Raw genomic sequence first — 563,726 nt, 5'->3', positions numbered from 1 at the left:
TATCCTTTTTATACTGGTAACACCCCAAGGTGAAACACACTTATTGTGGCACAGAAGTGGTACAGCTCATTTGGACCTTTTGCACCTGGTTTTGTGCATATTACACAGGTGAAACCTTTTGTTGCCCCTACAGGATTCCCCTCTCTTAAGAGAGCTTCCTGGGAAGGCTATTCTGACAAATCTTTCCTGGCATAGATTTGTCTCTACATTGTTTATCACAGCAAACTTTCATGTATACATTTTTATAACAAAGGATGATTTTTACCTCTTACTTTGAATCGATTAATGACAGGTTGAAAATGAAAAATGCTGTCCTATACCAAGAAGTTGCATATCAGAGGCAGGCACTGCAATAACTATTCTGGCTTCAAAGCTAATTAAATTTACTGTAGTGTATCTTTCCCCCATAGACAAACCCACAGGTGCCAACCCCATCAGTCATTGCCTCACTCACCTTCCTGACCTATCTTTAAAACTAGAAAAAAGAGCTGATCAGCTCCTCTCCATTTCAATGTTGTGCTTCCCAGCCTGAAGATCTTTTTATGTCCCAGCTTCTGGCATGATGCCTTCCAGTCACTGGTCAGATTCAGCAGTGGCAGCTGCTAGCAGAAAATCCTCCTATTCAAGAGATGACCTTATGTGCTCCAAACAGGGCTTTCTCATTCTAAGTCACTTCTCCATGTTCAACATGCCTGCACTAACACCACGATGCAGATAGATAGGTTGCAAGTGTTCTGGAGCAAAAGGTATTATTTAAAAGGTAAGAGATTTTGCATCTTAAATTCAGACTGATGGTGAAACAGTCTTTTTTACTAAAAGAAATCAACATAATTTCACACATAGCATCCAGATTTTATTTTTAAATCAATGCTACCCCATCATCCTGATTTCCTTCTTAGAGATCCACTGTAAAATCCTGTAAAGCCTTGTGAATAATGTTAGTTATACACTCTCATGCAAATCTCTTATTTTCCAATGCAAATATTGCATAAGGGTAGCACAGTACTCTTAAACACGAACAAGACATAAACCAATTTCATTCAGATTATGATTGTGTCATAAATAAGGCTCTGTATCCACTCAGTTCAAATCGGCCTCCTTAAGCAGGCTTGCACTTGTTAAATCCTGTCTGTGACCTCAGGCAGCCTGTTCTAAATGCAAGACTTGCATGTGTGAAGAGAGGAGCTCAGAAAATAGCATTGAACTGAGTTAAGGGGAAATCTATTTGGGTTCTTTACATCTATGGCCAGATTGCCTTTGTAAATAACACTTATTTATGTCAGTTTTAAGAACTGTTGGGTTTGCATATGGAAAAGACAATCACAAGAATATGAAAAACTCATTCAGGTTTGGGTGCCCCACAGCCACAAAAAAAACCCTTGTCCCTGATATTTCACAGAAAATACAGTCAGTAATTGCCTACTAAATGTACTGCATTTCTTCCATCCCTTTTTTTTTTTTTTTTGGCCACCATTTTTTTGGCATCTGCTCATCATAGTAGTTTGAGTACTGAATAGGTTTGATGTATGCAATTCACTGTGTGCACTGTGTATATCTGAAATTACTACTATTACTGAGGGACAAGCCAGGAACTTCAGGAACTTTCCAACAACACAAAGTATGGCAAAGTAAAAAAGGGTTGCATACAGGAAAGTGACTGGTTTTAAACAAATGTTTTATGATACCTTTCCTCACTAAAGCACACTTGTATGCTATAGGTAACAGTTTTTCTAGATGTTAACTTGGTTTTAATCCTGTTTGAAATGGTTTAGTTCTGTTAGCCATTTAACTTTAAAACACAGGGCTTTTTCCTACTTTAGGCTTGGGGGCCCCAATAAGGTGCCACAGCTAGAAATCTCTTGTGGTTGTGCTGATACAATTAAGGGACTTGCCTCATGCTCACACAGGACTCTGACTTAGGGGCTAGAATGGCTTATGTTTGTGTGGCTGTAATATTTCCTGCTCATAGTAATCTATTTTGGTCTAGCTTTCTCCCCTCTTTTTGAGTTTACTCGCTCTACTGCAAGATGGACTAGGCTCTTTGGGATGCAGCCATAACCCCAGAGATTTTAGGCTTGTCAAAATAAACTAGCACTGATATGTGCTTCTTTAATTCATGGCCATTAGCAGCTTCATTCATGACTTAGTCACCCTGTAGTAAAGGTGGGGATGGAGAACTGCACCTGGGAAATGCTCTCTCTTGCCCAATGTTTGTCACGTTTAAGTGACCATTTTAAGAAATTAGCTTGTGGACATGCATCCTCTTCAAGGGTGTCTGAAATTATTACCATTGGTAGATGGCTAACACAGCCATCATTGTTATGTTGTGTTAACTGAGCCAGTTTTACCCAAGAAAAATTAAAAGCGGTAATAGGGAGGAGGTGTCTGTCCTGAGAGGATACTGAGAATCTAGGATATTAGAACATTATTAGAGTATGCTGCTGTTTCTAAAGAGTCCCTTATAAACAGTGTCAGGACCTGTGTTCAGCCAGAAAATCACCTCCCAGCTAGGAGCCAGATGGATTAAATAGAAGTCCATGTGTTATTATGTTGGTCCAAAATCTGACAGTTTATGTTCACCTGTACTAAAAGTTTATGCTGAGCTCCCTGACTGCTGTAAAGTGGATGAGGATCATGCACTGTTCTGAATGGCTTTTTGCCTGAGGCAGTTGTAACCTTGGTCAGGGAGAAAAGTGGAGGGTAGAGAAGCAGATAGGTGACAATCTCTTTAGATGCTAGGATTCACTTGTCATCTTTATAAATTTTCAATAGCAAGAAAAGGAATCATAGACATCATGGGACTGTGTAGAGGGCCTAACTCACACTGCACATTTAGTGTGGAAGATCCACCCTCTGCTTTCAATGGTTGGTGGAACTTTTACGTAGGACATAGTTATACAGCTGAAAATAAACCAGTTTGAATTATCTTTGCCTAAAGGCTGAGACCCACTGAAAAATTGAGATTTTTTTTTTGTTCTGAATTTAATAAGTAAACATTTTGATTCTAAGTGTAATCTTAGATAAGTCAGAATGGATTTCTACAGTGTAGAATTAAGAGTAAATTGGCAACTCATGTAATGATTCTTATTGGAAAAGGTAATATATGAGCAGGATGGATTAAATTGACAGGGAAGATGAACTAGATGACAGCATCTAAAAAATGTTAATGGTAATTTTGTTCTGTGTCTTATTTTTCATCAATTTACTAAGAAATAGACTTTTTACAGGACTGTTCTTCTTATGAGAACATAGCAGCCTTCTCAGGGAGAGGCTGTAGAGCTACTAGCCCTGAACAAGACAGTGGAGGCAAGAAAATAAATGTGATCACTGTCTGAAGACGAGTCTTTTGTCCAGGTCACCACACACACCATTTGCCACATGAAACGCTGCAGACCAAGCCTCAGGCTCTATAATGCTAAATTAATCCTTAGAAAAGAGTTAAGAAAAAGGCTCTTTTCTTCATGAACAACAGCATAAGGGTGCCTTAAAGTAGAGTGACACCAGAAAACCTGTGTTGATTCACACTGGAACAATTCAGCACGTAGAGCCCCCAGGATCTGCTGCACCTCTGTCACCATGCCCAAAGCAAAACCAGTGTGTTTGCTTCCCAGACACACCAGACCACAGACCAGCAGATTAGGTTCAACTGGGGTTGATGGCCATTTAAGCTAGTCTGCCAAGCTTGAGGCAGTGGCAGCTGAAGAGCAGACCCATTGTCTGTTCTCTCAAGTTTACAGAGGGGTTGCAGTTTCTTCCAGAAGAGAAGAGCAGCCAGCAGGAGCTATAAACTATTCTAGGTTATCCCAAGTGTACTCTTTTTAAAGTACAGCTTTTCTTTGGTTTGCTGTTATTCTGTATTTTCAGCTGATAGCCCTTTCCTTTCCCAAGCGATGCTGTGTAAATACTGTTACTGCTGTTGCCCTTGGTGTCGCCATACCCAAGGCAGAAGGTGGGTCTGGTGCCCTGTTCCCAGTGTAACCACAGCAATGAGAAGCTGTGCATCTGAGACAAGACACAGGTATCTTAATATATTCTTCCCTAGGAGTCAGCTGGTATAAGCTGAAGCACAAGTTTTATGTCTATTACACAGTAAGTTTTGACTGAGAAGCACTAGGAAAACCCTAGGTTTGGTAGGACATCTGTAATTATTGTGTTGCCTAGATAGTGGCCACCCCTGAGCTGGTGTTTATAATATATTTCAGGAGTTATGTCCCTCCTTCAAGTTGAAGATTGAGTGTTCTCACCCAGTTCCCTGGATAGGGACATCATATATTTTATTCTCTTCATATTTAGGAAAGGGGAAAGTTTTTAGCCAGGTGCTGCTTAACAGAAATCAGAAACCTTCTCTAAAACTATCATGTAGGTTTCAAATAGTGAATTAATTTCAATTCAGTTCAATGGATTGGCAGCCTAGAAAGATAAATGAAAGACTCTTCTTGCAAACTTTCTCTTACCTGCTGGAGAAAGGTTCACTGATGCATCAAAACTCAATTCCTCACATGGTTACAGAAAGTCCTGTTACCACATCAAATGCATAAGGTATCAGTGTAATTCAGTTTGAAATTGGCCACTGGTAGAGCCAGTTCTTCCACCTTGCCTGTGGCCACATGTGCTGCTGTCCCTGTCATGTTGGCACACAAGGTGACATGGCTCCGTTTTCTGATATCACTAAATGCTGATTTTGCCAAAAATAGAGTTTCTGTTTCACAGAGATGTGAAAGCATTGTGAGGGCAAAATCACCACTTAAGCAGTGCAGTCTTAGATCACCTCCCCTACACAATGACTGATTGGTGACTCCGTATTCAAAGAAATCTGATGTGCCTGTGGCTAAATGTTCTTTTCAACACTTTTTAAGAAAAGACTTGGTGTAGTCAATTTGCATTTTATAACTCCTATACTTTATAAGAGTTATAGAAATTACATAGTTTTCCAAAAACTGCTACAATTCTAAATATTCTAGGTTTTGGAGTATTTATTATATTTTTCCAACTGTTTTTACAATAGTTTCCCAAATACTATACCTTCTGTGAAGGAGGTGTGATTTAAGTCAGATGGGCCCATGATACTAGTTTTTGGACCACACAGCAAAAGCAAAATGGCATTCAGGCTGATTTTTATGCATATGTACTGGCTTTATGCTAATTGTCAGAAATTAGTTTATACAATTAACAATTAAACTACACTCAGATCTGAGTTTTAAACTGTGCTCAAATCAATATTGAGCTCCTAATTATGCTGGTAATTCCTCTGTCTAGCATATCTGTTGCCAGAAGAGTATTTTTTAGCATCAACAGATCAGAATTTCATGATAAAATTAGCCAAGTTAAAAACTTGTGAATTATTCAAAACAATGCTTTATCCATCTTGCACCAAGTTCTCTCCTGAAAACCAGTGCTCATGTGTTGTAGGAGCTATTGACATAGGTTTTCTCTTGCCCAATATGATGCTCAGTTTTTCATTGGTAAATCACAATGTGCCTGGATCACTGATGGTATAATGGGGAATTACATTTCAAAATTACTTTAAAATTAGTTATTTCGTTTACATTTTCAATAATTTACTAAGCACTTAAGTCTTCAAGTGATCATTTGTATTTCATTGTCCTTCTTTTTCAGTACTAGGTAAGAAATAATTAGAAAGCTAGCTTCTTCGTGTATCCTTTAATTTTAAAATAATACCTATTATTATGTGTGCAATCAGAAGTAGAGTGGCATCATTTTAAATATCTAAAATTGAAATGAAATTACATCTTATAGCTAAGATAAATCAGTAAAAGGAAAATTATGACTTTTTTTGAAAATATTTATTTAAAATTACTCTAAAATAAAAAAACATGTATTAATTTTGTCCTGTAATTTATTCTGTATCTTGTATTAGAAATTTATCTTTATATTCTTAGGTTATTTATGCCTGATTGACAGAAATGCTACAATAAAATGTAGAAAACAAGTCATAACTTTGTTTGTGTGTCTCATAAATATATTCTAATTTATAGCATGAATAAAAAGCTTTTTGACTGGCAAATCTAGGAGTAGTTATAATTTCACATTTATAAAATGGAAACATTATCTTTAAAACATATTCTAGTTTCAAAATGAATGCGGAATGATTTTTTTGTATAATTAGCACACATACTTGCAAAGATTCAGATAAAATTATAATTCAGTCAAGATGAAAAACTACTTAAAATGCACAAAAAGGGACCCACAATTAGAGACTGGAAGGGGGTTATGCACAATAGTGGGAATACATAATTCAAAATGTCACTCAGCACTCAACTTTGGAATAATATTAGCTGTACACTGATTCACCTGTTTGGCAACTCAGAACATATTTTGGCTCAAAACAGGAAAATAAAAGGTACTTCACATAGTTCACATGCTTCACATTCAATGATGGTGAAAAATTGAGTATTTTTCTGTCTGATTTAGGAGACATCCTTATCAAATTAAATAAGGTTGCTGTCTTTCACCTGGTTATGACTCAAAAACATAATTAGCCTAGGCACAGAATTCAGTGCAGATTTCCTAAAGTCCTCAACATACCTGCCCTAACATTTTAGCTTATTAAGTAATGCAGCTTAACATGGGCTAGTTTGAAACACAGGAAAAAAATTAAAAAGCAGGGTGGGGGTGCAAAGCAGAGGAAGAGAGCTAAATTAATATATTATAGACATTTTAAGTCTTTTCAGGAGTCAAAAAAAATCCATGCAGTTAAATTATTCTTACCTTGAAGTTTTATTCAGATATTTCCTTAAGGCTTTCAGAGAAAGTGTTGAGAAGGAGAAAATAGTACAGGGTAGAATAGCAGGAAAATATAGCAGAAAGGACAGTATAAGTGGTTATAGAAAACTGGCAGATAGGTACAGATTAGTCAATGAACAAGAGCAAATGACAATATAAAAGAAATCAGTATTAAGGCCTAGAAGCATGGAGAAAACTGCACAATAAACAAAACTGTTTACTTAGTTTTGATTTATAGACATTGCATCATGAATTTCAGTTGGTGCATGAGACATTTCTCTTCAATCCAGACCTTGCCTGTAGATGAAAATATCTGATTTTCAAGCAACCCTTCAGAGAGAGAGTATTAGGTAACATATGATTGATGAGTATCTATAGTGTTATTAAAATTAATCTAATCTAATATACTCCCTAAGTCTAATAGTCATTGAGCCCATTGCTGTACTTTCAAAAGCTGAAAAAAAAAAAACAAACTGAATGGACCAAAACACATTTTTAGAGGCAAAATAGAACATAAAAAACCCTTGAAACATATAGCTCTCCGTATTGGCTCATGTTTTCAAGTTGCAGCATGGTTGCTTATTTTCGGATGGTTGTTGAGGTGTCTGAAGACGAGCCTTTCTGGATGCTATGCAACATTGAAAATGCCTTGAATTCTAACTCATATCATCATCCAGCACTAACATTGCAGAGCTCTTTAGCTTCTTGCAACCATTCCACATTAAATTGCACTGCAGCCACTCATAGTTGTTCCAGGAGCAGTTCTGCCCAGAGCTGGTGCTTCCTCGGTTCGTTCTTTAACTACACAGAGAACTAGCTCTGGGGTTTTGCTTTATCCAGACTGACTGCCCAGAAGAAGTTGCCTGTTTGTAGACTGAAGTTGCATTGTGCATATGAGAACAAAGAAAAATCTAATAAATTAGCAAGGTAATGTAAACAAATGTAGTTAATGGCTGAGGGAGGGATTGTACAGAAGCCCCTGTCTTCATTTTTGTGCACCTATGAACAGATGAAAATACAGAGAGTTCCATTGCATGTTTTGGACATTTAACATGTAGGACGTATCTCATAGACCTTCATAAAAATATGAAACAAATTCCACCATATGAAAGTGCCTTTTCAGCAGACACTGATGTGGTTGGGTCCCCTGGGACATGGGGAGATGTTCACTGCAGAACACATGGACTTCAGTATGTTTTACTTTATAGCTGCTTAGCATCACCTCTCTCCGAGACACCTTTTCTATGGCAGAACCAGCCATGTGAGTGTTCTTCATTCACTGCAGTGCAAAGACACTTAAACTAATTTAAACCAGCTTTTTAATGGAGCAAATGAAGTGTCTTTATATAGTCAGTCCAATAAAACTTTTAAACTACTGAAAGTTGCAACTTTTTAAATCAGTCCATTGAAATACTGTTCTGGTTACCAAGTCTACAAATGATCACTTCCTGCAGGTCACTGCAGAAGTCTAAAACCAGCAATGTCTTAGCAATGGCTAAAAGTAGGAAATTAGCAAGTCCACCTTTATTCTTAGTAATACCCGAGATAGCATTTGGAAGCCACCTTGACTTTTATTTAGGTGGCTTCTAAAGCCATGTTTCATTTGGCCAGCTCTTTGATTTACTGGGTTTTTTTTCAATATTGACTATAGGATGCAGTAGGCCTTAGTGTAAGCACGTGGGAAAGTAGTTGCCTGATTTGGGATACAAGAAATGGGAGTCTTTAGAAAATAAAGAAAACAAATGAAAAGACCAGCATAAAACTGCTGGTTTGAGTTGCTGTCAGAAAATAAAACGCGGAACTTCACCTACCATGAAAATTTTATAGAATGAATATTAATGTTATGAAGAGAAGTAGGGTGTATTTGCATTATGTATTTGACTCGTCCCTGGAGTGAAGAGGCTGACACAGGCTTGTAACTGCATTAGCTATAGCCAGATTTTAATTGAAGATGATTGATTGTTGAGCTTTCCGTTAACTAACCTCTTATTCTGCATTTTCCTACAGAATGCCCTTTCAAAATAACTTTTCAAATTTAACCATCAAAAATACAGTCATGAATTTCACTTACAAAAGAAGCCTGAAATAGCAATCCTGGAAAAGGAAAAGAATGCATAAGAAATAAAATACAGCTGGATTTGAGCTCACAGAGATTTTCATGAAAAACAAAAATTATTTCAATCTAAGCAAGTTACTCACCATTTCAAGAAGCCCAGTCCTAAGAAGCCCATAGGCACCTGGTCCTTGTAATAAGGGGGTAAGCTCTCACAGATCCATTTTAATAACAGAAAGATAATAAATTAATTTTTAAGAAATTATGCCTAAAAACCTCTCCATATAATTGCAACAAACTATATTTTATTTGAGCTTTTATTTCTCTCCTTTGTCTTGGATTTAAAATTAAATACATATTCAATCATAAATTAAAATTTCTGTATGATTTCCTAACAGGGTTGAGCACTGTGTGTGATTCCTCATCCTGGCATAATACAAAGGTCAGACTGGTGATGTGAATGATTAAAATAATTTGCCCAGGATAAGGAAGGATACTTGTTTCCTAATGCAAAATAGCTTCTTTCAAAATAATTCTATTTTTTTCCAGTTTTGTGTACTATGAAAGAACCTTCTAGATACAGTGACAAAGAAAGGGAGGGATTCTTCTCTAGTCAATACAATGGAAACAAAAACAGATGTTCTACATCTAATCAGGTGTCATGCCATCACTCTCCAGCTGCCCCACAAACATCACTTTTGAAGCACTTGTCAGTGACAATCTAATGCAAATTTCAGCACCTTTACTTCACAGTGCAAAACAGATCATGATTCACAGAAAACCAGAATGAAAACAAGGCTGTTAAAATGATTTACCTGTTTTGGGATGTCACATTTTCCAGTTCAGATTGAGATTTAGGGAGGGATTAATCTAAACACTGAAGTCATCCCAACTCTGGAGGATTAAGCCAAATTGTTTCTCTGCACTCCATCAGTGTGTGTCCAGGAAAAGAGATTGACACCACAGACAGAGTTCACCTCATTTTAACACAGCTGTCAGAGGCAGTGTGATGAATTGCTTCTTAAGGTACCTTTCTCTTTTCACTGACTTCAGGGGAAGCACAAGCTAGACATCTTATTTTATAAACTAAAATCAGATGAGATTAAACTCAACAAACTTCATGGGAGGTGCAGAGAGTAGGATCAGGAAAAGATAAACAGAGCACAATGAATGGATAGTTGTTCAATATTTCTTTTTAGACTCACCTCTCAATGTGTGCTCTATCCATTATTTACTGCTCTCCATCCAAATGCAGCACTGAATAGAGAATCACTCATTTTGTCATACGCTTTCCCATAGTACTCTCATTGTAGTGCTCTAGTTCTCCACAAATATTAATGAATTTACCTTCCTGACACCCTGGTGAGGTTGTTATTTTTCTCTTGCATGTTGTGAGTGAAGACACTGAAAAAAAAAAAAAAGAAAAAATGTCCTCTAATGCTGTTTCCCCCATGTAACATGCCTTTCACCCAGATTTTTCAGAGAACTTGGTGACTTCAGGGTTTCATAAAGTCAAAGTACAGTTCCTGTGTCTATGCTGCAATTACTAGCCATTAGCAATCACCTGCATACTCTCCAGGTGTTTTAACATGGATACCCAGAGAAAAATAAAAGGAAAGCAGGCACCCAAATTTTAAGTTCTCTGCGATATTCATGACACACTTTCCAAGATTTGCAACCAGATTTGGATATTTTTCACTGTTCAGCTGCTCACTGTTCAGCTTTGACTCATTCCCTGTCTGAATGTTCTTCCTGTATTTCCCCTCCTGGCTGGGAGATCTGTAGATTTTTTGGACTGTGAACAGTTGTACTCAATGATTTTAGAGGCCTTTTCCAACCTTTATGATTCTATAATCCCATGCTTCATATATCCTCAGACATGAACAGTCACAATCCAAGCCACATCCCAGGCCCCTTGCTGATCAGGCTCTATGCCTCAGCAGAGCAGAGGGGGTGTGCTGGACTGGCACAGAAAGGGCCATCAACAATTTAAATAAAAATGCCCATAATTCAAACGTGGGCATTGGACCCCTGACCATTGACATTGCTGTCTCTTCTTTGGAAGAAATTCCCAGGTGAACAGGGGTAATTATCTCTTGGGTGTCCAGGCCATGGCAGAGATCACAGGACAACGTGCACCATGGCACGGACACCCATCCTGCTGGAGGAGCTGTGCCCAGGCAGGGTGGGAACAAGCATCCCAGTGCCACTTGCTTTCAGCAGCAGGAGCTGATCCTTGAGCCTCTTATTTAGCACAAACACTCCTCCAGGGCCACGCAGTGAGGGCATCCTGGCTGCAAGACAGAATGACCTGCAGAAGGGTGTGACTGTCCTCTTCCCAAAGCCCTGCTCCATGGTGTCAACCTTGGAATACGTGCATTGAACAGTACAATAACATTTTATGAAAACATTGGTGGTAGTGTTGTGGCTGAAATGGGCTAGAGGCACCAGAACAGCAGAGTTTGAAGGAGGAAATTCAATTTTTTATTAATTGTGGAATAATGAAAAATACATTTTTAATCACCTGGCTCTAAATCATGCTTATGTTTCAAAAGCAGGGTGGGGTTATTTTGGTGTTAAACAGCCCCAACCCCTGAAAAATAATGAAAGAAAGCCTTTTTTATTTATGAAAGGATTGCTGCCAGAAAAATGTTTTTGCCAGTGCTGCGATCTGTCCAACTGTGTGGCAGGGGTGCACCAACTGGATATGCTAAAGAGTAAGCTTTATTATTTCAGTGAATTTCAATTACTCTATCAAAATAAAACAGACTGTTCCTCTTAGGAAAAAAATGTTACAGGAAGAACTTAGAATGAAAGTCATCAATAACATGGTCTGATTTTAATTTAATCAAAGTTAAAGCATGATAAGCACAAATAGTAAATTAAGATAAAAACAAACAATGTTTATAAAATCGGCATAAGTCTTGGCTTGTAACTTGATATAAAAATAAGAAGTGAATAGGATATTTAGTATTGCCAAGCTACTAGATTTCCAAACTTGGATATGGGATTAATCAGAGTCTATTAGTCTTAATTTTATGTCTGGCCAAATATAAAGAAATTTTACTTTTTCAACCTCATTGATAATTTTTACAATTACCATTTCTTAGTTCACAGAAATCACTCATGTATTGGTACATTCCTGCTTTAACAGGAATGGTTTCTGTAAGAAACTGTGCAAAATATAGATTTGACATTGCACTGCTTCTGTCTTCCTAAGTCCTTCTTTATCTTCACATCCATTAGCTGACTGTTTGCAATGTGGATTTATTTCAGTCTGTTTCTTACACCATCAAGGTCTTTAAATGAAGTTCTGCCCCTGTACATGAAAAGACTTCTTAATTTGCAGTTTCATATTATACGAAGATTAACAGTAGAGGTTATTAACAGTGCAAGGTTATTAAGAGCGTGTATAATATTATTTGAACGATAGCAGAATCCCCTGGAATCCCATTTCAGTATAACTTTATTAGCAACAGAAGTATTCTATGCTTTTTCCTAGAAGGACGGATAATAAATTACTGCAAATCAGTATGCACTTTAATCTCCTTTTCAGCTAGCAGTTGACAATTTTGTGATCTATTAGAGGCCATGGTTACTCAGAGCAAGTGTTGAGAAGTGAGTGTACTTTACTATTGGCAAAGCTAATAATAGTATCACTATTATTTTAAAGAATTTTCCTTCTGGTTTACTTAAAATCATTTCAGATACATTTGGAAATTTTTGAGTTTAAGCCTAGCATTCAGTATGCTAATTTCTTAAACTCTGATGAGGTCCAGATCCTGTAATGTCTCACTTGAGTGTAATCCAGGAAAGAGAATAGGGGAAGCACAGAAGTTATATCAGTGATTTGGTTTGTAAGGTGGTAGAGGTGATAATTTCTGGCTCTAAATGGGGCTTACAATTAGACACTCTGAGATTTGTTCCCAATGCTCAGCAGAATGGCTTTGCCCCCGAGCTCAGCCAGTAGCAGGGATAGCTTAGGAGTGTTTTCCCCTGCCTCGCCTCAGGCACCCACCTGGACAGCAATCCGAGCAGAGCTGTGCCTGGGAAAGCCTTCCAAGATTGCTCACAACACCTGCACTGATGGTTCCACCTCCAAACCACATGGCAGGCATAGACATCTTAAACTGCCTTGACTGTTTATAAAGTAATCATGAAGGTCTAAGCTCTTAATCAGCACCTGAGCTGAAAACACTGTAGACTTAGAAGAGTCTGCTAATGCATCAAGAGCATACACCTACACGTGCCAAGCAAAACTCTTCTTGTCCAAGCCAAGGTAATACTTTCCCTGTAAAGTTTCAAAATCTCACAGTTGTTCTCAATTCTTATTCCTGTGAGACTTTCTCATAAATTTCTTGCAAAATCAACCTAGGTGAAAAAAGATGCACTTTATAAACTAGTTTTCCACTAGAAAAATAAAATAATGATTTGCAGTTGAAGGGTAGATGTATTATAATTTTGTAACCAAAATATCTTCAACCCTAGGAGCCTTGTTTTACCAGCACTTGTTTATTTAAATTCCCTGCTGCAGCGTATCCTGTGGGATGCTCATATAGATGAGCCTCTGGCTGCTATCAGTGCTTTTTAATCTTCATATTGTCCAGTCCTACTCAGACAAGGGCTCTAGTGCAGTTCCAGACTTCATTTTCTCTGGTGACAAAACCAATTAATAAATTTCAGTCCTTTCTCACCCCAGTTGTTCATTCCCTCCTTGTACCACAATCTATCACCTCCTTAGTTGTGTCTGTGTTGCAGGACAATGTGTGTTCAGTGCCATGCTCTAAATTAGATTAGTTAAATAATCTGTGTTGAAAAGACCCCCTTTTTTTTTTCTTTCTGGAGCATTTTTCTAAGCTTAGAACATTTTGTTGATCCTGTTGAGTAAAATCTTATCAAGCACTCCACTGGCAGAGCTGAGGAGATAAATATCAGTAAGGGAATGGAAGCAAGCAGCTTGAGAGGAAAATATTGTCAGAAGGAAGATTGTTCACGGGCCTCCATCCTTAGAGACTGGAAAACCAAAAGCACCTGTTTTCTGTGATATGGAAACCCTGCAGTGCAAAAAAAACCTTGAAAACAAATGTAGTCGTGACTATGAAATCCACTAATATCAAGAGCTCTTAAAATCTAATAAGTACTTTGGAATTTTTATCCAGAACAAAAAGTTGTTATTCAAAAGTTGTTTCCTAATTTTATTGTCTATTCAGCTCTCTGCCTGGGTCCTGAATTTGCAGATCTGTAAGAGCTGATTTTGCAGTTCCCGTTTGAAAATTATTTTTTCTGTTTCAGAAGAAGGTTCTGCACTCTCATCAGTCACAACATTTTTGTTGCATGGCTTCTTTTTAGCCAAGAGTGTGAGGTAAATTGACACAGAACAGGCAACGTCTTGAACACATAGCCTGTGACATTTGTGAAGCACACAGCACTTCTGTGCAGCCAAAAAGCCCATGGCTGAGATCCCACCAAGTAATGAAAACCCTGGAGACACATCTCTCACCTTTAGGCTTAAGCAATAGGTATGTGGGGCATCCCTACCCCGGCTCAGTGGGGCCAGCAGGGCAGGGCTGTAGGGAGCTGTGCTCTGACAACACCAGAGCAGGAGCTGACACTCCCAGGGGGCTGACATGGGGTCCTGGGCCCTGGCAGGGCAGGGAAGTGAGCTTCTCTATGCTCTAGAGTCAGGTCAAGGAGTGATGGGTGAAGGAGGATCATGTCATCCAATAAATCTGCCAGAATGCATTTACCATGGGTTAGGTGAGAAATTTCAATGAACAATCCTAGCAGATTTCACAGTTTGCTGAATGCAATTTGTTGTGATATTGATCTAGAAATAAAGCATACTCTATGCCTCCAAGCCACTGAAAAGCAATCATAAAATTACTGCAACCAATAAACATATCACAATGGAAACAGAAATGTAAAATTAAATTTTAAGGCCTTGTCTTGCCTCCTGAGAGGAGGGGTGCTCTATTGTTATAAAAATCACAGAAAACATTTTGGACAGAAGTTATTGCAAATATATTTTCATTCAAGCTTGACTGATCCTGTTTCCTTTCTCTTCCCACTACATTCTTGATTTTAAAAAGCAGGGTTTGAGATGGGAATCTCTCATTCCTCACCTTTCCCTTTAATCTCATGTGTTACTTTGGGATATTAGTCCCCAAGAGGAAGATAAATATTTTGCCCCGTCTTGTCTTATTTTATGAATAGGTAAAGAAGTTAAAAAATAATGTAGGTAGAGAGCTAATCAGTTGTTTGGGGGGTTTCCCCACCTTGAAGAAATAGTTTAGTGCTCTTAGTGGAAGGCTCTTCTGGAGGACAACGAGTGGCTTTCGCAGTGGGGCACGGGCAGTTTCAGAAGGGCGCTGGGGCAGGCGAGCCGCCCCGGCCCAGCGCCCCGTCCCCGCCCAGCTGCCCTCCGTGTGCCCAAGGAGGCTGAGCACCTGAGACATTTACTGGCAGCGTCACATCAGCTTGTGCCCAGCACACAGGTCCACCTACAAACCTCTGAATGGGAGGACTTTGTCCAGAGAAGCGCTGGGATGTGGGAAGGACCTGTCCTACCTGCTACACAGCTGCTGGCTTTATTGTGTTTTCTTCTGAATTTCCTTCATTTCAGTTCTTTCAGCAAAGAAAACCTACTCTCACTTTTCTCCATTGTAAACACTACTGTACATTGTTTGGAAATAGTTATGAGAAGTAGCGCTTGTTCTAAGATACAGGATTTAACATTTTATTTTGAATTTGAGTAAGAATCCTTTGCAATTCTATTACTGCTATTTTTGGACAGTTTATGTTTGGTATGAAGCTGGATCACATCAAATAGCTGCAGCATACTTTTTCCCCAGTGATAGTTTCTAATTACTGCTTAACTATAAAACTGAATGAGGAATTGGATGAGCAGTAGAATGACTGGTTAGAGTTCAACAGCAATATTCAAAATGAAAAATAAACTCAGGATGGGGGAAGGAGGACAGGGAGGAAAACAGAAACATGTGCAACCTGTTTTATAATTCAGGACAGTCTTGAACATTTCGGCTATTGCTTCATCTTGGCAGAACAAAAGGCAGAAAAAAGCAGATTACCAGAACTCCCCAGCTTTAGGGTTTGTATGAAGACAAGGTAATTTATTTTGTTGACTTTCTCTACTGCGATTTATGTTCTGCTTTGTTGATTTATAATTATGATAATGGTTCCATAGGTCTAATGCAAAAAGTCTTTCATTTCCAGGTATCACTTTCCAAGCTGTCCCTAACCACTCATCCCTGCCTCCCCATATTGTACCACCTCCACAGTTGTGTCAACACAACTGTTTGTGGAACTGCAATCTAAACTGGATCACTGAACTGATTTGGATTACAAATAACATTTGCTTTGGAGGGGACAGGGCGTGGGAATGAGCAACTGGGGGCAGAAAAGGGCCAACTGAGATGGAGAGGAGGAAAAAGAATGGGAAACTATTCTTACCACTGAATCTGAGCTATTGTGAAACAGAATTCATACTCACCCTTTAGCTAGCATAGCCATACTTTTCACCTAGTATTAATCAAATTAAACATATTGAATTCTTGTTCCCATTACATTTATTACAAACATTTATTACAAAAGAGGATAAATTCCATGAAGCGTTTATGAGCCATTGGTCAATTAATCCATCCAATTATGAGCCATCATCACATTAATCCCATGTACCATTCCTGCTCTACCAAATAAGTCAACAACAAACTTCACTACTGCAGATGTTTAAACCAAATCTCGCGGAGCTCAGTGAAGGTACACCTGGCTAAATAAGCAAGACTCAGGGAGTGAGTTCTAGCCCTGATCTTAATCACTGCCACAGTGATTTGATAGTTCATGCTCCATCTCTGCACTGGCCTGTCTCATCTTGCTTGTTAAGGCAAGTCTTGTATAAGAAAACTAACCTGAAGCAATGTGGCTACAGGTCAGAGGGAGCACATGCACTTCAGGCCAGTTACTCATTCCTATCCCACTTTTGTTATGCAATATCAAGAGACCTGACTGCCCTTCTTATGCTTTCAGAAGGCTTCAGGTCAGAATCCAGAAACTGGATTGCCAAAACAAGTTATTAATATCTGGATGAATACTAAAAGTTGGAGAGGGGCTTTTTACAAGGGCATGTAGAGATAAGACAAAGTACAATAGCTTTAAACTGAAGGAGAGTAGAATTATATTAGACTTTAAGAACAACTTCTTTACTCTGAGTGTAGTGATGCACTGGAACAGGCTGCCCTGAGAAGCTGCAGACCCCCATCCCTGCAAATTACCAAGGCCAGGCTGGATGGTGCTCTGAGTAACCTGATCTAGTGGGAGACATCCTGACCATGGTAGGGTTGTTGGAACTAGATGATTTTTTAAGTCCCTTCCAATGCAAACCATTATGTGATTCCATGAGTTTCATACAGAGAAGTGTAAGCAACAGAAACATACTTGCAGCCCTTTATATTTTGCTTAAAATAGATCTGGAACTAAAGGAATTCATGGGCTGAATTAGAAGCTGATTCCATGAAAGGATGATTCCTTCTTTTAAAAATTACCCAGTGATCACCCAGTGTGTTTACCCAGTGACCTGGAATAATAAATTAATTACATAGTGTGTTAAGTAAACTATTTTACAACCAAAGAGTTGAGTGACCTACATGCAATTCCTTATTTATAGTACAGGTATCAACAGTATATAAAATTGTAATTGAACATACTATATTATTTCTCATGGGTTGATCTGCTAAAATAATTGCTAATATGTCATCATCTTGAATAATGACTTTGTCAGATTTAAAATATTATTTCATTATTTCTCATAAAGAACAATCTTATCCCAGCCACCCTATCAATCCACATAAATAAAAACCTAAGACATTTTCTAACTTGTAGCAATGATACAGGGTAATAATTTGACTTTTGCTATGAAAACATCCTTGGGACTATGAGAAGAATCAAAGCGTCTCTCTTTAATAGGAAAAGATAAGATCTTATGTTCTCTTGAGAGGAAAAAAAGTGCCAGGAAATTAGCATTTCTTGCTTTCCAAGTAATTATTATTTGACTAGCCATAGACCCACAAGTAGTTGTAGTTTACAGTCTAGCTTGATCTGTACTAGGATAGAAATAATTACAATCTAAGGTAAAATATCAGTCATGTTGAATGGAGAAAAAGAAGTCAAGATTTATTTCTCTGAATATCTGCCTGTGAAGACTCCTGATAGTGGATAATGTTTATGGGCAGACACATTCACATGCTCGTAATAATGCTTAAACAAAGGTTATTTTTTAAACAAGGTTATGATTGTCACTGCCACAGACCAATTAGAGCCCCATGTGTTACCTCTTGACAAAAGTGCTATGCAATTCCTCATGTATTTGGGCTCCCAGTGGAAGCATTTGACAGTGAATGACTCTCCAGAAATATTTAATTAAGCTTGAATTTACCAGAGAGCTGCAGGTTTCCTTCTAGCATAGGATGCCACAGTATGCAATTTTTCCTCCTGTACTGAGGGACAGAAATGTGACTGTCCAACTCCTGCTTCTGATCATGAATGCCTTTACCACGTTAATAAAAATCATCACTTTTCTCATTCCAGTTTCAACCACAGCTAACAGATAGATAAATAACAAAACTAGAATTTACAATACAAAGATCACACTGTAAGTCTTTGCACAGAAGTAATTGCCAAATTCTGATCAGATACAGCCTGTATCCTTTTGGAGGAATGAATCTACACCCTCAACCTCAAAGAACAGTTACAGAAGGGAATGAAAGTATTTGCCTACCTGCAATGCCTCCACATTTTTATTAGATCTAAACAATGTTGTCATAATGGAAAAGAAGATCCAGTGAACAACAGTTCTGTAAAGGTGCTGTATGAGGAGACATGTATGAGGAGTTCAAAGACTATAATTTAACTCACTCATAGAAGTGGAATAAACAGAGCAGGATGATTTTCCAAATTCTGGAACAGGAAGGCCTGCAATGTCTAGAGTGACAAGTGATTTCTGGGCCATGGTTTCACAATACAAACAATTTATCTGCAGGATTTTTAATTTGTGCTCAACCTCTTGGGTGCCTTTTCAGATATTCAATTTAGGCAAATAAAAATAATGAAAAACACAAGTTATTTTTTAAAAATTCAGATCTTTAAATAACATCTCAGAATAAACTGTCAAAGACTAACACACCAAAATTCATTAGTTACAAAAAAAATTTTCCTAAAGGAAAAGAAGTATAAAGATTATTCTTTATGGATTTTGGTCTTTCCTAAGCAAGAAATTGTGTTCTAATCCCCTTTTCTGATGTACAGATATCAGTTTCTTCTTGTAGGCATTAAAAAAACACTGTAGAAAAGTGATGGGGTCCATAAATAAAACAAAGAAATTAAAACCTACAATATATTACTGGTAAGTCTTATCAGAGAGTTTTTAAAGCTGTAACTGAAGTCACTGCAGACAACAGCTGAAGTTACTGCAAAATAAATTGATTGCTGAAACAGATGGCAGAAATTATATTTCTTTATACATGGAAAAAAAAAGTGAAAATTATTTGTTACCTAGAAGCAAAGTGAGAACTATTTGTTACCTAGAAGCTGTGGATTTAAGCCAGTTTTCCAGGAACTTCATAACTAATAAGATTTATACAAAGCATAGGATATCCTGTGTTTCTAAATTTATAACTAGAAAAAAATTGGAAGTACTGTCCAAATACATATATTTAGCTGCAAGGTAATACTACTGGTTTAGATTCAGTTTAAAAGTTACTTTTAGGAAATCCAGCATACTGAATGGGGAGCACCATAAACCCTATTCCATTATCAGTGAAAAGCTCAACATAGTTTTATTAGTCCTTAAGAATAGTGCTCTCAGTTTCTCTGGTGTGAGTCATGAAGCCAAGTAGGCAATTATATAAGACAGATTTTTACCAAAAAAATATATAGAATAAAATCAAATGGATCATTTTGGTTACAAAAATCTCAGACTACTTTATGAAATGCTATACTGTTTGCTCCCATCAGCTTCAGTAAGTGTTGAATGTTGTCTGTATCTCAAAAATTAGGGTTTGTTTTGCTAAAAGTTATGGTGACAATTTTTATAGTCAGATTACTGTGTATTGCTAACATTTATTAAAATTAAATTGCAAGATACTCATAAGAATCCAGGAGAACAAAAGGAACAAGATGCTCAAGGACAAATTTCCTGTGTACTGTAAATGGGAGCAGTTTCTAGATTTCAAAGACTTCATATTAATCCATATGTGCTAAAGATTTAATTCTTTAAGTACACAGATGCAGACAACACTTCAGTAAATTTATTTTTCTGCTGAGGGTCTACATACAGATTCCTGCTCATCTCACCCATACCCACTTACAGCAATCTGCTCATTCAGAACCTACCTCAAGTGACAATATTAGAGAAAACAAAGTCATAAGCTGTCAAGAACTGGTGACCTGGAGCTCTGGGAAGGGAATTTTTCTTTCCATGTTTTTGTGCACTTGAGGACTTACCTATTGATAGTATTTTTCCAGGCCTCAAGCAGGAGCTTGTCCCTTTTGTTTCAGAAGTCACCAGTTTGGCCATGGTCCCTGGGCAGCAGGAACATGCTGACTGCAGAGCAGAAAGAAGGCCTCAGAAGCCAAAACAGTGTGCTCACATCCCCACAAAATGAATTGCCATCTGAAAGGTGCCAGATCCACAAAACTACAAATTCAGGTAGATAGAGGACTAATAGAAAAGCACCTGGTTTTCCACTGCTTTTTCAAATACTCTGGAAGGAGATGGTGCCCATGTACATCACCAAAGCTGGTTCCTCACCAGTAACTCCTGCAGAAGTATGGCAACTGGCAGAAGCTAGACAAGTTTCATGTCTGTGGAAGTGTGATACAGAGTAATGACAAGGATAGACTGAACTGTTGAGAAATTAATGTATTTTAAAGTGTATATGGTTCAGACAGACATGAGGTCACTTCAGGAGGGCCTCAGGAGTAGATTAACCAAGTAACTTCATTAGAGAAGGAGGAGAGAGAAAGCTAAAATGACCTGAAATATGTGGGTAAGCACTTATATTTTGTCCTCTCAAACTAGCATCTGGAAATTAAAAAAGCTAGCAAGAGTCTGAGAGAAGTCACCCAAACTTTTAGGATCAAATCTGTCTGTTTTAGCCTTTTAATTTTATTTGCAGGCTGCCCTATGCCTTTTATGATGGTTTGTGGCAAGCAGTTTAAAAGTTTCCAAGGACTAGATGCAGACAACATCTCAGTCTTTCCTTTCACAATCTGTGAATGGCATAATTTTAATCTACTATTGATTATAATTTTAAAATATTTTATTTTACAGAGAACTTATTGGACTACTTTCAATGGTCCTGAAATAAAACTGCAGTGGTGGATCAAGGTCCTAGTCTTGAATAATGGTTTATGTGCTACAGTCTATCTCTACAAGGAAGTCTAGATATGTCTTCCCAAAACTCGTCCTCCAAACCACCTCCAAGTTTGTAGCTGACATACCAGGATTTTATTTGCTGTCTTTGGAGCTGAGCAGCAATTTAAACACCATTACTTAAATTCTTAATAATTTTAAATAGCACTTCATTAAATTATTCTTTTAAAAATGTCTTAGCTATCTACTAGATGAGACCATCAGAGAAAGCTTTATCTCTCTTCTCCCTTCTTTGCTGAAAACCAACAATTATTAAGAGACAAAGTGAATTGTGATAAGCATGCGATATAAAAATTTCTCTTCACATTTGGTAGAAAAACTAATTACTTAATTTGGTCATTATGAGGTAGATTTTAGAAGGGAAAAACACGTACATTTGAGAAAATGCAAAACAAAATACATCACTGAAATTCTGTTAAAGGGTACCAATGTAACATGAGGCAGAGGAGCTGGTGGGGGGACACTTTATGTTCTGCATCTAGTCACCTGGCATGTGTCAGCATCTTCAGGATCACCCCTCATCACATGAGAGGCATCAGTTTCCACTGAGCGTGGGAGCTACTATTACAGCAAGCTTAATATCCAGAATGGTTGTTCATAGCAGTAGTGAAAGAATTTGTGCCTATATCATAAACTTTTTCCAGCCTAAAGACTTTTGCTGTTTTACAGTGCAGGGTACATTGTGTGCTGTGCTCTGGAATATCTCCTATCTGTACTTCACACACAATTGAGACATGAATAATTCCACAGAAAGTCAATTACTACATTACAGATTTTTCCTGTCTATAGATTTCTTTCTAAGTTAAAATAGCTAAATCTTTGTCTCTACTTTTATTATATCAAAACCTTGCAGATATTTTGTCTTAGTTACGGTATGTATTTTTTAGTAAACTGAGGCATAATAACAATAATAATAATAATAATAATAATAATAATAATAATAATTTTAAAGAATCCTTTTAGCTTTTCTGAAAATTGATACTCCCTCTCCCCCTTGAAATATACACCTATTTAAGAAACTTCTGAACACGTGATCTTGAAAGACTTTTGACATACAAAAACAGCATTTGAACACTGAAACAAAATCACCTTACAATGTCATAAATTATTGAGTACTGACATTCGTTTCACACAGCCTTTTTCTGAAGCTCCAACAAACAGGTCCATCTTTTAAACTCATAGGGCTTTTTTTGCTATCTAGTTATCATAATAAATTATAAAGATTTTTTTTTACAATCGCTGAAGCAAAATAAACCACATAATTTGCGACAAACCCTTATTTTCATGTCATTAATTGAAAGAAGTCAGTGGGCAGCTTTCCAGTGGTACTTGTCACCTAACTGCACACAGTTCCTCTGGACAGAGTGGAAAGACCTTGCATTGCAGTAAGAATATGACTTTATAAGAAAGACTTTCTCTGTACTAATTTTAAAAGACCTGGAAAAGGCAAATATGCACATACTTAGGGGTATATATGTTGCTTTTGTATTATGCCATTTATTTATAAGTGGTATAATATTATATATTACAATATAATCATTGATATGACTTGGGGAATTTGTGGACTATATCACATATGCAGACATCCTTGTAAGGCTGGTAACAAAATTAATGAGGAACACAAAAATGCTGTCTGTGCTTCTGTGCTAGTGAATTACAACAGAGTACATCAGCCATATCCAGAGCAGTTTCCCTGCAGAGGTAAAAAAGGTTGAAGAAACACAGAGGGGCCACCACTCAGGGCATGAAATGTGAGCTCAAGGTCCTCCAGCAGTCACCTGCCATGCATGTACTGTGTGTGCCACAGGCCACAAACCTCACTGTCCTTCTGGACACTACTGGGAGGCATTTAAATAATAATATAATTAACAGGCACAAACCAATGTGGGTTCACAAAGGCAAAGTCCTGCTTAACTAATTTGATATCCATCTCTAGTAAGATCACTCATCTAGTGGGTGAATGGAAGGTGGTGAATGTAGTTTATGTAGATTTTTTAAGGCCTTTGATACTGTCCTTCATATCTTTCTGTACAAGTTGTCCAGCTATGGGATAAGCGGGTCCATAGTGTGCAGCACAAGGAACTGGCTGAAGAGTAGCCAGTTGGACTGGAAGATTGTTTAGGTCCCTTCCAACGGAAATATTCTGTTCTAGTCCATCATGTATGCTGTTCTGTTCTGAAGATGCAATGCAGATATACAGTTCTGGAACCACAGTAGATCTCAGCAAGACAAAACTCAGTTCTTCTACTTTGCAACAGCTAATAGAAATGTACCACTATATTAAAAAAATCAGAAACACATGCCCATCATTTGTGTAATAGATTTCTGACATGCTTATTTGTGCATTCTCAAAATATGCAGCCTCATGATCTGTAAATAGTGTGGTCACTCCATATTTATTCCCAGAAAACATTTATTTCACAATGTCCTGTATATATGCATGCAGAAATGCCTATGTATATAGGCAGAGATTTAATGTGTTACCTAGAAAAATGTTGGAAATGCCTAATCATTAAGTAAAGTTAGTTTCACAGTGATTTCAGTGGAAAATAAATTCTTTGTATATAACCCTTAAACAGTCACTGACAAGCAACTAGTTACCCACTATCCCAAGAAAGAATATGGATTTACACAGAATTTTTCACCAATATGGAGTATATTTTCTTATATTTCATGATTTTATAATCAAGAATTTTATGTTTTAGTTAAAGGTCTATAGTTCACATTTAAATATGGAGGTGCTTTGAAAACCATCTGGTGAAAAAAATAAATTGTTTATTTTATTTATTTATTTCCTTTAGACAACAGAAGAGAATCCAAAGAAAAGTTTCTGCAATTTATTTTGCACCAGGCTGTAAAATTTCTGCTGTGCATTGGCCCACAAATCCCCCTATTTATATTTTCTTTTGGTAAACAAATGAAAGAGCTGTGATAGTTTCCAGTTCAAACAAAGCAAAACCAAATTTACGTATGAGATGCACGCGTGGCTTTCATGCAGTGCTTTATCAGTAGGAGTTAACGAGGAGAGTCATGGTTTCCCATGCAGAGCCAACATTCCACTCATGCCAGCTGAGAGTAACACTGCTGAGGTTACAGACATCTCTGATGTTTCAAACTTCAGATAGAGATACGACTGGCAGGCAGCAAAAGCCTAAGCAGTATAAAAGGCCCAGAAACTGATACAGAAGCTTAAATTAATAAACAGTTTTGTTCCATTGTATTAACCCCTCCTTTCTGCAGTGAATTCTTGGAGCTCCCTGTTGCCACAGTGACAGACTTCAGCGGCAAAACTGAGCAGACACTTTTGGTGTAAAATGTGCACCTTCAAGTTTAAAATGAATGACATCACAGCATGAAAATCAGGAATAGTCATGAGATACAGGCATGGATTTATGTGGGAGAGGTAGGAAGATCATTTTGGCAGCAAGTTTTATCTATAACTCAACCACAAGGTGATAAACATTAAATACATTGGTCAATAGCCATTGATGCAAGCCAAATACAGTATTGCTTAGAGAAAATATACACTTGGAGTGCTGATAGCTGAACCCATCCTCAAGGCAGGCAGTATTTAGGGAGCACACCTGTGTACAGCATACTTGGCTGGTAGTAAGTTCACAGCAATTGTATTATAAACAAAATTAAAAGGTCACCTTCCATCTCAAACAAAACTAAAACAAAAATACCCCAAACAATTAATATGAGTTGAAATAAATTCTGCAGACCAAGAAGATACTATTTGTATGAAATTACAAGTAACTTGATGATTCAAAAACTGATTCCCCTTAACTTCAAAGAACAGGTGTATTTAATATGTCAAAATACTAAATAGACCTTCTAAATCTGTCATCCTTATTCCAGCATGTTGATAGCAAAATTAGGGAAGAAAGTAAAAATTTAGACTTCTGTAATTACCATGATGTGAGAATGCCAGGAAGGACAGGAACAACTTGAAGTCACTGGATTTCTGAAATGGACAGAAGCTCTGTCAAAACACCATAATTTAGATTTTAGAGAGAAAGGGAGAAGCATGCAACAAATGTCAGAACAAGAGGACACAGTCTCAAGTTGTAACAAGGGAAATATAGGCTGGATATTAAGAAGTTTTTCACAGAAAGAGTAATAAAATATTGGAATGGTCTGCCCTGGGAGGTGGTGGAGTCACCATCCCTGGATGTGTTTAAGAAAAGAATGGATGTGGCACTCAGCACCATGGTTTAGTTGAAGTCTTAGAACATGGGTTGGACTTGGTGACCTTGAAGGTCTCTTCCAACTTCCAACTTCCAACATTCACTCTGTGTGATTCTGTGTATGAAGTATTTCTAGGACAGAGTGTAAGAGATTCTTTCAACCAGGAAAGGTAGCAGTAAGTGAGAAATGTTTTATTAAATTAAAGTTTTTTTCCCCTGTTTCCTGTAGGAAGTGGAAACTGAGTGCCAGATTCCTGCTGTCCCGGCTAATGTCCAATTGTACAAGCAGCAAAATGTCAATCAGCACTTTGGATTTCACGTAGTGCTTAATGCCCTTAGGCCTCAACAGAGGTGCCAAAGAAGTGTTTTTGTCTCTTCACTTTTTGGACAAACTTTGTCCTATTCCTGCTGTTCTTGTCTCAGACAAGGCTCCTGGTAGCAGCAAAATGCCAGCTGTGCTCATCCTGAGGGCTGGGATAAGGTAGGTCAGAAGAGCTCCTGCCTTTAGGGGATCAGATCCCCTTTTGCTAACAGGAGAAATAGAACATTTGCCTGGGGAGACAAAAATTTCCTTCCTGTCATATAAACAAAGTACCATCAGCCAGATATTACCTTAATAAATAATAAACTGTGAAATGGTCAGAGACAAAAGAAGATTGATAACTTTTTTCTTTTTTTTTTATGGGGAGAGGGGGAGGAGGAATAAAGCTAGAAAAGAACTGCAGAAAGCTTTTACGCCTTAACTTCTAGCAAATAATTGGCAGCAAATGTCTAACAATTTATATGAGGGAGTAAAAATATTCATTGTGTGTGTATGTGTGTTGGCTTTGAACACCATGGTCACCCTCCAGCTAAGGAGCTGTTTACATCTGCCAGCCAGCAGCCAGACACCAGCGGGGAGCTGGCAGAGCCCTCCTGGGCCCATTGTGTGAGCCCAGCCAGGGAGCAGAGCCAGGCTCCTGCTCCAGCTCTCCCCAGCAGCCAGGAGCTCCCTTGGAGAGCTAAAAATGACCTCCCTCCCTGCTGCCTGAGCCCAGAGAGGTGCTGAGCTCAGGGTCAGAGGGATGCTGCTCCCCAGCCTCCTACATGGCTCCTGTGACAATGTCTGCTCAAAATTTTCAATGCCTCAAAGTTTCAGCCTGTGATTTACCTGCTTCTGGTATAATACTGCAGTCCTTCGATGCAAAGCAAAATAAAATTATCAAGAGGTTGTCTCTCAGTGTCTCAAATCTCCAAGAAAATTTCTTTTGAGCTCAAATATGTGGTCAAATTATATTTTTACTGACCTGTTTATCTTATTCAGGTAAGTCCTCTGGAAGCAAGATATGAAAAAAAAATTAATCTCACTAGGAAGTGAGGTGAAGAAAGGTGAGTTACAACTGAGATTTTCACAGATTTGAAAGGGATTTTGTACTTAGAACCAGGAAAAAAAAAAGTTAGATTTCAAAGTTATTAGAAGAAAATGTAAAATTGTAGTGAGTTTTTATATAGTGTTTCCAAACAGAAGTCAAGAATAAAAAAAAAAAAAATTAATAAGATTGGCTTAAACATCAAATTTTACTTATGATAGATATGTAGTTCTTCGCATTTATGTATATTTTATAGCATTGGGCATTTTTAATAATGATGATGGCTAGGGAACTTCTAATAAAAACTGAGAATCTTCTATATGTAAGGGAAATGTAAAATGTGTAAGAGAAGCATAAATTTACAAAGCTTTGTAAACTGTAATATTATCTAAAGTTTTGGAATTGTGGAGTCAGTTAAGTACTAGAAATTTCTTTATTATAAGAGATACTTTGGAACTCTCCTCATCAAAAATGCTGATGTCAGATTTCAAAGTCTAAAACATTTCATTTTGAAGGCTTGGGGGTTTTCCCATAAAATAATTTAGACCAGGGTACAAACTGCAGAAAGTATTTAAGCTCAAACATGATTAATTAAAAATTGTGTGATTTATTTTTGTGACCAGCCTTGGTGATAAATTAAGTCTGGTGCATTTCAGAGCTCAGCACATGCTCTGTAAATGTGGTGAGTGAGAAATTCTCGAGTGCTTCTCGTGGAAGCAGAGAAGTTCATCCTGCTCCTCTGGAGTTTCTTATGTTCTAATGGCAGCAGGGAGGAAAATAGAGAAGGTCAAAAGCTATATGACCTGAGGCATTTCTAGGGAGTGAAAACTGTGCTAGGAGTAAGCTTCTTCTAAGTTCCCCAGGTTTCTGCACATTCACTTCTGGGAGGAAGTCTTCCTGAGTGCAAGAAAAATAAGTTTAAAACTGAAGGTAAAACTCCTTGAGCTATCTGAGTCCTTCATTCAGTAAGTGAATGAAAAGTAATTTTTAAGTAAGTAGTGAATGACATTAGCAAATGGATAGATGGGAGCAGATGAGTGATGAGACAATGAATAAGTGAGGAAGGAATGACTGGTAGGTGTGATTTGAAAGGACATAGCCCAGAGCTATATTACAGCCTTAACAGGACTCTCTAAGAAAAGAAAAAAGAAGCAGGAGAAGCACCTGAGTCACCTGCACCATCAGTTGTTGCCAAATATTTCACTGGTTTTATTCTTACTTTTCTACTTGTTGTTTTTTTTGTTTGGTTGGTTTTTTTTTTTTTTTTTGGGGGGGGGGAGTGTTTTATTTTGTTCTAATCAGCATCTTTGATGCAATGATTGTACCAATTAGGACTCTGAAATATACTGCCAACCCTAATTCTAGACCAACTGGGACTTATCTACTTGCTTGTCTGGGAACTCAATCTCTGAATGGAGCTTCTAGAAACACACATGGACACCTCCAGCTCCAATAAACTTCCAGCACTGCTGTAAGCACTGTCTTGGGCTCACTGGCCAGTGCAGCTGGGATAGCTGAGGCAGCACTCACAACTGTCCCATCCATCTCCCAGCAGTGCCTGAGCAGGACAGATATCTGAATTACCTCTGTTTACAATTTGTCCTACAGCCATCAGCAGAAACTGGTAGGCATCAGTGTGGCCATGTGAATGCTAATCATACAGCTATATATCACGCTGGAAATTGTAAATCCCATTTAAACTTCTTTGTTATTATGGTTGAACTTTGAGCCGTGTGCAGCTGGAATAATGGCCACTTCCCAGCTAAATCTATTTCTAAATGCAAGTCAAAGCCAAGATTCAAACAGTCTTCAGCTGAAGTCAATATATTGAACTCTTAATAAGTTTCAGGCTGTTTTGTGACTGAAAGACTCTCTTACATATTACCACAGATGGCAACAACCACTAAAAATTATTTGAAGTCAGTTTTTAAAATATCCTCTGAAACATAATTCTGTGGGACTGGTAGTGTAGATAATCCATGTTTATCAAACATTCCCATAAGAAATCTGACTTTAATCTCTGGCTTCATTTACCTGTAGTATTACTTACTTGGCACTATAAAGCAGTGAATCAGAACAATATTCAAAAACACTGTGGCACACTGAAAATGGCCAATTCTTTCAGTGTTTTCCAAAGTACAGAGAATTATGGTTTTTATCTTAGCCTTGTTTTTCTTCTATACTGTTGACAGCCTGAAGTAGAGCGTAACCTCCTTTATTGCTGTAACACTTACACAAAAATATCTACAGTACCCAAACGATCCAGAAATTCCACTGTCAAAGGTAACACCTGTCCCTTTTGCATGCAAGTCTACTTTAAGGAGATTTAAGATTTCAGGCCTTCAGATTTCTGTATGAATGTGGGCAATGATGCATAATGAATTTAAAAACAGAAGGAGCCTAACATTTAGTTGAAAGCACTTTTGGATAAGACTACTTGTTTCTTGATGCCCATGACAAGCTCTGTAGTTTGGCATGCCTCCTTCTGTTGCTGCTTGGAAGATTTCCCTAGGTGAAGTGGAATCTGGTGAATGATTACACAGGGTTACAGAAATCACTACCCACAGAATGTTTCTTCAAGTACTTCAGCAAGAGAGAAGTCACAAAGTTTTTCTTTCATTCCCATCTTTTTCATCCCATCTTCTTCTTCCCATCTATCAGAGAAGGGAGCTACATTGAAGAGAGAGAGAGAAAGAGCCTTTATCAGAACACAGGGAGAGGAAAGAAGGAGTAGCCTATTCAGCTACTCTTGAGGGGAAAAAAGAGTTAACTGTTTTCTGAACTGAACACCAAATTAAGCGGCCAGTTATGACATACATGAGTATTGTATGTCACAACATAAGAGAGGAAAAGAGATTTTAAAATTATGGCAATACATGGATGAATAAAAAACATTTGCTATTCAGGGCAAAAGTTAACATGAGATGCTTGCTAATTCTGAAAATAAAGATTTAAATAGAATCTGACAAAAAAAAAAAACAACCCAAACACAACAGTGTAAACTGCTAGTGTTACAAGTTTTGGACTACCACAAAGCTTTATAAAGGACTGGGCAATAATACTTCACAGAGGTAAAATGAGGATGAAATCACAGCTGCTTCAGTTCTATTGCTTCTTCAGTGGTGTTCACTAAGAGTGACTGCAGACCTCTCTGCAGAAAAGTAGAAAGAAAAATAGGGGGAGTTATTTTCTTCACATTGGTCAAGAGTGAAATTTAAATCCTTAAATCTCTAAATTTTTTTCATTTCTATGACCTCATTACCTCACCAATGCTTACAGTAGAGAGTACTGTATAAAGCATATTTCCTCTCTAGAAACAGCACTGTTACTCATGTAAGGTAATTTTGTAAGAAAGCCAGTCTGGCAGTCTATTCTATTACAAAGCATTCCAGTGAAAGCAAATAGAAACCCACAATTCACCAGAAAAAAAAAAATCCATTCTGCTGCCTGTGCTCTGCTCCATCCATAAGTAAGAGAACAGAGTACGAAATAATTCTCCTTGTGACGCACAGCTCCATAGGGCTGAAGTGTTACAATGTGCTGCTTGAGTCAGAACTGACAGGGTGCCAGCCTTGCATTGGTTAGAGCAAACAGAGCTCAGCTTTAAATTTCCATGCTGTTACACAACTGTGCAATTACTTAAAGAACTGCTTGTACTCAAACAATAAAGGCCATCTATTTTCCTGTTACTGTGCTGATATAATTGTCCCCACCACAGGCACATTTTCATACATACACATACGTATTTAAATATACACATGCATTGCAGCATTTTAACTGCTCACAACTTGGCCTTCAAGGATCTTCCCATGTTTTTACAGAAGTTTGAGACTTGAGGCTGCTGCAACTAGTGAAGGAAGAGGTGGACTTGTAGTCCAGCTAATGATGTGATTCAATTCCCTACCAATCTCAGTAGTTAGCAGGATCCACACACTGAAGTGTCAGAAAGCAACAGCCAAATTTGCTGCTGCTGTTTTCAGAAAGGGTGGTGCCATTATAACTTGTCTCTCACTTCCATTGATCAGTCATTAGCAGAGTCATTGCACTCACCAGGTCTCTATTGGCTTTGTGGGAGATGCCCACTGATAGCAGAGTGTACAGTAAAAATACCTGAAGTAACACTGTTTGGAAAACTGTTAGCAAACACATTACTACTGAGAGGAAGTTTGGCTCCAGGTTTCACTGGACACTGGGTTACCTTACAGTCCAGAAATGACAGATCCTAGGGTCTGTCTCCAGGAAATCCCAGGAAATGGTGTGCCAAAGTGTCAGCAATGCAGTCCAAAGGTGGGAAAAATGGACAGAGCCCCCTGAAACCCAGGCAGGGCTGGCCATGGGGCAGCTGCCAGCCTTTAGATGCTGCAGCAATCAGCTTACTTCCTTTCAGAGCCTGAATCAAGATAGCAGTGCTATTCTAGTTTGGTTAATCACAGCAAATCATATGACTAATGATTAATCATTCAAGTATTTATCACTTCAGTATAATTTCTGCATACTATTATTGGGGTTGCACCTTCACTAGTGTGGCTCAGGCACGATTGGATCTGACACTTGGGGAGCATCTTTCAGCAAAGAGCTTAAAGAGCTTGAGAGCCTTAATACTGACAACAGGTGAGGCTGCTGTTGGCTTGGAAGCAAGCAGAGGAACAAGGCACAACAGCTGTGAGAGAAAGCAGAAGCAACACAATTTGATATCGTCTCCAGACTACCCCTTGAGGTCATCCCTGCAGACCCAGGGCTCTTCATCCCCCGTGAAGGGCAAGGGAAGAAGATTGGTGGAAGGGGCTGTGGGTAAAGGGCCTGAACTAGACTGCCCTGAGGCATGTGCTGCTCTGGCAGTGATGTGATACTGCTTGCACAGCACCTGCAAAAGTACTCCTTGGGTGGCTGTGCTCCAGCTTTCCACCTTACCATGTGTTCCCCCATGCAAGCATCGCAAACACTTGTGACATCTTCTTTCCTCAAGGAATCCAAAGAAGTTTGTGCCTCATCTACTCCAACAGGATTGAAATTAAGGGATAAAGCAAATTCAAAGGTAGTCAAACAATGGTATGTCTTGAGCACCCGAAGCTCACATTTGTCCTTTTTCTTTTCAATGCAAGTGCTGGTAGGCAGAATTTCTGAGATGATTGTGTCATAGAACTTTTCCCCATCTTCAGCTTTTGATGGAGTTAAACTTTCACCTGGTTTTTGTTATGACATACCTGCTTGGGGACAATTAATGCTGAGAAAATCCTGCTATCATACCAGTATTTCTGGATTTCTCTACAGCCTTTCGATCAGCACAGTTGACTCTCCCATTTAATTTTTATGTGTTTGTCTAGGCAAGTGAACTGCAATCATTTCTGCAGTCCAGCTCCTCCCCTATCTTTTCCCACTAGTTGCTTGGGGTTCAGGCTGACTTTTGTCCTACTAAATGTGTGTGAGTGTTGGGGGGAAGAAAGGTCTATCCTTTCTCAGCTCCCTAAGCCAAGTTGGGATTCTGTCAGATTACTTCAGGGGCTTTTTTTCAGAAGTTGTTGCTACTGGTCTCCACTAAGATCACAATCTACCTTTTCTTTACTCCACTGTGAAGGGGGAAAGCAGGGGCTACGGCAGAAGTGGAAGGACTAGAGACAAGTATGTAATACAGATAGAAGAATTACTCTTTGGCATATTGTTGAAGACACAAGAGAGTCTTTGTGGATTCCAGTCCCTTTAGTTCACTGTTTTAAATAAAATAGCCATGGGTTGACATATAGAAATTGTTCTGGAAACAGGAGCAAAGAATTCCATGCTTTCAAGTCAAGGCAGCAGCTAAATGGCAATTTAAAACTGCAGGCTTGGTCATGTACATTTGAATTTTTAGGGTTTCTGATCCCTAAATCCTGTCTCACATCTTAGCCCAACTTGTAATAGTGCCTCCTTATGACTCCTATCATAGAGCAGGAAGTTTCTACAATGTTTACTGTTGACCAGTTTTGTGAAAGTGTAACAATGAATAGCACAGCAAATATGAGAAAACAGTAAGACCCACTCATTGTTGCAAGAAACAGGTTAGATGGCCACCAAATAAACAAGAGCAATTAACACCCCTGTCTTCCAGCCCCACCATCTCTCCGGGGAATCCTTGATTCCTAGGTACAATCTCAGTCTTTTTGTCTACTATTACTGATGTCTCATCCTCATAGGATGAATTTAACTTAGAATTCTACCTCATTCTCTTCAGAATGCAGTCCTGTCTACTAGATAATCTAATGTCTCATCACTTTGGGTCACATTCAGACAGCTGTTAAAAAGTTCATGCTCTCAAAGTGCTATGGGGCAGAGGGTTATCTTTTCCCTTCGAGAACTCTCTACATAAAGACAGAGCAGGACCAAAGTCTTCTGGTATGATTTAAAGGTCAGAAATTGTCTGCTGTGTTTGTACACAGCTAATGTTTTGCCTGCGCAAGCCAACATGATGCATGTAGAGGACAGTGCCCTGGTTACTCTTCTACTTCAGGCTACAGCTGGCATTTAGGATTCATTAGTTGGAAAGGAGCCAATTATTTAGTTACTCAGTTGTCATTGCGTCTCCACGGGGGCTCTCCCAGAGCAGCAGCATCTCCCAGCATGTGACTTGTGGTGCCCTGGGATGCTCCTTTCACAGGGCCACATGCACATGTCAGGTGTGTGACCCTGTCCCCTGGACCATGGCCACCCATCACACAGTTCATGGTATCTCACAGTCATGGCAGTAACTGCACAGCCTGTACTCACATTCCTGGGCACTCTGCTTAAGCTTGTGGACAGCATACGTTTCACAAGGTATGGCATGTACAGTTTCTGCTGTTCAGGGTATGTGTACATATTAAAATAAAGCCATCTGTAAGTGTTTGTGTGTGCTTGCCTGGGAATAACTGTGCAGAACCAGGATTCAGTCCTAGAGCAAAGTAAGAGAATCACTGTCCTATGGGCATTTAAAAAAATATGACTCTTAATAAAGTGATGATAGTCCTATTTTTAATTTGGCTTCTGTGTCTGCTCAGTAACGATTTTTCATAATGATTTATTGGCCTGGCTTTTTACTGCGGTCTTCCTCCTAACACTTTAGGAACGATAAAAAGCCTTGGTCCTAAAATATAGTTCTTTATAGATGTCTTCTGGAGAGAAATATCAAAAAGTGTCATAGGTTAGCCAGATATTTTTGGTTGTCTCATTTATGCTTGGCTCAAGGCTTACTTATTAGACATTTTCACATTCATATCCCTGGCAATGGAAGAACTATACATTCAAAAATTTGGCACATGCACAAAGATGTGCACCAACATTCACAAAACACTTCCTAAGGTTGTAGCTGTTTGAATTTCAGCTCCTTAATTAGCCAGATGCCTTTGAGAAGACATTTTCAGGGTTCTTTTCACAGTTCTATCTTAAAGGCTTCTCTGAAGATTTGATTTACAGTGGGGCTGGACCTGATATATCCATGTATTTCTAGACTGGTTCTCAATTAAAATATTTGGCCTGGTTGAAGAAAACTGATTCATAATCAACAGTCATTTTTGATGCAAAAATCAGGTATGAAGTAAAGCCAGCACAAGCCAGAGCATGTTGGCCTTACATGTGTTGGCCTTACATGAGTAGTCAGCCTGACACTGTCAAAAAACAATGTTCCACAACATTGTGTGGGGATAATCATCAGGTCTGCCTTGTCTCAGAGGCATTGTCCTCAGGGTGCTTGTTCTGCATGGTAGGAGTGCAGAATGTCTTGGAGACAAATGCAGATGCCTTTCCCCATCCTGACAACCTTAAAAGGTTTTGTCTAGACAAGAGCACATTTTTTGGCATAATTATCCTCTTGCATTTTAATTTTGCATGCAAATAATTAGAACTGTAATGTTATAACTTCAAGCTGGCCATGCTACTTGTAGAGACCTGAACCAAATTCTGAGAGGCCTTTGGGAAAATAAGCTAGAATATTGAGAAGTTAGCACAGGGTCTTATAAGGAAAAAAAAAAAAATAAAGGCTAACATAGATTTAAACACAACACTAATTAATATATATACTGAAAGGTAGTGAAGACCCTGTTTCATAACTGTGCCTTTGGACTGGTTGACAGCTGCTGGATATACACACACTTTCACTCATCTTTGATTTGGAAATTATTCATTACCACCTTTAACAGCAGAAAGTTTCCAAAGCAGTGGAAAGCTCCAACAAAAGAGAAGGAAGATAGGTTGTTATCTCCAGTCTGCCTTTTGTTTCCCATTGTACACTGTGTGTGGTTCAACTGTGTGAGGCAACAAACAAGGCCCCCAAAGTGGACTGAAGAATTAGTACAGATTAAAAAGGTGTATTTTTCTGAGTGTTTTTCTAGGTTACCAGTTACTCATCCTGGTTCACTGTGAAGCTGTACAATGGGAGAGCATACGGATGGGTAGATATGACATGGGAACACACTCTGCCACAAAAATAAATCTTCAACTAAATGGGGCCTTAGTCAATTTATCATTCAAGCAAGTAAACTAGTTTGTTACATTGGATGTGCTGTACTCAAACTATTAAAAAAGCCCTATCTCCATAGTAAATATGGAAATTGGGAACTCAAACTCAATTTATTTTTTACTTGGTACAAATATATCTGACATAACCATCTAACTTTGTAGATGTGCTTGTAGCAACCTCACACACTCCAAATGGCTTTACAAATGTAGAAATCTATGACTTTTTAGAGAAGTTACTGACAGTAGAATTATATGAGTAATCAAAATCTTCACACACTCTCCATACTTCCTTGCTATTCCAATATTACCAAATGGCTCCTTTATAAAAAGAGCCTAATTTGGAACAGAAATTTTTTCTTCTTGGGATATTTACCCTGCTTTGTGAGTAGCGTAATTATTCTGGAACATGCTCATTTACATTTTGGATGAGTGCCTGAAGAATGGCTCAGCAGAATAATTAGTTTGAAAAAGCTATTCTGATCAATTTTTGCATCTGAGGCCCTGCAGACCATATGTGCAACCACAGGCAGACCAGAACTTCATAAAGTGTTTATTGAGGCCTTATACCTAAAAGACTTCATCACCATTTGATGTAATATTTAGAATTAACTATTAGTAATGAAAAAATACAGTTATCACACTTTTAGGACACCGTTCATAAGCCAGTTAAGCACAGTACATCATCATTAAGCACCTAGTCAAGGAATTCACTGCAATGCAGAGGAAATGTATTTGCCTAGAATATGTCATTAGCATTAGCACCTTTATGGTCCCCATGTTTTGTGCCATGGCACACCGGGTATCTGCTGCTAAACTAAAACTCAGAAGAAAGATTAAGCTGGGCCTTTTACTGTGTAAAAACTGTGGCCTGGGTGTGAGGGGTTTCATTGAGCTGGTCAACAAGCTAAGTTATAGATCCAGACCACATTATTTCCTTCATCACATCACTCACAGGAGGCCAGGCCAAAAGACCACAGTGGAGATATCCACCAGCACAGCAGCAAGGGTGAGGGACTTTCTGGGGTGAGTAATGCTCCCCGGTAGCCTGTCATTCACTGGTATCATCACAGTCTTACATCTGTCAAGGAACAAGAACAGTAAAACAATTCCTAGTTTATTTGTGCTCTTGGAAAATGTTAAGACTTTGTATACAGTATATCTCTTTATTGCTAACATTGTTCACATAATTTCTTCCCACAGGAAAAAAAAAAAAAACAAAACCAAACCAAACCAACAAGATAACATATGCTAAGAGATGTTGTGGAGAGCTCCTCTTTCCATTGGGATAAAAGAAATGCTAGTCCTACAGGAATAGTTGTGGGTTCTGCCCCAAAGAATATGCTTACCAGAAGTTCAGGATTTATCCCAGTAGGAAGGAGAAATCAGAACCTATTCATTAGTTTCTCCATAATAGATTTAAAAATACAAACTTGCAAGGTCACTTACATAAAGCCTGCAATACCATATGCTCAACACATTCCAGAACACCAAACACATGAATCACTGCAGTTATATTCATAAAAATACTCATCTACTCCCCCAGCACATCACACAACGATGTAGCTGTAGGAACTTTTTTTTTTTCAGGTGGCAGCTGATTTAAGAGGTTCCTGCATTTGCTGCTTTTTCTTGCCCCATAGCTCTAACCAATCACTTCCTCAGCTGTGCTGGCTTAGTTCTATGGAGGTGAGCCAGCCACTAAACTGGGTTTAAAAACCTAAAACAACAAAAAAAACCCCACTAATTTATAAAGGTCTCTGAAAACAGATCTTAGGTTATTTCAGATGTAGCTGTTGCTTCAGCACTGCTGAGGGGCAGTGACCTGCTGTTCACGATAGTGGTGAGCAGCCAAAGGTGGGGAACGGAAGAACTCTTAAGTCAGCTTTGCAACCTGAGCCAACAGATTGATCAACCTAGATCCTTAAAGAACAGTGAGAGAAGGGACATAACTGAGCATGCCCCCAGAAAGTGTCTTTCTTAGAAATATTTTCATGATTTTTAAACAGTAAAAGATATTAGTAGCTGTATGAAGATGTCTGCATAACTGTGACAAACCTGTGAATGCCCCAAGTCATACATAGGGGAGATGCATGAGTTGGTCTGGGGCCTGCATGCAGGGGCTCTATAGTGTCTATAATTAGACCTTCTGAAAAGTACTTTCAAAATATGTATAATAATGAAAATACTAAAGCTGAATATTATCAAAACAAGTTTTATTAAGTCAGGCTTTTTTAACCTGGACTTTACTGAAATGCAATTTTACCCCAGCCCTTTTTAAAAGCTTGCTGTGTATATTTTTCTCTCTGTGTGTATACATTTATAGATGTATATTTAAAAATGGCATGAATCCTCATCTAGGGTTGCATTGTTTGCACAAGCCTTCGACTCAGTAAGCCTGTGGGGTTTTTTCTCACTTTCACTGGAGTTAGACAAGAAAACCTCAGTGGAACTGACAGAATAAGCCATTCTTAAATAAACAGTGGTGAAAGATGAAGCAAAACCTCCATGCCTTGGATTTAAAATGAGGTCAGTTGGCAGAAGAATTTCCAATTTAATTGACTTACTAATCAATACAGAAGAACTTTCAGGTTTTCCATAAAAAGAATTCCATTTGTTTAAGGAAGTTAAGTGTTGTGAACACTGAATGCTAGAATAGATGAGAGGGTAGGGAAGGTGGAATGCAACTGTGATCAGTGGGTTTGCTAGATGCTTCTTGAAGATGATAATACTTCTTCAAAGAGAAAAATGGAAAAAAAAAATCAGTATTCTTTTGTATGTTTTAAGCCTCTTGGCTCATCAGTGCATTTTGTTTTACAAAAGCAGGAATGCAAAAAACCCTCTCCCCTGAGAGAGAGTGAGCTAAGACATTCACAAATTGAAATCTGCTGTAACTTACTTTTCACTGAAGAACCATTTTTATTGGTACTATTGCTTTTAGAAATAAATAGCAGGAATTATGGGCATTAATTATTTTCTTTTCCTCCCATTTGATAAAAATGCTAGGAGTTGGTATCTTGAGAACTGTTGTGAATAAGAACTTAGTCAACAATACAAGGAAGGGCCTTCTTCTGTTATAAGAAGGTATTAATCCACAAAGTGAGCTCACAAGAAGTCGTGTTTCAGTAAAAAGAGTGGAAGCAAAAAGATGCTGTTTCCCCATAGGCAGCATTATGGGCTCTGATTTGCTGGTGGGGATGGCACAGCTGAGCATGGCTGGTGTGCTTAGACTCAGCCCCCTGCCCTGCTGCTCCCAAGGACTGTGTTTGCTCATTCATGAGAGGAGGCAAAGGGCATGTGTTACTGCTGTCTGCAGCCGATCCATGGAAGACAATAAGCCACCCTGGAAGCACTGCTCAGTTGGTAGTAGGCAGCTGTCATTAGCTTTGAATTGTCTGAGAAGTTTAGGCAGTACTCTGAGGGAGTTCAGCACCCAAGGTGGGCTAAAGCTGAAGGAGCTCACTGAGCATCAGAGTGGAAAGGGCTTATTTAGATCTCCTCACTTATGCTTCTCTTCACTAGTTAGTTATAGCTCAGAAAGGTCCCACTCATGTCTCTTGTCATTATCCCCTTAACTGCTGAATCAATGAAGTACATAATTCATTAATGTTTACATAATGAGGTTTTTCAGTGATCTTACATGCAAGCTCACAATATGAACACATACCATATAACAGACAAGGAAAGAAAGCTCATTTATCTGGAGGCACTCCACCATCATCTCTCTTTGGCCTCAGAGCTCATTCCCATTTAGCCTTGTGCCTTCTGTTTTCCATTCTTACAGATAAAGCAGTAGTCTGGGCTATTATCCTGGCTGCCTCAAAGTCCTCTTCTCTGGCTTCAGCAAGAGGAACTGACGTGTACACAGCGTTGCTGCAGACATGGCTTTGACTTATCACTGCTGATGCATTAAGTTTTTAGCTCTTATGTTTTATCAGACCCTGCACTGCGTTAGTGTATAACTCTGAACTCCATATGGAGTGTTAGTAAGCTCTCTTCACAGCATGGTCAGACAAAACAATCCTTCCAGGCCTGAGAACCAAGGACATCCTCTGACTCAGGCCCCAAAATTATAAACAAAAGTGAACTGGGGGGATGAAAGCAAATCAGGGAATATGACTTCAATACCTGATGTCATGGTGGGCAGTATGACTGACATCACAGAAGGATTCAAGCATCAGCCCTTTATTGTTCTGCAGCACATTTTACACCCCTCATGTTCATGCACTGCACCTGTGTGCCCTCTGCTCCCTTTGGTGTTGCTCAGTGTCCCTGGGCACTCCATGGCTCGTTGCTGTCAGTGCTGCTCACCCCCTGCTCACAGCTGTGCCCAGCTGTGGCTGGGCCGCAGCCCCACTCCCAATTAGCACAAAGTGTGTGCCTACAACTGAGGCTGTAATTGGACAGTTAACCTCTGATATGCAAATAGCCCAAACTTGTATCTGTCTGAAAAACCCATAACCAGTGCCCATCTTGGAGTCTCTAGGAGGCTTTTGACTGCCTAGGGTGTATCTGTTGAAGGCCTTTAATAAACACTCATTTTAGTCTCTGAACTCTGTCTAGCCTCTGTTCTAGGCAGCCACTCCAAGGCATCATTATGATAACATCATCCTCAGTGTTACTTTCCAACTCAACTTTTGCTTTGTCTATTGCATCAGTCACTAAGCCCTCATCTGTAAATCCTGTAACTTTTCCTCCAGGATGGAGATCCAGCAATGCATAACACTGAACTTCACATTTAGGAGAGAAAATGAGAAGCTACAGTTAAACTAGGATGGATAAATGTTTAATTAGGAGGGATATGCACAGGTGGAGTGTAATAACCAAACAGGAACTGAAAAGTTTCTGAGAAAGATTAATTGTACTATTACTTTCTAACATGTTAAATTTTCTCACTGAGTTTTGAGACTTATGCAGATCGGGTGTAGGAGGAGGGCAGGCAGGGATGAAAGGCTTTTATAAAATTGTCTGTGGTACTTAAACTCATAAGCACTTTACTTGACTCTTAGAAAGCCACTGACTGTGCTGCATGTAACCCCAGGAGGGATATAACACTACACGGTGGCAGTAAGTCTTAGACATAACACTCTCCTTGAAATACTGTCCACTTACATCCTGTTCTGACTTTAAAAGCTAAATGTTACATTCCTTTTAGCAAAAAAGCTTATAACTGAGACAAAGAGGACAACTGCACCTTCCAATTTTTTCAAATGATATGTATGTATGTGCAAATTTCTGTATTTATTATGCACCAATGCAGAAACCTGACAAAGCATTAATTTTGTATATAGCACTTCTGAGCTGTGCTTGATGTAGTGTTGCATTTGGCTATAATTCAAGATGTGACTTGATATTTATATGCTATTTTATATTGAAATATGATTACATGCTTTTAGATTTACAAAACTCTAGTCTTGCCAGGAAATTCTTGCCTGTAAAGCTATTTTAGGACTTTATCGGTTAAAAGGCTTATAAGCTAAATTTCGTCCTCACATTGACTTAAATGGATGTTGCATATGCATATTCACAGGAAAACTTGGGCCTAAACTTTGATTTAATTGTTTTGCTTGGTTAGAAATACATAGTTAAAAATCCAGGGTGATTAATAAGACTGGTAACAGTTTGAGAACTCCTAACATTTCTCTGATGCTTGGAAAAAGCTCTAAATTTCTTTCGCTGACATATTACACAAACAATATCTTAAATCCCCATGTGTGTTCTATTTGTCACAAATACAGATGATTTAAAAGTTTTAATGAAAAACTGCCTTCAGAAAAAACAACTTTCACATAGTGTATTTCCTTCTTTCACTTTTTTTAGGGACCAGTTAAACAGCTTAAACTGAATATTTTTTTCAGAATCAAACACTTTTGCCATTGCACTGAAAATTTGGAATATACCTTATTTTATTTATTTTTTCCCTCAGAGAAGTTGTTATAGCTGCTTAGTAAAATTCTGTGGAAAATATTTATTGTTTTCTAACTGACCAGGAAACCAGAGCCAGAAGAGCGTAGACACTTGGTCAGTAGCAGCTCCTGGCAGCCATTACACAGTTAGCAGCCCATTGGAATCCCCCAAGGAATCCAAGTCTTAACACAGGAAAATAAATATGTTTTCAACCCTAACCACTCCAGAAAACACTACATATATGAGCTGGGAGTAAATCCATGCATTGTTCCTTTACTGACTGTGCAGACAGCCTGAAATAAAGCCTGGAGAGCTGAGGGTGACTAGACCACAGTAGACTGCTAACTTAAAATCCTAATGCCATCATTCAAGTCTTAACATCAAATGAATCATAACTGTTTATCATTTTAGCAGCAGCATTCCACTAATGTGCACAAATTTTGATCCTCAAACAAATATCAATCTTCTCTGTGTGAAGACTGCCAGAACCTCCTCCAAACCTGAAAAACATAACACATTGATTTTTGTGTCACTTAGAAGTCAAGTCACAGAGGCCTTGTTGCATAAACTGCTAATTAACACCAAACAAAAGGCTAGTCTCTGCCCTAAGGAACTTGCAGTTTAATTATGACTGAAGTCAGCATGTAAATACCAACAGAAAATAGATGAACATAAGGGTTCACTTAAGATTTCTGCAGGGAAGCTGGTTAATACAGTCCCATCTTCTTTCATGTCAGCTGCTCGTTTGTAGGATCGGAAAAGTGTTCCCATTTAAAAAACCACCACTACTGCTGTTAGGGCAGGACTAGGGAGCCTCTTAGATATTTTCAGTTTTCAGGTCTGAAGTGTAACCCTGAAGAGAGTTGGATCAACAAACCTGATGGGATGGCAAACAGTGTCCCACAGGCATTTGGTGCTTCAGCCTGAGACTTGTTGGTGCAATGGAGTTGCTGCCTTTGGGATTGCGACAGGGCACAGCTGCCAAAGAACACAGCAACACAGCAAGGTCCCAGGGGCAGCTCAGTAAGCAGCAGTGTCAGTGTGCCAGCTCCAGGGAAGAGTTTCAGCACCATCGTGGTGTCCTTGCGCAGTGAAATAGCAGCACTGAAAGCACTTAGTGTCTGCTTGAAGCACAACAGGTGAAGGTCAGAATCTTTGACAAAGAGGTGGAAGTCAACATTGCTTTACTACACAAGGCTCAAGAGGAAGAAAACTGGACCTGTCTAGAAGCCAAAACCTGGTCAGTTAAGTACTGGCTGCGTATTAGCCACTCTCAGTACAATCTTGTGATGGGCAAGAGCTGAAATTCAGTGGTTTTTCATCTTAAAGTAATGAATGTGCATTTGTTTGGGCACTTCAGAAGGAAGGAGCAAGTGAAGTCAAACAACAGAATCTCCCATTTTTTGCAGCAGAACAGGACAAATGTCATCAATGTGATATATGACAAACTGCACCTCTATTACAGTGTCGAGGCTGTGGGACAGGATATCTACTTTGCTCTTTTATTGTAGCATAGACAAAGGAGCAGCTCTGTCTTCTCATTATAACATGCCTGACTTAAGGGATAGTTGTTATCACAGTGACATTTTCTTATAGACTTTATACATACAGTAGCTGTTATAAAAAGTAGAAAGAACTCCTCTCTAAATGTATTATCTATACACACCAACTGGGCTTTGCTGAATTCCCTATGTAATTGTTATGCTTTGTTCAGCTTATAAAAAAACCTCTACAGACCACTACGAATTTATGGCACACATCAGCTTTAAACTTGTTTGTAAAGGTTTAAAGACAGGAGTTGAATTCCCTGGATTAAAATTAATTTTAAATGCTTTAATGGGGTGAGCTCTCTTATTGAAGACTGATGTGCCTGCAGGCTTTATAAAACACCAGCATTCTAGGATGCAGAGATATTTTCTGAGCCAGGTTGCTAAAGGATATCACACACCAGTGGCAATTACCATTCTCCCTTTTGCGGTCACATACAATGCCATAAAAAGGGCCCCAGACTTCCTTATTTAATTGCCTGGTTTCTTTTCATCTCAAGCACAGGGCAGAAGAAATGCATTTAGCTCACCCTTGTAAAATAGCACACATTTTCTTACTGTTATGCCTTTGAAATATCACACATGACATCGAATATTTAGAGAACTTAATGAATGGGAGACTTGTAAGCAGCCCTATCCTGGGGATATTTATTGGCACAAAGCTTTGGTGGCATCATGCTTCAGTGGTACTAAAGAGGTGAGACAGGTTTGTGCTGGTGGATGTGAGTGTGTGCAGAGTTTTTCTCTTTCAGAATGATGACTTTTCTCCTAATCTGATTACCTCAGGATCATGCAATTCATGTGAAAGTCAAACATTTGCACACTTTTCTTTGGACTATTTTAAAAGAAGAGAGATGATAACGCCACTTTGTAGCACTATTAACTTATTGCAACTTGACAGGTGATACAGGTTCTGAAGTCCAGTGTGATCTTGGATGAATTGCTTCATGGAATGAACAAATTGCATGGTTTTGCCTCAGTTCAGCTTTGTATTAGGAAGAGCAGAAATTATAGAAATCATGCCATCCCCACTAAAAACAGTCAGAGAGCATCTGATGAAGGTGCTAAGCTCGGGTGGAGTATTTAGTACTGTTATATAATTAAAAATTAATATCAGATGTTCAAACTTTTCACTAGAAAGGGAAAGATCTCAGGAGTACAAGCAACCTCAGCAGTGAAGACACTGCCAAGATGTCTAAATGATGTATAAATGTATGACACGTAGCCACTGATAACAGTCACTCAGCATAAGATGAAACAGGAATGATATAAGACAGGTGTATAAGGGAGAAGATGAGCAAAGAAGAAATGGTCAGAGAGAGGAAATCAAATGGAGAACAAAATGAAGAGAGTCTGTCCGGCTGCAGTCTCTTCCAGTAAGAGCTGCAGTGGAAGCTCAGGACAATACAGCTCCAGCTCAAGCAGCTGGCATAAAATTGCTGCAAAGCACTGGGCACTGCACATCCCTTTTGCCTGCCTGGGACCTCTGTTCAGAGACAATAAACCCGTGGGGAGAATTGCTCTGCATCTGTTAAGCAGTGCCACCAGTAAGGCACCTTCCCTGCACCCTGTGCTGACCTGCCAGTCAATCCCCAACACAGGAGGCCGTGGAACCCTCATATCTACCCACTCACCTCCTTCTCTCTACAGAATTATAGCAGGGCCTCGAAATGCTTCTCTGATGAACCACTTATTTTTTCTGGTTTTTCCTCTGTTTTTGTCCCAGAGGTGGTAGCAGGCATTTTGACCTTCCCATTATGCCGAAGCTGTCACCTTCTCACAAGAAGTGTCTCCTGGTCTGTATGTAGGCCTGCCCTTGTGCTAGTCAAGCAGGGAAGAAATGTGAGTTCCTCTGATCTCCAGGCAGCAGAATGTCAGTGACAGCACCTACAAGAAAATAGGGAAAGACATTTTTTTAAGGCACACATTTTCACACTTCAGACAATAATGCTTTCTCTGTTAAGTTATGAAATAGTGTTTAATATTTTCCCATAGTTGAGATCTGGACTGAAAGACAGATTAAAGATACCATTCTTTTTACCCATTTGGCTTATAAAAAAAAAATTAAAACAAAACAAAACAAAACAAAACAAAAACAAAACAAAACAAAAACAAAACAAAACAAAACAAAACAAAACAAAAAAAAACCAAAAAATAAAAAATAAAAACAAACAAACGAAAAAAAACCAACCAAACAAACAAAAAACCCTAAAAACAAAAAAATACAAAACCAGGAAAAAAACAAAACAAAAGGAATGGGGAGAGTACACAAACAGCAATAAAGAGACAGTTTTTTAAGATATGTAATCACTCTGTTTTGCACAGAATCAATGAGTCAGAAGCTCAATGTGCTGCAGAAAAGAATTTCAGGGGGAGCATGAAAACAGTCCTCCTCCATAGTCAGATTATTTCACTTATGCCTGGAAAAATAAAGCCTCCATATTCTAAGATTGAATATTTCCTTTCATATTTCTTCCTATACAAATTCATGTCAGTCCCCTAGCAAACATTGGCACTAGACTACCAGTTGTTGTGCTAAAAAGGATTCAGAGGCAAAAGTATTAAAAGAAAGGAAAAGACAACCAAAACTTTCACTGATTAGGTCACCACTCCCTCTCTGTTAGCTTCAGGGGGAAGTGGCGAAGAGCCCAGGGCTGTCACTGCCAGACTGCCAGAATTTACTGTCTTAGGGACCTGCTGGCTGAGCTACTTGGATAGTCAGCCCCTGACCCACATCCATCAAAATGAGCCAGGTTAAAGCTGAAGCAGGGTAAAAAGTGCTAGCACAAGCAAATCTTTGCAGGGGACAGTGGTGGGGATTGCCAAACACTCCCACTTGAGGCATTGCTGCTGTCAGGAGTGGATGGTCTCTTGGAGCTGAAATCTGTAGGGACCTAGCAGTCTTTAAAGGTTTCTATTACTGAACTTGTGCTGTGCTCAGCATGGTGGTGCCTAACGAGCTCTACCCCAAGGGTGTTACAGAAGAACACATGCAATTAATTCCTCTTGGTGATATTTGCATAAGAGAGTCGTTGCACAGAACATAAATGTATATTCTGGGGAAAGCTCAGCTATGAAAATATGACTGCAGTTAACCTAGTTGATGAAAAGAGGAATGATAATTTTCAGTCCAATTTTAGTGTGGTAAACTAGGGACACAGCTCTAGCTAAAATATAAATGCACTGAAATTTCTGTGTTTCACTGTACTTAATAAAAGAACTGATATCAAGAACAATCTTTTGAGGAATTCATTTTTGCAGTTGAAACAGCTGAGAAGCCTCTCCAGGATTTTGTATTTGTTTATTTACACACCAGTTGCACTTAATATTGCCCTCAGAGTCTAACTGTGCTAAGGGATATTCAGATGCTCAACTCCAAGGAGAGCATTTGTAAGGGGTCATAGGTTCTTAATCCTCAGTTTTTATATGCCAAGCACAGCTTTACTTATACTGCTGTAGAAGGAATGGCCAAGAGGTATGTTGGGCAAACCTTGTAAGAATATGTAATATCTTTGCCCTTGCTAGGCAAACCTTGTAAGAATATGTACTATCTTTTATTAAACTAGCCAGCAAAAAACAACCAGCCTTTTGGAAAAGGATGCCTTCTTCAGGCCTGAAACCAAAGTTTTTTATTGTCTCCAGCAAATGTTACATCATGCGTGGATAGGTGTGGGATGTTTTTTCTGCTACAGGTAATAATGAAAGACAACTGATTAAACACTCATCAGTTTGCAGAATGAATCCCTATAGAGGAGGATAGGAGGAGATGTGATACACCTTGGGGCGAGCCTCATCTCGTCTGTAGATGTTTCTCCCAAGAAAACAAGTATACACTTATGCACACTTATATATGTTTGAACTTCATTATATACTTGGTGTCCTTGAGGGTGATTTTAATTTGCAGTTCAAAAGAAAAAGTGAAATACTACATATCATATGGCACTAAGCAAGTGTTAACTTATGAAATATAAGTGACTTATTGACATGAAATACAAGGATTTATAGAAGAGGCTCATGAAGTCTTACTGATTCCAGCATATGACTCCCACTTTCCCCACCACTAGGACCCTACACCAAAGATTTATGCAAATTCACTCTTCTATCCATATTAACTGGTCAGCCTCTTCTGTGATCAAGTGGACAACTGTACTAGAAACAGAAAGGAATTAAAATCTATCCTGATAAATTCAAATCCTCCCAGCCTCACATCAAAGACTCTCCCTTCCCAAAACACATGAATATGAGAGATCTTCCAGTTCTCTAAGTTCAACATGCAGAGGAGCTCCTGTCATAGGTACTAAGGTAAAACACCTTTTGTACTGGGACTAAACAGACTAAAATCCAGCTGAAAGACAATAATAGTGATCGTGAAGGTGTGCTTAAAGGTAATGCATACACTAAACATCCTTCCTTCAGTGTATACTGAAGCAGCAATTAAATATTCCTTTGGTCTCTGGCAGCTGTAATACTGAGATAATGCCCAACAAAGCAAGAGCTAAACCAAAGCTATGTGAACTGATTCCCAGAGGCTTGCTTGCAGAAACAGGATCTGGTAGTACTGCTCTGTTTTGCAGCTGGCTGCGAGACAGTCAAAAAATGAGTACCATGCCAGAAGGAAGAGAGAAATCCAAAAATTGTATGTTTCCTTCAGCCAGTAATTTTTTTTTGGTAAATGATGGTTTTTTGGGGTGAAGTACTAATAAAAAGAACATGTCTGAATTCTTGAAAATAGAAGATGCCTCTTTCTTAATATTGCATGTTCAGGAGAACAGAATTTTGAGTCTGTTCCCTTTTTTTTGTGTGTGTGTGTTAAATATTGAAAGACTGTACCAAAGAAATTCCCTCATCACAACTAGCTACTTCTAAGATAAAACTATTCTGGGAATTTCAAGTATCAGCATTGATGCTTGAACCAAGAAGTGAAACTTAGTTTCCATGGCAAATAGAAGCATCTCACAGGCAACTAGGATGCATTTGTTTAACCTGTTTTGCATTAGCAATTTTGCAGGGAATGTGCAACAGAGCCACCTTGGTTGTTTAAGCCCGTTTTTAGGGCACAGAGCTGTCATGGCAGCTCTTCTTTCATCAGGTTAACTTTGAGACAGGATCAGGGAGATGAAACTGTAAAGATTTTGCAATTTTTAATTAAGAAATTGTGTAAGTATATGAACAGCCACATGATTAACAAAGTAACCAGACATGAAAGAGTTTATGTTTACACAATATGTACAGTAATAAAAAGTCATATAAGGACAGTGATACCTCACTTCAACCTACTAGAAAACAGTGTATCCTGAATTACCTCTCCCTGTGCTTTCATGAATACCCTCTTGTTTATCACCAGCATCTTTATCAGAATTACCAGCAGAGCTGAGCCACACAAAACTGTTGTTGAAAAAAAAAAGGAGGACATTGTGAATTGCAAATTGTATAGCACCTTGAGAACAGCCATGTTTTCTGTCAAATTAGAAAAATGACATGGCCTATGCATGCTGAAGGAAATGTAGAAATGGCTGGAGGAATTTTCTTGAGTTATTTGAGGACTAACTCCAGAATTAGTCTGGTTGCATACAGTATAACTGAGATTAGAACAAGGTCAGAGGACTTCTTCACACTACCTCGGCTGTTGAATAAGCATGAATATATTCCCTTTTTCACTCACTGACAATATCATGGACCAATCTGGAATTATTAAAAGATTTCTCCAGCATTAAATATGACCGGTGACATTGTTAGTATCTTTTCAAAAACCACCAAAAAATCAATCTTCACATAGGAAGTATCTTAGTATGTAAAAAGATATTTCTCAAATGATATTATCGTTGCAAACTTATATATCTCTTAACAACTTCCTAAACAGATGCATTCCAGCTGCTGTTTCATGAGAAAGCACCACCTCCAATGACAGGTATATCTTTCAATGTGCCTTTATGTCAGTTACTTCTAACTAAAAATGAGGGCATCTGACACTGCCCAGACACATCATTAGTAACAGAATCATAAAAGGATCTCTGTATCCTGTTGCACAGAGCTGGTATTGAGATCTCTGCCAGTTGTAAAACATGCTGTTTACTTGAAACATATAAATTAGACAAACACAGAATGAAAATTGTTGAAAATATGTAAGCAGGAATATTAAATCTCCAATACAATTTTTATAATATGGCATATTGGATTTCAGCTGGAAAAATACAGATTCCAAAAGGTATCCATGAATTTTCATATGCACATTCCAAAATTTCAATTGTTCTTTAAGAAAGTAGCAGAAATACCCAATAAAGAAAAACAGAGTTTTAAAAATATTTTCTGTTATTATGGAAATGTGCAGAGAAACATTAAAGTTACTTTTCAATAAAGATGTCAGGAGTTTTTTATTTTCAGATTTTAAGCCTTGATCTGTATAGAAATATCTATGTTATGCTCTGTGTATGCTTGGTTTCATGGGCTATGCATGTATTAGTCAGATTTCACTTTGTGAAAAAAAAACTTAAGTAAGTAATTTTATGTTGGTCTGATTAAACCACACATATCCTCTCTATGCATCTACATTTTAAATTTTAAAGGTTATCTATAATATTTTGTCCACTTATTATGACAACTGAGAATTATATTACATTGACATTAGGGTGCAGCATAATTTATTTGTTTATTATCTATAAGTCATGAAAATACACTTCTGAATGTTACTGTAAGAATGTAAGTCTTTTTAAGGCCGATCACATGCTTTCAACATTACTTTTACACTGTAGTTTTTAAGATAAAAGATTTTATTTAAAATCTTAATTAGCATAAGGATTTAGGAATAGAAAAAACTCTTCTTCAGAGGATTGAACAAGACAGTGTATGCTGTTACTGCCTCTAGGCCTGACAAAAGAAGAAGTATGAAATATAGAGTGAACAGAGCTTCTCAAATACTACAGATTGGATTTTTCAAATCCTACATAATCTTTTAAGAACAATATCAAAATATTGGGAGGCCAGACTGCTGGTAAAACAGCCAGCAGATGACTATACCCAACCTTATCTCATCCTCCAATAAGATCCATAGAATGACCCACAAAGGGGTCATTCTTTTTATATATTTATTTTAATCTACTTCAAAATGCTGGATGCAATTAGCCTTAGGAAGAATAGTGATCTGACTTTTTATTTTTATTTTCACTGGGGTTTTAAAAATAACTTTCTAGCCTTTGTAAAAAGAGTAAAATTTTTCTGTAACCCTCAACTGATCAGCATCCCACCATTATGGAGAGTTGGTCAGTTTGTCAATTCTGTGATCATAGCAACAGTCTTTGAGTGGCAAAATCACTGTAACTACTGCACAACTATAGCAAATGAATAGAAAGACTCTTCTCTATGGATATATTTCCCTGAAAAGGTAAGAGAAACTTGCGACACAGAAGTAGAGAAATTCATACCCCACTGGATTGAGCTGAGAGCTATCACTTTCTAATCCTTTTAAAATGGACCAGTTCAACTCTGAGACTGTCTGTTACCACATCAGTGATTTTTTTTCCCAACCCCCAGTTCCAGGTAAGTGCTTCAGCCAGTCCTCAGCTCTGTTGTGAGATGAAAAAAAAAAAAAAGAAAGCATTGTTCTTCCTCTTCATTACTTTCACAGAGAAGACACCAAGGGCTGAAAGTGAGCCTAGGGAGCCAAGACCCCAGGATGCCATGAGATGCTCAGGGAGTAGCAGGTGTTCACTGAGCTGTTTTTGCCTCTGCTGCCAGAGGGTACATCCATCAGTCTCAACTGGAATCTGTCCTAGAGCTCATCTGGTTCAGACTTGGGTTGTTTTCTTTGAAAAACCCTGCTTGGACACAGTAGCCCATGTAGGCCTTACCAGACTTTCTTGGAAAGGCATGAGCCCATTTTGCCCAAGTCCAGTACAGAGCAAAGGCTTCCAAGATCATGAAGGTTTCAACAACTTGGTGCATTTTCTAAAAGGCGGAGCAAAATTCTGGGTTTGTGCTGGTTTCAGCTTCTCACAGACTCCCAGATCTCACCTTGCTGCCTTTATGACATGGTAGTTGCCATTTGCAAACACAGCATTGACCCACAGATTGGTTTGTCATTCTGAGTCTGACATAAAATGTTTCAGAAAAAGGTGTACAAAACCCTGAATGAACAGGTGCAGAATAATCTCTCTGTGAGGGTGATATCAACCTAACTTCACTAGTTAATGGTAGTTCTCTTATGCTCTTGCAAACCATAAGTATATCCTGTACATTACTTATCCTGTCTAATTAACTATGAATGTTCCCATTATCTGTATCTAATCATTTTTTAAATCCTGCTAAGCCTTTTGCTTCAATTATCTTTTAGCAAGCAGTCCTAATGGATAATTACACAATGCATTAAGAAAATTTCCTTTAAGTCATGGTTAAATGTGTTGTTTCCCAATTTCACATGCCATCCCTTTTCTCTTCTCTTCTAAGACCCATGAAAGGACATTTCCCATTTACATTCCATTTAAATGTCCAGTATTTTGTCTCTGTCACTTAGTCTCTCTAAATTGTCTCATTCCTTGCATGAACTATCTCACTTTCTCATGATGCAGAATTTTCTACATAATCCTCATGATTTTAGCTCATCAGCACAAAAAGGCTTTGTTTTGTTTTACTTTATTGTTCTTAGATGTGACTACTATGATTTGGCATACTGTCAGTTTGTATAACCATATTCTCCTCCATCTTCTTGTCTATCTTAGCATTTATGATTTTTACTACTGATGTTACATGCTGAGGAAAGATTTTCATTACAGTTCAGATGGTGAAAAAAAAAATGTTTTTCCTGAATCTTGACAGAGATGTTTGTTTCCAGCAGTCCCTAGAAGCTCTGTTTAATCCAAAATAGATAACATTATTTGTCATACATAGCTATGATTATAAAAATACTATGACAGGCTTTAACAAAAACACTTTGTGTCTCAGGACTGTGTGCTTATCTCTTAAGGAGGGTTTGGAATTTTTCAACAAAACATTTTTATATTGAAACGTAACTTCTATTTCCACCCTTCTAGAGAAACATTCGGTGGTAACCTTTCTATCTGTATTTTAGTTCACATGAAATTGTGAACTAAAATTGTGAAATAAAATTGTGGTTTTGTGTGTATTCACATAAGAACAAGAGAGGGAGGGGGAGAGAGAGGGAGGGAGGTAGGGAGTGGAGGCAGAGAGGGAGAGAGGGAGGGAGAAATTTTGCCAGTGCTGTAGAGTTGGGTCTGTTCCCCAGGATGAAGAGTACTGACAGTCAAGACCGTTCTGAGTGCTAAAATCCATGGATGTATACTTGGATTTCCTGTCTACAAGGACCTCCTGGCATTTCCACAAAAAAAATTAAAAATATCCAAGCAGCTCAAACATCAAATTTTCATACAAAGTGAATTTTTTTTTTTTTTTTTTTTTTTTTTTTTTTTTTTTTTTTTTTTTGTGTCAGTCCCCATCCCTTGGAATCTACTGTTATTATGAGACTTTCGGAAATAGACTTTTTTTTCAAAGCAAACATTATTTTCCCCTATTACATTCATCAGAGTATTTTACAGTTCTATTGGTCCAATTAATTTACTAGTTAATGAAGAACTGGTTTCTCTAGTTTTGCTCATAAACTTCCCCTATGATATTTTTGAAAGAAAGATACAACATGTACTGCCATCATATTGACAGGTGCAGAAACTTATTTTAGTGCTTTATGGCTGGCTCAATAAGAATTAAGGGAAAACTGGCAAGGTATGTGAGTGCATGGCCATTTGGTTAGAGGGCTCTACACAGAGAAACAGCTGGCAGCAGAACTGACATGATTCAATGAGTCTCTGCTGCCAAGACAGAGCTCAGCACCAGAGATGGCAAAAGTCTGCCCCAGACATATGATACCTTTCAAATAGGAAGTACCCTGAGAAGAAAGGGTGGGAGGAGGGCAAGCAGCTGCTGAGGGCAAGCATATATAGCTCATGACACTAGTTGTCTGGAGGTGGTCAAATGTTGATGGAGGTGGGTCAATTATAACCTTAATTTGCTTTTGCTAACAGCCATGCCAAAGAGATCTGCAACTGGAACACAAAGCAATTTGAAGATGTAGTTGTACTGCTATAGAAACCTGAGGTGTCCTATGATTTTTCAGACACCTAAGCAGTACTTTACAAATACATTTACTGTGTGGGCTGTGTAGACTCCCTAATCCCCTGAACACCCCCAATCTGCATACTTAGGAATACTGAAGGAGTTTCCACGGTGCTTTTTGAAGTTGTACTTGATACAGAACAAGGACAAAAGCTGGTATTTATGACCCTACAGGATGTAAGACACCTCCCTGTTTCCAAGAACATTGTCACATGATGTGAGGCCTCCCTGAGCACAGGCTCAGCAGGTTTCACCTGGTGCATTCATGTTGTGCATGTTTGGTATTGCATTGTGCAGGTTTTTAACACCTGTGTAACAATACTGCTGTTCAGCTCTGACCTGTCAGGACAGTTCTGTGTGCAAAGATGAATGCCATGTTCCCTCTATATCATGTTGAGATTCTGTCCCATAGCATTATTCTATAGCTCACAATAAACCTCTGCCCTTAATCACTCCAGATTTTGGCAAAGTGTGTCTTTATTGTCTCAACAGAGGCGACTGTTCTCTCATCCCTACAAACACACAAATGAAAGCTTAAGTTGAAATTTGTCTTTCTAGAGAGGAGCTAATGAAGGAAAATTTCATCTTTACTGATGCTCTTCTTGCTGATCTCACTCTTGAAAGTGAGGGTGCTAAAATGAAGACATGAGAAGATGAGTTTCTGGGCGCTGCACATATTATAAGCAGCACAAAACTTGGCTAACTGTACTTCAGAAGCTGAATCAGCCAAGTTTTGGAGCTCTATGCCCTCATGTAATTTGATAGGAACACACCGTGCTCTAACTACAGCCTTTTCAGGTGCAGCCCTACCTAATCCCCGTGTGAATGGAAACCAGTATGTTGCAAGTGGACACAAATTCTGGATATCAACAAACTCTACACCAGCTGGGTGCACTCACTATCTGCCCCTGCAGATCTTCTGTCTGTGCTTCCTTTGGTTTTCCAGGCTCAAAGGTACATGTGGCTGAGTTTGCCAGGGCACAGTCTGCAGTTCTCCCAATTCCTTATGCATGAAACTTTCTTGCCAGGGGTGAGCAAGTCACAGCTTTAATTCCTGATTAAATCTGGCAAAGTGACAGAGAAGAAAAGCAACCTAAACTGAACTGGAATTTGCTGACTGCTGAAAATCATATACATATATTTATGCATATAATATTAAAATTCTAAAAATTCTTTTGATATAGAGCACTGAAGAATTACTGAAATTCTCCTAGTGTGACTTTTGCTCTTTCTTTAAGTCCACACCTCAGAGCTTAGAGAGTGAATCTTTCCTGCTCATGCTCTGCAGACACATCTGGAAGGTGTAATATTTGCTCAAGTATTTTCTGTACGCAGTCAGGGACTGCATGTTCTGGCTATCAATGAGCACTATTTTCCTATTGCTACAGTTTTAAATAAGGAAAATAGAACAGGTGCAACCCAGATTTTGAGAGAAAAAGCTGGGGATTGCTGTGACATTATTACATTGAAGCATCCCAATTTTCTTGCTGAAATGATCCATTGGGAAAAAAAAAAAAAACTTAAAACAAATGAAACTATTTATATCCAAGTAAGATAATTAAAAAGAACAGTAAGGTAGTGGCAAAAAAAAAGATAGATACAGGCATTGAATGAAAAAATGGCATGGAAAAAATCTACCATTACTCTTTCAGAGTGCAACCACAACCAAGGTGTGTGAATCTTGGACGTCTGAAACGTTCAATTGTATTCTTTGTCTGGAAATATTTGAACACTTTTCTCTCCATAGGGAAAAAAATACTGATTCACTTATGCAGAGAGAATAAAATTTTGGATCTTTAAGAAGGAGTTTCTGCATGGCTTCAGATAATAGGCGTCAGTGAATGTTTCAGGATCCCATACTGATAGGAATGCCTTGACTGTCAGCTAGAGAGACACATCACTTATTTCAGAGCATTCACTGCTTGTGGAGCTTGAGGTCTGAGTACAAATCCACTTAAACAGACAATACAGCTAAAGGCCTTACTCCTGGATCATTAAAATGTGAATTTAACATGAATCGTTAAAATTATCAGAACTCTCTTTTTGAGCTCAGATACAGTTTCTTAATTTTTTAAAAAACTTATTTTAGTTTTTAACTGTAGGTCTACTTGTGTGGGTAATGGAGGAATTTTTCCATATGAAATTTTTCTGTCACTTATTCAGAAATGAAGACAGAATGAGCTCTTATGCCAAAGTAGGTGTTGGCTAGTTGTTCAATCAAATACAAGTGATTTCTGGGAACACCTAACTTCTACCATTTCAAAGCAACTACTAGGCTTCTCCTGGAATAAAACAAAGTCAGCTATCTTAAGTACTACTATTCACCTGTAAACATGCACTATATTTTATTTACAAAAGAAAAAGCAACATGTTCTTTATATAACATCAATAAAGGGCAATGATGATAGCAGGGCTGTCAGAAAGTTCCAAGCAAGTGATATGTCCCAGTTTATGGGTTCTGGGTAATATCACTAGGCATGTGTGCTAGTTGATGCCTGCAGCCTGGGCTCTTTTATTCATTCATTTACTAAACACAGTGTGACTCATTGACCTTTATATTTACTCACACACATACATACACATACATACATGTGCATATACCCACCCTGAACAGCCTGGCTTCCAAAAACTTTTAAGCTGTAAACATTATTAATTTATTTTTTCTGGCATCTACAGGCACTATTTCCTTCTAAGTATTTCATAACATCTCCTAAAAACCTTCTCTGGCTTTCCTCATCAATGGGAATTGTTCTGCAGGCACACCCACACACGCACACACACACACACATACGCAAACACACGCAGAGTAAACTGAAAATAGCAAATATGCCATTCAAGAAGGCTGTCATGGAAATAAAACTCCAGGGCACTGGGCAAGTATAACAAAACAACAAAAGGTTTTGCTTTTACATCAGCTGCCTTGTCCTAGCTCTCTTTTCTTGATACAAAAACAAAGTCACAGTAAAAGAATAAGCCAAAGAAGGTGAAACAGCTTGTTAAATATTTGTCAATGCAACTCTTTCATTAGAAAAAATAGTTAAAGTAATCATTTTCAAATGTGGAAATACTTTTCTTGGGAAAAAAAAAAAAAAAGATAAGAGTAGGCACCAGCTTTGATGTATTTCAGTGGAGGACTTAGATCAAACATTAAATCTTCAAGTGTCTTGTTTCACCTAAGGTGGTAATGAATATTCAGCATGGATTAGGAGCAACAGATTAAAAGGTATTTTTGTGCTTAACTCTTGTATAGTCAGGAGCTCATTTGAAATGAAAAGTCTAATAATAACTAAAAAGACCCCGACAGGGTCTGCATTTCTGCCAATTTTAGCATAATTTCTGAAATCACTCCAGGGTAATTGGTTGTCCTGTCAACAGGAATGGGATAGTGTATTTGAATGAACAAGAGTCATAAAGTACCCACTGCATGCACAAGAGTTCCAAAGAGAAGAGGAGCACAAGGGCTACTCCCGCGAGGAAGGAGGGTATTTTTACCAAGGGTCTCATTGCTTCATCATGAGAAGAGAAAGAGACATGAAAGACCAGAGCTGGGGTCTGCAGCCTCCTTGCAATGCCAAACATCTTCTTGGCATTGCCCTCTGGTCTCCATTTCCGCACAAACTCAAGCATTTAGTGTTGTTCTTACATGGGTGTCCTCTCAAAACTTCCTAGGAGCCATGGCCAAGCTGGGAGAGAGAGAGAGAGGGACAGAAAAGAATGTTTCCTTCAGTAGGCAGCTCATCCTGTCTTCACTTAGTGTTCAGAGAGACTCCTGTCATCAGGCTGTGGATACCCTACATAAAAAATTCCTGGTGTTTTATTAGCTTGAAATCCTCTTTCTTTTTTTTAACTGGTTAATGTATTTTAAAAATGACAGTTTTACAGAGGAAATCTGCACTGTCTATTGGTTTTTGTTAATAATGTTGTAGGTTAATACTTGAGCATTAATAATTGCTGTTGTTTATTGTTTATTTGCAAAATAGAAAAGATAACCCCTTTGTGTCTTGCAGGGCTGCAGTGGCACCTAATGAATTCTTGTGTTGCATTTTCAGCTGCAGGTTAAATGCTGTGCATACTGAACCAGCATAGTGGTTTCAAACACTTTTCTGGAATTCTGAAGGTTCTTATGGACCATTGTTCTAAGAGCACCCTAGGGCTATGACAGTGAATGAGCAGATACAGAAAGTATAGACATAGATGGAAGATAATCATCAGCTTTTCTCTTTTTGCCAAAAAACAATGCTTCTTTTATTATTCTCTTTCACAAATCCAGATGCTATTTCATGTATCTTTCTTTAAGGCTCTCAATGGATATCACTGTTGCAGGTTCCAGCTTCTCCTACCAGGCTGTATTTTCTATGGCTGCAATTCTAACAGCTGATAGATGGATGGAAGGAAACCTAATTTCTTACCCTGTCTAACATCTAGTCTGTGCATTACCATGGATTCACACCATACACCTACTCTCTTTTTCACTTTATTTTGTTAGGTAACTAGTTGAGTCTACTCTAAGCATTTGCTCAAGGGACCAGAAAGAACAGTGATTATTTCTAAATGGGATTGAGGAATTTGGCAGACATTAAGAACATCTGCAGTTATGCTTCTGTCTCCTGCCTGATGCTCAAATTTATGCTGCCTGAGATTGCCTAGAGGAACAGAAAAGCCTCCATGGCACAAGCCCACTTCATAGCTGGTCAGATAAGTTTCTGTGCTTTTACTATTTTGGCCATGGCAAGAAACATGAAGACTTATGGGCAATTTCTGTAACTGCATGTTTCCATGGAGCTATTAGCCAGTGAGTAGAATTCCTGCTGTTACAGATATATCAGGGGGAAGAAGTGTGCTGTCAAAATGAATTAAACACAGCTCTGGTTTAATTAGCAAAGTGGACTGCACTGCTACTTCCAAGACTTTCAACTGAATATGCACTTTAAGTTGCATGATCTCAAATAGAAGGAGACCCCTTCACTTGAGCAAATGAATATGCAGCCCCCAGCTGGAAAAAGCACTAGCACGGCACCCCTACCACACTGCTCAGAGACCATATTTTGCTCATCTTCACTTCCAGCACACAAGAAGTGCAACAAAGATGCCTTGAGGAGGGAGCTTGCTGCCAGTAGGCATGCTTAGTCCTAAAGCCTTGACTGCAGAGGCACAGAGGCTCTATCAGGAGTCTGTTTGGTAGGCAGGCTCTCAGAGGATGCATAGACATTCGTGGCACAGGGATTGGGAAAGAAGCCTAGCCTTGGCATGGAAAAAAAATTATTAAGGGTCATATAAGTTCCTGTGCACCCCTACATTAGTCTACAGCAGGCCACAGCTGTACCTTGGAAGTAAGACTTTTCCTACCACTCACTTCTGCCTTGTGCCCTACTGAAGCTTTTGATTTTATCCTTAATTCAGAATAAAATAGTTTCAGAGTCCAGGTTTCAAATTTTTATATTGCGTCTTCAATAAGATGTGAATTGAGTGAAGGGAAGTTGTGGTTGAATATGTTCTCCTCTAATAATTCACTCTGATATGCTCTGATTTTACAACATGGACAGTATTTTGTACTGCACTCTAGCAGGCAGTACATGATTCAAGGATAGTAAGTATGCTTTGCTTTCCTTTTGCATCTATGAATTTACATTGCTGTCATTTGAAAAACTGAATAGCAAAATGTATAAGAAACATTAAAAACAGCAAAAAAATCTACTATTTGTTGATAGAATGATAGGGAGCTGAGCTGTACAAGCAAAAGTGTCTGATGAAATGAAACTTTGCTCATGTGAGCAATTCAGATTAAAATAAAATCAGCTTTTCTTCCTTAGTTCACCACTTCATAGAGAGCAATTAATGAGGCACAGTGTGCAAACATTCCTGAGTATCATTCATCACCTGGCTAATCTGCCTGCCAACCTGCACAGCCATACCTTTCCACTAGACATTTCCTCTCTCTACCCTGACTAAATCACTTGTTTAAGGGAGTGGATATCATGGAAGGAAGAAAAGAAATTAATAAGATAAGGAAATGAAGGAATAGTTTCCTTAACAATGTAGATGTATTAATTTGCATAATCAATCAAAGTATGATCAATAACTTTTCACAGCTGACTTTTTTTGACACCAACACCACAAAGATTAATTCTAATATTTTTCATGGGAAGAAATGATTCCTTGTGTTCTAGTTTAGAATTTCTTAATCTATCCTAGAATTCATTTTACAGATATGTACAAGGACAGAAAACTTCTTATATTACTGCTGGATCAGGAAAGAATACCATCAACAGCATTAGAAACATTCTCTGTGGACATTGGACATGGCTTTTCCTGAAGTATACGATATTGGCTGCTGCCTCTTAAAAAAGGATTCATTTTAATTGAACAACTTTTTTAAATCTCTCTTATTTCTCCGTGGTATAGTATTGTCACCATCTCTTTTCCTCACCTTATCCCCAACCAGGTTTTCTAAGAGAATAAATGTGAAATGCTTAATATTGAGCTACAAATTCAGAAGCATGTTGTGTATAATAAGGGGTCTGAAAGGAATCAGAGGAGGTTCAGCTGCACAAATGGCTATGTCAGTAAACTCCCACACCTCAGAGAAGCATCTGTTTATGTAGAATATCCCGTTATAGACATGCTTACTTCCATTCCATAGACATCTGATAACATCCTACATTTCAGCATAGGAAATAAGAGACTGTTGCAAACAATAGGAGAAAGAGAAGGATAATGAGCAGATTATTTCTAAGCATATGACATAATGCAGATAAACTATAGGAATCCAAATCAACCAGAGTGCAATTTCTTATTCACTAATAACAGGAATACCCACTGCCATTGGAAGTTATTGGCTTTCCCCAGAGTTGTGGTACAGCATGGTAGGATGGGTGCTCAGGGAAGAGCAGGTAGCAGGCAGCTTCCTGAGCTATGCTGGGAATGTGCTCCTTAACCTGTTCAAAATGGGAGAATCAAAACACAAGGGCACCAAGGATGACTTACCAGCACAGCAGGGCACTGATAGCACGAGGAGTTTAAAACTGGATTTGCTTTGATTTATCTCCCCTATGATTCTGCCAATCAACCAGCAGTGCCTGCATGCCAGAAATGGTTTCTTTGTGTCCTAGGTGGAGTAATTGAATCTCATTTGCCTCAGTGCACATGTGGCTGGACTTTGCCAGCAGCTTCCTGCAGGCCCTGTGGCTATCAAGGGACTCCACCCCAGGTACAGGAAAAAGAGAAGGCAGAATGCAATTCTGTTTCTCATCTGTCCTGCTGAACTCTGAACTGGCATTTACTCTTCCTTGTTTTGCAGAATATCATTCAGGCCCGGATAATACCTCTTTACTTTATCCAAAAATCTGACTATCTGGTTTCCAGTCACCCTTTTGTTAGCCTGAATATTCTTCTCACCTACATATAAATGGACATGATGACCAATTAAGGATTAAACAAGTCTGATTGTAAATATATTTGTCAGGCAAGGCATTTCAGGAAATTTTGGTGCCTCATAGTTTGCAAAATCTCAACAATTATTCATCTTGAAATATTGGAGTATCTTGTTTCCAAAGTAATGTGTCAAAAGAGCAAAATCAAACAAAAATCTCCTATTGATCATCACACAATAAGTGTAAAAAGACATATTAAGCTTAAATATATGTGCTTAATTGTTGAAGTAGATAAAACTCTTAACTCTGAATTAATCCCTCAGGTGTGAAAAAATAAGCTTGATGTGATCATGCAGCTGAACCTCAGGCAAACATCTTGTGATGATTCTTTGATGCTAATCCAACTGGAAGATATGAAGTAGTAAAGAGGAAATGCCAGACAGCACATTGGAAAGTTTTAATTTAATGTTATATTAATTATAATTCTAAGTCAAATATTTGCTTTTAAAATGTGTCTCCTAAACAGTGGTAGCAGAGTTGATTTTAAACTTGAGGTCTTTCTTATACTTTGGTGAAATAAAAAAAAATCTGGTTCATTCTTTTCTACTTTGTTCAGTTCCAAAAGCATCATTGAAAGTGAGAAATTTAAAAAAGCACATAGGTCCAATGGGATAAGTTTACTGTCTCCAATTACTTAGATTACTTCTGTTCAATCTTTTCCATACTACAGAACTTTTGGGAGACATCTTCTTGGATTGTTTACTGCCAAATAATTATAAAAAAGACCCTCTATATATAAATAGGAAGGAAGGTTTGCCATCAAACTTGGCCTTTTTGGACACAGTAGAATACATCCAGCTTCAGTGCAGCACTGTGTATTCAGGGGAGGCAGCCTACCAGTCATGTCCTTATTACTGACCTGTGGGTGCTTCCAAGTACCCAGGTCCAGATACCAACTTTTATATTTGTGTGGGTCAGGTGCTAAAAAGAATCCTTAAATTCCTCAGAAGAGAAAGTGAACATAGAAAATAGATCAGGAATCCAGTATGCAGTGAATCAATCTACAGTGTTACATTTCAGCAATTAGGGAAGACCACCAACGTAAAAATCTTAGCTTGTCTCCCCTTACCCACCAAAGGGTGAGGAAAGAACTCTACATGCGCACTGGGGCTTGAAACAGTTATGCAGTTTTGAAGAGACCTCCCTGTTTGCCTCAGTTCCAGCATCTTGGTTCAGTGTGATTTTGGTGCACACAAGTTAAATTCCCCTTGGAAGAAACTAAAATGAAATTATAATTTCAAAAGTGTTCCAATGCTCCATGGAGACTGGGTTTTGAGCCAGGGTGTGGGCCACATTGCCACTAGATGTTACATAAAATATCTGTGCTGTGAGGAGGCTCTTGACTCTTCCACAGATCCCATAAAGCATCTCTTCTGACATTCAAATGAACAAATGTCATCTCTGTCTTTCTATTTATCAACAACTGTTATGCCTCAGCTATTTTTTGCAAAGACATTTCATCTTCTACAGAGACATCCCTGGGTCTGCTACCTTTCCTTTTGGCTAGCAGTCCAACCCTGCCACGGTTTTCTTTTCTAGCTTGCAATCTTTGTTTGCGTGTCAAAGTATCAGGCACCTGCCCATTCTCCTGGAAGATTTACAGACACTTGATGAAATGATATATTTTGTCAAGCTGTGAAATGAAAGGGTAAAAATTTATTGGATAGTTGAATAACATAGTGTCAGTATCAGCAGTGTCGCTTGAAATTCGAGAAGAGAAAGTTTTTCTGAAGAAAACAATCACACTCTCAGGACAGGGGAAGGTCCGTGTCCATCACAGACAGCTTTAAAAGTTCTGTGACTGGGAGTCTACCAAAAGGTTGGCTACTTGTTAGAACCTCCATAGCCCTGCGTCCCAGTGCCACCAGGCCAGTGCTGACCTCCAGAGCCCACACCTAAACCTTGCAGGAGGCATGCGAGCATGTGAGGGCATTCAGAGGAGCTTCTGCTTTGGCCATTCCCACCATAACTTGCAATACTCACCTTCTGTCCGTGTTAATTGGAGCATGGGTACAGTTTCATGTTCACATCTCATTCTGGGAAGAGAAGGGATGAATCTTTAACTGTATTACAGGTGTGTATTTGCAGCTGTGGCTTACTGTATTGGTGATCTGACCACTTTGCAAAGTATTCTTCAAGGTCTGAAATCTACCAAAGTATTTTTTTCATGCAGCAACTGTCTCTACATCCAAAACTTTTCATCCAATGCCACTCAGCAGGAGCATCTAGCTCAGTCCAGGCATCCAGGAAAGCTGTGAATAGAGCACTCTATGGTGATTCATCATTCTTAGTTTACTGTAAAATGATGCTCTTGCATGGTCCCTTCCTGCAGGCACTGGATTATCACCTGAAGTTCTAGATATTGTACTATTCACAATAACACTACTGCTCCCACTTCTGCTCTCTGTCATGAGACTGGAAAGCACATGCTGAAAGGCTTCCTTGTATTTACAACACAGAGATGTTACTGGGGTAGCAGTTGGCTACCACTCCTCTCCATCTTTCCTCCACATTCCCTTAAAAGAGCCAGGATCTCAGGAGCAGGAGAAGTGACAACAACAGCATCTCCTTCACCTGTCTTCAGAGCCTTCAAGCTCAGGTTTCTGGAAGAGAAGGAGGAGAAAGGGACTCAGAGAGGAGCCTATACACAAGTGTGTCAGGTAGTCAGCCTGATGGAGAGAGAAAAAGCTCTGGACAGCTCAGTGACCACTTGCCTCTTTCCAACAGACAGTTACAGGCACTGTGCTGACATGTTTGTTTGGCCATGTTTACCAGTTTTTTACCATATTTACCCACTGAGCTGTGTTACAACTGACAAGTGGTGGGGATGGTTTTTATTTTTTTCCCCACTCCCTGCATCTCTTCCTGGTCTTTCTTTCTGTGTCCTTGCTCCTAGAGTAGTTTTTTCTTGGCCATGTGGATTTTCCCAATTTCCCTACCACGCTGATCTCCTTAGAAGGGATGAGGAAGATGATCACCTATGCTAACCCATTTCTGCTTAGATACAGGTATTTCACCTTGAGCTAAAGCTCAGAGTCATCCTAGCATGTACCATCTTTTTTTTTCCATAGGATAAGAGCAAGGTGCCTGAAAAGGGACTGTGGGTTGTGGGTATTGATGGCCCTTCCTAGCATGGGAAGGGTATAGTGGTTCCTCGAATAACTGTATCATTGTGGAAAGCTTGGCCCCTGAGTGTTCATGAGTAAGAGGGCCAGCACACAAAGCTGGGGCTCCAGCTTTAATTCTGGGGCAAGGAACTGGGGCAATTTGTGAGACTGGAAGGGCTCAGTGTCTGTGAATCAAACATTTGAGGCAAAAGCCAAGGCACAGAAAAGATGGGAGATTTTTCCTGAAGTTTGAAAAGAATGAAGGAGAAGTAAGACAGAGTTTTGTCTGACATGGGAGGAGAATATTCCTGCTGAGGGGACATTTCCCACTACTCAGGACCAGCTAGATCTACTACTGCAATATTTATTGATTGTCCCATCCCCAAGCAGTTCCAGCTAACAGAACCTTCAACAAGCTTCTCTCCCACCACTGTGTTGCTGCCAGCTCCCTGCAGTGCCACATGCAAGCAAACCACGCTCAAGGCCCTCTCCTCCTGTCAGATCTTTGTTAAGCAGCAAAAAACACACCCCCACACCATCCTTTTCAGCTGAATCCCATGTATATTCTGGCTGCTACATCCCCCAGAGAAGCTACTCCAGGAAAGACCTGTGAGGGCAGAAGACTCATCTCAGGAGAGTGAGGGTGGTTTCCTGAGACTTATTGAGTCAAAGCACATAGTGATACACAAAAAAGTCATAGGAGGCAGAAAGCTAGAGAAGAATTAACTAGAGTAACCATCTTTGCTGAAAAGGAATAGTGTGTTGAGGTGCACTGCTGAGAAATTGAAGCTCAACACTAGGGCTACAAAAATCCACTGTAATGTCTTCCAGAGGAAGAGTGAGGACTAAGCAGATCTAAAAGGCACTTCAAGAGCTTCAAGTTTGTTTTTTTTTTTTTTTTAACTTTATGATTTCCAGTATGAAGTTTAATTTCTGGAAAAGATGGGGACATGTAAGCATCTGGTTTCAGATGTTCTCCATCCATGAAGGAACATCCTTTGCATGCATGTCACCATAGGTGCTTCATGTGCAGGGTGCAACAGATTGTGCACAGTTTTGCTGAAGAAGCATTCCTCATCATTTCGGTCCAAAATCTGTTCTCCCACAATCCTGCAGGACACAGCAGGCACTGTCATCAAGGCTGCTTTGTGTGACCCTCCACCTTGCAGAGTGCTGCTGAAACACATGACTTGCTTGCACACAGAGTAAAAGGTGTGTCATATTTGACAGTGGAGTCCTTAGCACAGACTCATAATCCAGTCATGCATGCATGAGCAGCGCTGCTACCTGGCCTGAGTATCCTGAATGATCCTTGTTCAGCTTGAAAAGCTGCACCCCACTGACTGCATGGACAGAGCTGCAGAAGGCATGAGTATCCTCATTCCTTTTGGCAAACTCCTTCAAGGCATGTTGGCCTGCTTTTGGCGTGAACAATTGGTGGCAGGCCTTGCAGTTTAGGGGATCACAGCTTCCATGCAGGGGGATGAAGAAGGACCCTGTTCCTCTCTCCCACAACACAAACAGTAATGCAGCCCCGGAATGAAAAGGTCTCAATCATTTTGCTTATGTCAGTTATTTGCTGGATGTAGGAAGCAGCTGTGGAGAATGGTCTTGGAGAGCTTCACTGCGCCTTGCCTGTGGTGGACTTGTCCATCCCATGTTTTTTAGCCACAGACCAGGCTTTGAAGTCTGTAAAGTTCCATAGGGTTACAGTTGCTTTTCTAAATACAGAGATCAGCTTGAAAAATTCCATGTCAGGATGGCAAGACACTGAAGCCAGCTCACAAGAGAAATTCTCAGTGGTGTCCTACTGTAGTGGAAAATATCATACCTGCTACTGGTCATCCCAATGGTGATGCACTCCCAGTGGTCTCAATTCAGCATCAATCAAGCCTGAGCAGTCATCAGACAGAAATCTGGGCATGCTAGTGTCAGTTTCTGGTTGCTGTCCTGCTAGGCACCTGCTGAAGCCACAGGATTCACTCTGTGACCGCAGCACAGAGAAGCAAACATGCAGGCTATGAGGAGGGAAGTGAACGGAGGTGCAGGTGGTGTTTTGCACAGCATGAGCAGGAACAGAGGTGATATTTTCATCTGCTTGATGTTAGATAATATTAGGAGGAAACTGCTGTGAGTAGTGCCATTTTTCTGCATGAGGCAGGCAGACAGAGTGGCACGTCCTGAAGGAACCCAAGATCCAGGAAGAAAAGCACAGATTTCCTTTGGAAAATTTTGAATCACACATGCAGTGGAGGTATTCAACTGAAAGAAATCATATCTCAAGTGATATGACTCCAAAGTTCTCTGAAGGATATAACACAAGAGTGTCATCAATGACTGCTTTCACCTACCAATCCAGTTGTATTACTGCAATTAATTTGCTAATGTAGCCACAGTATGACTCTATTCCATTAGCATCAGGGAGGATCTAATTAAGATTTCAGGTATACTTATATGAGATAAAGTAGGCTACCAATAAATTATATTGGGAGAGTAGAAATTTTCTAATCTTGCAGTTAGATCCAGTAGCAGCATTCCTGTGTGGCAGGGGCTGGAGCTGAACGGGTGAAGAGGAACAAAAGTTGTGACTGATTAATATCACGAGGCTGCTCAGGCAGACTCCATGTTGGAAAGAGGCAGTACCATGTACATCTGAGAAAATCCCAAAGTCTGCTATGGAGTCTTCCATCCTGGGCCATGGCAATGGAGGTACTTAAGGGAAGAGAGTATTTCCAGCCTTCTTCGGCTGCCTAGGAAGATGAGTCCAGGTCATAAACAGCATAACAAGCAGGAGGTCAGTGTAGCTTCTGGAAAATGCTTGTGTGCTCTGAAGTTGAGGTGATGCATGGGTGCCACAGTGTCACTGCAACTCTGTTCCCTCTGCTAGTTCATGGTGTTAGTAGACCAGCAAGGGGAGACCAAAGCAGAAGCAGGCAGCTCTTTTGTGTGTCTGTAATAACCAGGATGCTTTACTAGTTGGCAGAAGCACAGTTTCAGGAGTGGAGATTGATTAGTGGTTTGTGAAAGCAATTATATGATATAGTTTATTTTTAGCTTCTCCTACCAGTGGGAAAATTTTCCACCGATTCTAAGAGATTTTAGTATAAAATCAGCATAACTGTGTGTATTGCAAAAAAACCCCAAAGAATAAACATCCTCATATATATGTTTATTAGTTACCTTTCCCAAAATGTGATAACATATTAAATGTGTATAGATTATGAGTATCTTTTGTGTGCATATTTTTAAAACAAATAGTTCTCCATAGTTCTCCATTTTAATTTATCTTTATTTCCTGAGGGTTGACAAAAGGAAAGATACACATACTACGTAGATTTCCCTAACCTAGCAAGACTAGCTATAAGACTGCTGCCTTGCTTTGTAGATTTTGAATACAATGTTTAGTTTTCTCTTAGCCATAGTATTTTAGATCATAGGACCTCTACCTGGCTTTTTTCAATACAACTTCTTACAAGCATCACCTTAGTTGTCTTTACTAATGAATACACTGTCTGGGTTCATTGAGTAAGAGACAGAGAAAGATTATTGTATCATCTAATTCAATATTTGTATCTATATGTGTATGTGACAGAGTTACTGCTTGACAAGAAACTGTCGAGTTATATTTTATTCTGTTTCATTTATTTTTTTTTTTTTTTTTGCCAGTCCATGCACTGCAGAACCAGCTCTGTTCACATGCTCATTATTAACATCTTTGCAGTTTAAGCCTTTGAGTCTAATCTTGCAAAACCTTCCTACATAGCTCTTACTCAGAGCTATCTTATTTTTAAAAATGAGAATATCTTCATTGGCAGATTGGTCCAAAGATTTTAAATTAGTTCTTTAAGATAGTTTCCTGTTAATTAGAGAGCAAAGAGCTCCATCTAGCTGCTTTGGGCTCAAATATGGAGGCTGACATGAATTTATGCCAAAAGATCATTGAATTATTGACAGAAGGACAGAACATACCCAATTCTGACGTCTCATAACTCTATTTTTGAAAAAAAATCACCTCTGTCCAGACACTTTATCAGCATTGTATTAATAGTAAAATAATACCAAGAGTAATAAACAAAGCTACTTTCAGAAGATATTTGGAGGCAAGGGGAATCTTTCCAACCACAAATGCACATAATTTGCTTTCATTTTAAGACATAATTATCCCAAGAAGAAAATGTACAATAAATTGAAGCAAAACAGTCCACAGCTCATTTTGTTTGCTGTTTTTTGTTGCATCACCTACTCTGCACTAGTAAACATCAACTTCATGGTGAATAGTTTTCAAATGATTCAGCAGAAGTTATTAATTATTCATTATTATTTCTATTGCAGCAGTGCCTGAAGATCCCACTGGGGAATTGAAACAAACAAATAAGGGCAGAGCTGGACTCTGTGCAGAGCCATGGCCGGAACTCATGCTCACAAGCCCAGTCTAAACTGGCAGGAGTGGTTATTGTGCAGCTATGGCAGCACAGCTCTCAGCCTGGGCTGTGCAAACCACGAGACAAGCGGAATAAATACCTGGAAGTGCAGCCTGCACTGAGCCCTGGCTGCCTCTGCTCTTTGTCGAGCCATGTTCAAAGCGTGCCCAGATACATCTCCACTGGCAGCTCTGACCATGGCTGCTCTGACAAATGGTCACATTCACCAATAGCTGCTGAAGTGACTAAAGGTTTCATGGGTCTCCTCTACTCTGAACCTGCTTTTTTTCTGCTGCTCTGACCACGGCTGCTCTGACAAATGGTCACATTCACCAATAGCTGCTGAAGTGACTAAAGGTTTCATGGGTCTCCTCTACTCTGTACCTGCTTTTTTTCTGCTGGTGGTCACCAACAGTGTCACAGAAGAAGCTCTGCAGAAAACCACAGGCTTTGCATTTTGGCATCTTAATGTCAATTCACTGCCATCAGCTGCTTAAGTGTGAACTGGAGCAGACAGTCTGTGGGCCCATGCTCTGTTCTGCTCATCCTCTTTGGGGAAAGAGCTTCGTGCAGGCTGCTAAGGGCGAAAGCATGCAAAGCTAAACCTGTAGCTTACTCCTGAGCTCCTCTGACAGAGACTCTTAATAACAGGGGAATGAAGGAGTAAAAAAGGAAAGAAGAGTGGCCTTTACCAAAACAGCCTTTGAAGGGAAAGCATATATTGTACTCAACACAGAATGTTATTCTCAGAACTTGTAAGAAAACATTCATGTAAATATTTTTAAAATACCATTGAATAAACTCTACTTTAAGCACCATCTGGACTGACAGAAGCAACCCATCCCTACACCTTGCCAATAGCTGTTGATCAACAATAAAAATAAATATGCAGCTATCATTGTTAAAGTGTTCCAGAGGATTAAGCATTGCAGTCACTTTTTCTCCCAGGTATTTATACACACACACACACACACACACACACACACACACACACACACACACATACACACACACACAAACCATCAATGCAGCTGTTGTAGATAGTGGAAAAACACAATACTTGCAAATGCAAATGTTGTAGCATAGAGACATGAGAAAAAATACAGGCAGTACCAGGGGAAGCTGCACTCAAAGGAGGTGATTCTGCCCCTCCACTCCACTCTCATGAGACACTACCTGAAGTACTGCATGCAGCTCTGCAGTCCCCAGCACAGCTGGGACATTGATCTGGGGGAATGAGTCCAGAGGAGGCCCATCAGGATGATTAGATAGATAGATGGAGTGTCTCTCCTACAAACAAAAATTAACATAATTGGACTTTTTCAGCCTGGAAAAGAGAAGACTCTGGGGTGACTTTATAGCGGCCTTCCAGTACCTAAAGAAGGTCTGCAGGAAAGCTGAAGAGGGACTGTTTACAGACATGTGATGGGACAAGGAGGAATGGCTTCAAACAGAAAGAGTGGAAAAAATCTTTACTTTGAGGGTGAAACACAATAACAAGTTGCCCAGAAAAGTTGTGGATGCCCCATGCCTAAAAGTGTTCAGGACCAGGTTGACTGGGTCTCTCAACAGCCTGTCAGGGGGCTGGAACTAGATTATCTTAAAGGTTCCTTCCTACCCAAATAATTTTATCATTTCATGAAGCTCTCCATAGCAGGAAGGCAGAGATGGCAAGGATTAGTCATCTGCTAATAAAAAACGCTTTGTGGAAGAGAATTTTCTAAGCTTCAACACAGCAAGATTAACTATAGATTTGTGAAGAAGCTGAAAGACACAGCTGGAAAATGGTGAATGATTAAGAGATAATGTCTGTCTTCTGCAACACAAAGCTAACTGACAGAACTCAGCCACACAAACTTCATGGGAGGACTGAGATTGTTCTACTGACTTGGTTGATTTGCCTCTGAAAAAATACCAGAAAGCTGATCAAAGCTCCAGCTGGTGCTCAATAAACTCTAAGTATATTACAGAAAATTCAGTCTTCAATGCAGCCACGCTATTAAAAAAAAAAAAAAAAAAAAAAAATTAAACTTTGTTCCTCAAGTAGATTTCCAACAACACAAGTACCTTATACTCCCTTTAGTATATAAATTATCTACTTTTCCTTCTCACAAGTGGCAACCATTTGATACTGAGAAGCATGATAAAAAAGAGATAATAAAAGGTTGTTTAAATCATTAAGGAAGACTTTAAGAACTTTTAGGGATTTCTAATTAATCACTCTGTTGGGAAATATTATCTTCATTAAACAATAGAAGTACAATGCAATATGGTTTTGTTACAATGTCGTAGACAAAGCTTTACATAAAGTTTTACATGAAAGAGTTTTCTGTTTCTTCTTGAAGCATCTAAAGGATTGAAAATGTATACAGGGATCATATAAATATTACTGTCACTTCATAAGAGTTTTGAAATTGCTGAGAAGTGTTTGCTAGTTTATATGTGAACTCTCCCTTGGTGGTATTCATATGTTTCATGTGGCCCAGAAGAAACAGAATTTAAATCATAAAAGAAACATCCTGGCTTATATGAGATCAGTTTCCTATAGCATCTGGATGCTATAGGGATAAATTATATTCACTTTGGTGCTTTCTAATATACATTCAGAACAGCACCAGTGTTATTCTTGTTCCCATGTATGTCCCATTTGAAGTGTGAATGGTGACACTACAAGGAATGTTGCAATTATTCCCCCTCTCTGCCCTCAAAAACTGCAGCTGGGAGAAGGCTGCTCATCATACAGAACATGCCTGTACAATACTTACAAGCCTCTTTCCATGTGCAAGTTTTAAGCAAGTAAAAGATTCTTAAATTCTTTCAAGTAAAGGAGCTGGCTTTCCTGAGCAAAACCAGTTATTTCTTATTTTCTGAAGTCACTTAGTCCTTGGCTGTATTGCTGAAATATTTTAGTTGAAACTGTTTCTAGGTAGTGGGCTTTGCTCTGGTAGATGTTTCTATTCTGACCAGTACATATGCAAAATTATTTCCTTCTGAATACTAGCTTTACTAATTTCCCCTGCCACACATGTTTTGCCATTGATTTCTAAGCTCTGTCTTGTCACACAGAACTTCTTTACATATGGAAGGAACTATTTAAAAGAAACTGTGGATATAATTTTAAATATCTTGATAAATTCCATTATATTAATGTGAGTAAATGTATAAACTGTAGGCAAGCCTGTGAACTGAGGATTTATAGACTGGAACTATCTTCCATTTTTAGAGCTATTTCTGAACAAATTGTATTGACCTTCATTAGCGTTATGCAGTATCTGGCAGGGATTTCAACCTGTAGCCTGGATGAAATGCAGTTGCTGTTAAAAGCAGATAGCCAGCACCTAAGTGTGGAACTTTGTACAATGTCTCTTGCAAAATTAGCAAAGTATCTTTATAAAATAGGATCAAAAATAACATGGAGAAAAATTGCAAATTTTAATCTTTAAATCAAAATTATCAGGGTCATGCTATATTCCATGACAATTCTAAATCGTGAGGATCTCTCTTAAAAAGTTTGACTTTTTGGAATCCATTTTCATCTTCCATTATATTACTGGTTTTTTATAAGGACACAAAGCTTAATATCCCTCTGCATCATCCAGTTATATGGAAACAGAATAAAATCTTTAGATGGAAGTATCCTTTAAATATGGCATTATGCCCATAAAAAAGCATGTTTGGTTTGAAGGGAGCCCCTTGGCTTCATGACAGTGATATAAGATGCTTATGCCCTACATGGATCACAGAGCAGATGGAGGTTGTGTGAGTCATGTTTATACACACCTGGGATTTTTAGAGGGTCCAAAAATACAAGGTAGAACAAGAGACGTGGCAGATGGATGCAAGGTCTAAAAAATTGGATAAAAATTTGGGATTTATTTTAACCTTTTAGCAGTTACAAACTCAGGTTTATGTCTGCAATATATTACTGAACAATTGCTAAACCATACTTTCATGAGATCTTTAACAAAATATAATTGTAATACAAAGATTATTCTTGTCAAGAACACAGCTCTGCCCCACTCTCTTTCAGATAGTCTCTTAGAAGACACATCCATTAACTAAGATACACTCCCTTCAAAATCTTTGATCAGCATCTTACCTCCAGTCCTGCAAAATATTGCTTCCTCTAATGAGGCCAAAGCAGGTGATGCTTTAAATGAGTACACCACAGTCTGGACAAGCTAAGACAGCCAAGGGGTTTTTGGTAAAGTTTTTCTATCTTGTATTTTGGGATGAACACAGCTTGTTCCATTTTCTTCCTCAAAATTCACAGTCCCAAATATTTCCCTTATCTTTGTTTCAAAATTAGAGGAGGTGAGGACTCATTCCTTGCCAGAAGTAGCAAGAAGGACAATGTCAACATTGTCCCCTCACAGCCAGCTGCTGTGGCTTTCTGCCTGGCTCAAAGACACTTGAACCCTCTCCAATCTGAGACTGCTGAAGAGAAGGGCCAGGTACCTGGCATGGTCTAAAGGTCTGACCCAAATATAGGCATCAAAAGGTGAAGTACACAACCTCTAAGTCCCTTTGAGGTCTCAGGGTAAGACTCTGAGAAATACTGTTTGATCATTTCTGTATTCTTCTGCAGAATCTAAAGTTATAAGCTGAGTTTCAAATAGCAAAGAACTGAGATGTCCAAATTACCCTCCAAATATTACCAGGCTGTTGAGAACAGGAGGTGATGCTACTTGCCACTCTAACTTCTTGGACTGATTTTGAAATTAGTATTGTCTTATCATCTTCATGTTGGAGCTCCTGAAGGATGGACCCAGTTTTCTAGAAAGGCAATATATCAAAACAGATATTATATTTGAAAGAATTATTAAACATTATCTACTTTGCCCATTTTTTCTGAGACTCCAACTCCAGTCTGTCTTCCACTGACTGTAACTTCTCTTTACATATATTGACTTTATGTCTAGTAAAAGATCTCAGAGGTACAAGCCATGACGCATGAATGATAGAATACAATGATTTGGGTTGGAATGGACTTTAAAAGATCGTCCAGTTCCAACATCTGCTGACATAGGCAAGGACTCTTTCCACTAGATAGGTAGCTCAAAATCCCACCCAACCTGGCCTTGAGCATTTCCAAGGATGGGAAAGATATTTGTTCTTTGAAGAAAGGCTGGTAGGTGGGGAAGCACCAAGGTTAGTAGGGAAAATTATGAGCAATGTCCGCAAAGTCTTAAGAGGAAAGAAGAAAATGTGCTTAGTCAAATAGCCCAGACTCATTTCCTCCTTATCACTGATCTTGCTGTTGAACTTCTGACAGCTGCTGCAGAGTTAAATGAGATAGCATTACACAGCTCAAAAAGGTCTTTATTAATTGAGTTGTTTTTACTGAAATGGTTTTGGAGGGTCCACCTAAGCCACTCTGATGTCTGACTGGAACGACAGAACAAAGAAATGGCATGCTTCTACTGCATGCAACAACATGGGAAGGTAACCTTTACCACTGGTTCATTTTGATCTAGAAAATGTCATCTGTCTCCAGGCTATCTCGAATGACTGGAAAGGTAGCAAAGGTACTATAACAGTCCAGGATGTGAAGTAATGTAATCCAGAAACAAGGAATTTTCAAAAGATTGTCAAAATATTGCCTAGTTCAACCCTTTCATTTCTTCCGCTACCCCCCTTCCAAAGTTTCTTGGCTGACATTTTTCTAACCTGCTCTTTCAAATCTCCAGATGATCAAATTTCCATCACTCTTCCAGGGCTTGTCTTGCCATACCATTACAGTGTATTTCCTAGCATCTCATCTGTCTCTTACATAGCACAGTTTAAGATCATTCCTTCTTGCTTTATCAGCCATCAGCTTGGAAATAGATAAGCAGGGCTGCTTATTAGATATATGAAAACTGTTAAAATTTTCACCCTCTCTTTGCTCCTCTCTAGACTAAACAATCTTGGTACCTTCAATCTTTTCATATGGCTTATGGTTTCTGGACCTCTACTAATTTCTGTTACTTTCCTCCAGATTCTTTCCAACTGGTTCACATGTTTCCAGAAGTGGAGTGCCAAAAAATGACTTTCCAATATCTGACGCTCCGACTTGTTTGTATGAGTAACATAAATTTGAATGACAAGCCATGTCTGAACCTAATAAGTTAGTAAAATTTGCAGCATAACACAAAAGTGGTTCAAAACTGGAAATGGAAACTATGAGCTTGATTTTAGTTTTAGCAATACAGAAGTTTCTGTTGTATGTCTAAAATACTATTATGTGTGTTTATATATATATATATATGTATATTTTCTAGTAATTAATGCAAACATTGAGACCATAGCTGCTGTTGTTCTTCCTGTAAGTGATCTGGATCTATAAATAAATATTTGAAAAGATGAAAGATTAACTTCCTAGCAGAGAAACCTTTGGCACATCTCCCTGATTGTTCACATATGTAATTATATTCAAAAGGACATTTTCCATTACTGATGTCTGAAAGAAATCGACTGTAAGCTGTCATGCAATCTTCCTCCCAATGAGCTTACTTTTTACTGCTAAAGGAAAAAACACCTTAATAAAATAACTGTTCAGTATTTGTGAGTCTTTTTTAATTAAAGTGTCAGTTTTCTTCCAATTAGAAATCATATTAATTATCAAAATACAAAGTTTCTTTTTCCTGACTTTAGGAAGCAATGACTGTGAATGGCCAAGAAGTACCAGAAAGGACACAAAGCCATCATTCACCCGCTAATTTGCTTGCTATTATCAAAGAAGTAAAAAACATGTGTGCAGGACTTTGTGTACTTTTTCTTTCACACATAGTGGGTGGAAATTCCCCACTACAAAATTACTGAAATTACATCAGACTGTAACAGTTTGTTCCTTTCACAGTTTGTTTTATAAAATTCTCATTCCTACATGTGTGTTGCTTATAGAATGTCAATTCTGTTTGTGGAAGAGTGCTGTTTATGTAATGAATACAGTTTTGGCTTGTATCATTTTGGTTTTGTGGAATAAATTGCCATGCAATAATGTTTTATAGATCAGTAATAGCCACTCAACCTTTAAAGGCTCTTAATGCCATGGCTGCAATCCACAATGCAGTGCCAACTTCAGATATATGATCTATCATTAACTGAGTCTCAAGAGCCAGTTTGCTAGCAAGCAAGAAAATTAGAAAGCAAGTTTACTTTCTGAACACTCAGAACTGTGCAGCAGAGACATTGCAGGCCTCCCCTGAAAACCATTGCAGGTGGTCTACAGCAATCCCTTGAATTACAGAGCCATTAGGTTGGAAAAGATCTGTGAGACCATTGATCCCAGCTATCAACCCAGCACTGCCAAGCCCACCACCAAACCATATCCTTGAGACAGTACCTCTGAAATGCTGTTAGGCACCAGATACCTCTACATCCACAGTTTCATTGAAAATCCACACACATCCCAAGCTGAAACTATATAAAAATCGCCACAATCAGGTTCTGGGTGGAATCCAGATGAATGAGATTTTGGCAGAAAGAGGTTTAAAGGCAAGTTTCTTCAATGCCATATCTATAGCTCAGATAATTTTTCTTTAAAGAATGTCAATAATATTTGTAAAATTATTGTTCTTAACAAAAAGTGCAGATCCTGAGTATTTACAGGAACATTTCCAATGTGCTCATAAAGTAATTCAAAAGTGGGCTGAAAACTTCAAGCAATTAAGATATTTAATCAAAACTACAGCTTGTACTTACAGATAATTTAAAAATTTTGTTATGATTCCACAGATTATAAAAGATTAAATGGCTATGAACAATGTAAATTGAAGGAATAAGAGTGGAAATTATATTTCAGGTGAGGTAAATTCTTTACATGTGTATATAATAACTGATCTTCCCTAATGGAAGAAAAAAAAAAAGCCTCATGTTTTGTTTAAATTGCTTCAGAAATTATTTTAAGTATGGAATCCAAGAAAAACGCTTCTGATTTTTTAATGTATTTCACTTTTTTTTTTTTTTTTGAAGACTTCATCCAATTCATTATCAGAATTTTTCAGGGCAGAGGGAGGGAAACAGAAACATTTCAAGCCAGAGACAGATGAAGATTATATGAGAAAAATACAAACATCATCCATTTTAATATATCCTTGGACTGTGTTAATATCTTAATTTTCTGACGTAAAAAATTGAAATGGAAATCTAAGTTGCTAAAACTCATCCAGAAGAAAAAGGATTTGCCATTTATGAGCTAAAGTAAACTCCTGGTGTTATTGTCCTTGTAGTTGTCAGGTGTTGTAAAGCAACTCCAGTTCCAGACCTGAGAATAATGGTGCTCTAGCTGTCATAAATGAGGTCAGTATTTTTATTTATTTGATTACATGCTTTATCACTAAGATTTACCTGAGATTTTCTTGTATTCACCATAGCTCCTATGTGGCTTCATCTGTGGGAAGTGAACATGAGTGGAGGCTGAGGACTTACATATGTTAACTATTTATTCAGATAGCTGTTTGCAAAATCTCATCTGCAACTCCATTGATATTGTACCTTTGTCCCTTATATGTGTAAACTACACTTTAGTAAGCACAGAACTCTTAGCAACCACAAAATCTAGAGCCATGAATGAAGCTATTCTTTCCAAGTAGCAGTTTGGATATGCCAAGATAAACCTTGAAGCTCTGCTTCCAACAGACATTTCCTGAATAGATATATCTATTATGGAAAACCACTAGTCAGTTTCTCCTCCATTGCAAAAGAAATGTCAAGTACAGCTGTTTAGTTAGTAATATCTTTTAAAAATATATAAAGTCTAGGGAAATAATTGAATTAGACTTGAAAAAAAAGTAGGCCTCAATCAAATCTCAAGCTCCTGAGAAAATGCTAAGAATCAAGGGGGCAAGTAAAAGCCATTGAGAAAATTCTGTGACTCACTGTGGTCAATGTGACTTCAAAAACCTATTTGAAAGCTTTTGATGAAAGAATAGGCCAGGAGAGAAGGAGCTGGTGATCAGGGATGTGGGTTGTCATAGCTCTTTCTTGTCCCCACTTAGACTGGGATAATTGCTGTTGCTTTCAGTCTTTAAATAATTATTCCAAAATAATCATTCCAAAACTCCAAACTTTATTAATCTTTTTATTGCCTCCATTAAGAATATATTAATTGTGAGGGATTATAACACAGCATTTACCCTCTAACAAAAAGACCCAAACAAACCAACCTAAACCCACAAACACCACAGCTGTGTGGCCATTGCCTTCTAATCCACAGTGTCTCCATGCCATAAGATATTTTCCAGAGATGCTGATAACTGAAATGATTTCTAAACAGTACAGTTCCACCTGTGAGCAGGAGCTAGCAGCAGAGATGCCATATGGGGCATACAGGTAAGCTGCTGAGTGGCTTGCAGCAAGGCAGGGATGGGGGTTTGTGGGCATGGCATCGTGAAAACATCACTGACACAGCAGCTCCCAGGTCCTGTGAGAGAGAAGTATCTTGCTTTCAGTGAAAACTCCAGGGAAAGCTCAAGGGATTTTCATAATATGTCCAAAGCCTGGCATGCTGTGGGCCTCTGGTGTGAGAGAAATGTCTGACTTTTGATTTGCTGTCTCAAGGTTCCCAGCCAGGTACCTGAACACGGTGCCATTACCAGCCGCTTTACAAAGACAGGAACAGGATTTCTAAAAGCATCAGGACATTTCTGTGATCAGCACCATGGTGGATATCCACCCACACTGCACACAAGACAATTTCATTTTGGTGGTTTCACTTGCAGATAAGACAAATGGCCACATGTATCTAGGTGAAAACTATACACGAAGCCTCATGACAGCAAATGCACCTTAGAAAATATGGGCCCAAGATTATGCAGAGTACTTCTAAATGAGTTCTTGCAATGTAAACTGGAATAATTTAAGAGGTTATTACTCTCAGTTGCCTGCCCACATGGCCAGGAGTTACTGCCCAAAAGCTGTCTTATTGCAGTTTCAGTGAATACACCAGGCTATGACCTCTGTAGCCGAGAAAAGGTATATCACCTCTCTGCTGCCTCTGCTGCTGGGGTAATAATACCTGGCAGAAAAACGAGCAGGTATTTTAAATCACTCCTACAGGAATAACCAAAGTTCATCTTAAGGTACTTTCTGTAAGGCCAAATTAGAAGACCAATGGCCTTAGTTGTTTGCTGCCCTATACCTCTGTTTGTGGAGCTTTTGCAAAATTCAGAGCATATAAATTAATCCAGTAAAGTCTTTACTACTAGATAGATAATATTAACATGAGAGATCAAATTCATATTTTGTGTAAGTATCCAAGAAAGGAAAAGCAGGTAACAATAATCACTTATCAGACATGAAAGGGAAATCTCCTTTTCTAGAGAGTCTTCCAGCTTTCACATTCCTCTGGAACATTCAACACATCTCACTTTTCAACAGAGGGGTTTTAAATAAATACTCTAAACTAGAGCCAAAACCTCCAGCAGGCTTAGCATAGGTCCCATTTACATGCCCCTGATTGTATTGAGTTCTTTAGTTCAGGCTTCTTATCTCTGTTAGTATAACTGCAAATTAGCACAATGTGGTTTTTAACCAACCATGTCAGCAGACCCCACATTGCTTGCCAAATAATTATCTTCAAACTTCAAAGTCTCCCTGGGAGGCTTATATGTATAGCAATGTATCTTTTAAAAATAAAATTTTATATATTCTGAATCTAAGCATTGATTAAACAGCAGCTGATAGAGTTAAAGAATATCCTTATGTGAATGCCCATACCAAATAACTCACTTTGCACAAGCAGGGTGATGCCTAGATGAAACTGAGATGTGAGAGCATTATTTTTCACTCAAGATGCTGTCAGAGAAAAGAAAGAGCCTTTTTCTCAGTTAGACAGTTGACAGACAGAAACCACCCCTCAAAACACAAACAACACACAAAACACAGGCAACACAAAGGCTGGTCAGAACTGAGGGAGAGATTATGTCTGATGTGACAAGAATGGAGGTAAAACCTAAAGAACAATTTAATTTAGCACAAACTGAGAATTATTTCTGATATTTCCCATTGAAACAAAGGGACACCTTGAAAAAATTAATCAGATGCTGCACTGCACATTTCAGTTGACTCATTTTCTCTTAGATGCTGTCAACAAATGCAAAGAAAATGATGAGTTTGAGTCACAACACTGACAGAAGTCTGCAGGGAAGGAGAATCCAACGTTATTAGGACATGTAGCAGGACAGGTATCTAGACTCCAGCTATACTACTGCCCAAATGCACATCACTACAAGCAGGTTACAGAGTCAAAACTGCATTTTATTCAGAGATCATCTTCAGCATGCCAGAGAGAGAGTGAAATGTTTCTCTCTGGCTGATGTAGTTCGAGGTGACCTCAGTCCAAGAAGAGAAATCAATCCCACACTGCCCCCAAATTTTGACCTATCTTGAACAGCCACCCCAAGACAACAGAACCCACATGTCATAAATCAGGTTTCTTCTCAAGAAAATAAAATGATGCCCCACTTCTCCCTGGAGATTGGAGATAAGGATTGCAGGGATGGGGACAGGTAGGAGATAGGGAAGGTACCATGTGATGGAGGAACAAATGTGTGATTTATTGCAGGAGCCCCCGCATGAGCAGGAGCACAAAGGAATCTGATGGACTGCAGAAAAGAAGCTCTGAAGGTGAAAATCTGTGCTGAGGATGTGCTCCTGACATGAAGCCCAGGGAAAACTCTTTGGGGTGTTGCTGGGAGGTAACCCCAACACTAATTCCTCCATTCAATCCCTTTCAAATTCATGGCAATAATGATCTCGTAGCAGTTTGTCCTGTTACCAGAAACATCCTGAATATTGACTAACCCTTGGTGACAAGCAGGACAACAGAACACAGTCTGCAGCATGAGTAAGATCTGTGCTCCCCAAGCCTGTTTCACAGAACTGGCTCACCAGTTGCCTTTGCTTAGGTAAATGTCACATGTGCTAAATAAAGGCTGTGACTAACTGATTTCTACTGGGAAGGAATGAGGAAAAACAATTGTTTTGTTGTTGTTTTTATTTTTAATACATCCAATTACTGGAGACTAGCAACAGTTGCCAGGACAAGCTGTTCCAGTTTCATTCCCAGTGCCAGGGAAACAGAGCATTTTAAGGAGTGGTTCATATGGGCAAAGAAACAGAAATACACAAAAAGCTGAAGTGTCTATATACAGTTAAAAACATGTTTAAGAAAGCTGTGCAAGCCACTTCAGTTAAAATCTCCTAAGAGAGGCTGCTGAGGTGAATTATTACAGATTTATTGTAGTTCTAAAGTTGCAAACAACATTTTAAAGACTGGTGGAACATCAGCAGAACTTATCTTGAGGGGGTCTCCACAGAGATCTAACTCATTCCATGCACAGTTCAATTGTGGAAGAGTTTGCAGATCTACCCTGAATTTTCTCTGGCCATGGCCTAGTCATTACTTTCTAAACCATCAGAAACAGGAGATTATTTCATGTATAGGATTCAGCTGGAAAGATACAGAGCTTGGCCAGACCAGCTTCTTAACTCTGTGAAGTAATGAGAAAATTCCTGCAAAAGAAGGAGTTGTGATGCTGCATCCTACTTTTTCAGTGCCTTTAGGTCTTCTTTTGGAATTTTTATTTTATACAGAACCTTTATGGAGGAACCAGGAACCACACAATACTGTCCTTTTACTCTAGACAAAAAAGAGGTGGTTTCTATTTCAGAGTATTCTCAGCAGAAATATTTTAACCATAGCTAGATATGTGTTTAGCATAAAAATCATGAATGTGTATTAATTGTGAATAATATTAGATAATTCATATAGGCAGGATTTAATTTTTTTCTTGAGTTTATAGTGGTCTCAGGCCAAGTTTCTCCTTCTCTTAGGTTTGAAAAATTATTCAGGCAAACTTACACTGCTAAAGCAGGCAACCATATATTTATCTCAGTAACCTTTTAGAGTCAGCAGAAGTTGAATGTGTTTGCCAGGTTATAGTTCTCTGAAAAACAGCCACAGATGATTAGCAGTATTGTCAGCTCCAAGTATTTCAGAAACCAGTCTCTCTTCATCTTTTCAGCTACAAATCCCCCACCCTTCTGGCTCCTCGATGTCTGTTTGGCATGAAGACAAGTGCCCTCACACAAGAATAAGACAGACAAAACCAATGAAATTAAATTGCCTCATTAAAAGTTGTTGTGAATCTCTTTTTGGATATTTCTATTCCACTGGAAATTAAAGAGTATTTGCTGTACATTATTCTATGTAAATAAAATCTTCTGTGAGACACTACATGGTCCCCTATGAGCAAGAGACAAGATTGCATCAGTGGGACTGCAGTTCACATAGAGTAACTACACACAAAGAAAGAAAACCCAGAACAGCCTAACTATAAATTGTACAGCAGAATGTCTGAACTGAAACTTATGGTTAGTTCTTATCTAAAATCAAATCAGCTCAAACCAAGAATGTCTTGTGAAATTTTTATCTTGAAAACTCAGGTTTCCACCTGTAGCAGTTTTAAAAATGTACTTAGTCATCCATCTGACCCTGTATGTCTTTTTTCTGAATTAGATAAATTCTTTGCAGTCAAGATTTATTTGTCCTATTTGTTCTGTGCAGTTCTCAGAACATTAACAGTCCCCATAAAGAACACTTTACCTTTTAGATGAACAGGTGTAAATATCTAGAATTCTGAACAAAAAAAGCCCTCCAAGAAGACAGAACAATTCCTTCTTTCATATGTTGACATATGCCAGCTAATCAGCCACATGGGACACTGAACACTGCAGGAGACACAGATGGCAACTTGGGCCTGATAGACCTACAGCAATGGATCAACACATTGTTTGTTGAAAGAATATATTGACATTTTTGTGCTGATGTCTGTGGAATAATCATAGCAGTTCTTGGTCTTGGTAGTTACAGCTTCTCTCAGAAAAGAGTCTTAGGAGCTAATTTATTTTTACTTTCTTTAAAGTTCAGCTTCATGGTAACAAAAAATAAATACACTACAGCTGCGTAGGATGTGATAGGAAGATTTGAGTACTCTTCAATTTATGGATCTATGCAGGTACTTTGGCTACATCCAAACTATTTTGCAAAGTGTACAATTTACCTTTTATCTGAAGACCATGTAAAGGACAGGATATGTGGGGTAGATGTCCTACTGTCCAAATATGACACCAAATTAGATCATCAGCACACCATGCTGCAGGTTAGTGTATGACACACACCAATGCACACTACCTATTAATTTTTTGATAGTATAGCAAAATAATCATGAGACCTTTAGTATTTGGGTACAAATCTCTAATCTCTCTCCTTCATGAATGAATGATCTCCAGGTATTCAGGGTTTCCACAGAAGGGAGCTATCCTGTACTGAAAGTGTCACCCTATATCACCTTTTTAAATGTATTTTAAAATTATTTAAAAAATTATAACAGTGCTGGCACCATCCTGAAGCTCTTTTGGTGACTTGGTAACCCTGCCAATTGGTCATCTTCATTCTGATAGGGGAAACTGGGAGAAAACAGCTCTAGTTCATTGTGCAGGTTTCAGATGCTGATCTCATTCATGTCAGACACAGTGGAAAACAGGAAAACATACACTTCCTGGAAACATCTCTTCAAGATTTTACATTCATTTTCAGAGCTAAAGAATGACTGAAAAAAATTATCTTCATCAAGACATCCTTCTCCTACTTGTTTTTGAACTTCAGCACACTTTCATGGGTCATGACGTTCCTGGAAAACTAAGCTGGACCATGGACCAACCACTCTGTTGGTAGTTCCCCACTCATAGTTTCAGTCTTCCCAGCCAATACTCAAACATGATTCATGGGGGAATGCAGATGAAGGCCTGCTGCCTCAAATAAGAACAGCTTATTTGATTGGGAGGAGAAAGTGCAATGTTATCACTTCATTGACAGTTGCTCAGTGGCCAGACAACACATGTTGTTCTATTTTTTTCAGTGGGATGCATGTATCCTTGAATCCAGAACTGAAAAAAAAATGATAAGAAATGTCCTTACCATTTTGTTCTAAGCCTTTGCACCAACAAGGCATTTCATAATACTTTTAGGAATATGGACGTAAAGGCTGCATATTAGCTTGCTCCTGATCATAACTATCCTTTTGTTTCCTGGTCCAGACTCCTAGAAAGAGAGTGCTCCCCTTGCAAGCCCCAAACTGCTCCTGTCCCCAGGCCAGAGCATGCATCACTCCCTTTAATAGCACTCAGTAGTTCTCTGCCAGGCTTCTCCCTTCTGGAAAAGCTTCTTCTCACAATCTCTTTCCATCACACCCCTGATATTCGTCCAGACCTTCTCTCATTTCCTGGCTAGTTTCCCCCAGCCTCCATTCCTCCTTACCTCGTCTCACATCCTTTCAATCCTTTTATCTGGTTTCTCTTTTATCATTCTGCAAGACAGATTATTCCAAAACCCCATAATGCCAACAATCTCCCTCTGAAATTGTGTTGCCCAAAATTTCCTGTTATTAAATCCTCAATGAGAAGGCTCATAACACCAGTTCTTAAGAGCTACCATTCTCAAGTTTGATCACAATCTTAGATTGCATTGTCACTGTAAGACTGGCAGATATACCCTAGAAAGGAAGAAACAGATCACTTTCTGCAGGACATTTTATGTTTAACAGCATTTGACAGAGGAAACCAAGGCACCAAAGCCAGACCTAGCACAAATCTGTTGCAGTTCTCATAAAAAGAGGAAATGTTGTTAAAGGTGTTTCAATGAGGTGTTTCTATGGCAGGTTTTCCTGCAGCATGGAAAACAAGCTAGTTTTCATGGATCTCTAAGCCATGAAATGTTATGTGACTCCTCCTACTAGAACCCAGAGTCACATAAACTGGTTTTGAATAGTTATCCAAAGCCTTGGAAAATACAATTATTTTGATGAACAGAAACAATTTTAAATATATGATAAACAGGTGCAAACACTGCAGAAGTTTTACCTGCTCACACAGGTTTTGAATTAAATACTCCTTAAGGAACACCTCATAGGACAGCAGATAAGTCACTTGAGCAATAGATTAGAAGGAAAACCATATTTGAAGACAGAAAGACAAGAAAAAAGGTATTTGCAAATTTTTTGTTGCTACTGGGAATTTGCAAAAGAGGACAATCCTGAAATGTTATTAGTAGAGGTTGAAACATTGTGGACATAATTTTTAGGCTTCATAAGCATATATAGGGAAAAAAGTTACTTCTCAGGATCTGAAAAATCCTGTGTCTAGAGGAAAAACATAATGAATAATGAATTTTGTGTTCTTACTGGTGCAGAGAAACGAGATAGAAAGATGTACTCCAGAGCTAACAGCCATTTAAAATTTCCGAAAGAAATGCAGGCACTCATGATAGTACATCACATGCCTGCTAAGCATGCAACTGCCTTTCAGATTCCAGAGGCCAAATATATTAGTGAAATGTCATATGCTTATGGATCCTGTTACCTTTATTCAGCACCTCACTCATCCCACCTCCCTTCCTCCGTCACTGCTTAGTTTGTACAGTACATCCAGCACACAGACCTCATTTCCCACTGGTGCTGAAAACAACTTGGAACACAATTAGCCTTGTCAAGTCCTTCACTGGCATGCCATATAGGGCTGCCAGCTTTCCAAGCAATTCAATAATCCCTAGAGCACTGCCTCAGGGTCTGCGATTAATAGAGGTGTTTACATGTCTGAAATGTACCAGGCTAAAAATAGAAGTAATTTTCTAAGCATCCTGTGATGCTGGATCTGTTCTTTTCTCTTTCTTTTCATTTGTCAGATTGACAAATGAAGTGTGTTCACTTAATTCCTTTAACTGATATAGAAGATCAACAACAACAGAAGAGCAACTTCCCAGTTCTGTGATGGTAGAGGAAAATAAATCCCAAATGAAATATTTTCTGTTGCAGGCCAAAAATGAAAAAATACCCAAGAGTGCCAGCTAACTGGTCTTCTCTGCAGCACCAAGCACAATTTCAGACTGGGATGTCTGAAGGAAAGGATCAAAGAGACTGCTCAGCATCCTCCTACAGATGTTTTGAAGGTAAGGGTCTGCAGTTCCAAAGGGAGAGAGGTGAGAGGCATAAGCAAGTACCAGGAGTGTTTCTGAGCTCCTGATGTAATAAGACAATTTCAGGGGATCATGTGTGATAAAGATCTCTGGAATAAAGCAGTGTAAACAAATATTACTCAGGGATCTCCTGGAGGGCTGGCATCATAAAAAGAACACATTTTTTGTACTCTTTTCTGAAGGTTAGTTTATAAAAAGCTAGGAACAGAGGTATTCTTCCTCATACCTCTTATGAGGCAACGCATCTCTTGGAAGTCACAAATATAGGCCCTACTGCTCAGCAAGAGGAGAAGCAAATGAGTTCATCTCCTGGAGACTTGCTTATTTCCACTGCTTGGCTGCTGTTTCAAAAGGTTCTCATTTGTCCTTGCAGTGGCAAATAACATCTAGAAGTGCTAGCCCTGGATTGGGTGGACAAAATCCAGCCATGGCACTAGGCCTTGGGCTGAGTATTTGTTACAGAACCTCTTTTCCTTTGCAGCAGAGACTCGGCCAGACCCTCTTCCCTGTGGCTGCCTGTTTAAAGGCTGAAAACGACATCTTCTAAGGATAGGGTCAGCTTTTTTCCTTGAAGTCAGGGCTCTGAAACACCTAGAAAACTTGTGCTCACTTCATGCCATAGAATGGGTAGGAAAAGATCTGTGCTCCTTGTGAATTTAACATGAGCAAAAAGAACAAATTCCTTTGAATTAAAGTGCATGCAGTCATGTCAGAACCAATGTGCATACAAAAGCCACAGAGTCCCAAAATGAGCAGAAAGCCATGGGTAGTTCTAGCATGAGACAGTACCAGTCTGATTAGGATAACAGAATTCTCCATTCAGCTCCATTCCAGAACAGGATCCAGCAGGATGCTGCTTGGGTCAGCTCTGAGCTAGGACTTGTTTACAGCCTGCTGCCGGTAAGCTTGAGTCTATGTATCCTGGGTCACTATAGCCAAACCCAACTGGATCATAGGAACTGCTTTTCCCAGGATATGTGCCAAAATGGTCATTTTCAGGCTTGTCAGCTTTGGGCTTATTTATACCAGGAAATTTAACTACAAAGAGTATAAGTTAATGCTTATACAGGTATACTTGTAAAATTTGCAAAAGGCTACTAAAAGATTATGCATCCAGATCTTTCCAATAAATATTGCGGATTCATCTAATGTATTTATGTGCTGCATTTAGCATTTGACACTCATAGCTGACTGAGAAGTAAATACATTCATATGTCAGTAGGTTACTGAAGGTCATTTCACAATTAGAGATATTGAAATTTACAGGTTGCTCCTGTCAGCACAAAAATAATATCTGTGTGTTTCAGGTGGTGGGTGACCCCTACACACATTCCAAAAGACATATTCATCTTGGAAAAGTGAAACTTTAAAGAGGGACAGAGGTAGCAGGTACTCCTTTAATCATAGAAATAAAATAAAATTCAAGAAAGCAAGGTGAAGAGCTGAATTTTCCCATACGAACTCATTACTTCCAAACATTCAGGATTCAAGACTCAGAGTGTTCTAAGTGATGCTACATGGGACAAATTCCTAATGAAATCAGTGTAAATTTTATCCCTGTGAATTATTAATGGAAAGAGGACTTATTTTACCTCCAAATCATAGTCTACTCTCTATCTATTAAAGTCTCTGTATCTCAATTGCTCACAGCACAATGTGACGTAAAAGAAAGATTATCTCAAGGCTCTTTGAGATATCATTAACAAAATGTCTGTCTGATATTTTGTTCCAGATTTCAGTAGGGACAGTCATTCCCTTTGACTCCAGGTGTTAATCAAGCTTAACACAAATGGCCTAATAAAGTTGTCCTGACTTCCAGGCTGAGGAAAACAAGCATGTGTAGTTTCTTTAAACTTGACAGAATGGCCAAGTGGGACGTAAAGGTAAATTTAGGTACTATATAAGCCTCCTGCATGGCAACAGTAAAGCAGCAATCCCAGATGGGTTTGTCCCTCTGTGGACAGGAGACACAAACTTGACCAGCAAGACTGGAACATGTTAACACTATAAAGTCTTTTAAATATGTTACAGGGAGTGCTCACATTTTAACAGGCCAAGTTTGTAAAATGACCCCTTCACTCTGGCATCTTAACCTATGATTTCTGTCACTCAGCAGCTACTCCTTAATTGGGAGAGTGCTTCAGCCAAAGGAGTGGCCTCTACATGAACACACAAGGTCTGATTTTTCACTATGATGTCTGATGTGACAAGTTTCTACCTCCAACATGAGCACAAATGCTCCTCTTCAGCTGACAGTGTTATTTTTATTTTGTGCTTCTTCCCTTTCTACAAGAATACACATGGATCATACCTGCTAACAGTCACTTCTGCCACAATTAAAATGTAGTGCAAGAGCTACAACCACACAGTTGGTGTGTATGATTAACAGCTGGGCTTCACACTGTGTAAACAAAGAGTTGGGAACATTTGCAAATGAATTGAAGACAGTCCAGAATATAATTTTCTGTTCCTTTTGTTTCATTTCTGTAATTTCCTCTCCTTTCAGACACCTTCATAGTTCTTTCTCATGGCTGTAATATTGCTATTACCTAAATATATTATCCACTTTTTGGGTAGATTGTTAAGAAGATCACAAAGTCTTCTCATCTCTCTGTCTCCAAAATCTGAAACATATCTTCAAATTACTGAGTGCCAATCATAGGAATTATATCTTGCCTCCAAAAATATTTGATCCCCAATTATAGTTGCTATATTAAAAAGTCACTAAAGGAGTCACTTCAATGGGAGGCCTATAAATGCTATGCAGACTGCTCTGGAACAAAAATGTGACTGTATAGCCATTATGGCAAAGATCACTAGTTTACAACTGTGGAAATACTGAGGTAACTCAGCTTTCCTAGATGGAAGTGTAGCATAAAGGAATGGGAACTTAATCCCATGTTTATAACCCTTGGTTGAAGCTGTAGACATATTTCCTCTTCCAAATCCATCCAGGTCAGCTGGAGATAATATCAGCCCCCCTTCCCTCCCAGCACTCTTGGCACCACAGCACAGCCTGCCTTAGGGGTGTCTTCTCACACCTCCCTATCCAAGGCTGCCCTAGGAATTTAAAGATTTGAATGTAATATTGGCTTTTGAATGTCTTTGCCCTGACTTTTACAGTTCTATGTAGCTGAAAATCACCTTGTGACTCTATGTCATATCAGATTCAGTGCATTGTTGATATAAAACCATAAAAAGCAGGTACAAAAGATCTGACACTTCCTGGAGGGCAGACGGAAGTTTCTATATTAAAGAATCTTTACAAATAAATATGAACGATAAAAATCAATGCTGTGTTTATTTCAGTCTTGATTGATAGAACTGAGCTTAAATTATAAAATCTGGATTTTCTGTCCCAGTGCTGCCAGTTGGCAGGAGGGAATTGTACCCCAGAATTATACTTCTCAGGCTGCTTTGGAACTTACCTTGAAAAATATTTGAACAGGATGTCCCAGTTTCTTTCTTCACTATTTTTTTTTCCTCTAAAGTCACTCGTATATTTAAGTATATTGAAGACTGTGATAAATTAAGCTGAAAGTTTTGACCTATGAACCATATTGGCTGGAGAAGCTCCTAGAAGAACGTGCTTTAAACATGATATTGTGTGACAAGTGGCATAACGACTCTGTGAGTTTCAATCCCCTTTAGATTTTACTTCTGGTAGGTCAGATTCCAATGTATGATGTGTACTTGTTCGAAGTTCAGTGACTTATAAATAGCAAATGCTTTCAAGGTTTACCTAACTGGTTTTGACCTTATTGAAATCATCGCTGTATGCACTGAACATAAAGAGCAAGCCACTTGACTCAAATCCACCTCAGTGTTCAAAGAAGGTGTTTTACAAACAAATTGATATGAATGTAATTCATTCTTGTCTAATTTTTAGTTTTGATCATTAAACAATAACCAAGATTATAATGATATAGATTTTCAAAGATCAAACAGTTGGTTCTCTGCTTACTTTGAAATTGAAGGTATCCATAATGAAGTGTATTACCTCTTCCTATTACTGTATGAACAGAAACTGCTGAATATTTACAATATCTTGGCTCTTGGCAATACATGTGAAATTATTTATAGATGATAGTATAATACATTTGGTCTTCTTTTTAGGAATATAAGTAGAGCTAATTCTATGTGAGAGCAGGTGCTGGAATACTTTTCTGGAGTGTTAACAGCATGGCACTCAAGATCATTCTGGTTCAAAATTAGCACTTCAAGACTCTTGAAATCTGCTTGAAGGTAATAGATGAAGACTCCTTTTTTTAGTTTAGCCATTAAAAGCCATTACTACCTTACCTGAAAAGCCAGTTACTAATGTTACATTCAAAGGTAATCTGTGCTCACCTTCCAAAATATGCATCCTGCCATTTTTATTTTAAAAACCACCAATTTTTAAAAGAGTGTGCAATTTATTTTGTAACCATTATCATATGATTGTATCATTTAAATAATGGATTGCCTAGGTAGCAGATTTCTGGGAGTCACTAAGCCTCAGATGGCAGGGCATCCCATGTGTGCAACATTTTCCTATAAATATCTTACTCATAAGGACCTCAGAACACATGCCATATTTAAATGGGCCTTCTTCTATTTGTGGCCACTTTTCATAGAAAGTTCCTTGTCTCCTCAGAGGTTGCCTGTATTGCCTTATCTGCCCCACCAATACTTTCTGCTGACTTGATCCTTTCTTATGTCTACCTTGAATTCTCCCATCTCTTCTGGTTAAGTTTTTCATCCTGTCTTCCTACTTAGCAGTAAAATTCTCAAAATTTTAACTATAAACATACTGGAGAGATCTGAGATTTAATTTCCATTTTGTTGGAAGACACCAAATAGTAACAGAAAAATACTGCGTGACTTCATCCCTTGAAATATTTCTGATAAATCCTGGCTAACTATGCAGGGTCCGGGATTCCTGTAAGGGAATTTTCTAACCTTTCAATGCCTAGAGTATCATATAAGCCTGAGGCTAAGAGTTCCTACATGTTACAGAGCCTGTTTCTTTCTCTCCACTGTCGCAAGTTCAGCCTAATGTACATTCCTTTACTAACAGAAGCTGGCACCTAAAGCAGTGCACCTTCTCTCAGATACAAAGCCCTATGCAAACAAACTCAAATGACATGCAGACAGCCATATAAAATACCCTTAAGAGTAAGAAATATTTAGGCTGTGTTCAGCTGTTGTCAGATTCTCCACCAGCAACTGAGTGGCAGTAATCCTGTATATGTGTGTTATCTTGCAAATGTAAGGTAATTGGATTTAATTGAGCCTACAGCAATAAAGAGTTAAGATAAGCTGAATTATCTTGCATTTATTGCAGACTAAGAGCATAGAAAGGCAGCCATCATGGCAGCTGATGAGTGGCAGCTTGTTAAGCTCTGGAAATGAACTTTATGTTATGTTCAAGTCTGCTGTGGTAGCTCTCAAAATCTGCAGATAGGATTACCTGCTGTGTTACTAACTATACCAATGAACAATAAAGAAAAAAAAAATTGATAAACAGCATAAAAAAAAATCAATCTTGAAGCAGATCTGAGTGTGAGACTGGCTACACCATTGCACTGTCCCGTGCAGGCTGAGGAGCAAGAGCTGGAGCTGAGGGAAGGCCATGGGGACAAAAAGGGGGTGAGGTCTGACTGAGCTGTCCAGTCAGCCAGGTGGGTCTGGACCAGTCAAGCAAGGCACAGATGCCCCAGCAGGCACCACAGGCAGGATCTGAGCAGAACAATGATCCCTAGTGATCCTCACAGCCTTGTCACCAGTAACAGGCCCAAAATTCCTTCACAAACACTAGTTAAAGTAGCCGTGCTCTGGAAGGTGACAAACTCTCAATGTACTCTGTCCATGTGACTCGAAAAGTAAATGGAAACTTTGAAACAAAACCTACATGGGCAGCAGAGAAGCAGCATGGGATGGGAGGCATGCATTTTTCTCATTTTTCTCATTCATGCCTGGAGTTATTGTACAATACAATCTTGAAGGGTCTGCTAGATGCCACTGGTTTGTTTGTCTCTCTCATCCACACCAAAGTGGAGAAATTGTACCTGTAGTCAGAAAGAGATCATATACTCAATGATCTTTAAGATCTTTTCCCAACCTAAGCAGTTTTATAATTCTAAGGAAGACATCCCTGGCTATCTGCAGGCTCAGGGATTCAGGGAGAAAATTGTACATAGGTATATAAGCTGCATAAGAACATATAAAGCACTGCAAATAATGAAGATAAAATAGAAAAAAAGGTTTGAAAACTATGAGATCTCTCAAATATGTCAGAAAGAAATAGACTGTTTATTCAAGGGTTACATAGCATCCACCACAAATCACTTTTTCTCCCTCTTAGCATCCTTTCTGGGAAAAACAAGCCTACAGATCTTTCATTACACTTATTTTCTTAATATCTCCCACTCATCCTAATTGCTCTTTCCCCAGTGGTAAACATTTTAATCAGGAACATGTAAATAAACACTTAGGTCCACATTCCTGTCTATGTCTATTTCCTATGCAAAATAAGAAATAGAGGATGAAGTGAGACATGGTTTTAGTCTTTGTGATCTGACCCTTTTGGAAGACTGACCCTATCTCCAGCCCAAACTACAGTGCTTGAACTTCAATGTAATCCAAATCCATCTCTGCAGACCAGATTTATCCTAAACCCAGAATAAGGTGTATTAAACCATGCTGGACAAGATCAGTGCCTTTGTCAGGGACTCTTTAATATAAATTATTTTTAAATTCCTGCTTGACTTTGTTTCTTTATTCCCTTGGACCAGCATGTAATATGCAAAGCAACTGCAGCTGAGACCAGATTCCTCCGTCTCCCCATTCTTGTAAAGACCTGCAACGCCCGGAGGTGCTGAAGGCTATTATTCTATCAGCTAAGCTTGTGTTAGCCTTAACAAACAACACCTTCACAGGTGCAAGCAGATGAGAAAGGAGAGGCAACTCTTCTGGGGTGACATGAAGAGGAGCTCTCTCTGTGGCACTCTGAGATTTCACCACAAACCAGCAGGTCCGAGCTGATAGAAGAGCTCTGGATAGCTCTTCACTTCTCAAGCCAGTCCAGGATGGTAAAATGGTTCCTCATTTCCTCTTGAACAGCAGCCACACCTCTCCTGTCTGCCAAAGCGAGTTTGGGACTTATTTTGGCACCTGGCACAGCCAGTGGCTGAGCGCACACACCCTGCCCCAGCTGCCAGAGGGCTCCAGCCCAGCCTCAGCACAGCCAGGGCAGCCCCCTGGACCTCTGCACGGCAAAGGCTCTCAGAGCAGCAGATTAACCACGTACAGGGGAGCTACTCCGACCGTGCTGCACAGCTCTGCACCCTTTACAACCACCTGAGATACTGCAAGATAGCTGAAATCCCAAACAGCATCTGCTTTTAAACCGCTGTATTCTATTAGCAAATGGTCTAGTAATTATACCCTAGTGACTAGTTGTAGCAGCAGTACCCAGTCTCTCTAGCTAAAGTAATAAAAATAACCTAATCACTTCTCTGGTTTTCCCACTCAGAAAGCTGCTGTGCATTAGCTCAATCTATCATACAAAAGATTTCATTTTGTTTCTGCATTTCAGCCCTAAAAGGAGGCTGTCAAGCTTTTATGATAAAAAAAATAATTGCCTCCTTCAGCAGTGGTCCCATTTAAATGGATCTTTTAAAGAAACATCTTGGGTGTATTTTTCCTTTCTTTTACCCTGACAAGAAGAAATAAAACATTCCTCGGCCCATTATTCTCTCTTTCTGCCAAATTCTCATTTAAAAAAACCAAGCTGGCCGTGTTTATTATCTCTCATCTTTTATAAGCAGTTGTTTGTTCAGTCAGAACTTGATACAAAGCTAATGGAAGTCAATATGCTTTTTGAGCTGTCTTAATTAAGTCTTGGATGAGACAACATGAAAACATAGTGTCAGTGTGACATATTTTACTATAATGTTCAGTAGTTGGTGTTCTAAATCAATAAATGATTGATTTTTTTTTTTCTCTATACTAGATGGGATTGGTAGCAACTCCTGTTAGGAATTCAGCCTGGCATGTTAATGATAAGATAATGATATGATAAAAATCTTTACAAAACTGCCCATATTAGGAATTGTCAATTCTAACTGTATGTGTGAAGAACTGCAGATTCAGTTGGATGATGAATAGTTGGGGAAAATTTGATGTGGCAAGATCTAACCACGCACAAGAGAGAGTGTGGGGAAAGAATAGTGTTTTGTACATTTTTCAGACTTCTAAAACCTGCTCTTAAATCTAGAGGTTCAGACAAGTCACTTGAAATCCAATGGGAGACAAGCGACTTACATGTGAAAAACCTCCTGCCTTTTTCCATCCAACATGATCCAGTTATAAGCTTTTCAGAAACAGTGAGTTCAGCCATTTAGAAATCAATAACTGCCTAGAAAATGCACCCTTCCTGCACATGTTCCAGGTGGTAGCTGCAGAGAAATTTCAATTTCACCTGGACACAGCAGAAAAGGAAAATGGAACCAGAGCATCCAGGTCTGGGAAAGGACTCCAGGGTGAGGGTGGGAAGAAGGTGTGAGCAAGGGGCAGCAGAAGGAAAGACCAAAGAACAAACCTGTGAAAGAAGATGACCAAATGCAGACACAAGGGGAAGGGAGGCAGAAAGGTGAAAATGGGCAGTTTGCAAAGTGGTTCCTGAGAAGTAATCAGGAACAAGAGTGGTTAGGGAAAGAAGATGGCAGCCTGAGGCTAAAATGGTGAGATGTGTTATCTTTTGCCATCAGACAATCAGTGTATTTTCCAGCAGTCATGGAATCCTAGACCCATAGAATGCTTTGGGTTGCAAGGGACCTTAAATACCATCTAGTTCCAAACCCCTAGCCATGGTTAGGGACACCTTCCAATAGATCAGGTTGCTCAGAGCACCATCCAACCTGGCCTTGAAAGCTTCCAGAGATGGGGTATCCACAACTTCTCTGGACACCCTGTTCCAGTGCCTCACCACCCTCTCAGGAAAGGGTTCTTTCCTAATATCTAATCTAAGCCTGTTGTTTGCAGTTTGAAGCCATGTCCCACTTTCCTATCACTACATACTCCTATGGTCTCTTTCCACCTTTCCTGTAGGCTCCCCCAGGTACTGGAAGGCTGCAATTAAATCATCCTGAGTCCTGCCAAGAGAGCTTGTCCAGGTCACCCTGGATAGCAAGTGCCTATTGACATCACTGAATTTAAGAGGAACACCGCTGAGTAAGTCGGATAAAAAACTATACTCCAATATGGGATTCAAACACAAGCTTCAAATCACATGCAGGTTTCAGGTCTTATGTTTCTCTTCACTTGGCATCACTGAGAGAAAAGACACAGCACTGTGTTTACTGCAGACTTCCAAAGCAAGTGGCTCTGAGGTTCTTTTTTCCTTACCCTTACCTAGTGCTTTCTTTTCTAGCATTAGAAACACAGGAGAGGGGAGTGGTGAACACAGCTCATGGATAGGTCTGGGAAGGGCACCCAGAGAACAGGAGCATGAACAGAAAGAGTTGCTCTGGGCAAAAGTGGAGAGTATGAGAGCACAGAAATTGAGTGAGGCTTGAAAAGGGTCAGGAAGGTGTGACTTGGGCACTCGGAGTGCTCATATGCACCCAATGGGTTGCATTTCTTCCTGGGATTTCCCAAACACAAAAGTATGTGCATATGTCACACAGTACAGTATTTCTGGGAAGTGACTTTCTGGTCAGAACTTGCATAGGAAATCTGATTCATTCCAGAAACATGCACCTTTTTGGGTTTTTCAGTTACATGGCAATGGTTGATGTTTCTGTACAGTGACTATAAAATAGCAGACCAATATGCATTAAGAAAAATGAAAAGGGAGAATCCTCTTCAACATTACTGAGAGAGGTAAGAGTTTATATGTCAACAGCAGCCTGTCTTCACATGAAGTGTCTGACATACTCAAAAGGGTTTTACTGTTTAAGACTAAATTTCTTTTTTTACTAAGATATATTTGTGTCACCAAACAGCACAAATATGATATTAAGAAAGCCCCATTCTGGTGCTTCAATTATTTATCTGGCATTCTCCTACAAATAACTAGATTTTTAAAATCCCTGTTAAAAGGCATTGTTACTTAGCAGACAGTTAATTACAGTACATTGCCAAGCAGCCAATGTATGCAATGTTCATACCGGCAGCTACAGGAACAACACGACATGGTCATAAAAGGAAAATACTCTATAGAACTGACATAACATGTCACCCATGTGACAGAATTCCCAGCATAACTACATACTAGGAAGACAAGCAGAAATCCTGTGTGATAACTGTATTCCTCTCTGCTTTCAGTCTAAGTCCTAGCCTGGCTTTTATAATCTGCTTCCAGAGATGGTAGTGGAGACTGTGTCATGTAGCTAACCAAATAGCTACCATGCTGTTTTATTGCCAAGTGCTATCTGCATTGTTGCAAAACAGGGAATCCAGGGAGTGGTCACTGAGGAAGCCAATTCACTCTGTGCAGCCTAGGAAGCTCCTGTAGGTCTGCTGTAATTAGTAATAGAAGCACTTTTGCTTTAAATAACAATTCTTATGTGCCACTACTCTGATAATGGAGTCTTCCACAGAGATACTTTTATATCAATGAGCAAATGCAATTAAATACATCAACAACTCTAGTGTGGAATATCACAGAATTGTAGAATGGTTCAGGTTGGAAGGCAACTCTTCAGTTCATCTAGTCTGTTCCCATGTTCCAAGCAGCATAAGGCAGAGGTGGTTGCCCAGGACTCTAACCTGATTTTACATAGTTCCATGGATGGAAACTGCACCACCTCTCTGAGCAACCCATTCCAGTGTTAGGTTAGACCACCCTTGAAGTTTTTGATGTTCATATTGATTTTATTATTATTATTATTATTATTATTATTATTATTATTATTATTATTATTAAATTTGTGCGCATTGCCTCTTGTTCTGTCCCTAAGCACTGCTGAAAAGATCTTGTCTCCCTTTTGTTCATGGACATTTATACACACTGATAAAATCCCTCTCAGCCTTGTCTTCTCCAGTCTGAACAGTCTCAGCTCCCTCAGCCTTTCCTGTAAGAGAGATGCTCCATTCATTTCATCACCTTTGTGACTGTTCACTGGAGATCTTCCAGTGTCTCTGTGTCTTCTGTACTGGAAAGCCCAGAACTAGACCCAGTACTTTAGTATTTCCCTATCAATGCTGAGAGGAATGACCATTTCTATCAACTTGAGGGCAATGCTAATGCTGTCCTATTGGTCTTCACCACAAAGGCACATTTTTGGATCATATTCAGCTTCCTGATCCTTTCATAATTTTCTGCAGTCCTGCCTCCCAGCTTGGTGCACCCAGCACATACCGATACTGTTATTTGTCTGCACATCTGGGACTTGATATTTCCTTTGTTGAAATATGCAACTCATCTTTGCCCAATCCTCCAGCCTATCTAGGTTCCTCTTAATGTGAGCACACCATCTGGCATACCCACCACTCTTCCCAGTCTTCTGTTGTTTGCAATCTCACTATAGAAGCACACTGCTCCACAGTCACTAGTGGGGGTCATTAGTTGAATATTGGTCTCAGTATTGACTCCTAGAATACATTTCAAGTGATTTACCTCAAACTGGGCTTCTCTCCCAATGACTGCAATTCTCTGGGTCTGACCATTCTGCCAGTTTTCGATGCACCTACCTGTGTACTGTCTAATGTGCATCTTGTCAGTTTTTCTATGAGAATGTTGTGATGCACAGTATCAAAAGGCTTACTAAGGTCAAGTTAAGCAACATTCTCCATTTTACCCTCATGCACCAAGCTAATCCCCTCATGGAAGAAGCCTGTCAGGTTGGTTAAACATGATTCCCCATTTGTAAATTTCTGCTGGCCAATCCTGATCATCTTTTTCTCTTTCACAGGGAGGGGTTTTCAGGATCAGTTGCTACATAACCTACCCAGGGATTGAGCTAAGGTTGACAGAGCTACAGATCCACAGATCTTCCTTCTTTCCCTTCTTGAACATTCTTGCAAACATAATCAAGAGTGGCTTCATAATCACATCAGCATTTGAGTATACAATCTCTCAGGCCCTATGGACTTCAGGATGTCTGGTTTGTTTAAATGTTCTCTAACATGATTCTGGTTAACCAAAAGTAAGTCTTTCCTGTTACATATTTTCCCACTGATTTCAGAGAACAGAGATATTTTAATATTATTTATTATTCATTATGTAAACAAATACACACATGCATATATGCAGCATTTATTTATAATGATTATTGGCTAGAAAGGTAAAGCTATAGAAGTTTTTATTTTTTATTAGAGTTATCTGTTTTATCCAATATATCTACTTTATTCAATATATATATATATCCTGATAGGGGGATTGAGATTAGATTTTCTGTTGAGTAAGGAATCACTAAGAGATGGGCTGCCAAAAGCCTTAAAGAAGCATCAGGGGAAAAGCCTGAGAAGATGAGTAGGCTGTAAAGGTAAGATCTGAGTTTCCCTGCACTGCCAAAACAAGGAGAACTTTTTCAACCACCTGACATTAAAAGGAAAAAAAAATATTTTGTTATTGTTATATCAGCTTTCCTTTCCTTCATTCATTTCCATGTTCCAGGTGCAGAGTTCCTTATACACCCATTAGGCTCAATGCCTTGTGAGTTGGGGCAGTGCTGACCAGACAGTGCACAGTGATTCAACCCAGCCATCTGGAAATTCACACTTTCCAGTCATGTACCAGCAGGTGCATATATGAAAATGAAAATTTTAAGCACATTATTCTGGCATTTTATAGTAGAAAAATTGAAAAAGCAATTTTCAGTGTTATAAAATTGTCTTCCTATCCTGCAACCTGAACTGCAGGGGATCACTATAGATCCTTGTACAACACCACTGATTTCAACTGAGTTTTTCAAACTGAAGTTTTCCAAGGCTCTAGAGTCAGCACACGTAAATCAAACAAGAAGATCAAATCCAATGCTGGAAAGGCTTAGGCTATCAATTATGATGAAGTAAAATAAATGGAGGACCCAGTGACATTTCATTTTAAGACACACATGTTATTGTCAAGGCTCAGTGACATAACACTATCAAAAAGTAATGTGACTTAAAAGCATAGCTGCTTGATTATTTTTCCTCCTTGTGAGTTGTTGCATCTTCAAAAGCCTTGAGCTTCTTTCTAAGATGTCATCTTTTCTCCAAGCATAGAAAGCAGTTTGTTTGTGGACTGCCCTTCTAATTAGAAAAACAAGCCACAGATGTTCTTGAAAGAGCATTAAATTCCGTAACTAAGCCTCTACTCACTGAAAACATACCTCACTTGGAAAGGCATCAGGAGAACTGTGCCACAGCTCAGATGTTTACAAGCAGCCCTCCATTCACTCCCATCTCTGGGACCAGATGTGACAACAATACCACAGGCAGCTTGCTGTTCGCTGTTCGCCTTTTGTGCTTAGGCTCCCAGGGTCCTGCCTTGTCACTTCTGAAGCTCAAATTTGTGCATGACTGGCTCCATGCCAGGGCCACAGTAACTACTCCTCACAGCATTCAGAAGTGCCTTATCTCACAACTAATCAAACCCTTTTTTTGTTGTTGTTGTTAATTGCAGAGCAACTCGCTATTAATATGCGTCAAGATTTAACAAGACAGATGCCAATTAATCTTGGATTCTGAGATGCCCAGTCAGTTCAAAGTGCACTGAAGTAATCGCAAAGAAATAATGGCAGTGGCAAATTCAGGCCTTAAAAGAACATATGTTTAACACAGATGGTATGTATTCAAACATTTCATTTGTACAGTTGAATCCACTTTTAGAGTCTACAAATATAGCCACCATTTAAATACACTGTAAGAAAGTCAGAATTCCAGATTTCCATTTGCACATCAAAACAGATATATTATAGCCAGGCGTCATGCATATGATGAAATTGTTTTGATTAGAAACAAAACCAGATTGTTATAATGGGATCCCATTGTATCTGTGAAATTAATCTGTCTTAATACTGAGGAAGAGCATCTGTTTTTAATGGAACAAAAATACCTCAGCCAGTATAGCAAATAACACTGTAAATTCTCCAGACTTTCCACAGAAGGGATTCCTTGGTAAAGGTGACTTAGGCTTCCCATGTTTCCACATTGAAGACAGTGATTCAGACCTTTCCTATGAGAAAACAATTCTATTACCTTTGCGTTGACAAAATGAAATGTTAAAAAGAAAGGAAACAATAAAAAAGCCCTACACAAAGCAATTTTATTTTAAAGCTGCAAAGCTAAGGGGCTCATGAAACAAGGCACAGCAAATTAGAAATTGAAAGATTGTATTCTCTGCTTCCTTTATAATACCTTTCACAAAAGTCTTTTACATAGTTGGTATTAGGCCCTTGATAAACTATTCCATTTGAGCATCGCTCCAGATTGAAGCATATTTTTAACCCTAGGATAACATACATTCTTATCTGACCACTATTCCTGCTGTCTTCAGAAGAAAGGCTATATCACTGTGAGCATAACTGGCTACCGAGTGTGACAGCCATTTTAATAGGATGAAAATTTAAAAGTCTGTTCAGAACATTCACAGCAAGGTGTGTTGCTAAGATTTTTGTGCTTTCCTGCAAAGAAGCCTTCTAATATGGTTCCTACATACCATGCAAGCAAGTGAGGTTAGGTTCCTCAAGTGGGAAGTGGGAATACTCTACCCAGACCCTGCTTCTGCAGAAACTGTCAGGTCTAGCATGATTCTTGGGTGTTGTTTCATTGGAGTCAATTAGACAATGACAATTGTCCAATTGTGCACAAGTGATTGCAGGATTGAAGGCTGCTGATAATGGCAGCAAAAAATGAGAAGTTTTGAGGATGAAAGCAATTTCAAGGGACACCTTAAATTAAAATTGCTTTAAGCCAACAAATCATTTTTACATAATTTCATTTTACATGAAACATCCAACTGGTTTTCAAATAGACCGAACATCTTTCAAACCAGCAGCATTTTCTACTCTAGGCACTTGCAAATATTTTAAAGTTTTATGAGTGTGGAGCTATTTCTAAACATTTTTAAGTGCTTGTGATATTTTATTCTTGAAAATGGAAGTGAATTAAGCTGTGTGTTCAAACAGGCAGTTCAAAGACATATTGAAGCAATTTGTAGCAAACAAAAGGCACACAATGAAATAAAAAGCAAGTATAAAAACACAAACAATTTAAAAACAAAATAAATGGAGCCAATGCTTTATCATCACTATTAGACAATCGGAAGGGACTTAAATGAATGCTTCCTTTTACTACCATTGTCCGTGACTTGACTAACCTCCCCTGACATTGGTTTTACCAGCCCTTCTCTCCTTCTTTTCTTCTGTCCCCAGGCCTTTGTCTCTGGAGTGAAATGTTGTGAGTTATGCCACAAAGGCACACTTACCCTGGAACCAGTTTTCACCGGTCTCATCACAAGCAAAATTGGAAAATGATCCTGGAATAAAAGTGTTCATACCAGTATTAAATCATTCAGATAAAGTTGCACCAAGAATTTCAGAGAAAATTTGTTTTTCTTCACTTGACCAGACCTAAATATTGTCAATTCTTCTGGAACCAGCACCCTACTTTGGGTTTTGCTTCACATAGTTTTATGTATTTAGAAGTCAGATACAAAAGTGCAAGTTACTGAGGCTTACCTCCCTTTATAGCTAATAAAAAAAAAAAAAAAAAGAAGAAGTATGTCGGAGAGAATTAGCAGTTTTCCCCTAGGATCATTTTCAGATTACATGTCTCACCTTCACTAGGAGCCTGTTTATAGGTACACCTTTGAGGGAAGTGATACTCTCTAACTTGGAACTAGCACCTATATGGGAAATATAAACTTGCACCTATGTGGAAAATAAAACACCTAAATTTAGAAGACCCAAGAGAGCATCCTAGAGGCTCATTCTAAAACAGTCTCAAGACTTCTCAGCTAAAGACTCAAATTAAATCTCACTTCAGCTACTTCATATGTACCCTTGGACAAAAGTGTCCAGCATCCTTTTCAGCTGCATGCACCTAAGACTAGCAGATATAATACAGACCTGTTTGTCCTGCTGTGTCAGGAGAGGCAGCTGTAGGCCAGATGGCACAGCCTAGGACATCTCCATTGGCATTAGGTGTCTATATTTAGACTGCAGAATCATGCCCCAAGCAACATGTCTGCTGTATTTCTGTCTGGTTCCCATTGACTAAACCTTTCTTGACAGCAGTGGGAGCTTAGACTAGTGGCCCCTGGGTGACACCCATATAACATAACCACAATTTGGGCATCTTAGACTGAAATTAACTCCCACCTACCACTTTTGGGTGAGATGCTTTCCATCCCTCAATTTGATCTCAAATGCTAATGTCATCTTGACTATATGCCTGTGGATCTAATTGCTTTCCCTGATGTCCCTGCATATTTCCTACCTTGACCATGACATGCTGCTGCTTAAATTAGTTTTTCTTACCCTTCCTTTTTGTCACATCTCAGAAAGCCTTAGTCCCCCCAGTTTCTGTGGTTCAAATAGGTCCTTCAAGAATAAATAAAGTCTGCATAGGTGTGTATGGTATCAGGACATGGTCTCAGTCTCATTGACTAGGCTGGGGTCAAAGCCCACAGATGGAGAAATTGTGGTGAGGTCTGGACTCTAGTCAGATATTTTGCTGTTGATATCAAGGCATGGCTTTCACTACATAATCATGCCATCCGAAACCAGGGCAAATATTAAATTTTTCTGATCTATGCTCTCTGAAGTAAATCACAATGGGAGGAACGGGGGGATGAATATGTTGTTGACCACTGTCTTGTATGTGTCTTTGCTTAGGATTTTTCACATAACAGCTGTTACATCTTAGTTTCAAAACATGTTGCTTCACCTGCCTACCCTAAAATCAGCAGAGACAAAGTTTTGCTGTTGTCTTGCCTTCTGGCTTATTCTCAGCACTGGACTGCACTTCCCTCACTGTTCTGTCTCGCCTGATAAAAAAAAAATATTCTTCCTTACTTTTTTTTATTACATGGTTTTGCAACTCTGAGCTCTTTTCCACTATATATATACTGTAAAAATTACTAACTCATATACACAGTTGAAGTAGAAAGACACATTGTCAGTAAAGCCTAGAAAGGCATTACTTCCTCTGTTCTTTAACCAGAGTTTATTCCCTTTTTCTTTTTTAAATAATGCAAAAAGTTCCATGCTTCAGACCTAACCTTGCAAATGCATATGCACATGAAAAAAAAATAATCACATCACAGCTCTCATTTGAAATCAAAAAGATCATTGGTGTGTTTGCAAGATTACAATTTTCAGCTTCTTATAGAAGTACAGAATCATTTAGGTTGGAAAAGACCCATAAAGTCATCCTTGAATAGGTTCCCCCTCTTACTAGTCTGCCGAGTTCTTATATGTATTTTGAAAGTAGTTCATCGCCTGCAAAATTTATCTTACAAAACTGTCATCAGTGCAAAGGACCTTTTAGCTGAGAAACAGCAGGTTAAAACAAACACAAATTGGGATGCAATAATTGTTATTTTTAATCAGCCCTGATGTGCAAGTATGAATTTTATTTCCTTTCCTAGTCCCATTTGGGACTTTCACCTTGTGGCTTTGTGTCTTATATAGTTAGCAGAATACAATGGCAGCTTCATTTGTGAAGTTATTGTAAATGTTATTCATAACATTTCATAAGCTACTTTGTTGTTGTTCTGCTAAATTGGAACTCTTGCTTCTCAAGGGCATTTATTCATTGTGATTGTCATCTGTTGCATTCATGCTTTATATTTGGTTAATCTAGTGAGCACTGCAACTTGACTTGTCCTCCTTGAGAGAGTGATGTGATCATAACTCAGCTCTGAAGGGCAGGGTTACAGTCTAAAGACTCTCAGAAAAGAAAAATGGAGGGTTTTTACTGTAGGTAAAATCACTAGTGCTATACTACTGCAGTTCACCTCAGTACCAAACATGTCAGGAAGAAAAGAATTCTGGCAAAAAGATTAAGAACTCAAACCAAGCAGCCTCTCACTGATAATTATATGTGTGTGAAAATACCAATGCAAATAGAAAGGCGAAGAGGGTTTGTTAAGATCTTACAACTATCTTGAAAGTTTTTCTGTTATTTGAAACTGGCTGCAAAACTATTCTATTAAGCAAAGCTATTTCCTTAGCAAAGTGTTGCAGAGGATAGATAGATATGATTGTTATCTTAGCTAGCCGGATGTCACTTCTACCCTTGGATGAATCCTGGAGTGAAATGGACTGTTCCATCCTACCCTGCAAAAGATTGTGGTTCATCCCGCACCTCTGTACCTGCCCCTAAAACAGAATCTGTAACCCCATTGGCCCATGCCTTGTCCCAGCCCACCTGGGAGCCCCTGATAAGGGGGCTCTGAGCGGCCATGCGGCCTCTTGGATTTCCTCCCTCTCTTGGCCCTCTCCTCCTCTCTTGGATTTCCTCCCCTCTAGAACTCCCTCCCTGCCTGGGGCTTCCCCTCTCCTAAACCCTCCGTTTCTCTCTCCCCTCCCCCGTCCTCCTAAGCCCAGCCACGTGCTACGCCTGAGAGCACGAGGCTTGGGCATCCCTGAATTCTCCAATAAACCTCTTCCCCCAAGAGCAAGCTTCAGAGATCTCTGCCTCCCTACACCCCGACCGTGCAAGAGGAGCATACTCTTCCCACAACTGGCGCCCAACGTGAAAGAAAAAGGAACCCAGGAATCTCGACACCTCCATGCACGGTAATTACCTGTGATAGCCTCCTCTTCGCTCTGAGCACAGGCTGTCGTTGCTAAGCAACGTAGAAGCCTTATCTCTTTAAAGTTTGCCGAGGCATTTTACCCTCGAGCACCATCGCCTGTAAATAGCCGGCTTTTGGAGCTCTTGGGACTGCCCGAGCAAGGAGCTGTGAGCTGGTGGCGCGTGGCCACGTTAAGAGAGCGCACCGAGCACTGCCCAGCACTGCCTGCGCTGGAAGCCCCGAGGGGGGAGGTCTGAAGGTCCCGAGCACGGAAAAGCCGTCCGGAGAGACGCCCGGAGCTCTGAGGGGACCTGTGCAGAGTCCTGAGGAGAGGATCTCTGCTTTTGCGAATTTGAGGTGAGCTACACGGGTCTAAAATATGGGACAATCCCACTCTACCCAAGATAGAGATCTCTATAAACAATTGAACCATCTGTTACGTAGTCATAATAGTACTTTGCCTAAGAAAGAGTTAAAATCCCTTTTGGAATGGGTCCTGCCCCACTTCCCTCATGCGGATCGATCAGCCGCCTTTACCAAAGAATTCTGGGACTCAGTAGGTGATAAGCTTTTTATTGAGATTTCCAGGAGAGACGCCGTTGCTTGCAGGTTACTCCCAGCTTTTAGAGCTGTGGCCGAATTGTTCGTTCCACGAAAGCCGGTCCCGGCCATGTGGCCGGCCCGCGCGGCTGCTGATGACCGCGCCGCGATCCCCTTCCGCCCCGCCCCTCCCCCTCCCGCCGCGGCCCCGGCCGCAACCGCCGCGGCCGCCCCCCTGAGTGACGCAGTTCCCGCCGCCCCCGCCCCGGCCCCTGCGACCCCCCACCCAACCCCCGCGCCGCGCCGCCGGGCGCCGGCCCCCGCGGCCGCTTCCACCCCTGCCGCTTCCGCCGCGACCGCGACCCCACCCCCAACCGCCGCGGCTGCGCCGGCCCCCGCGACCACCCCCCGCACCCCCCCGATCCCCGCGCCGCGCCGCCTGCCGCCGGGCTCGGCGGCCCCCGCCGCGGCCGCCCCCGCCCCTCCCGACTCCACCATGACCCCACCCCCGGCCCCCGCGGCCGCCGCTCCTGTCCCGGCCCCCGCGGCCGCCCCGCCCCCCCCACTGGCCGCGGGGCTCGTGCCCGCCCCGGCTCCCCCCGAAACCCCCCTAGCAGCGGCTGTTGCTACTTTCGTTGGCTCCTTACAAAGCGCCTTCGCCGCGTTTCTACAAACGCTCGATCCGGCGATCACCGCCGCCGCTGCCTTGCCGCCGCTGCCCGCGCCGGGAGGGCGCTTGGCCACGCCCCCAATCCCGGACGTGCGACAGGAAGCACCGGGAAGCCCGGTGCGCCCACCCCAGCCCGAGCCCCGGCCGTGGGGGGACACCCCGGGTCCCCGCGCCGCGACCCCGCCACCCCCCGCCCCCCGCAAACCCCCCCGCGGAACGTGCCCATCGTCAGCATGCTCCGGCGGGGCGGCAGACGCGGCCGCCATCTTGGTTCGGCCGGCGGACCACGTGGTGCGCCCCGCGCATGCGCAGTTCGCGGTGCCCCCGGTCCGGCCGGTCCCCGTCGCCTCTGCCGCGCCGCCGATAGAGCCTGCCACTCCCGCCGCGCCCCGTGCCGCGACCCCACCACCCCCCGCCTCCCGGCAACCCCCCCGCGGTGCGGGCCCAACATCAGACGGCTCCGGCGGGGCGGCAGACGCGGCCGCCATCTTGGTTCGGCCGGCGGACCACGTGACGCCCTCCCCGCATGCGCGGTTCGCGGTGCCCCCGGTCCGGCCAGTTCCTGCCGCCTCTGCCCCGCCGCCGACGGAGCCCGCCGCTCCCCCCGCGCCCCGTGCCGCGGTCTGCGATCAGCCAGAACCCCCGAGCTCAGCGGCGGCGCCGGCAGAACCCCCGGAGCCGCCAGAAGGAGCCCCACCGCCGACGCCGGGGACCACCGAGTCGCTTCCGGGTTTGCCGCTAAAGCCCTCCGTGCCGGGTGCCCGCCCGGAACTCCGGCCAGCCGTGCAACAAGTAGTTCTCGTCACCCCACCGCCGCCCCTACAGCCCCTGGATGCCCCCACTTCCTCTCCTAGGCTGCATCCACATTCCACAGCTGCAGCCTCAGCTTGGAGAGATCCCTCCGCATCCTCAGGTTTCTCCCATGAGCCTTTGCTGACAGTCTCCACTCCTGCCCCTCTGCCCCAGCTGTTGGCAGCTGCAGCTGACTTACAGCTTAGCATGCAGCCAGGGAAAGAGGAACAGCACCTGGCAGCTGCTTTGACGAGTACAGGATCCACGGAGAACTGTGCTACCCCTACCAATACCACCCCTGCTGCCTCAGTTTCCCAGGATGCTCAGGGGAGCATTGATGGCCTCCAACTGATGGACAGGCATATATCCAAGCCTCATAGTCCCAGAGAGTGGACAGCTGTCCCATCTCTGGACAAGAGAGAATTCCTAGTAGCGGCAGGAGATAGTTGCTTCCCTTTCTCCTATGGTTACCAGCTGTTGGGGGGTACCATAGAAAAGACATCTAAAGCCCTAGAAAGCAGCTTATTAAAACAGAAAAGGGGAATATATAAGGCCACACCCCAAAATAGGTTCAGCAAAGCCCCATACGCATACAGTTTTTCAAATTGCTGTATAGGACAGCCTGACATCCCCATTTACAGACACTTTCTGAACAACAAAAAAGTAAAAATAAAAGTCTTGATCAAGACCTCAGTCACAGGACAAATAGAAAGCCCATGCAACCTCGTAACATGGGAGAGAGGGTTTGCTTGTGTCTCTACAGGTGAAGGACTCAGATGGATCCCGGCAAAGAATGTAAAGCCTTACCATACACCGAAATCTGGCAGTGCCCTCACCAATGGCAGTGACTTTGCAGGTGCAAACCAAGAAGCAAGCGCTCAGATTTGAACTGTGCTAAGACGAGATGAAAACTACCTGCCAGAAACAATTCAAGACTATGGACATTTATTTTCACATGCATGTTAATTTTGTACCCTTGTTATTACATTTGTTCTCTTATTTCAAATTTTTGTATTGAGATTTCACCTATAGGTTAACCAAAGACAAATGCCTGGGTAACTCTGGCCAAGACTGCAAGCTCTGATACCATATCTCTAACTGATACAAAGCTCTAATAGACTTTTTCAACCTAGTCAATTATAGAACCTTCCCCAAAAGGTTTTAATAACACTACCTCAGTTAAATTCTTCCATTAGACTAAAACAGTCAAAAGGTTAAAATGCACAATCAGTAAAGAAATAAATGCCACCTCGATTACAATTAACAATCTAGCTAAACAGTTTATCTGAAGGTTTGAGCTCTGCATCTTGGCTGAAGGAACTCTGTAAAGTAAGCTTGATTGTTTTTAGAGTAATAAGTATAGTTTCATTAGCAATATGTTATGTACCCCAAGTTGTGCAAAAATAGTAATTAAGTCTGTATTTACCTTTTCAAAAGTTTAACGAAAAGGGGCAATTGTTGCAGAGGATAGATAGATATGATTGTTATCTTAGCTAGCCGGATGTCACTTCTACCCTTGGATGAATCCTGGAGTGAAATGGACTGTTCCATCCTACCCTGCAAAAGATTGTGGTTCATCCCGCACCTCTGTACCTGCCCCTAAAACAGAGTCTGTAACCCCATTGGCCCATGCCTTGTCCCAGCCCACCTGGGAGCCCCTGATAAGGGGGCTCTGAGCGGCCATGCGGCCTCTTGGATTTCCTCCCTCTCTTGGCCCTCTCCTCCTCTCTTGGATTTCCTCCCCTCTAGAACTCCCTCCCTGCCTGGGGCTTCCCCTCTCCTAAACCCTCCGTTTCTCTCTCCCCTCCCCCGTCCTCCTAAGCCCAGCCACGTGCTACGCCTGAGAGCACGAGGCTTGGGCATCCCTGAATTCTCCAATAAACCTCTTCCCCCAAGAGCAAGCTTCAGAGATCTCTGCCTCCCTACACCCCGACCGTGCAAGAGGAGCATACTCTTCCCACAGCAAAGTCTCAAGACCCATAAGAAAAAAATCTATAATCTCTATTCAAAAAAAGGTTGCTGCTTATTGATTTAATCGGTCATATAACTGCACATAACTAACTTACAGTGGAGCTGTGTGACAGGACTGTGTATGGTAGAAGTGAGAAGTGAAGAAGAGGAGTGAAACCAGGACAAAGGACTGAGTGAGAAAGACAAGCATGTGGACCAGGGAGCTACACCCAAAGTCTAAGAATCACCCAGATGATGGGAACCTCATCCATCTCTCCCTTATTTCAGTGGGGTTTTTTTTGCTTTGTGAAGGGGTTTTTTGGTTCACTTCAACAGAAGTCACACAGTGGCACTTCTGCAAATGTCCATGTCCCTGTGCACTCTCTCACACAGAAACTGAGACTGCCTGCACAGTGTTGTGAATCAGTAAGACAGGCATGACTGTCCTACACTCATTAAAAACATGAAGCAACAGACTACTGAATAGCTAAGCACACTGATTTTGGTTTAAGCTGCAATAGTGAAGAATAGCAGGTATTCATTTAACCTTAACTGGTTCTGAGCCCAAGGATTTGGCATTAAAGAAGCCATAAATGTTTATGTCCTGTGACAGACATTTCAGGAGTGCCCAAGCTGCACATAGAAGGGGTGTAACAAACTCAGGCGAGCTGCTGAAGTTCAGAAATAACCTGCTTGCTCCTCACTCCCCCATCAGAGCCAAGGGCTTGACAAAGGCTTTTTGACTGCACGCTGGGCTCCAGCCGACAGCAGCACATTGCCCCAGCCTGCCTGTAGCTGAACTGGCTTCAGCTGGCCTGCAGGAAAGTACCTTGAAAAAATCACTCCCAATGCCCTCTTTTCCCAGCTAAGGGTAACAGAAGTGACAATGACTACATGATGTCAATGAGATATTTATAACCAGCCTATTAACTAATCTAAAGAGCAGCCTCATTCATGTGGTTCTTGCACACTTCCAGCCTGTTTCCGAGGCTGGGACTAAAGATTCCATTCAAGTGGAATGGGTTTGGTGTGAAGAGTAAACTCAGAGTTAATTTAAGCCCCACTTCCCCAGCTTGCCTTCAAACCACACTGTGAATATGAAGCAATTTGGGGCTCACTACATGGTTATAGTCATGTTCAAGCATCATGTAGTCATGTTCAAGTAATCTTTGGTTTTAAATCAGCTTTTTCTACACATAGCAACAGTTTCACTGTGACATGGAGATCTGGTTTTCATGCTGCAACCAGTCCAGTATCTCTCAAAGAAACCAGAGGGAGCAGTCCAAAATTTATCAGTATAATTTTAGTATGAGTTTGTATTGGGCCTGACTATCCTGTCTTTTCTAATCATCATTTTATTACCTAGGACCACTTTCTACCAAGCTGGATTTATTTCATTAAATACATAAATGTAAATGTCAGTAAATACACAGTTTTTTCATAAATTTCATTCGTTATCCTTTCCAACTGGCTGGATTCACAAGTGTTCAAAGTAATTCAAGTCAGGTAGCTCTGCTTTGTAGGTTCAAGGTGAAGATGGACTAGCATGGACTTTTGATACTTTGGTGGGAAAGGGATGGCTCAGATGTGTAGCAGAGACATCCTGGGCAAGCAGAGCACATCATGTGTCCATACAGGAAAAATGGCTACTGTCTTTCAATATTTTTCCTTTAAAGTTGGTGAGGGAAGAAGTCCTGGGTTTTGCAATCTGAACCCCAGTTCTGTGAGAAAAAAAAACTCAGGAAGGAATTAAAAATTGTGCAACATTACTGTTCAAACCAAGGAGATGCTAGTAGGGTGAGATGAACCTGGAAGATCTTCATGGAATATTTTTATTTTTCAGAGTAGGATGTATTCTCCATTCCTGGGTGTATTTATATTACTCTTGCCATGGTCCTAGAAACCAGAGAAATCAGAGCTTTGACAGCTAACAAGGAAGGTAGCCTGGTAATTACGGGCCCAGAAAGGCTGTGGCACCAGCATTGTGATCTAGAGAGTCTGTGGATCCCACTGGCTAAGACATCAGATATTGCTTCTGAGCCTGAACCTCCTTTCTGTGATGCTGTCCAAATTCAAGGGTCCTTGAAGTATACAGGCTTTTGTATCTCATTCATAATGTATTCAGTGAGAAGCATATAAAAAATCATAGGGTGGATGTTAAAAAAATGGAAGTGAGCACAGAAGAACTTACTGAAGGTACAGCAGGAGAAATCACATGTACAAATAGCATGCTGAGGTTGGAAGGGATTCACCTTGTCTGTGTTTTGTCTGTATTACAGGAAATAGATTTAGGAACTTTTACAGAAAGAGCCTGACTTTTTTAAGTGATGGCAACAAATAAGTGACATTGGGTGCTTTTCATGGGAGTCTGAAAATGCGCTAGTGGTTACATTTGGGAGAAGAGCTAGCTGAGATAACTACAGAGGCCCTAAAATATTCATAGAACATTACAATAAGAGAGTTGCCATGTTAGAGCTCATTTTGCTGGATAAGTAAACAATTACTGCAGATTTAGAATATTTATGCTTGCCTGTCTATCAATGATCATGATTGGGTTAAATATATTTGACCACAGTACTGCTACTAATCAGTGTTACATTTTATCAAACTTCAAACAGCAATTTTTTAAATGTTTAAACTAATTGGCAATATTTTAGACTGGAATGTATATATAGAGCAATAAATGCTTTTAAAAAGCACATGAGGAAATGCTTAAGAACTAGTTCTTGGATGCTAAATAAAGTACTGTGATTGAGAAACCATAAGAAATGCAATGGATTATAAAGAAAAATATGTAGAGAAATAATTAATACCACAAAACAAAGATTTAGAATCTGAGAAGAAAAAGATTTTTTTAAGTCTGTTACCATAGGTTTTAACTTTACAAAGGAAGGAGAGAAACAAAAAATGAAAGGAATCAATGACCAGCCATCAGTGAATGACCAGGAAATGTCACCAGTCACAGTGAATAACCACTAGAATTCAAAATTATCACAGAGCTCTTTAAAAAAAGAACAAATTGAGTAAAAAAACTCTCTCCAAGTCTCAGGTCCATTACAGGATACTGGTGATGAACTGTAAACAGTAACAGAAGGAAAGGGCAGAACTCTTAATCTGGTCCTATACTGGAGAAAAGGCAGTGAAATATACTGTTGACAAATCTGCTATTCTGAGTAAAAAATGAGAAAAAAATATCTGCTATATTTAAATACTTTTGAGTCAATAAAATGTAGGTTGATTTATGTCAGTGGTCAAGACACAGGGGGTCTAGGCGACGGTCCCCAGCCGGGATTTATCAGCAGTGCATGTTTAGATGGGAATAGCATCACAACAGGAATAATACTCTTCATGATCCTACATCTAATATTGTTGATTAGAATAAAGTAGTTTGTGTTTGAAGGGACCACACGAGGTGCCTCATGCACCACAGCAGGCCCAGCAGTGAGGTCAGACCAGGTTGCTCAGGGCTTTGCCCAGCCAGGGTTCATAATCCCCCAAGGATGGAGCTGCCCAGCCTCCCTGTGCAGGACCTGCCTGTCCTCATGGAAATGTTTCAGTGGCAGCCTGAGCCTTCTCATTTCAGTTCCTGCTGCCGAGGGCTCGGCTGCCTCCTTCCCTCCCCTCGCCAGGGGCTCAGGGGTGTCTGTGAGGTGCCCCCAAAGCTGCCTCTGCCCAGGCTGGACCAGCCCAGCCTCTGCTCACGGGGCCAGGCTCCAGCCCTGAGCACTGCAGGGCTGAATTCGCTCTGGCATCGGCGTCTTTCTGCACTGGGCACCAAACTGGTGCTGCCCAGGTTGCTCTGACAGCGAGGGCTGGGCACGGGGTCCTGCCCCAGCTCCTCACTGTGCTCCTGCTGCTGCAGCCCCAGATGCTGCCGCCTGTCTCCACTGCCCCATCCTGCCCAGCTCGCTGCCCCGGAGCCCCTTCCCCAGAGCTGTCCCCAGCCTGTATGATTGTAAGAGATTCTTCCTTCCCAGCTCTTTGCATTTTGTTTCTTAAAATTCATAAGGTTCCTGCTGGCCTATCCCTCCAGCCTGTCTAGAAGTCTCTGAAAGACAGCCCTTCCATGGCGAATATTGACTGGCCACCAGCAATTTGTATTATCTGGGGAGAGTGTCCTCTACAACCTCTTCCAGGTAAGTGAAGCAGGACAGGTCCTGGCATAGACTCTATGGTAGCTACCCTGTAGCATGTTCCAGGCAGAAAAATGATCCCCTGACCCTGAGACTCTGAATCTGACCATCCAACTGGTTCATTACTGCTCTGATTGTCCACCCATCCAGACTGCAACATTGCAAGAGTCAGTGTCAAATGTTTGTTCACATGGATATGTTTTTGATACCAATTCAGAAATTCCCAATTCAGAAAGTCATGTCAGTGTTTAGTCACAACTGAGTTTAAGGTACTCCTAAGTACTTCCCTGGCTTCTGAAGAGAAAGCTTATGGTTTACAATTTTGGTCTTACAATATTTAATCTGCACCAGAACTTCATACTTCCATAGGCCGTGGCCTCAGTTATCTGTGGGTCACAAAGAGCAATTTAGAACTGAGTTTTTAGAACTTCATGGTACACTGTAGTGTTCTTATGACATACTCAGCAAAGGCATGCTGTGACCAGAGTAGGGTTTTTTCCCATTTTGCCAAGAAGGATGTGTCTCTCCTCACGCATCTTTGTAGAGCATTACTGGCTTGGAACCATTTTGTCCAGCATTAAGTTACTTGAGCACAAGTCCCAGTCTCTTCACCCAACACACCTAGAAATCATTCAAAGGACACTCATGATAAAACTAAGGCTCCACTAATGACACAAAGACTCAGTATTATTAAAATGGAATGGAACAGAAAGCGATGTAAATGGAAAAGATGATGGGTGTTTACCTCCTTAAAGGTGTTTTCCTTGTGGAGTATATGAGTATTAGTTGACTTGAGTGTTTTGTTATCTACTGATTGTTAATACAGTACCTTCCAGGCAATGTTTTATTATTTTTACTTTTTCCATCACTGACCCTGGCTTCTGTTCTCTTCCTCTGCACTCCATGAGCATTCCTCTGGGTAACAGACTTTATTACACTAGATTTATAGTGACAGTGACTTACAAGTCATGCTGATGGAAAATTCATTATGGTTTGGGATTAGTTGCTAATCTTTGGGATTATTAAAACTATACCACTTGGACATTCTTGGTTTTGTTTTAATTGCCAGAGTTATGAACAAAGGGTACAGCCAGTCTAGCATCTGGTGTATGTGTACAATTTCTTATGAGCATTGACAGACAAATAAATATGAGCTATTTTCAAAGTGACCTTCTCCTTCCATCCGTATTAGAATGTTCTGACAAAATTTATAATTGACTGAAGTCTTTTTATAGCAGCAATGAACATAAAGACCAGGGACAGAGTTTCCAGGCTGCCACGTCTCTGCTCAGTGCCCTGTCATAGCTGTGGCTCCAGTTGGGCTACACTCGATCAGGGCAGCGCCTGTGCTCTGGCAGAGTGCAAAGACTCTGCAGCCTCCCTCCACTGTGGGGATTTGACTTCACAGTGGATAGCATTTCTAGCTGGAATAATGATGCTTTGGAAGTATCTCGTAAACCCCAGCTGGCCTCATATCCTAATGTTCACAGAATGAAAAGGAGATTAAGCCATCAGCAGTAGTCAACGGACAATTTATTTCTAAATTCTAGAAAAATCCTGCTTGTTCTTTCCATCATACATTACTAAATTATATTGATTTTTAATACAGTTTACGATTCTTGCTTCAGCCTATGGTAAGAAGAATCCAGATTTATGATAAAGATATAACATATATTGTGAGCTTCCTGGCAACTGCACCAATTGGAACAACTTCTTGCTACTTCACTATAATACAAACCCCCTTGAGTTCCTGAGGGCAATTAAATACTTTCTTTCCAGTCCTTGGAAGACTGAACAGTGTAATAGGAACCTCAGCCATCTGCCACAAAGAAAGAAAACATAGGACAGGGAGTAGATTGCAATTTAACCTCTTTTTTTGTTTCTTACTCAATGTGTCTTCACATTCCTCTGAAAGTATCTAAGGACTATAATACCATGTAAGATGATACCAATGTAGAAAGAAAAGGGAATCTTTATTTATTAAAGAAAATATATCAGTCTTTGGCAATATGCCAACCTGAGACATTACAGAGTGCAGTCAGTTGTGAAATCATTAACACTCGCAGTGGCTTGGTCGATGTGATAGTTTGAATGACAAATGTCACTGCATTCCTAATGTACTCTTGGTGACCTACACATAGACACATATCTAATAACATGTCAGATTAGGCACTTCACTAGCATTCAATTACCTAGGCAGGGTAATTGAATTACAGGGACAGAAAGTGGAGCAGAAAAGGTGAATTTAATATTAGGTATGATTGATTTGGGGTAAGTACTGCAGCACAAAATATTATATAAATGTAGTATTATCTTATGGTCTCTTAAGATGCTTTAACAGGCTGCTCAGAGAGTTGTAGATTCTTCTTCTCTGGAGACATTCAAAACCTGCCTGGACACAATCCTGGACATCCTGCTCTCAGTGAGTCTGCTTTAGCAGGAGCATTGGGCTGGGTGATCTCCAGAGGTCCCTTCCAACCCCAACTATTTGGTGATTCTGTGAAGAGTTCAGAAGTAATGGTTTTATACAGCTCTAAACTACTGGCAGGAACTGGCAGTAACTGTGGACACAAAGACAGTGCCTGTGGACCAGGCCTCAGAGTAGGCACTGGGTGAAGAATTTGGGCTCCAGCTCTTCTCCCAGCCTATGGTTCCTGGGCATCTTTACTTCAACTCCTCTGCCTGCAAGATATGGGGATGATCAATCAGATTGCAAAAGCCTGGAGCAAATGGCATTAGGTAGAGTTGAAAGGCTGACATTTGATGACATTTTTGCATTTGTAGGGTGTTTTGATGTGGCCACTGGGAAAGGACAAGAGCAGCAGGTAAGGAAGTAAGCCAGGTGCTTTCTCAGAACACCCCAGATGGCAGTATGTGTCATGTCAATGATGTCAAGAGAACATATATTTCCTATTTCACAGGAATATCATTCTTCTGGCAACTTTTGCTTTGTGATGTTTAATTGAAGTCCAATTTGTTTACAGCACAAGAAAATTACTTTTGTTACTAAGTAAAAGTAATTATTTAGAGAACATAACACAAAAAGCTGTCTTGAATGTATACATTTGTTATACTTCAAAAGACTTCTTGTAATTCTTGACTATAAAGTAGTAAGTAAAAAGCTAGGAGAAGATCTAAAAAACTGAAATATTAAAAGCAGTTATTAGAAAGCAAATCACTTCCCCACATATAAAAAAAAATTCAGTGAGAGGCTTTTTGCAGATAACCCCCTGGAGATAAAGTAAGAAGCTCTTCAATTGCACTAGGAAAGTTAATGTTAAAAGGCATATTCCAAGCTAGGCCATATTTTTTAAAGTTAAAGCTTTTGTTTGTTCTCACTATTTAAATACTTTTTCAAGCAGACTAAAAGGACACAAAATTAATTCAATCAGAAGTTTATAGTTTGCCCTTATAAAAGGGACAGACATATATAGTAGAGAAAGATGAGAGTTGAGAGCCTTAGCAGCACAGTTCCTGCCTTTTCATAAGAAAGCAAGATATTTTTGTGTCTTTTTTGTGAAGCACTTTACTTGCTCTTGCGCTTCCATCCAGATATACCTTTTACCTTGTCAAAAGATAATTTCTTTTGTTGCAGAAAATTTTCTCAGACCTATTGTTCCCAGAATTTCTAAGCAGGACCAGATGAGTATGTGTCTCTAATACTAACATACAGAGGTTACACCACTCTGAAGCAAAACAGAGTGGAGACTACTTGTTGTGGTGGTTTTTGTCTCTGAAGAGCCTGTAGAGGTACAGGACAGGGAGAGAAATATGTTTGGGCTAACACATGAAGAGAACTAGACATTGCTGGGATTTTTAACTGTTAAACTAATATACAGCAAACAAAGGTCAGAATAGATGGTGGCTGAAAATGACCAGGTCTCTTCAGTTTGCTTTCATTTCATCAGGAAAACACACTGTTTGTACAATCAACCAGAGCTTTCAACAATGGACTGGCTAGAGATGAGTCACTAAAATGAATAATCCTTTTTAATCTCTATGAAAAACATCCTGTTAGCATTGCCATATTCTAGGAATTGTTATAACAGGAGCAGAAAAAGGATTAAGTGCTTAAACCTGTCCCATCAGTACAAGTCTATTGGAGTAGAATCTCATTTGGTAATGAGCCTTTACTTCTTACAAAAACAAGAGACTATTTCTATTCTGTTTCTTTTCTTCTGTAAGAAATCCTCTATGACCCACCAATAACATGGCTATTTAAAAAAAAATTAAAACTAGATCAAGTCACAGCACATGCTGAGGATGACATAGAAGTAAGGATAACAAATTCACTAAGATCATACCAGAGCCTGATCTCAATGCCTTTCAGTGAGAGTATTACACTTCTGCCCAAATTGTACAGAGATTATGAATCCTGTGGACTCACTGCTGTTCTTCCTGTGCTTTGCAGAACAGTACTGTTCCTCTTTCAAAAGGTGAGTGGTTCTAGGAAGTTATCAAAATATGTAGCATGTTCTGGGTAGCATAAGGCCTGTCCTTTCAATAGCAAATGCAAAAAGGCTGTGAGCTATGCTTAATGAAAAAGCTCTCCAGCTACCTGACAGGAGCTATTAGTCTCATGAGCTATGAAAATTCCTAGAGAAGGCAGATGACTACTTTGTTTTCCCCACAATAGTTAAAATGGCAAGTGCTTGCTAAAATATTTTGTGTCAATAGAAACTGATGACAAGCCTTTACTGGTCTCCTTTCCAGGAGTGAGATTTCAAGATTGCTTCCTCTCACTGCCTCTGTCACATTAAGGTGTCTGAAATATATTGAAGGTGATAGAATACAGAACCCATGGAGACATCTTCAATTAATCTCAAATAAATTGACAAGGCTTTATCATCAACAGGTGGCCCAGCAGTGCTTGTTTTGAATGCCTCTTTTAAAATACGTCACAACGTGTTTAACACTCACCATCTTTTCTCCCATGAACTAACACTGACCTGAGCAGAGGCAGAGTAGGGTAACACCAGCTGTATTTGCAGGGTAGTGCAGGTGTGGTGTTTTTAAGTCAAGGACCTTGGTCATATCCCAGCCACAGAGAAAATTTACCCAACAATACATCATCCGTGCTAATGCACTGACTGCCCACACCATGAACAGGTCGGAGCTCATGACCAGATTGTCTGCCCCCATTTCTTTTTTGTTCTGGGCTTCTTCCCAAAAGCAAACAGGTTGGAGAGGGAACAGTCTGCACCTGTACCTCCCTTCAAGGTGGAGCTGAGCCAGAGCTCACATTTGCACCTAGAGCTCTCCAGCTCCTGGCACATCTTCAGCCTTCAATGAATAATTAAAAACAACTGAGCAAGACTTCTTACTTATTACAGATTAGGTTCACCCTCGTGTGAGATGAATTTCAATAATGTTTGTGACAAGTAGAACAGATGATGGGTTAATAGGCCTTAGAGGTAAAATATATATAAAATAAATGTTGATTTCATGTGTTATGCATTATATTTATTATTTTAATATATATATTTGGAGATATAATTCATAATAAGAATCTTGCCTGAACATAGAAGGGTAGTATCTGCTAATAAGAAACTACAGATATTGGGAAGAGCTGTACATTTCTTTTCAGTAAGTGATAACAGAGCTTGGGATGGTGTGCTGGTTTGGACCCAGATGGAAATGAAGCACCATTAAGCTGCTCACTCCACACACTCCCCACCATCTTAGTACTTAGAACCATTTTAGTCTTCCAGTCCTGCCAGCCCAGTCAATCCCACCAACTAGCTGTGCAAATTTGTCAGGCCTTAATGCTTAACATTTTTGTACCAATATTCTTTTTGAAAAAAACAGCTCCAAATCTCACTTTTTTGATGGTTACAATAGACTCCCCTGGCTGTTTTTTTTTTTTTAGTGTCAATTTACATCCAGTTTACTAAATCCTTTCTCTAGTAAATAGCAGGAGTTTCTAATCCCCTCTTTGAAACTCGGTGAAGGAGTTTTAGGCTTCTCATCTTGGAAAAGATGACCCAGCAGGGACAGACCTGGTCCAGAAGTTTAGAACTGACTTCCTAACTAACAGCAAGATATCTCACTTTCACAGGAGCTATGGCACATATTTGTAATTGTCAACAGCTCAGAAACACATGAAACAAAAACCCTGCATGTCAGTTTATCCTAAGTAAAGGTTAAAGACAGTATGTACTAAGTTCCTGTGGGTTCATTGCATAACAATGTACATAAACATAACTTTTGTCTGAGTTTGTCACATCCATGTTTGTATCTAACATATTTTTGTTCAGGAAAAAAAATCAGTTCTCATGAGTCAATGCAACTATATAAAATTAGATTCATAAGGACCCATAGGAATGATAAGAATGTCCTTTGCTGAACCTTGGTGCTGAAGACTTGGCCACATGTGAAAGGATGTAGAGATCTTACACATTCCCTCTCCACTGCTGCCACATGATGAGTTAATATTTGATTAGACAGTGCTGTATCTATGACACCTGTTCACCAGGGAGACTAGGACAACAACTGATGTAATCTACCTTATTATATACTTAATGATAGAGGAGAAGCACTGCTTTTTCAGCTTCCCACGTCTGCTTTTCATTTCCTCTCCTACACATTCCTGAGAGGTCATGTTCAGTGCCTTGCAAGAGCAAACAAACAACTACAATTTTTTCCCTCTCTCTCTTTCTGTGATTCTCTACAATTTGCTTGATAGAAAAGAAAAACTTTAAAAATTCCCTCTCAACTGTGTGTTTCTAAGAAGAAAACTACTTCTTCAAAATAGTTATTAATATACCTGTGTTGGCAAGATTTCTCTGATTACAATAGGACAGTACAGAAAAGACCCAAAAAATGCTTTGGTACCAAGGCTACATGGAAGAGCCACAATTTTCATAGTGGTAATTCACACACTTGGCTATTGCTATCAGATCCTCATCACAAATGTCCTCTCAAGACAACCTTGCCCTTTGACAAGTAGGACCTACACAATTTTTTAGGTCAGTTCTCTTAAGTGCCACTTTGCAGGAGCTCCAAAGCACCTCATCTGAGCAGATTCCCAACTATTGTCCCAGTTGTTTGTACCTGTGATTCCCAGTTGCAATGACTACCTCTAAGAAAAGTGCCTTTGGTTTGCACCACAAGCAATCCCAGTAATCTTTTCAGTATCAATACAATTTTTTATTTCCAATTTATACAGTTGTGTTCAGAAAACATTTTTTTCAATTCAGTCTTCACAACTTCAATAGCTTTACTGCCAAGAAAGCCCAATCTCTACAGGGAATCCCTCAAATACTCACATAATTATAGGTGATTATAGTATTTCAGATATTGTTTTTCTTACTGTGAGTAGCTGTTTTTATAAAATGAATATATAATCCAGGGAATAATTTTTCAAATTTCCATTTCCAATTTTTTCCTTCCTATTTTAAAGAGGTCATCATCTTTCCCTGAAGTAAGATTTGCCTTTGAAAGGAGGGGAAGGAAAAATGCAGTGGGGGTTTCTTTGTGGTTTTTTTTTTTGGACACCAGAACTTCTTTTCTTTTCTGTGTGGTTTTTTAATTGGGGAAAGAAAGGCTAAAAATTAGACAAGGTGTATCTTTCATTGCCCTGGGCTAGGTCCTTTCTTCAGTTCAGGAACAATGCCAAAAGGCCTGGATAGTATTAGCTTTGAACAGAGACAGTTGACAGTTGCCAACTGATCAAAGCTAGCAAAAAATAATCTGTGAAAAAGTTGTAGTCCATCAACATGGAAATGAGAGCAAATTTTGTTTTCAGATGTTGAGAGCTACCAGCAGTCTTCATTAATTTCTGTCTGGTACTCACCTTCTTACCAGTCCCAAAGCCACTGCAGCACATCCAGGCCAGGGAAGAAGGAGGTGGATCCCAATATAGCTGTAAAACAATATGTACTGAGACTGCCCTGGGAATCCGTGTTTCTGTGGGGAATCCCAGATACTTTATTGAAAGTGGTATACAAAAGCAATTCTTGACATGGGATTCATGTGACTGCATTTTGAGTTCCTAAGATTTTGTTGACACTTTGATCACATCTCTCAAACAGGTTCATGTCCAAAATTAGGCTGGAAAAAATACCACTATCATTATTTAGAGGAAATAGGAAGATGAGAACATCTTCCATTGCCAGCTGCTATGCCCACAAAGACAACAAAAGCTTTGGCAGAGGTAACACTGGACATGTTCTCGCACTCTTCACTTTGAACCTCTTCCAGGAAACAATGGTGAGAAATGAGCACTCTGGTGCAAGACTGAGAGGAACGTTCTAGCAAAAACACTTCATGGGTTACACTGGTCTAAAAGCTGTGCACTAAGCATAACAAAAAGGTTTGATCAATGCTCTTTAGACTGTTTTACCGAGACGTTCTCCCCTATCCAAGCCATTTTGCATGTTTATTTACCACAGCATAAATCATACTTCATGGGGTTGAGATGACAAATGAATCCTGCCACAATTCTGCATGAAATCTAACATGTTTTCTTAGGCGAGACAGGAGTTGACAGAGCATCAAATGATCATGTTCCATCTATAACTTTCACTCTGTCAAATCTTCTGTCCTCTGCACACCAATTATAACAAATACAGCTGACTGCATATAGCCAGAGGGGAAAAAAAGGCAATTCTCTAACATATGTAAAAGATTCAGACATTTTAGAAATCTTTTCAATATTTATACTCTGTTCTCTGGTTTGAAGGCAATGAAAAGCTGGAAAGGAATGTACCTTTAAAAATCAACACTGAAAAGTAAGTAAGAATATTCAGCTCTGAGTATCATCCTCTCACAGTGGGAAATGAAGAGAGAAGTTGGTGTCAGTAAGCCTGACTGGGTAAAATATCTTACAATAGGAGCATTCCTGTGTTTATTATGAGAAGTAGTAGTGATTTATCCTCCCACAGGTATTAACACCTCCAGCAAAACAACAAGCTTATTGTTTGCCAGAGAGGAATAGCCGAAACCCACACACTCCCCTCTGAATTTTTTTTAAGGACTCCTCTGACACTCTGAAGAAAGAGAATGATTTAAAGATTATACTTCCAGGAAAATTTTTTGAGGTTGTTTTGTTAGTACATCTTTCACAAAGAACATATGCTTCCTGTTTAGCTGTTAGAGCTAAAAGTTTGTGTATTATTTTTTCTTTATAATTATGCTGTAGGGGCATCATCAATATTACAAATTCACAATTATTATCCATTTCATACTATGCTTTTACAAATGGATGGATGGAATTATTTCCTTCTCTCTACCATCTTACCTCTGGAACTGACAGGCTGAACACTTCCATGTAGCTACTTCTTAATAATGATTAATTATATTCCAGACCATCCATCATTGGTCTCAGCATTTGTCTGAGCTCAAAACATGCATTTAAAGATCCACCCTGGTCTCTCATGTTCTCACTGTTATCTAATTCAGAATGTGAAGATCATAAGAAAGATCATTTCTGTATGAAGAGGTGGAAATGCAGTGGGCAGCACATCGCCACCACAACGTAACCAGCAGAGAGAAAAGCTCCACTGCAACCTCTGAAAAAAATGCTGTTGGTCTCCTCCCAGAAGTCCCAGTGCAGGCATGGCCAGCCACCTCTACCGAGTAAGGGCTGGAGATACAGGCAGGTACTGAGGTAGCTGCCATTTCAACTAGCCACTGCTCTTTCTTTGTGCCAGTGCTGTATTTTCTATTTAGTGCTCTGAGATCCACAGGCCTGGCTCTGTGTTTACATTTCATCTTATGCAGTTAGTGCAGATTATTACAGATTTATAAAACATGGAAAAGAGGAAAGGCATTCTCAAAAAGTCATGCAGCTATACAATTTCAGTCTGAAAATACAGTCACTTTTCTGGGAGCCTAGTATGGGGATATTGTTCTCAGGAGTCCTGTTATATAGAAAAAAGAGTTTTTCATCAAGGAAGTTACCACTATGGATAAGAGATATATTTATAAACTGAATGTACATCTATCAGAAAAGACACACAGGCTAAGACATCACTTGCTTCAAAATATATATTGGATTATTTAATTATATTATAATATTATTTTGCAGTATGTATGGAAATTTTTTAATTGAAAACTGATCCATTCCTATTTCAAAAGAAAAATTGCTGGTGACTAGAACGTGTCAAAGTAGAGATGGAGACATGGGAAAATAGTCATATACTCAATAGGGTCATGTTAGCAGATTAGAGTCCAAGGTATTTGTTAGTATAAAGCTGTCCGTCTCAGCGCTACACAAAGAGAGCAAGGGCACCACCTGCTGTTTTAGAAATGTATTTATTTGGAACATGACAGTGACTCTTCAAGTACTGCACTCAAAAATTTTCTCCTGAAATTGAAGCTTCTGCAAGATGATTTGAATAACTGATGAGTTAGCAGTTGCCTGTTCACACAATGAACTTTATTGTAGCCAAAACGCTGGCCAAAAATGACTGAATATGGGGTACTTAAGAGGTTTTTGAAAGCAAGGCAGTGTTTCACACGGGCTCTTCCTCACCCAGGGCATCAAAATCTAGCATTCACACATTTCCAGGAGATCTGACTGATATCCAATAAGCACCAAAAAGTTTAGTGACTGATTTAAGAAGAAACAGCATCTTTAGCATGTGAATGGTTAGGTCATTTTATGAACTGGAGGTTATAGAATAAATAATTACTATTAGATAAGGAAGACATCAAACTACAGTTCAAACAGTTTTCACAAATTTTCAAAGGACCTTGTTTCCAAATGCTCCCAATTGAGAAGACAAGAGTTCATATACACCAAGCTGATTTAAACATACATTAAGAACTTTATAAACCAAACTGTCTGGCAGTTCTAAGAAATTTGACCATAGCAAATTAAATTCCTAGCTGACCAGGAGATAAAATGTAGAGTGTGAGCAGCAGTTTGGATGCTCTGAGTCAGTGAAGACTCAATTTTTGAATATTTTTTCCTAGATACCACAAGGTATCTTAAAGTCTTATACCACCTTATAGTCTTCTCCTCTTCTTCTGGATATCAAGTGCCTTGGGAAAACCCTGCATGAGGCTGCTCAGACATAATCAGACTGCTTTATTTTATAGAGTAGAAAAGAACTTTCACGAAGACTTATAAATAATCTTATAAATAAGATTATCAAGTGTCAGAACTTCCATGAGAGTTAAGAATCATTGCTAAATGAAATAGCCAATTTCTATGCAGGAGCCTTCAGCCATTTGGTCAGAGAATATCCTGAAGGATTTTAAGTGAAAGCCAAGTTCAAAACAGCAGTAGCAGCCACAGTGTCTTCACAAATTTTGGAAAACAACAAGAAACTTTATCATATTATGTGCTTTTGCCATGGAAAACGATAGCATGGCCCATTTCCTCTTCAACCAGAGCCAAGATTCATCTTGTCCACTTAAAAGCAAAGTTCTATGAGATATTTTAATTTTTATCCTGCATAAATCAGTTCTGTTTGTGCATGAAAAATTTAAAGGAAAAGGAAAAGTGAAAATTGTGCATCATTTGATTGATTCCCATGAGCTGAGATGAAGTTAGCAGATTTTTGTAATATGTTTGTATCAAATACATTTCAGTGATAAGTTTCTCATGTTTCATCTATTAGTTCAGTTCTTACAAGATATCAACAGAGGTGTCAGTACAGTGCCCTATTTCCCCCTTTAGAAGATGCTTTGTACATCTGCAAGATGTGCAAAACAAGAATCATCTATGATTGCAGCAAGCTTGTGCATTTATTGGTGGCTTATTAAAAATTAATTGCTGTAAATGAATGCTAATAACAAATTAGTAAAAACTTCTTTGTTTCTTCTGTTTTGTTTTTTTTTTTACACAAATAGTTTTATTACAAACTTGAATTTTTAATACACATGTAAGAAATTGTACAAAGGCCTTGGCATTTGCAAAAATCTTTTGATATTTTCATGGTAATAGTCCATAAAACATTTTTGGACACAGACGTGCTCAAACAATGGTATCATTGCATAGAAATTTTTAGAAATATTTCTAAGGCCACTTTGAAGAATATTTTGGCACAATATTAACAAAATTAAGGCCTTATACTTTTAAAAATCAAGTCATTCAGTGTGTGAGTAGTGTTTAAAACCCTGAAAAATATTAAATACACAATAAAGACTATAAGCTCAAAGCAGGATTTACTATTATAAACACAAATAACTATTAACCTGGGTTCAGTCTCTGCAACTTCAGTATTGAAATGGCTATGTAAAATGAACATTTCACATCATATTTTGGCATTTAACACCTAATTCATGACACTGAAAAGAAGAAAAATTTTGTAAGCTTCTTTTTGAAATTATAAACTCAGAGCTTGATTTGCCTAATGGTTGATATCTATATAAATTACTAAAATATTTATATATATATTTTTTCTTGACCATTGCTGGATCATTCTTTATTCCACAGGAAAGTTTGTTCTACTGCACAAAGAAGCTGCATAGTACCAACATAGCAGAAACACTTACATGCCTATTTGTGAAGCCAATTTGGCAATGTCTTCCAGATGTAGACCCATTAATACTGACAGCACTAAAGGCTACAAACAGAAGCAAAGGTTTGCAGGATGGCACTCTAAGTTGTGAAAAGATGGTTACATGTTGCTTAACCACAGTCTGTAATCCCAAATCTCTTTTTTACATTAGTATTTCTTTGTACAAGAACAATAAGTACATACCCAAGAGTCTGGGATTTTAAGACACCTAGATAACGGTAACAAACTTATCTGGGGAAGAAAAATGAATCTAAATATATAATACAAGAATGAGAAAGGGGGGTCAAACAGTATAAGGCAGAACTGCATACCTCCTAGCACCTTTGCATTTTTTTCTGGATAAATGCTGACTTTTTATTCTATCAGTGCATTGCATTTATATAAAAAATACATATACTTTGATCAAAAGTGCCATTTGGCATGTCAACATTTGAAGCTTATCTTTGTTGTCTCTTTTCTTCTTTAGCAAGGACAGGGCCAGTAAAGCAGTGTGTGTTAGTTATGCAAGTTCCTAAAAGGCACTTTACTGTTTTCATATTGGACAACAATGAGGTACATATGATATATGTCTAGGCTTCATTGCTGTTAAACAAATAGCACCATATTGTGTGAAATTAGTTGAAATTCAAAAGTCATTATGTTTTTCTCATACAGACTTGACAACGGCTAACATTTGAGCGTAGATCCCCGGCTTTCAAGGTTGAGGGAGTCGGTTTCCTATGGAAAAGAAAAAAAAGACCCTTTAACAATTTTCAGGTTCATAACTGACAACACCAGCTTGGAATGCAAGTCTTCCTTCCAGTCTCTGTTGAATCAAGAAGGTATTCCTAAGTTCTCCAGTGTGTAATCACTTCCATGTTTGGTCACAAACTATTATAAGATTAGTTTTAAACATCACACACTTAATGAAGAATTCAGTTCTTTCATGAGGCATAACATTTCCTTAACCTAGAACATCATCTGTTAAAGCAGCAGTTTGAAAACAATCTAAAATTTGGATAATAAAATAAAATTAGGCAAAGAAGCTGAAATTTGACTGTTTATGAGTTTCTGCTAACTCTTGTGACTTTAAACACAAATGAAAAGCTGGCAAAGGAAATTACATGATGTCACATATAAACAAAAACCAAAGCCTTTTCTCTTTAACCTGCCATAAGGAATTACTCCTAGCAACTAGAAATAAATAATTTCCAAAGGTGTGCTTGCATTTAATGCTTTTCATTAAAAAATATTATGAGTTCACAGGAAATTAAGGAGTATTTGTGTTTTCTGATAGCAGGGCAGGTCCACAATCTGGGATTATTTTATTAATCTCAGGCATAGTTTGCAGCCAGAAAAGTGTGTGAAGTTGAGAGGTCTCTGGGTAGGACTCAAGGAATGGAAACAACTAGTACTCATTCCTAATTTTCTTCTGACCACCTTTCCTCTTTCCTGGGATCCAGGGCTTACCCCAGTGGTGGGGTGGTTGTGGTAGTAGTTTTTCTGGTTGATGAGATTATCGCAGCCCCAACAATACTCAGTCTCAGCGTTCAATTTTAATACCTACGCCACTGACAGCTATCTGATAAACAAAGAGTGAAAACTGGCTAAACAACCTGTTTTGTTCTGAGACAGGCAAGGCAGCATTCATAGATCTAGAAGACATGAAAAGATGAAGGGTAAGAGGAGCAGCAGTCACAACTGTGATGGAAGATGGTGATTACCTGCACTCCAGAGGAATGTCTGCTGACCAGTTAAGCTATGCAGACATGGGAACTGACCTATATGCTAACATATTAGTAACACTCATACAGAACAAATTAGCCTGTATTGAAAAGTACTCATGTGCAGGAGACCAGAACAAAACCTATTACCACCAGCTGCATTTTACTCAAACATACTTCCTCTAACATTAGGGAAAGGTAAATAATTGTTCAACTCACTTAGTTTAACACCTGTACAAATTGCAAGTAGTTCTATTATACGTTAACACACATTTACAGGAAATGTTATATTCTAATCTAATTTCAATCAGTATGTCAGCCTATCCCAGTTACCACTTGGTGAATACAATCAGAAACAGTGGAATTGTGACCATTGTTAGATGATTTTGAAAAGCAAAATACATGGTACAAATGACACATTGCAAACGCTAACTGATGATACATTCATTAATTCCCCCAGAAGCTACTAATTTTTTTTCTTTCTGTTATAAAAATGATTAACTACATAAATTAACTGTGCTGGTGGATAGCCAGTACTCAAACCTGTATTACACTCAAAAAATACTTCTTTTTTTCAGCGGTAAGGCTCAACTGAGTCTCAAAGAGTGATAAATAAATCACAAACTTACCTGAACATCTCATTCCTTTCTATAGTGGCAAGCCAGAAGCTGTAAGCATTTGCATAGTAATTGCAGGTGCCCCGGCCATGGCATTCAATGAAGGGAGCGCTGCGGAACTCCTCCAGGCAGGAACCAGGGGATGCCAGGGCCTGGCCAGAGCCCTCTGCACCAGCACTGGTGTGCTAGGAAAAGGCAAAAGCATTGGTCACAGAGGCACTCTTTACCTCTTCTGCTACAACTTCAATGAACTCTCTCACACAAATAATTCTTTGCACTTCTCTCCTTGTCCTCTGTTCTGTCCATCTGCTGTTTTGTTGCTCAGCTCAAGGAGGAACAAGAAGGTGGAGTTGAAGACTCCATTAGGTTCTCTCTCACGAGAGCAACATGACACATGAGCAATATCAGCTTCAGGGGCAGCTGTATGCACAGAAGGCCTTCAGGAGAGACAGCAGGACTCAAGGTATCTCTATGTAAGCAACATGCCAGGGCTAGCTCTTGGCCCAGGAGGCATAAGGTCTGGTATGGCTTTTATGTGAATAGCTAACCCCATTCTCACCCCACATCACAGTGACCTCTCTCCCATTGCCAAGTGCTAACAGCTTTGCACCCAGCTGTGTCTCAGACCGTGCCCAGGCCTTGCCTGGGAAAATGATGAGATTCTTTTTGAAGTCACTGCAAAGGGTAGAGGTATAATGCCCTCCTAAAGCCTGAAAGGACAGAGTCAGATACTAAATTTCCATAGATAAAAACCTTGAAACAAATGCTTTCCTCAGCTCAGAGTATGTCTTAGTACACTTACCATGACAAAGGAGTAACCAATCCAAAGTGAACTCCAGCCTTCAGGACACGGTGGTATTTGAATTGTTTGACTGTGAACAGCTATTACCATAGCAGGAGCCTCACACACAGAGCATCTAGAAGGACCAAGGCATGAATGAGCTGTATGCACTTAAGGATTAATAGTTCTTTATTCAGAAGCTAGAAATCTTGAAATAGAAAATGTCACGTTCAAAACCAATGTTTCATTTAGAAAAACAGCCAGCTGGTTCTTTTTTCTTTTTTGTTAATTTCTAATTTGTTTTGTAAACTTCTTAATTTTTCCCTTACTAAGAGAGAGTTCAACTATTAAGCCTTATTCCTATTAGCTTTCCTATGAGAAAAGAATGACACCTCTTATCTACATGCATTTACACACATTTTTCTTTTGTCTACTCCTGTTTGTACTGAAGTTTCTAAAAGTTCTCAATGTCATGAACATGGGGAGCAAATAGCCAAACACTGCATCTCAGCAAGTATCACTTAAAAGTGGTCCAGTGTGATCAGAAACAAGTAACAGCAATTCATCATCCTAAACTTAGCTCTGACTTCCAGAGAAAAAGCCATCTCTCTGGAAAATGTCTTACAAAGGCAATCACTGCTAAGATAATCTAATGCAGATTCTTTCCCATGCATTTTCCTTGAAAGTGTGTTTTATTTACATTTTTGGTCTGTTTCTCCAGTAAGAGATTTCCAGCAAAGTAACTTGCACAACAAACTTCAAAGCAATTCTCCAGAAAGACATGCAGCACCAGGTCTTTTACTTTAGATAAATTCCTCATGTCTCAGAACTGCTAAGTTACTGAATAATCCAATGACCAATCATGCCTTCATAGAATCAGAACAAACCCATGAGCTGGGCTGGAATTTTAATATGGGGGCTGGTAATAAGGAATTTGGTAGATATAATCAGTTTTTTCTTGTACAACTCTTCAACTGGCTGCTGCAGTTAGCAATTATGAAAATTATTTAAAACTAAACAGTCTGATTCCTGTTATCAGAGCAGGGAAAAGAATGAAGTGCAAAATGGATTAAGCTGGATTCTGGAAAATGCAGAGAAGCAAAGGTATTCAGAATGAAAGCCTTCTCCTTCTGCCTTGTGAAGACTGCTTTCATACCTACTGCCTTCATCTTTAGTGCAGAAGCAAGGGAGTTATTTTAAGAACTACATCAATGAAAGACTAAGTTTAAAGAAGGAATGTAAAGCTGCCTCTATTCTTGGAGCTCTGCTTTGCTTCAAGAGACTGCTGATAATTCAGTAGAAGGCCTTACAGGAAAAGAAGTCCTATGATTCAAGGCATCAAGTGACACTTCTACACATTTTCTACATTTGGACAGGAAAAACTCTTGGTTAAAAAGTAGCAACTAATAAAATAAATTGAAAGAAGAGTCTTCCAGATTCTTTGCTAGTTTTCTAAAATTAATATTACTTCTATTTCACTCATTGCTATGACTAAGAGGAGAAAACCACATAAGCATACATGCACGCACACACACATATGCACATACATGTACACACTTACGCGTCCTTATGGTGCCAAAGCTAATCCGTAGGCATAAGATAAGGCAAAGGGTTGGTTAGTACCTCCTTCAGCAAGAGTTTAAAACATGACTGTTAAAGGTTATTTTGGGTGCACGATATGGGATGGCATAAAAGGAATATGAATTTCAGAGGTTTGGCAATTTGAACTTTTTTTGAAAGTCAAGCCTCTTCCATTCACATGCAACGAACAACCAAAAATTTAAAACTAACAAAAGCTATAGTCTCTCCTGAGAATCTTGTCCTTAATCTGCTCATTCATTTTCAAAATATACCAACTTCTTTGGTACTAAACCAAAAGTAAGAATACAGAGTACGACTGCAGATATAAGAAGGATTCCACTATGCAAAATAAACATCAAATGTTTTGCAGTAGAGCCATATAGCTTTTCAAACATCCAGGATGTCCAGAATACAACCTACTGCTGATTTGGATTGTCCTTTCTCTTGGATGTACCTGAGAAATCATTACCAGCAATCTCCACTCCCATTCATTAAATATGGCTGGAAGAGGGATCAGCAGGAGCTAATACAGATTAGAAGCAATGACAGAAATTTCTAGTGGTCTTAAAATTTCAAATGGACCAAAAGTTCAACATGATGCATTGATGCAGAACAGTTATGTCTCTGATATAAGCACCATTCCTTATGCTAGCTGCGAATCTGGAATTATTAAGAAAACCAGATGATTGATTTTGCAATTGTTTCATTTGATTCAGACAATAATGGCTATATTCAAGCCGAATGTCTAAAACAATTGAAGAAGGCTGTCAGTCTACTGTATGATAAAAATGCTACCATTTTTAAACAAAAGGAAACTGAGCCCTAAAAATCTTCTAGCTATGGCTAGTTAAAAACCAGAAGTGTTGAGAAAATGCAAAAAAATTTCTCCTTCAAAGTACATCACAGCTTTTGCAAGACAACATTTCAAAGTAAATATTTTCATTTCAATTATACTCAAAATAGGCTATTTTATTTGTTTGGGTTTCCCCCAGAATGGATTTATTTTTGATCAAAGTCTAAACGGAAAACACGCACACTTTGAAACATTTCATCAAAAGAATTCAAACTTTAAATTGAAAGGCAGGAAATAAAAATATACAGATTAAAAACCTTGTCCAGAAAAATAAAGTACCCTGCACTTTTTCCACAGGCTTTTTCACTTTATAAATAAGCAGAACTGAAACCATACCTGCTGATGAATGGTCTGATATTGTCACCAGTGATAGGAGCCATATTCATTGGCATGGGCTCAGGAGTAGACAGCCAGTAGGAGTAGTCATTCCTTGATGCAAAATTACAGACGTTGTTGATATTGCAGAATAAGAAAGGCATGGTACTAAATTTACGAAGACAGCTTCCTGCTGTGCCTGAAATGTCAAGTGAAAGGTTATTTCTTAACAGTTTTGTTAAACCACTGCCAACTGCCTAACACTTATTTCCAGAAGCAGTTAAAAAAGGCAGAGTACACTTGCTCTGGACAGACCAGTTTTCTCAGAGGAAGTGAATTCTCTTTGCTTCATGAGGAATGAACAGGACAAGGAAAGTAGTCTAGTCTTGCCTGTAGAATTATGGAATACATTAGGTTGGAATAGACCTCTAGAGATCATCTATCCTACTGCCCTGCCAGTTAGATCTGGTTTCTTGGGAACAGTTTTAGTTGAGTTTTGAGGATCTCTAAAGACAAAAAATTCAACCATCTCTCTGTTCCAATGGTTGACCATCAGCATGATAAAAGAGCTTTTATTTATGTTTCACTAAAATGTGTCTCATACTTGTGGTCCATTGCTGCTTCTGTCACCGAGACCCTCTGAGAAGGGACTCCATACTCTACCCTTTCTCTAGACATCTGTAGACTGCAATAATGGCCCCCCCCCCATAAATATATGTTAATGCTGAGCAAACCCAGTTCCATCTGACTGTCCAGACCCCATGAGCCATCTCAGTAACTAGGTGTTGTATTCACTGTGGTATAGAAACATCTTCCTTGCTCTGGGATGCCTAGGTCTGAGCCAGAGCAATTTCACAGATTTGCTTAATGCAGTTCTACAAATGAGAGCAGCATTTGGTTTGTAATGAATTCTAACAGAATTCTAATTAGGTCTCTTCTTACCCAGATCTTGGCCATGTGCTCGTTCATTGCCTTGTACATAAAGCAAGGAGTAGCCGTGGTAAATCAGCCTTGTTCCAAAGGGACACGAAGGTTCTTCAATGGTTTGACTGTGTCTTGTAACAAGGAAGCCATGAGCAACAGATGGTGCCCCAGGTGGGCCCATAGCCCCAGGCAAGCCATCAGGGCCAGGTGGACCAGGAAATCCTCTGGGCCCTACAATATAGAGAGGCTCATTTTAATTCTGCAGACAGCAGTACTCTCCCTACATAACTAAAAAAATGAAATTAGATACATTCACACCTAATATCATATGTTATTTTTCCATGAAGGAATCAAGTCTTTGAAGAATGCAGGAACTTACCTGGGGGACCAAAAGGACCAGCTTCTCCTTTCTGCCCAGGCTGACCATCAAACCCTGGACTACCAGGTGGTCCAGGTACACCTGAAGGTCCTGTCACCCCTGTTGAAAAACAAGCAATAATTATTACTGGATATTATGTCATGTTCACTCTGACTTTTTGGTTTTAATACAGCACAGCATAGGTATGCCCCAGCATAAACTAAACTCATGGAGATTCAGTACATACAGTCCCATACCAAGAGCACATATGAGTTACTGAAGGCAAAGTGGTTCTATAGTAGAGAAGAAAGGAGAAGTAAGGACAGAGTGTGCTTCTAAAATAACAAGCGTTTTCCTGGAATATGAAAAGGAATCTCTTCTCTCTCTGCTTATCTTACGACTCAATCAAAAATAGACTGTAAAAAAGTAGGGTCCTGAACAATGATATTCTCCTAGCTTCTTCCCAATTCAGACATATTTTATGTCTTCCCTTTATCAATTTTTAGAGATGCTATGAATCCTACATAAATTCAGCAAATCTGACTTCAAAAAGAGGAAGTTAATGCCATCAGCACTATAGCAACATTTCTGTGACTCATCAGAAGCTTTAGACATTCACAGCTTTCCTTTTCCTGACCACCCAAAAAGAAATATTGTGTTGATGTACTGAATTGACTACTAGTGATAGAACAATGGATTCTGCACAAGCAAACCCATGCTGTGTTCAATCACTGAGGCTGTTTCACAGCTATTTCATAAAGTACAGCTGTTGCAGAGTTGCATCCCACCCTCAAGAGGAAAATTTAATACCTACTATATTAACTAGGAAGAAGATATTCATTATCCTCCACTGTAATTCTCTATCAACTCAATATAAGTAATTAAGGAAAAAAAGCTTTCCCTTAAAATCTTAACACTCCTGAGCTCCTGTTCTCATTTCCCATCATTCTGAAGGATGTGTCCTTGTGGTAGCATTTTTCCTACCACTTGCTCCATTCTCTTATTTGCTAGTGTGTTTCACTTTTGCAGTTCACCTACTCTTTATAAAAATTGCAATATCTGGACTAAAAGAAGAAATCCAGCACCATGGAACAAGCTTCCTCAGGAAGTACTTTTCATTCCAGGATCAAGTGGTATTCCTCATGCTTTCTACTCACAGAGACACACAGTAATTCAGTTTTGATTCAAGACTAATGACAGAAGACAGCCTAACAAATACATCTTGGGGAAAGGATAAGGAATGTGTTGCAAGTCATTCTGCCTCCTGCTGATTTCAAATACTGATGTGATGCCTGCAGAGAGCCCATAAAAAATCACCAGGAAGGCATCTATTTTGGATGGGCTTCAAAAAGGAGCTTCTTCATCATTGACACCATTTAAGTGGCTTACAAAACTTGGATAGCATTATACCAAAAATCTTGCAGTATCTAGCCTACTTTTGGTCTATTTTACATTACAAAAAATGTGTTTCTACTGAAAAATTAGAAACTCTCACCTTGTTGTCCTTTGGGACCTGGAAGTCCTGGGAATCCCTTGAGACCAACTGGTCCTACAGGTCCAGGTAAGCCAGGATCCCCTTTAATAAGCTGAAAAGGACCTGGTGGGCCTGGTGGGCCTTGTAAACCTGTGGAAATCAACCAAGAAAAATAGCACGTATTTATTATTGTGCAATAAAAAAAAAGGGGGGGCAAAAAAATGTTACCTTGTATTGCCATTTATGCACTCAGAGACTGGAACCTCTCACAGACAGTCACAAGGTATAAACACATCCTAGACTTCACATGTGAAGGAAACTGCAGAGCTTCCCAAATGGAAGCCTATCTGTGCTGGTATCTCTAGCCAAACACTTCTCATGGACTGAAATAGCTGTCCAGGCCTTAGGCTGCATGGAGTTGTCTCAGCAAGTTTGCAAATATCCCCAAGCTGAGTGGTCTAGTCAAGATGCTGGATGGAAGGGATGCCATCCAGAGGCACCATGCCATGCATGACAAGTGGGCCAATGGGAGCCTCATGAAGTTCAACAAGTGCAAGGCCAAGTGCAATCCACAATATCAGTTCAGACTGGGGGATGAATGGATTGCAAGCACCCCTGCAGAGAAGGACTTGGGAAACACAAGTAGATGAAAAACGGGATGAGTTGGCAATGTCTGCTTGCAGCCCAGCAAGCCAATACAGGGCTCCACGAAAAGAAGTGTGACCAGTAATGCTCCTCCTCTGCTCTCTTCTCATAAGAGCCCACCTGGAATATTATATGCAGCTCTGGGGTCCCCTGTACAAGGAGGGCATATACCTGTTAGAGCTCTGTTAGGTCCAGAGCAGGGCCATGAAAATGATCAGAGGGGTGGAAGAGGTCTATGAAGACAGGCTGAGAGAGCTGGGCTTGCTCAGCCTGGAGCAGAGAAGGCCCAGGGAAGACCTTACTGTGGCTTTCAGTATATAAAAAGGGCTTATAAGAAACACCGAGAGAGATTTTTTTTACCAGAGTCTGGAGTGACAGGACAAGGGGAAGCAGTGTGAAAGAAATAAGTGTTTACAGGTTGAGTGTAAATTTAAATTGGACTTAAGGAGGAAAATTTTTTACTGTGAGGGTGGTGAGGCACTGGAAAAGAGGTTTCCCAGAGAAGCTACAAAGCTCTATCCCTGGAAGCATTCAAAGCCATGTTAAATGGGGCTGTGAGCAACCTGGTCTAGTGAAAGATGTGCCTGCCCATGGCAGGCAGGTTGACACTAGGTGATTTTTAAGATCCCTTCAAAACATCCTGTGATTCTAATCTGACCATTCAGATGCTGATACATGATACCTGGTTTCATATTATAAGTTTTTACACAGAACAAAAGAGTGATGGAGTTATAGCCAGAAATAACAAAAAAATAATAAAAAATAGCAATTTTACTGAAAAAATCTGGGGAAAAAAAGCACAAGTCTTCATTATACCTTTAGATCCAGGAAGACCTTGGTCACCTCGCTCACCCTTAAGGCCTGGGAAGCCAGGAGTTCCTTTTGGACCTGAACTCAAAGGAAATATTTGCATGAAAATTCAGTAATTTCTTGATTTGGAAGAATATGTGTGGAATAATCATGTATAACCCCATGATCCTGAAAAGGAATTGACTTTATTTGCTCAAGTACTTTTAAATTGTTTGCAGGAACACAATACAAACACCACCACTAAGTCACAAAAGAAATGATGACTGAAAATAAATTTATCTTATTTTTTATCTTACTTCTCCCCAAAGTTCTCTTACTTTAATAATATCATTCTCTAGATTAAAAGCATTATGTTTTTCTTATTAATAACTGTATTTTTTATACACCTGGTATTTTCATGTACATGATGGTGACACTAGCAGGAACATATTAAACAAGAGAGACATACAGAGCTCACTTCCTCACATATAGCTATAACATTTAGCAATTCTCAAGAAAGATTCTTGAAGAATCTTGAATATTCTTGACTGGTAGCATCTAACAATCAATTTTATATCCATCTTTTCAAGGAAGTGCACATTTAATTGTAAAAAAGAATAGGCAAGAGAAAAAACTTAAGAAAAATCTCAATGCTTTTGTATGTTTTTTGACACAGCTTTCAGTGTCCTGTTCAGTAATTATTAACATTGAGTCAACATTCTTTGGGCATTTCTTTTGAGAGAGGAAGGATGTGAAAGAGACATTTTTGTGTGCTTTTCAGGAGTATGTTAAGTTTTCTCCTCACCTGGAACACCTGGAACTCCTGGAGGTCCAAGATCACCCTTTGGACCAATATCTCCTGGTAAACCAGGACTACCCTGCATAAAAGAAAATGTGAAATATAGTTATCCTACACTACTATGATATGACTCTCAAGTAGGCTGTGTCTTACTGGAAACCTATGAAAAAAATATAATATGAGAAATCCATTAAATTTAAGAAATGGTCATTCTCCATTCTCTCCCTTGACTAGCTGAGAAGCTTCTCCTAAAGGAACAGGAGTGACACTTTGCTCTTTCTGAACTATTTTTTGCCTCACAAAGATACCAGAGCAGAATGAGATCCTACTTGCACTGCAGCCAGTAAAAAGGTTCTCAAACATAGACCATATTATTACGTAAAACATCTGTAAGCACAAATCTCAGAAGATACTAATTTCAGTGCAATCCCAGCAGGAGGTTGCTAGTTAGATAATAAAATGAGGAAATTCTAGCAGACTTGAAAACTTCTACATTCACACATGGGATGAAATTAAATATGCTCAACAATTTATAATTCTATGCAGATTTTTACTTTTCAACAGGGCTAAAACACTCAAGGACTTAAAACACTTCAAACACAATGGGAACTCCTCCTTCTGCCTTCACCATTCTAAACTGTAGCCCTGAAATTAATGGTAACAAGTTCACTGTAGCCTCACTTCAAGGAAAACCAAGACCCTTTTCAAAAGACACTGTAAATAGTCATTCAAATGGCTTCCAATTTCCTTTTCTTCTTTTGTCTGTTGCAGATCATCTGCAAAAAGCTTGTAAGTATAGTTTAGAGTTTCTCCCTGTCTGATTTCATATGACAGTGATAGTTCACTATATAATAAAACATGGAACACAGGTGGAGGAAAGAAATAAAATCCTTTTGCTAAGTAACCTACCAACCAGATGGAGATGTGAATTGAACTATTTGCAGAGCAATAGAATAGGCACACAGGAGTGATTTTTCATTCAGTGGAAGTAAGATGTTTGTATTAAGGTGAGCAGAACAACAAATGTCTGTTTCTTTTCACTGATTATAAATGCTGAAGAGATGACTAGTTCAAAAATGGATGCCAGTTAAACTTCCAAAGACTCCAAAGTTAAACAAAAGAGATGCTACTCTCAAGAGTGCTAAGAAAGGCATTAATGAAGTAAGATACCCTGGTTTCTTCTAGTCACATGGTCACAGTATAGAGGATTGTTTAAATAAATGGCTGTCTCTTTGTATCATAATACATGAATTTCTGAAGCCCAAACCAGGAGGGCTATCTTTCATTCAGAAAGCACTTATGAATTCATCACATTAAAAGAAAGGGGTTTTATATATATATTAGGTTATAATTATAAAAATATTTATAAGAGGAGTTTATTAGAAGCTTTCCATCAAAATATGTTTTCCATAACAGTATGCATTTCCTAAACTTTTCTTTCCCATCAGATACAGCTTGGTAAACAACTTTTTTAGATCTGTTCCAAACAGAACAAAATTATTTCAGGAAAATGTTTCTTCTCCCATTTCAACACTAAAACGAATAGGAAAAAACCCATGAGATTTGCATTTCACAGTCTGATCTCTGCATTTACTTTCTTTGGATACAATTTTTGGACAGGTTGTGTCACTCATGTTGCAACAAAATCTCCATTCTGATATAGGTAACCATGTACCTGGAGACCTGTATCATCAATTGAGCCATAATCAGAGCAGGAGCCTGTGACACTGGGGACATTAGAAACTCATCTTAGTATGTATCACCAGAGGAAGCTTAATATTTAATATTACTCTCACTGCAGCCTTTCACACTGAGTTAACAACCCCCTACTATGAATTATGACTCAAGAATAGTGAAACATTTTTTTCTGATTGAAGGCACAGAATCAAAACCCTTAGGCATTTCCCATTCTTTCTCAGCAAACAGTCTCAGAATGGTATATCAACCAGTAAAAATCCTTACAATTTCCTGGGATACAGAAATTTAGCTTTCTGCAAAAGTAGTGCAAACTGTTAATCTAGGGAAAATATACTGGAGTGTTATGCTGAATGTACTATCTTCAAAGCTGGTATGGTATGGTACAGTATGGTATCAAACATAAAAAGGTCTGAACATGGGAAAAAAAACCTAAAAACCTTGATGTCTCTGTGAAGTGACTCCAGGACACAGAAAAAGATGCACTAGATATTTGCATTATCAAGAATAAAGTGGACCTTTAAAGTTCTGCATTTCATATCAGGACCTTATTCCTGAGTATTTCTTTTGTACACTAGGTATTTTCTCATTCTTTTTTTCCATAAATATTATTTTTATTGTTATTATTGTCCTTTTTTTAATAGAATCATTAAGATTGGAAAATACTTCTATGATCGTCAAATTCAACCATTAACCCAGTACCACCATGTTCACCACTAAACTAAACACCTCAAATGTTATATCCACACATTTACACTTCCAGGGATGGTGACTCCATCACTTCCCTGGACAGCTCATTCTAATGCCTGACCACCCTTTCAGTGAAGAAATTTTTCCTAAAATCCAGTCTAAAGCTCCCCTGGCATAACCTGAGGCCATTTCTTCTTGTCCTGTAATTTGTTACTTGGGAGAAGAGACCAAGGCTACAATTTCCTTTGAGGACTTGTAGAGAATTATAAGCTCCTCTCTGAGGCTCCTTCTACTCTGGGCTAAATGATCTCCATTCCCAGTGTAGTAGGAAAGGAGGAATGAAAAGTTAAAAAAATAGAGCATATTTTTCAGTATGGAAAAAGGGATCATACACCCTGAGAGAAAGAATATAGAAGACAAACTATTCTGGGTGACTGTCCTATTCTACTTCATTCTCGCTAGTATACTGAAAAGTGACTATTTTAGGCCAGGGAAAATGAATAATATATGAACAAAAGTGTATTAATAGTATTGCCTATTTGTAGTTCTAAATCATCAGCAATATTTCATCACTGACAGTACTGAAATTGCACTTTATTTGAGAGCCTTCATAACAAAAGCAAACAGTTCAGGTATTTTCAGAAGGAAATTTATCATGAAATATGCAGCCCTTAAAATTAACTACTAATGCATTTACCAGATTTATGGATATGCTTCAGCCATCCTGTACTGTTAAGACACTGTAAATTATATTTTGGGTGTTGTATGTTACCACTCACTATCTATAAATTTCTAATAAGTTCATTAGCTCACTGGGGCAGCCTTTCCAAGGAGAGCACTAGAATGCTTTCAAACTGATTTTACATCATCAGCAGTGAGTCCAAAGGTACTTTGAACATAAAATATAATTGTTTTGAACACGAAACTGTGTGATTAATATATCCATTAATTACAAGAACCAGCTTTCAGCAAATCTGGAGTGTAATGAAAGTAACTTACTGGCAGTCCTTGGAAACCCGGATCTCCTTTCATGCCCGGACCCCCAGGAGTCCCTGGCCAGCCATTGCTCCCTTGCTCTCCTTTGGCCCCTTTCAGACCTGGAGGTCCTGGTGGCCCTGTTGGACCTGGTGCACCTAAAAACCAGAAGAAAAGAGTATTTAGTAGAAAAATTGGCTTACAGCAGTATCTGATGGAGGACAAACAGCATCTACAGATGGACAGAACCAAAATAATTGTTAATAATTCTTATTTCAAGAAAATAAGTAGGAGAATCTGTTGCAAGGAGACTTCTCATCCAATAATCTCTCAGCCTGTAGCTGATAGAGGCAGTTTTCCACACGTGCAGAGCAAGTAGATAGTCCATCCTCAGGCATAAACACGTTAAAGATATTTTGTAGCTCTGCTCCACTCTCCTCCTTAGCCTCTAGCACAGGCCACTGCCATGGAAAGGCCAAGCTGGCTCATTTTTAAATACATTAACCTCCAAGACACAGGAACATATATCTCCAGATGCCTCAAAAATGTAAATAAAGTCCATAGGGAAACATGGAAATGGGAGGCAACCTTCTCAACACTAGAAAGATTTCTGGACAAAGCCAGCTGCTTGAGGACATAAAAACAGCCTGTTCTAGGACATACTGCCAAAACTGCCTGTAACAAAGGCTTTTCTCTGACCTGAGAGAAGAAGATAAACAAAAATGTGCAATACTGATTGTATTATTAATTAATTAACTAGGTGAGCCTCGATGAATAGCAATAAAGATGAAGAATTACCTGGAAGACCAGGTTGGCCCTGGGGTCCTCTGTCTCCTTTGGGACCTTCAATTGCACTTCCCGGTAGCCCAGGAAGACCTTGGCTGCCTTTAGGGCCTGGTGGACCTGCATATCCTGGTTCCCCTTTCAGGCCTGGGATCCCTGGACTTCCTGGGGATCCTGGAAAACCCACTTCACCTTTTGCACCTAAGATTTGAAACAACCACAGAACAGGATTAGAGAGACTATCACAATCACTTAAACCTTCTGCCATATTGTCCACTCATAGTAAGTCTTATTCTTTCTGAAAACACTGACCTTAACTTTATAGATTTCTATAAAAATGCAAAACTTCAGGAAAACTGTATGATTTTTCACATTATGATATAAAATATGAGGAAAGTAGTTTGTCTGACATACATTTTCTTATCTAAACTCATCACTGGGCTATTTTTAGTCACTTTTAAAATAGATTAACATTCAGCATCCCTCTACCACTCCTTACACAAAGATTATAAAGCCCCCAAACCCTTACTCCACAGCAATTATTATTGTCAGAGCCAAGTAATGGATGCTGTGCTTGACTAAGCACAAAAGGTCTTGCTCCTGGAGAAAAATTGAATACTTTTTTACTAAGATCTAGATTTAGACCCATTGTACTTACTTTCCGGCTTGTATAAATAGTTAACAGTTGCAATTCAATCTAGTTTTAGATTGAGCAAAAAGAATACAGAGTAACTGGTGTAAGTACAATAATAAAAAAACCCAAAACGTATAGAGAACACTATCCTTGGCTCTCCACTTGAGCAGAACAAGGTTTTTAAATCCTGGACTTGTTTCTTTGGAACTACCAAAGAAATACCTTTAGAACACAAATTATTTAAGTGGAATATATATTTACTCTAAACCCAGATATTTTTAAATGAACTGAGCTGACAAAAGGAGAGATGTGGAAGGTGAGAGAAGTGTTCTCATAATCTAGTGCTCTACATGCCTACCAAGCTATGATCAGAAAATTTGCTACATCTATTAAGTTCTCTAACATTAGGGCTTTCACAGTAGTTAATGACTGTTAATTAGTCTAAGATGGTAAATAAAATATATTCTGAAATTCTGGTTTATCACTTTGGATTGTCCAGACAAATTTCCTGTATTAGTAGAATGAATGGGTGAGGTAGGGCATTGATATTTAAAGCTATGTAAGTTCTTCAAAGTCTGCCATGTCATGTTAATTTCATGGATGGACTAGTTGAATTGTTTGTGCTTTCCACAATGGAAAATTGTGGATGGCTAAAATTGATTATACACATTATACACAATTTTATCAACAGCAGTTTGACATTTCTTCAGTATTATATCTATTGCAGCCTAGTGTTTAAGATACACTTATTTAATAAAATGGAGCATGGTGCATTACAAATACCTTGAACAAGCACTCACTCAACCAACCAAACCATTCTCACAGCACAGTGTAGTGACACACTTTTCAAAGAACATAAGGGGACTTGAATTGTCATAGTCATGCAGCTGTACCAAAGCTGTTAAGTCCTGAGCCCAGGTAATAAAAATTTTCAGTGAGATCTCAGCAGGACTCTACTATCTTTTACATCTCTGCACCATTAGATAACTATTTTAGCAATTAATACACCTGGGCTGCAAAACAGATTCAGGCAAAAAAATTACTACAGTATCCTGGTCACAAAACCACTGCCTATAGCTGTCTGGTGCACAGAGCCTCACTAAATTTTGATTCTTGCAAAATTAGTAGGAAAACAGAAATACTTGGAGTCAAAAGCACAGCACACAAATATGAGAGTTATTTATATTACCTCATCACACCACAGCTTGCAGTGAATTCCACACTATGAATAATTACCTATTTTAGTGTATATCTAACTCCAAGATGTTGCCACTGTAACAGAAATCAGTATTTTAACCTCTCAGAGCTTCTGCCTGCTCTGAGAAGGCATAGGATGTAAAAGAATGAAGTAGAAAGTAATCTGCATTACGGAATTACATTTATAGTATGTTGGGAAGGAGGTTTAGAATTGTTTAAGTAAGTGTTTTACCTTTATCTCCCTTTGCACCAGGAAATCCTGGAAGTCCCCTGCCTGGAAGACCTGCAGTACAGAGACAGCAAAAAATGAGAAGCTGAGAAAGTACTTACATTTAACCTGTAATGAATAAAACTTGATTATGCAAATACAAACTCCAAATAAATGGCTTATGCAAAGGTTCTTCAGGGCAGAGGCTGTTTTTGTTATGTACTGGTATTGTATTTAGCACAATGGGTCCTGTATGACTGAAAACCCTACCCAAAGAAAAGGCAAGACTGCTCCACTATTTCACAGCTAAGTTTCAGGCTGAAATTAATGCCAAAACACAATTCTTTAAAATGTTACCAGTCTTTGTGAAAGAAATTCTTTCAATATTACATTGATTAAACACAGTTGCTCATCTAAATGATCACACTGCAATGCTGGATGATCATAAGACACCAATACTGACTTTATTTTCTAAGGTTTCATCCAAAGGACTCAAAACCAGTACACATCTCTACCAGCTACTCTTGTGCAGCCTGTGTCTGTGCATTTTCATACCATGGGAACTGGAGATGACAGTCACAGTACCTTGTTCACCCTTTGCACCAGCTGCACCTGGAATCCCATCATAACCTGGTTCACCCTTCTGACCAACGGCACCAGCAGGACCCGGAGCACCAGGTTCACCTGAAAAATCATTGGTATTTTCATTTGAACTATGACGTTGGTTTGTTTTTTGTTTTTTTTCTCTCATGAAAAGGTTTACTTTTTCTTTTGCTCCCACAGAGAGCAAGCAGATATTGCATGATGCCTTTAGTGTGACTTTTCACTGAGTTTACTTCTGAATTAAATCAGTTTGAGACAGGGCTCAAGTATTAAAGATTTTGACACAGCTCATTATAATGAATCTCAGTGAGTTTAGAATGCAGGACCTCTAGCAAAGTCTTGTGAACAGCAGTCCATTGTCCCGTAAAATGATGTGTCCTGCAGCCAAAAAACTGAGAAGAGAAGACTCCAAGATCAAGAATGTTCATAACACCAATGGATTTATTCTCTTCCAGACTTATTTCCTTTCTATCAGCAGTGAAACGATGATAATGTGGTGATTCAGGTTTGGACATAAAGATCAACTGAATTATTTTTAAATTAACTCAGAAACAACAGAAGTAGTGACTGTAATAACAACTGGTCTTGTGGAAGGTGGTAAAATCTATTCCTCTAACAGTGAAAAAGAAATATGAGCCCCCCATTCCACTGACTCATATTTATCTAGGAAATATGTCAATATTGTCAAGCAATGTCTTTTTTGCTTATGAAATGAACAAATGCACTGAAATATCTTAGCAAAATATATGTAGTATGCAAAAGATTTTGTTTTATCCACTACCTGAAGATAAACAATATTTTAAGTGTCCTTTTGTGATTTATATATATATATATATATATTATTTTTTTTTTTTTTACCTGGTTCTCCTTTTAAACCTGGAATCCCACTTAAGCCAGGAAGTCCTTTTTCACCCTTTTCTCCATGGCGGCCAGGGCTTCCTAACGAAAGGAAGAAAAATGTGTTTCCATGTGGGTTATTTGTTATAATTTTTACTTTAATTTTTCACTGCAGTTTCTGTTTTGTAAAAGCATACAAAAACACTTGCCTGGAAATCCTGCCATGCCAGGGGATCCTTTGGGACCTGGGGCACCCGGCATTCCAGGAATTCCTGCACTACCCTTTTCACCCTTATCTCCAGATACACCTGGACTACCCGTTCTTCCTGGCTCTCCCTAGAAGAAGCAGAACATATAAAATCCAGACATTAATCCAAAAACAGGTTTTTTTGTATGTAGTGATAGATGTCACCCCTCTTATCCACCTGAATTTAAAGAATTCTATTGTTTTTCCACTCCTGCACAATATAATTTAGGATTAAATTTGGTGTTAAATTCCACTATCAGAGTTTTTTAACTAATCCAGCAATTGATTAATACCTACATATGAAAATGAGCAGTCTTCTATGCATTTTAGGATGGTTGTACAAAGTCTTTTCAAAATTAGCATTTTTACTTATTACACTTCATCATCTTAAAAAGAGTCTTTTTTTGAGTCCTCAATAAGTTTGCTACCAGATTAGCAGGTATTATTTTTAGCATTTTTACTTATAATTCATTATAACTGTCATTGTACAGCTAGGAAAAGGAATATGAAACAAATGAGACTCCTATTAGATACTATTAGAGATGAAATTAAATTTTACAGACAGTATTAATACAGTTCACTTTTCACTGAATACTGTATAGTATCTTTGTAAAAGTACAGTAACATTACTTTAGTGAATTTTCCCTGATCGTAAAATGCCCTTTTCACATTATTGACTTAGTATTTTTTAAGGTTCTTCCCCTTCCCTACCTTTCTAGCACTGTAAATTAGACTATTTTGAGGAGAGATAATAAAAAAGAACACTGGAGATACTGGTTCCATCAAACAGAATGCATCTAAACCTGTACATATGCACACCTTTCAAGTTTTTCATAAGGCAGTTAAATTAGCATAATAGAAAATATAACAAAACAGTTTAAAGGCCAACAGCATCCTTTCAAGTGCTTGGTAGACATAATCAAATCTTTAAAGGTATAAATACCTTCTCACCAGGAGCCCCTGGAAAGCCAATTCCAGGAAAACCTGGTGCTCCTTTGTCTCCTTTTTCACCTTTTTGCCCAGGGAACCCTGGTGTGCCTGGTGAACCTGGTACTCCAGGAAGACCCTTTTCTCCAGGTGTTCCTAGTAAAGGGAAGAGAAAAATGGGTGCATCAGAACCAGTGGTACCCTCGTAGTGTTGACAGTGATATTTCAGTGTTGCTTTAGCTATTCAGAACTATAAAAGTATATTTTTCTTTTGAGATCCACTCTCTAAATAGGACTTTTTATGGGATGATCAACTCATAGAAGACATTCATAATCTTGGATTCAGAATAAATAAAGATTTTGCTAAAAATATGAACAGAATAAAACTTTTTTTTATTTGAATAATTTCTAATAGTACTACAGTAACAAAGTTAATCTTCTACTGTATATGTTTTCTATCTTCTTTTACCATTTCAGACTTTCACATTTAATTTCCTAAATATGCTAGACAGAAAGCCATCCCAATGGAGACAGTTTCCATGTTGAGTTATAGGTTCTTCTCCATTTAATTCTTTACCCATTCCTTCCACAACATTATTCCCAGACCCTTACAATTCATAATTGATACTCAGTACACAGCAACTCACCAAACCTTTTAGAATGGGGAAAATACACAGGAAGCTTAACACAGTTCACAGAGTATCAGAAACAGACTAACAGGCACCACTCAAAAAACTGTCTGCCTGAAACAAATACAGAAAACCTAAAGACCCAGCTAAAGGATTTGCATGTAGAAACTTAAGAAATCATCCTATTATTTGTATATCACAATAGGATTGAAAAGAAATGTCCCAAAAGCCTAACATTCAGCGACTGCAAACAGTGCAATTGTTTAGTAGATCTACACCAACAAATATTCCATAGAGTTTTATCATAGAGTTCTATATTAACTTGAAAAAAATAAGAAATTCCTAGCAACCAGTACCTGGCAGACCCATTTCACCAACTGATCCTTTTTGTCCTGGAACTCCTGGATCCCCTGGGTATCCTGGGGGACCTTGATCGCCTTTTGGTCCTATGGACAACAGAGAAATTAAGAATCCCATCATTAACAAGGTTTAAAATACCTGACAAATAGTCTGTCTGCTGTTAACTTCAGACATACCTGGTTGTCCTGGAGTACCGGGTTCACCATCTCTCCCTGGAATTCCTGGTTCTCCATAATCCCCACGAAGCCCTTTTTCTCCTGCTGCTCCATGGTCCCCTGGACACCAAAAAGAAAAACACAGTGAGATCAGTTTTATTACAATTTACTATAATTACATATAATAATCCTTCTAGTTAATTTTTGATCACTGTTGCTTCTCTCTGCTGAATAAGAAAATGGCTGAGTAAAACACAATTTTCCAATCATTAAACCAGTACTGAGAAAAGGCTGAAAACTATTGCAATTTTATGGGTGTCTGTGCAAATTACAAAGAGCAAGTTATATCTATAAAAGAAATTGGAATGAATGTTTGTTTGAGTTAGATTAGTTTTTCAAAAGTGGCCGACAGATGTTAACAGAAATTATTGATTTAACTGTTCAACTCTCTAAAAAGGCACATGTGAACAACTAGTAAACAGTCAGAAATTTGCTGTTTTCCCTGTTTTATTTAATGTTAAAGCACCTTCAGAAAGCTTGATCTCTTACTGACTAGTGTGCCTCTTATCCAACTTTTATGTCCGTGCCTAGTGGTCATAAACAATTCTGTTAGTGTTGCATAGAGCTGGAGGACAACAGTTACTGAAGATAAGTCACTGAATGTTTTTAAGTAAGCAGCATTTCAAGCAAACATTTCAAGATGTCTAAACACAATTTTTTTTCATTAAGCATCATAAAAATTTTGCATCTTCTCTGCACAGTTTGTATTTTTGAAGCTTCTAAAAGCATTACAGTGCTATTCATTCTGGAGGAATGAAGGCAGCCAAAAGATCAGCAAAGTTATGGAGTATAACTAAATTATTTTTCTCTGCTGGTACTAAGTATCTTTTGGTTGGAGAGGATGAGGTAAGAGCAGAAATTTGCGGCTGGGATCTGTTTGGAACCCACTCTTCCAGGCTGTGTGAGCCAGGCCAATCTGTAGATGGCAGATGGAAAAGGTAGATCATAGAAGTTTGCAAGCATGCATTGTTAGTGCTGGAGAGATTAGTAAATTAGAAACCAAAGGAATTAACCATTTTAATTTCTCAGCAAAGGTTTCTTTATCTGCATGTAACAAGCGTGCCTAATTTAGATTTCTAGAAACAACATAAAATCAATCATCCTACATGCCAATAGTAGATAAGGAAATAGCAAAAACAACCCATGTGGTTTTAAGACTTTACATACCACTGTACATATCAAGATCAGAAACAAATAAGAAAAAATAATCTAGATGAGATCTTTATAGGCTGGGAGCTTCATTGAAAGTACTCTCAGAAGCTGCATCTCAGCTGAAGGGCAGATGTACTCCTCACTTGCTGATGCCCTCCCCTGCAGTCCCTGGCTGCCCAAACTGCAAGGCACTACTTACCCACATGCCCAGGTTTCTCTGAGACCCAACCAGAACACGTGAGCCCAGATCTCCTTCTGACAATTAGCCAGGACATGGAGATAAGAGGTAGCTAAGACTGGGATACTCTCCTGTTTCCACAGTTCAAATACAACATAGTATAGTTATTAGTGATTCACTGTCAAACTGGAAAGGAATCTGCCCTAGAATACACTGATGAAATATACAGATACTCAAAAGGAAAGGCTCAAAAAGAGGACAGGATTAGACTACAGAAAGATTTTGAAGAGTTGGAGTGAAGCTTGAAAATCATCACAGTGAAAATCGAAAGGCATAATGAACCTTGTGTGTGATAGAAGAAGTCAAAAACACACATACAAAATGAAAAATTATTACACAGGCAGTAGTCCAGAACTAAGGGACTAAGAATTATAGCTAATCACAAACTCAGCCAACTATTGTTTCAAGAAAGGGAAATTTCATTCTAGCCAGGCCTGAAGGACTTGGATGAGGGAAATTAAAGACCACAAGATCTCAGTAGTTCCCCTCTGAGCTCTACACTTCCATTTTAACAAAAAAAGTTACTATTTATTAAAAACTCTTATGTTTTTTTAATAAAAAGTAATTTATAGTAAGAAGAATGAATATTAAAAATATGCAAAATATACACAATTATTTATTTGAAAGAAAATACCAGAGAGAAAATTATTTCAAATAAATAATTTATCAATTAGCAGTAAAACTAAAAATCCAAAAAGAATGTATTATCTAAAAAAGCTAACAAATCAATAACCATAAAGTTTCTGAACAGAAAACTGGTTCCTTTCTCCTGCATACTTCCAGATATTTCTAAACTGACATAAGTTGGTCTGGTGGTATCAGTGATATAAATACATTTCTTTCCTGAGTTTTCTTCAGGTCACAAGAAACACGTGTCAAAAAAGGCTGCTCACTTTTTTTCTTACACTATCAATTGATCATCATGGCTACAGCTGTATGTTTTATATGAAAGACAGCTTTTCCCTTCTGGAAAGCTCTAGTTTTACTCTTAAAAATTCTTATATTTTCAGAGGGTCTTGTGATTAAAGAGGTATAATCAATTATAAAAGGACAAATTGTACCTCTTCTATTCAAACAAAACCCTTCTGCTCTGTAATTAATCTTTCTTTCTATAGAGTTGAAAAACACCAGAAAAATATCTATATTTGCTGTGTGAAACTCTTTATTTTAAAAACTGTTGTCTAAAACTAACACAAAACTGAATTAAATACTGCTGCTTGGTAGTATACGAGTGTTAATTCCACTTCTTCACAGTTAAAAAATAAAGTTACCTTTTTCTCCTTGATCTCCCTTCTGGCCTTTGAGGCTAACCATGTCCATGTTGTCTATTTTTCCAGGTTTTCCTGGGAGACCAGCTTCACCTTTATCTCCTTTAACACCAGGATCACCCTGTGGTCCAATTACACCTTTGAAGCCTTGGCTACCTATAAAGAGACAACACTGAATGTTATAGGGGCATATACAACTTTACAAGAATATTTAGTAGACAAAACAAATTAAATTAGCTATTTATTCAGATTTTAAGCAACAAAAATCATGTTCTGGAACAGCTCCTATGACTTTTTTTTATACTTCACAATAGCTCTGTCAGAAAGTTGATATATTTTTCCCACTTCACAGCCATTAATTTTAGATTCTTGAAACAATAAGGACAGGAGTTTGGCATTAATACAGAGCATTATCTGAGGTTCTTAATTAAAACCTTCCTGCTGGCTTTTAATAATTTCAAATGATGTATTTTTCTTGGAGTAATAGCTATAGCAGCCCCACACCTAGCAAACACTTATGTTCTTGAAGAATGGATCAAAAGTCATGTTTTGGTGGCCAAACTCATGACTGTTCCTAGGATATGGCCTTTTAAACTATTTCTAACTTAGAGGAAAGTCGCTTGACATAAACGGTTCCTTAGGCCAAGAATACTCCTTATCTTTGGTTATTTCCCAACTTCTGTTGGGGAAAATGTGGGGTCTGAAATTTTTATTTTGAAAAAGTCTCTCTCTTACCCTTTTCACCAGGAAACCCTCTATCTCCAACTGGTCCAGGAGTTCCTGGCAATCCAGGAGTTCCCATAACTCCCATTTCTCCTTTGGGTCCTGAAGCCAAAGGAAAAGAGTGAATAAAAAAAATAAAGCAAACAGTGTAAAGAAATACAAGAAGCAGAATTATTAACTGCCTATCATATTAGGAGTTGCACTACTTATGGAAAAATGGGACAAAGAAGATGATTAAAATAAACAGCCCAATAGAGAAAACAACAGTAAAAACAGTATTATGAAAACCAGAGGAAAACAGTTTGTAATGGGTTTTTGACAAATTCTTAAAATCTCCTATTAGAGTAAACAGTGCTGTCACTAACAAAGGCATTATTAAAACCATACTCTGTCACTAAAACTGTGCAGAATAATCCCCTTTCATTATTACAGGAGCAAGGCTAGTTCCTTCAACCTGCTGGATTTGACCCATGAAAGGACTTCAGCAGCAGCATTTCAGCTACATGTGCACAGAGCTGCTTTACTGACATCAGTCCATGGGTTTTCCCAAGCTTGGGCTCTTTGATCAATTCCTAACCAAGTGAAAGGGTGTGCTACCACAACTTAATAAAACAGCTGTCAAAGATGCTGATTTCTGAGGGACAAGGTGTTTGTTTACCTGTTGATCCTTTCAGTCCAACAGCCCCCTGTGGACCTGGCAGGCCAGGTAACCCCACAGAGCCAGGGACTCCTGGCTGGCCCGGGCTACCTTTATCCCCTTTTGGTCCTGGCATATCTAGACCTGGGACGCCAGGAAAGCCCCTTTCTCCTTTTACTCCAGGAAATCCTAGGAAAAGCAGAAGATACAGGATTAGTCCTTAACAAAAACAAGGAAAACCATGAACACACATATCTGACCATGCCCACCTGTGATTCACAAATGACATGGCACAGAGGATGAAGATTCAAAGGCAGACAGCAGAACCAGACCTCATTTCCTAAGAGAGGCTTTGAACCTGTATCTATTACCCATCAATGACCCAAGGAGACCAATCCAAATGCCAGCAATCCTCTCAGGAGGCCTCACCCTGCATTTTGGACTGCATGGAGGCAGCCCACCATCATATCCCCCCCTCTACCCCCATCAACTTCATACTGCAAAAAGTTCTCAAGCAACGCTTTTACCTGTGTTATCCACTTATGTAAAAATTCTGCTCTTAAGCAGCATCGTGGGAGTATTCTCTGCTCACCTGGTGGTCCCTGGGGTCCTGGCTGCCCAGCAGGTCCTGGCAATCCTGGAGGGCCCAGCCCCGGTGCACCTGGAGGGCCCTGTAAGCCTTGGAGACCTGGGAGACCAGGGTCACCTGCAGGGAGACAAGAGAAATATAGACCAAGCATTCTCTGATGCTGTTTGACATCTTGCTTGCTGAAGATGCCAGACAAGGTGCTTTGGAAGCACATGGCCAAGGAGACTTCATTGAGCCACCAACACCTCCAAGCCTGGGTTTGGATGAAGGGCTGCTCTTTGCTGCTAGCATTTGCTGCTTGTGGGCGGTAGGAAAAACCAAGATGGGAAAGGGGCAATTCCCTGAGATATCAGTAGGATATTTCAGTAATGAATAGACGTTTTGCTGCTTATGCAGAAGAGTGACTTAAAAAGAAATACAAATACAGAACTGTATTTTTCCAGTGATGTTACCTCTGAATCCCTGCTGTCCAGGTATGCCTGGAAAGCCTTGCTCGCCACGTAAACCAGGCAGTCCTGGACTTCCCTTTTCTCCAGGTATGCCAGCTGGGCCAGGGGGGCCTGGCAATCCCTTAGGGCCAGGTAGACCTACACCAGGTTCACCCTAGCCAAAGAAACACAATAGATTAGGAATCAACACATCAAAACCAAGAAATCATTTATTAAATGTATTTAAATCATGCAGTATAGGGCATATGTACAGACCTCTATACATGACTTCAGGGGAGTAAGCCCTTTAACAGTGTTAATGACAAGCATTTATCCATCTGCTCTGTCCCTTTGTGTGCACAGTGGGAAACATAAAATGAAAGGCAGTTTGGCCAACTTTTAAAGATTTTCCTTGCACACGTTCCTGTCAATATGAGTCACAGATAACAGTATCAGCAGTTGACATCTACCTTTTGGCCTTGTAAACCTGGAACTCCTGGCAAACCATCCAGACCAGGAGTTCCTGGAGTTCCTGGCAGACCAGGTGAGCCAGGCTGACCTTGAAAACCTATAAAACAAAGCAAAACAAAACAATAGTCACATCATTACCCTCTCTGTCTGTAAGTGACCTCTGCTGTTTAAGTATCTAAACTGAACTATACACAGGGATGTGTTAACAAAGATCTGGGTAGTCAAACTTCTAGGCATGCCAGTATGCAAATGTCCCAACAAAGATTCAAACACTGACTTTTGTGCAGCAGTTGGCTTCTGATAAGAAACAGCCACCCAGAAGAAATAAATGTTGAGTGTCTCCTCTTAAATAAATACCCTTGTGTGTTCATCTCCAATCTCCCTTGTGAGAAACATCCTGCAAAACTGGGTTCCCAAAGTCTTCTTCACAAAAGGCAACTTAATGTGTGCAGCATCAGACTGAGGGATACACAATAAAGCCCACCTGTGAATCAACACCTTTTGTGCACTCTATGTCTTATGACATGCTCTACATGTCCTTCTGAGGGTTTCATACAAAAGGTTTCTATGTCAGACCTAGCCCATGAACTGCACCTTGAGAATGCAAGAAGGAATACCTACAACATTCTGCAAATCCCTTAAAGATAGCACTCACTCAACATCAGCACACACACAACAAATTTCAGACAAAGCAGGCAGAAATCCAGCTTTTAGGCTAAGACACCAGAATATCATTGGGCAGAGCTGAGTTCATGGAAAGGTCCTTTAAAGAAATATATTTAATGTGTCATTTCTTTCATCTGGCATCAAGGTGCATACAGGAATTCTTTTCCAGATACAATGAGCCTTTTCTGTTCAGGTCCCAGTGCACTCTCACAGGAGCCAGACATGGTTACAGAGAAAAATATGCCCTTTCTCCTTACTAAATTTCTGACCCTCCCAGTTCATTAATGTGTGGAAACATAAGAAATAATAACAAAGACACAAAGGAATTTTGGTGATTTGGGTGGCAGCTTAAAGTTCATTCATTTATTTCTAAATGAGCAGCAGTACTGTGAAATATATCTTCAAAAAATCCAGAACATTTAGACTCCCTCTAAGCTACTTGCACAAGCTGACAACGGCCATGGAGGGAAGACTACACTTATGTTGAGTAAGCTGGAATTCTAACCAAGCCACTCTCAAGCTGGGACCCAGCAGAGCTGTAAGCTCTGGCTCACAGCTGTTACACATCAGCATATTATTTGGACCAACTACACACAGTGTTTTTCATCTCTCAGAAGGGTCATCTCATCTCAGCAACTTCAGTTGCTGTACCATTTCACTTTCCATTCTGGCAGTAGCTGTGACACTGTCTGTAGGGGCACACTGCACTAGACAAAGCAAGCGTGCAGCTGGACTCTAACGAAAGAATGCTCACTGTGCTGCTGTGCTCTCTGTGACTTCTGCAAGGGAGCTTCATCAGCTGCACCCCCCAAATCCCATGCAGCTATGGCTGGATGACAGTGCAGGCCTAGGCCTCCATCCACACTCCAGTTACACCTGCTCTGTTAGATGGATAGTTTTATCTTACCTTTGGGACCTGGAGGTCCAGGGAACCCTATACCTGGCTGCCCAACAGCACCTTTTTCTCCTGGTAGGCCAGGTCTACCTGGAAGCCCAGGATTCCCTTTGTCACCTTTGCAAATAAAAACATGACAAAAGTTAATACAAAGGCTAATTTCTGGGGAACAAAACCATCTTGATAATCAGAGAAAGATTAACAAGCTGCTGTACCTTGAGGTCCAGGGAAACCAGGTGGCCCAGGAAGGCCATCTGCCCCAGGAGGTCCAGGGAGTGAAATAGTTCGTCCTGCTTCACCCTTTGCTCCTGTAAATATAAAGTTATATTAGAGAACAGAAACCGATGAAATAAAACAAGGGAGTTCTACCTTGACAACACTATCAGTTCACCCATACCACTAACAGCGACTTGTTATGAAGATTTTTTGGTTGAAGCTTCATAAAAAACTAGGATGAACCTAAACCATCACATTTTGCCTAGCAAATCCTTCAAGAAAACAGCCCTCAAAAATTTGCAATTATACTGGTGAAAGAGAAAATTGTTTCAAATTAGGAAGTCTTTTTATTTCAGGCTTAAATTCTGATGATCCTCTAGGTCGTAGCATTTAAAGAGTGCCATTTATTTTTTTTTTTTAACATATTATAGCATTACCTGGAAGTCCTGGTAAACCCGGGGTTCCAGCAAAGCCTCTGTCTCCTTTTTCACCAGGTAATCCTGCAGTCCCTATCCCAGGAGGGCCAGGAAAACCTCTTTCACCACGCACTCCAGGGAATCCAGGTTGGCCAGGGGGACCACGTTCTCCTTTCAAGCCAGCTGTACCCTAATTTTTGGAAAGTATAAGTGTACTTCTTGCCTTTCCTGGCAAAGCAGAACACACCATCCTCTCTGAATATTTTGTAACTGGGATTTAGCACAGTATCTGTACAGTATTTAGTACAGTATCTGTAACACTGAAGAAAGTGGATTTTTTCTACTGAGTTCAATGGAAACAGAACAAGGTTCCATGTGGAACAGCACATGGAGATCACATATAGCAATGAAGATAACTGTAACATGCAGGCCATGTTTCCTCTGGGAGCAGAGGTGAGCTCCACATTCAGCTCCACATCCACATCAGCTGAACTCTATTATTGCCAGATTTTCATGCATTCGTTTCCACAAGAAGAGAAATATGTTAGAACAGACTTGAATCTTGTCTTCACAATTTCTACTTGGATAACTGCATTTGTTCTATCATCTCCAAATATCAGCTAAATCATTCACACTAGCTCCCACTATCAAGCTGTGAGAAAGGCAGAAAGGATAAAACTACTGTCCATGTCTGAACCTTTTCTCTATAGTCCTGAAAGTAACAAGCCATGTTGAATGCATTTGAGTCAGATTACTTATTTGCATGACATGTAAAAAGAAATGGTCTGAAAAACCTAGCTCTAAAATTGTCTGTTGTTGAAGAACTTTCTTCCTTAGTACATTAAGTGAAATTGGAATAATCTTTTGAGAAGAATGTACTACTCAAGGTAAAGAATAGATGTGGAAAAATAAACTAGGCCAATAAACATAAAGCATGTATAGGGCACAAAAGCTTATGAGTTCTGATCTGAAAGACAGAATGTATAGCACAATAAGTAAACATAAATAAACACACAGTAGGATAATATATAAACATAAAGAAACAAACATACCGCTGCTCCTTTTGGACCCTGGGGACCTGGAAATCCATCTTTTCCTGGTCTTCCTTCTCTTCCAGGAATGCCTGGTTGTCCTGGGAAACCAGGATCTCCCTTTTCGCCTTTCAGGATAGAATCATAAGTAAAATCTCCAGGTTCTCCTTTTGGCCCAGGGCTGCCCATAAGTCCTGGAGTGCCAGGGGGACCCTGAAATTTCATAAATTCAGATGTCATCAGTTGCCCTACAAACCCTTCAACTATAAAAGAAAGCAAACCTCCAGAAACTGAATTGCAAATCCAAATTAAGGGAACCACCAAGTCATTAACTAAGGAGGTCAAATGAGAATATTTTCCAACACACAGCAGTCTTGGAAGCAGAAAGCTTCTCCCTTGGGTAGTTTATTCATAACATTCAGCAGATGTGAATACATGTGTTCAATCATTATTAATATTAATTGACTTTGAACAGCTGACACAGTCAGTTGGTACTATCAGAATATAATGCACACGCTCAAAAAATAGTTTTGTAACTTCTTCTGGAAAGAGATTACCTGCCTAATGGTATGCCTACAGGATTTCCAGAATTTCAATTTTTCTCTTGCGTATTTTCTAGGACTTGAATGAACTTTTCTTACGGGAACAGTCTATAATTTCTAGTGACTCAGAGCTACTCATTAGGGCAGTAAAACACAACATCATGGGCAATGTCCACTATGTACAGCTCATGTGTGCCCTCCACTTCAGCCAGAACCAGAACATGGTCAATGGTAATCTTTCCATTAGTATTGGAGCATTCTGAATCAGATTCTGATGTTTTGGCATGGCAGTAAGCAATGTCAGCTTGCGAGGCTGGCCTCTATGTAGTTTTTCCAAGTTAAATTATATGCTGGATCACCACCTCGCTGAACTTTGCAGAGCAAAACAAGCTTAAAAGCATTCAGAACAGCAGCCGATCTTTGTCTGATTAAAGACATGAATACCACTTACGAGGCAATAAAAGTAAAATATAAACGTGTGGCAAAACATGTGCCAAGAACAAATGACAGACAGCAAAAAAGCTTAAATACATTAGAACATCTTTCATTTTCTTCCCCATTGTTTCTTTCATGGATCCCATTGATATTACACTATATTCAGTCACTGGGAAATGCAATTTATTGTGGTGGCAATAGATAAGGAATTCATCTCAGTCAACTTTCATTGGCTGAGTTCAGACAACAAGGCTTTATTTATACATCAGGGAGAGAAATAGATTCCTTGGGTAATGAATTTATACAAGTGCTTTGTTTGGTTTTTTTTACTTCTGAAGGTACCTCTCTCTCACCACAAGTGATAGACAGAGCTCGCATAACTCCAGTGTGTGAAAAAGCCAGTGCACAGGAACGTCACTGAGAAGTTATGTTGCCAGAAAGGATCAGCTGTAAGGAAACAGGCAGCTTTGGGGGGAAGAGGTCCAGGAAGACTCAGCCTACTCACACTAGCAATGGTGTCAAAACCCACATGATGCTACAGGAACATGGATGCTGTGGTGGGTTTTCACAGCAAACCTCAGTGGCCATAGGGGCACTTAAATGGACTCTGACTAGGTCAAAATGCAGTTGTGGTAGTACACTGCTCATCTGGGAGTCATTTGTGTTACATTTTAGACAAGTGTTACACTTACAGCTGTTCTGCTTCTGGCCTTACTGAGAGTCAGGTTGTGCTGCCTCAACATAATTTACAAGTAATCTTAATAGATGCTACCCACTTTCACAGCTTTCCTTTATTTCTTCAAAAGTATTTAACGTTCCTGTTTACTAATTTTGTTTTACAGAACATACTACAGACACTTCCTAAAATCTTTGTTACAATCTGGATGCAGGACTTGAAGGAATAATAAGCAAGTTTGCCAGTGACAATAAATTGGGAGGAGCTGTCAGCTCACTTGTGGGCAGAAAGGCACTGCAGAGAGAAACAAGTCAGGGAGATGGGCAATCACCAGCACAAGGGCAAGTGCCAGATTCTGCACCTGGGATGGGGCAATCCTGAGTGTGTGGATAGACCAAAGAATGAGAGGCTGCAGAGCAGTGCCAGGAAAGGTCCCTGGAGATCCTGGTCAGTGGCAAGTTGAACTTGAGCCAGCAGTGCCCCGGCAGCCAGGAGAGCCAACCCTGTCCTGGGGGCATCAGGCACAGCATGGCCAGCTGGGCAAGGGAGGGGATTGTCCTGCTCTGCTCTGAGCTGGGGCAGCCTCCCCTTGAATACTGTTTCTGGTGCCACAATATAAAAAAGACATTAAACTACTGGGGAGTATCCAGAGGAAGGCCACAAGAATGCTGAAAAATCTGCAGGGGAAGCCTTATGAGGAATGGCTGATGTCATTTTGATTTGTTCAGCCTGGAGGAGACTGAGGGGAGACCTGTTATCAGTCTTCAGCTTCCTCATGAGGGTACAAGGAGGGGTAGGCACTGATCTCTTCACTCTTGTGAAAAGCGACAGGACTTGAGGAAGCAGCATGAAGCTGAGTCAGAGGAGGTTCAGGTTGAATATCAGGAAAAGGTTTTACATCCAGAGGACAGCTAAGCACTGGAACAGGCTCCCCAGGGAAGTGGTCACAACAGCCTGGTAAAGTTCAAGAAGCATTTGGACAACTCTCTCAGGCACATGATGTGATGTTTTGGGATGTTCTTCGCAGGACCAGGACATGGACCCAATAATCCTTATGAGCCCCTTCCAACTCAGCATTTTCTCTTATTCTATGATTCAAAATTAAGCAAAACTGCCACAGTGTGCTGCCTGCTAACATGACATTGCTTACACTACACTAGATGGCACTGTCTCTCTCTCAATATATTTGTACTCACCAGCAAAGGGTTACTGGAACAATTCAGGAGAAGGTCAGGGAATACCTACATCTGTGTCCTGAGAAATCCTGCCCTTTACCCAGCTCCACTGCTTAGCTTGCTCAGGCAGAAGGTCATGTGTCCCACCGAGCTCTTATCATGGATAAACTCCAAAGTATAACCAATATCGGACAGCTCTCTTTTAGCTCTTAAGGTTCAAAGCCACTTCTTCCTACATTATTTTATTAGGCATAATTAACCCTAATTGTATCATATCAGTACACCGTTTGGGGGAGGCGAGGAGGGGCGTTTTTTGTTTGCTTTTAAACAGAACTGTTATACAAGCACACTGATACACTGATCATCACATGTTTTTTGATCACATGCCTAGCAGGACATGTAGTATTTGGCAAGGCATTACTTACAGGCACACCAGGAAGGCCATCAAGTCCAGCTAAGCCTCTGTCACCCTTGACACCTGCTTGTCCTGGGAAACCTTTTCAGAGAGACAAAAAAATGGCTTAATTTATTACATGCTTTTACAAATGGCTCATTGTATGTGAATTCTTTGTGATCCCCTGTAAAGTGTCTCATTCCATTCCCAGCAATACCAGCATAATGCTGGTAAAGCCAGTGAAGCTGTCTTGATTCATGCACTTGTGTTGCATGCCTGCATTCATAAACTTGGAAGTTAATGATTCATTTGACATAAGAATGAATTTACCAATTCATGTAACCAATGCAGAACTGAAAGTAACTAAACCACATTCATTTTCCTGAACAGCACTAGGAAAAACATTAGGTAAAATACAATTTTTGGCATGTGGCACTTCTCTCATATGATAGCAAAAAAAAATAATTTTATTTTTGGGCCACAGAATTTAGTGCTGCAATTGGAAACAAATGTATGGGTCACTGTCAAGCCTGGGCACATAGGCAAATGGTTCCCACATTATTTCTCACTGTGAAAATATTTGGGCCACAATTTGCAAAGATCCTTCATTATGGCCAGTTTCTGCTTCTCTGGTAATTCTGGTTGATTGTATCAGATATTTGAAATCAGGCCAAAAATAGGAATATGCCAACCTCCTTTCATTAGTCCTTTCATTAGTTTCACAAACAATTTGATTAGTGGGAAAAAATGTAATTAATTTTCTTATGTTTGTAGAATTTAACCTACATAGCTCATTCTTGGGTAATTAAGGAGTTCTCACCTGCTGGACCTGGTGGTCCTTGTGGTCCTGGAAGTCCAGGAGGTCCTACTTTATCACACAAGGCACAGGCTTCACCTTTCTCACCTGGAAAAAGAAAACAACAAAGGACATGAATAGCAACAAAAATATTCAAGACAACTACAAGCAGGTCGATTCAGGGCAAATGTCAATTTAATATTTAAATAAATTGCTACTTCTAATTCCATGCTTCAATGAGAAAATATCAGTGAGTTGATGTTCAAAATTCTTTAAAATTTTTAAAGGAATGGCATGAAAATCAATGTAATTCTTATCCTAAGGTTAATATTTAAAAGAATGGTTAAAAGAGTTTGAAGAGCATCAAGAAGAAGAATATGAATACTCAGTGGGTAAAGAGAAAATAAAATTATTAAAGCAGAAAAAGGAAATCTTCTATGGTCACTCTAATTTTGCAAAAAAATAAAAAAAACAGTGAACAGAATGAGATTAGAAAGGAGCAATCACCATGTAAATTTTTGCAGCAATTTTTAAAAAATGTTAATTTAGTAAATGCTGCTAAAACATATGGTTTACAGTCCTATTCACAGAATCACACAGGTCAGAAAAGACCTTTGCCACCACTGAGTCCAACCCATGACCAAATGCCACCATGTCAATAGACCACGGCACTCAGTGCCTCATCCAGGCTTTTCTTAAACACCTCCAGGGATGGTGACTCCATCATCTCCCCAGGCAGACCATTCCAATGCCCAATCACTCTTTCTGTGAAGAACTTCTTCCTAATATCCAACCTAAGGTTGTCTATAGGTGTTAAAATTTTATCTTCAATTATAGTCGTGGCAATGATTAATAAATTATTTTCATTCTCAACTCATCTGACCCTCTCTAAGTCTGCATCTCAGAACTCATACCCTGAATTGCCTTAAACAGCTCATTTTACATAGTCAATAGGCTACACTCAACCCTTTCTGCTCCTCTTGCAGCCCATCCTTTATCACTTCCCCGAAATGAGCAGGCCAAGAGGAGTTCATATCACACAATTCAAAATACAGTATCCTTCTCTACTCACCAGAGAGTCAAGAAACATCTTCCATGAACTATTTAACTAACTTTAAGTACACTTCCTCTAGATCCAGCCTAATTTGCTCACCTCTTTACATACCCAAGCTCCAGGCTACTAAGCATTGGAATACAATCACTTTAAAATATTATTACCTTTCTCTCCCATCTCTCCTGGAAATCCATCTCTTCCTGGAAGTCCAGGACTACCTGGTGCACCAGGTTCTCCCTGCTGGCACTGATCAATTCCATCTGAAATGAAATTGCAATAAAGAATATTGTTTTGACAAGTGCAAGTTTCCATTATAGGGTTGCATTTATATCCTACCTGAAATGTTACCTACGAAAAGTGGTAACTCAGGATAACATTTTACTCCTTCATTGGATTTGCTTGGAAAAATTTAACTTGGATTCTGTATTTTTATTCCATATACACTGCTTAAGAAACCCTAGGAATTACAGAGAAAAGACAGGCTCTGCCATAATAAGGTTACAAACAATTTCAACATAAGATCTATTTTAATTTTAAGTTTTGGCTTGGAAAAGTATCACGGGTGAAAAGCTGATGTTTTGACCCTGAAGAGAATGGAGAGTATTGATGTTCAGAAGAAATTCATTAAGAAGGACCCTGACTTCTCTTTTTCAGCATTTTAGGAAACTTTCTAGGTAAGAGCAGCTTGTTGACATCTATTTAACTTCTTCCCACTGATCAAGCCTTCTGAAAACAACAAACTCCATATGCTAGGATCTGAAATAGGTAACAAATGAGAATATTTATGAGGTTTGATATAAGAATATAAATAGTTCTTGCTCTGTTTGATGATATGATGAAGGATCTGACCCAACATACCATGACATCATTTTGGCCAAAGCCAATAGTCAAAATGCTAATGTGAAGTTTGGAAAACAAGTTAAATGAAAAAGAATTGCTTCCCATTATGTACCTGAAGAAGGCTAAAGAAGTATCTGGGGAAGGAGCAGAATTAAGCAATGACAATAATTTGTAAGAAAAATAGAAATTTTTAGGAAAATGTAAGATTTAGCCATTTAATTCCATGTTCTACATGCTGGATTTTGCACTGCTTCACTGGCAAACACAGTAACAACCAGGCATCTTCCCCTGTTTTTGAACAAAGTATCTTTGGTTTAGGAATTCCATAGAGAACAATGTTTCTTTCAATAGCTTTAAAATACATTAAATATTGCAATAGGGATATCATTCCTGATGTTGAAATGATACCTTAACTCACAATATCAGTATCACCTATAGTAAAAGTTTTCTATGAGTTGAAACATTAGTTTTAAGGAACTATTTAGCATGGACCACTTCCACATATACTTGGTTATTGCGTCATTGCAGAGCAAAAACATTTTTCTCTTTAAAGTTCCTTTATCGCAATCTAATAAAATGTGTGCATTTGTAATGTTGTTATCATTACTACTGATGTTATTTACTTGTCACGTCATTACTGCCTTTTCATTTATTCCATAAAGCAGGTGTTTACCCTGATCTGCTAGCTGGCATCCTTGACTGTGTTGGGGGGTTGGAACCAGATGATCTTAAAGGTTTCTTCCAACCCAAGCCTTTCTATGACCCCATTTTCCTCTAAGATAATTTTATTTTAAAATAAAAACTCCTGGCAAACTAGTACCTCACACTGCAGTTCTCACACCTGCCCCATCTGTTACACAGCCTGGTACTGAAGACCTGTAAATCATAACACTGAACAGCTATCTTTTATGCTAAGAACACTATCAGTATCTGCTATTTTTTTAATTGAAAATATACAAATATCACTATCACTACATTGACACAATAGGACACAGAGTAAATTAATGTGAATTAAGATCATGTGTTTGGCTATATTCTAACAATTAACAATGAATTTTGTAGAAATTCATTAACAATGAATTAACACAATGAATTTTGTAGAAATTTTGTAGAAAAAGTATTTATTTATCAAAGAATCTTTATCCTTTCCCAGTAAGGAAACAAGTGACTTCCTACACTGTGCAACAGCTTTTACTTGGTTCATCAACAACTCAGATATGTTTCTTCCATGACACAGATGCATCCTGATAATAGCTTTTATAATCTTGTCTCTTTTTTCTTTTTTAAATGTGCATTATGAGCCTTCAATGTGAAAAGCACCCAAAGGCTTTACCTACCTGTTTTGCCTGGAGGTCCTGGTGGGCCAGGCAACCCAGGGGGACCTGGGAAACCATCTCTTCCAGGGATTCCAGGTGAAGGGAATCCAGGAGAACCCTTTTCACCTTTTTCACCTCTCTCTCCAGGGACACCAGGTGATCCTACTCTGTCTGGAACTGGTCGACCTATGAACAGAATAAAACATACATGTAAAAATGACAAGTGAAATGACAGCAACATTATCAATACATTAATTTTCACAGGGTTTTGGAGATAAATGGAAAATTGCCAACGCAAAAGAAAAAAGGGACTATATTTTTAATTATTTAATGATTGATACAAAATTGAGTATACTTAATACAGCTGAGAGAAATGCACTTCTGTTAGGTCCCTAGAGAAATAAAACTCATCTGTATCAAGTGCTTTTCTGAGATTTAGTTGGACACACTTTTGCTGAGTAGTAAATAGTGGCAACACTGGAGTTAACTTAGCTATCCCATCAAGAAACTATTGCACACTTCCTTATCTCATAACAAACCAAATCTAAAACACAACTAAAAAGGTAGGGCATGTCTGATAACTTCAAAAAATAAGTACTCACAATGGTAGCAGATTTAAGGAATGCTAAAATCAAAATGGTTTATAAAAATAATAAGTGATAAACAGCCAAAAAAGGGAGGGGGAGGCAGTATAACAACTACCAAAAACCCTACTTAAGATCTGCTTTTAGCTATCTGTACAGTCACACAGGTCTTCATATTTTAATTACTTTCAGTTCACAACTCATCACTACACTTGACCACTGAAACATTTTGAGTCATCTGCACCACTGCAGGAAGATAGAGAAGCCACAAAAGCAGTTTCTGTAGGGTACTTACAGACCAAGAGCTATCATTACAGCCTGGGTATATGGCATCTTCTCCCTAACCTGAGAAAATTTTCCTGGACACTATCTGACCCTGGCTCACATTAATTTCATATTTAGCTCACTGCCAAGATAGAAAATGAAAGCAAGGAAGGCAATGGTAATATCACTGCAGGATGTGTTAAGTGTTGTGTCTCCAGAGATGATTTGCCTAATTTTTAAAAAGAAATATCCTGGTGTAGGTCAAACACATGTGCATGTAGTTATATATGTAAAAGCAATGTTATCATGGATGGGAAGATATTACAGCTCTGAAAAGGCAACATTTGTAGGCAAAAGAAGTAACTTTTATTAGACCGAGTGACACGGTCAAAAAAGCAAGAAGCCTTCAGGAATGACTTTGATCAATTATTATTTCTTCCTACAAGCCTTATTTTATTATGCTTACACAAACACATACAGAGCTGACGTGAGAGCAAGACAAAGATATGAGCATACACACTCAGGTATATGTACACACACACACATTCACATTGAACAACTCTTCTTGCCTCATGGGGTCACACCCTGGGCTGTCTCTGACAGACTCTGTACTGCATTTTCAATTTCAGCAGAAAGTTATCAGAGCAGAACAGAACGAACAAGGCTGGATCACATCAGAGACATGAGAAAAGCAATCTAGAGGAAGGGTCTGCAAGGATGATTAGACCCTGGAGAGGTCAGTGCTTGGGTGTCCAGAAAGTCAGGCAATAACTGAAAGCAGCTGAGGAGGATATCCCTCAGGACTGTTCACCCACGAACACATGCCAACATGAAAAAATCAGTAGCTACAATTTCATACCTGGAGGTCCTGGGATTCCTTGTGCACCAGGGAAGCCTTTAGAAAGAGAAGGTTTCAATTAGGCAATGAATTCTGCAATGGCAGTGAAAGTGAACTTTTAGGAGATATAAATGAAATTCATATTAATGCATATTCACATTCAGAATCATATCTTAAGTTAAATAATCTATATATATCTTCAAGAAATACATTCAGAGAAAAGGTCTTGCTGTGTGCCAACTTCTCCAGTGATTTTTCTTGAATTGGCTATAGTCTGTAATGAGGAAAATGGGAAGGGAAATGCTTGATTTTTTCTGTTTGCTAAAGACTTTTTTAAAATATGCAAGCCAATCTTAGGATAAAAATTAGCAACTGACTTTTACAAAGGAGTCTCAAGATTCTTTGCACTAACTACTCCCCTTATATTCATGTTGATTTCCATACTTCTTAGATACTCTCACTGAATTATTTAACTGCCATAAAAACTGATCCCAGTTCATCATTTTTCATCTATAACTGAAAGGCAATCTTAATTATCTTGAGAACCAGAAGTGTCCTACAAGCTATTGCCAAATATAATAACCTGAAGATGATTAAATAACTGCAACATTACATTGTCAAATAGGGCTCCTGAGCACAGACAGTACAATTTTAATTTCCTTTAAAAAGAAAACCAAAAGTATAGCTCAATTAAAAAGACAGGACAAAATACATACCTTTTTCACCTTTTTGACCTTTCAGTCCAGGCAAACCTGAAACTCCAGGGTCTCCTTTTTCACCAAAGGTATCTACTGGTCCAGCATCTATCATCTAAATCACAGGACAAAGACTAGAAACATACAACTGAGCCATCATATCGCCCCCATCTTCATCTGATGGTACAGAGGCCATTTTAGTTTTATTGACAATTTTCAGAAGTTTTGATTATACTTGCAATTTTAGCAAGTGAGAGGATTGTAGCTGCTGAGGAATTACCAAATAAATATTTCCTATTCTACTCAAATGCCTTCCTATCAATTTAAGGATTAAGTGGAGAGCTTTTATAGCATCTTTCTCAAAAAGAATGAAACCAGAAACCCTAACATGGTCAAAGAACTGATCCATTAGGTTTGTATTACCTTTTATTTTAAAATATTATGTTCTGCCAATTTTTGCTAACATTGATCTGAGGTCAATATATAGGGTGCTAACATTTACAGAAAGATATTCAGGAAGTATGTACAATTTTCCAAACCACATTAGCAGATGTTGGGCATTTGTTCCCATAGTTGGGAAGAAGCTCCACCGATCATCTATTTGTTCCTAACTAACCCCATTTTTTATTTGAAATGTTAAAAAATTCATAAATTGCTCCCCTGGTTCTTCTTGTGTATAATGGCCAATCTCTGCTGAGGGACTCACTGGACATTGGTCAGCAAGTGGTGAGCAATTGCACTGTGCAACACTTGTCTTCCTCAGGTTTTATTCCTCTCTCTCTTCTTGTTATCTCCCATTTCTTCATGATTACTACTACTACTATTACTAACTTTATTTTTATTAACAACTTATTCTTATCTAATGAATGTTACCTATTTCCAATACTCCTTCCCATCCCATGTTGAGGAGGGACAGTGAGTGTGTGAGTGGCTGTCTGGTGCTTAGCTCCCAGCTGTGGTTACACCACAACCCTGAAACTGGCAGATTTACTCGTTTGAACTGCCTTTTGGGTACTGTGTACTGATTAGCAATGCTTATCATATTCACGGTCCAAAGCACTCCAATATTATTTGAGGGTTCCTTTCCCAAATTTCAAACATACTTTAAAGAACTGCACCCAACTTTTACTTCCATTAAGGAAAAATATGGACATGACTGAAGAGAACAAGAGCAGACTATACATCATATCTCTTTTTTTCTTGAGCACTTTGACTTACAGAAAATTTTATTTTATTTTATTTTTAGTTTAAAATTAAATAGAAATTTATTTTACTTACTCTTCCTGGAGGTCCTGGATAACCTCGCTCCCCTTTGTCACCCTAAATCAAAATAGATTTTATGTTTTAAATCCTGGTCAGATTTTTTTTGCCAACAAAATCGGATTTTCTCAACAAATGAACACTCTGATACAGGTTCAAACAACATCCACATGGCAAGTACCTGCAATGCTATAATAACCAGCAGCAGTAATTAGTTTGCAAGCCTGTACTGGTTTGCACTATTTGAAGAGAAACTGGAGGTTTTAGGGAAGTACACTTATACCTATGCTGGCTGGACAAAGAGCTTATGAAAATAAAGCCTGCATTAATCAACACAGATAAGAGATCTAAATTGGGGATACCTTCATTTTGACTTCTCACAGTCTCTGAATACAGCTTAGGAACATTCAATTAATATTGCTTTATATGCATTCACTGCTTTAATGCAATCAATGAACACACCACAAAATCTATTAACTCATTCTCTGTGAAAGGAAGCAAAAGCGGCTACTACTCACCTTTATGCCAGGCTCCCCAGGTCGTCCTGGAATCCCAAACCCTCCAGGCAAGCCCTGTGTGGAGAAGAAAGTGAAACCAGAAGAGACAAATATAGGTGGGTCTTACCTGTGACAGCAGCAAAGTTTAAAAATTTTAAAAGTCACAAATTCACTGAAAGCAACTACTTCAAGTAAACAATTCAGAAGGCTAAAAATATCAACTATCTATAATACACAGACAGTTCTTTGTTTTGAATGTAAGAAACAGTACTGGAAAATGAGTAAAATACATACAGGTTCTCCTTTCAGTCCAGGTTCACCATCTTTTCCAGGCTTTCCCTGTAAAACACCAAGTTCCACTCTGCTTTAACAGACAATCCACATACATGCAATTTCTAGATACAGTGGGTGGAATACTAGAACAAAATTATCACTATTGCAATGCATTAATCAAAGTGTGTTAATTCAGCTAACAGAGCAGAGGGTACAAATGGTGAATATGCCTACTGCTTTTATTACCCAACACCCTCCAAGATGCCAAATTAAATAAAATCTTGCAAATCCATTCCCAGATTCAGAAATAACATAAATTTCCCTTTCATAGAGTCTTCAAGACAAAATATATCTACAGCACAAGAAACTGGAACCAGATCCATCTTTTTCCTTCACAACAATCCCCTTCTATATTTAGGCTTTCCAAGTTCACAAGACATTTATGCATAGATATTCAGTTTCAGCAGAAAGCCTGAGTGGCCCTGTATCAGACTGGTACAGGGTAATGTAGTGGTAAATCCACTTCCCTCACACTGAAATTCAAATCATAAGGCAGATGATATGCTAGAAGTCAAAATTCCCTCCTCCAGAGTAAAATTACAACAATTAGTCCACTGTGTTAACCTACAGAGGGGATACGATTCCCTTGAAGAAGTCAAGTTATGTAACAAATGATCTAGATGGGCAAACCTACTTTTCAGCATTTTCTCTATCCCTTCCCTTCCCTTCCCTTCCCTTCCCTTCCCAAGGGCTGGGACATCAGCGTGTAGCCTGAAGCACTGGTGCCTGGCTTTCACTTGGTGTCCCAGTGCTTAGATTGTATGTGTAGCATAAGCAATATGAATTTGTCCCATAAACCCAAGGAAATGTAGATACTTGATACACAAAGTAACAGTGCATGTAACTCAGTCTAAAAATGATCCCATCACTTTAGGTCAAAATATTTTGTCTTCACACAATCCAAGGACAAAAATGATAGAAAAAACATGAACAGGCCACCACCATTGAGGTGTGAAGCTATGGTCTTTTATAATGAAGGGTTACAAGTAAGTTTAATGATTAATTAAAACTTTGATCTGCAAAGTCAAGAGAGTCTTCAAATAGACACTGTGATCAGAATTAATCATATGGTTTATTGTCATTTTTATTTTCAATATCAGATTGTAACACCTGTTCATCTTTCAAGGCTGAGCTTAATTTCAGAAGTAGCTATGATTTCCTGAACAATTATATATAAAATATCTTAGAAACGTTGTTCAGGGAGCTCTTCAGAAACTCAAAATTGTATTTTTGATAAATTCAGATGCTTTGGTTTCCTCAAAAAGCTCTAAGCCAACATGTTTCCATTCCTCCAGTTTCAAGCCTGCATTTACAATAAGAGTAAAAAAAAGTATATGATAGAAAAAATTATCCTATCACATTACTGAAAAGTTAATAGAACATCTGACTTTGAAGCATAGTAGAAAGAGATATTTTTTTTCTTTTCAGACTAAAGAACAATCAAATGCCTATAGATGTGCTGGGCCTAACAGTTTATCAAGACCCACACCTCAAGAAACATAGAATTACTTAGAATACTTTAGATACATTTGAATGTAGAAAAAAAGTACAATTTCCTCCTTGCTCAGCTATGAAAGCTACAGTATGACTCATGGAGAAGTTCTATGGATGAGACTGTGATATGGGTCAGATTAGACAAATGTAACAGACCTTATGTCCTCAAGCATCTACAGCCAGGCTAGAAACCAGCAAGTAACAGGATTTCTGACACCTGAATTTTTTGCTCCATTCCTTTTCTTTGTATAAATCTCTACCTTCAGGGTAAGAAGGCTTATTTTGTTGACTGCACATTTGAATTTGAATTTGAGAGAATTTGAAATAAATCCATTTAGCATTCCTACAGAGTGATTATTTTTCTTTGCGTTTTCTTCCATACTGGAACAACTTAATCTTTATTCAACTTGGATTAATGGGAGTTTTGCCTTCACCTTCAGCACTGCAAGCCACTGTTGAATGTCTTTAGTTAACTGAAATGTTACATAATAATATTACTGTATGTTACTACTGCCTTGATTGTACACCTGTATTACAGCAAAACTTGCTTGTTTGAAATATAGCAAATTTGCTGTTTAACTAATGGTTACTAAGTTTAGTTAGCTAATGGAAACAATACACTAACTGTAATTATGGTATTGATAAAATTGAGTATACTTACACGTGGACCAGGCTGCCCAGGGTCACCCTTGTCTCCTTTGAATCCTGAACCTGGCATTCCCTGGAAAATAAATACTCACGAGATTAAAATTCCAAAGTAAATTTGCCTTTAACTAATAGGTATAAAGATATTCAGCATAATTACCAGAGTCTTTACAATTTTTATTGTAGTAAAAAAATAACTCAATACTCACAGGGCTTCCCCGTTCGCCTTTTTCACCTGGATCACCCTAATGAAATTATTTTAAAAAATTAAATTAAACATTATTCATTTAGGTTGTAAATAATTCTTCATTTCAGCAAAATGACATTTAATCCTGTTCTCCATTTCAAGAACTGCGCCTCATGTGTGCATGTATGATGCACAGAACTATGCCTAATGTATGATGTGCAAGAATTTAGACAAAGGTCAAATGTGAATCCATTAAGCTAGTTTATTTTACTAGTATGTATTGCTTCAACTGCTTAATTCAGTAATTTAAAATTCATTAGCATTAGGATTTCACAAATATGTGTATGAAAAGTTGAGTATATGCTGCTTAATTCAAACCTTCCAAATATTTTTACAATATCCTATCCTTATCAATCCTCCTTCTGAAGAAAGTAATCTGCCACTTACTTATTTATGCAATTATTGATGCATTTACTATCTATCATATATATTTTTAGAGAGACTTCTAGAATGAAAATTAAAACTCCTTCATGAGGTAAAATAGGTAGAAATTTTTGCAAAATTTGCTGTAGGTGACATAGTTTTTTCTTTTTTCTTGTTTCACTTCTATTTGCTAATTCCTATTGATTATGCTTTAATGAAAAGTAAAAAAGTTTTATCATTTAACATCTCACCTTTTCTCCCTTTATGATTTCACTCCCTTTTTCTTTCATATGAGGTGCTGGTCCTGGGGGGCCTGGGGGCCCTCTTACCCCTTGTTCTCCCTGTCAATAGCAAATCCAGAATTGTCCATTGAAACAGAATGACATTGAGATCAAGTATGGCTAAGACCAGTAACTTTAAAGAAAATTACCACTTGATTTTAAAAATATAGCTAAATTGTTTCTTTAAAAATTCTTTTTTCAGCAAAATTAGCAAAACAAAGTGTTACAGAAGTCACTACTGTGTAACTGGTTACCAACAGAGACTGCCCTGAAGAAAGACCTCTGAATCTATTCTTAAGGTCAAGATTGATTAACCAAATAACACAAACATATCCAAATAATTACAGCAATGCTACCAAAGTTTTATAGTGCCTCCTTGAGGTGGAAGGAGATTAGGAGGAAAGAGGTCAGGTACAGAAGGTCAGAGGCTAAAGGAAAATGTTATCCAAAGTTTAAAGAGCTCCAAAAGCTTTATGGAGGTCCATAAAGGCCAGCTGCAAAATGATAACTGTGGATGACTTTTTAGTATGCATGTATCCATTGCAGGGTCAGAGCCTCACCATCTTCTATAAGGCAAAAGCTCTGTCTTTAACAGTAAAACACCACTGAAAAGACTCCATAAATTTCTGTCAAGCAGTAATGCACAGCAATACCATTTATCTTTTGCTAAAGACAAACCTGAGGAGTCCAGGAAATCTCCACACTCTTTTATGTCATCTTCCCCAACATTTTTCAATAAATTTCATGATAACAAATTAATTTCAACAACGTGTCATGTCACAAAAAAAATCTATCCATTAGGAGTATTGACTCAAAATCTGTTAATAAGGTGATGGTTAAAAAAAAAACCAAAACCTACCTAAGTAATATAATTTACTTATACTGCTAAAGCCCTCTGTCAGTAACACTCATGAAAAGCTTCTGGAGAAGTGCTCAGACACATTATGAATTTACTGAATAGCCCTTGAATTCATGCAGCTCTTGGCTCCCAGAAACACAACATAAGGCACTTTAGCCTAGATCTCTCAGTATGAGAGGTAACAGATTAAAGCTGATAAGCATTACCTCCCATTTGATGCTGATTAAGATAAATAAATGGGATCCTGGAATGCATCTCTTGGCTTAGATTCACTCAAAAGTAAACCACTCTGTGTGCTCTGAAACCTCTTCATAGTCTTCAAATAGAAGGGGACAACTAGAAGATCTTCAAATCTGTGTATTACCAAACCAAACTAAGGCAGACAGGCCTTAGAATCCCACAACAATTAATTCTGATCATTCTGAACAGCACATTAAATCTCATTCCTTAGAACTAAATTGATTTTTAAAAAATCTCATTCTGAATCCTAATATATAGAATAAATGTTTCTAGGTCTGCCTACTGCAAATTAAAGCAGCTTTCCAGGCACAGCTGGAAAACAGGATGGTGACCTAAATTAATGTCAGGTATAACATCACCTTTAAAAAAGTCTGTAGCTGCTCATGACTTTTCATTTAGGTGTTAAGTTACAGATTTACTCAAGTTTTCCAAAAATCACAGCATTGATTTTCTTCATTGGTTGATTTAAAGAGTTTTCTTTATTTAATACTAAGTATCAACAATATTTCTGACAGTTGCTGTCTAGAAGTTTACAAGAGACCTACCTTTTCACCTTTGGGACCCTGAAAGCCCAAGCCCATGTAGCCCTGAAAATGTAAATTACATACAATTAGTCAATTTTTTCCTGCAGTATATACATGCATAAACATATGAAGATATTATGTACTCGTCAAATGCTAAGGGAGAATATAAAAGACAGAATAGGTCTTTTAAATGCATGCGTGAAACAAATAAATAATCATGTCCTAACTTCCCTGCTGTTTTTTAAGCTCTGTGTCACAGCAATTTGTGCAAAAACAGATTAAAATTCATCAGATAATTTTACTGTCAATATGCTTTTTTACCCAACACTTAGTGAAATGTTGACAATTTAAAATTAATTCAAATAACCAGAGAATGCTGTAATTACAAGTGATTTGATTAAGTGAGATAACACAGCTAGACAAATTTGAAAAAAAAAAAGCAGTAAAAATCTCTCTTTTTGATGGTCATTAAGACACAGAAATAGATCCCAAAGTATAAAAAAACCCCACACCTTTAGGACCATTAGTTTCCACAGTTTTGAGGATCTGGTATGCAAAATAAATAAACAAATGGACTTAATATTTGTATTAAAGAGCCTTACCTTCTCTCCTGGAAGTCCTGGTGGCCCTGGGGGACCCTACAAGACAATAGATTTTAGCATCCACATGGATAGGGTACACGAGGTGGAATAATGCCTTAGTCTATGAAAACAGCAAAAAAGCAGACTTTTTCATTAAACCCAGTAATTCCATTTTGCTCTTACTGTGCTGAATACAGAACTTAGAATAAAAAATAGTAACAAAGAGAATCTGAGATATCTCATTAATTGTTATAATAACAGATAGATGATAATGTGCTTCCATGGTAACAGTCAGTGCTGCTACCCATGAGAATAAGCTCAGCAAAAGTTTGGATTTTGATCTGGATGCTTGATATGGAGTTTATTTTCTATAAATTAAATTGGAGAAGAGAGGAAAGGAGGACTAAGGAGAGTTACAGTCTCTCCCCCACAAAAATACCCTCCAAGAGTTCAGGAAAAGAGGACTGTAGGAGCAGCTGCTACTAAAAACCTGTGTTGCCCAATAATTTCTGCCATGGTAGGGTTCAGAAGGCTGAACATGAAGCCTGGAACCACACATTATTTTTCCCAAATCCCAACCAAGGTCTCCTACACACACCTTCCAGAACATTCCTGTAATAAAGTGCAAATCACCATGAAAGGAAACTTACTGGCTCTCCTGGAGGGCCCATTGGTCCCATTGGTCCCTGAAACCCTGAAGCTCCGGGTGGACCCTATGAAAAATTCAAATTATATCCTAAGAAAATGATACTTAAATGGTAATTTCATGATACTGATATAATTTTAGTTGAAACTCACTGCTGTTCAAACATTGTTTTTACTTACAGGCAGTCCAGGTTGGCCAGGAAACCCTTTTTCACCTTTCAGCACACCAGAAGGCAAAAGACCAACCACTTCACCTGGATCTCCCTATAAGAATGGAAAAAGAGTAAATCTTGATCATGAATTCAAATACATTCAAACCCACCAGGAGAGGAAAGTTGTAGCTATGCATATTTAGGAATCATTTCAAAATCATTTTAAAAAATCACCTTATTTCTTTTAATTCAGCTGAAACATAGAGATATTAAAAGTTAAGACCTTAATTGCCAAATGTACTCTAAAGCAGCCTGAAGAGATTCCAGTACTAAAACTATCTGTGAAAATAATAATGATTTTTCCATGAAATCTATCACTACTACAGTGTCACCACACAACTGGAGCATCTGACCTGGCTGCTGAGAGAACTGGTAACCTCACTATCTCTTTCCCTTGCTGAGATCTTCATGCTTACACTCAATTTTGACATAAAGACCATCTGTGGTGTTCTTTTTCTTCAGGAAAAGAACACAGTCTTTCTTTAGAAAACTATTCTGATTGCCACCCATTTTTTTATTTCCCTTCTTTTGAGAGTAAAAATCCCATTTTTCCTGTGTTTTTTGTACGTAGTTACAATATTGTGACTTTATTCCAGTTCTTTACCTATGCATGCATGCCTAGGCAAGAAGCATCTAAGTACTTCAGTGTTTCTAGAATTAATCAGTTCTTTCCATGTGAGAGTAAGAGAAATGGACATTTTAATAACTTAGGATGTCATGTCATTACAAATTTGAGATTACTTTTAGATTTATATTTAGCTTACAGTTCCAGATAATATCTATTCATTTTAAAGACAAAAGGCTCTTGGATGTCATTCAATGTTTCATTCTCCAGTTCACAAAATGCACTCAGAAACCTAGTTAGCTAATCTGATTTTTTGTCTTTATGAAAAATGTTTAGTATGTGTTGGATGAGTCTCACATTGTGGGGTATAGAACCTTCTTCTACAAACATTATCCATGTGAAAATTTTTAGATAAATCAAATGCCAATAAAAAACCAAATGTTAATCATGAAACCTATCTAAATCTTTATACACAACTGGGTGGCCACAACAGTGTTTATACAATATTAATGATATGTACTACTTCTTTTCTTTGTAATCCATATAATACTTACCCTTTTAAGACCTGCATGGAACAACACATATGTTCAATTGTTATTTAGTGTGGAGGTCACCCCACTGTCTTTATTTAGTGGGCTGCAAAAGAGAGTACAAAGCAAAACAAGGCAACACAACTTTCCAGTCCTTAAGTAAAGACTGCTGCTAGTCTTAAAGGATGTAAAGATCACACAAATTCTACTTGTTAGAAGCAGAATATAAATACACTAAGAGTAAAAATGTACCTTCATTCCAGGAGGTCCTGGAGGTCCCTGTGAAAAAAAACAGATATATTTGTTGTTATTGCTCCACAGTGTTGTATATATTACATCTTAAACTCAATATCATTTTCTATAGTAATATTTGAATTTCAAGGGTCAGCCTTATAAAAAGTGAATGAAGCAGGAAAGAATCTACTTACTATACTTCCAGTCAGTCCTGGTAAACCTGGGGGACCTACTGGACCTCTTTCACCCTAAGGGGAACAGACAAATTGATTTTGTTTAGGGAATATATGCTTGAGGGGTGTTTTTATTTCAACACAAAGATGCAGTTATAAACATATGTAAATGTCACCTTTGTGCCATTACATCCTGGAATGCCAGGTGGACCAGGAGGACCATCTTGTCCAGGAATGCCCTACATGAAGAGAAAGTAAAGAAATTAGCAATATTAGGCATAATCCAGATCAGATGTCATAACTGAAAGTTTGATGTTCCTTGTAAAAACTATATTCTTCATACGTACAGGAAGGCCTGGGTTTCCTGGAAAGCCTGATACTCCTGGGGGGCCCTGAAATTGAGAAAAACAGAACCTGAAATGACAAATACACAAAACAGCAAGGACAAGCTGCAGCCCAATTTGCATCTCCAATGCTGACAGCAAAAATCAGTGGTATTTAAATTTTCTTGACAAAATAGCTCTAATCTTCAAAACTTCTTAAATATGTCACCTTAGTAATTAATAACTGAAAGCAAACTTTTATGTTTCTTTAACTTTTTAAGCAGTAGGAAGCCTCATGCAGAGGTAAAAGGGAACTCACAGGTGCTCCCCTCTCAGAAACAGTAGGCATCTCTTCATAGCAGAAGATAATGTTAACACACCATAAAGATGCTTCTCTCTTTAATATTCATTAGTGTATCAATTCATTCTTATTACCAAAAATCCAACCAGGCTGAGAAAATTTTTTCTCCTTTAGCAGATATTTAGTGTAATAAATCAGGCATTTAAGTTGGCCTTATTTTCATCCTATCATCTTACTTATCCATGCAACATTTCCTAAAATGCATATTATGAACCAGAAAAGATGCATGGGAATCCTGAGCTCAGAGAGTACATTTGCTTTTTCAAAACTTCATAATTGCTAAAATACTTTTTACTTACTCTGCAGCAAACAAATACATTTCCCAGGGGGTGCCAATTTATATTAATACTCAGGATAACCCAGGTCAACATGAACATCATGGACTGAAATACAGATTTCTTGATCTAGCAGAATACCCTCTCTGTAACACCTCATAAACTGCAGTTAATGCAGTAAATTCTATTTGCCGCAGCAACTGCAGGCAAATGGAAAACAAAACTGAGATGACATTTGAGAATCTGTGAGCAAGAGGGTATAACTGAAAATGTATGTATCATTACTGGCAAGTCGTTTGAATCCTCTTTCATCATGACATTAGGAAATGTGAAAATTCCCAGAAAGAGCTTGGCACCTCAAAAAACCCCAACAGGTATGGCCCTGGCCAATATAATATACTAAAAGAAGTGCTATATAAGTGCCCCATTTAACAGAGATGACAACAGGAAGATCACAGATATTCAGAGCCTCTTCTAGCAAAGTTAAGAAATCTTTGTCCCTGGCTTTAATTTGCTCTGTATCTTTTCAGCACATTTGTGCTCATGACTGTGTCAGCTTCTCTGCTGGAGTGCTTCAAGGGTAGATGGCAAATATAAAGGAGGATTTTGCAAGAGGAAATAAGGTTGGTTCATTCTGAAGATGGAAAAAAGCCTTTTGGTATGTCAGGAAGATACCAGAGGCACACTAAAACCAGTGCTGTTGACACAGTGATAAGTATCAGGTAACAATGCAAATTAATAAAGATACTAGCTGTCCAATGCAGCAAGAACTTCAAAAGTAAAAGTGAGAATTTTTAAATTATTGTGCAGCTCAAGGGGATGTCATTCATTAAGTCAGAGACTTCCTCTTGCACTTGAAGGCAGCCAAACCCAAAGACACCAGAATTGCAAAAAAGTAAGACTGAACTCACTCTTGTTCCCTTTGTTCCTGGCAGTCCTGGTTCTCCAGTATCACCCTGAAAAGTAAAAGAGAAAGCTTTATCTTTTCTTGGGACAACCATTTAGGGAAATCTGATTGTTTTGAATACTAAAGCTGAAGTTTTTACCTTAAGCCCTGGCGGCCCAGGGGGACCTTCAGGCCCTTGCATTCCAGGAAACCCAATCACACCCTGTAGTCCTGGCAAGCCTCTTTCTCCCTGTGGAAGAAAAAAAACTAATTAGCAACTATACAACTGAAGCTTCTTCTTCAAGTAACTCACATATCCCATTTCTGTGCTTGAGGAACCTGTTAAGTGGTAAGAAGCTACATGTGACAGCAAAGAGGTCATAGCGACACTTGAAAGAAGGATTATTATAAATAAAGAAATATTTCTGGTTCAAAAACAGATTGTCAGGGGCTGAGTGTGGCATAACACTTTACTCTTTAAATACTAGTTAAACCTTTTATTCTGGATAGCGCTCTTCATAGCAGATTTATTCTCCTGGTAACAGGAAAGTCAATTTTCCTTTAATAAAGCCTACCTGCATGCCTCCAGAAGGGCTGCTAAGTCCCAGTAGAAAATCTAACAGCCCAAATCAGCAACTAAATTTCTAAAAACCACAATTATAACTGTTTGGTCAACTAGTGCACGAATGGTAAATACCACTCTTCTTCTACACCACTCATAACAGCAGGTTTTGGAGACCAGGTTTGTCACTTATACTTGAATTTCAGGGTGGTTCAGAGACAGGGTGCTTCAAAATACAGGGTCTTCCTAAGAACCTGAACACAAAATTGAATTTGTGTGTGGCATCCTCTTGATTCTATTTTAATGCTGTATGGGACACCTGTGCTGTCCCTCTCCCTACAACTCCAACTTTATTTAAATCAGATAAATCTAGAGACAGAAAACCTATCCACACTCTAGATCAATATTGCACCTATTATACATTCAAATATATTTGGACTCCCAGTAAAACCAACAGGAACACTTTCTGAATAAAGGATGCAAAATCTACATATAGGGAGAGGGGGAAAATCTTATGCATGTCAGTTTCTGGAAATAGCAAATCAAAAGCCACTGGTTCCATACAGGAAGTAACAGAGTTGTCCTTTCAAGGTCTGATGTGAAAAAAGCAGAAACACTACACACTGTCAAAAACTCTGGGAATAAAAAAGGTTAGTGTGAAACTGTGAAAATAAGAAGTTTTACAACTTTGGGAAATGGCTAAAAGCATGGCATTTGCTTAAGAAACTCAAAGTACACCAATTTTCAAAGGATTGCAAAAAGAAAATAAAATTAACAATGTTCAAAACATATAAAAGGATAATGCAGAGATGTAAGGATTTTCAGCAAAAGAGTAATTAACAACCAACTTAGTATTTGATTTCAGGATGGCAATTAAGAATAAACTTTTCTTCTGTTTGATGAGGATAAAGATTCCCAGAAATATGCTGGCTACTTAGAGGTCAGCTGAGGACTGAGCACACATGAGAACATCTGAGTCTTGGAGAGCTCATTTGTGCAGGAAGTATAACAGGCATCTTGCAAAGGAAAAGTTATGACATGCAGACAGAGGAAGCTGAGTGATAACCAAGAGACATGGTGCTATAGTGTCAGGAGACGAGAGGAATTGGAAGATTTGTGGAGTTACTGGGTTGATGCTGTTTTTTAGTTCCTTGTCCAGGATTTTGTAAAAATGAAGAGACAGGGGGAAGGGGACATTATTGATGGATATAAAGAGCAGGGCCAAGGAGGGAGAGAGAAAACACTAACTGAGATGATAAAATCACAAGAAAGTAAAATCAAAATAACATTCATTTATTTAAAATTCCTGACAGAAAAAAGTTATTTTGCTGCTTCTCCTCTCCATCTTCCCACAAAAATAAAAATTTTTCAGTAAAATAGTACTTTCTGAGGCAAACACTCATTTTTTTCCTTGAAGTGCTGAAATGGCATGATCTCTTCTATTTAATTTCCAATATTTTTTATCATGGTTTGAGAATTCTTTATTTAGTTTGAGCCAAATCTGAAGCAGTGTGCTAGACCAGAAAACAAAGCAAAACAAAGCAAACATCAGAACAGCTGGAGAAATATGTTTCTAGGTCAGCTGTAGAGGTACAAAGTCCAAGCTCTAAAGTAACTAAAATTGTTTTGAAAAATATTTGAGGAAGAACGCATCATGATGGAGGTCTCTGAATGAATGTTGAAATAATTAACAATCCGAAATACATCTGTAAAGTTAAAGAATTTTAACATAAACCCATACTTTGACTGGCTACTTTGCACTGCTGTCACAAGCCTACTTCTACAAAATCATTTGTTAGATCATTCAGACCAGAATTCCACACTGAACCCTGGGCACTTCCTCTCATGACCTGCTGTGAGATGGGCTAAGGAAGGAGAAGACACTCAAGCACATACAGGAGGGTCTTCCACTGCTGAAGGAATGTACAAGATGTGCAAATGAGAGGAAAACAAGATTATTTTGACAGCCACAGAGAATTATGCCTCATGTGTAACATAGGTGACTCACATCAGTAATGTGTAACATTGCTGACACCTTCTGCACTCAGAAGTTCTGCCCCTGAGGATTTCACTACACTTTGAGCCACTGCATCCTGCAACACAGAAAAATAATCTTTCCTCCATTCTTAAGGAAAGTTAAAACTGAGGTTTACAGATCAGATTTTCACTTGGTCTAAGGCTCCCTTAGACCATTCTGGAACTGTAGAAGTGCCTTAACTTGCCTGTAAATCACTTACTAAGGGAATGACTGCTTCAGCTGGCCAGGGAGGTTACCTAAAGGCTTTTTATGTATTTTAAAATACATAAAAACTTGCAACTTCTAAGGCAACTATAGTCAATTCCCCTAAGGCTATCTTCAACCTTCCAGGCTGCCCTGCCCGAGGGGTAGAACAGCTGGAGGAGCATAACAAGTCACTTTGATACATTCAGGTTTCCCTGGAAACATTTTTATTTTCCCCGACTTAAACTGTTAGGCCAAGAAGAAAAACAACTGGTTATTTGTCCAGAACTTCTGGACACCCAGTCGAGGTACTGGATGTTCCAAGGCCTGGAAAATGTAACTCCTGAGCACGTGGAGGTCTGTACCACCCCAAAGCCTGCAGACTCATGATTTCTCTTACTGGAACTGAGCTCATCTTTTTGCAAGAGGGAAGCAAGGAAACATAAAAGAGACTGCACATGTGAGAGCTGCCAGATCCCTCTCTGCATGCAACCTGCCACCTTGGCTGCTTATTCTAACAGGGAATCATGGACTTACACACTGCAAACCTCTCCCTCTATTCTGCCTTCCCATTTGATTTTACTGCAAAGCTCAGGCTAAATAGTCCAAACTAAGGATTGTGTGTAAGATATCAAAATTTCTGCAGTTTTAGGCTATGTAATTTATGGTATTTAACTCCTCCATGCCACCCATGGGCACTCAGAGAAGTTAGGGCAACCAAGACCCAGTAAGAGATCTAAGGATGTTTCTTGAGTTCCAGTCCCTTTCTTCAGTTCAGATATCAGTTTTCCTCTTTGTACAACAGTATTAGAAAACTAATGGTGGCAGCATTTGTAAGGACTAACGAATAAAGCCTTTATTTCAATAGTCTTGTTGGAGTTAGTACAAACTTCCATCTTTTTTTTTTTTTTTTTTTTTTTGCATCAGTGATACTACAGTAAATTACAGAAAAATTCTATCAGAGTATCTACACTGAACAAGAGAATACAGAATCTCTACATTCCTTAAACTGTAAAGTCATATGACTGAAGAGTATCCTAATGTCACTCAGTAGATCAGGCCCCACAGATCACTGAGGTAACAACAGTTACACTGCTGCTTTCCTACCTAAAGTGGCTTACTTGGAACTTCAAGATCAGATGATGCTATCACTTATTATGCTGTACAGAACAGACATAAGCATGTCCTGAAGATACCTTGACCTTGCAAGGAAACACTTGATCTGTTACATCCTTCTGCTGCTTGTCTGCCTGTTCCTTTCTTCATTCACTATTCCAGCCAAACAGCCCAAGAGTAAGTGCTTGTGCTACATTTATGCTGCAACTCATTAAGCACATACAGTGCATAAATTGGCAAGCACCAGGTCATCACTGCTACCCCACTTATTTTTTACTCAGCACTGAGATTTCTGGCTATGATGCATGAAGAGCATGAGACTCCGACTGCAAGGGTTATGTATTGTTCAAGTTCCAATATTCACAGCTGCAAAATCTTGGCAAGTAATATTGAAAGAGCTCCTGCTTCTTACAAATCAATTCATGAGACTCAAAAATTAAAACAGATGTAACCATGTCATCTGTACCTCTGCTGATTCAATGCAAGCTGTCAGAAAGCACAAAGGAGAACACATTACTCAGCTCACAAAAATGAATATTCTGCCATTCAACTGGTGAAAATGTGGAGATGCTACATATAAAGACAGCAAGTGCTTAGTTACCACTGCACTCATTTAATAAGCAAAATGTCTGTGTTAGCTCAGCATTTGTGAAATGCCTCTGCATTAGGTAGTTCAAATTAAAATTGAATAGACTTCTAAACAGACATGAACCTGTTAAGAGCTTAACTGCATGAGCTGATGGGTTTTTTTCTGACACCTACCCTTCCAAATTAGCCATGAAATGCTGTTTGGCACACAGAACAACTGCAGATTGCTAAGCAAAAGAGTCACATAAAGTAAGTAATTTCAGAAGATTCAGCTGTAATATATCAAGGGCTGAGGGGGAGGAAATAATCACCACCCTATTATAAATTATTTCCCCTATTACTTTGCCTAGGGACTGCTGGACTGGGAGGGTTTAGGCTTGAGAGACTGGTAAAATGGATATAAATCAACTTCTTCCTAAAGTGTGGGCTCACAGGGCGTCTGTGTCTGCACAAATATGATGTTCTCAGGCTCTCCAGAGACTCAGGCACATGGTGAATAACAATGTGTAGCCATTTGAAAGATGCTTCATTTCTTAACATTTGCCTCTGCCAGAGATCCCCCAGCAGCTGAAACAGCAGGGCAGACATGTGTCTGACCCTCAGCTGAAAAGGCATACAACTCAGTCTAAGGGAAAGATGTCACACGGCAACTAAACTGATCTACCCAGCAAAGGTGGCTCTTCTCCTTGTAAAGGGATGGTGCCACCTCACCCTTCTTTACATCACCTGGTGTGATTCCCTCAGCCAGTTCAGCTCATAATATTTACCCCCTTTTCTTTAGTGAGTGAGCTTGGTCTGGCCTCTGTGAGCTGAGGAGATCACCAGGTGGCCAGACAGCTGCCAAAGCCCATGTGAGGAGGACACAGCAGGACACAAGGACACAAGGTGCAGTGGCAGCAAGAGCAGTTTCTCACACCAGCACAGTGGGGTTTGCTGGAGCTCCTCCACCACAGCTCCTCAGCTGTGCCTTCACTGCAAGGGAAACTGAGCTGGGAGCCAACAAATCCTTGGCCTTGCCAGGGGGCTGTCTTCAGACCACTGTCACTGCTGACTCCAATGGGTTATAAACTCAGAACTCTTCCCACAAACGCACGTGCTGTCCTGCTCCCAAAAGTTAACATTCATTGAACTGAAATTCTACCAAGGGCATCTTTGGCAAAGAAATGCCACAGTTTCAAAGTGAAAATTGACAATGCAGTTTCCAAACAGAGTTTAAAAAGAGCCTGTTAACAGGAAAACCTGCCATTCAAAACAGTCATCACACCTTAATGCTCCAGTGTGATCCACAGCAATGGACAACAGCCTCGCAGTGTACTACATGGTTTCTATCCAGCCTATCCCCAGCCACATGAGAGGTGAATGCAGGCTGTGTATTTGTTCCTTCAGCTGATGTAACTGCGAGCACTCAGTGAATTGGCTCCAAGGTGTTGGACCTGTAATTACAACCCACAGCGGGAAACGGCACTGTGCGACCCGAATAACACTCTCAAGTCACACTGTTCCCCTCCACACTCTTTTAAACATGTGTTAGAGAACTGTAATTGGCTCAGTGTTGCTCAGTGTTACATTAGAGAAGACACAGAGAACAGCCAATTCTTTATTAAAATGGTAATTTTAACCACCAGAGGGAGCACTGGCCCTGAATATATTTCAGGAATAAAATAAACATGTACAATAAATGTCATCTGTTTGTCCTCAGCTGCACTTAGCATTTTCAGTATTCTATTGAAAGTGTGAAGTGGATATCAGTCAAGCAGAATTACTGCTATATGCTTACAGGACATGTGTCCTTAAATGCACCGAGCATGTTTAACATTACAAAATTCCCACTGCACATTCTTCAGCAGAATCTATCTGCACCATAGCTATACAATTTTGGAGCCACACAAGTAACAAGCAATTAATTACACAAACATACCTCTGCAGACATGCAAAGAATCTGTGTAGGAGCTCTGTAAAGATCTTGGCTCACCCAGATGTTTTGGGGCTGAGTTCTTGACAGTATGTGGAATTGAAGAGGGGCTAAGGCACAGAGAGGGGGGAAAGTCAGCAAAATCTGGATTCTTGCATTGCCAGGAAGCATCTGAAAGAACTCAGTCCCATGGAAACATGAGTGCAGCATATTTGGCATGACTAGCAGAAGGAGTTTCGCATCAACTGCACAGCTCCACAGTCAGGCTGGCCGAGACCCTGAACAACTTCAAGCACCACCAGAGCTGTTCTATCTTTGCCATGGTGTTCATTCTGCATCTCCTCCTCCCTTTGCTCCCTCCCCAGTGACTTTCACCTGTGGCACTCCCTCAGTGCCACAGCCAAATGAGCTCTTAGGCTGCATTTGAGGGGAGGACACTGGGAAGCACCTATTTATGGTGCAAAAGCCAGTGCTGTATCCTTAATTTACAGGAACCTATACAGGTTTATATACCATGGGGCAGGCACCCTGACCACCAAATCTCACTCTGTTTTTTCACTCCCTGAGAGGATTACTTTTCCTACTATGAAAGTATCCTTTCTAAAGGATCATGAATTTACAACACTGAGCAGCCTCTGCAGCTTGATGCAAGATGAGCCCAAACCTCCAAGAGTGACTCCATTGATATAAACATTTAATTAGAGGGCTTTTCAGGTTTAAAATTCAGGGACTGAGCCTGAGCCTCTGCCTCCTAAATACTAAAAAATGCTTAGAGAAAAAGCATATTTCTGTGGCACCTCATGGCTGCACAGAACATTCCTCAGGAAGCTGCTAAGTGTTTCCCAGGAGTATAAAAATAGAAATAACAATCTTTGATTATCCTTTCCCCTACATATCAGTATCTATGTGCTTAGCTGTTGCTCAAGTACATGGATATACAGTGTGTCTCAAAGAAATTCAGAAGCTGAATAAGAAGTAAAATGAGTGAAGTAAAAATAACATTCAAAACCAATCATGGATAGAATTTAATTGGTGCAAGCAACTGGCTCCCTATCAACATCATAAAATTTCAGTTAAGCCAACTACAAGTAGGAGCCTCTCCCTACATAATTTAGAAGTCTTCTTCATGCAATTCCTCTCCTTCTTTGACCAATAGTCATTCCTCATTTTCCAAATGTAGTAGTCAGATTTTTTCAATGCAGCTGCCCAAATTCCACATTTTAGGACTTCTTGAGCCATGTACACTCTTACCTTAAGCTCTCAATATTCCTTATATTTGCATGTCTTTGGTTCATGTATGCTTTGTGCGATATTGCATTCCAGCATAGATAAATAAATGCTACAGATCCAGAAGTAGCTGGGATGCTGAGGAGGTATATATTTATTCTTAGCATGATTGAGAGAATGGTACACAAAATACAGAAATAGAAAATGATAGAGAAGAAGACAACTGACAGCAACAAATCTTTATCTCAGTTTGGAAGTCTGCCTGCACAGAGTTTGGCAGTTTAACACCAAAGTATGTGATTCATTATCTTAATGTTAAAAATTTTCTTGATTAAAAAAAAAGGAAAAAAAGCCTAACACAATAACACAGCTTATGATGTTTCAGAAGGAAGTCACACAAACCTTTTTACAAAGGTACATATGAGGTTCTCCAATTTTGTTTTCTTTTTCTAATTTTTGATTGCACATCGGTCAAGGAGCCTCTTCTCATCAGCTAGAGTCACTCAGGGGAAGACAAGGACCTCAAAGAACCATAAGGGAAGAGGATGTTTGAAGGACAAATGTGTTTGCACTGTAAAATGAAAAAGGAAGTTCTATCACCTGCATACAGGTTGAATCAAAAGGGTGCTACATTTCCCACCCCTTTTAATCATCTGTTGAACACATTAGGTCTGAGTAACTCTTCCTTTGTTTTATTACACATTGTATTAAATCACTTCCAGTGTTGAAGGTCCAAGAATATAAGGGGTAAAAATGCTCCACACCCTTCCTATTTCATTAATGAAAATTATTTAGCATTTGTTTGCATTTGGCATTGTTTAAAGTCTCACATTTAAAGATAAAACAGTAGGGGGGGTCTTAGATTTCTCTGGGTTTTTAATTTATTTTTGTTCAGATCCTAGACCGGGAATGAAATGTGACGTTACATTCAAGTTTTATTCTCTTGCCAAAGGTTCGTCATGGACATATTTACAGAAAATAATCTCTTCCATAAATAGTAAAAACATGGGCAGCTGGTCCTAGACAGTACGGACTGCAATAAAGTTCTCATAATGAGGTACTCATATCTTGAGGGCATGCGACAGACAGTACTATTTGAGACAGTGCTAGTCTAGCTGCTTTTTTGAGTCAGGTTGGAAATGGCATTTCTAAAGCTTTAAACATTTTGAAAGTTCCACAGGAGTAAAATATCCTTCCACAAAATAGAGGAAATATTCTGGCTTCTGACTTTTCATCATGTATATATCAGAAGGCAGACAACATTGTGTCAATCAGTGCTTCTTCACTTTATTGTCTCTTGACTCAACCAGATCCACTGTAAAACAGACACGACAATATATATGTTTGTAATACCTCCAGGGTTGTTCAGCCTAAGTCAATAAAGTTAACAAAGATGCAATAATTATTAACAATAATGAAAACAAGTATCTTTCTTATTTTGACACTGTAATGGGTGTCAGTGTCTTTGTCAGTAAGTGTCAGCCTGAAGTTGGTGCATTGCTCAGCATGTGGCTTTAAGTTTTTTCTGACCAAAAAAAAAAAAAGGAAAAGGACACGTAAGGAGGCGGGTCAGAATAAAGGACATCCGTAAAGTCTGACTGCCACCCAGAGGAGCCCGCGGGGCAGTGACACAGCCAGGCTGCTGGGACACTGCCAGCCCGGGGACAGCCCTGCCCTCGCCCCCTCTCCTGCTCGTCCTGAACGGAGCCCAGCGACCGACAGCGGGCAAAGGCAGCTTGGCAGCCTACAGCTTCTCCTCTGGAGAGCTGCACTAACACTATCTGCCCTCTTTTTTGATGAGGGAAACGGTGTCAGTTCTCCTTCCCTGGCGCTGATTTCACTTCATTAATACTAGAGCTTCCTACAGAGATCCTTTTATAGGAATTTCACGGGGCTGAATGTGTCCTCGCTGGATTTCCAGCCTCTATTTCCGCACTTTAGACAGAAACGAGGTTTGTGTTGAGGTGTTGCTATCGCATCCTTAACTCACTATCCCAAAGGTGCTGCAATACAGATGGAGGCAGCATTGGCTTCTCTGTTCACTGCTGGCTATACAAGCCTTTGGTATTCCACCTTTTATTTCACCTAGCTACTGATATTGGAGCCAGAGGGCATTTTAGACTGCTCCTCTGTACCAGAGTCCCTCCCCTCCACCACGATCACTTAAAACCATTTTTTTTTGCAGTTCTGCATCGTCTTTCAGTCTTTGCTTCACATTCCAGCAAACCTGACAAAATTAAGGGTTAGCAAACCCCCTCACGGCTTTAAGTACTCTGCTAACTAGCCATGAAATGCTTTGGTTGCATCTGTATACAGTTAGTGAGAAAAGTGCGAGAACACCCCATTTCATCCTAGTGACTGTGCTCACTCACTCAGCTCAGTACACTGTGCACACTGAACTTTGACACAAGCCTTGGTGAGAATTATTTTTGTTGGCATATCAATACATTTAAAAATGTTCCAGATGAACTTCGGTGGAAGCAGTCACATGCTTACTTTAAGAGCTACAAAATTTATGAGTACGTTTTGCCATTCTAATCACTCTTAAATATTCTAAGAGATAAAAATATGATTTTCCAGACAGGAGTCAAAGTTTCTTTTCCCTTGGCTTTACCTTGTTTTTTGCATTTCTTTTGCTGTTAAAGATTATATAAGAGAACACTTTATCTATTACTGAAAGCTACTCATTATTTTCATCATTTAATTGAACTCTCTTTGCTATGTTACCTATAGTTCAATTAACTATTCTGTAGCACTTTCTCAGGTGTTACAGTTACTTGAAAAGAAATGTAAATCCTCTTCAACATCTCTTAAATAGGGCTTCCCAACTGTTTTTTGCTCCTACTGTGATATTAATCTTTTTTTGTGGCTAAACTAAGTATGTTCTCCAGCAGGTTAGAAACTTCCCTGTGTGATAAAGTACTCCACTATCATTCCTTTAGCAGCTACTTCAGGTTTCCTCTTTGAAAATCCCACTTTCATACTGCTTCTTAGTGTTCTGTCTCCTTCCAGGCACATACCGTTACAAGCTTTGCTATTGCTCGTATTGAAAGTGGTTATGAGAACCTTGTATAAAATTTGGCTTTTTACCCTTCCTTAATGAAATCCAAACTTTGAGAAAATCCAGATCTGCTTTTCTGAAGGCCGACATCATATGGCCAGATGTTTTCATTGACTAATATTAGTTATGACCTTTCTCTGACAGCATAAGTCTAAAATCTGAAATAAGAAGTAGCCCAGAGAAAGGAAGCAAACAACTAACTACCATGAGGTATGAGAGTTAAAAAAAAACTTTAAAAAACAACACTTTCCCAAACTACTTTTTGCTGTTAGCTAGAAAGACCAGAAAGTGATTTAAAAGACTACCACATATTCTGGTTCCCTAATGATAATTATATACACTCAAGTCACTTCTTGTGCATATTGCTATAGAGAAAATGTACAGAGAAGCTAATTATTAAGTGCATCAACAATTGAATTCTTGTATGGGAACTGACATATCACGGAACTGTCTATTTTAATGTCTGTCTTGGTCTGAGATCTGAGCAAATACCATATAAATTGAAGAGCAGAATGATTTTTAAAAACTTGAAGGATTAATTACCAAATGCAGCTACTGTTGTACCCCAGGGTTTGCTGTCCCAGACTCCTAAGTTACACCAACAAACCCCTGCAGCATCACAAAGTTTTAGTGGGCAATTAGACCAGATACTGAAAAGCTGCACAGGACAAAAGTTTTGTAATCAGTATCTAATCAGTGGATATATATATATATACCCTGTATGGATATAATTTTAAATTTGGGAAGATTTCAAGTTATATACAGGTATTGCACAGGCATTGAGCAGCTCCACTTCCTGAGCATGAAGATTTCAGAGAAGCAGAGATCTTACACATCTTTTCATATCTTATTTTGATCTCACACTGGGGAAACTTGAGTAAGTCATTGGAGGCTCACAAACTTCAAATCAAGCTAGGGCCCTGCAATCCTTCAAGAAACCATAGTGGAGGCATACACTAACAGTTGTGCAAATTTAAAATTAAGCCCTGAGAGCGTGTTTTATTCCCATGAAGAATAGAGCCTGAGCCCATTGTGCCAACATGCTTAAAATCAAAGATAGTGCATCTAGCAACAGCTGCTTAAGAGGTCATATTGTGCCAAATGAAATATTACTTTGTGAATACTTTCAGAAGACAGCTCTGAAAACTAAATATGAGCATGTCTCAGCACATAATATTATTGCTTTTATAGCTCTCTTTCCATAGAGATAAATTGATCAGCGTAATCCACTGGTTTGTATTAATCAAAGATACCCACTGTATGGAGTGCAAAAATATATCTTAACATAGAAAATGTTGTCAGGGACAATTGGGACAAATGGTTCCTGTAACTACTTAAAAAATAAGAAAAGCTGATAGTTTCAGGTGCCACTTAGCAGTTTGGTCTGACAGCTGGGAAAGAGTAGAAAGCTTCAACATTTAGCATATCACAGTCGATATTATTCAAAGCTGTTTGATATTTTGTTCTTTTTAAGAATAGCAGCTCTCCTCATGAAACATAATGTTCTTTTTCCTTGATTTGAATTTAAAAGATTATTTCTCTCGGAGTAAAGGATAAATCAATAAAAATATACTACTGTCAAAGCAGAATTGACAAAAAGCATTGCGACGATATCCTGACTTTCAAAAATATTTATGAATTGCAAGTTTCCCTCTAGAACATCAGATCTGCAGCTGATCAGTATCTCTGCTTATTTTATTACTGTCTTCTGAGTCTGCCCTTTCAGGCATAATTAGATGATTTCGTGTTATCTATTAGCCCTTTCCAGACTGCAGACACATTTTGCCTCCCACACTGCCTGTCATCCCTCTTTCCAACTTTATGGCCATCTCCAGAGTATGTTATTTGGTTTCAGTATCCTTAATGTCCCCTGGGGATTCAAGGTCTTTCCAACTCAGCCATAAACTGGTGCTGGACTCAACGTTCCTACAGCAGCCACTTCACAGAATCACAAGGTTGGAAGAGACCTTCAGGATCATTGAATCCAAACCATTCCCTGTACACCTCAACTAAACCATGGCACGGAGTGCCATATCCAGTCTTTCTGAAAACACATCCAAGGATGGAGACTCTAGCACCTTCCTGGGCAGACCATTCCAGTATTTTATCACTCTTTCCATAAAAAACTTTCTCCTAATATCCAACCTATATTTCTCTTGGTGCAGCTTAAGACTGTGTCTTCTCGTTCTTAGGGGATTTAACTAGGAACCTTGAGCAGTGCTTACTAAAACCAAGCAGTGTCAATGAAAAGTGATTTAAAAAATTAACATTCTTCATTCTAAAAAGTCTAATAAAAGTTGACTATGAAAAGATGGGTCTAATGATTACTGATTTGCTCCACTAAAGGAACTGACTTGTTTTCTCTGATATATTTTCAAGGAAACTCAAACTACTTAATAGTGATATTCCCACAGACTTCCAGGGCTTCTCTCCAACAAAGGGGGTATATATTATGTTAAATCATCAATATTAGAAATATTTTTGTTCTATATTTGGATATGTAAAATTTCAGAAAACACTCAAAGTCCTCCCAGTCTGTACACCTTAAAAAAAATGCAGGGACACAGTCAACTCTTCATTACACAGAGCAAAGGTAGAAGCACAATCCCCTGCAGACACTAAAACCATCTTTTAAGACTTTAAGGCTGTAGAAATGTGCAAGAGAGAAAACGCTGGTCTCTTCTCCTGTTGATGGGGAACTCCAGAGATGTCCCACTGACTCAGTCTAAGTCAGAACTACCTGGCTTCCAGATCCAAAATACTTTAAGCAAAGCCAGTCTGTGTATTTCTGCAGCATGGTTAATCCACAGAGGAGTGATGCACCCATCAAGGCAAACAGATAATTCAAATTCATGCAGGTATAATAATATGGATACAGTCTCAAAATAAGGGGAAAAATATATACCAAAATAAAATTATTTGCTCAAGTTTTCCTGCTTTCTAACAATAAAAATGTCAAAACCAGCAGTTACATTAAGAGTTAATTCTATTCTTATCTTCTACTTAGCAAAGAGGGTTTTTTTTTAAATTGCAATACTTCATGCTCAATGACAAAAGCATGTTTGATATTCTTGTTGACTTCAGCTTTCAGTGGGTAATGTTGAGACAGTGAAATTATCATAAAATACTTATACTAAAGAATGAGGATTTATACTTCAGTGCATTCTAACTTGATAAGTCTAAGAAGATTAATCATTCTGTATTACAGCAAGGTTCCAGTGTTGCCTCAATTTACACATGCTTCTGATACAGAGTAAACTAGTGCAAATGGTCATGAATGAGAGAAGGAATATGTTTAGAAAAAGTCAGTGCATAGAGAATTTTACTCATCTCTGTGCACTCTTTGTTCTGAATGGAAATTAAATGCTTAACATGTTTTTTCTGCACGCACTAATGGCTAGCACTTCTTATCTTGACAGCTGCTTGAAATTGTTCTCAAAATCTAGGTAGGCATAAAAGAGAAAACATAACTTCAGTCTTCTTCTGAGTAGCTCAATAAAATGCATGCAAGCATTCAAAACTCTAATCAGTTTAAACAGATCTCACACTTCAGTGAGGTTTAAGAAAACAGTCAAGTTATTATGCAGAAAACCAAATAAAAAGTATGAGGTAATAAATGAAGATGTTTTAGGCTAATCTGTCTAATGGAAAACAGTAAGGTATTATTTATTATTTTAGCAATATTATGTTTTTCTAAAGTTTCTGTACCTTTTGTTTGGCAAATATGTGATATTTGACATTATATAGCTTAAAAAAACAGCTTGAAGTTCAGTGTAATAATAAAGGCTTTATAGGATAAGGACCATCTGTTGCAATTACACTCACTTTCTGAATTTTCTGAAAGGGATGAAAACCCTTAGAGTTTGTCAATTATATGCCCTTGATAGCATATGAGTCATGTTAAAGGAGTTTGGCATAGAAATGCAATTTTCATGGAAACAGTCTGATAGAATATTTTAAATGTACTCTAAATAGGGGCATCATATTGATGAAATTATTCTCAAAGGAGAGAGAAAAATATGGCAATGTGATTTACTCTTCCATGTCTAAAATGCTCTTGGGTACTATTTCCTGGGCATTTCACAGCTTTTAAGTCAAATACCATTTTCAGCACTTTTTCTGATGAGATCATGAATATTTAGCCAAATGAATTTTAATTGAACCCCAGTCTGCAACTTCTGGTTCTGGAACTTCTTCCCACACTACGGTAGGCAATATCTCTCCAGATGTTAATAATTAAGGCATTAAAGAGCAAACCCAGCACCCACTTCCGCAGCTCCCGGAACTCCCATGGCAGTGAAGTGGTGTGGGTGGATTGCTGAAGAGTGGGGGAGGATTGGAAAAGGCCCTTCAGCATTTGTGCACTTCTGCATGACATGGAAGCCAGATCAAAAGGGTTTCCAGTGTATGCAGAATGTTGCCTGTGGATGATGGAGGGTAGAGTGGCTATGTCCTCCCACATGAGAAGTGGAGAGCAGATGTTTTTTTATGTCATCTCCTGGGGTACCACAGGAGCTGAGCATGGCAGCCTTCTCCTAGCCTGGATCTTGGCTAAAATCATTCTTTCTAATCTGTCCTTTGATTAAGAAATATTCACACAGATTTTTGAAGTAACAGGTACCATTACTGACATGTGTGTTAATGAGAGGCACGTTTAGCAGGGCCATGTTTCAAATCCACATTCATTCATTGGAAACACAATTTACAGAAATATTAGAGAGGCAAGCAGGAATGATGCTCCCCTTATTTTCCCTCACCAGGTTCTCTCTACAGGCCTGGGACCAAGTGGCAGGTTATCCTTGTTCTAGACAGACATCAAACATAATGAATCAGGATGAAAAACTACACGGGGCTGTAGGGCAGGGGGCAGATTTTTTTTAAATAAAACTCAATTTTCTGTTCAAAATAAGTATGTTTGAAACAGAGTTAACATAATGAGCAAGCATTAATCTGAACCAGATTCATGCATGTTAAATGCATTCCAAAATACTTTCAAATGCCTTTCTTGACTATCGTTTTCTAGGTATAACTAAACATTAACCTGTCCAGATGTCTCTAATGTCAATAACTGCATTTCCTACTAAGTCTAAAATTATGTGAATACTTCATTATACACCTGCTTAAAGTCAGAGAAATTTGTGATGGAACCCATGAGGAAGAGTGGAGTACACTGACACACTGGTACTTAATATGTCTTCTGTTACTATGGACTGATATTTTTCTCTCATCAACATTTTTAAACAGCCTACATTAATGTGAGGTAGTTTTGGATTCTAGCATATCAGACAAGGATCTATCTCTAGTATCTCTCATCATATCTATTTCTTTTCAAAATAACGTTTTGAGACTCTGGACTATGCAAATGAAAAATGCCAGCAAGAGCACTAGCAAACAGACAGGAACACAGCTGGAAATAAATGAAGCATAAGGCTTAATACTATTTATTTCCCCAAGCTATCATTTTTAAAAATTATCTTGTTACAAGATGCTGGCATACTCTATGAACTGAAAACTGATGTCTTTCAACGAAAGAGTTATAACATGTCTCTTTCATTCTGACGTGACTCATTTGTACTTGTTACTGAACAGTAAGATCAAGCTATCAAGGAATAAATGCAGTGTTTTTAACCTTTCCCAAATCTTTGCTATATTTGTTTTCAATATATAGTTGACTTTTATTAAACAGACATAAATCGGTCATTAAAAAAGGAGACTCCATCTGAATGATGTTGTGGACCTTGACATTTTTTATCTATATCATAAATTCATCTATGCTCTGTTACAAAGAAAATTATCTTGCTTGGGCCTCCAATTAAGTAATTTACATTCCTAGTTCTGGAAAACACCAAAGAAAAGCCACCAACAGACATTCTTAAATCTGTCATCTGTAAATATGCAGCTATTGCCTTTCAGACAACACAGTACACCAGCTGTCTATTTATTTCAAAGAACAAAACAATCCCCAAAACAAAAAAAGCAAACAACTCTCCCATATCTTCTAAATATTCCTTTGGGTGACCTAAACAACTTACCTTTAAACACATACCCAAAGCAACCACAGGATGATAAAACTGGCTTACATTCACTTAGAATGGCAGATGTACAGTACATTTGCATGCACAAGAGAACACATCATAGATTAAAATCTCTACAAGCAAAATCAGAAGAGATAAGGAGAGTGGTTGAATGTCTATAATATTTACAAAAGCAGGTAATTAACAGGGGGAATTAATGGAATGCTTAAGTTCACTGCAATTTTTCTTCACTGTTACTGTCTTTAAAAGAGGACTTTAAAGTGCCTTTTTTTGTTTCATATAGAAGTTTAGATAACTGAATGGGAACTCTAAAACTCATTTGTAAGGTTCTGTCAAAAGTTTTAATTTTTTTTTTTTCTTGACCTGCAACACTTTTCTGCATCTAAGCTGATCATTAACCTCCCTCTTCCTACTGCAAGTCTTTGCCTCCCAGGGCTAACCCCGGTCAGGGTACATTGATTATGATGCATCACAGCCATCCTGCAGAGCAATCTGCATGGCATGCTGAGAGGAGCATTTCTGAACTGAACTGCTTGCCTCACTTCTAGAGATAGTCAGGATGTCAAGCCTGCTACTCACTGAAAGGCTGGAGATGAGGTGAGGGAAAGGTGACAGCGATGGCTCAGCGTCCCACTCAATGGGAAAGGGCACGGCCACATTGGGCTGGGGGCTTCCCTCCACAGTGAGGACATTCCCCTGCCCCCAGCCCTGGCCCTCCTGCCCTCTGCAGAGACGGCTGCTGCTCGGAAACCCTGCTGATGGCACTGCTGGCAATGCTCCCTGGCTCTGCAAGCCTTTGCTGAACCCAATGGCTCACCTGATTCCCAGTAGATTTTATACCCTGTTGTTGAAATAGGCAAGAAAATGAAATGGAAAGAGTTGACTTACCTTTTGCCCTTTTACTCCACTGCAATCACATTTTCCACAACCGGAACATCCCTGAAAATAGAAGAAATTGAGAATTAAATGTCTGAACTGGGTGACAGGCAAAACATACTGTAATGAGCCAGGGATGTCAGCAGCACCCCACTGACTGCAAGGCTGGTCAGTGCAGGGAAAGTTTGCTTAAGACAATAAAGTAACACTAAACAAGTCAGATTAACTGGTGCACAGGTAAAATCTTACAGTCACTTTGGGTTACCAAAGATGCTCTTAAGTGCATCAGGGCTACTCTCTACTTTTCCTCATCATAATCATGAAGCAACGGGTAAGCAACTCAGCAGTCAATTGCTTTTACTGTTGTCATGCCCCTCAGAAACAAACTATGAGAAAAAGAAGCAAAACATCTGTATCAGTGAATATTCCACCAACACACAGGAGATCCTCCAGCAGCCCCTTCAGGCCAGTATTCAGAAGCAGTCAGGGACAGCACCTCCCCTGAGACAGCTTTCAGCACAGATGCTGGGCACCTGTCCCTCTACACCTGCAGGCTCCACAGTCTACTGGAATCTCAGTACTGCTGGGAAATGAAAAGAAAATGTGCCTAATCCATTTTGAATTTAGAAAACTCCCAATGAGGCCAATAAATATTACCCCAGAAAATTAAATAATACAGTAACATTTTTACTTGGCAAATATATTTTATTTTAAAGTAAAGCATCAAAGAGAAATGGCACTTTAATACTAAAAAAAAAAGGCTGTCCAATAAAACTACAGTGCTATCTCCTGAAAAATTTATTGCTTTTGCTGACACCTTTTGTTTGTATATGTACATCCACTGAATTTATTTTCTCCATACTGACATAAAGCAAAAATAGTTACAATTTTTTATCTTACATTATTATGCCACGTTATATTATAAATTCACACAAAGGTGAGAATTAACATGATTAGAAGGAGTTCTTATCATATAAAGCAGAAAGTGAAGTGGATCTGAAGACAACACCAAGACATGCTGCAGTGCAACCCCAGGAAGGATCAGAAGGGAATTGTGCCACCCACTGAATAATCAGCTTTACTCCTTGCAGGACATGGTTATGCCTGGAAAAACATTGGGTCTCCCATTACAAGAATTGACCTGGTGTGACCTCTCTTAATTTTCAGACCTGATGACATCTCAGCTGGAGGACGCCTGCTTGCAGCTCATACTTCCTCCTCCAGGATCATGCAGAATGTTATCAGTTTTATCAACACATCCCCTAAATTCAGAAGAAGTCTGTTTTAATTGCATCTGGGAATGTACTTAACATAAGTTACTGAATCATTATAAACATCTGTTTTCAAGTTAATCCCTGCATATTTCCTTCAGCCTATTATTTAACATGCACTGCTTTAGAAAAAAACTATGTTGTTATTTAAGTATGGTTTTGTTCTCAAATTTAGCATAGCCAGAAGAATGGGCTTGTGCTTTTGAGCCTCTTTTTTTCCCCACAAAAACGAGTCCATTATATTCAATTTTTCCTGTTTTTTTAATGCCTCAGATTAGAATAACCAAAGGCAAGGAAGGTAAGAAGGTACTGAGCACCAGACAGTACGACTGTACAAGATCCTGTTTGGGGCAAGGGCTGCAGCCTGCCATGCCAGAACAGGCACCTGCTCTACAAAACACTGCCTTATTTTACAGTAACATCATCTCCTGCTATCACTGACTGCAGCCTCTGTGGGTGGGTGGGAGGCTGGCCAGTGATGACAGCCACTGCTGAATAGCATTATCTCAACTACTAAAATGCATTTATAATCTGAGCAATGTGATAACACTCTGCCTATACTAAGAAGAAGTATGAAGTATTTCCTTCTGTTTCTCTGGGAAGATGGGAAGGCCAGACTGGAAGAAGCTTGTGGATCAAAGACCACTTTAAGGAGGTCAAAGGGAGACTTAAGCAATGAGATGCTGGAAGAGGGAAGGATGATTATATCAAGTACAGGAATCACCACAAGGCAATTAAACTGAAACTATCAAATTATTGTTCCTTTCTAAACTTTGGTTTTAAATCAGTCTCATAACATGAATAAACCACTTAATGATTTCCCACTATATATGAATAGAGATGCTGAGACAAACAGAGAGAAATAACTGTCATATCTCCCAGACATCCTCATAGAGACAATGCCTTCCCCAGAAACTGCATGGAGCTTGGAACAATCACTGCTGTCCTCCAAGTGTCAAAACAGAGAAGGAAAAGTGCTGGGCAGGAAGCATAATCTGTGGGGGGAGTGGTAGATGAAAAGGCAGTCTCTTTATCCCTTGTCTAGGAGCCAGTTACAGGCTAATCCAAAGACTTTGCCCAGGTGCACTTCACCAGGTACCTCCCCTATTTTGCATGGTACACTCACAATTTTCAAATAGCCATAGCTTCCTTGCACCACAGGCCAGCCTGTCATGTAACATTAGAGGACATTAATCTTATCTTCCTCCGCCCACAAAATATAAATCTGCCCAGAAGCAGAAGCTTATTTTAGTGAAGCAAATTGTTTCATTTCTTGACAAGTATTTCCATTCCATTTCATTCTCCCAGACTGTCTGCAACTGATAAGCTTAGTGAATCATCCTAGCAAATCAGTATTAAACTATAAAAAGATTACATTCCTTTTTACACAACACACACAGAGGTGCTACATGCAGCCTGAGTGTTTGCCTAAAGTACACCTGTTTATTTTCTATCACATTTAGTTCAAAAAAAATCCTGCTAATGAATGAGCATCCCAGTCTGGACCTCTAGCTTCCATGACCCACATACTGAGCCTTACAAGCCTTAAGCCCTGTCAGTGACAGAGCTGAGAAAGCTGTTAAAATTCCCTGCAGCAGACGGAACAAACTCTGCTCTGCAACACAGCCTGTAAGACATCTGTCAGATTGCAGCTACAGACTTGTTGCGTTTTGCCCAGTTTTTCCACGTCCAGCTACTTTCCTGGCATTGGAGCACTACTGCTTGGAACTTGCACAGGAACGATGCAAACAGCCAGATGAGCAGCCTAGGAGGGAGATGACTGCCATATTTGGAAATGCACCATTTCTGGAGGCTACAGACATCTCCAAAAAAATACAAAGGCAGAGCCAGTTCTTGGAAGCTACACTCCCTTACAGAAGTGCATTTCTCAAGACAAAATGTAGTTCTCTTTCCCACAGTATCACCTCAGGCTCTGCTGACTGAGTTGCAGCTGTTGAGCAGCCACCAGCTTAGGCTAATTGCTTAGGTATCAATCGAGTTCACATTGTAGCCTGTAAAGCACAACAGTAAGGTAAAAATTTAATTAAACTCTCCCTGGTTACTTAACTCTGTTCATGTTAAAAATCTCATTCCAGGGAACATAGTCATTTCTCCTGCACAAATATAATGTCTTTCAGATCACAAAAAATCCTGTGAATTGATGAGGCTACAACAGATATCAAAAATCTCTGTGACTATTCACAAATTACCTAATTCATAGCCGAAGTGCTTCAAAAAGGTAAAAATAATCATAATTACTTCATCTCATGATTAATTTGTTATAAAATGACAATTTCTGTTTAGATAGGATGCTTGAACTGATGATGTTTTCTGATTAAGCAGTGTAGATTTCCTACTCTATATTGCTTTAGTTTAAACCCCAATTTGAGCTGAATTCCAATAGCAGTTTCAAGCTGAAACACAAGAAAGACTAAGCCAATAGGATGGCTGCTTGACAGTGACAACTTTAGGTCTGAATCTCTTCTCTACACAAAATCAACCTCTTTCCACCTCTGTATAAACCCAGTCTCTTGGAAGCCCAAGGGAGATTTATCCCTATGTAGTAGACACTGCACTTCTTCCTAAGTGCACATGCATACAACTCATGTAGCTGACATGAGAGTTGGATCAATAATATCTTCACATTTTACATCCCACCAAATACAGAAAAAGGGAGTTGATACCAACAGCAGGACACTTATCTTGCATTCCTCTCATATTTTCTTCTCTTTCCAGAATGTCAAAATAGCTGCCTGGCTGTATTACTATTCTTGTCTTCAACCTTTAGATATAACTACTGCTCTTTTGTGTGCAAAGTACCACTAGAGGAAACCACTGCTATATTCCAGTTAAAATTAATATTTTGTTAACTGATTTACAGTCCATTAACAACTTTAAAAAAAATTAGCTAAAACTCCTGATTTACACTTAGCTAGGATAAAGAAAAATAAAAAAATCCAACCTGCACTGTCTTAGCAATTAGCAAAATTTAGTTATACACCCTTAAAGGGGTGTATAACTCCTTAAAGGAGTTATACAAAGCCAGTTTTTCTGGACTGATTATTTGAACTTCAAGTCTTAAAATGGTTCAGGAAAAGGAACATCTGCTATTCCTTCATTTTGATGACTTAAAGCGCAGACCAGAAGTTGAGCACAGTTCTCATGTCTTCTGTAAACTCATCAATTTCAGATGTCTACAGACAGAAAAATAGTGGACAAAAGGACAAATTTCATGATTTTTTTTTTAATATCAGCAAGCTCAGTCTTTCCTCCTCTCCAGAGTTATTTTTCTCATTATTAAAAAACAAAACAAACAAAAATACCCTTCACAAACCACAGCTGGCAACTTATCTTCATGTCCTTTTTTAATTTTTTCCCCAGCAAATTATGGGTAGACTCCAGTTATGACTGCTCAGGGAATTCCCAAAACTGAGGGAAGACATTGGTTTTGAAGCTTTAACCCTCTAGGTCATCAAATTAAGTTCAGCTCTCGTCAGCAGTGACTGGAAGCTTCTGTCATGCAGTAGCTAGTTAAAGTTCTTGGTTGTGTCATTTCAATTTTCTGCAGATCCAGTCTTCACAGAGGACAGCAGAACAGTGTGCCATTTAGGATGTCCTGTGGGATATCACCTGCTTTCAATTGCCAGGCCAGGTGGGAACAGCTCTCCCCTACATTCCTGGTCTATGTAAATATTTCAGAAGGCACCAGATGCATGTGTTTAAGCAAGGGAAATACAACCCAGTAATCTCCAAACATTCATTAAACTTCAGGACTACAATACTCATTCTTCTGAAGACCTTCTTTGCTTGTAGGCTGATGTACATGAGTGTAACAGGAGGAAGCAGAAGTGGTCCCCACTCATTTCTCTCTGTAAATGCAGAGCCATTCTTCTAATGTATCTTCTGGGAATGCTTTGGACCAGATGAAAACAAACCTACACAGTGGAAAACTGTGGCACTTCATGATTACTTGCATGTCAGTACATGATTTTAGTAGTTCTGTTAGTCTGAGGGTAACTTTAAGTTTAGAGTCCCAAATTAACATATTTGTAATATCTGAAAAGAACAGCAAGTCACTTTCTGAAGTATTGCTGTGCATGATGAAATTTGAACTAATTATAACAATTCAGCTCTGGTTTTATTTAAAAGTTTAGCTCAGTTGATTGGAGCATGGCGCTAGTAACACCAAGATTGTGGGTCCAATCCCTGTATGTGGCCATTTACATTAAAAGCTGGACTCAATAATCCTTGTGGATGCCTTCCAACTCAGAATATTCTGTGAGTCTGAGAAAAGCCTTGTACACTTTTCAGAAGATAATTAATTTTAAGAAAAACTCTATAAAATATAACTGGAAAAACAATCATTATGGCTATTGGGACAGGAGTAGGCTGTTCATATATTTTTGGCATGGTTTTTCTGTTTGGCTGGCCGCTGGGCTGTTTTGTTGTTGTTTTTAGTAGTACCATTATCATGCAGGATGTTCATACAAAAATTGCAGACAGACCACAGATTTTTATCTATCTCCAGTGTACTTTAGTCACTCAAAGGAATACTAGCAAATTGTCAGAATTTAGTAGCTTTTAAACTAACTATTCATGAAAATATTTATTTTGTAAATTAGCATCAGTTGGAAGTACTTCACTTAAAATATGCTGAAAAAAGACTTGTGTCTTCTTAATCTAAAGAATATCAGGTTGCTGGCACTGAAATGTTTTGTTGCTGGGGACCTCATTTTTTACATTCTTTTCCAAATTCCCCAGGGGTCTATCCTGGAGGTAGGGTCATGGGACTACCCTAAGGGCTGCTTTGTGAATATGACCTTCCTGTCAGTGATGTGAACATCATTTTCACAAAGTGATGCAAATTCAGGGGGCTTCCCGTTAGTTCACAGGAAATATAGTTATTCCTGTTGTTCCATATTTGGACAGAAACAACATTTAGAACAACTGTTTCCTCTAGCTACATTCTTTTACAGGAAACTCTGGAAACAATCAAGGTATCTGCTTACTTAGGGAAATTTCAGAACATCACATTATAGAACTCCATACTGCACAGCTCAAAGCAAATAACTGGTTTGTGAATACAAACTAAAAAAGCCTCCCATAAGCATTATCTACTAACAGGTCTATTTCCAGGGTCTGTCAGATACTGCTCAGCCTCCAGCAGAGAAGGCTGTATTTACCAATCCATCCAGTACGTTTTGCACCCTTTTCTTATACAAGAACTCCACTTTTAGTTTTATTTGCAAAGAAGTGAAAAAAAATTCCAGGTGCTAGTAAGATCTTCGGGTGTTGCAGTCACCGCTGTTACTTCACTGACAGCTGAGGATTAGAGTATGTTCCAGATCTTCCTAACACCCAGTGACAAGCACTTTCAGGAATACATTTCAAAGGGCATGACCCTTCCTAAATTCGATTATGGTAATCACTGCTACCAATTGTCACTCAGCTCTTCTACTTTGTGAACAGGCAAACTGAAGCCATTTGATACAGGTAAGAAATGCACATTCCTCATCTTGCTAACTTGGAAAAAACCTGCAGAGAGGACAGGAAATCCTGTTGCAGAACCCCCCATGGCTATTGCAGAGTTCCCCACCCGCCTCATACACAACTACCCTGGAGCTCACAAAGCAAACTGCAGAAAAACTCCTGCATGGAACAGATCCAAACCCCTGTCTAGTAACTCATGTGTTTGGTGAAACTGGCATTAGCAATCTCCATGTATACAAGTGGAGGGCTAACAGAACATCAGACTTCTTTCTTGTTCATGAGGCAGAGAGGTTGTGGACTCTGAAACAAATCACACAAGTTTGTTTTTCTTGCTGCCTTATGGGATGGACCCACAGAACCACTTACAGCACCTGCCAGAGGTACAAAGCTGGATCTACCCATAACCTGGTAAATGGAAACTGTGTCATTACAGTGGTGTGGTGACTGGTGGTGCAGTCTTCTTGCTGTCTTCTGAATAAATCCACACCTGCAGGACTTCACTGCTTTCTAGAAATGTCTCAGAGTTTCTTTGGCCCCGTGCCTTTCCTCTTCAGTGCACCACCCCATTTTCACAAGCACAGAGGGTACCCATAATAAGTCTGAGTATGGGCACTCAGTGTGGCTGAAAGCCTTCTCCAAAACAGTTACAGCAGGGAGGCAAAACACAATGCCACCAAAACCAGGCAGGGGCAGAGGGAGAGGTGGTGGTGGCCACCAGCTCAGCAGGCAATGCAGCCCTTCCCAGGCACCTTCCACCTCCCAGTGCTTTCCTGACCCAGGCTGGAGGCTGAACCAGGATGAGAGGGAAATGCCAAGGTGGATTTCCTCCCTCTCTCCCCTCACAGGGAGCAACCCTCTCTAAGCAGAACTGGGAATGAGGTAAGAGATGTGTGCCATGGTGGCAACCACCCCCAGAACTGTGCCACCATGGGCCATGTAGGGCACAAGATCATCCCTGTGGCTGCTGTGGGTTTGATCCTGATGCAGAGGCCATCTCTGCTACACTGTCCACCCAATCACTGAGTCTTCTCTTTAAACTCGTCTGGCCCCAGCAAGCCCCCATTACCTTGGGGAGTGCACTGAAGGAGCAAGTCTGCAGGGGAGGTGCAGCCCTCCTGCACTGTAGTTCCTGTCAAGAAAGGCATTTTCATAAACCCAAAAGCAAAGGAGATGCCTCAGGACAGATATGCAGGAAGCCGGTGAAGCCGTTTTGCAAACGTGTACGGCACAACCATGAGCGGTGCTTTCCCTTCCGTTAGCTGATACACAGGAACATCAACATAAGCAAATACATTTAGAAGTAACAGCTTTTAAAAAACACAGTGCTGGGAAGCAAAGGTCTTCAGCCCCCACCATTCTCGCCTAGACTAAATAAATGGAGAACCAATATCTTCTTAGTTGGGATGCACACCAAATAATGTGAAAAAAGCACAGAAGATAAACTGGACTTGTCTGAGCACAGAGGAGAAACCCAAGTGACACAGAGTCCAGCACAGGCACAGACTGCTGTGTCCTGAACTCACACCACCTTAGCAGGGCTTTTCCCTGAGCACTATTTGTGCAACCTAATGTCCTTTTACCACCCTCCTGCAGTGTGATCCATCACCAGCGAAGGAGGCTGTGTGCACTTCCAGGTAACACCATCACCACTGGCAAGGTCTTGCCCAGGCCTCCTGCCTTCATGCCACCTACACTGCATGACCAGGATCCCTGTGCTCCTTCTTAGTCCTTTGCTCCCCATCAGCAGCTCTTACCCTTCAGTTCTCCCAGGCTTGAATTTGCATTACTCAGGAAACAAAGTGGCTTTACGTGGGTATGACTGCCCTGCAGCCAGGCTCTGCACAGGCATGGGCAGCAGTTCCTCAGCACAAACAGAGCAGTGCTGCAATCACTCCCTGAAGCCGTGGCTGTACCAGCACAGCAAGAACACCTGGAATGCACAGCCCTGTCTGACCTTACCAGGAAGACTTGCCCATATCTGTCAAGTGCTGCAGCTTCTGCAAGGAAAACCTTAATGGAAGACTCCACTGATCTCCATGGCATGTTGCAGGTATATACAACTTGGCACTAAAACCTTTCCAGGAGGTATCTATCAGGGCATTTAAAGATTAGCAAATTTTACTAGAACGTATGCAACTTCTATTGCAAAAATTTATCAGAACTGTCCAAGCGATTTCTTGAGTAAAACATGTGAATTTATTTTTTCTTCTGAAAGGAGCCTCAAGTTTTTCAAAATTTCTGATAATGAAATAGTAACAATTAATATAAACTATTTTAAATACATTGTTTACACTTCAAACACCAGCTCACTCATCTCCTCAGTAATACTGGGAAGAGGAGACAGGTAGGGTAACAATGGCCTCACTCTGGCCAACAGACTCAACAACGAATCACAAGATTGTTAACAAGCAACTAATTTGTACATTTTAAGAGCCTTATGGTATTCTGGAAGCAGCAGTAGTAACCACAGCAGTTCAACATCCTTGTCAAACACAGGATTTAAAAAGCATGTAGCATGTTTAGTCTACTTAGCAGCAAGCCAAAATACACAAAAATTCATTTGATAAACCTACTTAACCCACTTTTCTTCCCCACAGATCTCAAAGTTCTTCCAAACAGGTTCATCCTATGACAATATCACTGTCACAGGAAAAAAAAAAAAACTAAAAAAGCTGTATTTAATTGCCCCAGTGAAAGATTTCAGCCATTTTTTGCAGACAGTCAGCTCTAGAAACTGCAGCACTGCAGGGAAGGTCTAAAATTGGAAGAGTATTTCCTAAAATTATACACATTTTTGGACTATTTGCACTATAATACTATCATGATTTTTGGACTGGAAGCAGTAACAAAAGTCTACCCCATGCTTTTTCTCTCAAATATTTTAACAAATTACCAGTCATCAATCTATCTGGGCACCTCCTCTTAACCTCCATCTTACTACTTTAGTTCAATTACACTGATAATTTTAGCAACAAATCTGTTTGGACTACTAAAAAGCCATAAGGGGAAGTATTGCTTTCTCTGCTCCTTAACAGGCCACTGGATTTTGTCTTTTTCTCTAGTCAAGGATGCCATTGATTATGAGCTGCTTTCTCTTCAGGACACACCAACATCTTTTCTCCTAAAGACTCTGCATACCCCAGAAATAATCCACTCAGTTCAAGCTACATTTCAAAGAACATTGCTGCATATCTAAAGACTCCAGATGCATATGGGTCTGTCTGACTGCTGAAGAGACCCAACTTCAAGAGATATTCTTCTTAAATGCAAAGCTTATGGTTTAACAAAAGCCCTTGCTCAACAGATAAGTGAGGACTCAGCTCCAGTTAAGAAGCACAAAGATGGTTGACCAGAAGTCAAAAAAGTGAGTTTTTTCTTTCCTTTGCTTTTACAAAGAAACGATCCCAAAGAACCCTTTATTCCATTCTAAGAAGCACCAGGTAAGTGGAAAAACTTGGGCTTTTCCAAGGGGTGGTGTCTTTTAAGAAAGAGTTTAGAGAGAAGAAAAGAGGAGGAAAAAAAGATCCTAAAACAAACCTCACCCCTCAAAACACATATGACATTCAGCAATTGGACAGATAATTGAAAAGTAACCCCCAGATCACTATTTCAGTTCACAGGTCTGCTGTGCAAGACTCTACAATGCCCCTCATCTGGAGCAAAATGTGGGCTCTAGATCCTTCATAGACAATGCCAGCAGTAGGAAAATACTTCCCTCAGTGAACAACAGCCCCTGTCTTGAACAAACACACTTGGACACCCATAGCTTATGGCAATTTGAATCCCTCCTACCTGACTTCAAAAAAACTATGATGAGCATCACCCTATGGATAGCAAAACTTCTCTGAGAATTAGGAGGTATGGAGAGGAGCCCACATCTTTTGCTACCTGATAAGCAGCAGTGTCACAACACTGGAATAAAAGCTAACAATTACTTGAATGACTTGCAAGAGCTCACAGCATTTCTGTGCACTAGGCTTACAGGGAGTGGATGGATTGGATTTCTTTCAGGATGTTGCTGTCTTCCTTGTACATCCAGTGAACAGCAAAATTACACAGAAAGGAGATTTAGGTACAAATTAGATGGTTTAAATTAACACTTTGTCTCATTAAACACACATTTGCAGTAGTTACACCTTGTGTTGTATTTCAGTTAAGAGCCCTTGAGGCATAAAAGAGTTCAGAGAAAGGCAGTGCAAATCATCAGTGTGGCTTATATTGCCCTGAAGTCCTGTAGCCCAAACCTGTAACTTGCTCTGAATTCCACCCTTACATAAACACAGCAGAATATTTATTCTGGTATAAACTATAGTGCCATGTCTTCCTACGCAAATTAGCTCCTTGATCCAAAAACCATTTTCACTTGCAACTGGATCATGACATTCTAAATGCACATTGCACAGCAAATAAACAAATCAATTAAAGAGCAATTTGTATTAAAAATGTAACTAAATAATAACATAGATTTATTGTCAAACAACTTTTTTTTTCCTTTTTATTTTATTTTTCAGCCACGGAACTCACTTTTACTTATGTGTTAGGTCATGGATGCTTTTACCATTTTTAAAATATAGTCACAAGTTAAAACCAGAGCTATCAACATGTTCGCTAATTTATTTGTCTGGCCCAAATGAAAAACATACAAAATTTTCTCCAACCCATATTTTTCTAAATTGACATTTGAAAACTCAATTTTAATAAAAATTGAAATGTTGGAGCATGACAGCAAAATAGCCACAGGAAATATTATTTTAGTGTGCAACATTTGCCAGACGCAAAAGGAAACAAACTTGTCAGTCCTCTCTTTCTTTTATGTTTCTTTGTTGACTAGACAGGAAGCTGACAAAAATTAATTTTTTTCCTCTTGTAAAGCATACAACATAATTTTTATTGTACCACTTCAGTTGCTGACTGCATTTTGTAAATAAAAGCATACTTCATGAGCATCCAGAGAAGTGCTTGATATCTGACAGTTTACAAAAATGCAGTACTAATTAGGTACAAAAAGAAAAGTAAATAACGCTCATTGCAGAAACGGAAATAACATGGTTTAGAAGAGAGGCTGAAAATCCATTCTTTTCTATGGCAACTTCCTGCGTGATGGAAAAGTTATAGCTGAGTAAAATTAAACATTTGCCTAACCTGTACTCCTGTAACTCCTGCATGTAGAGGTCAGCAGAAATGCAAACATTGATGAGAATTGAGATTCAGCTACAAATATTTTATGAGCAGCTTATTTAAAAACTGTAAGAAGAAGACAGATAATGTTTCAGCAATAAGATATCTTCCACTGATTAGGCAGACACAAACAGGCCTAAAAATCCATGTTTGTTATTTAGAATTAGAAACAATAAGCTTAAGGCCATTCATCCAGTAAAAGGTCAATACTAAAGATCTCATACTTCATCAAAAAAATTAATCAAAATTTTCTGAAGTTAATAAACACAGGCTACTATAGAAGCAGGCTGAGTATCCATTTCAGAGTTCTTCCAAAAAAAGATCCTGCCAATAAGAGGTATAAGGCACGCAAAGGGCAAGACAAAGGACATAACAAAGGCCTTTCCTCCTGAGACCTGATGAAAGGTTGGGTCACAACGGGTAAAGCCACAGCCACCTTTCTTCCTGGGACCTGCCACATGCTTCTCCCTTCTGCAGTCCCAGCCCTACTCTTGTCCTGCCACTTCAAAACATCAGACCCAGCCTGGAATTAAAAACTATGTGAGGACTAAATACAGTGACCTTTTTGCTCACATTTTTTTTAATGGTACAGTTTAGTTTATTGAATTACCTTCACATTGAGTTCAATCAAATAAATGCTGCCATGGTGGAGGGGGCAAGACAATGCAAACAGGACCACAGGCAAAACTGCCTAGGAACACTCTCATGCAGGGGGCTTAAGATAGGTGTCACAAGTACTTTAATTATCAAAGGCATGTATCATTTTATGAGATAAATTGGTAAATTGATAAATTTATGAGCTACTGCACACTGTTGTGACAGAAAAAGATGGAGGTCCCAGAGTTTATCTTTAAACTAAAATACTATTGATCAAACTCCCTTCTCCAATAGGGTAACCAACAAAGGCACTTTCATTTTTATTGATATTTGTGAAAGAAGGTTGAAAGTATCCCTAAAGTTAGGCTTATCTGAATTGTTCTTGAAAAAAATTCAATCATTACTTTCCATTTTCTATACCTGTATGACCTGTATATTTAATAACCCCATTTCATCTGTGTCTGCAGGATATTTTTTGAAAATAGGTTGACCAGCTTCATATCATTTTGGATGCTGGCTGAATTCACTGTAGCAGCTACTTGTAATGTGACTGCAAGCCTAGCCAGGCTTCCTAAATACAAAGATGATCATACATTGCCGCCCCAACAACATGGCTTTATACCATAACTAGCAAATCTCAGGGGACTCAGAGAGATTTTGAAAATGAGCTTTCCTAAAACCTTCATAGCCTGTGAACACCTCTAGAAGAGGTGTCATGCAGAGTACATCTAGGAAGAAATTTAAAATTTAAAATTATCCTTTATCCTTAAGCATACATCCTTGTGATCTGCACTACCTTCTCAGCACTAACATAGCAGCATAAACTCAAGAAAATTACCCTCAGATACAGTCCTCAAGTCATGTACAAAATAAATGTGAAGTATCACAGTCCTAACAGACCAGCATATTGCTAGAATTAATGCTCGTTGCAAATGATAAGTGTTTCAGAACATTCCACATAGATTCATGAATGAAAAAATGTTCCACTTAATAATTTCACTATAAAATATGCAAGTATTGAAAATTTTAAGTAACAAGTGCCCTCAAAAAAACAGGAATAAAAGTGATAAATGTGAGCAAAACCACCCAAAGTCACATCACAAGACTGCCTTTCAATGCCAGCACATCTGCAAAAGTCATACTAAAACTCAAAGTTCAGAACATGTCATTCTTATGGCAACATCCTTAACACGCCAGATGTATTCCCAAATCACTCCCTAGAACAGACCACACTTTAAACCACACATCTAAATAACACTTTTTAAAAAATCTCATATTTACACTGTGTGAAAAGTTAAAAACTGATGTCATTAAAATCACTACCTCTACTTAATAAAAGTGTGTCATTAACCAAAAGGTTATTAATCCTGCCTATACACAGGATAGGCAGGATTAAGGCCTATACACAACCTTAAACCCGAGACTACTGCCTTACAGACACATAGCAAGTGTTCATGACTGTCAAGGGGCCTTTTGCTTTTGGCATTACTCTTTAGACTGGAGTTAAGTGACCTTATTGTTATCTTCTAGCTTTTTTTTATTTATTTAAACAGTGTCATCTGTTTGACTGTCTTATAGATCAGAAATCTGCACAGTAAAGATCAAAAAGAGTGTATAAATTTCAACAGAGTAATTATTAAAAAATATTCTTTTTAAACTAAAATCACATTTCCTTTGGGCTCAGCTCATGTTTCTTGCACAAGGAAAATGGTTACTCCATTTGAATTGCCTTATGCATCTTTCTACTTGATGTAATTCAGAAGTTGGAAGAGAGGAAAAAAGTCAATTATTAAATAATTCAAGTTTCTAGGGCAGATTCAGTCTGCTTGATATAGTAACCATTAGCATATTTTAACCAGATGTAATGTAAGCAAAAGTTTTATAAGGGAATTATTTCCTTAATTTCACAGCTGCTTGCTTTAAAGAGGATATTTATTTATATTAGGTTTTTATAATATTTATTATTCTCTGTCTCTAACAGCTTATTTGATCATCAAGTAAAGTAATTTGGGTTTGAAAAGTACCTCATTAAGATAAAACATTTAATTGAAGTAATATACAGTGCTAGAAAGAAACAGAAGTTACTTTATTTTAAAACATTTTAATAATTAAACTGTGCAAATTCCAGTAGTTCCCAGAGTCATCAGAAATTGGAGGGTTCACACCCTTATCATCACCTGACAAGACCTCAGTGAGCATCACTCTAGACTGGCACTACTTGGAGGACTTACAGTGCAGAAAGGAAAGCAGGAAAACAGCATTGCTGTGCAGGAAAGGGCAACCCTGGATGTATGGACAGACTGGGGAACAAGAAGCTACAAAGCCGTGCCACAAAAAGAGACCTGGGGGTCGATGGCAAGTTGAACGTGAGCCAGCAGTGCCCTGGCAGCCAGGAGAGCCAACCCTGTCCTGGGGGCATCAGGCACAGCAAGGCCAGCTGGGCAAGGGAGGGGATTGTCCTGCTCTGCTCTGAGCTGGGGCAGCCTCACCTCGAGTTTTGGGTGTCAAAGTATAAAAAAGATATTGAACTATTAGAGAGCATCCGGAGGAGGGCAACAAAGATGGTGAAGGGCCTTGAGGGGAAGCCATAGGGGCTGAGGTCACTTGGTCTGTTCAGCCTGGAGAAGAGGAGGCTGAGGGGAGACCTCACTGCAGTTACGGCTTCCTTGTGAGGGGAAGTGCAGGGGCAGGCACTGATCTCTTCTCTGTGGTGACCAGTGACAGGACCCAAGGGAATGGCCTGAATTTGTATAAGGGGATGTTTAGGTTGGATATAAGGAAAAGGTTCTTCACCCAGAGGGTGGCTGGGCACTGGAACAGGCTCCCAGGGAAGTGGTCACAGCACCAAGCCTGACAGAGTTCAAGAAGAATTTGGACAATGGTCTCAGGCACATGGTGTGATTCTTTGGGTAACCCTCCCTGGACCAGGAGTTGGACTTCAATGATCCTTCTGGGTCCATTCCAATTCAGGAGGTTCTATGATCTATGATTAAGAGTGCTAGTTGACAAATAAAAGCAGCACAAAGAACAGAGACAGGTTGTGTGAAGCTGGAGAAGGAGGAGAAGGACATTCAGATGGCAGAACCTGTAGGACTCTCCACAGCGGCAGATCTAAGATCATTAATTACAATTCTGTCTGACATTCCTTTCAACTCCAACTAAAATTAGAGGGAAAATAAAAAAAAAGCAAAACTAATCTCCACAGACTTCAACAACCAGAATCCAAACATCTGCAGTCACAAACATGCTCATGCCACAGCATCTCACAGAAGGAACATATTCTACAGTGATTTACAAACTGTGCACACCGGCAGAATGGCTGGGAGGACAGACACTGTTTGTCAAAACAAAAACTGGACCCACACAGAAAAAAGAAAAAGATAATTTTTTTTTTTATTGATATGAACTGATAGTGTTTGACTCCTTGCCACAATTTATTCAAAAAGGGGAGAAAAGTGCTGTTAAATAGGCCATGTGAATCAAAACACCTTCAAGAGTTTCTGAACATCCAATAAGTTCTGAGGAACTAAATGGGCATTTTGCTGGATAGGGACAACACTTAAAGCAATCAATTTTAAAAATATAAATAATGAGAAACCACTGGAAAAAACACATATAAAGTTTACTTTCGCAACAGCATTAACATTAATTTTTCCTTTATACTAAGCAAAATAAACTTCACCATTTTCAAATTTACAGGGCACTAAGCAGAATCAAACCACTGCAGTAGTTTCTTTCAACAGTGTTGCACCTATCACATAACCTAAAATTATGATCAGAAACTTCAGAGTATTCAACAACTTTGAAAAATCTTGTTAGATTTGTTAGAAAAAATCCTTTAGATTTGGCTATATGAGCACAACTTTTATTGAATAAATATGACTACATTCAGTCCAGTTTTCTAAGTCAAAGAGCTTTATGAATTTAAGATGGGCTCCAACTGACCTAAGTAAAAGATCAGCACGAATGCTTTTACCTTCAGTATAGGATCCTGACTTTATCACTATTTATTAGTAACATATAAATATTCAACATAGCTGTTTTATGTCTCACGTGAGAAGAATTTTACATCCTCTGTTAAGAACAGCATATTATAAAGTCATCTCATGTCTCCACACTTGGCAGATTTTCTGAAATAATCCAAAATACCAAAACCAAAGTTAGGAGTTCCTAAGGTAAACAGTTAGTTTAACTGCAAAAGCAAAAAAACCCTGTTTTTATCTCAGAAGCATGTCACCATCCCAGGATGTATTGAATGTCTTGAAACGTACACATCAAAAACATGAATGCCTAAATCAAGGCCTCCTGTAGCAGTACATTGTATCACTTTTTAGATCATGGAATCACCATTCCATCCCTTGGAAAAAATCCACACAAAAATAGCATCTGTCAGAAGATGGAAACATCAAGCAACTAGTACCACAAAGATTCTGCTATACTCATTAAGACAGTATCCTTCTTCCTTTGGTCTTATTTTTCACATCCTTCCTTCCTTTTAGGTGGCTTTTTGTCGCCATTTTGTAAAGAAAAAAGCATCTGAATTTTATCATTGCAAAACCTCAAATGTATTACTTCTAGAATTTTTAAATAATTGTGGAGAAGTAATGGAACATTTAAAAAATGTGCCTTTTACTAAAAAAAAAACAAAACAACAACAAAACAACAACAAAGTACATTAAAAATACTTTGTTTTCTCTCAACAATCATGATTAATTCAAATAACTAACTAAAAAATTCATTCTAAAGTAAAAGGCAGAAGGAAAATTGACTTTCATAACTTTTTCCTTACTTACAAACTTTCTCAGTCTTTTCTATTTTGAGTGCTACTAGTAATATGTGCACCACCTCTTAAATATTTGAATCACAAGCAAACTTCCATTAGGCTCTAAGAAACACATGTAAAAATACAGAAAGCTTTTGATTATTTCTGACCAGAAGACACTACTGGCAGTTAAATGTTGTCTTAAGGGTACTTTGGCAGTGAAAGCTCAAAGACAAACTAAACAATGCTGAAGTTGTTCTATGCTGAAGAATCCTTAGGTTGGCTTCTTTTACATGCACAGCGCTGGACAAGCCCACACCTGGGACAGACACATTTCCAGCTCACATCCTAATCCTACTCTTGGCAATTTGTGGAGCGCCTCAGCCATGTCCTGTGTGGAAACTTCCACACCAGTGACAGGTCCCTGGAGACTTTATTTTACAGCTTACTTGTATGGTAATGTGACAGATTTGTTCCACCTTGTAAAGGCATGCAGCAGTATTAATATTTAGTTGTTGGTTTGCTCTACCAATTCACATTCTTTAACTCTGTAGAATGACCAGATTTGGACTTGGATGACCATGAAGTGGCAAGAGCTGTTCCAGCAATGCAAATGCAATAACTGTATAATGCACATAATAATAAATCTGCTGTAAAAAGAAATTCATTTTACAGGCATAGTTTAAGAATTCTTGACAGGTACTTTCAGGATTTAGCAAAGTGATACTTAAAGTGTTATAGAAGTGGATTATAAAAATGCATTATTACAGAAATAAATTTTCTACAAAGTCTTAGCCTTTACTAAGAAAAAACAACATTAGAGAGGTGTATGTTGACAACTGCTTTTCAGTGACTACTGTAATATTTGTCCTCCTATTTTCACTTCAACACAGAGACTTACTCCACTTTCAAGCAAAACCAGCTGATTTTTCATGAACTTTCAGTTTTTGAAAATTAGTCCCTGGCAATGATTTAATCTCTCCTCCAAACCAAAAGAGATTAGATTACAATTACAAAGCACCAAAAACAGGAAATGTTGTAAACTCTGACACAGTTTGAACTATGCTGGTTCAAATGACACTGTGAATTTTTCTCAAACGTCACCATTTGTCTGCATAGCTTTTTAACCTTTGACTTCTAGAAGAGTTGCATGAGAAACAGCTTCTCCTAGAAGTTAAGTCATTGCCAGGCAATAAGAATTAATTAGGGATATTTAAAATACTTCCAAATCATGGTGCACTTATATTTCAATACTGAAGGAATTACAATAACATGTCTGGAAATAAAAAAATATAAAACCAATCAATCTCACTATATTTCCTTTATTGACAGAGCTGGAAGTTCAGTTAGTCAGTGAGATATTCATGTCAGTGGAGGCAAAAATTGTACTTACTGTGTGGATCTTCACAATACACACATTTAATTTCAATGAATTCCCCCAAAGACACACATTAGTTAAGTTTCCACCACCAGCATTCATTAGACAAATGGATGATCTCTTTGTATTGTCACCAATTTTCTGAAATAGCACTCTGAGCACGCCTGTTTCCATCGTTTCTTTTACACAGTTAACTAAGAGAAGAGAGAAATTATTACTAAAAGAACCCCCAACATTCTTTAAAGCAGGAAGTTTGAGATGAACTACATCCCCAGCTGGGATGAGCTCTACTCTGAGTCTAGCATCATGTATCCTGGTTTTAACCAGACAATTAATTTAAAAGCAAAACAAAATACTATTTTAAATATTCATTTATTTCAAGTATCAACATAATTAAATGACATGCAAATCAGCAAGGGGAAAAAAATTAAAATATAGCCTTTGAACAATGATTAACAGAATCCCAGGAGAAATGAAGCAACCTCCCAGAAGCAGCATACTTTGGGCAGCATGGCAAAGCAGCCTCACAATGAGCAGGACAGGAGATGCACTCACACACAGCTTCAGAACCATGCAGGACTGATGGACAAGTGCACAAGCATCCAAAACCCTGGTGAGACTTCCTGTACTAGGAGGCTTGGAGTATGGAAATGGCCAAAAGTCAAAAGGAACAGGTTTTTTTCTATGACAAAAAGGACCATATAAGAGGATGGACTGAAGAGGCTGCTGGGATGGGTGCACTAGATCATGGAACCTAGAGAAAGATGAAGATGCCATTAGCTGTAACGCAGGGCAGATAAAGCAAGGGTAGCCTCAGAAAGGGAACTGTGAGAGTCTCCTGCTGATGAGGCAGTAGAGGTACAGGAATCAGATGTGGAGAACTGGAGAATATGAAGGAGTTTCATTAACAAAAGATTGGTGAGTAAGAGATGATCAGAGAAAAGGTGAGCTGTGAAAAAAGAGGAGTTCTCCAGATAGGCACAGATTGGCAGTAAACAAAGACTGGGTCAGGACTGTGACTAAAGGAAGAGAGGGTACCAGGGAGGCCTCTGTCCATCCCTGGCTCTTCCAGTCTGGGTGTGTTGACACTTACATAGGGCTGCCACCCAATCCTAAAGCGGGTAATTTTTTTGTTTGTTATCAAGAATCCTTCTCATCTTGACTAACTTTTATGAAAGCCACAGCATCTTGTATTTTTGTAGATCTTAAACACAGGGGGAACACATGTCTTTCTTTTTGGCTCCTAAGTAATGATGAAAACTACTAAAAAAATAATTTTTTGCATCCCTCTATTGAACTGTGTTCGCCTGTAGTTTAGAATACCCAGGATCTGGGATTTTTTTAGAATCTAACAAAGTCTAAGCTCTGAAAAGAAATGTCATCTCAAATTACAAAGATGTGTCACAGCAACAATACAGTCTTCCTTTTCCCACTAGGGGAAGCATTATCTTCATAACAAATACAATCTTAAAAAACTTAGCCTGAAATACCAAATCCATGGTTCATGTCATCTAATGTAAGCTGCACATATATCCAAGGCCATATGCCAACCAAATTAAGAGAATAATATATTGGCTCTGTCTTTTTGCTAAACTGTCCCAATACATATGTTTTGTGTAAAATGCATGAAGTGCTGAAAAGCTGTGCTGCATGGGAGGGCAAGCAAGCGGGGTGAGGAAAGAGCCTTTCAGGAGACACTGGAGTTTTCTTCAACATTGACTGGCGTGTTTGGCAGCACACATCCCTCACCTCTGTCAACACCAGAAACATTAAAACTGCTCTCTGCTCCCAGACAGACCCCACTCAGTTCAATCACATTCACTTAAGTTTTTAAATACTGCCTCATAACTCCTATGAACATTCAGTCCCAGAGATGCTTAAAAATTCATAGTAACAGGCAATATGAAGAATCTTGGAGAATGATAAATTCAGCTATCAAGAAAGAACAGCATTGGACAGAGGAAAAGACTTATTTTGTGAAGCATGTTTTTACATTTCCAATTTCTCTGATAAAATAAAAGCCTCACTAATGCTTCTTCCTTAATTGATTTTTTTTGTACTTTTCTTCCCCAATATTTGAAAAAAATGTAAACAAAGGGTCAGGGGGAACAGGCAGTTAGGCTCTCCATCTGGTGTACAGCCCCCCCAAAAAAGACCTAAAGATCCTCTAAAACTTTTGCACATTTATTTCAGGAAGTTTGAGGTACTTCCAAGCAAAGCCATTTTGCTTATAGCAATCACCCATAGCCTCCTTCTTGAAACAAACAAACAAAAAATTAAAAGCAGTTTCACAAAGGGGAAGATGGGAAATGAAGAAACATAAGAATATAGCATGTGAATGGTTTGATTAGTTTTCCAAGTGTTTATTGATGTCAACATTTGAGAGAACTACAGGACATCATATAATGCCAAACAGTCCTTCTGCTCCTCTGAAGCAAAATAAATTTCATTGAAGGTATCTTGTAGCTCATTGTCTACACATTGAATTTTTCTGCTGGTGTTTACTAGCAGTTAAGAGTCATGTTTCCTCTTTAAGTTGAAATACTAGAAAATAATGAAAAACAGACCTCAAGAAGCTATTAAGCCTACTATCTCAAGAGAGCACCAACTATACTTCCCCTGCCTAGTGCTCCTCGGGTCTTTCCTAACACTTAGTACTTCAGTGACCAATCTTCCAGGAGAATCCTTCTCCTGGAAATGTAATGATTCTTGTCTTACCTGGAGAACAAGAAAGAATTTATTCTTACCCACTTACAAACAACTTTTCAGTTAGCTGAAGTTTTTTGGTTCTTTTTCTTTTCTTGCATTTCAGAGAAGTGATGTCCCTCCTTTTTTTCCAGACAGGTTACACAAGTCTCCCATGGAGGATGGCATGGCACTGTCTCCCTCTGCCATTCGACCCAACACATGACATTTACATCACAAAGTAGACGAGACTTGTTAAAATCATTACTGAAATCACTGTTATCTGCTCTTTCCTCACTCTCCACTTGCTACTGTGTTACAGAGTCACTGAACTGATTTAATGCAGCTGGTGCCAGCAAGAGCCGCGTGGGTGTTTATTTACATGGGTGCTTTCACTCTGTTTAGTCGGCCAGGGAACTTTCTGGGGAATTTGAGAAAAACTGAGTAGTCTGAATGAGTCCACAGGTATTCCTTTCCCAACGTTTAAAGGGGGTTATTACAGCTTATCTGTCCTCACGTAACTTCTCAATGATAGCTGCTGACAACTATAAGACCACTACAGCCCACTCACCAAAGGTGAAGCTGAGTCTCTCAGTCAACTCACTCAGTCATTGCCACCATAAAGGAATGATCCCATTCTCCCCCCTAAAAAGTACACTATTCTTTTTAAAAGAATAATTCTGCTTTTCACAGGCCAGTGAACTTGAACTGGCTCAGAATAGGCTAATTACAGCAGACGTAACAAGGGTTCAGTGCTAAGCATAAGAAGATACAGCCAATCACATCAGGCATAACATACAACTACACCCTTATAGTTCCTATATGCTGGAACTTCAGGCTTACATTCATGAGGCAGTGCTATAGGTCCACCAACAGTTGATGTAAGTCCAGCCACCGAAAGTAGACCTTTCCGTGATGCCCCTCTACGAGCAACATGAGCATACAGTGGACTGGGTAGGTGAAAACACTTTTCCAAAAATTAACATAACAAAGCATTCTTAAAACATCAAAACTTTTGAGCCAAATCAACTCCCTGCCCTGTTTTGCCACATAACTGGATGAATTCCTGTGGCAGCTCAAGAAGGGGCAGAGTTCAGGAGTGGGAGTAAGCTCCTGGGACTGGGCAGGGGCAGGAGAGAGACACTGCTCCGTCTAATGGCTCTGCAGCTTAAAAAAGCTAGACTGTGAGTGCTGCCATGAGTCTGAGTCATGGGGGTCAAATGACTTTAAAATAACCATCTAATTTTAAGTAGGTTCTAGCTTGCTCCCTCCCCAAGATAGCTCAGACTCCTGATGATGCATGCATTAACCACCTGAACATATAAGCCTCAGTCATAAGGTTTTCATCTCCAGTTACTAAGGTGCAACTTCTTGCCTTTTGGTTTTCTCTTACCATCTGCAAGGTATCTGCAAGGAGTATCTATTATGCCCACAAATCCTTTTATTTCATTCATCCCTTTCAAAGTTTGTCCTTGTATGCCCATGGTACTTATAAAGGTTTCTAGTCATTTGGCCTCACTGCCGTTTTCTGTGGAATGTGCCCCAACTCCCTCAATCTCCTCAGTGCATCTCTCAATTAGTTTCTGATTACACTTGCTGATTTTCCCATTGCGGTTGTATGGTTTATGTTGCTTAAAAGTACAACACTAACTGTTTAGTCTTGCTTCCAGCAAGATCCTACCAAAGCATTCCAGAGCCTGTTGAAGACTGTCTACCTCAACTTTATTCTTCCAACTACTTTCTACTTCTTCCCCTTTTCAGAGATTATTAAAACTATCATTCACAATCATCATCAACCACAACTCACAATTCCACACCATTTTCACAATTTCTAAAAGTTCATCTGGACAGGAGAAAACAAAATCTAAAAGGCCCATGTCCTTAATATTTGGACTTTTTTTTTGGTCTTAATAGATGAGTACTCCTATAATGTCCCTTTTCAGCCTAAGAAGTTACTTTCAATTTCCCACTTTCCTATGAAAAGTGCAAGTAGTATATCCTTATGTTGTAGCTCATTTTAGGGTGCATGTTAATAAACAGGATATTAAGTAACAAAAACTATCAGACAAGAACACATACTGGGAAAATATGCACTGACAGAAAATAGCATCATGAAACTTCACGAAAATTTTGACATGAATGAAAGAGCATTTTATTATCTGTGCATTCCAATTTCTCCGCCACCCCCACAAATATCCCTGGACAGCAGACACATTATCCCTCCTATTCTAAGGACATGTATCTAATCCATTACAGGGCATGCTTGGGTCCACAGAGCAAGCTGTAGTAAGCTGTTAGATTAGTTCCAAGCCAAACATTAACTCTCAATGAAAAAAATCCCAGATGCCTGGGGAGAAAGGGGGTGGATAAGGAATGTTTGCTGCATTACAGTCCACTGGGTAATAACACTGCTTCAAGCACATGAGGGAATGAACCCAGGAGATGTACCTTGTCCTAGGTATTCTAGCTTTATTTCAGGTCTAGGTGTGAAGATTTGACTTTTTTCCCCTACCATCTTTCACGCATTTCAGTACTGCACCAAATGAACAGGGCATGGCTACAGGCACACTTGCAATAAATGCATTATCCAAATCACCCACTAATTAATAAAATAAATAACTCTTTTAATTCAAAACACAGAAGCAGATGGGTTTGCTCCAGACTCAGTTTGCCCACCAAAAAAGCCCCATTCCTTTGATGTAAGATCAGATAATGGTGGTTAGTCTAGCAGGCTGTATGATCTCAAAGCTTATTTAGCTTGTAAATTCTCAGCCATCATCATTTGTTCCACAGTAGAGATCCATTTAGTGAAGAACGAAAAAAAAAAAAAAAACAAAAAAAAAACCAACCCAATGGGAACTTACTTGCCTGTTTATGGTTATTGGGAAGACTTTCATTGATATTCCTGGCTTAGCATATTTTTTCCACTGTACACAAAGATGACAAAGGTCAGGCAATAGCATTTAAAATTTCTCATAGAACATAAATGAATCATGACTCATCCATGGGTACAGCACGTCCTTTATTTTTTCTCACAAGTAAGAGATAGTACCAAGTTTTTGTCTGCAGCTGCATGAATGAAATATGAAAGATATATATGCTTGAACATATGTTTCTAAAATTCACAGTGGAACAATTGTACTCAAGTTTTCAAAACTGAGCATACACAAGGCAGTCTGGAAGAACATCAGTAATCTTCAACAGTAAACATCTAGTGACGCATATCTCCAACATGTTGCAATACAGGAGATTAAGACAAAAGCCATCTTCAATTAACAGATCAGTGGTGGCATCTGACCATTAGTCTTCCAAGCATTAGTCACATTTGGTCAGCATAACAAGGTTCCATATATTAGGGCTTCCATATGTCAAGCTTCTTTGCTTGACCCCCATCATCTCAGTCGCCTTCCCCGCCCTCCCTTGTGTCCACGCCGTCACCCTCATCCCCAAAGCAGCTCCAGGGTCCTCTCTCAGGGAATAAAGGGATAAAAAAGAGGCTTACTTCTGTCCCCCACTTTCTTTGAGGTCAGAAACATGGCAGCCACTCCAAACAGAAATGGGTTTATCCTGGGCATCCAAGGGGCCTCAGTCTCCCACCTGCCTATAGCTAAAGCAATGGAGGGGAGGAAAGCACAGCACCCAGCACCAAGGGCATCCAGACTTCCAAAAGAGCTACATTGCCATGGCCGTCAGCCAGCTGGGCACAGCTGCTTCCTCTCTAATCTTCATTTCCAGTTATTTAAGGTAAAATTTTTCTCACATTCAGTTCCCTGCTGTAAAATCCATTTGCCTTAAACTTTAGGAACAATCATCATCAGCCTAACCTGATGTTGCTGCTCCTGGCTCATCGAACATAGTGGGATGCACAGAATTTCATTTATTTCATGAGTTCAGTTGCTACTGTATTAACTGAAGAAAAAAGAAAAAAACTGTCCTACATCTACAGGCTTAGGTATCTTTCATTTGCGGAAGCAAATTTGTGCTTCATAAATCAAGTTGTATATTTAACCACTTTAGGTTAATCTCTATCAGGGAGCACAGCAGAGGCAGGGTGGACATTTTTGCCAACCTTTTAGCTTCAAGTATTCAATCTCCTGCCTTTCAGCCCACACTGAGGCTCACCCTGCTGTCCTCAGGCAGGAAGAAAGTTATAGTATTATGAAAGAGCCGAGGCAACGAGGCAGAAACACAAGCTAATTTCTATTATGTCATGTAAAGTTTTGTTTAGTACAGACATGAATTAAATTGTCAGATTAATTTAATAGAGCAGAACACAAGAGTGAAAGGCATGACAGCTTGTGTTCCATTTCTGTGTGACACAGAGCAGCGCCTATTAACTTCAAATTATCTCCTTTTATGGAGTCCAATCTTTTAGTATTTTTTCACAACTGTAACTGGATGATGGGTTAAATACCCGGAAGAACGCAAGAATTTTTTTTTCTGCAGCCAGCACAGAGAGGGGAATCACTGAACTCGCTGCTTCTATGAAACAGGAAATTGTGTTTTGGGTGCATCTGTTTCACACTGCTTCCCAGCACCAGCGTTATGCAGAGGTGGCTTTGTCCCCCAGCCCCTGTGACATGGAGGGGACTGGAAGCTCTACCAATGCTTTTGTTTCCAATCTTTCACCTGTTTATTCTAACACACTCATACTTCTTTCAGGTATAAAACCTTCCCCAAATTCATATGCCTACAGCTCAAAAGAGGTTACTGAGAATTTTTATTGTACAACTATATTTCTATATAGTGTATCTATATATTTCTATATATATATCCTTCTATAAACAAAACAAGAATGAAAAGCCGCACAGGTATGGAAGCATTTCCACAGCTTTTCAAAATCAATATATCTCTGACTATCAGATGGGTGTGTTAGCTCAAGCCCACAGCACAAATCAAATCAACAACAAAACACTCCTTTTTCTCTGTCCTTACCAGCACAAAGTTGTATCGGTGCCCAGTTCAATATGCTTGGCGTAAGCAGTGGCCAGGCTGGATGCTCTCTCCATCTATCACTTTAATTGCTGAGAAGGATACCGGGAAGTGAAATGTCTCTCCCTCCCTTGTTTCTACCTTTGATACAATCAAAGGCAGACAGACAGACAGCTGAGAATCCAGTCTCTTCTCAACACCAGAGGCCAGCACTGGGAGCAGGTGGTATAGAAAGCTCATTAAAGCTCAAGAGTGTATCCACAGAACAAATAGAGGAAAGCAGCAAAGCAGGAGCCCACACAAAGGCATCCTTTCTCTCCTCATCTGCAGGAGCCATCTCTCACCTACAAAAGCAACTCTGCAGGCACTACTATTGCGCCTGGAAGTTTTAACTTTCTCTGCAATTCTTTCATCTAAATACAAAATAGGGCTCAAACTACAGAGGTGAGGAGGTTCATTGAAACAAAGAAATCATTTGCACTTAACTGGGGTTGTTCAAAGCTCAGGCCTCTCAAAATAGTTTTAGAATGAACCTGCTCTTCAAAAGTCCTTGTTTCTGTGAAATGCCTTTCAGGCCCAAATGTCCTGCATCTCAGTGAAATGGGGTCTGTGCAAGATTCAGATTTTGATCTAGATATGTAGAAAAAATTTACCTGAACAATAATCCATTTAATACTGAAACTCATTTATAACTTTCCTGAAAAAGCAAATGCATGGCACTGTAGTACTGAGGTGCCGCACTATTCCCTTGGGATATACTTTAACCCATATAATACCACTTGGGATTCAAAGTAACAGTTTATGGATGAGTGATTAATAATTTATCTGGACAATACTTTTGCTTGATTTTTCCCTCAACTATGCAGGTCCAGCAGAAGTGGGGTGAGAGAGAGGAAGGGTGTTGACAAGTTTTGTTATCCTTGTGGGTACATCTGAACCAGGTGCCTGAAAATGGAAGTAGAAATTTCAATGCCACTTTGACTTACTTTGTATGTACAGTAAATAACTGGAAACAACATTCATGCTTCCTCCTTATGGCATTGTTCAACCAGAACTGAGCAGGCCTGGCCACATCCCCAGCCAGGACAAGAAATCACCAGCACTGCTCATCTGTGTACAGTTCTTCTGGGGTGGCAGGACTGGTGACAGAAACCATGGTCACCCTTCAAGGCCATATCCCACTGCTGGAAAGATGAGCAAACAGCTTGACAAGTCCAGAGTCTGCTCCTTCTGATTGGTTCTGCCCTTCAAAAAAGTTGGCTCACAGCTATGAATGGATTTTTACAGATTCTTGAGCATTGCAACAAATATCTTCACCCTCTGATTCCAATGTATGGTATTTTTTTAATGCTTCTTTCTCCAACGTATAAATTCCATTTATAGCACACAGATTTTATTTTAATAATTAATGCCACACAAAACAATTGTACATACAGTACCCTGAAGAACACCTGAAAGAATGACCATGTTAGAAAAACCATAATTAAACAAAGTTTAAGATTTATGTAATTTAGAAGCCTTAATCTAGGTATCTACCTATTTCTCACTACCTACAATCAATGTTCTATGCTGAAAATTAGACCTATCTGCTAACAAATATATGTACTACCTCAGATACCCCAGATTTTGGTAGAAATAAAGCCTGACCATCAGCACACACATACATGCAATGCATCTCTTACTTACTATGAAACTGTGAATGGAAAATCAGAAGCAAAGAAGCTAAAGGCAGAGCTAATAACACAGATGTACATTAACAGTTGTAGTCTAAGAATGTAAATTTACTTAGGGTGAAAACAAGATTGGCATTATATTGGCATTACTTCATTGTAGTACTGCTGCTTAATCTGTATATCTAATTCCTCACATAAAGCTTGACTTTGTGCTAAATAAGAAATGCCTTTGCACTCCACCAGCAGGCTCTGTCTATTTCACAAAGAGGGAACATCCATTTATTTCATCTAAAGGTCAAAAGTGAAATGCCTTTGGGAGATCCCATGCAACCTTAAAATAAAAGTCACATTCCTAAACTCCGAACTATCTAGAATGCAACACAATGTCATTATTATTCCTTTGAAAATGTAAAACAATTGATCATTTGTATTAAAAGCAAAACTCTTTAAAAAGAACTGGTCCTAAAAACCAATGAAAAACCAACAGTGAGAATTTCAAATCTTGCTGTTCAAGAAGTACAACTTATTTTCCTTGCAGTTTTATGCATTATGGAAGTCATAACACCCATAAATGTTTAAGACATTATATAATCCTAGTATTTGTTCACTTTGAATAAAAGGAAAACAATCCTTATTCAAACACCTACAGTAGCCAAAGCAGCCAGATCCATAATTCCTCAAACTTTTTAGTGATTCTTAGTAGATTATGTTTATACCATGATACCTACCTGCAACTATTAATATTTACTGACCCCATTTAGCAAAATCAGACCACAGAACTCCAGTGGAGCAAGAACTTGTGGCTGTCAGGTTTTTTATAGCTTCCTTCTTCATTTCTTAGTACAGCCCTAAGCCCAGTGTTCAAGGTCTAAATTAAAGCTCACCAAAACAACAGGTAGCTTTTTAATTCTTCTAAGTTTCAAAATTATTGAATGTGCAAGCTATAAAACACCTGCTGCAATATTACACTTTACCTTCTAATTTTTCTGTTCTACTGTACTTCTGCTCAGCTTATTAGCGGATTTTAAACAACACACTTCTTTTTGTCCTAAAGGCTATATAAAATTACATCAAACTGCTTATGCAGCTGCACAGTGTCAAATCACTTTATTTAGAAGAGGTATATCATGATCTTTTTGGACAACTTAAGACCTTTTTTTATAATTAATTCCCACTTTAAGCAGATAACTAGAACAGTCACCCAATACACTGTGTGGTTAGTACATGTATAATGCACACCAGGTTGATGATTACTTTTGAGGTGCTCTCTGCCATCAGTAAATGCCTGGGGCTACCAGCAGTGCTTAGAAGGCATCATGTGTAGGAGGACATGTCTGTCACAGTGCCAACGCTGATCTCCTGAAAGATACTCTCTAAGGAGAAACATGCTTAGGAGAACCTCAAGTTTTACACAGTTAACAGTAATATGTAATTTTCTACTACCAAAGATAATTCAAAACAGGTTGAAAAACCTGCATCTGTCTACATGAGGCCTAAAAACAACCAAATTGCTGTTTTACCATTGCTTCATCTGAATTCATAGATTTTATCATTCTCCAGTTGTTTCAACACAGCTTTTAGCTAGTTTTAGAAGCTCCATATTCATGACATAGAAAGCAGGTTTGCAAGGAAGCCCTGCAGCATCTGACCTTTTTATTTTCTCACGGCAATTTTAAGCGTAAAAAGAGACAGAGATAAACACAACACAGAAGCCCGCCATAGCAAAAGCCCACTGAACTATTTCCAAGGAAAAAGACAGTTCTTCCATGAATCCTTCCATGTTTTCAGACATATGAATTATATCTGGCAATAGTTCAACAGAAAGGAAGGAACACTGAAGGAGAAGCACAGACTAAGCATTTGTAATCAAACAGATTAAGCAGCTGTAAACTGGGAACTCCTGCTCATCAGCAGTTAAAAGGGCAAAATACTCAAATATACACGATGCTAACATCAAAACCTGTAGTTTGCTGCCTACTCTTTTCCTGCTTGATACTGACAAAGCTTGTAGGCCTGCCAATGTATGTAAGGTCAAATGGTTTCATGTGAAGAAAGATGGGTAAGACTGAAATAATAAGTAAATACATTTTTTGTATTTGTTATCCTTGTTGGTACATCTAAACCAGGTGCCTGAAAATGGAAGTAGAAATTTCAGGGGCTAGACTATTTAAGGCAGAAGAACAAGAAGAAAAAGATGACAGGTAAATAAATAGATAATGTAAATGAAAAATAGCCAATACAGTCAAGTGAAAGACAATGTGCTGAGAAAATGAGAAGGAAGAAGCAATAGTTCAGTCTCTTTGGTGGCCCAAACTGTAGTTTGGGTGAGACATAGAAAAATTAATTTCCATTTCACCAGTGCTTTCAGTAAGTAACTGTGTAGCCCCTCATAAAGGATTTCAAACACCACACCTTCCTCCTACCCTAAGAAAATGATGGAGTAATTGAAAGCAGCAGGGAAAAGGTACATCTCATCACAATCTCTGAGACATGCCTACATTTCATAACCTTCAGATTGGGGGAAAAAATGTCCTTCTTGAAAGAGTCAAAATGGAAAAATAATTCCTTTTTTTTTTTTTTTTTTTAATCAACTTACCTTGGTCTTTGAACTATTTTTTGAGGTTTTAAATCTACAACCTTCTCCTTCCAAGCTAAAGCAAGTTAGGAGATGCAGATTAAGGGTATTCTGTGAAAACTCCTTACAAGCCTGTGCTGAGTAGAAGGCTCCTTTCTTCTCAAGCAGCTCTTTTGCTCTCCTAACAAGCTGCAGTCATTAAAATACTAGTGCTCTGAGGCAACCCTCACCAGCCTGGCCTGGCCAAGGTTCCATCACCCCACCTGCATTGCATTTCTCCTGCCTGGCAAGCCACAGCAAGGAGTTCTGGTAGAAAACATCTATCCTTTCTAAAAATAGGTATGAGCTATGAGAGAGCATGGCTATCCCTGGCCAGCACCAGCCCTACTCAAAGCCATTTAATATGGAGAATATGAAATCTCAGCACTGGGCTCTGAAATCCTAAAGCAGACTGCCTGCATATCTGCTGCTTGGTTGCTGCTGAAGTGGAGGATGTACAGAGAGCTGAGACAGACAACTGGAAAGATATTTCCTGGTTAAGGCAGTTGTCTGGTGCCCTGGAGAATGAGATCCAGTCTGTGCCTCTCCCATGAAATCAACTGAAGATGCTGCACAAATCATTTCCACACTTTTCACAGTCAGTCACTAATTATACATTCCCCATTCTCTCTACATCTTTAGTGTTGGATCTTTTCTCAAACCAACCATCTCAAAGTCCTGGCTTTGGCTGAAGTTACTGAGTTAAAAGCAGACAGTGAAATGCTACTGAATGCTAATTAGGAGGTACTTTTCACATTACCTTTTCCAGGCTTCCTCTCCCAAAGAGTCAGCAAATAGCTAAGAAATCTTTAGGAAAGGGTACTGCACCTCTCTGGCTTGCACAGGCAGAATGGGATGAAAGAACTGAGTGCCAATACACTGCCTCCTTCCTTCTGGAGAGTACACATATAAGAATGGGCACATGCTTTCTCAAAACATTCAGGTATTACTGTGATGAATGCCATAGGAAGCTCATGAGAAGCTGAATGCATTTATGCCTTCAAAGTACAATTTACTTATCAGACTTTAAATAAGAAAAACGTCCAGAAAGTTAAGAGTAAGGCAAGAAATCCTGCATCTTTCCTTGCTCAGTGAGCACATTCTGTTCCATGTATTGAATAAGACGTGATCCTGTGAAACCCATCAAGCAACTAGAGGCTAGAATGATGCAAAAGGGGCCCATGTTTAGGTTGCACAGAGCTTGACTATGAAAACAGAATATTCCTTAAGCATTTTCTCAGTAGGAAGACATATTAATATGTCAACACACGGCCAGTGGTGAGAAGGAAGTTCATTTGACTATACCTCATGCACTGAATGGCCAGTGCCCCTCCACATGCAGATAGGCCAGAGAGAAAGCAAGGCTGCAGCTCGCAGAAGCCCGTCAATAGCTGGCTGTGACAGGTCAGCGCCGCTCATGCTCCAGCGCTGCCCTAGGTCAGCGCAGCCCCGAGGCGAAGCCGCACCTCGCAGCCGCGGTTCGCACGGCCCTGCGGTCACCCGGCCCTGCGGTCACCCGGCCCTGCGGTTCGCACAGCTCTGCGGTTACCCGGCCCTGCGGTCACCCGGCCCTGCGGTCACCCGGCCCTGCGGTCACCCGGCCCTGCGGTTCGCACAGCTCTGCGGTCACCCGGCCCTGCGGTCACCCGGCTCTGCGGTCACCCGGCCCTGCGGTCACCCGGCCCTGCGGTCACCCGGCTCTGCCGTTACCCGGCCCTGCGGTTACCCATCTCTGCGGTCACCCGGCCCTGCGGTTCGCACAGCTCTGCGGATACCCGGCCCTGCGGTCACCCGGCCCTGCGGTCACCCGGCCCTGCGGTCACCCGGCTCTGCGGTCACCCGGCCCTGCGGTCACCCGGCCCTGCGGTCACCCGGCCCTGCGGTCACCCGGCTCTGCCATTACCCGGCCCTGCGGTTCGCACATCTCTGCGGTCACCCGGCCCTGCGGTCACCCGGCCCTGCGGCCACCCGGCTCTGCCATTACCCGGCTCTGCGGTTACCCGGCCCTGTGGTCACCCGGCCCTGCGGTCACCCGGCTCTGCGGTCACCCGGCCCTGCGGTCACCCGGCCCTGCGGTCACCCGGCTCTGCGATCACCCGGCCCTGCGGTCACCCGGCCCTGCGGTCACCCGGCCCTGCGGTCACCCGGCTCTGCCATTACCCGGCCCTGCGGTTCGCACATCTCTGCGGTCACCCGGCCCTGCGGTCACCCGGCCCTGCGGCCACCCGGCTCTGCCATTACCCGGCTCTGCGGTTACCCGGCCCTGTGGTCACCCGGCCCTGCGGTTACCCGGCTCTGCGGTCACCCGGCTCTGCCATTACCCGGCCCTGCGGTTACCCGGCCCTGCGGTCACCCGGCTCTGCGGTCACCCGGCTCTGCCATTACCCGGCCCTGCGGTTACCCGGCCCTGCGGTTACCCGGCCCTGCGGTTACCCGGCCCTGCGGTTACCCATCTCTGCGGTTACCCGGCCCTGCGGTCACCCGGCTCTGCGGTCACCCGGCTCTGCGGTCACCCGGCTCTGCGGTCACCCGGCTCTGCGATCACCCGGCCCTGCGGTTACCCGGCCCTGCGGTTACCCGGCCCTGCGGTTACCCGGCTCTGCGGTTACCCGGCCCTGCGGTCACCCGGCCCTGCGGTTACCCGGCTCTGCGGTCACCCGGCTCTGCGGTCACCCATCTCTGCGGTTACCCGGCCCTGCGGTTACCCGGCCCTGCGGTTACCCGGCCCTGCGGTTACCCATCTCTGCGGTTACCCGGCCCTGCGGTTACCCATCTCTGCGGTTACCCGGCCCTGCGGTCACCCGGCCCTGCGGTTACCCGGCCCTGCGGTTACCCATCTCTGCGGTTACCTGGCCCTGCGGTCACCCGGCCCTGCGGTTACCCATCTCTGCGGTCACCCGGCCCTGCGGTCACCCGGCCCTGCGGTCACCCGGTCCCGCCGGGCAGCCAGCGCGTCCCGGAGCCAGCCGCAGGAACCAGCGGGCTCAGATGGGAGCAGCTCACAGCAAAGCCACCGCTGGCGCTCACACACATGGGAAAAGACTGGAAACGTCTCTTTTGGCAGCCCTGTGGAACACAGCCACTTTAGCATCAGCCAGCAAGTCAGTCCAGCCTGCCTCCCTATCCTGTCCAACCCTGTTAAATTAATCACAAAACATTTACAACGGAGAGCACAAACCTTCAGTGCCAATACCTTGCTGGTGTGGTTAACTATTCTCCTAATCCTACTGCAATGGCAGCCCAGGGGCTTGCTCAGAGGGCTGCTTGTTCTTATTACTCTCCAGGGAAAGGCAGCAGATCTTTTTCCCCAGCGGTGGGTCCTGCAATGCTTACTTCACTGCTACCTGACATTACAGGGACAAAGAGCTGACAAGTGGCTGAGAGCTCTCCTATTCAACTCCACATGGAAAATTGTCTACAGGCAAAAAACAGTGCTTACAAAAATCAAGTCACATCCGTCCCTCACTTTATAATAATTTATATTTCAATGTTTTGTTCTGGTTATTTCAAAAACATTGCGTTTTCAACACAAAATGAGAGTGAAGTCGACTGATTGGATGCTTGCTTTGCATTTCCATCTCAATTTCAATATTTCAACACATGAATACAGAAAAAAATATTTGCAGTATGACGCAATAGAGTAATTTAATATTTGTAAGTGTATTTAAGACAGGTACAGTATTTACGTGCTCACCAAAAACTAAAAGTAGTGTGGAGAATGAAGAACAGAAGCTGTCTGCTGTACTTCCTAAAATAGACTGACACAAACTTTTCTAAATAAAAAACACCCAGGGATGCCTGAAATTTTTGGGATTAGGTGTAGTTTCATGCCTTTTATTCTGGAACTCTACATTTACCTCACCCATTCTTCAACTGGTGGAGCACACATCAAGTATCCCTGAGAGACAAAGTACTACAGTATACAGATGTGCCTATTTTGGAAGCAGTTGGATCACTTTTCCCTACGAGGTCACGGTTTTAAGACCAAAATAATAGCTGTACTGTTTGTTATCCAGCTGGGAACAGCCTGGATTCCCTGTCTTGTTCAATGCTGTAAATTTAACTGTACAGAATAAAATCAGTCCTCCCTAATTTCGATTAGCAGTGAAGGAAGAGGAGAACAGGTAACATACTCTCCTGTAATGACACAAAACTTTATACAGTTATTTGCAACAATCCAAAGCTTATCATTGTTTGGCAAGCCTTTCCTTTATTCATCTACTTCATTTCCCCTTCTTTCACTGGACAGGAATTTCATGTTAAACTGGAAAAAAAAATTAAAAGTTAAAATTTCCACTTCCAAAAGACTCTTTTTAATCATTAAAATAAATTTTTATGGAGATCTTGGCTGGGTTTACCTCATAAAAACTAGTGGGCATCATGAGGTATGCAGGTTTGTCTTACTACTTTTATTTTCTTCCTCTACCTTTACTCATCTAAATAATTCTGTGAATACTTGTTTTTTCTACCAGAACAGGCAAGATTTTTTTATTTTGTGGTCCTAGGCAGAAACAATTCCAAAAATATGCTTTTAAATATACTGTAATTATTTTGTGCTCCAAGAGAATCAGAGAGACACAGCCAAAATCAATGGATGGAATTCTCAAGTTAATCTGGTACATCATCCTCAACCCATCACAAAATTCCCCTCGATCATTTGTATTTTTTTCCTATTCTGATATTTAGCCTCTGTATTTAAAGTTTTTGTCTCTGTGGTTACTGCAGAAACACCTAAAATGAAAGCAGCAAGGGCCAATACAGGAAAAAACTTGGCAACCGAGAGTTACATGTTAGGTCATGAGGGCCAGCATGCTGCCAACTTTTGAGTGTGTGAACTCCTTTTATTCCTGAAGCTGATGAAACTGAGAAATTAATCTTCCATCTCCATCAAATTCATTTTCATTACACACTTTCAAGATTTTTATAATCCCTATCACAGAATACCACACAACTTACTTATATCTTACTTTGAATATCAGGAGGTTTTGTTCTCCTTATTTCACTTTTAGGAAAGGGAGACACAGGGAAGCTAAAAATACTGCCTTAGGGCTGCCAAAGCAGCCTGTGGCAAAATAGGGACTGGATTTCTGCTCCCACACGTGAACCCAGCCACGCTCATTGGTAGCTGCACTGGATGCTGCCTGCAACATTTCCCTCAGCCCACCAGATCAGCTCCAAGCTCACCTCCCCCTTGGACAGGAATGAGATCAGCAGCTGAACAGTGCTATGGATACCCATGCTCAGACAGGGTATGCAGGCAGCCAGCTGGAGCTGCTCAGGGAACAGAGTTCCTTCCATGCAGCAAAGGGAAAAGGGGAAAGGGAAAGGATGGTACCAAGCTGGAACGAGGCCAAGCTCCTTACAAACACGCCGGATTCATCCCTTCAGGCTGCAGGACCTGAAGCTGTTTGCAATTCTGCCCATAGCTGAGAGAGCAGGTGGATGTGCAGCAAGAGGGGTACCACTGGAGACACAACAATTGCACTGGAGCTTTCAGATAAAAAAATGACAGCCCTCAAGGAGTTTGTGGCACATGGTGCGTGTCCAGAGGCAACACTGGAGACCTACTTCTGAAACACACTCCACCTTTGGATGGGATGCAATGTCCATATCTTCATATCTAAAAAGGTCTCATGAACATATCAGTGGAAAAAAGTGAAATGGAAAATAGAACCTTAGACTGCACAATGAGAAACTTCATAATTTAACCTGAAAGAACAGAAAAAAACCCCACAATTTTATTTTTACCACTGAATCAGAATACAAGCTATGACAATTTTATTGGCAAGTGAAAAGACATTTGTTGGAAGTCTTATTCTTTGATTATCTATCAAGATCCATGGTCCTCAAGTAGATTGGAAAGTTCTCCATAAGTTTTAAAGGTGTTGGGAGAGTGGGCAGGAGGGTATCACACTTTTCCTGAAGAAAAATAAATGGAATGAGGGGAAAAGAAAAAATTGTATCTGCAACAGATAATTGCTTCTCAAAATGAGGTTTTATCACCATTTTGCATAATGCATCTCTTAGTCTCAAAATGAGTGAGTCGTGCTAGATATGTTTTCATGAAATGAATGATAAAATACTTATTGAATATTACATGTAATACTGAGGGGGTTCTACTAGCACATACTTCCATGAGTAGGCACCAATGGCATATGTCTAGAACAGAGAAAAAGAAAATGCTGAAAAAGATGAAGTGTCAGTATTAGTACCAGGAACTTCTAAAGAGAAATGAAGATTTCAAAAACAAGTATGTGCATAGGTACTTCACTCTGTAATAAAAATAAAGGAGATGCTTCTGGTAAAAAAAAAAAACTTAGTTAAGAAACAAATATGCTAACACACAACAGCATACCTTTTACAGGACTGAGAATAGTACAGATTGCAGTGCACAGGAATTGTGTTTGGCTGATATTGCAGGTTCCAAAATGAAGTTGTTTATTCTAACTATTTATAATTTCAGAAAAAAATTTGGTAAAAGTAAGTGCAGTGGTAATACATTTTCATTACTCTAGCAATTACTTTACTGCCTTTTCTAAGACAAAAATACATAATATATATTTCTTTTGCATTTTTCTATAAATTTTTTCTTTCTAGTAATTTGTGATAAGGTCTGAAAAAAAAAACAAAAACAAAACACACAAAAGAACCAAAAGAGACATTTTACTCCTTTTGGATTGCTTTTGTTTTCCCCCTCCCAAAAAGCCCATATGTATTCCTGCATTTCACATGGATTCTAAACACTGTGATCTCTACCAAATGTCAGTTGTCCTTAAAAAATAGCAATAATAACCCTGCTGGGCACAGCTACAAAACTTTTGGGTTTCAGTCAACCTTACATTCTTAGTTTCTCTTTCTTGCAATCACCTCTTGCCTTAAAGACCACTTGGCAACGTTAGAGTTACAACAAAGAGAAAAACTTAGGGTACTAAGAAATACATCCACCACCTTTGAAGGTAGCTTGATGTGTTCACTTAACAGTGGGAAAAATTAAGCCTAAGAAAAGGTTGTCTTGTACTCTCCTGATAATATTCTAGAGGATGTATCTTTGTTAATGTCTTTATTATTAAAAAAAAAATATCTCTTGGATTACTCATCCAAGAGCCTAAGGAGACACCTTTCCCTTGGTAATTTACATTGATCAAAACACCTAAGTAATTTCTCACCTGTCAACACATCCAGAAGCTTTTAATGTCTTCCCAACATTAGACAATAGCATATATTTTCACATGCTATATTTTAATTGACTAAGTTTTTCGGAAGTGATGATAGGGTCATCATCATAAAGCCCCAACAATGAAACAAGCAGGGAAAACTGAAGTGATTACAGACATGACATTTTGGACTTTCAGTTTGGGGAACAGAGCAGTACTGGTTATAAGGGAGGAAAAGAGGCACAGAATATCTGACCAGTATATATTTTCCATCTATAGACCTGTCAAGATAAAATCATCCTCAGAGAGCCAAACTGATGAAACTCATTTTTACTCTGCTGATCAAGATCACTAACCTACTTTTCTGCATGTCATAATTCTTCAGTGACAAAAGTAATTTCTCATGCAATAAATAAATTGTTGAAAAACCTTAAGAGTAAGAAGACACATAGATCTTACAGACATTTTCTGGCATTTTTACAGCTTGCTCCCTCCCTTGTCGCATGGCCTGTAGGTTTTGAAGGGAATGCAACTGGCATTGCTCTGGCTCTCTACTGCAGTCAACTGGAGAGTTCAGCTTCAAAGGCAACTTCAGGAAGGGATGGAGAAGTGCTACCACATCAGACTCTACTGGAGAGCAAAGCCCCCCAGTCCCAACAGGACAGGCAGTGATGGACTCTCGCCGGACACCCTCGAGCTCCCAGGAAGAGATGAAGGGTCTGACTTGGGATGTACGGCCCTCCAGCTGATCTGCACTCCTCTGCCCCTCCCTGGGATGATGGGCAGTGGGTTCTGCTGCTCCTCCTGCAGGAGCACATCCTTGCTGCTGGCCACTCCAAGCCCCAGCAGCTTCAAATGCTGCTGGTAACAGCAGGTAAAAGGCAAATCCTGTTGATTCACGTGCAAGGCTTTATGTGTAAGAGGCACCAGCCAGGGAAGAAAAGGTGGCATATCTTTTCCATACGCCACAGTAAAGCAGGGATAAGGAGCAGGATGAAACACCATCTGTTCCCCAGGGAGCACAGCACACACAGGAAGGCACAGGGGAATGGTTAAGTGTAACTATTGGCCTTATCCAGAAAATACATTTAGAAATTATTTCTTCACTCAGCTGCTACCTCAGTACTTCATCATAACATGCAAAATGCCTTGACTCTTTTACAGTCTCATCCCTTTTTCACCATCCCAAAAAATGGCAGGCAAATAACCAGTCTAAAGGACCTGACAGCTTATCCAAAAACAGACTCCAGTTTTACACTTAATGGTTAACTAAATAATTCCTGCAGCCAGTCAGATAGCAAAGCATCAGCACCAAACTTTAGTCAAATGACTAATTCCTATCAATTATATCACTTGATATTGGCCTATCAGGATAATAACAATTGGTCCTTAGGGAAACACCCAAATCACTCTCCATCATCAGTGACAACTATGAGATAGGTTAATTATGAACGTACATCATAACTTTGCCTTTAGCATGATGTGACTCAGATTTTAAAAATGCAGCTTCCATCTAATACTATAAATCTAAGCACAGGAATTCTGCACTTTATACTTTCAAATACAGCAAACAATAGTCACAAGAAACAGATTACTTTACACACAAACTTACAAATTCTGTTTTAAGGAGTGGTCTTGGGCAAAACCTTTACATTTGACCTAACATAATAGAAATTTGTCAGTTGTCCTCTGGTACAAAAAACACATATAAGAGGCTATGTTTTAAGCACATCACAATATTCAATTATTTTCAGCAGAACCTCATACAATAATATATGCAATTTGCAAAAAATCTCATTCCATTTTCAAGAGTGATTTGATATGATTTATAGACCTCTGGATTCAGAACTATGAAATATTTTTCTAGACAGCTGAACCACATTTATCAGAAAAGTAGGGGTATTAACCAAAACAATACCCAACATGACATAATCACATGTGCAGCCTCCCATATCAATCAATTTCACAATTTCCCTTGGACAGTACAGACACAAACTGTGCCATGTGCAAACCCGTCCCATGTAATTGCCAATTACCCTTCCAATCATGGCACACATCTGAGAGGACCCAAGGAGGGAAACACAGAACTTTTCACTTTTTGGCCATGAAATGTTCAGACTTTAATCTACAATGTTGAATGGAGATTTACAAAAAACAAAGAATTGCTTGTGAGGCATGTGGTACAGGACAACAGTCCAGCTAAAATAGACCTGAACTCAACAGAAGACACTCACCACACAGACTGCTTTGGCATTGCATTAAATTCTGTATGCTGTTCTATTTTGCAAGTAAAATTGGTTCTACTTAATTATAAGTAACAGGACACTATTAAAATAAAGGATGCTGCTGTTTTGACATTGAACAAATATAAAAAGTATTCCGCTGAAATAGAGCCCATATGTACATGTCTACCAATGCACAGATGTGCCTTATATTGTGTGAGTAACTAAAGTTGTGCACAGAATTGTTAATTTGCAAACTCTGGACCAAAACCATAATGTGCCCACTACACATGGACCACATAAATGCCATCTCAGCCTTACCACAGGATCATTTAATCTTGATAATATCCTACTTGTGTTTTGCACAGTTGCATATTCTGCAGGTCTGGCAGCATCCAAAGTAGTGTATCCAGAGGACCAAACAGACCTTTTCCTCTGGCTTTCACATTGCCAAATCAATTCTAGGACCAGCAGCTCCTGTGGTACCAATGATAAAGTTCTTTTGGAATGCAAGGAAGGCATTTAGAACAAACACTTTTCAGTAGGTGTATATTTTAGCGTGTATATTTCCTTTGCAAAGGCTGTGGGAACACAAATAGGTATAAGGCAGTCACTTGCTAGGCTTGCTCCTTTAAAGATTTTATTTGAGGGTATTAAAAGAAAAAAAGTGATTTTTTTTAATGACAGCACACAGAAGCGTTCTCACAAAACAATCTTCCTAATTTTTGACCTATGCTGTTTTTTGGCTTTGTCCTGTCACAATCATCTTCTTTGGTCTCCTTGATACTGCAGGAAAAAACCTTTCTACATTCGTAGTCTCTTTGACTACTCTAAAATCAATTAAATGGGAGCTGAAATTATTAGCAACTTTTTATTAGCAAATTAGTCTGGCAGGTCAGAGGGCACTGAGCTACAATCACTACAAGGTTAGTAGTTGTGTGCCTGCACATCTCAGTGGCTACCATTCAAATCTTTTCTATGCATATGACACATCAAGTCCATTTAAAATCACAAGTTCTGTCCCAACCAAGCACATAATTCCTGGAAAATGCATTAGAAATCAGCATCCACTGTTTGTCTGACCAGTGTGAATCAGAGCACATTTTCAAAGGCATGTTCCCAGAAAGATGGATCTACTTTTCTGCATGATTTGAACTATTATTTTGGCATTCTCAAGGGCATGAGACGAGACATTATTTAACCCAATGGCTTTAGGCACTGGTACAACATTTGCTGGATCACCAAGGCCCATACTGGGAAGTAAGGTTTAAAATAGCAATAGAAAGTCACAGACAGTAGGATTACATTGCGTAAGAATTAACAGCACCAGAATTCATGTCTAAGCCTTGTCCCGGCTGCTATTTACCAGTAACAATCACAGAACAGCCCCTTCCAGGCTGGGACTGCCAGCTGGAGGGTCCCCACATCTGGTGGCAGCAGCCAGGACCAAGAGCCAGCTCCCACAGCTGCCGTCCAGCTAAGCAAATCTTAAGTGCAGGGCTCTAGCCCTTAGTTCTTTCCCCTCTTCCTGACCTTTCTTTGTGCCCTGATTTCTACTCTGGCCTCTGGAGATGCATCATGTAGCCGTGACTCCTCAGAATCACTGTGCCATTAAAAAAAAAAAAAAAATCATGATGAAAATATAGACTTTCTAGGATAATGTTAAGCTTTTTACTTTATTCTCACTTTCATTTATGCCTCTTGCTATTCCCTGCTTTTCTCTAAAAGTGTCCATGTTGATTCCAAAAAATGCAGCTGTTTTAAACAAAGATACAGCCCCAGTCAATACACTTCAGCAAAAAAAAAAAAAAAAAAAAGTTTCAATAAAGTTATTCATAATTTTCTCTAGTAAACCTGTTACAAGCATCTACATGGCTTTAGTATTCCTTGCCTATTCTAACAAACTGCTAAAAGCACATGTGCATTTCAGCTAAAAAAGTCTTATGAGTTTTGGCCACAATTAGTGCTTGCACATGTATCTTGGCTTTATGGCAGCCAGAACTCATCCTTTTTTATTCTGCTAGCAGATAACTGTCTTACCATTGCCATAAAAGGGACAAGCTTCAAGTACAATATGAAAATTCCTGGAATGCTTGAATCTACCCTCATGTAGCTGAGTTTTCCCTTAATATGTGCACTATGAATACAAACTATTAATGCACTAATTTCTCTTTAAACTTTTGTTCTAATTCTTGACAGCCTCATCAGTCCATGCCAATGTAATTTTTCAGCCTTATTTGGGTTTCATTACAATGTTAGGATTTGTTTCAATGTTTTTAGATTAACAAATATTTCAACAGAAATTTTCAGTAGACTAGAAAACAAGTTTTCTTCCACTAGATAAACAAATGGACTAATAAGACCAAAAGACTACAATATCTAGTCAGCACATAGCTATCCAGTGAAAATGGGCTAATTTCTTCTATCCCTTAGCTACAACTAAGGGATATGACAAAGAGAAAAAATAAAAGAACATTTCTCATTCTGATTTCTCTATACTAAACTAAGAACACCATAAATCATCTACTAAAAGGGAACCAGCTAATAAGATGATTTATTTTCCACTAACTTAGTGATTATTTGCAGGAAAGATTACATACTTCATTACAAATTTCCAATATGAATTATCTATAGGAAGAATCCTCCCGTAAAAATGGCATTGATCATTGACTGTGATGAATTAGAACTCTTTTTCCCACTAAACCATTTAAAAATGCTGTACCACTTTAATTCCCCAGTGTTAAGACAACATCTGTATGTAAAGAAGACATATTGAGAGGGTATCTTGACTAGAAGAAAGGTTGAAACCTCAGACCTCCCATGTAGCCAGAGAGATCATAAATCCTACAGCAGCTGAGACACACATGGGCAGAGAGAAGGCTGGACATTGGTGTTTAAAGGTAGTAGAGGAGATGAATGTTACTTGCCTCAAATAATTTTTTTCTAGCTATGTTAGCGAACACCACCAGGCTTCTGGCACCTTTCAAGAAAGTTGAATATCTAAACCTGATTTGTGGCTTTCATCTTATCTCAATGCAGAGATGAAGAGCAGAGTTTGCAAACTGGAGCTACTCAGAGCATGTCTTCCACTTTTACAGTTCAGCAAAGATCTCCACAGGGGTGGCAGACTTTACCTAAAAACTTTCTGTTTCCCAGTTGTAGCATTTGAAATGTTCTTTAATTATATATATATATATACAATATCTACAGACAAGATAATGGATAGTTTCTACCATGCTTCAATCTTCTATAAAAACCTACATTTCTGAATGTCAATGACCAAACTCACTTGATTTTTAATTAAAATATTATAGTTTTTCCTACCAATCTCAATGTATTAAACTAACTGTTGGATTTATTTTATAACTCTGATATGTTTTTCTACTGGCTTCCTCTCAGCTGTCTTAAAAATCTGCATGTCAAAATGTGGTCTCTCTGTCACTGCTACAAGCAGATGAAAGCCACAAAAAGATGAAAGAAACTTAATTATTACTTTGCAATTTGTTTACTCCACACACTTAACAGGACTTTGTATTTTGTCCTTCACATTGTTCTGTTGAAGAATCACACCCTTCCTCAGACCCTGCAAGAAAGAGGCTGTTTGCCAGCAGCAGTAAAGGTGAAGGCAGTGGATGCATACAGAGAGAAAAAAAGCATAGGAAAGGAGAGGAACAGAGTATGATTACTGATCCTCTTGAATCCACACAAAGAAACCCTTTAGCTTGCAAGAAATTCCATAAAAGTAGCTGAATAACTTCACTAAAAACACAATTACATATTTTATAAATTAAGTTGGCTCATTCATGGCTAATCTTGTGCCATTTATTTCAGAACAGCATTCTTTAGATATGAAGGGTTTAAAAAAAATCAACAAAAAGGAAACCTATCCTTTTCCAGCTCTTCTTTGGCTTCCCTCATTTCATTTTCTGATATGTCCTTTTAATCATGGGGCTGTAAGGCAAGCCAAGCCAAAAAAAAGGGAACTTTTTGCTGGCTGTGAGGCTGACTCATCTCCACCCAAGCAGATTCCCAAGCTGCTGTGTCCCACGGCACCTGCCGCCTGCACCCAGCTCTGGTGCACCTTGCACCAGAACTGCACTGATGTCACTGTGCTGGAACACCCCAGCACTGGTATAAAAGCAGGATTACAATTCTCATTGGAACCCATAAGTAAAGGTTTTCAGATTCTTGATAATTTGGCAGATCAGAGGTGAAAAGGAGTATTTCCTACCAGCACCACACAAACACCCAAGCTAAGTAAAGCTAATATAATATTAAGGCTTACAATGGTTTTGCCTATGTTAAAAATACAATGAAAGCACACTATGTTAAGAGGTTTCCTAAAAAACACATATTTGAGATATTTTGAGATGCCAAAGTAGTAAAAAGTGAGCTGAACAGAGTATAGTAGAAGTACAAGGGACTGGAAGCTGAAGTGCTTTTGAACATCTACACTGTACTTTTCTTTTTCAATTTAGAAAATTTATTCAAGCTCCTCCTTCTGCAAGAGGATATGCCAGAGATAAAGGAAGATTAAACAATCAGTTTTTTCATCCTATAACTGTTTGCACATACCAGATGGTAAAAAGGACTAGTTTTTGCACTAGTTATCTAGTTACTCTTTATGAAGAATACATTTGCCTATTTCTTTATGGTAACCCACCTCAGATTAAAAGAGCATAATGGTAGGAATTACATATTGATAATGTTTTCACTTGTCCTATATTTTACTGTCACATTGCCCAAGACATTGCTATATAAAGACTCTTGAAGGGTTAATACCACATATTTTTCTGATTTATTACACCACAAAGAATAATTCCAGCCAGTCACAACCCAGGGAAATCAAAAATTTATCTTCCCACACACATCATTACATTGCAGCAGTACTTTACACCTTCAACTACTCTCTAAAGCCACAGGTTGCTCTTCCATTCAGGTCACAGCCCATACCCAAATTCTTCTCTTTGATCAAATCTTGCAAGGTGTTAAGGTATTAAGTGTTTATGATGGGAAAGTCACCCGGAAATTCTGGGAAGGGTGTACTATGTAACTTTCAAACACTGATGAAGTAAATTTATTCTTGTGTAGAGGTTGTTGAATCTTCCTTTGTTTAGTCTAGTTCTATAAAAAGAACAATATTCCTAAGCCTACCCCTAAAGAAGGTTTCTGACATTTTAGAACAATAGTTTAAGCTGCCTGCAGCAGCTGTGCTACATTGCTCTACATAATCAGGGCAACTGACAGAATATACATCCAGCATAACCTCAGGCATTATACAAGCTAGTGACATCCAGAATTATAAACACCAAGCAGACAAGTTGCAATGAAACATTGCAGTAGTCCTGCAGGCATTTGATACAAACCCTCAGAAGCAAAACTTGTGCAGCTTGGGATGACAGTCCATGAACTCACTTGCATATGCTGACATTCAACAGGTTTGGAGACTGCGCTCACCAACATGGCTGGCAGCAGGCAGGTGCATGTTTCCAAAATACCCTGCCCTTCTCTCCCTCCACCAGCACCCCATGCCATGATGCTGTAGAAGAAGTGGCCAAGAGGCCACTTGTTTTGGCAGAGAGAACAGGTATAAAGACATTCCTTTGGGAGCAAGGAGTCACCAGGCCTGTCCCCTTCTCCCCAGAAGTGCCCATGCATTTTTCTGTGTATACATATTTAGGAATAAGCCCCCACTGCTGGGATAGGTGAAGCCATGCCCACCAGTCCTCCACTTTCCCAGGAAGCAGGAAGGCCACCCTCCTGCCCATGCTCTCATGACCCTCTCTGGTGCACCCTCAGCCACCCCAGATCTTATACCTCTTTCTGAGAAGACATCTAGCTCCAACAGGAGGAAATGGAGCACTGCACTTGTCTTCTTCATGCTCCTACACCCCACCATAGCCCGGCAGAGGCAACAAAACCCACTTCCTCTTCTTCTCTGAAGCCTTCCAGCCTGAGAGAAGCTTCACTCATTAGAAATCATTTGGGTCTCCCCATCTGGCCGTATTTTTGGAACCAGAGTGACCATATCTCCCTTCTGAATTAACACTTGCTAGCGTTTATTAAATGTGCACTTGGTATTATTAAGTCCTTGAGGGCATTCAGGAACAAGGATGTCAGATAGCCTCAGGGTGTCTCAGCATCAAAGACATGGCAGTCCTAGACACAGCTGCAGAAAGCAGCTGCCCAACCCTGCCTTACTTCATTAGTAAAAGCACACCCAGGTGAAGTGCTACCAGTGATTCAGACTCAGTCATACGACTTCTCTTCAACCACATGCCAAAAGCCCAGGTCATTCTTTTTATCTGCTCTAGGTTTATGTGCCCTGTACATCTCCATCTCAGCAAATCACATTTTCAAAGAAAAGAGAATAGAAAAAGTGGTCAGATTAGTTGGAAGCAATTATATTCCTTTTGCTTTTGGCTTCTAACTGCACGTGTCAGAATGCACTCCCAAATATCATGCAAAAACAGGAGAGGTGATGCAAGGAAGGTGGGAGGAAAATAACAGCAAAGCTGTCTCTGCCTGGCCACATACAGGACCACTCTTTATACAGGGCTTACCCAAGGACAAGGAACCTCCTGGTCTCCCACCAGTGCATCCCCAGTTTCCACCTGCAAATAGCACTACTGGAATCAGCATTGCCCTTGTGGAAAAATTTATGCATGCTTTTATCACTGTTTTGGCACACATTTCCCTATTACCTCCATAGAGCTTGCTCTCACTCTGTCCCAGTACCAAGACTTTCACCAAGACTAAAAGCAGAAAAGGGAGATTGGTTGGGAACTTGGAGAGAATGCTAAACCCACTGCTGAGCAGCGGTGGCCAGGGGAGCTCCTCTCTTCCACCAGTGCTTACATGGCAGCCAGTCCACTTGTGTAGAAAGTGACTCAACCCAGGGCTCAAGTGCAGCTGAAGATCTCTCTCCACTGCATGCAGCACAAGGACCAGCACTGCAGCAGCATGGACAAGGTACAGACACATGAAACAGGCATTTCCATGGCACTCTCCACTCTCAGCCAAGCAGTACTAACGTTAGGAAACAGACTTTCTCCAAAGGAAATGACAGCCTGAAGAGTGTCAGAAATGAGAGCCCCTGCAGAGATCCATCAAAACAAGCTTCTCCTGTAACCACCTCATGGGAGCAGCCTTTTATCCTGACCTGGAAACATCTTAACCTACTCCCCTCTCTTCCACTCTGCTCTCATTGTAACCTGAAAACTAATATCCTGAGAAGAACGCAGAATGGCTCAAAAGCCCAGATCAGCTATAATTATTATTTTCATTATACCTGATCAAAATAAATAACACTAAATTTCCAGTGTCACATCTGGAAGCACCTCATAGTGCCACATTAAAATCAGTGGGAGCTGCAAGGGAGCAACTCCCTTTCTGTACTGAGGCACATGATCATGACAGTAGCTGGCTCAGGGCTGGCTTTGCTGTGTCAAATGCCTCTGTCAGAGCAGTCATTCCAAATCTCCTTGTATGAATTTAATCATAGATATGTCAGAGATAAAAACAATTTATCTGTCCTGACAGACTGCAGAATCACCACCACCAACACAACATGAGCTGCTTCTGTCACACTTGCCTGTGCTCACAGGCATGGATGGTCTCAAGCCAGAACAACCACGATGCACATAGGAAGAAACATTTACTGTGAGGGTGACTAAGTGCTGACACAGGTTGCCTAGAGGGGTTGAGGGGTTGGACTCCAAGGTGCCCATCAGCCTCACCAATTCTGTGATGAAGGCCATGGTACAATTAATAAGACTCTGGCCTGCACAACTGCCATTAAAAAAAAATAAAAATAAAAAATAAAAAAAAAAAAGACTAGACTAAAAGCTACTTTGGGGAAGAAAGGAACCAGCATATTATTTTTTCCTGCAGAAAAGTGGTTGCTCCATTCAGCCTATTGCAAAGACTACTGTTACAGACTTCCTTACCACACAATCTTCTGCGAATACAACTACTCTTTAAATGTAAACAGTGGAAACCCGTTCATCTGAGGACAATGTCAGCACTGGGTCAGCTCTGCTAGCTCTCCAAAAGCAGAAGAGGTGCTGCCAAGGTGTAGAGTGCTTCACACCACCCTGCCACAATCATGCACAAGCATCAGCCCAGCTCAAGAATCTCCAAAGAGCAGCCTCTCGATCACCACTCACACGTGGTATGGTGCAGGCTAACAGCCATCTCCATCACCTTTTGTGTGGTTGCCAGTGACAGGGGACAGTGTGGAGTGGGGGACAATGCCAGCAGAACTGAATTGATTGAAAGGCCACCCATGTACAGCTGAAGGCTTATCTAAGGCAACAAAACACCGAAGAGTTCAACTTCCACTACATATTTGTGTTTTCTGGTGGCACTGACAAGGAACTGTAAATCTGCAGTCATCTTAACACACAAAGAATGGTTAATTATGGGAATAGCTTTGTAAAATAATTAACAGCTTCATTCAGGTTACATTTTAAGAAATCTTGATTTTAATGGAATAATTTATCCAGCACATGCTAGATACTTCTGGAACAGAGCCTTTTCACAGTTGCTACAGAAGACCTCAAATTGTACAACTGATACTGAAGTTTGTATCTTCTTTTAATAAGTACCTTATCCCTACATAGTTTTGTGTCTTTGATTGATAGTCATGGTTCACCCAAATCACTTTACAGCACACGATGGGAATGTATCTAACAGATAGGTATTTTTATCTCTGGATATACCAAATTTAGAACTCAAATGTAAATAATTTATTTCTAAATACTATAATTAATTATAATTAATTAGAATTAATTATAACCTTAAGGGAATACAGTTTTATCAGCTTAATGGCAAGTGATGGGTGAATTGCCTAAAAAGATTCACCATTGAATGATTTATTGCAATCACAGTAAGCCTGATATTATCAACCTAGGAGCAACAGACAAAACATGAGAAGTTCAGTGCATTGCTTACTTCAGTTGATTCAATACATACACACCATCCCACGGGTCACACAGAGGCATCAAAAGTCATTATAGGGCTTAATTTCATCTGAAACTGCAGAAAAGCTTAAAATAACCCTTTCCCATACCTCTGTTGTTGACTGAAATGTTAATACAAGATCTTGCATTTGTAGCAGGAAGCATGACAAAAAGCCATGTGTCTACTGACAAGTTTTCTGCACTCCTGAATTTCACTAATACAGTATCAATGTAACTAAATCCAAGGAAACAAGGACACACAAAAAGATAACCTATTTCAAATTATTGTGTCAATTGCCCATTACTTAGACGTACAAAAGGAACAGCCCAAATACTTCAGGAGCGCCAGGAAAGAGAGTCCTTTAGACTTAAGGACAGCTAATAGCTATTATCACAGTGATAAAATTAGCTCCCTTAGCAAAACTTTCAGACTACTTGCATGCTTTCGATTTTAAAAGTCTATGCCACAATCTAGTTCCACCCGGAAAGATGCCAAAATTCAGCTTTAACCATTAACGTTAGGATCCTTCCCAGTCCCCAGCCTACTGCGCATCACGGGGGTCAAAGGCAGCGTGCACAGCACTTTGAATCCAAGCAGCTAACTAAACTATTATTAATATAAATATTGTTTATTTTTTACTTTTTAAATTATTTTCATTTTTCACCGTGGAAACACAACTCGGTGCTTTTCAGTCCCGGGTGGGTGCGTGCTTTCTATTCCCTCCCCAGTCAGCGGCGCTCCGTGCCGGGCCGTGGGAGAGCGCTGCGGGGCCCGTCCCCGCCGGAGCGCCGCTGCCATCCCCGCGCGGTGCCGGCCGCCCCGCTCCGCTCCGCGCCCGCGGACGGCCGGCGAGCGGGGCAGCCCCGCGCAGCGCCGGGGCAGCTGGGCATCCGCACGAAGCCCACCTGGCTGCCCCGGCGCCCCGAGAGCGGAGGCCCGCGCCCACGCACGCCGGCTCCCTCCCGTCGCGTCCCGCGTCTCCCCGTGAGAGGGTCCCGCGTGTGCGCAGCCCGAAGGAGCCGCCTCCGCGTACTCACCGCGGCGGACACGGCGCTGAGCTCGGCGCTCAGCAGCAGCCCGAAGCCCAGCCAGAGCCGCATGCTGCCGCGCACCGCACCGCGCCGTCGGTCCCTGGGCGGCGGGGCGCCTGCGACTCACAGTGGGGCTCCGCGGGGCCGGCCCCACACGCGCGTCTCTTCCCTCCGTCGCGGCCGCGGCGCCTGCAATGCCTCGAGGGCTAAGGACTCGACTCGTCGTACACAATGGGCGGTGGCAGCCCCCCCCCTCCTCCCCTCCGGGCGGGGACCCTGGGAGGGCGCAACCTCGCCCGCTCCCGTTCCCCGCTGGCCGCAGTTCTTCCGCCTGCTGGTCCCCGCCGCGGGGGGCGCGGGCGGCGGTGGGAGGCGCGCTGCTTCCTCGGCGCGCACCGCCGCGGCCGCCCGGAGGGCACGGTACGGCAGCGCGGCGGTGCGGGGCGGTGCGGAGCGGTGCGGGGCGGTGCGGGGCGGTGCGGAGCGGTGCGCGGCGGTGCGGAGCGGTGCGGGGCGGTGCGGGGCGGTGCGGAGCGGTGCGCGGCGGTGCGGAGCGGTGCGGGGCGGTGCGCGGCGGTGCGGAGCGGGCGGCGGAAGGGCCGGGGGAGGGCCGGGGCCGCTGGCTCCGCTCGGCTCGGCCCGTCGGGGTCCGCGCCCCGCGGGTGGCTGCGCGCCGGGAGGACGCCGCTCTGTGCGCCCTCTCTCCCCCCGGATCGGAGCCCGGCCCGGCCGGCGGGCCGCTCCCTGCTCCGGCAGCGGCGTCGCCGAGCCCGGAGACCTCCGGCGGGGGGAGCGGCGTTACCAGCGGGCTATTTTCTGCCTTGCAGGGGTGGCCGTCCGGCGGGAGGAAGCCCTGAGCCGAGCCCCCGGCCGGGGAAGGAGCGAAAATGGACATCTCGCAGCTTCCCAGTGCACGTATTTTCCTTTGTCAGTAAGTAATTCCGCTCGATAGGCTTTTGGAAATAACTTTTTTAAAGTCGTATTGTCACCTTTAACTGCAGAGCGTTATCACGTGCTTGTTTTGCACTAGCTTGAAACAATATCGTCCTTATTCACCTTTCCCTGCAGGGATACGGGGCTTTTGCTGATCCTGATGGAAGTTGTGCTGTCAGCCGTCAAAGTGGACGCTGTAAGTAAAACATCTTCTGACTTTTACTGAGGAGAGAAGAGGAGAAAAAAGCAGTTTCCTTGGTACTGCAAGGAACTGCGTTTTCCTTGCCAGATGGCTTATCTATCTTTCTATTAAAAGAAACTAACAAATCATCTTAGCAAGCCTTACAGATTGTTGCCTTCAACAAAATGATGTTCAGCAGAGAAGCATAATGCTTCAAGTGTCAGGTTGTTTGAAATATTCCACTGTTAATTTTGCCCTACTTGCGTAATTCATTAAAACAATTGTGAAACAAACCCAAAAAATTCTTTATTTTTGTGAGAAACACACCAAAAATGCAGTGCTGTAGATACCAACAAGTATTTTGATAAAGTTAACCTGCAGGTGAAATGTCTTCTACATACAAACCTTAACTGAGGGCTGTGAAGCTTATTTCCACAAGTCAGAGCTTATAAACAAATTGTTGGTTAAATCCAAAAATAGGTGTTTTGTGCCATATAGGTGGTTGCAGTGATCTACCTGAGTTGTCAATGTAAGCAGAAGTTACTAAACTCTTGCATCGTCACAAGGATGTGAAAGCTGTGAGCGATAATGCATAGGAGAGTGCAACATTTGCTTGTTACAAAGCTTGGTGAGTTTAATGGAAAGAGTGTCATTAATGGGAATAGATTTTGGATCAGGCCTGAATATAGGAGACTGAGGTTGGTAGCCTTTACTTATGGCTGCATTTATTGGTCAGCCACAAGTGTGGGTAAGGCTCTGTGGTCATGTGCTAGTGGGACCTTGATTACATTTTTTCAAAAGCTATCCTACTTATATTTTAATCCTCCTGTCTGCAACTTTACGGCTTTCCACTCCATATAGATGTGTGATGATAGGCCACGTCTTTGGTGAGATAGCATACTGTGTTATGGAATAGGAGATAGTGTGTTCAGGAATGGGAAATACTAGGGCTTTTGCAGCAGGTGTTGTGACACACGATAATCCTCCAGCTGCAGTTGGCATGTAGCGCTTGCCCGTCAGCCTGCGTGGATGGTTCATCTCTCCCCATCGTGCCTGAGCAAGAGCTGTCTGGCTGGGGACCCACAGCCCTGTGGGAAGGGACAGGAGCAAGCCTTAAGTGTCATGTGCTGCTTGTCTTTGCCTCATTTAGACACATTGTTCTGCTGCATAGTGCTGAATGGATGATAAAATTACCATGTGCTACTGAAACCAGAGCAGGCTGGTGATAACTGCAAATGTTTTATGCCCAGTAATGATATCACTGGGATCAGTTGACATAAACCAGTGGCATTATGGCTCTTTTTTTATGAAGTTGTGTTGTAGTGTGCATAGCATGATAGCTGAGTTTTAGCTACAGTATGGACTAATTCATTCTCCTTCGTGTTCTTATAGTAGACTGCAGGCTGTGGTGTTAAAACAGAGGTATACTGAAGAGGTGTTCAAGACACCTCAGTTAATGCATGCAGTCTCATCATGGCTGCTTGAATCTCCACATTATGGTTTTCCCAGAGAATTTTGAAAAAGTAAATTGGCTTGCTTGAAGGTTTAATTTCTCAGATTTAGTAGTTCCTAAGGTGGCGGCTATACATGAGATAAAACACTCCAATGAATATGAATGGGGAAGTCTGGTCATGTTTCCATGAAAAATTGATCTGCACTGCCACCACAATATTTATCCCATTTTCCACTCATGTGCTGCTTCCTTCCCTTGGTCAGCCCAGGTCTTTCTGTAGTTGTGTGGTGAGCTGAATTGGAAAATTCCATTTTTGTACTAATCACTACTCCAATAAGGAAGAGGGGTGAGAGATAACTTTATCCTGGGTCAGATCATCACTTGTATTCATAGAAACCAGGGCTGGCATATGGTTGGCAGCAGGCAGCTGGGGGTGGGAGGAGGGTTGGGACTTGCTCCTTGCAAGTTGGCACTTGCTCATTGCAGTGACCACTCTGGTCAAGTATGTCTGCAAAGTGACAAAGTGGGTGTCAGTGGAAACCAGTAGCACCTGAACAATTGCCAGAGTTGCTAGCAGTCTTATTCTTTATATTGTAATCCTGTTTGTCACACTGAATCTTCTCCTATTTGTCACACAGATCAATGTGCTAATGTTATGAAGTGTTTTATTAGCTAGAATAAAAAAAAAACTGCTATGAATTATTAGAGTCTGTAAGACCAGGTCTTAAAAATCATGGTTCTACCTATAATGAGACAGGCAGAGCTGTTTGCTTTGACAGCCATATGTATGTGAAGGAGTTACAGCTGCTGGACATAAGTGGTGTTGAATGAGAAAAATTGCATATAGGAAGAAATTGGAGGGAGATTAAGGAAAGGCTGGGAAAAGGAGAAAGGAAGAGCAGAACTCAGAGAGTTTGACTGAATGTGTTGCCTGGCAGGCTGCTGCTGGATGTTAGGGAGACAGATGTTTCTCAGCAGAAAAAGAAATGAGAGGAGGAAAAAGAAGGAGGATGTTTAGGATATCAGAGAACTGGGAGAGAAAAAAATGGTGTCTCTGGCAAGAGAAGAGGATGCTGGATGCAGGCTTGAAGAACTAAGGGAGAGAAGTCCCTGAATGGAAGTGCCAGCACAGACAGCCAAATGGAGTGGATCAGGCACAGTTATCTTTAGCGCTCTTTGGCGTACATTGGATAGTGATGTTAGAGGCCTCAAATAACTTTGGGACTCCTCTGAATTGTAGATTCAATAATTCACATGGCTTAAATAAAATTAAGTAGTATTAACTACCTGAAGTTCAACTAAGTTTACAGATTTCTTCTCCCTTTCTGTCCCTGCTAAGGCATTACATCAAAAATATAGTTCTTGGGTATTTTTTTCTCTTCAGAGACAATGTATCTTATGCTAATACTGTTTTTTTTTCTTTTGTCTTCCAAAAAGAACACTTTTCCCTAAGTCATTTCATAACCTTTGATTACTTTATTAGTGTCCTCTTAGTATATTTTTTTAACTGCCTCTAACAAAAGTTACTTTTTCCAAGTTATATTCAGGTGAGAGCAATAGAACCCCAGCAAAGAAGGAAATAACTGTAGATCAAAGAAAGAAAATTGACAGAGAATAAGTTTGAATACCATCTGAAAAAATAACAGCAAGTAACAGATCACAATTGTCATTAGAACAGGAGACCATACACAGAAAGAAAACAGTTGAAGTCGTGCATGAGGTATAATTCTCTTCACTTCTGTGAGATTTTAAGGGGATATATCATGGAGGATGTCAACAAGTGGGAGAAGCAATATATCTTTAATAGAGAAAATAAAACCAACAGTACTATGTACTACTTCTATCGGTTTTGTCGTGAAATTAGATTGCTGACATGGGTGCTTAAGTTATTTGCTCTAAGTTAAAATGTGTCAATGCTCTGAGTTATCTCACATCCAGGTTTTCCCAGATGTGTCCTGTTTTATTCCATCTGGAAAGTTTTGTCTGGTTGAAACAGGAGGACTTTTTACATTAACACAGGATTTCCAGGCTAAAGAAGCCAGGGTGGAGTAATCACTTGGCCCATCCTGCTTAATGTGTCTACTGTTAAATGTAGGCACTGGGTGAAAAATGTGATAAGGCAGGCATGCTGCCCAGGTGATCTAGGAAGGAGGCATCAATCTGATGTATTGATTTTATCTGCCATATTACTTACTTAGTTCATGCAAAGTGAATCCACCTCTTCCTGGAAATACCAGGCTTCCTACCAGTGGGCTGCTTCAGAAATAGCTTAGGAGATTCCCCAAAAAGATACATTGCAATCCTAATTTAGAACAGCTTCATTTGAGGTATATCCATACTGACAGACATAGCTTATTTATATCTGATTAAATAAGTGTATAGTTGGGCTCATTTTTGAGTAAGAATGGTGTTCCATAAGAAAATCAGACAGAATAATGATACCTTGAAAAAATTGCTGGCATTTTGGTGACCCTCCTAGCACATATCATTGCTTTAATCAAAATTTCTTTGAACCCTGGAAGAATTATTGGGTAGTTTAGGGAGGAGTCTTTCCATGTTCAGTCATGGAGCTGACAGGAAGGGGCAGCTCTTTTAAAGAATTATGAGAAATCCTCAATGAAGGAGGTGGCAGCTGCCTAAGGCAAAGCCTCTCATTTTCACTGCCATCAACAGTCATATTTGGTCTGGCATTGCTATTTCAATGCTGAGGGTCACAGAGTTTGTATCATATTGTGGCCAGGCTAGCTGCCCAAGTGGGAATTTATTTATGTTTTTTTTAAGAGCCATGACTTCTCCCATCACCATCATATGAAGCCAGACAGACAAACACTTTCACAGCCAGTATTGCACACATGATAATGTAGTCATGGTTGATGGCTTTGAATTCCTTATTTTTGGTCCCTACTTTTTTGTGTACTGTCTGCTCCACTCATCAGTAAGAGAGTTCCTTATATGTGTCTTTTCCTTGTTACTATTGAAATTCTTCCTTGAAATTCTTTTTTTTTTCTGTCATGCCTATGAGACTGATTCTAATTTACTAATTAACCATTCTTTCTTGAAAGATTTCTTTAAGAGTCATTTGCTCTATATCTGTGTGAAAAAAATTGGAGTCTATTCTTTGTATACAGTCATATCCTGTATATCATCACACAAGTGATTCAAGTTATTCATGCAAGGACAAGACAAGTTACACCAAAAGCAAAATACTGTATCTACCTGAAGTTAGTGATGAGGAGGAGTTTCTTGCATTTGTCCATGTTTTTTAAGCTCTCTGTGCGAAGTCACATATAGGTTCTTTACTCACCTTTTCTTCTTTCTAGATCAGGATTATGTTCAAAGAATACTTACTATAATACATTCAAGTTAATTCTATTTTGTTGAGTTGTTAACTGGCATATCATATGGTCATGCTGCATTTGGCAGCAGAATAGACAGAGTTCTGTCAGCTTCCCAGAATTCTCAGAGTGAAAATATTGATAATGATCCCTGACAAGGTAAACTGATAACTAATAACAAGAACCCTGACAAGGTAAACTGTCATGTAATAAAATGATCATGTTGTTTTTTCATCTTACTCTGAAACTAGCTGAGGTAGTTTCAGAAATTCAGCATTACTTTTCCTTGAGCTTTTGACGTAGGACATCTGGGTTTTATTGTGTAGTGATTTTACCACAGGAAGCCTTTATGCATTATGATACTAAACCTATCATGTATTTTTTAAATTTTGCACAAAACAATTATTTGTAGGTCCTTACCCAAAATGTAAAGCTGCATTGTGGCTTATTCAGTTATACTATAGGCAAACACATTTGTTATAAATATTTTAATTCAGTACTTCAGAGCATATTTTGTATTAGTGTTGGGTCTGGGTTTTTTTTTGCAGTAATGCGTTTCTTGTTTGAGGCCAGATTATTCTTAATTACTTCTTTGCTTTTGTTTTGACAAAAGTTGGCCAAGGAGTGGAACATTCTTCATATCATATTGTACTGATCCAAGATCTTCTGAGAGTTCAATGTTAATTTAGTAGCTTACATAATTTTGCCTAAGAAGGTAGCTTATCTTCTCATGCCTTGCTTTATTCCCAGTGCCCTGTTTGCTCCTCAGGAGTAAAAAGCGCAGTGAAATTTGCAGTGTTTCATGATGTTTATCCACAGTTATTTTCTTTAAAATGGCAGCACCTAGCTGATTGCAGCAGTTGACTCAGCTCACAGTGAAAGTATGTGATCTTTATCATGCAAACATTTCTGAGTGACCAAGGACCAACACTGTTGCTTTCCACGTGCCCTTTTTTGTCCATGGTGCTGGTTTGATACAAAGAAAGCTCCTTGTTTTCACACCCTAGAAACAATGTGTAGCAAGGAAAAATGCTCTCACAGTTCATGAGCAAACTTGCATTTGTGTGATTAATTTTCCCTACTTCAGCAGGATCATGTTTTTGTTGCAGTTTCCCCTCCTTAACAGTCACAGTGTTTGACTAGGCTGCTGCATCTCCTGAACACACCTGGTTTTGTGCTGTCTTTCAGTTTCTGCCTTTACTTTTGTGCTTCCCAGGAATGAGGGGTGCTGTGGGTTGGGCAGCAGCTGAGCGGGCTGCTGCTCCACGTGGGCAGGGGAGCCAGGAGGCAGGAGACCACGGCCAGGCTGGGGAGCTGGGCAGGACCTGTGCCCTCCAGCGGGTGCAGGTGTCACCACGGGCAGACACAGCCCTGGAGGGCAGGGCAGGCCATGGGATGGGATGGAGACAGGCAGAGGCCAGGCTGGGGTATTTGCCCGCAGGTGGAGGAGGGCAGAGTACATGGCACAAGCATGGCTGGCCACAGCTCAGGTCAGCACCGAGGCCCAGCATTCGGCCCGAGCTCCCAGGCTGCTGGCAGGCCAAGGGGGAAGCCCCACTTCTGCCAGCCCTTTTCCCACACAGCTCATCTCACACTGCCCTGGGAGCACAGCTGCACCCGGAGCTGGCCCTGCGCCCGGCGCGCAGACCCGGGGCTCCCTGGGGTGGGATGGGGGAGCCCGCCTGAGGCAGAGGCAGCCAGCAGCTCCTGGTGCAGCCCAGCTGGCTGCAGTGAGACTGGGGAGCTGGAAAAGCAGATGTGTGAGTTTCAGATTTGTGGCAATTTTTACAGAAATCAACGTGTTTTAAGAGGGCCAGAACATAATTTAAAAATTGACCAGAGCTATCTGTATTAATTGAAAAGGCAGCATCATATGGTATATCTCTCCAGGAATAGTTCCTCAACAGGGGACTTTTTGTTAAGAAAACCCCCTGATTTCCAATATAAATTTACTAACAAGTTCTATTTTTATTTTAGAAACATGAGATCAGAAGAACATTTAGATCGTATCAGTTACCAAGGATGCATGCTTACTGGGATATTTCAGGCATCCTATTTATTTGTAAATGATCCTGACCTTTATTTTGAAGTAGCTTTCTGAAGTTAGCAAGTAAAGATTATTCAGATAAATAGGGCTTTTTGGCAGGTCCTAGCTGCAGATCCTACCCATACCTCTTCTCACTATTGGATGATGCAGCCAAATAATAAATCCTTTATTCCAAATATACTTTTCCGTTATGGTTCACCACCTTTAAAGGTCTGAACAAAATTACTTGAATCAGGCTGTATACAGAAAAGTAATGCTGGACAAAGGGAAATATTTTGGATACAGCACATTTGTTTTGTTCTGCAGTTGGAGTTTTTGGGGTTTTGGTGGTTTTTTTGTTATCTTCTAGTTTGTGTCATTACAAAACAACTAACTGCTTCAGATTTAAGCCTTGTCACAAAGCACAGCTCTGAGCTCCTGAGTTTTTACATCCAGTGGAACTCTGGGATCTTGTGTACCTGCCATCAGTGCCTGAGCAGCGTGGCTGCCCTTCTGTCCATCCTCTGGAGGCTGCCACTCCTGGCTCAACACAGAGCTGACCCCCTTGGTGCACAGCCCAGCCTCCTGTGGAAACACAGGCTTGGAAACAAACCTGTTCATCCGAGATAAAAAGAAGGAAAAAAGCCATCTGTACAAATCGTCAATTCTCTGCCTGTACCACATGTGTTTCCGTTGTCAGGTCCTGCCCATGCTTGTAGGGTGTAGAATTGTTTTCCAAGGTAGGAACGGGAAACTGGGAAAGCTTCACAGGCTTTCTTTTGTCGCACTGGTGTGTGTCTTGCTCTCAGCAAATGTTGGCTCCTGCTGCTCCATCTGTGCAGTCCCCGGGCATGCTGCATATGGATGAGGAAAGGCATTCCCACGTTGAAGCTGCAGCCTCACTGACCCCGTGTAATTGATGTTCAGACACCTGGTCTGAGTCTCACAGCATCGTGAGCACATGCACTGAGACCCCAGGGTGCAATTCCGGGAGGAGAGTGGAGCTGCTTACGAGGGCTGCAGAGTGTCCTGGGCTGAGCCTCGGCAAAGGGAGTGGGCAGAAAGGAATGCCGCTCCCGCGCAGGGCTGGGAATAGCCGCTGGGGCCACGGAGCATGGGAAGCCTGCATATCTCCCCGAGCCAGAGAAACAGTCTGCTGGAAACAGCCCAAACGTCTCTGCATGAAACTTAGGAAATCTTAAGTGACGCTGGCTGGAATAAGGATGTGAATGGGGAAATGTAAGCGTTTTTCTTGCAGTGTAGGGCTGATGCTAATTTCCACCAGGTGCTTTGCAGCTTTGTGGTAAGAATAGGTGTGAAGAAGTCACTGTGAAGTTGTCCAAATCTTCTGTCCTCAGTAGGTGTCCACGAGGTAGCCAGCACATCTGTTATCTCTTAACTCACTTAGGCATAGAAGCTGCTTCCTCTCTGGCTGTGTCCCTTACAGTAAACCGCAGAGTCCCAGGTGTATTCCCTGCCTTGTGGTCAGTTGGCACAGTCTGTCCATGTCCATAACAGTAACAGCCTCCTTAGTTTCCAAAACAGGGTGGCCCCTTAGAGACTGCCTCGGTTCCTTACATTATGCTGACTCCTGCACCACGGCCAAAACTGTCTTTGCAAGCAAGGCAAGTGAAAGCTTCCTAGCCCAAACTGCAGGCATTCCTGAGGCCTTTCTGACAGCTAAATGGTACAGATGGTCAAGCTGTGGGGCACAGGACTCCTTAATACATTATTATAGACATGGAGCACGTGTGCCTCAGACTGACAACTGGCTGGAAATCAGCGCCCACTCTCATTTCTCACATACATTATTGTATTGGTGAGTTTTACCAGAGTAAGAATGGAGTAAAAGAACTGAGCAGCACTGTTGCCCATTTGAATAGGAAATTTGTGCCAAGGAAGACCTAAATCCTTTCTGATAATTTTGTTTTAAGCTTTATCTGATGACTCATGGCATTTTTGTGCCCTATCTGTTGATATTTTGCTTCATATAAGCAAAATAAAGGACAAAAATAAGCATATAAGAAGGTGTGACTGACAACAGGTCACAAGTCAAATTGCAAAAGCAGAGGTATCAAAAACTATTTACTCATCCTCTGTGTCATGCCTAAGTGTTAGGGAAAGTAACAACAAAAGGAAAGTGACTAGAATATTTAGCAATTGGATACATACTTGTTTTCTGGTGGCTAATGTTGAACATCCCAGCTGCACCTTAATCTGTTCTGGAGTCAACACTGCAGCACATCTTCTTTAACTGCCCCACTCTCCAGAGAGCTTTTCCAGGGAATAGGTTGAGGGGCATCTCAAAAATGTGCTGTTGTACCTTGTGGTTTTAGAATGCAGTCAAGAACAGGTGAGTAGTAGAAGGGAAGGGTTTTAATTGTCCTCATTGATGTGAACTCGGGTTTACCAGTTGTCAGTCATACAATGCCAGCTTCCAGTCTACTTTTCTATTCTGCTTCTTCCCTACAGCAAGAAGTTTTTATTTCTTTGTGAATCACAGCCTTCCTGCTTTAGTTATTAGGCTATTAATACTGCCTTAAAAAAAAAAAAAAAAATCTACTATAAGATCTGTTTAGCTTTTACCTTCGTCTTAGAAAATAAGGAGAGAACTTCCTGAGACTTCATCCCTTCAGTGACCTAGGGACTAAAAGAATCAGTAGCCCTTTGTTTTGAGTAAACAGACTTAGACTCAAAAACAGTGAAATATGGTACTGTTTTTACATATCAAATAATCTATACCTGAATCCCTTTTAAGAAATTATTATTTAAATAAACTTACATGGTTGATGGACTGGGAAAAAATCAGGGTAAAAATAATTTTTCTCATTAACATTTATTCCCTTTTATGAATTTTTGCCATCAAACTGGGAGCCAAACATCTTATACCATCATCCAATGCATGTTCTGCCCAACACTGTTCTAATTATGTTTCTATGTAAGAGGGGAAACTAAACTCTCCTTGTTATTACTTGCTCATAATAATTGTTTTTGTTTCTTCAAGGGGATAATATAGTAGCCATTCTTTAAGAAAATGTTGCCTCTGCCTTTGCAACTCTAATCTCTTGGTTGAGGTTTGTATTGTCCCTTAGGGACACAGTATAACTTAGTCACAAGTGGGTAGATGGGTGATTAGTAAAGTAGCTTGAGGCTATATCATAAATCACTTTGAAGACTGGGACTGTATTCTTGAATTTGTCTGAGTAAGGAATCCTGTGAGCCCTACAGCAACGTGCTTGCATGATCCCGTGCTGCTTCATGCTTTGAACCAACGGGTCTGTTCTTTTTCCAAGGAAAAACATACAGCAGTTACTATGAGCAAATCACAGGCAACAAGAAGCATCATTCTGGAATGTTGGGAGCTCTTTATGTATAGAATCCAGTTCCCATGAGATAGATTTCATGAGGCTTGTCAGCTGCAATGGAACTGTACCATCACAAATTAGGGCTGATGTAATTTTTACTACTTCTTCAAGGTATTTAATTTTCATTCAACATGATTTCCATGTTAGTCATGTATCATTCACTGTCTTCAATGAAGTCAGTAACATGTGTAAACAAGGAGAGAGGAACTGAAGTGCAGTCATCATGTGTTATAAATGAGGGGGAGACTGAGATCCACCCTGGACACGTGTTCTTAGACTTGAGGCTACTGATCTTTCATTAGGCTCTAAAAAGAATGTTCCATTAAGACAAGGACCCATAACTTCATAGACTAGCATAATTTATTTGGGGAGATTAAAGCTCATCGTCCTCAGGAAAAAAAGGTATATAAAAATGCACTTGCCACGTAGTTTCACTACTTACCCTGCAGACACAGTTTGTGGAGAGAGTACAGCGCTGCATGCAGGCAGTGGGTAACCCCATTCGACTGTGCAGAAGCTCCACAAACCCATTTATACATACAGAAAAACCAGGATTTTTATATATATATATATATAACAGGGGTACAGGGACAATCCTAAAATTATTTGACTGTCATCTAAAGATCCCCCAATGCTTTACAGCATTTCTGTAAATATAAATTTAGTCTTTTCTTTGAGGAAAGTCCTATTCCTCAGTAGCTAAGAAGCCAGGCCTTGGACCATTCTTGTCTTTTTGTGGTCAGATTAATCTGAAGTTGTTTCAGCTGCAGAAATCTTGCTGTTTAATCTTAGAAATCTTACTGTATCTTCCTACTTCTGTGTTTGTCTACTGTCAAAAGTGGGTAGTTTTCCTGAGAAAGGACATGGGAACATTGTGAATTAAAATAAAAGTACAAGGTTGTTGCTTGCGGTTTTTTTCCCTCTTGGGTAAAAGACTAAATCAATTTTGCCATAACTTCAAGAAATTTCCTTTCTTTCTGGCACTTCACAACCAAATTTTAGGTAATTTTAGATAGTCTGGTTAGCCTTTGCAGAGTCTTGTTAGTAGTGTCAGCTGTCCCAGCATCTTTCAAATGAGCAATGAACACAAAAACTGTGCTCCAGAGCACAAGCAGGAAAGACTTCTGACCTTTTGATCTGATGATCTGTTCCCAAAATCTCTGCATGTCCAAAAGCAGCAAGACAAATACCAGAAGACTTGGAGAACTGAGACAAGGGCAAGCTCCAGCATTTCACAAACAGAAGAAGGGAGCAGCTCTCTGAGGAGCCCAGCTGCAGCACAGAGCTTGTGACCAAGGCTGTGAGAGACCTGAAATGGGGTTTGCTGTGAACTCCTGTAGCTCTCCTTCAAGCACGAGTGTCAGACTGTCCATCAGCCTGCACAACAGCAGAGCTGCACAGACTCCTTAAAAACTGTCACCCTTCCAGTACCTAAAGGAGACCTAAAAGATGAAGTCAGACTTTACCAGGATGTGTAGTGATAGAACAAAGGAGAATGGCTTTAAACTGAAAAAGGCTAGGTATAGATTAGATATTAGGAAGAAATCTTTTACTGTGATGGTGATGAAGCACTTGAATTAGGTTGACCAGAGCAGTTTTTGAAGCTCCATTCTTAGAAGTCAGCTCTTGTTGAGGGGGCTGGTTGAATTCAACCAGGTTGAATGGGGCTTTGAGAAACCTGCTCCAGTGGAAGGTGTTCCTGCTCATGGCAGGGATGTTGGAACTAGATGACTTTTAAGGTCCCTTACAACCCAAGCTGTTCTATGAAAACATAACCCCAAGGTGTGGTCCATGACTGACTAATTAGGGAGCATGAGCAAGCTGGGAATTGCTATCTTTCCCTCCCTGTGGTGTTGGTCTTACTGCAGTCATGGTGTATGTTAATTAGAGATTCAGTGAGGTTGGAAAAGACCTCTGAGATCATTGAGTCCAATCTATGACCAAACACCACCTTTTTAACTCAGTGCCATGTCCAGTATTTTCTTAAACACCTCCGGGGACAGTGACTGCCACCTCCTTGGGCAGCCCATTCCAATGTATCAGCAACGTTTCTATGAAGAGCTTCTTTCTAATGTCCAACCCAATCCTCCCCTGGCCCAGTGTAAGACTGTGTCCATTTGTCCTGTCACTGGTTGCCTCAGAGAAAAGGTCAACCCCCACCTGGCTACAGCCTCCTTTCAGGTGACTGTAGAGAGTGGTAAGGTCCTTGCTGAGTCTTCTCCAGGCTAAACACCCCAGCTGCCTCAGCTGCTCCTTATGGGACTTGTGCTCCGGCACCTTCACCTGCCTTGTTGCCCTGATCTGGACCAGCACCTCAGGGGTTTTCCTGAATTAAGGAACCCAGAACTGGACACAAGACTCAAGGTGTGGCCTCACCAGTACTGAGTACAGGGGTACAATCACTGCCCTGGTCCTGCTGGCCACACTATTGCTGAGACAGGCCAGCCTGCCACTGGCCTTCTTGGCCATGTGGGGACATCAGCTCATGTTCATCGGGCTGTTGACCATCACCCCCAGGTCCTTTTCCACTGGGCTGCTTTCCAGTCTGCCCCCTGTCTGTAGCTCTGTCTGGGGTTGTTGTCATCAAAGTGCAGGACCCAGCCCGTGTTGTTGGGCTCAGCCCATTGATCCAGCATGTCCAGGTCCCTCTGCAGAACCTTCCTACCCTCCAGCAGATCAACGCTCCCACCCAGCTTGGTGTTATCCTCAAATCTGCTGATTTGTGAGTCCTGTCCCAGTCTGCATCAGGCAGAAGGTGTGTGTTGCCTGGACCAGCCCGGGGGAGAGGGAACTCATTCTCCATGTTGGCCTATAAGCAAGTTAACCATTTTCTCCTCCTTAGCATTCAGTGCACACATTCCTGCCGGGGTTGCATTATATTAACTGTAACATCTCTAGCTTTGAAAATAACAGGGAAAGAAATGTATCAGAGTGGCATTCCCACCACTACAGGTTACTGAGCTGGCTATATTGCTAATATGAGAGTAATTTCCAGCAAGCTGTGTGTTTCTGCAGCAAGAACTTTTCTGAATAAAATCCTCTAGGAGATTTTACAAATGCACTGCGACTTTTGCTATTCAGGCCAGACACAGAGTCCAAGTCAGCTCACTTGAAACTCATTTTTTAAATCTCTGTGCTGTATTGCTGTGCTGCATTAAACATGCCCCAAAATATCACCTTTCCAAACAGTATATTGAGCATGATTTGTAAAGAATTTGTCATGTGGGATCTCAGTTTATTGTTGCATGGATTCTGTCTAGTTATTAAGGACATGTGACCAGTTGCTTTAAGTCTAAATAATTAAAGCTGAAAAACACAATACTTCCCTGGCTCCACTGTTTTTTAATAATTAACTACAGTATTATGAGAACCATTTTGTGCCACCAGCTTTTAGCAGAACAGCATGATGTCTTCAACAGAAAATCCCAATTTTAGTGTGTTTATAAAATGGTCTAAAGTTTTCAGTTGGGTTTTAAAGTGCAACTTGTTTGTAGAAACCCCCTTTAAATCAGTGGATTTAAGCACACTTTGGGTCAGGCTCTAAGCATTTGCCCTTTTCTGTTAGTTGCTGTGAGATGCAACTGAACACAATAGGATTGACTGGATTTAGTTTTCAGGGTAACAATTAATAGAAATTCTTCCAGTGTGTGCTGACAGTGAGATTTCATGTTAATCGTTACTGAAGTTCTGCTTTTCAAGCCTCCCTCAGGTAATAATGAGTGACTTAACATCACGTGCATCTTTTGGTTTTCCTGGTTTTGTAGCTGTATGTCTTATGTATGTCCTATCTCTCTGTCTATGCTGATAAACATAATCCCTCCTTTAAGGAGATTCAAGTTTTAATTTTGAAGAACCAGAAGTGAAAATAGGGTCCTGGAAAAGTGAATCAGAATATGTCACCAGACTGGTCACCTACATTTGTTATCAACCAATGAAGTAATGTATGGAGTGAGGTTATGCAAGCAGAGTGTCCTGTGACACCACTGCCCCACATTACACTTGTGTGAGACCTAAGCACAAACTGTAAGTCTTTCATCTCTCATCTGTACTCCTTGCCTATCATCAGCTGAAAGTACAGGCTCAGTTTGATAGAGAAAACTTGATTCATGTGGCATATTGGTGTAAAAAATACATGGAATATACAAAGCAAGACATATTTACAAAGTAGGCTGTGAGAATTTCCTGAGTTTAATTTGTGTTTGAATTACAGTGCCAGTTTTGGAGAAACATCAAGTGCCAAAGAGTGGACCACAGTGCCTACTAAATTTTTCCAGTAGTTGATTACTCTTAAAATAAACACAGATTGATTTAACCACGTTGATCTAGCTTTAAAATCAGTCTCTGAGCTTTTGTTTTACCTTTGCAAGGTAGATGAAAGAGCTTAATGTTACAAGTTTACTAGTTTCATTACGTTGTTATATAGGTACTATATCTATATCTATATCTATATCTATATCTATATCTATATCTATATCTATCTATATAAATTAACATCATTTTTAAATCTTAGCCAATTAAGGAAAAATAAGATTTCCTTTCTCATTTCTTAAATACCTTCCATAAAACCCATAGACCAGGTTATCCTGTCACTGATGCTGTCAATTCCTCTAGGAATGGCTTTTGGATTTTGCAGATAGAACTGAAAGGAAAGTGTGGCCCTTTATGTATTTTGGCAGGCAAAGAGCATCAGAAGCATTTTTGCCTTCAGGATAATTGCAAAATTGTTTCCTTTTTTTCTGTCATCCACCCATGATGCCATCTCATTTGATGTTCCTTGGCTGCTAGCTGTTAGCCTCATTAACCTTACTTGATAGAGTGTTCCAACATTTATGATTCTCATGTGAAAAATGCTTCCTGACGGCTGGAATTTGTTTTTCTTTAATTTCTACCTTTGCCCTCTTGTCCTATTATGCATACTAGGCTGAAAATAGTAACTTGAGATTGGTGTGCCTACTTCTTACAGTGTAATGAATTCCAGTTAATTCTCTTGCTTTTTCCTTCTCTTAAGATAATCATGGTGATTTTAAATTATTTAACCAACAATCCTACTTATTTTCACATAGGTCTCTTATGTTTTTACATTTAGTAATAATTCTTCTGTGAAAGGAAAGGAGGAAATTCAAATGTGTATCATAAGTCACTTGGCCTATTTCCAAAAGTATGATATTACTGTGATGTTAACTTTTTTGTCTTACTTGGCATGTGGAGTAGGGCCAATGCAATATTCCTGTGGGCAGCAACACTTGACATTTGTAAGGTTAAAATTTCATCAGTCAATGCAGTTTCACTCTACAGTGGCAAAATCCCAATTCTTAAATCTAAGTGCATTTCAGCTAGCTGTGATGATCATTGTCAAATTTGCAGTGGTGGAGAGTGGGAATTTAATCTCTGTTCACAAATAAAAGAGGTTTTTCCCCTTATTGGGGTCATACAGAGACTCTTGTATACTTGCATTCTACACTGGTAGCAACAGATTTTTCCATCCAGCACAGGTCATTATTAAAACTGCCATCACAAAGGCAGTTTATTTTTATTGCATTTTCTTTAAAATTCTGGCATTATTAAAAGGTTTAATGTAGTCTGTTAAGGGCTACTAATATAAATTAGGATTGGTCCATAATGCAGCATCTTTTCTTCATATGGATGTGGATTAATTTGAAATTCTGAGTAATTTTGGGACAGAGTGCATTGCATTCCAGGAAGCCTGTCATATTATACAAAACTTACCAGAAAGGCTACCACACTGTTTCAAATAGCTTAGAGATTATGTTAAATCCTTTAAGTTCAGCTGGTCTGGAGCTTGGTGGCTTTTTTATTTTCTTTCTATAGTTTACTTTGTTGTTTCCTAATACAGGCTTCACAGGGTGAAGAGAGAAACAAACTGTGACACTTGATACCTAGGGAAAAAAGGTCATTCCACTGACAAGAGAATTGTTTACAATTGTTTACAAACAATTCTCCCCAGACAGACTTTTTAATTAAGTTTATAAAGGATGAATAGAAAGAGGAGATTGTATGTTACCTAACTGGGTTGTTAGGGATGAATTAAAGCAAAGAAACACTTACAGTGTACTTAGAACGTGCAGTTGTTCTTGGCCTGAAAGGATGAAATTGTGGTTACCATTCACTAGCAAGTGTTATATTGTGAAGTTCATTCCTGGATACAAGTGCTTTTAGGGCTGTTTCCTCTTTTGAGTTTAAAATGTTCCAAATCAAGAGTTTGTTTGATGATCTCTTTCTGATAAAACTATCAAGCAACTTAGTGTTCTCATATTTGAAAATGGTTATTTCAGCCTATATTGAAACACACACACTGTTGTCTAAACTCGTGAAGAAGCACACAGTAAGGGCAGTTTTGGCTTTAATGGCTATTAAAAACCTATTCAGAAGTGTCCACCTTTTGGCTCAGGTCCTATTTTTTGTATAGAGAAGGTATTTTCTGAAAGGTTATCTTGCCTTGGACAAAGTTGGTGGATTGATCAAACTGGAAGTTTGGCCTATCTGTATGATCTTGTATAACGTATGTCATTCATCCTAGAAAGAAAAATAATCCCTTCTGTGAATTTCTTTAATTATACTCTAAAGACTCACAGAATTTACTTTTGAAGTCTTCTTTAGGGAAAGAAATTGGGGTTCTTTCAGCTAATTAAAAAATATTGTGCAGATAAATAACTCCAAATGATGACTTCTTTTGCAAAAATAACCAGAGGTCACAGTTTTGCTGGAAAGAAGGTTATACTACCAAAGTTAAGCATTTACTGAGTCAAGCATTCCAGTGCCAGGTTCTTCTGGGAGGTATCCTAAGAAACAGAAGCCTTCCCTGAAGTACTATAAATTCAGTAATGATGAAATAATAATAGGATCTTCTGGAAACTCAATTTTAGAAAGTTATTTCACACTTAAGACAGTAAAATGCATATTCTCAAGTAAATTGAGACTTTATCAGGCATGCATTTCTACCTCCTTGCATTTCTTTTCATGCTTCTGAATGCATGGCACATATCCATCACTCCTTTTGCTAGCTGCTAATCCAAGAATTTCTCTACATTGTCAGGAAAAGATAAACTCTATATCTGAAAATCTTCTTGCCTACTTGTTGATATAAATTGTTGACTTGATAAACTCATTAATACAAGCTTTTCTCCTTCCTAATGGTCCAAGTATTGAGAAGTGTAAATATGCAATGTGAGATGCTTCAGAGAAGTCAGGTTTCAGAAGGGCTTGGCTTCCCTTCACGCTGCATTAGCTGGACAGGCTCTGCAGTGGGTGTAGGCTGGTGTGGGGGAGGAGGAGCCTGCCAGGCACAGCTGAGCCTGATGCATGGTGGATGGGTCTACACAGGCACTGCAGGACCTGGTTCTCCTCTGGAGATGTCTCTGTCTCTTCCCTGGTTGCACAGTCAGCAATGAGTGTCATACAGACCCTTCTGAGATGTTTCAGCAGCACACCTTGTCTTCCAGGTGTCCATAGCCCTTTCTCATTTAGAAAGCACTGCTGGCTTGTGTTGCAGAGGATAGATAGATATGATTGTTATCTTAGCTAGCCGAATGTCACTTCTACCCTTGGATGAATCCTGGAGTGAAATGGACTGTTCCATCCCACCCCGCAAAAGATTGTGGTTCATCCCGCACCTCTGTACCTGCCCCTAAAACAGAGTCTGTAACCCCATTGGCCCATGCCTTGTCCCAGCCCACCTGGGAGCCCATGATAAGGGGGCTCCGAGCGGCCATGCGGCCTCTTGGATTTCCTCCCTCTCTTGGACTTCCTCCCTCCTCCCCTCTAGGACTCCCTGCCTGGGGCTTCCCCTCTCCTAAACCCTCCGTTTCTCTCTCCCATCCCCCGTCCTCCTAAGCCCAGCCACGTGCTACGCCTGAGAGCACGAGGCTTGGGCATTCCTGAATCTTTGAATAAACCTCTGTCCCCAAGAGCAAGCTTCAGAGATCTCTGCCTCCCTACACCCCAACCGTGCAGAGGAGCCTACTCATCCCACAACTGGCGCCCAACGTGAAAGAAAAAGGAATCTACTAATCTCGACACCTCCATGCACAGTAATTACCTGTGATAGCCTCCTCTTCGCTCTGAGCACAGGCTGTCGTTGCTAAGCAACGTAGAAGCCTTATCTCTTTAAAGATTTGCCGAGGCAATTTACCCTCGAGAACCATAGGCCGTTAGTAGCGGGCTTTTGGAGCTCTTGGGACTGCCCGAGCAAGGAGCTGTGAGCTGGTGGCACGTGGCCACGTTAAGAGAGCGCACCGAGCACTGCCCAGCACTGCCTGTGCTGGAAGCCCCGAGGGGGGAGGTCTGAAGGTCCCGAGCACGGAAAAGCCGTCCGGAGAGACACCCGGAGCTCTGAGGGGACCTGTGCAGAGTCCTGAGGAGAGGATCTCTGCTTTTGCGAACTCGAGGTGAGCTACACAGGTCTAAAATATGGGACAATCCCACTCTGACCAAGATAGAGATCTCTATAAACAATTGAACCATCTTTTACGTAGTCATAATAGTACCTTGCCTAAGAAAGAGTTAAAATCCCTCTTGGAATGGGTCCTGCCCCACTTCCCTCATGCGGATCGATCAGCCGCCTTTACCAAAGAATTCTGGGACTCAGTAGGTGATAAGCTTTTTATTGAGATTTCCAGGAGAGACGCCGTTGCTTGCGACCTACTCCCAGCTTTTAGAGCTGTGGCCGAACTGTTCGTTCCTCGAAAGCCGGTCCCGGCCATGTGGCCGGCCCGCGCGGCTGCTGACGGCCCACCGCGATCCCCGCCCCCCCCGCCGCGGCCGCCCACGCCCCACCCCCCGCGGCCACCCCGCCCCCCCCACTGGCCGCGGGGTCGTGCCCGCCCCGGCCCCCCCCGAAACCCCCCTAGCAGCGGCGGTTGCTACTTTCGCTGGCTCCTTACAAAGCGCCTTCGCCGCGCTTCTACAAACGCTCGATCCGGCGCTCGCCGCCGCCGCTGCCTTGCCACCGCTGCCCGCGCCAGGAGAGCGCGTGGCCACGCCCCCAGTCCCGGACGCGCGGCAGGACACACCGGGAAGCCCGGCGCCTCCACCCCAGCCCGAGCCCCGGCCGTGGGGGGACACCCCGGGTCCCCGCGCCGCGACCCCACCACCCCCCGCCCCCCGGCAACCCCCCCGCGGAGCGTGCCCAACATCAGAGGGGTCTGGCCGCGCGGCAGACGCAGCCGCCATCTTGGTTCGGCCGGCGGAACACGTGACGCGCCCCGCGCATGCGCGGTTCGCGGTGCCCCCGGTCCGGCCGGTTCCCGCCGCCTCTGCCACGCCGCCGATGGAGCCCGCCACTCCCCCCGCGCCCCGTGCCGCGGTCTGCGATCAGCCAGAACCCCCGAGCTCAGCGGCGGCGCCGGCAGGACCCCCGGAGCCGCCAGAAGGAGTTCCACAGCCGCTGCCGGTGCCGGGGAATTTCGAGTCGCTTCCGGGTTTGCCGCTAAAGCCCTCCGTGCCGGGTGCCCGCCCGGAACTCCGGCCAGCCGCGCAACAAGTAATTCTCATCACCCCACCGCCGCCCCTGCAGCCCCTGGATGCCCCCGCTTCCTCTCCTAGGCTGCATCCACATTCCACAGCTGCAGCCTCAGCTTGGAGAGATCCCTCCGCATCCTCAGGTTTCTCCCATGAGCCTTTGCTGACAGTCTCCACTCCTGCCCCTCTGCCCCAGCTGTTGGCAGCTGCTGCATCTAATTCACAGCTTAGCATGCAGCCAGGGAAAGAGGAACAGCACCTGGCAGCTGCTTTGACGAGTACAGGATCCACGGAGAACTGTGCTACCCCTACCAATACCACCCCTGCTGCCTCAGTTTCCCAAAATGCTCAGGGGAGCATTGATGGCCTCCAACTGATGGACAGGCATATATCCAAGCCTCATAGTCCCAGAGAGTGGACAGCTGTCCCATCTCTGGACAAGAGAGAATTCCTAGTAGTGGCAGGAGATAGTAGCTTCCCTTTTTCCTATGGTTACCAGCTGTTGGGGGGTACCATAGAAAAGACATCTAAAGCCCTAGAAAGCAGCTTATTAAAACAGAAGAGGGGAATGTATCAGGCCACACCCCAAAATAGGTTCAACAAAGCCCCATACGCATACAATTTTTCAAATTGCTGTATAGGACAGCCTGACATCCCCATTTACAGACACTTTCTGAACAACAAAAAAGTAAAAATAAAAGTCTTAATCAAGACCTCAGTCACAGGACAAATAGAAAGCCCATGCAACCTTGTAACATGGGAGAGAGGGTTTGCTTGTGTCTCTACAGGCGAAGGACTCAGATGGATCCCAGCAATGAATGTGGGGCCTTACCATACACCGAAATCTGGCAGTGCCCTCACCAATGGCAGTGACTTTGCAGGTGCAAACCAAGAAGCAAGCGCTCAGATTTGAACTGTGCTAAGACAAGATGAAAACTACCTGCCAAAAACAACTCAAGACTATGGACATTTGTTCTCACATGCATGTTACTTTTGTACCCTTGTTGTTACATTTGTTCTCTTATTTCAAATTTTTGTATTGAGGTTTCACCTATAGGTTAACCAAAGACAAATGCCTGGGTAACTCTGGCCAAGACTGCAAGCTCTGATACCATATCTTTAACTGATACAAAGCTCTGATAGACTTTTTCAACCTAGTCAATTATAGAACCTTCCCCAAAAGGTTTTAATAACACTACCTCAGTTAAATTCTTCCATTAGACTAAAGTATTCAAAAGGTTAAAATGCTCAATCAGTAAAGAAATAAACACCACCTTGATTACAATTAAAAATCTAGCTAAACAGTTTATCTGAAGGTTTGAGCTCTGCATCTTGGCTGAAGGAACTCCGTAAAGTAAGCTTGATTGTTTTTAGAGTAATAAGTATAGTTTCATTAGCAATATGTTATGTACCCCAAGTTGTGCAAAAATAGTAATTAAGTCTGTATTTACCTTTTCAAAAGTTTAACGAAAAAGGGCAATTGTTGCAGAGGATAGATAGATATGATTGTTATCTTAGCTAGCCGAATGTCACTTCTACCCTTGGATGAATCCTGGAGTGAAATGGACTGTTCCATCCCACCCCGCAAAAGATTGTGGTTCATCCCGCACCTCTGTACCTGCCCCTAAAACAGAGTCTGTAACCCCATTGGCCCATGCCTTGTCCCAGCCCACCTGGGAGCCCATGATAAGGGGACTCCGAGCGGCCATGCGGCCTCTTGGATTTCCTCCCTCTCTTGGACTTCCTCCCTCCTCCCCTCTAGGACTCCCTGCCTGGGGCTTCCCCTCTCCTAAACCCTCCGTTTCTCTCTCCCATCCCCCGTCCTGCTAAGCCCAGCCACCTGCTACGCCTGAGAGCACGAGGCTTGGGCATTCCTGAATCTTTGAATAAACCTCTGTCCCCAAGAGCAAGCTTCAGAGATCTCTGCCTCACTACACCGCAACCGTGCAGAGGAGCCTACTCATCCCACAGGCTTGTGCATGGTGACATGGGCTCAAGGCTTTGCCTCTGAGCATGTTAAACCCCCAGGCACTTATTTATGGCTCTGAGGCTTCTGTTTGTCATGACTCTGCAGGGCACAGGTTAGCTCTGTTTCATTACAGCCACATGTCCATGACAGAGGGGACTTCTGCCTTCTCAAATCCATCCTTGGGGTGAGCCCACGGGGGGAAGGCTGCTGCTAGCAGCGATCAGCATCTGCCGCAGCCTCTGCTGAGGAAGCTTTGCCTGATGCCAGGGGATAGACATAGGGGCTCCCTGAGAGATGTGACACCCCTGCTCTGCACTCCACAGGGATCCAGGGTCAAGTGTAGGAGGGAGCATGCTTGCTGAAGTGAAGTGCAGTGTGTGTTTGCTACCTGGCTCAGCACCCCAGTCAGCAGGGAAGCAGGGAAGTGCCTCTGCACAAAGGAACACTTGGGAGGATAGATACAGTGTGGTTCTTTTAATAATTTTTAAGCCTGAGTGCATCTCAACGTGGTAGGCTTTTGATAAAGAAAGATCAGGAGACAGGAAGAGGAAAGAAATCTTCTAAAAAAAAAAAAAAAAAAAACAGTGAGAAAATGAAATATAAAAAAGCAGCAACAGGAGGAATAATAGTGCTTTGTTTATTCTTTCCCTTTTAGCTTTGTGGGCATATAATAGATTTCCACTTCTTGCTCCTACTTTCTATTTTCTCTGCCACCCACAGTGTCCTTTCACTGCCTCTCCAAAGAGACCCAGGAGTGCAGCCACCCTGCACAGGCTAACCTGGACTCAAAGGGCAGCGTGATGTTGTAGTCTGAAGCCAGTTGCTATTTGTATAGCAACATGACATTGCAGGAAAAGATTTCAGTCATGCTCAATTTTGCTTCTGGTATTGCAATAGTCGTACATCAGTGATGGAGTTGTGCAGATTGGATGGAACTAATTATATTAAGTTGTTCCATTAGAACTGGTAAGAGTGTTGCATGCAGAAGAGCAGGCTTTTTTGACAAGAAGTTGATTTGTATGAGGCTTCATGGAGCATTTATTTTTTATCCTTATGAGTTTAGGTCACCTTCTTCTATGAGAAAAACAAGAAAAGGAAATCTTAACCAAATTTCCTGTAGAATTTCCTCCCCTTTTCTTCAGGCATTTTCCTTTCTCAGCCTGGAAGAAACCAGCTGCACGGGTAGCAAGAAATGTGCAGAGAACCCAATTTCATCTTTCTTCCTGGCTGACTGTGTTCTCTGTGACTACCTTTAGTAGTTTAAGTAAGAAAAGCCTTAGAATTGTTAAGGTTGCACTGTGGGATGATTATTCTCCTGCACGGTGGGGGTGTAGGGAGGCAGAGATCTCTGAAGCTTGCTCTTGGGGAGAGAGGTTTATTGGAGGATTCAGGAATGCCCGAGCCTCATGCCCTCAGGCGTAGCACGTGGCTGGGCTTAGAAGGACGGGGAAGGGGAGAGAGAAACGGAGGGTTTAGGAGAGGGAAAGCCCCAGGGGGGGAGGAAGTCCAAGAGAGGAGGAGAGGGCCAAGAGAGGAAGGAAGCCCAAGAGGCCGCATGGCCGCTCGGAGTCCCCTTATCATGGGCTCCCAGGTGGGCTGGGACAAGGCAAGGGCCAATGGGGTTACAGACTCTGTTTTAGGGGCAGGTACAGAGGTGTGGGATGAGCCACAATCTTTTGGGGGGTGGGATGGAACAGTCCATTTCACTCCATGATTCATCCAAGGGTAGAAGTGACATTCGGCTAGCTAAGATAACAATCATATCTATCTATCCTCTGCAACAATTGCCCCTTTTCGTTAAACTTTTTAAAAGGTAAATATTGACTTAATTACTATTTTTGCACAATTTGGGGTATATAAACTATTGGTATTGAAACTACACTTATTTTTCTTAAAACAATCAAGCTTATTTTACAGGGTTCCTTCAGCCAAGATGTAGAGCTCAAACTTTAAGATAAACTGTTTAGCTAGATTATTAATTGTAATCGAGGTGGCGTTTATTTCTTTACTGATTGAGCATTTTAACTTTTTGACTGCTTTAGTCTAATGGAAGAATTTAACTGAGGTATCTTTATCGGAACCTTCTGGAGAAGGTTCTATAATTGACTAGGTTGAAAAAGTCTATTAGGGCTTTATATCAGTTAGAGATAGGGTATCAGAGCTTGCAGTCTTGGCTAGAGCAACCCAGGCATTTGTCTTTGGTTAACCTATAGGTGAAACTTCAATACAAAAATTGGGACAAGAGAACTGTAACAACAAGGGTACAAAAGTAACATGCATGTGAGAACAAATGTCTATAATCTTGAGTTGTTTCTGGCAGGTAGTTTTCATCTCGTCTTAGCACAGTTCAAATCTGAGCGCTTGCTTCTTGGTTTGCACTTGAAAAGTCACTGCCATTTGTGAGGGCACTGCTAGATTCTGGTGCGTAGTAAGGCCCCACGTTCCCTGCTGGGACCCACCTGGATCTTTCGCCTGAGAAAACACAAGCAAGCTCTCTCTCCCATGTTACAAGGTTACATGGGCTTTCTATTTGTCCTGTGACTGAGGTTTTGATTAAGACTTTTATTTTTGCTTTTTTGTTGTTCAGAAAGTGTCTGTAAATGGGGATGTCAGGCTGTCCTATACAGCAATTTGAAAAATTGTATGCGTATGGGGCTTTGCTGAACCTGTTTTGGGGTGTTGCCTGATACATTCCCCTCTTCTGTTTTAATAAGCTGCATTCTAGGGCCTCAGATGTCTTTTCCATGGTACCCCCCAACAGCTGGTAACCATAGGAGAAAGGGAAGCTACTATCACCTGCCGCTACTAGGAATTCTCTCTTGTCCAGAGATGGGACAGCCGTCCACTCTCTGGGACCATGAGGCTTGGATATATGCCTGTCCATCAGTTGGAGGCCATCAATGCTCCTCTGAGCATTTTGGGAAACTGAGGCAGCAGGGGTGGTATTGGTAGGGGTAGCACAGTTCTCCGTGGATCCTGTACTCGTCAAAGCAGCTGCCAGGTGCTGTTCCTCTTTCCCTGGCTGCATGCTAAGCTGTGAATCAGATGCAGCAGCTGCCAACAGCTGGGGCAGAGGGGCAGGAGGAGAGGCGTCCGTAAGCGAAGCCACCAGGGAGGAACCGGCACGTGTGGCAGGACGTATTGAGGATGAGGCTGCAGCTGTGGAATGTGGATACAGCATAGAAGAGGAAGCGGAGGTGTCCAGTGGCTGCAGGGGTGGCGGCGGTCTGACGGAAACTACTTGTTGCGCGGCTGGCCAGAGTTCCGGGCGGGCACCCGGCACGGAGGGCTTTAGCGGCAAACCCGGAATCGACTCGCCAGTCCCCGGCACCGGCAGCGGCGGTGGAACTCCCCCTGTGAGCTCTGGGGGTCCCGCCGCCGCTGTCGCTGGGATCGGGGATTCTGGCTGGATGCAGACTGCGGCACGGGGCGCGGGGGGAGCGGCGGGCTCCATCGGCAGCGCGGCAGGGGCAGCGGGAACCGGCCGAACCGGGGGCACCGCGAACCGCGCATGCACGGGGCGCACCACGTGTTCCGCCGGCCGAGCCAAGATGGCGGCCGCGTCTGCCGCGCGGCCAGACCCCTCTGATGTTGGGCACGTTCCACGGGGGGGTTGCCGGGGGGCGGGGGGTGGCGGGGTCGCGGCACGGGGCGCGGCGGGAGTGGCAGGCTCTATCGGCGGCGCGGCAGAGGCGACGGGGACCGGCTGGACCGGGGGCACCGCGAATTGCGCATGTGCGGGGCGCACCACGTGGTCCGCCGGCCGAGCCAAAATGGCGGCCGCGTCTGCCGTGCGGCCGGAGCCCTCTGATGTCGGGCACGCTCCGCAGGGGGGTTGCCAGGGGCCGGCGGGGTCGCGGCGCGGGGCCCCGGGGCATCCCCCCGCTCTCCCGGCGCGGGCGGCGGCGGCAAGGCAGCCGCAGCGAGCGCCGGTTCGAGTGTTTGTAGAAACGCGGTGAAGCCGCTTTGTAACAAGCCAGCGAAAGTAGCAACCGCCGCTACTAGAGGGTTTTCGGGGGGAGCCGGGGCGGGCACGAGCCCCGCGGCCAGTGGGGGGGGCGGGGCGGCCGCGGGGGCCGGGACAGAAGCGGCGGCCGCGGGGGATGGGCGGGCCCGGGGCCGACGGCGGCGGTGGGGGGTGGGGTCGCGGCGGAAGCGGGAGGGGCGGGGGCGGCTGCGACCGCCGGGCCCGGCGGCAGGCGGCGCGGCGCGGGGATCGGGGGGGCGCGGGGGGGGGCCGTGGGGGCCGGGGCGCGGGCGGCGGAAGCGGCAGCGGTGGGGGCGGCCGCGGGGGCCGGCGCCCGGGGGCGCGGGGGTTGGGTGGGGTGGGGGGGTGGTCGCAGGGGCCGGGGCGGGGGCAGCCGCCGCGGTTGGGGCTGGGGCCGGGGCGGGAGGGGGAGGGGCAGGGCAGATGGGGATCGCGGCGGGGCCGTCAGCAGCCGCGCAGGCCGGCCACATGGCCGGGACTGGATTTTGTGGGACGAACAATTCGGCCACAGCTCTAAAAGCTGGGAGTAACTGGCAAGCAATGGGGTCTCTCCTGGAAATCTCAATAAAAAGCTTATCACCTACTGAGTCCCAGAATTCTTTGGTAAAGGCGGCTGATCGATCAGTATGAGGGAAGTGGGGCAGGACCCATTCCAAGAGGGATTTTAACTCCTTCTTAGGCAAAGTACTGTTATAACTACGTAAAAGATGGTTCAATTGTTTATAGAGATCTCTATCTTGGTCAGAGTGGGATTGTCCCATATTTTAGACCTGTGTAGCTCACCTCGAGTTCGCAAAAGCAGAGATCCTCTCCTCAGGACTCTGCACAGGTCCCCTCAGAGCTCCGGGCGTCTCTCCGGACGGCTTTTCCGTGCTCGGGACCTTCAGACCTCCCCCCTCAGGGCTTCCAGCGCAGGCAGTGCTGGGCAGTGCTCGGTGCGCTCTCTTAACGTGGCCACGTGCCACCAGCTCACAGCTCCTTGCTCGGGCAGTCCCAAGAGCTCCAAAGCCCGCTACTAACGGCCTATGGTTCTCGAGGGTAAATTGCCTCGGGAAATCTTTAAAGAGATAAGGCTTCTACGTTGCTTAGCAACGACAGCCTGTGCTCAGAGCAAAGAGGAGGCTATCACAGGTAATTACCGTGCATGGAGGTGTCAAGATTCGTGGATTCCTTTTCCTTCCAGGTTGGGCGCCATTTGTGGGATGAGTAGGCTCCTCTGCACGGTTGGGGTGTAGTGAGGCAGAGATCTCTGAAGCTTGCTCTTGGGGAGAGAGATTTATTGGAGGATTCAGGAGTGCCCGAGCCTTGTGCTCTCAGGCGTAGCACGTGGCTGGGCTTAGAAGGACGGGGAAGGGGAGAGAGAAACGGAGGGTTTAGGAGAGGGGAAGCCCCAGGGGGGGAGGAAGTCCAAGAGAGGAGGAGAGGGCCAAGAGAGGAGAAGAGGACCAAGAGAGGAGGAGAGGGCCAAGAGGCCGCATGGCCGCTCGGAGCCCCCTTTTCAGGGGTTCCTAGGTGGGCTGGGACAAGGCATGGGCCAATGGGGTTACAGACTCTGATGCTTCAGGGGCAGGTACAGAGGTGCGGGATGAGCCACAATCTTTTGGGGGGTGGGATGGAACAGTCCATTTCACTCCATGATTCATCCAAGGGTAGAAGCGACATTCGGCTAGCTAAGATAACAATCATATCTATCTATCCTCTGCAACATTGCACAAACCTTTTAAGATCATCAAGTCCTACTGCCAACCTAGCACTATTACCATGTTCACCATTAAACCATGTCCTCCTCTGTAGGATGAAAGGTTTTCATCCTAAAGGTCTAAGGACTCCAGCCTTTCACTCTTGGTTTCCAGTTGGGTGAGAGGCCATTCCTTTTCCCAGATATTGTATTTTCCAGATACACAGTAAGTGCTTCTAAAATCTGATACTGTAGACAGCTGAATAACTTATCAAGCCTTTTGTAATTTGAAGGAATACGACAGAACACTAATGTTCACAGAATTTGGTCCAACTTATTATCCTCAATCTTAGATTTTACTGAGACCACTAAAACACTACTGGCCAGGGCAGACAGTTATCTTTTTTTTCATCACTAATGATGACAACTGGGTTCCTAGTGTCACAGCACTGTTATTTATTTTCCCTGATGGGGCTTCATCATGCTTTTAATGAACATTAGTTAAAAACAACTGCTAGACAAATTCCTCTGGAAAATTCCAATTACAACAAGTATAACAAGAGATAAGAGATAAGTTTAAAGCTAGCTTGCATACTTCTGCTCAAGAAAAAGCAGCAGCACAGAAGTTACTTTATGTGACTATTTGTAGTGCAGTCAGAAGATTCAGAGTAGCTGTCAATTTTTTTTTTATGGGCTCCTTGAGATTTTAGGTTTACTAATTCTGTTTCCTGCAAGTCAACACATTTTTTCCTCCAGCTTAGTCTTGCTGTTATAACTGCCTCATCTTTATGCTGCTTCTAGCAATTGAATACTCTAAATTATCTGCTTTATTGTTATAGCCTTTCCACACACAGGTGTCTGGAGTAATACCGGTGAATCTTTTCTCTTCATGGGCTGACAAAAATGACAGAACTCCAGATGAGCAATACCAAAGCTCAGTCTATGGACAGGATACTCTGGCCTCTACTTCCTGATCTGGGCTGCATTAAGGAGCCAAATGTTTGTGACTGTTGTTTTTCAGTCCGCTTTCTTATTTACCGCAGTTTCTTGTGTGATTCTCAGACTATATTTTATAAAACAGCCCTATGGGCACACTGCTTGAAAGTAGTGCATGGGGACCAGCCAGAGATGGTGGCTTCCAGCTCAGCTCACTCGAGTCTCCCTGTGCACGTAGGAAGATCAGAAGCACTCATTTCTATTGCTGCCTGCTAGCATGGGTGCACCCACAGAGAAGCCTGTAGGACACCTGCAGCTCCGACTAAGGAGGCTGGAGCTAGGGCATTAGGGGAGTGAGTGTATATAACAGGAAGATGAAAGAAGTGATTCCACAGCTTTGAATTAATGAATTCAAGCTCATCTCTAAATTCAAGGAATGGATACACCCATCTGTAAAGACAAGAGCTGTTGCCATCATCAAGTAAGTCTGGGAACACCCCTATGTGTTCAGTTCAGTTTCTTCCAGTTCAATAGCTTCTCTTTTTGGTTTTTTCTACTTGGATGTAATTCAACTCCCTGTTTCTTAAATTGCTTTCTATCTATCCGCCAAGTTAGAGATGCAAAAAAACCCCAGGAAGAATGGAAGGAACCATTCTTACCATTATTAAATTAGAAAACCAAGTCCCAGAAACCTTTCTCCAGACTTTTTTTTTTTCCTAATTTTTGAATACATTTCACTTACAGAGAAGATGTTTAGCTTTGCCATTTTTGAGAAATGGAAGAAAATAGTGTTATGTCCCTACATACCCCTTGTGTTTACATTTATCAAGTAAAGAATGACAAATATGTTAACTCATTTTTTTCATAACAAGATAAGTGGTAATGGTGCTGTTCTCTAGTCCAGGCAACCCACAATTATTTGATATTTAGCCACTCTGGAAAGTTCATTTTGCTGCCGGCTGTTCACCAAGGATCAGTCACAAAGATAACAGAGGCTTGGGAGTTCTCAGGAATATTCTGTCTTTTGCAAATGAGTGAGTAAGTGAAGAATGTTTTTCTTTTCTGCATTGCTAGCCAAGACTTTCTCCACATGCTTGTGGGACCTCTTGTTTTCCCCATGCAGTAGGTATTGCCATGTCCCAAAGAAAGAGAGACATTTAATGCCAGGAGAAAAAATTTCAGTGCAAAAAAGCATTTTAATGAAGCAAGACACAAGTCCTCCACAGAAAGTCTATAACATTGATGAGATCAGATAGCAAAATTATACTAAAACTGCTTTTGATATACCACTGATGCTTCTCCCCTTTTGGCAATCAATCTGATGCACAAGGCTGTGCTACAGCGGTAACATTTGCAAACTCCAGCCATGCTTGGGAGACAGCTGGAATGGCCTTACTGGTCTTCATTGCCTACAGCCTTCAGTCCAACCTTTAGCCTTATCAGATCTCTCCAGCAAAGCAGCTGGGGCAAGCTCCCTGAGGCAGAGGTCTCAGCACAGGCGCCTTGAGTCTGTATGGTGGCATGGATAAGAGAGTTACTTGACCTTTCTACCACTACTATTTTCCTGAAGGTGTGGGCAACTTCTAATCTAAAAGAAAGGAAGCCACATTTCAAAGATATTTAATAAATTTAATGGAAAAGTATCTGAAAAATAAATTCTTCCTACTCAGAAACAAGAGATTAATAACTCAAGTGATCTATTATTTTTATATTGAAGATTTCTATCATTTTGATATTGAAAATTTCTACACTTTATATTTACATAGAAAGTATGTTGCATTCATATAATTTTTCTGACTGTATAGTTCTAAAACATAGTCAAAGCTGGGAAAAACCCAAGTTTACATTTTTTGTTTATATAAAAAAAAAAAAAAAAACAAAAAAAAACCAAACAACTCAGACATTAAAAGTAAATTTTCCCAGCTTTGCTTATATATGTTTTGATATTGTTGTTGCTTTCTCCAACCACGAACAATTAATTTTTGTTATTTTGAGTCCAAGGATTAAAAAATTATGAAAGCAGAAAGCATATACATGCACTTATAGGCACTATATTGAACTTTCAGCCTAAAAATTACTAGAAGAATTGTAGTGATCTATTAAAAACTGGCAAAAGTCTTTGGTAGTACTGACCTTGATCAGTTCCTCAGTTTGCAGCAAGGGTTATTTAGATGGGATGGACATGTGCCCTGCAGCAGGCAGATACAAAGGATATTTGTATTTGTCCTGAGCTTTGGGACTGAATCATGCCACAGAACACATGCTACAGGTGCTGTGCTATGGAAACAAAGCTTCTTTAGAGTGAAACAATGTGACTGACATACTAATACAGTTTCAACACTGCAAATTAGTCTTAGTTAATGCTTTGGGGGCAGCTGTAGAACTGTGGGCGAGGAGGATGCTTTTATGAAGGCTGGGTCCAGGCTGCAGACATGGCATAAGTGCATTGGGTTGGTGGGGGTCAGTAATAGTTTGTCTCATGCTCTCTTCAACTCCTGGGGCAACTCAAGTAGTCTTTGCCCAGTTTTTTGAAAACTGCCCAAGCAGCATCCTTACTTTAGCCAGATCTGCAGTCCATCCATCAGTGGATCATGTGTACACACTTTGCTGACAAAAGTCTCTATACATAAAGCTAGAAAGGTAAAGCCTGTGCTGTTCCCGATTCGTATGTCCTTTATAGAGGCACTCCATTGGCAGCAGTGTGATTTGATAGGGTGATTGCAGTAGCAGCCTTGCCTGGCTGAGCTGTCCAGGTGATAAATAACACTTCAACACAACCACTATGTACAAGATAGCAGTGCTTCTAGATTTGATACCTACTTGTATGCATTCACTCTTTGGAGGTCTGTATTATCTTTGAGCTGAGATCATTCAGGAAGACAGATGTCTAACCCAACAGGGAATTCAACATGAGGGAAACCTCTCTGGCAAGAAGCAGTATAGGTCAGAATCAATTTTAGCTTTGCTTACGAAGGAAAAACAACCCATCCTGCAGAACCAAACAAACTGCACCAGTTTGAGCCTCCACCCAGAAATCTGGCAATCTAAATTACGCTCTCTTATTGAGCAGTACTTCCCTCCTCAGGAACAATGAATCAAGCAAAATAAATAAATCTTTACACTTCCCTGTTCTTTCCACCTCCCAATTAATCATACATCACTTTTGAAAACCTAAGCAATCCGCAGCAGGAGGCAAAACTGCCATCGCAGGGCGTGTTGTCGGCGTCATATCGAGCTCCAGGCGCAGGGGATGGGGGCCGCGGTGGGTCCCGCTGGCAGCGCAGGGGAGCGGGAGCCCGAGCCCCGCGGGGCGAGCGGCCGGAGCCGCCGCGCGTGTCCGGCCGCGCCGGGCCGCGCCGGGCCGCGCCGGGCCGCGCCTTCCTGCCGCTCCCTGCCCCGGCCCGCGCCTCCGCCGCGCTGCTGCTGCTTTACAGGGAGCGCAGCGGTGCGGGCATCCGCGCAGAGCCCCAGCCACGCAGAACGGACTTACCAAATTAAGTGGTTTTTCTTTCCTGGGGGGAAAAAAAAAAAATAATCTCTTAGGAAACTTTTTCCCCACACAGACACATTTTTCTACTTCTTGGGACGAGAGCAATATATTGGGACCATTATTTACCCCAGGATAGGTACCCAATTCTTTGCAAATATGTTTTGGCATACCATTTTCTACACTCTTTAAATTAATGGCTTTTAACACAAAGGTCCAAAATGCTGGAAAATAAATGTTCAATTAAACCTGATAAAGCCTGCTTCATTGTTCCCTTCCCTCACTAGCAGATGTCAAGAAATGTTGTTTTATTTCTAGGCTGTGGAGAAGACTTGTTGTCCATAGAAGTCCTTGAGAAATAGCTGCTTTTCAGAACTCTGCTTTCTTAGGGGAAAGTGACGGATTTTGTCCAAGCTCCTGTTGTTGCATGAGCAGTTTTGAGTTCTGACATGCCTGGTTAGCATTTCCATGATAGGAGATTCTAAAGTTACTGCATTTTGAGTCCTTATGCTATACTCTCAGCTTTACACAAGATCCAGAGGTGAGGAATTACCACAGATCAAGTTTCTAGCCTGAAAGCAAGTTGTGAAATTAGTGCAGATGGCCTGCCAGTACAGGACTTCTGGTACCATTTCACACAGAATCAAATAGTCCCAATAAGTTTCAGATAAGTACTCTGCATTTTGGATGCTTATCTTTAACTCCTGATGTTTTGAAATTTGCTCCTGATGCATTTTAACTCTGTGTCCTTTAAAAATATCTTCCTTTAAATGAGATTATTAAAATTTCTTTGTCTCCTTCCAGTGAATTCATGTGTTCATTTTGGTCCCGAGGGAAGACTAAATTAACCCTGTGGCCATTTCTTGAAATATTACCAAATGAAATTATTTATACTATATTTAGCTGTAAATCCCTACTTTCAGGGGCAGTGTGTCCCAGAATAGTGCAGAAAGGATGTTTTTCTGTCTATATTTGTGGCATGAATAACATCAGAGAGAGACATCTTTCCTTTAGAATCTCAGAGGATAAGAAGTTTGCAGACTGAAATAATGTAAAGGTATTTTTTTAAATGTCTTTTGAAACAGGGTAAAGGATAGCAGATCAAAAATATTTTCTTTAAAAAGTTTTTTATCATTGGAGGTTCTGTATCTCTTCATTACCTACAACATTCTCCTCTCCACCACCACCAACCATCCCACCCTTTTGCTCGTAGTTCCCTCCAGTGCTCTGAAGGTCTCTCTTTTCTATGACTTCCTTCCTTCAGATTCTCCCTTCACATTTCAGTGATGTAAAACAGCCAAGATAAGAAATAGCTGTCTCTTCCCAGGAGGAGGCTGACGGATGTGCAATTCAGAAGAACAATTCCGTTTTTCCTACTGTGTTCCTAGCATGGGGGGTGGTGAGGAGTGGGGGTGGGAAGTTAACCTCACTTTTGCCAGCTATGCCAGCTGTTACCATCAAAATAGACACAGCAAAATACATCAGCATTGTACTGCTCTCTTCCTGAAAGAATAGAATAGTTAAAAAAATATTAGATATGGAACAGAGGTGGCTAATAACTTGTACGTTTGGTCAAAATACAAAACCAAATAATTGTTTGTATAATGTATCCTATTACTCTTTAAGCATCTGGCATAAACTGTTGTCTTCAGTCATGTTTCATCTAAGTCCCTTGTTGCTAGAAAGATGCTTGTGCAGTTAGACTGTTCCCACCAGGGGATAATGGTTACATTTGTTGTGATTTCTTAAAAAGAAAAGCATACTGAGCTTTGGGACTGTAAGAGTTAAAGAAGGATATTTGTGTGGAGATTGAGGGATTTGTTATTGTGAGATTTTAAGAGTAGCTTTTTACATTATTTTTATATTGTTGATGTGGCTTAATGAGGAAAACACAAGAAATAATGTTTTCTTACTTACCTAAATATAATAAAAACAGCAGAAGCAGAGAAAAACTTACTTGCCTTGGGATCCTAATTCACATTGTTGCAGGAATTCACAGGCAAGAATATCACATTTTATGATGGTAAAGAAGTTCTCCAGCAGGCAAGAAGAGGCTGGGTTTCCATGATTAAGGGATACAGTGGCCAACTGGATACTTACAGTGGGAGATTTTTTGGGATGAATAAGAAAAAGCAAGGCATTGAATTCTCACAAGGGTTTCTGAGAAATATATTACTATAGACACCCTTTATCTTTGTCAGTAAATAGGAGAAGTCCATAAAGGGTCTTAATTATTACCGTATTAAAATCTTCAAAGGTTCTTTTTGTCATGCCCATATTTTTAGTATCTTGCTTTGCTGCATCAGTGGTGACCTAGACTGAGAATCTGGTTTGTGTGTAATAAAGCAGCACAGGAGCACCAATAGGAACGACTCTCCTAAGATACTAAAGCCAATGTTCTCTGTAGCAATGGGCAGCAGGAATCACTAATGCCACAAAATAAGGCTTAATGTTAGTGTGACTGTAACCTACTTCAGGGAGTTAACCAAATGATCTGACCAAAGTGTTTACAGAGAGAAGGAAAAAGCATATGAATGATTAAGGAAGGTAATGGGAAACTGTCACAAAACTCCAGGGAAATTGAAATATTATGCTTGAATTATCAGAACAGCAGAATAAATGTTCTTTAATGGACACTGTGTGAATGGTGTAGCACTCTGAGAATTGTAGAGAAATGGTCCAACTGTGCAAAAAGATTGTACTTGAGCAGCATCACAAAAATTGAAACTAAGCAGTTTATCTGGGATCTCTGGCTACTGATAAGCTTTTGCCTGAGTGGAACCCAATTCATCAGGAAAAACAGAAGAGTAAAAACAAGAAACCAGTAGAAAGGCTATTATATTTCACAGCTGGAAAATTAATAACACTTGTTTGTGTGTAAGTACACACTAAGGAAATAAAGTGGATGAGGTTTGGAGTATATGGCCCCAAGACTTGTTTTACCAGCTTTCCAATTTAGTAAAACAGATCCCAGGATCTGGGGACTAGAGAAACCCTCTTCTTACCTTTCAAGATAGAAAAGGGAAGAGACTACAAATTAAGTAGTATAAACAGAGAATTGGAGTTTTATGTGGACTATTGCTCAGCTTGTTAGATGGAGAAATGAATTTCCAGTTATGCAGCTTACAGGCGCCAAACAGAACTTAGCCCCTCAAATACATGCTTGGTGAGATTCATCTCTGTGAACAGCAGATGTTGCTGACAAAGTGTGACCAGACTCAAAACCTCATTACTGATCCAGCATATGTCACTACTGTTGTCATTTCATGAAAAAGACCTGGTTTTCAAAAATCAACCTGAATAATTTCTTAGACGTTGGAAAAATAGAACACAGAAGGATCTAGTGAAGACATAGCAATGAAACTGTTTTACCTAGCTTTCAGCAGGTAAAGCATTGAGTTTATGAAAGTAAATGGTGAGAGACTGATTCTTCCAGGAGGGGATATATAGTAGAGTCCTTCTAGAAGCTTAATGCATTTGAGATCTATTCTGTTCACAAAATATAGTGTAGATATTGACTTTTCCATACTCACGGAAAAGAAAGACAAGATAAATATGTGATTTTTCTTTACCTTCTGGTGCCTGAAAATGAAGCTGTGGTTTTTGTGGTTGAGCAAAGGGTCACTGGAGAACAGTGTTTATGGTTAAGCTATATGTATAGTAATGATTCACTAGAAGCTTGATTCCTCAATCTACATAGGGAGAACTGTTTTCCTTTACTTGCTTTGGAGTTTAGCAGAGTCTTGCATCTTATGTCAGAGAAAAGCCACTGGGGTTTTGTGTTTCAGATCTTAGAGAGGCCAGACCAGCGCCATAATAAGATGGTACCTACAAGAGACCAACAGTCTTATTGTTGGTCCTTAATCTGGAGATCTGTTCCAAACAGAGGCATGAGATACAATCTATGAGGTTTCAAGAAGGCAAGCAAGGAGGTAGAGCTTGGATTCATTTTCTTGTTGTTTTGTTCTTTTGTTGAACATGAACATTGCAGTCCCAGGTCATTTCCACACCATTGCTGATGAAATATTTCTAAGATCCATTCTTGGTTTTTGGGCATTCTTTCTCAATATCATTATGTTGAGCTGGCATCACCTGTGAGGAGTTTTATAGAAAGCTGCTTATAGCAAGCTCTGTACATACATCCAGTCTTCTGGTTGCCTCTGATGTATTTCAAATTCAGGGCTATTCTTCCTGGGTTAGGTGGGGTGCACAGCCCATACAGAAACATGGTCTGAATAAATCATCAGTTACCAGTTTGTAAGACCTTTGAGCTTGATGAGCACTCTGGGATTTGTTCCACCTCTTCTAAGAGTCAAGCTTGTATCATGAGTCAAGATCATATCACTGCATTCAGTGAGCTATAAATGTGTTACTTACTATTTTCTTGTCTATTTTCTACTCCTTACTGCCAAGACATGGGCATTTCTGAATTTTGTAGATCTCTTTGAAAAATTATAAGCAAGGGTGTAAAAGAGAAGGAAAATTACATTCTTAAGTCAGTTTAAAGCTTGATATTTGGTTGTTTATAATCTCAGTATGTTAGTTGTATGATAAGAGTATTTTTGGTGTGGAGACTGAGCAACAAGACTTATTGCAGCAATGCAGACAGTGTTTGTCTGTTGGTTAGGGAAGTGGACTGGAAAGCAGGAAGATCTGGGTCCTAGACCGAGCTGAACCAGTGACTCATCAGACTCTGGGAAAGTGCATTTAACCCAGTTCTGCAGCACTGCAGAAATCAGCTCAGCTGCCAAACTTAACCAGAGCATGCTTTAAGTCACAAGTCAGTGGTAATATGGGAAAGATGAACCCTTTTTTTCATTGAGTAAATAAATGTAATTTTCATATTACCATATCCTGAGCCAGTATTTCCCAGTATGGCTGCAGTAATGCTCTTCTATAGTCAAGGGGATATTTTGAAGGAAGTGAAACCTCCCCTGTTCCCTGCTTCCAAAAAAAACCAAACAAAAACCAATAAAACAAACAAACCTTCCAACTCTTCCCATTAAAATGATGTGGAAACAGATATGCAGGATGAAGAAATATCCAAAGAATAAGCTGTCATTTATTTTTTAGAATGCAGGGTAACAGTTCAACCATTCCAGGTTTCTGATCTTGTGATTTACAGCTACAAATACATTATATTGAGATACAAATTTTGACCCCTAACTAGGAACACAGCTAAGAGCGCTCTTTGGCAGAAGAAAGGAAGGTATCATGTGAGTTTTATGAGCAAATGTTTCAAGACATTTTGCTAATCAAAAGTAAATAGATGAGAAAAGAGATTATCACTGATAGTTGACTACCAGTTTTTATATCCACAAGACGTATATTGGTCTTTTCTTTCTGAACACATTCTTCTGTTAGGTTACCTTCCTCAACCTCATTGCAAATAGAAAAACTTCCACAGATGTCTGTGTACAGTCCTGATATGTCAGATCCTCTACTGTAGCTTCCTTATTTGCTAAACCTGTACCCAAGGCTTTTACCAATGGCAGCACTGATCACCTTGAAGCAGAGGCAATAAGGCTCAGGGAGGAGGTTAAGTTTTGCAAGCAAAAGTGAAAAGTAAAATGGGTCAGTAAGAAAGCTAGCTCTCATGGGCTTTTTCTTGACTGAAATAGAAAGGAAATGGTGGGTGAAGCATCTGACCAAGCAGTTAGCCCTAAACACTTCCATCATCAAATGCACTTCTTTTTCCAGTTTGCAAATCTCTTACCCATTCTTCTTACTTTTAAGGAAATACCAGTCCAGTCCCAAGAAGCAGTTCTGAAAAACTGCATAGCAAATTTCCACATTTAATATTTCCACAACAGTCATTTGTCTAACAGCCAATTCTGGAAATTGAGCCAGGGCTGTAAATGTTATACTGCACTGGACTTACCCATCAGCATGTATGATAAATGCAGTGTCAGCCAATCTGTGCCATTACTGATAAACCTGGGCAAATCCATTCCTTCCAAATCATGCTGTCAGGGATAGTTCCATACTTCCTGTTCTTGGTAGTTATTTGTAATTGTGATTTATATAATTCTGCAGAAGAAGTTAAATTCAGCTTTCTTGCTTTCCTTATTATATCTGATTCTGCAGGCACAAGATTTTAAAAGGCCACTGAAAACCATTGCCAACTTCATCCCTCCCAAGGGAAAAAAGAACTCCCAGGATCTCTTAAGTATTCACTTCAGAACCAGATCAGCATGTCTGAACCATGACTGTAAACAGAACCATGTCTGTAAACACTTATCAGAGGGAAACAAAGTTAACAAATTCAATTGATAAAAGCAGTTCAGACACAATCAAATGTTTTTAAGTAATTACAGATGGCATGAAACAGGAATAAAATCTCAGTGGTTATGCTCACATTTTGGGAATCCCTGGCACCATTGCCTACTCTGAAGAAAGTACAGATGCTGCAGCCATGCAAACAGCTGTACAGCTGGTTTCTGTCAGTCCCCTCCCCACGAGCAGAGCTAATGCAATTGCACTGCTGCTGGTTCAAAAGTAAAAAAATCTTTCCTACATTGGCTGGTGGATTTGTTCTTAGTGTAATAGGCACAGATGAGTTCTCAGAAATACTGGTTGCCTATCTGAAGTATGATTAGCAACCTTTAAGGCTTACCAGTCACAAAGAATAATATGTTCTTAAGTTTCCTGAGTCTGCCAATTTACGTAGGTGAGTAAACTAGACAGGTCAAATAACTGGCGTGGTTTATAAATAGGCCAAAAAAAAAATCTCCATATATAGACTAGTATCCAGACTTTCTATTGTTTCAAGCAAATGATATCATTATTTGGATGTCTTTCCAAAACTGAAAATGACTAGACTTCGGAAACCAGAAGTAGTTAAATATAGAAATTGCTACTTTAATGAATGCTGTGTTTCATTATTATGCTACTAGTATGTGAACAAATGTCTTTCTGTTCTTAGGGATGGGAAAGGAGGTTTTATTTTAGTAATATAAGATATTGCACAAAAGCCAAATTCAGATTAAGGGTTGATAGTGTCTTTGACTTCATTCCTTTATGGAAAATATTCCAGTATAACTGCACATATCAAGATAACACTGTCCACTAACTTGCACCTTGCATAAGCCTTGGGCTGATCAAATACAAAAAGTACTGTGGCTTGCATAAATAAAATATTAGAATAAAATTTAAAAATTAAAAGAGAAACAATCTGTGCTTTTCAGTGTCCCTAACAAGTGATTATGTCTACTTTGTCAAGTCATAATAAAATCACAGAATTAAGTCAAAGGAGTTTTTTTCATTGCTGATAACTAGAAAACACTTCTGACTTCTGTAATACAGTTTTTGGAACCACCTAAGTAGCTTCTGTGGAGATGCATTTAATTTCTAGGGGTGGCGTGTTTAGAACAAAGATTCATATTAAGATGTCCCAACACTCTTAACCTGAGACCACCATCCTTTTAGATGAGGAATATCATGTTGAATGTTAGATGAGAGTCTGTTGTCTCATAAGAACAGATAACAGTGAAACAATACACTAAATCTCTAAATGTATGGCTTTACAAAGATGGGATCAGGTTTCACAGGATATCAAATTTTAACTTACCAATACAGATTTTACTCTACCTACTGCTGTATCCTTTACCTTCCTCTCAGATTTAGCTTAAAAATCCTATTTGAGCAAAGAACTGGGTGACATGAAGTCACCTAAATTTAGTCATCTACATATTCAGGAGGTGTCTGAGTTCTCATTATAATCAAGGAACCCAATGGGCTTGCCTTAACTAATAGTAATAGTTGATGTAGATATCTTTGCTTACTTTTATTAATACATTTCCAGCTTCAGTCTTACTAGGCTTATACCTATGGGGTATTTTTTTCTGCAGGCAAACCCAATTCTGGCCTTGGTAAAACTGAGCAACACTTTTATTCTCTTTTTGTAGTCATTGTGGGCTGTATATATCACTTCATGGCTGTGTAATATTTGCCCCTTTGTAAGACGTAAGAGACATTTTTACCATGGTTGCACACTCTTCAAAGAGCTTAGTTTTCCTGCAGTATCACCTGTCTCCTGCTACCATATATTCAAACCTTAGTTGATGACTAAGACAAAATGTGTCATTTCTTTAGGCAGGCTCCAATGGACAAGTGCCAGATGATGTTTTTCTTCCTTGTCTGGATGAAATTTTGTTCCAAAAAAGCCTTTTGCATCTTAACCCTCCTTCATTAGCTCCTGAAAGCTGGAGCATTTTCATGCAGTGACCTGGGACAGCCTTTTAGGATTCCTTTTCCCATGGTATTACAGATTATTCAAAAATAAGCAGGAATGCTATATTTTTCTATAGAGGTTACTTTTTTTTCTTATTTTTTGACATTTTTAAGTGTTTTAACTGGGTTTTCCTATCTTATATTTCTCTTTTGTAGCATAACATAGAATCACCTTGTGATGGAAAAAAAAAAGGAAAAATATGGCTGAATTCAGCTTCATTACCTGTAAAATATTAGACTTCCATTCTCAGACTTCTTGACAGAAAACTGTATCACAACAAATGCTGCTTGCTTCAAAATGTGCTCTTTGCAAACAAACTCATGTTGGACAACTAGGCAAGACCTGTGGAGAGTTATTCAAATATCTATGCTTTATATTTAGGTAGCTTTTAAGCATTACTCTTTGCCTGCTCTCTTAAAGAGCTTTTTTTTTTTTTTTAATGCCTACTCTATCACAGCAACTCTGGATTTCATCTGGTTTTCTGGGTAACTATGTTTGGATGAAAGCCACAAAATTAGAAATGGATTTATGAAAATGTGATGGATAAATTCACACTGTATCATATCTGGCTTCTGCTCTTGTTCCAAGGCAGTGTCTCCAGACAGCAACAAGAGAACTTTATAATCTGAAGGGGGACAGTAAATAGTACCTCAAATAAAGTGAACATGTGGAGCTGTGAAATTTCACTTTGAAATGAAACTATGCAGCCTTCAAATCAAGGCTGCATGCCAGAAGGTTCATATAATCAAGAGTCACAAGCAAGTCCATAAGAGGAAAGTCTTTTACGGCTTCATTTCTGAGAGATACAGAATTAATATTTCCCATCTCTGGTTCCAACATACTTGCTGAGACACCCTTGAGAAGACCAATTTCTGTCTGTTGGGGTCTTCTCAGCATTGGAGACTTAAAATTCTTGCCCTTCCTCTCCTCACCCAAACATCAAACAAAGGCATCCCAGTCCTTGGGAGGAGTAGTGTTTTTGGGTACTTCTCCTTTGTTAACATTCCCATGCCCATCAGGACTCAGATCTGAAGCAAGCCACTTGCTTTCCTGGGATCCTGCTTCCCAGTTTTCTTGATACACTGCATGAGAAACTTCACACCAGTTTAATATACATAATTGATTTCCACAAGTACAGCTCTTCTCACTGCATTGGGAAGACTCCATTAGGCAGAGTTTAGGAGACCAGCTCTCTTCATACAGCTGGTGGGAAGTATCTTTGTGTTCTTCCTGGGACCAGTTTCGTCCTCCAGAGGTTTTTCATTGAAGGATATGTAAATACATGGCCCCTGCTTTTGGTGGGAAGTGTAAACATTCATAAGATTTTGAGGTCACGCACTAAATTATTCTAGTTGCCATGCATCCAGTCTGGAAAAGGTTCTGGCTCTCATTGAAATATGAAAGAAAGAATTAGTTCTTAGTGAAATAATTCTCAGAACAGTTGGAGAGAGTATCCACACCCACATCTTTTCCTTCCTCTCTGACAGTGCCAATTATCTCTCCCTTTCCCTGGACAATAAAGGTCTTCATAGTGATCTTACTGCCTCATGCACTAGAGGGACTGTTGGCTGGCGGTTTCAGATGGCTGATTGCACCTTTGACATTGTAGCTCTGAGGAGAGACCAGGACTGTTCCTGGGCAATCCAGGCCCTCTCCGCTGACAGCATTCTCAATACTTGTTTTGAGTGGTTGTTTATACATATTTCTAGAAAAATAAGTTTGGTAACAGGCAACAAATGTTTTCAGCTCTTAAATGAGTAAAATGTTGGGTTTGAGCAAAGACAACTGTGCTGTCACGTTTGAATCCAATGAAGTTCTTCTCTGTCTGGTGATGATCAGCAGCAGGATTGTTCTGTCATACCCCTACTTTATTTTTCCTTCTTTCTTTTGAAGGAAGCAAAAAAATAATGTTTCTAAGTCAGGGCTGTATAAACCGAATTTGAATTTAATGTCTGTATCAACATCTGAAGGTCAAATGTGAAAGCAGAGGTTCATACTGGAGGTGTGGCCTGGCCTGGTCTCCCTGGCACTGACACAGAGGCTGACTCTCAGGCATGCCAGGAATTCCCTTGGGACTCCAGGCTGAAGCCTCAATTGAAGCTTCTGAATGTTCTGCTCCAATGTGCTGTTCATTGCCCCACTGCAGAGGCACGCAGTATGTCAGCACCTCCTGTCCCAGTCCAGTGCTCCAGCAAGCTCCTAAAACTTCTAAAACACACCTTGGTGAAACTTGGGTGAGCAGAATGGGGCTTGTCAGCACAGAGGTTAATGCACAGCTACAACATACAAAACATTATCAAAGAAGATGTTGGTGTATGGAGTCTTTGATTCCAAGTTGCAATATTTTCATTATAATTTCCGTAATTATTTTTTGAGCTGTATGTAAGGAAATGGCTTATATTTCCTGGTCTTTCTGTACTCATAGAACTGTACTTTGAGGTCTGTCTCTGGTTGCTTTTGTTCTTTGTTAGAATACCAGCCCTTGAAGTGAAGGTACTTGAATGGGCATGCAGAAATGACAGCTACCTAAATGTGGCCAAGATTAACAACAAATAAATCATTAATGTGTGAAAAAGTTTAAATAAAAGTGCATATATATTTCTGTGGTTTTTAAGAGCTTGGCTGAAAGAAAATGCATTTATGTTGTCTATTTTTGGCTGAAGATGTGTAAATACAGAAATACTATTGTTTGTATTATGAGACAAAAAAAAATCATGAGAAAGCAAGAGGGCAGAAAAATTTTTATTTTGGGACACCCACATTGTATGCTTGCTATACATAAAATTGAGAAGTATTTACACTAGGCAAATATGCAAGCTTTACAAACATAGGTGGCACTTACTTACATGTTTTCTCTTGCTTTTGTTTGAGCAGTGTTCATGTTCCTTGAACATGATGAATATATTCATCCCAGCACAGTGGCAGGGAAAGTCAGCTCTGGAGATGCTTAGCTTTGAACAGTGTGAACCTGAGCAGTGTTAGATGTAACTTAAGATTTGCTGATTAAACACGTCTAAGAATCTATTATTTCTTTATTAGGCAAAGTAGCATATCACTGTTGTTATTAGTAATAATTCATTACTACATCACAAGAAACAGTGAATTACAATTCTATATCTTCTTGTTATTATCATTTGTACAAAATCACTTTAAAAAAATCTGATAAATTACACAAAAGGACTATTAAGTTGTAATTCTACTACCTTTGCTCCTGCAGTTGGTATTCAGAGTAAGCCTATCTTTCCTTACAAGCTTATCCCTTCATACCCCACCTTCTCACAGGGACATGCCTGGTCAAGAGACCTGTGGTCTCTCCTCATGGGGGCTTCCTGTGGGCTTGTGCTCACAAGTCAGCATCACTGCTGCCTGCAAATGTCCCTGCCCTTGCTCTTAGTATATTCTCACTATTTTCATTCTTCACCTAATTTGATGCCCTCTTCATCTTTTTTTTTTTAATTTTCCAAGTTTTTACCACCCTTGCACTACCATTTCCCTGCCTATACTCATCCCAAATAAACAACCTACTCTTAATTTCTTTTTTCTCATTGGTCCCATTTGTTTTATACTCAAAAGTTATTGTTTCTGACACTATTACCCAGGAAATAGTTTCTGTAATACGGTATTACCATTACAGTTGGCTGAATGAGACAGCTTTGCCTCCAAGGGCTGCCTTGACACTGTGGGTCTCATTTGGAACATTAATGTTACACATTTCTGGACAGAGTTACCATATTTTACTCTTGATTCTCCAACTTCACCTTATGCACAGAAAGCTTGCACACCAGTACAATGGTTTAGCTCATTTTGTGTTTGCACATATGTCAACTCTTAAATAATGTCCTTCACACTCAGTGTTCCCATCAAAGAGTGTAGCTTCCTGTGAGGGTGAGACTTGGACACTTAACACAGGATTCATCTCATGTGAAGCTGGACATCTGCTCTGTAGACACGTCTCAACCAGTTACCCTATGCTACATCTCTAGTCTCCTTACTCTCCTATGAGATTGAGCTCTGGTATCTGAAATAGATCTGAGAGTCTCTGGGTGATGTAAAACATCAGCCAGATGTTGTGCCTATATGGCATAAATCTTAAATTACATCCTATAAACCCCATTTCTAGAATCTGCCTAAACTTTGGACTTCTTGGAGATTAGTAGGATTATACATCATCCAAAACACGAGAAATACTTGGAACTGAAAGGCTTCTCAGTAGACACCTTCATACTTGAGGGCCAGTTCTTCCAGCTTGATTACACAGATCCTAGAATATCATTCTGATGCAGGCACACTTGTCTTCATTTAACTGCGTACTGAGCTGGTTAGGAGATTCATCTCCCCATCCTTACACTTTCTACAGGGGGTGGATCTCTCTATGGAAGCCTCCACCCACCTTTGTGGTTGAGAGAAAGCAGTAGGAACTTTCTGGGAGAGCTGCAGTCAGTCAGTTTAAATGCCAGTATAAGGATGTGATGAAACATGTCCTAGATCTGACTTTCCTTGCCACTGACCAAAAAGGCTCCTGCTCAGATCAAAACAACCACATTGGGTTGTCACCATAAGTGTTATGTTCCCAGAAATCTGTTTTCCTTAGGACATAAATAGTTGAGGACTTCAAAGTACATTGTCCATTGCTAAATTTGAAACTTTCAGGCTTCTTGAATTCTAATTGTTGATTGATATATGCCCATTTGGTTTCCCTTCATCTCAATTGTGAGCCCATGGGTATAATTGTTTTTAGCTAAGTTCTACAAGAGTCCTTAACAGACTTATTAACAAGCTTGTAAATCATAATGTTTTCAACTGTAATCCCCAGTAATGCAAGGTCAATCAACAGTGAAGTGATCTTCAAAAAATTATAAATATTCTAGATAATTATGCTAGTGAAAGATAGTAGAAAATGCTGCATGTGACTAAAAGATCCCAGAGTCATTCCACTAACAGTTGAAAAGTGAAGAGGTGGAAGTTAGGTAATAAAGAAAGCCCAAGTATAATCAAGAAGAGGTATATTAATGCTAGTCTCAAATGCTTTCCAATTATGTTCCCTACCTTTGGAGAATCTTCCAGATTTTTCTTTTCATTATCTGCAGAATCTCTGTGCATAAAAGAATACCAAATGAGAAAATAATGAAAAAAAAAAAGCTTCCTAAAATTGTGGAAGAAAACAATTGTGTCCCCATATTAGCAGCTGGTATTGTTACAGCATGCAAATTAAAATATTGGATGGTGGATAGTACACAAACAATAGACTTTGAACTTCCATTTGAAATAAGCATTAACAGCCTCCTCCATTTTTTTCTTACAAGTGCACAAATATCTTAACATAATTCTGATTAATTTTCTAATTTCTCCCTGACAACAGTTTACCAAATTTAGAATCACTCTGCTAATTAAAGAAATAAACGTGTTGTTCTCATAATTTTTTTCTCAGTAGGCAAAACTGAAAACCCACATGATCAAATTACTGTATCTGTGTGTTACTCTTGGGCTGGGATATGCTGTTGTTTACGGCACCAACAAAAACAGATTCTGAAAGTTCAAAACTGATTGTTACCTATGGCAGCACTACATAGCACTGTTCTCCTTAAAGTACACCCACATCTTCCAGAGGAATATGATCACACAGGCCATACATCTGCATGGCATCCAGAAAAATTAATAGAACTATGCTCAATTTCAGAAAAGGAACTGTGGGGGAAACTCTGTTAAATTAAGGATACTGAGAAAAATATGTACATTTCATCTGCAAATAGGTTAATAAGAAATGAACTCCATGGAAATAGTGAGTTTGTGATCATCCAGGTATTTAACTAAAAAATGGACCAACCTGAGCAAACTGCTGGAGTTTATAAAATCGTCTTGATATAATATTTCCTCTAAAAAATAGCTTAAACATAAAGCAGAAGTCATAATATGACACAGAACTCTGCTACATCCATGAAATACTTTCCTGAATAAAGCACCTAACCTAGGTCAGGGCATGGTTTCAGTTTGGTGGACTGCTTTGATCAGTATGAAAACCCTACCTCTTCAATTAAACATGAGAATTAAGTATAAAGCTGAAACAAAAGTGTTTTAGTATACGAAAGCACTTAAATGAAGACATGAACCTTCTCATGACAAGCAGAAAAACTTGTTTTGGGAACTTTGTATTGCTGTATGTCGTAAGATTAAGAGTCTGCTGTACAAATATGACCAAAGCAGGACTTAGGTAATACTTGATGCCTGCTTCATACTTTTTATTCATTTGACTGCCAGGGAGGTATGCAAATCCCAGAGCTGTGTTTTTGGGTGAAGGCAGAAATGGATACCTGAGAAATGTGACCAGAAAACCTCAGGTATTGAGTAGAGGATTGCTTAGAGCCACACAGCAGATTTGGTCCCCTCTCTGTTTTAGCTCCTTAAGTTATCCCTAGAGGCAAGAATAGCAGCATCACTGTCTATTTATGAAACAACATAGCAGTTCAGAGCACCCGTCCTGTTTTGGAGCCTTGTTTATATCCCTTTCACCTCCCTTTCAAGAGATGACGGGCTCAAGCTCTGAAGGAGGCAGAAAAGTAAAGGCACCATTTGCTTTAGCCAGGAAGAGAGCAAGTGACATGGAGCCTGACTCTGTGTCCTATAGGTGGGTTGCCTTGAGGTTTCATCTGAGGAGCAGTGCATGTGAAATGCCCTGAATGAGGGATTCGGTTTCCTGTAGCCACTAGACTTAGTCCTTCTCTCTTCTTCTTCTGACTGTATTAATTATTCACTGTGGGCCAAGTCAGGTTCAGAAATAGTGATGAGAAATCCCTTCCTCCTTTCCCAGATTACTTACTAGGCTGCTGGGTCATTTTCCGAGTTCAAAACCCTGAGCTCCAGTGGGCTACAGGCTGGTCTTCACAACATTCCTAATCATTAAGTTACATTTATAAAAGTCACACCACAGCATGCACAGGATCTCTGCTGTTCAGGTTTCTGAACAAGACTGACTGTGGCTGCTGCATTCTGTGCAGGCACTTGCATGGAATATAATCTGAGTTTGCCTGCCTGTTGAAGTCCATCCAAGGATTTCTCTGGAGCGGAAATATTTTGTGATCCATATTTTGTGATCCATATATTTGTGGCCCAGGCGAACGTGGTTTTGGTCAGGCAGGAGACATGTAACTGAAGACATTTACTTCGGCTGGGAGTGACTTCTAAATCACAGTGGTTGACTGCTAGCAAATTTTTTGTTCCTCCAGAATAGGTAGCCAAAGAAGAGGAGAAAGCAGGCGCTCATGATTTTGAACATGATACCTACATCTTCCTTTATGTCCACCAATAAATATTTCAAAATACAGCAACCATTTGGAGCATGCATAGGAGGATGTGCTGCATTGTGACCTAGGACCTAGTCCATGTCCCTCAAGAATCCAAGCAGCTGCACTTCTGTGATACGATATCTATTGCATGTGTTGAAAAGATACGTGGCATACTGCTCAGCATGGAGCTGCAGTGTTTTGAAAATGTTAAGGGAAATAAATGAAGTAACATTATATTTCTTGATGCTGATCTCCAAGAACTGGACAGCCACACAAGGTTGCTTCTAAGCATGTATTAAAGAGGTTTCAGCTGTAAATCCTAGATCTGATCCTGGTCTTTGCTTTAGCAGTTCCCAGCAAGTCTGCTAATCAAAGCTGATTGTACTGTTTCAGATATTCTAGCTGATACCTTTTAACTTTTGTTTTGTGTGTGTTCTGGTTTGCAGGGTGGAAAGAAGTACACAGGACCATGTGGAGGCAGAGACTGCAGTGGAGGATGTCAGTGTTTCCCTGAAAAAGGAAGCCGTGTAAGTAACATTTTTATCCTGTAGATTGTTCTTGATGGTACAAGTTCAATGCTATATCATTTGCTATAGGTGGACTTGCACTAGACTGCTAAGAGTGCTAAAATCATTATTCTTTTTCAGAAAAAAATTGTTTTTTTCATCTTACCTTCTCACAGGCTTGTATATTTGAAGAAATGCTTTGTCATGAATACCTTGTTATGATATGTAGCATGCACTTATCTCAAAGATGAAGGCCAAGGGACCTGGTGGCCATGACAAGCTGATCAGATGTGAATGATGAAAAGATACCACATACATGCATGGGATACAGACATTTAATGACTTTAGAGATCTGTTCCTACCTAAATGATTCAATAATTCTGTGGTTCTATGAGATTTCCACTAAAGCAAGAGGGAACCATGCCTGCAAAACCTGAAATCCCCGCTGAAAGAGAACTGTTTAGAATTTCTGGCATTATGTTGATGCTGATAGTCTGTTCTTCATTGTGGAGACTAGTGAGGAATGAGGCAGAGGAAAGGAGATGGGGTGGAGGGGATTAACCACCTGCCACAAAGAGCACTGAGAAATAGGGCAGGGCTCCTATCCTGTATGGCTTGGAGCCCTGGCTGGCAGGCTCCTTCTGTACAGCTTGGTCTTCTGCAGCTGAGACAGTGACTCAGCCTTTTCCATCCACCCATCTCTAAGAATAGGTCAGGCAAGAGATGTGGTGGCAGGTCATGTGCTTGTTCTGCTATCACAAACTTCCTAAGATTTTTCAGTTCTCTGCCTTCCCTCCACACAGCCATTGCATTCCCATTGCATTCCTCAAGCTTGACTCCACGTCTGAGTGGAGGGAGAGGTGGTAGGAAAGTCACAGTGTAGGTGGGAGGCAAGGAACATTGCTGTTTACCAGAAGTCCTGATGTCTCCATGGAAGTCAGATGATCCTGGGGTCACCATGCCATGAGGACTGTAATGGTTATACTCCCATGGCCTGAGCATGAGATGCTCATGATCTGCTTTCCATTACAATGACCCAACAGCAACCTGATGAAGCTGAGGACAAACAAGACATCCCCTGAGACACAGCTTCTCAAGGGGCTCACTCCAGCTGTTACTGCTTTACCCTTATCATCCAGCACATGAAGTTTGGCAAGTGCCTTCTGCCACTTCCCACTTTTGATTGAAAATCAAAAACTGATGCTGTAAGATGTTCACTACAGTTCATGAAAATATCTGTTGCAAAATTACCAACTTTCTGACTGAAATGTTTTTCATGCTTCTTATTGACTGAATGACCTTGAATTTCAAGTTGCCAAGTGTGAAAGAAAAGGGAGGTAGCTAAACAAAACTAACTGCATGGGTTAGAAAACCTGAAAATGTGAAAATACCACTGTAGAGAAGCCAACAGGTGCTACAGGGAAGAAGCTCCCTGTGAATTGCTTCCTATCTAGTTTGGGAAAGTGAGGGCAGATTTTATGTATGTGCTTACCATTCTCAGTTTTACCTCAGGGAAGTAAGTAAACACACTTACTAATGAGGTTGGCCTCCCTTTAAATAGATACTCAAAAAGAGAAAATGGCTATGTTAAACAACACAAATTATATTTTACTGCTTGTCATTAATTGTGCAAGATGTGAAAATGTATTGGGAAAAGGGACTTAAAGAATTTTACACTTCAAAAATCGTATTTTATCTGTCTTTATTTTACCTCTGCAATTATATACCTCATTCTGATTTAGTATACACTGCCTTTATTTTGTGTCTGCTGATCTCTTCAGATGTCACAACCTCTGTTAAACATCTGGTTTCAGGAACAAGATTGGCCTTTAGAGTCTAGTCAAGTTTGCCATAGCTTCTGGTCTCATGCTAATCCTCAATGGGAATATTTATTTTCACAAAACCTCTGTATAATCTGGCACAGCATACATTCTCTGTTTGAGGTGACTCACTGCATGCACAATAGAAGTCCTGCGTGTTTGCACTTGTAAGAGTGCCTGAAGTAGTCTGTCAGAGCCTGCTTCTGCAGTGACTCTCCAGCCCAGGAGCCACAGAGCTGCCACTTGCCTGGAACTCAGGTAGGAGCAGCACTGCAAGGTCTGCAGCCATCCTCTGGAAATTCACCCTCTGTTTGCTACAGCTCTAAAACCAGACAAATTAAAAGCATTTTCTTTGAATTGCTGCTACTGAATGCACATCAGCATCTGTTGAATTAAGTTAATACATTGAAGTGGTAAACACAATTGCAAACTATGAAAGGAGTAAAGGTCTGAAGAAATGCCTGTTCTTTATTTATGTGTTCTTCTACTCCATTTGTTGACATTGTAGTCTTAAGATACAGCATTTAAGGAAATAGGTTTAGTTGTATTTGTTGTCTTAATCCAATAACTTTTGTTTATAAAAAAGGGCTTTTTGCAAAATATGCCCACTGGTATCTCCTGGGACTCTGCTAGAGGCAGAGAGTCACTCTCAAATATGTGGAGATTCATCCAGGCTTTGGATGGTCTGGGCCAGGTCTCCAGGTGCAGGGCATCTGGAAGCCCTGTGCTACTGTCTACGCTGCTTTTGGTTCAGTACTGGTAAGGATAGGCACAATGCACAGGAAAGTTGAATGCTGCTTCACAGCAGCAGTTTCTAGGGGCAAAAGGCAACCTAGTACAAATCAATTCACTCACCTAGAAGGCCTACTGGAAAGGGGTACTCTACTCTGTTTTGGCTGGGCTTGTCCCTGCAGCTTTCACTGGGCTCAGACACAGCTGAAATGCAGTGGGAACAGAAAAATAAAACAGCAGAAGCATCATCTGCCCATTGTAGTGGTGGGGGAGTTGCTGCAGCTAAGCAAAAGCAGCATCTAGCTTGCAACCTCCTGCCTCTCATCTGAGCTGCTCCCAGGGCTGTGAGAACACCTGCAAATGGCACTTTTTTCTTCATTCCCAAGAGGAAAGCTGATCAAATCCAAATGTGCAGAGAATCAGGACATTGCTGATAACTGTGTTTGCAACTCACAGCAAATGCTAGTTGTTTCTTGGGCCATACACGATCCCCTTGAAGTTCCCACCTCCAGTCCTGCTTTGTGTTCACATCTTCATAGTAGAAAGAGTTTCTTCTGTAAATTGGTTTTGCTTTTCCCAGTCTTTAATGACACTCTAGTCTTTGTTCTTTTTCACTGCAGCCTACTTATTGTCGTATTTACTGTTAGCTGGTTACAAATATCAGTCTATCTGACCATACCTTGCATCTAGTAGATGTTTGGAGCTGGGGCTGCAGGAATAAGCTTTGGGACCAGCCTCAGCCTCATCTCCCCTTCTCACAGCAGGCAAAAACTCAGTGGAGTTGCAGTGCAAATCGAAGCTCCTGAAGGAGCTTCAAAGGAAGGAGTGTTCAAATCCACATGGCAAGAAACCATAGTATAAGCCTCAGTGGAGGACACAGAGTGAGAAGGCAGAGGAAAGACAGCAGACTTTTCTCCCTGAGACATATTTCATCTTCTCATTTTCTTCTACGGCAACTTCTCCTGAATTGTTCTCCTACAACAAGATACTTGCCCTTTCCCTAAGGTACATCTGGAGAACATAATATAAGGAGTACACAGATGCCTGGGTATGAGAGAAAAGAGTAAAGGGAAACACTGATATGGTATTGAAATTCTGTTTTGAATGAAATGGAAAGCCTGCATTAAGTGAATTTTTTAAAAACTGGTTTTCTTTCCTTACTCCTCAAGATTTTTATTGCAGCTCCTAAAATCTTGAGATTTATTTCTTTGCAAACCTTGCATTGCTCAGAGGACAATATATGTGCCTTAACATTTGTTAAACAATAATGCACTTATGTAGGAAATGATAACTCCATTCAGTACAATGGCCAACTGTTTGACTCATTGAAGTTCATAATCAGCCTCACTTCATAACCAGCCTAGAAGGCTTTATAGAAAGTGGAAGTGAGCAGAAATCTTTTTGATCTTTCTATAGAGTGAGAAATTGCACTCTTTTGTACTTCCCAAGTCAAGCATCTAACAGTGCTCAAGCCATTTAGCCATTGTTTTTGCAAGGGGCTGGAATGATGGAAACTGAAATCAAAAGGCAGCTTTGTGTCTCCCCCATAAAGGCCACTTCTTGGGGAAGCCCAAACATTTATTTTTAACCTAGACTGACATGACTGTTCACTAGAAGTCCTTTACAGATAGCTGTTAGATTGATTTCACTAATGCCGTGGCCAAGGGTAAGCTATTACCAGTACACCTATAATTACTTCTGTCTGTTTTTGCATGCTACACAGTTGGGAAATAGTGTGTGATATTTGCTTGCAAGCATTTTCCATACAAGTTTTAAGTCTTAACACATGGGCTAGATTTAGATGTGTTTCTTTGTAATTAAAAGCAAACAACAAACAAACAACAAAATAGAACACACGAATATTCTAAAGTCAACTCCATTATTATATTATAGGGAAAAGTTTAAATCCAATAAAATAATTTTATCAACTGTTAGTGTAATTCTTGTATATCATAATTAACTGGATTCCAAGCTGGTATAAAGATAGTAGCTCCTTATAAGTATGTTGGTGTAAACTAATATATCTGATGAACTCTGATATTTACTTTTTTTTTTCCTCCAAAAAATAATAACACTAGAAGCATCTTCTTAGTAATTCATCTAGCTCACTATTCTGTTCCCAAAAGTGAACTACTGTAAGAGATGCTATTTACAGGGAGCACTGAGTTCTGGAAATTTTCTGCAGTCCATTCACTTGTACCCAAGATAACCCAGTTTGAATGTTCCTTCGGTATCTGTGTTTCATCCTGAACTTGTCTAATCCTTTTTAAAAGCTACTGTAACTGTGTGTCTTTGCAACCTCCAGTGGCACTACTCACATGATATAAATTATATAAATCACTGTCTGACCTGTTCTAAGAAAAGCTCCCTCTGGTTTCATCAAATACAGCCTATTTCCAGTACTGGGAGACTTAAAGTAGGTCTGTGTTTAGGTTACTCACTGTTTCCGTAATTTTGTAAATCTCAGTTTTATTTCTTCTCATCTTTCTCTTATCCAAAAGGGTGAGTCACAGCCTTTTTAGGATCTCTTTTGAAGGTGAGGCTGTAGCCCTTAGTCCTTACTTTCTCTTCTGTGACAGACCAGAACTGTACCCATCCAATTTTGTGGGGTCCTTCTGGATCTCCCAGCATGAGAAATCACCAGATCTCCCCGTTCCTCAGCACCAGCATCATACTTAACAACCTAGGAGAGATTAGTATCATCTATAGACTCAGATGTTTCACATTTCATCCCTTCTGTAGGTTGCCATTGGAATCATTGCAAAAACCAGTTACAGCATGTGTCTGAGAGGACCCGCTGGTGTTATGTCTTCATTTTGAAATGTGACTATCAAGTACTATTCTTTTCTTCCTATCCTTTAACAGCCTTCAGTTCATAAGACCATCTCTCTTACAACCCAAGATAATTTATTTTAAAAGCTTCAGTGAAGCATTTTATAAAAACAGTTTTGAAAATCCAAATACATTGTAGTCACTAAGGCTTGCTTTACCATGCTTATCCTTGAGCTCAGTTATTGTGTTCTTTAAGGTGGACTACTGCACTGCCAAGAAAGAAAGTCAAACTGGCCCACAGTTCTCAAAGTCTCCTTTTGAGCCCCTTTTCCACATGGAAGTTTGGTTGGCACCAGCCCACTGGTTCAGTGGCAGTTTGTAATGTTGGGTTACACACTTTGGCCAGAAGTTCTGCAGTTTCACACTTGAGTTCCTTCAGAAGTCGTAGGTGAATGTCCACACTTGCGTTCAATCAGTAACACCTGCCTTACCTGTTTTATCTACTACTCCTTCATACTTATCTGAAATTATTCTGTCTCAAAGAATAGCCTAGATTTGAGACCTTCTCAAGTACCTTCATCAGTAAAGACCTCTTCAGAGAAGTCACTAAGTTTCTCTGCTATGGCCTTATTATCCCCGAGTGCCCCTTATGAGCCCTTGGCATCATGTGGTATTTCCCTTGATGGCTTTTTTGTTTTCCTTTAAATAACTTTTTACTATCAGCTTGATTATCTTCTGCAAAATTTTCTCATTCATTTTTGGCCATCCTAGTTACCATTTATTCTTGATTTGGTTGTTATGGGCTTTCCTATTAATTTCAAAAATTTTTTAAATGCCAACCCTTTTGCCTACAATAGCCTCCTTATTTTTTGTTTTGTTTTTTGTTTTGTTTTTTTTTAATTAGCTGTGTAGGGTTTTTATTGAAACATTTTACTTTCTTTTTGATATGTGACATATAGTTTACTGGGGTTTTTAATACAGTGTTTTTGAAAAGGCTCCAGGTTGCTTTAGGCTTCTTGCCTTTTTGACTGCTTTTCAGGCTTTTACTATTTTTGTGATTTTTATGTATTTCCCCTTCTTGAAATTGGATATCTCTGTGAGGTATTTGTTTGGCTTACTTCATCCCAGTACACTACAACATTAAATTCAGTTATATTTTGAAGCACTTGCAGAGCAATTCTCCCTTAAACCTTTTGAAGCGGGTCCTGTGCAGTACTTGAGACTAAACCCAGAGCAGCATTCTTTCGTATGGGTGTTTTTCTTATCCTAAGAAAAAGTCAGTTGGTGGGTCCAAAACTTTTATTTCCTTGTCACATCTGGATGAGGTATTGTGCCTCAGAGTATGTGGGTAGTTGGAATTGGCCAGTATTGCAAACTGACTTAGTTGATCAGCTTCTCTAATTTCACTGAGTGTTTAATTATTGGCATCTTGAACAGAGGAATCCTAAATACAAATGAAGTTCTATCTTTCTGTTATTTCCACCCACAAGGACTCCTAATGTTCCCCTCCTCCCTGACTATTTTTTTCTGTAACGCTTTGTTGTAGCCTTCACATATTGTGCCATTGCCCTCTCTGTATCTTATTTTCTATCATTCCTGTAATGTACATGAACTAGTCTATGTATGGCACTGATTATCCTCCTTTCACCAGCATGAGATTCCTCTTATATCAGGGTTGTCATTTATTGCCAGGTAGCATAATTCCATAATTAATCTTATTCTTTACATTTCTAGCACTACTGTAGAAGCATTTAGAGCTTTTGACCATCCTCTGTTGCAAACACCAATCAAGTGGAATTGTAAATGGTGTTATTTACCTTACCTATTCCACGGGGTTGGCCAGGACCTCAGTCTCTCACACAGCTGCCTTGAGTTAACCCCCTTGGACACCCCTCTTCTACTTTCCCTCACGAGGGGTATAATACAGAATTGTGACCACTGATCACCAGTCCCTTCTAGCAGAACAAATTCCTATCTGGCCATCCCATGGGTTCTGCTCCCTTTGCACTTAGCAAGCCTTTCAGTCCTCTCACCTGTTCCAAATCCAGCTCTCTGCATCAACTCATCAAACCTCCTACTGCCGTCACCTGCTTTGTCCTCTCCTGGAAGATTCACTCTGTCCCAGGAGCGTCCTCACATCAAGCAGACATTATAATCAGCTAGAGCTTAGAGTTATCAGAGGCTCCAGGCTGATCATCCACCTTCCTTCTGACTGACAACCCCTAAATTCTTGTTAGATCAGCGTCAAAGTTTTGTGGGTTTTTTTTTGATGGTCAGCAAGATGGAAATGGTTTGGAAAATGTCCTATTTGCTCTCCAGTGTTTGCCATATAAAAACTTTTGGGAGTGAACTTGATCCCATATCTACTGAAGTGTTGTCAGATTCTGCAGCAGAATGGATATAAGTAGCAAAAATTAGTGCTTCAAAATCTCACATTGCTTCATAGACCAAGGTTAAGTCTCTGGAAAATTCCCAGAGGAAAAGCTGCCCTCTGAGGGAAGGTATTTGGAAGAGGTCTTTGTAATGGTAACAGATTTAAAAGTAAAGTGCCTATGGTATTAGTAAGCACTATACATGGGATGAGATGACACTCTTCATTATTTCAATGCTGTAATCAAGACTGGTGTAGTCAAGGTAATAGAGGAGAGCAGCTCCATTGCAAAAGACAGGAAAAGTGTTACTGCAAAATCTGTTTTAACAGTGTGAAGCTAAATTCTACTTTCAGATACATGCATACAGTTTTCTTTTGCACATGTATGTGAGAGTGGTTTCAAATGAATGCTTTTTTTAAGTTTATACTTTTAAAACTCAGTTTTACAAGGTCTTGCCAGAATATACAAATGCCTGAAGTCTTGATATTGTTCCATAGGCACCTAAATCTTTGGTATAAGGCTTAATTGCATGAACTGTTAACAGCAAATAGGCCCAAAATTTTTAGAGTTCACTAGCAAAGGCAGGCAGTGTACAGGTTTGCTTGACAAAAATTGAACTTGTGTCAGTCTGAAACTTGATATCTTTATGATCTAATGTTTTATTTAATGAACATTGCTTTACCTGGGCTACACTGAAAATTAATCAACCATGTAGTGGGATACTTATGTTGTTTGCTAATTGCTGTCCTTTAGTACATTTGTCTTGACATATTCTTGAATGAAATATGTGTGTTTCCTTTTTTTTTTTTTCCCTAAGCTCTGTTTATACATGTTTAATCAACATCAGAGATCTTTTTGAACTGGTGGATGGAGATTAGATAACTTTCCCATGAGCAAGAAGCTCCATTTCCCATCTATGCATTCTGCACAAAATCTGAGATTTGGGATGTAGTGAAAGGTCTTCCTCAGAATATGTTTCAAATAAAAAAATGCAAGATATATTAAAAAGCAAAGCAGAGTGTTTTGTTTCAGTACATGCAGGAGTTCAATTACGCGTTCACACAGAAATCACATTTTCATTCGTAAATGTTCAGAACATGGTGAAGAATATTTGAAAGATAAAATAAACTCAAATGGAGACTTTCTTTCAAATCAAACAAAATATGCATATTGACCAAAAATTATTTTTTCACTCCTTGTTACCCTTTCGGTCTTTTGCAGAACATTATTATTTCAACCAAATATGAAACATTGTTTGATTCCATAAGTAACGTATAGGAATTGTATTTATTTGTAATCCAAATGAATAGATTTTTAAAGTCCATCCTATGGTAACAATCTGCACTCCCTGCCTTTTGCTCCAGCCCTGAAAGCAAAATTCCTTCAAAGCCTTTTCAAATCAACTGTACAGAACTGTACACAAGAAAAGAAGAATGATACTTTAATTAAAAGTAATCAAAAGGACACATTCACCTTTTTATTTGCATTTTCAGTTTAATAATTTTAAATTTCCCTGGGTTGACATACATTATCTCCAGCAAAATAAGTGCAAGATATGTAGCATTCATGCAGGCACTGCACCTTCCTTCTAAAGCCCCAGGTTGGACCTGTGCAGATACTTCTATGACCTTGTATCAGAAACGTTTGCAATCTCAGCTGGTGTGATGAGAAAACAATTCAACAGCATTGGACAAAGCTCAAGAATTCGTGTCATCAATCAGAATGAATACCAAGGTTGCAGTTTAAACAAACTTATGAGCGAAGTCAATATGCTGGATTAACTATTTGCACTGTGGATTCAGTCCTTCCATTTGAAATGACACCATCTGATGCCTTTTGCATTACCTATGTGATCTTTTGATTTATGGGCTTGTTACACTCATTGAAAAAACAACTCTTATGGCAGTTTGCTAATAAATTGAGAAGGTATTGCACTGATATTTCAGGAATTTATTTTGAGGGCAGCATTTTTAAGAGTGTATTTGAACATCTGCATTTCACAAATTTGAATGAGAGATGGAGAGAAAATACAAGAAAAATCACAGTAAGGAATCAAGAACCATTTTATTTCAGAAAATAAAACAAGACTTAAACTTCAATTCTAGAAAAGTTAACTGTAGCAAAGAACTAATAGGAAGGAAATTTGCTGGAGATGAATAATGCAAAGTTAACTTTGGTAATAATAGCCAATGTTGAGACAAGAATCCTTTGGATGCAATTCACAACCATATAAAAATAATGCCATAACTTTTTTCTTGAATGGCTTTTTTTTTATCCTTCCTGTCTTTCTATGTAATCTTGCAAGTATATTTTACCTTATTTAGAAAATAAGTACCTGAAGTTAGAGAATGTCATGAGTGTCTACTCATCACCTTTCCACTCATTCGGGTCAATAGTGTCTGCATAGCACAGCACATTCTCCTGTATGTACATGTGTATGTATATATGTGTGTATGTATGTACGTGTGTATGTATGTATATGTGTATGTATATACATGTGTCAGCTCCGGTGGGTAGAATTATCCCACCATGGGGTGCTCATAATGCCAAGGGTTTGATCCCTGGATGGGCCATTCACTCAAGAGTTGGACTGGATGATCCTTATGGGTCCCTTCCAGCTCAGAATATTCTGTGATTCTGCATCATTGATCTTTTTGTTTGGTTTTCACATATGAATTTCACTTCATTAAGGAAATGCAATGCACTGTCAGTATTGGTTTCAGAAAAATGTGTTGTCCATTTGGTAAGACTGTCAGATTTTGATTTCTAGCAGTGAGACAGTTCAACTACAGCACAAAAGTATTATTTGTGCTTTCAGCCAAGTTTTGCAATTTCTGCTTACTGTGAGAAGAAATTTAAAGATAGAGCAGCGGGTGGATGATGGTTTTACTCTGTGACTGGGTAGTTCACACAGGCATTCAAGAGGGATAATCCAGGTCATCCTTTAGCACTTAAATTATACTCCAGAGATTGCAAATGTTTCTCATGACATATGTCTGAGGCTTTACAAATTTCTCAAATGGTGCTTGTTTCTATTTTCTGTATTTTTGTCACATGGGAGCAAGTAACATTGACCCATTTTCCTTTTGTCTGCTTTGCTAAGTACCAAACTATTAGTGGAATCCTTTGAGTCTGACCTGGAGAGACCAGGAATGTGGGAATGGGCAGGCTGTCATCTCAAACAGTATCTGCTGAGGCAGACTGAGCCTGTTCTCAGCATTTTCTTACTGACACTTGAGAAAATAAATGCTCTTTATTAACCTCAGTTAGTACAAAAGATTTCCAAATTATCTTCAGTGTCTTTGCATAATGAAGCAGACTGTTGAAGTATACCTGAGTGTTTCCATTACATGTATCTGGAAAAGGACGACAAATGTTAAAATATATTATATTGACCATTAGCTATGAACTTTGGGAGCACGCAGAAAGATCTTGAAGGATAGAAATCTGTGGTTTTAGGCACAGAAAACAGCTCTAGACAATGAATAAAGCTGTAAGCCCAAACAAATAAAGCATCCATGCAGCACTTTTTCTCCTATGGGCTAAAACTATTTTTCTATGAAAGGACTGTATTAGTCTGTAAAATTCCTTTCTGTCTACTGCTATCATAGATGCCCAGCAAAGAAAAGCACTTTGGGGCTTTTTGTGGCTTTGGTTTGGTTTTTTTTCAGTATGGGTCATGGTTGTTTAATGAAATTCTGTGTCTACCTATTGCTTATCTTATTACTTAGCAAAACTAATTTTTCTAAATACAATATCACTCATTAAAGGTATGTTATTAGCCCTTATAAACTTGTTTAAAGCAGGCTTATTTGTCCCTAAGATTGTTGGCAAAGTCTAGCATAGGTGTAAGTGCAAAAAAGAAAGTTGTACTTGCTATCCTCCCCAATACAAATTGTTTCACTCCATTCAGAGTATGGCAACTTGTATAGACTTTCTGTCCAGTCAAATAAAGACCTGGATTTGTCTGTATTATTTTGTCTGATTCAAATACCCCTTTTTCTCTATAAATCACATTTTGGCTTAAGTTTATAGACTCTGTACTTTTCTCTTTCTTTGATGAACTATCAGTTATCTACTCTCAGGCATGCAACATCTTTTCCGTTTCACCACCATTTATCTGTTAAAGGCTTCCTACAAGGGACTTCCTGTCTTGATAGCCTGGAAGAGAAATGAGGGGAGCTGGTTCTGAGATGAGGTCTCCCTCCTGTAATGCAGGATGTCATGGTCTTTGCAGCTGTCTAGGCTTGAATGTGTTAGGATATGAGCTCCTTGGGCAGGAGCTGTTTGCATGTGGCTCTTTGTATGGTGCCAGAAGCATTGCTAACCCTTCCAGGTTTTGTAGCATCATGCAGAGGGCCACAGTGACAGCTTCTTTCCAGTGGATAGGGACTCCAGCAGCAAAGGGCTCAAAGGAACCACACAACGCTGTGGGTGTTGGACCCATATATATTCCTTATTCCAGTATTTCATGAGGGTGTTCACTGGCATGCATATTTATGGATAAAATGTATTTTCCACAGGAAACTCTTCAGTTTAAATACGACTGTGCTGCTACTGCAGAATATCCCTTACCACTGTGAGACTCACCCCCTTTCCATTACAGTCCTAGACAGGAGAAGCTAGACTGCATGAGCCCAATCCTGCCTTTCAACCCCTCCTCAGAGAGTGAGACTGCAGGACAGAGGAGGGGTGGGCTCCCTGTGTGAGAAGGATGTTGTTGCTGTCCCCTGCAGCTCCTCGTCCTTAGCCCCTGCCACTGGAGCAGAGGCAAAGGTGGATGTGCAGGCCGAGGACACATCCATTTGTTTTTCTTGTTGTTACAAGACCTCATAAACCAAACTGCAGAGTCTGTGCTCCTCTGTCTCATACCTGGTGCTGTCTGCGAGGTCTCAACTGCCCTGCACAACTGCAGGCATGTAAAACTGCTCAGGATTGCCTGAGCCACAGCTCCCCATACAGCTCCTCCCTCTCCTCAGCTGGCTTCACTCCTTCAGACAGTTGCAGAGTTGGTTTTGCTAAATGACATAAGGTTATAATAAATCAAGTGAGAAGATTTGTGTTGTGCTTCCTACTGTATAGGAGAGGTCCATATGGTTTAAGTACTTCCTCTGTACATCAGATATATGTATATAAAATCTCTGAAGTCATGTGTAACTGCCAAGATCCTATGGTGTGGTTTGAAACATCCATGCAGTGAGCTCTCAAATCCTACAGATGTGCTATAAAATATAAATGTAAAATGGAAGAAGTAAGATTATCCAGTTAAACAACAGCATTAAAATTAGAGAAGTTGATGGAGAGATTCAGAATTCAGCACAGTGGAGGAGGGGAAAAAAGACTGAAAAACTCTTTTGAGGCAGAATAGAGTTTTATCATCGAAGGAGATGGGAGAAAAATATTACACACACCCCCACACTCCCAACCCCCTGAAAACAGCAGAGCAGCCTGAGGAGAGAAACCATGTCAAAGACAGCTGCTTAGTCAATTGTAAAGCCATCTGAAAAGTGTCATCACAAAATATATCTCCTGATACATCTTTGGCCACCATAGAAAATTCTGCTAGGCCATGTAGACCTGTTAGACCCAAGATCATGGATGGGTATATGCACAGAGCTACAGTCAGTGTTTCAGCAGGGAGCTGCTCACCCCTGCATCTTTCTAGCTATTTTCTCAGGCATGTAGAGGCATATTTTTAATCTGGCACAATGGCTCAAGCATCTCTGGAGTAGGGAATGGTATGTGCTGGAGTGATGTTAAAGGTGCAGGGCAGCTCCATGGGATCAGGCATGTCTGGGGCCTGATCTTCAGTGGTAACTTTAGTCAAGTGAACTAGAGAACAGGTTTGCTTCTCCTGCCAACATCCTTCTGTGTCATACCTCTAAAGATACCTGAGCTATTCCAGATACATGGGAAGTGGAGAGCAAGTCTGTTTGGGCTAGTCTGGATCCATGACTACCAAGACCAAAGACGATCAGGTTACTTCATGAGGAAGCATCCATGGGAAGAAACAGAGTGTCCTTGGGCTACTCCTGCAAGTGATCCTGGTGCCAGCATTCAGCAGGACACTTCAGCCCATGCCCCACTGTGGTACAGAACAAGAAACGTGCAGAGGGGTGGGGATGCTCCCCCTCAGGGGATGGAGACCCTCCTGCCCCCTGCCTGTCCCTCCTCAGCATGTCCAGTGCTGTTACCAAAGGAGTGCTACCCTCTCTGGTAAGGTACGTTTATAGCTGTCAAAGATGGCTATACATTAGTGCCACAGTAATAGTTTTATCAAGTAATAGTTTCTGCTATACAATGCTAATTGCATCAGTCATGTGTACATCTAATCAGCAAAAATCTTCTGTATCATTTCAGCATCTCCTGCCTGAGCATGGCAGTTTGGCCCCTTATGTTTACCAAAACTAACTACACACTAAATCACATTCTCAGTAAGCATACTTTTTCTATAAAAGCCAAACACTTTGGTATAAATAAATATACACATCATATTGTCAGCCGAGGCTGTGGCTTGGTGCATTTACACAGCTGCAGTTTGGGCTGTTGTTTACTCTTTCCCTCACAGACATTGTGTTCTGCTTTGTCCCTGTAAGGATTTTCCTCCTCTACCTATTCTTAGTACCAGACAGAGAACTGTCCTAACTTATGTATGTTGTGTAACTTTAGTAACTTCAAAGATGTTTTGGTGTGAAGGAGAGTACCAACTGGCTAAATAAACCCTCCTTGCAATGAGGCATAATTGTAAAGCTAAATGTGTTCCTGCCTCTGTGTACTAAATCAACAGGAGTCCTTTTCATTTTTGTGGGATAAACATACGTCTCTGTCATGTATTTACAGTTACTGGAACACTCTTGCAGACAGTTGTGAATCCTTTGCTTCATGAAGAGATCTTTTATACTGTAATTTCCTTTTTATGTTCCCAGTTCTCCAAACCACATTCTGTTGAAGATCTCAGAAAGTGTCTGCAGTTAGAGGCTGCAGAGCTGTTATCCATACCCAGTGGAAAACTACTTCATTTTCAGTTTGGAGCGTTCCAATAATAAAATTCAATGCCTAGTATCAGTTTATAATTGTTCAACTATTTCTGCCATTTGTTTATTCAAACATATACCACAGTTTTCAGAAAAAGATTGTTCAGCTCATGTTGTCTCAAGTATTATAATCTATTTTTGTCATGAAGTGAAATATAGGTCAAACTTTAACTTATCCCTTAACTAGCTATTTAGTTAAAGAAAAAACTTCCTCAAAAATCCCTCTTTACAAAATCTAGTAATTCCTAGGGTTGTATAGCCTCTGTCAGTTTACCTGTGTCTAAGCAAGTACATGATCCCTTTTATGTACGTGCTACAAATTAATCCCTTTTGCTTTAGGTCTCTGTAAGTTGTGGGGTGTATCCCACCCCAGCCTTATAGGCTGCAAATAGACTGCAGCTATTGCCACCAGACACAATTTGGTTGAAGTCCTGCAAAAAGGACTATTCTAGTTTGTTCACATATTCTAGCTGCTGGGCTGGTTAGCTTTCAGAACTGAAACTTGTCAAGAAGAAAGCTTTGGCTTTTTAAGACCTAACTAAGCATGAAAGAATTCACGAGAGGCTCAAGTGTGTTCAGTAAGAAAGCTGAAGCATCACAGGGAAATTACATTGTGTTTGACTGGGGAAGACCCAGGTGTTTAAATCAAAACTGCAGCAATAACGAAGGCATTCCAGAGGGTCCAGGATGGAAATGCTTAAGCTTCCAGCTTAGTCTTCTGTGAGAACCTTTCAGTTTCTTGTAATGGAAATAGGAAATAGTCATCTTTGCTTAAATTTGACTGTCAGGGGAGAATTGAGATAAAATTGTCTGGAGATACTAATCTACTACTCTCCAAAGCAAAATATTATTGAGATTTCCTTCCTAGAAGTGCCTCCTTCCCTGGGCACAAAGCTTTTGGTGTAATCACAGAACAGGCAGAAGTTTCCTTGAGTTGGTTAGGGTGGGCTGGAAGAAGGAGAGGATAGTAGTAAAAAAGAGAAATTGTAGGAGTGTACATAGCAATATATAAACCAAGCAAAAGGCAAGTCTTTCAAACAAAACACTAATATTTAGATACAAAAGTGTCATGAGGTAAGCAGAAACAAAGCAAAGCAAACTTCAGCAAGAAATTTCTGTTAAGAACTAGCGACTGAAGAAAAAGCATATGCTTGAAACAGTATTTCTTTTCCTGGGAGAGGAAATGTTGCACAACCTGTAAACACTCCAGGATGCAGGAGCATCAGCCAGCTGATGACTGATGAATTTCATTTACTTCCTATCTGACTTCTGAATATTCAGGCAGTTGAAATTGCTAAGAATAAATTCTGGTGAAGGCTGTGAAACAATCCTCTGCTTTGTTTTCCACCCTGAAACTGGGCCAGTTTAGTCTATGTCCAGAGCATGTGCCTTTGTGTGATGCCATGGTGCTTGTAATGCTCTGTTGGCTCTTACCAGCTTTTAGCCTGCCACTTGTGCTCCTCCAGATTCTCTTACTTCTCTTACAGCCAGAGTCAGATGTGTCCTTGAAGTGATGTAATCTCCTCTGTTGCTGTCAGTGTGAAATGCATTTTTACTTCTTTGTGGCTGGTGGATATGGAGCTCGAGTAATAGGAACTGCACCTTTGCTTTCTGTTATGTGCAACTGGGTGTGTTCCTGTAACCACTTCAGAATGCTGTAACTTTTATTCTTATATTACAAGATTATTTTCTCTGTTCTGCACCTCTTACTTTGGTTGGGGTATTACATGTCTCAATGTCTCAGCTAGGTGAGATACTAGGGATAGCCCTCTTGCACTTTTTTTCCCAAGGTTTTAACCCAAATCTTTAGGATGTGAAAGCAGTTCAGTTTCTCTTGGTATTCAAAGTGGTTGAGCTCTGGGTTACCTGAGTTTTTGATAGGGCTCTTTCAATGGAAAACTCTAAACAAAACTCCTTCCTTGGGTGAAAGCTAAATTAATATAAAAATGAGAAATTTGAACAGATTTATGAAAGCTTCGCAAATGGACTCATCTTACTCCTATCATTAGACTTAGTATCTTTCAACTAAAGTTGCAGCCACCACCTAATCTTCACCTGCTTTCTGCATTTTCCTTGGAAGAGGCAGCAGTCAGCAGCATCCTGGTACTGCTGACTTGCTCATGGATAGAAGCAGAAATTTACTTACAAAATCCTGACCTGCTTGTCCAGTCATTAATCCTGTGTAATTAATCTTTTGTGTAATCCACAATCAGGTATAAAAAGATGTTTGAAATTACAACTATTTGAACTGTTTTTCCCTTTATGCATTATTCTGTACTGAAACTATAACTATCGACATCCATCTGACCCTAAAGTCCCCCTTCTACCCATTGAACACCATTGTTCATTTATTTTCAAAAACACAGCCCCTTCTTGTGCTGGTACACCATCCTGGGCCACCAGGGCCTATCTTCCCTCTCTGACTTTCATTCACAATAATTTTTTAGTAAAGGGAAGAAACCTTGCTTCTGGTTTCTTAGACACTTCCAGCTGCAGCCTCTTCATCCAGCCTGGTGTGTCCCTGTGTGCTCCATACTGCCTGAATGCTTCAGGAGGGACAGGGAACCTACTCTCAGTTTCCATATTTGTCCCAGGTTGGTTTGGAAGGAAAGCTGCAGAAATGATTCCCCAGAAGCTCCTCAGCTGTGGGGAGTGGGCTCCCACCCAGGTGTCTGTGAGGCTGGTGCTGCTCCATGCAAATGGTTGTCAAAAGTACACCACAGACAGACAGACAGACAGACAGACACACGCACAGGGGATGCTCTGTGTTCCCAGAGCCGGGTCCTGAAAAGGAACTGTGAGGGTTTGGGCACACTCCAGAGGAAATGTGGGACCTTCCCACATTTCAGCTGCTTGACAATGAAAAGCTTTGCACAGTGTATGAATCTTTGTACCTTGCTCAAGTGTCAGGCAAAGGTCAAAAGTTGCTTCCCTGACACAAAATCCTTTTCCTTAGTGGAGCAGGGGAGGAAACAGAATCCTTCAAAGAAAGAGGTCCCCAGGAGATGCACCCAGAGATCAAGGCAGACCTGTACCATGGCCCTGACAGAGTGTGGGCAGTGCAGGAGGCTGCCAGACTGCCTCAGCTCTTCAGGTTTCCATGTGTGCCCTCATGTCAGAAACCTCAACAGGAGCATTTCTCATCTAAAACTGGTAACTGATGGCATGCACCAGCTCAATGACTGCCCTGGGACGCCATGGTATAGGGAAGACATCAAGTAGATTAACAGATAATAACAATTTATGTGTTTCTGAGTTCAGGATTATCATATATTTAATTCCATGCACTGCACCTTCTAATTCAGATACCACCATCCCAATACTTTCTTTCTACTTTAGATTTGAAATTCAAAGAGAAGAAATAGTGGGATCCATCTTCTGGATTGTACATTGCAGTTTTATGCATTTCTTTCTGTGGAAAGAAGGGATGCGAATCATATGCATTGGGAGCAAATGAGCAATCTAAACAGGTGCTGCAGTTAGATACTGTATGTGAAGGAAAAATCCTAAACAAACAAAACTCACATCTCTTCAGTGTTTTTTTTTTTCCTTTTACATTTTAGCCAGATGTCATGAAAGCATTTTGGTACTGCTTATGTGAACACTCAAAGTTTTACAGAAAGCTGACAACTGGAAAGGCTATAAATGTATGAGCATTTCCCAGATGAACTGTGTTTGCCAACCACTGCATAGGAACAAAGAGGGTTAAGTCAAAGCAGAGAAGTTCCTCTGACCATTTTGATTATGAGAAGATTTGTGGGGCTTTGCTTTAATAACTATAAAATACTTCAAACTGGTTTCTTAATGTCAACATTATTTATTTTCAGAGCAAAGTTCAGAAAATCTTGAATGATTGTATATGATTTTTTTTACATGTCTTGGCTCCTTAAAATACACATATGTATACTTTCTTTTTCAGAAGTGATAGATTGCCAAGTTATCTGACCTCTCAAGAGAGGAAGTTGGGAGGACAGTTTAGTAACATTTTCTTTCATTCCCGATGTGGAATAAGATCAAAAAATATGTATTCTAAATTCTGTTAATAGCCTTATCTTTTCTAAACCATAAGGTACTGGCAAAATAACAGTGCAAGTAAACATAGCTCTTGATGCACCACATTAAAAACTGGCTTTTGTTTATGAAAAGTTTTTTTGTTGTAGAAACGTGTGGGAATAATGTTGTATTAATGGTAGGATGTTGACCTTTTCCAGCTATGGAAGATAGTCTCAGAACAGGATCCAGGAAAAACAAACATGGAAACTACTTAACTCCTTAGTTGGGTGCCTGAAACTCTGTGAGGAAGCATTATTTAACTTAGACTATTGTATTTACAGATTGTGTCATTACATTAAAGTGCCACATGCACAACCATTTTCAGTAAGTACAAAGGCCTCAAGAGCTTAAGGGAAAAAGTTGCTTCAGTGAGGAAGAATATTGCTATAATTTCATGTAATATATGTAAAAATATGCAATTGTCTGCTATTATCTACATTTATTTTTGGTCTCCCAGGTCAGAAATAGGGCAGATTTTCTCCAGATTTTAGGGTACACAGTGCAGTGCAACTGAACAAGAACTTAAACTGAGAAAAAGTGTGAAAAGAAAGATGTTCCATGTTACTGTGGACTTAATCTCATGCTCCTCCTACAGGCTAAAAGTGACTGCTCTGATTTCTTAGGTGATAAACCCCCAAAATTCAGGTGCATTCAGTATAACTTTTGCATGTGACCTTTCCTATACAGTCCACTTTCACCTCTTCTGAATTCTCTTCTGAACTGAGAAATAGCCACAAAATTAAGGCTTCTGACATCCACTCAGGATCTTGAAATGAGACCTGGGAGGTGTACAGGTGGCTGTTGGTAGTTTCCCTGTGGTCTGGGGAAAAACTGATGAAGGCCTGGGGTGGGGAAAGAAGTGAAATACTCTCTGATCTGTCATTGCACTGTGTCTTCCTCCTTTTTGAACCTGTGGTAGTCAGAAGTCCTATAGGTAGTTTCTCTGCCATTCCCATTCCTTTGCCTGCATGTTTCTTCTGAAGCCTCTCTGAAGACAGTAGACAGTAGTCTGATGTCCTTACAAGAAAATTGCTAGCTTCAAGAAGAAAACTGAACTACCTGAGTTGGTATCAGCTGGACATCTCACCCATGGCTTCCACTAGATTTCATTTGCCATTCCTGTCAATTAGATTGTATTTTCCCTAATGAAGAACAAACAAAACAAAATAACAGCGACAAAAAAATGAACAAACAAAAAAATCCCAACAACCAAAGTTCATTAGCATCAAGCAATTTTAACATTTTCAATAAAGTGTGTAAATTAATAATACGCAGGGTGAAAATTAGTTATTAGTACAGAGAACTGGTTCACCTTCAGAGTGCTCTATGCCCAACAAACAAAATCATAAATGTTGATTTCAAAACAGGCTTGAGTATTTTTCCCCAAAGAGATTAGACTTCTTCTTTCAACAGCATACAAATACTACCTTTTATTACTAGAAGTGCACTTTTTACATTCTGAAGCTCTCAGGCCTGTTCAGATATGAGGTACTTCAATACATACATTGTTTGTCAGGAGACAACCTCAGCTTTGCAAAATATAGGAGCTTCATCTCCTATCACCTTTGCAAAACATAGGAGCCTGTGAGGAGCTATTACCAGAAAAAACAAAAGCAAGAAGTGCTTCCCCCTCTTACGTACAGTGTGTCAGCCTGTTGCTGCTTCTGGGTGAATTGGCTGCCATTGAGCCCACAGCTCACCCAACTGCAGTGAAGCAGCACAGAGCTCAGCCAACCCAGCTGTATGTACCTCTGATATTCAGTCATTAATGCATGGTGTCCCACCTGTGCCCACAGCCAGTGATAGAGCAGAAACGAGGTGCAGGAGGTGCTGCAACCTCTAGGCAAGCTCTCCTGCTTGCAGACTTAGCCTCTCAGGAGACATTGCTTCCTCTCTTGGCTTATTCACAGGCTCATGATATGTTGAAAGGGAAGTCATGAAAGGTAAATCTCCCAAGAGCTCAGTTTTCCATAGTAAAACAGATTTTTGAAGTGTTTGACAAGGAGTTACATCCATTGTGTGCTGATTTTTGGTCATCATACTTATTTACTGAATAACAAGTGGGAGTTGAAGGCACCTAAGGGAGCTTGGAACCAGCACCAGGGTTTGGTACTGACTATTATTGCAAACTAGGTTCTTGTCTTTTGGGTAATTCCACTGTGGTTGAGGTTCTCAACCCTAGTAAAGAAAATATCCCCAATTCCCTCCGTCCGCCCTCTTGTTTCTTTGCAGTGCACGCTCTGGAAGCTGTTACTCAGTGTGTGTAGAAGTGTCTCTGACACAGAGGCCTTCTTCTCTTGGGGACTCTGTACGTAGTACAACTAATAAGCACTTACTAGATTTGACAGGGCTTTTTTTCCCTTGTTTATGTCCCAGTAAGATATGCCATTTCTGCTACTGTTGCCAACAAAGATATGTCTAACTTCCCCTAAAGAGCTCCAATGATTGAGATGCCACAGTCCACCAGCAAGCTTGTCAGCATATCTGAAGTTCCTGTGATGGTATCTGTGCTGTTATACACCACTTGGTCTTTGTTGCTGCAGTCTAGGGGGGGCTGACTCTTTAATTTATTACTTGTAGGTAAGGTTTCTTGTATTGCTGACCATTCTTTATTGTTTTCCTCTTGACTGCTGAGATGCAGTGTCCAGAAGTGAACTTAGACCATCTGGCCACAAGTCTATCAGTGCTGAGGATAGGGATTATTTTATGTATCTTATGCTTGTCTACATACAAGAGGTAATCTCAGAGGCAAGAAAGGTCATTGGAGGGGTCACTGGGGGTTGGACTAGATGACCTTTAAAAGGTTCCTTCCAACTCAAACTATTCTACTATTATTTCTACTATTCTACTCTTCTTTGAGACAATTGTAATTTTCTTCTTAAATTATGTTGTTGCTGTGGCATCTCTTCACATTTGAATCTGGTGTTGGATGAATGTATATATAGCTAAATATTGCAGTTCAATATTTAATGCAACATTTACTGCCAAGTAATTCTTATTGGTGGAAGCTACACCTGCAAGGATATAAGTCTGAGGAGGTGGAGAATTATTCTGCAGACTATGTCTGCAAAAAATACTGAAGGGATTGTCAGTTTGCATGACAATTCTTTTCTCCCATCACTAGAAAGTTTCATCTGTTTCCAGTCAGAAACTCACCATCTAGGAGGCTCTGAATATTTCTACAAAAGTGGTAGGAACTTCAGTCTCCAGATTGCAAAAGGTGGGGGGCATGAGAACAATGTGACATTCACCAGGAGTTGTGGAAATCTGTGTATGCCCCTTTGGGTTATAATATCATTTTTGTTATCAAAGTTTGGAAGGAATGCTTGCACAACAGTACTTTTTTTTTTTTTTCATATCTGGGTGGTAAATCAGAGTGAAGAGGTACAAGTGACAGCCTGTAATGGCACAGCACTGTGTGGACACACAATAGCTTCTACATGTACAGTACAATACCTCCTTGGCTCCCTAAGTCTCCAGAAAGTGAGAAAAGCCTGTTTAGGACTGCCTTTTCAAAGCCAGTCAAAACAAAGTAAAAATAACAGCAATCTTAATCAACCCTTGCCAATTTGGCCAAAATTACTGGGTATGCTTTGCTTAGGTCAAATGTTGCTGGAACATACCAGTGAGTGAGAAGTTCATTTGCAATATAACTGTGCCAATAAATAGCCAAAACATAACACTTGGAAAACTGAGTAGATGGACAGCACTTCCATTTGTCAGCAGCTACTTTTCCAATGCACTGAGAACTGTGGGTGGCATTGGGGGTGTTGTGGGAAGGTTTTGGGAGGAGGGGTTGATTGGAATAGTTTTAGTATGAGGACTGTCTTACAGCTAATCAGTTGTATGAGTGGAATTTTATCTCTACTGGGAGGTGAGCTCATTTGCCTTTATCGACCTCAGATCCATGTTTAGAAAAAAGTCAAAAGTAGGATGCATTCCTCTTTTTGATGTCTTATTCTTACAAAACACAACTGCTTGTTACCACCCTGTGTCTTCTGAAAATAAGCTGTAGTTGATTTTGGTCTAGTTTATGCTTTCCTCTCCTGAAAAAAAAAAAAAATGCAAGCCCTCAGATTAGCTCTTTGTGTTTCTGGGTCCTTTTAGTGATGAATTTTAGAGCATCTTGCAGCCCATAAAAATTTTATCAAAGTACTCCAGCCACTTTCTTCTTGGTTTCTTTTGTATTCTTGTTGAAGACCAAGTTATAGAGTAGAACTAAGTCATAATTTTTTATTCACTCTAAGGTTTTCTGAGTCCCTGCTGGCCATCCATACTACCAGGCATGGAATTTCCCAAGTCTGCACATTGCTTTCCTACCCTACTTTCACTGCATGTCTGTTTTTCTTTTTCTCCCTGGCTATTCCATGCCAACCCCACCCTTCTTTTTTAACTGGTGCTTTTCTATCCAGGAATGTTCACCTAATGAACTTGAAGATGCTCTTCTTGCCAGGTGGCTAATTGGTGAAGGTACTTCAGAAGAGTGTGGGAGTGAACAGTGGGAAGGAGATACAAGGAGGAAGTTTGTGGATGTGATTTGTCTAGGAGCTGGCAGCAGATAGCTGGGACTAAGGCCAGAAGAGGAGGAGATGAGCAGTGAGAGCAGGAGGGAACAGTGAGTTGGGCAGTAAAGGAAACCATTCTAATGTAGCAGGGCTCAGGGCTGTACAAGGGGAGGGTAACTTAAAGCTGTTCTCTGTCAGTGTTAATGTGGTGGACATGATCCTCAAAAAGCTGTCATGGAGCAGGTTGCCCTGTTGGTGTTCCTCGCCCACTTTAAATAAAGTTGCTGGAAATAGAGGGAATTGGAGTACTGTCGGTGTAATGTTTTGTTTGTCTGAGGGCCTGGTTAGCCTGTGAGGTATAACAATGCCCAGCTCACCCACTGTGTGCAGCCAAAGTGCTGTTTTAATAGGTGGCTCAGTGCCATCTCAGCTGCTCTTGCTGTGGGCACTGAGCATCCATCCCTCTCCCAGTGGTGTCAGTAGAGGAATGAAGGGTCCTTTCCTGCCTCGTTACTTCTGGGGAGGAGGTGGAGGACTTGGGGCAAAGGAGCATGAGGATTATTTAATCACATCTTAAATTTGGCCAGTTAGCAGCAAATGGCCTTTGCTTCTTATGTACTTGGTTAAAAGAAGGTTTCCACTAAGTTAAAATTAATTTGGTTCCTGAGTCAACCTTTGGAAGATTTTCAACAAACCACTTAAAAATGCAGGAAGGACTTAGCAAAATAAGCCTTATTTTAGTAAATAAACTGAATCACAATTTTCCAAAGCCCCTCTACAAATGGATTTAGTAAGGCTTCCTGAGTGACAGCAACAGTGGTGTGCACCAGGATCCAGTGCTTGCTCTCTTCCTTGGTTTTCCCATGCTGCAGGAAGGCTGCCGACACTGGATGGGCTGAGGATGGAAGTGCATGCTTTTGTGAGATGGAAAAAGTGATTCATCCATCCTCCTCCTTAAGCACTGCCGAGGAAGGACAGCACAGGCAGGGTTTCTGTGCCTGTCCTTTTCTGTAAAGGCCTTTCTGTAAGAGGAGTGTGGCTGAGAAGGGAAGATGGTAGAAATGATGAGTCCTGGTCTGTGCTGCTTAAGTAGCATCCATATAGCCAGTGCTGAGCCCTACCATTTACCTTATGGGAAGGCTGCCTATCCTGCCAACTCCTGGAAAGGGAAATTTGTTGCAGAAGTGCTCAGAAACTCCTGCCTTCTTAGTTGGTCACCTATAGCTGTCTCAGCTGTCACACTGTTCCAGCTTGGTCCCGTACTTCGAGATCAGCCATAAAAGTGATGCAGAGGAGGATTTTTCAGGTAACTGAATAAGAGATGTTATATTTTGGTGGTATTTCAGATAGAACTAATACATACTGGAACCACCAATAAAATGAGAAAATTCAAAAGTAATGCCAGAGTCACTCTGTAAGATAGACTCTAGATTTTATTCCACTGGTTTGAGTTTAATATTATTTTTTCAGTTAGGCAATTGTCATTATGAGGCTCAAACTTGCAATTAAGTTGTAGCTGGTAGAAAAATATTAAACCTCCTGAACTTGCACACATTAAGATAATGACCCAGTTTGTTCTAAAATAACATAATGAAGGAATTCAGTGAATGGGAATTACATAAACTCTACCATTGGTGTTGAAGGACATGATCTATAAATTAGGAGATTGAGAGTAAACAGGAAATTCCACAGAACAATTTCAGGATAAAGAAACTATAGCAGCAGATGGAAAGATGTTTCTGTTGGGAGATTTTAGAGGTTGATTTTGATACCATCTACCTCTTTTTAAAAGAAACAACAACTCCATCTCCATGTTTTGGTTGTGAATTTCAGCTGTGCATTATCGGAGCAATGCTAGTGCCAGCCATAGCACAATGTTGCACAGTTCTTGTCAATCTTGTTCCCATATACAGGTCACACCTCTTTTTCTCTCCCCTTATATCCACATTAGCAACTTTGCGGGCATGACATATCTGAAAAGCACCCTAAATGTGTTAACATGTAACAAGCATATTTGAAGATGTGTGGATTTTCCTTAAGGCTAGAGCAAAATAAGAGATAAAGGGGAACTAGATCTTGCAATGAAAAATAGTTGAAATCTTTATGCTTATATATAGTATATCTTATATGAGGTAAAGTAGATGAGGGTCTATTTTCTACCTGTTTAATGGTTATGGATCAGGCTGCAATATTACTCCTGGTTGCAAGTAGTCACAAGGACTTACTCAGTTTTTATTTCACCAGCGTTTCAATCTCACAGCAAAATTCAACCTGCTTTCTCCAAGGATATCCCCAGAGAAGTAACATTCCTTCAAAATAAATACAGGGCCTTTCAGTATTAAAAATATGGACAGAAATGTTCTTGTCCACAAGTTATTATTTTCATAGCAACTACTTTGTAAAACAACAAAAAGTCCCCCCCCCCAACAAAAGAAAAAAAAAAAAAAAAAGCCACAAAAAAATTCCATAACAGAAAAGAGAGCAATTAGCAAATAGTTTGAATGCCTGAGATAAGAAACCATAATGGCTAGGAGGAAAGAAGAAACTTCATGTTCAAGATAGCTTCTCAGCAAGCTGCATGCTAGTGTCCAAACATGCTTCCTTTTGGCACATGTTGGTATACACAGACAAAGAAACAGGAAAGGGTTTGTATTTTTTTTTTTTTTAGTTAGTCTCTGTGTCAGAAACAGACACTGATGGAGAACTCAGCCATAAACATACATTATTCTTATTACAGAAAAAAAGGCATAGCCTTGTTTTGTGTGAAGCGCTGTATTACAGTTGGAGTAATGTAGCTCTGCAAAGGATGCTTTGGGGGATCAGGTTCTGGCTTTCATCTGTACTCTGCCTTGTCACAGCATTACTGATGTGCTCTGCAAATGCCAGTGGTGAATAAACCCACTCAGATGATAAAGAAACATATCCCTTTGCTATGCAGAGCGTGAATTCTCAAGGCTGCTATAGACTTGGCAGTAGAGAGAAAAGCTGTTCAGTCCAGCCAGCCCTGGGTTTCTCAGTTGTTCTCAGGTCTAAATACAGAAAACTGCCCATATCATATTTATCTCCCTGGAGGTGGACCTCCAGAGAGTGAAGGTCAGCAGGCACACAGTAAGGATGATGACAATGAGCAAATGTGGAAGAATTGTGATTCCCCTCCTCTACAGAAATGGCTATCTACATGCTAGGCGTGAAGAGCTTTCCATGTACATGTGTGCCTGTTTGTGTGTGTATGTGCAAGACCCAAGCTTTTACTGAACAAATCACTCTCACAATTAGTTATTGTGGAGAAATTTCATGCAAGTAGTCGTAGTGAAGTTTTCCTTCTAATCTGAAGTAATCAAAAAGATAAACATGGATTTCTTTAATGAACAGTTACAAATTGCTACAATGGACTGAATTGCAGCTTTTCTAGTGTCATCATTATTCACACAGAAATCTGGTTCTAATTTGAAAAGAGGACTTTACTCACTAAAGTGATGCAAATAATGAGAAAAGATAGTTATGCACTGCAGAACATGAAGAAACATGATACTTGAAGAAAGGAGGTGTTACGCACTGATGCAGCTGTAAGAGCTGTGCAAGTGTTAATCAAAAGACATGGCAGAGCTGAGAATTAAATTACTCATGTCTGCAGAGTACTAATCCAGTATTTTAGCTATGAAATAATGGTAGTGTTCTGAATTTCAGCTTTTGGCTGTTGGGTTCCAGCTGTTTCATTAGAATGATGTCTAATTTGAAGTATAATCTAGGTCTTCCTGCAGCCAGCCCTGCAGTGTCAGTGCCCCTACAATCGGTATTCCTGCATTCTCAAGAGTATGGGGCAGAAGAAAAGGAAAAAGGAGACAAAAAGGACCTGTGTCTTATCCAGATACACAGCAAGGAAATGGTTGGGTAAGCATCTAGATCCAGGAGTTAGACATTGTGTTGGGGCTTTCTCTCTAAATGTAGCCCAGACTGAAAAGGAGGAGCTAAATCTCATCTTACATGTATAAGGACATCTTTCAAAGACCAACAGCAGATCCCCCCAGTCCCCTGTGGAAATTCCACTCTATTCAATGTAAAAAAATCTGATTTCTTGCCCTGGTGAGATGTGTTTCAAATAGGCCGCTTGGCTGGCTCTGGAGGGATGCTGACGCCGCTCTAAACAAAACTACGCAAGCAGTCCGGCTGTGATGCCACGTTAATCTCAACAAGTGTATTCTTCAAGTGCAGCTGGGGATTAAACCTATCCCAAGAGCTCATGTAGGAGGAGGTGATTATGCAGTAGCAACTTTGTTTAACATTTCTTCACGTTTGTGGCTAACGGCGAGGTCTCGAGTGTGCTAGACACTACTAGAAAAGGGAAGGATTTTGCAGCTCCTGGCACTGCATATTATATACCAACAGAAGAAGCAAAGATTTATTTTTGCTCGCTGAATGAGAGAGAGAATGAAGTGCTGAGAGCTCTGTAACGTTTCATGCTCTCTTAGACGCAAAGAGCCAGATGAATATTGTTGGAAAGAATGTGTTTATACAAGATTCATATTTATCGCAGAAGCTGTGGTCTTAAGACAAGGCATGGGATGAAAAAGCTGAGCATGTAGTAACTCAGCAAAATTCCTACTTCTGCCATGTATTAGCATAAGCTTCAATTGCTTATTTTTAGGGGGATATTTTAAAACAGCTTGCAAGCAACTTGTTTGCAATAAACACTTGCATATAAATTGAGAGAAAGTAAAATATATTCATTAAGAAAGCATTGTTTTCCAACTTTACTTAACTTTCCCAAGCCAAACAGCCACAAATGGTACTCTGAAAATGCCTGCTCTTGTAGCCTTTAAAAAAAATAGTTGCCAGACTTTGGACAAAGTGCCAGGCTTGGTCTCAACCTTGCACTGCATTGCAGGTTGTTGATAGCACAATCTGGATGGATTCTTCTGGGATCTCAGACTACATTCCCATGCTCTTTGACTTCATTGATTTAGCAGTAAATAGCACATTCTTGGAATGCTTTCAGCGGAAAGATTCTATATAATATGGATAGGAATAAGCATGTGAAATAGTTTGCATTTTAAGCAGGGCAGTTATTCCCTCTTTTTATATTACTGTGCTTTCTTTCATTCCTATGTTATTCCTAAAACTTGTTATTGTGAGACATTATGAATCTTGAGAAACTGGAGTTAAACTAGTTTTTTCTTTAAACTGCTTTCTAAGAAAAAAAGGAGAGATGTTGGAAATTTTCCCATCAAACATCTGTTAGATGTTAGACCCGAATATGTTCCCAGTTCAGCTGTTCTGGTCTAGTACTGGGGTGGTGTAACTGAGCTCAATGGAGTTAATCAGAGATGACAAGGCAATAGCATTTATTGCAACACACCTACTGTTTAAATAGCAGTGATAGCAGTATACTGAAAGCTAAATTAATTGCAAATTAGGAAAATTGGGTAGTGAGAGGAAGAGGAATCTGAATTATAGCTTTTAACATAAGGAAGCTGTAAATGGCCGGAAGTTGACCCAGAGGGAACTTTATTCTAGCAGAACTTTCAGCATCAATCTCTCTTTGCAGTGGGAACCTTTTCTGGGTTCACTGCTGAAAGCCAGTGAATGTCTTATTCCAGCACTATCTTCAGGTGTTCTATCTTTTGAATGTCCTTTCCATTTTCACTAAATCTTTTAGAAATAAATATATCTAGATCTGAGTTTTGATGTGCAGTGTGTACAGTTACATTTCCGTTCACATGAAGATTAGGGGAAATAAATTACTGTAAAAGACTGATTTAAGAGGACTACACAAGCTATTGCCTCCTTTACTTTGGGTATCAAAGCCATATTAGTAAGAATTTACACTGTTGGGAAGAAGATTTTAAAAAAAGGAAGATTAAATTTCTGCACAATGCCCTTTTGGTACACTGTAGCAGAGGAAGGGGGAATTAAAGCTGGTCTGTAAAAGCAGCTGAAGCAATTCCCTCCAGCATGAGGAAATCTTAGGCTGGAATAAGGCCAGCAGAGCCAGCATGGTGACATTGACTCCATTCACAGCATAGCAGATGTGAAAATCAGGAGACAGCAAGATCCAAACATGCTGTTCTCCAGCATGAAAGCAAGGAGACTGCTCTTGGGTAGTGTATGGCAGAACAAATGTTAACAGAGCCAGTTTTGCTGACCTGAAATATTTTCAAGACTTGTGATATTTTATTCCTAAATAAGGCAAAACTATATATATTTTTTTTTGAGACGATGATGAAGAAACAGTTTTAGAAAAGAAATATGCAGCTGTGCTCAAGGCTCAAACCTGAGCTTGCCATCTATCCTGTAAGGGCTGTATTTACTCACTAGCTCACGAGTTGACACCTTATCTCACTTTGACTAAAAGCCTTGTTTTGTAATTAGGAATTCTGACCCATTTTTCCTCCCCATTATCTTTTAAATCAATCCATAAAAAGAACCTTTTCTGACATATTTCTGTTTTCATTCAACAAAATAATTCTACACAGCTCTGGTTTTGAAGCTGTTTTAAGTCCAGTGCTGAATTCTCTTCAGACTGCCCTTAGGATGGGTGGCTTCTGTGGCTTCATGTTCCCAGCCTTGTTTAGCCCTTAAGAGCTAGAAAAACTGCAAGTATGCAGTGGTCGAGCTTGTGTTTCACTTTGATTTTCCACAGCAAGCAGAGTGATAAGCACTTAAATGGCCTACTTGGGATCTGTAAGACTAGTAGCTCTTCATTGTACAGATTTTTTGGCATTCGTGTTCAGTCTTCAAACAGTGCTTCATGACCAGGACTTATTCATTGCAGCTTATTCATTGCTTTACCATCCATGGGCATAACATTTCGTTCCAAGCAGTGCTGTGGAAAGCACACTGTATTCCTGTTAAAATTAAATGAAGTTTAAGATTTTTTTTTTTTGAAACCTCCTCTCTCAAGACTATTTATCTGTCTACACTGATATTTGTCTAAAGATATGTTTTACAGTCTATTTACTTACTGATGTGTCAGAAATTTGTTTACCAATAAAATGTAGATAAAAATATCAAGTATGTGTGTATTGGTTTTCAGTAAGGTTTCTTCTATCCACAGTTTTTTTAAATTATAAAGATATATAATAATGCAAAAATTAATACATTTCAGTGATAAAAGATTTGCCATTTATTGGGCTATATCCAATTTATTCTGCGATGCCTCAATCAAAGTAAACTGACCCCAAAAAGCTTGTTTTCTTCATTCAGACCAATAGAGTGCACCATTTGGACCTCATTTCCAGAATCTTTTCTCACGGGAATTTCCCACTCATGTTGTGGATAGTCTATGTGAGCAGCAACCAAACGAGCAGGAAAAACCGCAAGGATTGTTACAGGCATCTGATTATAATTACCAGCAAAGCTTCTAATCCTTGTTTCTCCAGCTATAGCTTCAAAAATCAGCTAATAGCACCACATGCAAACATTGTCATAATGACTTTGATGGGTTTAGGCATTGGGTAACACAGACAAATTTTAGAACAAGATGCTGAGAAGGCCTTAAGTCTTTGCCATGACTGCAGCTTGCATGGAACAGCAATGGAAAATTATCTGAACTCATCAAACTAGCTTATCATGTATGAATAGTCTTTCTGTGGATATAATGAGGAGGGAATAGACTGGAATGGTGTAGAACTTCAACAAGAAGCTCTGTATTTCATGTTTGTGATAGCAAGTATCCTTGGGACATTCATTTTTTATAGTATTTCAGCTTATTTTTAGTTCTGTAGTCTTCATGCAGATGATTAAAATCAATCTCTCCAATTGTTGTGGGAATTTTACATAACTTTGTAAAAAAACCACAAATGCTGTGCATGAGCTGTTCATTTTTTTGCATTTGTAGAGTCAATTTGAGATAATAGCATGGAGATAGAAAGTGTTCTTTACTCGAGGAAGATGGACTGCACTGACCAGAACTGAAGGGGTATGAGTACTGAGTGCTGCCCCATTCCTCTCAGTTCACCTGATGATCAATGGAAGGAAGAGCTGACAGTCTACAGTGTCACCTGAGAATCCCTGGGGCAAGGCAGATCAGCAGCACCCCCAACAAGGAGGATCTCCTATGCTGACCCCTTGCCTCCACCCTGCAAAAGGAAATCTACTCAGAAGGTGGTACAGAGATGGCTGTGTAGTATGCCTTGTTTCTGCTTCCCAAAGAAAGCTGAAAAAACTTGTCTGGAAGATGCTGTGAGAAGCAGGTGACAGTTTGGGACAAGTTCATTTGAGCAGACCCATAAAATAGGCACCCCAAAAATCACCAATTTCATTTTTACACCTCAACTGTCCCATTGGATTCCTGTGGTCCTTAGGAAGGACAGTGAGGAGAGCAGCCACTCTGCATAACACCCATCTCTCCAGAAAAGGAACTGATGAACTTCAGCCAAGAAATTAGCATGGGCTTAGTTTTACCAGAAGTAACTCATACTTTGAATGTTTTAGGCTGAAGCAGCAGGGCAGTGGAATGCAACGAGTGGTGCCTGACTTCTAGGGCAGCAGCCCCACCAGGAATGCCTTTTGGTGGCTACTCCATGTGCTGATGTGTGTCAGGAATAGCAGTGGTGCAAGAGTCTCTGTGAGACAAAATTTAAGCTTTGGAGAAAAGAATATTTAAATACAATGTTTGGAATTATTGCCCAACTTTATTACAAATAATTATTCAGTGTTATACCATTTAAGTCTCTTGAAGGATACATAGGAGCATTTAAAAAGAGGTATTTGAAATTGCTTCACAGATTTTCCCATGCCCCTCTCACACCACTCAACCACTGCATGCAAAAACTTAAGTAGGTGTGGTTGCAGGCAGCTGATCTTCAGTGAGGCTTTAACAATCATATTGTGCAATATCATCTAATGCAGTATCAAATTTTCCTGAAAAGACAATCATGTTTTGGGCCGTATCTTGAAGGTCATGAAATGCCCATTTATCAAGTCTCACTTCAGTTGGGAGCTTCTTGTGTACCCGCAGGCTGTCAGCTGCTGATAGTCACTTTTGCTGGAGTAATTCTCAGATTTCTTTTTCTTGTGCTCATTCAAAGTGGCCTGCAAGGTGCCCTCTGATAGTTGTGTTTGCCTAGAGCATTGTGCTTCAATCTGTGCCATTTTACATGCCTGATGTGCAACAAGGCACATTGATTACACCTAGAATGTAGATTTTTCAACAGTGTTTCTAATTCATTTCCCAAAATCTAAGATCATTTGTGTCATCAGCTTTTTTTAATCTGGAATGGATACTGGTGCATTTTTACTAAAATACATGTGTTCATTAGGTTTAAGAAAATAAGTGATGAATAAGGTAAAAGCATTTTAAATGGATTCTTGGATACTTTCTATTTAATCTCAGACATTTAACTGATTTTTTTTTTTTCACTACTAATCTTTGGAACAGTGCAAGAAGTCCTGCTGTTATGTGGTTTCAGTTGCTTTAAATTTCAGGATGTTTTTTTTAATTATGAGCGTGGAAGCATGCTTTAGCTAGCCTGTGACTGAGCAAGGCTTAAATTAGGTCACAGCCTGGCCTTTTGTGTTTACATTTTTGTCACTGCATGTTTTATCCCAACACATATCTTCTGCGCTTCTTCTCTGAACTTGTTAACAGCTGCACAAAAACTGTCTTCTGCAATGTTTTTCCAAGCCTCTATTTATCTCTGTGCTGAAGGGTTGCTGCTGCTGAAGCAGTCTATTAGTTAGCAAATTTTAAACTGACTGAAATTCACCTCCGTTTAGAAGGGCTTGTCTGACACCTGTGGCACCCTTGAGGTGTGATAGGGATTGTGATACTCACATGTGTTCCTGCAAAAAGGTGGAAGGGAACTCACTGTGGGCTTCAGAGAGGTGGATGTGGGGAGGTTTGACTGGAGAGTAGTGTTCTCATCCAAGGGTGCTTCCCATCTTTGGCACACAGGAGTGACCCCACTTTAGTTCAGTGCCGACCCATCTCAAGCCCTCATCAGTATCTGTACACATTTACAGAGGAATGAGAAGGCTGTAGTTTTGCATGCTTATCCTAAACCCCTCTTTATTATCAGGCAAACTTTAAGGTAAAAGTAAGCCTCTTGCCCCCATTTGTTGGCTTTTTCCATAACTTCTGTTTTCTTAATACTATTAATTTGTTCATCTATAGTGAAGCAAGTGAACCCTGCATATTGTCAGGGTAGTGTCATTAATCTTTCTACGCTGAAAGATGTATTCCTTAAAAACACACAAATGAATAGCTGTATCTTATATTTGAAGGAAAGTTTAGGGCAGCAGTGTTCCCAGTGTGATGGAGAATGTTTGGTCCTGTTGTTTAGCTGTTTTCTCAAGTCCTTGCTGATTCCTGCTGACAGGGGTTAAATACTCAATTGGGTAACAAGGTCATCAGTTCTTTAAGATACTAATTGAATGAAATAGCATGTTGCTTAGTCAAACAGCTGAAAAGTAATCTAAGCCTATACTTTGCTATCCCTAGAAATACATTTCTGGCTATTTTCCTTAATGTTTCTGCTGTACATTCAAAGTACATTAATTTCACTTTCTTCTTTTTTTTTTTTTTTTTTTTTGTCAAATAATTGAATTTTGTCAAATAATTGAATTTATTGGGAAAATTTCAGTCAAGGAAGAACTTCTGTAGAAATCTCATAACTACTATGCATAAAATAATTTAAATCATTTAAATTTCTGTGGTAACTTGAAATCTAAGACATTCATAGCTCAGTGTCTAGTCAGGCCTTTATAAATAATCATAATTAACTGGAAAATCATATTAAACTATATTTCTCTTCAGAATAAAATAGTTTTATTGAATGCTGAGAGGAAATAGATTTGATTTTCTTTTTTGTCCACAATCTATCATAGTTAATAATTCAAATTCTTTCTCTATGATACTTCATTAAAATTCTTCCTGAATTGCATCATCTCCATGGTGTTACTAAACCATATTCTCTTAGAATTTTTTTCATCTTCCAAAGGTATCTGATATGTATAGGAATTAGATTGATAAAATCAGGAAGACCAAAAAGAATATGCAAATAGGCAAATTGCTGGTTTTCTTCATTGAGGTTGGGTTAATATTTATTGAGGTAATGTTGCATTACCCCAGCCAGCATAATTAAAAATGAGTTTTCATTGATTCTTGTTTTGGTCCTTGTTACTGGAAACTTACCATATAAAAATTCTGTCAGCCTTATTAAGACAAATTTAATTTTTGGGTCTGTTTTTTTTTTTCCTGTATCTGTTGAAAATCTGTTGTGGGTTTCTTGTTTGTTTGGAGGTGACAGGGGAAGTAGGAACAAAAATATGGTTCTAAATCAAAAATATTCAGAGGAAACTGAATAGCTGTCATCTTTTTTAACTCCGACTCTTTCTTCAAATCTCTCATTTTAAGTACACCTTCTTTTTTGTGTCAAAATTTAATGGAAATATTAGGCTGTGTTCATAAAAAAGTAGTTTGGTTTTTATCCTTAGGAGTGCTTGTTGGTGTCTTCCTGTGGTGGAAACAAATAACAGCAGAAACTTCTTCAGTCTAGTTCATAACTGTATAAATCAGTACAGTTGGTTAAGGGATAGTCTGGCAGGATTCTAGCAAGGTTATTAAAACATTGCAGTACCAGAATGCTGCTTTTTCTTGTAAACACCCATGTAAACTGTAAAGATATGTGAGACCTCACACATACATAAGTATGTCTGCAGCAAACACAGAGCTATGGTCATCCACAGGCAGATAAACCTGCATCTATAAACAGCTATAAACCTGCATCTTGGCTTTTGTCAATAATGCTAACTTTACCAAACACTTAATAGTAATTATCAGTGTTTTTAACAGTAAGAAAATATTCCATCTCATGTCAGTGACTCCCACCCCTTATCTGTTCTAAAGAAACTAGAGTGCTTTATGGCTTGTGTTAGATACACAGAGATCTGAAGACAGCAAACAAAAGAGAGAATAAATATGTACACAGACAGAAAAAAAATTCTACAGACATCACAGAGAGGAAAAAAATCTAAGCAATAGAATAGGCAAACAGCTAAATTGCAGGGTCTTAAAGATTATTCTGAATATCAGTATCGCCATATTTCACTGAATCACAGAATGACTGAGGTTGGAAAGGGGCTCTAAGATCATCTAGTCTAACCACCCGTGCTCAACCAAGGTCAGTTAGGACAGGTAATATTTGGAGTCTTTTTTATTGCCCAGGTAATTTTAAGGTTACCAATATCCAGGCCATCATGACTCATTCAGCCATCCACATCAACAATCAGTACTGAGCACTGTAGCCTCCATAACACTATTGCTCAGAGTTTGTTTGCTCTCATGTAGCAAATATTCTTTATCTCTTGACAAAAAAAAAAAAAAAAAAAAAAAAAGTAATGGAAGTTATAGGCATTAACTTGGGCAGGAGAGCTAGCATTGACCCTTTTCAGTACCTAGATAAAAGCCTTCGGTCCTTCCAGATGCAGAAACAGTCAGAAAAGTTGAAAATATTTTTTCATGAAAAAAGGGAGGAGTGAGAGCCAAAAATTCAAAGGAACCACATAAATAAAAGTGCATTTTTTACTCTCTCTGTCAAAAATACAAAAGGCTGACACTCCATGTGGTAGTTGAGATCTTCTCAGGGACCTTGAGGATCCAGGACCTATAAATCTCAAGTACAGATGTTCCAGCATTAATTAGTATTTTGGAAAGGAGGAGAAGCTTCACATTTATCTCTTGTTTCCTTTCATCCTTGCCTGTAACAGATATGGTAAAGCCAGAGAGATATCTTAGCAGAAGTTTGGGGTCATGGTTGACCTGTGAACTGTGCCATTCTGACCATTTCACCACTAGCAATTCAATGTCCCCTGTCAATAAATGCAGCCTCTCCCATGAGACTGATGGAAGCATCTCTGCAAGTACATTAAAAGTTCACAAAGACAGCGCATCACTGCACATCACTAATTCCTTTGACACAGCTAATCCTGTAAGCAGACTGTGTTTTAGCCAAGAAGACACTAATTTAACAAAGCTTAGAAACACTCTAGGATCAGAATCTGACATACTGAGGATATTTTCCTCAAGCTGAAGCCTGAAACCAGTCCCCAGTGATGGGACCCAGAGGCGTAGTTATGACAAATTTTTTAGCAGTCTCTCTGGTGTTCTGATAGAACAGATAAGCTCCCTCTATTGTTTCTCCTTGTCTGGAAGGCTTCTCTTTTCCTCTCCATTTCCTGCATTTGCTACCAGTTAGAGAGCAACCTAAATTTTCTCCAAGACCTCTCAAGCAAAGGCATGTCCTTCAAGTAAAAGCAACTTGCCATTACAATTTAGCAGTGCCTTCACTCCCTCAGTATCTGCAGAATGAAAAGGAGTTAAGGATCCATGTCTCTAAACTGGAGAATCAGAGATTTGACAGGTGGACCAGTTGGTGCAGAGGGAATTGGCTGGATGGACACACACAGAGTTGCAGCTGATGGTTCAATGCCCAAGTGGAAAGCAGTGACGAGTGATGTTCCTCAGGGGTTGGTCTTGGGATCAGCACTGTTCAATGTCTTTGTCAGCTGCGTGGACAGTGGGACTAAGTGCACCCTCATCAAGTTTCCTGATGGCACCAAGCTGTGTGATGTGGTCAACACACTGGAGGGGCAGGATGCCATCCCGTGTGAAAAGCCCATGAAATTCAACAAAGCCAAGTACAAGGTGCTGCATCTGGGTCGGAGTAGCCCAATCAATACAAGCTGGGGGATTAGTAGATTGAGAACAGCCCTGAGAATGACCTGGGGGGGTTGGTGGGCAAGCAGCTCAACATGACTCAACTCAATTGCAGCCCAGAAAGCCAGCACATGCTGTGCTGGAGCAAAACCAGGTGATGTGACCAGCAGGTTGAGGAAGATAATTCTCCCCTTGCATTCTGCTCTGATGAGATCCAGACTGTAGTGCTGTGTCCAGCTCTGGAGCCCCCAACATAAGGACATGGACCTGCTGCAGCAAGTCCAGAGGAGGGCTGCAATGATGATCAGAGGGCCAGAGCACCTCTCCTATGAGAACAAGCTGAGACCTGGGGCTGTTAAGCCTGGAGAAGAGGCTCCAGGGAGACCTTTTAGCAGTCTTCCATTATCTAAAGGATGCTTACAAAAATGCTGGAGAGAGACTTTTCACAAGGGCATGTGGTATTGACTTTAAACTGAAAGAGGGCAAGTGTAAATTAGATATACGGAAGAAATTCTTTACTGCGAGGGTGGTGAAGCAGTGGAACAGCTTACCCAGAGAGATGATAGATGTTCCACTCCTGGAATTGTTCAAAGTTAGGTTGGACAGGACTTTGTGCAGACTGGTGTAGTAGAAGGTGTTCCTGCCCTTGGTAACAGGGTTGGAATGAGATGATTTTTAAAGCCTCTTCCGATCCAAACGATTCTATGATTTTATGATCAAACAAAATGGTTTGCTCAGATTATTATCCCAATCCTTTGCTGAAGAAGCTCCATGGCCCATACTGCCTACAATAAATGGTTAAAAAATTCCCAGTAGCTTTTGAAATCAATATTTGAAATGATAAATAGTCTTTCTCGAACATCTGTGGAACTGTCTGCTGCTGATGTTCTCCATAACATCCTTTCCCATGAATGATGAGATTTTGGAATCTGCAGAAGATGTGTGGGCACTCTTGGCCCCCATTAGTGCTACCTCAAACTGAGTCTACCAGAAAAACTAGATATTTTGTAATAGATCTACAGAATCTTCCTGTTCAAATTTATATTCCACCCCTGACGCTCTCCAAGACTATTATCACAAGTTACGTTCTTTTTTTTTCCCAAATAGATGATACAGAACTATTTTCTTCATAATTCAAAGGAAAATATTTTTACTCTCCTGCCTGATTTCAAAGAAAAAAAAAAAAATTCACAGAATCACAGAGAGTTCTTCAAGTAATTGGTTGCCATAATACTTTCTCCAAATAATTTAGCTTCCCTAGATTATGATTCAGCTTGATCTAGTACTGCCAACTTGTAAAACTTACTGTGAATTTGTGCAGAGAACATAATTGTATGATATAAAAGACAACTGCTGATAATTTTCAGTATTTCTATTTACCTAACTGAAGATTTCTTGCAGATTACAGATTATTTAAACTATTTGTTGATTCTGGAAACAAACCCAACAAGAAGGCAGGCCCAGATTAACAGCCATCAAAGTGATTGCGTTAGAATATTTGTGAGGTTAACAACCCACGTACACTGGAAGGCATAAGGGTTGATTTAGCTTCAGTGTAAGCTGACTCAACAGCAGGTTTCAGCAGAGTCCCAGTTACTGAAATTTCTGGACCATTTGCATTGATACATCAAGGTTGGGAAATCATGAGGAGGAAACAACTGTACAAACTCCATTCAGATGATATCACAGCACCCCACTGCTCTTGAGGCTCATCTGTCTAGAAGGGCTAGAGGAAAAAAGTGGCTCTGATTCTGTATCGACAATGACTCTTCATGTGGCTGCACACATCTGCCTTAAAGCCCACCATCCTTCCTGGTGGTTCAGAGCCAATCATCTGGCCTTGTCAGGAACTCAGAGACTGTCCCAAACTGTAAATTCCCATGACCGGAGTGCGATGGTCTGTGCCGAGTCTCTTGTACATGCTGCTAGAACATGTGTTCTGGGCTCCCATGTGGAGAGGGTATCCCAGTACACAAATTACTAAAAAGTCACAGCCTCTGTAAGAGAATAAAATTCTTTCTGTAGTTAAAACAGCCAATTGTAACTTTTATTTGCATGATCAAGTCAGTTTTGATAGCTGTTCCCACCACAAAAATAGTTACACTTTTCTTTAAACAGAAGAACACAGAATGGAAAAATTGGCATATGATAGACTGAACTCCTGCAGGGGTTTTAATTTTCACATACACTTAAACTCGTGGAGCCTAATGAGCTTAACATTTTGGCCAGTTGCACAATTTGGAAATTTCAACAGTGAATGGTTTTTGGACCAAAAAAAAAAATGTTCTCACAAATATGAAAAGTGAACAGATGTTACTATTGGTGCTTCCAACGCCTACTGACAGAAAACATCTGTGTTGAACTTCCTGAATTTTAGGATCTTGAGAACACTCCCACACACCACTGAAAGCCATTTGAAAGCAATTGGGCTGGCAGATTGGCTCTTGTGTCTATGACTGAATGTTCTAACTCAAGCAGGTGCTGGTTGTTGTCTTGCCTTGAGAAAGCCCAGTTAGCCAAGCAGCAATCTTACAGCTATCCAACCCACTGCGTTACCAAAGTTTTTGGCAATATGTGCGAGGTATGCTTTTAAAAAGTCCCAGAAAGCAGCTGATCTTAATATTATGATGGTAATAAAATGAATAGAAAGAATGAAAATAACTTTAAAAAAATAGCTTTGATTCAGATACTTGGAGAGTAGGAAGATTACACTGCACTCTATGGTGCCCTGGAAATTTTTTGGCTTTTTTGATCCTGTAAAAACCCATGTTGAATGAACAGATTTTTTTTTTCTATAAATATACTCATGGTATTAAAAACCAAAAAGTTCTGCTCCTTTGCATGAGCATGATGCAGCAGATGTCACAGAGTAACTGGGAGTTCCCCGCTTCCTCCTGTTCCTGGTCCACACCCATCAGTGTGATAATTGTCTGGTTATAAGAGCATATTTGGCAAGGTGATTTTCCTCTCTGGTGAATTTTTGGTTGGCTGTCAAACTAACCTTCTCCAATTAATTACATAGTAATGAACATTTGACAAGTATAAATCAATGTCATTTTAGTGTTCTGTAAAACATCATTAGCTCATTCAAGTTTATTCAAGTTCATTCAAAGTTGACATCTCCAAATTTAACTTTAGTTACCTCTTTCTCAAAAACAGAATTTAGCTCATAGTCAAAGGGACAGTATTTACATTTCACTGAAGTAGGGTTTTTTTCTGTTTTTATAGTTTCTTAACTTGGTAGTCTCAGTTTCACACACACCATTATCATTTGATTACTCTTTAATGCAGAAATATTTCTAACTTCCAAGAAAATCCTACTGTTTTGTACTGCCAATAGCAGCATTTCTGCCATGTATCATCTGCCAGGTTAAGTAAATGCATTGCATTTATATCAGCTCACTTTTCATGCAACACAGTTTTTATTTCAGTCTTAATTTTAATTGCTAAATCCACCATTTCAGGACTTGATCTTTGGAGTATTGCCTTCTTGCACAGTTTAGAAAGCAATTATATGAGGTCAACTTTTGAGCTAGAAACCTGGGCTCCTTTTATAAACACTTAAGAAAAATGGGCACGTTCAGGTGCATTTGTTTGACTTAATTTGAATATCTGCATTAGGATGAGATACCATGAGATATCACCTGCACCTCATGTGATCTTTTGATGACTACACTGCAGATAAACTGCATTATGTTATATACAGATAACTGTAGATAGATGTCTACAATTCTTCTATAAATACAATACTTAAAAAATTCAATGCCTTTCAAGTCATTCCAAGTCTTACATAATTCAGTAGAGCATGCTTACTAGAGAGATACATTTGCTAAAGTATGTCTTAATTCTGAAGCTAAATTTCCTGGTTTGTCTGTTTAGCCATACTTCAGCAGAGATTCTGCTTTGTACTTTCAGAGATATCCCCTTAGTGAGTCTGCAAACAAAAGCATTCTGCCCAATGCTTCTTTCCCACACCTTGTCCACCATCCTCTTCTCCTTTCCTCTATGCAAAGACCTTTTGAAGGTTTAGTATGGAAATCCTCGCGTGGTTTGGTCTAGACTTGCCCTTTCCTATGCTTTTCTTTGAGAGATCATTGCTGTGGTCCCAGTATTGTTCTTACTACATAAGCACTGGACAGCACAGAAAGCATTTCTGACATTTAGTCCTGTGTATTTTGTGACATGAAGAAACTATTAACTGGTTCTTTTGAGTTCTTGACCTACATTCCAGCATATATTTACTTTTGCACATGTTTTATCTTCTTGGGTGACATAGCAGCTTTCTGGAAGATCACAAATTAGATCAAACCGTGGGAACAGAAAACAGTACAAAATTATTTCGTTACTGAGTACAGAAAAGGGATGTGGCTTCTGGTAAGGAGAATGCTTTCATAGTTCTTTTTTTATGAAGATTTAATGTGTATTCCTTCCTTAATGAAAAAAGAAAAAAAAATAAAATAAATCCACCCTTCTGCAAGCTGAATCACTGCTCTGGAATTAATGTTAATGTCATTTGGTCACCACTGTCCTGAGAGAAAATGTCGTATGTCCAGACAATGAAGTTAAAAGAACAGCAGATTGTTACCATGCCGCTAGGCTGAACTAGCCTCATTTTTTAGCTATTTTAAACTAATTTTATATTATTTTTTTGTTTACTTTTGTTATAAATAAAAAAAGCTTGTTAACAAATGAGAAGGAAAGTCTTTTCTGAGAATAAGTGCTGGAATATGAAACTCAGCTAAATAACCTCCTCTAGAGTAGCAAAACAGAAAAAAAAATAAGTAGAAATAACCATTAGTTATGTACTTTTTTGTTAAAGCCTGCTGACTCTTTCAGTGCTATTCTGTGTTTAGGAATTTAATATCACGCAGCTTAAGGCACAAGAGAAAAGTTTGATCTGTTTATCAATATTCTAGTTAGACAACAGAGGCCCCATCTTCTGGTGCCATGGTGCCCTGGTAACTATGTTGTTACCAAATGTCCAAAATATCAGAATAAGACTCCCCTTTTGGTATCAGTGTGGTGGCAGAAGTTAATGCCAACCCTACACTAAAAATACAGATTCAGAAGACAAATTTGAGAATTTTCAAGCCTGTGACAGTAAATGTAAATTTAGCTATACAATGAAGAAGCAAGGTAATAAGTTTCTCTCATTCCTCTTAGAAGACCAAGTGTGTCTACTACATAAAATATAGGTTGAATAACAAAACACCTTCACTTTGGGCATGGCTTAGTTGCATTGTGCATTTAATCCCATTTTATTTGCACTTCCCCAGCTATCTCACTGACAGACATTTTGGCAGAAACCTTCTGCTTTTGTTGCCTCAGACCTCACTCAAGGACACTTTGACCCTATCTGAACTCCTTATCAGATTTCCTGAAGGTTGTACCATGGTCTGGAATCCTGCACCTGCAGTGGTGGGGGCTGTGTGCAGCAGCAATGGCTGGTGCCATCTAGTGAGGAGCTTCTGAATGCTCACTGCAAACTATTGCGAGGCATCTGTCTTGTAGCAAGTCCTGAACACACAGAAATAAAGTAACATGCTAATATCACTAACAACCAAGCCTATACAAACTTCAGGATTTTTCTCTCAAGTGATCTTTTTGTCCAGTGGCTGGCATTGGCTGTGTTTTGCCCTGTGTATTTGTATTTCCTGCCTTTCCATGGATCATTTTGATCTATTCTTCCTAGATGGAATTACAAAAGCATTTAAGTATTTCTTAAACAAAGCAAAACTCTTGAGTTGCTGAGGTGGATGGAACCATTCAAACTACTTCATCAATGCATGACAAAATGATGGAAGATACATAAATGTTCCATTTTCTTCTGTGTCATGGTAGGTGTTGTATTCATTAGTGTCTGAAGGTCTCTGGAGGTCTGTCTGTACTGGGCAGCCCAGTGCCACCAGAAGCAGCTGCTGAGTCAAACCATGCCATGGCAGAGGTGCTCCAGGTGGTCTGCTTTTCTCTGCCTCTCAGCCCAAAGTGGTGCAACTCCATAGGTGAAGTATTTCTGACAAAGTGTGCACTTCATGGAGCTGAACCCCAAACCTTCCCCTACATATTCCCCTCTAATACATTTAACCCATAAACTCCTAGGTGACCTCCTGGATTTAAGCTCCAGCAGAAATGCCAGGTGATATGCCCATCCTAGTCTGACTCTGAGTGCCACAGCAGGTTCTTGAGGTTCTTCCTTGTAGTTTATATTTTTGGGGGTAGTGGGAGCTCTAAGGTCATACATTTTTATTTGGGGTCAGTGATCGCTTTGGTGCAGTGCGTCCATTGAAACCACCCGAAAGAATCACAAATTCCCACATTTACATCCAGTTTTCCACATTTTGCCAGCATTACATTTAAAAAGTTTTCTGTTTTTTTCTTGTGTGCCTGGAGGGATGTCTTTTCCTGGGTTAGCACTTTTAATCAGCAAAAGTTGCTCATTTTCCTCATAAATTATTTTATTCCCTGTTGAGTTGCTGTCTGTTCTGCTTGCTGGTCTCACTTGAGTAGGAGTGCACTGAGGTCCTTGCTGTCACATCCTTTCCCCATCTGTTCTTACAGAGACCGTTCCAGACTAAGAGCTCTTACAAAAAGTCCCAGCTCCAGCTTGTCTGTCATGGTCAGATCACCCTTCCTGCAGGAAATGAACTTGTCCTTTCACCAGTGACCTTTTTAAAATGTCAGGGAATTAACCTCCTTTCTTTTTGTCCACTATTAAAAGAAATGATGGTCTACAAGGCTCATTTCCATGAGGGGAATACTGAGTCATCACATTCCATGTACCAGAAGCAATTGCAAAATGGTTATCTGTAATGAAACATGGAGAAATGGGCTCAGTGGCCGGGAAGCTCTGTAGAAACTCTGATTCTGCCTCCTCTTTATTGCAAAGCAACAGTTTTCTCCTATCTTTGTATATCCTCCCTGGTAGGTGGATTTCTCAGCAATTCATGATTCCTATGTTTTAAAACCTTTGGAGCAGGTACTGTCATTTATTGCATCTCTCTTTCTATAGCACATCAAACATTTGGTTGCTCTCAAAATTAGGACACCCTCCTCTGTCAGTTTTGTTACCACACTGTAAATTTAACAGTAAATTAGAAGGAAGTATTTCAACATGATATCTCTTTCATCTGACTGATGGTAAAAGAACTGGAAATTAAAGTTCAAGCTGCAAAACATGAACATTGAGTACAAATTTAAGTCTGATCAGGATCTTCTTACGTCCACTGGTACTCAATTGCAAAATGTAGTTATTTAATTCAGTCACTACCTTGGCAGCGTTTTCTTTCATGCATATTACTGGACAAGTGACGATGTATATATAACATGGCAAATATTTTCTGGGGAGATTTCCTTCAGGCTTTCTAATTTCCAAACTTTGCTTCTCTCTGTAAATAGTTTTTGCACAATATCTGAGCTGACTACAAGAATTTTGTGAGACCTCTTCCAGTCAGATGAAGTTGCAGGAAGAGCAAAGCAGGGACTGCCTATTCCTGACACTGGGAGCTTTGTAACTCAACTAAAGTATTGTGGAAGTATAAAAACAATGAAAGAACTTCATGTTAATATTCAAGATAGTCTATCAGCCCACTTTTTCTTTTTATGCACCCTCTCAGAGTTACTGGCCATGGCATTCCACACACACTTCAGTGAGCCTCAGCCTGTAAGCCCTTTGGTGTGTGACATGGCATAATGGTGCCATGCTCTGGACTAAAGAAGATGTCCGGTTCACCCTAGTGAAATGGGAAGGCCACTGCATGTACAAGAGAAAGAACTTAATGATTTTTCTGAAATATGACATGGATGTTGTGTTCCCCTAGGCTTGCTTTTTTTTTTTTTTTTAATTTTATTTTAAGACCTAGAAATTTTAAGTCAAGAACAATTTTACAGTTTTGACAAATTCTCTAGAATTTCTGACCCTCCAGAAGCATAGACAGAGTAGTACCATACATGGCATGTGTCACACAGGGGTATTTGGGGCTAAGAATTGAGTCATGCTTTGTTTGATTGAACCTTTCAAACTGATTGTCTTTGCTTAAATCTCCTCAGTGACCTTTGCCAAAGAGAGAATGTTCTTAGGTCACTTGCTAATGAAAAGGGGACGTACTTGTCCAACAAAAGATCTAAGATAAAGAAAGCAGAGTTAAAGCTGACATGTCTGAGTTAACAGAGGTTAACAAAGTTAATTCAGTTAACAGGCCAAGGTACTAATTGGCTGAAGAATTACACAAACATTGTCATGATATTAAGTATTTCCCTAGCTCTGACTCTCACGTTGTGTTAAACTAGTCCCATGAGGATCTATTCTCCTCAGATTAAATAACCCATATTCCTCAACAAACAAATGGCCAGGTAACTACCAGGAAAGCATGGGGAAGGAGTGCTGATGTCCAGTCCTCTTCCTTGTTTTCCATTCCTTGTTTATTTCTTCCTCCACACCAGACAGGAAAATGGGACTGGAAGTGGGAGAGTGATATTTGATGCAGGAGTTGGAGAGGTAGCCACATGCCATGGAATACCACTTTTGAACTCTACAGCTCTGCATGGTCCTTATAGAAAGCCAAGCACAGATCTGAAAATCCTGAACATGACCAGCCTTTTTTCAGAAACTGCAGTGCAAAGTTTTACATGTGTTCTACCTCCAGACAGCTGCCCTCAAAAGGAGGGTAGAGGGGCAATAAAGAGACAGTTTGCTTATCTCAGGAGGATGAATGGTTTTTGGAATTTAGATTATTTATTCTGGCTTTCAGGTACTCCAAAAACGAAGTGGCATTTTTAGTGCTCAGAACCCCTGTATTCCTTTCTTTGCAGAAGCAACTGAAACATTTCTTTTCAGAAATTAAGTGCAACTGGAGCCAACTCAAATATCTACAAATGAACCTTAATTATTTTTCAGTGCTCTTTGCAGATGTAATGGATATCTTTCCATCCTTTTTGAACCTTTTTAAAGGCTCCTTTCTAGATCTGAGTGCATGAAGAATAAGCTACCTTAAATGTTGAATAATATTTAAGGCTTTAGAGTAAAATTGAAATATTTTGATTGATATTCCCTAAAAAGGCAGTTTCGTGGGGCATGCATGAATTTTGAGCCATAGTAGGTAAGAAAAGTAGAGAAGATGTGGTATTAGAAATTTTCTTTTTCCTGATCTTGGAACTCACACTGAAAAATTCTGGTTCAGATTTAAGTTTTAATCAGCATCTTTTATTATTCCAGTGTTTTTAATCAGCATCTTTTCATTTGAGTCAGGCAACTCAGGAAATATATCTACTGGAATCTGCACCTCCACAGAACAAATTTTACAGATTAACTGCATTTTGAAAAAAACTAAGAACTGCTGATGGAGGTAGATGCATTTGTGGTAGCCAGCAGTGCCTGGCATAAAGAAATGAGCAGCTTCTTGTTCAGATGCATATTCCTCCTGCCAACACAAGTTCTTTTATATTTTAGATGCATTCATGTAATCTTTGTTTCTTCTCGGTTAATCTGAAAAGACACAGACCTCTTAGCACCTAATAATCCACATAAGCAGACTTGGTTTAAAAGTAGGGATGCTGTATAAAGTCAGGTTTGGTTGTAAGCAGAGGGAATTCTCTTTCACACTGACAACTCAAACATTTAAATTCATGTCGTCTTTTGGCACTGCTCCTAAAGCATCAGTCTTGTCAAATCAGTCATAACAGTAGAGCAAAAGATCCATACTGTACAAGAATGGATCATACTGTACATACTGTACATATTGGCTCATTCCTAGTCTTCTTCCAAAATTAAAGACTTGCACTCAGTTCTGTACTCTCTTTGGCTGTGTCAGCTTCTCAATATGGACCCATATGATTTGATACAATAAGATTTAAAACAAAAAACCTACTTCAAGTGTTGTGACAACCGTTTTGTATGAAAGCTGTGTGGAAATTTGATTTGTTTCTGAAGATAGAAGTAAACTGTGTTTCAGTCACGGGGGTTAGGTGGTATGAAAACAACCATAACACAGGTAAAAGTTTCTTTTAGATAGCTGTTGACTATGAAGTTTTTAAAGCTATCACAAATGAGCCTATGAGACTAAAATAAATTTTGCCTAATACAGTGTCTTTGTTCAGTGTCTTTGGTACAACTTTCTAATCCAAAGAAATTAGGCTATCTTCAGGTTTCTTTTTTTCAAGTCCCCACACTGCCCTCTTTCCACCTCAACAGTATTAGATGAAGTTGACCTCTCGAATAGGAATTGCATTCACCTTCTAGCTCTTTCTTTGAAAGCATGGGCAAGACTGTAAGTATTTTATACTGAAAGAAAAATAGTACTTTTTAATCAGCTTTCTGGAATGAATATATACGTGTTGGTTCATGGTTTGCTGTAGTTCTTCTCCTTTGTAAGATACTGGTGCTGTTCCAGCCTGGTCTGCGAAAAAAACTAATTGCATTTTAAAAACAATTTTCATTAGATTTTACTTAATTTGAATGTCTTGATAAATGGTGCTTTGCTCCATTTAAAACATATTTCTCCAGAAAAGATTGCAAGATTGCAGCAATGTACTATTAATGTCATTAGTGCAGTAAGTACATGCAAAACATGTGTGCCTTCGGTGATGCTACGTCTGGAACAACATTCAAATACTTCAGTTCACAGATCTCAGACATACTGTCACAATCCATTACTTAAACCACCACTGTGTCATTTCAAAATTGTTTTTTCCTCTTTTGAGCCTTGTGATGTTGGCGGCCAACAGGGATTATTTTTAAACAATGGTTGAAGTGGCGTGAAGAACCAAACCAGCACTGGAAGGGAGGATGACCAGGGAGCCCTGTGTGCAACTCTTCAACCTGTGTGGACACGTGCATGTTCCATCATTTTCAGGCTCCACTGCTGAATGGAAATATTGTCACTAAAGGGCAGAAATTCCTGCTATTAAATATCAGACGCCACCTGTAATATATATGGCCAATAAGCAAATTTCACAGTTAATATATTTTACTTTTTTGGAGTGTCATACATTATATTGTTGAAGAATTAATCTTGAGAAACCTCATTCAAAAGAAAACAGTTTTTTCATAGAGTGAAGTAGTGAATATTGATTTGAATGCTAATATCCATGTGTTAATTTTGTGACCACATGTGCAATATAGTCAGTGCTGCTGGAGATTCTCTGTATGGTGTTTCAAATGACTTTTATCAAAGAGCCTGGCCTACTGGGATGGAAAGAAATTCTGTGTTTATTTTTTTTTGAGAGATTGATTTCATTGCAGGAGTGATAACCTATCCAGCTTCATGCATCACAACTGTTCCTATGTAAATGCTGCTTTATTGTTATTATCAGGGTCAGCCAGGACTACTTGGATCACAGGGATTCACTGGACCACCAGGATTGATGGGTATCCCAGGAGTGCAAGGTCCCAAAGGCCACAAAGGTGAAAGAGGATACCCAGGAATAACTGGACCCAAAGGAGAAGTGGTAACTTTTGAATATCAAATGTTTTAGCTAATAAGCAAAATGCTAGCAGAACATCATTTTAATTGTGCTGTTTCACTCTAGGGACAAAGAGGAGTCACTGGATTCCCCGGGGCAGATGGCATTCCTGTAAGTAGCAGGTTACTTCATCTTTAAGAAATCACCAAATGCAAATATTGCAGACTAGTTTAAAGCCTTTGTACTTTAATTAAAATGTCTGGGTTAAATTCTGCATCAGCCACGTACACACTTTTCAGCTAAGGACATTTGCTGAAGTGTGTGGAACTGCAGATACAAAACAAAAGAGCAGAATCTGTGCTCCCTCTCATTCCCTCAGATAACTAAGGTCCACTTGCTTTGCCCTATGGAGAAATCCCCATATAAAAGGGACAGAAAAGGGCAGAAATTTCCTGTGTCTCTGGAGGTTACCCAACTATGTCCTTTTGTAAGAAAGACCTGTGACATAAGTGCTTCACAACGCTTAAGCTTGTGAATGAAGGACCTGAGTTGGTCATTCCTAATTATTTCTGATTTACAAAGCTCATATAATGACCAGTGATTTTAAGAATACTAACTATGGTTAATTTGCTTTATAGCTCATATGGCATGCTTGAGATTGTCTTAAAAATCTTACTGAGCACTAAACAGTGTAAAACTTTGAACAAATGGACCAGGTCTATGAAACTGAAATACTCAAAGAGGAAAATTGGGTAAAGTTCACAGCACAGTATTTTCCCAGCCTACACTTCTTTACATCTTGTGTCATAAAATAACAAAGAAATCTGAGTCACTGGAATCCCTGGACAGAGTTCCCAGGCTTGGGTTTCCTTTGTAGTGCTCCCTGACACCAGGGCCCCGCTTTGCAGCCTACACATCCACATCCACTCTACTTTCACCCTCTTTTGTTTCCAGAAGAGCTTCCTATCAAGTTTCAGGGATTTCTCTCTCACAATCTTCCTTTTCTCCCTCTTTCTCACTCTTTAAGGGAAAAAAGAAGGCCATATTTGCCATTTCTATTAACACTGCTGAGCCAAGGATGTTGTGACTCTCACTGCATCATGCTGAGTTTTTTTCTAAGTGCTGACACATCCTGGGAAGCAGAGTAAATTGCTCCCCTGTGAAGCCCAGTGTTGCTGTAGCTGGACTGCTTCTCTTACCTGGGCAAGTTTTCTTTTTCAGCCCTGCCTCCCTGACCTCTGCACGTTGCATTGTCTGAAATAGCTTCAGACCAAACTTGAACCTGCATTTTTGTTGTGTACTCTCTTTAGAGCTGCCCTGCCCTTCAGGCACCTTTACATTTTCCAACCAGCTTTTTCACTGACCATGGGAAGGCAGGTAGATAGACACTTGCACAAACCATAATGGCACAGTGCTAAGATGTGGGGCTGAGAGCCAAGAGGGAATGGTGGCAAGACTGAGTCTCTTCTGGGATGAGGAGTGCAGTATTTGGGGGAGCTGAGTAAGGACTAAGTATGGATAAATATAGATATTCTTCTGTTTTTTCTAAGCAATGGAACAAAAGCAAACAGAAAATTCTTGCTATAGATAAAGGAGAAGGGAGAAATTTTTTATGTTAGTTTCTGGTTTTTTGTGACTGAGCCTGCAGGAACAAAGAGCTGCTCAAGGGAAGATTTGCTTCTCTTCAGCCTCAGTGCAAACCAGAAGCAACAGCAGTTAAGGTGAATGTAGGAAGAGCAATGAAAATACAGTTTGAGATGGAGTAACTTTTCAGAGGTGCTCTGTCAAGGTCTTGGAGTGTCCCCAGCTCGCTACCTTTGAGTCCTGCTGCTTTCTTCCATATTCACAGCCTCATCATGACACTCAATCTAGCTCCAACAGCATCGTCGACTTTTTTCCTGGCTTGGAAGCTGTTCAAACTTAGTGAGGAACATTTCTTCCCACTCTTCCAGTGTGAAGCACTGAAGTGCTTAACAATCTCAGCAGCTTCATCTGGCTTAGTTCTCTGCCTAACAGAGCCTGCATTGAACATAGCTTTCTTGCCCTTTCTGCAAGATCCTTCACCACTCGTTTTTTCATGCTGTCTGGGGCATCTGGTTCAAGCTGCAGCTATATTAAAAAAAGGCACTGTCTGTTTCTGTCTTTGAAAATCCTAGTTTCCCATGGATCCAAGCCTTGGGCTTAATGTGAGAATGTCTAAATACTTTGTGACTACAGGAAAAGGAAAACTAGAAACAGATGGATAGATAAACACTTTTTTTTTTTTTTTCTTCAACAGGGTCATCCAGGTCAGCCAGGACCAAGGGGGAAACCAGGTCATGATGGCTGTAATGGGACAGCAGGTGACCCTGGTGACTCAGGAACTCCTGGACTCTCTGGTTTCCCTGGTAGCATTGTAAGTAGTTGGCAGTGAGTATCTGAAGCTAAGAACATTGCTGGAGTGAGTTTCATTCACACGTGGGTTGGGTTAATGGGACATCTCTTAACAAAGGGAATGTGGGGCTTTTTGCCCAGCAGAGCATTGGTGCAGACTCAGCATGGACACACTGCACTGTTCAGTCATTGCATTGCAGCCAGGGCCAGAAGGTCTGCTCAGAGCAATACCTGTCACACAGGTCTTGCAGAGAGATAGCTGTAGGAAAACCTGTGCAGCTTTAATCAACAGCAATAAAATAATATTAAACTGAAAATTGCTGATGAAACTATCCTTTTCCTACCTGTCCCATGGCTGAAGTATTGGCTTCTTCTGGTGAGATACACGGGATCATGCTGATGTGAGCAGTGGGGCTCCTGGATTTACATGGGCATATGTCAGCCCTGGGAAGTGCAGCATCAGTTCTAGCCAGGAGGTGCTATCCCATCATACCACTCCTTGGTAATGGGAGGTTGCTCCCCAAAATTTAGAAATTCATTCTTTTACACATTGTGAAGGTTTACACTTTTTTTCCCTAAACTATAAATTTCCAAAGCTAGGTATAGTCTCTACCTCTAAACTGCAGAACATTTATGTACACTTATGAAAACACCAACAGATATTCCACTCTTAGCTGTTTACCTGTTAACATAGATGGTGTGAGAGCTTACATTGTATTTTGGTTTTTTTTTGGTCACCTCCAGGGAGTGCAAGGGCCCAAGGGCCAGAAAGGGGAGCCGTACATAGTAGCGCCGGAGATCATCAGGCAATACAGGGTACGTCTGCAGCTTCAGTGTTATTCTTGCCCAGTTTTTCAGACACAGGATGGAGAATAAATTCTTCTTATACTCTGATAGGTGCATCCCAAGAGGCCCACTTTGATTTTGTGTATGCTTTGAAAGGCAGACTCTGCTTTCTCTGGTTGCAGAGAAGTTTAGATGAGGGAAAAAATCTGAACTCTGTTATTTCCAAGGAGTGTCAGCCTATAGGTGGATTGCAAAGGCATGTAGATGATGTAGGTCAATATTTCCCTCTTTATTCAATGACTACCTTTGTATCATGCATGGTAAAATTCTCTCTTTGCCATTGGTTTGTCCATTGAATGATTCTGGTTACTAATAGCACCTTTCCTGTAAAATTTTCAGGCAAGTGTTTGATTGACATAGGGTAAAACATCCTTCAATATTTTATTTAGGTACTTAGTAAATCCCAAGTATTCCAATGGCTACTTTTACTGTGTCTAATCCTTAAAGCTTGTTTTGTAATTACTTGCAGCTTTTTCTCATATATATATATAATCTTGCATAATTTGAAGGTACAAGGAGATAAATTACGTATGTAGAGTATAAATCATGGCTGATTGAAAAGTTGCAGCTGAGCTATACTCAGCACAGAAGGGATCTGCTGACATTGTTTGTGTGTCTTTTGTGCCAGCAGTAAGTGCCAAAATAGGTATTTGTCTTGACATATTTTTAAGTTGCCTGTATTTTTTAATGGAAAATTTAATTTTCCTTTTAGAAAATCTTCAGATCTGCACTGTTAGTAATCAGGAGTGATTAAATAATGTTTGAGAAATGCTTAACTATATTGTGGCCAAGGATGGATACTGACACCTGTATTCATTTCAGAAAGTACTTGGTTCCACAAATTATTCTGTTAACTAAATCCAAATTAACTAGGTAGTTAAGATGCTACTCAAAATGATTGAAGGTGTTTGGACTGAGTAACACATTATTTATGTGTGTTGAAAGGTCTTTGGGCTAGAACATTTTTGGATCTAATTTCCAAAAACATTTCAGCATGTACTGAAGTTAAAATATGTGGTCACTGAAAACAGTATGTTCCAAATGCTTTTGGTGACTCAGAAGAGAATAAAAATGATTCAGTAATTCCCATGCAACTCACAAAAATGATCTTGGACATTTCAGCTAAGGTTATAGCCCTAATTAAGCCACTGGTTAGGATTTTTCAACAAAAAAATTCAGTGTGGTCTGTTGTATAGTTCAGCCTTGTAGTTTGGATCCCTAACTTCATTAGCCAACTTTGCTACTCTATTGCATGCAATTATCTACACAGTATGAAATCTGTGTGGCCCACATTCAGTTATCTCAACATCTCTATGGAATGCATCTGTATGGAAGGGTTTGAGTAGCATTACATGCTATAATTAGTTGTTTGAATGAGGAAAAAATTAATAAACAATAAAAATATTTAATTCAATTTTGTATATAGAATTTATTGGATTTTTAACTTCTTTGTTTTTGTTTTGGTTTTGTTTAGGGAGATCCTGGGGATTCAGGGATCATTGGTTTTCCAGTAAGTAGTATTACAGTGGATGCGATAAAGTGTCAACAGTAACTAATATCAGAACAACATTTATTGATAGTTGGTGGATTTTTTTATTTAAAGGGACCTCCGGGTACACTGGGTATTCAAGGACCTATTGGTCCAAGAGGACAGCGAGGAAGACCGGTAAGTATATTAAAATTAAGTTCTCTAAAAATTAACCAAACAGAAGAATTATCTCAGGAAGTTCCATTATGTTGGATTGTAACTTAAGTTAGAAATAGCAAGAAAGTGTCAATAGACATTAGAAATTTTAAAAAGCACTGTGACATGCTGAGGGATGAATATTGCAGGAAGAGGTGTAGAGATTTTTGCCCTGTGCTGACAGAAGCTTTTTATTCATACAGTATTTTTTTAACCTCCTTAGAACATCTCCCTACACTGAGTTATCAGAATTATTTGAATATGTTACCTTTTCTGCTCACAAAGGATATGTATATTAGCTCTCTATACTTCTCCCAGGAGATTGAATGGTATTTAGAATGCAATTTTGAAATATTTTTCTGTGATTCTGTGTTTTTTTTCTAAAATCATCATTTACAGCACTAATGTTGACAGCTGTTGCAGTATAGTTCTTTGAGAAGACTGTGTTCTTTCCAGATACAATTTCTACATTTATTGTTTCCATGGTTAATAGTTTTATGGATGAGAGGCAGGAATTCAAATTCAATAGATTTCATTTTCTTTAAGCATCTTTGATTTTCTGGTAACACACTTTATAGCATTTGCTTTTTACATTGTTTTGTGAAAATTTACTTCAGACCTGCTTTACATCCCTGATCTGTGGGGAAAAAGTTAGTTTGGAGCTTCTCACTCACTCAGTCTCCCATAGCTGTTTTCAGGAACATCTCCCTCCCCAGAAGCCCCCAAAAACCCAAACTAAATCAAGAAAATAAAACAAACAAACAAAAAGAAAACAAACAAACCAAAAAAACCTAAATCCACAGTATGCTAAGCCTTTCAAAGTTAATTTTCTGCACTGGCCTGTTTTATCACCTGGAGTAAACTGTGCCTTTTCTTTCTCCCTGGTGCTTCTGAAGGAAAATCAGTCCTTTATTTACTCTTTCTTTGGAGCAAACCCACCGAAATTCATGAGCTCCACACAGGAGCCCAGCCTGCAGTGACTCATATTCCCAGTGCTCCTTTTTAGGAGGAGTTATGTTAGGACATTCATTTTTAGAGCCCCTGCCATGGGGAGGCCCCACAGCTGCATCCTTCTGGTTACCATATAGGCAAAATCTCTTTTGATCAAAATGCATCCCATTTTATTTCCTGCCTCTAAAGCTATGACTCACCTGTGAGAGAGACCCAGGAGCACTTCACAGGTCTGGGTTTGCCTCTTCTCTGAGAGCTGGGAGGTGCTCTGCCTTCTGCTGGGAAGGCAGGCATGGCTCCCCCAGCTCCCTGCAGGCTCTCCAGCCTCGGGGATGCCCTGTGCACTGCATCTGCCCAGTAGGTTAGGCAGTAGTTCACGAATTACTCAAGTCACCAAAAGTGATACAAAAGCATGGTTTTTTTTCAGCAAAAATATAGTGGTTTTTCCACATAAAGGTGCATAGCAAGGCAGAGGTGCCTAAAACGTTCAGGTCCCATCTGAATGTTACTGTCTTTTCCTTGCAGGTTAGACTTGATTTTGCATCATGCAGCTAACATCCCCTTTCAGGGCTCAGTAGGTGGGCAGTTCCATCTGCAGCCTTCTCACCCTCCTGTGTCACTCATTCACCATGAGCTGAGCAGCTCATGCTTCTTATTCAGCTCAGCTTTCCCTCCTTTCACAGAGTTGTTAATGTGTAAAGCCTTTTGGAGCCTGTTAACTACCTTAGCTGACTGAAGCAAGGGAGGTTCTCTCTTCAATTAATGGCTTTCCTACCTCTTGTAAGCTTCTGTCAGATGCATTTTCTGTTTTAGTTTCATTTTCTATCACCCTCCTTTGCTTTCATTCTGTACAATCCCAAATAGGTAATCTGAGATGCCTACAGTGGTTCATCCCCTTACAGACCAATACAGTACCAAAACTGCAGCCCAGTGAAGCACTTAAAGATGTGCTTAACTTCAGGTATGAGCTTAAAATGTTGCTTAGTCAGGATCCAAAAGCACAAGTTCTTGCTGCTTGGAAAAATTGGGGTTTTGTTAGATCTAGGCTGGGTAACTGTCAGTCTGCTCAGAAAGATTACAATGTGATTTTCAGAACAGTAAATACAGCTAATATACAATAAATAAATACAGCTAAAATACAATGGCACATGGGATGCTGAGGAATACACTCCCTACTATGTATACTTATGTTTCAGACAGAGGGTAACTAACCTCCTGCATGCATTGATTAGAAAGCAACAAGTAACTTGCTCTCCCCTATTGTGCTTCCCTAGGGACCACCAGGACCCCCAGGGCCCCCAGGACCACACGTAAGTCTTTGTGTCAGAGTTGTTGATGGTGATTTTGTGTTGCTGAGGTTTATCCAAGACCTACTTGAAGGCATTAAAAGAAAGCACCATGGGCTGCATGAAAGACTGTGTAGCACAAGACCTTCTGTGTTGGCTGCATACCATGGGAAGTTAATCTTACACTGGGATCACCTACCCTAAAAAGATTAGAGCCAGATTTAATTGGCTACTGTAGTCACAGTAGCTTCCCATGAACAGAGAATCCTTGCAGTCTTCACAATGTTCAATTTTATCTCCATGGAAAAAATATATGACTTCATTGTTCCAGCCTATTTAGGTGTTTTTATTTAGCATTCAAGGCTATTAAAAATCTTGCAGAAGAAATTCTTGATCTTTTCATGACATTATTCAGTGGATGACTCAAAGAAGAACTGGTAGCATGATATTTTAAATAGTTGTCTTTCTAAAAGTTTAGGTCTGTAAAATTATTTCTAAATCTATAACAATACTTCAAGGTAAACCTAGGCTATTGTTTTATTGCAGTTCTTCAGTGGTGTCGTACAGATTTTTAAGCCTGAAAAGACCTATAATCATGTTTAAATTTGAATTTTATATTAGATTAGAGTTGTACACTTGGTAAACATTTACCTATTGTTTTTGCAGGGCAGCAGGGGCCTTGGCTTCTATGGAGAAAAAGGTGAACAGGTAAAAGAAAACTAATGAATTTATATTACTACTAAAGGGCAAGAGGATGTTTTCTATTATTTACAAATTAACATACTTTAAATACTCTCTTCATTTGCAATTGCATTGTATAATTATAAGAGAAAAAGTAAGTATAGGTCTGAAAGTAATTATAATCTCTATAAGGGACATCATAGCTGAACTAACCCCTATATGTCTAGGTCTCTGTTCTCTCATTTGCACTGACATAGAGGTAACACTTCTGAAATTTATAAAGCCAGGCCACTTTATGTAATACAATAATCTTTGCTGTTGTTCTGAAAACACACAGGGCAAGAGCAAGTATTGAGACATGTTAACCCAGCACAAAATTAACCTATCTTACCACAAATTTATTTGGTATGGTTGTATATGGTTTAGAACCATACTCTGAGCAGGAGCAAATCTGTGCTGCTCCTTTGCAGTGTCCTAGAGCCTCTGCTGATCAACTTGACCAGGTATTAGAGTTGTTAGTAAATGTTCCTTTGTGTTTCCCCTGCAGGGCCCCCCAGGTCCTCCAGGTCCACCTGGGCTTCCTACAAGAGAGCTGACAGGTGTCTCCCCTGACAAGCACAAGGTAACTAAAAGGGTATTTTTCTGAAATAAAAAAGGAACTAAGAGCTCTGCACTACCAAAACTATAATATTGTACAAACATGCTTTAACATATAGGACTTAAAAGACTTTAATATATCAAAAGAGAAATCTGCTACTTCCACAAACTTGGATCATAATGTATTTATTGAAACTGTGGTGGCTAAAGTAATTCAGAAAGTATTTCTCAAGTTTAGAGGTGCCTTTGGCAAACTTGTTTTGTTTAAGCGTGCAGCTACTGGCCATCATTCACATCTCATTTTACAAGCAGAAATGCCTGCTGAGAAACCATTACTGTGTTTGTTTTGATAACTTATCTATGTGATGCAGATATTTATATACTTAGAGTTAAGGCTTATTCTTACATATTGGAGAAATCCCCACATGCAAGATGCAGTTTATTCTCATCTGCTGCTTCTTGCTGGGAGCAGAGGCAGTCACAGCCTGTATGTGTATATTCTGTATCAGACACCAGCCTCCAGACCAGTTATTTTTTGTTCCATATTTGAATTTGAAAGTTTATGTGTCTCATACGATTTCTGCAGTAAGAAGAGTAAATTGCTATGATACTGTAAGATCTAAAAATACCTTTAATACTCTGCAGTCTGCCCTAAATAACAAACATGCTGAGATTTTCATGACTAAGCAGACACCCATATTGAGCTACTTGCCTGGAGAGCTGTTATATTCAATGGAGATGTCATCAATATAGAGAGTGGAATTTAGGCTATGATTTGTCTTAACCTAACTGGAGCTCTTGATCAAATAATTCATAGCTAACCAGTAGGTAAAAATAGGAGAGAGTGCATTTATTTATAGGCATTCCTTTAGCACTCACCACCCAGACATCTCATGAACAAGCCTGGAAAGAGCTGGACATTCGCATTCCTAGAGACCTTTTCAGAAAAATTATCAAGTATTTCTTTAAAAAGGAACTTCAAAAACTTATCATGAAAGCATTCATTTCATACAAGAAGCGTATGAATAAAGAATAGCACAAAAATAGTGTTTTTTCTCTTGATCAATCATTTTGTGTTGTATAAAAGTTATTGAAGTGTAAGTGGGAATGCCAAAACCTATCTGAATATTTTTTTTCCTTTTTGTTAGGGTGAAAGAGGAGACCCTGGACCAAGAGGGGAAGCTGGAATTCCAGTAAGTCATGTGGAGAAGAACAAAGTCAAATAATAATATTGGAGTTAATACTTGTGAGCTCTTCACTGATGTGATGCAATATAGATGTTTAATGAGCAGCGACACCAGTTTTAATGCTTCAGAAAAAATGAAAAACTTGATGTGTAGTAACTCCATAGCATACTCAATTGTTCTCTTACTGGTTTACTGAATTAAGACCTTCCCTCACATATTTTTTTCCAATAATATTTTAGTTCTAATTATTAATAAATCTCTTTACTTATTCTTCTGATCTATGTTTTAAAATTTCACTGTATTTCATTCAATAAGAACATATGGAGTATTTTTAATCATTTTTAGCCTACTGTCCAACACACACAAACTTTTTGTCTCATGGTTTTTTAGATCTCTTGAGTAAGTGGGCAGTAATCCCATATGTTGCTGTATTGTGTAAAGCTGTCAACCCAGCTTGCCTGAACGTGGTTTAGTTATAACTCCCAGACAATCTCTAGACTGACTAAATAGCTTTGCCATTGACTGGCTCCTTTTGACTTCCCAGAGGGGTTTAAAACAGAGTCTTTACTAAGCAGGGATGCCTCACTGAGCATTTTGCAGAGCTTTATTTTCTCAGATGGTCTGGTCAGCAGCTCCACAAGGTTGTGGGAGAAGGTCACATTGTGAGCCCTGATACCCTTCATGTGTGGTTGCTCGCCAGTTCCTCAGCTGCTGATCATATTCTACACATGTAGGATTTTTTTTACTCATTAGGAAAACTGTAATTATATGCTGATGTAGCAAAAGGGGATATGTAGTTTTCCGCTTCTTTTGTTTTGTGTAGTAGGATGGATAGCAGCATGCCTGTGTTTGCCAAATAGCTCTCTGAAGCTACAGTTTGGGTATAAGCTGAGTTGCTTAATTGGTTGTATAGCTGAATAATTACTTTGGCTCTTCAGATCTGCAGACACAGAAGAAATAAAGGAGATGATAGGAGGGAGACACTGTCCTCTCTCTAATGGCCTGCTCCTGCTATTGTAATGAAGCAAGCATGTTACACTTAATTATAAGGACAACAGTTCTTTCACATGCAGCTATTATTAGATTATCCTTGTGTTACAATGATGCTTTCTTCCTGTTTAGCTTCCATAAAACAGTGTTGCAATTTTTTTGCACATAATGAAGAACTATGTTGAACTGACGTGCAATCTTTCCTCAGGGTGTTCTTCTCTTTCCTCCCGAAAAAGGTGAAGAAGGGGTAATGGGCTACCCAGGACAAAGGGTGAGTCACTCATTACAGGTAGAATTCACTCAGCTGAGTGGGTGGATCTGAGCTGAGAGTTTGCCTTCTGGAACAAAACACAGATGAAAAAATCATGGAAGTTATAGTTCTTCAGATCAATAGGTTTGGCCAGCTCAGAACTGCCTGAAGCAGGAAAGCAAAAAGGTCATTTTGAAGTGGTGGTGGGAGGAGACCCCCACAGGTCTCTGGTGTGCCAAAGAATGGCAAGGTTTGCCTGTGCCATCGCTGGGAAGCCTCGTGCATCTCTGCCTGAAGCTGTGCTCACCAACCACAGCTGCTGTGCTGGTGCTCAGCAGGGGCTGAGCTTCACTGTTCCCACCTGAGCTGTCTGCAGACCATGGTTCACAAACGTGATTCTGACTCTGCTTACTCACAAACTCAAACAAAAGTCAATGTAAATGCTTCCTTGTAGCATCTATGACTGCTTGTTTTGGAGTAGTATTTCTGAAATGCTTAAATGGAGTGAGAACAATACTGAGAATGCATTTTTTTTTAAACTCAGTCATCTTTATGGTCAATTTACAATGTATTGATTAAAAGAGAAAAAAGTAAAATACGAGATTAGATTTCAGACTTGTACTGTTTGCACCATACAAAAATCTAATTGAAAATATATCTGAAGTGTGACTGTTAGAGTTTCAAGCTGTTGGATTAATTTTATCTAAGAAATAATAATGATTCTTTGCCATGAGGGTATTAGAATGTAATTTTATTTTGTTAATTTTATTGTACCTTCATAGGGACTGCCTGGCATCACTGGTTTTCCAGGACTCAGTGGAGAAAGAGTGAGTATTTCGTGCAAGACTGTTGTTTCTAACACATATGCAGACAATCTGTCTGCAAAGTAAACTGTAGAGGACAAATTCTGCCTGCAATTACACTAGCTGTAGTCCAACAAATATCATCTGGGTTCATCCATCATTCTAATTTTGGGTCATTTATTTTTCTCATCAGTGAGAAAAAGAAATTACCCTATGATTAAAATCCAATTTTGCTTAAACCATGAGCATCTTTTGTGACCATTACAGGGAAGTATCACTTTCATTGTTCTAATTACTGTGATTATGATTTCTGTGATTTTCTTGCTACAAGCAGAAGCTTTTTTGAATAGCTTTCTGCAGATGTTGTTGAAACGTACGGTTATCTTGGATATCACAAAGGGAGAAGAGATGGAAACTGATAAATATACCAGTTAGATCTCTGTCCCCATGGAAACACACCCAAATATTTAAAATAGCATTCTGTCAGACAGAGACTTTCTGTTTGGTCTCAGAAAAAGGCTTCTTCAGTCAGCATTAGAAATCACTTCCATGAGGTAAATAGCTGTGGGATGCACAATTTTTCCATGCTTTGCCATCTTTAGTTGTTTAAAGATTTGTCCTGCCACCAAGGCATAACAATAATAACATGAAACACATGGGACATGAAAGTACACGAAATCTGAAAAATAACATTTGCACAGTTATTCAGTCCTGGTGGTGTGGAAGGGAATTGCTATTAGTAATACATACATGGAGAGGCTGGTGCAAAACCCATTAAAGCCCACTGTTTGACCTTAACATGGGTTATGCTCCAGTCAGATGTGAGCAGTGGCTGCTCCTTTTTGAGGATGAATTTTGACAATAATTTTAGCAGAAGGTATGTTGGTTTGGATGGACTATCATTGTATAAGGTGTTTGTGAAAGGGGACACCCTACTGTGTGCTAGTCACAACCTCCTTTTTGTTGATTTTTGAGTGATTTTATTCTTAAGAAAGAAAGAAGGAAGGAAGATTAAGTCCTGCTAGCACATAGATGAAGTTGCAGTTAAGTCGGAAGCTGCTGGCTTTGCTTTTAGACCACCAGCTCCACCTAGTGTAAAGAGACTTTACACCTGATAATCAAGAGGTTCCTTTCCCAGTGATGCACACTTGCCATTACGGAGAGTCTCTGAAACAAGTGATCGGGTTTGTGGCATCTGGAGAGCTGTGGTACTTTTAGTGCTCCAAAACTACTTCAAGAGTGACTTACAGAGCTGGTTATTAACATTCAAGTTCTGGGTAAGAGTGGTACCCACTATGAAACTTGAGAGATGCTGAGATTTTAAAAAGCTGACTAATAATCTGATTATAAGTGTAAATAAAACCAAAGCTACTGGTTTCAACAAAACTGTGTTAATTGACATCAGTTGTTGATCCAGCCACTGTTTTCTACTAAAAGCACACCCTTTTAACACCAGTCTCTTTCCAGAGTACATAGAAACATTTTCTGTAAACAAAAGTTGTTGAAGAGCTGAGTAAAGCACACAGAAGAGATGATCTCATCTGGGTCAGCATCTCTGAAATTTGTCTGCTTCTGAGTTCTCAGCCAAACAGTCTCCAGCCACCTGGAAAAGAGCAAAAAGGACCTGTGTACTTCTGTGCTATTTCACTGCACACTGCTATTTCACTGCTCACTGTTTCCATTCCAGTGAAAATATGTCTACTTGTAATGATTCTGACTTGTTTAGTTTTCTTGCAGCAGGCTGCTGTGGTCTGGCTGCCTAGCCCATGTGTCAACTGGCATGGAGGGGATCCCCTTTTCTCCTCCTGCACCCTGCAGCATCCATGGAATGGTGTGAGTGTGTGTAGGTGCTCCTTCCATCTGCACCACTGCCAGGGGTGACAGAGCCTGCAGCACAGCAGGTCCCTCTGGCCTTTGGCAAGAGTTAGGCTTGGTCCAAGAGGTGGGACAGCAAACCACAAGGAACCTTATTGGTGTTACAAGAATTGCTACAGACCAAGTAATTTTAGTCTTTCTCTGATAAAGGAAAAGTCAATTGTTTTTAATGTGTATTACAGGGTATTCCAGGATTTGATGGTCCGCCTGGTGGCCATGGGCCCAGAGGAAGCAAGGTACTGCTTTACTTTACTTTATTTGCTTAGAAACAAGAATCCAGATTGTCATTTTGGCTTCTTTCCTTTTCTGTCATCATGTAGGAGCAATTGTGTCTGCTGTCATTGTAGAACCAGTTATGTAGTTTCTTAATTTGCTATCTTTGAGTTTTCTTAAATGTTGTGTCAGTGCCTTTGGGAGTTTGGGGATTTGTGTTTCATTTTAAAAGAAATTCACTATAGCAATGTGCTTGGGTGTGATACTTCAACTTCTGTTGACAGGGGGAGCCTGGCGAGATGGGTCCTCCAGGGCCAGATTCCTATTTTCCTTCCCGTATCCCAAGGAAAGGTACATCTTCTTTGCTCAGATTGTTTATCTTAGCTGTTTTACTCCCTTCTGCATAGATCAAAAGCATGACATTCTAAGAATTCAACTCATAAAAAAAATGTGTTTGCTAAAGTGTTCCAGAAGCTGTAACTGCCTTCCAAGAGAGTGCCTTAATCACCTTTTTGCAGGCAGGTGGTTTCTTTGTCTCTCCTGCTGAGCTGGATTGCTATACAAAAGGCTTCCATGCATGCCTGTATCCACAGAGAAGAAGCAAGCAAAAAAGCTTGTGACTTTGTTGTCCAGCAAAAGGAAGAATGGGAGTCTGTCTTCTGTGTCGTGTTTCAGACTTTGGATAAAGCACATAGTGGCAGCACAGCATCTAATAGACAGACAGACAGAAAGAAAGAAAGAAAGAAACACAAACGCACACACACAGACATGCATTAAAAAAGCCTTGAGGAATATAAGAGTATTTTTTTCCTTTTTAAAATTGACAAATTTCTGTTGTGATCTTTTCACTAAGCTTGTAGCATCCAGTGTCAGCTGTTCTACAGAGCTGTGGTGGCTCTGCATGGCTAGACTAGAAACACATAAAAGGTGATAGCAGTTTGCCAAGGCCAAAACTATTCAAGGAAATGTGCCAGCAAACAGCAAGAGTGATCACATGCCATTGCCCTGGCCCTTGTCCTCATACCACAGAGTTTACTAGTCTTGTTGAAAGCCAGAGAGACTAGCAGTGAATGGTTCCTTCCTCCAAGAGAAAGGGGGCAAGAGGCCCAAAACATTGGTCAAATCACCCAGAATACCCTGCCAACCTTTTAGAAGCAGGAGAGACTGTGTAGAGAGAGAAAGAAGCAGGCAGAGGGCTGAAGACACCACATGTCTTCTACTACCACTGATCTTTAACAAGTGCATGATACTTTTTGCAGGCAATAGCTGGGCTGGGCCCAGATGCTTTTGGTAGTGTGAAGCAAAGAAAAGCTCACATATCACATATCTGTTACAGTAGAAACTTCCTGTAGGAAAAAGAGGGGCTCTCCTCAGAAAGCTGCTCTTCTGTGCTTCCCAGGAGCAATGTAGCTCTAGCTGCATATTAGTAGAAGATGAAAGATACTATCCTGCTTCCTGGGCTTGGAGGCTCCACACCATTCCTGTCAGTCCATTTCCAAAGCTACATTTTAGAAACTGTTGTAAACTCTACTACTCCAAAGCACTTGAAGATTCTAATATTTGCTTTTTTACAAAGAGCAGCATCACTAACACATTTTGTGGAATCGGGGATGTCTTTCAGGTGCAAGAGGTGATCCAGGCTTCCCAGGTGTGTCTGGACTCCCAGGAGACCGAGGAGAGGAGGGAGATCGTGGATTGCCTGGTCTTCCTGGATTTTCTGATGGTAATACCCCAGCATTACATGTTCTAACAGCTTAACTTTATACTGTTAGGAGTTTTGACTAATACAGGGTCACAGTGGGGAAAATCTTTTTGGTGATCAGGTGATACACAGTGCAGAGTAGTAGAAAATAACTGGGGGGGCAGAGAATGAGAGGAGCATTTTCCTTTGGACTAGTGGGACTCTTGCAAAACTATTGAAATAGAGATGATTGCAGAGCTTTGTTTCTGTAACTGCTATTGATTTGCTCAAGTGATAAGTGCAGTTACCATTTTTGCTCCATGCCAAGTATGTCCATTTTTCCTTGCATGTTAGGTGAAATTGTATTAACTTTCTCTTCTGTTACATCACAGCTCCTTGGGCAGCACTGTTAAGAAATTGCTTTGAACTTCTTCCCTTGTTCTGTTTCAGCGGATGGGGATAAGCCGGGCTTACCTGGAGAAATGGGACCAAAAGGTGAAAAGGGTGAAATAGGATCTCCTGCTTTTTATGCGGGACCGCCTGGGATTCCGGGTAAGGATGGTTCACCCGGAATTCGTGGTCCACCTGGTCCCATTGGAGCCCCTGGTAAGTGCAAAAACAGAGATGGTGAGAACTCTCAGGAACATCTTTGATTATTTTAAAGACAGCTGTTGGCATTGAGACATTGACAGAATGAAATGAAATGAAATGAAATGAAATGAAATGAAATGAAATGAAATGAAATGAAATGAAATGAAATGAAATAATGAAATGAAATGAAATGAGAGGTGGGGAGGACACACAGAGAAGTCATGTACACTCATCAGTGAAGAAAAGGTTTGTGTGATTTTTTAGACAGTACTGGCAACATTTGAAAGAATGGAGAAAAGGATGTGCAGGAGGTGATCCAGAGCAGGCTACTTGTGCTAATGTTGAGCAGGTTGAGCTGAGAGGAGGAATTCTGTGTTAGAGAGAGCAAAAAACAGTACGATTGTCTGCCACAACAGATTGAAGTTACTGAGAATGAGTGTGAGAAGCTGTCAGAGGATGGAGGGAGGAAGAGAGGAGGGAGTACATCACAGCAAGCTGGGTTAGTGACATTAGGGAAAATGGGAAAATGTGTTGCAACCCAAAGAAATTGGAATGAAAGAGAAAAAGAGTAAATTTTCAGTAGATGAGTTTATATTTTTATTAAATTAAACTTCTAGGTCCTCTCTTTGGATTAAAAGGACGAGAGGGAGCACCAGGTAGATTTGGTATACAAGGTTTCCCTGGGCCAAGAGGACAAAAAGGACCTAAAGGTAGGTTATAACAGATAACTCAATAGATTATCTGCTGTTATGCATTATGTAAAGCCCCAGTGCATTCAGGCTTGGTTTATTGAACTATGACATGCATAAGGTCTGATGAATTTGGTCTGAGGCTAACATGACAAAGAAACGTTGTGTTGGGTTCTTGTCAGGAAAAAAAAAAAAAGGAGTTATTTTCTCAAGTATTTGAGAAACTACTCAGATATTCTCAAGGCTATCTATAAGACAGCTACAGCTCTACATCTGTTTGTTGTTGATAGAGCTTTGTTTCTTCTCATTCAAATTTTTTCCTTAGGTGAAGAAGGGGATTGCACTAGATGCCTTTTGGGTGAGGAGCTCAGAAGAGGCTCTACTGGCCCCCGTGGCCCTCCTGGCTTTCCAGGAACCCCTGGCCAGCCTGGAAGGAAGGGAGAACCTGGTGATCAAGGACCACATGGTCTTCCTGGCTACCCTGGAGCAAAAGTGAGATAGCTGGGTTTTTTATTGCTTAGTTTTATATGCCTTAGTTTTATATGCAAGTTTTATATGAAAAAAAATCCAAATCCTCAAGCTATTCTCCATGGAAAAAAATTATTAAAAGTATGATTCCCTTTCTCCCTTCTTCCCTTCCTCCCTTCCTCCCTTCCTTCCTTCCTTCCTCCCTTCCTTCCTTCCTCCCTCCCTTCCTCCCTTCCTTCCTTTCTCCCTTCCTCCCTTCCTCCCTCCCTTCCTTCCTTCCTTCCTTCCTTCCTTCCTTCCTTCCTTCCTCCCTCCCTCCCACCCATCCACCCACAAAATATGGAAGGCCAACAATTGCTACGATGGAAGTGCAAATAAGAAATTTTGGGGAGAGTGAAAGATTTCCCCATAAACCAAAGTCCACCTTCAATCTGAAGAAAGCAGAGCCCTTTCAAGCTGCTGTATTGAGTGTGATCTGACCATCTAGAAGGGAACTCCAGTAGCAACCTAAGGTTGTTGCTTATAGAATGTACATGTTAAACTGATAAAATGTAAGGTTCTTGCTTACAACATAGTCTTTCAGAAAAACACTGTTCAATAACACTGAGAAAACACAGCTTCTTTTTTGATGATACATAGAGGTGCTGCACTACGTGGTGTGCTAACTGCATCATGGCTCCTCACAGGCAGAACTGGCTTTAGTCAGTCACATCTCTCAAAATTTTAGAATAAGTCCTTTGTAAGTTGTATTATACATAACAACTAAGTCTTGAGAACAAAAAATAAAAATGTGAAGATCATGCTATTAGTGCAGTGTTAATGCAGTAATTCACCATTATTTTAAGTTCTTGAGATTTCTTTTGGCCTGAAAAGTCAATGTCCAAAATAAGCAACTTTAAGATGCAGTACAGATTGGCTCCACTCACCATTAAAATGCAGTTTTCAAATATGCCACAGGTAAAGCAGAATGCTTACAATCAAAACTAATCTCACTCTTTTGACTAACAGAAGTGCAAACCTGTACTGTTGTGGTGATCTGTAGCTGAGATACAGTTTTTACATATGCTTTTTACGCAGAATGTCAATAAAATACAGTGGTGCCAAAGACACACTTTTAAATAATGTTTGGCACAGGACTATTTAAGAAAAAGAAATTTATCAGGTATATCCCTTTCATTTAGTGCCTGCCCTGGAATACAGTAAGAGATGGCTAAGGAAAAGCTAACATGCACAGCTTATATTTCAGTGAGCATGAGTGTAATTATTCAGAACTAAAGCTAAGTGGAATAAAACAATCACTAGTAAATTACTCTGTAACCTCTGGGCCTTGGCACCTACCATGGGTATGGATTTGGTTCCATGCTTACAAGGCTCTTGGCCAGCAGCTAGAAATTCCACTTTCAGATGGGCTGTTCAGTAGGAGTTTCCAGCATTGTGCCAAGGAATCAAGAATGCCAGAGGCTGGTCTTTAGCATCACCACAGCTTGTCTGTGCAAGACAGAAGGTTTCCCTCCTTGAAGATTTTCAAGGCCCTGAGCAGCCTGTTCTATCTCCAAATGCTGGGCTGGGCCAGAGACCTCCAGCCCTCCCTTCTAACCAAGCTTAGAAGGGAGCCCTCCCTTCTAACCAGGTCTGTGATTTGATTAAGTGATTTGATCATTTAATCCCTCTGTGCCCAAGTTCTTGTCTGGTATATGAAAGTGGTGCTGCTTTTCAGCCCCAGAACAGCCCAGTCTCAATCCACTGCCAGCTGTGAAGATGTTTTGGGAGTGGTGCACAGGAGGAACTGCACGTCAGTAGAACCCTAAGGTTTTTTCCAAGGTGGCAAAGAGTTGCTTAGGGCATTTCCTTTAGTGGCTAACACAGAATTCACCATGTTTTCTCCAGTGCAGTCACCTGCAGCAGCAGTCACCTTCAGGATTCTAGCTCATGGAAAGCCACAGGTGTCCCAATCCATCCTCATGCAGAATCTCCTCTACCTTGGACCATAGAGACCTTAGTCCTAGTTAGAACATGTTAATAAAGGTTCTGCACAAGAATGGGATTACTGAAGAGAAAATCATTAATGGAAAGTAACAGGAAAGCAGTAAAATTTAAGGAGGCTTTTTTTTTTTTTTTTTTTAAGCAGGACAGTGGAAATGCAAATCTTGATACTTATTTCTTAAGCAGTTCTGGTTTGTTTTGGGTTTTTTTTAATGCTGTGACACCAGGGATTTTCAGGTCCACCTGGATTTCCTGGACAGAAAGGAGAAAAGGGAGACTCTTTACACGTAACTACAAAAGGTAGAGTGAAAATTCTTATCACCTATTTTCCCTATTATTTATAGTATTAATGAAAGATTGGTCTCACAATGGAAGGTCTTCTTTAGGTACCAAAGGGATCCGAGGAGATCCTGGGCTGCCTGGAATCAGAGGTGAAGATGGTTTCCCAGGCCGAGATGGATTGGATGGTTTACCAGGACAGCCTGGCCTCCCGGTAAGCAGCAAATACAGCAAATACACCAGACACAGTTACTAATGCACTTAATTCTGAGGAGTTATGATCACCAGCCTGTCCTTCTTTCACTGATAATGATGCAAAACTAGATTGGGTTTGCTGCTTATTGATAAATCTAGCATTAGGTTTATTCTTAGGGTTTTTAGAAAAAAATTTCACTTTTATTTCCATTTTATTTAAACAACAGGTGCTAGTGTATGGTTTATTAGTGACTCCTTCTAGTATAGTCTGAGATTCTTTGTGACTGACCTTCAATAACTTTGGTACAACTGTGTGGAAAGAAAGCAAAATTTACTGCAATTATATGTCCTTAAAATGTACATTATGTCATCATAGTGCTTGATAGCAGCTCACCTAACTGTAGCTATCTAGAAATTAGACATGTAGTCTTTGTTCATTTTCTAACTTCTTTCTATAGGCAAAATTAAATACCTTGCAAGAAGAATTCCTGTGGCCCATCATAAATGATGTTTTGAACCACTGGGACGCTCATCTATCATATTTGAAGATGGGCAAGAGCTATACTAGGCACTCTAGACCACAGTACTTTTCCTACCAGTGAAGATGGTACTTTATATTGCTTCTGAAAATAGAAAAGCATTCTCTGGTGATGTTTGTAAAATGTTGATTCGGTAGTGTAGAAATATCACTGGGAGTGCAGGAACAGAGAAGTGCAGACAGAGAAGAAACCTTTTGGGTCATTTTTATGTCAGCTTTTCTCAGAAGTAAATGCCACAATGCATCTCTAACAATGTATTTGGTCTCCCCAAATCCACTTACAGCTTTTCAGAAAGGACCACGAGCCCCTCCACAACATTGATTCATATTGCCCAAGTGCTTATCATGGGCCAAAATTTTTAGGGAAATGTCCCCTCGAGGAGCATTTCTCTCATGCCCTTACTGTCATGTGGTCTATATTAAAGTCGGGTTATTTCAAAAATACTTTATTGTCAATGTTGATAAAGAGCTAGTATGTACCACTTGAGAAATTACTGCCCATAAGATTTTATTCATGAGAGCAGTTCAACTGTTTGAGTTGTGTTTGTTTCTCAGCAAAATCAGGAGTGACCACCTCCATTCACTTCCCACAGGGTGATGTTATCAGAGGTTTCCCTGGTGATCCTGGTTATCCAGGTGAATTAGGCCCAAAGGGCTTTCCAGGAGAAGCAGGCCTGCCAGGTGAAGGATTTCCTGGTCCAAAAGGCTTCCGGGGTCCTCCAGGTGACCAAGGACAAGCTGGAAACCCAGGATCTCCAGGTCTGCCTGGTCTGCCAGGAGAGCCTGGCCAACTAGGTAAGAGACACCACTGTGTCTTACATCAGAGCCATGGAAGATCAGCACTGAGCTGTGTGCAGCATTTATCCAGCACACTGTTGAAAAGGGACAGCTTGGTGGGGGTTATGTGGGGTAAAAGGAAATGCTGGTATTGTCCAGAAATCTTAAAAAAGGAGATACCTCAGATGTCACGGTAGTTTTATGACAGGTATTTAAATTAATTGACATGAATTAATGTGTTAGTGGCAGCAAGTAACATTTTTCATGTTTCAAGCAGTTAGAAGCAATGGAGCAATGTCCTGCCATTGGAAATCCCACACATGGTTTTCTCTGATTTTTCCCATCCAACATAATCTGTTAATTGACCAGAGAAAATCATGTTTCCACCCTTCAGAGCTCCTCATAGTATTTCTGCAGATTTTCAAGTCCCTTCCAAGCATAGCAATATCAGGGCTCCATTCAGAAGGGCTCAAACTCAGAGTTTTATTCCTCCACTTTGGGAAGCCTGGTAGAATTTTCAAGCTAAAGCAAGCACATCTCAACCTTACACAGTGCATGGGACAGCCTCCTAACATGGACAGGATAGGTTTTAGGCCTGGATCTAACCAATGTGTGGATAGAGTGGTCAGTATGTTACAGCAAATAATTTGTGTGGCATGTGTGCATAATACCTAAGAGAATACATTATCTGCTGGTTTTATAGACATTTTAGTTAGAGTGGAGAACATTTTTGTCTTTTTGCAATTTTTCTTTTTTAGATAATAACTGTGTTTTCTAATTCTTTGCTCACAGACTGTGGGCAGGTCATTGAAGACTTTTCTAGAGGAGATGCAACCGAACCAATATGGTCAGGTACTGTACATACACATGGCTTGAATTTCTTTGTAGTATTATGCTGCTTTTATGAGTCGATACTTTCTTCTGATGGCTGCTTTGGATGCTCTTGGTTGTAAACTGTTTGAACTTTAGGTCACAAATAATCATGCATATACTCTGTGTAGCTCTAAACTAAATTAATAAAATTTAATATTTTCTAAAATTATTGCACTTTCGGCTCTACAATTCAGAGATTCTTCATTTCATCACTCCTGAGTGTTTATTGTATGATTACTGTGCAATCTATAAAAACAGTACCAGAAATTATGTGCCCAAGAAAATTCTAGCAACTTTTTTTTAAAGAAGAACTTTGAGTTAAGTTTTTCAGTGCAATGTGACATATAAGAAAAAACACTTAGATTTTTACAAAAATTAATTTGATTGCTTCATGGGTATAAACCACCCATAGAGAAACAAAGCATTTCTCTTATTCTGAAAAATGGAGTAGGCTAGACTACACTTCCCATGCTGGTCCAACTGGACCTGCCACCATAACCCCTGTAAAATAGGCAGAAAAGCAGCTCTTGGGGTGGAGATTAGCTTGAGTGCTCCCCTGAAAATGCCACACTTAGCCAATTTTTTTTTTCAATTAAGAATAAAATTTCTTTTCAAATTAGGAGTTTGCTTGTTAATTTTCTTCACCTGTTTTAATGAAATTGTCTCAACTGCAGGCCCAGAGACATGGAGAGACAGTACAGGAACATGCCCAGTGTGACTAACTTGGGTTTTTGTTTGCAGGTGCAGGCTGTGTTAGGCCACCAAAGGGATCCCAAGGAAAGCCAGGAGTGCCAGGAGCCACAGGTAATGTTTTGCCTTTACCCATGTTGTTTCCCACATACGCTACATTTGGAGGGTATCTTGCCATATCAGTTATAACTGAGCCTTAGCAGACAGCAAGTTCTAGAAATTATTTTGGAACACAGCATTAACCTGACCCTGGCAGAGATCTAAGCAGTGTGCAGCCCAGGTAACTTCACCATTCCTGAACCAAGCCTGCCTTTGTTAATGAGTGTCAGCCATGAAGCAGAAGGCAGAAAGGACAGCCTGTTTGCTATTCTCCACAAGCAAGTAAGGATGTACGGAGTCTACAGATTTAGTGCTACAGAGTGTACTGAAATCTCTCAGAGCTGACTGCACACCTCACAAAGCAAATCCTGTCCACTGAGAGCAGGGTGATAAAAGGATTTGATAGGAGGACTGTGACAGATCCTTCTCGCTGTTCCTCTCAAGTTATGCATAGAGTGCCTTCAGCAAGCGTGAGCCCAAAGTCTCAGTGCAGCCGCAGCACTGTGTCTGGGCCAGGCTGTCTGCCACGCCACACGGCCATTCTGTCTGTGGCCACGCTCACCTTCCTTGCAGAGTTGGTTCCTCCTAGCCCAGAGGGGCCATCTGCTCATCCTGGGCCTCCCCAGCACTGAGGGCTCCCCACCTCTGAGCTGTGTTTGTTCTCCTTCCTGAAAAGGGCCCTGCAGGGGATTATAAATGCCACCTCCTCCTTTAAACAAAAAGGGAGACCTGTGGATGCAACAGTTTAGTCAGAGAGAGAGAAACCAGATAAACTTTCCCAGGAATTGTTCTGGGGAATTTTGAGAAGGCTGATAGAAAGAATTAAAACAATCTTGCAGTTGGTGTTTTGAGCAGTTGTTTTCTTATAATATGTTAACCAAAGGGTGTCTTCTCAATTAGCCAGTGGTTTGACAGGGTGTTGATTAAATGATCAGTCAGGTATCAGAGCAGTGTGTAAAAGAATGGGTTTCTAATAAACTCAGACTACCTTCTGAAGGGACCTAGAGTCTGTATGTCACCTCACCCCATTCCTGACTCAATGGTGGTACACCTCCTTCCAAGAGGAAGAGGAGGTGAGGACAGAGCCTGAGGGACTGTGTGAGATAGAATTGAGACACATGGGCAAGGTGTGTTGGATGGTTGAAGAGGAAATGTCTCACCAGCACTGATAGTTCCTATAAATTATGTACTCCCAGACTAAGCAATAAAACTGTTTTTCAATAAATCCTTCTCATCACCAGCTGTAAAGACACTGAGAAAAAACATAGCTGGGTCCTTCAGATTTTGGTAAATGTAAAATTCTTGATGCATATCTTTCTGTGCTTTAGCCAAGTTTAGAGATCTGGAGTATAATTTTTAAGGTCAAGCTCTTTTTTTTTCATCACAAGGTTTATTAATATATACATGGATTGATTAATTGATTTATCACAGATTAATGTATCTTAAAAGGAAAAAATTTGTCTCTGTTGAAAGATTATCTGTGTTTCCTTAGTCCTAGTGCTGAAGTTTGTTGCTAGGATCACGGCTTCTTGTTTTCTTTGCAATATTTGTAGCTTTTTTCAGAATATGATTTGTTTATTCTTTCTTATGAGCTTGAAGGTTTTTCTTTCAGTGAGTACAGTGAGATTTAATTCCCAGATGTAAGACTGCTGTAACAAGTGATGCTGTTTCATGTGTTTCACATTTTGTATTCTTGGTTAGCTCTTCAACAGATCTTTCTCTGCTTTTGTTAGCTTACATACTTCAGTAATTTTAAGACTTGGGTTTTTTAAGACTTGTTTTTCATCCTCTCTCTGCAAAACCTGGGAAGGGCCCCTTGCAGAGCCCAGTGCAGACCACTGTTTGTAGCTGCCTTTCAATCAGTTCCAGAGGTAGTTCTGGAACCAGAAGCCTAGGAGGAAAAGCACACATTTTCACAGCTTCTTTTTGCCATAGTTTTGTCAATTGAGTTGTCTGGAGCATCATTCCTACCCACAATTGCCAGTTCAACACAAAAGCACCAGCACCTCCTTTTCACCATTTTCATTGTCTGCTTGGAGTGATGTGGTTTGTCCACAAGATTTCCCACCTTCTGTTCAGCCAGCATGGAGCTCCTCTGTAGACCATCAAGTCTCTTGGTGTCCTAGGTGCTAATGGCACACAGTGTACCAAGCAAGGAGTTGTCTTTATAACCTGCCACCCTCATGTCCTTGTGTTGCTTTGAAATTCCTGGAAACGCACACAGACCACCCTGAGTTACACCTTGGTTATTCAGGAGTGAGTCTCAAGATCTACATGATTGTGTTGTATAAAATTTTTAAGCTGTTTTCTGTCCCAAACAACTAAAATATTTGCAAACCAAACATTACATTGGCCAAAATAAAAACTTGTTTTGCACTGCCGTTTAGCACAACGTTATCACCAGCTAGCATCACATATTGACTTACTCAAATATGTGGTAAGCAGTGGATGTATTCTCCTTCTGCACCTTCTTTCTCTTAAGTGACTTTTTAATTAGTGCAATTATGAGCAGAATAATGAAAGCCAGTTATTGCAGATGGGAAACAAGACCAAGATGCCATTTGGGTAAGAGGCACATTGGAGTTTTTCATTGAGGTCTGAAAGCCTAAGATTTTCCTTTTGATTTCTTTCAGAGAAGTTACTTTTCATATAAGGGAGAGAAAAAATAGTCCTGTACAGCACTGAAGAGTTTTGTACAGCACAGTGAAATATTATGCACACTGCATTGGCTGGTTATGTGCACCTTATTTCCCTTTTTTTTAATGTTTCCTGCTCCCCTTCATTAATGATATTTAAAACTACAAATAATCATGGTTAAATAATATAAATTTCAGAAAACTAAAGTAAAAGGAAGTATCAAAATCCAAATGATATTTCCCTTGGTTTGTCATAGTTAGGGATGGAGAGAAACTTGCTTTCAGTAATGAATAAATTAGTTGTAATTCATGGTGATGCTAAGCAACATTTTAAATGTTAAAGCATGTTGTTGACCTTCAAGCCTGATCTGGAAACTTATAACTTATACACTGGGGAGTGTAGTGGAACAAAGCATTCCCCAGAAATTATTTTCAAAGAACTTTACCAAAAATCTTGATCTTGTAATACAGTGGATTAACAAGACTCATATAATAAAACTATTGTGTGGAAAAAATATATAATTTTTGAAACATAACAAATGAATCCTACAAAATGCTTGCAGGTTTTGAGATGTTAAAGAACAGTAATATTTGCCCTTACTGAAATGTCAAATACTGTATCACAAGGAAAGGAGGTATCATTTTAGCTGTCAGGACAAAAATCAGTATGAACAAGAGGTCAGTGCCTGAAGAACTGGCGCATCCTTTTCTTTTTTTTTTTTTTTTCTCAGAGCACATCCTTTCTTTAACTAGGGAATCTCTAGACCTGTAATGTAACAAATATAGTAAGTAGGCTAGTTAATTTGTATTCATTTTCAGGGATTATTAGATCTAACCTTTAGCCTTACATTTCTTCTTCTTAGTTATCTAAACCAGTCTGCTCTTGTTCTATGATCAGTTTAGCAGGGAAAGGAAAATTTTTTTCCTCCTACAGCATCTCATCTGTGCCCATTTCTGTGAACATTCTTTTTTGACATTGTCTTTTTGACCTTAATCTAAAAGCCTTAATTTTCAAAATATTGAAAAGCTCCAAAACACTGTGAAACTAATTATCTTTACCGTAGTAGTCTTCATATCATTAGTCTTTAAGCCAGGTTAATACATGTTTGTAAAGGCACTTAACCTTGTTTTGGGATCTTGAATACTTCCAAAGAGTTACTATATAGCCCCATTAATCTTTTTTTAAAGGTTTCATCTTTGCATCCAGAAACACATTATGATGATACTACTGCCTTTTTTTACATTGTATGCACATTTCTGTTTTGTTTGTTCAGATCACACTTTTGTACTTTCTTTTATAAAATTTAGGTGCAAAAGGTGCAAGAGGATTCCCAGGTGATCCAGGTCCAATGGGTTTCCCAGGGCTAAATGGTACACGAGGTGATCCAGGTCGGGAAGGATTCCCAGGTCCTCCAGGTATCTTGAAACAATTAGTCATTCTTTACATACTTTTGACCTTTCTATTGAAGTCACTTAAACACAAATACTTGATTCTAGGTACATTTTCACATATCTTCCCTTCTGCATTGAATCAATAAGCCATTAGACAAAAATACTGCATTTCAAATCCAGAAGTATTTCTTGCAACTTCCATAATGATGAAAAATTTCATAGATACCAGCCTTTAAAAATCTGCTTTATTGTTCAAAATTATAAATGTGATGGTAAAAATTAATTAAATTCTCATAAAGAAATTCAATAACAATAAATTTTAGATTCCAAGTGCATTATTCTCATAATGATGATGCAGAAAGGAAGAAAATAAGAGTATTAGTACTTGCATTTAATTCTTTTCAACATCAGTATAAATGAGCCTGTGTGTGTGCCACTGTACTGCAGTGTGATTCATTCAGTGGCATGCACATATAAGTTGGAATGGGTGTGTATGTTCACAAATTATCATTCAGTCCAGCAAAAATTACAGGAATTACCTCCAGAATCTATCACTTTCCTGTGGCTGACCAAGTTTATTTGGCCAGAGAAATGGGTAGTGAGTGGTTTGGGGTTTTTTGTGTACCCCTTTACAGAAGCCATTGATGCAATTTAATTTATGAGCTCTCTGGAAATGTTTTTGAGATATCTGATTTCAAAGTCCTAGATCCTCACAGATTCTGAAGTGCTGCAAACCTTCCCAAATCCAGTGCCAGGTGGTGCTTTGCCCTCAGGCAGCACATGGCCTGACAGTGTTCTCTGGACTCATCTGCAGCATCTGTAGTAGCAACCGAGAGAGCAAAAGAAGAGCTGGTGCCTGTCCTGGTGCATCCTGATGCATCAAGGGATGCATCATACAACATGGCTCTGTGCAGCATAGGGCAGGACCATGACCCTCTATCTCCCCTGGTAAGCTCCACAGAGTGCTCTGATTGCTAAATTAGGGCTCCCAGATGGCTCCCAGGCCACAGGGAGCAATCCCCTGCAATTTTCCATGCTATCTTTCACCAGGGCTTGGGCTAACATTCAGTCCAGCTCCAGTTTCCCAGTCTACCAGAAGCCTTTACCTTGTCATTTGTGGTGATGGGGACATCATGTTGGTATATTTAGGATTAGAACTCCAGCATTTGTAGTGAACTCTGTGATGCCTAGTCCCTGTTTTATTTATAGGTTTTACTGGACCCAGGGGAGAGAGAGGCCCAAATGGGCTGCCTGGACTGCAGGGACACCCAGGCCTTACAGGAAAATCCGGAGCTCCAGGAGCACCAGGACCGAAGGGTCTTCCTGGTGACGTTTTTGGAGCAGCAGCAGGTTCCCGAGGGGATGTTGGCCTCCCCGGCTTCCCAGGGCTGAAAGGTGCACCAGGAGATCAAGGAGTACCAGGAACTAGAGGTAACAGCTTCTTCTAATAAAGAAAGGTTTGCGTAAGAGTGTGATACAAATGCAGCCAAATTGTAGGGATGTGAGAGTGGGAAGAGACCATGTTAGGATGGGTCAGAGGTACTGATGACCTCACTGTCGATTCCCAGTGCCTGATGATCTCCCATTCTTTCCACCTCTGTGTCAGCTGTTGCAAACATGCCTGGCTCCTCTGAACACTTTCTGGAGATCCATCACTTATGTTCAGCTGTCCTTCACACTACATGAAATCAACTACAGAAGCATAGCAGAGAACCAGATTTTAGTCATCTTTGCCACTTTCAGATGTACTGCTATTTTTTTTTTCACTGTAGTTAAGGGAATGGTGGGTCCACTATTATCCTGAGTTTTCCCTTACATACAGCAATAATACTGAGATTTTTTTTCCCATACCAAAAATGTCTGGGTATTGTATGGCTTTGCTGATCAGCACATTGCAGTAGTACTGAATTTGTAAATTTTAGCTAAGAGGACAAAGTGTTAGGTAACTGCTAATAAGCTATTTTACCTTGTCAGTCTTTGGGCACTCACAAATAAGAAAAAGATAGTATTATATGCTTATTCGTAACTTCAGGGTGCTCATTTTAGTTTGTTATTTCAGATCATAAAAACACCCTAAAATCCCTGCAGGAAACAGAGTTTCTTAACAAAATGTGATTTTTTCAGTCTCTGAAATCTGTGAAGGACTTTCAAAAACACATGTGGGAATTTATCATACCCTGCTACACAGTTTCAATTTAATTTGGACCTATAATTAAATTTAGGACTGCTGATTACCTCCTTCCCCTGTGTGGAACTGAGAAAGGATTAGTAATTGTATGACTGGCTTGAAGCAAGGTTTATCACAGAAACTAGTTTTAGATATCCTTCTCATGATTTTTGATGGAATTAAATAAAGAAGAGCATCATCTTCTCAGAGTTGTTTGAAGTGAGGAGAGCTGGATTCACTTGAGGTAGAGACCCAGAGTGAAGGAAAGGGATGAAAGCAGCTCTATGGCCCTTAACAAGTTTGAGGAAAGGCAGAAAATATTACTAACACCTCTGAAAAGGGGACAAAATCCAATTATGTTTGAAAACAAAAAATATGGTGTGACTTTGCATCCTCTTTGTAAACATTTTTGTAGAAGTAAGTTTTCAGTACTTAAAAATACAGTGAAAATAAAAAGCATTATTAGTTTGTCAGTTCTTGATTTATTTTACAGTTCTGGCAGAATGGCTCCAGATAGCATGTGAATTTTTCTACAAGTATGAATTTTTTTTAATTTTACATTAGATGACTAGGGATTCCTTTATACTATCTTTGCCACTTCATTCAGAATAGCAAACTAAAGCCTTTATCCTGTTGTTGAGAAAACCCACTTTAAATGACTGCAGTTATAAAGCTTATTTAATTACAGTCAAGCCAATGGGCCTACACTGATGTAAAACCTGAAGAAAGAGAAGGAGATCTACTTGACCTGGATTTAAAATTCCATATAGTATTTGTATGCTGCTGCTTCTCCAAGCTGAATGAAAAGCAGGCATTATCTTTTAAAAATTAACACCCTCTTTCCTCATATGTGGTAGAGACATAATTTTTCACACGGTGCATTAAGTCGTGTAAAATTAGGGCCTTTTTGCTTAGGAATTCGTATCAGTTTTACAGAAATGCCTTGTGACAACCTTATGTGGAAATTTCTGAACAATAACACAGATCCTACCATCTGTCTTAAATGTTTCTTTTCCCGCCTATAAAATTTTAGAAAAGATATATAGCATTATTTCAGGGGTTCAGTCAGCTGCTTGATTCAGTTCTCACTAAGATATATGTGACAGAGAGATCAGGACTAACTGCATTATTGAAAATAGAAAAATGGGGATTAAAACTGAAAGAGACCTGCATATATATCCACATGGTACCAAATCATTACTATTCATTTGAAAGAGTCAATCAACCTATCTGATGGAAATATTGAGATTATTGCAGGTAACATCAATTATTTTAAATCTAACAACCAGTCCTTTAATTTGCTTTTCCTGTTCTCACTGAATTCTCAAAGGAAAAACACACCCTGGAAGCCTTGGGTGTACACAGAAGAAATATATAAAAACATGTTCACTACATATGATGCTTCTAATGCATAATTTTGGTCTTTTAGGAGCGGATGGTAGCCCAGGTTTGCCAGGACCCAAAGGAGATCCAGGGCCACAAGGTCTCCCTGGTTTGACAGGATTACCAGGAACACCAGGAACACATGGATTCCCAGGTCCACCAGGAAACCGTGGGCCAGATGGTGGCCCCGGCTCTCAAGGACCTCTTGGTGAGGAAGTAACGCAGTCCTGTGTCTTTCCTTTTACTAGTCCTCTGTGGCAGGGCAACTGTGAGGTTTCCACAGCAGAGAGTTTAAATTTGGGGATGATCTTCAGAGGCAGACCTGCTGCTTTTCTTTCTGTAGCCACCAACCAAGTCAGATCAGAGCTGGCTGCTGGCAGGCTGGAAAAAGGAAGCCACCAAATGAGGGTAGTCTTAGTAAAAGGGGCTTAATTCTTAAAGAGGTCCTGTTGCAAGTGGGTATGGAACCAAACTGATAGCAAGGCTGGTTCATGTTGATGAGCTACTTTATCTTTATAATACTTTCTGCAATTGTTTGTTGAAAAAGCCTAATTTCTCCCCTTCGATGGGAAGTTGGTAGGACAGCAGTTTTCTCCCTCTTGAGCTACCTTGTATAAAATCATCATCTATGTCCAAACCTTTTTTACTCTCCTTTTCTCACATTTACAAAACAGGTCCACCTGGTGCTAGGGGAGAAGATGGTGAGCAAGGTTTTCCTGGCCCCGTGGGCCTGAAGGGTCTGTCTGGTGACAAAGGTGACATGGGTCACACGGGACTGCCGGGTATACGTGGTGTGACTGGTCCCCCTGGCATAAGTGGAATGGATGGCTTTCCAGGAGATAAAGGTGAGCTCTGAACTGCTGCTTTGAAAACAGTAGTTGATTAAAGCTCTTCTGTGCAGACATGAGTCAGTTATATTCTCTGCTGGTCTCCCTCTATTTAAAATAGCAGAATTAGGATCATGTGCCTAATACATTCCAAAATCACTGCCTGTTTCCCCTGTGTTGGCCTTGGCACAGTGCTAGCTTGTGATATGCAGCCCTATTTAGAAGAGCAATGGCTGTTTTATTTCTCATTTAAGAAAAGACACAGTGTTTACTGTTTTCTCTCTAAAACTCTTACCCTTGTCCTAGTCCCATTGGTCCTCAGTGAAATTTAAGAGATGTTTCCCCAACATTGGCTTTAAAGTTTTTTAAAGCTGGGAGCTGTCAACTGAGCAATGCCAGACACAAGACCTCAATGGTGACTCTCGGATACTAATCTTATATTGAGAAGGTGAGATTCTCACCTAACAGCCACAGGAAAACACATACGTGTAATTACACCACATGGGGAGATTCAACCCCATGTGAAGCCAAGCTGAGCACAAAGCATGCTTAAAAATGCATGTTGCAATCTCATCAGTTGGAAAGACAGGGCAAGACTAGCTCTGGAATACTAATCAGCTGTCATTTGAGAGAAATGAAGATCTATTTGTTGGCATTACACATGTAAAACAACATTCTCTTGTTTAGAAAACAGGAGTAGGGGAGTTTTTGTTGAGAAAGGACCAGCCAGTCCTAGACCCATGATTTGTATCTCTACATGTAGACCAGGCTGACTACAAACCTTGTGTGGAACTAAGTACATATATCAAGCTCACCTCTAGGAGAGGGGTTGTACTGATCTCTCAGAAGAATGCACTAAATTCTGGTCATCTCCACAACACTTTTCTTGGCCAGTTGAGGCAGGTTCATGTACTCCTGAGAGCACACTACCTCAGGAGTTCTACTACCTCTTAGAGAGCTTGGGTGCCTGCTCCAAAACTACAGATTGCTGTAGGCATCAAGGCACCCAAAAAATAGGTACTGCTGCACTGAAGTTTTCATACCATTTTAGTCATGTGTTGCTGGTTCATATTTATTTAGTTTGCAGAAATCTGAGTGAAGTAACAGTTCTCTTCCCCTTCTTTCTTAAAGGCTCAAGAGGTTCCCCCGGCATTGATGGTTTCAAAGGCATGACAGGCCTAAAAGGAAGACCAGGCATGAAGGGAATGAAAGGAGAATTTGGCCCACTTGGGGCTCGGGGAGATAAAGGCTCACAGGGTGCACGTGGCTTCAAAGGTATTTGCTTATGGGTGGTACTAGTGTGTTTGCTCTTCACATCTGCAGAACTATTTTACAAGAACACAAAGAAAGACACATTTTTCACATGGTAAATTTAGCTCAGACATTCCTCCACCTATTTTACACATGGGCCTCTGGCCAAAAGGCCTGAATTTTACACTCAGGGAAAGGTTACTTCTGTACACAATTAAGGCTGGAGACAAACATTTTGTTCCTCATCTCAACTCAGATAGTGGCACCTCTGGACATGTGCAAAAGTCAAGAGAGAATTTTCCCAGGAAGCATAAGATGTTTGGGGGAGAAAATTCGGATTTTTCTCCAGTTGCACTGTAAAGACAATTAAATATTCAGAAAAAATGGCAATTACGTGATTAAAATTAAGTAGTTAAAAGTCACAAGTGTTATCAAAAACTTAAAAGTCACAAACATTCAGCTGGTATTATTGGTGATGAAATAAAAACTGCAACTCATCCCTCTTTTGATTGTATACAATTACCTTTAAATAAATGTTTTGCCAGAAGACCAAAATGTTATTTCTAGGGACCCTGAGATTGGCATTTTTTTAAAAAGTGTCTGCAATTCAGAGGCTGCAGAACAGTGATCCCAGCAACAGTCTCAGAAAAAGACAAGTGTGAAAGCAGCCCCTGTGAAGAGAAGTGCAAATACACTTCTTGGTGAAGAAATATGAGAGAGTTCATAATCATAGGAGACAAGTCTGGGTTACTGGCCTGTTTCTGTACCCCACAATGAACTAAAGACAGAGTCTATATGTGTCCCTTCTTCTGGACATTATCTACTGATATGACCAGTAACCATAAAGTCAAGAAAATGAAAACTATAACTGGTAACAAATCCAAACACTTTCTTTTGCTTTTTGACTGAGAATTTTCTTTGCACTAGAACTAAACTACTTTTCTGCGCTTTCTCCAATGTGCTTTTGGGTTTTTTTTTTTATAAACCATGATTCTGGGGCTTTTTAATGAACACATGAATCCTAACTGATCTGATGAGAGATAAATTATGTATCACAGAGGAGTCTGGGTCCAACTCCCATGATTATATGTACAAATTTAATTCAGTTTTCATGTTTTCTTAAGCATGGCTCTTCTACTGCCATGTTGTATTGACACAAGTTACTTTTCATGGAAGTGGATTTTCTGTAGCTTGTGCAAGGTCATTCTTTTTTCCTAAATCACTCTTCTGTTCACTTTCCGACCATGCTGCTGACTAGCATTTTGTAACATGGTTGGGTTTTTTACCCTTTAGGTGATCGTGGGGATCAAGGCCCCCCAGGAGAACCTCCAAAGCTCATGCCCAGCATGATGATGGAAGTTAAAGGTGAAAAAGGAGATGCTGGAGAAAGGGGCACAAAGGGATCCTTTGGCTTAAAAGGTCAGTGGTCACAGTAAAAAAAGGCAAGCACATTCAGAACTATAATTTTAGTGCTTTTTCTCAGCTACCATATTAAATATTCCCTACTCATTGTACCACTTGGCTGCAGTCTCCCCAGCAAGGTCTCTGGCAGCAGAAACTGAGCTCCTGGATGCATTTCACAGAGTCACCCCCAAGGAAAGCTTTGAGGGATGATGTGTATGTGTGTGTGTGTGTGTGTGTGTGTGTGTGTTGCCTTGTACAGCACATTGTGGTGCCATGTATCAAGAAGGCTGGTAGCAGGAAAACTTCTTACACACAAGCCCACATGTCAGTCTTCCCTTATTTATTTTTCTTCTTCCCTGCCTGCAGGTAGCAAGGGAATGCCAGGCCTTCCTGGAAAGACAGGAACCCCAGGGTCTCCTGGGCATCCCAGCTACGTGGCTGGTGTGAAGGGAGACATTGGCGCGAAAGGGCTGACAGGTGTGAAAGGGTATCCTGGTCCTGCTGGTTCTCCTGGCATCAGAGGCTTTCCTGGCACCACAGGAGTCAGAGTGAGTTTATGCACATGAGGGAATAATGGTGCCCTTGTGCTGGCATTCAGCTTCTCAGGAAGTGGCATTCACCCCTTGAAATTTTGCCAAACAGCAGCAGTACAAAAATAAAAATGCTATAAGCATGGAATGATCAAATACTTTTGCTTGCTCTCTCCAACATTCATTAAGCAGAGTAATTTCTCTTCTCATTGTGAGACATCCAAATTTCATAGGCCAAAATTTTGCCAGTGAGGACCCAGATGGTTCCTTCTAGATCTTTGATCCTGTTGCCATAGCTCCTGGTAAAACTTATTCCCAGTGTTGGGCTTACTTTCCTCTTTGACCCAGGACTTAATGGTATCACTGTCAAAAGTTACTCACTGTCACTTACTTAACAATAAAAGAGCCTAAAAATCTTAGCTTCCAGAGGGAAATTCATTGTAATTCACTCTGGCAGCAAAATAAATTACATTGGAAGAAATAAACGCTTAGAAAAGTCCTGACAGTAGACTCATAGACATCATTTATTTAAGAGAGACAAAAACTATGTTCCTTTCTCAGGTTCTCTTTGCCTTTATGTTTCAATAAGAATTTTTTTTTTATCCAAGGACTGCAGGACTGTTATGGTTTAACCTCAGCCAGAATCTAAGCCCCACCCAGTTGCTTGTTCCCCCACACATCCCCAGCAGGATGGGGAGAAGAGAACTGGAAGGGTAAAAGTGAGAGAACTGATGGATAGGAACAGCTTTATAATTTAAATAAACTACAATAACAATAAATAATAATAATAGTAATAATAATAATAATAAAACAATTATAGAGAAATAAAACCTGAGAAAGAGAAGTGATACAAATGAAAACTGTTGCCCATCACCAACTAGCTAATGCCCAAACCCCAAGCATTGTTACCCCCCAGTCCATCATCCCCTCATCCTTACATGGTGAGCTTGAGGCCATAAAGTGTGGGATATCCATTGATATCCACAGTTGGGATCAGCTGTGTCCCCTCCCAAACCCTTGCTCACCCCCAGCCTGCTCACTGGCAGGATGGGGTGACAAGCAAAAAATGTCCTGACACAAGGTAAGCACAGTTCAGTAGGGATGAAAACATCCCTGTGTTATCAACAGTGTTTCCAGCATAAATCCAAAACACAATCCTGTACTGGCTACTAGGCAAAGCCAGCACAAGGACTCACTGCTATATGTGCATAATGGGATGTCCTCAATTTTAAACTTAAGCCTTTGCAAACATAACTTGTCCCTTGGTTGGTGCTTATTTAGATTAACTGACTGATGCCAAGTTACTCTATATAGTACTACAGAAACTCAAAACTGGTACTTTTAATAGCTTTTTTTTCATATTTCCAAAGTCAGCTGCTTGGAAGGTTGAATAAATCCTCATTTTCACTAACTGATGCCTGCTTTCAATCATATCATAGGGAGAAAAGGGCATTCCAGGAATTTCAGGCCATTTCGGTACTCCTGGCTCACATGGAGAAATAGGTGAGTTTGTTTTCTTATCTGAGCACTCTCTGTATTCATCACCAATCAAATACTTGACATTAAGTTCTGAGAGGTCTCAGTGTGTCTTCAATCTCAAAGAGTCTTTCTACATTCTTACAGAATGATATTATATGTGTGGAAGACTCTAAAAAGGTTAATGCTGTTAATTTCATGCAAAATGTGATGTCCAGAGATAAATCCATCTATGGCAAGGAGGGAGGTTGTTCCAAACAATTTTTTGCCATCTTTAATTTACTTATCTTTTATTCTACAAAGATAATAGTTGCAGAATTTTGCCTCTGAAGTTGCAATTCCTTTGAAACAACAGGAAATACTGTTTAAATTAAAGACTTGCCACTCATGAGTTCATTTTTGTTTGAAATAGGTGATCGGGGAGATACTATAAACTTACCAGGAATGCCAGGCCTTAAAGGGGAAGTTGGTGTGCCAGGCTTAACAGGTATTAATTTCACAGTTGCTCTCTGAATGTATTTCTTTTCACATACCCAAGTTTCCAGAGAAAGGGAGGGAGACCTTTCTATGGGCTTTTAATGGCTCTTGAACCTGTGTTCTCATGACAGCTCCTGGAGAGGTTCATCTTTCCTTTATTGAAATTAATATGTGCTATATTTACCTCTTCACCTGAAAGTACCATTATAGCAGTAAGCATAGTGACTGGCAACTCCAGTAAACATTTCTATATAGTTTGTTTGCTGTTCATGACAAAAGAAGCACTATCAGGCCATGATTATAGAAGTTGGGATTGCAAAGTCTTGTATATTTTGCATTGAGTTGTTCGGTAGTATATTGAATTTCCCTGTACATGCAGCGCACTTGAACATCAGTATCATATTCCACATAATTTGGGGAGCACTTTTAAAAACAAGTTTAATGATCATTTGTCCAGAGAACTGTTCATGCTCCCAGATTACGTAAGCAGCCTGACTAGAAGAATGTCTTTATGTGGCAAGCCCATGACCCATTCAGGAGCCAAGTTCATGTTATGTTTGTTTGCTTAAAAGAATATTAAAAGAATTAAAATTTTGTGGTTTTGTGGTTTTCTAGGCATAAGAGGAGGTGTGGGACCAAAAGGAGAAGGTGGTGATCCTGGTTTCCCTGGCATTGAAGGGCTCAAGGGCACACAGGGTGTCCCTGGCTCTGTGGGACAGGAAGGTAAAATATTCTTTTTAATGCTCCAAAGAATAGTATTGTTTAAGAGGAAAAAGAAAAGTACTCTTCCCATTAAAACAAAGTAATTAAGTTTTTTATGTGTTCATCATTCTGTAAATTGGTGGGGAGCAGTGACAAGGATGTGGAACTCACAGCAGAAGTTAAGAGGAAATTGCAAAAACCTAACTATACCAGATTTTCCTTTTCTATAACAACTATGTGTCCAGTCAAAGTGTATTGCTGGCACACTCATGTATTCTAATGCTTCAATACTACAAGGAGTAGGGTTTTCAATTACTTTTTCTGCCATAAATGAAGTCAGTATCCCCCAAGACACAGTTATAGAGCCTTTGAGCCAGGCTCATGGGCCAGCTGTACAAGAGAAGCCAAGTCAGGTTCAGCTGTGGCTGGATCACATACTCAGGACTTAAGAACATGTCCTGTTGCAGGAGGATTGTGGAAATGTTTTTTCAGAACAGTTGCTCCATACTTTTTCTCATTAGAGGGCTTAGAAACTCCAGCCAAGACTGGAAGAACTTCCACAGGTGCTTCACTGGGAAATATTTCTTGTCTGATCAGCTTCTCAATGGGAAAGGCAAAACAAGTGCAGCAGAAGGGGAAAGTGGCATGCACAGAAATGATATCACTTCTTGTAACTGGCAATAGAAGTCAAGTTATCATTTTATTAGGAGCAGCCCACTGTCTTTGAGGTTATCAGAAACCTGAAGTTTGTAATGAGCTGTTCTTTTATACTTTATCTCTCGTACCTGTGCTCTCTTTTTCTTCCACTTGGATGAGCAGTGCTGTGTCATACAATGACATCAGGAAGGGAAAGTCTTCATTTTGCTGCCTGGGAGAATGAAAGTAGCACAGGTCGGTGTTTTGCCTGTCGGTTTTAAGGATGCTCATGAGCAATGATTCATTGTTGTCACACAGGTTTGCCAGGACTGGTTGGCCCCCCAGGGCAGCAAGGAAACCCTGGGACTCCTGGACTTAGAGGTCAAAAGGGAACTCCTGGCTGGCCTGGCTTACCAGGACAAGCAGGTATTTGTACAGCTCAGCTATTCAATCATTTCTGTGTGAGCACTTACAAATGTTTATTTGGGATAAAGAAGGAGGGGGGATTTTGCAGTTCAGAGTGGCAGAATAAAATATTTGTTCCTCACAAAGTCCAAGTGCATTAACAATGAGATGTGGTTGCTGATTTATGGCTTCTGATGTCTTTTCAGCTCATTTTAACTGTTGATGACCTCTTCAACTAGGAAAGCAGTTTTCAAGGAACATTTTTGTTTTTCATGACAGCTAGGAAGAAAGCAAGCAATAAAAAATTATTAAAGATGCAGCAATGGTAGTAATATACAATATGAGAATATTATAATGTGGCATTAGATAGCAAGCAACATATTTGTCCTGCATCATCACCAAAAACTGTTAACTGATTCAATTTCAAGAATAAATGGTTTAGACAGAATTGTGCTATGAAAATGCAGGTGATTGCTTAAAATGAAGCTGTTTCTATTACAGGATACAGAATCTCAATGGTTGCTACTTAATTCCTTAATATATTAAGGTAGCAGATTTTTTTCTACCTTTCAGCCAGAAATCTTTTAGTAAGATTTTTCTATCTGAATCTGCCTCAAAGCTAAGCTAACACAGCTATGAAGACTACCTTTTTAGACAATGAAGAGAGACAGACAGACACTTATTTTTCTGCAACAGAATAGTCCTCCAGAGCTCTGGCCATTGTCTAGCTTTAACATCATACTTACCACTTACCTATCAAAGGTACAAATAGATGGAATAAATTTTACCTGTAAAAATAGTAACAATAGTAACGGTAGTTATCAGGCATTTATTTAGAGGTTTTTTTTGGTTTTTTAAATGACACAGAGTGAATTGCTTCTGAAGACAGCTTTATTATAACCACGTGTAAAGTCTACAATTATGTCATAATTGCCTTGGCTTGAGGATTCTGAAAAACTAAATAGGTACTAAAAAAACTATGACAGCTAGACTGAAATTAATGACATGGTACCAGATGGATCAGAGATATTTAAAAAAATATCTCTGGAGTAATGAGTTTATTGGATAACAACAAAATTTGCCAATGACAAAGCCATAGTGTGGTGTATTTCATAATAAACTTATGGAAATTCATTCATTTGCATATAATACACCATATTTTAACATAGAATAGCATTTATTCAAGCATTTGATGATTTTTTTTTTTTGGTCCAGGAACCTATACAGACTAATAGAAAGTATTATGATAATCATGAATGTAATTTTAAAACAGGCCAGCCTGGCTTCAGAGGAATCAGTGGACTGCATGGTCTACCAGGCACTAAGGGCTTACCAGGATCACCAGGTATGTGAGGCTGTTACTCTGCATGTTCACAGGCACAACATTGTGTTGCCTTCAAGGTTGGGCAGTGAGATCTTTGTAATGCAACTTTTTTAACTGTGTCCTCCAAAGTTTTGGAATGTGCTTCATTATTGTGGACTCTGGAAATCAACTCATACACTATGTGCTACCCCACAGGTGGATTAGAACAGAACTTCAGATCATGATTTCTTTCCTCTGATAAAGTTAAAACTTCATGGTGTTTTTTTCTCATCATGAGCCTTTTATTCAATGAGCCATTGCAGACTCATGTATTTTGTAAATCCATATGCTCTATACATGTACTTTGGCATGCACTGTTACATGCAGAAATGTTTCAGCTTTCCTCTTTATTCTGAACTACTCAACAGGTCTAGATGGATATGGCTCTGCAGGTTTCCCAGGTGCAGTGGGTGACAAAGGAGAAGCAGGAGAGCCAAGCAGAGTTGAAGGCAGCCGAGGACCTCCAGGCCAGAAGGGAGAGAGAGGTGTTCCAGGTCTGTGTTCCAGAGAAAGGGATCCACCTACTTGTTTCATCTGTGGGTGTCAGAGATGCCATAAAATACACCATGGGGTAGACAGTTGAATAGGTGAACTCCAAGCTGGGAAGGTCACTGCTGGGAGTTTGTGCTGCAGCTCAGCCAGCCCTGGCTCAGAAAGCAGTGTGTGTTCCCCGAGCTGCACAGCCTGGGTGCTTCCCTGTCCTGTAGCACCCACTGGGCTCAGCAAGCTGCAAATGCCCGAGGCTACTCTCAGCCATTAGCTCCCCAAATATTTTTAATGACGATCCAGTTACTCAAAGGCATGACCCCTCTCTCTTTTTGTTGCAAACCTGTCCATATTTACCTTTCTCCTGAAAGCCTCACTGTCTCTCAATGTGTGATGGTCCTGCTGGCACCTCGGGGGCTCTGCTCCTGTACACAGTGCTTTGCTGTGTCATCTATCCCTTGTGCAGGGTAAGCTCCAGCCCTTTGTGCTGTAACAGATTGTGCTCATCTCAGAATGGGTCACCACCTGGTTTTCATCCATCAAGAAGCCACCAGACTGATGTTATGAACAAATAAACAAATTACATATGTTTTTTGTGGGTTTGTTTTTTAATTTTTTCCAACAATTTGGCTCTGAAAGGATTAAGGACTGACAGAGATATGAAAGTTTACTGCCTTTGCCTGCTTGGTTCAATGACTTATTCATATTCTTTTGTGTTACACTTTATTGTTACTAGCATGCTATGCCATCTCAAATACCATTCAGATATTTATTATCAGGCATTTAAAAAAACAGCTTACCTCATTCATGTTTATTTGTCACAATTATAAACAGAAGGTCAACTTCCTAACAACTTCAATATACTTAAAAGAATAATCTGTTATTGGTAGGGCAGATTTTTGACCACTTAATTTTTCATCTCTAGAGAACTTCTTGGATTTGAACTTTTGGTTTTAACTCACACCAAATAATGCTAATTGTCTGCCCTGACCCTGCAGGAACAGAAGAACAAAGCTGCTTTCCTGCCTGCTTCAGTATACCTAGGATATTTTGAGTGCTTCCTATCTTGAAATAATATTTTACCTGGCAGACACAAGATTATTAGTATTCAACACAGTGAAATGTAATTAACTACCCAGAGAGTTTTGGCAGAGGACTAGTATTTGGTTCTTTAAAAAAAAAAACAAACTTCCACAGTGTCATCTGAAAAAGTAAAACAAAAATCAGTGGGAACTGCAGGTGTTTTCTATTTTGAAAATCCCACTCCTTAATCTGAGTACCTTTAATTGCAATTGTGCATTTTCCTTGCAGTATTAATTATTTCTTCTCTTCCCTTCAGGAGTCCCAGGATCCTTTGGTATTCCTGGGCAGGAAGGATTTCCAGGACCTCCTGGGATTTCAAATATATCAGGATATCCTGGTGATAAAGGCTCCCCAGGTCTAGATGGAGTGCCAGGTAATTCATGCAACAGCAGTCATTGTTATTTCTGTCTTGATTCAGTAAAGAAGCCCTATTAAATACAACACTAAAACTGTTGGACAGAACTCATGGTAGATCAGGTAATAGAGACAGACCTCTTGAAAGCAATAGGCAGTTCCTCCAGGTTGCCTGATGGAAGGGTTTGATCTTCATTCAAGTAACAGATTAAATAATCCAGAATTCTCTTGACAACTCTCAGAAGCATTATGCTAATCTACTACTCTAAAATCTGAGGCCTGTGGCAGACTTGCAAGTCTATTAAATACTGTCTTAATCATTTACAAAATTCTCTGATGTGAAATGACCAGGCAAGCTAAATTACACTCTTAAAGTATTAGCTCTTTCTTCTTAAAAATTCCTGCTACTTATTGGACTGCACAATCATTTCAAATTGCAGTGCCATTATGAAGAGCTTCTAGCAGAAGTTGCTCCACTAACATCTTTATATGATGGATGGAAAATTTTACGTAAACTCGGCAAAAACTTAGACAAACCAGCTGAAAACCAGCAAAATGCCTAGGCTTCCACGTAGAAATAGGATGTTAGTTGGCCTGACTCTGCATACTGATTCCGACTCTCCAAGCAGTGAGGAGAGTGGAAACCAGAATACCATATCCCAGCCAAAATGGTGAGACAAGTTGCTTTGCACATACATCTTGCAATCGTAACCTCATGTGATCCAGCTTCAAAAGGCAGCACAAGAGATGCCCCATTCAAAACCCTACATAGTAAGGGTTACTCTCTCCTCAGGAAAAAAGGTCCAAATACCTTGTAAGCAATAGAGGTAACTGAAGAGAAACCTGTCAGGTTTAGCTTCAGGCAATATGAAATTCTAGAAAAAGAAGCTGTTCCCATAATTCCCAAGACAGCATGAAGTACTTATTTGGTTCCAGATGTTCAGCTGAACCACTAAGGTACACAGAACAGTAAGTCCTTGGCTCTGAGTCAGATACTTGCTGTTCTCTGATTTCCCTCTAGCTACTTGGATAATTTAGGATGAGGCAAGGAGACACCTAGGGAAGTGGGGCATTTGCTGGTGAAGGAATAGTTCATGGAAGGCTGTATCTCAGCAGGCACCCTATTTCTGCTGAAATCTTGATTGAAATAGCACTGTTTAGTGGGAGCTTCCTACTCTAATTCCTCTGCCACTGCTGCCAGCCTGAGAGCAGGAGCAGGAGCGGTGAATAAGTCTGTCCCCTGCTTAATTAAGGAAATAAAACCTGATGGGATACAGTTAGATAGTTCTGTTACTTTCCTCTGTGCCCAGGTGTTAAGTATCAACAGATTACAATCTCCTCTAAACAGGCTATCCAGGACCACAGGGGCAGCCTGGAATACCTGCTCCACCAGGAAGCAAAGGAGAAAGTGGAGAAACAGGTAGGACTGGAGAAATTGGCCCAAAAGGAAGTAGAGGTGATCCTGGATTATCAGGAAGACCTGGCCTGCCTGGATTCCCTGGACCAAAAGGTAAGGATGGGAAACACTGATTGTGGGAGGAAGCAGGAGAGCCTTCTATGTATGCTACAGCAGCTTTAGCACCATGACTTTTTCACTCACTTGATTTGTACTGAAGTGCAATAATGCCACTTGTCATTTTGCATTAAAGGTCCTAGGGGTGAACAAGGTGTCATTGGCTTTATGGGCACAGTAGGATTTCCAGGTGATCTGGGACCCAAAGGACCCAAGGGAGATAGAGGAGTAACTGGTAAGTGCATGCAGTCAGATATGTGACTCCTTTTGAAACCACTCATTCTGCAGCTCCACAGAGCTGATCTAACTGGCCATGCTTTGAGCAGGAGGTTGGATTTGGTGATCTCCAGAGTCTTCCATCCTGCATGACTCTGTGAATCCTGGGAAATTCCAGAGGGCAGATGCCTGAATTTAACATGAATAGTCAGTTTTTTGGCTTCATGAATTTGACATGTATGAGGTGCCAACTCCAAAATCAGAGCCACTTTTGCAGTTAATAAAAAGAGGGATTTATTGTCTAAATTAATCCTCCAGAGTAGACATACTGAATATTTAAAGAGAGCTTTAAAATCCACCATACCATCTATACTATCATGTATTTGTGTCTCTTGAAGCCCACAAAAGATGGTGCTGCACCTCCGAGAGCTGCAGCTGTTTGGGTGGGAATTCCCAGCTTCCTGTGTCATAAATTAGGGACAAGTAGCATCATGAATTTCCTTCTGCTTATTTATGCACAGTCCACGTGAAGACAATCTCTTGGAGATGATCCCGTACTTGGAGATTGTCTCATCTGGGGCACTCCATACCCACACATATTTCCCCAAAATAATATAGCTGCTATGCCCAGGCTGGCAAGTTGCAGACCACAGACCTTTCATGCATATGCAGCCAAGTAAGAGCAACAGTGTCTGGATGAAAGTACATTAAGGAAAAATAGAGGGTAGTTGGGGACTTTTAATAATCAAACTATCTCATCTTGCTTCTAATGACAGGCTTCCAGGGACCTCCAGGCTCTCCTGGGCTGCCCCCTCTTCCTCCAAGGCTGGTTGCTGAGCAAGGTTCACCAGGTCCCCGTGGAAATATAGGACCTCAAGGAAGCCCAGGAGATATGGGACCTCAGGGCCCACCAGGAGATCCAGGTAGGAGTCACACATTCAGACTGAAAGCTGTTCCCCTTAGCAGATTGAGGTCACCAGAGCACTGATTTGATGCTCTTCTACTTTAAAGTCTGTAATCCAGAAAGGAGAGTAATTTTTTAGTCTTCCAAAGCTGAGGCTTCAGCTTTCTTCCTCCTCCTAGCATTCAGAATATAAGCAAAATACTAAATAACTTTGGCAATACTCAAAAAGCCAAAGCAACATCAGATATGGATCTCATGCACATCAAGACTTTGGTGGAAAAGTGCACATCCTTGTGGGAACACTGTCAGCTCAGGGAATAATGTGGCATCAGTGATGGGTAGAGCTGATACATTGCACCTTTTGCCATGAGCCTCATCAGAGATAAGTGGTGCCAAGAGCGAAGGATTAAGGTTGTGGGACTCATGTAGTCTTGATCCCAGCAAGCTTTTCCAATTAACTTGGTGCTTTTTGCCTGAGCAAGTACCATAGTGTCTTACCTTCAGTGCAAAGCCAGCAGACAGGCCCAAACGTACACAAGTAGAGCACATGTTAAAGTGGGAAGGGCATGTTGATATGTCTGCAGTCACTGTGCTTACAACCATTGTTGTATAAGGTTCCAGAGGCTCACCTGGAGAGCCAGGACTCCAGGGCAGGGGTGGCATTCCAGCTCCTCCTGGCTCCAGAGGGGAACAAGGAGGAATGGGATTTCAGGGTCCGGTGGGATTTGAAGGTAAGAGATACCACACTGCAGTTTTTCTTCTTTCCAATTTCTCTGCACTTAATCACTCTGCAGTTACTTCACTGGAAGGAAATGAGAGGATAGAGAGGAGGGGGTGAGAAGAGGGGGCAAGGAGCAAAAGGAAGGTGGAAGAGGGGAGGGAAAGAGAGGGGAGCAAAATTTCTGTCTTCATAGATACTTTACAAGGGACAACTAATTAAATGTTAAGTTACCTTAGAGCAGTATTTTCAGAATTAATTTTGATAGCTGTAGATATCAGTCCACTCATGAGTTTGTTTCTTTCTGAGTTTATTTATTAAGTATTTTTAGCCTAGTGTTTAACTAACAGCTACATTCATGGAGATGAATGGCTGGGTAGGTGAAACTTAGATAGATAAAGTTTAAGGGAATGTGTCTGTAAAGGAAATACCTGTGTCCTTATCAAATAAAGAGCAGAACTATTGCTATCTTTGTCAGCTAAGCACACAAAGAAAAAGGTATTTGCAGAGCATAGTTTCAAGTGTATGAGTCAAACACAAGAAATCCAACAACCACTGGTTAATCTTGGACTAAGAAAATATTTTAAAGGAAAAATCTTGTCATCTCTGTTTTACCAAGTATGCTCAAATTCATCAGAACTTTATTGGTGACTTTCTCTAGTTCCAGAGTGAAATATATTATCTTGGAAACCAGGGAGCCTGATCCAGCACCAATCTACTTCAAAAGCAACTGTTATAATCCTAGAACTGCAGCTCTTCTACCAATAACTTATCATAAAGAAAAGGCATCATGCCATTAAGCTGTTCGTCAGCAGCTTAGCTGGAAATCGGCTAGCACTAGATCATTTGTGGGAGCACAAACTCATCTGGAGTTCTTTTCTGCTCTCCTCTAAGGTCAGCCAGGCCGCCCTGGTAGCCCTGGGCCACCAGGCATGCCGGGTCGCAGTGTCAGCATGGGCTACCTGCTGGTGAAGCACAGCCAGTCCGACCAAGAGCCAATGTGCCCAGTTGGCATGAACAAACTCTGGAGTGGATACAGCCTACTGTATTTTGAAGGACAAGAGAAAGCACATAACCAGGATCTAGGTATGTAGAAATACTGCTGGCAGCAGCCTGGATTCCAAAAGCTGGGACTACAACAAACAGGCTTAGGAAGCACCAAAACAAAAATAAAAAAACTATATGTCTTCATGGAGTCCCCCTGAGAGAGCTCCTGCAAGTCATTAGTGTTTGTGGGAACCTGTAAAGCCAGCAAAACATTCTGGACCACAGGGCTCTCCTGGCAGGTACTTGGGAAAGAGCAGGAAACTGGAAGTGTGCATTGTCTTCTGTGAGAATGATTGCTTTTTGCTTCTTCTTTTTTAACAGGTCTGGCTGGCTCATGTTTGTCTCGTTTTAGCACCATGCCATTCCTCTACTGTAACCCTGGGGATATTTGTTACTATGCAAGTCGAAATGATAAATCCTACTGGCTCTCAACTACAGCACCTCTTCCAATGATGCCTGTGGCAGAAGAAGACATTAAGCCATATATCAGTCGCTGCTCGGTCTGCGAGGCCCCAGCTGTGGCAATTGCTGTCCACAGTCAAGAAGCTTCTATTCCTCACTGCCCTGAAGGCTGGCGCAGTTTGTGGATCGGATATTCCTTCCTTATGGTATTGGGTCTCCAGTGTCACATTTTGTGCAGCAACGGGTTTTAAATTTGAGTGTTTGGTACTAGTAAGGTTCCTCCGCTTCAGAGCCAGCAAGACCAAAACCATGGGGGCTTCCCCATGCTAGGGAACCAGGGAACTACAAAAGTAATTTCTAGGAAGCAGAAGAGGAAGATGAAAATTTCTGTGAATTTCAGAGAAAATTGTCTCTTGTCAGAGTAGCATCTGGAGAGTTTATTTTATGTACAAAATAGCACTTCAGAACAGAATAAAAGGACAGCTGTGACTTAAATGAAATTACACTGAGGTGCAACAGGAGCATATAGAGCATTTTCACAGCTAAAGATTTGGAGTTATTTACATACATGACTACTAAGAAGCTGATCTAGAGGGAAAAAAAGGAAAAGCAACAACATACTTTTCCCCTTCTTTTTGAAATTTAAAAATCATTGGTGTTTTGGTCAAAGATTTTGAAGCCAAAGTCTTTCGCTTGTTCTGGAGAGAGAGGCAGCCTGTGGTTGTTTTTAGAATTAAGTTTCAGTGTTGTATCTCTGCAAGCTGAGCCGTACATCCCATTGTTTACATGATCTCTTCAATCTTTTGATCTTATAATTAGGAAATGGGATGTTACAGAAAAAACTTAGTGCTGAGTGTGCAGCAGAAGCCGTACTGAAGGGCCTGACCTTTTTTTGCAAGACTGTACAGAGGGATCATAAGAGTCCCAGAGGGTTTAGCATGGTAAACAGCAGCTGAAATGCCAGTGAATGGTCTCACAGATATTCATTTTTCTGACTTGCTTGAGGAACACAAGAGTCAAAACCTGCAGCAGCATGCCCATGTTGTTAACTTATTGAATACTGGCTGAATCCTGAAGTAAACAGTGTTGGAAAAGAAACAAGATTTCTGTGGCAGAAGACATCATGAAAGAACAATAGTCAATCTTACCCACAAGCCATTTGTATGTCAAAAGCCAAAAACTTTTTCTTTTTTTTTCAGAAAATAAGATACAGGCAAATCTGAAATTAGGTACAGAAAAAAAATGCCCACATTTGAGAGAGTAGATCAAATTTATTACCATCCCTGTGTTTAACCTTTCCTTTGCTTCTATAAAAAGCCCTGATACCAATCTCATAGTTACTTCACAAGAATGCCAAGTATTAATTAAATATTTGCAAAGCCCCATGTAAATACTGAGCATTGTTAAGAGCAAAGTTGCCACCTTAGCAAGAACTTTTTGCCAGAACAAAGTCTGTCAGCACTGTGGTACGCACTGTGAGAAAAATCCCCATTTTCCCAGCTAACTTGTGGAGCAAATGAAGTGTTTGGTGTACGCATTTTTGCTTCTCAGGCAACTGTGGAAGACGTAAAGCACACTTGTGGTTTTCTCTGAGTACATGCTGTTTTAATTCCTTGGCTTGAATTTGTCACCTCCTGCCCCTGAGTAAGGGACAATCAGTCAGCACAGACTCTGCCCAAACAGCCAGAGAAGTCAGTAAGATTTCATGTAGCAAGGGTGCTCCACTATCACACATCCTATATGAGTAAGCATTGCAGGAGGAAAAAAAACTACAGTGAATATGAGATGTTATAGCATAGAGTTGGAGCTTACAGACCAAGCATGGAATACCAAGCAGGGCTGCTCCCATGCCAGGGCTCAAACAGCATCAGCAGGTTTTACTATCGGCTTTCCAGCTCCAACTGCAGAGGCCTCAAAGTTGAAATCATTTATGCAGCCTCTTACATTCCCTACATTTACAAAACTGTTTAAGAACTTTGTTTTCCAGCTGTTTTCTTTTATTTTACAGATTCTTTCAGTTCCTAACAAAAATTATACAGTATAACTTTAAAATACAGCTGTATATTTATTAAAGGGACAGAGAAAATGCCCATTTTGTTAGTAATGTCTTTGACAGAAGAAAAGTAACATTCAGTTCATTACCACAGAACCTGTCAAAGGCAACAGCTGAGTGGGGTAAAGATGCATGATTCTGGTGCAATTCACTGTCAAAAAAAATGTCATACAAGGAACTAGTTTTTGTATAGAAGCAAATTCTGTTTCTGCAGTGCTCCTCACATGCAATGCAGAGTAAGACTTTATAATTTGGGAAATTCAAATTAAATATATGGCAAAAAAATTTTCTTAGTGAGGGTAATAAAACAGAGGAGTAAGATGCCCAGACAAGCTGTGGGAGGTCCATCCTAGAGGTATTAACAACTCCACAGTACCTTGGAACAACTGAGGGTATTTCGGTGTCAGCCCTGCTTTGAGCAGGGAACTGGGGGAAGTGACCTCCAGTGGGCCTTTCCACCTAAATGATTCTCCAATTCTAAGACTTCCAACAGTGAAAATCTTAACTACAGAAAAGATGTTTGTTAGAAGATTTCAAAGAGGCATCAGCATATGGGCTAGCTGCTTTATATAGTTATAGCATAGCCAAACCCTTACACAGCTGCAGGACTGGCCAACTTTCTGCTCTGGAGATAAGAATTAGGAGCAATTCTAGTGGTTTTTCTCTTTTCACACATGTAAGTTTATGATAACATTGCCTGAGGCTGCGCTCTGAACACTGCCCTCCTTGTCTCCCTTAGCACACTGCTGCTGGTGATGAAGGTGGAGGACAGTCACTGGTTTCTCCTGGGAGCTGCCTGGAAGATTTCAGGGCAACTCCTTTCATTGAATGCAACGGCGCACGCGGAACCTGTCACTACTTTGCAAACAAATACAGCTTCTGGCTCACCACCATCGACCAACCCTTCCAAAGCAAGCCCTCGGGAGACACACTCAAGGCAGGACTCATCCGAAGCCATATCAGCAGATGTCAAGTCTGCATGAAGAACTTATAGAAGTCTCCCACAGTGTAAGGAACCGCCTTTTCATGTAGTTCGTATACTGAGGAGCCTTCTGAGGTAGTTAGACAATTGAATAAATCATGTTGGTGCTTTTTTTAACTTATTACCTCAAAAGCTGAATGGAAATTAATTTTTTAAATGTCTGTAAAAGCAAGTTAACACTAAGTCGAACAGATCTAGTGGTGTGTTCTCCCACTATGCAGTATATATACACATTTTTTGCTAGTCTAATATTACATCGTTTGCCAAATGATAGAAATATTCACAGCTTTGAAACACCAAAAACTTCAGTAATAAAAGGTTTCCTTGGTCAGATGATACCCACCTGAAGAGAATATCTACATTTACCTGAAGAGAATATATATATATCTTTCTATTTACTATATTTCTCACAACAGTAAACACTAACAGCTGCAGTTCCATAAATTAACAGAGGATCATCTAAGTCGTAAATTGTTGCAAAATACTGAAAACATACTGTAGCCCAAAATGCTCATGTCCAGCACTGAAACCTAACTTACATTTTAGTATTTTGTGCTTGGGCATTTCAAACACAGCCAACACCATCTTTTTTTTTTTTTTTTTTTTTTTCCCAAGCCTCCCCATGTTTTAGCGCTTAACAACTGCCAATAACAAAGCCCACGGACTCCCAAAAACAGCAACAACAAAATGCAACTCTTTCAATTTGGTTAGAAATCTACATGAAGAAGATTAGCATTTTATTTTATAAGCTTGATGGTGTTTTTCCTAGACATACCCCAAGCCAAACAATCCCTTGGTCCACCGTGCTGTGGAAATTTCATTTGTGTCACACCACTCACACAGCAGCAGCAGTTGGTTTTTGCATTGCACCTTTTCCCCTCTGAAATTAAGCCACTCATCACAAACAGGATTCAGCCACATCATGTTGGAGCAGCACACAGTAGGGTGTGCAGGAGTGCTCAATGCCACATGACCCTCAAACACAGCCCTGCACATTCTCTGAATGCATCCTGTCCTGGCAGCTGGGGACAAGTGGCAACAGGATGGCCACCATCCCAACCTGCACAGAGCCATCCTTGCAAAAGCAAAGGGGAGGGAAGCAAGGCATTTATTTGGCATCATCTTTTCCTGTAGAAAAGGGTTGATAATTGATAGAATGCCTAGTTCTGTACTTCTGTAAAAAGAAACAATTTAGCCCAAAGTTGTCTGCGCTGCAAGAGAGGAGGGAAAAAAGGATCAGCTACAAATATCATGTTCACATAATCCGATTAATATTTATAGCAATGACAGTTGATTTTCCAGTAACTTACCTCACTCCTGCTTCAGGTGCTTCTTGGCTTTTATTATTACATTCCAACCTCACTGTATTATAAATAAAACCTTTTTTTTCTACACCTCTATTTGGTTTTGATTTCTATTTTGTAAATGGTGTTTTCCCATACAATGTACATAGACTTCTCTGTTGAAATACTTTGTTTGCACTAAGGAATTAGAAAAGCACTCCCAGTAAACTCCTCCCTCTGAAACTCAAACTCTTCAACCAGAGAACACTTGTTTGTTTCATGGCACTTAAAAAGATCTAAGAGGGGAGCTGTCTCTAAAATCACTTTAAGATGAACAAGTAAAATAGTATTTAATCTGTTGTTAGAATGATTAAAACAAATAAACTGTGGCATTGCAGACTAAAACAACCATTATTCATGCTCTACAATTTCAGGAAACAAAACATTTACCAGACTTGAGAAGTGTTACCGCCACAAAAACATATAAATTAAGTTAAAGGTCTAGAACCATAGAATGGGTTGAATCGGAAGGGACCATAAAAATAATTTCGTTCCAAGCCCCCTGCCATGGACAGGGGGCTTTCACTAGACCAGGTTGTTCAGAGTGGCATCTAACCTGGCCATAAACACTCTCAGGGATGGGGCACCCACAACTTCTCTGGTCAACATCCAGTGCATCACCACCTTCACACTAAAGAATGTTTTCTTAATATCTAATCTAAACCTACTCTCAATCTGAAACCATTTTGCCTTATCCTGGCACTACATGCCCTTGTAAAAAGTCCCCTGCCATCTTTCTAGTAGGCTGCATTCAGATACTTACCTAGCACACTGTCTGACCTAGATTAGTTGCTCATATAATTAGATATAGCCATAACCAGAGAAATTATCTATCTGAGCTTTAAATGAGCTCTCTGACCCTGCATTAGCTCTGAAAGGCAGCCCCTGAACAAACTTATCACACTATTACTTATTTCAGCTAAATAGAACTCTTAGTACTGCAAGCATTGCAGTCAACATGAGCTAAATCTATTCCATATTTGCCAATTCTTTTAAACATGGCAGTAACAAATATCCAAGAATAGACTTGGAACTTGCCTCTTCCACATATTGCTAGACAGCAATGCTTGTGTGATGATCATACAACTATCACTTGTGGATTGTACAGCATGCAACTCAGGTGATGCAGCACATTCAGTGTTTTAAGAGAATTCGAGTGAAGGTTAAACAAATCTGTAAAAAACTGATTATGTCAACAACAGCAGCAAACTATTTGGATTTCAATGGCTAATATACTGCCTAATTTTCCTACAAAGCTCATTGCTCTTGCACATAAAACTTCAGCACATGGTTCTTCCACCAACAGTTGCTTTGCCTCTTCAGTTTCTCTGATCCAACAAGCTGATCTTAACAAGTTTGTTCAGAGTGGTCCCAGCACAGCATTAAGTGGAACACATCAGCATAGTGCAGGGAAAAGACAAACCAACCATAAAACCCATAGGGTACTAAGCAGGCTTGAGCTTCTGTACTTTTTGCATGTCATGCACTTCAGGTCTGTGTACCCACAGCTGTGTTTCTCCAAAGCCTGAGCAATCGCAGCTCAGAGAAGTGCAGGGAGCTCATGCACACAAACCCGTGGAACACTCACAGCAAACAGAGGATTTCACCTGGTGAGCTCATCCAGAGCACTGCATGGAAGGATACTAACTTGTCAAACTGCCTCTTAGCTGCAAGTTTACCTCCTCTCCTAGGAAGACAGGCTGACAGTTTTTGTTCAGCTGAAAAACACTCTGGGGAGATCTTATAGCACCTCAGAGTACCTAAAGGAGACTTAACAAGACCTGTAGTGTACAGGGCGAGGGGTAGCAGTTTTAAACTGAAAGAGGGTTGGTTTAGTTTGAACAGAAGGAGGACATGTTTTTACTGTGAGGGTGGTGAGACACTGGAGTAGGTTGCACAGAGAAGCTGTGGTTGTCCCATCCCCAAGAGTGTTCAAAGCCAGGCTGGATGGGGCTTTGAGCAACCTGTTCGAGTGGCAGATGTCTGCCCATGGCCAGAGGGCTGGAACTAGATGATTCTTGAAGATCCCTTCCAACCCAAACCATTCCACAGTTATGGTTGCAGAACCCACTTTCAGGAAGCTAAAATATCTTTATACAGGAAAATATCAGCTACAGCAAAACAAAACAATCCTTTTACTGAACTAGAGTGCTCCAGCCTAGGATGTAAAAAAAATCACAATTTTCCCTTGGTTTGACCACATGTTCTACTTCAAAGCATGCTGTATACTTCCTACACTTTTCTGTTTTAAAACATGCTGAAGTATAACATGCTCAGCCTGTAGAAGATAAATGAGATTATATTCCCCTTCTACAGGTAATAGTGCATCAGTGTTTTAACACTGATAAAAGTTAAGTCAACATAGTGACGTGAGCTGACCCCAATTATTCCCTCAGAGCATATTGACCACATGAGCAGAGTCTGTTCACAGCCTATATGACTGTGCTTGCCCATGCCTGCCAGAAATAGAAAATTAGCAAACAGCAAGCAGTAAACATGGCCTTGGCACAGGAGGTGTGAGATTGTTGCCAGGAGAGAGGCTGAGGGGTCACTGCCAATATGCCCAGAGCACCAAGCACAGGGAGCAGCTGCCCCTGTAACCAATGGGGACCAGTGGCACCCCAGACACGGCCACCCGCTGAGGGGAGTGGGGACATGGCCCTACAGTTGTGCTGCACACAGCAGTTAAACCCTACTGAACAAGGGAAGAGCCAGCATCACAGCACCCCACGACTCATGAACAGAGTAGCAGAAACAGGCAGGAGCGCTTCCCACCATGATGTGAGCAAGGATATAGCTAAGAGGCTCAGAAGCTTTGCCAGCCCTACAGACACTGTCAAAGGAGGTTCTTTTGTGGCCCCCACAAGACTTGAAGCCTTGTTGGGGTTGTCAAGGGCCCACGGCAATCTCCATCTTGCACCATGAGTGCCTGTGAGGGGCAGAAAGCAGGATGGATCCTTCCCAACCACTCTGGCACAGATCCTCCCCCATGGTCAGCCTGGCTCACCATCACCTACAGGCTGACCTGTAGCTCACGTTCACCCAGCATGGCCAAAAATAGCACCTCTTTTATTTCACTATATGATCACTTCACATAATCCAGACTTAACAGGGAGAAGGGCAGGGGGAATAAATGCTTGTTAAATGAGTTCCCCCTCCCTGGCAGGGCAGGCAGAGTCCTTCATCCATGCCTTCACCCACCTTCATTCATCCTGCCAGGGAGGATTTCCCTTGGCTTCAGCAGCATCACCACAACAGACACAGCTCCAGACAACTGACCTCTCAACAGCTCCCGGGTATTACACAAATACTTCCCAGGTTTTGTCGTGTAATCCTGTGATCTCACAAAGGCTGGTACAGTGTCAACCCATCATAACCCAGAAATTTCTCAAGGTGTAATAGCCAGCAACACTAAAAAAAACAAGAACATCATACCAGACAAGTGCAGCCTTAAGGGCAAAAGCGCAGCACACAAGGCTGGTTCCTGTGTCATCTCATTTGGTGAAAACACCCAAGCTAGAACTTTTAGAAAGACTGTAAGAATTACTTAACATCTCATATGAATCAAATGCTGGTGCAACTGGATTGCAAATATTTATTCCTTAAGAAGTAGTGGATGTTAAATTTACAAATATTTTTCCTATTCTGTACCTTCTAGATGCTCATCTCCCAAAATGCCTGACCTTGCAATCAGCACGTGTTGAGGGTTCAGCTGCCAACAGACGCAGGAAAGCCAGTGCTGGACTTCTCACAGATGTGTCAGCAGAACCCTTTGGTCACAAACAAAACAGAGTGTAGCCTTTTGTCTCTTCCCAGTCCTGAGGGAAGACTACATACTGACCCTGGAATTTTGTCCATAGCTAGAAGGTTTCTAATTATATACATTTTAAAATACCATAGCTCAGGTGCTGTTTAGTCTCCGACAGACTGGTAGGTGTCTGCAAGCCACTGGCAAACCCAAAAGATTATAACCCTTAGTAGGGCCTGTAGCAATAGGAAAAGGGGTAACAATTTTAAACCACAAAAGGGCAGGTGCAGACTAGATATAAGGAAGACATTTTGACAATGAGTTTGGTAAAACACTGCAACAGGTGTTGCAGCTGTTGTACCACCCAGAGAGGTGGTAGATGCCCCAACCATGGAAATATTCAAGTTTCTATTGGACACAGTTTTGAGCAACCTAATCAAGTTAAAGACCTACCTGCTCAATGCATGGGGAAGTGGACTAGATGACATTTAAAGATCCCTTCCAACCCAAACCTATTATTATATTATTTAATGCTGAGTGGTTTCTCTCTCAAGCCATTCTTCCCCATAACATGTGTACTATGAATTAACTTAAAAGCAGAAAATAAAGTTACTGCTCTGGAGCAATTAACTCAATAGGATGTACTTTCAAAAAAAAAGAGCTTTAAATATATTTAGTAAAAAATTAATTTATTATTTATTTGGTAATTTTTTTCCCTATGTATGGAACAACTGTGATTTGGGAGGGACAGAGAGAGGCAATGACAAAGCATAAGAGCCACCAACCTTTAGTTGGTGGCATCCAAAGGAAGATGGAGTCCCCACGCTGGAGCTCACAAAACTGAAAATATTCAAGCTGCATCCTTGGGGTTGAGTGGTTGGCTGGTTTTGGGAGGAATGAGGGGGGTCTCAGGGTGTGTTTAAAAACTACAAGTTCTTCACTCTGCCTCAGTTGAGTGTGAGCTCCTGGGTCACTACGTGCATTGTTTGTAGCTGAGAGGGTTGGGAAACTCTAGGAGCTATATTAAGTGTTAGCCCCACCTTTTTACTGCAGTCAGGAGAGAAACCTGTACCTCATTAATGCTCTTTCATGGGCCTTTTACTCCACAAAAGGCAGTTTCTTCCCTTCCTCCTGCATTAGCCCGTTTCACATCAGAAAACACCAGTCTTCACTTCCCTCCAGGTAGAGGTAATTACTACCCAGGTAGTAATGTCATGCACTGATAAAAACCAAAGCTGCAGCTCTGCCTGAGAACAACTAAGAAGTGGAAAAGGAGACAGAACACAGAAACTGAACACAATGACACGTCTAAAGACACCAAAAAGATGTTTTTACAAAAATACAGAAAAATAAGATTGATTTCCCCCCAAACCCACCTATATTAGAAAGAATTACAAGGGGAAAATGGAAGAAGAATCTTCCTCCTGCAACTTGCAATTAGAACAGCAAGAGCTGGGATACTGCTTGTTTACACATGAAAGCCCACTATGGAAGAAGAATTCTCATTAATAAAGTCTCCAAATGAATGGTACATATCCACAGTGATTTTAATAGTTCACCTTCTGAATCGTACACTGTCATATCTGACATAAAAAGATTGCAATTGATTTATTAGCTACAAATATAAATATACCTGGATTTTCTTTTTTTCCTTAAGAATAAAAATGTGTTCAGTCTTCCAAAGTTAGAATCTTAAGAGAAAAGAAGATCATCATATGAAAATTTTCAAGAGTACACAGATCATTTACAGGCAACACAAAATGGCAAGTCACTAAAAACCAGAATCTTTCAGATCTGTCCAAACGATTGTCACTACCCATTCTAATAACACACCCCTTGTCTTCAGAACCCATGGAAACTGGCAAGTCTTACTCCATAATTTCACTTGCATCCCCATTTTTTTATATACAGAGCTTCCCAGAAGCCTTTAATGGTCAGAAGATTTATTTGTTTCTCTTTTTTTTTTTTGCATACACCATTTCAATCAATTTATTCCTTGACTTTTCCTTTCTGGTCAACTGAAAGCAGTTCTTATTCCTCATTTTGCTGGAGTGAAAAATCCCTCCCCTTTCCTATGTCACATAGATGGTTCAAGCACAACAACCTGATTTTGTCCTTTTGGCTGGTTTATAGTCCGTGATGTCAACAGTTTGCGGTGGCCCCTCAGCTTTCTGCCGTACGATTATTGGGACTACCATGTCAAACACAGTTTCAAACAGGTAGTCCACCTTGTATCCTGTCTTTGCACTGGTCTCAAAACACATTTTCTCAGCTGCTGGAACATCCTTCTCATCTAGCATTTTGTATTTCAGTATCTTTTTATAGAGTGCAATTGCATCCTCTGCACGGACTTGTTTTCGCACCTTTGAGCCACAGCTGGCACCAGACTTCTCAGGTCTATTTTCATCCGGTGGTAAAGTACAGTCATCGCTGAGGTCGACTTTATTTCCAACAATAGCAAAGATGCAGTCAGCACTTGCACTGTCTGTCAGCGCCAAGAATCTTTCTTCCAGCTCTGTCAGGCTTTGGAGGCTGTTCACGTCGTACGTGAGGATCACAGCAGCCGCTCCTCTGCAGTACATGGACCCAAGGCCATGGAACTGCTCCCGTCCTGGCAAAGGTTTAAACACAGCAAATGTTAGCGTGCTGGAAAAAAACATTATTAGCCAAATAAGAGAGTTGAAAGAACTTTAAACCAATTTCACAAGTCTGGATGAAGCAGTGAAGGTAAAAATGTGTTATTTGTAGCACTTTCAGGTTTTTCCTTCTGTTTTTCCATAAGAGAGCAACAGTGCCAGAGAACAGCCCTGCTAACTGGTTGCTCAGTCTAAAAGAAGGGAATCTGCAGAGACAAGTCAACAAGGAAACTCATGCTGCAACATTCATACTTGCAGACAGCAAAAAAAAAAAAAAAAAAAAAAAAACAACTGGCTTCTTTTATTAAATTGCATGCTAGTTGCTTTATGTCATATTAACTACAACCCTGCTTGCGCCCACAAATAGCCCATCCGCCTACCTCACCATTTACAAACAAAAAAGCTCTTCTGTTGCAAGTTCTGCTAGAATGTATTACTCCTATAAATCCAGCATGAACTTTCAAGTACATCTAGTTCAGAAATCTGTATCAAAAATCGGTAATCCACTCGTTCCTAAGTTTTGAAGGATTTTGGAAGCTGTACAGTCTGATGCTACATGCCCACAGTTCTCAGGTACCTTGGCTTTACAGGAAGTCTCTTGTAGTATCCAGCCTGTAGTGATATTCATCTGTCCCACCACCAGTTTTACTCATTTTTTAGAGTATTAAACACACAATATACAGAAAATCCTAATACATTCAAAGAAAAATTCATCTTTTAAGTTGCCCTGGCCACTACTTGATAACCAACAGTTAAAACATTTCTTTCTCCTTGCTCATGGACCACCTTCCAGCACCTCCAAGTAAGCCTTGATGTTGTCCTTCATTACTTAGAACACAAAACTGGCTCTTCTTTAAATCCTGGGAAGCAAATAATATTTTTCAGTAGTTGCAACAGGATGAAGGGAAATTAGGCAGAAGACAAACTGTGCTTTCCTTCCTATTGAGAACTGCCACCTTCCCCAAACACTTGCTACCTGCAGAATATGCTTTATGTTTTACTATCCAAAACTGTATCAAGAAAAAGATAAAAACACACTAGATTTCAACCAGCCATCAGAGTCAGCCTTAGGTCACTACATAAGTGTGAATGAACAAAGAAAAAAAAAAAAAAGAGCCAACTACACGCTTATGAACATTTAAAAGTCAACATCATTTTCCAACTCTTTTCGTACAATTCTTTTGCACAAAGCCTTCATTTATAGAAGGATCTGGAAGAGATCTGGTTATATTCATCTTCTGCATGAAACTACTGACCACCATGAGCTATTTCATCATCATCAATGATTCATCATGAAATCCTTGTAAATGACTGCAGATAGGAAAGGCAGAAGAAATTCACGCTGAAAAATGCAGGTCAGCACACACTGGGAAAACACATCCGCACGTGAACATGCACGCTGTGAAAGGAACTCGGAATCTACCTCCAGTTGGGAACAGAACAGTGACTGCACCAAGTCCTTGGACAAACATCAGAACTGTACTCAACGGCTGGCAGTGCTCACCATTATCAGTAAAACACATCTGGGAAACCTCAAGCTAGAACATGAAATCCGAATCTCACTGCACTTTTAACACTGAGTGAAACTCTGGCAACTGCCAGAGAGAAAGCTTTGGAAAGGTGCAGAGATCCCTATAAAGAGGTAAAATGAAGATGGTGAGAATGTTCAGAAGTATGTGAAACATTTACATGAAGAAAAATTGTGGGATCTCTCAAGCTGGTGAATGATTGGAAGAAAGGGCAGAAACAGATATCTACAAATTCAGGCGTAATGCTGAGAAAAAATAAATAGTTGTTCCACAGTTACTTTCTCATCACACTGAAAATGAGGATTTCACAAGAAAAACATGTGTGTAATTTAAATACTCTCCTGAAAAGTGAAAAATTGTTAATAGCAGTTATATAACATTGCAGAGGTCAAAAGTTCAGTGAGCAGCATTCAGAAAATCGTTAGGCAAAGTTTATGGAAAATTGCTTAGGAGCAATTTTGTATAACCTCTGATTTGTTTTCCCTCAGCAAAAGAAATTCTTTAACTCATGATCTGGGAGGTAGGAAAAAAGGAGGCTTTAAAAAAAATAGCTATATCCTTTTTTGAAAAAAAAAAAAAAATAGTTATGTTGAGTAAGGGTAAGGGAGACTGGGATGCAGGGGATGACAGAGGTCAGTCCTTTTATGCTTTTTTTCTTTAACCTCATGTTCAAGTTGTACTTCCAGTTGCACTGAAACTGAGTCTTTAAACGTCCCCAGGTTTTCAATAAAAGTTTGTACCACGGCTGACTTTGTTCTCACCCGGACCCTCATTATAACTGTGGTCTGGAAACCACAATGGAACATGTATCTCCCCCTTTTCTCCCACTTCAGATGCCTAAGCCATAAAATACAGCCCCCAGATTCATTTACAGCAACCAAGCAGTAGAACAATACTATTACTTGTTTTATGGCATTTGTATGCTAATCTAATCTTGCACAGCATAATACAAACCATGGCACTTTTGCATGGCAACTACAAACTGACTACTTCCATAACTAATACACTATTGAAAGGGAGAAAGAAACAGTAAGAATTTACCTTGCATAAGGGACTAATTATGTCAAAGGAATTATGGATAGTCTCCTCTGCTCACCCTCACAGTACAATCAACATGCAGAAAAACTGCATGATGTATTTTTGCAGCAGTTTCCTTGTACAGACCACTTCTGACACAAGCTGGAACAATTCTAAATATGGGGGAAAACCCCAAAACTACACAAAGTACTTAAACTAATATCTGTCCTCAAGGCGTCAGGCAAAATAGCATCAGACATTAGGATGAAAAACTTACTGCATGAGAACAGTCATTCCCATCTTATAGCCAGTTATTTTTTCCTCTGGACACATCTGGTCCCTCCAACCACATATTTTTTTATACAATTAGTTACATTAAATGGTAAGCCCTAAATCCAACAATTAAACAATTTTGCCTTTTCAAAAAAAATAAAGATAACAGAGAAGAGTGAAAGAACTATCAAATAATTTACAGTCAAAGGAATTGCAAGAACTACCAAATCAACCACAAAGGCACATGAGGGAAAATTCTGAAAACCAAGCAACCAAAAACTAATTTTCATTCCTTTTCATCTTTGTATTTCATTGTGTTTAGAGCAGTTCAACAACTCTACAGCTGTATCCCTATTTGTAGCAACATTAACTTTCCAGGTGGTCTTCCATCAAGTATACAAAGTCCTGTCGGAGACTTCAGCAGCAGCACAACCAATGAGCATTTTCAAAGCTGTACAGTGGCTGTCATAAACAAATCAAGGAGTTTTGAGGCAAATGGACCTCAGCACCATAAAGTTTGTAATGAACCTAACAAAGAAAGGAGGGAAAAGCAGACATTGCAAGAGGCTGGCTTGACAAATAAGCAAGGCTAGATTTAAAGTGTACCAAGACTTGAACTTAAGGCCTCCTACAGCACTTTGACCTCTCAGCTGGAAGGCAGCAGCCCCTGGGAATGCTTTCTCCCATTTTAGCATCCCAGTCCCTTTCAGCTGTGGGATTCACTGACAACAGCAGCACCTCAGTGCTGCTCTTGGAGCTCTCTGCCTGCCCACGGCCCAGAGTGTGGTATCCAAAGTAGCCCATGAAGTTGCTGTGGATGTTTATGAGAGCAGAAGCCAGATTTAAATACTCCTTACCTACCACCTCTTCAAAGCCTTTCACCACAACTTCTGAAGTGGCACAACTTCACACAGACATACTCTTTCAAGAAAACTTCTATTGGAAGAAGTAGTTTTAAATCTCTCAGTGTTGAGCATGTACAAGAATGCAAAACAGGCTGTTACTTTCAGTCTGGAGGGAATAAAACACAATAACTATTAAAGAGCTATAAAGGTCTTCAATAAGGTACTGAAAAAAAGTAGTGATTCTACTCTGATATCATAGTCCAAGTGGCAGCATAACTCAGTTCCTAAGGCAAATATGTAGTGGGGAAAAGTACACAAAGGTGGGCTACAGAGGCATGCCACCATTGCATTAAAATTGCACAAGATTGCAGAATTGTCCAGGAAGTGCTCAGTCTATAAACCAGGTACCTTCCAAGGATTTTCACTGTGATTTGTACTGTAATCAGAACAGTAGAGAGGAATTAACAGAAGCACAAGGTATGAGATAGCTTTTGTCTTTCAGATTTTCTTTCTGCTTTTTAGGAGTCTGAACTTGAGTGTAGGCGGAGAGGAATAGGAACTGTGCCCTAGGGAGATAGCTAGAAGAGGGAAGAAAAGAAAAAGTATGAAACCCATGACACAGCACAGAAATCAGTATTAGAAAGTAATGAGCTTTGAGGATTCAGCTGCAGTAGATGAAGGTTCAAAGGGTGACCCTTGTGCTCTTGAGTTACCTCAGCAGGAACAGCCTCGCAATCGCAAGAGTAGACAAAGATCCCTTTTGAAAAGGGAACAGCATTTTTTTCTGTTCACAGACAAGGCAGTAAAGTTGTGACCCTTTAAAGGACATCAGGGGAAACAATTTTGCTAAGAACTGAGATTTGTACTTGTGCACATAAACCAAGATAGGTAATGACTAGCAGAGAACAAACAGTAAAGGTCCCTAAAGGTTTCAGGAAAATTCTCCTGCCCACACAGGAGTCAGGCTGTCAAGTTTTGAGAGTGATGAAGTCAGGGTTCTTCATTACCTTGTTCAAGGTTGGTATTTATTTCTTGTAGGTGGCTTTATCATATTTCCCTTGAAGTCAGGAGCTTTGTTAAGAATGAACTACATCTGTGGTTACTTGGGGATAAAAATAAAGCTCTCCATCTCAAAGGATTAACAAGGATTACATAAATAGAAATTTGTGGAAACATGAGTCACAAAGGACAGGAGAGTCCAATTTCTACACATCCAGGAGCTGTCAGAATATATGATTTCCTGATCTGCCAAAAAATGCCAACACTTGGTTTTTCTTCAAGACAAAATTCCCCATGGAATGATAGTCTCTGAGACCGAGAGAAACTAAATAATTAAACCAACAAATCCAAATAAACAAAAAACTCCAACACAACACCCCCTACCTCTCCCCAGAAAAAAACAACCACCAACCACAAAAGCAATTACAGTTAAGTAATGATAAAATTCATTTCAGCTGCATTACAGAAGACACTTGTATATGTTGAAGCTTCAGTATGCAACAGATGTCTAGCTCTGCTAAAAACCAAGATGACATTTATTTTGTTTATACTCATTACTTAGATATTAATCAACATTCACTGCATGAACTGTGCCCTATTTTAGCAGATTCCATTTAAGTTATAAAATTAGATGTGTATGTCTTGGCCAAAGCAGAATATAACATAAACATAGGAGAGTAGTGATCTTAATACCCAAAGGGCTTTACTTGCATATTTTAAAGTAGAAAGAGCTACACACATGGAAGAAGAAAATATCTACCACATGGGTTAAGTGAACAATGAACAAAGGAAAATTCTTTCATAAAGCAAAACATCAAAAAACAGTCAAGAAAGTGGGCTCAAAGCAATACATGATTGAGACATGCTTACTCCATTTCTAAACACAATTTATTCTGAATTGTTAACTCAAGAATCTTTATCTCATAATAGAAGACTTTTAAATTTGTGAAGGAAATCATCTCCTACCTTAAACCTATGCAGTTTTTACTTAATGAGCAAAAACTTAGGTTATGAAGGAATCTGAAATTGCCAAGACCCTGCAAATATCCCCACTCTACAAACATTAATTATTTTAGTCTTCTAAATCTCCTTCTGCAAAACAGCAGCTCAGTGTGAGAAAACAACCCACACAAACCAGAATCTGTCATTCACTTCTCACTTAAGCAAGACAAGAAATCATGACCAAACTGAGCCCTGTCCTCCATTCAGCTTTAATTATCTTAGAAATACCACATTTCCACTAACAAATGTGCCCCTTGGACACAAAATCAATGACTAGAAAGACTAGAACTTGCACACTGCACAATCATTTTCTATGAATTACTTAAACACCCTTAGGTTTGGTCTTAGAAAATGGAGGTTATTTAAAAACACTTTTAAAATAAATAGAAACAACACAACTTCAGTCTTTATAACATTTTTATTTTCACTCCGAATTAAAACACAAACACATGTAAAAGCACCATCATGTTGCACATGATTCCTTCTTCCTACCAATATATACACACCCACTGAGTCCTTATGACAGAGGTCATTCACAAACTTAGATCCAAAGCTAAGAGCCAAGCCTGCCAGCATTTGGGTATTTATATTGCTGCTTTTAGATAGATAAAGGAAATGTACTGCATGAGCTGCTTCTCCTGCCCTGGAGGCTGGTGGTCAGGAAGGCAAATATACTCTGGACATTAGTTCCAAGTGCTACCAATCTCTTCCCATAAAAAGATCGTAATATCCCAATGGAGGCAAGTCCCAGATTCAGAGGAGCCAATGATGTATTTGAGCTGACTGCCACAGATGAGAAAGCCTCATGAACTGGAAGCAGTGAAGCAGAAGATGCTTTCTAATACATTTAACTTCATGACATTTGAATAAAAGGCAGATCTCGAGACTGCAGTGTGCTGCTATACAAGAGGAATGTAACATTATTTTCCTGATCTGGAAGTGGCATTACATTATGTCACTATAACCTAGTCCCCCACTGAATTCACATTCAGAAATTTTATACAATCTACTGGCAGGCTATAGAATAGAATTCTATTCAGTATTAAAAATTCAGTTTAATAGATCTAATTTTGGCCTGGACAACTGGATAAAGTAACTCAAGAAAATCCAAGTAGTCATCTAACTGGAAGCAGAGAAAAGTTTTAATAAAATAGGAAATGCTTTGGCACTATAATCCTATATTTATGAGCTATGGTTCCCCAGCATGACTTTTATCCTGAGAGATTAAGCTGTACCCTTCTACATAAATAAAATATTAAAGAGATATTTTTTTAGAATACTAAACTACCATCAGTGATCCAAGAGTGTCTGGGATAAAACACATCCAAGAATATATGTCAACTCTAGTTACTAGTGAATCTAAATTATGATAGAAATAAAAATCTAGGAAAAATACACAGAGATAAGTGAAGGACTGTGAGAAAGGGCTAATTCTTAAACACATTTTTTTAAAGAGCGTTAACACTTTTCTATTTGGAAGCAAACTTATGCAGGAATACTTAGCAGATATTACAATATATATTCTCCATGGAATAAGAGGAAAATCTATAACAGGTTTCAGGAAAAGCTGGATGAAATTAATAGCATTATTAAGCATCAAGGCCTTTCACTAGGGATTCTGTCTCTAATACAATATGCAAGGGAAAAAATAAACCTCATCCTTTATTTCCATTTCTTTACATAACAAAGCCAACATCCTTATGGGCATCTAAATTAGCTATTAAGATTCTGCCAAGGGAAGACAAACTACCCTCTAGGAGGTTAGTCTGCACCAGCACCTACCGTGTGCATTAAGAAATGCAGCTCATTCTTCCTCTGCTTTATCTAAGAGTACCAAAAGCACAAATTGTGTTGCTAAACAAATTAAAAAAACCTCACCACAATCAGTGTTTCTAGGAAAGGAATTAATTCAGAATAATTATAAACAAAAATAATCAGTAGAAGGCATCTGAAATAAAGAAAAATGGGGTGATTACTTACTGCAATTGGAAATTCAACTATACTTCATATATAAGAATAGTAATACCTTTAATGAAAAAAGCTTTATGCAGCTATCTTTTAGCCTTCTTCTTTCCTCTTCCCTAAAGTATATAATATGCCATAAATAAGATTTGAAGGACATATTCTAGCAAGGACCAACAAATACCAAATACATGGAAAATTTTGCACTAAAATTCTACCCACTTCACCTACTTTCTTGGAAGACAAATCTTCCCTTAAAAAGGAATAATAACTTTGCTAAAATTAATGCTGCCTATATTTCTTTACAGATTCAAACTTAGTGTCTGTTTAGAGCATTTACAAAAGGAAAATTACACAAATCCCAGGATGGTTTGGGTTGGAAGGGACCTCTGGAAATCATTAAGTCCAACCCACCTGCTGAAGCAGGCTTGCCTAGAGCAGGTTGCACAAGATAATTCCAGGCAGGTTGTGAACATTTCCAGATAAAGAGGATTCAAAACCAACCTGGACAGCCTGTTCCAGTGCTCTATCACACTCAAAGTACAGAAGATTTTCCTAATATTTAGATTACACTTCCTGCATTTTGATTTGTACCTTCTGCCCTTATCCCTTCATTGGGCACTACTGAAAAGCCTGGCCCCACCATCTTGACATCTACCCTTAAAATTTTTATGCAGTGGCAAGATCCCATCTCATCTTAACTGGCTGAAATAAGCAACAGCACAAACTACCATTACTGTGTTCCTCTTTATGGTTCTCACCAGCAGAAAGTGCTCATAATTCTATTTTGGCTGTGCTTCCTGTTTTTACAGGCCAATCCACTCAAGAAAGCCCTGATTTGTTGAGAGAAAAATCCCCTTTATGCCCTTGACCTTTCCAAGAACATCTTTCCCTTGTCACAGTTGAAGTATACCAATAGGTCAGGCAGTTTTAACTGACTCTTTAATTTTTATTAGAACATCAATTCAATTAACATTCCAAAAGTGATACTTTGGCACAATTCACGTAAAACAATTCTTCCAAAGAAGTTCACTTCAATAGGCCTTTTATTGTTAGGACAAAAAACACACTGAGAAGTTATGCAAGAATGCCAGCGTGGTGTGCTGCACATCACATGTCAAACTCTGCAAGATGTGGTTAATGATCTACAGGATCATCTGAGCATTATCTGAAGAATATGAGTTGTTGCAATATGCTTTTCTTCACAAAAAGGCACACACACACACCCCTGTTTAGTAAGAATCACAAATAGAAAATAAAGGATTTTTTTTGCTGCAGATTAGTTTTATTTCATATTCTCCAAGAAGATCATTAATCTAGGCATGTTCTGGTAGAAGCTCCAAAATAAAAGGCTAGTCACCACCTTTTTCTGATGTGTTGAAGAAATGCCTCAAAAGCCATGTAGCCTTAATTTACAGCACACCTCCAAAGAATCAACAACTGAAACATGGGTAAAAATTTCCTGGTCTTTTTGACAGTTAACAGTGTAACAGTTTATGGAGAAATCTGATTTTAAGTAAAATATTAATTTTCTAAAGGCACTTAAACTAAAAGCAGATGCCTAGCAGCTTGCACAGGTGCCAATCAGTTACATCCTGCAGAGCATTCTGAGTCCCAGAGGTATCCAAAAAAACTCATTACTACAGATGAAGCCTTCTCACCCACAGCTCATATACAATAAACATCCCTCAGTCATCTTGTCAAATTCTGCATTATTTGATCATTAATTAGTTTAAATATTCCCAGAAACCTTTTTAATCCAGCTCTGAAGAGCAGTTTGTCCATTTTCATTCCATAACTGGTAGTGAAGGCCTGCATCTCTGGTTCCCAATGACAGACCTGTCAAACACACTCAATGAAAGGAGGAGATCAAGTTTACATGGGAGAGAATAAAAGAGAAAATTTTTAAAAATTCATAAAGGAAAAAAACATTTACAGAGCATGATGAGAGACCAATTGCAATCCTCATTCAAATTTTACCCCCTGTATAATAGAGATTACAGAATTTCACTCAGTCCTTGTCTTGTGACTTTGAATTTGTATTCTATAAAATATCTAAAGAAAGGAAACTTAGTATCCCACCAATTAGCTTATTGGAGTTCAGCTTTCAGATTCTGAGTTTTGATAGACTTTCAGCTTTACAAAGTAATCTGTTCAAAGAACAAACACCCCTCCCTCAAACACCACAATAAAAAACACCACATTCCCCAAATCCCAGAAAAACTCCACACTCCTCCTAAAAGGTATTCCCCTATGACTTAACCTCTTTAATTACTCAGAGAAATTAGTATTTTTTCACTCAGACTCTTTGCCTCTGGCTTCTTTCTCTGAACTAAAAACCCTACCTGTAGCTCTCTTCTCCCATCTTTCCATATTATTTTATTACCAAGAATGTAAAAAGGATCTCACTGAAGTCACATGTTACCTAAATTCTTGATGACTTTTATCTCTCCCTACACTTCTTGTACTTTCCAGAACAGCTCATAGGTTCTGGGACAGCACAAGGTACCAAGAGCTTGGTTTGCCATCTACTAGCAACTCAATGGACCTTGCAAAACACACTGTTGCCCAATGAATCTAGCTTAACATGTTGCCAGCACCCCATAACATTAGCCTCTCTTCATTGCAGCCTTATACATTTGTTTAGACTGTGTATTTTTAGCTGCAATTGTCTTTTTATAGAGAGGCTTACAAACTCAGTGCCTTTGGACTAAAGGTTTCTGTAATCAGCAATGCCTTCAGCTGCCCAATGCCTATATAAAGGAGAAGTAGTATCAGAGAAGATTCCTATTGTCTACAAGGTTTAGCCCACTAGTTTCAGCTTTTCTGGAACAAAAGAATACCTGGAATCTGTTCTGCTACATAAATGCAAAATAATTTTGCTTCCTGCCAAGAATAAATCAGAACTTACCATTCTAAAAATTAAATTAAGACTAAGCTTCTGAAATCACAAAAATTTTAATTTCAAAATAGATGTTCCCATAGAAACAGTATGCTTTCCATCCAAAGCTATCACATTTCATAAAAACATGAATATGCTTTCTATCCAAAGTTTTAAACTTAACCATAATATGTCTAGCAGTACAAAGCATTACACAGAGACACAGAGAAAACCTCCTAACCACATTATATAGCATGCTTTTGCCAACAAAAACTTTGGCTAGACCCACATTAAAAAAAATCCCCCTATTTGTAGCTAAAGATTCCACTGATTCAATCCTTTGAATAACTTTTACATGTAGCTAGCTGGGTTTACTTTTTTCAAACCATTCATTTTATTTAGCTCTCTTGATGTACAGTGTTCATTCCTTCAAAAAGGAGATAACCCCAGAAGATTCAAGCACTTGATGTATTTTCAGCTGCCTGGAAGGGTAGGGCCTTGTAGAAGATGAACAGAACAAATCTTAGTCCTGCCAGACAAGCAAGCGTACCACAAGGTGCACCTTCAACACAAATTGAAAAAATGACACAAAAAATGTTTCTCTCTGAAATATCACAGCTGTGAAGAGAAATGTTCTATCTAAACACTGATATCTGGCAAAAGAAATAAGTGCCAAACAGATTGATAGGACACTACCATCCTATCTACAAGCAAATGCTCCACCAGAACTCCAGCTGAAATCTAGCATCAACACCATGTCTACTGAAAATGTAGCAGGGTGCTAAATTAAGCTAATTACGTTAAATTCATGAAGTTCCTATATGCCTTTACTGAAATGAGAGCAGGAATGAAAGAGTGAAAAGAAATTTAAGTCCAAGTAAGTAAAAAAGCGTTGATGTAAAATTCTTCTGAAATTGTGTCTAAAAGAAAAGTTGAAACTGCTGCTCAGAAAGAAGTGGTCATTTGGCAGCTTTCCTTCAGGAAAATATGATTGGAAAGAAATCATAAGGGGAGGGAGAAAAAAGAAACCTTGGATTTACTTTGGAAGAGTTCTGCAGGAAGCAGTATCACTAAACACTTAACTGCAGCAGCAGAGCTTGACAGTCAAATCCTGCTGAACAATGAGTAACAGAGACCAGTTACAGGACAGGGCTGTACAACAACCTGACCTAGGCAAGACACGTGCTTCTGGCCTGTGGGAGAAGCTTTTCAGCTTTAACACCTGCTGAAACACCAATTCATTTCCTCAAAGTACCTTCTACAGAAAACCAATTAATTTTCCACAGGGTGAATTCTAAAAACAGCTGGTCTTTCTTTGCAGTACCTGAAAACTGACACTTTTTCCCTTAATTTGAACTGAAGGCACCGCAGATGAGCACACTTGTTGCCCTGATTTTTAAAAGTGTTTTCTTTCATAGGTCTTCTGAAAGCTTTAAAGTTCTTCTAAAAGTTTTGTATGCCTTCTGATCTTTACCTATTTCTACTGGAGTTTCTCACACACATTCATGTAAATAATGATTGTTTTGCATTCTTTGTGGGAGGAGAGAATTGATGGACTGTTGGTTTGACCAGTGTGGTTGGAAAAGTAGCAATTTCATCCTCCAATCCACTGTCACTTTTGGAATTCTACATATTGCGAGGTCAGAAATAAAATTGGGTCTTTTTCTCTCTTGAACTCACCAGGCTTCTGTGTACTCATTCCATGTCCCAGAGTGACACCCACTTCCCTACACAATTTCCTAGCAGAGGGTGTTGCCAGGTCCTTAACTTCAGAGTCACTCAAAGGAGACCCTCAAAGCCCACGCTCCTTCCTGAAGCTTGCTCTTCAAACTGAGAAGCAGGTCTTGAGCTCAGGCAGGAATGCGTGGCCAGGTGTACTTTAGCATGGTCTGACTGGCACTGCAGGGCCAGGAGGTCACTCCACACTTACTGGAGGTTTTATATTGCTCAATAAGGAACTGGCAGATTAGGTAGATTAGCTTAGATAATTAGATAGATTAGCAGTACTGGTTTGGCTGGGGCAGAGTCAATTTTCTTCACAGTACCCTGTATGGGGCTGTATTTGGGATTTGTGCTGCTGATTTGGGAAACTGCATAGATAACACAGGGATATTTTAGCTATTGCTGTGCAGCAGAGCATTAGAAAATTTCCTGTTTCTCATATACTTCAATACATATTTTAACTTTAATAGATAATACATACTTTAACCAATATGTACCTTAAAGAAAATTTGAAGATGCACAAGCAGGCCATCCCTGTGTGCTGAAGCATGATGTAGCCTACCTGGACTTCAACAAAGCCTTTGACACTGCCTCCAATGGCACACTCCAAGAGCTGGCAGCCCACATCTTGGAAAGAAGCATTCTCTGCTGGGCTAAGAACCAGCTGGATGGCTGGGCCCAGGACATGGTGCTGTATCTACCTGGCATCTGGCCACCAATGGTATTCCCCAGGGATCGGGGTGGGACTGAGTCCTGTTCAATATCTTTCTGGATTATCTGGATGAGGAGACTGAATCTACCTCCAGCACGTCCACAGACAAAACCATGTTAGGTCAATCTGTGGGAGGGTGGGAAGGTTTGGCAGAGGGACCTGGACATGCTGGATCAATGGGCAGAGACCAGTGGCATGAGGTTCAACAAGACCAAGGGCCAGGTCCTGCACTTGGCAGCAACAACACGAGGGAGCAGTACAGGCTCAGACAGAGTGGCTGGAAAGTGGCACAGCAGAAAAGGACCTGGGCGTGCTGGTCAACAGGACACTGTCCCGTGAGGAGAGGTTGAGGGAGCTGGGGCTGTTTAGCCTGCAGAACAGAAGGTTCAACAGGGACCTTATTACCCTCTAAAATCACCTGAAAGGAGGGTGTAGCCAGGTGGGGGTTGGCCTCTTCTCCTGGGTAACCAGCAACAGCACAAGAGGACAGACTTAAGCTGTACCAGGGGAGACTCAGGTTGGACATTAAGGAATAATCTCTTCACAGAAAGGGTGATAGACACTGGAATGGCTGACAGACATGATGAAGCCCAGTTTCCCTGGAGATGGCTGAACAACTACCTACCAATGAGAAGTGAGGAATGGAATCCTTCTTTTGCTTTGCTGGTGCATGCAACTTTTACTTTACCTGCTAAACTGTCCTTGTCTTAACCCACAACTTTTCTCACTTTTACTCCCAGTTCTCTCCCCCATTCCCGTGGGGTAGAGTAGGCAAGAGGGTGCTTGGAGCTTAGTTAAGATGTATCTCAATGAGCACTCTGAAATTCTACTCATCAGCATTCCTGCTAGCTCTCAGCAAATAATCGTTAAGTCAGTCTGCCACTGCCTCACAAACAAGAAATTCTTCCTGTTTTTCTTCATTCTTTATTCCTGTTTTAAGCCAAGTTAGTTTTTTTAACTTCCTCATTAACATTTTAACTTTGCTATAGACTTGGCTCATTACAACCTCTTTTTTTAAAATCAAAATTCCCCATAGAAGGGTTAACTACATACGTACCAAGACAATCAGTACAATACACCATTTTTGGAGTGACGAAACACCATAAACTTAATAAATATCTTAATTAGAAAATTGTCATTTTCACAACAAGAAGTTTACTGTTACTCATTGCAGACCCTCTTTGGATTAAATTTTGTATCCACCCATACACAAAATTAATGATCTACTCTTTCAGAAACAGTCTTCTTTTTCCATATGATCACTTTAACCTCAAACACATTCTATGTATTTCTGCCTCCTGGCTGTCAGTTATTTCCCTTCTTCCCAGGAACAGGAAGCCAAACCATCAAGAAGCAGCTGTGAACTCTTTTGTGAACATCCACCCAACAGGAGTCGCACATGGTAACACAGTAAATTAGCTTTCTTCCACAGATCCACAGGAGAGTTTCAGAGCTTGTTGCCCAGAAAGGCCGTAGGTATTCCATCCCTGGAAACGTTCAAGAACAGGTGGGATGGGGCCCTGAGTAAGCCAATCAAGTGGATAGTATCCCTGCCCATGACAGGGGGTTGGAACTAGATGATTTTTAAGATCTTTTCCAACCCAAACCATTCTAGATTCATTCACATAGCATTAGCTATGGCAGTGCCTATTTTCCATCAGCCCCATTTTCATGATAATTTCTTCCATCAGTATTTCAAAAGCACTAGCAGCAAAGACAGACCAATAGAACCCAGCCCTACCCCTCAGCGCTCTACTTCAGGGCCATCCCAGGACATCAGCCAGAGGCTTTTAGAAACCCGCAGGAAGTCCCTTATTTAGACAGTTTCAGGGATCTCCAGGCTGCTCCTACCACAGCATCAGGTCACCAGAAGCAAGAGTTTTTTAGCCTTTAGTAATCAGTCTGGAAGGTCACATACCCATGGGAATGCACCTTCCAACCCTACCACACAGCCAGAGACCATTCTCTTCTTCCACAGCTGCAGCACAGCTTTGTTCAGTACATGCATGGGACACTGCAGTATAGAGGGACTCAAGTATATCAGCCATGCTTCCTTTTGAAGATAAAAATTATTACTAGGCTCATATGTAGGTAGCCCCTCAAGCACTACTTCCATAAATCTTTTATCCTACTAGTATGTCTCCAGGTTGATTAGGAGTAGAGGACAGAAAGAAGATAACTTTTCTAGAGCCTAACTTTTACAGTACTGAAGTTAGTGCAAGACAGCAGCTAAATGCTGGTAATTTATCACTGATCATTACTAGGTGAGGAGGGAGAAGGAAAGGCATTTACTAATCACAACTCACATCCTAAAAAACAGAGTCCAGGTTACACAAAAACACACTTGAGAGCTGGCAGGCTGTTTTGTAAGAAGTGACCTTCTGTGTCACGTTTCCAAAGCAAGGAACGATTCTTGCACACATAACAAAAAACACAGTTGTCCAAAATGCTTCAGGAAGCTCTGGTTGTCAGGTCAATAGCAGATAACCACAGCTGGTCTGCCCCTGCAGAAGTGGGAAACTGTCTCAGACAGTGCTGCTACCTGGGTTTTGTGGGAATATATTTATTGTTCAAAACATTAAGATAATTTTATCACAGGATGTGTGACTTGTGTTTTCAGAGCTTATAGTAGGATACACAAATGATCTTTACATTTCTGGTGCTACTTCTCCCTTCTAATTCTCCTTCCAGTTTCTCTGCCTACACAATTAAGAGCATATGTAATATCCACAGTTTAGGAGCGTTAATTTGCGAATTCAAGAAACTATAATCAGACAAGAGACATGGTACATAATCTCATTACTGTTCTCCAACCTGGTACAAAAGGAGTGGTGCTAAAAATCTTAAACAACTCAGTTCTGAAATTTCTAAATAAAATAAGCTACAAAGAGCAATGCTACCACTGTCCAGTGTCTGCCCGTTCAACCCGCCTGCCAAGAGGGGAAGCTGCTTATAGAAAGGGAACTGCTCACTGATTTGCTTGCACTGCATCCTTTTCTTCCATAATTAGGGCAGTATCTCTGAGTCACAAAGTGTTCTGCCACTCAAAGAGAAGACAACTATTCCACTTCCACTGTGGTTCCAAGACTTGAAGTAAAAAAGAAGTCAAACAGGACAACATGGAAAGGGCACAAAACAGCAGAAAAGGAAGGGAGATAAGGAAAACAATACAAATGTCATACATACAGCTATCTGCTACAGGAAGGAAAACTCATGTCCCAAAGGCAGTCTTACAGTCTCATGAAAATAAGATATACTGGTAGGGGTTGGAGGAGCTGAGCAGTTTGAGACCTTTTTAGTTTCATAAAATTGGAGATTTAGTTTTTTTAAAAAGCAACAGCCTCTATCAGGATGGGAAAAAAATTTAAAATAAATTCACTCATTATACCAGTGGAGATTTTTTGTTTTGTTTAAAACACCCAAGTCTCACTTGCAGCAAACCACAAGATTTGATGATCCCTTTTATGAGGCTTGGAAGATGCTGGCTCAACTACACACATCTTTTTCTTTCAGCTATTTTTGTACCTATAAGCCACTACAGATTATGGTAATTTCTCCCTTTTCGGAATGAATGAAAATTTTGAGAGCAAATGATAGGTGAAATATAAACAAAAAAAAACCTCTAGAATGTTAACAAGATACTTATTTCCACTTTCAACAATTAACAAAAGATTTATATGCCCAGATCACAGGTCCAACTATGAAGAAGAGAAACTGAAATTTTGAGGCCTTTCACAACAAAATCTCACATATTCAAATATATATGGTTGAATATTATATATGACTAAAAACTCATAAATAGTCATCAGCTGCAGAATGTAAATTAAAAATTTTCCTTTTATTTCAACTGTACTGAAGAACATTATTTTTAAACTAAGTATGTAAAAGTGGTTGAACAACACCTTTTCTCTGTATTTTGCAAGAATCTCCTAAAGTACAAAAGCAGTAGTTAGGAATACTAAATTATGTAACAATTTATAGAAAATATGTAATTGTATCATAAAGAAAGGCTGAGTGAACAGGGAGAAGTAGCTACATCAAATGCTCACACAGGTCTTTAGGCTCTCAGCAGGGATCCTCCATGAATGACTTCTTGATGGCTCATGCAAAGCCAACTTCGATTTTCATCTGCTTCTTAAGAGATGGAAACATATACTAGAAAATTCACAAACACATCTGATATCTCCCTTTAAAAAACATGTTAATAAGCACTCTTCTATATTTGTTTCTTTCCACACCCTGGTAGGTGTGGAAATCTTGCATGTTTATTGAGTTGGTTTCCCTAAAGGATGCTATCCTGAATCTCCTGTGATGTAGGATAGAAAATTACTTATGTAAAGAATTCAAATTAAGAGCAAAAACCCACTCACTTCCTTTGACCACCTCTGCTCTCTATAGCACACTTGCATAAGTTAAGTTTAATCACCAACCTGAAATCTCATTTCCTAGGCATATCTTCAGGTACTGAATATGAAATTACTGTTAATCAAGCACAGGAAAAGGAATTTATCACAGTTTTGATGCCTTTTGATCAACCCCCTGGATGTTGTACCAGTGTTTTCCTGAAAGAAAGGAAATCATTCAGACTTGGAAAAGAAAATTTTTCTTTCTATTCCACTATTTTTAATTCTTCAAATGTATCCACCACAGACTCAGCATCTTTCTAGATGAAGACCCAAACAGAGGTTAGTTGTTTGGATATTTTGCAATAGCAAAATGTGACTCAGATGAGGGATTACTTAAGTGTATCTTCAGTTCAGGCAGTAAAACATGCCACTTGGAAGCTCACATGGCCAGTGGCTTCAACACGAGGCAACAATTGCAGTGAAGCAAGCAATTCATGTAGATATCAGATGTGATTGCAGTGTCAAGTAAAGAGACTTAAAGTAGCCCACAGAGTATCAAGAGCAGCTCAGCCAAGGCACTGTGAGGCTGCTTATGAGTTTCCCTGGTTTTGATATTTGTGTCACCATAATGTGCATGTACTGAGGTGAAACTAGAAATGTATTCACCATACATGACCACTTGAAGTAGTAATTGTAAAACAACTAGCAGCCTCACACTTGCACTCACACTCAAAACCTGCCCCACACTTGTATTTTAAGTATCTAATGTCCCCCTAATTGCATAGTCAACAGAAAGACATCACAACCCTGACTGCCGACGTTCAGGCACCTGGACATAAAATACTAATTTTAAATACCTCTTTGTAATTGAATCAAACATGTGTTACTTCGTATACATTCATCTCATACTTTACAGCTTATGTAGCATTCTGCTGTTTTGTACCACACTATTTACTCAGCTAGACAGAGAACTACTGGAAAAAACATTTCCTGTCCCATCCCTGGGTTTTTCCTCTCACACTCAAACTGAAAGAGCTGTTGTTTCTTAGACAGCGCAGGTACACGTTTCACAAAGTCAAACTGAAGAATGTAACAGGGCATTAGTAACTTGTTTTCAGGCCCAGAACACCCATGCCTTTGCACATACCCTCTAGGACACCAGTTTAACTGAAGACAATAATCCAGTTCTTGGACACCCTTATTTTCTACAGTTTCTCTACCAGTTCCTAATCCATCAGGAAGATGAATTTCCATATATCTGCAACTTTTGTGAGCAGCTTTGCCACTGCATTTACGCTGTTTTGCTAACCATTTCTCTTGCTCATGCCTCCCTCCCTCGTACATTTTCAGAATTGGCATAAAGCAGACAGTATTTTAACTAATCTTTTGGCTGTTGAGTCAATTTTGACAGACATCTGCAAAATACAACTCTTCCTTCAGTAACCAGGGAAGAAGAATGCAATGCCAGAGGCACAGACTCTTCATTAGGAACATTCTCCATATTGCTCCAGCCTAGAATCTGTGACTTTAAAAAATGGCATATTGAGTCAATTCAAGAACTTGAACAAACTCAAGTCCTCTTGAAAGTCACTCATACTTGTCAAGCTGCAATGCCTTGGCAGGATCCTGGACAGCTTTAGCCAAGCACACATCTCAGGTCACTGAGACTGTTCAGGGAGAGCCCTATTCAAACTGTTGAGTACTTTCCCACTAAGGCTAGAACAGCTCAGTCACTTTGCACTCTGTTATTAAATACCACATGCAAAGTGGGGATTTAATGTTGGGGCTGGAACACAGAAAGCAGCACAGAGGTACACACACATTTACCTTAGCCTGCATCAAGTACTCACGAGGTGCCATAACTTCCCCATTAACTTGCCTCTGCAAGTCAGTACTAAAATTACACATTAGAAATAAAATTCTGCTTTCAATAAGTTAGCTATAGCTGAATAAATTGTGTTACTTTTGTCTTCTGTTTCTTTTTTATATGTATTTTTCACTATTCCCTCTGACAAGGTATTTCTATATTTTTACTTAATTTGCATACAAAAGCATTTTCAGCTGCAGTGAATTTGCTACCTTTCACTTTACTTGTGTATCGTATTTTAAATTGCTGGACACAGAAAATAGAACTTCCTCCAGGACATTCCCCAGGCAGTTCATTATTTCTTCATATTTTTAATCATCTCCCAAGATATTCTACTCTTTTCAGGATACATTCATTGAAAAAAAAAGAAAAAAGTAATCCAATGCACTGTTTCACAATAACAAAACCATGTTTCCAGGGATAGTTTACAGCTTAAATTTTTATTCCTTCCTTTGTATCTGCTTCAGAGGCTTTAGACACAGAGCTCACTGACAGTGAGCTCTTTTCAGGAATTTCTGTTCCTCTTACGGTTTCCTTTTCAAGATATGAAAATATATAGCTTATAACCATACATAGTAATCTCAAGGAAGCCATACTATATGTGTATGAGGCACTGGTCCTCAGCCGTCATTGTTTTTCATACAACAATCATGAACAACTAATTGAGGCAAATATAATATTCTGCAAAATAATTTTCCCAAGGGCAGAAAGGAAATAAAAATGTTTTAAAAATTTTTTTTAAAAATCTAAAAATCAAAGACTCTTGCTGGTAACTGGCCCCCAAGCCATGACTGACCAGCAACAAACTTAAAGGATTTTATTCTCCATAATTTCCAACCTCTATGTTTAGTTCTCACCTGTTGAGTGCAAATACACTCTCAGCAGCCTTTCTCACTGATGGCCCCTGATACCCAAGACACTTTTTGAGGTGATACCTCCTATGTCCTTCCAACAAGAAACCTCTTGAACTAAAGATACCTCATGACACATTCAGCAACACCCAATCCCAACTGCTGCCAGAATTCCATCAGGTGCAGAAAGGCACATTTGGCTTCAATTAACCCACCCAACCATCTCATCTGCAGCTTCTTTTTCCCTGCTGTTATCCTCTACTCCCAAAAGTCAAAACCAGAATAATATCAAACAGAGTGGCTTCTATCAGTGTTCACTTGTGAGGAAATGTGTCACCTAAATCCTCCTCTTTCTTTGTTCTGTTGCAATATGATGGAGGACCATGTTTGTGCCCTACCTACCGACAGTTTGCATATTGCTCACCACACAAGGCAATGTTTGGTTCCAGCTTCCTGAGCTGATCTCACACCCTGAGGACCACGTCACACCCCATATCAGGTTTGCCTTGAGAACTAAGCTGGGTCACTGCCTTTACCCAGAAATGGAGTGTAGGATCGGGGGGGGAAGTTCAGACTGGACATTAGGAAAAGATTCTTCACTAAGAGGGTGATGAACAGGCTGCCCACAAAAAAGCACCAAGCCTTTCAGAGTTCAAGGAGGCCCTTCCTGGTCATACGGTTTAAAGGTTTAGTTTTAAGTAAACCTGCAAGGAGCAGGGAATTGGACTTGGTCTTTATGGGTCCTTTTCAGCTCAAGATATTATTTGACTCAGTGTGCACAAGGAAGTGTTCATCAACACAGATAACTTGTGAAAAAAAAAAAAAAATAAAAGGACAAAACCAAACTCACAAAACTGTCAAAGCCTAACTAAGCAAGGGAGGAACTTAATCCTTTTTACCGGGGGGGGAGTCTAACACATCTTATCAGCTAAACATTGACACCTTGCCCGAGAAAGCTCAGCACGGGCAGCTGCCTGCACTGCAGCCTATGAAACCCCAGCAGAGATCAGAAGCTGTGAGCAATTCACACGCGCTCACTAGCACTGATTAACATCAGACATCAGCAAACCAGCCACAAGAGATGTAAGCAAGCACTGACGGGGCAGATACACTGCAGCAGAACCAAAGCACAGGAGAGCCTTTTCTAGACTACGTTTATGTCCTTTGTCCCTAACTATACTAGCTCTGACAAGTTAAAAAACATATATATGTATATGTATATATATATATACATATATGCAGGTAAAAATAACTGAAAGATATAAAAATATGAACCTATAGCTGAGTATTCACAGAATTAAAAAAAAAAACAAGTCAGTCTTTGTTGACAGATAGCTCAAGATAAGAAGGTAAGTTTTCTTTCTATAAAGTTAACCTTCATGTTTCCCGATTATAATGCTGCATGAATATCTGATGGTAACTCCAAAATTCAGCCTTTTATAATAGAATTAGAGGATCCTGATGTGAATGCCCTAAAATACTGGTCATTCATTTACCAGTTGACTGCTCTAATACTATGTCAGCAACACAGGGGACATGGCCATTAATAATTAAGAAATCTTGCTGCTGGGATTAAGAAACTACTTATCTGTCAGAGGAATAAATGTCAACTTAAAGAGACTGAAAAATCTAACATACAGAAAAGTTTTACCTTTAGAAATACCAAGGCATCAGAAAACATCCCTGAACACTCCTACAATATCATTAGCTGTAGCCACCACACATTATTTTTCCAGGTTTAATGGTGGAACAGGACCAGGACCCTCAAAACTTCAGGAGGTTTTGTACTGCCAGACATAAAAGATTACATGCTAGCTCTGAGCTACATGCCATCAGCACCCAGCAGGAAGCTTTAGTGTACTCTGCAGCTGCTGTCAGCACTGCGTAGGAAATATATTTATATATACACATATGTATATACACACACAGAAATATATATATAGCTTTGACATCCTGAGTGTCCAACCCTCAATCCTTTTGTGTGAGGAGGAAGGTCTTCTCACTGATGTTGTTGCTTACTTTCCTTGTTGCAGAAAAATACTACTTCAAAAAACTAGTACAAATGTCTCAAAGCATGTATTCAAATGCTTTAAAGACTAGGCCTCTATCCAGCAAACTAGCTCTTCAAAATATGCTAAAAGTGTACAGTTCCTTCTTTCTGTACAGTTTATGGTTGTTGTTTTTTTTTTTTTTTAGTACCTTTGAATTAAACAATCCAAAGAGAAAACAACAAATGCAATTTGTTGCATCAGAATATAAGAAGTAAACAATTCTATACACCAACCACAAATACAACAGCAGCCATGCTGGGTCAGACACAAGACTGACTATCCAAGCCTCTGACAATGGAGAAACAGCCAAAAGCAGATGGCTGGGAAAGGGAGAGCTTTGGAACATGGCAAACATATGATTCTTCTCCCAACTATTCCTCCATCTGTGGCTTGTTTCCTTGACTTGAATGCAATTCCAAATAACTTTTCTCATAATCATCAAATTGGAAAACAGGAGATGTTGAACTATTTGTCATGAGCATTTACATAAAAAAACAATCAAGTCTGACAACTTCTGAACACCTATTTTACAGGGCTTGTGGATAAGAGCATGAAAGATTTAGACTAGACTAAGCAGCTGATTTTTCCAAGATAAGGAGGGGTATGAATGTACAGATAAGACTCCTCCCTAGAATAACTGATTTACACTTCAAATCTAACTTGGTAGAACAGGTCAGGTGTGTACACTGATTTCATTAACAATAACACATTTTAATGCACATTTTAAGCATGGTGGTAAGCAAATTTAGTTCCTCCGAGGAAAATAAGATTTTTCTGAATTCAGAGCAGGAAGTAATGCAAAATCAACAGAGTGATTAGTGAAAATGACACACATTTTAAATACCTCAGAAAATCAGCAACTACACTTGCACTAGTATCCATGCATACTTAACTTTTGACCCATCACCACTACTGCAGATATTCTCATCAATCACTAAAGTCTAAGTGTGCACAAGCATCACTTTGTATTACAAGAACGAAGCTTCACTGAACTGAAGCTTGTATTGTTACAGCCAAATGCCTACCCCATACGAGAAAAACAAACAACCATACAATTTGAACTGCAAGTAAAACACAGGGGACTTCTATGAAGATCAGTCCCAAAAATAATGCTCATAAGCAATAAGAAAAATAAACATATATTCATATACTAATATGAATGGATAAAATTTTAAAAGAAGATGTATTCCAGTTTACCTTGTTTAATTATGTATTGAACTAGCTGCTACCATGCATAGCCTAATTTTTCTAGGCCAAATCTTCCCCATTTCTACATCATACATTTTATAAAGTGCTATTGAGGTATTAAGACAAACATCCTGAGCTGGCACTCAGTATTTAAGTAGGTGGGATGGGTGCAAACTTTAATCCATGTTCTTGACATTTCTGTGCTAAAAAATTTCATCTCCTGAATGATTGTTTGTTTCTGGATTTCTCCATATATCTACACATACTTAATTAAAGAAAACATGTATCAGTATTTGATAACCCGATAACTGCTTCACAAGAATGTAATAGTTAGCAACATCAGGTTAATAAACAGCCAAAAAAGCTAAATTTTAAACTCCTCCTTACTACACATTCCAAGTTTACTTGATACCCACCTGGTAGAGATAAGACAGTGAGACTGCAGAGAGATAAAAGGCATAAACCAAGGTCTCCAGACACACTGAAGCCAGCAAAAGCATAAGGTCCACACAAAATAAAAATAATAAACAAATAAATAACACTGGCTGTTGAACCCCTTAGTGACTTAACACCAGAGTTACACCAGTGTCAACAAGGTCCCTTACTTCTTCACCAGGACAGCAGGAAGTGCATATGTGCCCTGGGAGCTTCTATTAATTCCAAGATTAACGAGAGCAGTTAATAAATGAAAACCCACAGGCCCCAACAATCTAGCCCAGTTTTGGCAACTTCCATCATTCTGCAGGAGCACAAATTAACAGGGAGATGGTGCAAGAGCCCTTGGTACCCCTGAAACACAAGGGAGGGGACAGCCAGGCTCAGTGCTAACTCCAGCAAAAGAAGAATGAGGAAGATGTGTTATGCCACCCTGGCACAATACAGCAGCACTTTTCATCTGTTGCTCCGCAAACAGAGCTTCAGCAATTCTGCTCCAGAAGTGCTGCTGAGCAGCAGGAACTTCTACTGCAGAGCTGTGCATTGGAAGTGGCCCTGCTCCAGGGTGCTGAGGGAATTGTGGCCACTGGGGAAGTTATTGCTGAGCTCTGAACACTTGCACTGTCCTGACACAGATATCAGCTGGGTGTTCACCTGGCACATGGAGATTCCACCTCTGGAGCTTTTCAGATTCCACATACAACTGGAACCTAATTCCTCAATTAACACTAAATAAAATACTGCAATAAGAATAAATGACTGACAAAAAGGACTCTAAAACCAGCAGACAAGCCTTGGAGGCACTTATTTTATTATGCATGATAAAAAATAGAAGATGTTAATGAAAATTACCAAGGAACAATCTCACCAATACAGATGGTTTTTCTGTTGAAATAAAGTACACTGCTAATCACCCACAGGGGCCTGGCTTACTAAAAACAAGCAGCAACTGGCCACAAGAGACTCTCCATAGTAAAACAAATAAATTCCAAAATTGAAGTAGATTTAAAAAAAGTACTGCAAATGACATAGAAAGTATATTGGAAACAGAGCTACTGGTAGAGAGCTTTCATGATAGTAACAGATTACTAAATGCATGAAAAAGCTCTTAAACACCTCCTCCCCACACTTCCCAAAAGTGTTTCTGTATAACTTTTCTGCAGTTTCATTTCTCCCTTTCCTCCTTCTCAATTCCTGACACAGGAAAAGCCATTTTGGACTAGATTGTGACATGAAGTGACACAGCAAATGAACTTCCCTCCCAAATTTCATCAAGAGGAAACTGGAATATTGCACGATGCTGCAGCTCCACAGCTTTCACAAGGACATATAACCGGCATTCTTCATGTTGCCACTAAGCAGTTTTAAAAAATCCGGCTAAACATGAAAACAAAAAAACAAAACAAAACAAAAAAAAAAAAAAACCACACACACACAAAAAAAAAAACAACAGCAACGAAACCCACAAAACAAATATTATATTTGCAAAGAACAGCTTAAAGGCAAGAGCATCCATTGGCTTAATTGCAGGACACTCTGGTCCTTTACATGACAAAGGACAGCTTCCTAACTTAATCAAGAGCGAGACTAAAGACTACAAACCCCTTCTCCAGTCCGTGCTCTCCCACCTCCTCCACCCCAGGCCTCCAAACCACAACCCACACTCAGTCCTGCATCCCAGAGATGCTACCTGCCGCAACAGTGGGACAGACAGCCCGTTGCTGCTATCCCAGACAGAAAGTGCCGGCAGCCCGTGCTCTCCGTGCACCGATTTCTTACAGCTGCGGGGAAGGGGAACGCCACGTCTGAAGGGCTGGCAGGCAGCACGCGTTTGCAAGTCCGTCTGACACCAGCTGATATCAAAGTCAACAGTACACAACGAGAAGGGATGAACAGAAGCTGTAACCTCTCCAATTCCTGACTGAACTTGTAGCCAGTAGCCATCTACTCGGGTAAAACAACGCAACCAGGCACCGCAATCTTCCCTGTACATCCACATTTAGCAAAGCAATCCTAAAAATACGAGATGAGCAGTTGTAAGGCCCCTTATGGTCCGTCAAAATCGCCTCTCTATTCAGACTCCGTCCTACCGCCAAACCCTATGATTCAGAGGGCTGACTCCACCGTAGAGCCGAAGCAAGGCGATAAGCAGCGGGGCAGGGCTCCCGGCGCCGGCCGCCTCCGGGGCACGGCGGGGATCACGTCTCCATCCCCTGCCCGCCGCTTCCCGGAAAGCGGAGCTGTCCCGAGCGAGGTCACCCACCCCGCAGCTCGTACGCTAGGGCCGAGCCCGAACTAGGGAAAAGAAAGCTCTACGCATCCCAAGGCGCAGAGCGTGCCGCGGGCAGCGCCGCTCCGCAGGAGCCGGAGCAGAGGGCAGCCCGCCAGCAAACACCCCGCGGGTGTCGGGGCACCCCGCTCCGCCGGACCGCGCCCCTCCGCGCTGCCCCCCGTGCCGGGGGTCCCCTCACCTGCGGTGTCCCAGATGGAGATGTTGTACGGCCCCCACTGCTTCAGGTAGAAGGCGCCGCCGACGGTGCTGACCGTCTCCTGGAAGCGCCGCTCCATGTAGCGGTGCAGCAGGGAGGTCTTGCCCACGTTCATGTCCCCCAGCAGCACCACCTTCCCGTCCGGCTTCTTCATCGCGGCTCGGCTCGGCCCCCCGCCGGCGGCCGCTCCTGCGCCCCGGCCCGGCCCGCCCGGCGGGGCCCCGGAAGCGGCGGGACGAGGGCCGGGAGCCGCCTCCGCCGGCAGCGCAAACTTCGGGGGCTCCGCTGGAGCCGCCGGAGCCGGCCCCGGCGGCTCCTCCTCCCCCGGCCCGGCCCGGCCCCGCTCCCGCCCCGCCGCGGGGAGGGGACGCGGGCGGGGAGGTGCCGCAGCCCGGGGCCCCTCCGCCCCTGCCCCGCCCCGCCCTGCCCCGGAGGAGCCGGGCCAGGTGTCCCGGCCGCCGTGTCCCGGCCGCCCCGGGCGGGCTGGGCGGCTGCTGGGAAGCCGCTTCTCGCGGGGGGGTCGGGAGCCTTGCTGAGCCTTCGGGGGATGCAGCTGCGTGCCGGGATGCTCGCGTCCTTCCAGCTGGAGATGGCACAGACACCATCTCCGCAGCCCTCCCGGAGCCCAAGGCAAAGCCCGCTCATCCCGCTCCCCTCCTGCGGTGTACATGGAGGGACAGAAAGTTGCTCCGAAATTAAGGTCTCTCACAAAGCTGTGACAGCTGCCAGGCAAACACCTTTGCCCTGGTGAGAGGAGGTATCAGGGATTATTTTCCGAGGGGCAGGTCTACCCAGTTTCACAGTCAGTTGCCCAGCTGCTGTAATTCAGATTAATTCCATTACAGGTGACAAAATTGCAACCATTTAAATTACCCAGAGATCTAGCCTATCATTTTTGCATCAGTCCTCTTTATGCCAAACAAATCTGGGAAAAATATTAATAAAATATAAACATTCTATACATTGGGGGCAAATAAAGGAATAATTTGCAGAGCAGCTGAGGGGGAGGAAACAACTGTTGCACTATTCTTAAGAGAATCTATCATTTACTAATTTTTTCTCCCTCCCCACAGAAAAGATAGAAGCACTGGTCAGATAGAAGCACTTTTCTTAATAAGTAAACATGTATCGTCATTCTTCCATGTCTCTTTTTGAAACTGCTAGAATTTATTTAGCCAGTCTAGGCTGCATATTTACGAGATGCTTTGATTTTCACCTACCTTCTAAAAAGGATTAGCTGTGTGACAGTTCGGGTTTTTTTAAGCCATGCCTACTTACTTTTGCTTATTCTGCTTTGACAGACCAGATTTGTAATATTGTAGCTGTACCCAGCGATATGTAATTTCAGTTCAGAATAAAATATGCTTCAGATATTAAAGTATTGGCTATACCCATAGAGAGGGGATGTTAAATTTTTAGGTTAAAAAAGTCTTACAAATGACTTCAAGGTATTAATATGGGATGTGATTCAGGGCTGTGTGCAATACTAATTGGGTGGGGGGTATTGTTTCACTTGGATAATTGTGTTGCTCTATTTTTCTGTGGCATGTGCAGCCTTTGGATTTTCTGCCTGGATTCCCATCTCACTCCTAAAGTTGGGAAAAACATACTCATTGGATCAGAGTGCTTCTCTGACATACCACAAAGCAAGTAGTTTCTTCTGGGTGCTTGGTATGAAAGTGTAAAAATAACAAAAATTCTCTTTGTATGGAGACTGCTTGCAAATTCCCATGTGCAATACGTTTCACCCTTTTGAAGTGGCAGGTGCCGTATCAGAAAGAGTATCAAAGAGTTTAGACCATAAGGATCTGCACCTGTAAAAAAATCCTGGGTTTACATACTCTTACCTTATGAACTATTTTACTGTCCAGTCAATAACAAAACACTTAAAAGCTGAAACACAGTTATTGATATACTTCTGGTACCAAATCCTAGCAGTTAAAGCACTTAACATTTCTAAATTTATACACACAATTTAAGCACAATTATTTCTGAATTTTATCAAAATTCTGCTGCGTTCAAATTGTTTTCAAGTACTAGTGAAATGTAGCTCTTTCTGGTATTAAAAATAGTTTCTAAAAGTAAGCAGAGAAGTTAGGACAGAAAATAGTCTGAGTAACAGGGTGAAAATGCAACTGGGATTTTAGGCTCTGTTAATAACATGCTCTATATAAAGAGAAGCCTGCACCCTTCACAGATGTTTTCTGCAATTTCTTGAAACACATAACTACATCCCCACCTATTTGAGTGGGTGTATTTCCAGCTAGCAGCAGTCAGACAGACAGACAGGGGACTCTCCTGAAAGTGTCACCAGCCAAATGTCACTGATGGCAATGTATCACTTTTGTATGTTAAACGTAGCCTAGCTCAACGAGGCCCCAGATTCATCTGGTCCAGTACTGGTTTGGGCCTGGTGTAACAACTAAGAACTATCACTCAACAAGGGATGTGCATTACCCCACTAGTATTCATCTCCCATTCACTGCTTACTTAAAGGGCTGTCTCTGTTTCACAGCAATCTGTCCCTAATAATCAGATGCAACAGGATGGGAGGGTGCTGTGTGTTGTTTCAGATCCCTGGGAGAATTTAGGACAGTGGTGATCTGAATAGGGTCAAGGTGTGTCAAAGGGCCCCTGAGGTGAGCCCTTAAAGAGTCAAGTTTGTGAAGTCCTCAGCAGCCTGAGCTCCCACTGACCTCAGGAAAACACGCTCACTAGGCAGAGCACAGTGTGTTTTGTTATTACTGCCGACGTCGCCTTGGATGAATGCACTCCGAACTACAGCATGCAATTTAAGTCACCTCTAGTTAAAGTCAAATGGTTCACGATAGTCTGTAATGCAATATAAATAATAACAGAGCATATGTGAAAATATTTGGGAAAACATTAAGAGCCTCTAATTTGCTCTCTAGCACTCATATGTATTGGCCTGTTGCAAGATAATTTCCCCAAATCACTGAGTTGTCTGTAGCAAGATGTCTCCAGAGTTGTCAGTATGGGCATGAAGAATATCAAATTACTTGATAGGAAGGAATATGGAATACTTTACTCTCTAGGTAGTACATATATGTGAACTACATACATTGTCTGGTGTTTGTTTTTCATTTTAGAGCATCTGAGGACACCTTTAATTACAATAAGGTTGTTCATTAGCCTTCCTGACAGCATGACAATGTGCTCACCATGGTTGGTCTCCAGATGTTCTGAAATTGAGACACTTGAATTAGGATACAAAGAGGGACAGCACATTGAAGTTTCTTACCCACTTCTGTGCTAAAGTAAGACCTTCCCAAGAGTAAGAATGTTAGCCTTGTACACAAGCCAAAAACCTGAGCCAATAATTACTGTACTGACGTCAGGGTAACTCAACCTTTCTAGTCTCCCACAGTATGAAAGCTGCTTAGTATTGCAGGAGAAAATTAGAGCCTGTTTATTTTTTTCTTTGCCAGCCTTCCCTATATATATGTATTGTCCTGCCTATGGTCCTCATTTGGTCTTCAGACTAACAATATTTTGTAAGTTCACATGAGGTGAAATGTTTGTCACAGAACAGGGTTGTTTTTTGCTGAGCTGATCTTATTTTAGAGACAAATTGGGCAAGTCATTGAAAGGATATGTCACATCAGCTACTAACTTCTGCCCCCAACATGTCACAGGTGTGCTGTGGACTTGGTGTTCAGCACCTCAATCTGCCTCCTTTTTGTCCTCTGTCAGTGTCTCTGTGTTTAGGCTTGTTGAATCTCCATGACCTGATGTGTGCTTTCTGAAGGTACCACAGGTGACCTCCATGGGACTGTTTCTAATGATAAAGGTGGTACAAACTTATCCTACTTTTAAAACATGGAAGAATCCATAATTTAGAGCCACCTCTATCTCAGTTACCTACTGAATCCTAGACAAGGCTTTACAATCTAAATAGAAGGACAGTAAGGGAGGCTTCTTCCTTGTCCTTAATACGTGCTGGCACACCAGTGCTTTGAAGCATGAGGTCACTGCAGAAGCTACAAACAGGTACCATTTGGTGAACCACAGCAATTTCTGGTTTTGTTTCTGCTTATTGCCTTCCTTTATGACTTCTTTCTTCTAATGAGCAGTGAGTTTACTCTGTTTAATGAGTATGCATGCTCATGAAACAGAAATATTTGCCCTCATCATCTTTCAGACAGCTGTAACTACAGCTCACTCTCAAGGTGCTTTCTTTCAGGCTACAAAGCCTGAAATATTTAGACAGAGCAGTGGCAATGTGATGAGTAGCTGTGTAGCCTGAAAAAGCTCATCTTCATGTTACTACTGCTTTGCCAACATATTTATTCTAACATATACTAGGTTCTTCCTCTCCACTCCACAGGTTAGTCCACAACATAGATGCCCTAATCCAGGAAATTGCCTGTACCACCTATCAAAAGCTAGTCTGCCCTTTTCTAGGGTTGCAGTTCCACACCTTTCTCTCTCTCCTTTTCCTAGCATTTTTCTTAGGCTGGCACTAGCTTTGGTTTGACTATTCCCTATGACAACTGAGCTTGATAAGCTGATGAAAAATCAGCTCAGCAGTGACTGTGAGTAATTTTTTGCAGGTTTTGTGATCAGCACAGAGGAGGCTGATGAGGCAGCCCATGGTTGGCGGCACTGAGTTTCAGTCCCCAGGGTCTTCAGCTAAGCAGTGCTGGCTGCTCATTTTCCCTTGGCAAGTGCCCCTACTCTACCTCATCTTCAAACCTTACAGGTTTTGGAGCACCTCAGTTGTAGGACTGTTTCCTTTCACCAGGATTGGAAAAGTATTTCACTGGATAATTTCTGCCTGGTCGGTGTCTGAATCACATCCCACTGAAAGTGAGATGATAAACCATCCAGCTCAAGACATCCTTACCATAGAAAAGCCTGACCTGGAAGATTAGAATTTCTCTACAGACAGTTGAACATCAGGTCTTAGATGGAAACCATGAAGCAACCTGAGTTGTAGATATACTCAGCCACTGAGCGAGCAAAAATAAACTCTTCCCTGATGCACAGGTGCTATAGATGCAGATGAAAATAGGAGCTCAGGAGGAATTTCCCACCCAGGTCTTTCTTAGGAAGTAAGTTTAGTCTTTGTTGTTAGCACTCTGTGGAGAGAGCAGCCCTGCTGTGCCCACTGCGCCAGATAGCTCGATTCTCTCCTTGCTAGTTCTTCCTGCTCACCAAGATCATCTGAGCCCTCCAGTACCTTGTACTGTCACAGGTGAGTGTCCCTCTATGAAGGAATCAGTCGCTCTAGTTCTTCTAGACTTCCCAATATATGAAGGAAAACTCTTTTTACCTGAGTTCAGGGGACTTAGTGTGGATATACTCAATAAATGACTCAAAAATATAGGACTGGAAATTCAATCAAAAAGTAAGCATTGTGATTCAAAGTGATCACAATGCAAAAATTTCTGGTAAATGCACTAAATGTGAGTTTTGCATAGATTGATTTTTTTTTAACTGCAGTATTTTAAGGTCTAGTCTGACTTCACCACCATATGAGAATTCACGGCTGTCCTACTATCATGTTCCTGAAGTTTAATAGGGCACTGTGTGTATGTGTACAAAGGTACACATAAGCTTACAAGAAGTTACAGAATTATGGCCTATAAAAAAATGCACTAGATTTTCACTCTTCCTGGCATCAGGAAGGAGATGGAATAAGTTAGCCAGTAGTAAGACAGAATTTACTTTGGTTTTTATAAACTCATTAAGATTCTTGTCCATAATAAGCAGACCCATGTATCTAGGAGACATCCTAATGACTGCAGCAGCCCACAATGTGAATATGAGTGCAGATTTGACAGAATCAGAAAGTGTGATCCTATTGACTAATAATGATATCGGAGTCAAAAAAAATGCAACTTGTGACCTTTAAATGTGAAGTCGTTTCCACGACACATTTGTGACAGTTAAAAGAATTTAATTTTTATTTGCAAGTTCAATACTGTCATCATATTAATTGTTTAAAAAGCGACATATACAGAAGAACAGACATTTTTAGTTGAACTGCCCCATTTCTAATGACATGCATGCATATCAAGCATCTTTTTCATATCATACCTTAAGTCATTTCTCTAGGCTGTAGCCACAGCTATTCTCTATGAGTAAATTCACATGGTGCCCAGTATGCCATCATTGCTTCTGGTCATGAAGAAAAGGCCATTGAAGAGCATTACAGACAAATATGCCTCAGGGCAAAATCCCATTGCCCTGGCTCCAGACAGGATAGGGTAAATTTTCGCAGTAGCCAGAAGGGATCATGGCTAGGGCCTGGAGGGAATTCTATACCACCTCACATCATTTTCTGGGGTCAGGGGAAGGGGTCCCTTCCTGCTGTCAAAGCATGGCCACATGGTGTGCTGCTATCAGGAGTTTCTGTGTGGTGAGCACCCACATGTGAATTGTTCACCTCTTAGAGACATTGTTATTAATATTGTTGCTGTTACTCTTCAGTTTTTTATTGCATTGCTGTTTCCAGTAATTGTTCATATCTGAACCCATGATCTTCACCTTTTGAGCCTCCAATTCTCCTCTACATCTCCCTGCAGGGAAAGGGAGGGGATACAGAGGAGTGAGCATGGGGCATGTGGTTTGGAATGTTTCATTTGGAACACTAAATTGGGGAACCATTCCTAAGTCATGACACACATCCAATCAGGAGTTATACTTTGTCCTGCCTCTAGCCCTGTTACTACACTTTCATTTCACCTCTTGGCTGGACAAGCCATTGCAATCTCCTTTTTTCCTTCCTCTTTGAACTCCTCCCCACCCATACTGACAGTTGTAGAGAGAAGTGGGATTTCTCCTCCTGGTGCATGTTAAAGTTCAAAAACATTGATTGAATTTGGCAGGAAAAAAAACAGCTACCCTCTTTTTATCCCCTTACAGAAAGAAACACTGTGACCTTCAAAGTGTGAATTGATCACTATGAAATGAAATTCATCACAATGGCTTCTCCTAAAAGTATTGCACCCCTTCATGAGCTCTTGTTTCATCTGGCCAGATGTGGCTCTTGGATGAGAGATGCCCCAGTTATTAATGGATAAGAGAACCTATTTAGAAAGAAAATATTAATGCAATTAGAAGGATAAAGATAGTAATTATTTACTTATATATGTGAAGATGTAATTTTGACATTAGAAAAAAAAAAGGATGATCAAAGTGGAATTTAGACTAGACAAATATAATTTATACTTGCATGTTTTTGGAGAGCAATACTGGAAATTCTTGTCAAGTTTGTAGCCTTCAAATTAGAAACTTACTGCATAAAATGTTCCAGTCCTCTGCTAGTCCTAGTTTAGAACTAGGAAAAAAAGGAAGCTGTGATGATTTTCTTAGTTGCTTCTGTAACAGAAAATCTTTTCTTCCTAGAATATGAAAAAGGACTTCCTGGGTGCTTTCTAAATTGTATATAGAGACAAAAACCCCCAGAATATTTCAGATTTTAGTTGCTAGCTAGTTAGTCGGACTTTCACTGTTTCAGTTATTATATCTAGGCATTAAAGGACACTAAAATAATGCTACATTTTAATAAAATGGTTTGAAACACAGAATGACGGCAACCTCATTACATTTGAAACATTGCCAAACCATAATATCCTGGAGAGTTTGCATAGAGATGGTGCAGTCAAACTTTCCTACTTTTTCTGTGAAATTAACCATGTATTTATGATTAAAATGAGGTGCACCAGTCCCCAACACATCACTTTACATCACAGTGTTTCTGAGAATTAATTTCTGTGTTATTATTTTGAATGCATTTCCAATTTCACCATTCAAAAAATTGCTGTTGATTGATCTTAGGAAACTGTTCTGGTTTGCTTCTACGCTTTCATTTTTAATTACCAAGTTTTTGATCATTACTCACCTTGGGTACTCCTCCAGAAATCTTACCTAGATCAGTGGAACTATTCATAGCCAAGATATAAATAAGTATGATGCAATTTGACCTTCAGTCATCTCAAAAAAATATTCTCCAATCTAATTATGTAGAGAAAATTCTGCTGTAAATTCAAGAGCAAAAATACTTTAAAATTGCCTCTGACAAACAGTGTCTAGTGCTTGCAGCTGAAACTGAAACTTTTTTTCCCTGCTATAACAGTTATTCTCTATGTAGTTCTGTTATGTGAATATTTGCGATGTTTGCTGAAGCAGTCTATTTTTTGGCACTTATGAGTTGTTAGGAATTGCATGCTGCTGTTTCAACATCTTTCCAGACTGTCGATGCTGCTGTCTTTCTTGGGGCCTGGGAAGTCACCTAGAAATGAAATCTGTTGCTGAGGATTCCCTTTACAAAAGCAAGTTTCTGAAATAATTGATTTAGTACCTCCTGAAATGGCTTCAGCTCTGAAAATATTTAAAAGTCTGCCTGCTTGCTTTTTTTCCATTTGAAATGCCAAGTGGGAGGTAAATATAATTATGGATTTGCTTTCTTTGGCATTAAGTTATCAGTATTAATTACTATTGATATAATGTTTCCATCTTCAGAGCATTGAAGAAATGCAGCACCACGACCAGCTCTCATTTTCACTTAAGCCACCCTCCCTAAAACCTTGCTTGAATTGCTCATGGGAGCAAATCAGTTCTGTATTTGGCCTCATACATTACTGATTGGTTCCAGAGCTTTGATTATAAGATATCCTAACCCTCCTTCACACCCAGGGCAAGAAACTCTTAATCATGAGGGAAAGCTTGGAACCCTAAAGGATGAAAGAAGAAGGAAAATACTCAAGAAAAAAGTTTCTATTATGAGATTTTTCTTCAGTGAATTTGGATAATATGTATCCTTTTAAGACACTGAGAAAACAGCTTCTGTGAGATAGATGGCATTGGATAAATTATTAATGTTAGCTGATATTTAAAGTAAATCCCTAATTTAAACAGAAATGCTAGGTAAAACTCATTCCAGATTTATTATATAATTTAATTTACTTCAAACACCTGCTTATGTCAAAGCTAGTCTATTTAAGGAGTAAAAATAGAGAGCAAAGAAAACTTTTAGAACATACTGGAGATGTTAACATAAGATTAACATAAGAATTATTATTGGAGTAAGCTTGTTTCTATTTAAGTCAAATAAGGAAGCTTTTAATTCCCTAAAGCTCAGATGGGATTACTATAAAATAACATGGAAACACTGCTTTTCAAAAATCAGAAAAAGAAGAAAGTGATAATTAATTTAATATAGACAAATGACACTGAATGGAAAAAGTGCCGGAGATTAAAAGGGGAAACAGACGGGGGTATGTCCAAAGGAGAAAAAAAAGATTACAAAATATTGATTTAAACCTTTATTACAGAATATATGCATGGAAAACAAGAATGAAAGAAGGTAAATTAAAAAGAAATAGGAATACCCAGTCTAATTCTAAGACATCAGTGAGTCTAGAAAAAAAAAAATCCATTCTCAGTGAGATGGCAAGTATGGACTTAATCCCATGGCATATTCAGATGGGTGCTGAAGTATTTCCTTGGCTCCTAGGAATACCATTAACAGTTAAAAGCACACCTAAATGAAACTTTTGCTAAAATTCTTCAGTGAAGAAGGATGGACTTGAATTTAAATTCTGTTATGAGTTTTTGATTAGGGTTATAAATTACCTAACTTGTAGACATACTGATAATAAATACTAACAAAAAGAAAAAAATTGAGTACAGATGGAGAAATTGCAATGAACACTTTAGCTGTGTTCTTCAGAGTGAGTAGCAAAAACTCCATCCACTTCAGTGAGCTTCAAATCACAGCCCATGTTTTGATGCACAAGGCACACAAGTTCACAATGTGCTTATACTTATTGCAAGTACATTTTGTGATCATAAAGTAGAAAAGATCTGTAACAAACCTTTGCATGAAGACGCAAGAGCTGCAAGAACTTGAAACTGAAGAACTTTTTAAAATTGAAGAATTTAGGCAACTCAGGAAGTGAAAGTGGAGTTTGTTTTTCAGATAAAGCCTTTTCCTCATTGTCCCTGTCCCCTCAAATTGCCAATAAAAAGGATGAAAATCTATCAGGAAATTACCAGCAGTGAGAGAAGCCATTCCAGTCTTGTGGTGGGAGGTTTAAAATGGAAGGAAGTAATTGTTTCTTTTCAGTGCATGATTTGAGTGCATTGCATGATTAGTAAATTGCAGAACTTCTTGCCTTGTGGAGATCAAAAGTTAAAAAGGAGAGTAGACTAATGAAAATCAGAAAGTCTCAAAGCTGCTAATGCTGAGCAGCATCTACCTGGAAAGAGCTCCTGTACGCTTGCTCTGTTTCACACTTGAACCCTCCTCACCTCTATGAATTAAATGGTTTTATGGAGCAGCCTTCAAACTGCTGAAGATACATATAATCAAAAACTGAAACTTGGGCCAGCTTATCTTATAGGATAAATTTAACAGATGTGGCATTTCGGGAGATAAAAATGACAGCTCCTTTATCCCTTCTGTGGGACACTGAGAATTTGAGGCAGTTAAGGAGCCAGGAGGTGACTGCAGAAAGAGGCTGCAAAGGTCTCCCAGATTCTGGCCTGCCACATCCTCTAGGATAAAGCTACTAGACCCACATGACCCACATGGAGTCTAACAACTGATCAAGGTTTTATTTTTCAAGCTGTAGGTGCTCTCTTGCTTCCCAGCTGGAAGGATCATAAAATTTATATTGTCATAATTCAGGTGGTTGAAAGGAAAAAAAATTTAAGTAATGTGGATTTCAGAAATATAATCTATACTGGATTTGAGCAAAGAAGTATAGAGATAGTAGTTAGAGATTTTTGATTGGAAAAGTTTTTGCAAAATCTGCATAACCTGATCAAAACTTAGGTGAGGGTAAATGTTCAGTCTTAAACTACTTGATTATTGGTGGTAAATAATGATTCTGGTTCTTGTAGCTTCCTCTTGTCTGGTCTTTTGTTTCTGAGAGACTTTTCTGATCAGCTCTTTTATTGTGTCCCTGGCAAGACAGGTGGCTGCTTTTGCCCTATTTGTTTCATACAGAAAATGAAAACAAATCGCAAAAGGTTGCTGAAATAAGTAGTTGTCCTGGGTTGACTGCATGATGCCTTGATCCTCAATCATCTGCCCTATTTATGTTGAATAATAAATTTTGCACCTTTAAGGCTTGTTCCAACAGTGAAGGGGTGGGGGGAAGAAGCGCGGAGTTTGTTTTCAAGAACTCACTCCCTCCTCCACATTCCTGCTCCTGGATTGTGTTGTCTGTGGACGGACAGAGAGCGAGACAGAGCTCTCCTTTGCTTTTCTAGTTAGTTTTAGCTAGCTGAGGCAAAGAAGTTCCCTGGACTGTGGTTTTTTCCCTTTCTCTGGACCTGCTCTGGACTGAACACCAGAAGAGCAGCAGCAGCAGCACCTGTGGACCAGAGGACCAAGCCTGGGCCGTGGCATTTCCAGCACCGGAGGGAGTGATCAGAGACTGAGTGAGCCCAGCTGCAACCTGGGGGATTTTTCTGAGTTTGTCTCCCTCTTGGAGTGGCAAGAAGTTTTATTGTTTAATATTGTTGAAGTTTGCTTGTTTAATAAACAGGTTTTTTCCACTTTTCTCCAAACAGCTATCTTTCCCCAACTGGCTGGGGGGAGGGTCTGATTGAATCTGCTTCCTAGAGGAACCCTTTTGGGGTTCTTGCCCAAATTTGCCCTGAACCAGGACAAATACATTTATTGGCGCCCAACTACCGGGGTTCGAGAAAGTGGAAAAAAACCTTTATTGATTGCATGTTGGTTGTGCCTGCTCTGTAGTGGATTAAAGCAGTCAGTAGCCATGTTTCTTGCATTCATAATGTCTCTTGTGGTGGAGGCCTTCATGTGGTTCTGGTCTCTAGGCTTTTCTGAGGTTTTAGTACTTTTTTGGGTACTAGGATTATTGTCCCTTACATGTAGTTTTTGCAGTAGAGGATCACAGATTAAAATAGCTATTTTGATAGCTTTGGTGATTGTGATTTGTAAGGTGCTTACAAAGATACTGGAGTCTATTCAAGATATGTATAGTTTATGGTTTTTTCGTCCTACCCTGCATCCTAGTTCCAGTAGTATGTTTTGGGGGTTTATTAGTAATTGCATTCAGTTTGTTAGAGGAGGAGCAGAGGATGAGATTTTCCAGCCTCTCGTTTCCTTCTTCTCTTTTGAATCTGTTATGTCACTTTTTGAGAATGTTCAGTTTTCCCTGAATGTTAAAGAGACCATCTTTCTGGTATTTTATCTGGTAATCTTCCTTTATATAGTCTGTAGCTTCTCTAGAGTGAGGGCTGAGATGTCCAGAGGAGCTGATGAGATCCCAGGCTCAGGTGTGGAAAATCCTAAGTGCTGTGGAGAATGGGAGAAAATGGGCCAGACCCTGAAGGAATTTTCTAACCCTGTAGAGTGGGATTTTCCATGTGAACAAATTCAGAACGCAGATGAGGTAGCGAAACACCTGAAAGAGAAGTGCCATGATGATCCAGGAGAAGGACCCTCAAAGCTACTTATTGACACAAAAGCCGGAGTTAGGGCAACTGATGCAGGGTCAGAAGCCACTACTGAGTCCTATTCCCTGACAGACCTTCGTGGCCTAAGAAAGGATTACACTCGAAGACCTGATGAGTCTATAATTAGTTGGTTGGTCCATCTTTGGGATGCTGCAGGGGAGGCTACAATTCTGGATGGTAGTGAAGTGAGGCATTTGGGATCCCTATCACATGATCCGGTTATTGACCAAGGAATGATGAGGGGGGCTAACCCTCGCAGCCTCTGGGCACGGGTCCTGGGAAGTGTGGCACAAAGATACCTGTGTGCAGACGATCTCTATATGCAGCAAACCCAGTGGAAGACTATAGAACAAGGAATTCAGTGCTTGAGGGAAATGGCAGTGGCAGAGATTGTCTTCTCAGATGATGTAGATACTGTAAATCCAGACTCGGTACCATGTACATCCATGATGTGGCGAAAACTTGTACGACTTGGGCCACAAGAATATGCTCCTGCTTTAGCAATAATGAAGCGAGATGATGATGAGGAGACTGTGCTCGATATGGCAAAGAAGCTCCGAGCATATGCAGATGTTGTACATGGCCCAACACATGCCAGAATTGCAGCAGTGGAAACACGTCTGCAGAAATTAGAAGATAAGATAAAGGAGAATCATAAGAAACTCAGGGAGGAGATTAAAGATGGTTTTCTCCAAATCTCAACAATACAGATCAGAGGTTCTGGTACCCAATGCAGACATTCTTCAGATGGGGAAAGAAGGTACATCTCACGAGCTGAGCTGTGGTTCTTCCTGCGCGATTGTGGAGAAAATATGAGGAGATGGGATGGAAAACCTACTGCTGCTCTGGCACAACGGGTGCGTGAATTGAAGGAAGGCAAGACTCCGAAAGGAAGTTTCATCAAAAGGAGAGCAGCTCCAGTGACCCATAACCAAACTGCCGTATATGATGATGATGACAATATTTTCGATCCCCTTGAAGGAACATCCAAGACATATGCCCCAGGAAAGAAGGATAACCAGGCTTAGAGAGGCCCTGCCTCTAGCCAGGTAGAGGCTAGGGAAAACCGTGTTTTTTGGACTGTGTGGATTTTTTGGCCTGGCACATCAGAACCACAAGAATATAAAGCTTTGGTCGACACTGGTGCACAGTGCACATTAATCCCATCAAAATATGTGGGGGCAGAACGTGTTTCTATTGCTGATGTGACAGGGGGATCACAGGACTTTACTTTAGTGGAAGCTGAGATCAGCCTGACTGGAAATGAGTGGAAAGACATTGCTACCAGGGTAGAGAAACTACCTGTGAAAGTTCGCCACGTAGATGCCCATGTCCCCAAGAGCAGAGCCAATGAGGAGCACCAAAACAACCAGCAGGTAGATCAGGCTGCAAGCATAGGGGTGTCAAAGATAGACTTAGATTGGCACCATAAGGGGGAGTTGTTCCTGGCTCGATGGGCTCATGATGCCTCAGGCCATCAGGGCAGAGATGCCACCTACAAGTGGGCACGAGACCGAGGGGTGGATCTAACCATGGACAGTGTTTATCAGGTGATCCATGACTGTGAGACGTGTGCTGCCATCAAGCAGGCCAAGCAGGTGAAGCCCCTGTGGTATAGTACAGTTATGGGGAGGCTTGGCAGATTGATTACATCACACTGCCCCAGACACACCACGGCAAGTGTTATGTGCTCACCATGGTAGAAGCCACCACTGGATGGTTGGAAACCCACCCCATGCCTCATGCTACGGCCCATAACACCATTCTGGGATTGAGAAGCAGATCCTTTGGAGGCATGGTACCCCTGAGAGGATTGAGTCAGACAATGGGACTCATTTCAAGAATAGTCTTATCAACACCTGGGCTAGGGAACACGGTATTGAGTGGGTGTCCCTACCATGCACCAGCTGCAGGCAAAGTGGAGGGTACAATGGACTGTTAAAAACCACCTTAAAAGCTTTGAGTGGGGGATCTTTCAAAAATTTGGAGCAGAATCTGGCAAAAGCCACCTGGTTAATTAATACCCGAGGCTCTACCAATCGAGTGGGCCCTGCCGAGTTTGAGCCTTTGCATATATTAGATGGAGACAAAGTCCCAGTAGTGCATGTCAGGGGTTTGTTAGGGAAGACAGTGAGGATCAATTCTGCCTCGAGTACAGACAAACCCATTCGTGGGATTATCTTTGCTCAGGGACCAGGTTGTACATGGTGGATAATGCAGAAAGATGGAAGAACATGATGTGTACCTCAGGGAGATCTGATTGTTGGGTGAAAACTATGTGTAAATATCACTGTTTGCTGAATATTACTGCCATTGTCTGTGTATAGCTGTATACTGGATGTATAATGTATGTGTTTGTAGGGTTTGAATATATATATTAGTTTTAGTAGCAAGCTGATGATATGGGTATAAGGGGTGGAATGTCCTAGGTTGGCTGTATGATGCCTTTATCCCCAATTGTCTGCCCTGTTTATGTTGAATAATAAGTTTTGCACCTTTAAGGCTTGTTCCAACAGTGAACGGCAGGGAAGAGGCATGGAGTTTGTTTTCAAGAACTCACTCCCTCCTCCACATTCCTGCTCCTGGATTGTGTTGTCTGTGGACGGACAGAGAGCGAGACAGAGCTCTCCTTTGCTTTTCTAGTTAGTTTTAGCTAGCTGAGGTAAAGAAGTTCCCTGGACTGTGTTTTTTTCCCTTTCTCTGGACCTGCTCTGGACTGAACACCAGAAGAGCAGCAGCAGCAGCAGCACCTGTGGACCAGAGGACCGAGCCTGGGCCGTGGCATTTCCAGCGCCGGAGGGAGAGATCAGAGACTGAACGAGCCGAGCTGCAGCCCGGGGGGGGGGTGGGTTTCTGAGTTTGTCTCTCTCTTGGAGTGGCGAGAAATATTTTATTGTTTAATATTGTTGAAGTTTGCTTGTTTAATAAACAGGTTTTTTTCCACTTTTCTCCAAGGAGCTATCTTTCCCGAATCTGTTGGGGGGAGGGTCTGATTGAATCTGCTTCCTAGAGGAACCCTTTTGGGGTTCTTGCCCAAATTTGCCCTGAACCAGGACAGTAGTTTATATTTTCACCCTGCTAAGATAAATATTAACTTTGAGCCCTCACATGTTTTCAGATCTGGCCCAGAATTTATCAGACTCTTGAAATTGTTAACTATTAACCAGTAGATGGAGGCTGGTTTGGTCATATTCTGAAATCAGTCATTGCTGAAGAATGAGATGATTCATGACCTTGACAAATTCAGTTGCTGATGGCAGAAAAAAAATTAGCCTCTTCTGAGAGCATTTGATCAGTATCTACTCTTTGTGCATATTAATTGCATTAACATAACATGATAACAAATGCAGAAAAGTAACTGTTCACCAGGATCACTCAGGGACTAACAACCCAGCCTCTAGTTTTGACATTGCTTATCTGTATTAGCACAATTGCATTTTAGCCTTTACAATTCCCTTTTTGCAGAAAACATTGAGACATTGAGGTGCTGGAGTGTGTCCAGAGAAGGGCAATGGAGCCTTGAAGGGTCTACAGAGTAAATCATGTGAGGAACGGCTGAGGGAGCTGGGGTTGTTCAGCCTGCAGAAAAGGAGGCTCAGGGGAGGCATTATCACTCTACAACTACCTGAAAGGAGGTCTCCCAAAGAAATGATAGGATGAGGGGAAATTATCTCAAGTTATACCAGGGAGGTTTAGATTGGATAATAAGAAAAATTTCTTCACTTCGAGTGTTGTCAGGCAGTGGAACAGGCTGCCTAGGGAAGTGGTTGAGTCACCATCTCTGGAGATATTTAAAAGACAAGGCTTAGTGAGGGACTTGGCAGTGCTGGGTTTACAGGTGAACTCAATGGTCTCAGAGATCTTTTCCAACCTAAATAATTCTATAATCTGAATTGAGCTATGGTGTACCTTGTCCTAAAGGCAGCCTGTTGATTTCAGCCTGTAAGACACACTTTTTCCTCAGTTCCCAGACTGAATGGTTTGGGCATATTCTATACAGTCAATGAAAAGAGGTGCTTTTGAAGGCCTCCTGTAGGATACCCTGTCAGGTCTAGGTGTCCCAAGGGTGAATGATTTCTCATTTATTAACAATAAAGTTCATCTACAATGGCATTATCCCTTCAATTAACTCTGGTTAAGATTCTCTGAGATTTTGCTTTGTCTGTTCTGGGCATGAATATATGAAAAAACTTGAAGCAGGGGGATATCCTTTAGAAGATAGATATACTTCTGGAAAATATCCTTGAAGAAACAACAATTTGATTTAGTGTTTAGTCTCATACTACATTATGTGGGAATTTTGCAGATTTGTGTTGTTGTGCCTGGAAATACGAACCACTTCAATTACAATAGCATGTCAAGAATGTAATTGCATTATGGGGCATGAAGGCATCTCTCTGTTGTCGATTCTGGATGCTTAAAAATTTGTATCCAAATTTTATAGCTGAAGCACTATTCCTGTCCTTTTGCTATTCATTTTTTCTATGTAAAAGAAAACTTGATGCTCAGACAGGAGGGAGCAGGTGCAATCTCGGGCTAGTGCCTTTATCTGGGCAAGCAGGAAAATCAAGACTGCAGGAATGTATATATGTATATACAGCCACAACACTATTTGCACAGACAAAAACTGGAGGAATTACTTCCGAAACAAGCTCTTGCAAAGAAAAAGAAGTTGTATTTTTCCCCGAAGTCTCCCATTATGTGATTTTGATGTTTACCTTACGAGGTCGGATAAAACATACTGGCCGTCACGGGAATGCTGGGGATACGCCCGGTCCCGTAGGAGTTGGGAAGGCTGGAGATGCTGCCGGGTGATTTGCGAGGAGCGCAGAGCGGGGCGGAGGAAGGTCGGGGGATGCCGGGGTTGTGCCCCGGGGCCGGCAGGTGGCCCGCCCGGGGCCCCGCTCCTTCCACCTTCTGACCCGAATAACTGGGGGAAGTACGGCCCACGCGTCTCTCGTCTTCCTCCTCGCAGCATCGTTTCTCAGCACGACACCAGGTGCCAAACATGAAACGGCTTCTGGGCAATTCAGCCTCCACGTGGAATCTTGCTGAGGGATGCAGCACATTGGTCTTGCTGTCCTGCAAGAGATTAACTGTGCCTGAGAGCCTGTGTGCTCGGGCTCTTGGGCTGACAGCAGTGAGACAGCCCTGATGGCCAGGGTCAGGTCTTCCTGAAAACCAGGTGACTGCTAAGGGCATGCAGCTAAGGGAAATGTGAGTGCCGTGGCCCAGGGAGGAAGGGGGACGTCGCTATAGGCTCAGGGGTCAAAGCATATACTTCCCATGGAAATCCAGTGGCCATAGAAACCATATCTAATGGAAAACTTGTTTGTAGTGTTTTAAGTTGCCACCCCATTAAATTTAAGTAAACTGGTGCAATGGCACAGGTAGCAGAACCTTCGGCAGAGCTCCCTTTGCTCTGTGGAGGCTGCCAGGCCCCCATAGACCTAATGAGCCTCTTTGTGCTTTTGCAGAATTGCCAACCCCACTTCATAGGGAAGGGACAAGTTCTGATAAATAATAATGATAAACATGTGCTTGTTATTATTATTATTGCTATTTCCCAGCAGCTAATAAATGAATTACTGCAAAGAGTCAGGGGAAGTCCCTTCACTCTGAAGGCCCAAGAGATTGTCTCTTAAATATTTCCTCACTACGCTTTGCTCTCTTACTGCTTAACCTGAAAGCTCAAACACATAACACTTGTGTGAGTGCAATAAGAAAGGTTTTTTTTTTTTTTTCAGTGGTGAATTCACAATCTTACATTCTGAAGAAGCTAGCAGGTGAAGGACCTGATGATCAGCCTCAGTAGCTGCCTTTTCATCAGCCTTGCTCCTGGAGAGGGAGACCTAGAGCTGCCCAGAGTCTGTGTCCAGGGCCACCGCCGCTGCAGCTGCTCAGAGGGTTTCACACAAGGGCAGAGGTGTCACTGGCTGCTGGGGCCCTGCTGCAGCCCAGTGCTGGTCTCAGCAATGCTGAGATGTGGACTGGATGAGCAGGGGCTGTTCACACCCCTGGTATGCCAGTGGAGAACTACAGAGCTCTTCATTCACCTCTCTCTAATTAAGCAAACAGCAGAATCTTAAAAATGCATGGTATTGTGGCAAGTAAGGACCAGCATTTATCCTGCCTGGACACAGTTTTGCTACCACTGCTCTGAATATGAATTATTCTACCCACAAATTAAACTGAAAGCTTATCACAGCAAGAAATACTTGACAAAGATTAATGATTCAAACAGCAGAGATTACCTAGGTTGTCCACCCTCTGGAAAAGCTCTGCTGATAAGCTCTGTGAAGGTACTGTGGTGGAGACAGAGAGTCTCTTCCCCTAAGCAGCCACAGCATGAGTCCAAAATAATTCATATTGCAGTCATACTGCACAGAGATGCTGACTTCCTTGAGATATTGCTGCTCACATACTCTGTCACTGCTGGAGTAATCAAGAATGTCCTGGACCTAGAAAATAAAAAAGAGAGACAAAAGATGGTATATTTTTTAGGCCATTCATAAAATGGTCAACTGATGCCTTCTTTTGTAAAATAATCTGGTTCCACTAATCAGAAAAGTGCCATTAAGTCAGCAATACAAATTATCTGCCTGGTAGAAATTACTTCCCATGTTTTCTGAATCGGAAGAAGCATTGGCAGAGGGCAAGAGTCAGCTGATGGTAAGGAATTAGTCACAAAGCCAACAGCCAGGCAGTGTGTGCTAGCATCCAGAGCCCGTGGCCATAGCCCTGTGGTTGTCATGGCAGCCCAGAGGCTGCTGCTGCCTGGGGATTCACCAACCACTGTAAGACCCCTCTTCATGCTCTGGAAATTGATGCCACGGGAGGAGAGCTGAGTGCAAGATCTCAGCTTTCAAGCTGGATGCAAACAGCCAGCTCCATGTTTACAGTGCTGAAACAAGATGGGTTTCTTCCTTCGGTCACTTTTCTCTATCCTGCTTTTACAGTAAATACTCTGTCATGGGGTACTCTTTCCAGTGATGCTTTATATAAAAAGGCAACAGAAATGTCATTGTATTCAGAAAATGTTCACCTGTGCAGTCAGATGCTGTTAAGATCATACTCACTTTCTGGAAAAACTTATTTGTTGTCTATGTCTGATGAGCATAGGACTGACAGCATTCCTTAAAGACATGAAAACAAACAACCTCCTTTTAAGTTCATGTTATATTCCCTGCTTCCACTCTCATGCTTGTTCAGCATATCTCTCTGCTCCTTCCTATGCATGCAAATACCTTGCTTAAGCCTGTTTTGAACAAAACCTCTGTCAGGTGTCCTGTTGCTTCCTGCTGGATAATTTTCAGGTTGTGTGTTATCACCTGTGCTGTACTGCTATGTGTATTTTTCCCTCCTGTGCTTATACATGTATATAAACTCTGCTGTTTCTCATCAACAGCAGGTGACAGCCTTGGTGCAGGGGCTCCGTGTGCAAGCTGCCAGAACTGCACATCCTGGGATTGTCCAGAAAATGAACACAGACCTCTCTCAGTCCTCATGCAGTCTGTCCTTTTCCCCTGGCCTTGGTAAAACCCAGGAGGGCAGCATGGCTGCTACAGAGCCCAGCTCTGCACACCTAATGCCTAAAGAGTCCTTTTGTCTGGAGGAAATTCATCTCCAAGGTGTGCTGAAGCCCTTTTCTGGTACCTGAGCTGTGCACAGTGGCCAGGGCAGAATGAAAACCCTGGAGGCTCCAGGGCAGTGTCCTGATGGATGGATACTGCCTTGGCCACAAGAACCACAGAGGCCTTCACCTTGCAGGAGTGGAAACACCTGATGGTGTTCCTATGGCTTTGAGAAGAATTCACCCCTACATTCAGTGCACAGCCTGTGGGAATGAGTGGCTGTACTGGATTAGGCTGTCAGGAGTGAAGGCTGTCAAGTCAGCTTCTAATTACTTTGTCAGCTGTCAAACAACATTTTTCACCTCTATATCCCCTGCTTCCCAAATCATGATTTCTATCTCTAAACAATGTCAGTATATTTATAATAACATAATGTCTATTTATTGTATCTCAGAAACTACTTTCTGACTGGATTAAGCACTCTTGATAGCATGAAAAAATAGAGCCACTCATATGGTAAGAAAATAAACAAACCCCTCTAATTTAGTTGTGATCTAATTATCCTGCTGTCTTAACCCAAGTCTGGGTAAATGTCTTGAATTGCAAAGGTAAAGGTAAAGAAGCAGCAGCAGAGGGTCAAAATCAAGCTGAGGATTTCCTTTAATGCAAGCTATGATGCTGAGAGTTTTAGGCGATTTTGGGGTTTCTCCCCCATTTTTAAATAAGCCTAATGTTAATATGTGGATTCTTCATGGTATTTCAGTTGTTGCTCACAGTCAGTAAAAAGCTCTCCATGGCTGCTACAGAGCTCTGTGGAGCAGCTTCTGCCAGGGCACAGGACCAGCACTGACACAGCCAGTCAGAACACTTTTGCAAGAGATGAACAACCTTGTTTTCAATTTATCAGTAATGCACTTATGTCAGTGGGATGGTTGAAAAGAAAAGCTGCTTTTACTTCTGCTGCTGTGTAATACAGATCACAGTCAAAATTAGAAAATGACAGAGAAAGCAGATTCTTAGTCAGGCATAGTGTAGTGTTGTAATCCATTAGAAATAAAGCAGTGAAGGGAAAAGTTGAAAAGTTGCTGTATTTTCAAGGAGTCAGTGACTAACAACACCTGCAGTATTGTAAATGTTGATACAACCCAAATAGTTCCAATGCAATAGCTCTTGTACACCAATGGAGATTATTAGACAAGTCTTCTGTAGTTAAATAGCTTTTACACGGAGCACTTTGAAGACTGTACGCATATATCTGTATCAGAACAAAAACACTGAAGAAATTAAATTTAGCAGGAGGTTTTTTGGGAAAAAAAAATTCTACTTTTGTCCATATTGAAAAGATTGAAAATTTTCAGCTTGAAGCCAGGCTTTCTTTTATCAGTGGTATAAATATTACCACAAAAAGAATCCATTGGTTTCAATTTTATTTACCAATTAAATGTGCACACTCCAGTCACAACAATATAGACCATTGGGAGCAACAGGTTTTACTTGGATACCTAAAACTAGATTAGTACATCAAATGGTCTTAGTAGGGCCAAGAATATATTTGTTGCCTTCAATTGCTAGTTGTAGAGACTATATTAAAGTGCATCCCATAAGACCAAGCCTGTAGCTGTTGGGGTGGTATTCTGTTGAAGACTCTGGCTGATTACTCATTTCTAGGCTTGCTCTCTTCCTAGCCCAATACTATGTTCACTAAAGAGCAAAAATTATGAGCTTGAAACTTAATTCCTTCAAAAACATAGAACACAAATTCAGGGAAAGAAAAAATGCATATGTGTGTGTTTTCTCTAACACAAGGGAGTTCCCACCCACACTAGATGCTGACTTTTTATATAGCTATGGGAGGGGATATAAAAGTAAAAATTACTCCACATAAAGCATGCACATTAATCAAACTCCATGCAACCTGAGCCATGGAAAGAGTAAGAGGAGCAGGGTAAAATGTGTTGTATTTCATACTGATCAAAATAAATTGTTCCATGTCTGTTCAGCCAAACCGTACGTGCCAGTTTCTGAAGGCAAAATGAAGCAATGATACTGTAATGAACATAGTTAATTTATTTTTCATTTTTCTTATAATCTCCAATCTTTGAAATTGTTTATTACATACCCCAAAGCTACATATTTAATGAACTTTCAATAGCTGAGGTTACGGACTCAGTCATGCAATGGAGCCAGGGTTCCAGAATGTCTCTATTAATTTTCGCAGCAGCAGCACTCTGCAGTCTTTCCTGCTCTGCTGAACACTCCTAATTTTGATTAATTCCATTGGCATTTTAACCTGAAGGTGTTGCATATAGGTAAAAACTTACAAAGGGAAGGCCTTGTAAAATCATGGCTCAGGCCTGTTAGTTTGGCTAAGCAGAAAAGGACTGTGGGAAAGAGACTCGGCTGAATTAGGGGCAGAAAAACAAGTTTTGTAATCATGGCATATTCACATCCTGGTGTATGGTGGTTGGTTGAATTTTATTTGTTATGATTTAAAAGTATGCAGTTGATAATGGGCTAACTGCTTAAAAAGGCCTGGTTTTTGCAGTACAGTAGCTCCTCTTTGCACCTGCCTGGGACTCTGCATCACTACGGACACTCACCCCACATGAAAGTATTAAAAAAAAAAAAAGGGAGATGTTGCAAAGTCTTCAATATGGTAATATGGTAATATGCCATCCTGGCCAAAAGTTTAGGAGTGACTTTATTCATATTTCCTCACTATTCCATCCCTTGGTTTATGCCTACAATAAAGAGAATAACAAAGCTCGAATCTTCAACAGTTTATTTGACAATCTAAGAGGCACCGCATACAGGCTAATGACCATATTTCACAAATTTTTCTTGCATGCACTTTTCTGGCTTTAATGGATGTGTCAGTGATGCTGACTGTGGTTCTGGAGCAGATCACTTGGTTACCCACTGCTCCCTCAGCTACAGAAAAAAATATTGTCCAGAAAGCCTCTGTATTTCTAAGGGCTGAAAGACAGGGGTGTGGAAAAAGAACAGGTAAGATCAAGACTCTGTCTTCAGCAGAACTCAAATGAGATTAAGAAATTCTCAAACTGAATTACACCCATTTTTCTCATCCTTGTAAACAAGGAAATGCTTCTGCCAGATGCTGGTCCCCCCTGAAACTTTCTCCACTCAATTCCAGTAGCCAGTTGGAAAGGCAGATAAATAAAACTAGCTCCACAGGTTGTGCTAACATTACCAGTGACAGCCCCTGTGGCTCCCATTGTGTGACACCCTTGTGGTGCCACAAAGCCCAGAAGGCATCAAAAAACAACCTTGGATAATTTCCACAGGGCAGAAGTTCCTCCACTCACCTCACCCCTCCAAAAACATGATACTGCGTTGCCCGTTTCCCTGGTCAGACATGCTTCTTCTTCACCAAACCATTTTAGGAATCCATTCTGGAAAATCTGAAGCATTTCTTCCACACTACCTCAGCTTTCCAAGGAATGAAGAACAGGTTCTTTTTCCTAGCTTGCTCAGTTGCATCCGGATGCTTCCTAGAAAGTGTAAAAAGAAGCATCTGTGTCCCCAGCCAACCTCCAAGGACACCTGGTCAGTGGAACTGTTCAGGCATCAGTGTTTCTATTTTGCACGCCTCTGGCCAAATGTTCAAGACAACATACTCGCAATGGCACGCTCATGGCTCACAGCCAGGCTCTACGATGTCGAGAGGTATAAAGCACAAGCAGCTGCAACCAGCTGCACTCCCATCCTACTCCATGGGCACCAAAAAATGCAGAACCTGAAACCTAGAAAATGGAGGTATTCCAGGGATTTGAATGAAGAAATAGAATCCTTGTTCACTCCAAGAGATTCTTGCATAAAGTAATATTGTAGGAAGTTTTCGTGGCACAGATTAATAAAGTGAAGTTTGATGAAAGTAAGTGCTAGACTCTGAATAATTTTTTAGATCTGTAACATTTTCCTAATTAATTATACAACTTCTTATAATAATTGGCTAATTCTGTATTAACTCTGATGATAGCACACAAGCAAATTTTACATGTAGTGGTGACTTGAACAATTCAAGTTTAACCTCATTTCAAACTAATTTTATTACCCTTTGTGTCCTTTGTCTTGCAAGTTTTGATTAATGACAAAACAGCTCCTGCAACCCAGTGGTTTTCAAGTTTCTTTTACTGCCTGTTGTGTGAAAGTTCAGCCAGTAAATTATTTGCCGCCTTTTATTTCTCCCTTCATTAATTTGCTACCAAAAAAAAAAAAAAAAAAAAAAGGACACAAAATTAGTCAGAATTTATCTTCATGAAAGTTGCTTTTAAATTGCAATCCCCTTAGTATTTTGTTATTCTCAATGAGTTACTATTCTGGTTGGTACTTGGTTGGTATTTCTTTGCAATTCCTCTAGCATGAGTTCAGTGCTGCCAGTATTTCTGTTCTTCAGGATAATGGAAAAATAAAATATCTATAACTTAGCTGGTACTCCTAGGGTTAGAGTTAGATTCAGGGTTAGGGTTTCATCTCAGAGTGGTATAATAAATGTGAGATGAACATTTGTAGATATTTATTAGCAAGTCAGCTGTTCCACTCCTCATTGCTTCTGGAGAAGAGCCATCCAGTCCGGATGGTCACTGTAAATGTCTGTCATCCCAAGTCCTGCTGCCTCTTATTCTTGTCGTAGTTGAGAGAGAGCCATCATGTGTTCTACTTCTGTCATCTGTGAAGAGGGATTCTATGGCCAAGTTCCATAAACACTGAATTATTGCCACCAACCCACAGTTATCCACAGCAGCCAGAGCTAGTACACCATGCTCTCTTCAAGGGTAATGGAAGGAAACAGAGGAATTGTCCCTTATACTTGCTTAACTTCTCACAGACATTCATTTTAGGGTGACACATATCAGCTTTGATGGTACATTTCCCTGTTCGTTGCTTATGAAAAGAGTCTAAAATGTAATCGAAGGCTAAATACGTCACCTTCAAACACCCGAATTAAAGCAAATAGGTTCTACCCTTACCTTTCAGACTTCATAGAGAATGCATGTCAAGAGGATTTGGATAGCATCACATGCAGACTCTAGCCTTGCCACAGCCACCGACATAAGCTCAAATCTTATTCTGTCTACAATAAAAAATGGAAATTGTTGTGCCCATATTTCCTCACATTTGTGTAAAAGGTACCTGACAAAGTCACAATACCACAAAAAAATTTTCAAATCCATACACACCCAGAAGAGTACGAGCATAATCAAGTACATAGTTTAGGTGTTCCAGTTCACAGTTTATTGTAGCTAAAAAGCAGATTAAGTGGGTTTGCTTTCCTGACCTATGGACTATAGTAGACCAGCTAAAGGAAGAAATCTTGTTCTTCCTGTCAAAGGGAAGGAGCAGGCACCTGTTGAAATGCTTATAGCCTAAATCCTCTCATATCTTGACAAAGTAGACAAAAAGGATTATTTCTATAGCAATGATACCTACAGGTTCTGGCCAAGCCCAAAGTCCCAGCTATGCTGGACCCTGGACAACACCTAGTACCTATCCCAGTAAGCTCCCCTTACCCTCACTCAAGTAAGATAACTTCAACCCAGAACATGTGTAGAAGCATTCATGAAGCACCATTTGCAGACAGTAACAATGACCAACACACTCAAGTGATGTGACAACAAACACAGTTATAGGAATTTTGGATGTCATGCTGTTGACAATATCTACACCCAGCTGCTTGGGAATGCATGTCCCAGGAGAATTTACCTTCCCAGCTTTGGGTCTGCAAGCCCTGTGCCTAAGACTGAGTATATTAACACCTCCTCACCCACCCTGAAAACCAGTTTGCATTTGAGATTATATGGGTGTGTATGGAGATTATACAGATGTGTATGTCTGTGCAGGTCCTGCCCTGAGAAAGTGCCTTAGGTGAAGTGCATGCATCCCCTCTTACTTTTGTGTTGATGGTAAATAAAGTTCCCATCTCCCCATTTACTCCTTTAAGATAAAGGATTATTTTAGCAAACTGTATGGACATATTCACAGTGGCATGGAATGACATGCCTGTGTTGTGTGCTTGAAAGAAAGCATTTTCAGAGTTAGAAAGTCACATCTGCATATGCACACATTCAGTATTTGCAACACACCTTGTGATACTCTGCTGGAAGCTGCCAGCAGCATGGGAAACATCCTGAGTGCAGGTTACAGCCCCAAAAATATTTCTCCTTACTGGAGGATTATCCATCTACATTCAGGGACCTAGAAGCTTTAAATTTCTTTATTGCAATGGATTCCAACACTGCTGATTTAACTAATCTCTCAGGCACTCTTCCTAGCCACAAGCTTTACCCGTTTCTTCATCAAAGAAGTGAGACCACACAGCTCAGGTGTTGCAGAAACAGAGACTCTCCATCCCTGTGTAGATTCTTTAGCATCTCCTTGCTCATAGCTCTAAGCTTGTGAGCATATGGGTGTTTCATTTTCTTACTTCTGCCACCTGTGGCAAGGGCAACAAAGAGTCACACAGACTAGCAGGCACTTCAAAACTCAATTACTTTTGTTTTAAAGAAAATATTTGAAGAACTGTGAAAAAGCTAAAAAAACAAGTGTCATCCTTCCAATTCAATCTTTTATTTTCAGATGTTGTGGCACACATTCAAGGATGGATAAAGAAGGAATGAGAAGATGCTCTGTGATGAATAAAGGCATCAAATCAGTTCACAAACACAAAAACTGGATCATTTTCAAAAAAGTCAGGTGCACAGTGAGTGGAAGCTGTTCCAAGTCTTATGCTCATACAGCAGCCAACAGATGTTGTACATCCATGTCTGAGCAGCCAGCTGTCTTCTCATCAGTATTAAGTGTTCAGCTGACATTAAAGGGACAGATAGAATTAAATCTGAGAGCTCAGAAACACAAACAGCTTTTCTGAAGCTTGCTATATATACAAATTATTATATCTATGCTTCTTTTTTTTTTTCCATCAAAACAAAAGTATTAATGAACACATTAAAAATGAGAAGAATAATGAGAAGAATGGCCATGGACCTAAACAGCTCAATAATAACATGTTAATATTCTCCAGCAATAAATGCAGGAAATATATTAAAAACACATAATAAAATTTCAAAATATTAGTATAAAAAATACAGGAAAGAGACAGAAACAGCAACTAAAGATCTTTGAATACAGTCCTTTTAATGTCTTCCCTATCCTGGGTTTTGTGACCTGTTTTGTAAAGAAGTTTCAGATTTTCAGACTGTGTCTGACAGCTCAAAAAATGTCACCACTGTTGTGGCGCGGTACGCGCTCCTCGCCGCGGCACTCCGAGCCGTGCTGGGCTGGGCGGTGAGGGAAGAGAACGGGCGGCCGCTTCCCCCTGCAAGCTCTGCAGTTCAGTTCGTGGCGTGCGGGGACAGACGAAGGCGACAAGGGACTTGGGGGTGAACGGGATGGTTTTATTTAGTGAACCCCAAGACCCCCTCGGGGGCGGGAGCAGAGGTTTTATACAGAACTCAGGAGGAGGGGTGTAGGAACAGTAACCAATAAGGGAATAGCAGGGGAGGAGTTTAGGCCAGAACTAACATGACAGGGAAGGTTCCAGGGAAAGGGGCAGGGAAAGGGAGGATTGGCAACTTGGAGATGAGGGGGTTTTTAGGGATGGGGGGGGGAAACAGATATTAAACAAATATCAAATGAAAGAAAAACACACCACCGCACACCACTCTTGCAAAAGAAAGAGAAAGAGAGAGAGAGAGAGAGAGATTATTTGGTATATGTCATAGATCAAACAACATTACAATGTCGGTAGATATCCACTCTGTCTCCACCCTGACTTGGGTGGGAAAGCCAGATGTTTGTGCTGCTTTTCCTTCCCTGGACGTCTTTTCCACCCAAGGAGAGCCTAGATACCTGAGAAAGGAGTGGGCAGTGACATCCTCTGCCAGGTCCTCTTATGTGGGCAATCAATTACTATTAATACAGGATTTTCCCTCTAGTGAGCTGAACCATGGTTTTGATATCAAGGTGAAGAAAAACAATTGAAGTTGTAGATTAAAGACCTTACAATATCTTTGCAAATGTAAATACATACATATTTTCAAGAAATTAAAGGAACCATTCTCAATTTATTCACCCTGAATTGAATCAGTAGATTGAGTTTTAGATTATTAGGCCAAATTTTAAATTACAAGAGTTAGGTGAAGAGAATTTTAGCATTTAAATTTTTGCTTCAAAACTTCTTTCATTTTATATTAAGGGGGAAAAAATGCTAAGAGATGGTGAGTGGCTCTGATGGCAGAGAAGCTCTGGGAGTAACATGCAGCACAAAAGGTGCTGAGGGGTTGGAGGTAAAATTCAGCAAATTTAAGAGATTTCTGTATCATACAAATAATCTGATGTAGACTGTGCATGAATTTGGTTTATTTGGATACCGGTGTCTTAGTCAGATGTCACAGTTTTTCTCTAGCAAGCTAACTAAGACTAAGACATTTGTGACTAATACAGATAAGTTTCTGGTGCCGAGTTTCACATCCTATATACATCCTATATACATCCTATATACATCCTATATACATCCTATATACATTCTTTATACTCCTATTTGTCCTGGTAACAAAAACATGGTGTCTGAACACATACTGTACTGCTGGTCATTAGGTGAAAAAATGTGGAGAAATTTAGAGAAGTAGAGAAAATAATGCAGAGGCAATTACATTTCAGTGCAAAGTTTCCAAAATATTTGACAGTGCAAATTCCTAACCCTTCCTAACTTGCAAGATTTCTCCTTTGTATTTACCTTACCTTGCACTCCTTGAAATCACCTGTGGAGAGCCAGAGATGAGAAAAAAACCTAGAAATAGAGAGGGTTCCTTTCTTTCTTCTATAACCAGCAGCTTAGGGACTTGCTGAGTTAAACCTTACCACATTATGTTAACAGCTCCTGCCTTCTGTTTGTTTCTTTCAGGTGCTTTCCATTAGTTTGACTTTGAACTGCACACATTTATTCTCTGCTCTTTTTTCTTGCTCATCAAATACATCCTTGTCTTCATTTTCACAAACCTCTTTAGCATGTTTGCACCGTGTTGTTATCCCTCACTCTCCATAAAGATGCTGATTCCAGCCAATAACTGCTCATGTGTTAAATTTCTCAGTGCATCCCTTTGGCACCTCCTCCTTCAGCCATCACATTATGAGTGAAGGATGCCATAAGCATTTATGGAGTGAATGTGTTGTGCTTTTCCAAGCTTTCCAGCAAAAATCTTGAAACTCTTATGCTGCAGGTGTGCTGAAGTACTGTCCTCCCCATGCTGACCATTAATTACTTCTCGATTTTCTCTATTTTCCTGTCTGCTTGTTTGTGCCCACTCAAGTGTTGTCTCAGGTTATAAATCTGATGAACAATCAGAAGAATTGTGCTGTCAGTAATCATTACAAAGGTATTGGAGAGAATATTTTGTTGAATAGTACAGTGATAAGTATGGGTTACAAAAGATGAAACACTTCTCTTTCAAGATCTCTTAAAAGTAAGAAAAGGAAGCAGATTCATAGCACTGCAGTTGTCAGGCTGCTTTGTGTTTGCATGGACAGTGAGCTGTACATCAATCACTTTGCCCACCTTGAAAATGTAATAGGCTCAGAAGTCCAGGCCCAGAAAATTCTGCAGGAACCTAATAATAATTTATATAAAGGTATGCTGTAAAGTATTCAAGATGATCTCTCAGTGCCTAAAATCCACCAGTGACAGCTACTGCTTTTGTGCAGAAACATTTCTGTGGAACGCTGCCAAGGGACAGTGAAAGTCTTTCAAAAGCACATTTTTGCCCACAGCAGATGGAAGTAGCAGACTTTAGTTGCAAACAGAAGCCTAACAACAGCAAGAAAGGGCAAGACCATGTAAAAACAGTGGCACAGACAAAGCTGATGATGTTTTCAAGGCAGATGTGTACCACAAATACCTTGTGAAGGGAATGTGCAATGAGCAGTGAGGGACCAACAATCTTCTTATGAAGAACCAGTCAATTACTTATATATCCTCCTGTATTAACTGATGGTATCTATTAATATACTCTGCTAAGTATTTGTGTGTTCACACATTTTATGTTGAACAGTATGAATATACTGTATTCCCAGAAATGTTCAGTACTCATGTTCTATGGTGAAAATTCATTAGTAGTTGAATTCTTGTAATACTTGTGCAATATACCAAAAAGCTTTGTAACCCTGTAAGTGAACTCTACAAACAAAGAGATAAAAATAAGCTCTGATCATGTCATTGTGGGTGTGTTTGGGCTTTTTCTTTTTTTTCTTTTTTTTTTTTTTTTTTTTACCCTTTTGAGTAGAGGGTAAGCTAAAAGAGAAATACATGATGAACATGCCCTTTCTCTTGCAAACAAGTGAGCTATAGATGTTAGTACTGGAGCTATAAAATTTTAGTTTAGCCTTCCCTATATGTTCCATACATAATCCATGTGTATGCAGTGCCGGGGTTATTCTGCCATATCTTAGCAGCTGATAGTGCTTACTTAAGGTATATCCAACCACTCTTACCAAAGAGCCCTGAATCCTGCAGCTCCTGTCCACAGCCCCACAGATGAGACTATGTCCATGATAGTAAGAAGGCCTGGCAGAGAGGCTGTGAACAGACGAGGCTCTTTGGCTGCCCAGGCACTTGATGCCATGTTTACATCCTTCTTGTGTCTATCATGTATAATGAGCAAGTATAGAGGCAGGTTTTGGGAAATTCAAGGAGGTTTGCCCCAAAGGATGCATTACACTCAGTTATTCCAACCATCTGGTGTGTTTCTGGCTGGGCAAACACAATCATAATTTCCCACTGCCAACACAGTCACCAGAGAGATGTGTGTGATTATTCTGTCTTTGGGGAAGCCTGGGCATCTTGGGATGTACCAAATAGACTTGTCAAAGTTTAAGAACTGAGAAGTATCTCAGCAGCAGCACGACTGGGTCTTTGACAGACTGGCCTGGTAGGTGTCTAATTTAGGATGAGCTCAACAGCTCTCCAGGCCCCAGTAACTCTAAGGACTTGATCTCCATTGCTTGAAATGGAACTTGAGATATGTGCCTCACAGGCAGTCACCTATATTTAATACCTAAATTTAGACGTCTGCAATCTGGAGCTGAATTACACTCCATATTTCCCATTACAGCTCAGGACCTGGCAAAAATACACAGTCAGAAGCATCTTCTGAAACTCTTTGACCTCCTTTATTCCCATTTATTCCTACTACTCTGAAACAGAACTCACACACCTCCACAGTTAGGTCAACTTTGTTGTCTGTCACTCTGACCTCCAGTTCTGAACCTTTTTATTCAAACGGAATGGTCTAAGAGTCTCTTTTACAAAAAGACATGAGACTTTGAAAGCCCAGAAAAAGCAAAAAATTTATCTCCAGATCCCCCACATATTAAATGTTCATAGGTTAATGGATCAATAGGTGTCATTTTGAGAACCTAAAAGTGTAGTTAAGAATAATCTTACAACTGAACAAGACTGGGAAGCTTAATGCCCTCAAGCAACATGATAATGGATTTTTGACTCAACGGGGCAAAAAGCAGGGAGGGAGAAGAGCACACTGACAGGGCATGTCTGAGCAGCAAAAATTCAGAAACACACAACACACAACATAAAAATTAATAACCCCAAGCATCAGTTAAATCTGATAAACTTGATACTACTCAGTAATATTTTTGTCTTGAAATAATGTGATGCTTCTGAAAAGTAACTGAGTCAGTTTTGTAATCACAATGAACTGCAAGAGGCCAGAAGCTTCAATAAACTTAGACCAAGAGGGAAGTCAGTCACCCTCTGTGAAAGGAAAGACCTGAGGTCTCAGCCTTGACCTACAGGTACCAGTAGGATAGTAAAGCTCAAACCTGCAGCACTTCTTTTTCTCTGGTGAATTTGATAAAAGTGCCTTTGAACCTGATAAACATGAGGTAGATTAAGACTGTGTCTGCACAGCTGCAAATCAATCACATTTTATCTTAAAAGAAGGCATTCAGTTTGCTGATTTTCCTAACTAGCTAACTCCTGTCTGCTCTAAAGCATTACAAAAGAGTTCTTACAGAAAAAAACAAGAGTGATTAATTTTCAATTCCCAATGCTTTTCCTCCCCATTACACAGTTTCCTTGTACAGATACAGTTCTGAATGCCTGAGCAGAAAGGGCAGTCTCATGAATCCTTTTTAGGCGGTTACAGCCTTAAAATGTGCCACTCCAGTTGCCAGAATGAAATGCGTCAGGGAGGTGACTTTTTGTCTATGCAACAGGAATCTCTGCTTCTTGTGACAGATGAACTGACAAGTGGCTGGATGGGGACTGCAAGTGACAGCAATGGAAGGTGGATGCTTGCCATGCCAATATATCTCAGAGACCAGATGGAGTTTTACTGAGCAAAATGTATATTTTATTACTCCCTATGAATGGATCAAATAAGTTCAGCAATAATCTGGTTTCCATATAATGGGAGAAAGCCTTCATGGCCACTCAGAAGGCAGAGTCTTAAAAAGCTTTTTTACAGCATGTAACTCACCAGCTGACAACTGAACTGAAGGCATCTTGGTCCCCTGCTGTTACCAGTTGCACAAACTGTTCACCTGTGACATGTGCAGTATTGTTTGGGAATGCTCAGCAACCTGGTCAAGTGTGGGAGGCTCAGTGTCCAGCTGTGGTGTGGTGCCTTTCCCTCACATTCAGCATAGTGTTGGGATCCACTTTATAAAAGAAAACAAAGAGCAGGGATCAAAGTGGGCGCTACAGTGGGACAAGGAGGTATTCAAGAGAAAATAATGTGGAGAGTAGGGATGCAATATTAGGGGTGCTAGCCTGAGGGAATGGGATGTATCACTAAAGAATGGGCAAGGTAAGAGCAGTGTCCTGGAATCATTTGCAGAGTCAAGGTAGCTGAAGAGGGGGTATCCCATATCACTGCATGGTGTTGAAGGGGTAGGTTAGTGTGACAGATCAGCCAACACTGCAAGTTGAAGATGATGCACAATCATATTGCACCCTCAATGGAGCTCTGCATGCCCTGCTGAGTTTTGGCCACTAAAGACACTCCAGTTATCATTCTGTCACAGTTTCCCCCACCACAGTACCAGGGCTTGGCATGGTTCTTGCTTGCTAAGGTGTCCAAGTTTCACCACAGACACCTCCCTCCATCCATCAAGATCCTGCCTGGGTGGATTTTGAGGAAGTGCAGACTGTGTCTGCCTGACTGCCAGGAGCAGAAGCTGCTTCTTCTTGCACAGGGAGAATGGGAGCAGAAGATCACTGTGGACAGCCCCACTGCATGGCATGGGAAGGCTGGGGCTAGATGACACCAAGTGCTGAGCCACAGTAGGGCTGGCAAGGGAAGGGACTGAGAGCAGATGGGCATTGAGGGAAAGTCCGGGAGCTAGGGAGCACCAGCAGGATGTCTTCAGGGCAGTGAGACTCCCCCCTAACTGGATATTCACTGTCTTAGTGAATATCTTAGTTTAGTCTTAATTTAATCTGTCAGTGAGACTTGGGTTTGACAGAAGACACTGGTGCAGGAGGGGTGGGTTGCTGCAGAGTGGTGACCCTGGCATGGGCTGCCTGAACACTTAATGTGAACCTGGAGGTGACAGCAGGAGCTCAGGACAGATGGGCTACCTGCCTCCCTTCCTTGCTGGCCACACATCCGCTTTCCTGACACATGACATTTGGCAGACCTAGTCCTGAAGAACCACCCATCAAGGCTTTCCTTTCTGCACCCTCACACAAAATCCTCCCCTATTCTGATCTTTACTGCTCCTTAACTACTCTTCATGAAAATGTGCTACTAGGAGAACTGGATTCACTGATGTGGTGTGCCCTTCTGGAAAGGGTGTTAAGAGCAATGAAGGATAGAAAATGGAAGTAGGGGGATTACAAGATTTACTTCACATGAAAGGCTGAGCTTCTTTGTAGAAAAGCATTTGCCAAATGAGGTAATTTTTTATTGCCATGCTATTTAGGGCTGGTACCAAATAAAATGCATCCTATTTTAATTATTGTGATAGAACTAAAGCAATGCAATTTCCCTGCTGTCTCAAGTTCTAACATGTCAAATCTATAGCTGTATTTGTATAAAGGTGCTTTAACTGGGATAGCTATTCCCATACAGCAAGGAACATCATCATTTGGATGTGTCATCTTTATAAAGACATAGTTATATCCACCCTTTTACCCTCTTTTAGCTTTTTTTTTACATTGCCTTCTCCTCCCACAATAGGATTAATTGAATAGAACTTGCAGAGCTGGCTTTGGCATAAAGAAAATGAATTGTTGCTGCCTATACACTTACACAGGTGTGGCAATCACAGGAAGCAATAATGTACATGCATATAAGCTGACTTTGAAGTAGAAGATGCTGTAACCAAAACAAGGGTACGTATGTTTAATTCTAACACCTGCAAATTGAAGTGCAGGCAATATTAAGGACTAGAATATATTTTCTATATATGAGAGCTCAGGAATATGTAATAGGAACAGCTCTCACAGGGAGGAAAGAGAACTACAGCTTTTTCCTGTGGGCAAAAAGATTATGCACAACTCCAGAAGCAACTGGAGGCAGACATCACCCGTGGCATTAGAGCAATCTGAGCCTGACTACAAATGCAAAGCTTAGGGGCTGCAGGGGAAGCAACTACAAAGTCTTCAGAGAAACCTGGGGACACAGCTGCTAAAGTTCATCTGCTGGCTCTATGAGATAACTAGCAACACATTACAGGGGGAAAAATCCCAGGGAAGTGAGGCACCTGAAAAAGGAACCTTTCAGTGTTCAAATCCCTTTGTGAATACAGCATGTAGCCTTCCTGCATCAGTTATGTTCAATATCCACTATGATTTCCCAAGATTGAACTGAGCTGTATCACTTAAGGTAAAACCAATTTATTTTTTACTAATCTGTCCATCATTCTGAGTATTTGTGTGCCTCTTAAATAAACATAAAATAGTTTTGAGCAGGGGGCTGACATTTGTATATGTACAATGGGTAAGATGATGCCCAGGCAAAGCCTCCAAGCTCAGCTACAACACAACTAAAATAATGTGTAAATTACATTACTAAACAGTAAAAAAGTTATATAAATGGTTTATTTCATAATAATAGCAGTCTTCTAAATTGTGTAAGTTAATGGATTTGGCAAATGTTATCTTCTGCCACCAAAAAACAGGACAAAGCAGTTTTTTAAAAAACTGTGTAACTGCCCAGTATCAACTTTCTGAGAGTCTCATTAGTCCCTGTTGGAAAAGAGGCCATTTATTTTAACACTTTGGTTGTTGCTTAAGAGGTTTTACATAATTGTTTGTACTAGATATCAGGAAATTGTTTGAAGGATTTGGGTGAGCCCAAAAAACCTTCTTCACTTCTCTTGCACTAACTACATAGATCATTCTTATTTCTTGCTCTAAGGAGAGTACAAACCAGAAACAGCCTTTTTAGTGTTTCCTTCATGTTTATTTTTTTCACCATTAACACTCAGCAGAAACAGTGTTGTTCACTTTGGGTAAAACAAAAATTACCTAGTGATTACCCAGTGTCCCTACAAACTGTAGGGACAAACTTTTAACACAGTATTTAATCACGTGTGGGTCTGTTTCTTTCCATATATAGTTTTCTTTTCCTTTTTCAGCCCATACAACATTCCTGTTTAGTAAATTTTATAGGAAAACCAAAGCCATGTTGATGTGTTCTTGTAACAGCTTGCTGTCAATTTCTTGCAGCTATCCTTTCTCTTGAAAATAAAAATACACAAAGTGAAGTGACAGGAATAATTACTATAGCATCAAGCGTTCCTAGTTTCTTTGTGGCCTACAGAGACATCAAAATAGTAAATAAAATTTACACCAAATAGCCACATTTTGTATTATGATAAACATATTAGTGGTGTAAAACATGCTAATTCCACTGAATTTAAAAACAGTAAATAGCACTATTAATAACACCTGCAGAATTTGCCCTCTTGTTATCAGAACACCTATACCATTTCTGCCTTCTCTATCACCACTATCAGTTCTAACAGCTGCGATTTAGCTAGGTAATCATTTAAATAAAATAAGTACTTCCTTTATCTTTTTCACAATGAAAGGTGTTCCAGATTCCCATTTCAACAACAAAGAAATCCTTGGTGGTATTTTAAGGGCTCAATTAGAGCTACTTATTACTTCTGAGTTCCTCCATTACCTTTCCCCACAAGCATGCTTAAACCTCCTATTGCAATTATTAATATGCATATGTTGACAGGGATATGTTTGTAATATTTATGATATTAAATGGTGATTCCAGTACAGGCTGTCACTTGTTTGAGTGGAGAGAATGCAATCAAAGGATGTTGCAAACTCTGCTATTGACATCTGCTGTCCACATTCACCTCAGAATGGCTTTGGTAGGCAGGGTTGCACAACAGTTACCAAATGGGTGGAAAGGACAGAAGTGCTAAGTGGGTGCAAAGTCATCAGGAGCAAAGAGCCAACAAGGATTCATCAGGAACCTGCAGAAGAAAAAATGGTCCTGAATGGTCACTATTTTGGGGTCTCCACCTAGGGACATCTAGCTTACAGTCCATCACTCCCCATACTGTTTGTTCCCAGCAAGCACCAGCTGTCAGTGACTGCTGCCATCTACTACAAAGTCAAACCTCCAAGTTCTTGTCTACCTTTACAGCAGTAGGACATTCTGGCTGGCTACTGATGCCTCTTTTTTTTGTGTAGCAGGGGAGGTACAGGTTACAGTAGTTAATCCACTAATGAGGAGGTGTGGTGCCTTGACAGTGCTGCTAGGGGAGGGTTAAAATGCCAGAACTCAAGGTTGAGATCAAGAGCTAGGGAAGAAGGGACAAGACTCTGAGGAAGAGGTAGGGGTCAGCAACAGGAAATGAAGCCAGAATGATTTTGACAAAGAAGAAAATGGAACTCTGCAGGGTCATTTCTCCTTTCATATAAGAGGGACAGAGAAAGTGACAAGACTTTCAGAACAGAAAGTTCAACCAAAAAAAAAAACAAAAAACCAAAACAAAACAAAACAAAAAAAAAACAAACTGGACAAGCACAGTATATAACTGAAGAAATAAGTGCCTCTTGCAGCTGCTTTTTCTCTACCTCTCTGGTCGGAGTGTATACTTTTGCCTCATACACCTCCTACCTTCTGCAGTTCTGTTAAAGGCCCTTTTCCCCTGCCTCATCTGCTGGTTAAGTAGTGTTGCTGTTGATGCACTCAGAGATGGCACCAGAAATTATGGATTTATACTGTACAAGGTATGGAGATGGCAGCCAGTACTATACCAGAGCAGGAGAATGTTGGGGAAGTGGCAACGTGTTTTGCTCAAACGTTTTACGCTCCCGTGGTTACAAAAAGTTGTTGTGCACAACAACGCAGTGCGTAACAAGATGAAGAACTGTGGCATGGAGGAAGCCCACAGACACCCTTAGGTTTTCTTCCACACATAAATTGAGAATTTGGTCCTCCACAAACAAGTTATGATGCCTGCAGCATCAGAAGAATTCCTTTCCACCTCTGCTACAAAGGAAACTAGAGAACTCAGAAAAAAACATTACAATTATATCTTTGTTGGGCACAATACGTGCCTTTGGTAGGGATACCTGATGGGATAAAAACAGCATCCACGTTATTCTTTCCCCACTCTCTTCCAGACATTAAATCAATGCTGGAGTTATGGGAATCTACACATTCATTATCCCTCCAGCTGGAATCAAAACATGAGTGCATGAAATGCGGTGTTCAACATCTTTTTTCTGGGTTAAAATTCTTGTGCAAACTAAATGTGATTGTTTAATCTATCTTTTGACTACCACTCAGATAATCAGAGGGTAAAAAGCATTACTTGTGCTGACTGAATGAAGGGAAAAATTCACTGACTTGGTATTGGCTTTAAAATCATACCAGATACTAGGACCTATAGAAGAGCAACTTTTCAATAAACAAGTTCATGCTTGACAGTGAAGTCATCAGGTATCCAAGGTCCTGCTCCGGAACATGGGTTACTGATCAACCTGGGTCACTAAAAGTTCAGGTTGTCTGTCTTGTACTTTGCAGAGAGCATGGCTGTTTTAAGCACTGCTTCTGAAGCGGAAAGATAGAAATATCTCATGCTTGGGTTTGGTCCAGGTAACACCAGCAGGTCTGTTTGACCACAGCTTATATATAATACAGGACAGTAAAGGAAAATGTTATCTGTCTTCACCCCTTCAAAATATTAATTGAAACACTGACATTTTACTGCCAGTTAGGCTACAAGCTTTTACAAGTTAATACCAACACTCCTTGAAATACCCATGAGTCTAGAGCAGAAATTACACCTGTTTTGAGCTTTAAATAAATGTTTCAGATTTCTCATGCATATAATCTTACTAAGTTTCTCCTGGGTGACACTGCATTTTGATTCATTGTGGAGATTATTACCTGCACCTCCTGTGCAGGTGCTGCAAGACCAGAGGTGAATGTCAGATGGTAATTTCACCAGCTCTGTTATGTTTTAAAGAAAATAATAATGGAATGCTGCTATAAAATCACAGGAACACACATATCAACTACACTACAGCACTAAGTGCCATATCTGGTCTTTTCTTAACCACCTCCAGGGACAGTGATTCCACCCTGGGCAGCCTATTCCAAGGTCTAACCACCCTTTCTGTGATGAAATTCCACCTGATGTACAACCTACACCTCCCCTGGCCCAGGATTGTGTCCTCTTGTCCTGTCACTGGTTACCTGGGAGAAGAGACTGACCCCCACCTGGCTACAGCCTCCTTTCAGATAGTTGTAAAGTGGTAAGGTCTCTCCTGAGCCTCCTTTTCTCCAGGTTAAACGCCAGCTCCCTCACCTGCTCCTCATAGGATTAGTGTTCCAGACCAGTTTTGTTTCCTTTCTCTGGACTTGCTCCAGCACCTCAAGTCTCCTTTGTGGACTGAAGAGCCCAGAACTAGACACAGTACTTGAGGTGCGGCCTCACCAGCAGAATATAGGGCAAGTGCTCTGTATAGGGGAAAATGATGTATCTGAGCAAGAAATAGCACCTTAGAAGCAAATCACACTTGCAAATGAGGAGTTTTCTCAGAAACACCTGGCAGGGTGAGGGATGGGAAGAGCGTGAAGCAATAAATTCCTGGGAGTTTATAAGAGCTGCTAATTAAAGGGCCGGGAAGACAGCCCCAAAGCGCCGGGCTGTGGCCGGGCCAGACGCTCCAAGCTCTCCGCTGCCGGGCGCTAACTCAAACCTTCCGCGGCGGCCCCGCCCGCCGGTGCTGCGCGGGGCGCGCCCGCCCGCGGAGCCCGGCCCGGCGGCGCGGAGCGGAGGCGGAAGCCGCGCCGATGAGCTGTGCGCGCTGGGCAGCGGCTGTGCGGAGCCCCGCGCTGTGCCGAGGTAAGAGCGGAGCGGCCCTGCCCTGGCCCCGCGAGGATGTGGGGACGGGGCGCTGTCACCGCCCTGGCCGCGCTGGCCGCGGCCCTCTGGCTGCGGCGTGACGAAGGTACAAACCTCCGAGCGCCGGCCGGGCGGGAGGCGGGGCCGGGGGGCGCCGGGTGCTGCCGGAGCCCGCGGCGGTCGGGCCGGTGCGTGCTGCCCGCGGGAGGAGAGGTCCCCGCGCCAGGCAGCGCGGCCGGGGGGAGGCGGCGGCGGCCCGGTGACGCTCCCGCCGGAGAGCAAAAGCAAAGCCAAGGGGCAGCAGAGGGGCCCGGCACGATGCAGCCCACCCCCGCCTGCCGCGGGGGCCGGCTCACCTGCTCCGCGGAGGGACGGCCGGGGGCGGGGGAAGCGCTGGCAGACCCGACCCCCAGCACCGCCGCAGGGTCTGCCTTGGGCAGCGGCTGCCGGGTCCCCCCGGGCCTGCGGGCGGCGCCGGCTGCGGCGCGGCTGCTGTGGCGGCCTGCAGGGGCAGCGCTGCCGCGCGTGTGTGCGCCGGGGCGGGGTGCGGGGGGAGCCCGCCCGCCCCGGGCTGGGTGACGGCGGCCGGGGCGCAGCGATGTCGCTGCTGGCGCGGCGCGGCCCGGCACGGCGGTGCGCGGGGGTGAGGTAGGCGCCGAGCGGAGATGCAGCGCCCTGGGTGTGTGGGTGTGTATGTGTGTGTGTGTGTGTGTAGGGATCGCGCTCCACTGCGGCGGCGAGGGAGGGAGGAGAAGGAAGGGAGGGAGGCAGGCGCACTGTGATGAGCAGAGCCTCCAAGTCCAGCCAGCGCCGTCGTCCTGTCGCTCCCAGAGGAGCCCGGGGCGGGGGAGCGGCAGCGCACGAATGACTGCCTGAGAGAGGGGGAGGAGAGGACCGCGGCTCCGCGCCGGGTGCCTGCTTGTTTATGTTTTATTTATCATCATCGTTTTCGGAGGGGGCGAGTCAAGGGGAAGAGGCTTTTTTCCTTTTTCTTTTTTTCTTGCCACCTCACCACCCCTCTTGTTGCAGGTGCCCGTAGCGCAAAGCGGCGCCTGGAAAGTTTAGTTTGCTTGCGTGCGTGCGGGCTGCGAGCGGCCCGGGATGCGGGTCCCGGGGCCCGGCTCTCCGCCGCTCGCCGCCGCACCGCGGCTGCCGGGGCTGGCGTAGGCGCCCCCTGGGAGAGCCGCGTGCGGGCATTAAACCCCCTCCCTCCTCCCCGCCGCCCTCCTCCGCCCCCTCCGTCCCTCCCTCTCTCCCTCCCTCCCTCCTTCCCTCTCCCCGGTGCGCGGCCATTGCAGTGACCCCGGCCGGCCAAGGATGATTACGAACACGCGGGGCTTCCTGTGGTCGGATCTGGAGACGCGGGCGCTGCTGGAGATCTGGGGCGAGGCGGACGTGCAGTCGGCGCTGGACGGCAACTTTCGGAACAGCCATGTGTACCGGGACGTGGCGTGCCGCCTGGCCGAGCTGGGCTTCGAGCGCACCCCCGAGCAGTGCCGCATCCGCATCAAGGGCCTCAAGCGGCAGTATTACCAGGCCCGGGACGGGCTGAAGAAGAACGGGCACGCCCGCAAGATATGCAAGTACTACGATGAGATGGACCGGATCCTCAGCTGCCGGGGGGGGCCCGACGGCGCCCCCGAGCCGCTGGCCCCGCCGCCCGACGGCGCCCAGCCGCCCGCGGGGCCGCTCGCCGCGCCGCCCACGCCGGGCACGCCGCACAACAGCCGCGAGCTGGACGCCGAGCTGGACGAGGACGCTGGGCCGGAGTCACCCCGGGACAACTTCACCGAGGATTCCGGCGAGTGCTCTTCCTATGCCGACCACCCCATCAAGGTGGAGTGCCCGTCCTTCGCCATCCCCGTCCCGCTGGGTGACGGTGAGTAGCCTGCGGGCTCCCGGCGCCGGGTGTCCTCCCTTCACCCCGCGGGCTCTCGCAGCCCGACTGCCGGCGCTTCTGTGCCGCTAGCGCGCTTCTCAGTGCCTTTCGCCTTACCCTGCTGCCTCCTGCCCCGTCCTTCGCTTTCCGAAACCCTCCCGTGCTTCCCCCCACTCTTGCACCTTGCGCGTCCCCGTGAACCGGGGAGCGGGCTGCTGCAGGTGCTAGAAATGCTGCATGCCGGGGAGGGGAGATGCTGCAGACGGGGACCCTAGTGAGATTTTATCGGTATTTATCAATGGGAAAGCCATGGAAAACTAGCGCAGACATTATCGAGACAAAGTGTCAGGTAGCATTGTACAAGAAAATAAGCATCGTTCTCGCTGGAGTGTTCTCCCGTTCCCTGCAGACTAAGCGCAGTTTTGCTAATCGGTGTTAAAACGATGGTGACGATAAATCTGAAAAATCTGCTTATTGTCGCAGCTGGGCCAGAAAGCTAGGGGACAGCTTTTGCATAACAAAACGCACGGGGTTGTTTCAGAAACACTGTTTCTAACTTTATCGGGCTTGCGGACAGAAACAGCACTTTGATAAAGCCTGTCCTTTCCCTGCGCGTTCCTTACTCTCCACATTTGTATTGCGGAAGTGCGGGGGAAATGTTGCTTGTTTGTTTTCAATCTAGATTAGTGCAGGGTTTTTAATACAAACATGAACCTGTCTTCAGAAGTTGACATCACTTAGGAATCAGCCAACTGGTTGACGTTTAAGCAACCTTCTTTTTACACTTAAACCCCATGAAAGAGTTGTTTACACTAATGTTCTTTTGAAATGCAAATCTAGAGTGCCAACAGACTGAAACTCAATTTAGATTAATGTAATTATCTGCAATAGACAAACGAGGCTATACTATTTAATAACCTTCACTTAAACCTTTTTAGAAGATGAAAAATACTTCTATTGTTGAAGTTTAGTACCACAACAATTAAAAAATGGCTCTGTGATTTTTGTGTTAGCCTTGCAACTTGGTAGAAATTCGTGGGTTTGCTTTGGTACTCTGAAAGAAGTATTGTTTATCTCACATAAATACAGCTCACATTGAGAAAGTGTGATCTAATGCTTTATAAGAAGTTTAGGTCACATCTTGTAAGGGGATTTTTTTGCTGCTTTCCTCTTAATTTTTTTTTTTTTTTACAGAAAAATAATAGATTCTTTCCTTGTTTTAGGATTTAAAGAAGTCAGTGCTCCAACTATTACCCCACCTCTCAATCAGCCCAAAAGATCAAAAAAACGCCACACTAATTTGACAATGGATAAAATGATGGAAAAATTCCTGCAGCAGAGCATGGATACAGATGAGAAATTTTACAGATTTGAAGAGCAGAGGCTCAAAATTGAGGACAAGCGTCGGGAAGCTGAGCATGCTCGAGAACTCCAGATGTTACAGATGTTGGGACAGATGCTGGCTGGAATTTCTTCTACGGTATCACAAAGGTCACAGTCTATACCAACAAGTCCACCTCGGAGAGCGAACCATCGTTCATACGCAGATAACTTTAATTATAATGCTATGACTGCAACACTTTCTCCACCGATAGGTACTTCCTTCTACAGCATAAATAAAAGCTAGAGTACTTTTTAAAACTTCTGTGTGAAAGCACTGGTAGTAAGCAGCTTTTGAAAATAAAAGCTAATTGGAATTATTTAATACTGTGGTGAAGGTGTTTGATGTCAAATGAAACTAAATCATTATTTGTACCATTGTACTGATTATTTAATACAGGTACATTGGGTAAAACAAATTTTCATGAGCAAAGTTATACCTCTTGTACCCTGTAAACCTTGGGAACTTTTTTTCATATTCATGTCTCTGTACAGTGAAGTGAGGAGGAGTTATACATGTAAAAGGCAAGTAGGAGAGTTGCTGGAATCAATCTAGAAACATTAGTTACTTTGCAGCAGAAATTTTGCTGCTGTTCTGCTTTAAGTTATCAAGGATAACCCAATATATGAAGTTAAGGCTGTGCATGTGTTTTTTCAGGATTGGGAAAAGGGTGGAGTTTTTCCTATACTGAAGTAAGTCAGATGTTAAGCTCTAGCTTCTTTAAAATAAATTTATTTACAACAAAATTCTAAATCTTATCAACTGAACATTATATTATTGTAGTAGGCATGACAGAAGATGAAAATATTTGCTTATTTTTTTCTACACCAGCTCTATAAATTCTATGGGCATTTGAATTTAAAGAAAAAGGCAAAGCAGTATCTCAAGAATTGGTATTTATGCACATACTCTTCCTTCTGTACCTCGTGTATTGGGCCAGAAGCTGATGGTAGCAATCATTAACAAACTTCTTGGGATCTTTGTGCCTGTGGCATTTGTCTTTATCATGGTCTCTTTGTACCTGGAGGTAGACTGCGTGGGCAGGAGGAAATCGGGGATATTCCATCAGTGCTGGAACTAGAGTCAGACAGTGTGTTAAGTGACTGTAGCCTGCCATGTGGAAATGAGAGAAGTCTTACTCTCTTCGAATTCTGAAGTTTACACTGCTTGGAAATAAAAAAGTGTAGTTTGAAAAGAGAGAGGAAAAAAAGGAACCAGCCAGCATCAGTGTTGAATAATAACCTGGCATGCCAGATCCTAAGGGGCATTCCCTGAGTCCTGGGAGGCCCTTTCAGTTGTGTTATTGTTTCCCTGTAAAATGCATGGCAGACTGGGTGGTTAGGCCTGTTGAGGGCTTAGGCTGGCAATATCTGGTTGTGTTTCTTGAGTGGATAGGTGGTGTGTAGGGTTTCCTGGTGGCAGCAGACTTTTGCAGATAATTTATGGGATATGAATGGATACAATGTTTCAAATGTTCTCACTTTTAAAATTAAGGAAAACTGGTGTGCTTTAGAAAGTCCCATAGGAAATTATTTAAGGTTTCTAGACTGGGGTGAAGGTACCTGCAAGGCCTTACCATTACTTCTGAAAGTTTTTTTCCTGAAAAGCTTAATTATATGTAATAACCTGAAACTGAGGTTCAATTTTTTTTGCTGGATTTCATAATATAGGTGTACAGGCATATTGCGCTTTGCAAAAATGCATTTTAAGAGGAATTCGAGATTCTAATCTTCTAAATGGCAAAGGTGTAAAAAAGTGTTTATGATAAAATGTGAGCATAATGCCTCAGGCAGCACATCTTTTAAGGAATTAAGATTTCATTTGTTAAGAGCTGAATATACCATAGTGATTCTGTAGGTCAAGTACAGACCTATATTAAGAATGGCTTTTTTCATAATTCTCTGCTTTCTGTCCATTTATTGTGTAGTTATTTTATGTTCGCATATGAACAAGAACCAGCAGCAAATAAATGCAAGGCCTTCACACTGCAGATTAAGGGTTCCAAGCTATGTATATTCTTGTGTGGTTGAAAACCAGTGAGTATGTGAAGTGTGATTTAAAGAAAATAATCTGCCCTATTTTCAGAGGAGATGAGGATTTTGATCTCCTCTGGGTCACTGCAATACTGTTTTGGTCATAATCCAAAACAGGTATTGGGTTTTTTTTCTTTTATTTTCATTCCTTTGGGGTTTTTTTCCCTCTTTTTTTATTAATTCTCAGTAAGAGTGGGATGCCTGTATTCAAAAGCAAAAGATCAGCCAAGAGTGTTTATCATTATTGAAGACTAAAGCATACTATTACTGAAGACTAGCCTCTCTGGTGTAGATTCTGTGAAAGATAGAAAGATGCATTTTGGTGATAGCACAAAAATTCTAAATTTTCGCGTTTATTATATTTTTCCCCTTATTATGCCCAGTATTTTTGGAACAGTTTTGTTGTTTTTTGTTCTTTTTGTGGTTTTTTTGTTTGATTTTTTGTTTTGTTTTGTTTTTTACCTTCTTTTTTCCTCTCCTCTTTATTTTGGAATTAGGGGTGGGGTTATTGAGTTTTATACAACTGAAAATAGGAGTATCATGGGAGTTGTTTTCTACGTAATTATGCTATACATATGTAGCAGTTCCTTAAAGCTTTTTAGAAGATTTGTAAAAAAGAAAGTAAGCATGGCTGTGGTCTAGGATACTGATATTAGTATTCAAATAAGCTGCTCTTCTGAACAGAATTTTGCAGGTAATATGGAGCTTTTAAGAACTTGCTCTTTTAGTGTATTTGCTCCGTTTTATAGTTAACACATTGTTGACAGAAGTAGTGATGTTCACATTTTTCCCATATTAGATAAATGTTTTAATTCTTTCTAGTTGTAATTGTTGAAGTAATTTTTTTCTTCTAAATTTTTGTAGCCTTTTGAAAGACTCCTTTGATACATAGCCTGCTGAGTGTGCAGTTTAAGTATGTGGCTTTGCATCAGAGATCTGGAGATGTATAATAGATAAAAATGATCTTTGTGTGATATTTGTGATGTTTGCATCTAGTGCGTTGGATTTAGTTTTGCAGAAAGACTTTCACTTTGCTTTGTAACCGCCTACCAAAATAACAAAGCAGTGAGATAGGCCCTGGTTCTGCTAAGAGGTGGAAGTCTTTAAGGGGAAGCAAAATACAAGGTAGGGTGTGCATTCAAAATTTGGTTTCAGTTGCTTTGTGCTTGCTCTGTGGATGTGTTTAGTCCTTACTAAGTGTTCCTATTTCAGTTGAGCTTAATTATGGAAGTGATTTCAGGCTGAACTAAGAAGGTATTTCTAGTTACAAAATGTTCATGTAACTATTCTGGGTTGTTGTTCCTTTCTGTACCTGAGCCCTAAATTAGGACTGTGAGCAGTCAGTGAGAATATTCTCTTCATCAGACCCTGAATGCATTTTTATAATTATCACCTTCCCTAGTTACTCACTATTCTAAAGGCCTTTAAGTGACAAAGCATTTGGATTTTAGAAGTATGTCACTTTGTGTATTTTCGTCCGATTTTATTAGTGTATATGAAAGCTTAAAAGAAATGCTTGGCAGTAGTTTAAGAAACAACATTCTTTGAAGTAACACTTATTTTCTTCTTTTCAGTTATAGAAAGGTCTTTTTCACTGCACAGAACACACACTCTGAAGGATATGGAGAATATATTTCAGCTGGTGCGCAATGTTATCCCTCCTCTAACAGGGAAAAAGCATAAAGGTCAAGATGGACGTATAGGCATTGTTGGAGGATGTCGAGAGTAAGTTAAATAGAAATTTGATTTTTGTCTGTGATAAGTTCCAGCATTTCATAACTGATTGTAGAAGCTATTCAAACTCACCTTACGCTTAAACCACAGTTTTCCAGAGAGCTTTAGTACTCCATCATCATGACCACGCATACTTAGGAAAGAGCACGGTACCTTGCAGATGTGTTGCAAAATTTTGACACTGAATGTTATGGGAACTTAAAATGTTGTTTGTGTCTACCTTCTCTGTATTTTTTGACTGCTTTCAGTGTTAAGTCTTTTCCCATTGCATGGTGAGGTTTTAGAAAGAGTAGAGTAAGACAGTGGCACATCTGATTTTTTTGTCTTGGGAAGTGTGTCGCTATATTTTCTTATACTATGTTTTCTTGTGGGCTTTTTATTTTGATAAATATCGGTGTTTACTAGATTCTGTCAGTACCTTGCTTATGTAGTGGAGTAATGGAAATAGCCTATTTCAGGGGAGAAAAGATGTACTGCATAAATCAGTTAAATGCTGTACTGGCTTAGAAAAAATGTTGTCTGCAATATTGGCCGAATGAGCCCCTACACCTTCCTGCTTTTCATTTTCCTCTTTTGAAAGAGAGATGACATCTTTCTCCTGTAAGAGAGATCTACGGTTGGACACCTGTCATTAATAAACATTCCATAAAGAGCAAAAAGGTGCTGTCTTGTAGCTGGGTCAAATAGCCAGGAGTTAGAAGCTAATGGTCGTAGGTTCCTACCTCTTGGTTGAAGTAAGCACCTTTGGAGGATGATTGTGTTCATATCTCTCTCTTCAGTCTTTATAAAGAGAATTTAGGGCAACTGGAATCACAGTTTAGGCACTTTAGTTAAGCATCTAAAGCCAGATGGGATTGATCCAGGTCACAGATCCCATATTTAGCTTGCAAACAGTTTTTGGCTGTTGTTTGTTTGTCTCTGAAGTTTTACCTCTGTTATTTGAGAAAGTTTTGCTGGTTTATGGTGTGGTCTATGTAAATATTTCTAAGATCATAATCTAATCTAATTACTGTGGTTCCTTAACCTAAATTTTATTTCGTTTTAGATACACTGGAGCACCGTATTTTGCTGCGATTACAGCTCTCAAAGTGGTACGTGTTCTTCTATACAAGTCCAAAATGAACTTCTCATAATTTCTGTTGCCTAGGTGTCATTTTTAAAATAGCATTCATTCTGTAGTGCACATGATCTTTGAGCTCTAGAAGGTCTTTTCTTAAGCAAAGAAAATACTTAGTTCAGAATTTGTAGAAATACTTTGTAAATGTGTCATTTACTGTGTTTCATTCCACATGTTTCCTTTCTCTGTGTAAGGTGAAGTTAGAAATATGTCCAAAATTCGACAATTTCAGGGACTTGGATAGGAAATTTCAAGACTTGATATTTTCTCCAAAAGTGAACAATTATGTTTTTGCGCTATAGTGAGTTCTTTGGAAATTTTTTTTGGACCTGATAACTGTGTTGAATGAAATAATTTTCTTTCAAAACTTGAAACTTTAGGCTAGTAAAATTCTTACAGTTTAAAGATTGTGGGTGGAATCCCATATAATTTCTAATAGTATATTTTATTTGCATTCTAATCTTCAGCAGAAGTATTTAAGCTTTTTTTTTTCCTAGAACTATGAACTTCCTTATTTTATTGACATATTAAATGGCTAAACAGACTGCATAAATACAGGGTGATTGTTCAAATATAAACAAGTCATGCTTACATAATACATCTGATTTTCAGAATATATAGTGTGTCAGTACTTTCAGTTAATTGTGTATGTTTTTGTTTTTGAAGATTTCTCTCAATACAAAGGTTATTCCAGATATTTCCAACCACTTCTTCCCTCAGGATGCAAACCCTCAAAGATTTTAAGCTGAAATTTTGTTATTTAACCATGTTATTATAAGATCCCAAGGCTACTCAGCTTTCTGTGCACTACATGCAAGTCCAGTAGCAATACTAGAAGGTTCTTTACTAAAGTCACTTGATTTCAGACCATTACATCTGCACATGAGCAGTCAGAGTGGCTTGAAGTGTTCAATGTATAGTAGTAAAGCAGAGAAGACACTTCCTTGACACTGGGAAATTTCAGTGTGCATGACCAATACAAGATCACTGGTCTGGTCACTGCTTACATTATTTGATGTGTATTCTGATTTTTTGAGTTGGTAGCAGAAGCTCGAGACTCAACTCTTCAGCTTTAATGTTTATTTAACATAGAGTGTGTTGCTGAAATTGTGCCAGCCTTTTTCGTGTATGAATTTGGCCCATTGGGTAAAAATGGTAGGGCTAGAAATGTATTCATGGGTTGCCATAGCTCTATTTTGCAAGTATGTTACAGTAGTATTCTGGATTGCTTACCTAGTTTTTCTCATCGTAATCTGTGTTCTTTTGTTACATGAGACATCGTAGTCTTTGCTCATCTACAGATCAGAAATATTTCTCAAGTGAATAAAAATTTGAGATTTTGTGTTTTCTGACATCCTGTTAGTGAGAAACAGAAAAAAATTATATAGGAAGTTAGATACAAAAAGAACAGAACATTTCATACTAGTCTATGCCAAAATAGAAGAAACATAATAAATCTGTTAAGGTATCAAAAAGAAAGAATTCAGTTGAATTATTAGTTGAGTAATCTTTGGAATTATAAAGTTGTTATTATTAAGTATAAATTTGATAATACTGTTTGCAAATTTTCTTTTTTAGGGTGCAGATTTATCTCACGTGTTTTGTACCAAAGATGCAGCAACAGTAATCAAATCATATAGTCCAGAGCTGATTGTTCATCCAGTTCTGTAAGTGACTTACATTTTGTTTAAATAAGCTAGTCAGGCTTACTAGTTTTAATATTTCAGTCTGATAATTGATTAGTTTGTGTTGTTTCTTTTGCTGAGTTACTGGATGGATGAGCTGGAGATCACAAAAACTCCAGGCTTTGTCCTTTCATTATGACCATCGTGTCTGTCAAAGTACAAGTTTTAAAAAGCAAAGATCTTTCTTTGTGCATCTTTCTGACCTGTTCTGTGATTGTAATGCATTTTCCAGTGAACAGTAGCAAGATCCAGAGCTACAAATTACTACAGGTCAGCATTTTGCAATCTGCATTTGAAAGGCAAATGGAGTGTGTTCTCTTGCTTCTTCAGCCCTAATAGTATTTAACAGTAGTTTCTGTTTTCCTCTCATTACTGTGTATATAGACACCTATGCAAAATCACAAGGCAAGAGAGATGTTAATTCTCCTTTTTTTTTTTGTGAGTATATTCCTTGAAATACATACCTGTTCTTGGGAATAAATAGATGTTCCAAAATTATATAAATACAGGGTTTAATTAACAAGAAGATGAAAAGTTCTGTCCTCTAATTGGGAAAATCTTAGTGTGTGTGTGCTTCTCCAAATTTTTGTTCTGAAATGTGTTACTGATGAACTTTCATAGGATAAATTTGTTTCAATTAGGTGTTATGTTGGTTTGCAATGAGCACTGCAAATTGGAATTAAGATGTGAGCCTTAGGCCTATGCCTCTGAGCTTAGCTTACACCAGTGCATGTCAAAGTCCGTTGATGTACATACCAAAGCTGTAATGAGGGTAAGAAAAGCATAATTTAAAAACATGTTTGTCAGATACTGCTGTCAGGAGGGATTTATGACAGTAGAAATATTCTAGTGTCTGAGAACAAGAATGTGGTCTTCCTTATGGGGATGAATGTGCTTGGAAGTCATAAGTTTATTGCAATCTGAAGATGGGTTTCGTTCCTGTCGCTGGAGATAGAGGTGCTTAGAAGGAAGGCAGTTAAACAGGAGTGTGTTTTGTTGGCTGCTTTTTCCCCCAGTCTCCAAAGGTAGAAGAAACCCCTAACTTTATGGATTTCAGACCAAATTAAAATATTTGAAAGCAAGGGAGAGATTTTACCAGTGTGACTGTTTGCCTTTTCAGTCTAAAAAGCATCTCTTCAGTTGATGTTCTGTCTGATATCATATGATAGCAATGGAGAATATGAATGCAATGGAGAAGCCTAATGGCAATATTAACATTTAACTTGGGGTATCTGGATGTGTTTCACTTGAGGTACAGCATATGGTCATCTTATATGGTAATGAGTTGACTTTGCCTTAGGAAAAGCATTGTTTGTGTACACAGTCGTTCTTGATGGCTCATAATGGAAAATGTTAATACGAGAAATAGATGCAGCACAGAGGAAAAGAGGGGTGGAAATAGGGTTAACAGTAAACTTTCTGTTCATGAAAGACCATATTGGGCCTGCTTAGTAAGAGTGGGATTTTTTTAATACACAGATTCTCAGTGTCTTCCATGGAATTCAGATTTCAGTGAAAACTCATCTTTCTACCTGCCGTGAGAACTTTTGATTTTAAACTTCTGCTCTGAATTCCTTCAGATGTACACAGTATAGTTAATCTACAGATTTTCATATCCATATATCTTTTAAGTCTGTGATTCAGTATTTAATACTTCTATTTAAACTCTGACTAATTTCTTGCAGACAGCTGAGCTAATTGCATGATGCAGTGTATCTGTAAATATTGTTTACATGACATTCAAAATGAAAAAAATGCAAATATCTGAGTGTTCAGATTTTATTTATTAAATTTTCTCATATTTTTATCTCTTCTGCTTCATTCTCAAACCAGGACGGGGAAAGAGAAAACAGTCTTTTCTGGTTAGAAAGGAGAAAATCTTGATTGACTCTACTAAGCCTAGGTTTTATTGAAATTTACACTAACAGCCTATTTTTCTTGTAAGGTCCTTTGTCTTCAGTGTCACACTTTTCATATGATCCTTCCTGTGTTGTGGAGCCGTTTGAGTTCTGCAGGCACGGCCGGCTGCTCTTGATTCAGAGCCTGATCCCTTAAACAGCCTTTGTACTTTCTGCTGGGCCGCGCTTCACGCATGGAGGAACCTCTGGGTAAAACCCATGAGCAGCTATGTCATTGTTTTCTTTTGTGTGTCTCCTTAAAACTCTGCTTTGCTATGATTTCTCCATGACCCTTCAGAGTAACTAGGTAGCTCTTCTACCACTGTCTTATTATGCTAATCATAATTATGGCCCCGTGTACTCAACTCCCTGTTTGAACAGCTTGGCACTTGGCCAGGGTTCAGCTGCCATTTTGTACTGCCAGGAGCCTGACATTTTATCATCTTAGCTGCCACTGCTTTCTTTGCTGCCTTCACCTCACAGGGGATCACCTCAAGGGAAGAAAATGCTCTGTTCTTGCCCTCTGGATGCTTGGGCTCTTCTGGCTCATTAGAGCTGCTGTTGTAGGATCTTTGCCAGCATAGCTGGTGAAGGCATGGGAGAGTTAGCAGTTGGACTGTGGCGTTTCAGGTCTTCGGCAAATGTCTGTGACTTGAAGGATGCAAAGAATGTTATGTGAGAATGATTGAGCAGGATTGCAGAAGGAGAGTTATGAAAATGTACATCCATCTTGTAGCATTGCCAGGGCAATTCCACGTGACCTCAGATGCAGTCTGTCCCAGGAATCCTTTTGGTACAACATTCCATGCTGGGGACACCTGTAGTGCCACTCTCTCTGTGGTTTTTGTTTCTTGACTTCATTCCCTGTAAGTGAATGTGAGAGCTGCATGTGACAGCCTGGGATCTGGGAAAAGGAAGCTTCAGCACCTGGCTCTGTGTCCTCACTACCTGAGCAGAATAATGAAAGCAGGGTGTCCAGGGGCTGTGAATAGTCAGTATTATCAGTAGTAACTTCCTTTTTATTCAGGGATTCTGTCAAATGGATTATGGCCCCTTCCACAATGACCTGATACTATTCAAAAATTGACCAGCTAACCAGTTCAATATTGTTGTTGTCCGACTTTTTGCTTTCCTGTGGATAAGCAAAAAATTCCCAGAAGCTGGGGTCTTTTAAATAGTGGAACGTACCCAGTCTTGGTGACATCTGCTCTCCTTGGTCTTGTAACTGCTACCTCAGGTTTGTGGTGCATTTTCCTGTTTTGTCAGCTAATGTGCTCCTACTGTAAATGCTTCACAAATACAGGCAAGATAAAATCTAGCTTTGGCATTTTATTAAGTTTTATTGCAGGTGTTCTCTGTGTGTATTTTTGCTGTAGATGTGTGCACACTTCCTTCATGCATTTCTAGAGAAGAGTTTTCAGCAGCTTTTTTGTATTTGCCATGTTAGTGGCCTGGCTCAGATCAGGTTGAATAGACTTCTTGGATACCTGTGTTGGGTTAGCTTATCCTGGCTTGGCAGGCAAGTGATCACAGAGCTAAATTAATTGTAGGAACCCAGGTGGCTGTATGTTAGAAGAAGGCTGATCTCCAGGGTTTTATCAGAGAAGTTGAATGAGGTCATTCATTTCCTGTGGTACCAAAAAAGTGACATAATTCTACATTATCCACCAAAAAAGCCACCCTTGAAGAAGGCATGGATTTAGAACTAAAACCTTCCTCTTAGCTGGTTATATCTCTGGGATTGTGTGGACTAGGAAGGATTGTCAAAATTACTTGAAGTCTTACTGTTAATTGCAGAGTTCAGGTTTTGGGTTGTGTTTTGGAAAAGATTATTCTTTGAGTTTGAAATAAAAATAATTGAGAAGAAAATATTCCTGAGGTTGGACTGTATGTTGAGGCCAGTTACCCTTAATGAAGAAACTCAGTGAAAATCGAGGTTTCGGGAACATATTTTACCTAGTTTTATTGAATTTTGTCTATATTTTGAGCATTTGAAAAAATTCATGAAAGTGAGGCTCTGCTAAGTTCTTTGAGCACTCTGAACCAGTACCAAATCTCTTATAGAAGGCCCAGGAGTAACCTTAATATTTTTGGTCTCCTGTAATTTATTATGTCAAGAGGAGATACAAAAGCACTGATCCAATGTGGGAGGATGCTCATACCTTTTAGTTGTGTTAGCTAAGAATAGCTATTAAGCACTACTTTGGTGTAATGCTGGCGCTAACCTTGCTTTTGGATCAGCTGCTGGAATAAGTGCAGAGTTGTTGTCACCAGGGAAAGTCAGGGAATAAACAGAGGTCCCTCCAACAATCAAAAAAATGTCTCACAAGTGACTTGGCTGCTGGGTCCCTACTACACCTGCAGAGAAGATGAAGGAAGATATAAACTTTGTGATCTTTCTTCCTAAGCCTCATTTAGACATCAACCTGGCTAGGAATCACATGGGAAAGTTTAGGTTTCTTTCTTAAGTACTTAGGGGGAGAAAAATGACAGTCAGTATGTGCTTAGAGAATTTATATATTTAAATAGTTTTCTTGTTCTGTCATGCAATGCCGTGGCCAAAATTTGCTATGGACCTGTTTCCTGTGTCCAGCTTTCTTGGCAAAAAACTGCTCCTCCTTTGCTGTGTGTTGCAAAGTGAATAAAAGCAGGTAGATGTATTCACCCTCTTCTACTGTCCCTTTCCTTCCTGTTGTTGCAGAGGTCCCATGTGATTCCAGTAGAGTTTTTGTCACCTCCTCAAAGTGTGAGAAGTAGCCAAAGATTTTTAGCATTGCTGCAGGGAGTGCTGCTGTCCTTGCTGCTTTCTGATATTCAGAAAGAGATGTACTCCAGTTAGATCTGAATGCTTGCCATACTGCTGTGTTTTGAGACTGGGATCAAATTTCTTTGGTGTTCAATCTTTCTTGAGTTTGAGTGAAGGCAGGTGTCCCTGGGGTTTGTTTTTGAAGGTTTTAGGATCCCCCTTTTTTTTCCCCCCAGATGACAATAAGCAAAGCAGATATTTCGGCTGAGACCTGTCCTGTCTTCTCACATGTGCACACCTGACTGGAAGTACTCTAGCCTTCTGGGTATGAATTCAACTATTTTTCTGTGCCTTAAGGGTTGAATGCAATGGCTACCAATGTGGTAAAAGCTCGTCACCATTATTTTTTCTTGAGATATTTTAAATGTGTTCCTTTCTGAGGGAAATTACATTGTTATCTTCATTCTATAGCTTTTAAAGTAACAAATTTTGTTGATTGCTGTCCATTTGAAAAATACGAGCCAGATTGTATTTATCATTTCAGTTCACAGGAAGTATAATGGATCAAGACCACTTCCATGAACTCTGAAAATAGGGGGTCAAGGCATTTGGTTCTCATTATGCTTTTGGAGAGGATTGTCATCATACATGGTGGTAATGTGGTTGAGATCAAACTACAGCTGTTTTAAGTATTTGTATATATCTAAGTGCAGGTCATAAAATGATTGTGTTGGCAGCTGTGGTATCTGAAATGAACAGGGTCTATGCCTTTATTAATGTTCAGCTCTTTATTAAACAGATCAGCTTGGCAGGGGGCTCGACACAGAGCTCAGCCCCGCTGTTGTAGCTTTCCCAGTAACTGAAGGGTGAGAAGGCTGCAGAGTCTGTCCCTGGAGTCTCCGTGGCACAATGGTAGCTGGAGGTGCAGAGGTGTCCAGTCTGTATCTGCAGTCCCGATCAGTAGGCCGTCCTCTCTCCTTTCCTCCTGGCACACTGGTAGCCGAAGGATGAGGGGATGTGCAGAGCCTTCTGCCGAGGTCCAGCAGCAACTATTCCTCTCCTCCCCTCCTGGTAACCCCAGGAAGTGTGTGCTCCCTTGTGCCTGCTTCCCACGGCCCAGTCCAGTCCGGTCCTCTGCAGTTATGGTGACAGGTCAAACACAGACTAGGGATGGGGTTCCCTTTTCCCCAACCAGCACACCCATCCAGCCCCCTCCACTGTGCCCAGCCTTCCATTTAGGGGTGTTTTCATCCCCAAAACCCCCTCCCATGATTCCACTGGTCTCCCTATTTTGCATCCCAGTCCTAGAATGGTAGTGAGGGTGGGGGGGTAGGTGATTCCCAGGAGCAATTAGCGAATTAACAATTCAATGTCAGTACTTAGTTTGAGCCAAGTGTCCTAGCCAGGCTGTTTTGTTCATAACAGTATCTTTACAAGGCTAGATAAGGTTGACCTTCAGCGCTGTGGTCATGTCTGGGTGAAAAATCTCATAAAATAGGCAACAGCTTCTTGTTCTTTGGGGCTCTCTCACAGGATGCCAAGAGGCTCTGCTGTGCTTAAGAGAGGTGATCCCATTTGTGTGGTGCATTTGGGTTCATTGTTAGAGAGGCTGTTGCTAGCTCCAATGCCTCTAGTGTGTGTCCACCCAATTCCTAATGTAGCAGAACGTCTGATACCCAAGTGAGAGTCTGGTGTCCAAGTAGCAGCTATGGAAAACACTTTCAGTCATTGTCATTATGAAAAAAAAAAAAAGCAATGAAACGGTGATATGGTAAATATGGCATTTTTTTTCTAAATGTTTGCCTCAATAAGTCATTGAAGCTTTTACTGCCTTGAGGGTAGGGTAGGGAGCAAGTAAAGGCTCTGATATCTGCACGTTAAGAGCAGTCTCTTCCTATGAGCTTGTGACACCCCCGCTTCTCCTGGATAATGGGTTGCTGTTCTTGCTGCTGCTTATAGAAGAAGCCTACCAGGTTCACTTCTGGTGTCTAAATTAACTTACTCGATGTCTGAAAAGAAGACTTAATTTGAATAGAATTCAATCCCTCTCTCATTAAGGTCTTTATTTCTCTTTCATTTTCTTCCCTGTTATTTAATCAAATTGTAGCTGGAAAATATGTAATGTTTATCCAATGTTTACAGATTGTACACAGTTTAAAGATTTAAATAACTTGTTAGATGAAAATGACCTGTTTTGTCTTCTGAACATTTTGGGGGGGCATTTTAATATGCTAATTCTAATATAATAAATGTATTTCTCTTTGTTCTCTAATTGCATCCAGACAGCTTCATGCCCGTGTGTTGTCTCTGCTATTTGCTCCACCTGACTGAGGTGCTTGGTGAGAGACACAAGAGTTGATAAAAAGCTCAATGAGCTTCTCTAGAAGAAGCTGCTATTATTTCCAGTTCTCTTCATGGAACTGAAAGAGGCTGCCTGAAGCCCTTGGCTTCTGGAAATTTGGCATTAATTTACAAGAAAGATTATTTAAACATTGGCAAATACAGCCATTCTTAGAATAGAGAATTAGTTTAACTTTATGCTCAACTTCTTTTTTTTTTTTTTTTTTTTTACATTGTTTGGGTTTACTTTTTATTCCTTTGACCCATCCTTTCCAGAATAATTTCACGTCCTATCTAATTTTCCCAGTTTCAAATAAAAATCTCACCCAAGTTTTACCACAATTGGTAGCAATTATTTTTCTGAGAGAATTATTTCAGTTCTAGAGCTACGCATTATGTCCCATCTTTGGCTCTTTTGATGTATTGTATTACATGGAAGTTCCAATTGTCAGCAGTCTAACGTTTGATTCACATTAATTATAATTACCTGCAGTGTTTGGACAAACAAAACTGAAACTCTTTCATCCTCAGATCAGAAACTTTTTCCCATCTTTGAAGATGTCTGTAGGTTTGCTATGAAACTGCCCCCTTAGTGTGGCTTTGTCTGAGTTTGCATAAACAGACTTGTGCAGAGGTACATTTTAATGCATTTGGAGTTGCCTCAGTCATACAAGTGTGTACAGATGAGGAGCAGAATTTGAATAATGTACTCTCCAGTGAGGAGCCATATAGTCAATCGCATGACAGCAGTCTTGCTTTTGTCCCGTGTTCTTCTCTAGCAGGAGATGTCATTGATTGGCATTTTCTGGGGTCCAAACCACATTGCTGATTGCTGAGGAGGTACCAGCTCTGCCTAAGACCCATGTGAAGAGCTGCAGTCCTGCTGCCTCCTGTTTGTGCTGTCATTCATGCTTATCTACTATTTCTGTAGCTCCTGGTTATACCCTTGCTGACTTTGCTTCACATTTTCTTGTTTCCATGTAAAATTTGACAAGGCTGCACCTTATCTCTTGTTCCTTTCCCTCCCCTAGAAAGCAGTGACAGAAACTGTCATTCATCCTGAATGGGAAAAGCTGCTGTGTTTAGAGCTTTCTATGATTATTTAAAGCTGTTGCTTGGTGGCTTTTGATCATTGGGTAAAAGCCAGTCTTTGAATAAAATTCAGCATACAACAATATTTTATTTCTTTAGAGAGCTGAGGATAGGAGTGGTGATTCAGGTCCTAGCTGTCAAGTGTCCCCCCACTCTGGGCAGTGACCTAGAGCAGACTTTCAAGCAGATGGCACCTGTCAGATATCTGTTACAAACAGCTCTAGAAGATGCTTAGGACCTGTGGATCATATTAGGGCAGTAGCCACCATCTTTGGTGCTTGTTGGGGATTTTTGGTTTGTTTTTTTCATGTTAGGAGCTTTTGTTTGTTTTTGGAAAGGTTATTACATCAAGCTTTCTGTAAGATAAAGATCTACAAAACTGTGTTTTAGGACAATTTTTATTGTGCCATAGTGAAATACAGAAGAGTTCTGAAGAACAAAAAGCTTAACTTAGTTTTTCCTGCTTTATTAGCTCTTCACTTCAAGGCTGCCCCAAATGGCTTCTCCCAGTCTGTACTCATATCTAGAACTGGCCCAATCCAGGTGCAGCACCTTGCATTCATGGAACTGCATGAGGTTATGTGGCAAAAGTTGCCTAAAGCCACTAATAATTTACAAAGAAAATACATCCTCAACACTTTAGAGACTCAGTGACGTTTAGCATGAAGAATCCTTGTCTATTTTGCCATGGACAGTACTTTCCTCAATACATTCTGGAAGCAGAGAAAAGAGGAAAAAGGTAAACATGCAAGATACCGAACACCATACCTTGGTCCTGTCTACCCAGCCGCTTCAGGGACAGCAAATGATAAAGGTGCTGTGTCTGCCTTACCAAGAGATCATCAGTCATCTCAGCCTCCCCTTACATCTCATTAACAGCCAAGGAAAATTGATCAGATCCCATCTCTGGTGTCCTTTTCCCTTGTGTGCCTCCATGTAACCCCCTCTGTCTGCTTGCTTGTTTATTTAGATCTGACTAATGGACAATTGGTGAAGCTGATTCCCTAATTGCTGACATTAGCTTTAGACTCTTTCTTACCTGCGCAGCTTCACAGATATGACACAGAAGCTCCTTCAGTTTTTCTTATTAATTATTCTGTTGTCTTGCAGTTGTTATTTATGTGCTTACACTGTGATAGTTCTTTAATGTGTGCAGTCAGAGGTTTATTGGTGGTTTTGCAGACAAGCTGAACTTTTGAGGAAGTGTTTGGGAGTTTGGAGGGGTGTTGCTTAGTTGCTTGAACAACTGAATTGTAATAATCTAGATTTTCATCAGAATGACATCTGATGAACACCTCAGTGATTAGCTGGAGGGAGCTGTTGAAGATTTGTTCATTCCCCATTTATTCCCTGATGTGCTTTGTCACTAGAATCTGATTTTGCACACATCTGCACAATGGTATTGTAGTTCACTCTCCTTGTTTACAGGTGTTACTGGTAGGAGTCAGCTTCCCAGTTATTCCTATTGTGTATGTCCATGGTGCAGAGTTTGTATTTTTGTATTAGAGGAAAGCCAGACTAGTTCCCAAAGTGTTGCCCTATAGACTTCCAAAAAGCATGCTTTATTTTGGAAAAACCCAGATTTTTATTTAATCAAATTATTTCTCAAAGGTTTTTGCCCCCTTCTCAGAAATTGAAATACTGTTTTGTCCTCTCCTTATGAGAGTTTCTTACTCCTCTTTATATTATTACTAGCTTTGTGCTTTAGAATGGGGGTGTTGCATTTGTGATATCTCTTTTGGAAAAAAATTAAGTTGGATGTCATATGGTTTTGCATCTCTAAAGGCAATAGTGATTCTTGCTTACTGGATTTGTTTCTCTCAAAGCTTGAAGATCACATCTCTTTTGATCAAGGGGAAGTCTTCTTCATACCTCGTCTCTTTCTAGAGAGGTGTTGTTTTTTTTTAAATACAGTGCTAATTTCAGTTGTTTCAATGTCTTGGGCAGTGGAGGTGATAAGTAGAGTAGAGGTTTGAGATCAGGTTAGTAACCAAGCAGAGAAGTTGGCATGAAGTGACAAAGGAGGCTAACTCTGTTCTTTGTGTGAGCGTAGTACACGGTGAGCAGCTGAGCACCTGACATGGCATTCTGTGCTGGTGCCTCCAAAGGAGTTTTATTCCAAAGACATTTTTGTCTGGTTTTGATCCACAGGCAACCAAGAACATGCATTGACTTTTTCTGTAATGACAGACTAAATACTGCCAATAAATATTTATTCCTCAGTACCCAGGCACAATTATATATACAGGCAAATTATCCAGACGATCCTTAGCAAGGATTTTGACCCATGCCAACTAGCCTCTCCCAGCCACTTTTCCCACTGACGAGGAACTACCATGGTCCAGGAACTGTGCCCAACAGGCAGGTTGAGCTTTGTCTGTTTTGGAGCCTGAGAGTGCAGAGGCCATCTGATCTCAGAGTGAGAACTTTTCTGGGTGTGTTCAAGGATTGTATGTAGACAGTAGCTGGTCAGAGCTTGAGGAATTTCTGCCTTTGTGCTAAATCCTGTGTTCAGGAGCATTCAAGGTTTACCCCTGCTGCTTGTTGATCATTTGTACCCTATCAGCTTTAAAATGCTACTGGTTTGATATACATGTGTGGACATAAACTCATAAACTGTAGATAACACAATAGCCCTTCCACTCACAGAGCAGCTGTAGATGCAGAGTATTGGTACAGTGTCTGTAGCTGCATAGCACAGCTATTGTGAACATCCACTGTCCTGAAGTGAAGCTGGCATGGTGCTGTTGTGAGACAGTATTTTTCTGCTTCCTTTATGAAGATTCAAAATCCATCAGTTATTTACAGCATAGTTTTATAGCTGATTTTGCAATGTAGTAGTCATTAGCACCATTTTTAATCTCTTGACCCTTCACATCTTGGGTTGCTTCTTGATGTGACATTGCAAAAGCGTCGAACATAATGTTTGTAAAATGCTTTGAAGATGAAGAGCTCCACAGTAGATTTTTGTTATTACCAGAGGCAAAGTGTGCAGGAGTGGCTTAATATTGGACTGTTTATTTCCCAAGAGATGGCTTTGTTTTGAAAAGTGCACATTATCAATTGAGTTTTAGACAAAATTACCTTATTTCAATCCTGAATAGAAATAAATTGACAAACTTTTTTATGGTTAGATTATTTGCATAAATATTTGTAGAAGAGCAGAACATTTATGATACTATCTATTAATCTATTCTTAGCTTATGTTTAATTAAGCTTTTTTTAAATGTATTTGATTTCTACTATCCAAAGGTATGTCAAATCCAGATATCCTTATATATCTAGAAGTTGCAGTATTCTTAGAATTACATGGTATATAGACATATTTATTTGAGAAATAGATATTGAGATATATATTGCTCTTCAAAGATAAAAGAAGTTCAGTATGTGAACATAGAAGAGTGGACTGCATTCAGAAATGATGATGTTTTATTAGAGTTTGGTTTGCAGGCAGTTTTTCACATGTTCAACCTACCACATATTAAAGACCTGTCTTTTTTTTTTTTTTAATAATGCTTTAGCTATTTCTTGAATAATTTTTATTTCCAGCCTCTATCTACATCATAAACTGATAAGTGATGTACAGAGATAAATACAAAGAAAAGTGAGCTGTTTAACAGTTCCTGAGCTGCTATGGTTTCTGTGCGAGGTAGAGGAGGAGGGAGGGAGCTGCAGTGCTGAAGTGGAAGTTCAGCTTGCTGAAACAGGGACTGCTCCAGGGACAGCAATGTCCTGCCATGTTCACTGTCTCCCTTGCCCTTGCAGGGTCATCACTCCCACCCAGCAGCCTTGTTTTGACAGAGCTGTTTTGTGGTGTCAGCACAGGGCACCCCTGGGCTTTCTGAGGCAGCTCTTGTCAGCCGAGGGGTCGCTGGGCTGCGGCCAGGCACCGCATCCCTGTGCCCTTGAGCGGGATGCCTCGCTCCCTGCAGCTGCAAAAGCTTTGGGCTGCTGCCTGGCACTTGCAGAAATCATTGTGGAATTTGCTGATTCTGCCAGACACAACCTAAACACTTGTTCCCAAGTGCTGCATCCCATCAGGACAGCTGTTGGTTATGAAAAACATGCAGCGGCTTTCGTCTGTAATAATACAGCTTTGTTGGAGTATTGCAAGTTTACAATAATCTGAGCAATACTGTGAGGCAGTACCCCCTCGCTCAGCCTACAGGGAGCTTCAGTTAAGATGTTCATTTATTGTTGTCACTAATGTCAGAGATGGGGGGAGGGAGGCTAAATTTTCCCTCCATACTACTGTCAGTAAGGATTAACTGCAAATGCTGGGCAGTGCTTTCAAAATATTCTGACCTATTTACACAACAAAACTGATCAGAACAAAATAAATACTTCTGGTCAGTGGCTGAATGCTGTATTGTGGCAGCTATATTTGGCAGTGAATTTTCTCATGATTTTCCCAATGTAGACAAAAACCAGAATGCCATAGAAATTTTAAGCACTACAAGCAGATAATGCCCATACTAAATAGCTTGTTTCTCCTGTTGCCTTTTGGGGAAAGGGGACAATTTGACTGTAATTCAGTTGGAACAAATTCTTATGAAGCAACTGACAAAGAAGCGTATGAGTAGATTTATCATTCTGCCATGTAGGACAATAAACAATTGCATAATTTCCAGCAAGCTGCAGTATATACCTGTGAGATGGTGGATTTCTCTCCAAAGTATAACCTCTGCAGAAAAGCATTACATAGGGAATCGTGACAGACTCTAAAAATTGTTGGTTTCCTCCTTGGATTTTATTTTTTTATTTTGTAACAGCTGTAGTGGATACTTGCAGTTACTTGCTCATTTTTATGTGGTCTCTCCTAAAGAATGAATTGAGAGCAATTTTTCATTTTAGCTATTTGGACAACCATTCTATATTTTCTGTGTCACAAGGTTCTTGGTAGTTAGGAGGATAAAATTGCCTGACACTCAAGATAGGAAGTACCTCTTTCTATCTTGCATCTTGAACTCAGTTTCTGAGAATACTAAAATTAAGCCTTTTTAAACTTCTCTTTATTATTTTTTTTCACACTTCCTTGTAGTGATAGTCCCAATGCTGTCCATGAGGTGGAAAAGTGGTTACCACGGCTGCACTCGGTTGTCATAGGACCTGGCTTAGGTAGAGATGAAGTTCTGCTTGAGAATGCTAAGGTAATGTGCATACTGATATTTTTATCCTATGTCTTTATGTTGAATTTTATTAACCATTCCTCTGTCTTACACCATTACACAAATGTTCTTGTTATGGTGTTGAGAATTACAGTTTGTCTGTGGGTCTTCATATTCAGTCTGAATTTTAGGCACTTGTAGGGTTGTTCTGATTTGCTTTTGTTTAGCTTGTGAAAGTCACTAGTTAAGAAATAAGTGTTGGTATATCTAAATAAAAGGCTCTATGTTTTCTTAGGTACAAAGCACCAGTACTGTAAGTACATAAATATGGATTTGAGTTTCTAAGATGCACTAAAGAACAGGGACTGTGACCTCTTGCAATAAGAAATAATACTCTTAATTATAAGATGTTGCAGATTCTGCTTTGAATAAAGAGATAATCATATTTTCTGTCAAGCCTTGGTGGAGAGCTGAAACAGGAGAATAAATAGTCTTTTTAAATAATATGTACTTAGACCATCTTCTCAATGATGTTTTGTATTACTGCCAACACGTCTTTGTGTGTTTGAAGTGTGTCTTTCAGTCTAGTATCAATCTAATTTTGTACCATTTAATTTTTTTCCTGACTGACCATTATTACTGAATTAATCAATGGCACTAACAAGTGGAATTAATATAATTTACAGAAATGTTGACAGTTACGCAGTGATATCATGAAACAGAATAGGCAAGAGACTGGAGACCAAATTATCCAAGTGTTTAGAATACCTTGAAAACTATAAATGGTAGTTTTGCTAGGATTTTGTTAGAGAAAGTTGCTATTGGAGTTTCTTGCTTCTTTAATTTTTTTTGAAGGAAAATTTATATATTATGATACAGAGGTGCAAAAGTAATAAAGATTAGAAAATAAAGAATATAAATTTATTACAGCTGATTAAGAAATCAAATTGTATTATGAGTGAAAAATTTAAACATATATTTTTTAAAAACATTATTTTCAGATTTTTTTTTTGACAGGAAAAATATCTGAGACAAATTCCATTTTTTTTGGCTAAAAAAATAACTTTGGGTTTTTTTCCTAAAGGAAAACAACTTTAAACAAAAGCAAATAAGAATTAATCTAGAATATCTAAGACAAATGTCTGTTATATCAGAATTCCATCCAGGGTTTATGTGCTTATCTGTACTACAGAAGTATCTGGAAGATTTCTTGATAGTCTTTTTTTCTCATTGCTAAAAATAATATTGCTTTCCTAGTGAATTACAAGCATACTTTTACTTCAGTCTGGCTGTCCTGTGTAAGCCAGCTTAGAGTTAAAGAAACAAACCCAGCCAATGAAGACAAGGCACTTGAAAGTTACTTCATGCTAAAATCTCAGGGCACATTCATATGAGCTGTGGATCTGGCCTTATTAATTTCAAGTCACATTAAAGCTCAAGTTCTTTGTCTGCACTGTAGTTGTGTAAGTGTGCATTAGTTACCCACTGTTGAGGTTATTAACGTGCCACTGGGGACAAGAGAACCCTGGCTGCCTGTCTGAGGGAGACTGGTGCTTCTCTGTGCTGGGTCTCCCTCCTGCTTCAACAGCGAATTTTAGGTGGCAAGAAAAAAAACAAAAGGTGATAGTCTTGCTATTTTAAACTTTTATAGGAGGCTGGCTTGGTATAAAGTTTTCTGGTTTCCCTTTAAGCTAACTGTGGCGTTTGTTATATGAACGCCGGGCTGGGAGGTAGGTGTCTGCTTTCTGGTCAGGGTTTTGTGCTGGTGATGGTGAGATAGAGCTTCCCCTCTGCCTCCTTCTGTCCATTAAGGTGCTGATGCATTGTGTTCTGGCATCTCTCTAAAGCTGTTTTTATGTCAGTTCTTGTCAGTATTGTGCCAGCACATTTCCAATTAATGTGCTTTTCCAAACAGTCATGTGTTTGGGCTGCTTCTCTCTTCTGAGCATTGAGAAATTAAGAAATTAATTACTAGTGCTGTAACCTTCAATTTCTGGTATATGGCCAAGAGACAGTGTTTTGTTGTGGAATAGCTTGAGTGCTTCTTGACCAGATGGTGCATCATCTCCAGATCAAAGAATGCTTTGCTTCCTCAGCATCTTTAGTATGTCACCTGCCTCCCTCATTCTTAATGCCTGCACTGCTCACTGTGGCATTTGAGCTCCTTTCAACAGCCTGATTTAAAAAAACCCACCTTGTGATCGGTTTCCTTTGATTTGATTTCTTTTTCCTTGAGCATTGTGATAGTCTTTGAATATATATTTACTGGCTTCCTGCAATTTTGTGGATTTGGATGTAATTCCATTTACAAGTCCTGTTACAAGAAGGCTGCTCTGCAAGTTTTATCATCCTTTTATAAGGCACTTGTGTGGGTCTGTGCCAGAGACCCTCACATGCTGTTACTCAGTTGCTTGGAGCTGATGCTCTGTCAGTTTTCTGGCCATGGGCTTGTGACACCAGGAGCTGCAGCTTCAGAAGATTCTCCTAAAGAAAGCATTTGTTGTGTCCTGATAGCTGTACATCTGGATCCCTTGCAGATGTGGCAATTCTAGTCTCAGCCTGGTTAAACCTTACAATTCCAAAGCAAATAAGAAGTCCAAGCAGCTTCTCTTCAAGAGAAAAGAGCAAAAAGAACATTTGAACATTTCTGCTCCAAATCTCAGCTCTGGAGTGTGCAGATTGAAACATTTCTGCTCCCCATACTACTTCAAATCTTTGAAATGCTGTTACCACATCTGGTGTGAAGGTTGGCTATGATGTCAGCTTTCTTGTTGGGAACATCAGGCCATCTGTTTATTCCTTTCATTGTCCATGACTGATTCTGGCCAGTGATACCAGTATGTTATTTCATGGAGTTCAGCTCAGTTGGAGTGCTGCTGCTGGTGGCTTAGCCTGCTGAGAAAGAGCTTACACATAGCTGCTATGTGTAAGCAAGGCCAAGATCCCAGTGACTGTCCTCTGCTTAGAAGCAGCATATTTCCAAAGCTGTTAGATATTCTCCTTCTTTTCACACAGCAGCAGTGTTGCATCCCTATCATATATGCCAATCACAATTTACTTCATTCAGCTGTTGCATGTGTGTTTGTGCTTCTGGCTTTACTCTGATCTGATTTTCTTTCTGGGAGAAGCTTGGAAGTAGGGAAATTTCTGCCTGTACCATCAAGAGCTGTTTCTTGGGTGTGTGAGAGAGCCAGGTTCCTCTGCTGCACGGTGATGAACACAGCTTCAGCGATGACTTTGTTAATAATAACAATGTTCCTTGCATAGCCTCCTGGGAGAGCCTCATGCTCCAGATGTTCTGCATTCTGCTGCCACCTAGCAGAGAGGCAGTTACAGGCTGAGCTATGTATGTCCTTCATCAGTTTCCATCCTCTTGTCATCTCCTTTCCCCTATTCCTTCTGGCTTTGGGGCCAGATGGACTGATACAGGATTGCTGCTGGAATAGCAGTTACTGTAGGGATCACAGAGACAAGCATTCATGGTTACGAAGAGCCCTCTCCTTAACTGAACTCTTCCGTGATGGAATTTTCCTTGCTTGTCACTCTGTTCCTTGCCTCTGTCCTTGAAGTGGCAGCACCCAGTCCTGGACCCTGGTCTTCCAGACTTCTGGGTCAGAATGGAGTTTTCAGCAGAGCAAGCTTGCTTTCCTCCTGTAGGAGAGAGGTAATGATTAATGGCAAGAACAGCTCTGTGTAATTCAGATTACACGATGAAATCAACTGGGTTCTCAAGCCATATGCTTGTTCCTCTTGCTCAATTCTCAGTCTTTGTTTTAGCTTCCAGAACATGTCAGGACTACCAGCCTGGGTTTTCTTTTGGCTGAGGCCCTGCCTAGCTGCCATTTGTGCCTATTGCTGTTGCTGTTTTTCTTCCCTCAGCCCTCTTGTCCTGCAGTGCTTCCTTCTGCCCTTAAAGATCTCTGCTATCTCTTGGATATAAATTTCAGAATCTCATTTTCCACCCCTTGGGACATCATCTTAAGGTTGTGTTAAAATGTCTTGGGTGTAGTTAACATCTACATGATGAGAGAGGTTTGGGCCCTTGTCACGAATTATCTCCATCAGGTGTGCCCAGAGAGAAGCCATTTGAAATTTTCAGATGGGTGGATTCTCAGTTCCACCTTGACCGAGGCATCAGCCTTTCTGTGTTTGGTTAGTTGGATTATTTTCCCCCTTTCAAGCCTCATGCATTCAAGATTTAGGCAACACTTCACAGCCCTAATAAGTTGTGAGAATGGGACCACGTGTTTCAGTACACTATCTGCACTACTTTTTTGCAAGATCAAGAGCACTGCAGAATACAGGGCCACCTGTTGTTAGCATATAGGTCTGTTAGAGTTGAATCTGTCACTGTGGGCCTTGAAAAGGATTTTCCTCTTGATATCTAAGTAGCCCTCCCAGTTCCATTTGTACCACAGGTGCAAGGCACCTGAGAAGTGTCCCAGGTGAATTTTGCAGGTGCCAGATTAGTATTGCCTGTGGTACCTACCACCATGTACAAATATGAACCAACAGATTGTATTCTTGTTTGGAGTCACTGCTCATGGCAACTCCAATGAGCAGAATTATTTTCCAGAAACTTCTGCTCTAGCATGTGTCGTGCATTTGCTCCCTCCCTGTTTATACCCTTTGTAGGTTCTTGCTGTGAGGATTCAGTAGTTCTTAAGGAACTGAAGTAGCAGGATATGCCTCTTTCTCTTCTTAGCCCTCAGCTAGGAGGAGGTGAGGTAGCTGGAACTTTGTGTTTTGGGTACTGCAAGGGCAAAACCCAGTGGGATGTGTGTGCCCTCTCTGTGAGAATGTGTGTGCTGTCAGCCTTCCCCCAGGGCCCAGCATTGATGCACGTATCACAGACAGAATCCAGTGAAAAGCTGATCTCCAGCTAGCCAAGCTTTATTGCTTTCAAAGGGCCTGATGAGACTCAGAACTTGTGGATGTCATCACCTCAGGTGGGGCAGTTGCTGGGTTAGGGTGCAGGTCTTTGTGGGGGTGTTACTGGTGTGGATGAAGCTTGGGAACACCAGCTCAAGGCAGAGATACCTTCTTGGTTATGCCAAGAAACTACTGCTGCTTGAGCTAAGAACTATTAGTATTCTGTGGCTTCCTCCCAGATGTCTTGATTAGAAAAATAGTGTTTGAATATATGCTAACAGTACCTTAAATACAGGTTTATGCAGCTTGCAAACAGAATTTATTTCTAATATGTATAATGGATCTTGAAAGTCATTCACAGGGAAGTGGGATATTTATTTTCTTTCTGCATGTAGGCTTATATTGTTAACTTGATTTTGATGCTCAAAAGCATTTGTCAGCAAAACACTGGTATTGAATATCTTTTCAACTCTTTCTGAGCTCATTCAGCTAGAAACCGTAAAAATAAATTGGCAGTGATAAATTCAGTTCATTAAGTTCATCTTAAGCATGACAAGTTCATTTTAAGTTTATGTTTATTTAAGGCGAAGTGCCAACAGCTGACCATTAATATCTTATGCCAAATCTAGTTAACATAATCAGCTATAAATTGGAAAGCTTGTAGAGTTTTCATTGTGAGTGCAAACATTAAGTGAATGTTTATGAATGCATAAGAAAAAATAGTGCTTTTATTTATTCTGATGAAGATATTTATACTTTGGATTGCAGCAAAAAAGATTAATATTTAAAAGTGGATGTTCATTTGTTTAGGGCTGAAATGCATGTATAAATGCAGCTTCTGAAATGGTCTCTGGCTGACCATGATTTTGGAGCAGCACAGGCAAAAAGGAGTGCTCTGAGTTTTTTCATAACTAGGACAGTATTTCAGAGGTTTTTTCTTTTTTCTTATTGTGTTCAGGCATTACTTTGGCTTATATCACCTCTTCAGGAATTTAGCATGTGATTGAAGCTGATACTAAGAAACTGTTACTTGCAGTTTTCTTCCGTGCTGAAGGCAAGTGATCTAATTTTAATTCAAAGGAATCTACAAATGAATAATTTTCTTTTTTTTTTAATGTAGAATAGAGCAATTTTGATTAGCTGCCATCTACAGTGTCTCCAGCTTTGTGAATTCTAACAGCTTCTAACATCTCCCAAAGCACTTAATGAGCCTGATGGTGTAGAGGGGTTACTCTTATCACACTCTGCCTGGCTTAAGTGAAACATTTTGCTGTGCACCTGAAAATCTGTTTTGGAAAACAGGGTTTAGCGTGTGGTGCTACAGTTAAAAGACAAAAGACCAACTTAAATTGAATGGAGCATAAACCATGAGATGAAGAACCTATTTGTTCCAGAGCAGGCATATTCATCTCTATTAGGTGACTCTTCCTTCACAAGTGGTGGTCATTCCTTGCATGAGGTTTGAGGGCTTAGTGGAGAGATTAATGAGTTAGTGACAGGTATGCATACAGAAATACATAAAGTAAAACTCAGGCGATTAGGCTAGGTAAAGGTGATTTTTATATATACATATTGTCCAGAAAGAGAGATTTTCATTGTCTTTGCTGAATTTTGAAAAGAGGATGAATCTTTGGATCAGTTTGCAGGAATTAATAAAAGCACATTTAAGAGACAACTGCACATTTTGATCAGCAAGTCAATAAAAGCCTAAAACCAGTTTGAAATTTCTGAAAATACGCGCTAATGGGAAGAATCTCAAACAGTACAACTCCATTCTTAATGTTTTTCAAACTTCTTGCATCAAATAGAATATATTAAGGGAAGCTTTTCACCCCTGCCAGCTAGGACTGTAGCCTTGAGCACAGCCTGTGCCTGGGATATTGCCTACTTCTAGCTGTGCAATATTACAAATTCCTGCTTGCCAAGCCCATTTTCCAGGCATCTCCACCAGAGAGCTGCATCCTGACCTCTATTGCAGCTGAGTCCCTGCTAACTCTGCATTTATCCAGACTTGAAGCAAGCAAGGCAGAAATGCTTCCTAGGGCTTTCAGTGTCTATTTGTAGGAATCGATTTGCAGCGTGTTGGGTGGAACTTATTTGTTCCTCCCGGTCACCTTGGGGAGGAGGATGTGTGGAAATGCTTTGAGCTGCAGCATTTACAGGAAAATTTTGGCTCTTTTTAATTTTATCACCCTGTTTCAGACAAAATCATACATTGAGGATTGCTGGATGAGGAGCATCCATGCAGAAAATATAAGCAATTATAGGTGACGTTTCAACATTTTGATCCTAGCTTTCAGGAGAGGGTTCTTTGTAAAAGAGACTGCCACTCCCAGTGCCAGGTTATGCACATTTGCATGTCTTTACCTAACCAGGGTGTGTAATAACATACTCAGTGTTTGCAGGTTGCAGTGGAGTACACTTTCAGTAGGTTGAAGGCACTGCTTCCTAAAATGTCTGGATGCCACTTTGCTCGATACTGTCCATTACTATGGCATGTTAAGGCTTGAGTTTCTTTTTGAGAACATGAGTAAGACCTTTCCTGAGAGTGGGTCAAGACATGACTCTTGAAGGGACTAAGGAAATGCAGTGGTTTTTGCTGATGTCAAGTAAAGCAATCTTTCCTTTGCTAGGTAGAAAAATAGCAATGTGAAAATTAATTACTGTTGTGGGATATACGTTGCTTTATATATTCTGCTAGTCTGGATTTCTGTTCATTTCATTAAAATTCAATCTTATAATTAAATGACTGGCTCTAATTTCCTGATTCTTCCCTTTGTAAACACCAAATGCCAAAGTTTTCTGTAGCTGAACTGGCTCATGAGGAAGAAAATAAGTAGTGATAAAAATACTAATATATTAAAAGTCACTGCAGGCATTCTTCTGCTAATCCACATCTAATTAAAAAAGCTGAAAAGTATGTCTGACTTACGTGTGGCAAACCTACATAATTGTCTTTTCTGTGGATCTGTGGAGAGCCAGCTTTTATGCTGTTGCATGTAGGCAGCAGAAATAGGATGGGTGTTATTGCTGGCTTGTGGACTGCAGGATTTCTTTCCAAGAGACTGTGGGCACTGGCTGAGGGAGCACCACCTGTTCTCTGCCCCTGGGGCCTCAGGGTGGCTGCTCTCTGAAACTTCAATTGCTGATAAGGAATCCTTTGCTTGTACTCAGGAACTCCATAGCAATTTATTCCTCCCTCACGTGTTCCCCACTATTCTCCACGTGGCGGTTTCTTACAAGTGGCTCATCTCAGCCCCATTCCCTTTTCCATAATACTTGTGGAAGTGTGCAGGAGTCCTGGATGTCCATGTTAGTACAGTGCAGGTGAATCTTGTGTTTCACAGCACAGCTGCAGGCTATCAAATGGTTAAATATCATCATGCTTTTCTGCATTGCTGTGTCCTCTCTCAGCAGTATCCTGTCCATTTGTTCCCTCAGGCTTCTCCCTCCTGCAGTCCTTTCCAGCCTGAATAATTCTTCATTTGTGTGTGTTGTACAGGTATCAGTGTGTTGGGGGTTTTGTGTTTCAGGATTTTTAGGGGAAGTGTGCTGGTTGGTGTGTTCTGGTTTTGTTTTGGTGGTTTTGCATATTTCATGTTTCAGCTTTGTCTTTTGGGTTTCTTTTAAAGTTTGGAATTTGGGTTTGGAAATCTGTTTTAAAATTCCCATGTGAAAGTTGGGACAGGAAACAGATTTCTACTACAATAAATGCATTGCATTTAAGGGAATAGTTTCCATGATAATAAAAAATAATGAAAACACATCAATTTTTCATCCTTACTTTTTACATTTTTGAAATAACAGTAAAGAGTTACCTGTCCTCAGATAGACCAATGGTTACTACTGTGACACAGGTTCTTTTTCAGTTCTTACTGAGTAGGCTGCTTGCGTAGAAGTCCTGAATAATGAGTCAAAGAAAAATATTTTTTTCAGGAAATAGTGTATTTCAAGAATAGAGTAGGAGTAGATTCAGGTTAATTTTACCCTCTCTGGCTTTTTTCCTCTCAACCACCACCACCAAAATTGCAGTGACTGAAATACTATTTTGGGCAATTCTAAATGTCAAGTGTTTGGTTCTGCTAACAAATTATAATAACTGTGAGAGAGTTTGTCCCATAGAGCATCTTTGTGGGATGTGTGAATCCCAGGTAGTTTCCTCTTTGCCTTATTGAGGATAAAAAGCTTCAGATTTGGTTTAGTTATTAGGAGAGGAAACTCCTGCTACAGATTTGTTCTAGCATGAATACTGCAGTCTTGCAGTATGGTTAATCATCACTGATTTTAATAATAGGGGGTTGACACCTCTTTTCCTTTTCTCATGCAAATGTTGAATCACTGTTTCAGAGGACTACCAAGTATTTAGCCAGCTGATACAAAGAATAATATCTCTAGCAAGTGATTGCCCCAACCCCATTATTAAGACTCAATATGAAAGGTAAGAGACTGAGTTTTGGCCCTGGCAGAATTGCAGAGAAAGGATCTAAGTTTCAGTCTTTGATATCTTAGCTACACAGTGTGGCTGTAGGTCGTAAGGTTGGGTGACAGCAGTGCATCATCCTCTTCTTCTCATCATTGTCCTCTCTCTCTGTGACTCGTGCCAAGATTGCCTTGTGAGTTCAGTGCTTCAGTTTTGGACGTCCTTGAGGGCTTAGGAGTAAACTGAAGGAAGTTCTCCTGTCTTGCTCCAAGCTGAACCAGCACTGTTGTACTATAATACATTCTGTGCACAGAAAGTTTGTTCGCTGGGCTATCCTGGACCTAGACTCCTCAAATCCTTAATATTCAAAATGCTGTTTGAAGGGAAGGGATGATGTCTTGGGCTTATCATTGTTATCTGTATGTGTTGATGTTCACTTGTCAGTGGTGTTTTGATTTCAGCTTTTGTCTTAGTGACATTTCTTAATACTTTTAATTGTCAATGTTCTCTTCTAAATCCTTTCCCATGGAAATAATTGTTATATTGGATAAAACTGAACAGATGTTTTCTGCTCATATATAGAATTCTATCAAGAACTGTTAAATAGGTTTTGGTGTGAAAGCAGAGTTAGCCTGAGCTGTATCAGTTGGGCAGTTAACAGTGAAGGTTCTTCTGTATCTACAGGTATTAACCAAAAAAAAGTCCATGCCAAATACCAAGGTAAAAATACAGCTGAAAATTGATTTTTGCTCATACTCTGCATAGAGGGTGTTGCCATTATTGCAATAAACTCCTGTTAATGCAATATTTACTTTTTTTTAAATACAATATTTGCGGAAATAAGGTGTTTAAAAGTGGGCTTAATCTCTCCTAATTCTTGGTGTCTAAAAATAAAGCAGTAAAGTGTCTCTGCACCCCCTGTGATAGCTGAGGAGAGACAGGTATGTCTGTTGGCTGTTCATCCCACCCTAAAGGAGGTGTCTCAGCTGCATGGGATGAGCTGCTCTCCAGTGGTCCTGTCCAGAATCAGTAGGAAGCAGAGGTTCTTCTGTGAATGTGGTGTCTTTCAAATGTGTCTTAGGGGGGGTTGCCTGATCTTTACTGGTTTATTAATTTTGATATCACCCCTTACCTCCCCAGAACTTCCTCTGTGAGGTTCCTTGTCTATCTCCAAGCAGTTTCTCTCTTGGTTTAATGAAGGAAGAGGAAAGGAAAATGATTGAGATGGAGGCCTTTATTATTGTTTGGCAATTTAAAAGTAAAAATCTTTCTAAATAAGACAACTTTGTACCCCCCAATTATTTGTTTTATAAGGAGAGGAAGAACAAGCAAAGATCATTCAGTATGTTAGATTAGAAATTGATACCTCAGAGACTTAGTACACAATAAGATTTGCTTGCCCAGTGGTTTTACTTAGCAAGATGAAATTTTTCTTTGGAGTAGAGCTCAAATGTTTCAGTATTGTGGAGGATGTGCTAGAGAGGTAGGAACTCAAAACATGAGTAGGAAAGAAATGCCTTATTTCTCTAAAGTTTACCAGTAATCTGGCCTTCCAGATGCTATTTAGCTGTAGATACACTGTCATGCTTTGTAACTTCCACTTTTTTTTAATCTTATACATACATTCTTTTGGTATACCGTGGATCTTCAGGATTGCTTATTTAGAAGAGAGCGAGACATTCCAGTAGCCAAGATGACAGTTACGAGGAAACATGAAAAAGGGCCAAACAGCAACAGCCAAACTTCAGCTTCTTTGGGAACAGAATTTTGGCAAAATTCATTTCCTTGATTGCTTATAATGCATTTAAGAGAACAGTTTGGAAGGATAAGAGATTTGGTGTCTTCCTTCAGGCTTCTATACTGACTGTTGGGGAAATCTTTTTTAGTTTAAGAACATCAAGTGTCATGAAAGACTGGTTTACTGAAGTTGACATACTAGAATAAATTGGTGATTCATATTAGTGGGAAGTGGAGCAGTAATCATTTCAAGTGTACTGAAGGAGTTTGGTGAAGCTGCCAATATACAAAAATATTCTAATTATAACCAGTTAGAAAACCAGGTTGCAGCAAAAGGTATTTGTACCTTCGAAGATTGGGGGAGGATGATCTTGCTGAGGTCTGGGTCTCAGTGCCCTATGATATCTAGTCAGAAGAGCTTAGTATAATTCAAAAATAATTGGGCTGTTGGATCTATAACATGCACTTATACAAAGAACATACAAACAGCAAAACAAAATCTGGTTGCTAGATCCACAGCCTTGTTTTATTGTTACAAAGTGAACCAAGTTAAACATAATTGTTAATGAACTTAACACAGCGGGAGCAAAGCAGTGCAGCTTCTGTGAAGGAAAACAGCTGTGCATATCTGTGCAGATTAACATGAATGAAATAAGAAATTACTCTCTGATACATTTCTTGAAAGCTTTGATGATAAGCTACTCTGGTTTTCATAATGCCACAGTTAATTCTAGGTATGTTTTAAGACTCCATCCTCACACAGCTGTTAAGTATATTTATAAATATATATATTTATATTAATAAATTTCAATAATTTAGCAGTAGCTGAACCGGAAGAGTTGTGTAAAACTTGCAATTGGTTCAAAATTGCTCAAGTAGCTGAGTATAAGTATGTGGTGTTCCCTATGGATCTCAAAGGAGGTGGGCAGCTGGCAGTCTGATACACAGCCAAAGCTGTGCAAGTCTCTGTTGGAAAGGTTTCTGTTCTCTAGTAGCTTCTGCTGTAGCCACAGCTGTGTGTTGAGACAAGTCCTCAGGCTTGGAGCAGTGGGTAGTCTCCTGCTTCCAAACTGCAAACAGTGCTTGACAAAGAAAATGGAAGGGAAATACCAATGGAAACATTGGTATTGGAAAAATTCGAGTCAGGTAGTAATGTTTGTGAGGATATGTGTATGTCATATGTAATAATTTACAGGGAGCAAGGTGGGTGGTGTTTATTTTGACCACTATACAAGAAAATAGAGAAGTTCAATACCCTGAACATTAATTAAAAATGGCTTCCGTATTCCTTACATCATGCCTTGCTAACATGTGAAGCTCAGTGCTATATGATAGCTAATCTGAAGAGCTTAATAACATTCAAAATTAATTAAACACTTGGAAGGATCCCATGCTCTGTTATCTTATACAGAAAAAAGATAAACCCTCTAGCTTCAAAGATGAGTTGGTAATAACCAACAGTGAAAAAAACATGACTGTTGGCCACTGTTCATTAAAAAGCCTGAGGATCAGTCATTGCTGCTGCTGGCTTAGGAGAGAGAACAAGGGCAGACAGTCTGCTCAGAGATGCTGCTTGTTGAAAAGAACACTTCTACAAATGCTCTGTTTTCTGGGCTACCTTTGTTTTGCTTTCAAAGCATAAAACCTCCAGACCCACAGGTGAAATGACATCATATGTACTGCTTGTCTCAGATGTTTGTATATAAACTAATACTGCAGTGGGGCTGTCAGCAGCAAAGCAACTGAAGTCAGTTATTATAGTTATTGGTAGATTTCTATCAAGGCAGTACTCACTGGGATTTTTCTGGTTTTATTTTAATTGAAGATGTATGTTTACTATGTATGATTTGTGTTGGCATTACATGCCTCCTACAGCAGACAGAGTGGGTGAGATTGCTTGTTTGTTTGCTTACTGTGGTGGGTTGACCCTGGCTGAATGCCACATGCCCATCAAAGCCTCTCTATCACTCCCCTCCTCAGCTGGACAGGGGAGAGAAAATACAACAAAAGGCTCATAGGTTAAGGTAAGGGCAGGAGAGGTCATTCACCAGTTACTGTGAAAGTATGTGCAACAGTCTCAACTTGGGGAAATAATAATTGAGTTTTATAACAAATTAAATCAGATTAGGATAATGAGAAATAAAACCAAGTGGTGAAAAACCTTCCCTCCACCCCTCCCTTCTTCCCCAGCTTATTTTGCCTCCAAAATTATTAATTTCCCTGCTGTCAATGGTGCAGGAGGTCAGGAAATGGGTATGCTGGTCAGTTCATCACATATTGTGTCTGCTGCTCTTTACTCGGGGGAAGTTCTGTTATATTCTTCTTCCCCTCTTCCACCATGGGATCCCTCCAACAAGAGACAGCCCTCCACAAACTTCTCCAGTTCTCCAGACTTCCCATGGACTGCAGTTCTTCACAAACTGCTCCAAGATGGGTCCTTCCCACGGGGTGCAGTCCTTCAGGAACAGCCTGCTCCACTGTGGGCTCCTCTCTCCATGGGGCACAGGTCCTGCCAGGAGCCTGTTTCAGTGCACGCTTTCCATGGGGTCACAGCCTCCTTTGGGCATCCACCTGCTCTGCTTCCTCGTGGGTTTCCATGGGCTGCAGGGGCAGAGCTGCCTCACTGTGAACAGCACCACAGGCTGCAGGGGAATCTCTGCTCCAGAGCCTGGAGCACCTCCTCTTCCTCCTTCACTGACCTGCGTGTCTGCAGGGCTGCAGCTTTCACATATTCTCACTCCTCTCTTCTCTGGCTGCAGTGGTGACTTTATCCTGTTTTTAAACCTGTGATCCCATCACCGTCACTGGCTTGGCCAGTGGCAGGACTGTCTTGGAGCTGGCTGGTATTGGCTCTGTTGGACATGAGGGAAGCTTCCAGCAGCTTCTTGGAGAAGCCCTGTAGCCCATCTTCTCCCTCCCAAAACCTTGCAATGAGTACCCCATACACATACCAACTCTGTAGACACTTAAACCAGGGAGAAAACATTGTGACTGTAAAATTACCTGCTGATGTGAAAATCTTTTACATTAGTTTGCAGAATATAACAGATCTTTTTCTATCACTTTGTAAAAACAACTTGCATGGTCAAATTTATTGTATACATTTGGTTTGGATCTTACAACATCTAAATTAACAAGCCTCTTAAAAGTATCTGCATTTTTTGCAGGGTATTATAGAGAAATCGAAAGTGAAAGGAATTCCTATAATTATTGATGCAGTAAGTATTTTCTTTATTTTAGTCAGTGGTTTTGCATTTAAGAATCTTTTCAGTAAATGTTCTTACTATGTTTTCCAGGATGGACTATGGCTCATTTCCCAGCAGCCGTCTCTTATTCAAGGCTACCAGCGAGCTATTCTTACTCCAAACTACATGGAGTTCAGTAGACTGTATGAAGCCATGGTGAGCTGTATTTGCAATTTTAGTGTTTTTGTCCTTGAAAATAAATAACTTATTACTGGCTTAAATATTATGTGCTATTTCTTGTATGTGAAAGAAACACTTTCTGGGTTGTTATTCCATGGGATCATTGCCACAGCAATGCATATTCTTAAACTGAGCTCTTTTTTAAAGAAGATCCATTGCCATGCATTTTTTAACATTACAGTGGCTATAGAAAAAAAAATCAGAGAAAAATATATACTGATGATATTGCTTTTTTTTCCCCTATGCATATGTAAGTAGCATGTGTTAGAATATGTTGTTCTAGTAGCAAAATATGTACTGTTTATGGAATTCTTGTGTTGTAGCTTAGAGACCCTGTAGACAATAGTGATCATCATGGATGTGTACTAAGACTCAGCCAAGCCATGGGGAATTTGACAGTTGTGCAAAAGGGAGAAAGAGATCTTATTTCAGATGGAGAGAAGGGTAAGTGAAGCATTCTGCTTTCAGCAATGTGATTGTTCTGTTCTGTTTGCTTTCAGTCATAGTCCAGTCGAGTGTATAGCAATTGGCAATATTCCCCTGAAGATTAGAGGGATTGCTGCCTTTTCAGCTCACCTTTAGATGATTTGTGTAAATTATTATTTTAATAGTGCACCTAAATTTATTTACTGAAAAAAAATTGCTGATTTTATTTTGCATTTATAGATGTTATATTTTACATTACATGGGTATTGAGAAATTAATTATTTAATCTTTGTGAACTGTTTGAAACTTCTTTGCTGAGATGGTTTATATAAGTGCAGCTGTCATTGTTAAACTGATAGAATTGAAACTGTTAGTTCAGGATGTATCAGTGTGTGTGAGAATTGAAGATGTTTTAAGGCCCATGACCTGCTCATTTCCTTGATGCTGCCCATCATGGGGCTGCAGATCAGCATGTACATATGTAACTTTACAGCAGCCCTGACAAATTAAAAAATTAATTCTAGATTGCCATTACAACAGCTTACCAATATGCTTTAAAGTATACTTAATAAAATGAGCTGCTTGTTTGATGCTTTTTATACTGATCATGTACTGTGATCAGTATAAAATTAATTCATGAGTGCCTTCGTTACATTTTGCCTGCATGGTCTTATTTCACACACATAACAAGCAGCAGCTCTGCTTTTAATTACTTGGAATGCTAATCTCTGATAAGTGTTTATGCTGCTTCAGAACTGTTTTGTATATACAGTCAATTTTTCATTACTGGGAGCCATGGAAATCTTTTATAACAGAAAAGCAGATGTAGTACGACAACTGGTTTGTGCAGAGCCACCTTCCACATACCCCATTAGTGCAGATACTGTGGCAGACTGTGCAACAAGTGGGAGCTGGAAGCAATGTGGTTACATCTGTGTGGGAAAGGACCTTCCTCACAAGGTATCCAGGTTTCCCCACGGGAAGTCTGCTGTCACATTTGCACCCACAGCAGACTTGATTTGTAACTGTGGACAGTCAGACTGGGCTTAAAGGGTGGATGAACTTTGCTGGAGGATAAAATGTCTTGACTCCAGTTTATGCCAGCTAGAGAACTTTAGAGCATTGTAGTTGTCTTTTTCCTCTGCTTTTATGTCAACAATATTCTTTTTATACAGGATTGTTGCTTTTTAAATGAACATTGGGAAGCCTGGGTGAGCACTTTGATGGAGTACATTATCTAGCATATGTCTGTTCTCCTTTTGAACTGCTACTTTTGAGATAACTGTTCCTTTTGAGATAGATCTATCCCCACACCTGCTGGAGAGACAGGACAGGTCTTCAGTGTCTCTTGTCATGCAGGATTAAAAAGCAGGAAACAAGTGAAGTTCTTTCCAGGTTCAATTTTGAATGTTCATATGTGGCAAAAGTCCATGTATGTCTTGTGTGCTTTTGGGGTTTTTATTGGTTTTATTTTTTTCCCCATCTTGTTATTTGTCTCTGTTGTGCTCTGGTATTTTCTTCTACTAGTGAAGTGGTTTTTGTTTTTGAAATAAAAACAGTTCTGTTTTATAGAAGTTGATTGATGTCCAGCTGTAGGCTGCTTTCTTGTTCTTACCTTGGTGCTGTCACTGGTGCTTTGTTGGATTACAGATGTTACAGGCAGCATTGCTGAGCTAAGAAAGCAGGTTATAATGTCTAAGAAGTGTTTTTAGAGTTTGCATGACTTTGAAGAACGTTCTTGAGAATTTTGCAGAAATTACAGACTTCGCCTTCCTTTTAACAATGTTCTTTGGGTCTGATCTGCTGGTCATTTTTTTAAAAAACTTCTCAAATGCAAAATTACATTGAGAAAGGAGATTCTACTGTGTGCTCTGTGCCAAACATGGAATATGTTGTCCTGTCAATGACCTCAAATTCTTCAGGTTTTTTTGCTCGTGTTTTTCATCTGTCTCTTCTTTTGATCTGATGTCATTTTTTTTCAGCTAAGACTACATACATCAGGGAAATCCAAGGTTATTGGATCAGGCCAATGTCCTCTGAGCACAGTCAAACATTATAAAAAGATCTGTGTATTCCTCTTGCCTTTTATTTGTCATGTCATCACCCATTTGTAGTGCTTAAGCCCTACCTATTAGGCATTTCCTGCTTGACCTCCTGTGTTGAGCATACTGACATTGTAGTTTGCATATATTACTTTTAAACTTTCTCCTTTGGGAAAATACTGTATGTGAGATTTCCAGGGGAAAAAAAAAAGAGAAAAGTAAGTCTCAGTGCTCTCCAGAAAAACCAGAAATTGAGAAATTGCAAACTTAACTGTGTAGCTTTAGTGTTTTCTGCTTAATTGTGGAGGAAGGAAGGCTTTTTGAAGATGGCAAATTTTGCAGTAGGAAAGACTGGGTTTGTGAATGCTTTATAGCTTAGAGTGATTGTATTGGTTATTTTCACAGTACTTTTATTCATGAGTCTGCAGTAGACAGTTTACTTCTGCTACCTGAAGACAGAAAGGGTTAGCAGGTGATTTGGTGTCAGGTATTGCTGAATATAAGCACCCTTTATATAAAAAGCACCCTTTATGTAAAAAGCTTTATAATCTACCCCAGAGAGGCTCAATAAATTCTGATTGGAAGCTGAAGTTTAAGAAATTCAAAGTAAAATTTTGACAAATTAACTAGTACAGCCACATACCTGAAACCTTGCTAGATTTGCAAACTTGGAAGTGTCTGGATACCTCTAAAGTTTGTTTTCACAGATCAGACTAAATGCTGCAGATGATTCCTTATGGCCTCAAAGTCACATACTGGCCTCTGTGAAAGCATTAGCAGCCCTCCAGTATAAAGGAGGTTTTTCTAAAATTTGTCTCCCTTTCAGTAGTGAAAGGGAGCTGCCAACTGGCCTGTGAACGTAATCCCTGAGATTTTAAATTAAGTTCTATATACTCTTTTTCTCTTTCCTTTTGCAATTTCACATTATAGCTTGGTCTACAGTTGTTGATTCCCTGCTCTACAAAGATGAGTTTCACCATGCTCTTGGTAGGTGATATCAGTGCCATCACTGACCAGGGTAGGAATGAGTACTCAGCCTATGGGTAAAAGGTAAGTCAGCTTTTATTCACTATGGCACAGCTCTCTAAGGTTATCTTTTTATTATTCTTTGGAGAACTGGTCAGTAATAAAGTGTGGTTATACCAGTCCTAGTTCCTAATATGTTTAAAATTTGGTTAAGTTCTTGAATTAGAGTATTTGGATTTTGGTTTTTAAACAGTATTGTGAGTTTTTCTGTGTTTGACCCTCCTCCCCTCCAAAAGGCAGGCTCTATGGGAGCCATCCTGCTACTACCTGGGACTACTTCTACCTGGAACCAGTAGCCAAATTTGGTTTCTCTCCAGTTTCTCAGCTGCACCTATGGTCAAAATAAGCAAGGAAGCCTGCGAGGCAGAATCCTGAGTACTGGCTATGGGGCAAAAAGCCAACTCTTGCCATAGGTCTCCAAGTAGTGCTTCTAATTCCAGGCATTAATCTCCCCACACAGCTGGAAAGGAAGCTTCAGTGCTTGTCACTGCATGGCTCACTCACAGCTGCAGAGCTGCAGAACACATCTCACCTAGATTTAAAACTGAGAAGCAGCACCTTTGTCTCCAGTCCTGCTTCTGCAGAATGAGCAAAATGGGGAGGTGATGGTTCCTGTCCCTGGTGCCATTGTGCTGTCTCTGGCACGTGCAGCTCAGCCAGCTTCTCCCTGGCACTGTTCACCTGGCCCCTGGCTCCTCTGCCTATCTAGCAAAACTAATGGAAAATGTGGGTCATTTTGGTCTCAAATTGACTGCTCTATCTCACACTCAAGGACTTACCTAAGTTTTAAAAGTATGATTAGGGAATGAAAAAGTATAAGCACCCTTTATATAAAAGCCAACTTACATTTTCCACATCAGTTGAGTTGTTTCTCCAGCCAGAGACATTAAACTTGGTTTCCCTGTCTGTATGCACTCCGGGACACGTTCCTGGGAATCCATGATCTCCAGCTATGTGCTTTTGTGAACTAACTTGCAAAAGGAAAAAGATAAATTTCTTACTAGTCTAAATACATGCTAGGTCAGAGATGTATATTGGTAAGAGATTTTACTAAAAATCTGCTAATGGTGTGAATCGTGCATTGGTGGGGCAAAATTATCCTTGGTGGCTACATTATTTGCATAGACAATGGAAATCTTAAGCCTTTTAATTAAACTGGAGTGTGTTTGTTGTGTGGGGTGGCTGTTAGCTGATTGATCCAGTTGGATCAGAAGTTAGAATGGTCATGTTTCCTACATGGATTCCTGACCACATTAGGGTGAGTGTAATACTCCTCCTCTGTAAGAAGAAAACAAGTGCAAGGAATTTGTTCAAGATGTCTGAGATTCAGGAGTTAAATTTAAATCTCCAGTCTAAATGTGATATTTCATGTAGGCTCTTCAGCCTTCTTGACCGTCATCAGAACACCCAAACTATCCCATATTTCACATGCTGTCCTCTAAATGCAAAAGTAAAAACCATCCCAGAGATTAATTTATTTTTTTCACTACTGGGTGACCATGGTGAATCAGGGACAAGTAGATACACACTAGCTTTTGTAGTTAGAAAAATTTGGTTTTCTAACTGTGATGTATCTAGGAGCTGCCATTGTAAATGGTGCTGCTTGCATACAGCCATATCAAAATCTGTGCTTCCCAGTTAACTTGTAGTGCTTGAAGTGAGCAAAACTACTGCATTCTGACTTTTTTTCTTCAAAGAGAGGACAGCTATTTTCAATTACATTACAGACTGCTGTGTTTTTGTTTTTTTAATTAAGCATACAGTACTCATAAATAGGTAATTTTGGGCTTTTGGCAGCTGAAAAATTTGGGCTGGGAGTTCTTTCAGCTTAAAACTTGGCAATGATACCAGCTAGGTGTGACATCATGATCTGAATGCTTTCACAAATATTGATGTGCATCTTACCATCACTCCCTTTTCAGCACTTCTTTAAGGTATCTTATGGCCTGAAATATATTAAATATAGACCTACTAAATGACTTGGCCAGAAAGTCTGGGGTAGAGTTTTTAATTGTTTGAAGCCTAAAACTCTTGAATTTCTACTTTACAATAGTCTGTCAGTATGACAGCCTTCAGTTTTTTGTTTCTGTTGCACTCACTTCAGTGCAAATTATTTCCATGGATTTAGGTACACAAGAAATCCATGTGATTATACGTGAGGGATGTGTTGTATTTGCTAAATACTGCCTAAAGCTCTGGCAGTATTTATATGATGTTTACTTGCTGAGACTGTGTTGAAACTGTTGAATAGGACTCTGGCTGTTCTGACTCTAGCAGATCTCCTTGCAGGCATTTCTTCAGTGATGACATTTTTATTTCATCTAGCCTTTTTTTCTGATAGAGTATGTGTGCTGCATGGATAAGTGCTAGGGAGTTGGCTATTTTTTTTCCCTGAGAGCTACTTGATATAAATCAGTTTTCATTAGAAAACTGTCTGCTACTTATACTGAGGTGGGTTTTCTTTGTTTCATTACCCTGAGAAATAATGACATCAGATTTGGCTGCTCAGACCTCTTAGAAGACAGAACTGGACATCCTGCTGTAACAGCCAGTTTGACCAGCATTAATTGTGTGTTTCTGTCTGTGGGATTATAACTGAACATCTCCATTGTTTTGATTCCCACTGGTGTCAAACTAATTGACCTTAAGTGGCCCTGGCTGCTGCCTTTTCAAAATCGACACACTCTGGTAATTTCGGTCTTTGTAGTTTCCTTCTTGTCCCACCTTCAGTCATCTTGAACTCCTCAACTCTTCCAAGAACCATATTTTCTATGTTTGCTGATGTACATGCCCTTCCCTAGTTGAACATGCTACAGCCTCACTGAACAGCACATCAAAACCAGCTTCATCCTCACGTAAACAGAGCGTTGTGCATGTGTCCAGGGAATAGAGCTGCCCACCTTCTTGGCATCATAGCTATTCAGCCATGTCCAGCTAATTGAGGTCCTGTGACACTGCCACTGGTTGTGGCTGCTCAGTTCAATGTAAAGACATCACCTCCATGGTCCTACAAGAGCTGCTGGAGCTGCCTTCACAGCAGGGCTCAGACATGCAGTGGGGGAGTGTGAAGACAGCAGTTTTGTTTAGCTGTTCTAGGAGAAGGGTGAGAAAAGTATCCTATGTTGATTCAACAGTTGTCTTGATGCCACTGTGGGATTCCTTCTTGTATTTTAAAAGCTCTTAATAATAGCTGTAATTCAGAAGTGTTTTTAAATTCTTTTCCCATTGCCTGTCATCATGTTCATCATCCTTTTATTTTGAGATGTTCTTTGATCAGCCGAGCCTCTGCACAAGAATTGTATTATATCTCCCTCCTCATTCAAGTGAATTTCCTCTAGTTCTGCTTCTTTGAAGGTATTCCAAGGATTTGTTTTCCAGCATCTGTGTGCAGAGTACAAAGGTCTGCTTTTGTCACTGCCTGTGAGGTAGTCTGTACATATTTGAGACTTACTTTTTAAAACCACAAACAAAAGACCACTTTTTTTTTTCTTTTTTTCTTTTTTTTTTTTTTTTAGCAGAGTATTATAATTGGCCTAGTTTGAGATCTTGCTTTCCTGTACAGCTCAAAAATGACTGGAAGGTTGTGGGGCTACAGAATAGTGGCAGATGGTGACATACAGCTAATAAGCAGGGGCTTGTGCTCAGCTGTCAGTCAGAAGGCCCCAAAGCTTTTGAACAGAGGATTTCATCCTGCCTCCTGCCAGGAGTTCAAGCCCTCAAAGTGAAAATCCTGTGAGATAGCATCTTCAAAGTAGTAGAATTAGAGGTAATTTCTCCAAAGCACTGTATTTAAAATAAAAATAAAAATAAATCACTCTACCTAAAAGGGCATACCTTCTTCAGATAGCTAACTCAGAAGGGCATTACACTTGTGAAATTTGACATTAGCTACTGCTCACTGAGAAACACATACTGAATCTTAATTTGAGAGGGGGAGGGGGAAGGGGAGAAGAGTGATTGGGAAAATGAACTGCTGGCAAGGCTGCAGTAGTGTGTGCTGTGCTTGTGGTGACTAATGAATCTTTGCCCTCTCAGTGGCAGCAAACATGCACAACTGCCTGGCCTCATGAGCCCCACAGTGAGTGCAAGAAGGATCACTAGGAGATGGAAGTGAAGTACAGTTCTTTGCTGTTGCATGTAACAAACTGGAAGGGGTTTATTGGTATTATGTAGTTTTTTACCACTTGTGAGTTAGGAAGATGTATCTGCAAGTCCTTCAGTTCGGTGCAAATTTTTTCCATTAGTTTGAAAAAGAAACATTTTTTCAAATGTTAAAAATATGGGCAGTACTCCCTCTAAAACACCTGGGCTGCTGTGTTTATTATACTCTTTGGAGAAACTGAGCCCAGGCTTGAGGTAAGAGCTGTTGTCCAAGCAATGCCTGGTCTTGCTTTGTCCTTTGCTTATATATTTGGCATGCTCAGCAGCACACAACTGATTGTGTGTGCAGTCCTGAATCCTGCAGTAGCTGACTGGATATGCTAAGGTTCACACTTGGCCAGTCATGATTCCACCAGCTCTTCCATTGCCCTAGGAGAGGAAAATTAATTTCTCCTGGGTTTTTTTTTCAGAGCCAAGCAAGAAAAAAAGCTAAGGGTAGGTACATACTCACAAGAGTTTGGAGAAGAGTAACAGAACTGATGCTGTTTTCTTTTTATGTACCTTATATGTCCTCCAGGCATCCTGCTTGGGCTTGCTGAGAGTGGAGAACAAAGGAGTTAAATGTAGTGAAACCATTTGTGTGTTCCTCATAGTTAAAGCTGCACAAAGAGATCGGTTTGACCAAGGTCCTTTGTATATTTAAAATAGAAATGTAACATCTGATAGCCTGACACAGCCTGTCCACAGTGACACTGCTGACAGAAACATACACGGATGGTGAGGACACTGTCGATTAGCAGAAAAAATAAATCTGTCTTGCATGTACATTTTAGGAAGCCTAACGAAAAGGCTGTTTCAATAAGATATTTTCATTATAGATATGGTAGAACATTTGAGATTTTAGTTCTATTTTGCATTTGCTTTTTGTAAACACGTTTGTTTACGTTGGCAAATTCTGAAGGTCAGAGACACCGAAGAGTTATGTTTGTGCAATGGCTTTGTGGAAGGACCTGGTCACCATCACCTTTAGGGTGATGCCTCATGATGCCACATGAATAACTAAAGTCACCTGTGCAGGCTGAGTGAAGTGGAAAAAGTGTGCACATTATGCAATGTTACGTGCAAAGGACTAAAAGGTAATGAGAAAAGTATTTTTTAAAATGTTATGCTTCTTTTTCTTTAAGGGTATTTCAGCATATTCTGCTGCCTGTGTTAAGCCTCTCACCTGTTAGCTGCTGCGTGCCGCAGAGGGTAACCCTTGCAGCTGAATGCTGTCATAGTAAGCAGAGGGATAAAAGCACATGACTGGTTTTGCTTTCTGTTCACAGTACTTGTGTGCAGTCACGAAGGAAGCAGCCGGAGATGTGGTGGACAGGGGGACCTCCTTTCTGGTTCTCTTGGAGTCTTGGCACACTGGGCATTTGTTGCCGGAGCTGAGAAAACTAATGGGTATGAATATTAATTATTAACTTAATTGCTGTGAGTCTGTGTTCACCTATGGCAAGTGTCATAGACCTGCTATTATATAAATTTCCAAATGAAATTGGAGGTTTTGGTAAGAAGGTATCTGTACAGTACTTTAAAAAAAGTATTAGGGTGTTACAGAGCAGTCTACACAACAATAATAATTTCAGTAAGACAAGGCCTGCAGTAGTTCACATCTCCCAAGCCTGGGGCAGAAGATCCTCTGGATCAGTTCATAAGGACATCTATGTATGAGGTACATGTTTTCAAAACAATTGAATGTAGGCAATGTAGAAAGTAGACAGGATAAATAAGTGGTAGTCATTGGCAATAACATCTCTGTAATTCAAAACACATGTTGTTTGGCCTTTTTTTTTTTCTATTTTGGTCAATCCTCCTGCATTGTGGCTTAAGTAATCCAGTGGGGCAGGTGTGTTGAAACTCGCAAATAAAATACAGTTTCAAAGAGAATCATTATATTAAGGCCAAATGGCAGTCCACTTTGGTTGTATGTTAAGCAGCCACACAGATGGCTTTTGGCTTTTTAGTTCAATTACGTCAGCTCCTGCTGAACTAGCTGCTCCAGATAGTCACGGAGCCTTTCTGTGAAAGCAGCAGCTTCAAATAAAATTGAAAGGAACGTAAACAGTCAGGGAGTTACAGTCCCTCTTCTCAGTAAGGAGCTGTGGAAGCTTGAGGAGTGGAGACCTGTAGTCTTTCGGATGCTCTATGCAGGTGCACAGTATCAGATGTCCCTGGGAGTTATCCAGTCTGTGTTTGTATTACCACAAGGGCACTGTACAAGGTGCCTCAGGCTTCAAATTTCTGAAATCTAACATACACAATCTTGGTTTCCTTTGTCATTCGAGGTATCTGAATTTGCAGCTGCCACTAAAGGAGGAATTCTGGTTTAAGTCGTTAAAAGAGTGACTTCATTTTGGCATGGGGTACAGCACAGCAGTATTAAATTGCTGGAGAGATTCGCAAACAGCATGTGTTTTCCAGGCTCTCCTGACTTGAGCTCCTGTGGCTTTTCTAAACAGCTTGCTCAGAAACTCCTTTATTTTATAGATGAAGGAAAAGTATAATTGGCATCAGCAATGCATTGTCTCTCCTGCAGTGGTGTTAAGGTGACCCTTCACAGACACCTACTGTACCAATCCTGCCTACCTCATATGTTGCAGGAAAGGAGGAGCCTTTTGGGTTCAGTGAGTCAGGGCATCCTCTTGGAGACTGCACTGCAGGCAGTCCAGCCAGCCCTTCCAGCTTGTGCCTGGCTCTGGCATTTCAAAATGAGTCTGCACAGAGAGTTTTCAAACACTGAGATTGTGCTGGCTTTCAGCGGTGCTGTAGGTACAGTAGTGTGGTACAGTAGTGATACAGTAGGTAGGGTTCCTCACTGGAGTAGAGGGGATGCTGATGTGCTTGGAGTATAGTGCTTTAGCTGCCTTGATCCCAGGAGGCTGTACACAGCTCTTGTTTCAGAGCAGTATTTGGGCATGCAGGATTAACTCTCAAGGTGGCTTACATACTCCTGCACCTTGATAACTACATGGAAATTTTACTCAGGTAACACCTAATTGTAAAGTCATGTCCTGCTTTGTCTGTGTATTACATGGGGATCCTTCACAAAACTCTCACTTGGCAGAGGAGTCAGGAGGTCTTCAGTGCGTTCCAGGCAGCAGTGCTCTGCTGAGGCTGAGTTTTGTGAGTTTTTGATCTGCCAGACCTAAGTGCAGCACTGGCTGCTGAAGTATTCTGCAGTTGTTTTGTTTTAAGGCAGCAGAAGTGACTCCCATGGCCCAGCCTATGAAAAGATGCTCTGGTAGAGATGGCTCTGGACTGTGCTGGCTTCTCTAGGGGAGGTTCAGCATTGCAGATCTGGGTCTGGGTACACACTCTTGGGCAGTTCCTAAGTGTGTAGGAGGCATTACAGCAGTGCTTTCGCTTGTGTTGTGGTGTTCACTTGCCACTGTACCCTTTTAAGCTGATCTAATGGAAGGCCCTGGAGCACCCAGAGAATGGAGAGGAGAGGAGTTTGAAAGGCTGTCAGGTGAACCTTCTGTCTTCCTCTGAAAGAAAGCATGAAGCTTCACATCAGTAAAACTAGACATGGAACACTTTCCCTACTTTTTAAGCCTTTTGGGTGCTTTGGCCCTGGTGGTGTTTCTCACTCAGTCATATGCTATGCCATGGGTAGGGAAGTATTTGATTTAAAAAATTCAGACAAAGGCTCTGCAGTGCAAGAGTCTGAGAACAATGTCCAGCACCTTACAGATTGCACAGAAGTGTTTGGATTCTCTTTATAATGTTGTTTTTTGTTTTTTTCTTTTCAGTCAAAATCCATTTCTAGTGGCTGCATTTGGAGCTTGCTCTCTCACGAGACAGTCTAACCACCAAGCCTTTCAGAAATTCGGACGTTCAATGACAGCCTCTGACATGGTTTCAGAAATTGGAACAGCTTTTAACAAACTTTTTGAAACCTGAAGCCAAAGCAGCAAAGAAGAAAAGAATAATGACTGCAAGAGTAATTACATGTACCGTAGAATTTACATAATGCACCCTTTCAAGTGCTGTAGCAGCATTGGTATGTTAGGTAGATTTTTTTATTTTTAAGAATAGAAAAATATTATTAATGTAGATATTTTTTAAGAGTTTGGAATACAAAAATGTTTCAGCTGAAATAAGCTGTAGTTGCAGATCTGTTATAATATAATAAAACTAAACTGAAAGTATTCCTCTGTTCTTTTTGATAGTTATTGAGCAATAACTAAATTGTGAACAGCAAAAAAATGCACTTGATATTTAGATAAAATTCTTCCACCAGCTCAACTGAATTTCTTGGATTTCACCAAGGTTATCACTTGTCATTCTTAGACCCTCTGTCTAGAATTAGCTATTGAACTTCATTTTTTGCCATGCTATTAGAGTAAGAAGCAAAAAGTAAGCCTCTTTGGAAAGGGAATGCATGAGAGTTGCTGTAGATTTTGAATGTAATTAGTTGCCTTTTCCTATTCCCAGTCCTAGAGGCAGCATTCATTTAGGCAAGACATCCCTTCCTGCAATGTCTTGTTATTTTTATTTAAAAGGTTCCCCCTTGGCAGAATAAAGATACGCTATAGGTATCTTGGCAGTAAAATTCATTAAACAATAACTAGCATTACCTGCAAAAGAAACAAGTTTCTGATTCTTTTTCTAGTCTTGACTCAATACAATGAACTTGTGAAATTGTCATTTGGAGATGTACTAGGTAGGGCAAGAAACCCAGCAGAACTGGTTCAGCTCTCAGTGATCATGTTAGAGTGAAGTGCTTCTAAAACTCCAGTTGCCTGCTGGGCTAGAGCTCAGAGCAGCCCAGCACACAGATGTGCAGGTGGACAGCGATGAGCCAGCAGGAATACAAGCTGAAGGAACAAAAGGCTCGTACCTGTACCTCCACAGCAGAGTGCAGGCAGCATGCGCTGCAAGTGAAGGGAACAGAAACAGGGTGGTCAGTGTTTGAGCTTCAGGTGCAGTCCTTAGTACGGCAAAAAGCAGTTTTTAGAGCAGAAAGCATAGAGGCTTTTACTTGATCTTTGCAGGGGAGACAGACGCTGTCAGAGCCACACTGATCTGGTGCACTGGCAGAGCAGGCAAGCATTAGGTGTAAAGCAGAATTTCCATGGGATTTTGCACAGGACCATTCCTTATATTTTTGGAGATTTAGTCAAAGCTTGTAGAGATTGAACCTGATTGGAGGGGGAGGCAAGTTCATGCAAAGTAAATTTAAATGGGTGCTGCCCTTGACCCTCCAATCCAGCTCCAGGTGTTGCTGCTCATTGAAGCACCAGAACAAGCACGTAACACATCCGGTCACTGCAGTAGATGTCACCTGCTTAGCACAGCCACCCCTGTGGTGCTCTCAGCTGGAATGTGGTGTCTCACAGACCAGTCAGACTGTTCTCATTCCTTCCAATAGCTACCTGCAGAAAGCACTGGAATCAGAAAGCCTACTCTTCTTTCCCTTCAGCCCTTAGAGTTGGTATTTATGGATGCACTCTGACTACTACCTCACCCTGATGCATTTTTCTTTTTAAACCCGTTACCTATTTTTAAAATAGGTTTTTAAGTGTTTGCTTGTGTTGCTCTATGAGGGTTCGCAAACTACTCTTAAGAAATGAGGTTTTGCTGTTTAATTTAAACAGTTTTGTAAACTGTCTGCATCTTTGGGGAAATGTAAGCTATTATTTTCCCCCCTTAAATGTATTTGAGAAACCTAACTACTTTTAAATGAAATCAGAAAATTAAAACTGATTTTAAAACAGCTACTGCCTTTAAAATAAGTGATTTTTTTTCTTGTAATTAGAACATCAGTGGTATTATAATCTAAATGATGTGTAGGCGAAGTCAATCAATTAACAGAGCTCAGTGCAGATTTCAACTTGCCCCGTTGGTTTTAAAGCTACACAGAAGTTGTAACTGTTATTCACTAATGTATACAGATTGTTACAATTTTTAAACATTCTGGAAATGTAGCAGTTTCTTTTGGTAGGAAATAAAAGTAATAGCAAAATAACTGGACTTTGGTGTGTGCTGATCCCATTTCACACAGCAGCTGAGCTGCTGCTCACCATTCACTCTGTTTTGCTAGAACAACACTGCCACGAGTAAATGTACAATACCACCTGTGTCAAATGAGCACCTGTGCCCCAGTGCTGAATGAAGAGACACCCTGCTCTTCTCTGGAAGTATAGGTAATGGAGAAAGGGAGCAGAAAAAGAGCTAAACATTTTGTTCTCAACAGTATAAAAGAAAACACAAATGCCTTGTAGATGAACCCTTGTTCTTGGTCCTTAAGTTTCTTCTAAATTGATTTAAAGGAAGTGCAGGTACCAGGCAAGTACCTGTATCAACACAGGTGCTAGAACACAGGTCACCTCAGGTGTAAGAGAGGCTCTGCCCACAGCCATAGCAGCCATGGCCAGCAAAAAAGTAACCAAACAGGTTAAAGCTAAACATATTTTATATATATACCTCCTAATTTTATCTTCCCAATTCTGGAGAGATCCTGAGCATGCTACACTCCCAGTGCTAGAGAAATCTCCTTGTATTCTGTGCAAAAGCAAACAAAAGAAAACAAGCCTTAAGGTAACTGGATACCATCATATTACATTAAAGGTTTCACAGGATCAAAGCAGCAGCACTGCAATAAGGAAATACTTCAAGGTTAAAAGTATCCCCCATTCCTATGTCTGAGAGGAACAGAATTGTCAGCCCAACAGACAAAACTGTTTTCACCTTAAACAGAGGCCTAAGTTCTTGCCTCTGCCTTCACTATGTTTAAACTCTGTGTCAGGTCAGCAACACGGGGTAAGGCAGATGACAGAGCTTTTGGGCTGGGGCAGTCCCTGCAGTAGAACAGACCGATGCCTCATGGTGTTAAATCAGTGCAGCTGCTCCTCTGCTGCCTTGAATTCGGGATGTTTCCACCACCTGTGCTGCAAGGCCTGTATTTATTTACCAAGTACTAGTGCCAACAGTTTTGCTCAAATTACATGCTATCATTTTTAGCCATTCTGTTCAACAGATTTTATTTTGAAAGAATTAGTATTTACAACAGTTGCTGAAGTAGCTGAAATAAAAAACAAGTCCAAGGATGAAGGATCAGATTTTTTTCTCAGTCTGCTTCTCTGTTTGCCCTCCTTCCACAATTTCCCAGGTTGAAACAGCAGCTCTGTCCTGTGAGAGAAAGTAAGCAGGTCAGTCCTGCCTAACTGGATCACAGGTTTTTTAACCAAGATTCACTCAGCAAAGCTATTCATCCAATTGAGCAAAAGAAGTAGCAATAAAATCTCACAGGAATGCCACTGCTAGTAATAATGCTTAGAGTTGTAAAACAAAACTAGACATTTTTTCCTAGCTCAGAGGGCAGAAATAGAGAGTAGAAATGTCACCTCTTCAGTATGGAATGCTGCAGGGGGGTGCAGCCTCTCACATGAGTAGCTTCACTCAACTCATGCAATTGTATTTTCAAGTCTCAATGGCTCATGTTCCTGAAAAAAATCTCAATACATATAAATATACTGCTGAACATGTTTGATCTGAACTCAGGACAGAAGCCTGTTGATTTTAGTATCTGTAATGTGATACTGTCATATTTTTGAAAGGCAATATTACAGCTAAACTGAACATTCTATTTAGAACCAGCTGTTTGATTGCAATGGTTGAAAATAAAAGTAAATCTGAACATTGACACACGACAAAGTTCCATGAGCACTGACTCATAAGAACAGCTGGAATTGTTGAATCTTTCTTACATGAAAATTTTTTGATGCCTAAATAACCAATTACTACATCTCACTTGGAAGCATAGCTTCCAAGTATGCCACAATGACAAGAAAATACACATGGATATTTTTTCATCAGTCTGTTGCAAGATACGTAAACTTCAGCCAACATCTTTTGCAATGAGCAACCTGACAGAAGAAACCAGAGTAGGGAAATCACAAGCTAGAACCTGAAGGAGAAACCACCCTTCCTACAAAGCTGATTTTTAAGAAAGTTAAACTTCTGTTCAAGCCACCCCCTTCCTGTCCTGCCTCAAACCAGGGAGTTCCCAGTCCACACTGGATGGAGTTGAGGCTTGTCTGCTTCATCTGTTCCGCTTCTTTTCCACCTGCACGTGGACTTCAGAAGTTGCTGGCTTGCTTGAGCCTCACGTGACAGAGGGCAGCCCTTTGGCATTAATGCATGCACAGTGTGAGGCTCAAATGTTTTGTGGAAATGAGGGGCTGGGCAGAAATGAGAAATTCACGTAACTTCCTCAAGCACTTATTAGGCAAGCAGGACCCCTGTTAGGTGCTGTTTTACCAAGGCATTTCTGGCATCAGCTGACCCAGCCAGGCAGACTCATGATGAGCAAGAGGGTGGGGAGAGCCCTGCTTTGTGTAGGTTGTGTCTTGTTGCACATGTGCTTTGGTGAGCCTTTGTGAGGAATTGCAGAGCTGCATCGCTCAGCTTGCAGTTCTCTGGGATCTGCAAAAGCAAGGTGTAAGCTAACTTCACACCTTTGGATACTTCCACAGTATCAGCAAAAAAAGCAGGAGTTCAGCTTCAGATGCTTGCTCTGTGTGCTCTAAGCCCATTTGTGCTTTGTCTTCTGGAGCAATCTAGTCTGGGGCAGATTATGCTGAGCTTTGGGTTATTAAAATTTTTTTTAAATAAATGGAATGGTTTGAATCCTGGCTCAGACTAATTTGTGGGGTTTTCAAATGTAAATCCCCATAAAAAACAAACCAAAACAGATCTCCAAAAGGATAGAGGTGGAGCTGCAGCATTTTTCCAGTAGAAAAAGAGGCAGGCTGCTTCTCCAAGACTTTGTCTCAGCACATAGTTTGGTTGCAAACTTGCTTGACAGGTGAGTGTAGTGGAGATTTACGAACAAGTTAAAGGAAGCAGATGTTCCAGCTTCCCCTTCCTTTCACAGCTGCAGCTCACCACCACCAGCACCACCAGGCCATGGCGCTCACCCCGGTTTTGGCCAGCACACTCACTGTCTTCCAAGAGAGGGGAGAGCTGCCCACACTCCACTCTAACAGGGCACTGACAAGTGACAGCCCTCGCGCTCGGCAGCTGGAGCAGATGTGCGCCCTCACTCCCTGATGTCATTGTGCTTTCCATCCTCCCACCGGTAAAACTATGGAACCAGACTTGCCAGGATCAGTTCCCAAGGAAAGGAAAAATGAACAGTATAAACTGGATGGAGGGAAAGAATGTGGAGGATTATTCTGCTGTCAAGGAGGAACACTGACCCTCGCTTAACAGAGGCAAGAAGGGCAATGACCAAGAGGAACTGGAAGAAGCAGCACTTTAAAGATGTAATGCAGGTCCTTGGAACCAGGAGAAGGCAGTAATGCCACAGAGGGTCTTCTCTCAAGCCAGAGATGCCACTGAGATAATGGAAAAGAACACTGACATTCAGTGTAGGCTAAAAGTAGAAAGCAGGATAGAGAGAGGAGTGGTACAGGAATTGGGCAAAGTCCCTGTGGCTCAGGAAAATTTGGGAATGAAGCCGCTGAAGATGAAAGCGGCTTTCTCATAAAGACTTATTTTTGGTGGAGAGTGTGGGGTAGGTAGAAAGAAGGCACTATTTTCTCACATCATCTCGGTTTACTTTCCAGTTCCTTTGCAATATTTTTTAAAGCTGCACACATTACTCACACCATTCCTTCTGGATTGAACTTGGGCAACTTAGGGATTTCTGACTATTATGAGATTTTCAGTGGTTTGCATGGAAGCACAAGGCCGAGGGGGAGCAGAAGAGAAGGCAGCAGTATAGACAGACAAGGGCTTGACTTCCACCTCCTGCTACTGCAGTCACACAGGGTGCAGGGCACCACGCCACAAGCTGCTGAAAGGGAATGAAGGACAAAAATATGTGTTGTCTTAAAAAGCGACTGAGTCTAAAAAGAGGGTCACTGTCTTCTACCTTTATGTGGATTCCAAAGGCAGCAAGGTCTCCACGCAGACTGTCACAAGCCTCCAAGAGGGGCTTTCTCTCCCGCATTAACTGCTTCCTCTTTTCCTTCTGCTCCTGTGTGGGTTCCTCGGCTCCCGCCACACCCTCCAGTGGCGCAGCATCTGCTGTTCCCGGCAGAGCCAGCGCGTAATGCCGCACCTTCGAGCGGAACCTCACCAGCTCTTCAATGACACTGGAGAGCACTGCAGACTTGTCTCCTCCCAGAGCCACCTAGAAATCAAACTAAAAAAATCAACCCCATCTCCATAGCAATGTGAGGCTTTATCACCTCTCCTGCTCGTGCATCTTCCATATATCGGTAGGATTAAAATGTTACCATCTCACTAATGCTGGACAAAAAGTTACGGTGAAGTCACACTTGGAAGCAATTCGGCATATTCCTGCACAAGAAAGCATTTACCTTGGAGCAGAGTGCTCTCACATGAACACAACACACTGCATAACCCAAGTGGGGAACTCATCACCACAGGTAACCTCGGAGATGCCAGAAGCATGCATAGCTTAAAAAGGGATCTGACAAGTTAATGTCAGAAAGATTTGGTAACAGGAATCCAACACAGCAAGGGAAGCCTAGCCACCAGCTCAGACAGCTCCTTGGCTGTAGAAGTCCAAAGACAGAGAATACATCAGCCCCTTACTCTGTCTTTGAGTTCCAGGCCTCCTTCAGGAAACACAAACTAGGAAAAGTAAGTATTTTGGCTTTAAGTCTCCAGTCCATCCTATCCTTTCTCCTTCATCTACAAAAACCCTTCCCAAATTCACAAAAGTTTCATTTGATCCACCTTACCCAAAGTTTCAGCCACTCAAAAAAACCTGACAGAAGCAGCAGCTACTGCACACAAGGTGTGGATATTTGCTGGCTGCAGTCGAGCCCCTTCCTCCCTTCAGCCACTTCCAAGCTGCCTTGGCCTCCTCTGGCTTGGCAGGAGTCTTGCTGGTCAATGCCTCAGGAAAGGAACAGACTCACTGCTCCTACAGAGTCCTGCTCCAACAGCTGCCAGGACAGGAGCTTGGGAGTCAGCTGAAGAGGAAGGCCACTCCTTGGCACTAGCACAGCCAGGCTCTTGGTCTCACTCTTGACAGAGACACCATCCCTGTTTCTCATTATAGGCAAACTCCCGAGGGGGAGGAAAAGGAAAAATCTCCAGTGAACAAGAGAACCCCACGGCGGTGTTTTATCACTAGGACACGAGAGCGAGAGCACAAAGCACACCAAGGCCACAGGCAAAGCTCCTGGCAGCAACATCATCTGGGAGCAGAAGAGCAGCTGAGTAATTAAAGCCAGAAGGGACTGGGCTTAGTCACCAAACAGCAGGATGGAAACCAAAGGGAGCAGAGCTTCAGAGGTCATAGACAAAAAGGAGCAGGAGGAGGAGGTGACAGGGAAGCTATCGAAGATAAGAGTGTGAAATACAGTGAATTCCCCAAGCTTTCAAAACATGTAGTCATACTAAAGAAAATGTTTATGAGATTGAAAAAGGTAATAAATCTAAGTGCTCCATAGTAACCTCTGGCAGGATAAATACTGAAATACAGAAGGGAAAGCCATGACGATGGGAACAAAAAACATGCCTCTAACAAACATCAAACTGAAAGAGTTCAAACCAGGCACCTACTGGAGTGAAAGCCTTCAAAAGGAGGAGCAGCTTTAGGAGATGAACCAGTCTGCCACATAAAACAGCCTCTCGGGACTGATCTCAAATTTCTGGCCCTTGCTTACTCCACAGATGCACCTGCAGTACAGTCAACACTCTGCACTCTTTGGGAGAGCAAAAGCTTCCCAGCTCTAAAACAGGCACAATGGTTTTCACTCACCACCTTTCCAGATGGATTCATCTTATCCCCCTGTGGATAAGATCTCTTGCCAATGCAGAGAGAGACAGGCTCTCATTGCAATACACCCACTAGACTGAGATGAGACATTCCTTAGCATCCCCACTGATGACTTCAGAAGCACAGGCAGCTACATTAGGCTGATCAGCTGAGATGAATCCCAGCCCAGGAGCAAGACAGAGCCACAGACTACTTGCAAATATCCAAATGAGGAGGCCCAACCACTGCTGCCTGTATCCTCTGCACTGTCAGCACAGCAGTGTCCAGGCTGTTCTGGCTGGTCTCAAGAGTCAGGGAACAATCCCTACACTATTTTATTTACTAAATTGTGGTAGCCCATGGACCTTTCTGATGAAGATTTTGACAGATTTTTTTACTGAAAGATGAAAGAGCAGAGGAACGGAGAGGAGTCTGATAAGCTGCTCCTTTCTTCCTGCTTATCTCAGACCAGCATCTTCTGCTGATCCTCCTGCCACACAGAGAAAGGGACTAGCACAGCCTAAAACAAAGAAAAGCATTCAGATACTTGTTTCAGCAAAAAATATAGGCACAGCAGACACCTGCATACAGACAGCCCAGAATCTGGAGGAGTGACTTTGCCATCCAGCTAACAAAAAAAATAAGTGTTTCGTATGCCACTAAAAATTAACATGCAAACTACAGGCTGTGAGGAGTAACACACAGCCAAATTACATCCAGACACTGTTTTGAAAGAAATTTTGTGAGAAAATCTATGGAGGCAAACTAAATAAATGCATTTACCACTATACTGTCTGATTTTCAAAGGATGAATAATGTTACATTTTCTTACTCTCTTCTCCCCCTCCCCAAAATAACTGTTCTGTTTTGCAGAACAAGTTTCTCTACAGTTTCTCTAAGTTTCTCTACAGAAAGTTTCCACTACTTTGCATTCAGCTCCATATTTAAGCAGGAAAGGAGCAATGAACAGCCTGCTATTCTCCAACACCTTGTGTGATTTTAAATGCTTCCATACATTGGGATATCACCTTCATATTGATGACTCTCTTTCCCATTCAGCACTTTGCTTTGAGCTTTTCTCTCCTTTTTTTTCTCTCCCCATTCCTATCTTTCCAAGAACTAGTTATGTAGGCTCACTGTTCCCCCCTCCCCAATACCCCCCATGGCTCAAGGCAGAGCAGCCCCTTCCCCTGGCTTTCTGCAGAGGAGTGGGACCCCTCACAACTGCAATGTTCACACCAATATCAAAGCCAGCCTGGATGCAACCATCAGGAAGAAGAGGAAAAGCTGGGGAAAGCCAGACATATAACAGGAAATTTAAAGGCCTCCAATGCTAACTGTTTCTTGTTTCATTCCTTAGTCTTTCATTTCCACAGCAAAATTGGTGCAGAAGTCACATGGGAGTACCTCCAAGAACTAAAAAGCCCACACTTTGTTCCACTGTTCATACACTCTCCTAAAACATCACAGGAGAAACTGCAAATAGTGCAGAAAGGTTTACTAAAACCATAAATAACTTTGTTACATCTGATGCTTTCAGAAAGCACTCTATGAAACATAACACTGGGGCTGCTACCATGTCCTCAAACACATAGAAGAAATATTTCATTACCTGTCTTTCTCCAAAGGACATCCCAAGGGCATTGAAAAAGCCTTCAATATAGGAAACAATGCTTCCATACACAACAGAGCTTCTAGGAGATCCAGCATCCTGTTCAGAAAACACTCAAAAGAGATTGTCCAGTCAATACATATTACAGAACCCTGCATCTCTTTGCAGCCTAGTCCACAAGGGAAAACTACTACTAATTATAAAGATCTACCTCCATCAGGAACACCTGCCCAGACAAACAATCTTACAGAGATACAAAAGCACCTCACAGCACAAAGGGAAGGGATTTAAGTAAACAAGGGAAGGAAAGAGCTTATCACCAGCCTGTGCAGCAAGAGGAGATACGAGAAGCTGCCATACATTGCATGTGTGCAGCAAATCAGAACTAAAAATAGCACTTCTGGGCCTGAAAGGGCTGCGTGTATGCAAACAAAAAGAACAAAATCCCACATTCATGGGCACCTATAATATAAAACAAATTATTTTGAGTATCTTATTGATTTGCTCCATGTGGAGACCGCTTTGAGATAGTGTATGGCATTTTTTCATGCCTTGGTAGCACCAGCAATCAGCAGCAGCAATAAAATAAGGATTAAATGACAGACTGAGGAGCAATTTAAGGGACTAACCCTTGCCTAAAAAATGAGTGATGACATGCACAAGCAAATCAGCAGCTGATACTGGATTTTATCTGACATCTTCACTAGGGCCTGGGATAAGCTATAGTCTAAAATGTATAGGAAGATCTGAACTGGGAGGAGTAGGAGCAAGCCACTGGGAGAAAGGAATAGGAATATGCCATCTAAGGTGAGAAATGCTTAGCAGGAAGGCTAAAGAGAGGAGTAAGTAGTTGTGGATTTACTCACAGTTCTTAAAGAGAAAAACTACACTCATAATAACGAGAGAAAACTCCAGACAGCTAGGCTGTACCCAGAAAAGCTCCATCTCAACCAGAAATCCGAGTCAGCTGCCCCACAAATATCCCATCCCATTCTCAACAAAATGACTGACAGGAGGAATTCAGAGGGAACAAGCAGTGACTGACAAAATTTGTAGTTGTATCTAGGAGGGGCAATGCCATTACGGATCCCTGCTGCAAAGTGTTTCAGGTCAAGGATTCACTCAGCTTGTAAAGATAATTTGTAAAGATAAGGCTAAGGCTAATCTGTAAAGATTTGCTCATTTACCTTGTAAAGGTACTGGTAAGGGCAAAATTGAAAGCCAATGCCAAAACAGGACCAGAGTGAGGCAGGATTTCTAAACCAACAGGCTAATTCTCTCTTAAAACTGGTTATTACCATGTACACAACATTTATTTTACTACACAAACATAGTAAACATGATGACACCAGTACTCAAGGAGCACAGCAACAAGGGTGAGGTGCTCACCTTGAGTGACAAAGGGAGCTGTTGCTAAATGGAAAACCCAGAAGTGCTTCAGACAGTGTTTATTGCTCAAGTCTTGTCCTTAACCAGATTCTTTGTGTCAGCATAAGAGATCTTAACAGGGTCTTAATTTGCCAAAAGCCATCTGAAGACAGACTCATGCTGATGCCAGTTACAGTCTGTGCCACTCAGTGCCAACGCTGAACTCGCCACCAAGACTGTCCAGTGCACCTGGGGCTGCCAGCCAAAGCCCCTGCAGCAACCACCCCCCAGCACTTCCCAGTTTAGCCTAATTTCTGTGCATGGATATTAAGCAAAGAAGCAGGGTAAAAACACAGAACCAGCACTAAAATTAGCAGCATATCACAACAGCTTCAGGCCTTTCAGAAGCCCTAGGTATAAATAACATAGGGCAGCATGAAAGAAACATCCTCTGGACACAACAGAGAACAAAACAATAGCCATGCACAATTCCTGTGATAGGGTCAGGACAAATGGGCTCCATTAAGGTCAAAAATTTATGGAGCTTTGTTTCTGCTAGTTTCTTATGTGAACAATAAACTAATCTGTCTGTATTAAGCAGTAGGACAGTGGACAGCTGTCATTTTCTGATCTCTGTATCCTAATGGGTTACCTTAGTAACAGCCTTAAGCTGTCTGTTGCCATGGTGAATGAGGTCCATAATTGCTGCAACAGCCCTGGAGGTGTCAAAGTCATCTGCAAACGCAGCCTTCACGGTTGCTTTTGTGTTGGCTAGCCTTCAAAAAGAAAAGGTAACATTTAAGATAAGACAAACAAGATGCCAGCAGTATGCTGAATTCATCCATTCAGCCAGAGGGAGTCATTGAAAGGACACTGCCATCTCCCTCTCAGCTGTCCTGTGATGGGCAGTGCTGCACTCATCAGGGAGAATACATCTTTCTGCTGTGAAGGGAAAAATTTCATGCATGTCAAAATCCTAAGTGTTACATCCATTCAATAAATATACATGGCTAATCAGAGGAGCCAGCAACAACAGAGCAAAGTTTGCCTTAAATCATTCAAAAACAGATGGAAAATGAGACTGATATTAAGCATATCAAAGATCTTACTGAGTTCTGTTTTTTTTTCCAGCAGTCCATTAATCATGCTAACAGCATGTTTCTCTTCCAAACACACATCACAGGCAGCTCTCCAGTGCCTGGCAAGAAAGCTGTCCTGGGGCTGGCCAAGAATCCTGTTGTCAGGATCTGACTCAGAACAAAGCACTGCCTCCTCATTTCCCAGGAGAGCCCAATCCCAAGGGATTCCACTGACCATGGCCCAGATGGAAAGGTCCAGTGGGACCATTTGTGTAACAGTGCCAAAAGCCAGCGGGCAACCAGCACTGATCACCACAGAACCAGCACCACCAGCTGCAGCCACTTGGAGAGGCAGATGCGGAGAGCAGCAGGGATAAATGGGGAGCTACAAACAGCTGCTGGCAGCACGCTCCCATACACAGCCAGGCCAACCAGAGCTTGACAGTGCTGGGCCAAGGATGCCATTTCCCAAAAAAGTCCAAGGAGCAGGGGAACCTCAAGCTGTCCTAGCATCTCTCGTGCTCTCCTGAGCTTTATTTTACCTGTTTCTGTATGTTTTTGCCTGGAATGCCTACTTCCCTTCAGATACTGGATGGCTGCTGTTCTAATTAGTTCCTTCCAACATTTTCCCTGCAAGCTTACCCCCCTCCACTAAGTATCTAACACTTCACTAATTAAGAGCTTTGCCTCATTTTGGTTGTTTTTACACCAAGGAATACACAAGTTGTGCCCTCCCATAGATCCCCTACTGATTATCCATTTCAACTTCCTCACACCTCTCAGCTTTATCTTGCACCAACAGATCTCCTGCAGCCTCCTGCTGAAGGATTTGCTTATGCCAAATACCACAGCTAGTTAATGCAACTCACTTTCCTGTAACATACTCCACTGCCCCTTGCAACCCTCAGTCAGTGCAGCCACAAGCATCCCCAACAGTGAGGTACCTGAGCCACAAGGAAGCTGCCTCTCACCTCTACAGCACAGACAGTCTCCCCCCTGATTCCACAGCCCAGAGCTAACCTTGCTTCAGGGCACTCAATGCCCTTCCTACCCTGACTCTGTGCTCCTGCTCCCAGCTTTGCACCCAACACACAGCGCACCTCAGTCCTGAAGATAATCTTGTTTTCATAATGGACTACAAAGAATTCTCCTCACCACTGTCAGGGTCACAACAATTTTAATTGCTTCCTTCCCTGTGACATGCCTGCCCATGGCCAATCTCTCAGTAGCCCCTTCTCTCCTCTGCTGCACACCACAGTGCCAGCCAGCCTGATTACAAATTCGCACCCCCAAGGTGTGTCACTCTGCAGCCATCCTCTTTCTTCTCCAGTCACTACTGCCCAGCCCTGCTTATGAACTGGGGAGCCTCACAACTGCCACAGCTTTGCCTCCTGCACTGCTCACAAGAGGCAAAGACACCTGTGTAAGGACAGGCACACCAGATAAGTAACTCAGATCTTAAAAACACAATGAACTGAGTATAGCAAACTAAGAGCAAAAACAGCTGGCTAGAAAGAGATTTTAAAAAAAAAAAACTGCCCTTGGTTTCTGGGCTTGGAGGGAGGACTGCTGCTTAGTCCTTGTCCTGCTTCTTAAACAGAACCTCCGAGTCTGTCAGCGAACTACTGCTCACATAATCACAATCTTTTAAGATACAGGAAGTGCACTTACCTTTCCCACAATATGTCTTCTCTAACAGGGTCACACACCAGCTGTCCTTTTATATAAGCATTTGCATCTCTAATAAATGAGGAGATTGCCTGAAGACGGTTCTTTGCATCTTCCATGCTCTCCTCACTATATTCTACTGCTAAGAAAAAAGAAATCAAGGCATTAGGATGGAGAGAATGCTGTCTGTCATACGTAGGAACAGTATTTGGAGGCAAAGGAGAAGTTTTCATTGGAGAAGTTTTCATTATTTGTACAGCAAACTTCTTACAATTAATCACACATTTAATTAAAAGCTCCATTCTTCATGAACACCAAGTGGATTAAATCAATCTAAAAGACAATCACTATATATGATGAAGTATGACCTAATGGAGCATTTATCAAACTGATTCAAAAAGTTGAATCCAGAAGTTTACTGAAGCAATCACTATTTAACTTCAATTTTTTTCCATTACTGAATCTCTCTGCAAAGTTATCAATCCAAAGCATTAGGATTTAATATACTTCTAATCTATTTTTAGAAAAAATACAAAATGCTTAAACACATAAGGGCATGTCTAGAGTAGGATTCATCACACTCACACATATCAAAGCCTCTTATGGCCACTGGAAAGAAAGATAAAACCTCAAGGTAAATGATTCCTTGCATCCACAGCTGAGCTCCACTTTACTATGAGATGTGCTGTACAGGAACCCTACAGAGTTTCTCTTCCAACAGCCACAGTAACACTATCTCTACCACTAATAAGGCATCCATGCACACAGATATCTCCATGCATTCAGGGAAACCCTACTTTTGGAAGGCAATTCCACTTTGTGAGCTTCCAGAGTCCACTCCTCCTGGCAGGAGTTCAGCAGGTTCCTCTCACTTTGCGAGCTTCCGGAGTCCACTCCTGCTGGCAGGAGTTCAGCAGGCTCCTCTCACTTTGCCTGCACCCTGCAAAGTGCAGGTGCCAGACAAACTCACTGTCACTTTTACTGGGAATTGCCATCAGTGAGAGGCTTTATTTTTCATTTGTACAGGAATGTGCAATTTTCTGTAGAAAAGCTTTTGGACCCAACATAAAAGAGCTCACCTGACCTCAGTGGAAGTTGTGTCCACCTAGGACAGGCCTAAGTTTGAATGCATTCCTTCATCCAGTATCACACCAGAGCCATCCACAGCCAGTGCAGTATTGCTTCACTGCTGTATACCTGACCTCAGCAATAAGGTACATCCAAACTACATCTGCCAGCATATTCCTAATATCATCAGCACTGAGCATCACCCATAGCTTCCACAGAAATCTCACCCCTGATCCTGCCTGTGGTGCATCCAACTGCTTTTCACCATTACCCAATGCTGCCCAGACAGACTCTTTAGAGCAGACAGTTTTACCAAGAGGACAGATGTAAGAGGGAAAAAGCAGCCAGAAGTGAGACCCAATCTCATTTCCATTAGCCTAAATCCCAAGGAAGCCTGTTTGAACACAGGATTTACCCCAGTGCAACAAAGGTGTAAGTCTGGACCTGTATTTGTCAGATTTTGTTTCACTTGTGTATAATTAAAAATCTGCATTACTGCCTCATTAAATCAAGCTTTACACAGTTTTCAAAAAGACCAATGTACAGACCTCTAAAACATAGTGAGACACTGAGAGTGATCATTTATATACACTAGGATTACTCAATTGATTAACCTGGTTACAAGAATTCTGCAAGGAATACTTGATAAAAGTTTATATTGGCAAAACCTACCTTGGTTCAAGCCATTCTTCATCCCCAGTTCAGGGCATACTCCTAAACCACTGCCTGCAGGCACTGCAAACCCACAACACAGCACAGGCAAGCCTGGCCCCTATAAACCTTCACTGTGCTCCCCACTCCTTCCCTCCTTTGCCACCAACAGCCCAATCACCACTGCCCCCAGAGCTCAGCTGCACCCCAAGCAGCTCTGCTCCACCACCCCAAGCAGGCAGAGAGGGTGATGAAGTAGAGGAACCACATGCAGAAACACATTGTGGAAGGATGATCAAAGCCTTTTCTTCTCTTCCCCACAAGCAAGGCATGCAGCTTTATCCTCCCTCTGACAATGGTCATCACAGGAAGGGACTCCACTTCAATGAAACACATGTACCTCCCTGCATATATCCCTTTCAACCCTTGCCCTTCCAAGGCTGGGCCAGTCTCGAGTCACATTTGTCTCTATTGTGCCTGCTAGCACACACAAAGACAGGGGGTAGCCCAGACAACAAGAAAGGCCCATTCCAAGCCAAAGAAACCACAGTATCAAGCATGAGCCATTCCCAACTGTCAGAAGCTGCCCTCATCCACATGCCTACAAAGATCTTTTTTACAGATTCAATCCAACGTTTGTGGTACTAGCTGACCCCCAAACCTGGATTTTACACAAGGCTTTCTTTGGCAGGTAGGAATGGCAGGAATCACCAACAATGGGTCTAGGCTATACCTTTTAAGAAACAAGAAGGTACTTGGGATCTCACTTCTAATAAAAATATGAGCAGACAGCAAGATGAGAAGGAGTGCAGTAAACTTATGTTTAGGCCAAAGTGAATACTGATAGCAGGGACACAAGCTGACAGGCAGCACAGTAAATACTTGGCTCAGCAGAAACCAATTCTGGCTCTTTATTGGGAAGCTAATCATGCACATGGCCTTGTAAGGTGGAGCTGGGAAGTGCAGATTTCTGAGTAACCCTTACCTGCCAACTGGCTTATACTCTGATATGACACCAGCCTATCCTTTCATCAAAGCCACCCACATTCACACAGGTAGCACTTTTTTTTTACCTCAGGGGGGTGTTTATCCTAGAAGTAATGCAAAAAACACAGGTTCAAATGCAGCCAGCTGACAGGGAGTGAAGAAAGCCTGCAGGCAGCTCTCCACTGCAGGGCTCCAGCGCCATTCCTCGTCCTGAGGCAAGGTTAGAAGCTACCAGACATTTAGCTCTTGCTTACATGACAAACATATATATATGATAGTGGTAGCAGGTGTTAGTATTTCCTTTTGTTTTAAACACACATATGTTCACAACTCCCAGGTGCCCCCAGCCAGGGAGCCACCTAAGTGTACACAAGGTATTTCATCTCCTAAAAGAAGCCATCAGCCAAGTGTGCCACTACCCTGCAGCATCACCCCAAAACAGCCAAGCATACCACCAATCCACTGCCTGCCCCAAACAGGATGCTGTTTGCTCTGCAGCAGACCTTCCAACTGGATGCACCCCTCTCTTTCTATGACAGTGACAGGGAAGTTAATAGCCACCTCTCTCTTTACTATCCCCTGCTTTGAAATATTGCAAGGATCTACTCAATTCCTGATGCCTTCAACTGTCCTAGGAGAGAGAGGATCCACCAGGAAGATCACATGGGTGGTTCCTGCAGGGCAGTTAGCAGTATGAACAAGCAGAAAGACGTCAGTCCAATGACTGCACGACTATAGAGACTGGCAGCACACTGCACACTGACAGGCACGAGCAGTGCCCCAGAGCCCTGGCCACGCCAGCTCTTGCAGTCACACTGCTACAGGTGCTTTACCCAAGGCAGACAGAGGCCCCCTGGAACACCACAGTAGCTGCTGCCCCATGCTCCACCATTCCCTTGCCATGCCAGGACAGCCAACAAGCCAGCAGTGTAAAGGAACTACCATCTGCATTTGGCAGGTCCCAATAAACTGGCAGAAACACAGACACATGAAAATCTCTTCCAGCTCAAAGTAGCATCTACCTGCTGGAAACACTACAGGGTACACAGGGAAGCTAACAAAATCTCCCCACCAGCAGAGAGATGATCTGCCAGGCTAAGGTGTTCATTAGATTATTATGTGCTGGTCTAAGTGAGCTGCACTGCACCACAGAGCTGCCTGAACACTCAGGAACTCCACAGGACAAAAATGGTAACACAGCAGGGAGATAAAAAATAATTAGCTAGCCCTCATCATATAGGATGAGGAATATAAACCACAGCTCCATCTAGATACATCTCCAAAAACAGCTGATCATGACTGATCGTAACTATGACAGATGCAAATCAGAGACAGAGGTAATTCATTAATTAAAAGTGTAATTAACTAAGAGTCACAACTAACTGCAGCTCAAGAAAGTATTTAAATGAATGGTTAAGTACTGTGCTCAATAAAAACAATTTTCTAAACGCTAGCCACAGAGCAGCACCAAAACCTTCCCACCCACTGCATTCCAGGAGCCGCAGGGCCCCGCAGGGGAGCTCGCTGCGCCTCGGCACGGCTGGGAAAGGTGTGGGAAAGCCACGCAGGGAAGGGGCTGGTCCTTACCTGAGCTGTATCTGCCACGCAAACAAAACATTCTGAACTGATCTGACGAACATTTCTTCAGGAAATCCTAAACTCCATGCACAAAAAGACAGCTTTAGCACGATAACAATTTCTTCGGGAGTTCTTCCACCCCCTTGCTTTTCAGACTAACATGACAAATAACACATCTTTGCAATTTAAGACAGACATAAAATCTTTAAATTCTAACACTGCTTTAAAACCTAAACTAAATAAAATTCAATTCCATATAAGATAGATGTGTGTACATATATACAAGATATAAATATATACACAATGTCCAATTTAAGACAGTGAAAATTACTTTGCAAGTACAATCAAACATGCACAGTATAAAGACAATTGCAAAAAAAAAAAAAAAAAAAAAAAAGAAAAGAAAAGAAAAGAAAAGAAAACCAAAGAAGACCAAAATGAAATTATCAGACGATTGGGATAAAATCTTAAAGAGAAGAAAGCTCCTGAGTTTTGCAAACTTTACAAACAAAGATTTATTGAAAAAGAAAGTAAGTGTATTTTTTCTGCAGGACTAGAATATGAAGAAATACAGGGAGAGGACAAAGATATATCCTAGCGATAAAAAAGAGTTATCTGTGTTAATTATGAAGCCTAATAAACTCCACTCTAATATTTATCTAGCTTTACAAATAATTCAGTCCCGTAAACAGTAAACTATTAGTATTACTACTAGTAAAATTAATTTATATTAATAGTATAATGAGCTATTTAAATGTTTGGAAAGTACACTAATAAAACATTCAATAACTTCCAACCCTGCCCTCAGCAAGGCTGAACACTGTGGTAGATTGTGACTACTGTACTTCTGGTTGTGTTTTTTTTTTAATTTGCAAACTGATAAGGACTACTGAAGTGCCACAAAAATCAAAAATCGTAAGAAGCCAGTACAAGTGAGGAAATAGGGAAAGTGTCATTTGTTTAAATTTCACATTTTAAAATAAGGCTTCTGCTACAAGACTAAACCAGCCTGAACAGTGGAAAAGCATCAGCAATGTGCTGTCTCTCAAGTGAAAATAGAAATAATTGAGGCAATCACAATCAAGAAACAGTGATACTGATTGTTTTCGTGGGTGTTTGTTTGTTGTGGGTCTTTAAAATAAACTGGATATAAATGAGTATACCCAATATGCCCACACTAATATACAGAGGTAGAACAGTATGAGTACAGTATGGAAATACATTCAAATTTGGGAAAGGACCATCCAAACTAGAAAAAACAACTCAGCATTTCCTTTAAAACAGAGAACAGATGAAGAATCATAGCTCTTTGAAAGTTGGTTGCTTCTTGGCCCTGTCTTATCACAATCTATTTGATTTTCAGGATCAGAATTAATAGCTATTTAAAAAAAGGAAAGAAAAAAATTGGAGTAGAGTACAAGGAGGGGGAAAACAGGGCAGCTGGATGCAGAGGATGCATGGGTGCTATGCCCAGGTGACAGCCTGGGATGCAGATGGCAAATGGCTGAACCAAGGGAAGATCCTGGACAGACCTCCCCTCTTTCAGCACAGGCACAAAACTTTCCATGTAGGGCTTAACTTTCAAGGTGCAAGGCAACTGTACAGGAAAAAAAAATGCTTCACTGGACTGAAAACCACTTCTCGGGAAGCATTAATACTTGTTAGCCATGTATAAATGCAGACATGAAAAGCAGAGAGCTACAAGGAAAGAGAGACAGGCCAGAAATGTTTGTTTCCTCAACACAAGCTGTTCCATCATGGGAGACATGGAGAGGAATATTTTTATACGCTGCTTTTAACTCCGTGCACTGCATTTGTGGTCATTTCTCCACCCTGTCTACAACATCTGCTGAGATTCATAAGATTTCTGTGAAAATTCTGAGCTCCAGGGAAACAGGGCTTAACTGTACCCAGACAGCATCAGAAGACTAAAGAATAAAGCAGCTCGTATTTAACATATTTTTAAAGGGATTTTAACTAATTTTTCCAATAGGGCAATGAGGAACATATATGCCAAAGCAGCTTCCTAAGCTTTGCCTAAAGGAAGGAAATAATCTTATTCCAGCAGTAAGCATCAGCCATCACGGAAGCCACCCCAGCAGCATGCACAGCTGTACTAACACAACCAGCAGAGAAACCCTCCTCTGGGCCACATCAAAGACCTGGGGACACAGTGAAATATGACATAATCATGTGGCTCGTGGGTATCAAAAGGCAAAGCTTCTGTGCATCAGAAAAGTCACCTTATAAAAAATAAAGGGTAATGGGAGAGACTGCTGCAATAGTATGGTTCAGGATACCCACTAGCTTCCTGACAAAACACTGACACTATGTCCCATTTCACCTAAAGAATGACTAGGAAAAACATCCATTCTTTTCCAAGTCCAAGTTTTTTCAAAGCATTATTAAGAATAATGAGAACCCATCACTACAGAACAGAATCATTCAGGTTGGAAAAGACCCCTGAGAATGTTAAGTCCAACCACAAATCTACAGTGCAGGATTCTGATACTGGGCACAAACTCTGCTCCTACAAACACTCAGCTCAGCAAGATCCATCTTTATAAGCAAACCATGAATCTGAGCAGGTATCCTACCTCCAGATCCAAAATAACACATACATCAGTACTAGAAAAACACTACAGCACAAGCACACACTCCAAAGCTTTCTCAGAAAAAGGCTGTGATTAATATTTACATATTACAAACCTACAAAATTGCTTCAATTAAAACAAAGAAATTACCTTAATCGTTATGTAGTTTTTTAATGACTTTGACATTTTTTCTTGACTTCCTTTAACATGCAAATGCCCTATAGTAAAAAAAAAAAAGGTAATTAATCAGGATAAACAAGTGTGCTTCTGAATAGTGAGCAAATGACAAAGACTGCACTCAGACACTGTAAATGTTGGAGGCAGCATATGCTATGCTGGATATATGCTGAAAATTTCAAGGTAATTGGTAGCATTTTTCAATATCTTTGCCTACAGTCCTGCACATCCTCAAAACTTCCACTGGGTAAATCTTAAAATATATGCATTTAAAACATAAAAAAAAAAAAAACCAAAAACAAAAACAAAAAAAACCAACACCATAAGTCTCCCTGTTCCGAATTGACAATAAACTGATAAAAACAAGCAAGCAAATAGTTTCAGTCTTCACAAGTACCTTACCTGTTACTCTTGACTTCTCAGAAGTATTTTAATTTTAAGAAATACTTTCCAGTGATCTAGCATTAAAAAAATCTTTAAAACTCAATCTTCTGTATTTATTACTTGCTGATGGCTGTTAACATTATTTTTATACCCCAAAGTTTTATAGCACTGGTTCAAAATATCTTAAATGCAAAATGAATTTTCTACAGATTCTCATCTTCTCCAGACTTGTGAGACTGAGAAAAAGCAGGGTAAGGGAGGGATGCAGCTACAACACCTAATTTGAATTAGTTTATTTTGAAGTGTGATCTCTGAGCACTGCTAGAACAAGCAATAGGCACACAGATCACTGCTCTGCAGGGCTGTAGCACAGGAAAAAGGTAGTAACATCGCATTTAAGAGAGTATGTAGAGCTTGGCTTTAGGACTGAAAGTGCTGTTGAAGAAAGACAGGAGAGGTATAGCCTGAGGTTGCTTGCTTCCAGCACTCATCCATGTGAGCTCATCCATCAGCACCACTGATGGAAAACACCAATTATTCACAGCACCAGAGAGACGGCAAACATGCTGCCACTCAGCATAGTTTCAGAAATGTTGCTAAAAGCCTTAATAGGCTTCTCCTAATGATAGAGCAATTCTGTAAGTTAAAACCACCCACAAATAACATAAGATCTTAGGCACTTCTGTGACCTGCAGCATCTAGCACTTAATCATACTTCGAGGCAGATTTTTAAATTTCTCTTGCTCTGTAATACCCTACCAGTGCTACATTCTTTCACATTTGGCAGCCCAGTGCTACCAATGCCTCAGAGAGCAAGGATAACATATGATCGTGCTCCTACTTTTATGAGTGGTGAGAGAAGCGGCATTTCTTGCTCAGCAACCCAAGCAGCTGTCTGCATTTTGTGCTACTCGCTGCACAGAGCTGCTTTGCAGCCCTACCTCAAACCTGTCGCTGTGGGACACGTGAAAGCACCACGCGGACCACCTGCTGCTTGCAAGGTAAAAAAGGGACGTTTATTATCTGACTCTGTCTTTTATACCTTCCCAAGGGTGACATTGGATTGGAGAGTGAACGGTCCACCTCTCCAAAGACATTGGACAAACCACCAGTACATCAAGTGCTTTCCACCCCCATAAAAGAATGTAAACAATACGTTGTTTACAGAAATTGTGTGGGAAAGTTCTCCAAAGGAATGTAAACTCAGAAGGCTTTAAGAAGTCTTAAGAATCAGGGTGACACAAACCCTCTTGTTTCTAGAAGTAGATAAAATCCCTATTACACTCATCTGGATATGAAAGCAACAAGCTCAGGCCTAATAGACCTGAAAAGCTCACAGTTTCACTCCTCAGCTATTTCTGATAATGATTCAAAGAAATAGGAAGTCACCATGAGAAGACTACCTCCAGTCCTACCCTGACCACCTCAAAATTTAATTTTGCACAACACAGTCTATGGAGAGTAGGAATGAATCAAAAAAATCCAGGGATGCAGAACCAGCTATAGCAGCTACCCATGATTAAAAAAAAAAAATAAAAAATCTTGCTTTCACTGTCTGTCCTGTCTGCTAGCAGGTGAGTCCACTTTCACCACTGGGACACTCAATAAGCATATTCAGGCTGTGAGACAGAGCTGGACACCTGCAGAGCTTGGGACTCAAGTAAAACCCACAACTAAATTCTCCTGGGAGAAGGGGAAGGGCCTGGGTAAGATTACTTTCTCTCTTTTGCAAAGGTGCCTAAATACTGACTTAATTAACTTCAGGCAGACAAGCTTAAAATAGTTGGACTGTGTTTTCCTAAAAAGGTACCAGTAACATCTGAATTTGAATTAGTATTCCTTTTCCAAGAGTTTCAGTACTTAGAATGATTTCATTCAAGAACACAAAATACAAGGATTTTCATAACTTCAGTTTGGCACTCTTCCCAGAGTACAAGTAGTCTAAAAATAAAGTCCTTACACGATTTATCCTCAGTGCAGGGATTTTCTTCCGCTAATGGGAACTGCTCTTCCAATTCTGAGCTGCTAAAATTCTGAAGTCTGTTAGCAGAATAAATTGTTTCTGAAGCTGATTCATTTGCCCTAAATAATTCACATCATCATCCTCCAGCAAGACTTTCTGACTTAATGAATGTAATCTGTCAGCTCCTACAGAACTTCAGTGTAAAAATTGCCCTTGGAATTAAGTTCTCCCTTTTTTTTTTAATTGACTCTTCTTTATTTAGCTGGTATCAAAAAATATTTCCCCTGCAGATTCATTTCCAAGTCTGAAAAGCCAGATTCACTGGTTTGTCAACAGAAGGCTCCCCTTGGCAGTAACCAGTGCATCTCAATGAAGTGCAGAGGATTCCACAATGCCTCGGGAACAAAGCACACCCTGGAGGATGCACCAGCCTCTGGACAATTGCTATTGATTTACAACAGACTCCACACTGGGAACTGAAACTAGAATTACCTATTCATCCCATACAGTACAAATATATAAAAATGAAAGATCATGTATTTCCCAGAGTGCACTACAGGCTTAACTCTGCAGCTCTTCTACTCAGGGAAGCAGCTTCAAGAGTTCAGAGAGACATCCTGCCCAAAATACTAATCAGCAAAAGAGAGGCTGCAGACTTTAATCTGACTTTCTATTGACTTCAGCTGTCCATCCAGAACCACCACGACTGCAACAGGAAGAACAAATGCCAAGGTTTCCATCAATGGTTACAGAACTAGAGCCATCAGTGATGTAGTTCAAAGCACTGTAAAGCACAAACGTCAGTGAATTAAGCACTTTTATGCAGAGGGAGCAAGGAGTAGTTCTGCATAATGCCAGGCAGTGTAACGTGTTCTCACAGCATGAAATGCCAAACTTAAAAAACCCAAACTATCGTATTTGTACAGGCCTCTCAAGTGATCAATATTTTACTTACCAGAATGCAGAAAGTAATTCCCCCATTGCTCACACTGATGATACACCTCACACTGCGCAATTTCATTTTCATGATGAGGAAATGCAAGATCTATTCCACCGGTATGGATGTCCAGCTGCTTTCCAAACACTGCACTGTAACAATATTTTCCTGATCAGTAAGCAGAACATCACTAAAGCTTTTGGTAAAAAGAAATGCAGATAAAAATAAGATGAAACAATATAAATTTAAGTGTACAACTTAGTAACTTCAGTTTTAAAACAAGACTTTACACATACCTTGGATACCAAAACTCCGGCAGAACTTGTATGGACAGGACAGGATCTGTTCATAATTACTTCTCTTTAGTAGAAGCAATTCTTATTCTACCTTAAAGGACAGCAAGTAGGATTCCTCCTTTCCTTGTTCTGCTACAGTTTCAGTATCAGACAGGCGCCTTTATGTGCAAACCTAACAACTTACTTCTATAAATTTGGTATTACTCTTCCTTATCTCGTACCTTTTCTGTAAGAATTCAAACAATAGTGTGTGCAGTCAGGTCGAGCTGGGCAGGTTAGCAACTTTATTTTGCCTATCTGTTAAACAAAGTTTACATTTACAGCCTCATAGGGATGTGAGGCAACCTTAACTGCTCAGAAACCAGGAGTGCTCAAGCAGGGAAAGATGCAAGGCCTACAGACAAACACACAGGCCTCCCATATGTCACCTTAACAAGGTGCTCCTGGTAGCTGACTAAACATTAATACTTTGCAGAAGCTGTTGGGGCACGGGAGGAAAAGACAAGAAGAGAGGAGGGAAGAAAGAGCAGCTGTCCCCATCTCCCAAGTTCAGCCTTCTCTGCTCCTGGCTGCTTCAAAACCAGCTAAAGTACAAGTCTTCCCAGGACTGACCCTCACCTTCCATTGTGCCACCTGCAGAGGAACACTTGATGTTTCCTCCAATAAAACCAGTAAGAGCTGGAGAGAGGTGACAGATGGATCTGCCAAATGCACAGGGCCAGGAGGAGCCACCCACCTCACCACAAGAAAAAATGCATAGAGAAGATCAGACCTGAGGGGCTCAAAGCAGGGAATTCCCTCCTCCAGGGCTGCTCTAGAGACCAGAGACTCTTCATTCACAGACTTAAAAAAATTAATTCACCTAACATAGTTAAAGCACTTTGAGATACTTGGCAGAACAGACAGCTAAGTAAGTATTGCTTAAAAATGGGCCTTCAGCAGCTGACTGGGATAGCAAATTGTTTTAGGTCACTTACCAGAGTAAGCTCTCCATTTTTCACAGTCCAAGATTATTACAATCATGCTCTCCATGGGTCAGCTTTTATTTATATAGCAGGAGCTTCATCCAGCCTCAGTAAAATACATTTTTACGGAAAGAAATACAGGCTATAAACAGCACTGCATTAGCAGACAGGCCATGTCATTCATACCTGGCATTTCTTATCTGTGCACTTCTGTCAGAGGTTGTACATCAAACACAGCATGATTTTGTGCACTTTGATTGCTTTAAGAGCTGCCTTACTATGCTGAAACTATTTACAGACAAAAAAAATCACCATTATAAACACTTTTCACAAGCAGGTGGAAATGACTAACAATCCCAAGTACACCAGAAAAGCCTATGAAAGAAAAGCCTAAAGCAGCTGTTTCCACCTCCTTTCAGCTTTAGCTGAAAATTTAAGCTGAACAAGGTCAGATCTAAACTATTTCTTATTAGCTTCCAAAAAAAGATCTGAGACTAATGCAGAACTAAGTATACTATCAATCTTCCAGGAGAGAAGACTTTTTCTCCTGTGGTGAAAATAAAACTTTAAATTAAGAGCAAATTACATCAAACCAACTGCAAGCAAAACACTACTCAGCAAGAACGCTGAATAACACTTAGATTATTAGCATGCACATCCACAGCTGCTGTTAAGATAAGGCCAGGGAGACCTCATAGATCAAGCTGTAATCACACACCTTGTCCTCCTGACACCTACATCCTGAACTAGGCCTGATGGAGACTGCTAGAAGTGGAAGGGCAGCAATTGAAAGAGGTACTGTAACTTTCACCACCTTTGGTTACTCAGCTCAAGTTAAAAGCATATGCTATGAATGATATATGCAGAACATTTCAAGGTAATTTAAGTTAAAAGATTGCTAATCAACTGTGTGATCCCATGTGCCGTATTTTAAGCACCAAGTCTGACTCAAGAGAAGGTGCCAAAACATAGAGACAGCTGTGACAGTAAAGTGAAGTAGAGTTTATTTGGGCCACATGTGACATCCCAAGTTGCACAAAATGGTCACATTAAAACCAGTGCTATCTACTGATCAGAAAACACTTTCAATACTGCTGCTACCATTGTACCGTGACTGAAAACAAAAAATAGCATTAGATTTATCCAAATCCAAGCAATCTGACCTCGATATTGTGGAACATTCAATGTGCCATCCAGGTCGTCCTTTTCCCCAGGGAGAATTCCAAGATAGCTCTTGAGGCTTGGCAGCCTTCCACAGGGCAAAATCTTTACCATGTCGTTTATCAGAATCAACTGGCAAGAATAAGTGATTTGTTAATGGGATATGTCTCAAAGAAAAAAAAATGACCAAATGAAAGCAAGAGGAAATGTGTGTTTAGTGAACTACTCTGATTTTAATCCCCTTCAATCAAATTCTTTTCACTACAACTTCCTTCTCTTCCCCCTCACACAGGGGAAAATTGAAATATTGAAATAGATTTTGACAAGCTACAAAGATGGATTCAAGATTCCTTAATATATCCCATCCTATCAGTCCTTTTATCCTTCCCTGGTTTACCTTATTTTTTATTCCTTTACATATCAGCTACATATTAGCCAGTTTCCCCAGGACAAATTGACTGCACTACAGCAGAAAAGGTTATAAAACCAAACCAAAACACACAAACACCCTACAATTTTTTCTCTGGGACACAATTACTTTGTGTTTTATACTTTATAAAACAAAGTGCACAGAGGTAAGAATCAAACCTATTCTTGGACAGTAGCAATTTTTCTGTACGGTTTTCACTAATGGGTTCTCTACAAAGGTTTCCTCACAGCTATATTTGTTCTTTCCTTCACTACACTGCCAAGGATGCAGTCCTTTTTGTCACAATACTGCAGGGCTGTTCACCTCTGCTGACTCCTAACCTACAGTCAAATACACAGCAATCCCTGGCAGGAGCCACAGAGTCCACTGTTCTGGACTCTGGACTTTCTGAGAAATACACAACCTCACTTTTAGAATCATACAACTCAAAATTCCTAAGAACTACAGATACAGAAATACAATCCTAGTTTTATCCACTGAATCTTCACCTGGGCTCTTTCACTAGATTGCCAAATTCTGAGTATCTGCTGACTCCAACCCTCTTTTGCCCTTTTTTGAGTATACTGCTACAAAAGAGCACTCTTCAACTTCTCAGCTGTAAGCAAAACAAGTGCCAAAATCTTTAGGAACAAGAATTTACTTAGTTGTGACTAGAGGGGAAGCAGGGTAAAACACATAATCAGTCACAGCTGAGGCTGGAAGGCACATCTGGGGACAGTCTAATCCAACCCCCTGCTCAGAGCAGATGCAGCTACAGCAAGCTGCCCAGGATGGTGTCCAGTCAGGCTTTGACTACCAGCAAGGATGGAGACTCCACAGCCCCTCTGAGCAACATGGTTTGTGTTAACCATCCTCAGGGTAAAAAGGATTTTTCTTAGCTTAAAATGGAATTTGCCATGTTTCAAGTTGTGATCAGTGCCTCTTATCCCATCACCACAGAGAAAAGCATGGCTCCATCTGCTCTACTCCATCAGTACAAGTATACATGGATAGGATTCCCATGAGCCTTCTCTTCTCCAGGCTGAGTGGTCCAAGCTCTGTCTGCTATTCCTCATATAAAAGATGCTCCAGTACCTCCATCATTATTGTGGCCCTTTGCTGGCCACTGCTGTTCTGGGGAGCCCAGCAGCAGATCTGCACTCCAGACATGTCTCACCAGCACTGAGCAGAGAAGGATCACCTCCACTGAGCTGCTGGCAATGCTCTTCCCTGTGCAGCCCAAGAGGCTGCTGGCTCTCTGCAGTCAGCAATTACCTCTAAATAAGTGTTGACAAGACACATTCCCTCTGTAAGCTGTAATGCTGAAACAACTCCAGAGCAGAGCTGTGAGAAGTTCTGGCTGCACCTGATCATCAGCCTCCAAGCCATTTTCAGTAATTACAAACAGATTTTTTTTAATGATGAAGTACTGAAATTTAGTTTGCAAAAGGATGCAGGAGACCTGAATAAAATTCTCTGATGCAGAGACCCAGTCAGATCCTTACTACACAGAGGTTCAGCAATCCTGCAAAGCAGGAACTGGAGCAAAATCCCCACAACCCAGGGTATAGGCCTGCTCTAGCACAGCCTATGAAGAGATTTCTCACCCTCACACACAGAGGCTGCTTAGCTCAGTGACAAGTAATGAAGGACGCAATTCATCCAGTTAACTTCAGAGCAGTGCAACTGCCCCAAGAAGAACATGGTAGGTGAGGTTTCCTTGTGTTTTCCCTTGAGTACCTCACTGCTGCCTACTGCAACAGCAAGAACACCACCTCACTGTGAAGTTTCTATGTACCACTGCCAAGTATTTAATTAAAATTGCTTAAGAATCCTAATTGTTCTATGGTACCAGAACAAAGGTATAGAGGGAAAGACGAAAGGAAGAAAAACTAAGTTTCCTCCTGCACTGGCAAGAGTGAGTGCCTCAAAAAATAACACAAAAGCACTGTAATCCTAATTAACCAGAAGTTAGCTATACACAATAGGTTAGAAAACTGTTTCAGACTGTTGATTGAAAATTTGCACATAGATGCAAAATGCATTCAAACAATGCATTAATGCAAATAAGCTCGTGCCACGAACTTACCTGCTTCATCTTGGGTATCAGGATTAATAGCAGTTAACACTCCATATCTTCTTCCCCAGGATTTAACATCAAAATAAACATTGCCTAATATAAAAAAAAATATTTAGTTGCATAGCAAAGATGGGGCACATTGATGAGAACTTGATAGCATTTCCCCAAAAGCAAAACAAAGTGCTATTCCACTCCCATTTGAAATTCTGATTTAGAAGTTCAGAAATACTGCCAAAGTAGTAGCAGATGTTTCCATGTTATCCAGCTTTTCAGTAACCTCTCTGCACATGCTCATTCTTCATGTGCTATGTGCTCTGTGCACATAACTCTGAATTCTGGAGATCTCCCAGACTCTTCCCTACCCATGCACAATCACCAATGCCCTCCCCTGCTGCAGCTCAAGCTACACCTAGTCCAGTTACAATGCAATTGAATTCTTCTACAACCACCAGCTCTGCTAAAAAAGAAATCCACACGTTTTGCTTTGCAGACACACCTTCTGCAGCACAAAGGAGATACGCAGCTCCTCTTCAGAGGTTTCCCCCAACATTCTTGTAGAAACCAGGCCAAGATTTCCCCAAGGAGTTTAGACAACAGTTTATTACAGTAAACAATTATATTAAATAATGAGCTACATTTAACTTAGAAGTTGAGTAATAGCTGTTCTGCCCACTCATGTCATCACAAACAATTCACTCACACCCTGTTAAGCAACAGAAGGAAAGCCTGGCACAAGGTATCTCATTTGATTCCAAAACAAGATTACTAAGAGCAGTGACTTCCTATACATGTGCTGAACAAGGAGTTACCTTGCTCAAAGGCTTACCTTGCGAGGTTGCATAAGCTTGTCCACTGGATATTATTGTTTCTATAAAGGAAATTATTTGAGGAATATTGTCAGTCACCCTCATATATACTGTAGGAGGAAGGACCTTAAAGAAAGAGTAACATTGCATTAACACACTGCCAACAAGTTCCTTCACTCTAAGAAACAAACTAAAAAGCTAAATTTTATCTTTAAAAAAAAAGTTGCAAGTATCATAAAAAAAGCCATAAGCAATATTTAAGATAATACACACACAGAAAAAATATTTGAGGGGTAGCAAAGAAAAATCCTGATTTTCCCAGTGGCTCACTCTCTGCTTCTAACAGAGAGACAAGAAGCAAAGTCACCTGAAATCAGTGAAAGAAGTTTTCGTGTTCCCTGTGCTTTCAATCAGGCTATTTCTGCATTATAGTAAATATGCAATATCTGTGAATCAAGGATCTACTGAATATGGAAAAATACTGTTCCAAAGTTTCATTTATTCATTCCAAAGCTCAGGATTGCTTCTCCCTACATTTCCTTACTCAAAAGGCTTTTTATTCCAGAAGAATGAAAAAGTAAATCAGCACTCAGTTTCCAAGCAACAAATTTATTTTTTTCAGATCAAACTCTTGAAACCAGATTCTTTACCAAAATAATTGCTTAGAAATACTCTTATATTTAGAATCTCAGGTATTTGTACCTTTAAGGCAGCCATATCTTGTTTAAAGTCTTCTTCATAAATACGAGCAAGCGCTATTGGTGATATATTCATCTAAAAAAAAAAGAAACAGATTAGCAAATCATAAGTCAGAGTAATGACATAAAATATGGCAATCTTTTCTCAGACAGCTAATAGCTAATTGGAAGACTTAGAGAGCCCTCAAGGTAAAGCGTCAGAAAGGCTTATTAATCTAACATTGACAGGGAGGAGATGTAAGTTATAAATAACTTAGAAGTAGTATTTCATTTATGTGTCTCAATTTCCAGAATATTGATATATCTCTTTTAGGAGAAAGCAACCAAAGACTAAAATAATAAACTCCTTCTCTCTCTATTATTTTCCTCTTGAGAGGGTCTTTCATTTCTAGTGACAAAATATACTACCATACACAAGACATAAAAACCATTCAACTTACTGGCAGGAAACACCAATACCACCTACGTGTCAGAAAGACATATCAGAGACTTGCAGAATGAGACAAGATATTAATTTTCAGTGATTAAGAAAAATAAGCTATTTCAGCAGATCATGGGTACTCATAGATCTCAATATTGAAAGCCATTTCCATGCTTTGCCAAGTCTGGCATTTCTCAAGCACCTTCTCTACATTTCTCATTCATGAGACACAAACAGGTTCCTCTTGCAGAGGGGATGCGAAAGTGCAACTCAAAAGGAAAGGTACTTGAACATGGTAAGGTACTTGTTCTCAAATATTCGGAAGAGGCCAGGGATTGAAAGATGCATGACAGCAAAATCTGCCCTAGCAAGCAACAGCATGGTATCAAAGTGTTTCAAATGCATGTTTTTACATCTTCTCTGAGAATAAACTACTAGGGAGAAGACAACATACTGTCAGTCTCTCCATCTTGCAGGTAACTGAATCATTAACAACATAAATCCCATTTCAACACTTCCAATTCATTACTGGAGCATTTTATGGGTACTGATTTTGAGAGCACAGGTGGGTACCACTGTTTGTACAAACTCCTGGACAAAGCAAGGGTTCTGGTGAAGACAGTCCAGATGTTCATGAAGCAATGAAATGAGGACAATGCACAGCACCAAAAAATAAAGACATGCATTGCCTACAGGCCAGTGACTGGATTCATCTCCCTGGACAGCTCAACTGCTTCCTTGATCAAGCAAGAAACAAAGGTGCCTACAGAAAGAAGATGGAGAATTTCCTCCCATCCAGACGGACGTTCAACACACAAAGAGACTCATCTCTCTCTCAAAGGACACTGATGGCATGCAGCATGTTCATCACAAACTAGTGCCAACTTTCAGGTTTTCCCCAGATGAACCCCACCAGGGGATGAAGAACAAGCTTAGACATGTTGATTCTACCACTGTAATGCTTCAGATGCACAGGTTCCAACAACAAAAGCAGGCTACTGAGGTAAAGGCCTTGGCCATCCAAACAAAATGGTTGACCAAACATTTCAAAAATTCACCAAATAAAAAGCCAAGAAAAGATAACTTAATAGAACCAAAGAATGCAGTGAAGCAACACATCTTTCAAGAACATGCCATTTCCCTCCTCCTCAAACACAAAAGCTCTAAGATGTTCTGACAATAAGGAAAAAATTTAAAGTGCAAACATGGATTTAAAATGCCTGAATTTTGGAGGGGGATTATTTGTTTTGGAATTGTTTACTGCCTTAGAAAACAGTAAGTAAATAAATAAATGGACTAAGGAAACAGACAATTTCTACATGAGTAGTGTGCTAGTGTTCATTTGAATGCAGGGGCCTATATTTAACTGAGAAAGTAACTGTTTACTTAAAGATAAGTAAAAGGAACAGCTGTCAAATTATCTGACTCCAGAAAACTATCTTATAGCTTGCAACTGCAATTCAATCCAACACATTCACTTATCATCCCAAAGACATGAGTTACAGAATCTACAATCAAATTAAACAAAAAGACTTAAAATGCAAAATAAAAACACAGAATACACTCTTATGCTAAAGTGTTCAAAAAGTGGTTTTAAAACCATAAAAAAAAAAGAATTGCAGTAACTATTCACCAAGACCATCTCATAAAAAAGATCTGATTAAAATTCAGCTGATAACCACTTACAGCCCCAGTCTTACCAAGATTTACCCCAACACACAATGTTAACTTTCCTGTGGGTGACAGCCAGGCCTGGTGAAGCTTTCCAAGGTGCTGACATTGCAGCTAGATGGTGCTCGGCTCCTTCCAGGAACTGCCCTCCGCCCCACGTGGCAGTACTGTATGTACTGCCTTTCATGACCACGGCACACAACACTTCTCCGGAACTCACTCAGAATCCTTTTGGCTGCTAAGTTTTGGGATAATTTCACTGTGCTGAGAATTCACACAAGGCTTTTGCTCCCTGCTAGCCTCTCATGCAGGGGGAGAGGGCAGGAGAATCCCAGCTGTGGGTGCTGTAAAGTAGCTCACTCTCTGCCTCCCCCATCACACAGCTCTGGACACTCAGCCCTCCTCATTCCCAGACCTATTGCAGCCACACGAGGGGACCAGAAATCTCAACATTTATTATCAACATTTATTATCTACTAATTAAAACAAACATAACTCAACAAAAGAACCCAAACACAGGTTAATTTTCCTATATAAGTAGCTTAGAAAATACCAAAAGGTTAGTCAAAGACTGCAGCAAACACCTACCTCATTGGCTCTTTTTATTATCTTGTCATCTATGTCTGTGATCCCCATCACCATGATAACTTCAATTCCAAAAAACCTTGTCATTATCCTTCGAATTATATCAAACCTAACATAGGAGCTTGAAAAGAAAGAAACACAAGCTTTTGAACATTCAGTAGTAAGAATAAAGTTAAACAAAAATAACCAACAGCCACAGAGACAAGCTAATTAATCCCTATACCTGCAATGAAAAGATCTTCAGTGCATAAGGTGTTTTTCCAAAACCAGTTGCTACCTGCACAAAAGTCAAGCAAATTTCTCTTGAATCGGCCTACCCTCTTCTGGCATCAGTGACACATTACATCAGATTTCCTGAGTGTTTTCTTTTGTTGCATCTCTATTCAAAGGGTATCACAAGCTACAGGAGCTGGGAGACTCTTTCAAAGCCAATAGGACAAAACAAGACACAGAGATCAGATGTTCTTGAAATACATCCCTTGGGCTTAGTATACCCTAACAGGTTTTCAAAAGTCATGCAGCAGAAGATCAGGGAGAAATAAAGCAGGATTCAAATTAACTTTTCTTAGCACTGAGTAACAGATACCAGCCACCAATAAAGTATTTCATTCATAAGTGACCATAGATCTGTTCTGATAGCAAAGAGTAGATGCTCTATAGCTTATTCTGTTTTATTTACACTTGAGAATAAAAGCTATTCTGAAAATTATTCAGGGCTTTTGCCACAAAGCAGAGTATTTAACGCCGATAGATTGATGATATACAAGCTGTACAGGGTTGTTGCAGCTCCTTGTGTTCACAGACCCTCCATTTGTAATTCCCAAAACACACTTTGACTTAGTTAAACCAAATTACTAGCTGGCATACTAGAAAGTGACTAAAAACTCTGTGTCTGCCCTGCAAGATGATGAGAATCCTCAATCTATCTGGGCTCTGTTTTCCCCAAAGCCAGCAAGGAGGTTCACAGACCTACAGGTTCCCATTTCACCCACAGTATCACACAAACTGCAACTCCCATGGCCATCAGAACAAAGAAGTATAAGCAACTACAGAAGTGGAATTGCACCCTTCACTGCAGGTGCCAGGTAGCACTAAGGTACTGATTTATGGATGCATAATACCTTGATGAAGAAAAATTCTTTTAGTTGTTGTTTGTGCCATGCCCATGCTGAAAAAAAAGAATTTTTGAAAGCCTTGCTGCCAGGGAGATAGTTTTTAATGAATAGCAGCTCACTGGGAGTAAGGTTGATCTAATGTGGTGACATGATTCCGTAAGAATATTAAATTGGCCTTTGGATCCTGTTCAGAGGAACAACGCCAGCATCAAAAGCTTGATATTAGATTTAACAGCCCTGCAGTCACTGTTCCCAGAGCAGGCACAAATTTCACACTGTTCCCTCTCCTCTCATCTTCCAACTGAATTAATGGAAGAAACTGCAAGAGCAAGAGCAGATTTCCTGATACCACAGGGTCTTTACCACTTCAGGACTGATAAAAAAAAACAGCCAAAACAGACAGTCAAGATCAGGGGTGGCAGAGCACTTCCAAGAGAAATCTCTCATGGTTAGTTTTACTCTTACCCAGGAACCTGGATGTCAAGCAGGCTGCAGGTCAAACCAGTAAAATCAAGGTCAGACCCAGAACTGGGTAAAAAAATAGTATTATTTGCCTGTCTTACTTTTTTCTCTATATAGAATGCAGTGTTGGATGTCATATGTAAGCAGACAGAGCATCTATTTTTAACATTGGAAGCACAACGTATTAGAGAATGTTAAATTTTTTAGAGGAATAAGAACTGCTTGTGGAATGGAAAGAGGACAGAAGAAAAATAATGCCATTATTTCCAAATTCTCCTCAAGGATTTCAAATTCATTTCTATTATTCATTTCTGCTTTATTACCTGCTCCATTTGCTGTGTTTGACATGAGTCAAATGTAAGACAGAGGGGAAAAAAAGGGAATTCTAGTGAGAAGAGAACATGTGGCAGGAATACAACAAAATGATGGTATTTAACAGGAGTAGCAGACTAGCAACAGCCACCACTCCATTTGACTTTATGCTGTTTCCCAGTTCCTCTCCTGGCCCCCAACAGCAGCATACAGTTCAGCTGTTCTATGTTTGGACCTAGCTACTGGGGAAAAAAAGATTCTATTTTAAAAATAAATAAATAAATAGAACCACGAGTGTGCCACCATCCTGAATAAATCAGCAGAGCAACAGGATGTTGCTAACATGTGTAATACCAGAGAGACTGGAAAGGAACAGCCAACTCCTCCCACCCTGGAGGGTTTAATTGATGAGAAAAGAGAGCAAAAGGTCTTCAGTGCAGATATCTTGTCAGGCAACAGGAACAACACATGAAGGTGCTTAAAGAGGTGCTAAAAGAAAGAATTATACCTGGTGTATCTGCATGATACACCAAAGGCAATATTCAGCACTAACCATTCTTTCTTAAATTAGCACGTGAAGAGGTCAGACCCGGGTGACACAGATGTATGGCAAACCTCCACTGTGGGAAAGCTTGAAATTGCTAGTTTAGACATGGGTAAGAAAAGATGGGTTAAAAAAACAGGCAAGTGTAAGCAAGGCTTTTCTACTCCCTCTTTTAATCAATAAAGTCTGAGGGCAAGAGAACCACTGAAAAAAAACCCAGACATTTAAAAGCCACAGAGAACTGCAAGACCAAAGGGTGAAATTCTCCATCCTCCACCTCTAGGTCACCTATACCCCTTAGGACAGAAGCACCTCTGCAATTCCCTTCCCTATTACACCATGTCAGGGAAGACAGGCCCTACCACACTAGAGAACTTCAACTGAGGGATAAAGACAAGAAACTCATAACCATCTATTTTACAGTTACTTTCAAGTGATGATTTTAAATCATAATTATTTCAAGGTAAACTGTAATGGAGCCTGTATCTCAAAGAGCTGTAGATTTAAATACACAAATTACTATGACTTTCAAATAAAAGAATTTTCTCTGAAAATACTAAGTACAAACAACATATCCAAGATATCGTGTTCTTGATTTTTAGGTCATCAGTAAAAAGCTAGGTCAGTTTTCTGCTGAGACTCAACAAAAGCAAGGAGGAAAAAGACACCACAACATATACAAAACAGTACAGTAGCATTAACATTAGCACTGACAGCAGTATCTTCACATAACTGGTATTTTAATTTTTCCTTTTTACAAGGAAGCAGTTGTGCAGTTACCGTGATGGATCAGTTCAACATGAGCAAGATTCAACACAAGTTTCTGAATGAAGCTGAGGCAGGATGAGAAGCTGTGAAATCCCGTACATTGAAAGGGAATTATTCAGTTACTGAAATGCACAATATCTGATATTCACACAGATGGCAATTATCTGATAAACCCCTGCTCTTCCAAAGAGCCCTACACAACTTGCTCTTTAAGAATGCAGAGACAGAACCTTAAGAGCAGCTTGAGCTGCTGCAACCCCCCTCAGTTTTACAGGAATAGCACACATCCTGCAAAGTCTACTCATCAGGTGTGCTGTTTTGAAACAAGTGCCAGCAGCCTCTTCTGGTGTATTTAAAGTTTTTTTTTTTTCGAAGTTACTTATAATGAAACCAGCTTATTGTTCTAACAATCCTAATGAACTACAGAGAAAAACCTGTGATGTTCTGGATTGGTTTTTTGTTTTTAAACATAGTAAGCCACTGCAATGTTACTCTACAAAAAGGCCTTTAAGCTACCTGACTTTTCTGAGATTTAAGATGCGATGTGTTCATCTGTGAATCTTGAAAGTACCTTTCTATTAGCCAACCCTGCATGGCTTTTCCTTGTGGCAACACAGTGTCCCAGCTAAACCTGAGGTGAAACTTTTTTCACACACCTGAGAGGCTCTGCTCCAGGATGAGGACTCCTCCACATGAGAGGTCACATTATGCTGATATGATTTGTAACAACTCACCCTACCCAAACAAACTGCACACATTCCTAATGCTTCTTCCCAAGACAAAGACATGCACTGTCTCTGCCTCAGCCAGGCAGCAGAATCAACAGCCCCTTTACAGACTACCCCAGCCCAAGAGGAAAAAATACATAACAAACAGACTTTTGACCTTTGCACAGCACAGGAGGTGAAGGGCTGGGCCTCATGTCACCAGTCACGGACACACACTGCAAGCCTGGGGATGTCCAGCACCATGTATCTGCCTGGATCCCCTGGCACCACTGGCACGGGGGTGTCCAGCACTGTGTATCTGCCTGGATGGCCCCATGCTGCAATCCACGACTCACCAGGCATGCCCGAGGTGTGCATGGTCATACACTGTCGGCCCACAGCTGTACCTGCAGAGAAGGGAGGCAAACAGAATCACAGATTTGTCAGGGTTGGAACATCACCCAGTCCAAACCCCTATCAAGGCAGGATCACCTACAGCAGGTGACACAGGAATGTGTGCAGGTAGGTTTTGAATTTCTGCAGAAAAGGAAACTCCAGGAGCCACCCAGACAGCCTTCCCCAGTGCTCTGCCACCCTCAACATAAAGAAGTTCTTTCCCATGCTGAGGTGAAACTTCTTGTGTTTTAGTTTATAGCCACTCCTGCCACTAGGCAATGCCAAAAGGAGCCTGGCACCATCCTCTTGACACCCATCTTCGAGGTATTTATACGTATTGATGACATCCCCTCTCAATCTTCTCTCCTCTAGACTTAACAGGCCCAGCTCCTGCAGTCTCTCCTCGCAAGAGAGGTGCTCCGGTCCCCTGGTCACCCCTGTGACACTTCGCTAGACCTTTTCCAGTAGCTCCGTATCTTTCGTGTACTGGAGCCCAGAACTGGACACAGGAGCTGTTTCCGGACACAAACCGCTCCTGTCACCCGCCACCCCCACGCCCGCCCGCCGCGCCGCAAGGCGCTACCAGGTCGCCAGTCCTTCCGTGGCCAGCACGAGCGGCTCCTTGCTCTGGCTCCGGCTGTTGTAAGCCACGATCCCGCTGTCGCGCCCCGCCGGAGGCGCCCACTGCCGCCGCCGCGCCGCGCCCGAGCCCCGCCGCGCCCCCGCCTGCCCCCGGCCGGCAGCGGCAGCGGGCCCGAGCCCGCACCGCCGGGCCGCCGCCGCCGCCCCGCGCAGCATGGCCCGCACGTCGCCCGGCGGCGGGCGGGCAGCGGCACAAACCCGCGACAGCCGCGCCGCCCGCGCGGGACCCGCAGCACAGCGCGGCCGGGGCGCAGGAAGGGGCGGGCCCGCGGGCGGGGCCGGGCCGGCGCCACCGCCTCCCGCCGGGCCGCCCCGGCCGCGCTGCGGGCGGGGCGCTGCTGGCGCGGCGCGTACCTAGCCCTGTGCTTCGGTGTAACCCCAGCGCGGCTTCTTCGTGGCGAGGTGTCTAAGGGAGACGGTTGTAGGAAATCTGTGACTAATTCAGCGTAACGGTCTCCACTGTGTCAAGTGAATTCGGTCACTTTAGGGAGTGAATCTATCTTTGCATTGCCTTTCAGGTCAGAGAATGGCTGGCACCCTGTTAGCTCTTGAAAATAAAACATGGTGTGACATTCTTGTGTTTTAGTTTATAGCAAATAATAAATCAGAGTCTCAGAAAACAATAAATCAGTCTCAGAAAACACTTAATGCACCCCCTGACTCCCACATACTTGCATAAAGTGTTACCTGACCTAGACATTTTCAAAAATGACAGCAAATGCTGCTGAGTACTTTATCCCAGCTGACTGTCAAGGTCTGCTTCCTCATAGGGGATTTTTGTTTTCTTTCTTTCAGAGCATATCAAGGAAATGCAGCTTAACTGACTGCAGTATTTTGAACCAATTGGGAAACTGTAAGATACTCAACTAGAATGAATAACAGCGTAATGGAGCAGACATAAGGGTACTAGAAGTATTTTTGAATGAGTACCTTGTTTCCAAAAATGACTATGAGCAGGTACCAAGGAAACAAGTGAGAATTCCACAAGCTTATAATCACAAAGATGATCAGAGGGATAGAACAGGTATTCTATGAAGACAGGCTGAGAGAGCTATGATTGTTCAACCTGGAGAAGGCTCCAGGGAGACCTTACAGCACTTTCCAGTACCTAAAGAGGACTTACCAAAAAAAATGAGAGAATGACTTTTTACATGTACAGATAGTGATAGGACAAGGGGGGAACAGTCTTGAACTCAGATTTAGTAGATATTAGGAAGAAATTATTTACTCATAGGGTAGGGAGGTTTTGGAACAGATTGCTCAGAGAAGCTGTGGATGCCCAATCCCTGGAAATGTTCAAGGCCAGGTTGGGTGGCACTCTGAGCAACCTGGTCTAAGTGAAAGGTGTCTCTGCTCATGACAGAGGGGCTGAAACTGGATCATCCTTAAGGTCCCTTCCAACCCAAGCCTTTCTATGATTCTGTGAATATTTTCCCAGATATTTTTCCAGCTTCCAACCAGATGGCATCCTCAGCTGAATATCTTGTGATTTTTTTTTTGCCTCACCCGCCCCCCCAAGTTTTTGAACCCATCCTCATAGATTTCTGTACCATTAATTTCCCCATTCTCTGTGAACCCACATCAATCCCAGGCTTTGCCAAGGAGTACTGCAGGTCTAGTGCATCTTTAGGAAGCACCCTCTTGGCATGTGTTGAACTCAAGGTCTGTGAGCTCCAATTGTAAACCCTTGCTCTTGTACAAGGAGAGTGAGTGAACTGCCAGTGCCAGCACGTTGTCTGTCCTGCTCCTGTATTCCACACAATCCTCTAAACAGGCTGTTCAGGGCAGAGCCTTTTCAGATCTCTCAGACCACTGCGTTACCTGCTAAGGCACCTTGCTGGCCTTTGGGAGGAAGGTAATACTGAACGCTCACAGCTTTTCTGGACTGGGTGTTGCAGGCTGCCTGTTGTGAGCTGCCTCACAGAAGTGTTTGTATTGTTTCTTCTTCTATCTGCCAGGGAGGACTTTAATAGATTTCTCTCATAAGTAATGAGATAATTTAAAATTATTGCTTTTACATTATACTTGATGTCTGTCTACACCTTACTTAATTTTAGATCATATCAGATATAAAGCCCTACCAGTGGCATATGTTTCCTTTTCCTTTTAATAGGTACTTTCCATAGAATTTGTCATTTAACAATCTGAACTTTTTGATCAAACAAGAAACCTATTTTATGGGCTTGTTAATTTAAGACTACCTAGGATGAAATTCAGGATACCATCCAATAACCTTTGTAAATGTTTGCTTTGTATGTTTCTCAGGAAGCTTCACAAGCCAATTATTTCAGTTTCCCTAATGACCTGGTTTTGATGTCCTGCTGTTCAAAACACATCTAGTTAAGAGTTGTCATTAACTGTGTTGTCTTCTTTGTTCTATATGGTTCCAAGCACTTTGACAGAGTACAAATCAATACTAAGTAACAATGGATGTTTTTTAGGCTTAATTCCAGGTTTAGCTATCATGGATAAAACTGCCAACAGATCAGAAGAATGCAAGAGCCTTTTTTTCCCATTGGTTTCAGAAGGCTTAGTGTCTGTGCTAGCCAGACTGGCTTTTAGCATTTAGTACCAAAACTGTGCTGTAAAATATTATTTTCTGACAGTGGGAAAAGTCACAATTAATAAATGTCTGAAATAAACAGCTTACATCATTCATGCTTGAGATTTAATGCAATAGAATACATCCAGTGGAATGGTGGAAAGTGTTCTACAAACACAGAAGTTCAAAAAGAACCTAATTTCAAATAAAAGCAAAACTAATCCTGGTGGATAAAAAACATAAATTATTCATGTTAACAATACCAGCATTCTCAGAATCAGTTGGTCTGTGGCTGTAAGCATGCCTCCACTTTATGTCACCTATGTACTCCTGCTCTGGGACATGTGCAAGGACACAAGTCATCTACCAGAAAGGCAGAATAGCAGCAAAAGATTTTATGCCATAAGGAGACTTTTGCTTCCACCTGGAGTAGAAGATGCCTTTGGTGGTTGTGAGCAGTTGGAGCCGAGGTACACATGATCAGTGCCAGGCCTGGGCCTGCTGTACTCCTGTTACTTCAGTACTTGCTGAATAGCCAGGAGGAAATATGATCTGCAGAGCAGTACAGCTCTTAGTCACAATCCCACTGTGGGATGTCTGTCTGAGCTTCAGGTAAATTGTTGTTTCAAGAGGACACACATGGATTTAATATTGTCAGGTCATGTTCTCATGTTTTTCTTAGGAGTCATCAAGGCTAAAACTTCCTTTAAATCAAAAACTGAAACTCAAAGGTAAAGGGGTGACTCCTGAACACCTTAGAAGGGATCTCTATGTTTTCTGTTCCTTTATCTCTGTGTGTAAGAAGGCAATATGTACGTTTCCCCTCCATCCTTGATCAAGATGGAAGTCTGTAAGAAGCACAGCTGTGTGTGCTGCCCACCAGCAGTGCTGGCAACATTTCTGTAGTGAGCAGGGAGGATTTTTTGGGATTTTGGCTTGCCTGGCTTCTATATTTTCCAGTTTCCAGTCCCAGGAATACCCATAACATTTGCCCCCAGAGGTAAGATGCATATTTTGTATTATACATGAATAAAGCTAAAAAACAATTTTCCATTTCCATGTAGCATTTAGAGACACATGCTTTGTTATTTTTTCGTTTCCCCTCACTGCTAAAGATGCTGTATTTTTTCTTATAAAAAATTCAACCACACCAATTTAGAATTGTTGACAGGAAAAAGGTTGCATTTGCTGTGCTAAGCAAGAGCATGTTTCCAGTGTCTGTGGCCCTTCTCATCAAGTTCTAGTTGAGAAACCTGCAAGGAAGCCTGAACCTAAGAAAATACGGGGGCAAAGGTTATAAAGACAAATTACAAACCAGAAGCAAAGATGAGCTAAATTCACTGCAGTGGACTGAATTTCTCTTGGTGCTCTGTAGTAATCTGTAATTACAGACACATTTTGACTAAACTTTTATAGTCTTTTATTTTTACAAAATCTAGGTGCTTATTGGTTTGTTTCAGAATCTTGTTCGATTTTTAAAAGGAGACTGAAAATTGCCTCAATCTTACTACAAGTGCTTGGCTCAGAAATATTGTAAATGTTGAGTGGCCATTCCACCAAATATTTGCAAGGTGAAAAGTATGTTTCATAAAAGAGAAATCGTCTTGAGAAACCTATTTGAAAAGAGTCATTCTGGGGACAGGGGGTAGCAGTGCAAGAGAAAATTCATTGGTGGTGACCATATATAACCAACTAAACTTTCTCGCTCTTACCACAAGTCTATTAGCTTTTAGCACAACCTACTACTGTTCAGAAAACCTACCCACCAACTGTTCTGACATACACTGCCTGTTTTTCATTAGAAGTGTTTATGTCCTGCACCATAGCTGACAGAAACAAGTCTGAGGGTTGGTATGAATTCAGTCAGGTTTCAGATTAGTGTCTTTGTCAGTGGTCGCCAACTGCTGAGGTAGGTCTCTCTTGAATTCACTAAAGGAATGCAAAGCCCATGGAATATGTTGCCCTTGATCTGTGTTCATTCCATTGACACTCTGGGACAACTCAGATGCATTTGCCTCAGCCTTCTACTGCAATGCACATTTACTTGTGCCAGTCAAAATTTTTTGCTGACCTTTAATGTCAGTGTAATACTGTTTAAGCTCACTGTGCTTTGGAAGTGCACCAGTGCAGCAGGAAAGAAAAAGAAGGCAGTAGTCAGAGAATAGGTGTGAGAAGAGGCAGTGAGTGCAACTGCCATGGGGCAAGCAGAAGAGATGTGAAATACTTGCTAAAAAAAGGGAGAAGTTTAGAATGGCAGGCCAGTGTTAGGTAGGCATTTGGAAAGTTCATTAAGTTCTTGATCCTATATTGTGCTGCAAAAGGACAAACACAACTAGATTTGTTTTCCAGATTTTAGAATCTATTCATCCAACATTATTTGGTGACATGAACAGGTAATTCTGGCCTAAATATCTGTAAACAGTATATGCTATCCAGGGCACAGCCAATGCATATTGCATGAGAGGGTGAGCCATGACTCTGCTGGTCTTCATACTTGCAAACCTCAGCTCTGCTCATCTTGCATGTTAATTGTTTGTACTTCTGTTTCAAAACTTACAACCACAAGCAAAACGAACAGACTTGTAAAATTATATTGCCATCATCCACATAAGCATGAATTTAGCCTCGTAAAGAACAAACAGATAAACAAGCAAGGAAAAACCCTCCAAGCATATGTAACTATAGAAGAGGGATTAAGCTATTAAATGGTGCAGAAACAGCAATTCATTAGGAGGAATAAACCCATCTGATTCGTCTGTACTATAAAGTACAATGACAAATGATCAGAAGACACTATTTCTTCTAATTAACAGAGACACAGCTGTATCTCATAGTATTTCATACAGCAATATTCAGCTAAGGCAGAGAAGGAGAAAGGAGGCAGCCAGAATTCCTCATATCAGCTATGCAGTATGTGCATTTGTGGAACATTTGGAGGTTTGGCATTTTCTGTTCCTCATATCAAGTATTCTGAACTTTGTGCTGATTAGCTGGGAAGCTGGGATAACCATAATGAGTGGAACAACTATAATTACTAAAACATTTCTATTATATGAAGTATATTTTGTATATACACACATAGTATATATATATGACACAGTTGTTGTGCAAGTTGTTGATCTGGTTGTAAGTTCCCTTGATTCCAATTGCTGTGAGTTTAGATCTGTAGTAAGGCAACAGCTTCAAGAAACTTCTGAAAACCTCAGATATTTGGGTTTCTAAATAGGAAAGATTTTTCATAAACAGAGCAAAGGGGCTTGGGAGCCAAAGGAGAAGAGATTCACACTTTTATCCTCTAGTCAAATACAGGAAATAGGAAGAAAATGAAGCCCAAGAGTCTCTTCTTTCTTTGATTCATGACACTCACTTCTACTTGTAAATTTTTTCTCCAGGGTAAGAAATGGACCCCTAATATGAAAAAAACATCTGAAACTCTATTCAAAATCTCTCATCTCTCACCTACTGTAGGTCAGAGACGAGAGGCCAAATAAGAAGAAAGCAGAGGAAAAGGAGAAAAAACAGAGATGAGCAGTGGGCATCAGCTCCATACCTTCTAAAACTTTCCACTCTAGAGTTGTACTCATAACACCTGATTTTATCCTTCCCTTCCCCCCTCCCCTGCCAGCTTTCTAAAACAATGGCTGACCTGCTGCTGAGCTTAGAGGGGGTTGCAGAGAACTGATATTTCTGGGTACAGGTATATATTTCATTACAGCACTATAGAAAGCACTGAGCATCATCTGGAAGAGCTGTAAAAGAGGACCTTCAAAGAGGATACCAAATGCATTCTCAGGGGAGCTCAGCCCCTTCCTGTCTCAAAGACTTGTGCAAAATGCCCTGATGGTTTTCTCTGTCACTCTTCTAGTAACATATAAGAAGCTAAGAGAGGAGGATCTAGCAGACAGCACTTTTAAGAGCCAGATGATACCAAGTTCTAGAAACTCAGCACATCCGAACTATCAATACTTTTGTTGAAAGATAGTATTGCTGCAACTTAGCAGGCTACTATTACACTTCAGCGTTTCCCTTCCTAATTTTTATTTTTTTTAATCTTCTAAGAGGGGGGAAAAACTTCATGTTTAGTAAATTAGCAGGTACTTTTACAAAATAATTTCTTATTCATATGTGTAATTACTTGTGTGCATCTAGAATGATGATTACCTTTTTTGCAAGAATGACTCTTTTTAGGACTCATCTGTATTCTTTACAGATGGCTTGCCTCTATTGAGTCATAATTATTGGCATAAATTCTTACACTACCCAGGGGACTGTTAACTACCTTTAATTGCCGACAGTGGCTCACCTTCTTGAAGGCAAAGAAGGCTTTAACTACCAGATAGGTGCCAACAATCTAGAATTGGAATAGGAATACCTATTCCCAGGCTAGTGCAGCCATTAGACAACTCTCTCTCTATGCCGCAGTAAACCAAAGCACACAGGTCCAGAAACACTGGCTTGGAGCACTGCCTAGATGTCATGGTGCTTCTAAGTTAAAAAGCTGAGATCTTGTGTATGTGAGGTTTACTTTAGCAGCTCATTTTTTTGCAGCAACTCTTGGAAACAGCAAATGAGAGGAAGAAAATAACAGGAGAACTTACAGGGATGTTCAGAAAACAAGGAAGTGCCTCTGACATCTGCCCGAAACAGTGGGTCGGTATCGGTTCAAAAAGTTTGGTCTGCGGTACCGTCTCCACTCCTCAGAAAGTTATGGGTGCATGTCTCACAGTGGAGGGTGGAAGGGAGGATACTGGAAGTATTGCTAAAGAGCTGCCTGTTCTTCCCTGAAAACCCCAATTCTGGCGTTCACGCACCAAGCTGATGGCAGCAGCAAAACCATTTAGCAGGGGCTGAGGTGCCCACCAGGCCGCCGCTCCCGCAGCGGCAGATCGCTGAGCAGCGCCTGCACCAGCGAGTCTGGCCGCTCAGAAGCGATGACTCAGTCTCCCCTAAATTAGGGGATTGCCAGTGACGTCTGCTAAAAAAAACAAGAGGCAGAAAGCGCACGCTGTTTTGCTTCAGCAGAGCTAGGGTAGGTCTGTCCAGCCCCGCCTTCCCCGCTCCTCGATCCCGGCAGAGCCGGTGCCTGCGGGCTCCGGGACGCGGCAGCGGCTCCGGGACACAAAGGCGACGCTGACCGACAGCGGAGTTCCTCCGCACGGCCGCCGGTCACTGTGGCGGGCAGAAGACGGGCAGCACAGGGCTGTACCCGGGCGCCCCTTCTTCTCCTCCTCGCCGGCAGTGAGCCCTTTCCGCCGGCAACCCTGCGGGGCGGGGGCGTTCCGCCGCCGGCCTGCTCTACAACGCAGCCGCCGGCGGCGTCTCCCGGTGACCCTTCCCTCACCACTGCGCGGGCTGAGGGAGCCGCAGCAAGCTCGCTCGGCCGGCCGGCCACCCTCCTTCCCTCTTCCTCCCCTCCCGCCTTCCAGCCAGCCCTGCCTCGCGCATGCGCAGCCGCCCGGGGACCGCTGGGAAACGTAGGCACGCTGCGTCCCTAAGGGCTCCATTTTCTCCCGTCGCCAGAGGAATCGCGCGTGCGCAGGCCCGCCCCCTCCCCTCGGGCGTTACCGCCCCCTCTGCCGCGGCGCGCGGTATCCCGGGCAGCGGTGTCACAGCGGGGATTGGCCGAGGGAACCGCGGGGCGGGACGCGAGGGGCGCGCTGATTGGCTGGAGCGGCTGTCAGGCGCCGCGGGGTGATGGATGCGGGTGCCCGCTGAGGAGGGAGGGACGGAACGCTCCCCGTTTCCCCTCGGCGTCCGGCGCCGCGCCGGGCACAGCCCTGCCTGCAGCGCGGGGAACGCGTGCTTCTCAGTGTTCCCCTCTCCTAAGAAAGCCTTCGGAGCCGCTCCATCCCGGGGCGAGCTGGCAGGAGGCGAGACTCCTCCAAAGTCCCGGTACCCTACCGCAAAAGCATTCACTTGCCCCCGCGATCCCCCCAGCCTCCCCGCGGGCCGCTCGCCTCGCAGCCGCTGCACAACTTCACCGGAGCCTCCGCCTTCCCCGGGGCTTCCTTCACCCCACGCCCACGCCGGCGCTGCGCCGCCCGCCCCCTGGCTCGGCCCGCATCCCCGCCGCCTTCCCTCCCTCCCCAAACGTGAGTAAGGGAGGCGGGACGATGGATATGCGGAGGTTCCGGGCGGGGGAAGGGATTGAGTGTGTGCGGTGAGTGTGTGAGAGAGAGAGAGAGTGTGTGTGTGTGTGTGTGTGTGTACACAGCGCTGGGAGAGAGCGCATGCGCCCTGGCTGGCGGGGCCGAATGTTTCCCAAGTGTTTGAAACTGGTATTTGGGTTTTCCACGTTGGATCTAGCGCGGCGTATGGGAGCGAGGAGGCTGCGTTGATATCGCCGGGGAGCGGCGGCGGCGGTGAGGAGGAGAGCGGGGAAGGGGGGAGCGGAGGAGAAGCGGAGCAGAGCGGCGCTGGCGCAGGCAGAGGGGCTGCCGCTGCCTCTGACAGACACTTTGCAGAGCACATTTTGTTTCCAGATTGTTTCGGAGGAGCTGGTTTGAGCCCCGCTCCTTTCTCCTCCTCCTCCTCCCCCCCTCCCCTCCACACACACACACAAATCCCTCTGATTGTTCTTACCACCTCCTTCGTGAATTACCCACAACGACAGCCATTCAATCAGCTGCTGCTGGCTGTAGGGGACTAGCGGAGGGTGTGTGTGTGTCTCTCTCTCCCTCTTTTTCACACAAGAGGAGTCAGATGTAGCTTCCCTCGGTTTTTTGGGGGGAGCTACCGAGAGAGGTGGACAGGGAGTGAGACCTTCATCGGGGTTACCGTCTTTGAAGGGAGCAGCACTTGCTCTCACACGGAGAGGTGTGGGGAAGGATTTTTGTTTCTTTGCCGGATGAAAATGTTGAGTCCTGCAAACGGAGACCAGCTTCACCTAGTGAACTATGTGGAGGATTATCTGGACTCCATCGAGTCTATGCCCTTCGATCTGCAGAGAAATGTCTCCTTGATGAGGGAAATTGACGCCAAATATCAAGGTAAGTGTTTTCTATATATGTGTGTGTCCGTGTGTGTGGCTTGGGGCTCAGGGGGGAAGGGTGTCTTTCTTTTCTTTAGAGCTGAGCCTCGGCTCCGTTTGCCCCTCTGCACCCCACAGGGATGGTAGCTTTATTTTTGGGAGGTAAAAGGAGGAAGAAAGCCGGGAGGAAAGATCCGAGGAGAGAGGGGGACTGATCTGCAGCGTTAGCTCTTGTCATGGGGCGGAACAAAAGGTCTCCGGCTTTTCTTACTAAGCAAGGACTCTGCTTTTCTGTGTAAATTGCTGGCCAAGAAGGCGGGGGCAGGGAAGTGGGGTGTGCGGTGCACAAAGGGGGGCCGTCCCTGGCCGTGGGGCTGAGGTGGAAGGGTTTGGGGGTACGGAAGAAAGTGCTGGGTGGATAGAAGGGGAAGAGATTACAGCACAACATTTAGGAATGTACAGTATTCATTATGGCTGTAGTAGGGGAGAGAGGCAGCTAGTGAAGGAGGGAGGGAAGGAAGGAGGGAGGAGAGGGGGGTTAGGCGAGAGTGGGGGGCAGGGTGTGCTTTCTTCGCTCCCTTCTCGGTGGGTTTCGTTTCACCCGGTAAAACAGCCCCGCTCCGTTGGGCGGGAGGGGTCGAGGGGGCAGGACCGGCGTGTGCGGTGTGAGTGGGGGGCGACGACACACACGGTCGCGTTTGCGGCTGGGCTGAACGCCCCCCTCCCTCCCCGCGCCCGGGGCACGCCGTCCCCGTCCCCACGGGCGGAGGGAAGGAAGGGGAGGCCGGTTTGCGGGACTCGGGGTAGCTTTGTCACTTGGTCGCTAGCGTCCGCTCGGGAAGGGAGGGGGGAGGGGGGGCGCTTTATTCTGTGCCGCAGGTAGCGGTGACAGCCGGGGTGCCGGGAGGGGGGACCCCCTCTCCCTGCCCGCGCACCCGTGCATGTGGCCTTAGGGGCGGTGGGCTGCGAGCCCTGCCTGCCATTGCTTCAGCCGCTCCTCGGGCAGCTCACTATGGGAGCCCGTCAGCTCCCGGGGGAAGTGTCCGGGGGAAACTTCTTCGGGAGGCCACGAGAGCTTGTCGGGGGTGGGAATGCAAGAAAAGGACAGAGCGGGCATCAGGCATCGCGCTCCACCAAGCCACGTCCAGCGGGCACCTCCGCGCTGTGCTAGGAAGGGGCGTCCGTGCTGTTTTTATAGGCAGACCTCGTTAGCATATCGCGGTTCGCCACGCCCATCGGGGGCACTGATAGGGCGGGGGCGTCCCCACGGGCCGGCCGTGCCCCGCCTCCCCGCGCGGATTGGCTCCGGGGCCGGGCCGGCCCGTCTCGCGCCCCCGCCCCGTCGTGACGTTTCCAGAAGCAACTTTTCCGTGGGGTTGATTTGAATATCTCGGCCGGCCCCGGCAGGCGCGCTCTGATTGGCCGGGTTCGCAGCAGGGGGCGGGGCCACCTTGGCCGTCCGGAGAGTGAGTGACGTGTCCCGGGCTGGGGGGGGCGCCGCTGCTCTAGCCGCGCCTCGCTCGTGACCGGCCGGAGGGGGCGGGTGCGAGCGCGCTCCCGCCCGCCGTGATTGGCCGCGGCTCCGTGTCAATCACTCTTTCGTTACCGCGGGACGGCCCGCTCGGGACGACGGGGGCGGGGTCGCCCCGCGGCCCCGGGACCTCCGCGGGGACGTCCCGGTTTCCTGCCCGAGAACAATGGCGGCTCCGTCACCTCCGGGGCGGCCTCGCGCGCCGCAGAGGGGCGGGGAGGAGGCCGGGCCCTCGCCCGTGTCCGACTCGCCGTGGTTCCGCGGCGCCTCAGTCCCCGCGAGGCTGCGGGGCTGCGCTGGGAGCGAAGCCCCGGCGGCACGGTATCCCTCCGTTTGTGGTGCCGGGAGCGTGCGGTCGCTGACGGCTCGGAGCGCAGCTGTGCCCTCCCGCTGCTGCGGCGCGGTCCTGGCATTGCCCGAGCCGAGGCAGCCGAGGCGGGCAGCCAGCCGGCCCCGAGCCGCGGCACGGCCGCGATGGCTCTGCCGGAGCGGAGCGCTCGGCTCCGCGGCAGCTTCCGCTGCGCGGCTCGCATTCCAAACACGCCCGTGCCGGGCCGCGCGCTGCGGGAGCCCGGCCTGCCGCCAGCGCTCCTCCCGCACGGCTGCGCCGCGCCGGGAGCCGCAGCGTGCGTGCTAGACCGAAGTGTTCCCAGCGCCGAGCTTCAGTCCGTAATTGTTTCGTGGTGCTGAGACAGATCAGATGGGTTAAACTGATGACATCAGTCAAGTGCCAAAGCCTAACGCATAAGACTTATGCAGTTCGGCCACTGAAAATCAGTAACTACTTTTTCAGCCTTCCTGAATGTAGAATCTGCTGTACGTTTGAAGGATCTTTTGGTGGCATCTTGGGCTTGGATGTCTTTTTGGTAGTTTTTTTATTGTTTTGGGCCTTTTTTTTTTTTTTTTTTTTTTTTTTTTTTTTTGTACGTTAAAAAACCCCCCGCCAGTTCCTTAAAATGGTCAATAACATACCGAAATACTCATTTGGTCAGATAGGTTATATTGCAGAACCAGCTGACAGGTCATGCTTAACCAATGTGTGAAGCACAAACTGCAGCTCTAAAATCTGAAGTAAATCTTGCATAATATTTCCATGTCTTCACTGAAAATCATGTATGTTTAAAAACTCTGCCGAGGAAAGCCAAAACCTAAACCACAGGGTGGCTCTTGGTTTGCATATGTGTCATATTCTCCTATGAATAAATAAATAACAGATACATTAAAAAAAAAGTTTTGGTAATGCCATTGGCATGTATGAGAGATCCTGGTTTCTGTTAGATTAATTGAGGTTTATATTTATATATTTTTTTTTTTATATATTTGTCTTCTTTAAGAAGACATATATCTGTTCTAACCTGTGAGGAAGAGAAAATTCAGAGAAGAAAGGAGATGCAGAAAAAGCATTCAGTGTGTTTCTGAGGACTTAATATGGAGTGCTAAGTGTTCCATATGCTGTAGTTGATTTGTGTATCATAATGAACCTCAAAAACATCTCCTTAAAAATAGGTTTCTAGAGCCACTCTTGAAACTTTCGATATTTTGTGCATTGTTGTTTTTTATAAACAGAACAATCCTTGAGGTGCAACTCGGGATGTAATATATTTTAAAGCAGAAGCTCTAGCTGATTCCCATTGTTGCCTATAATCTTAATGTTATCTTTCAACTTTACCTCCTTTCAACTTTCTGCTCTGCAGGAAATATTTAATGAAGATAATGTTTATGTGTTTTAAAGAATAGCTATGTATATTTTACAGAAAGTATAGGTGTTAAATAATCTAAACATCCTGGATATTGTAATCCAAATTCTGCAATCCAGGGATTTACATGGCCTCATATTTGCAGCAGAACTATCTCAACAGTATTGGATGCAATAGCTTTGGGTCCAGACCATGTATTTGGTGCTTCTACATCTCCTGTCAAATAACCCAGGAACATGTTTCTACACTGGTTTGTGCTTTCTTTCTGTCCCACTCTGTCATTCACTGAAAATGTTAATGTTCTTATACAGAAAATGTCCATTCATTTCCCCTCTAATTTTGAAGTTAACCTTGGAACTTTTGATGGTATGTGTGTTGGTTTAATTAGTTCTTTTTAATTACTGAAAAGTTTAAAGGGAAGTATTATCAACAACATACATAAAAATATATTTAGCCACTTTTTTCTTCTTAACCAGCATTTGTATTCCATTCCTGTGGGACCACCTAGAACAAAAGTAGTCCAGTGGAGTCACGAGCTGCTTGCCAGATACAAGTTTCAGGGCATCTGTCTTCGATCGGTGCTGCAAGTTACAAGAAGTTCTTGCTGTATGGAAGAAAAAATGGGAGGTTTTGTTTTGCCATTCTCCCTGTCAAAAATATTTATAGTTTTTATTTCTTCTTTGCAGAGATTCTGAAGGATCTGGATGATTACTACGAAAAATTTAAACGGGAGACAGATGCTGTGCAGAAGAGAAGAATGTTGCACTGCATACAGAGAGCCTTGATTCGAAGTCAGGAACTGGGGGATGAGAAGATCCAAATCGTCAGTCAGATGGTGGAGCTCGTTGAGAACAGAACAAGGCAAGTGGACAGCCACGTGGAACTGTTTGAGACCTGTCAAGAGACTAATGACACCACTGGAAACAGCGGGAAAGCCAGCCAGGACAAGTCGAAGAATGAGGCAATCGCACAGGCTGAAAAGCCTAACAACAAGAGATCAAGGAGGCAACGGAATAATGAGAATCGAGAAAATGCCTCAAATAATCATGATCATGATGACATCACCTCAGGAACACCAAAGGAGAAGAAAGCAAAAACATCCAAGAAGAAGAAACGATCCAAGGCTAAAGCAGAGCGCGAAGCTTCTCCCCCTGACCTTCCTATTGACCCTAATGAGCCAACATACTGCTTGTGCAACCAAGTCTCCTATGGAGAAATGATAGGATGTGATAATGATGAGTGCCCCATTGAATGGTTTCACTTTTCTTGTGTGGGACTCAACCATAAACCAAAGGGCAAATGGTACTGCCCCAAATGTAGAGGAGAAAATGAGAAAACTATGGACAAGGCATTAGAGAAATCTAAAAAAGAAAGGGCATACAACAGGTAGACTTTGTGGACTTTGTGGACTTTTCATAGTGAAGGATAAAACCCACCAAACCAGTGTATTTATTGTCAGTGTCACCTTTGTTGAGGTGAAAGGATTGTAAAATGTATATTTTTAAAGGAGGTTTAAAACTGAACCATTCCTGTTACAGGGACGGCAATAAGAAATTTTGGGTTTCATTTGGTAAGCTGTAACAAGAATGTGGTCTGTGGACCAATGTATTCCAAAAGTAAAATTATAAGAATATTCGGGTGTTTCTTAAAAGAGAAATTAATAATTTTCTTTATTTCTTTTTTATCTTTTTTTTTTTTTTTTTTTTTTTTTTTTTAGTCCTGGTAGCACTCTACCCATTAAAATTTTGACAAATATCTCTGAAATGTAATTTGGGTTTCTTTAATGAAAAATGTTATTTACCTTTTGAGCAAAATTGATAAATACTTTAACCACCTGGCTGTATCTGAATAAAGCTGCAATACATTGCAATGTAATTTCTTTTGGTGATAAGCAAGAACAAACAAAACGAGGGTAAAATTTGGTTCCTGCTACAAAGTGTCAGTATAACAGTTCAATAGCAAATGTTTAAATAGGCTTAGAGGATTATTTTTTAAAACAAAAAGTTAATGGTTAAATTTTAAACAACAAATATTTTATATGCTGGCCAGGTACCACAAAGGCCGTTTTTAAATGATTGAATATGTTTTGTATTTAACCAGGAAGTGGTTTAGTAACGAGACATAACATAAATGAAGCTTTATACTGTCACAGATAGTGGTGTAGCAATCCTTAATTTGTTTAAGTTGTATAAATGTACATTTCAAGTGGCGTTG

The 563,726-nt window shown here is 40.6% G+C and overlaps 6 protein-coding genes across 16 annotated transcripts; 3 read left to right on the top strand and 3 right to left on the bottom strand.

The window, feature by feature from the left end:
* Positions 1-121,830: 121,830 nt before the first annotated feature.
* On the bottom strand, positions 121,831-242,681 carry COL4A1 (collagen type IV alpha 1 chain). 2 transcript variants are annotated; one of them, XM_077781584.1, is made up of 52 exons: positions 242,327-242,680; positions 192,382-192,432; positions 174,932-175,021; positions 174,797-174,841; positions 173,274-173,318; positions 173,103-173,165; positions 172,948-173,001; positions 172,772-172,798; positions 171,393-171,476; positions 171,218-171,280; positions 170,589-170,624; positions 170,008-170,049; positions 168,334-168,423; positions 167,682-167,717; positions 167,489-167,548; positions 165,295-165,339; positions 165,022-165,075; positions 164,522-164,563; positions 163,265-163,358; positions 162,570-162,605; positions 160,884-161,048; positions 158,871-158,966; positions 157,677-157,760; positions 156,888-156,958; positions 153,656-153,847; positions 152,625-152,793; positions 152,187-152,279; positions 151,984-152,088; positions 150,410-150,507; positions 149,964-150,114; positions 149,515-149,628; positions 148,944-149,111; positions 148,298-148,387; positions 147,566-147,718; positions 144,866-144,964; positions 144,686-144,775; positions 143,717-143,856; positions 142,732-142,862; positions 142,548-142,624; positions 141,672-141,770; positions 141,111-141,161; positions 139,063-139,248; positions 138,289-138,422; positions 134,911-134,983; positions 134,133-134,204; positions 132,693-132,821; positions 131,219-131,317; positions 130,858-131,070; positions 129,937-130,114; positions 127,188-127,302; positions 126,398-126,570; positions 121,831-124,782 (listed from the first exon to the last, which is right to left on the bottom strand). In XM_077781584.1, the coding sequence occupies exons 1-52, from the start codon at positions 242,387-242,389 to the stop codon at positions 124,701-124,703; spliced, it is 5,010 nt and encodes a 1,669-aa protein (XP_077637710.1). In that variant the 5' UTR covers positions 242,390-242,680; the 3' UTR covers positions 121,831-124,700. The 2 variants fall into 2 exon arrangements, 1 of the variants encoding a protein (XP_077637710.1); XR_013339523.1 differs by lacking the exon at positions 121,831-124,782 and adding an exon at positions 128,728-128,747 and having other exon boundaries at positions 126,468-126,570; positions 242,327-242,681.
* On the top strand, positions 242,663-389,915 carry COL4A2 (collagen type IV alpha 2 chain). Of its 2 annotated transcripts, none has more exons than XM_021545583.3 (48): positions 242,663-242,740; positions 243,148-243,251; positions 243,389-243,449; positions 291,108-291,188; positions 339,420-339,554; positions 339,636-339,680; positions 341,788-341,904; positions 342,627-342,698; positions 344,203-344,238; positions 344,332-344,394; positions 346,638-346,673; positions 347,316-347,357; positions 347,878-347,952; positions 349,076-349,120; positions 350,313-350,375; positions 351,137-351,181; positions 353,215-353,268; positions 353,530-353,596; positions 354,867-354,968; positions 355,377-355,532; positions 356,135-356,227; positions 356,532-356,698; positions 358,885-358,957; positions 359,044-359,150; positions 360,263-360,464; positions 361,239-361,298; positions 362,061-362,123; positions 366,053-366,160; positions 367,346-367,567; positions 369,733-369,894; positions 370,361-370,531; positions 371,645-371,788; positions 373,058-373,183; positions 373,535-373,716; positions 375,138-375,201; positions 375,587-375,661; positions 376,267-376,374; positions 377,308-377,415; positions 378,668-378,739; positions 379,126-379,251; positions 380,583-380,699; positions 382,029-382,190; positions 382,330-382,428; positions 383,186-383,332; positions 383,928-384,044; positions 384,926-385,117; positions 385,400-385,686; positions 388,273-389,915. In XM_021545583.3, the coding sequence occupies exons 2-48, from the start codon at positions 243,208-243,210 to the stop codon at positions 388,525-388,527; spliced, it is 5,148 nt and encodes a 1,715-aa protein (XP_021401258.2). In that variant the 5' UTR covers positions 242,663-242,740; positions 243,148-243,207; the 3' UTR covers positions 388,528-389,915. The 2 variants fall into 2 exon arrangements, with proteins under 2 accessions (XP_021401258.2, XP_021401259.2); XM_021545584.3 differs by lacking the exon at positions 242,663-242,740 and adding an exon at positions 242,844-242,866.
* Positions 389,916-395,135: 5,220 nt separating this feature from the next.
* On the bottom strand, positions 395,136-422,624 carry RAB20 (RAB20, member RAS oncogene family). The gene is made up of 2 exons (XM_021545579.2): positions 422,394-422,624; positions 395,136-396,217 (listed from the first exon to the last, which is right to left on the bottom strand). The coding sequence occupies exons 1-2, from the start codon at positions 422,563-422,565 to the stop codon at positions 395,697-395,699; spliced, it is 693 nt and encodes a 230-aa protein (XP_021401254.1). The 5' UTR covers positions 422,566-422,624; the 3' UTR covers positions 395,136-395,696.
* A 39,095-nt stretch (positions 422,625-461,719) lies between these two features.
* On the top strand, positions 461,720-512,898 carry NAXD (NAD(P)HX dehydratase). 7 transcript variants are annotated; one of them, XM_021545606.2, is made up of 12 exons: positions 461,732-461,812; positions 463,111-463,691; positions 464,915-465,286; positions 468,680-468,830; positions 469,885-469,930; positions 471,535-471,623; positions 484,759-484,867; positions 499,022-499,072; positions 499,151-499,255; positions 499,603-499,723; positions 508,203-508,323; positions 510,675-512,898. In XM_021545606.2, the coding sequence occupies exons 2-12, from the start codon at positions 463,130-463,132 to the stop codon at positions 510,823-510,825; spliced, it is 1,878 nt and encodes a 625-aa protein (XP_021401281.1). In that variant the 5' UTR covers positions 461,732-461,812; positions 463,111-463,129; the 3' UTR covers positions 510,826-512,898. The 7 variants fall into 7 exon arrangements, with proteins under 7 accessions (XP_021401283.1, XP_021401281.1, XP_077637707.1 ...); XM_077781581.1 differs by lacking the exon at positions 461,732-461,812 and adding an exon at positions 461,825-461,918; XM_077781579.1 differs by lacking the exon at positions 461,732-461,812 and adding an exon at positions 462,377-462,460.
* Positions 512,899-513,891: 993 nt separating this feature from the next.
* CARS2 (cysteinyl-tRNA synthetase 2, mitochondrial) lies at positions 513,892-548,928 on the bottom strand. 3 transcript variants are annotated; one of them, XM_031503888.2, is made up of 15 exons: positions 548,714-548,928; positions 548,091-548,141; positions 543,830-543,947; positions 541,154-541,225; positions 540,472-540,577; positions 539,655-539,738; positions 537,159-537,288; positions 534,753-534,886; positions 531,424-531,491; positions 528,689-528,755; positions 524,399-524,537; positions 522,301-522,424; positions 520,281-520,379; positions 516,806-517,066; positions 513,892-514,056 (listed from the first exon to the last, which is right to left on the bottom strand). In XM_031503888.2, the coding sequence occupies exons 1-15, from the start codon at positions 548,926-548,928 to the stop codon at positions 513,982-513,984; spliced, it is 1,743 nt and encodes a 580-aa protein (XP_031359748.2). In that variant the 3' UTR covers positions 513,892-513,981. The 3 variants fall into 3 exon arrangements, with proteins under 3 accessions (XP_031359748.2, XP_021401239.2, XP_021401241.2); XM_021545564.2 differs by lacking the exon at positions 543,830-543,947 and having other exon boundaries at positions 548,714-548,773; XM_021545566.2 differs by lacking the exons at positions 537,159-537,288; positions 539,655-539,738; positions 540,472-540,577; ... (2 more) ...; positions 548,091-548,141; positions 548,714-548,928 and adding an exon at positions 536,008-536,537.
* Positions 548,929-557,370: 8,442 nt separating this feature from the next.
* On the top strand, positions 557,371-563,145 carry ING1 (inhibitor of growth family member 1). The gene is made up of 2 exons (XM_021545529.3): positions 557,371-558,303; positions 562,199-563,145. The coding sequence occupies exons 1-2, from the start codon at positions 558,162-558,164 to the stop codon at positions 562,900-562,902; spliced, it is 846 nt and encodes a 281-aa protein (XP_021401204.1). The 5' UTR covers positions 557,371-558,161; the 3' UTR covers positions 562,903-563,145.
* Positions 563,146-563,726: the final 581 nt, after the last annotated feature.

The sequence above is a fragment of the Lonchura striata genome, chromosome 2 (assembly GCF_046129695.1).
Source record: "Lonchura striata isolate bLonStr1 chromosome 2, bLonStr1.mat, whole genome shotgun sequence".
Lineage (NCBI taxonomy): Eukaryota > Metazoa > Chordata > Aves > Passeriformes > Estrildidae > Lonchura > Lonchura striata.
This window is presented reverse-complemented; position numbering and strand designations above follow the sequence as displayed.

Excerpts from the sequence above, each read along its gene's own strand:
- COL4A1 (XM_077781584.1), bottom strand. The coding sequence starts at position 242,389 with ATGCGGCTCTGGCTGGGCTTCGGGCTGCTGCTGAGCGCCGAGCTCAGC. Across the intron at positions 170,050-170,588 it reads CAGGACTTCCAGGAGAGAAG|GGCTACATGGGCTTGGGCTT; the intron begins GTAAGGCTCTTT and ends TTACATTTTCAG. Across the intron at positions 148,388-148,943 it reads TGGACTGAAAGGATCAACAG|GACCCAAAGGAGAAATGGGA; the intron begins GTAAACAAACAC and ends CTTTGGCTTCAG.
- COL4A2 (XM_021545583.3), top strand. The coding sequence starts at position 243,208 with ATGGACATCTCGCAGCTTCCCAGTGCACGTATTTTCCTTTGTCA. Across the intron at positions 291,189-339,419 it reads TCCCTGAAAAAGGAAGCCGT|GGTCAGCCAGGACTACTTGG; the intron begins GTAAGTAACATT and ends TGTTATTATCAG. Across the intron at positions 359,151-360,262 it reads CAGGACAGCCTGGCCTCCCG|GGTGATGTTATCAGAGGTTT; the intron begins GTAAGCAGCAAA and ends CACTTCCCACAG.
- RAB20 (XM_021545579.2), bottom strand. The coding sequence starts at position 422,565 with ATGAAGAAGCCGGACGGGAAGGTGGTGCTGCTGGGGGACATGAACGTG. Across the intron at positions 396,218-422,393 it reads CTCCATCTGGGACACCGCAG|GACGGGAGCAGTTCCATGGC; the intron begins GTGAGGGGACCC and ends AACCTTTGCCAG.
- NAXD (XM_077781579.1), top strand. The coding sequence starts at position 462,411 with ATGTCGCTGCTGGCGCGGCGCGGCCCGGCACGGCGGTGCGCGGGGGTG. Across the intron at positions 463,692-464,914 it reads CCCCGTCCCGCTGGGTGACG|GATTTAAAGAAGTCAGTGCT; the intron begins GTGAGTAGCCTG and ends TCCTTGTTTTAG. Across the intron at positions 468,831-469,884 it reads ATTGTTGGAGGATGTCGAGA|ATACACTGGAGCACCGTATT; the intron begins GTAAGTTAAATA and ends ATTTCGTTTTAG.
- CARS2 (XM_031503888.2), bottom strand. The coding sequence starts at position 548,928 with ATGCTGCGCGGGGCGGCGGCGGCGGCCCGGCGGTGCGGGCTCGGGCCC. Across the intron at positions 537,289-539,654 it reads TGATACCCAAGATGAAGCAG|TTGATTCTGATAAACGACAT; the intron begins GTAAGTTCGTGG and ends TATTCTTGCCAG. Across the intron at positions 520,380-522,300 it reads AGCTTAAGGCTGTTACTAAG|GATGCTGGATCTCCTAGAAG; the intron begins GTAACCCATTAG and ends TTTTCTGAACAG.
- ING1 (XM_021545529.3), top strand. The coding sequence starts at position 558,162 with ATGAAAATGTTGAGTCCTGCAAACGGAGACCAGCTTCACCTAGTGAAC. Across the intron at positions 558,304-562,198 it reads AATTGACGCCAAATATCAAG|AGATTCTGAAGGATCTGGAT; the intron begins GTAAGTGTTTTC and ends TCTTCTTTGCAG.